Below are 541,273 nucleotides of genomic sequence, written 5' to 3'. Positions count from 1 at the left end.
AACGCACAGAAAATACTTTGAATAACAATAATTGCATGCCTCATTTTTTTTCTACATTACTCAAATATCAAAAAGTGAGAAATTATGATAAAAGATTTTGACTTACTGATTGCTACTCATATCCTACAAGGCCATGAAGTGCAATATGCCATTACACGTTTGTTACTTTGTGTTGTATTTCTCTCCAAGCTGTTATTCAACATTTGTTTTCTTTTCACTTAAGAAAGGTTATTATATGGATATGGTTGTGCCGTGACCTAATTAAGACAATTCCATGCAGAGGAAGAAAAAAAAAAAAAAAGACTCAAAATTTCACAGGGTTTACATCCAGGAACATTCTCTTCCTTCTTCTCAATCCTTTAAAAGGAGGAATCATAAGTTTTATCATAGTCCGTGAGAGATGAGGAAATCAAGTATTAGATCCCTTTTGGAACAAAGGAAACCCATATAGGCCAGTGAGTCCTGTCTTTTTTTTTTTTTTTTTTTTCTTAGGAAAATGGCTGCCGAGCGCTCAGCCCCCTGTCTCTGCTCTCTGTTGAAGGACTCCTGAGCCGTTCCTCTAATAGCAGACTGCTCCTCTGCTCCTGCGTTCTGATTGGCCCTCCGAGCTGCCGCTGTTAACCAGCCAATTGCCCGAGCACAGCGATCCACTGGCAACGTCTAACAAAACCCGACTTGTTACACAGAAAACACTATGTTAAGTAATGGGAAATCTTAAAAAAAAACAAAACAAAAAAACAAGGAAATTAATGTTAAATCATTGGTAAAACCTGTGGTTACGGGTAATGCTGTCTTCTTCCTCTTTAGGAGTTATGAGCAGTTTATTCAGATTGTTTTAAAGGGGTCATATTTCTGCAAATTTATTTTTTGCAATTCGTTATGGTTTCATGTTAAACATACTCAAAGACCCACAATTTTATATCCGTGCATGTAAAAACTGTCCTGCTATAAGCAAAAATCAGGCCTGAAACGGCTTGATGTAGACTTCTGTGACATACATCATGGACGCCCATATTTGAACTCCTGCTTGAGACAAGCTGAGAGTCTCTATCTGCCAGCCCCTTTTTCTGAAGCTGCTCTTACACACAGTCCAGTTTGGTGGTGTCTCGCACCAAGCTACGACTGGGCGCATCTCAGCCAGGCTGCATTCCACCCCAAGTAGGCACACATCTCTGAAAAATTGAGATATCCACTCCCCCCCCTTTTAGCTTGGCATACTCTCAACCACCCCAGCTCTAATCTCTTAGCTCAGGATACCCCTAGGCAGGCCTTGTACAGCTTAATGTATCACCGGGCAAATTTGGTATACACACTGTTTGTAACTTTTTATATCTTGGGGTATTCTTTCAGTGTTCCATGTTCTCTGTGTTGATGCAAATATCAGAATACATTTTCCTCCATCATTTTGAGTAGGTTGGCACAGCATAGTCTTGTGGCAGGGACAACACAGATTCTTCAACCATTAAGCAACTGTCAGACCTGGCTGAGGTTTCCTGAATACACTGCACAACTCCTATATTACTAACTACTCGGCAAAGATTGTGCTGCCACTTGACATATGACAAGATCAGTTTGGACTCCAGAACTCTGTACTCTGCACTGTTCAGGACATCTCAGTTTGGACTTGTAAATTTGATGCAGAGTTGCTCCAAGCTCCAGAAAACTTTGAACATCTAAAACCAATATGAAGTTTAACCAACCTGTCCCAATTTTCCTTACTAGGTATTGCCTAGTAGCATTTGGAGTTCCCCTGAGCTGTACGAGAATTATGCAGAGTTGCTTTGAAAATTCAGCTCAAACTCAGCCACTGTGACCTGCTTTGCATTGCTCCTGGTTCATTTGTTAGAGGGGGCATGGCAAGCGGCAGCTCTTTGCCATTTAAAGCAACAGGCACAAAAATATCACTTACTAAAAACACCAAAGTGCAATACCTCAGCAGCTACAGCGCATTTTAGCTTTAACCTTCATGCCTGTGGCTTTTCTTAAAGGCAGCTAATCTTGATACAGTATCTTATATGAAGTGTGAATTACTATTTGTACAGCACCCATTATGCAATATTATGATTCATGTGCAGTCCTAAGCTTTGAGTTTGAAATTCATCATTTGCCTCTTGCACAGCTTTTACGCCAAGATGTACCTCTTTATCCTGCGATAATCACAACTATTCCTTACTGGAAGATATGAAAAAAGGCACATGGTACTGTATAAGTGGCCATTCCCTTTTAAAAATAAAATATTTACTTACTGAATATATGTATAATATGACCCCTTTAACTGCACACTTGCATAAAACATTTCTCCACCGAATGGATACTGAAAGTCAACTTAATGTGTCCATTCTTACACAACATATTCAGTCTTTCTACATGAATCTAACAAACTGAATTTATTAGTAGTTTATTATTCGTTAATAAATATAACGACTATATAAATTCGTTAGACGTTTGAGGCAGCCGGGAAGCTACTTCTCACTCTCTCTCGAGCTTGTTTGCCATTTGAGTAAATGCAGTCGGCAGATTCCACATTAAAAAATATTTACAGCTACAGCAACGACAAAAAAATTGGCTGTTTTCATATTAAACACATTTATACAACCAAATAAAAACAGTTTAGTTTTTTATAATGCGGCGGGCGTCACTAAAGCTAGATAAGTTGTGTGGAAAGTGCGGCTAGCACAGGAGGTGGCTAAGCCTAGCAGTGTATTGTGGGAGAGACAGAAGCTTCAGAGCAGCAGAGGCGCCCACAATATTGTTTTGCGCTCGCCGAAAAGGAGGCAGTATTCTTCAAGCTAAACCATGTAATGTAAACGGCGAAAGGAAAGCGGGTTTTTCTTTTTTTTTCGCCGTCAATTACAAGGGAAGATCTCTCGATCGGACGAACCATGTCCAAGCCAAGCGGAGAGAAACAGATTGAACGAAGACCATGGCAGAAAGCAGAGTTCAAGTAAGCTTGTTCTTTTTTTTTTTTCCTCCTCCAGCTCTCCTAATAACCGTTTTCTGTACGTTAGGTGTAGTTTTTCCTCTCCGATAGGTTGCTGGGTTTGTGCATGTGTTGGGTGCCGTTTTTTTCCTCTCTCTTTGTATTTGTGCGATCGGCGGTGCCTCACGGTTGTCGCTGCCTCTGTCGGTCTCAGGTTTGGCGAACGGCACGGACAGTCATCCCGTCTGCGGCTCGGCGGGAGAAGCGGAGTCACCACTGGAGAAGTTACAAGTTAATCATCGACCCTGCGCTGAAGAAAGGGCTCGCATAAACTCTATCGCTAACGACGGACAAGTCTTCAGCGTGCCCGTAAGTGGACCCCGCCGCACGCTACAATAGTAACCGAGTAGTGCACCTCCATGACGGTGTCACACTGCGGCTCCGACACCAGCATCTGTGGAGCAAAACTACTTGGCAACAAGTTATCTTCCCCTGCTCACGCTTTGCCTGCAAATTGTGATGGGAACAATAACAACGCTGTCTCCCTCTCTTCTCCCACAGAACCCGGGATACCACCGGTGGACATTGTTCGAGACCCGAGGATTGGCCGTCTGTGGACTAAATACAAAGAGACAGACCTGCCTGTGCCCAAATTTAAGGTATTTACTCCAGAAAGTGTGGAGCTACTTCTCCTTGTGGAAGAAAGGAGGCAGCTGTCAGATGCTGTCAGACACACCACCCTTCTGTGAGATTGTCCAATCATCCTCCCTCCAGTGCATGCTTAACTTTATTTTGATTGAGAAGTAGATTTGCACATTAGCTGCAGTGCAAGAGCACCCTCCTTAACCCCGTTATTATTTTTTTAAAATCTTCCCCCTCTCCAGATTGATGAGTGTTACGTTGGCCCTGTGCCTCCTAAGGAGGTGACATTTGCTAGGCTGAACGACAACATCAGGGAAGGCTTTCTTACTGACATGTGCAAAAAGTTCGGAGACATCGAGGAGGTTGAGATCCCTGTACAATCCGAGGAACAAGAAGCACCTGGGGATTGCCAAAGTTGTTTTTGAGACTGTGAAATCCGCCAAGCTGGCTGTACAGTCGCTTCACAACACGTCCGTCATGGGCAACATCATCCACGTGGAGCTGGATCCAAAAGGTAAACAGTATTTCAGTCACTGTGTTACACGAAGAAAGGTATCAACGGCGTCATGTCTGCTTGTGTGATTCATTGGAAGGACAGCAGTCACATGTTTGAACATACTTGCGTTGCCTAGCAACATTGGATAATTGAATCTCATTGAAAAGTAAATCTGCTCCCACAAGCCCAGAGGTGAGGGTGCAGTGGGTTCTCCCACAGTGCCTAATTTCACACATGTGAGCAAAACAAAAAGTAGTCTCTGAACTCTTTTCTTTTGATGCAGTTTTATTAATAAGCATGCCATGAAAGTTTTTTGAAATAGTAACTTCAAATCACCTTTTTATAAAGTTGTATTTCATTTTTTGTAGCTAGAAATGTATTTTTACTTGTTTTTAATTAAAGTATTCAGCTTTATTATTGTTAGATGCTATTCAGTTTTCATTATTTCGCATGTTAAATAGGGCTTTATTGAAATTGTTTTTATGTACTTATTATAAGAAATATATTTTTGGGAGGGGTATGTTAATCATTTTCAAAGTTCCATATGTTTAGAGCTGAGTATGCAAAGTATCCTGCTTTAATCTAAGTCTTGTCTGAACCACTTGGTTTGGACTTGTGTATCATATGTTACATGAGTTCCAACTGAACTCCTGTTTGTTCTGTGAGGTCCTACTGAAGCTGGTCCACACTCTGTGCAATATGCCCACATGGTTTGTGGGAAAGAGTGATACCAGCTTTTTGACAGTAAAGGGGCTGTGGCAAACAACCAGTCCTTAACATGACAATTAAATGACAATTCGCAGAAGTGGGTTACTTCTTAAAAACATGAAAAAAATATTGTAATGTTGTAAGGATGACATCTAAGTTCTTGCATTATTTATAGTTGCAAACTTTGATATGTTTGTAAAACACCTGGTAACATGGACCTTTTAAACCAATTTTGTGAAACTCATATAAAATTGGAATTTATGACAGAATAATTCACAATTAAAGCCTTAATTTGTACAGTGACTACATTTAGTAAATTAAAGGAGTTGTGCATTTACACTTGGAAAAGACCTGTGTCAAAATACCGTGAAGAGTATTTTTATTAAGAATAAACTGCCGTCTGTATGTGCTGTGTTTCTATGAGGATTTTGTTTAAGGTTCATCTACAACATATATTCAGTAATTCTGTAATAATTTTTGAAGTAATGCCAGAATAGTTTCAATAAGTGTTGTTGGCTCATGCAGGTGAAAATCGCCTGAGGTACTTCCAGCTCCTGATGAATGGCAGTTACACTCCGAGGACCCTGCCGGTCGGAGGAGAGGACGTCAGAGAGGTTTCCCCTCGTAGCCTGGCCGAAGTCTTTCTGGTATGAGCTTTATTACCAATATTCCAAGATCAGTTTAAAAGTTGTTCTAAATCATTGTTGTGGTTTGTTCACGCCACTCAGGCATTCGGAGCAAGATAATGTTTTAAGTCTAACACTTTGCAAGGCCACCCTGGATAAAATGCTAAATATTATTATTGATGCACTTCGTGAATTATGTTACTTGTGGTTATACAGTAGGCAGAGTTGGTCAATCTAAGCTGACATCCTTAACTTTAATCCAGTTTATCGGTGGAGCAGGTGGTAAAGTGGAGCAGAGGAAAGAATGCTATCCAGACCTCTAGCCTGTAGAGTGAAATCACAAAGTCATTGAAACATGCAATTTGAGATTTGAAATATGGCAATCCCCGGAGGCACTGTCCCACCATGTTCTGGTCCATTTTTTTTTTAAGCAACAATATGTAAGAGGTTAGCCTCAAAACAGTAGCTGGAAACCTTTGTTACAGCTGTATAACCTTTTTTTTGTTTTGTCACAGCAGATGTACCCATTCACATATGCTACACTACTGAAAAATAGGATTTGACGGTGATTAAACAAATCAAATCCTGTGTCTCCGTAGTTAGTGCTTTTGAGTCTACACTCTAAAGGTGCATGGCTGCTTTAAATAAACCCCCAAGTTATTTTATTATTTCTGCAATAGTCAGCTTTCTTTTTTTTTTTTTCTTTCTTTATCAGAAAATTACAGGTTGGTTGTGATGTAAGAGGTGATCAGCCTGAAGTCCACACCTGAATCTTATGGTCACTTTTGTCTTTTCAGGCCTGCGAGCCCATCCGAAGGTTGTCCGAGAGCAGCATGTCTGCCATAACGGGAGCATTACCACCCAGCAGCTCCACTACCCCACTGTCCCTGGAGACAGGTTACTCCAGCCTACGGCAGGACACGCCCCAGTCCCAAGGAACCCCTCATACCCCGCGGCAGATAGGAACACCGTTCTCTCAAGACTCAACTTACTCCAGTCGGCAGTCCACGCCTGCATACCAGTCCACCCGGCCAGAGAGCTCTGGAGGTTACAAGTCCCGCAGACACGAGAGCAAGTTCCAGGATGCTTACAACCGCAGACCGGAGAGGCCTCAGTACCGCAGCAACATGTATCAGAGTACAGCTTCTGAACCCACTCCTTTCAAACAGCAGCAACTTACCCCGCCTGAACCTCCACCTTCTACCCCCAGCTTCACCTACACAGCACCTCCCCCTGCTACACCCAACTTCAAATCAGCCTTCTCGCCTTACCAGGCACCTTTGCCCCCTGCTTTCCCACCTACAGAGCCAGCTTTCCATCACCCTGGTCAAAGGGAGGGCGAGTACCTTCGACCACCACAGCCACCTCTGTCAGCTGCCACTGACTTTATACCAATTAAAGAGGGACCAGAAACTCCACCAATCCCTGAGCCCCCTCCAGAGCCTTTGCCCCAACCAGCGACCCCTCCTCCTCAAACGCCAGAGCACTGCCCCTCACCTGGCTCCCCTACGTTGGACTTGGAGCGTAATAGCCTGGATTCTCGTATCGAGATGCTCCTCAAGGAGAAAAGGACAAAGCTACTGCCTTTTCTGGCTGAGCGAGACTCAGACACTGAGGTACGAATGGAGGGAAGTCCGATTTCCTCCTCATCATCTCAGCTATCCCCAGTCCCCCCTTATACAGGTGGGTCACAAGGTGGCCAGCAAAATTTTCGTCCCACCAGCACAGGCTTGGAAGATATCAGTCCAACCCCGCTTCCAGACTCCGACGATGAAGAGACAATTCCTGGAACTGCATACCTGCTTAAGAGAGTAAGCTCTCCTGTGCATGAGAATAAGAGCAATAGTGACTTCAGAGATGGTCTTGGTCACAGTCACAGTCCCACAGAGAAAATGGACACGGTAAGACAGTCTGCCACCCCAATACTTTTAGAAAATTGGAATTCTATCTGTAATAGGAAGCTTACATTAAGATTTGGAGAATTATTCATCTAATTACCTCTCCTGAGGAGGTTATGTTTTGTCATAGAACAGGTAGCTCAGTGGAATAACGAGTTGGGCTTTCAGTATGTAGCCCTGGGTTCAATTCTCAGTCATGTTACTTGTGTTCTTGGACAAGACTCTACAGCTGCATCGTCTCAGCCCACCCTGGTGTAAATGGGTGCTGGACTTGGTTGGAGAAGTTACCTGTGTCTTGTCCAAGGGGAGTCGTAGACTCTAATCTGCTTCACGCTAACAGAGCTGGAGCTAGTGCATACTTCTTCTGTAATCATAAAGTTAGAGACTTTCATAAAATTTGATGGTGGGGTTGGAAATGGTCCAGAAGAGACTCAAATTGTGCAGTGGATATATATATATACACACACTGAACAAAAATATAAACACACTTTTTTGTTTTTGCTCCCATTTTTCGTAAGCTGAACTCAAAGATCAAAACATTTTCTATAAATACTAAATACCTGTTGCGCTCAAATATTGTTCACAATTTGTTTAAATCTGTGTTAAGCCCCTTTAGTGAGCACCTCTCCTTTGCTGTGATAATCCATCCTACCTCACAGGTGTGGCATATCAAGATGCTGATTAGACAGCATGATCATTGCACAGGTGTGCCTTAGGCTGGCCTCAATAAAAGGCCACTGTAAAATGCTCAGTTTTGCTTTATTTGGGGGGGTCTGTGGGGGTCAGAAAGCCAGTCAGTATCTGGTGTGACCACCATTTTCGTCATGCAGTGCAACACATCTCCTTCATAGAGTTGATCAGCACCATACACCATTGATGTTAAGCATTTGCCCAATCAAGCTGGTTACAGCGACAAACTGCAGTCAGTTGAGACCCCGATGAGGATGACAAGCATGCAGATGAGCTTCCTTGAGATGGTTTCTAACACTTGTGCAGACATTTATTGGTTCTGGAAAACTGATTGTTGCAGCAGCTGCTGGTGGCTGGTCTGTGACAATCTTGGAAGTGAACATGGTAGATGTGGAGGTCTTGGGCTGGTGCGGTTACATGTGGTCTGCGGTTGTGAGGCCCGTTGGATGTACTACACCAAATTCTCTGAAACGCCATTGGAGATGGCTTATGGTAGAGAATTGAACATTCAGTTCACAGACAAGAGCTGTGGTGGACATTGCTGCAGTCAGCATGCCAATTGCACGCTCCCTCAAAACTTGCAACATCTGTGGCGTTGTGCTGTGTGATAAAACATTTTAGAGTGGCCTTTTATTGTGGCCAGCCTAAGGGGCACACGCTGTGCAATAATCATGCTGCCTAATCAGCATCTTGATATGCACACCTGTGAAGTGGGATGGATTATCTCAGCAAAGGAGAAGTGCTCACTAACACAGATTAAGACAGATTTGTGACAATATTTGAGAGAAATAGGCTTTTGTGTATATAGACTGTTTTAGATTTTCAGTTCAGCTCATAAAATGGGGGGCAAAAACAAAAGTGTTGCGTTTATATTTGTTCAGTGTATGTTCTTCCTTGTGTTGCACAATGAAGTACGGAAAGCTAACATTTTTGCACATTTTCCACCTATTTCACATGGGGAAGAACTATGCCTGTTACGTCTGAATCAGACCTTCAAGCACATATACTGAAGCTAAGTGGTTTGTGGTCAGAGTATATTCTGATTTGTAAAAGAAACTGCAGCTTCAAAGTGTCAAAAGAAAGCTAGACCTGCTCAAACTGAATCCCCAGTTAGTCTGTAGTGCCGTGTGCTGATGTTTACTTACAGTTAGATAAGTGGATACAGAAGTGAGGTTTTGTTTCAGTGCAAGGGTGCTTGTAGTAAACTTTCTCCTGTCTCATTCCTTTTATGGCTACCTTGTAAAGACAAGTTCTGGTTTCACGTCAAACAAAACAGTTGTAGGGATCAACATAGTGGGGGGGAAGCTAGCGTTTTCAGTTCGTGAGCTCATTTGTTATGAAGATAAATCTATTTTTAAATTTTATATAACTTTCAGAACAAAACATACTCTGGATATAATATTAAATGTGTAAAACTCATGAATATGAATTTTTGCATGTGTAAAGTGGCAGTTTGACAAATACCTTCACATTCCTATGCAGCAGACCTCCGAGTTTTAAATCACAGTTGCTCGACTTGACCTGTGAAGTGTTGTGTTTCTGTAGCCTGCGCTGTGCATCTAAAGGTGAAATTAGAGCTGTTCTGCTGTTGGGAGAACTGAACAACTCTTGTTTCCTCTTTCTAGTACTCTCCGCGCACACATTGCGGGGAGGAAAACACAGTTTGGCTGTTGGCCCTGTTTGACTACACTTCCTAGTTTTGCTGAGCTTGACAGTCAGGATGGGCTGCAGCGTCTCACGTTTCAAGTTATCACAAAGCAAACATTGCAAACTGGTCATGTTGGCTAACGACGCCCGCTCCCATGCCAAGTTTGTTTTGCTTAGTATCATTTCAGCAGTTATAACGGAGAGCTTTTTAGAACAAAAAACAACATCAGCTGTAATTCATAGATATTTAACTGCACTAGCATTTTATTCACAGTATTATTTATTTTTTAAATGATTTTCATGCCTGAGTAAACATTTGTTTGAACACAAGCTGGTAAAAGACTTGGCTTAGTTCTGTTTGACTATTCTAGTGTGCATACTAAACTTTGAACTTGGATCAGTACTTAAGTGTTGTTGCCTTTATGTTTAGATGATTAACAAAGCGAAGGTTTTCTCCAAAATGGTGGCTTCCCTTTTATTTCTGTTCAATTAAAGGACAGAAACAAAAGAAGAAATGGATTACATTTTATTATCCATAAGAATCACATACGTGTTGTCACTTTTTCATGTAGGCTCATAATTCTCTGGAGAAGACATGGAAAATCTCTGATGATGAGATGCCTGGGACCCCAATTGCAAGTGGAGAATGTGGAAAAGGGCATTGTTGTGTAACTCTGCAGTGTCCTCCCATGCCACAACCATTCCCATTCCTCTACCAGCTTCCACCCTCTCCCACATCAGCCCAGTTTCCCAATCCCACATCCTCACCTGCACCACACCTCACGTAGTCATCCCGGGTACCTCACCACAGGCTGCCACACATGGTCCCTACCCTGCTCGCGTTGTGCACTGATGCACATGGACCTGATGAACGCTTTCAACAGTGGGTCAGCATTCACATGTCCTTCCAGATGCAAACACAGATGCTGAGTTCGCATGGCGCAAACTGGAGGGCCCTATACTTACCTAATTTCATGTATAGTGGTGCTTCTGGGCCATTTGGGGGACCCTATGCTCCTCTTTCTATGGGTACTATGCCATCTGCTTGCTGCAGGGGCACCTGGTCAACAATGGCCGCATCCCATCGTGCCAGAGTTCAACCCTGCTGTTCCTCCTCCTGGATAGGATGGCAAAAAGGAGGATCCCCACAAGGCCACTGTTGATGTGTTCTGCTGGTGATTGGTCAAGGAGCTGAAATCCATCATGAAGAAGGACCTCAAACCGGAAAATGGTGAGGTGGTGGCTTTTAGGGCCTTTGATGAGTGGTGGGATAAGAAGGAACGCTCTGCGAAGGTAAATAATTTACATCACATTTCAAGACCCTAATAAAAGGAGGCTTATTGTCCATATAGCCTATACAGAATGCATCAGGGACAATGTTTTACTTTTGCCTAATAACTGGCAAAATAGTCAAATATGGTCCATAAGACACTGTCATATCATCTCTGTGCATCTTTAACTCAAATGGATGGATCTCTGTGGTCCAGGCTGCCACCATAAGCTTCAGGCATCATCAGGGCGAAGAATACTTGTCTGAATCAGCTTATTTGGGAACCATTTGAATAAAAAAAGTGATGTAAATACCTTCCAGATCCTGGTGCTGTGACGTGAACAAACATATTGCAACTGATGAAGCACTTAGGAAAATTATTAACAACTTCAATAGTTAAACAAGCAGCACACATGTACAGACCACTGACTGTAGCCTTGAATGATTAAAATAATTGTTTTGAAACGGTTGGTGGCAGAATGAGGCCCCATTTAGCACATGGGATGACATGTTCCTTTTGATACAGACTCTAACATTGGTGTCGCAAATGTTTTGAAACATTCTGAACAGTGTTTAATGTTTGCCATCACTAATTTGCAGGGCTGATTAAAATTTTTTTTTATATGTCATCCCCAGCCAAACATTCTATCCTTTCTTTAATTCCTGTTTTACTTTCGTGTTCTGATGTATATTTATTTCCTGTTTGCCCACTTATTGGTCATCATGTGGTTGCTAGCTTGCTAGCTGATGCTCATATGGAGGCGCCACATCAGTAAACTGAGCACACTAAGGCACACACAACCTGCCCAGTGATCAGCAGTGGCAGACATATTTATGGAATATTCCATAGGCAAAAACAAAGTTTCATTTTGATTGCTTTGGTGCATCAAAGTTTAGGACTGATATCACTTCATCCTATGTTCTCTTTTAATTTCTTGAATTACATGATGATAGCAGTTATTGCTTACACAAAGCTAAGGTATGTTTTTGCTGTGCAAGTCCTGTGCTCATATGTTCTATTTTTTCAGGCATCTCTGACTCCAGTGAAAGGTGTTGATGGGAAAGAAGAAGAGAGACCCAAACCCAAAGAGATGATGGGCTCAAGTCTGCTGGAGAATTGGAACAAGGGTGAGGGGCTGGGCTATGAGGGCATGGGCTTGGGAATTGGTCTGCGAGGAGCCATCCGTTTGCCCTCATTCAAGGTAAGCACCAGTAAGAGTTTTATTCTTTATAAAGTTTACATGAACAACAACGAAGTCTTATACTTTCCATGTTGTTGCACCACATCTATAATGTTTGTATACTGCACTCAGGTTAAAAGAAAGGACCCGCCTGACCCCACAGCAGCCGGAGACATCAAACGAATTCGGCCGTCCACTCCAGTTGATGATGAGTTGGAAGATGACGGTATCCTTCCATATGTCCGAGCAGAAACCCTGACACCTCCTGTTCTCTCATTGGTTCAAAAATGTACAATGACTAATTTGCCTTGTATTTATTTTCTGTCAGACCGGGATCGAGACCAAGCTGAACTCCCTTCGGAAGATTCCAAAACGGACGGTGATGGTGTGTCAGCAAAGCGGAGACACTCACGACCACTGGAACTGGACAGCGAGGGAGAGGAAGAGGAGGAGGAGGAAGAGGTGGAGACTTCTGAAAAGGAGTCACTATCTGACAGGGAGGAGGAACCTGATAAAGGAGAGGCTGCAGAGAGGTTATCATTAGGCAAAGTAAGCCGTCTGAGAAACAAGTGAATTTTATATAGAAGTGAAATTGACATTCTGCCTGTATGCTGATATGAGAGCATTATGAACATCTTGTTTGTGTGATCATCTCATAGCAGAGCACACAGGAAGAGGGTGATGATAAGATGAGGGCGGTTCATCAAGCGAAAGTGCTTCATCTGATTCGTCTGATGACGGTACTTGAACTATCTCAAATCACAGTTGCATCGTTGTTTTTTATAAACTTTGTTGCAATTAATTCATTTCGTTGCACTGTTTTCTGGGCAGAAGCTGCGAGCTCGTCTTCCTCCCAGGCCAGTTCAGACTCCTCAACAGAAAGTGAAGCCTCCTCTGAATATGAATTAAGTTCAGAAGAGGAGGAAGAAGAAGTGGAGACTGAGGGTGTAGAAGATGCGAGCAAAGCAGTTGAGACTTCGTCTTCATCGTCATCGTCTTCTTCATCTTCTGATGAAGATGAGACAGAGACAGAGACCAAGTCACCAAGTCCTCCTGCAGTGTGTGTTTCAGAAGAGAAAGGGGAGTGGAGGACCAAGGAGGAACTCGGGAGCAAACCCAGACCTCCGAGCCCCAAGGAGGGCGGTTTAGACACCGGGCACAGCAGCCTGGAGGACCTTAATCCACCATCACCAAAAGGCATCCCAGGTTTGTGTTGTTCAGGTGAAACATATGTTCTACAGATAAACAGACGGAGTATGATGTGTGAGGTTCATGAAATATCTTTTCTTTTCTTTAGTCAAAGAGCCAGGACGCCAGTGTAGATGCCAAAATTCCTGCAGTAAAGACCGAGCTTCAGGAGCATGTAGCACACGTTAGGCCACCCACTCCAACGGGGGCCCTTCACCAGTCTAAACATGTCACACACGGCAAAGGTAAAGCAGAGCCTGAGCAAGTACTGCCCTCCACTGGCCGATTAGTCCCATCCCACTTAGATTCAAGCACACTTTTCCCTAAATCCAGCTCTGCACCTTTCATGCACCTTCCTCTTCCTCCTCACCCAGCTGTAGAGGCTCATTCTCTCCTACATCCACCCACTGGTCCTCTTGCTGACCTCCCCCAGCGACCCAGATTCCCCACAGATGAAGATATCCCCCGTACACCAGGCAGGGACCTGATGGAACGGGCCCGTAGCCTAGGAAAGTCCCAGAGCACAGACACAATCCCCATTACACCTGGAAGTGATGCCCCGCTCACAGGCAGCAGCCTTTTACTTTGTTTCTCCTCATATCCCAGGAAGCCCCTTTTTCCTACCCTGCCCAATCTCCTGTCTGAGTGCCGGTATCCCCGCACACCTGGCAGAGATCTGATGTTTACTCCTGTGTTCCCTGACCCCACAGCACTGACTCTGAATAGGAAAATATCCTCAGAGAGCATGGACGACCGGCCAGTTTTTAAGGAGCCTCCCGTTGGTTCTCTACCTTGTCAGGCCCAATCAGCTGGCACAGGGAGCTCCACTGGTGTCTCTGAAATGCTGCCCAGTGCGCTCACTGGAGATGCCACTGTAACATCTGACACTGCCCCAGCAAAGAAGAAACCTGGACGGCCCAAAACTAAAAAGGCCTCAGCTGACTTCACACACGAGGAATCTTTGGAGCCCACATGTATGCCCACCGCTCTGCCTCATGATGCCCATGTCACAGAGCTATCGTGACGACCTTACATCTGTCAAGTCCCCTGACCGCTCGAGCCTGGACTTCCGGGAAAGAGAGGTGGAGCCGCAGACAATTCTGCCCACGAGGATGGCTACTTATCCTACAAGGAAGAGTCACCGGTGCCCATTAAGCCTACTCGGAGGACGAGGCGAGGTTGGGAGGAGCTGCTGTTGGGCAGCTTGTCCCCGGTCACTACTCCTCCTCAGCCATACTTCAGACGCCGCTCTGACTTTCAGGAAATGACTATCCTGTATGACATCTGGAATGAAGGCATAGATGAGGAAGACATACGTCTTCTGCAGATAACCTATGATAAGATGCTCCAACAGGACAACGGTAACGACTGGCTCAACGACACGCTATGGGTCAACCATCCTCATATCCTTTACTGCTGAGCCTCTGTTACTTTACACTAATGTAGATGTCAAGTGCTGCGCAAGCAAAGGTTAAAAAGAGCACTTTGTTCATATTAAGTAGTAAAAAAAAAAGAAAAGAAAAATGAGCCCAATTCCAGCATTGTCTATTATTTCATTACTATTTGTATATTACCTAGAGGCTCCCTCTGGTGGTGATAATGGGTACTGTGTAAACACTGCATGTGTTATTGCTAGAATTAATTTACCTAATATTTACTGAGCTTCAGACTTTTGAGGTCCACGCTTTGATCTGGTTGTGAACTTGCCTTGACTTCTCTGCACCTACCAATATTCCCGGAGTGAAGCGAAAGCGGAGAGATGACGGAATGAGGGATCACACCACTGGCTGCGCACGAAGTGAAGGATACTACAAGATCGACAAAAAGGACAAGATCAAATATCTTCAGAGCAGCGGCTGCAGTCAGAGGAGCCGCCGGTCGACACACAGTGAGCCGGAGACAACAAAATGTGATGAAGATGTACACACACACGTGTGTATGAGAGAATTAAAGAAAAAAAAAAGGGTCACAGTGAAAGTACAAAGAGGATGAACTGTTTTCACGGTTGTCATATGAACACATAGTCTGCCTCTTTTCTGCAGGGTATGAGTATTCCCCGCACAAGTACAAGCCTCTACCAGAGCGGGCTCGGAGCGGCGGTCCGAACAGCGCCGTTTGTTGTCCTCTTTCGCGTGTGACAGCGACCTACTGAAGTTTAACCAGCTGAAGGTGAACACAGTCGAACAGACATAGTCACATCATCCAGGCCCTATGTTATCATCATCACCAGCATATCAGCTTATCACTTTTGTTTTTTTGCTTTTAGTTCCGTAAAAAGAAGATCAGATTCTGCAAGTCGCATATCCATGATTGGGGTCTGTTTGCTTTGGAGCCCATCGCTGCTGATGAAATGGTGATTGAGTATGTGGGGGCAGAACATCCGACAGGTGAGAGACGAGTTTCATAGTGGTTTTCTGTTTCAACTAAGTTTTTTTTTTTTTTTTTTTTTTTAACAATTTCCCAGAGCTCTACTGAGTGTTATGTGTTTTTCCTGAACAGCAGCGGTGACCTTGGTGGTTACTAGTGATAGGTTTTGGAAATTAAAGAAACAAAACAAACAAGCTCAAATCCAATGACATGTAATCCAACTACACCTGCTCCTAATATCCATTATGCATGCTGTCTTTCCTGCAACAAGCCCACACATGTCCAGCAGGTGGCAGAGCTACTGTACTAGATAGTATGTTAAGCTCCCTTCACACTGGCGTATTCGTAGAGCTGCACATTGCGGCGTTGTTTCATTTTAAGACGCCCAAAATGCGCGCATACACAGACTTTTTCTGTGTTCGTAGATCTGCTTGCAGCTGTGTGTGTTCCTTTTTTAATGTGTGCACACAGTCGCTTGTAGCCCTTGCTGCTATTTAAAACCATTTTCCTCCTGTCGGCTGTGCAGAACACATCACTGCACTTGGAAAACAGTGAACTGTATCATGAGGGATTTACAGTTTCATTACTGCCACGTATGTAGCCAAAGTTGCTGTTTTCTGCCTCTGTGGAAGTGCGCTCTGTTCTCTCCTGCACAGTGTTGTGCGGCTCAGAAACAGTCATTGAACATTATTATTATTTTTTATTTTTTGTCTTGGTGGATCATTTTCATTTTGTACAGATGCTGCTGAGTCTGGCTGTGGTAAAGGCTTCTTCTCCAGCTGATTCCTCTGGATGCACGCACTCAGTTTTTGGTTGCGTACAGGAGCCCCGTGTTGCACAGACCTTATATGCAGTAAAGCTGTGCTGCGCAGACTGTTTAAACTATCCAGCGCTCTACACGGAAGAAAATTAAATGTTTAATTTTTTTCCGTCCTACACACGTAGCCCTCAACATACTGCTGCGTAGGGAGCAAAAACTCGACGTAGAGCTGCTAAAAGTGGGCGGAGAGCTGCTAAACTCAGCGTAGACATTACGCCACAATAAGCAGCTCTACAAATACTCCAGTGTGAAAGGGACTTAAGTCGCAAAACAGATTTGCTTTTTGCGGTGATCTGGTGGATTAAAGTTAGCCACATTGAATTAGTTTTTCGACGCCATGCTTCCTTTTCATTTGGTAATTTACAAAATGATGGTGGAAGGACTCATTTATCTATCTATTCGTTCACTCACTGGTTTTAAAGAGTACATGTCTTGCCAGAGTACAACAGCACCCTTTTAAATCTGATCGCCTTCTGAGACTCACCCAATCCTGTACTAACAATTATTTAAAATAACTATACTTTAAATGACTCAAATCAATAACCCGTCATTATACTGACGGGAAACAAATATTTTGAAGGGGAGGGGGTCATATGCTGAGCTTGATCACAGATCTTGAGTTATAACAGTTTGATATTATGCTGATTACCAGCATACCAAGTTGACAAGTTAACAGTTTGAGGCTGTGTGTAATTCTAATTTCTATGTATCCATCAGCACACTATAGAGCGCCACACACATATAAAATGTTCTAACACTTAACCACACTTCCTCGGCCAGGTGATTGCGGACATGCGGGAGAACGCTACGAGGAGGAGGGCATCGGCAGCAGCTACATGTTCCGCGTCGACCACGACACCATCATTGATGCCACCAAGTGCGGCAACTTTGCCCGCTTCATCAACCATAGCTGCAATGTAAGATGACAGCTCCACATAAGCTACGCCTTCTTTGATGATGCTGTTGGTTTTGATTGTTTGACTGCAGTTCTGTTTGTAAACTTTGCTTTTTTTCTTTCAGCCAACTGTTACGCAAAAGTCATCACAGTGGAATCCCAAAAGAAGATCGTGATCTACTCGCGGCAACCCATCAATGTTAACGACGAGATCACATACGTTACAAGTTCCCCATCGAGGACGAGAAGATCCCCTGTTTGTGCGGAGCAGAGAACTGCCGGGGAACGCTCAATTGAAGGCCAACTGGAGGCTGAAAAACATGGCAAATAAAGAGTGGGAGGGAACGGCGTCCCAACAGAAATCAGTACAGCTCTCTTCCGACAGTTTATGATTTATGGTGCTCTTTGAAATGTCCTTTTTTTTGGGCACATGGTGTGGGGGGACACACACAGAAAACTACAAACAGTGGCGCAGCTCTTCCTTCTCTCAAGTCGCAGTGTTTCAGCGGTTTGTTTCATAAGCTTTTACCACACGTGGTACTCAACACAGAATCACATGTCTGGTGGGAACACGCCTCTCCGTGGCAGCAAACCGGTTTTAATGCCGGAGCGGACGGATAACGGTACGTCAAGAACTCGGACTGAAAGCTCTACCTCGTGTGTGCCAGTTTCCTTCTGAAAAATAAGCAGTAAAAACTGTAAAAATCCTGGAATATTCGGACACCATGCCCGTTTTCATGGCTCGTGCTACTTCCTCTTGAGTTTATGCAGATTTCTTCATCACTATTGCAGAAATTGTATTAACGGTATTCCAGCAATCCGACTTTGATATAGCTCTCTTGTATTTTTTTTTTCTTTCAAGCATAGTTTCTTTCCACACTTAGCTTTCACACAAGCTTCCGATTACTACTACACTGCCCCCCTATAGGCTACAGCACAGAAGGCCGATCAGTCCTGCAGAGCGAGATAGTGAAGCCAGACAGTGTCTGAAAACGTGTTATATTGACAGTTTTGAGCTTGAAAAAAAGAATGATTTCCCCTTTGAACGTGCCATATTAATGTTGTTTAATTCAGCAGATAGGTGTTTGTTTTAAGAGCTGTTAGCATGCATGCACAGGGAATTGCTGCCTATTTCCATTCATCCATAGTATGTATGGGTGACGGTCTGATATTTGTGTTCTCAGTGCTCATATGTGCTCCTCTGCAACGCCCCTCAGTGTTTGCGAGATGCCCCAGCAGATGTCCTCATCTCACTTCACAAAGACAAAGGCTGGTCTTGACAAAAAAAATAAAAATAAAATAATAATAATAATAATAATTGAATGCACTATTAGACTTGCACTTCTGTTTTGTGCCCTCGTTAGCCAATTGGTTTCTTCACAAGACCAAGTCAGTCACTGCTTTTCATTCAGATGGATTTTGGACTCCCCCCCCCCCCCCCCCCCCCCCCGTAAGTGATGTTTATACTGTATATTACATGTACATAAGAGCTAAAGATTTTTTTCCCTCCATAGGGGTTTTAAAATGCATCTTTTTTAAAGAAAAAAAAAAAAAAAAATCTATTAAAAATATTTTCAGGGATCTGTAAAATGATCAGAGAGATTAAAGGTTGTTTATTTAAAGAAGAAAGGTCCACTGTGTACAGCAGAAGTCTCAGCCTCCCTTTGCAAGATTGTTTTCTTGTAGAAACGTCTTCATTTTCTGCCCATTTGCTTTATAATCCTAAAATGTGTAAATATTCAAACTGTGAATACTATATAATATATATATTTTGTTCCTGGGATTTGCTACATAAGTACAGCTCAGGTGTGTGTGTGTGTGTGTGTGTGTGGTGTGTGTGTGTGTGTGTGTGTGTGGTGTGTGTGTGGTGTGTGTGTGTGTGTGTGTGTGTTGTGTGTGTGTGTGTGTGTGTGTGTGTGTGTGTGTGTGTGTGTGAGAGACAGATAACTTGAGGTGAGCGTTGAGCTGGTAGCATGAGATTCAGCTTGTGTCAAGCTTTTGTTGTTTTTTATTTTCTGTTGTAAATTCTATGAAACGTTTTGCAGTGTGGAGAAATACAAAAACAAAAAAGGTGCAGAATTGGCATGGGAGAAGGACTGAAGCGTCAGCCTGTTTTCTCGTGTCTATTTATTACACAGCAAATGTAAGAAAAAAGACAATAAAGCAGTTTTGCATACAGTACATCCATAATGGGGAGTTTTGAGGGTTTTTTCTACAAAGCACACAAAAATAAGCTTCAAGAGTCAGCAGATTGTATACCAGTCTTTTTTGGTTCAGTTACAAGATTAGTTTGAATGTTACATTAATTACGTTCGCCAAGGACGTAATAAAGTCATTGGTGTTTATTTGTCTGTCTGTATCTTTGTTAGCAGGATTACGTCAAAATTACTGGACTAATTTTGGTGAACTTTTCACCACAGATGCATATTAGGGCATGGAAGACTCCATTAAATTTTGGAGGTGCTCTGGATCCAGATTACGATTCTGGAACAAAAAATTTCGCTTTATATAACCTTTGAAGGATTACATAAAAAAATAACAAACAAATAAAAAAACCAAAACAAAAAAAAAACCTAATGTATCCTCAACAAATTTGCACCAGAGATAGTATTAGGCCATGTAAGACTCCACTGAATTTTTGAGATGATATGGATCTGGATTCTGGATCAGGATTTTACTTTGTACACTTTGAAGGATTACGTCAAAACTATTCACGAATATGACATCACAGTGTAAAACTAAGATCAGGAAGAGACTATTTTGTTGCAGTTTGTGAATTAAATATCACATTGCAACATCTTGATCAGTAGGAGCATTCTGGATCAGTATGCAATTATTGCATTGTTGTGGAATCCGGATCCAAGTAAAGTCCGGGTCAAAATGTGAATCATACAGCTTTTATTTCGAGTCCTTCTCAATGCTTGGCGGATGTCAGAAATCTCTGATTGCGCTTGTTTTTAATTATTTCTAAGGAATGTGGATTCTGAATCAGGCCTCTGAACACCACAGTGAGGTTGAAATTAAACTTTCTTGTAGTATAGACTTTCACTTTTAAATCCCAGGTTCAACAAATATATTGCACTATCATTTAAGAATTATCCATTTTTATGCAGACCTTCCATTTTCAGATGCCGTTATTGATTGGGTCGACTAAATTTAGTGTATGAATAAAAATAACTTAAAGGTGTAGTTCCTTTTAATTTTACATAAAAATGACAAAAGTGTTGAAATCTAATTGCTATAAAGTACTCCTGTACATCACAAAAGTACAAGTAATTTTATTGCTGATAAAGTAAATTTTGCAGGCACTCCATGACATATACAGTGAGGGTCACTCTGAGATCTTGCAAGCATTCAAGCAGCAACGTGCACAAGTTTTAAGCTCACGATGCATTCAGTGAACTTTCATATTTATCTGTAGTTCTTTAGAATGAGCTATCTAGTGACTTTTGTTTATTAACTGGGTCTGTCACAGTCTTTGTTTCCAATTAATGTTTTTTTTAACACTTTCACTCCATGAGGCTAACAGCAGCCAGTCTGCTCTGTGTAAGCCTGATCCCATCAGATCTCAGAAGCTAAGCAGAGCAGGACCTGGTTAGTACTTGGATGGGAGACCTCTTGGAACACCAGCGGCTAGGTGTGTTTCTCCAGGTAAAACTGGAGTTGCGTCAGGAAGGGCATCCGGCGTGAAACTTGTGCCAATTACCAATGCGGATCTGGCTGTATCCACTGTGGCGACCCCAAACAAAACAGGGAGCAGCCGAATGAACAACTCCATGAGGCTAACATTAGCATATGTAACATGGCAGTGGTTTGCCCATTCAGTGGCATGCTGGGAAATTGAGTTTGTGACTTTGGCACTTTGGCATTGTTTCAAATCCCGCAAAATCTTGTAAAACTTCAAAGAGGTCGCCGCTCTGAGAGATGTTAGTAACATTGAGAACTGCAATGAGATATTAATCGCTGCACATGGACAACAGCATTAACACGCAACATAAAACTCGTATATCGTGCCTAAAGCTATCTGTGATTACACTATGAAACACAATTTTTGTTCCTGGCTTCTAAGTGTTATATTTCAACTGCTTATGTCTAAAGTCTATGGAAAAATGACTACATTCTAGTTCAGTTCAGTTCTAGGCAAAAGGTAAAGGCACTTCAAGTATAGTTTGTACCATCTGACATACTGTACTTAGTTATCATGTTATGGGGTAACATATGTCATATGTCATCAATCCAATGGACATTGACCTTGTTGACCTTTACTTTGGACACCAAGAATTCAACACAGAACTATTCCATGTATTAATCCTATTAGCTCAACCAATAATTTGCATCACTTTTTACCAAAATTGAAAGACCTTTAACTTTTGACCCTGTACAAACTGAAACTGATATTTGTCACCATTTTGCTGTTTTTAACCCATAACTCCAGAACATAGTACAAACTATACCTTTTTGGAATCCTTATGATCAGAGAAATAATGTGGTGTAGTTTTCAACAAGACTGGAGCTTTTTTAAATTGTCACCCCTGAAGCTCATTAGAGGTCAGCTCCAGGATGGCTCCAATATGTAAAAATAAGCATTACTTAATTTAGAATATGTATGCCAAATTTGATGTTTTTAATCACAGAATGCACAATTGTTTTGCTATGCTCCCCCACTATGGGGGAAAGTGAAGTTTGCTCTATAACACCCTGCTTATTGTCCGTTACAACACTGTTTGTTTCACAGTAATATATATAAGATATCTGAAATTCGGTTTGTGATGCGCAGGTTAAACGTAGCAGTCACAGAATATTTGGAATATTTGTTTTGCAAGTTTTCAGGGTCTCATGCGTGCAGTCTCTTATTAACATGATGAAAAGCATAAAAAATACATTTTGGTAAGTATAATGTTAATTTGCAAATGTCGTCATGTGGTTGCAGTAACTCTGGCACGCAAGGGATTATGTCATATCTCAATGGGGCAAATTGGTCAGAATCCTAAATTTTGCTTATATTGGTGATATAAAAGAAAGAAAAATGTCTGCACACTTAAATCCTTTATATATTTATTTAAAGGCCAAGCTTTTGGTCGACAGACCTTCCTCAGGGCCCAGTCACAAATGGAACATACAACACACATATCAATTAAGACTCATCAGGTGTTCAGTAACACCTGCACCGATGAGTTGTAGTCCAAGTGTAGTGGGAGTTGTAGTTCTTCCCGTACTTCCTGTTTTCATAATTACTCTACTCAAGGAAGCTAGGCATTAAATCTACACCAATAACAGAATTACCCTCCACAAAAAATATATTTTACATGTCACACACATACATTCAAACAGATAAGTTCAAGATAACTGCATAAACATCAGCAAAAACTTCATAAACTGCAGGTTTCAAGACTAAAACATAATGTATACCTCCAATCATAACCTGACACTCATGTTAAAGTCCACATTTAAGCCTTAGGGTGTAGGGCATCCAAAGTATGGATCCAAAACAATTCCCTTGGCATAGCACTTTATCAATGTTCCCACCTTTGACAATTTAACTTGCTCAATCCCTGAAACCGTAGGGAAGACAGGTGGGCACACTCCCAGGGCTCTAAAAAACGGACTGCTCAAGAGCCAGTTCTATAGACTTAGACGGATCTGTCACTCTACTGAAGAATCTGAGGAGAATGCATTAGAAATATACAAAGATCCTTGGCCAGGGGTTATCCCATGAAGGACTGTGGAGGAGGCAATAACATTGCCCTGTCCACACCACAGCCACACCTTTTGGAAAAAAGTGTCAAAAAAGATAAAAAGTTTTCAGTTTCTTGCATTACTACTTTTACTCCAAAATCCCACATAATTAAAAACACAATCATGAAATATTGGCATCTTTTATGTGATGATCCTTCACTCCAGGATAAATTCAAGGACCACCGTTGTTTGTCTCCAGACGGGGTCCCAACCTCAAGAATAAGCTTGTCAAAGCATGTATAAGATCTGTTCCTTCTTAGCTCCTCTGAAGGACGGTAACTACCCATGTGGTAACTGGGCCCAGTGTAACAGTACACATAAGACCCGTAATTTTAAACATCCTAGGTCTGGTAAAAGTTACAGTGTGAGGGTTTTATTACATGTAACACCAAGAATGTTGTTTATTTGTTAAGATGTCTCTGTGATAAGGTCTATGTGGGAAAAAACTACACGCAGTTTAAAACAAAGGATCAGTGAACATAAAAGTTTGATAGACGTGCTGATCTGAATTACCCTGTGGCCTGTCACTTTGTAGAGTGTGCCCACCCTGTTTCTTCCCTACGGTTTCAGGGAATTGAGTAAGTTAAATTGTTAAGAGTGGGAACATTGATAAAGTGCTATGCCAAAGGGAATTGTTTTGGATCCATACTTTGGATGCCCTACACCCTAAAGGCTTAAATGTGGACTTTAACATGAGTGTCATGTTATGATTGGAGGTATACATTTTGTTTTTAGTCTTGAAACTGCAGTTTATGAAGTTTTGCTTATGTTTATGCAGTTATCTTGAACTTATACTGTTTGAATGTATGTGTGTTGACATGTAAATATATATATTTTTGGGGGGGGGGGGGGGGGTTATTCTGTATTGGTGTAGATTTAATGCCTAGCTTCCTTGAGTAGAGGAATTAGGAAAACAGGAAGTATGGGAAGAACTACAACTCCCACTACACTTGGACTACAACTCATCGGTGCAGGTGTTACTGAACACCTGATGAGTCTTGATATGTGTGTTGTGTGTTCCATTTGGGACTGGGCCCTGAGGAAGGTCTGTCGACCGAAAGCTTGGCCTTTAAATAAATATATAAAGGATTTAAGTGTGCAGACATTTTCTTTCTTTTATAGTTTTCGTTTATGTTTGGCACCTTTTAATCGTGAGTGCGGTGTAATTCGTTTATATGTTATATTGGTGATATAAAATTGGGAATTCTTTGACTGCTATGGAACACAATTATAATGGTGTTGAAGAAATACTTCTGAAATGGTTAAAAAAAAAAACAAAAGGGAGTAAGTGTTGGGGAAGTGTAATGACACGGACCCACAACAGGGGGCGCAAATGAACGGTCAATGGGTAGTCAAATAAATACAATTTATTGTGGCAAATGTGCACAACAGGTCGAATACTATTTTTAGACAGTCAATTACAAAAGTCAGCAGGTGACGTGTGGGCAGGTCCGAGGGTAGGAGACGCCTATCCAGAGAAGAGCCGGGGCCCACAAGGTTCCGCCGCCAACGAAGACCTGCAGCAAACCGAAGCCGCCAAGTCCCGAGTCCCCAGGTGGCCTCTACTTCAGCTGTCAGATCCGGTACTGCTGGCAGGAACAGAAGACAGGTAATGGTGGGTGTGTGCACACCCAGCAGAACAATCAGCAATTCAGTTCAGTTCCTTTTGTGGGAGAATCTCCACCTCCGACACAAAAACACAGTAGTGCAGAGCCTGAGAGCTACTTATCCGTTTTGGCGTGAGGGGTGAAGAACGTCACTCCTACACGAACCACAAAACTCAGCACCAGCTGAAAGCAGTCATCAGGATCTCCTGCAAACACTCAGAAAAAGATCACGTGCGTACGGCACAGTCAAACGGCTGAGAGTTTACCTGAGTGGTAACTGGTATCTCGACAGAGATTGGTGTCGTCTCCAGTCTTATATGGGATGGGATGATGATGAGAGATTTCTGACAGCTGGTAGTCCTGGCTCCTGGGTGGTGACTGCGCCCTCTGGTGCCTGAAACCCGACTACAGGCAGGGCGCCCTCTGGCGTTGGCCAGCAGTACCTCCTCTTCGGGCGGCCCACGTAACAGTAAGCCTTTAATCATAAACACAATGTGGGGAAAGGAGGTGTGTGTGTGGTGTGTGTGTGTGTGTGTGTGTGTGGTGTGTGTGTGTGTGTGTGTGTGTGTGTGTGTGTGTGTGTGTGTGTGTGTGTGCGTGCGCGCGCGCGAATGAGCCACTATATGACATGTCAGACAATGCAGCAGCTGATGTCCCTCCTCTGGTTCAGTCTGCGTGAACCAGCCTCAGAATGACGTCACCCTCAGAGAGCTGGAGGCTCACAGTGTGAGGTCGTGACCTTCAGCATGAGCCCGTGTCAGGAGCAGAACGGTGTGACCACCAGCAGCGACCGTGAAGGCCAAAAAATCACTCTCCACCTGCTTCACAGCATCAAACACACAGCCCGGCTGTCTGACTGGTCAGTTGTCATCACTACATATACATTTCACTTGAACCACATAGAGATTTATTGAGATCCGAGATTGACCGCTGCGCGTTTGTGTAGACTCCAATTAGCCAAAGATAAGACCCTTCACAGAAAAATAGTCACTTTTCATCATCGATTCTTTAAGCAGCAGCAGGTGTGGTGGCCAAGTGGTTAACTTGGTATCACTGCAGAAGGCTCCTGGTTCAAACCCCACCCCTGCCACATTCCTCCATGTAGTGTGGCCTTGCGTCAGGAAAGGCATCCGGTGTAAAACTTGTGCCAATTCAACATGCAGATCCACCTCGGATTTTGCTGTGGCGACCCTGAGTGCAAACAAGGGAGCAGCCGGAGAGACTTACTAATTCTTTATGCAGCAATTCAATGTTTATGAATTGGTCAGCTTTAATTTTTATTATATTTCATCTTTCACCCCCCCCCCCAAAAAAAAAGTGATTTACTGAAGTGTAACAGGGGTTAAAACGTAATAAGAAGTCCCAGAAACGAGCTTCAGCTTTTGCAAAGGTCATAAATGCTAAATGCTCAGAAAAAATCCTCTGTGTCAATTTTCAAGTCTCAGTGCTTTTATTTTAGGTTTTTTTTTTTGGGGGGGGGGGGGGGGATTCTATTTGACTAAATGTCATAAAGTTCTAAAACAGTGTTCCTTGTCTTTCAACTAATGTTGGAATGACCCCTAATCAGACACACGAATAGATTTGACAAAGTTTACTGGTACCTCTATTGTGTGTATTTTACAATGCTGGATGAAACACAATATATTTTGCCACTAAACCATGTAATATTATTGTGTTCTTCTGTGTAATTGTTGCATCTTTTGTATTTAATATTATGTAATTCTAATATTTGTGACTTATCAACATTCAGATAAATAGAGCATAATAGGGGATTGTACATTTTAAAGAATAAACTGTGAATATACAATTCTAAATCCAGAAACAGCTGACTGCACAGTTTACATTTCAATGCTACCACTACATTCACATAAGCTATTGTAATGACACATTGTTAGTCACATTAAACCTTTACAAATAGCAGAGCACACATGCTATTTAGTAAGAATTTAATAATTACAGCAATCTTCTTCACAGTTTTTTACTTACTCGTTCCAAGACTGCAGAGTTTGTTAATGCAGTGCTAAAGTTCCGAGATGAGGCTTCCCAGTAAAATTATTTGAAGCAGATACAGTGACAAAGTTGACCTGATGCAATGATTAACTGCCATTGTGAGTAGTTTGGCATCTTTGGATGCAGAAACGATGCGACTGAAGGTGGCGTGGATGTGTCGGGAGTTGTTCTGCAAAGGTGTCACCTGCTCTGCATCCTCCTCCGTTGAGAATATCTGTGAGGTAAACTGTGCTAGCTGTGTAGGAAGTTTAAAAATGTTAATGAACAACACTCACCAAATAATAAGCCACAATGATTCATACTTTAAGACAAGATTATTGCTATGAACCTACTTGGGACCACGAGATGTAGATTGGGACTTCATACACAGTCCACACAACCACCTGAGAACACGGCGGAGTCGTCAGACTGCCGTAATATCGGTAATACTGGCTCATATTGTGCTTCGGGAGAAGGTTGAGCAGTGGAAATGGTTCAACTTTAGTTGTCTGGCCTTAGGAAAGAAGAAAGCCATGCAGAGAGCAATGACAAAAGCTAATTAGTAAATGTAACAAGAGGGAGCTGAACTCTCCATCATCCATTGAGGAATCAGCCTCTGCTGGTTTGAGTTATACCTCAGTGGTCTGGAAGGGATGGAGGCATCCAAGGTGGGTTGTATGCAGAGGTGTCAAATCCAGCTTCAGAAAGTAAAAACCCTCCCATGTGTTGCTTCTACCTGTGCACCTAAAACAGGTGATCTCAATAATTAACTCATCCACCTGCCTGAAGAGCTGAACTAATTACAATCAGCTGGTTCATTGGGAAGATGGAACAAATATATGGCTGGACTTGTACTTTCTGAAGATGGATTTGACAACTCTGGTTGTATGATTACTGGCGTACCAGAAGGCTCTTTACTCTGTCCCTTCCTCTTCCTTTCCTTTATTACATCACCACACTTGTTGCACTCATCCACTTGTGTGCTTTTTTATGCTATTGCTATGGGGCTATCCATGTCCATGCAGTCTTGGTGTAGAACTTCAGCAAAAAAGGATGACAAAACTTTCAGTTCATCCTTACCATGTCACAGCTTCTTGTCATTCTGGCAATACAATCTGTACCCATATTGACCCCTCACTGGTTCCTCCAACCATATTCGTGGAAACCCCATGTCAACCATTTCCACTGATCCTTCAGATCATGTCAGTTTACTCTGGGCAATGTCGGGAATATCCGACTGTGCTAGTCCAAATATGTGACACAACTACGAGTACATGCAAGGGTGATTCTTTAACTACGGGCACTATTGGCCTTGTAAATGTAATTTCCACCACACCATTGCCTTACAATATAAAGTGCCTTGGGGCAACTGTTTGTTGTGATTTGGCACTATATACATGTGCTCTGATGTCACTGTTTATCTCCATAGAAACTACCCAAACAATCTTTCATACAAACTGTTTAAAGGGACATTACAGTGTTGTGGTGGAAATTACGGCAATAGTGTGGGACAACTACATTTTGTTTAAAAAAATCACAACAGTTGTATGACATTGAATACCCCAATTATGTTTTGATTATTTTACTGATATTTTATTCAGAGATATTTTAAAACATTAGAAAAAACGTTTCTTTACCATTCATTTTTATCATTGAAGATCAAAAGTCTGGGTGTGGGACAAGCACAAAACGGCAATATTTGCATATAATGATGCTGAAAAAAGGTGAAAAAGTCATCATAGACTACTAGAACAAATTTATTAACACACTTTCATTGTAAAGATAACTATAAAAGTGTGAAATTTCCCCTTTTTTCTGTTTTTCATACAATATGATCAAAGGACATAATAAGTGCCTGTAGTCTAAGAATCACCTGCAAATGATACCTGAAGCCTCAATTAATAGGTTTATTATAATTATACTTCAAGACTCCTCAGAAATTCCAGAATTCTGCAGTCTTAAACACCCAAAAATGGCAGCAGCCATTACAGCCAAATTACTGCCTTACAAACCTACAACCTGCCACTTGAACCCTTGCACCCTTGACTTGTGCCACCAGTGAAACCTAAATGTACTGCACTTTCTATTTTTTGTCTTATTCAGTATTTTGTCGCACGGGGCGTAAAAACAATGTTTCCACTCCTAACCCTTGACAGTACTTTGCTCAACTGGATGTCATTTTGCATACAAGTTAAATGCGAGATGTAATTGCTAACATTGAACAGCAGGAGGAAGCAGTGGTCATGTTTCATCATTTCTTCCTACCTTTGTAAGCAACAGAGGAAAGTTTTTGTGATATGTGCCCAAAGTGTAAATTATCTGCATAAACAACCTGCAGGAAGGATGAAAAGGATGAAATCAAATGTTTGCGTGAAAAATATTTAAAACGCTCAAAAATACAAAGGATTTACACTGATGGATTTCAACTGACATCAATCAAGAATCCAAGAACAGTGAGGCCTGTTGGGTCGTCCAGTGCAGCTGACAAATTTGGATGGATGGACTTCATATTAACGATGTGCATCTGGAAATTTAAACACAAAGAAGCTACTGTAACATTGAGGGAAGGCTGCACCACAAAGGTATGCTGAGACTTTTTTTGGCTGCCTACTGACCAAACTATACCTCCATTGGGTATCTTCTTCTGTCCACTGTGTGCTCAGATCCATTCGAGGATGGGCCTCCCCAGTGGAAGTGGAGCTGGATGGTGTGGTAGACACCTGGAAGACCACCACCGCTGACTGACATGCCACTGCCAACCCGGAGTACAACTGCAAGTACAAATATAAAGTTACACAAACACATACATAGTACCATCTGCTGAAGAGCTGCAGTATATTCACCTGAATGTCCATCATTCTCAAGCATCCAGTGCCCCGACTGGATCGTGTCAAACCCCTCCAGGTGCAAAGACCCCAGCGAGTCATTCCGGGTCATGTGGTGGTCCAGGTTGACTGGAGAGTGATGTTCTTCAAGCAAAGGATGGCACGATGGGAATGCGTCTCCCCAAGAATAAGGATCTGAGGGCACCAGGGAATGGCAAAACTGATGTCATGGCAGCAAAGCACAGTGGCTGTAACAGGAAGTAATTACGGTGCATCCAGAAAGTATCCACAGCGTTTCACTTTTTTCACATTTTGTTATGTTACAGCCTTATTCCACAATGGAGTAAATTAATTTTTTCCTCAAAATTCTACTCACAAACACCCCATAATGACAACATGAAAAAAGATTTTTTATTTTTTATTCTTGCAAATTTATAAAAAAGTAAGTACAAACCAAACATGAAATCAAAGAAATTGTATGTAGACCTCCAAGACAGGATTGTCTGGAGGCACAAATCTGGGGAAGGACACAGAAATAGTTCTGCTGTTTTGAAGGTCCCAGTGAGCACAGTGGCCTCCATTATCCGTAATGGAAGACGTTCAGCTCCACCAGGACTCTTCCTAGAGCTGGCCACCCATCTAAACTGAGCGATTGGAGGAGGAAGGGCCTTAGTCAAGGAGGTGATCAAGAACCCAATGGTCACTCTGTCATAGTTCCAGCATTCCTCTGTAGAGAGAGGAGAACCTCCAGAAGGACAACCATCTCTGCAGCAATCCACCAATCAGGCCTGTATGGTAGAGTGGCCAGATGGAAGCCACTCCTTAATAAAAGGCACATGGCAGCCCACCTGGAGTTTGCCAAAAGGCACCTGAAGGATTGTCAGACCATGAGAAACAAAATTCTCTGGTCTGATGAGGCAAAGGTTGAACTCTTGTGTGTGAATTCCAGGCTGTCATGTTTGGAGGAAACCAGGCACCATCCCTACAGTGAAGCATGGTGGTGGCAGCTTTATGCTGTGGGGATGTTTTTCAGTGGCAGGAACTGGGAGACTAGTCAGGATTGAGGGAAAGATGAATGCAGCAATGTACAGAGACATCCTGGATAAAAACCTGCTCCAGAGCGCTCTTGACCTCAGGCTGGGGTGATGGTTCATCTTTCAGCAGGACAATGACCCTAAGCACACAGCCAAGATATCAAAGGAGTGGCTTCACAACAACTCTGTGAATGTCCTAGAGTGACCCAGCCAGAGCCCAGACCTGAATCCGATTGAATATTTCTGGAGAAATCTGAAAATGGCTGTGCACCAACGCTCCCCATCCAACCTGATGGAGCTTGAGAGGTGCTGCAAAGAGGAATGAGCAAAACTGCCCAAAGATAGGTGCAGCAAGCTTGTGGCATCATATTCAAGAAGACTTGAGGCTGTAATTGCTGCCAAAAGTGCATCAACAAAATATTGAGCAAAGGCGGTGAATATGTACTTATGTGATTTCATAATTTTTTATTTTAATACAATTTTACAAAAAAAAAAAAAAACTTTTTTCATGTTGTCATTATGGGGTTTTGTGAGTAAAATGTTGAGGGGAAAAAATAAATTTACTCCATTTTGGAATAAGACTGTAACATAACAAAATGTTGAAAAAAGTGAAGCGCTGTGAATACTTTCGGGATGCACAGTAAGTCAAACAATGGTTTACTGTTGTTGTTGTTTTTTTTTCTTCAGATGAATAATAACTGCACCTGAGATCTATAAAAGTCTACATCAATGTTTAAATATTTTAAGTCATGTTCCACCTCAACACCAAACCACATGCATGGTTAAAAATAAAAATAATAAATTACAGATGGAAGTGCACAAAAAAAGCTATTTAAATGTTAATGTTTTTTATTCATTATAATGAGTTGTCATGGATTTACACAGTGTTTGATAGAAACTACAACACCTCTATATGAAGACAAGACTAGTAAACGAAGAAAAAAACTTACATTAAGTCAACAACAGGTAGTTGCATCAAAATAAATTTGAATTTAACAAATGCCTGCAAACTCAGAAAACACAAACAAATACAGCCTGCAGCACAGGCAACAATTTAATTTGGTAACATGTCTATTGTAATTTCACATAATGCACATGCGTAGTATGTTTTTGATACATAAGAGCTTCAGAATGTTTGGTAATACTGTGCTGTAAAACAAAAAGATATAAGCACTGAGAAATTCAATCCGATTATTTAGCAAATATGCAAAGGTATTTGATATTTCACAATAACAAAAAACTGAGAAAAATATTTTTGTTTGACATTAAAAAAAATTTCATTGCTTTTATTGAAGTCTGAGCTCCTGTAATTCCTTTAAAAACTACATTATCCGCACATCCGATTCTCACGTTTATTGGCTATAGGAATATAGTAATCTCAATGTGTATGTTGTGCTCTCATACTCACCACAGTGTGGCTCATTGTAACAGTAGTCAACTGAAATATAAAATAGTAATAATAAAAGTTAAAAGACAAATTCAGTTTTACTCTTAATAAATTAGAGTGAATTCAGAAAAAAGTGAATTAAATAATAATTATCCAACACCCACCTGAATCAGCATAAGAAAAGAAAATAATCAGTATAGCAACAGGTAAGATCATGGTAGGATCCTGTAGCTTGGTAAATCCGGACAGGTGTCAGTATCTGAGGTAGCATGAACGTCAGGGACGTCTGGCTTAAATAGGACCTGAGATGAAAGATGAGTGTTATTTTCTTCTGGTCTGGTCAGTGAACTGTGTCAATGCCAGTCCAGTGGTCTTTTCTGATCAACAGGCTCATTGATGCAAAGACAGCTTCAACCTCCCCTCCCCCTGGATGCCCAGTGACTAGGAACCATTCAGCTCCTGGGAAAGTCAGAGGATGTGCAGCATACTCAATAAGGTTAGAACACATTATGCAGGGGATCACTTCATATAACCGCTGCATACTTAAAAATAAGATTGAAATATGAAATGCAAACTCTCACTCACTCATCTTCAACCGCTTACCACAATTAAGAGTCACGGGGGGGCTGGAGCCTATTCCAGCAGTCATAGGGCGTTAGGCGGAGTTCACCCTGGATGGGACGTCAGTCTGTCGCAGACCCACATGTAAACAAACACACTCAGACCTGCACACACACACACCTACGGACAAATTCAAGTTTCTCATCCACCTAGCCTGCATGTGTTTGGATGTGGGAAGAAGCCGGAGCACATGGAGAGAACCCACATAAACATGAAGGGAGAACATGCAAACTCCATACACAAAGGCCCCAGGTGGGAATCAAACCCACGACTTTTCTGCTGTGGGGCAACAGTGCTAAACACTGAGCACTGGGCTGCCAAAATGCAAACTGTAGGATTTTGTTTTTTAAGATGACAAAGAAAATCTAAATTTTTTTGTTCATTAAGTCAGGTTTTATAATATGTACCCACTTTTGCACAGGGGCACATTCCAAAAAGCAGCTGCAGATATTCTATTTTATACAGCAACGTGTGAGTTAAGTCACTTGGAATGTTTCTTTTAAAAATAATTGTCATATTTCAGTTTTTATTCACTGTCAGATTTTCAGTGGGAGGTAATGTAGTTAAGTGGTGAGCTTGAGGCCAAGAGGATCCTGAGTTCAAACCCCCATCAGGCCATAAAATCACTAAAGACCCTTGGGCAAGTTCCTTAATCACCAAGCTGCTGCCGGTGTTTCGTGAGTGCCTTGATCCTGAGTGAAAACAAGGGACATGCTGAAGGGACTTACATTCATACAACAAAAAATTGTCCTCTGCGTTTAACCCATCCTAATTAGTTAGACACAATCCAACCACTAGGAGCAGTGAGCAGCCACAGTCTGGCACCCAGGAACCAATTCCAGTTCTAGAGACACTGCCTTGGTCAGGGACAGAGAACAAAGCAGATCCTAAATAAACACATTTTTCATTGTGGGAGGAAACCCACCCAGACACGGGGAGAACATGCAAACACCACAAAGTACCAGGCGGGAAACAATCCCAGGACCTTTTTGCTGTGAGGCAACAGTGCTGACCACTGAGCCACCCAATGCCTGGAGAATTAAGCCAAGACTTCATGTACACAATTTTGGATCACCACAAGTCCAGTACAAACCTATTCAAAATGAGTCATTTTACCATAAATAACTGTACAGTCTACTACATGAAAATATAAGAGGCTTAGCACCATGCCAGGGAGATGCAAATTAACACCCAGGAGTGAACAAACTTTATAGAGTTCCAAAAAGAATCTCAGGATGATAACTAATGGAATTGATGAAGACGTTTGAGGCATCAGATAAAAATGTGATAACCTCCACCTTTCTGAGACAACGGCCCAAACCCTAAATGTTACAAAACTCAATTTTTTTTATACCAAATGGCAAGCGTCAGCTCTGCCTGGTTTCTGCATGATCGAAGCCATACGCACGCACACACGCACAGGCTACTTGCCTATTATAATATAGATACACACAGTATATAGGATGCTGAGGTTCTGGTAGTCATATAGTACACAATTTAATTCCTGGGTATTAATTTAGGCCTCCTTCCTTACTGATGTAAAGTCTCGACTCCACACATATTTGTATTATTGTATAACAGATTGTAGTTGCTTGTGGTACCATGAACCTTTTGGAGATGGGTCCTAACAAGGAACCATGTGAAGATCCATTAGACTTGGATTTATTCTTCCCCCGCTCTCAAAACAATGCTGCACTGGTTTTACAGGTAGGCCCTTAAATAAACCCAATAGTTAGTCAGTTACACTATAATTGTGGCAACTATTCATTCAGAACTGTTTTTGCAAAGAGTAATCTCTTAAGTTTTTCCTTTTTTTGCTCAAGGGTCACCACAATTTTGCATGTTGATTTGACACAAGTAAATGTTGGATGCCATCCTGACGCAACACCACATTACATGGAGGATGGGCATGGTTGGTCTTGAAAAACAGAACCTTGCTGTGGAAGCAAGTGTGCCATTAGGGCACCACGCTACCAAGAACTATGTTTGCAAGTCATTTCATCAATGTCTGCAATCTTTTATGGTGTTTAAAAAGGTTTTAATCTTGGTTTATGAAAAACATAGTGAATTAAAGTATCCCGCAAGTATTTTTAATTAGCCTTATAACTGTTTGGGGTGGGGGGGGTGTAGCAATATCAGTGCTTTGTGAACTATGATCAGTCTTCACTTGTCACTGAACAGCTCAGTGTTTTGTGCCATTTCTCTCCAAGCCAGGAATGAATTACATGATTCTGTCTCTGCTCGAGCCGCGCAAACAAAGCCTCTTTCTTCACAGCCAATCGTTTCCAGCGGGGTATCACCATCTCCGCTCCAGTCCCTGCCTCATGAATCACCGTAAGGTGCAGTATATCCACTTTCCTTAAATGATTTGAATCTGTTGATTGCTGCGGTTTGCATTTATCCAGCAACCTCCAGGGATTTCCCCCACAATACCACCTTAATCCTTTTGACATTTAGTTCCTGCAAACAGGGATTTCCTGAACAAGTCAAAGGACTCAAAGCTGCTGAATGTTGTGACAGATAGGGCTCATAAGGGTGTATGTTTATACAGTGTTGTCTAAAGTTCACCGTCCACCGATGCATCAGTCCATGGTGTGATTTATTTGGCATTTGATTAGATTTACATTTACCTCATAGAAACAATTCCCTACCTGCAAATGCAGCATTTTTGGAAGTCAAACGCTATGAAATCAAACATGACAAAATGCAATATTTCTTGTAAAATACATATTTCAAAAAAAAAAAAAAAAGAAATAAAGAAATTGCTCATATCACCAAGGGCCATCACAAAAACTACAGCGCATATGCAGCTGTTTTGGTTTGTGGGAAACTATATGCATGACAATTTATTCAACCTATTGTACAGAACAGACTGTTTTTGCTCAAAAATGAATTTTTCACTAACAAGAAAATAGCATGGCAAAAGATATAAACATGCAACCCAGATCCAAAAAGCAAGTTGAAATGTTTAAATAAACAAAAAAAAAAAAAAAAAAAAAAAAGGGGGGCAGATCACACACAGTAACAGGTTGAGAAAAACAATTTTCTTGAATAATCCACTGAGGATTGTCAAAGCCAAAAAAGACAAACTTGAAACATCAGCAGGAAAGCACAAAAACATGTTTTATACATACATGCAAACTATACATACAACATGTACAGTTTTTCAGACAGCTGCTTTTCCTCGCGGCAGGACAGGGATCAGTTCCGATGCTGGTGCTCTGACAGCGTATGTTTGGCTGCGTCAGCTCATAGCCAGGCAGCGACGTGTTGGTTGACTCATCGAGTGTTTAAACAAGTGCGGCAGCAAACCTGAGCAAGCTCGTGAAATTCGTCCTCCGGTGAATCAAACGATTGTCGGACTAACAGGGGGTGGGATCTAAGTCGGCAAAAAAAAAATGCAGTTTTCAGTTCACTTTTATTACGATTTCTACGTCAATCACATGGATGAACATGAAACATAACAGAGCCAACAACTGCAAACAAAAAAGCTCCACAGCTGCAACGGCTTCAGGAGAACAACTTCAACTGAAAGATGAACCGCGTGAAGAAAACCGTGATAAGATCACAATGGCCGGCGTCTCAAGATGATAACTGACAATTCTCTTTAGAAAAGTTAGAATTAATCATGGGTAAGCATAAAAAAAAAAATCACTTAGGCTTAAAACATGTTTCAGTTATCAAATACACAACTACCCTGCAAATAGTTGACAAAGCAAAAACAGCAAGATGAGCATATGAAGTTATTTTAAATATATCCTCTAAGCCAATGAAAAGTATGTAATCCTTAATCTCAGACCAGACAAAACTTTCAGATCAGTTCAGACCATTTGTCTCCACAATAAAATTCATTGTGATCATAAAGTAGCCATCAAAATAACAGTGAACTCAGAGAAGTTGTACCAGGACATTCACTTGGCCCAGCATCAATTAATAAAAATCCTGCAGGAGGAAAGGAACCGTACCTGCTCGAAACAGACGAGCCTCTTCATCAAAAAAAAAAAAAAAAGTCCAAACTGTAAATCTGGAAGATGGGTTCATGTATCACACCAATTAGAAAGCGGGGGTAAAACAGAACTCATAAATCAAGATCTGATCCTTTCTGTGGTGGGCGGGGCTAAGGAGTACATTATTCTAACCTAGAAATGGATTTTATTTTATTATATACATATTCATTTAAATGTCCATATGAAGCAAACACAATGTAAAATAAACAAAGCTTGGCTTAACTGTTATTTGTGTTTTTGTTGCACTGTTAAACAAAAGTTTAATAAATCTTTTCAAGGTGAAAGGTTATTTACATCATGGACTCAACCATTTCCCAGATTTCAAAAGCTTCGCCCAGTCAACATTTGAAGTCAAAATGCAGCTTTCTCGTAGTATTTTTTTGTAGATGAAAAAAAAAAAAGAAAAAAAAAACTTCAGTCTGTTCCCACTTCTACATTCACCAAAAGGCCAACTGCAGTAGCAAGAGTGTCTTCAGACAAACACAAAATAAAAACCAAAAGACATCATCCTCAGGTTGATCCACGTCCTGATGATTCTGTACAAAGTGTCAAAACAGTCATCTCAACAATATTTCTGATTCGATTTGAACAGTGTCAGTTTTCTCTTTGCGCTTTTGGATCAGATTTCACTCATTATCACCTTTTACGAGTAGGGGCAGTCTGGGTACAGTCACCCGCGGCTTGTCTGTCATCCTACAGCACATTGTTGAGGGTGGAGACGCCACCACACTCTGAGGGCACGGGCACCTGGCCATCTGTCGGCATGTCGGGACCCACCAGCAGGATACTGCTGTCCATGGAGTCCTCCTTTTCCTGAGAAGGTGGAGCCGACTCCGGTACAGGAGCAGACGTGTTGGTAATATTGGCCTGAAGCCCATCTCCCATGGTGTTGATCTGGCTCGGCACCATGGGAATCCTGCTGTTCCCTGTAAGATATAGTAAGATGAAGAGCAGGTAAGAGCTGCACATGAAAAGTTAACAGGAGTTTAAATAACGGCTCTATGTCAGACAGCGCCTGCACATACCAAGGTCCACGTAGAGGAGCGTGTCTGGACCAATGGAGTCTTCGTACGGAGGAGGAGGGTTGTCGGGGTGAGGGATGTCGGGGTATTTGTAGGCTACGTAGGGTGGCGGAGGCTCCTGGAAGTGAAAAGCACCTCCCTCTCCATCATCAGACAAGTGCAGAGGTGTGAGTCCGGTGCCAAAGGCATGCGGGCCGTAATCAAAGCCTGGGACTCGTCTTCCAAGGTTAAAGTGGTGCACTGAGCGATTAAAAAGACAGAAAGTCATGTGCCAAAATGAAAATCACCATACTGGAATCATGATCAGATCAAAACTTTCATGACAACTTTCAAGGCCAGATTCCAATCTTTTGAGAGCAGTTGGACAGATTTGTTTGGCAATGCTGATACCTTTGCAGGAGAACAAAGTTACAAGTCTTCATGGTCCTACTGTCTCTTGTCTTACTGTATGGTTGTGAGACCTGGATGCTCATCAGTGATCTAAGGTGATGGTAAATATCTGTAGGTCTCTGGAATCATTGGAATGACTGTGTGTCAAACAAATGGTTATTTAGGGACTCTCAGAGGAGGTGTACTCCTTGCACTGTGAGGGAGCGCTACAAAATAATGGCTACCTGACGCCATTGTTCTCTGAGGAGATGCATCAGTGCAGATTTCTCCAGCAACTGGAAAAAGCAAAGAAGTGTTCCACATGTCAAATGGCTGAGGCACATAGATGGCTACCTTCTGGAGATGGGGATGAGCTAGTTGTCTGCCAAAGTGGTAGCCAAGTAAAACCCAGGGCGGGTCAACACTCTCCCTCACTTCACGCAAGATGTCATCCCACGGGGTCAAAATGATCATGAGAACGGTGAACAAAAATCCCAGAACTACATGGGGAAGACCTGATGAATGACCTGCAGAGAGCTGGAACCAAAGCAACAAAGGCTACACACTACGCAGAGAGGGACCCAAATCCTGCAGTGCCAGGCGTGTCCCCCTGCTTAAGCCAGTACATGTCCAGGCCCATCTGAAGTTTGCCAGAGAACATATGTATGATCCAGAAGAGGATTGGGAGAATATCATGTGGTTAGATGAAACCAAAATAGAACATTTTGGTAAAAACTCGTCGTGTTTGGAGGAAGAAGAATGCTGAGTTGCATTCCAAGAACACCATATCTACTGTGAAGCATGGGGGTGGAAACATCATGCTTTGGGGCTGTTTTTCTGTAAAGGGGACAGGACGAGTGATCTGTGTTAAGGGAAGAATGAACAGGGCAATGTATCGTGAGATTTTAAGCCAAAACCTCCTTCCATCAGTGCGAGCATTGAAGACGCAACATAGCTGGGTCTTCCAGCATGACAATGATCCCAAACACACCGCTCGGGCAATGAAGGAGTGGCTCCATAAAAAGCATTTCAAGGTCCTGGAGTGGCCAAGCCAGTCTCCAGACCTCAACCCCATAGAAAATTTGTTGAGGGAGTTGAAAGTCCATGTTGCCCAGCGACAGCCCCAAAACATCACTGCTCCAGAGGAGATCTGCGTGGAGGAATGGGCCAAAATACCAGCTACAATGTGTGCAAACCTGGAGAAGACTTACAGGAAACATTTGACCTCTGTCATTGCCAACAAAGGTTATGTTACAAAGTATTGAGTTGAACTTTTGTGACTGACCAAATACTTATTTTCCACCATAATTTGCAAATAAATTATTTAAAAAATCCTACAATGTGATTTCCTGGATTTTTTTTCTCATTTTGTCTCTCACAGTTAAAGTGTACCTATGATGAAAATTACAGACCTCTCTCATCTTTCCAAGTAGGACAATTTGCACAATCAGGGACTGACTAAATACTTTTTGGCCCCACTGTACCTTGGCAGAACTTCTAAATAAGTGCTTTATTTCATCTCTGAATAAAGAAAATCTTGCTACAACTGATAAACAGGTGTTTGTATAAAACCTTTTTGAATGAAAACTGAGTGAAATGGAAAGTTTGCAACAAATATTTGAGTAGAAACATGTTATGAATGACTGACTGATCTGTTCAGTCTTTTGTGCTTTGCTTGTTTTGCCTAGACTACTGAATAAGCCTACACTTACACACGGTTTACCACAGCCATAATGAATGTTGGTCACAGCACATCAGTGGTTAACAACCCCCAACCAATCCTATAATTTCATAGAAAAAATAACACTATGTTTGGGGGGGTACAAATAGGAAATGCTCACGGTTTCCTCCAATCAGTGTTTCAATTCGTTCACGTCGTCGCTGACGGAGCCTGTGCACCATGAAGAGCAGGAGAGACAGGATAAGGAAGGATGAGATACAGCTGACGATCAGTCTCATCCCGCTGGCCATCGAGTCAAACAGATTGTTTCCATCTGAGACAATGATGAATAAATATTAATATTACAGCAGTACTTGTGTACCACTTGACATTTTCAACCCAAAACTTTAGCAGCAATTTATCAACAGCTGCACTAAATCAAATGCTGCCGTGGCTGCGTATTCTGTGAGTCTTAGCATCATGAGCTGGCAGTACCTGGGTCCAGGCAGGTGAACTTGCAGCATTCTTTAGGATCCTTGCGTAAGTGCTGGCAGCCCTGTGGCCGCTCACACAGATGGGCCGCACACATCTCGGGCTCACCGTCGAGACATGTGCAGGCCAGACACGGGTCGTCACCCTTAGGGGTGAAGTAGTAGCCCTCGTCTACAAAATTGTCTTTTATGTCCACACATGTTTGCCCTGATGAGAAATGTAAAATTAAGTTAGCACAATAAAGAGTGAGATCAAATGTACACATGCTGAGAGGTTTCAGACACAGGACAGGAGGTTTGGGACACATACTCCTCTTGCAAAGAAATGGAAACTTTTTGTAGCAGTTCTCAGCTTTCCAGCTGTGTAGGCCACGGTCATTCACAGTTTTGATCTGGAAGCGCTGCAGCTGTGCGCAGAAGACGTTGTCTTGGGTGGGAGAGACCTCGCAAACGCTGGTCAGTCTCTCAGGTGGCAGGAACACCTCTGTCGGCCCTGCAGAGGAAAATAACACAAACACTGGTGAGCACTACAAAGACACGGCGGTTTCATGTCACAATTAACAGGTAGCTTCCTGTTTGGAACAGATTATAGAGAATACCTTTATATGCCACCTCCCAGTGACCCTGCAGAGTGTGGTTCTGATTGGTGATGACATACTGGTAGCCAACCCAAAACCTAAACATATAAACGGAATGAAACACGCAATATTAAATAACAAAAACAAACTTTTTTCATATAAAATATAGTATCAAAGGCTTATTTCTGCATATTTTGAGTCCTCCTAACAATCTGCTCACATTTTAGTGGCCACTAGATGGCATCCAATCAATATCACAATCTTCCACATTTAAAATATCCAGAGTTGATTACAAGCGTGATAAATAGAAAAAAAATAAGAAAAAAAAAAAAAAACAGGCACAGCAGACGGTCTTTGAGTTACAAGGGCAAACTAGTGAATGTCAGAGGGCAGAACAAAACAAATTTCTGCTTAAACAACATTCAGTGACCTACAATTCTGACCTCAACTATTTTTAAAGGTTTCATGCACTTTAAACTCACCTGCACTGTTCTCTGCGCTCACAGACGTTCTCGTCAAGTCCACCTCAATCTTAAGTACAAACTGCAGCTCCTCACTGGTAACAAAGGTGGCCAATGAACCATTAACTTTCTGACACGTGTCCACAGCTTGCCAGTAGTTTTCATTCCTTAGGTAGATTTTGTAGCAGCTGGTCGTCTTCTCATAGTGGTGCCACCCACTGGGGCACTTTTCTGAGGAGACAAAGGACAAACATAACCTCCATGTCAGTTTCGACCACAGAGCCTTATAGGAGTACTAGGGTCCGCAGTCACACCGAGATGTGTTCCGGCAAGGAGGCGTGGTCACCATTTGAAGCCAGGCAACTCAGTGGCTAGCGCACACAGATGCTCATAAAATTTTGTCAAGAAACAGCTGGAAAATGCCAGAAAGCATTGCGTGCTGGCAATGTCACAACTGGAGGAAGAAGGGAGAAAACATTTCCTTCCATAAATAAGCAGTTTTGGTTATTCTTGTTACTTTTTTCGTAACTTTTGGGCGATAAATTGGTGTATCACGCAGAGCGTCATGCCTGTACAATGCATGAATATGTAGTTGTATACCATGTATATACAATATTGCCTGGCAGTGCCTGGAATAAAATGTGACTCATGAATAATCATCCACAAAAGAATTGATTATTGGATGTTTACTGAAACTTCTGAAGGGCCTGTACCAAATCTGAGGATTCAGAAACCACCTGAAATGGAATTTTACTCAAAGCTGAGTTAATTCACTATGAAACAAAAATGGATTTACCATGTAGAATTAACTAATGCGGCCTGTGTGCCCAGTCTGGATTGCGTGTATCGCGATATTGTGCCTTGTTATGTCTGCAGAATTTGGAAGCTGGAACAAATCTGAATCTGAATCTAAACTTTCAACACTAAAGCGACCTTGACACTTGCATAAACTTGATCCCTGCACTGGCGCGCCAATGCAATGTTTATAGATGTAACATCTTGTCATAATCGCAGTACAATGCACCTGAACGATTATGACAAGATGTCACATCTATAATAAACATATCATCTAACTCATAAAAAGGAATAAAAATGCAACAGTTTTACCAATCCATTACAATATATTATAAATAACTACCTTTGAGACAATTCCAAATGCGTTCTCCGACACACAACGAGCAGGAGACAGGGTAGCTATATAATTTCTCTACGGTTCTGGAAGCAATGAGAGATGGTTTCATCAGCCAAGTTCCAAGCGCAAATGCTTCACTGGTTACGAAATTATTTTATTTTAATATAGCGTGGCGCCAAATGGAACAAAAGCAGGTGTCATTGGCACGACGAATTGCGCTGCGGTACGGGGATCAAATTCGTGCAAGAGTCAAGGTGGCTTAGCTTATTTGTATTACGACATGTTCAAGTTCAACTTCTGTACCTCAATATTGTCTGGCAGTGCCTGGAATAAAATGTGACTCATGAATGATCAGCCGCAAAGGAAATTTTTTTTTGTCAATATTTATTTCATTCATTTAAAAGAAAAACAGAAAAAAAACAGAAATGAATATATCACAAGACACTGAATGAAAAGGAGCAGAGGGAAGAACAAGTCTTATATTTTCTGCCCCTTTTTACAATACAATCTTCCAATTTTAAGCATCAGTTGATTGAAGCTGGAACATATCAGATCCATGTAAACTTTCAACACTAATATTTCAGAATGTGTGGGTGTTAGGGTAAGTTTAACACTTTCCTTACATAATTTAATGTAAATTAATTTTACTGCCTCAATATTCAGGTAAGAACGGTATTTTAACATATTTTGCAAGCTTTTTTCCCTGTGTGTTCACTCACGTATTTACGTCTGTGTTGAAAATACACATGAAAATATTTCACATCCAGGCACTTCGTCAATATTTTGCCCGGTGTGAAAATGGCGGCTCGCTGTCCATGAAGGAACATTCGTGTAAAGTAGGCTCTCAAGTACGGCTCTGTGATTTCCACCAACCAAGCCCCGCCTTGCTAGCCCGGCTCTTAATTCAACTTAAACAAAACGTATATGGTGAGATGCTTACGGTGGAAGCGGCCAGGCTGAGCCACACCGGTGACGTCTTTGACCTGGTCGTAGCCATTTCCAAAATGGAACCGTTCTTTTATAGCTGCAAAAACAAAATTGCCAAGGTCAACAAGTGTACATGCTTCATGCCAGCTTGATAGGCAAACAGATAAAACTATCAATGCTGTTTGCTTCTGCACCAACTTTGGCTAATAATTCCACATTTTATTTTTAATTCAGAAAAATAAACTGCAGCTTTACGGATATCAATAAATTTGGAAACTTGCAACTACCAGCATTCCTCTGGTTACATACCTCTCTCACTTATGCTCTGATTATGGATCAACATTTATTCCACTTTAGGGTGCAGCAATTATGAAATGGCTTTGCTTATGACAGGGACATTGGTATAAAAAAGCAGAATCAAAGTGCTTCTTCATCAACACAAGACGCACAAACCGATCCTCACATCAGTACGCTGGACTCAAGAGTGGACATCAATTAAAACATAAATAGGAGAAAAAGCACTTGTGTTATCTACACAAAACACAAGCTGGCTCTTTCCTCATGACACAGATTTGACTTAAGAATGAATTTCCTGTTAATACTCCAAATGTCTTGCCACTTAATGTGCACAATAAAACATGTGAAGGGGGAATAACAGTACAATTCAAAAATGACAACACAAATGTTAACAAATTTCATAATTTCATCTATAACGAAGAAACGCAGAAGCTCCTGACATCTATAAGTAAATGGGTGAATGTGAGACTGTGAAACAACTTTGAAGACTTTGCAGATGGAAAAGCTCCACAGAAATATAAAATCACTTCAAAAACCTACCAACCCTATCAAAATGGGTCAGTGAATACAGATATATTCACTTATGAACCTTCAGTAAGTGTTTTTAGTTATTCTGTACTACTGGAATGAAAAAAGAAACACTAATTTATTTTTTAAGATGCAGCAAAACAAGCTGCAAATACTGAATAAAACATAGAGCATGTAAATTTTAATCTTAAAGAGCATTAAGGAGACAATTATTACAGCACACCAAATCATAGCTGCTAGTTTTATGGTATTTTCTAGTTATGAAGGAGTGTACGGTCACTGGTTCAAAACATGAAATCCACAGGTCAAACACTTATCCGAACTGAAAATGTAAACTGGCAACATGAATTACACAATAGTTTGCATCGAAGTAGCCCCCCCCAAAACAACAACAAAAAAAACATCAATCACAAGACACACCAACATACACAGAACATTTGCTTCCAAAAAGCTAAAGTGACGGACCTCAATGCATCAGAGAAAACTGCATCTTCTCCAGGACACAACAAATTAAATACGGCCTAGTTCAAAAATAATGAAGCCTAACTGCTCATTTGCACTGCATCTGTCATGAACAAGCCATTATTTTATTTAGCACCATCCAGATTTATCCGTGAGTTGCCTGTAGTCTCTTTGACAGGTACTGAAAATTGCATGGAAAAATTCCACACAGTTCCAGAGATATGCATGAAATTTACCCCAAAAATAACACTTTTTTCCATCAATTTTGTGTGACATTGATATTTAGCATTATCATTTAATGTTGAATGTTAAAGAAATAACCTTGTATTTTGTCAGTTTGTTGGTTTGTGCTTCATACTAGCACACAGTAATACATTTTTGTAAAGGTAGAAATGTAATTTCCTAGAAAAAACATCAAAGAAAGGTAAAACTGTTGTAAACGTAACGGTGAGAATAAGTCCTTGATTTATTTGTGTCAAAACCTTAGCTATATCTCCTACTCAGCTTCAATAGAATAATTATATTACTTGTTCAATAATACCAGGAACTAATGGACAGAATGTCTTTGTTTCAGGCTTCTGCAGACTAAAGAAGATACCTCCAACTGTTGTCGCAAGTGTTACGCTCTAGCACATTATGGCATATTTGCACTGATAATCTAGCAATGACTGAACCGAGACCAATAGAAATATTGAAACTCTGATATATAACCATAACTAAAATGATAACAGTTCACAAAAAAGACCACTTTTAGATTTTGATGGTTATGTCACACTTTGGCCACATTATTTTTGAACTAGGCCTTATGGGCTCCATACAGTTTCAGAACTGGAGCTTATTATTGTTGGAACAGTTCATTTTATTGTGAGAATAAGCAAAAGAAAACAAAATGCACATTCTGCTTCATGTTTTAAACTGCGTTAATAAAGAGGATTAACAGAGGAACACAATCAATGTGAAACCTCAATTTGTACCCCTACACTGCTACCTCAAAACACGTGCAGCTCCTGTTGTATGGAGATCACACGCTGTTCCCAATCCTTTCAATAATTCCCATTATGTGGTCAGAGACCTGCCTCCTGCAGCCATATGATGCTGCCAGAAGCAAAGCCGCTGTAAAGTACATGTGGCAGATTTGCTGTGCTTAAGGAGTGTGCGTGTGCGTGGGGGAGGTATCCAGGCGTTGTTTTATGTTTTACGTTAGGTGTTGGGTAAAGAAGAATGTATATAACGGGGATTAAGTGATCTTCACTTACGGGGACAGCCCATCTCATCGCTCTCGTCCTCACATTCTGCCCAGCCGTTACAACGCCACTTCATTGGGATACACTGCATCTTCCCACTGCCGCAGTCAAACTGCCCGGCACTGCAGTGCTGCTCTGAAACACAACAGTGAGACTGTGTACTAAATCCTGCATGTTAATGCGGCCTTTTCCAACAACAGAAAAAAAAAAACAAAAAAAAAAAACAATTAAAATCAGAGTTAAAATCTAAGAAATGGCATGTTGTGTTGAATTTCTTGAACAGTGACTGGGTACAAATAAGACGCCACAGTCCAGAGGTCTGGTCACGGAAACTGTAATATATACCACACATTCAACAAAACAATTCAATATATTGAGGCTGTAATTGGAAAAAAAGATAATCACTAAACCTTACAAAAATAACTTGCACATCAACAGTTTTATGTGGTTATACATATTAATGCTGAAGATATGTACAGGCATCAGATGTTTTTTTTTGGGGGGAGGGGGTGTTTTTTTTTTATTTAATATATCGCAGGAGGAAAATGTCATACATACATTTGGTTTATAAGTGTGAAATCATACTGTGCTGCAGCATGATCAACATATATAATTTGTACTCATTTAATATTATGCTGAAACAGAATAATTCTTTTCATTAGTTTGACATTGGGCAAGGTTTATGGGATCTGCACAGCCTGACTTGAAAAGTAATGAGATGAATTTCTAAAAACATTTGTGAAAAAATGACTGAAGGATGAGAAAACCTATACTCACTTTTGTGACAGATGTAGATCTGACTCAAATTTGTTCTTTTTAAATCACTTTATTTCATGCCATTCATTCGCTGCACTACTACGGGGCATAAAGCAGGTTGTCTTTATCTATAATGTCTGCCTTCATATGCAATCTGTGACAGTCAACAAGTCAACACTCTGTTGTGTCTGTTTATGTAGTTGTGGTAGAACAACAAACAGGGCTACACTTTAGACTTTATATTCCTGTGTGAATCTGAGAAGTGATTTTGGATACAAGTATCTTCTAAATGGATAAATGTGGCTGATCCTAGTGTAAAACACCAGGATAGATTGTCCTCATCTAATCCTAGTTTAGATTTATTTCAACTGTAGCTGTTAAAGGACATATCACATGTATTTTTAATGTCCCAGTTAGCAACACAACATCAAAGTACTCATGATTGCACAACCCCAATTCCAGTGAAGTTGGGACGTTGTGTAAAATGTAAATAAAAACAGAATACAATGATTTGCAAATCCTCTTCAACCTATATTCAATTGAACACACCACAAAGACAAGATATTTAATGTTCAAACTGATAAACTTTATTGTTTTTGTGCAAATATTTGCTCATTTTGAAATGGATGCCTGCAACACATTTCAAAAAAGCTGGGACAGTGGTATGTTTACCACTGTGTTACATCACCTTTCCTTCTAACAACACTCAATAAGCGTTTGGGAACTGATGTTGCTAACTGTTGAAGCTTTGTAGGTGGAATTCTTTCCCATTCTTGATGGGAAAGAATTGATGTATGATAGGATGTGAATCGTACAACTCATGATTCAATTCGATTCCGATTCTTGGAGTGACAATTCGATTCAGAATCGATTTTCGATTCAAAGAGCTCTGAGAAATAGTTATATTACTTAATGTTTATGTTTAAGAAAATGCAGCTTCACAAGGTTAATCAAGTGATTCTAGATGTAAATTTACTTATCTGCTTTGCTCGTTCAGAGTTAGCTGGCAGTTTAGCGAAGCGCTGGTCAGTAGTAGGCAGAGACTGCTGCTCCGCTTCTTTTAGCTCCGGGTGATGGAGTAGCATGTGGGCTTGCGGATTTGAAGTGTTTCCGAAGTATTTGAGTTTCATTTTGCAGATTTTGCACACTGCATAAGTCATGTCAAGCTCCTTCTTATGCAGCAAATAATAAAATCTAAAATGCACCCAAACATTTGCCTTCAGCAAAGACGGTGCTGGCTGAATTAGCTCTTCGTCCGCCATGCTAAGCTGCAGCTCACGAATGTTTGAAGCACGCAGGACCCTCCCCTCGCAGGGACGCTGCAGTACGGAAGCCGTTGCCTGACAAACAGTACGCGCAGCGAGTAAGCAAGAATATGTTTTAAAAAAATGCTTTTTAAAAATCGATTCTTGGACATTTTGGATCGATTCAGAATCGTAATAAATAAGAATCGCGATTCGGACGTGAATCCATTTTTTCCAACACCCCTAATGTACGACTTCAGTTATTCAACAGTCCAGGGTCTCCATTGTTGTATTTTGTGCTTCATAATGTGCCACACATTTTCAATGGGCGACAGGTCTGGACTGCAGGCAGGCCAGTCTAGTACCTGCACACTTTTACTATGAAGCCACGCTGTTGTAACGCGTGCAGAATGTGGCTTGGCATTGTCTTGCTGAAATAAGCAGGGACGTCCCTGAAAAAGACGTTGCTTGGATGGCAGCACGTGTTGCTCCAAAACCCGAATGTACCTTTCAGCATTGATGGTGCAATCACAGATGTGTAAGTTGTCCATGCCATGGACACTAACACTCCCATACCATCACAGATGCTGGCTTTTGAACTTTGAGCTGGTAACAATCTGGATGGTCTTTTTCCCTCTTTTGTCTGGCGGACACAACGTCCATGATTTCCAAAAACAATTTGAAATGTGGACTCATCAGACCACAGCACACTTTCACTTTGCATCTGTCCATTTCAAATGAGCTCGGGCCCAGAGAAGGTGGCGGCCTTTCTGGATGTTGTTGATGTATGGCTTTCGCTTTGCATGGTAGAGTTTTAACTTGCACTTGTAGATGTAGCGACGAAATGTGTTAACTGACAATGGTTTTCTGAAGTGTTCCTGAGCCCATGCAGTAAGATCCTTTACATAATGATGTCAGTTTTAATGCAGCACTGCCTGAGGGATCGAAGGTCACAGGCATTCAATGTTGGTTTTCAACAAGTAGCTTACGTGTAGAAAGTTCTCCAAACTCTCTGAATCTTCTGATTATATTATGGACTGTAGATGATGGAGTCCCTACATTCCTTGCAATTGAACATTGAGAAACATCATCATCATTGTGTACATCATGGTTTAAAGCAATACATTTTCATCTGACTGAAATTTTTTCCTGGTAAAAATCAATGCCAGCAATTCCCTAAAATGTGGCGTAGTGAGGGCATACACTCTTTTTCCTCAATAAATACAACAAACACATTATATAATATATAAATCTATTCTAAATAGCCTCCAAGGAGAGAGAGAAAAAGCAAAAAAAGAATGCCAAACCTGAACATAAAGGTACATAAAAGGGTGGTGGGGGTGTAGTCTTGATTCTGGGGAGTCTGGGGGTGCTCCCCCAGAAATTTTTTTAAAAGAGCATGTAAAATTTTGTATATTCTAGTGAATTTCAATGGGTATGAAGGCCTCTGAAACAAAGAAAACTCACCTCAAACTGTCAAGTAAAAACACATTATTCTAAATAAGTACCAACACAATTAACAGAGAAAGAACGTCAAATGAACAAAAACTGAAGTAATAAGTGAAAGGAAGGAAAGGAAAGAGGAAAGGAAAGTGAAAAGGAAGGGTAATTCTTTGTCTTCTGTAGTATTTTGATCGGTTCTAATCCGGTAAATGCGCCAAAAGGGTGCTCCCCCAGAACATTTTTTAAAACAGCAAGTTAAATTTTGTGTATTGTGGTTAACTTTAATGGGTATGAAGCCCTCTGAAACAAAGAAAACTCACTTCAAACTGTGAAATAAAAAACATTATTCTAAATAAGTATGAACACAATTAACAGAAAGAATGTCAAAGGAACAAAAACTGAGGTAATAAGTGAAAGAAAGGAAAGGAAAGAGGAAAGGAAAGTGAAAAGGAAGGGTAATGCTGATGAGTTGACGGCTGTGGTAAACGCTGCCCTGAATGAATTGAGTGCTGTGACTCTAAACTTTTAAAGCGCCGGATGCTTTCTGATCAGGTCCGCTGATCAGACCTGATCAGGTCATCACCAAGGTTGGGTAGGATTACTCTGAAATGTAATCCAAAAGTAATCAGATTACAAGTAATCCAAATGTATGTACATACATACATGTAATCCACATGTATTCTCTCAAAGTAATCCTACCCAACCTTGGTCATCACGCACTTGAATAATGAAATGCTGTGATGATTTAAACTTTTAAAGCGCCAGTTGACCGCGATCAGGTGTGATCAGACCTGAATTAAGTGCTGTGTGATCTGTCGGTGTGATCACTTCATTCAGCTCTTATCACAACTGATCCATCAGGTCGTCTGATGATCACACAGACAGCGATGGGGCTTTAAAGGTTTAAAGAGTTACAGGGCTTTACTTGATCACACCTGATGGCGGTCGACTAGCGCTTTAAAAGTATAAATCAGTGGTCTCCAAACTATTCCAGAAAGGGCTGAGAGGGTGCAGGTTTTCTTTGCAGCCACTGACTCCAGCAGGTGATTTCACTGATGAACTCATCCCACCTGTTCAAAGGGATGTTAATCGGTGAAATCACCTGCTGAAGTCAGTGGCTGCAAAGAAAACCTGGACCCTCTCGGCCCTTTCTGGAATAGTTTGGAGACCACTGGTATAAATCATCACAACCCTTCTGTGTGATCAGAGCACAACACCGGCATCCTCTGAGAAACACACCTGGAGCAGAAAACCCACCAAGGGACTTGCTTTAAAATGCTATCTTAGCCATGACAAGGAATTAAACTATTTTCAAACATTGTTTTCGAAAATCAGGATGCTTTATGTGGATATGTGTCCGTCAGACTGTGATGAACAATCGGACTGAAGCAAACAGGTAATATTTACTCCGTGTGTAAACAAGTCTGTCTGCATGAGGACTGCAGGTATCAGCCAATCACTGGCCAGCATTAATGGCTGTATTTAGAGTTATGAGTAAATTACAAGAAATGTGTGCTAACAATCGCGTAACTTATCTACAACATGCCCCGCATGTGCTGGACATATGAATTACATGCTGGCATGTGTTGAAAATTTTCAGCATGCCCAAAATTTATCAAGGAGCTCAGCGTGCTTCAAGGTGCTAATTTATTAAAAAAACGTACCCATAACTTATGCCAGCGTTTTTAATATGGTTGGCATATGCTGGCTAAATCGTCAAGGTGTGACAGGACCATTAAACTTTTCATGACATATAATCTTCTCATTTGCTGCCCATCCACGTTCTTTGTGTGTTTTAAATATTTTGACTAGTTTCAGCAACTCAGGGACCAATGTTAGCAGCTACTGTTAGCACAGACATAATTCTGCATACATTGAGAAAATATGGCTTTGACAATACAACACACAGAGAGAACACAAGAGAGCGAGTGAGAGAAAGAGAGAGAAAATACATCACCAACTTTGTTTTCACATACACATCATCTTAGCCAATTCCTCAATTTACCGTTCCAACAATCTGACAGTGCAACCGCAAGTTTTACTAATTTCGGAAGTGAAGATTTAATGTACTACAATGTTTTGCAGATGGCATTCTGTAAGTCTAAGAACATCATAAACATTAATTTCATAGTCGTTTCACTACAGTGTACACAAGTTTCTGAGATCAAAAACACAAAAACATTGTTTGTGTAGCAATTACTAACTGGTGCACTCATTAATTGGTACTCTGAAATTAATAATTTGTATGCAATTATTTCCACTTCTCTTGGAGGAAACAACAAATGCCTTTGATGGATTTAGTCTGAACCTTTTCTTCCTGTCTGAAGGTTTAATGAGCCGACCGTCAGCCACAAATCAATGTTATGGTAAAAATATTCTTTTGAGCATGTACTCCTCAATCTGATCTGATTTTTGCCGGAGTAACAGAACATGTTTAATAGCTGAAACCCAAAGTGCTTACACGTAACCCAATCTATCATACTAATTACAACTACCAATTCTATAATGAGCATCAACAGGGCAAAAACGAAACATTGCACTGTTACAGGAAAAACCAAGCCAGGATACACTCTGGAAAAAACTGATAGGATATTTTTACAGCATGATCGGCAAACTCGTGAAACTAAACCAACCAACAAACAAAAACCTCTCAAAACAGATATCCTAAGAGTACCATTCCTACTAACAAGAGGACGACTGCCATCAATCACTTAATCTGAGGGAAGGTGCTGGTGCTGTCCACTTGCAAAAAGTAAAGACACTATATTACAAGACATACTGCTTACCTGACAATAATCTTGCCAGAGCTATTCGTGGACCTGGAACAAATAGAAACAATAGCGTCAACTATCCTGTGTGTCAGCAGGTTCCCTTTTAGGACTTAATACTGTGCTTCAGCCTGAAGTGATGAAAAACCATGCTATATATACGTACATAGACATATAAAGAATATATTCCTCCTCCGCTTAATGCTAAAAGGCAATCGATAGCCCAAACACAACCCTCAGGGCTTAGTGGTATGGCCTAAAACTCATATCGCCATATAACTTGAAGCATAGCTGCTAATGGTATATATTATGGTATTGAAATTTATATACACAAGAATATAAATTTCAATACAACTAAAACCAAAGTCAATCCATTTTACATGTGAGTCACTTTAACAGCTCTGCCACACCATTAAGAAAAAACACCTTTAATCTGAGATACTTCTGAATGTTTGCATTCATTTATTTTATTTTTAACTAATTAAGTAAACAGATTTTTGTCTCATTATTAATTCCACAAAACTAAGAAACTCAGAGTCATAATGACCGATGGCCATTTCAGTTGTTAAAAATGCATTCATTCTCATTATTATTAAGATCATCATAACAGTCTCAGACCACACACCCTTTACACTGTCCTTGTGGGAGGTGAGCCCACATGGAGGCGACGCCATAGTTTTATTCCCCCCACTTTCTTTGAGACTGAGGCTGACCAAACCTGTGGTTGTAGACCCAGCCACCATGTGCTCACTTGCAAAATCATCCACCACAATAATTCTTTCAGATCATCAACAGTGCGCCTGCCTCGCTGTTTGATAGTACAGACTTGCAGAGTTGATAATAGCGAGCAAAAGGGTCTCTCTCTTCTTGTCCATTCTGCAGCTGCGTACAGACTGCAGACATCGGATGCAGGGACAGACCCACGGGGTGAGAGGTGAGAACATCCCGCCCCCCAAAACCGCTTAAAAGGTCCACTTTTGTAGCCATTTTAAAAGACAGTTGTTGCACATAATATTAACCAGATTCTATTACATTTGAAAAAAATAAGATATTTAAGAATATATGATCATTATCATCATCATCATCGACTTACTATTTGTAATGTTTAAGAACAAAGTAATTTTGCCTAAAACACAGGCGCTTCACACACACTGCATACCATTATAATGAATTGTTTATTAAGTAAAGTAACTCATAGAACAGTTAGTCTAAGTGTATTATTCAGAAAAGAATTCAGAACATTTCATCAAAACTAGCTCTGAAGTAATGTTAAATGTGCAACATGGAAAGGATGTCCATCAATTACAGGTAGGTGTAAGAAAATGGTAAGTTGTGAGTTCTGCTGGTCATGTTCAACAAACAAGGATGCTATCTAAAAAATATTGATACAAAATTTATCATGGACAGTCACAAAAAATGGTCTGAATATCATGTCAGTTTGCACCATTTCACTTCATTTTTTTTCTTTTTTTCTTTTTTTTACAAAACCAGCCTTTTACAAAATGTTAGGTAGCTCTAACTACCTGGTTGGAAAAACCCTAATCAGATGTTTAATGACCGTAATGAACTTGTGGAACTTTGAATTGCCGAAGCATACCAAGTCCTGTGAAGTCAGAAGCAGCATCGGACAGCAGAATAATATTCTCCATAGCTGCTGGGTGCCGCTTAAGGAAAAGTAAAATCAGGAGGGCGCTGTTACGTTGCAAGGTATGGATTTATCCTTTGTTCCTTCATTTGTCCAGTCAATTTTATACTTGTTTTTTTATTATGTCACTTTTTTATGTATTCATTCTCCCATACAATTTTGTGATTGTATTTTAAGTACAGTGGCCCTGTAGTTTACATTTCTGTTTGTGGTGAAACATGGCATATTTGATACCTTACCAAATATAGTCTGGTTCAAGATAACTTCATATACTGTGAATATATTAATGAAGGCATGCTTTTCCACTGGTATAATTCTTTTTATGGTAGATCTTGTCATACATAATCTATATATATATATATATATATGCATGTATGTGAAATGATTATTTTTCATTTTTATTGCCTCATAAATCAGAAAATTTGATTTCCTTCAGAAAAATACTTACTTGCCAAAACAGTACTATAACATGAGAAATACAAACCAAATCTGAAAGATCGGCTGTGCTTCAATGTGGAACTACAGTAGCGCTGCACGGTATAGCTGGTTTAATTGGTACACGGTATAATTTTGGCCAACAGTAAAGATTTAGACTCCACCGACGAATCGCGATAACACCCGCGGAGTTTTTCGATCCAGGAAAACTCCTCTGTGAAGCGGCTGTGTGTGTGTGTGAACCAGTTTGCTGCCGCGGAGAGGGGTGTTCTGAGCTGACTCTCACTACTGTACATGATAGTTTGTGAGACACCTGTTCTGTCGCTGATATTTGCAAAGCCATTATTTATTTATTTCAGCGGACACACTGGGGGAAGGCGGGCACTCCGTCACGTCCCGAATCAAACATTTGAGAAAGCGCCACATTTAATAACGCAAGGATTTTTTAACCAGAGCAAAAAGACTAAATCAGCCAGGATGAGATGATTTACCCAGACCGACTTCAAATATGAGTAAATTAAGTATGTTTATTAATCAAAACATCAAATCTAGGCTTGCATCTTAGATGTTATTTATTTAGATCAGTTTACCTTTGCAAAGGGACCCATTCAGAAACACATGATTTTTACACTTAAGTTTATATCACAATATATACTGTTAGCATGAAGGGATTCAATTTATATCGTGATATGAATTTTAGGCCATATCGTACAACCCTAAACTATAGACCCAAAACTGCTCCAAAGCACAAAGTAGTTTTGTTTTCTTTCAAGTTTTCAGCAAGCTATAAAATGACAAATATGTAACTGCGGATCTTCTTTTATCATAGTTAAAGACATGAGGAAGACTGAAATTTCTTGCATTTAGCATGAATTGTTCAAACGTAATGACTAATTAAATTTAGCAGCTTTTTCAGTGCTATTTGGTTTCACAGTAAAATCGCTGTCACACATTTTTAAAGCCCCAACATCTCAAAAACTAATGTAAAGATGTAAGGCTGAATTTTTATATGGAGTTTACTGGGAATAATGGCATTAGTTTGGGAAAGTATCAAGCAAATCAGAAAAGATCAGTGGGGAGGCCTCTGGTCATTTCACATGGACAGACCCTAAATAGAGTAGTGGCCATCACCTCTGTCGACATGTTACTTCCAAAACAGACCACAGGTTGGATTGGGGTGAGACTCATGTTTATTCAAGCCTATTCCATCTAGTCATGCAGTCACTGGACAACAGATGGGTTATAAAGCCAATTCAGATTCAATCAAAAATAATACTGATCCAAGACCGATCTTGGTGATACCCCTAATTTTTACAAACTCATCATGAGTTCCCATGGGATAAAAAGCTTTTAACCTACCATCCCTCAAGACCAGGCACCTAAGTGGCTCTACTCCTATTTTACTCTTCCTTTTTAGATATACCTTTGTATACTGGAATATTTCCACCTTAGAATTGGAATATAATATACAAGATATACCTTACTGAATTTTCATGTAGCTACTTAACTTCCAGTTCTGTGCTTGGTGGTTTCATTACCCCGGCAGACTGGTTTAGGTTAAGTTCTGATATGACACCTTTATTCATGCCTGATAATCTTCATATATGTTCCATATACTGTTTGTATATTATATACTTACTCCTAGCTATTTACTTTCTATTTTTCCTAGCTACTAATAGTTTTCTGATATTGCACCTTCTTATGTCTTATTACCTATTACATTATATATACCTTTTCTTGAGCTGCTTGGGTGGGTAGGGAGAGTTCCCATGGGATAAAAAAACTTTTTAACCTACCATCCCTGGTTCTCAAGAGCAGGCACCTAAGTGGCTCTACTCAACTCTTTTCTACTCTCCTATTTTACTCTTCCTTTTTAGATATACCTTTGTATACTGGCATAGTTCCACCTTAGAATTGGAATATAACATAAGATATACCTTACTGAATGTTCATGGTACCAGGTAGGTATCACAATTCTTTGTTTTCAAACACGAGCAGCCTGTCTAAAATCTCTACCTGGTGGTACTGTCAGTCTTCTCCTCAACCCTTCAAGTATTCCCAGTTGCAAAACAAGACAAAACCACAGCAACCAACATGCTGCAGCATATTCAGACTGTGAAAACTAAAAATGGTTCAACAAGAGCTAGAAATATGACAACGTTTAAGGAACAAATGTTGCTACAGCAATGTTGCAACTTCAGCTTGCTCACAGAGATTTTAAAATGCAACAAAACCACTACTAACAGTAGTTTGATCACCAGCATAATAGCTGCATTCAAAGATACTAGGGGGCACTGCAGTAGGTCACTTGTGCGCATGCACAACCAACATAGCAACAAGCTTGGCCAGACACAACAAACCGCAATGCTATTTGGAATCTCTGTTTTCGTAGTCGAAGTAACGGCATGGCCAAGAAATGAACAATTAAAAACATCAGAGTATTTAAAAAAAATGGAATGTTTCACCCACGGGTTACAGAAGGCAGGAGCTGTTAGATATGGCAGAGAGAGAGGATGAGATTGGCCTGCCGGTAGGGCAGCCACAAACAATTACTTTTATAATCGACTACTCACTGATTATTTTTGCGATTAGTCGACTAATCAGATCATACGTAAACTGTGGCTTATTGCACCAGCATGAAGCTGTTATCTGTCTTTGTGTTATTGTTGGAAATATTGTGTTAATACATTCATGCCAATAAAGCAAACTTAAGTTGAGAGAGAGTGTGAGAGAGAGACTGACCTTCTCAAAGGATGTATCATATTTCTTTTCCATAACTGTGGTGAAGTGAGATCGATCTCATTTCAGTCACCAACACGTTCAAGACTGCTTCAGTCAGGATATTTGCTTGCCAAGGTGTGCATGTTGTTAGCTTAGTAACAGTTGTCCATTAAAGAGGTACTTTTTTTTTTGCACTGTAACATAGCGTTATAAAACATTAGCGTTATCACATTTCCTACACAAACATGACATCCCTGTTATAATGTTACAGAAAACACATAACATATGTGTGCTAAGGCTAAGGAAACTGTCATCATTAATGTTAACGGCTTAGCCTCCTTTGGTAACTCAGGTCATCAGAGTGTACAACTCCTCACTCTGGGGTGGGGGTGGGGTGTAACAGGAAGATGGGGCGGGAAGGAGAGGAACAGTAGTAGCCAGCAAACCAGCAGCAATCAGTATGTCTTGTATTTCTATTTATATTTGCAAATCGTTTTTTTTTTTTACTTTCACTTTTGATGCTCTGTGTGCTTCTTATCCTGTGTGCTGCTATACAATGCTGCAGGAACCTCAATTTCCCAGAGGAAGTCTTCCCAAGGGATCAATAAAGTTCTATCTAATCTAATATGCACATGTGTGACATCTGTAAACATCTGGGTCAAAGGACAGATAAAATGGCAGTGGCATAATATGCCATAATTGTGCATGTATTATATGTGCTACGGTAAAGGTTGGGGAGTATGTATTAACCAATGTTAGGACATATGAAGCATTTGGACACAGGTTAATTCTAAAGTAATAGCACTTAATACAGGCAACATTTTCAAGGAGCACTGCAGTGCAAATCTGTACATTTGTTGTCCAGTCTATGTTGCAATGTTGTATATCTTGGCTACATACGAGTATGTGTCAAAGCACAAAACAGAAGTATCTAAGAAACAGACAGTGTTTGCAAACACTCACAATAATCAACTAAAGTGTATTTTTAAATGTTACCAGTACCAGGTACTAAAGTGTATTTTAGCAGTTGCATTTTGTGAGGGAAAAAAAAAAAAAAAAAAGTGCAGTGACTATAAACAAATAGATGCATATGATTTTTCTTGTTTGTACACACAACCTTTCTGCATGAAGCAGAATGAAGCCTTTTCATATCTACCACTCCCTGATTACAACTGTTCAGCAACTTCTCCACACACCACCAGTAATTTCAACATGTGTGCTACAAGCACAGACAGACTGAGATGATGCGTATACATTCACAAAATGGGGGTGGGGGGGGGGATTAGCCCAATTTCAGTGCGATGTTATAAACCTTCTACAAATGGAATTTGCACATGTGGATCTAAAAATAATATTGGCATCTCCAGTTACAGTGAAGAAGTAAATTTTAGTTCCAGTGTCAAGTTACCTCACATGGAAAAGAATGACAACATGTCAGATCTGTATCAGATAGCTAGAGTTTGGCTGTCACATTTGAAGCGAAAAAGGATCGGCTTCCTCTTGGGCAGTTATTAATATCTTCATGATATATGCATGCGATAAATAACCAGGGCACTGCACTGTCAGATTATTTTTCTCTGCAAGACAGAGTATCATGACAACCTGTGTAACAAGAAACATTTGCTCAAACATTTGTCATACTAAACTGCCTTCTAGCAAACTGGATTCTTCTTTAGCTGAACATCCAATTTCCTGCACACATAAGTTTGCAATTCTTGCGCAACAAGCTTTTCAAATGCAACACACCTGGGAAAAATATTGGTCGAGGGTGTCAACCGTTTGGGCCCTTGCATGAAGGCCACAGTACCACCCAAACAACCGTCTCGTGATACCAAACAAATGGCCACACTGAGGATAATGTCAAAGCAAGAAATATTTTATCTTTTACGTCAGCCATCTGATCAAGATGGCGGCAGCGGCTACTCCAGTTCCAGATAGTGATCTGCATTTTATGTTAACTGTGTTGTCTGTACCATCACAGTCTTGTACGAGAACAGTCTACAATAGAAGCTCATTACTGGGACTACAAAACTACCTTTTCAAAAATTCTTTCTGGAATTATACTGACTTCGGAACTCAAAAACAGAGCAATGGGCAGAAATCTCAATCGCACTTTACAGACACACAAGACCCCAGACGCCTGTGGCAAGGCATCCAGTCAGTCAATGACTACAAGCCAACACCGCCACCATGCGAGGACAACGCAGTCTCACTTATGGTGCCTTGACATCTGCACACATTTTGGCTCCGCACTCCTGCGCAACTCTTCGTGACAATGCCAGCCGCTGTGTTCCCAGCTGGATGCCACAGTCTGTGCCGCTGGACACTACTTATATAAAATAATTATTTCATAGAGGATGAATAATTTTCTCTCAGAATTTGGCTGTTGAAAACACCTCTAATCACTTCCACAATCAATCTAGCTATCTATCCCTCCATGAGGTGGAGAACGCATTTGGAATATTCTAAAAGGTCATTATTTGTAATGTTTATATTGTAATGGCTTGGTACAATAGTTGCATGTTCATTCCTTCATATGAGTAGCTGTAAAGGTATGTTTATGATAGATTAAACATCTCATAATTGTTCAGATGAGCTGTGCTGTGATGCACTGACGCAATCACTCGTTTTTTTAATTGGCTGCCCAATGTTCACGTGAAGTGAATTAATGCGCGACAAATTTTGAAAATTTCAAAATTTTATTTGTGCACTTGCATGAAGCTGCGCAGAGTTTACTCTCCGGCACAGCAGATTGCGTACCAGTGTGCGGATCAAACTTGTGCAAGTGTCAAGACACCTTTAACACCTTCTTCAGCCAGTTTGAGGAAAACACCACCAAACCAACAAAACCTCTCCCTACACAAACAACAAAACACTTCATCTGTACCCAGCTGACATGCAGACAACCCCACTCAGGGTGAACCCCAGGAAAGCTGCAGGTCCTGGCAACATAGCAACAAGTGGCTACAGGTACATATCCCAAAATACGAATTCTACACCCAAGGGGCAGAAATTATAGTTCCTTGGTGTTAACGGACAGCACAGGGGTTGTCACGTGATGACAACTGGCCAATCGGCAGTATTCCAACTTCCTTACGTGACTTTAATCAGGAAAATAGAGATTAGTGCGCAGATCCATTTTAAGGGTGACTCAAAAAGAGCAAAACCTTGATAAAATAGAATTCAAATCATGTTGATAAAAATATCAAAAGTGCAAAACAAATTAAGTATTTAAGTTTATGACAGCAGCTGTAGCTGTATTCTTGAGGTTGGTACTATGTCAATTCCGGCGAAGTGGCCAATCCGAAGGCCAGACTGTACTTCCGCCACTGGCCGCTCGGTGAAAACACACAAGGGCTGTAAGCAGTTCTACTGAAATCAGATGGTGGTTTGGTTTAGTCTCAACTTGCTTGTAAAAGCCAGCTGATAGTTATTACCTGGAACAGTGACATTTATACACCAAGTTGACCTGAAATTAATCACTGTACATTAAACTGACTTTATTGACGAGTCTAACCCCTTTGAAAAGTGATCAAATTAGATGTATTTGTATCGAGTTCGGCAATGTTTTCACCGACAAAAAAACGGCCCCTAGAGGGCGCTCAAGTAATGCCGACCTCGAGAATTATAGCGTCTGGTTAATATAGGTCACGTGATTATGAAGCTACGTAGTTGTACAAATAGATTCTAATCACAACACCGAACCCTAACAGGACTGTGCTGTAATTATTAATACGGCTACGTACAATTAGCCACGTCCTAAGTTTATTTGTTAAGACAAACCATCAGTGTTCTATGAATCTCTAGTAGACCTTTAGTGCTGACTTTTTAAAAACGATTACCGATAAATTACCGACACTATGTCGGCGGTGCACAGCGCCCATTGTGAACCGAGCAGCGGCTTAAGAGCACCGGAGCCAGCGGGCCTCTCTACTTAAAGCACGCAAACATAAGAAAATACGACTTGAAATGACTTACCTGTCCGTGGTGGGTCCGTTAAGGTGAGGACGAAGAGAAGAGAGAAAAGGACAAAACTGCTGCTGTCAGCCTTTGGCAACATTTATCCTCCATTCATAGTAACTCTTCTATCAGGAAATTTTAAACATGGACCGAGGATTTATAGCGCAAAAGAGAGAACGTGATTTGTTCTCATTTTCATGCCATCAAAGCGACTTCAAGTAAACAGCAAGAAGGCGTGTGAAGCATAGTAGAGTTTAAGGTTTAATTTTTTTCCCCCCTATCAGCTAACGTTAGCCGACAAGCTCCAGTGGCGTCGTCCGTTCTCTCCTCGGTGCAGAACCAAGATGGCCGCGGCTGCTTCCCAATCACAATAATCCCAAACACGCAGAGCTCGGGATGCTCAGCGGGACGAGCCGCCGGGGCGGGCGGGGTTTAACTTCAACGAGGGACGCGTGCGGAGTAAACTCAAACACAATAACAGCAAAAAATCTGCTATGTCACCAGTTTAACAGGGCATATAACGGCGAAGAAGCGATTACAATCTGGCGGATGCTAATGTTCAGTATCAATTTAAAAAGCAACTGTTGTGCCGACGTAAGATCCCGTAGACGTCGCTGCCACCTGCTGGATGCGGAGTGTGTCCAGTAGCTTTGCATTTCCATAAATGCATTGCGATTTTCCCACAATGCAAGATGATTTTTAGCTCAAAAATCGGCACGCAACAATTTCAGAAGGTGACACCAATGGTGACCGCAGAATGTGCTTTTTTATTTCAGTAATTCACCCAAGTTAACTAGTCTGAAAAGATGGAAAGTGGTTCATGCGGGGTCGTTTTTGTGATGCTCCATTGTGCAGCAATTAATCTGGGAAGGATGAGGTGTTTGGGATCTATACTACTGTTCCCAGAGAAAGAAAACTCGTGAATCTTGTTGGGAAAGTGTCGGTACACGGACCCACAACAGGGGCGCAAAGGAACGGACAATGGAGTAGGTCAAATAACAACACTTTACTGTTGTGAATGTGCACAACAAATACAACAGATTACAACAATAGATCAGAATCAATTCACAAAGGTGTCGTGTGGGCAGGCTCGAAGATAGGAGACACCTGTCCAAAGCAGAACCGGAACCACACGATTTCCTCCGCCACCAGACCCCGGGAATACTGGAGCCGCCAAGTCCCGAACTCCCAGGTGGCCACTGCCTCCGCGTGTCGGACCTGGTACTGCTGGCGAGGAACAAAAACACAATTAAAGGTGGGCGCGTTTGCACCCAGCAATCTGCACGGCAGGAAAACTACCTCCACCTCTCGTTGGAAAAAAGGTCTGTTATCACTCACAAAAATCACAAAAAGTTACTGTCAAGCAGTCAGCTGAGAACATTACCTTCCAGGTAGAACGATATCTCGGCAAAGAGGTGGAGACGTCGTCCTGCTGATGTACCCCTGCTGATTGGTAACAGCTGTTGCAGGTGATGCGTGACAGCTGTCACCCTGGCTGCTCCTGTGAGGCGGCTGCGCCCTCTGGTGCCTGGAGCCCGCACTCCAGGCAGGGCGCCCTCTGGTGGTGGGCCAGCAGTACCTCCTCTTCTGGCGGCCCACACAACAAATCTTGGATGAATTCATGCACTAAGAGTTCACAATATTTCCAAATGTGAAGCCTTTTTCCTGAATTCAAAGGCATTCCAGGAAGCTGATTAGAGATTTGCTTGTCACTTTTTTGATGTGCAATTTTTATTTTAAATGCTAGAAATCTAATTCTGTATGCAGCAGTATTCATCCACCAGACATATTTTGAGTATAGTGACAATAAAGGCAATTTATCTTATTGTTTATGCAAGGCCTTTCTTCTTTATGATCCAAGGGGTAATCTTAGGGTAAGCCCCAAATTCAAGTACCTTGGAGCCTTGTTCACGAGAGAACAATGGAGCGTGAGATTGGCCGGAGAATAGGCGTAGCAGGGGCGGTATTGCATTCGCTCTACCGTACTGTTGCAACGAAAAGGGAGCTGAGCCAAAACGTGAAGCTCTCGATCTATACTGGTCAATCTTCTTTCCTACTCTCACCTATGGTCATGAGGGTTGGGTGATGACCGAAAGAACTAGATTGCGTGTACAAGCAATCGAAATGGGCTTTCTTAGAGGGCGTCTCCCTTAGAGATAGGGTAGGGTGAGAAGCTCGGTCATTAGTGGGGAGCTTGGAGTAGAGCTGCTGCTCCTTCATGTTGAAAGGAGCCAACTGAGGTGGTTCGGGCATCTGGTAAGGATGCCCCTGGGCACCTCCCTAGGGAGGTGTTCCAGATACGTCCATCTGGGAGAAGACCCTGTGGAAGACCCAAGACTAGGTGGAAAGGTTATATCTCCATCCTCGCATGGGAATGCCTCGGTATCCTCCAGTCAGAGGTGGTTAATGTGTCCCGGGAAAGTCTGGGGTCTCTACTGGAGTTGTTGAAATAAGCGGTTGAAGATGAGTGAGTGAGTGAAGATAAGCTTAGATCAGATGAAGCCCTCCCTGAAAAAAAAGCAGCTGCTGTTCCTTGACTGGTCACCTCCATCATGTCAAAACTGTAATACAGTCAGTAGTTTCAGCTTCTCCCTTTGTTACTCAGGGTCACCACGGCAGCTTTATTATGGATCTGCATGTTGATTTGGTACAAGTTTTACAGCAGATTGCCCCTAATATGGAGAACTTGTGGTCATGAACTCAGAACCTTCTGCTCCATGAGCAAGTACACTTACCACTTTACTCCCGCGCTGTCCTCAAGCATCCAAAAACAGAAAAAGAATTGTTCAGATTATTAAAACTTCCAGAGGTCATGGTAGTTCACAGTTTGTCACAAGTGGTGGTCATGTTCCATCTGCAAATTCAGTCTAAAACAGCACGTTGAGACAGGGGACCACAAGATGGTTTCTCCAATCCTCCGCAACCATCAGTGAAGAGTCTAGAAACCAGGCTTCAAATAGAGAACGAGAGAGCAGAATCAGAGTTAACAGACCTTCTACTCCTGGAAAGTGAACACAGTATATCTCAACAAGAATCATATGAAATTTGACACAATTTTTGGGGCAAATTGGTTCAGAGAACTTTCATTTGTGGTGGCTCCTGCAGAACATGTGTTTCCATCTCCCCTCTGCCCTTATGGATCTCTGGTTTTTACAGTCCCCATATTGATTTGACACAAGATTTGATATACATGAGATACCCTTCCTGATGCTAATCCAGATCAACAAATAGAAATAACTTTAAACTCTCACATTCTACATGGACCAGCTCTGCTTCACTTCTGAGATCTGAAAGGAGTGTGCTCATAACGACAAGATTATGTGCATATGTGATGTACTGAAATATGTTTTGACAATTTCAGCAATATTTTACATTGTGATAAGACATATAGATAGATAGATAGATAGATAGATAGATAGATAGATAGATAGATAGATAGATAGATAGATAGATAGATAGATAGATAGATAGATAGATAGATAGATAGATAGATAGATAGATAGATAGATAGATAGATAGATAGATAGATAGATAGATAGATAGATAGATAGATAGATAGAATGATTGATTTGTTGTTGACTTGTATTGATCTCCCTCAGGGAAACTGAGGTTCCAGCAGCATTGTATAGCAGCACACAGGGTAAGAAGCACACAGAGCATCAAAGTGAAAGTTAAAAAAAAAAAAACAGTGTGAATATAATATACAGTACTGTGCAAAAGTTTGAGGCATCCTGGAATTAAATAAAAGTAACATTTGATTACCAGCTTTTTATTGGCATGTCAATGCAAAATCAGTTTTAACAAAAGCAAATATGTGAGTTATATCTTTATTCCATAATAGTAAATGCATTGCATCTCAAGAAGCAGACAGAGTATCCAGAAAGTATTCACAGTGCTGCACTTTTCCAACATTTTTTATGTTACCGTGCATTTCCATGTGACTCGCAGTATAGTCTTGGGTTACTTTTCAAGTTATTTTTTTGTGTACCTCCCACACATATTCATTTTAAGACACCATTTCTTGCATGCATGTCCCAGTTGACAGAAAGTGTGAAATGACATAAACAAAAAGTAAGATAAATCTTTAATTAGTCTTTTAATTACTTCTAATTACAGCATGACTCACATTACACCAAAAGTCCCTTGTTTCCTAAAAAAATGTTAATTTATATCTAGAAAACTGAAAATACAAGGGAGACACTAAAAAAATAAAATAAAAAATCTTGCCCATTTTCCCATTCACCATGGAACTGCCCAACATCCTTATTCCAAACTGGATGAAATTCATTATTTTCCTCAAAATTTTACACACAATACCCCATAATGACAACTTGAATTTTTATTTTTATTTTTGAAGTTCAAAATTGAGCTCAGTTGCATCCTGTTTCCACTGATCATTCTTAAAATGTTTCTGCAGCTTAATTGGAGTCCACCTGGGGTAAATTCAGTTGATTGGACATTATTCGGAAAGGCACACACCTGTCTACAAAGAAGGTCCTACAGTTGACAGTGCATGTCAGAGCACAAACCAAGCATGAAGTCAAAGGAATTGTCTATAGACCTCAGAGACAGGATTGTCCTGAGGCACAAATCTGGGGAAGGGTACAGAAACATTTCTGCTGCTTTGATGGTCCCAATGAGCAGAGTGACCTCCATCATTCATAAATTGAAGAAGTTCGTATCCACCAGGACTCTTCCTCGAGCTGGCCGCCCGTCTAAAGTGAACGATCAGGGGAGAAGGGCCTTAGTCAGGGAGGTGACCAAGAACCCGATGGTCACTCTGTCAGAGCTCCAGTTTTCTTCTGTGGAGAGAGGAGGACCTTCCAGAAGGACTAAAACCAGATGAACAAATAGAACTTTAAATTCTGACGTTCATCAAAGTGAAACAGGCACATGTTCCCAACCAGTCTGGACCAAATCTGCTTCTAAGATCTGAAAGGAGTGTGCTCAGAACGACAATATTACATGCATATGTAACACACTAAAGGGTATTTTAACAACTTCACAACTATTTTACACTGTAATATAATACTTATTATATTTAATGTGAATAACACATAATAGCTTACATACAATAGGTTTTTCTGTGAGAAGTTTGTATGTTCTTCCTGTGTTTGTGTGGGTTCTCTCCGGGTGCTCCCACAAAAGTCATGTAGGTTAGATGGATTGGAAACTTTAAATTGTCCGTGTGGGTGTGTGACTGTGTTTGTACCCTGCCTGATGCCCCCTGACTGAAGATGAGTGAGAGATGCTGATTCATTACAACCATAAGTCAGAATGCTCTTGTAAATTGGGACGGTCACTGAAAGCACTCTTAAAGCACTTATCTTCAAATTGTAGAAATCTTTCGCCTTTTACTGTTTTTTGATGTCCTGCAAGATGTGGGGCTTCAATTATTTGTTGCAAAAATAACTAACTAGCCGTTTTAATCTTGATATAATAGTTTTAATTTAGTTCATGACAACACCGACATTTAATTCATGTTCAGATTGCTTTTTGTAGAAGCTTGGACAACCTGATTAACTTTGGTGAAAATAAATAAATAAATAAATAAATAATAGTAAGCCGTTTTAATAATTAAATAAAGTTAATAAAGTTCTGTATAATCTAATCTAATGTTTATGAAGAAACCTCAAGCAGACCACTCAGAGGTGTGACCTTGTTGAGGGCATTCTAACGGTTACAAACAGTTACAAAAAAGTCACGTGTCAATGTCAGGTTACAAATTAACAGAGTGCAAAACAAAACAAAACAAACAAAAAACAATCAATTGTTAATGGAATGAAGTCCATCTCAGAGCTGAGCCCACAGAGTCTCAAGATCTTAATTCCTGTATTTATTTGTAAAAACACAACAGCAAAAACCTGCGTGTTTAACTCAAGTTTATGTCCTACAAACTCGAGCGTCCGACTCTTTGCCAACGTTGAACCGGAACGATGAACATTTGATCTTTTTTGTCTATTAAATCTTCAAGCGTGTCAATAGAATAAAAGTAGCGTTGTGGGAGGTTAAAAAAAAACAATCAAACGTTAACTTCACGTAAAACGTGTCATATGCATAGTTCATATTGATACATTTTCGCGAGAAGAAAAAGCCGAAGCTGAAACCGAGGAGTTTTTGTATGGGGGAAGAGGTGTGGTCACGTTTCCCATAATGCATTTGGGGCCTTTCAAAGTTAACTCAAAAACATTCACATTTACCGCGTAAACTATCGCAATTATAAGTATTGGGCGTCTTGATTAAATATATAAGTCACTTTGATTAATACTGAATTTTTGAGTATTTTAGCAATGTTGATTTGTCAAAACCATAATTGAGAATGCCCACGTGATGAATGGGTTGGTCAGCTAACGTTCGCGTTTTTAGTACTCTTGTTTCTCTTCAAATCGTATAAATCTTTCGCCTTTTACTAAAGATTTCCGTGGAGAGGAACAACAAGAGTTTCATTAAATTTTTTGATGCCCTGCGATTGTGGGGCTACCCAACGTTGTTAAATAAAAATAAGCAAATTTAAAAGTTACACATTTTAATACCTTGTTATGAAATTGTGCTGCTCAGTATTTACGGTTAAATGGTAAACAAATACACACATATTTATAGGTAGATAGATATTACATGAGAAACCTAAAAATGATTCATTATTTAAAAGGGAGGGTTGCAGAGACACAATTATAGCGTAAATGAATCACAGCATAGACCTTCTGCAGAATCATCTGAATCAAAATCACAAGGCCTGCTGTACTGTATAATATAAAAATCTTAATATTCTTCTCACATAAATCAAACTGTACCCTTGCTGCTGGGAAAGGCTCCAGCCACCCCGTGACCACGTGACCCTGAGTAAACAGTTGAAGTTGATTGATTATACAGTTTTGCATGAAGAGTACTTGCATAAATTTGGTTACCATTTTCAACCCGATATGTTATTGTTGATAAATATCAGTATGATATATTAGAATATTACATTTCCATGACATTTATGTATGAAATTCTTTTGGCTCAGAAGATCCACAAGGTGTTTTTGTATGGGGGGAGAGGTGTGGTCACGTTTCCCATAATGCATTTGGGGCCTTTCAAAGTTAACTCAAAAACATTCACATTTACCGCGTAAACTATGACAATTATAAGTATTGGGCGTCTTGATGAACTATATAAGACACTTTGATTAATACTGAATTTTTGAGTATTTTACCAATGTTGATTTGTCAAAACCATAATTGAGAATGCCCACGTGATGAATGGGTTGGTCAGCTAACGTTCGCGTTTTTAGTACTCTTGTTTCTCTTCAAATCGTATAAATCTTTCGCCTTTTACTAAAGATTTCCGTGGAGAGGAACAACAAGAGTTTCATTAAATTTTTTTATGCCCTGCGATTGTGGGGCTGCCCAACGTTGTTAAATAAAAATAAGCAAATTTAAAAATGTTACACACTTTGATATCTTGTTATGAAATTGTGCTGCTCAGTATTTACAGTTAAATGGTAAACAAATACACACATATTTATAGGTAGATAGATATTTCATGAGAAACCTAAAAATGATTCATTATTTAAAAGGGAGGGTTGCAGAGACACAATTATAGCGTAAATGAATCACAGCATAGACCTTCTGCAGAATCAATCATCAGAATCAAAATCACAAGGCCTGCTGTATTGTATAATATAAAAATCTTAATATTCTTCTCACATAAATCAAACTGTACCCTTGCTGCTGGGAAAGGCTCCAGCCACCCCGTGACCCCGTGACCCTGAGTAAACAGTTGAAGTTGATTGATTATACAGTTTTGCATGAAGAGTACTTGTGTAAATTTGGTTACCATTTTCAACCCGATGTGTTATTGTTGATAAATATCAATATGATATATTGGAATATTACATTTCCATGACATTTATGTATGAAATTCTTTTGGCTCAGAAGATCCACAAGGTGTTTTTGTATGGGGGGAGAGGTGTGGTCACGTTTCCCATAATGCATTTGGGGCTTTTCAAAGTTAGCTTAAAAACATTCACATTTACCGTGTCAAACTATGACAATTATAAGTATTGGGCATCTTGATGAAATATATAAGTCACTTTGATTAATACTGAATTTTTGAGTATTTTACCAATGTTGATTTGTTAAAACCATAATTGAGAATGCCCACGTGATGAATGGGTTGGGGTTGGTCAGCTAACCTACAAATCTTTAATACTCCTTGTTTCTCTTCAAATCGTATAAATCTTTCGCCTTTTACTAAAGATTTCCGTGGAGAGGAACAACAAGAGTTTCATTAAATTTTTTTATGCTCTGCGATTGTGGGGCTACCCAACGTTGTTAAAGAAAAAAAGGAACACACGCTAATAGCTTGCTATGAAATTGTGCTAGTCAGCATTTACAGTTAAACATAAACACAACACACACACATATTTATAAGTAGATAGATATTAAATGAGGAAACCTAAAAATGAATTCCTACTTAAAAGAGAGGGTTGCAGAATACACAATTATAACATAAATGAATCACAGCATAGACCTTCTGCAGAATCAATCATAAGAATCAAAATCACAATGCCTGCTGTATTGTATAATATAAAATCATAATATTCTTCTCACATAAATCAAACGGTACCATGACTGCCGGGAAAGGCTCCAGCCACCCCGTGACCCTGAGTAAACAGTTGAATTTGATTGATTATACAGTTTTGCATGAAGAGTACTGCATAAATTTGGTTACCATTTTCAACCCGATGTGTTATTGTTGATAAATATTCAGTATGATATATTGGAATGTTACATTTCCATGACATTTATGTATGAAATTCTTTGGCTCAGAAGATCCACAGGTGTTTTGTATGGGGGAAGAGGTGTGGTCACGTTTCCATAATGCATTTGGGGCCTTTCAAAGTTAACTCAAAAACATTCACATTTACCGCGTAAACTATGACAGTTATAAGTATTGGGCGTCTTGATGAAATATATAAGTCCCTTTGATTAATACTGAATTTTTGAGTATTTTACCAATGTTGATTTGTCAAAACCATAATTGAGAATGCCCACGTGATGAATGGGTTGGTCAGCTAACGTTCTCGTTTTAGTACTCTTGTTTCTCTTCAAATCGTATAAATCTTTCGCCTTTTACTAAAGATTCCGTGGAGAGGAACAACAAGAGTTTCATTAAATTTTTTGATGCCCTGCGATTGTGGGGCTGCCCAACGTTGTTAAAGAAAAATAAACAAATTTAAGAATATTACACACTTCGATACTTTATTATGAAATTGTGCTGCTCAGTATTTATAGTTAAATATAAACACAACACATATTTATAGGTAGATATTAAATGAGAAATCTAAAAATGATTCATATTTAAAAGAGAGGGTTGCAGAGACACAATTATAGCATAAATGAATCATAGACCTTCTGCAGAATCAATCATCAGAATCAAAATCACAATGCCTGCAGTATTGTATAATATAAAAATCATAATATTCTTCTCACATAAATCAAACTGTACCCTTGCTGGATGCCCGTCTGATGTAATTATGCATTTTCTATGATGAAAATGTTCTCTCTCTCTCACACACACACACACACACATACACACACACTGCTGAATTTCCCTACCCAACATGTCGCACGAAAATCTTGTGGAAACGAACTCGATGTCTTTCCTTTTTTTTTTTCTTTTTTTTTTTTTGAGACCTCCGACTTCCGGCCAATGAATTAAGAAGTTGTTCCGTCAAGGTATTTTTGTGTTTCTTTCATAAAGTAGAAGGGAAGCGGTGAACGTTGTTGTCGAGCATTTTATCTATATCTATATCTATATCTATATCTATATCTATACAAACGTGTTAACAAAAGAAAAGCAACGCTGTCGAAAGCTGGGTTAAAATAATCTTAAATCTATCATATATTGTGTTGATACTTTTCAGACTGCTGTTTGTTTCAAGTTTTCTTTCGCCACATGTAAGAGCCGTGGTCACGGTTAGTATATTCCCATCATGCATTTGGCGCATTTCATAGATAACTCACAAACTCTCACATTTGTCGCGTTCCTTATACATGCAAGCTACAAGTATTTTGCCTAATAATGATTTCTATTTTAAAGACATTGAATAACTATTTCATTGCTGTTGACTTGGCAAAACCATAAGTTAGAATGCTCAGGTCATGAATTGGACCAGTCGGCTCTGACGCTTTATTATTTAGTACACTCTTGTTTCTTTTCAAATCGTATAAATCTTTCGCCTTTTACTAAAGATTTCCGTGGAGAGAAACAGTAAGAGTTTTACCGAATTTTTTGTTGTCCCGCTAATACGGCGGGGCTCTCTTTATGTATAAAAAGTTAAATTTGTGTTACGAAGTTAAATGTAGTTTACAATTTTGTGTTACGGAGTACTGGACTTACTCAACTTTTATTTGCTGTTTATTTGGCCATCCGCCACTGGACTGCTTTTGCAGAAATCGCTTTTGACAGCAGAAAGTAGTTGTGACATTTGATCGTTTTTTTCTTGCGTGCGTGTTTACGGATTAATATGTGTAAAAGGAAACGCTCCTCTCAAATATTCACATCAAATTCTTTTAATTCCTTGTTGTAGAAGCTCAAAGGTAATTTTTTTTTTAATTTGGGAGAAGTGTTCGATAATACGACGGCGTTTAAGGGCCACATTGATTTTTCTTTTTTTTTTTTGTCGTAATTTTACGAGAATAAAGTTGTAATTTTAAGACTTCGAGAATAAAGTCGTAATTTTACGAGAATAAAGTTGTAATTTTAAGACTTCGAGAATAAAGTCGTAATATTACGAGAATAAAGCCGTAATTTTACGAGAAAAAAACTCGTAATATTACGAGAATAAAATCCTAATATTGCGAGAATAAATGAAGTCGTATTTTTATGAGAAAAAAAAAAAGTTTTCCGGTCGACACACAACAGCACAGCTAACGTAGGCTAACAATATCATGTGGAAGCAGCCATAGATTATTTATTTATTTATTTATTTTTTTGGAAACAGCCTAGAAGTAGTTAACGAAACTAAACAGTGCCTCAAACTTGGGTTTATGAACAAGCAAAACCGTTTCATATAAGTTTGACAGGAGTCATGGCGACTGTTTTGTGTGCTGTCAATGTTTCATTTCCGGAATCAAGCTTTTTTCTCTTTCGCGATTACGAGTTTTCTCGTAAAATTACGACTTTATTCTCGAAGTCTAAAAAAAAAAAAAAAAAATTCAATGTGGCCCTAAAACGCCGTCGTTGGTACGAAATTGTAAGAGCAAATATTCACTTGTACAGAAAGAGTAATTTCAGTTACAATGAAGCAGTGAATGTTAACTACACCATGTCAAAGCAGGTTTATTTTTTTATGCTTTTCTCCCATCAAAATGTGAATGATTTGGGCTTATTCTCTATCTATTTCATAAACTGTTTTTTATCATCTGCACAAGCATATTGTTTTATATTAAGGAGAACATTGCACACACCCCAGTTGAAATGAGAAATTGGTTGCCAGCACTGCACCTGCTTTGGCCCAGAAATCATATAAATACCAACATTACCTATTATTAAGCTGTCAAATGATAGAATATGGCAATTTTCAGTCAAAGTACATTATTTTTCAGCAGAAATGTGTTTTTTGTAACTAGAGTGACATACTGTAACGTCAGTCACATAATTATGCATTCAGTTTGATTTGGCAAGGAACGGCAGAATGACAGTTGCTTGCAACCTTAAAATATCCTATAATAAAAACAGTTGTTAACCCTGTATAGGTTGAAGACAAAGTTGCAATAAAATTTATGAATTTTCTTAATGGCTGTTCTTTTGTAAGTCAGTCAAGCCCATAGTATTGAGTACCACCAACTTGTACTAAGCACCAACAAAGTTTTCTTCCCCTACCAAGTAGAGCTTGTCCCTATTATGTCTTCCACAAGATAGGAACACTCGGGAGCTGTATATTTTAAGTCCTGGTCACTTCAGAAGGCCTGCTTCCTCCTTGAATGTAATATCAGTCACCATGGAATTGCCCTTTTGTTTCACGTATATGCTTTTCTTTATGGCTTGAGTAGTGGTTGGTTGGATAGCTGAGTTTTGATAAGGTGGGGTTGCACAGATCCCATAACGCATTTAGCATGACTGTTGCTAAATCTTTATTTTTAGTTATGTACAAATACATGAAAATGCATTTTTATTTTTTTTACAAACATTCAGCACAGTATTTTTTTGTGTATAAATATTGATATAAATCAATGGCAAGATGAACCGATACTGACATAAAACCAGAAGTAAGAATGCTGATGAAGCAAGTGGAAATTGCTTCAGATAGTTTTTACACATAAATATCTCAAACTACCTGTAGTGTAGATTACACTCATGTCTTTAAACACGTGAACATGTTCCTTGATTGTACATGTTGAAAGATGCCACAAATGAAACGCAAACTAGTACCTTCACTGGTCCTCACCCATCTCAACCAGAAGCCCAAACTTTAGTCAAAGACGCAGTTTTTTAACAAGAAATTTGCAGAGCTGCTGCTTTCACTTGAAATTTTTAAAATTATTTTTAACCCCTGCCTTTTGAGGGGCTGATTTGTTGAAAACCAGTTAAGAGAATGTTAAGCAGAGAGAATACTTTGCAACTATTATGACTCTGTAGCGTAGTGAATCTCATTTTATATACTTGTATGCATGTTTTTCAAAAATACAAACATTGCTTGGCCTTGAATGTACACAGCATCTCCTGCACTCAACAGTACCATGCATGCCATGCATTTACGGCAACAATTTGAAAGGTGTAAATGACATAATACAGAGATAAAGGTCGCACTTCAACAGTTTCATTGGATTCTACTTTACCCTATACTGCAAAAACAAATTCTTACAAAGGTCTTCAGCTTTACAATTGTCAATTGTCTGTACAGACATTCACACAAAAAGAGGAGAAAGAACTGGATTTTAAGATATGATTGTCACATTTTTGCCCCGTACAAGTCTATTGTGTTCAAAATTTCTCTGAGAACAATGTTTCGTCTCAGAAAAAGTCTGATGCTTTCCGCTTCTTGGGAAGCTGTAATAGGTTGTCTGTGATTGAAGTAGGTCCTGAGGAACTGGTGGTCTTTGCTTATCTGGGCATTAGAGTTGCTGCTGGAGTGGACGGACCAGCGAAGGGAGACTTGCAGGTCGTTACTCTGTGTGAGGGCGACGGGGTGTAGCTTGCCCTTAGTGCTTGTCTGTGTATTTGCTGGAAGTCCGATTGACAAGTCTTTGCAGGGCAGGCGTGAGAGCTGGACTCATACCTTAGGTTGTAAGACTGTAAGACAAGTTTCAAAGACTATCAGTACGGTGCCAAAGAAAAAAAAATGCAGAAGACTGACAGCCTATAATATCAAATTTAAGAGAAATTTTAAATGCAGTGAGGAGTCAGAGGTAATGTGGTGTGGAAAGATCAGTTACCTCGCCAGGTTCTCTGTGACTTTCCTAAGTGCCTCTTGTTCTTTGCACGGTTTTTGGCAGCAGCTTCGTGGCCATCTTCAAACCCAGTCGCTCCCGTCTCCCTGGTTCTGGAATCTTTTAGAAGACAAAATATAAGCAATGTGATCTTTCTGCTAACAAAACAGGAAAAATAATTTAATTGGTGACAATTCAGTACCTAAAGGATGGGCCGTGATTCCTCTCCACATATGGGGTGTCTGACCCATCCAGACGAAACGGGGTGCTCTCGATCTCACCCCAGGTCATTAGAGGAGAGTCTGCCACACCTGAAAGGAGAACAATCAAGTTGTGGAACCAGCTGGTCACTGTGACACCTGGTTTAATAGAAAATTAGGAAAAAGTTGACATCACCCAACTACCAGGGGCGGGGGAAGGAGTCCCTTTCAAAACAATCCATTGACTGTTGGAGCTCCATGTGGGATGAAGCTCTTTCCCATCAGGACCAACTTTACCCTGTTTAAATGGACCGCACACATGGCAGATTTTATATATATATACGAGACACACACACATATCCATGTAGTAGTTACGAGCTTTATTTAATTACTTATTTTTAAAATAAATGTTCAAAGAAAGCTACATATGACGGCATCTATAAATAGATATAGGACGATATAGGATAAAAAGGGAAAATGGGGTGTGAATGAAGCACAAATGAAGTGTGAAAGCGGTTTAGTTTAAAACATACTCTCCTGACTTTATTAATAATGATTTCTATAGTCACCATTGCATTGAGGGCAGCAGCCTGCTGAATCTGGCTTTGTTAAGAGCTTTGCTGAATGGGTCTCGATTAACGCGGGTGTTCCTATGGACAACCTCCCTTGGCTTCTTAAACACAGCATCATCATCTTTGACTCCTGGTCAAACATAAATATACATTTTTTAAAAACCCCATAAATTTCACATGATTTGTTTCAACAAACTGTCAGTTTTCACGATACCGTGTATTTGGAAAGTATTCACAGTGCTTCACTCTTTCCATCATTTTGGAATAAAGTTACAGCTTTATTCCAAAATGGGTGAAATTCCTTTTATCCCCTCAAAATTGTACACACAATACCCCATAATGACAATATGAAAAGGTTTTTGTTTTTTGAGATTTCTGCAAATTTATAAAAACAAACAAAACAAACAAAAAAAAACTAAGAAATCACATGTAGATAATCACATGTCATGAAGCTCAAAACTGAGCTTGGTGCATCCTGTCTCCACTGATCATCCTTGAGATGTTTCTACAGTTTAACTGGAGTCTACCTGGTGTAAACTCAGTTGCTTAGACATGATTTGTCTACATATACGTAAATGGACTGCATTTATATAGTGCTTTTCCATCTGCATCAGATGCTTAAAGCACTTTACACACTAATGCCTCACATTCACCACAATGTGAGGGTGCTGCCATACAAGGTACTCACTACACACCGGGAGAAACTAGGGGATTTAGGACCTTGCCCATGGGCCCTTAGTGATTTTCCAGTCAGGCTGTCTCAAGCCCAACGCTTTACCACTAGACCATCATCTCCCCATATCTATATATATCTATATATATATATCTGGGGAAGGGTACAGAACCATTTCTGCTGCTTTGAAGGTCCCAATGAGCACAGTGAAACAGGAAACAAGGCACACCCCTACCAGGGGTGGGCAATCCTGCCATGAAGGGCCGAGACACTGCAGGTTTTCCTTGCAACCAATCACCTCAGCAGGTGGGTTGCTGATGAGCTTCTCCCCTGAACATAAACACCTGGTCATCAATGAAATCACCTGCTGAGGCGACTGGTAGCAAGGAAAACCTGCAGTGTCTCGGCCCTTCATGGCACATGATTGCCCACCCATGCTACAGTGAAGCATGGTGGCGGCAGCATCATGCTGTGGGGATGGTTTTCCAGCAGCAGGAACTGGGAAACTAGTCAGGATTGAGGGAAAGATGAATGTAGAAATGTACAGAAACATCCTGGATGAAAACCTGCTCCAGAGCACTCTTGACCTCAGACTGGGACGACTGTTCCTCAGCAGGACAATGACCCCTAAGCACACAGCCAAGACATCAAAGGAGTGGCTTCAGGACAACTCTGAGTGTCCTTCAGTGGCCCAGCCAGAGCCCAGACCTGAATCTGAATGAACATCTCTGGAGAGATCTGAAAATGGCTGTGCACCGACCCTCCCCATCCAACCTGATGGAGCCTGAGAGGTGCTGCAAAGAGAAATGGGCAAAACTGCCCAAAGACAGGTGCACCAAGCTTGTGGCATCATATTCAATAAGACTTGAGGTTGTAATTACTGCAAAAGGTGCATCAACAAAGTACTGAGCAAAAGGTGTGAATACTCATTTATATATAAAAAAAACAAAAAAAAAACTTTTTTTCATGTTGTCCTTATGGGGTGTTGTGAGCCGAATTTTGAGGTGAAAACATAATTTACTCCATTTTGGAATAAGGCTTTAACATAAAATGTGGAAAAAGTGAACCACTGCAAATACTTTCGAGATGCACTGTATGCACCATTTCAAAGTAACAACAATGTCACAGGGGATGACATTAAGATTCTGAGATGATGTTTTGTACATAGATGTGTCTTTCTGGTGAGGATTAAAGAGTAAGGAGAATTTTTTTTTTCTTACCCTCTGGATAATACATCAGGGCATTCTTTGCCTGGTATTTCCACGTCTCCAGTCCAGCTTTAACAGAGTCAAGTACTGCTTTCTCTGCTGATGGCAAGGCCAGGCACTCTTCATGGCGCTACAAAACACCAAAAGTTATTTTAATTCTATTTTAACACCTGCAAGCTTTAGACAATACCCACAGTCTCCACAGTGAAACTGTATTCTGGAGAGGCCCCATACTTCATTCATCTTGTCTGAATGTTAATGATGAAAATGACTGTCCAACATTCAGACAAGATGAATGAAGTATGGGGCCTCTCCAGAACACAATTTCCTCAATTTCCCTGAGGTAGTCTTCCCAAGGGATTAATAAAGTTCTATCTAATCTAATCATCTAATCTAACAAGGCAGTCATCACACTGACACAGTATGAACTTGTTAGTCAGAGACAAATATTGTCCTCAAAGTTCAAATGCTGTGCATCAACACAGGATGCATGTGGAATTAATTCAGATATTTTATGATAGAGTAATAAAAAAACAACAACAACAACAAAACACTTTGATCACAGTGTTTCATGGAACAGATAAAGTGCTAAACAAAATGCCATAATTACCATACATAAAATGTAACAATTCTTATTTTTATTCACTTCAAATTCATACGTACCTGTTTAAATTCCTCTTCTGCTTCATATAACCAGGCATGCTTCAGCTTTTCCTTGTCTTTTGCCAGATCCCATTATCTGCTCAAATAATGCATTATCCCTCACTGGTATTTTTAGCAAGAAAATGGTCCAGAGAAGGCAGCTGTTTCTCAGTCTTCTCATCATTCTTGTTTTCTAAAAACACATCAACACAAACCGGGTGAGTTTTACAATTTGTTTAACTCAATTACCTTTGGAACTAGTACTGTAAAATGTTTATTCACATGACTAATCTTGAAAATGATCCAGAGAAGCACAATACACAGACTGACTCAAACTGATCTATTCAGAAGCAGTTCAGACCAAAAATAGCAGAAAACCCACAACTCAATAAAACAAAGTGTTTCAAAATTAATCTGTAAATAAAACTGTTACAATTAATATTGACAGACAAATCTGCCAATCTCTTGCAAGTGGCCACTTTTCAAATTATGGTAAGCTTTTCTAACTGTTAGCATTTTTAAGACTGTGCTTTTCCATTTGCCACCTTCTAGCACGGCACATTATATTTCTTGGCTGCTTGAGAGTTTGTTTGAGGACTGTCACATGTATCAACAAGAACTAAAATTTGAATAACTTCTTCATAGCTGTGCAGATCTTATGTCCATATATCTTTTTAAAAATTCTGGAATAAAACCAATGGTATGGCAGTGTGAAGCATTTCATTCCAGTTTTCATGAGTGAGTGAGTGTGAGAGAGTGACAGAGAAATATGCTGCATGTGGGTTTTGTCTCTTGGACAACAATAACAACAAGCATACACTGTGCACGGCAAAGTGAAACAACACTCAATCGGAACATCTGGAGTCCATCCATGCTCCCACATAAAGTTAGAGGGGTGGGTTGTGTCAGTTTGTGGCTCACGTTTTACAGATATTTAGTATCACCTACGGTTGCTGATTTATTAAATTGACTGCATTTTTAGACACACAAAAGTCTACACACTCAATATAAAAATTGCCACATTTTTCCAGATGTATTTCTAAGAAAAATTACACTTATTTACAGAACAATACAGTAATTATTTTAAAACATGATTTAGATTTTTTTTGGTTTATAATCACTCAGGATTTAATCAAGTCAAAACCAGTGAAGAACAACTTCTATATCTGACAAATCAAATTTAATTAACCAACATATTGTTGAAACTGACAATATTACAACATGCAATCTTTATTTTTAAAGATGGGAAACTTACCACCATCGATACCTTTAATAATGGGGATCTGTTTTCTGGGAGTGGCAGAGGGAGACCCTGACTGGCCCACTGGTGTCTCAAAGCTTGCCGGTGTCACATCTAAATACAGAGGATGGACAAGAAGAGGGGTATGAAGGGTATTCAAGGAAACTGAACAAAATACTCTGAAGACACCTTGCAGCAATACATATAAAACGAGATGCAACACCGTTAAACCCTCCTGTTACTTACAGGGGGCAGAAGACTGTGGTGTGGATTTTGTCAAAGCTGATCCATAGCGTATGGATATGTCTCTCATTCGCTGAAGGTCACCACTTTCCTCTGCTTCCAGATAGTCCTTTTGTGCTTGCAATTTTGTCAAATCAGGGAAGAAATCCCTCTGAATGATCTTTCCTAAGCTCTACCAGAAGGTGAAAAAAGGGAGGTTTTTAATCTTGTACAAATAAAAATGTCACTAAAAAAATTAAACAAATAAAATGACAGTTGAATTATATTAAGGTAAACTTTACAAGGTGACTACATGTATGGGAGGTGTACCCTAAAACATGAATGCTCCAGGTGCAGTACAAGAATTACAGAGCTACAACAAACATTTGTATATACAGGGGAAATAATTTCAAGTGCCATGGATCAGGGTTAGCTTTAGGAGTAAGAAATTGGTCATGTCCGTAGACATTCAAGGAAAGGTTATGAGTGCTGTCACACACCAATGATCAGCCAATAGGAGGTATTCTGTCTGTTGCAGATGCCTAAATCTGACCATGCCCTGAAGTAAACTAAATAATGAAAAGGGGGGGGGGGACACCATAATATTAACAGTATTATTGTGGCAGTAGTATTTCAGAATTTTTTTCAAATTTTACAGAATTTTGCCTTTGATACCAATATTCAGCAGTAAGCTGATTTTTATATGGGTTGTAAAACTACATATTCAAATACAGTCACTTGCCCAGTTCCGGATCACTGCTGTAGTATTTGCGCCACCGTTTCTTGTAATCAGCGCAAATAAGCTAATACTTGGTACCAATGGAAAGACTAATGTTTTGCCTACAAATGACCACAAGCTCGACCTGATCCAGCCATCCTTATGATCAGCAGAGGAATCAAAACATCTGGTGTCTGTGGTGTGCGCGCTTTTTCTCACTCACTCATTCCTGCAAGTTTGAAAAGTAACGATCTCTAAGACATAGCAAAGGTGAGTTAGCCATTCGGTGTTTTTGGTTCTACAGTGGGAAAATACTTACTTACTTGGGTAGAAAATGCCAGTGTGTTATGTCTTGCTGTTTAATTGCTGCACGCATTTATCTCCGACACGAAAATTTTGCCGGTTGTGGAAGCAGCAGCCTCGTGTCAGTACTTGTGAGCCATGTATACTTTGGGGGTCATCTCAACATCACGAATGGGCATGAATGTGGGGGCTTTTACTTTTTAATTTGGGACAAATCTCACCTTCACACTTCATTTTTTGCTCGTAAAAACATAACAGTGCCTTTCGAAACTAAGTAAATTCTCATTTAATAAATATAATTTATATTATTTTGTGTTCAAAACACATTCTCGGGCACAGTGTGTATCATTCTGCATTAGAAGGGCTCCAGCCAGATGCCAGGAATGCCCCCAAAGTGACACAGAGTGCCGTGATCCAGAACCGGCAAAGTGATCTATTTCCGGCACATTTTTTGCACCACACATAATGTGGCTTCACACTTTAAGAAGGGCTACCCCATCCAGACTTTTTCAGCTAGATAACATCCAAATACCCAATACAACAATACTATACTCTGTATAGCGGGACTTTTAAAAAAAGGTGATCCGGAAACTGGGCAACTGTCTACATAAAATTTACCACGGAGGACAACACAAGAAAGGTTCCAAAATAGAGTTCTTATTTACATTGCAGGCCTTAAAAAATTGATGGTTACAGATATACATTAAGCGATCATTCATTATTAACATCATTTTCAAGGAAGTACAAAAACATTCCACTTTTCAAGCCAGTTTAACAAATGACTGCTGTCTCTCTCACACACACGCGCGGCTAAGTGGTATGCTAGCTAGCATAGCTCGAGCTAACAACAGCCAGCAAAGCTGCCATGTTCGATCTCATCATTTACCTCAACATACTCTTCCTCATCCAGGAGTTTTCTTTTCGGCTTCTCTTTCTGTCCTTCCTCCGGTTCTTGTCGCAGAGCCACTGTTGCTGTGACCGCTGAAGGGACCAGAGTCCCGGACAGCGCCCTCCTGACGCTGGCGCTGCCCTCCATGATGGGACCTGTTTGCCTGCGACGCTAACGACGCTTCTTTCTGCTCCTGCTATTACAGATGAGTTTCGAAACTGTCGAAATTACGTTACCGATAATTCGCTTTTCTTCTTCTTTTTTTTTTTTTTGTTAAATCAGCAAACCTCCTTTAAGGTGGACACTCTGACTCTCAGCCCAGACTCACTGTGTCGACTTGAGCTGTCAACAAACGTTTTCAGAACGACTCGTTGCTGCCGAATCTCATAAAGCAAACAAGAAATCCCTGAGGTTACTACAATGTCTTAAGTCGAAACTGGCAAAACTTTCGAAATGTTAAAACTGTCTGAAATCTAATAAATAGCTACCACAAAAACAAGGCCCAAAAACATCGTCGAGCTCCGTCTTCTTCTTTGGTGCGTTTGTTGTCGGTTAGCAAGTCCATTGATGCATTATCGCCACTAACTGGGTAAAGTGGAACAAACAGCTTAAAAAACGGGGGAAAAAGTTCTTAAAAGATGCTGTAATGGCCACGCCTTTTTGTTTGTTCAGCTGTCCTGTGACATATGCAAAATAGCACTTTCAATCAAACTTGCCATTGCCAATTGCATCATATAAGTCACGTTCAGGGGTGGATCCAGAAAGTTTTGGTGGTGGTGGGGTGTGTGTGTGTGTGTGTGTGTGTGTCTGATTCTCATTCATGAAATTACAGCATAATATTGTCACTGACATTTGAAAAGATAACTTTTGTACAAGCAGTAATCAACACCGTGAATACTATCATTAAGGTTAAGTTTGCAAAGTACATTTTTATTGTAAAACATATTTTTCATTACTCTGTTAAAGACAATAATATGCAGTGTGACATTGCTAGTTTTTGCAACTGTTAATGAGTTGTCTCACAGACACAAGGCACATTTTTATCAAACATGAACAATTTCAAAAATTATCTTAATCTGGGTATTTTTTTCAATAGCTAAAATGAAACTTAAATACAGCAGTAGGTCTAACTCAAAAATCCAACTCTGCAAGGATGAGATGTATCCAATCATCTAAATGAAACCTTAGTCAATGACTGAAGTCCAATCTCCTATTTTTTTTTTCTTTTTTGATGGGGGTGGGATGCAAATGTACTGGATGGAGATCTTCATTTTTATTATAATTTTCCCACATTTTGCTTTTTCTTCTTATGAGCGGGGGTGGTGGCCAAGTGGCTAATGTGCTCAGTTTAAGTGCCAAAAGTTCCCCTGTTCAAACCCCACCCCTGCCACATTTCTCCATGTAATGTACAGCTGCTTCAGGTAGGGCATCCAGTGTAAAACCTCTGCCAATTCAACATGCAGATTCACCTTGGGCCTCCTGCGGTGATGCTGAGTGTAAACAAGGGAGCAGCCGAAGGGACTTTCTTTTCTTCATATATTTTTTCTTTGCATTTCTTTTCTTTTTTGGTTGGGGGGCCCCCCCACATCCATCCCTGGTCATGTTAAGGTAATAGCTCTGTGCTCAAGCTGAAATCAGAGGAAACTGTCTAAAATATGTTAATGATCATATCTCTGGAACTTGATGAGAATGCAGGTTTCTACATAGATTTCTTTTCTCAGGTTCAAATTAAATCTGGGAGCCTGGGCTGGTCTTGTGCTTTGCAGCATCCACAACACCACATAAATGCTCTTGGTCCTGGTCCTGGATGACAACCAGGAATTTTGCACCCACTTTTTCAGCTTCATGATGAAGTGGTATAGAGAAGGATTAAAGAAAAAAAAATCTTGAAAGTTCAGCTACAGTTTACCAGAAAACATATTGAAGATGCAAGAAAGAGATGTTTTGTTGAAAGAAAATTCTTTTCTGCTCCACTACACTATGAGGCCATGAGTGATGATGCAAAATGCAAAACAACCACTATGCACAATTTCTCCAGTCACAAGCACACAAGTCTGTAACTTTTTCTGGGTTGTCTGGGTGTCTTGGTGGCTTTTCTTTCTAATCTCCTTGCACAGTCACTCAGTTTTTGAGAACTGTCTACTTCCACACAGATTTACTATAGAGTACCATACTCGTTGTATTTCTTCAGAATTGATGTAAATAAAATCCAAGTGCAAGTTAAAACTCTACCATGCAAAGCGAAAGCCATACATCAACAACATCCAGAAACGCCACCACCTTCTCTGGGTCCGAGCTCATTTGAAATGGACAGATGCAAAGTGAAAAAGTGTGCTGTGGTCTGATGAGTCCACATTTCAAATTGTTTTTGGAAATCATGGACGTTGTGTCCTCCAGACAAAAGAGGAAAAAGACTGTCCAGATTGTTACCAGTGCAAAGTTCAAAAGCCAGCATCTGTGATGGTATGGGGGTGTGTTCGCGCCCATGGCATGGCATGGGCAACTTACACATCTGTGATGGCACCATCAATGCTGAAAGGTACATCCACGTTTTGGAGCAACACATGCTGCCATCCAAGCAATGTCTTTTTCAGGGACGTCCCTGCTTATTTCAGCAAGACAATGCCAAGCCACATTCTGCACGTGTTACAACAGCGTGGCTTCATAGTAAAAGAGTGCAGATACTAGACTGGCCTGTCTGCAGTCCAGACCTGTCACCCATTGAAAATGTGTGGCACATTATGAAGCGCAAAATATGACAACAGAGACCCCAGACTGTTGAACAACTGAAGTTGTACATCAAGCAAGAATAGGAAAGAATTCCACCTACAAAGCTTCAACAATTAGTGTCCTCAGTTCCCAAACGCTTATTGAGTGTTGTTAGAAGGAAAGGTGATGTAACACAGTGGTAAACATACCACTGTCCCAGCTTTTTTGAAACGTGTTGCAGGCATCCATTTCAAAATGAGAAAATATTTGCACAAAAACAATAAAGTTTATCAATTTGAACATTAAATATCTTGTCTTTGTGGTGTATTCAATTGGATATAGGTTGAAGAGGATTTGCAAATCATTGTATTCTGTTTTTATTTACATTTTACACAACATCCCAACTTCATTGGAATTGGGGTTGTATTTATTTTTATAAAACCAATCAATTTTCATGTTTGTGTCCAATAGGCATGACGGGTTATTATTTGGAATAGAATAGTATTTACACATTTTAGATGTTATTCATATATGTTGGGGGTGTAGTTGCAAATGTGGATGTTAAGCCAGTTGTATTGCTGTCACTTGGAGTGAATGGAATAAAACTCTCACTCACTGATTTTCAACCACTTACTCCAATTAAGGGTCACGGGGGGCTGCATCCTATTCCAGCAGTCATAGGGCATGAGGCAGGGTCCACCCTGGACAGGACACCAGTCTGTTGCAGTGCTGGAATAAAATTGCTAAATTAAAACTTAACATTCTAATTGGCACCTATTAATTATTGTAGATACTAAAGTTAGGTGTACCGAATACTGTTACTCACATTTGCTATATTGTATTGGTATCCTTGTCAAACAATTATCATCATTAAAAATACTTTTTTAATGTCCAAAGCCATTAAATAAAATAATTAAGATGACTTAAAATATTCTGTCATTTACTCATCATTAATTTTCACAAACAGGCCACAAAATTTTCTACAATCACAACTTCATCAGGATTACAGGCCTTTGCATTTGTTTATTACGTGATTTTTGCCTTATACAACTCTCTCACACACATCTGACATTTTTTTTAATGCTGTGATCCATATATTAATTTTTATGTTCCATGATTCCCACACCAAATGTTAGTCTTTTTTGACGTCTCCACTTTGCTCTTCGGTTTTTAAACCAAACCTGCAAGCAGAAAAATATTAAGTTCAGTACTGTCATTTTTTTTCACTGACAGATACAAAATTTTTTTACATTATTACACATAATTGCTGTTCATGTTTTTTCAAGGGGTCACATGATACATCTTTTCAGCTGGTATTGGCTACCGCATCTTAAAAAAACAGAAATTAAATTTTGTGCACAAAAATATTCCACAGACACCAAAACGCATCACAAAGAAACAACCTTTTGCTGTGCCTGTTGTTTTAAATGGGAAGGAGCTGATGCTTGCCAAGTACCAAATTTGGCAAAAGTACACCTTACATATTACTCTTTTCTAAAAACCGACGGGCCACTTGAATTTTCAATAGGCGGCCACGTAGGGGTCAATTGAAGAATTACATAGGGGTCAAAATATAAAAATGCTCCAGTCATATTGAAAATTATGCCACATTATTTGTGTGATTGTAAAGATTCCAAAAAGGTATAGTTTGGACTATCTATGACCAAATTCTATAGAGTTATGGGATTAAAAACAACATAGAGTTGCTCCAATTTTGTTCAGAGGCGATGCAAATTATTGGTTGAGTTAATCGGGTTTCAAAAAGGAATAGTTTGCACCATGTATCATGCTTAGTTCACGTTACATCACTTTACGGTGTAACATATGTCACATAACATAGAATCCAATGGACATCGGCATTATTTAACCTTTACTTTAGAGACCAAGCATTCAACACAGTCAAAACTATTCCATTTATTAATCCAAGTAGCTCAATCAACAATTTGCACTTTTTTTATTTGACTAAAATTGGAGCAACTTTAACTTTTGACCCCTGTACAAACTGAAATTGACCTTTATCACCATTCTTAAGGTTTTTACCTCATAACAGATAGTCCAAACTATACCTTTTTGGAAAGTTTATGATCAGAGAAATAATGTCGTGTAGTTTTCAATATGATTGGAGCATTTTTATATTTTAGCCCCTGTGTAACTCTTCAATTGACCCCTACGTGGCCGCCTATTGAAAATTCAAGTGGCCCGATGGTTTTTTCAAAAGAGCAATGGCTAAGGAGAATTTGTGCTGGATTTGGTGCTTGTATCACCATGTGAAGTATTGTTTCAGTTATTTGCTGCACTATGTGTATATATCCAGGATGGAGGCATTTCTGGGATCAGGAACAAATCTCAGGACACCTGTTCAGTGGATGTGTCAAAGATCAAGTGGAAAATCAGATATGGACTTCCATGACATATGTCGAAGAAATGTAAAATGTAATCTCTTCCGTGTTATAATAGTATTGTAAAAAACAGAGATTATTGACAGTTTATTAGATTCAACCAAATACCTCAGTACTAACAGAATGTAGCCATAACCCTGCACAAATAAATTTAGAGAAGGTTGCTTGGGATTTCAGTACAGCCACTCAAGTGGTTAGTAGCTTGCTTCCAAAACAGAAGGTTTCTGGTTCTGGTATTGTTTTCACTGGTGTGTGTGTGTGTCTGTCTGTCCACAAGATAACTCAAAAACGGTTGGATGGATTTCTTTCAAATTTAGTGAAATTATTACTTGGATTGACATCAAGAGGTATTTAGACATTTGAGTAGTTTGGGAAAAGATCAAGGAAAATAAACATTTTGTTGTATATCTCAACAATGAAGGAATTGAAATGAGTGATCTAAAGGCATACATTGATCTGCAAAATATTTGTGCTGATTGATGGGTATGAATGACTTCATAATTAAGTTATACAGAGTCAAAAACACCATGACAGACAGATGAGTATTTGTACATTTATACTGTATCATGGTGTGTAGACCATGCAGGGTATGCATTGACTCTCTGATGACTTGTTGCCCTGCCTGCATCCAGTGTAAAATGTGCCAACTCACTGGTGACCCGAGCAAAAAAGGAGATGCCAAAAGATGATTTAAAAGTGACTGCTTCTTTCTTTATTTTATTATGTTTTAATTTATTGTATTTTAAGCCATGATGGTTTGTTGCGAATTTACATGCTGCAGCATTCTGTTTAAAATGTGTATTTTGAGTTTGTTACAAAAATTACAAAAGCTTCAAAATGAATATTTAAATAGTTATTGATCAAATATATTCATAGGGATTAACTCTTTACATTTCTTAATTGACTTGATTTACTACGGTGCATCTGGAAAGTATTCACAGCACTTCATTTTTCCACATTTTTTTAATGTTATACCTTTATTCCAAAATGGAGTAAACCCCAGTCTGAGGTCAAGAGCGCTCTGGAGCAGGTTTTCATCCAGGATGTCTCTGTTGATTGCTGCATTCATCTTTCCCTCAATCATGACTAGTCTCCCAGTTCATGCGACTCAAAAACATCCCCACAGCATGATGCTGCCACCACCATACTTCACTGTAGGGATGGTGCCTGGTTTCCTCCAAACATGACGCCTGGCATTCACACCAAAGAGTTCAATCTTTGTCTCAGATCAGAGAATTTTATTTCTCACGGTCTGAGAGTCCTTCAGGTGCCTTTTTGGTAAACTCCAGGTGGGTTACCATGTGCCTTTTACTAAGGAGTGACTTCTGTCTGGCCACTCTATCATACAGGCCTGATTGGTGGATTGCTGCAGAAATGGTTGTCCTTCTGGAAGGTTCTCCTCTCTCCACAGAAGAATGCTGGAGCTCTGACACAGTGACCATCAGGTTCTTGATCACCTCCCTGACTAATCCCCCCTGATCGCTTAGTTTAGATGGTGGCCAGCTCTAGGAAGAGTACTGGTGGAGCTGAATGTCTTCCATTTACAGATGATGGAGGCCACTGTGCTCATTGGGACCTTTAAAGCAGCAGAAACCCTGTACCCTTCCCCAGATTTGTGTCTTGAAACAATCCTGTCTCGGAGGTCTACAGACAAAGCCTTTGACTTCATGCTTGGTTTGTACTCTGACATGCACTGTCAACTGTGGGACCTTATATGTAGACAGGTGTGTGCTTTGACAAATCATATCCAATCAACTGAATTTACCCCAGATGGACTCCAATTAAGCTGTAGAAACATCTCAAGGATGATCCGTGGAAGCAGGATGCACCTGAGCTCAAATTTGAGCTTCATGGCAATAGCTGTGAATACTTATGTCCATGTGATTTTTTTATTGTTTTTAATAAATTTGCAAAAATCTAAAAAAAAAATAATTTTTTTTTCACATTGTCATTATAGGGTATTGTGTGTAGAATTTTGAGGAAAAAGTGAATTTTACTTATTTTGGAATAAGGCTGTAACATAAAAATGTGGAAAAAGTGAAGCACTGTGAATACTTTCTGGATGGATTGTAAATATAACATTTTATTATTAATAATTAATGCTATTTTTCCAAACACAAAGTGTACTGTAAAATTATTACCTCTACTCTTTCTTCCCTCAGATGAGTGCGTTGTGCTAGATTCTCTCTTGTGTTCACATCTGGGTACTGGTTTTGCAGGAACAACTCCTCCAGTGCTTCCAGCTGCTCCTCTGTGAAAATCGTGCGGTGGCGTCTGGTTCTCCTCTGCACCTGACCGGGTAACTGCTCCTTTCTGTGAGCCTCTCCCAGTCTGTCGGACACTAGGGGCCAGCCGTACTGACAGCCTGCAGGCTGGAGCTCTGGTTTCAGGTCAGGTGTCAGTTACTGAAGAGAAATTTCAGTTGCAATCATAAGTGAGGGTGAATGTTGAGTCTTACCTTCGTGGATGAATTCGGTGTGGAAGACGTCTCTGCAGTGAGAGCAACAGCTGCAGCACAAGCAGGTGTGATGAACAGCCTGGGTTTGACCTCCATCAGGACTCACTGCTTTCTCCTTTTGTCCAGCATCACTTGTCAGACACGGTTGATTGTCCCCATTGCTGTGGGGATATTTGCTTAGAATGTTTTCAATCGTGAATGAGAACTTTTGACTTTCCATCCTGATCAATCCGCTCATATCCACAGAAATTCCAACCACAGTCTCCTGGATATCAACACTTTGTGATCGGCCGCTCTTGTCCTCTCTTCAACAGTGTGACCAGCTCTTATAGTGAAATTGAGAATGGGAGAAAGAAAAAAAAAAAAAAAAAGCAAAACTATAATCCCTCTATGGACCAGACATAAAATGGTTGAAACTTAATTCCTAGTTAATCTGGCCAGTTTTGTGAAGAGGTTAGAGGAGGACGGCACATTCAGTTAATCTTGCTTCATTCCTTTCTCCAACAGAAATCAGATTTCAGTGCATAAAATGAGAAGTGTAGAGCTCCTAAGATCCTTATTGTTAAGGTTTTAGAGAAAAGGGGATTGCTTGGTATTAGAAACCTGGATTTAAAGATGAACGTTGGTGTGGCCAAAGATTTGTGCATGCTGAACTTGGGGATTAACTCTTAAATTTGTCACTTTTCTATTTAGGATTATCAAAAATATTATTGTGCACATTAGGAAATATGCTCAATAAATTACAAGCATTGATGACTAAAGGGTAATGCTGATGAATGCATGAATGTGCACCCTGCATGACGCGCAGGGTTAAAGTGCTGACAACAGATAAATAAATGTCATGTTAAGAGAATGGTGTCTTATCTGTGCAGTGCAGTCTTTCATTCTGACAGTGTGCACAGCTGAGGTAAAGCTATTACAGTTTAAATTCATCCTCTAACAAATCCTGTGATTTCATACAAGGCAACACACCTTTTTTCCCCCTGAGAGAATTAATGGATTTCCACAATCTGTCTTAAGCTCCTCATTTTGAAAACAGATAACAATAAACACCATCTCATCCTTTTCACTTGGGTTTAATAGCGCACAGACTGTTGATGTATAGTTTGCTGAATGTTTGAGATGACTATCTGCAGTTATTGTTGTCCTCAATAAAAGGAATTGGACCACAACCATGTTGGTTCAAGCAGTTCAAAATTCATTACCGAGGATGAGTGCGATAAAGGTTAATTTTGTTGTTGTCAGAGCAACATTTTTCTATAAAAAAAGAAATAAAACTATGTCTTTGTGTGTGTATATCTATATTATAATAGCCAAGTGGCCTCTGTGCCTGTGCGCACGCATGTGTATGGCTTCAATCACAATAAAACCGAGGAGATTTTCTGTTTGGTATGTTTATGTATTTTGGGTCAAGGATGAACGCTGCAACAACAGAAAGTTCATAGGTCAAATGTTTTTGGAGAAATTAGCGATTTTAGCTAACCATTAAACACTGGACATTGTGCTGCCATGCATCATGGGAGTTAGGGGTTTTGAGGTTTTAAATGTTATTGTAGTTCCCGTTAGTTTAACAGTGTTGTTAGTGTTATTGATTTACTGTGTTTTGTAGTTCAATTGATTTAGTCAAGTGTTATGTTGCTGTTACAATGAGTGACTTAAGTGTCATGTTGGTACCATGAGTGAAATATCTTTCACCACCATCTCTGTCAAATTAAAAGCACTTCCTTACAGCAGATTGCAGAAAAGACAAAAAGTTATACATGTGTGCAATTTTGATTACACACCAACTGGGGAGAGCTGACATTTTCCATTTGGTATGTTTATTTGTTTTGGGTCAAAGATTAACACTGCCAAAACTGAACGTTGATAGGACTAATATTTTTAGAGAGACTACAAATATTAGCTAACACCGCTGAACAATGGACATTCATATTTACATTCTGGACTCACGCTATTCCAGTGGAGGCTGGTAAATTGTCTATATATTAAAACCATGAGTGTGTAATTTTATTTAGTAAGTTCAATGTAAGTACATAATATAATTGTAAATATGTTAAAAACACATGGATGACACAAAGTGAAAACACTTATTTCCATTGTGGCCCATTTAAAAAAAAAAAAAATCAAATGACAAAATAGAAGGAAAAATAAAATAATAATAGTACTACTGATGATAATAATAATAATAATAGTGTGTATGTGATAACAAGAAACTAAATTTATAAATGCATTAAGACAGTAAATTAACATTAAAAATTACATAACCAACAGGAAATAAAAAGGTTGAGTTCTTCAAAAAACTGCTGAGGTCTAAGGTTCCAAAAACACTCTGGACTCACACACCATCCCAACTCATTATACAACCCCTGGCAAAAATTATGGAATCACCGGCCTCGGAGGATGTTCATTCAGTTGTTTAATTTTGTAGAAAAAAAGCAGATCACAGACATGACACAAAACTAAAGTCATTTCAAATGGCAACTTTCTGGCTTTAAGAAACACTGTAAGAAATCAAGAAAAAAAGATTGTGGCAGTCAGTAACGGTTACTTTTTTAGACCAAGCAGAGGAAAAAAATATGGAATCACTCAATTCTGAGGAAAAAATTATGGAATCACCCTGTAAATTTTCATCCCCAAAACTAACACCTGCATCATATCAGATCTGCTCGTTAGTCTGCATCTAAAAAGGAGTGATCACACCTTGGAGAGCTGTTGCACCAAGTGGACTGACATGTATCATGGCTCCAACACGAGAGATGTCAATTGAAACAAAGGAGAGGATTATCAAACTCTTAAAAGAGAGTAAATCATCACGCAATGTTGCAAAAGATGTTGGTTGTTCACAGTCAGCTGTGTCTAAACTCTGGACCAAATACAAACAACATGGGAAGGTTGTTAAAGGCAAACATACTGGTAGACCAAGGAAGACATCAAAGCGTCAAGACAGAAAACTTAAAGCAATATGTCTCAAAAAAAAAATGTACAACAAAACAAATGAGGAACGAATGGGAGGAAACTGGAGTCAACGTCTGTGACCGAACTGTAAGAAACCGCCTAAAGGAAATGGGATTTACATACAGAAAAGCTAAACGAAAGGCATCATTAACACCTAAACAGAAAAAAACAAGGTTACAATGGGCTAAGGAAAAGCAATTGTGGACTGTGGATGACTGGATGAAAGTCATATTCAGTGATGAATCTCAAATCTGTATTGGGCAAGGTGATGATGCTGGAACTTTTGTTTGGTGCCGTTCCAATGAGATTTATAAAGATGACTGCCTGAAGAGAACATGTAAATTTCCACAGTCGATGATATGGGGCTGCATGTCAGGTAAAGGCACTGGGGAGATGGCTGTCATTACATCATCAATAAATGCACAAGTTTATGTTGATATTTTGGACAATTGAAAGGATGTTTGGGGATGATGAAATCATTTTCAAGATGATAATGCATCTTGCCATAGAGCAAAAACTGCAAAAACATTCCTTGCAAAAAGACACATAGGGTCAATGTCAATGAGCAGATCTGATTTGATGCAGGTGTTAATTCGGGGGATGAAAATTTACAGGGTGATTCCATAATTTTTTCCTCTGCTTGGTCTAAAAAAGTAACCATTACTGACTGCCACAATCTTTTTTTCTTGATTTCTTATAGTGTTTCTTAAAGCCAGAAACTTGCCATTTGAAATGACTTTAGTTTTGTGTTATGTCTGTGATCTGCTTTTTTTCTACAAAATTAAACAACTGAATGAACATCCTCTGAGGCCGGTGATTCCATAATTTTTGCCAGGGGTTGTAGAAACTTTGCACAATTTATTACCACTGTTGAAAAATGTCAGCTGCTTATTTTATAAATACTACCTAATAAATCGATTATAATCACACACACACACACACACACACACACACACACACACACACACACACACACACACACACACACACACACACACACACACACACACACACACACACACACACACACACACACACAAAACCCCTACCATCCCTGGTTCTCAAGACCAGGCACCTAAGTGGCTCCACTCTACTCTTCCTTTTTTGAGATATACCTTAGTATACACTAGTATAGTTCTACCTTAGAACTGGAATATATTATAGAAGACATACCTTACTGAATTTTCATAATCATAATCACAGTTAAAAATAAGTCAGAATCTGATAGTTATATTAAAGTCTTAAAAATTTCTATAGTTTGCTGTAATGAAATACCACAAAAAGCCAATAACAATTACATAGTACAAGTTACAGCAGTGGTGTCCAAACTATTCCAGAAAGGGCCGAGAGGGTGCAGGTTTTCTTTGCAGTCACTGTCTCCAGCAGGTGATTTCACTGATGAACTCATCCCACCTGCTCAAAGGGATGTTAATCAGTGAAATCACCTGCTGGAGTCAGCGGCTGCAAAGAAAACCTGCACCCTCTCGGCCCTTTCTGGAATAGTTTGGACACCATTGAACAGATACTTAAAATAAGAAAGCAAATTATTTTATTGATATATTTTAGATCCCTGATATATATATATATATATATATATATATATATATATATATATATATATAATTCATTTGAAGGTAATGTAATTGTTACTCATGGTGTGGCGCTTGCCGTCTCGTGCGCCCCCGTCTGACAAAACGCCGCTACAGCGGCAGCTGAACGGACGCGTCACCGGAGCGGCAGCTCGCGCTAACTGGTGTTGACGCAGCAGCTGAGCGGAAAAGGCGGGAGACGACGTTTTGCCGCTTCCGCGCAGACATCACACACCGAGGCAAAATGGACGATAAGTTAATATTGGCTGTGTTTAATTACCCAGAGCTCTACAACGTCACTTTGCCGAATTACCGCTCCTCTCACAGCAGAGTCAATGCCTGGAGAAGTATCGGCATTGCACTCGGTCTTCCAGGTCAGTAAACTTAATTGTTTTGTTGGCTTATCAGAAGTTTACAGCAATTTAAATATTCGCTTTTCTGGAGGTTGGCGAAAACGACTAAAACAGTAGTTATGGCTCCTCATAACTACCATAGGCTTTTAAAAATTATATTATTCCTCATTTTTATCCGCGCAGAGCGCGCCTGACGGAGAAGCGGCGCGCACCGTGTTAGCGGTAGCAGCTCGTAGGCCGCGCCGCGCCGAGCGGCTGCCGCTGCGCCGCTAGCCGCGTTTCCGCACACGGCGCGACGGAAGAGGCAGCACGGCGAGCTGCGTGCTTTTCGTCTCGCTTGTACCGCGGACCGAACGCTTCACGCGGTGTCGTCGAAGCGGCAGAAGGACGACAGTGCATCAGGTAATAAACTACGTAGGAGCGACAGGACTGCGGTGTGGACGCAGTCATGTGGAGGACCGTTTTTTACATTTGCGTATTTTATGTGTAATTTTCTTGCCAAAATAAAAGTCAAATTATGAGGCATATATTGTTCACATGCGGAATAGAAATTTATGAAGTAAAAAAAATAGCTGTAACGCAATATTTATTTAAATATTCAGAATTTTACTAAAGTTTTAAGCATTCCAGTGTTTGATTCATGAATAGTAGATTTGAATTTCCCAAATGTCAGCACCCCCTGAAATATATATATACACACACACACACACACACACACACACACACACACACACACACACATACAACCCCTGGCAAAAATTATGGAATCACCGGCCTTGGAGGATGTTCATTCAGTTGTTTAATTTTGTAGAAAAAAAGCAGATCACAGACATGACACAAAACTAAAGTCATTTCAAATGGCAACTTTCTGGCTTTAAGAAACACTATAAGAAATCAGGAAAAAAAAATAGTGGCAGTCAGTAACGGTTACTTTTTTAGACCAAGCAGAGGGAAAAAATATAAACTCACTCAATTCTGAGGAATAAATTATGGAATCATGAAAAACAAAAGAACGCTCCAACACATCACTAGTATTTTGTTGCACCACCTCTGGCTTTTATAACAGCTTGAGGCATGGACTTAATGAGTGACAAATAGTACTCTTCATCAGTCTGGCTCCAACTTTCTCTGATTGCTATTGCCAGATCAGCTTTGCAGGTTGGAGCCTTGTCATGGACCATTTTCTTCAACTTCCACCAAAGATTTTCAATTGGATTAAGATCCGGACTATTTGCAGGCCATGACATTGACCCTATGTGTCTTTTTGCAAGGAATGTTTTCACAGTTTTTGCTCTATGGCAAGATGCATTATCATCTTGAAAAATGATTTCATCATCCCCAAACATCCTTTCAATTGATGGGATAAGAAAAGTGTCCAAAATATCAACGTAAACTTGTGCATTTATTGATGATGGAATGACAGCCATCTCCCCAGTGCCTTTACCTGACATGCAGCCCCATATCATCAATGTCTATGGAAATTTACGTTCTCTTCAGGCAGTCATCTTTATAAATCTCATTGGAACGGCACCAAACAAAAGTTCCAGCATCATCACCTTGCCCAATGCAGATTCGAGATTCATCACTGAATATGACTTTCATCCAGTCATCCACAGTCCACGATTGCTTTTCCTTAGCCCATTGTAACCTTGTTTTTTTTCTGTTTAGGTGTTAATGATGGCTTTCGTTGAGCTTTTCTGTATGTAAATCCCATTTCCTTTAGGCGGTTTCTTACAGTTCGGTCACAGACGTTGACTCGTTTCCTTCCATTCGTTCCTCATTTGTTTTGTTGTGCATTTTCGAATTTTGACACATAATTGCTTTAAGTTTTCTGTCTTGACGCTTTCATGTCTTCCTTGGTCTACCAGTATGTTTGCCTTTAACAACCTTCCCATGTTTGTATTTGGTCCAGAGTTTAGACACAGCTGACTGTGAACAACCAACATCTTTTGCAACATTGCGTGATGATTTACCCTCTTAAGAGTTTGATAATCCTCTCCTTTGTTTCAATTGACATCTCTTGTGTTGGAGCCATGATTCATGTCAGTCCACTTGGTGCAACAGCTCTCCAAGGTGTGATCACTCCTTTTTAGATGCAGACTAATGAGCAGATCTGATTTGATGCAGGTGTTAGTTTTGGGGATGAAAATTTACAGAGTGATTCCATAATTTATTCCTCAGAATTGAGTGAGTCCATATTTTTTTCTCTCTGCTTGGTCTAAAAAAGTAACCGTTACTGACTGCCACAATTATTTTTCCTGATTTTTTTATAGTGTTTCTTAAAGCCAGAAAGTTACCATTTGAAATGACTTTAGTTTTGTGTCATGTCTTGTGTCATGAGAAAAAAAACAAAACAAAACATGAAATTAAGAATTTGACATTTTGTCAAACCTTTTGCATCAGAGACAAATCCCAGCAAAATGATAATATACAATGCCAAATCAGAAAGTTGGAATGGTATGGAAAAAGAGAGAAAAAACCTTTTACTTCTGTCATTGCACACAGTATGAACTGAACAAAATACAGCACATCCATTTCTACATTTAAGACCTGCAATATTCAGTAAATTTTGATACCAAAGCAGTTATCACTTTGTAATCTTGTCATTCCTTCTCACAATTTAAAAGATGATTTGTGTTATTTTATCCCATTATTCTGGCAAAAAGTGTGCAACAGTAAGGGCTTGTTGTAGTATATTTTGTTTAAAATTTTTCCCACATTCTCTGTTGTGGATGGGTCAGGACTGCAGGTAGGTCAGGCCTGGTGAAGGACTTTGTGAGGTGGTGCCAGCAGAACAAGCTCCTGCTGAATGCCACCAAAACAAAGGAGGTGGTGTTTGATTTCTGATGTCGCCAACCTCTCATCGCCAATCATTATTGATGGATCAGAGGCAGAAATGGTCTCAGTCTGTTAAGTACCTGGGAGAGCAGCTGGACAACAGATGGCAATAGCTCATTTGGTAAAGCGAGCTGTCTTGTGAGTGAAGGCTCGGCAGTTTGAATCCCAACCAATCAAATATCTGGGCAAGACACTTAACCCACCTTGCCTGTGTATGAATGAGGGGGTGGTCGGAGGGGCCACAGAATGCCAGCCACTCAGTTTGCCCTGGGGCAACTGTGGCTACACTAGTAGCTTACCACCACCAATGTGTGAATGTGCGAGTGAATGAATAAAAGCGCTCTATAAATCCAAGTCATTATTATTAAACAATACATGGTAAGAATTTTACTGAAGAAAGTTGGGGTTTTCCATATCTGCTTAAAAACTTACTGTGCAAACCTCATTATTTACACTAAGTTGCCCCATCCCAACTTTTTTGCTGGTGCAAAATATTAAAATGTAAGTAATTAGGCTTGAATACCTGTTTGTCAAGTAGTATCGACATGGTTTTGTACACTGGGATTTTTTATTAAAATATTTTTCCCCTGTCCTTTTTGTACAGCAGCAACTTTTTAAATTTAAATTTTATGTTATACTGGAAGTGACATGCTGTTATTTTTAAGTAAATTTGTGTGTTTAACAGAAAAGAGAACTTGTGTAATTTCTTACACTTCTTTTAAACTCTTCTAGCTGAGGATTGCAAAAGAAAATGGAAGAACCTGAGAGACAGGTATCTGAAGGAAGTTCGAACGGAGATCAAAAGCAAACATCAAGGAGTAACTTTCCAAAGCCGATGGAAATACAGACACCTGATGAATTTTATTGCACCTTTTACCGGTTCCAGATGTGGACTGTCAGAGATCTACACCAACGAGGAAGACCACGACAATCCCGACAATGAATCTGGCAGCGTGGAAGGAGAAACCACACCTTCTGAGATAATCAAGTCCCCCACTTCCATCATGAAGACCCCTCTGAATCAGCCTGACCCCAAGCCCCACATAGGCTTTGTGACGCAGCACCCTCACATGCCCCAAGACACGCAGATTGCTCCTCTGCCTATCCTTGGAAAAATACCGTCAAGCTCACAGGTAAAACCCATCAGCAAGATTGGACAAAAACGGCACCTGATCAAAGAGTCTTTTTTGGTGCCTCCTTCCCAAAGCACAGGAAGCCCCAGCAAGTGGCTGGTCAAAGACAACACCTCCTCGTACCCCAACAGGGCACGGGACGAGGACGAACTGTTTCTGCTGAGCTTTGTCCCTGCTCTGAAGCGGCTTCCTCCACAGAAAAGATGCGAGACAAAAATGAAGATCCAACAGATTATGTATGAAGCAGAGTTCAACGATGCACAGCCAGAATACCAAGAAAAACAGACGGAGTCAGAAACACGGGACTAAGCCAGACAGACTTTTTCTATTTTATTATGTTTTCTAAAACCTCATCCACAACATGTTGATCTTTTTTTTTTTTTTTTTTGACAAAAACATTGTTGAATCTGAGGTAATTTCTCTGTGTGAAATAATCAGCACTACTGTTCAAACAGGTTAGCTGTCATTTTTTTCCCCACATCCAGTATTTTGTCTTCATTTTGCATATTATTGACTGCTCAGGAAAAATTAACCTTATTTTGAAAGGAGGCACAACATTAGTAAGATCCATATTTACACAGCATTACTGTCAATATTATTTTTCTTTACATGTTTATAAAAGAACTAGTTCCATGTTACTTCAACCAACTATCAGCATTTTAATTTTGTCATTGTAGTGTACAGTATTTTACATTTCCATACAATAAACAAGAAAAATAAAACATTTTAAAACTTGAATAAGAACACTGTTTCAAGAACTATTCATTCAATGATTTCTATGCAATACCACATCTTTTAAGACAATCAAAAAAATAAAATCCTTAAAGCTACAGTGTGTAGGATTTAGGGATATTTAATTACCTGCAACAACATATTGGTTTTCATAAGCTTAGAATGAGCCCTTCATGGAGGCTGCCATGTTTACACATCAGCCCAATAAGGACACATTTCCTCCGCCTTTCATACTTTGCAGCCTGGCCAGAAGACTGAAAAGAAATCAGTGGTTGCTCCATCATACACTGCCAACTAGTTGCTAGTGCAGGCTAGCAAGTTAAAAAACCCTCATTTTTGTAAAATAGAGGATCATATTATATATTGCTTACCACAAGAGAAGGGAGCATGAATCTGTGGCCAAAAAAAAAGAAAATATGAAGAGAATTAAAACTGTTATAAGTGGCTCCATAAGGCACACTGAAAACTCACCACTAGATGGCACTAAGTCATATATACTGTAGCTTTAAGACAGTGATTTAACTGGGAATATAAATGTATAATTTTGGTACATTTATGTGTAATTTTTTAAGAGAGAGGCACATGCTAGATTTCAGTTTGTTTTTTTGTTGTTGCAATAAACAAAAGGCTGCATACAGAACTATGTGCAGCTGTGATGCCAGCATTGTGGGAAAATAACATTTGTCATCAAGTTCACCAAAGTGGAGGATCAATGACAGTGTAAGTGTAACTGTACCATCTCACATACAGTATAAACTGGAACAGTTGTAAAAGATAAAAAAAAAGGGAAAAAAAATCACATTTGGAAACTGTCAAATTATTAACCAATATAAACCAGAAAAGAAATGACAACTTATAACCAGTGTCATACAGATGACCCAAGAGGACACGTCATGAGGGCAGTGTCTGGTGCTTTCTGTGTGGAACCCGTGATCACGATGCGACGAACCTGTGAGGTCTGTGCCTGGGAAATGGCACAGACCTTGCACACAACATGGAAATCACCATGTAGATGCTGGCATAGTCGTCTTTTGCTTTGTACAGTATCCACAGCAGCTTTTAGCATACACCGTTTGAGTAAAGCACAGGTCAGGTCTAGGAGCGAATCCTGGTACCACTCGTCACCACATCCAACTGCTTTGTGACTTGGATGGCAAACACCCAGGCAGAGTAACCGATGACAACAAGGATTGGGGTGGAGTGGTTTGACTGGATTTCTAGACATTCAGAATATGGGCGTTAGCAGTGGTGGGCACAGTTCCACTAATCTGCTAACTGCTAATTACCAAAGATAACATTTTCGTTAGCGGATTAGCTTTTCGGATAACTTTGAAAACCATCAAGCAGACCAATAAGCTTCTGATGAATTTAGTTCTGATAGCTTTTAGACCGCTAACATATTTTTGCAGGCACAGTGAATAAACCTTAACAGTTAAAAGCATTTGTAAAGTCTGAAATCATAGATTTTAGTGCCTGTCTGTTACATGTTTTGTAGCAGACAGACAGCGATGAGTGCAACACTCAATCCTCTGCCAGCAGACGAGAGCTGGCTACCAGAGAGAAAGGAAGAGGGAGGAAAAAAAAAATGTTTTTTTCCCACACCATACAGAGCTGCAGGCGTATCACACAAGTCATGCGCAGGCAGACAGTTCTGACTTATGGTTAAAATTTTAAACAAATTCCATACGTTATTGAAATTACCATCACCTCTGTTTAAGTATTTAAAGACACACATGCCGCAATGCATTACGGGAAAAATAGTTTCCTGACATCAGTAGTTGGTCGGTATAACACACAAGTAACTGAAATGTGTGGTGGGTTTTACAAATCTGTATTTTTAAATGTAATTTTTTCATTAAAAAAAAAATTGAAAATTCTGTTTAAGTGATTGAGCACTTTCAGTGAATGTGTGGCAATTGCTCTTCACAGTTATGAACAATTCTCCCATAATGCACTGCGGCATGTGTGTCTGTACTCTGTAAATGCTAAAACCTTAAAAATTAGTGCATTACTTTAAAACTAACATGAAGCTGATATGTTCACTTTGTAAAACGACAGAGGTGACACTAATTTCAATAACATGTCCGGAATTAGTTTGCTTAAATTTTAACCATAAGTCAAAATTGTCTGTCTGTACATGACTCGTGTGATACGCCTACAGGTCTGTATGTTGTGAAAAATAAATGATTTTTTTTTTCTCCCCTCCCCTTCCTTTTCTCTGTGGTCACCAGGTTTCTTTTGCTAAGAGAAGGCTAATTTGAGACAGAAGCGCTGACTTGCGCTGAGGTGGGTGATACCGGGAATTTTGGTATTGATCCAATACCAAGTAAATACAGGCCCAGTATCGCCGATAACGATGCTTTTTCATATTTAAGCTTCATAGATCCAAAGGGTCCAAAAGGATAGGATAGAATTTCACCAAACATTGTATGTGACAACAAAATACTTTATCACAATCAACATTTTTGTTTAAAAAAAATATCATTCAACACAACTTAAAACAAATTCTCCTGAGGTAGAGGGCTGACAAACCACAGCGTAGTGCTGCGCTTACAGACAGAGAGTAGACTTTGATGAATCTGCGTGCGCAGCAGTCAGTGCGTGCGGGAGAGAAAAAAGCTTGAGTATTGATCTTTTTACACAAGGATCGTTCAATATCAATACCAGCGTTGGTATCGATATTAGGATCGATCCGCCCACCTCTAGTGCCCACCACTGGACATTAGGAATGATGGCTGATCAAGGTGGAAAAGCACATTCCAAACCACAACAACTTCATAACCATTTATTGTGCTGCACCAGCATGATACGATTACTGCTGTGTTTTGAAGTTTCCCAAAACTCCACAACATAACCCGAACACCTTGATACTGGGTTGTATTCAGGTCACAGAGAGTTGTATTGTACAACACAAAGCAGTTCCCCCGACCCAGTTTCCTACTGAAATAGAATACAATTTTATGTCGGGCCATCCTGTGTGACACTGGTTTAAAATCTAAGCACTTTAAGATTTACTGGTTTTCCATCACCTGTGTCTTTCAATACACATACAAAAGAATACAAGAAAATTTAACTAAAAATATCATGCAGGCACAATCAAACTGATGCAAACTGTGGTAATGATTATGTAAAATAACTTTAATGTCTAACACACCATTCTCCAGGGCAACTACTGGTTACTTATGCAATCAGTAACCAGAACATAATGACCAGAGCAACAAACAAGAAGAGTCGAGACAGAAATTGTTCATCTGTGTGCTGTGGTGTCCCAGGGGCTGCTGTTTGGGAAATCAGGATTTGGTTTTAGTGCATCATCCTGACAACCAAAGACACAGTATTTGTGTGAGGGCTTATGATACACAAGTACCTGGTGGAGGTCTCCCATCATTGATGTTAAAAGCTGTTGCAAAAATTCCAAATGGAAAAGCACCAATTCCAAATGACATCTGGAACCCGCCATCTCCAAAGCCAAATCCTTGAAATCCCTGTTAAAATAATAAAGTTAAGATTTCTCTTAATGTTTAGCAGTATTATTACAATAGTCTAGGGACATTTTAACACAGTGAGATGTGACGCAACAACCAATGCAATTCATGTTCATCCTCAAGAGAGGCTTATGCATGTTGGTGCTTAACGTCTAATAGATCCCAGAGGGAAAGCTGCTTCCATTAATGAATAAAAGCACAGGTTTGCATTACAGCAACAACTGTGTAACAGTTTCATCATGAATGACTTCATGCAACTTAACAAATGACACTGCACTGAGAAAACTGAATCGGGAGCTGATTTTTATAAATGAAGTAGCACACAGATTGTTATTAAGCAGGAGGGTGCACTGGTTTACTCGTACTTACACCGCGATTTTCTGGTTCAGGTCTTTGCCCTTGTGGTCGAGGTGGTGTTTTTTCTCTACGTAACAAAAGTTTTATTCATCATTGCAATACAAGAAGCTAAAGTACAATTATGCATTACATGAAAAAAGTGCAAATGACCTGTGGTTTAAACAAATACACCCACCTTGGGTCTTGTTGACCTGTGCTTCCCCGCCCATATAGAGGAATGACCTTCTCTCGGCTGATACCAGCTTTACAAACTGGACATACTTGTCTACTGGGTCTAGTTTCCAGCCACTACACAGAAACAGAAGAGTATATAGGTGACAATCTGCATTGGTTATAAAGTATTAATGACAATGCGCTGTCTGCTATTTTCTTAGGCTTTAGAACAGCTGAGGCACATACTGTGCAAAATGCAGTAAGTGCATGAACAGATATTCCATCGCCTCTCCGGGTGAACACAATAATGCAAAAACAATACATGCTACCATTTGTATGTCTCCAAATTAAAAGGGACATACAATGAAGGTGAAGTCAAAATCATGTGAACTTTGACACACCAGATCAATCCAAAAAGCTAAGTATTTTGATTATGTAAGAAAGATCCCATAGACTGACATTAGGAGCAGTGTTGTTGAATGTATGCATAACTTGTCTGCCACCTGTTGGGTATGTCTGGACTTGTTGCTGGGAATAATCTTCTCATGTGTATAAGGCCCCATAAAAAAACAGTTTATCATCCCCGCCCGCATACTGAAATCGGCCCACATCAATTTTTTATTTTGGCAAATTTTATTGATGATGGTACAGCTGGTGCAAGAACCGGCACGTCCACTAGGTGGCAAGTGTGCTTTGGCCAAAGACAGATGACGTTTACTGAGCCGAACCTGGAACTTACTGCTTGTCGTCGTTGACAACCACACACAAGGACGGTGCCGTTTATCATGAGACAGAATGCTGACAAAGCCAAGAAGCTGAAGCCATGGTACGGGGTGAGTGACATTTACAGCCAGTATGGATATGGTATCTTGGACAATGGAGGTAGCTTGGAGGCTAAAGGAGAAGTTTCATTGCCCAGCCTCAAAATTTTACTATATTGTTTGTCCTCTGTTTCTAAGAAGAAGAATAAAAAAAAAAAAATCGCCCTCCCTCATCACATTTTTTCTGATGTCAAGAATGATAAACTTTTGTTTGTTTGTTTGTTTTTTTAATGGGGCATAATCAGAATTATGAGCAGGTGTGACTGAAGATACAAGTCACTTTAAACGAGCTGCTTTGTCAGTTTCTTTCATGTCCAAAGCAGCTGATAAGCAATAACAGAAAGGACAAAATAAAAAATTATCTTACCTGATGTAAGCAAGGCCAGCTGGTCAAAAGAAGAAAAAAAAAAAGTCAATCAGTGAGGCTTTACAACTTTTGCCAGTGTAACTGACAAATACAATGTATTAAAACAAGTATTGGTGGATTTTGCATTTCTTAAATGTGAATAGTTTCTGGTTTATTCAACTACTTTCTTCACCCATCTCTGGCAAGATACTGAATATCTTTGGGCTGTGGACAAATCAAGACATTTTAAGTCATCGTCTTTGGGCTCTGGAAAACATGACTGCCATTTTGTCACCATTTTCTGAGATTATATGGACTGAACAAGTAAGTGATTAATCGGGAAAATAATCAATTAATTGATAATGACAACAATAGTTAGTTACAGGCCTACTCATTAGTGAGACATTTATTTCAGTAATATATCCAACACAGTCGCCTACCAAATTCTTGATGAAGCTAATATCAAAACAGCGTTACCATGAATTCAGCAAAGAGTTGTGCGTGGTGCAATTTTTTTCCCTCCTCTCACAGTCTACAAAAACACACTGTGCATAGTATTAGAATGTTTTTCTCCTCTAAGCTGCAGGTGCGTCTTTATGCATTTTGCCAACGTAAATATTCACATTACTTTGGCCATGACAAATAGGCTGCAGCTACACAAAGCTCACTGACTGAACCATGTAGAATAACGTTAGGTTTATTTAGCTCACATTACCGAACATGAGATCCTTGCAGTTTAGGAACTGTGGCATTTTAAAGCCATGGTATACTGGGAAACCAGTAACTGCCCTATGCCTACATAAGATACCTGCTTCAATTATGTTGCAAAACAAAATAATTGGAAATGCAAAGCAGAAGTGAAGAGACCTTATTTAAAGAAATGTTGCTAAACGCCAACCCTAAAAATGTAATTAATTTGTTATTAAAGTAGATTATATGCCCATCCCAAAATAATTTCATCACCAGAACATGTGCTAAAAAGCAAAAAATAAAGCATTTTTGTAACGTTTTTCTCATGGCCTCCGTGTTTTACGTGTGATGACATCATCAGTGGGACCATCACCTCACCTCGCTTGAAACCAGAGGATCCTTGGTTCAAACCCCCGTCTGGCCGGTACATCACTAAGGGCCCTCGGGCAAGGTCCTTAATCCCCAGGTTGCTCCCAAAGTGTAGTGAGCGACTTGCATGGCAGCACCATGAGATAGGTGTGTGAATGGGTAAATGCAAGGCATTACTGTAAAGTGCTTCGAGCTTCTGATATAGATGAAAAAGCGCAATATAAATGCAGCCCATTTACCATCAGTGTGACCGGCAGTTCCCAAGTTCCATAAATGTACCAGGTGCCTCACAATATCTGGGGATTTAATTTTTTTTTTAAATTCTTTATTTACCATGCATGAAAGGTTATTATAAATTTTAAATCAGTTGTAGTTGCAAGACAATGATGTCAATGAGGTTTTTTTTTTCAGTTCAAGAGTTGAGCACAAGGTGGAAGGGCTCTGGCACTAAACAGGTGAGTTACTTAAAATCAGACATTTTATTGAAATAAAGGGAGGGATGGCGTTCTGAAGAATATAATATTGGCCACATGCTCCTGCATCCACCCACCCCTTCTTGAGGCAGAATTTCACACAGAATGCCCTGGGCATTTTGACATGCCGATACGGTACTTTAAATAACATTAAAAAGCGGTGGTTACAACATAAAACATTTTACAAAGTGACTATTTATATGGTCCTGTATTCAGCAACTTCACATGGCACCCAATGAAAAATCACCATGATTATCATGAGATAAAAGATGGACATTATAGTGCCAAAGCAGAATTCCTAGCTCAAAAACTTGTTAGGGTTGTGCATGAAGCATGACATTGTGTAGTTTAAATAACGGCTGCAATATTAATAGCAATTTGTGTATTATATCATACTGAGATGTAGTACCGCTTCACATTTCTGGAGTCGATTGACACGCCTTCGCGTCAAAAGTCACATGACCTAATTAAGTGGACATAGGGTACAATATGCTCCACTCTGTCTGTTTGAATGTTGAATTCAACCTGCACACCACTTTTTAAATTTCGTTAATAGGCCAAGTATAATTAATAATTTATGCAAGATTTTTGGTGGGATCATCTTCTCATATTTGGCAGACACCCTCAGCAAAAATGACTCATTTCCTTATTCAGCTGCAGGTGCGAAAGGCGTGGGGAAAAAAAAAAAAAAAAAGAAGACCCCTCATCTTCAGCAGGAGAAAGGGTTGTTACCATTGGTGGAAAACTCAGGAGCTTACCAATCACAATCTCCAACTCCACTTGGGTTTGATGACAACCCACAGACCCCACGTGGATGTGCTAGGGTGTGTGTGCACGCATTTTGCAAACTGGACTTTAATTCTATCTAATTTGGTTGCTGAGAGAAGAAAATTGTAGTTTCATGCGGAGCGAAAAGCAGACGGCAATCACTTTTGAAAGTTGTGTGATATTTACTGTGTTTGGAATGTGTTTTAGTGTGTGTGGTGGAGTGTTTTAGCGTGTGTTGTTAGTGTGTGGTGTAGTTATTTTATTTATTTAGTGCACCAAAATAATCAGGTGTGTTAGAACAGCGCTTCAAGTCTATCTTTTGTTTTTTTTAAACTGCAAGAAGACGAACCAGAGCGTGATCAATCTAATGATGTGGACTTTATTGTTCTGGTCTGACAAATGAGAGCAGATGGATTCACCGATCTGTGTGCACAGATTTCCACAGTGGATCGGACTGCGCGCTTCTCTTTCCATATTCTCCAAGGCTCTGAGCTGCAGAACTCCGCCCCAGCGCAGAGTCCTGGAACACAGAGCAGGCTTTTTCTATTTTTTTTGGCCACGAACACAGCCAGGACAGTCTGCACCAACACCAATCAAAATGCTAAAAAAACAAAGAATTAGGGAAAAACACATATGGTATCGAGGTGGAATTATCTACAAATCTGGGGGGCTTCTGATGTGCACTGGACAGGAATTGTTTTTCTGAGTGGCACAAATATAATTTGTGTTATCTTGTTTCTTGTGTCATCTTATTGCATAAAAAATAGCCACAAAAAACACCTGAAGCATTTCTTGCATTTTAATGTGAATTGTTATATATAACTTTATTTTTGAAATTTTAAATTTATATTTGTATTCTAAATTTTTAAAAAATGGCTCATTAAACATTTTTCTAGTTTTCACAGAAAAAAAAAACTTTTTTCTGATTCAAATTTTAGGTTTTGGGGTGAATTTAGGGTCACTGTTTTAATGCAGTATGTCAATGAAATAAACTGGGACGTCATACAGGTTGTGCTGAAAAGAATGACACCAAACATAACTAGGTAAACAGTTTTTAAAGGTCAATTATGAAGGAAGGTAAAACCAAAATGAGTCAAAATCACCCCAAAATAGCCACGCCTCCAGAGGGTTAAAGGTGAAGGCTACACCCAGCCCTCGGGCCTCCAGTTGCAAATGCTTAGTGTGGATTATAAAGATTTGGAGCAGATCAAAGTTTTTGGGTGTATTTTTCCACAATCACATGGGCCAAAGGCTTTACGACATTCCAAAGAAAAACAGTTAATTTAATGGGAGGGAAAATAAAGATACGTGATGTCCTGATGTACGCTGCTTGCGTAAAACTATGTGTATAAAACCCTTCAGACAACAGCAAAAATAAATGGAGCAGAATGGACAGAAAGACAATATTTACCAAAAAAGGTGTCCACACAGGCTGATTACTGCGTCTTTGGCGGTGTCCAGACATATATTACACTCGAAAGTGCTGTCCTGAGAGCCGCCGTCAGCGGCCGCGTTTGAGCCACTCGATCCCGGCTTCGGGTTGTCAGCTGAGCCGGAGGCTGGAGGGGGAGCCGCGGTGGCCATTTAATCCGCAAAAACAACAGGGTACACACGGCCTGACTACAACGTCAGCCAGCGCTCCGACATACACACACTTAGGAAACACGGCTCCTAACTTGGAAGAGAAAACGAGACCGAACCGTCATAAAATTAAATCGGACACCTGCTAGTCCACAAAAAAGTGGCGATGCTAGCTAGCGTTAGCAAGTTTATCGTTTCACCGGCAACAGACTCAAAAGCAACCAACACACAAGCTACCGTTCAAAACAGCGTTAACCAGAAAATTCTTTCAACTGACTAGTTGTGAGAAGTTGCGGAAATATCTTTGCGTCTGGTTGCATCACAGTACTGACGTTTTGCCGAAGCTTTGAGGCATGTACCAAAAAAAGCTTTCGAAGCTTGATTTGTTTACGCTTATCTCGCGACTAACAAATATTTATACAGAGTGACAGCAATGTAATTAATTATTGTTTGAGAAGAATAAATGTGTTATTAAAAGTTCAATCAAACATTAAATTAATAATAAATGAAGTGATTTTGACAGATTTTTTTTTAAATATGTTGAAAAATTTCACCACTTTTGGAATGATGATGTGTATTCCCTGTCATCAGCAGGGAATACACAGGCTGATGAGTCAGTCAAAATTTCCATCAATAACACTATATACTAAAAAAACTGTATACTAAAATAAATAAATAAAATTAAAAAATAATAAAAAAAAATAAATAAAAAATAAAAAAAAATTGCTAAAAGAAAAACAAATAAAACTACTCACCTCTGAAATTGTGGATTTTGACTGATACGGATGAGGAGCAGTGAGCCATGTTGGCATCTTTTAACACAGTCATTTCTGTTATTCTTTTCCATCTTAGTATAAATTGTTGGCACAGTGGGACATGTCTGGGCTTGGCCTTTTATTTATTTGCATGTAATTTATGAAGCTTTATTAATAATCACACTATTGCTTGTATGTTAATGTATACTCAACAGAAACACCCCAACACTCATGATGACAATATGACAAAAAGTTATTTTTGAAATTGTTGCAAATTTATATATATATATATATATATAAAAAAATAATAAAAACAAACAAAAAATGACGAAATCATATGCACATAAGTTTGCAAACTCTTTGCTCAATACTTTTGGTGTTTTGGAAAATGACCATTCAGTAGACAGTCTTGTGGACAGCTTAAACTCAGCGCTCACAATCACACTCAACATGATCGCTCCACTTATATTAACCCCCCTCCCCCCAAAAAAACCCCACAGTTGCCTTTGTTGGTTCAATGATTACTTACGTGGCCTCAAGCAAAAGTGTAGAGGTCTAGAACAAAAATGGCGTAGTTCAAAACTAGAAGTATTCCACCTCAGTGGTGCAATGCTATTCTAGACTATAAGCATGCACTACCGGCTACAACGCAGGCCTATTACTCTGATTTGATCAACAAAAACAACCATAATTTAATATTCCTGTTCAACACGGTGACAACACTAATTCATGGACAGCCACCTGTAAGTTGCTCTCCTTTTACAGGCCAAGATTTTTTAGTTTACTTTAAGAAGAAAATTTGGTTAAATATATATGCAACCCATCATCTTGACTTTAATGTTTTTAATTAATTTATCTCAGGTTGTTGAGATTTACTTTCAGTTTAACTCTAAGGAAGATAATTTTAGAAATTTTTATATTGAGAAGCCTGGTTTACTTTTTGTATTTGAAATGTCATAAAAATAATTAAAATGTGTGAAATACTGTACAAGACAATTTGGCTAGGTTTCAGATTATTTGGCTTATTTTGAGAGGGTCAGTTTTTGCAGTGTGGGGTATTGTGTGTAGAATTTTGAGGGAAACAAATGAATTTCATCCATTTTGGAATAAGACTGCAACATAACAAAATGTGGAAAAACTGAAGCACTTTCTGGATCCACTGCATCTTCAACTGGTCAGATCTCACAGGTTTTGAGTGTGTGTGCAACTTGCCTACATGTTCATTTCACTGCCATAAGTTGCGTCCAATGTCATTTCCAACCAATCTCACAACTTCAGAGTATTTCTAATCGTGCCGACCCAAGACCACCCAAGACTACCACCACATGAGGCTTCTTTGCCTAATAAAGATATTTTTTTTTCAAGATCAAATGCACAGCTCAGTCACAAAGACAGCTTTTTGTTTTTTGTTTTTTCATAAATTCAGTATATCCCATGAATTCAGTTTATACAATGCATTTAATTGTTGCTTACAGCAGTATATTAACATATCATGACCTCAAAAAGAACGTTTTCCAATCAGTGGAATGAAGCAGTTTTCATCACGCAGGTAGCTGGTCTGCTCTGTGTCAGCCTGATCCCGTCACATCTCAGAAGCTAAGCAGAGTACGATCTGGTTAGTACTTGGATGGGAGACCTTTTGGGAACGTAAAACTGGACTTGCGTCAGGAAGGGCATCCGGTGTGAAACTTGTGCCAATTATCAATGCGGATCTGACTGTATCCGCTGTGGCGACCCCGAACAAAAAACCGGGAGCAGCTGAATGAACAAGTAACTGTTGTGCGTCTTCGTTTTGTCCAGTAGATGTCACTATCGAGTACTGTTTCATTTTTAGATTCAGGCTCTCTGCTTCGGAAAGCATCGTTCGGCTCTTGCCACGTCACGGGGGGAAGGACCCAGTTTGGCCAATCAAACAGCATTTAGCTCAAGTTTTCTGCACCACTCAATCACTTCCACCAACTAATATATTTGATTAATTATAAATTTGCGTTTATTGACTGTAATATCACTGATATACTAATATCGAACAGTGATGCTTGACAGTAACTTACAATAAACATCCCCCCAACAACTTTGTATAACTTTCAATTTAATAAGACCGCAAATGGTTCAAATTAAGGTATTTATTATGCACCATTTTTTTGTGATTTTATTTCTAATTGATGCGATAAATAGTCATAGAAAAATGTATGATTCTAAGACTGCAGTCACATGTTGATGGTAGGAAAATCACCACATTTTACATTCTGTTCAAGCATTTAGAAGCCAAAAGATCCCTTACCAAAAAGTAGTACATGCAAGTATGTTTCAAGTATACTTCCAGTTTACTTTTTATATACTTATCAGTACTATTTTTTGGTAAGGGATGTCAAAGGGTGCAGATATGCCAACTGAAGCAGTTTCATTTCCTACAGAGTTGCACAAAGATGTACGCACACAAACGCACACACACACAACTTATTGACCCTTATATCTGAGCATCTGTTTGATTTGTAAGTAAGAATAATAGAATATGACCAGTTAATCGCATATATGAAAACACAGTAACAGCAAGAAATACCATCTGAATGACATACTGTAAAAATACTTAATAATAATTCTTTGTTTCCATGCATTGTAAACACATGCTATGGAGTCAATTTGTCATGTATTTTTTTGTCTCTATTTTTCATTATAAAAATACATTATTATCATCATCATCATCATCATCATCGTCACATTTAACACACCCAAACATTTAAAAAAAATCTGCCAATAGCTAATATTTATAACAATAAAAATAAGTAAAATATATGACCAGTTTTTGTATTTTAAAAACACAATTTCTTTCAGGTGATCAAACTTCCTCATTTGTTTTAGGGGGTTTTCCAGCAATTTAGAAGGAAATAAGGCTTAATTTAATCATGTTTTTATAATCATTTTATTATTGAGTGATCGCCGACAGCTGTTTTTGTGTTGTCATGTGCAAGAGTATACAGCTACAGTGAAATAAAAGTTACTTCAAAACAATTCAAATGATTTATGAACTTAAAATCGGACAAATTTCTTTAATCAAACTGACAGAAGCAACAGCGCATTTTAATTTTGGTGGAATGGGAGTGTTCAGACATTAAGTGAAATTTTCTGTCAACCAACTGATGAAGAGTAAACAAAAATTGTAAAAACTCATTAAAAAATTAAAATCTTAACATGTTAATCAATAGACAACATATATCTACTATATCAAGGAAGTCAGATAGGATTTTGGGAATATTATTTGCAATGAAAGGCCTCTCAAGTGTATGAAGGTTTGTCCTTTATTAGACTACTTCCATTGCTTTAGACCTTGAGTAACTGGGGCCACCTGTACGTAAATCATCTGCCATTGCATCCTCTATCCTGGACATCAAAGATTTCTTTAGGGTTCGCTTAAAGTCATTGCCCAAGAACACGTAGAGAAATGGATTTATGAAGCTGTTTGCTGCGGCCAGAGTGGCCCCCACCTTCAACCCCGTATGCAACACATCCAGACTATGGTTCTTCAGATCTATCTCCAAAAGCACAAAGGTGTGGTAGGGGACCCAGCAGACGAAAAACGATGTGATGAGCACCGCCATGACTTTGTAGGGCTTTGTTGACTTCGTGGTCATACTTCTCAGCTTCACGCATAGCACCGAGCAGCAGAACACAATCATTAGAAAAGGAATGACGAAGCCACAGATCAGGCGAGTCAGTGCTACAGCCTTGTGTCCTGAATGTGACGTGTAATTAGTGTAGCACTGAGTGACAGAACCATGGATTTGAGTTTGTCTGTAGATGAGCGAGGGCAGAGTCAGCAAAGCAGAAAGGAGCCACATGAGGAGAACGATTCCAGACGCTTTCCATACTGTACGATGGTTATGCGCCCATACCGGGAAGGAAACTAGCACACAGCGATCAGTGCTGATCAAAACCAAGAGGAAAACGCTGCTGTACATATTGAGAAAGAGGGCGGAGGAGCTGAGCTTGCACAAGGCAAGACCGAAAGGCCAGTGTGATGTAATCATGTAGACTATCTCTAGAGGAAGAAAGGCACAGAACAAGAAGTCAGAAATGGCCAAACTGATATACCAGGTGGTGATCACCGTTCGTTTCATTTTGCATCCACAGATCCAGATGACGAGTGAGTTTCCTCCGAGGCCAATGACAGAAATGATCACATTAACCGCCACCAGAGCATCATTCAGGAAGGACTTGGACTCAGTCAAATTCAGTACTCCGCTCATAGAGGAGTTGAAGTCGCTGTCGTTCCCTGGAACGTAATCTTCATAGTCAATATAATCCACAGACATGCTGATCACGACTCCTGAAAAACAAAACGTACATTAATACACAGTTTCACATTTTAAAAAAAGAAATAACTTTTTTATTTAAAGTTGATTTTACACATGAACTCACCGTATTGTGTGTTGTGATGTGAGTTGACCCTTCTGTTGGTGGAATGAAACTTCTCACTTCTGTTTTCAGAGCAGCATGACTACTTATGCAAGCTGTCATTGTTAAAAAGTCATGGAGCAACCCGAACATGTCCCCACCCCTCGCTGACCAACAATATTTTTTGTTTGTGGGAGTGTTACCACCTCCAACAATCTGAGAAGGCCCATTGGATAAAATAATGCTGTGCTGTGTTTTATCGTGGGCATTTTAACTCTTACGCAAGTCGATATTCATCATGAAGATCTTCCTACACAAATGCAACCAGACCAAGCATGGCTACCTCCCACTTCATAAGAAAAGGTGTGTCCATAGATCATTTTAGCAGAACTGTGCTTGTAATTGTGGCTCTAAATTGACTGAATGTTGCTGTGTTTTCATCTTTGAAGTAGTTTTAGGGTAGTTGTCTGTCTTCAAAATGTAAAAGAGACAGGCTGTCAGGATTTGGACTTTCTGGGGAATGTGTTCTGTTTTATTTTTGTTTGCTTTTGTGAACTGTCTTTTCTTTTGCTCTGCTTTTCTGCTTGGGTTTTCTCTGTCCTGCTCTTTCTTGTCTCGCTTTTGGTTCTTGGGGGTGGGTGTTTCCCTCTCTCTGGCCACGCCCTCATTCTGGTGCATTCCATGCACACCTGCTCCCAATCTGCACCTCATCACCTGGGTGTATTTAAGCTCCTCCTTTTGCCCTGCTCCCTTGTCTGATTGATGCGCCCTGTGCCTTCTCTTGAGTTCTGATTTTGTGTATTTTTGACCTGCTTGCCTCTCATGTGTTTTGACCACCTGCCTGTATTATCGACCTTCTTGTACTTTGTTTTTGTTGGACTGCCTTTTTGTGTACCGGACCCTGTTTACTACTTCAGTAAACTGTTTCTACATACAGAGCTCTGTTGTTGAGTCCTGCTTTTTTGTCCAACCATTCCGTTTAACTGGACCTGATACACTGAATACACTAAGAGAGACAGACAAGAGAGACAGGGACAGATAAGCCCAAGCAGGAAAAATTCCCAGCAAGACAGTAAGTTTATAGAGAAACAAGAGAAACATGGCAAAAGCACACATCCTAACACAATGTTTGTAGTTATACATATCAACAACAATGCACAATGACTTATTTATACCCCACGTAATACTCACATTTCAAGGTAGGGGAACTGCGGCCAGGCACAACAAGCTGCAACGTCATTTTGAATTTATGTTTAGGTAGTCAAAGTAATGCCATAGCTGAGATATGGACGATTAAAAGCATCCGAGAGTATTTAAAAGATTGGAATGTTTCGATCACAGGTTACAGAAAGCAAGAGCTGTTAGATTTGGCAGAGACAGTGGATGAAAATGGCCTGCCGATGAGAGGAGGTGACTATCAGAAATGCGACCAATGATGTAGCATTGCTGTCCACAATGGCGAGTTGTTTGTACTACCTGCTATTCCAGATGCCTAACACTTATACCCAGGCATGGCTACAATCTAATTATTTCAAAAGATTTATCAAATTTAAGTGTGATCTGTAATTTCTGCAACAGAAATGTCCCATAGCAACGATCCGGACGTCCAAGCTCTGGATAGCCAAAAACTGCCGGGGTCTCCATTTTACATCCGGGTATTGCAAAAGCTGCGCATGCGCACAAGTGACCTAGCTCAGTGCCCCTAGTACCTTCAAATGAGAGCAGGGTCGATCAGGAGGCAGTGATCATGTGTCACATGTCACAAGTATGGCAAAAACAAAAAAAGGCAGATGTTTCTCATGTTAAAACCTGTACCCCCTAACGGAATTCAGGTCACAGCTTTGGCACACTTTGGGTGCCAAACTTCATCATTTTCATGATAACATCAGTGGGCTGATGCATACCCTGCACACTCTACACACAAATGTACAAGTAAATATACATATGTCTGTAATGGTGTTTTTGACTGTTTATGAGTTTGTTATGAGGTCATTCATACCAATCAGTCACAAATATCCTGCTGATCAATATAAGTTTTTAGATCTGGGTTGCTGAGATATTAAAAAAGGTGAGATATATTTTTTTCTGGACTATGTGTTCCTTGACCTAGACCTTTCAGTTTCGAGCCTTTTTTACGTTATCTTGTTAACAGACACAGACACACAAACACACACACACCCACCCCACTGAAAACAACACATTGCTATCGCCAATTTTGTTTTTACCCGAGGCCATCAAATATGGTCATCGGGTATTACGAAGACTTTGTGTCTGTCTATCTGTGCTCAGTGTAAGTCCAGTCCTATTACTGCCAGAGTCTTCAAATTCATAGGGAACATTCTTGGGACACAGACCTTGGACAAGTTCAAAGATGGCTAACCTTGACCTATTTTAAGAGGTATTTTAAGAGGTTAAAAAGTCACATTGTGTTGCATTCCGTTCCTTTTTTTTTTTTTTTTTTTTAAGGGACAGGGGTGACAACCAGAGTAGAGCGGCACCATGACGTCAGTGGCTGGTCTAGCTAGCTACAAACTCCATTTCGTTTGTGTGAAAATATAACATCTTTGTCATATTATATCATATTATGTAAAAGCTAGCAAGAGATAAATACTTCTAAAACTGAAAATGCTGTTTTTGGGACCAGTGATTTACAGGACATTTCACCGTTGTTAGCGTGGTGACGTCACAGGGTAGTCTAGCGATCTGCAAACTCTGTTTCCTTTGTGTGTAAATATAACCTCTTTGTCATATATATTATGTAAAAGCTAGCAAGAAATAAACACTTCTAAAACTGAAAATGCTGCTTTTGTAACCTAATAACACCTCTGGAGTGATTTACAGGATATTTCGCGGAGGTCCGTGTGTACGCTAACTTCCGCTTACTCAAAACTAACTTCCACTTCTGTCAAAAGCTCATATATGTGCACATGCACACCCTCCTACAGGCATGAATGAATGAATGAATGAATAAGTTTGAATGAATGAGTTTATTCTGCACGCACATGAACAAAATACCAACATAAAAAACTCTTACTAACATAACAAATCAAAAAACAAAAGAAAATACTACTAATACTCAAACTACTATAACTCAAACGATTTCCCAAATTGGGTGCGGCTGAAAGGGCATGGGCTGAAGCAAAAGCTTATAAACGCCCACCCCGCAGACCAGTTACTATACACAGTTAAATACACTCAAAACGAAACAATCAGAAAATAACGCAGCTGAACAGAACAATCAAGTATATGATGTGCAAGTAAACAAAAAAGAAAAAAGAACCTCAAAAACAATTAGCTTAACATAACATACTATAGTAAGAAATTGCACCGTTCTATATAGCCCTTTAACACCCACCAATGAACCACATGATTTAACAATATCAGCACAATTATTCCATATTCTAACACATACGTACTTACATACAAGCAAACATTACATACTTGAGACAGTCACTTCACGACGAATCCCACTACAATATCTTGAAACAATTGCTTTTTTGCAGAGTCGCTTAAAACATGCCAGAGTACCACACGTTTTGATCTCAATAGGAGACTCATTCCACATCTTCACCCCTATCATCATTAAAATGTAAATATTGTTTGTGATTGATTGATTGATAGAGGGGCTTTATTGAACATGTATAAATTGTATGTAAGAATAGGATCATAATAATTAATGTAAATAACAAAAAATCTATGTATACACTTTGCACTGGGATACCAATTAAACAACTGGAAAATATAAAGAAGACAATGCTCCTATGGCTGAGGGTATTTTAGCATTGCATTATATTTATTAACCGTTATGCCCCTGCTTCTGCTTGGTACATGAAAACAAACTCCTCTAGTAAGATTTTTTACTTATTTAATTGTACTTCTATGACTGATTATGGCTTTCATGAGTTTTCTCCTTTTATTCAATATTAACATCATTTTTGAAATTGTGCTGAATTGTATTTTATATTTATATATTATATATTTTTATATATTTATTAATATATTTTTATATTTGATTTTTTTACTCTTTTTTTCTTGTTCATGTTAGTTTGTCATGTTTATTTCATTTTGTACCCATTTTCATCATTATTGCCACTCTCAAAGACCACAATGAAAATAAGTGCTTGCACTTTATTTTGTTATCCTTTTATTATCATTGCTATTGTATCTATTTCATACAGTGTCATATAATAAGGAATCAAATTAAATCAAATGGCGATTGCCAAGATAATGAATATTTATTTCTAAATACAATGATCTATTTTCAAAGCCATCAATTGTACTGAACCTGCTTTGTCTTTTTTAAATAAATTTCACAAAAACTGATGGATGCTATGACTTTGAAAATCTGTGAAACGAAACACAAAAACAGAAACCTTTTCTCTTTTTTTGGCGATTGCGTTTTTGCTTGGTCATTGCCGGTCACCTCAACCTTTCTTACAGCTTTAAACACGTCATCATCCTTCACTGCCCGCCTTCAGAGGATTTAACATCCCCTACCTACAGTAACCATTGGGATGAAAACACAGTTAAACAAGTCACATATTAATACGTCTACAGAACAATATCATATATGCCACTGACAGTTTAGGATTTTGAAATAAACCTTTCAACTTGAATGAAACTCATCTCTTGTAGTGTTTCTCAAACTTATTTATCCCAAGAACCACTTAACCAACCAAATAAATAAATAAATAAATTGTGGACCAGAAATATACAAAAAACAATCATTTACATACAAGGTAATAATGAAAATAAATATATGCTGCCATCTGCTATACTTTGGAGTCATTTTTGAAGTTTGAGAAACACTTTTCAGTTAGAACACAATATTATTTTTAAGTGATTATTTTGAAATTATATTTTACCAGTATACTCCTGGACCACTGGGGTTGCTCACGGACCATCAGTGGTCCTCGGACCACTGTTTTGCCCAGGGTTGCTACAGCAGATCCTGCAAGGATATTTGGTACGTGTTCATGCTGGATGACCTTCATGACACAAATATATATATATATATATATATATATATATATATATATATATATATATATATATATATATATATATATATATATTTTGCAGTTGGCAATAAATAAATAAATAAATAAAGACAAAATTTTCTTCCACTATATAAGTAATTTACTATATGTTACATTTTGAGTCATCCTTTCCGTATTAACAAACACTTCTAATTACAAGAATGCTTTACTGTGATGTAATTTTTGCCCCATGTGCATTGTGTAACTTTTTAGCTTCTAATTCAATACTGCACCTATTGTCAATGTTTTTGCTTGAAATACGGAGTTAAACTCAAAAACATCTAAAAACGGAGGCTAGGTTGAAAAATTCCAGTTCTCCTGTAACTGGCGTTTTTCTGTTACCATTCCATTCCAGTTGGTGGCGGTAATGTATGTAAGATGGTTTGCCAACCGCCAATAAAATCCAAGGAATAATAATAATAATAATAATAATAATAATAATAATAATAATAATAAACTGGTTAATATTTTGTACTTTTTGACAACATGAAGAAAGTGTATTATATATATATATATATATATATATATATATATATATATATATATATATATATATATATATATATGAAAAAAATAAAACAAAAATAGCCACCCAGTTCCATGGGAGTGGATCTGACATGCGCAGATAACTGCAGTTTGGCCCCGCCCTCATCTGCTGCTTCTGCTCTCCTCTGTGAAAGTGCGTCATTGGTGTCGGTGAACATGGCGGCTGCTGTGGTCAACAAGTGTCTGAGTCCTGTTGGTTTCGTCACCAGGAGGTTTTGTGCGCCGCAGTTTATAACTCAGTGCTTCTACCATAAGAAGGTAAAACATCCACTTATTTTATCAGCTGAAGTCTGAGTGCTTATATCCTAATGTCAGCGCGTGCTAGCTTTTTAGCTTTTTCCGTTTTAGTGAGCATGAAATCTCCCGTATGTAACTCAGAAACTTCAAAACAAACAGTTCTTCAGTTTTTTAAAGATATTTTTTAAATGATTTACCGTAATAGCTGTTGTTAAAAGTTTAAGTGTGATGTAACACTACCCTGATGCAAAATAATGACAGACGGGATGATGAAGAGAATCAAAGATGCTTTCTTCTTAAATTATTTATATGCAGTTATTGATTGTATTGTTTTGATGTTTGAATGATCATAAATAGTTGATATAGTTATTGAAATTAGGATTGGTAATAGAGTGTAAAATTAATTTCAATAACAAGCTTTAGTTTGCTCTGTCATCTCAAATATTAAAGTAGCTGGTTTTGTCAGTGCTGTATCATTTTAAATTAAGTGTTTTTGGGTTTTGTTTGATCAATTGATCAATGGTCAGGGGAAAAAGCAGATAGCTTTTTTATTGTTATTATTATTTGTGTATTGCATTTTCATAGAATTTACAGTGTTGCCTAATCACAAAGCTAATCAGAGTCTTAATCCATGATTAATTATTAGTAGCAGCCATAATTACAGGTGAAGTAAATGTTGTTGACAGTTTACCTTATCTTTTTAAATATACGTTTACTGGTTTAATTATGTCTAAAAAGTATCACAAAATATATTTTACATGTTGCGTATATTGCTGGAATTATTAGATGTGTAATTGATTAGTCTCTTGCACTGGATCTGTTTTAACTTTTTTATTGCAGCAGAATTAATGTTTTGGACTGCTGGTTGGACAAGTAATTTATGTACATTGCTTTGGTTTCGGGGAAATCTTCATGGCTGACATTTTATGTGACATTTTATTTATTTATACGAGTATTTGCTGACATTTATAGACTAGTTATAAAGTGAGACTAAATAGTTAAAAGCATAATTGTTATTTGAAGCCCTTAATGTGTGTGTATGAGTGTATAATATGTAAATACTACTTTGTATAAATTCTGTGCATTTCATTTCTTTTTATATTTTTATTTTAGAATGTGTTAATACAAGCTACAATAATCCATAGTGTCAGGGTGACTCAGCAGAACTCAAGGAAGCAGGCAGGATGTCAGAGGGTTAACTAGGGGACAGACTGTTTATTCAAGTGTCCCATGTGTCCTTGCAAAAATGTGTAGTTGTGTAAGGTTGATGCGTAACACATTTAGCCATTGTTTTGATGATTTAAAGCGTCCTGCCATGCTGTCATCATTTGGCTTACATCAGATTTATGTCATTATTGTGGAAAAACTCTGAAATGGGACTGAAATGGTTAAAATGTTGACGCTCACTTCTGAGGGTGTTTCTGTTCTCTACTCCTGCAGGTGGTGGATCACTATGAGAATCCAAGAAATGTGGGAACCCTGGATAAAAATTCTAAAAATGTTGGGACTGGTCTGGTGGGTGCTCCAGCCTGTGGAGATGTAATGAAACTTCAGGTACACTTACACTTATTTTTGCTCATTTTGAAATGGATGCCTGCAACATGTTTCAGAAAAGCTGGGACAGGGGCAGCAATGCTGTTTGGAACATTCACAGGTGAACAGGTTAATTGGAAACAAGTGATTGGGTATAAAAGGAGCATCCCCAAAAGGCTCAGCCATTCACAAGCAAAGATGGGGTGAGGATCACCACTTTGTGAACAACTGCGTGGAAAAAATAGTCCAACAGTTTAAGAACAATGTTTCTCAACATTCAATTGCAAGGAATTTAGGGATTCCATCATCTACAGTCCATAATATAATCAGAAGATTCAGAGAATCTGGAGAACTTTCTACACATAAGCGGCAAGGCCGAAAACCAACATTGAATGCCCGTGACCTTCGATTCCTCAGGTGGCACTGCATTAAAAACCGACATCATTGTGTAAAGGATCTTACCTTGTGGGTTCAGGAACACTTCAGAAAACCATTGTCACTTAACTCAGTTCATCACTACATCTACAAGTGCAAGTTAAAACTCTACCAAGCAAAGCGAAAGCCATACATCAACAACATTCAGAAACGCCGCCGCCTTCTCTGGGCCTGAGCTCATTTGAAATGGACAGACGCAAAGAGGAAATATGTGCTGTGGTTTGATGAGTCCACATTTCAAATTGTTTTTGGAAATCATGGACGTTGTGTCCTCTGGACAAAAGAGGAAAAAGACCATCCAGATTGTTACCAGCGCAAAGTTCAAAAGCCAGCATCTGTGATGGTCTGGGGGTGTGTTAGTGCCCATGGCATGGGCAACTTACACATCTGGCACCATCAATGCTGAAAGGTACATCTAGGTTTTGGAGCAACATATGCTGCCATCCAAGCAACGTCTTTTTCAGGGACGTCCCTGCTTATTTCAGCAAGACAATGCCAAGCCACATTCTGCATGTGTTACAACAGCATGGCTTCGTAGTAAAAGAGTGTGGGTACTAGACTGGCCTGCCTGCAGTCCTGATCTGTCGCCTATTGAAAATGTGTGGCGCATTATAAAGCGCAAAGTACGACAACAGAGACCGCGGACTGTTGAACAATTGAAGTTGTACATCAAGCAAGAATAGGAAAGAATTCCACCTACAACAATTAGTGTCCTCAGTTCCAAAACGCTTATTGCAGGGCTGGGCAACTTGTTCCAGAAAGGGCCAAGAGGGTGCAGGTTTTCTTTGCAGCCACTGACTCCTCCTGGTGATTTCACTCATTAATATCACTTTGAGCAGATGGAATCAGTTAATGAGTGAAATCACCTGGTGGAGTCAGTGACTGCAAAGAAAACCTGCACCCTTTTGGCCCTTTCTGGAACAAGTTGCCCACCCTTGGCTTATTGAATATTGTTAGAAGGAAAGGTGATGTAACACAGTGGTAAACATACCACTGTCCCAGCTTTTTTGAAACGTGTTGCAGGCATCCATTTCAAAATGAGCAAATATTTGCACAAAAACAATCAAGTTTATCAGTTTGAACATTAAATATCTTGTCTTTGTGGTATATTCAATTGAATATAGGTTGAAGAGGATTTGCAAATCATTGTATTCTGTTTTTATTTACATTTTACACAACGTTCCAACAGCTACAATTCCCAACTGGGGTTGTAGCTTTGTAGTCCAGTGCATTGTTCAAAACAGTTTCTCAGGTCACAGACCTGAGAAACATTTTACGTTAGGATTTCTCCACAGTGCTGCCAAACTCCAGTTGACATGTTTAAAAATACAGCGTTAGTAATGCATGAATGCCCCCTGTTTATGAACGGTGAACAAAGAAAACAACTAATTATTAGTTGGAATTTTGTTTGAGGGCTGAATTGATTTAAAGTGAGCGCCTTATTGGCCCATGGGCCATAAATTTCCTGTACCTGGAGTAGGCAGTATTTCCCCTCTTTCAGGGAAATTGGAACTACTTGTAGTAGTTTGGAATGACGTCTCCCCATACTGTTTTGAGCAAAACTCTGAATCTGGCAGATCGAGGTGGATGAGCAAGGGAAAATTGTGGATGCCAGGTTCAAGACTTTTGGCTGCGGCTCTGCCATCGCCTCCAGCTCTCTGGCCACAGAGTGGATTAAGGGAAAAACTGTGAGTAAAGACAATATGCATCCTTATGCTTTCTGCTTTTCTTGATTTTTTTTTTTTTATTTTTTTAAATTTTTTTTGTGATCATCTTTGCGTTATTTCTCTTTTCTGTTCAGGTGGATGAAGCCTCGATGATAAAGAACACAGACATTGCCAAAGAGCTGAGTCTTCCTCCAGTTAAGCTTCACTGTTCCAGTAAGTTATTAAATGAACCTTTTCGAGCGATGTTTCACTTTCTTCCACACATGCATTATACTTCTTACTGGACCTCCACAGTGCTCGCTGAGGATGCCATCAAAGCTGCCCTGGCTGACTACAGTCTTAAGCAACAGGATAACCACCAGGAGGCAGTGTGTGCCAGTAATTAGGAAGACCAGCACTCTCAGCGGATGATGTTCTTTTCTGCTCTCAAGGAAAGAGATGGCGGTAATCCAGCTTCATCACCTCTTTGTCTACAGTATTGATATAAAGTGTACCAAATACATTTTTAACACCTACAACATCATCCTGTTTAGCAGTGTTCCCCCAGGCTTCTGCAGTCCTCTGTGGTCTTCTGCACTGTATCTTTAGCCTGTCATGTAAGCGCACAATGTAAACACGACGGTGGTTGGTACAAAAGTGAACTTTGTTTTCAGATTGTTTTATTGTAAGATTATGTGTTTTTTAAATGTTTTGATGTGCACAGTAAAGCTTTATTGCACCCTAACCAGTCACTTTTTGCTATTCAATGATATAACCTGTGGCATTAAAATGGTTTTGAATTTAATGTATGTATTTGAAACCTTTCCACAAAAGTCTACAATAAAAGTCTAAAGCCTTTTTTTTTTTTTTTGTAGCATTGCTATGTGTTAGTAGGCTGACTCAATTTTCAGGAAATTTCCACAAGTCTTGTTGTAATGATGAATCTCCAAAACACAAAGAATATTTTAAAATCTCCACATGGGTTCTCAATGTTTGCAAAAAAAAACTTGAGTCACTTGAATCAATATTGCGACATATAGTAATGATATATTGTCTAATTCTGCAGAAATCTGAAGTGGTTTATTGGGAAACTTGATAATTGTGGATTTAATGTGGCAAAAACAGATTCAGGTCTCAGTGTTGAATAGTCAGAAGGCAGTTTTCTCTCCTGCGATCAGCTGGAGTTTAGCAGAGTCACCGTGAAGGTGCAGTGAGGAGGGCCTGAGACTGCGGCCGCACGAAGGTTCGTCCTGTGGATCCTCTGGCTGTGGTTGAGCCTGTTCTGGATGAATCGGCTCAGAGCTGCTGTCTGTTGGAGCTGCTCCATGGTCAGTGAGCTGACACAGCTTCTCTTCCTCAGGGACATTTGATATTTCCTCCTCCCGGATGCTGCCATCTGCTTTAAAGCTGCCCTCAGAACTCTGATCTACTTTTTGACTGGGATCGTTTCCCTCTGCAACATCAACAGATTTATTTGCTGCCCTGAGGCTTTTGGCAGCTCTCATGATGTCTTCCTGCAGCTGCTTGTGGGAGTCCAGTGGCTCGCTTTCCTGCTCAGGAGCAGGTTTTTCTGGCACTTCATTAAAAAGCCGAACACCTCCGGTTTTGTCCTTGTGGTCCACATACATTTTTGATGGGAATGACGATGGATAATAGGCATTAACCTTGTGCCTGCGGCTCATCAAGATTGCCCCACAAATAACAAGCAAGATAGCAAGGGCGATGGTGGTTACTACAAGGATGAGGAACAAGTTCTCCTGCAGAAAGTTCACAGCCTCACCAAGAAAGTTAGTGTCCCCACGTGCGGGGCCACCAGGAGTAGTTTGGAAATCTGAAAGGTTGGTGGTGGCCAGTGTGGAGGTGATGGGGATGGAGTTACTGAGTTCATCCTCATCTGTGCTTCCCTCCAGTAAAGGCTGTAAAGGAAGGGGGGTGGAGAAGGTCCTGCTGATGCACAGCACCACAGACAGTCCAATCAGGTGAAGTGCCATTGGGAGCATCGTTTCCCCACGGGACCTACAAATACAGCAGATATTACTGATAGATCAAGTCCGATTATGCCCGTTCCCACCCAGCACATTGAACAATCTTGGAAAACCAGTATCGGTTAAAAATCAATATGAACCCTGCTTGTGCATCACTGTCTGCGTAGTTGTGTGTGTGTCTGTGTGTGAGTGAGCCGGCCCCATCTTAACTTTTTTCTTCGTTTTGCTCCATCTGTGCAAACTGAGGCACTTCAAACGCTCTCATCTGGAAAAGAGGTTTGTGGGAGTTTTCCTAGAATCACCCACTCACCTCAGGCAAAATACATGTCAATGGAATCAGGCACAAAGCCTGGACACACACAGCTGTCTGAATGTGCAGGGGAGTAATTTGAAAGCTACAGTGTGTAGGATTTAGTGGTCAGTACTGGAACAGTGTTCATTACTGTTAATTTGTGTATCAAGTGCAATTATGAATCAATTTTGTTTGTGTAGGAGAGGGCCCCCTTGTGGATGCTGCCATATTGGACCACCACGTTGACACAGTAGCCCGGTACTAGCAGCACTGTGGCTTAGTGGTTAACACTGTTGCCTCACAGCAAGAAGTCCATGGGATCGATTCCCACCTGTGCCCTTTCTGTGTGGAGTTTTCATGTTCTCCCCATGTTTGTGTGGGTTTGCTCCGGGTGCTCCGGTTTCTACCCACATCCAAAGAAATGCAGGTTAGGATTGGAAACTTTATAATTGTCCAGGTCACCCTGGCAAAAGAGATCTCAATCTCAATGGGACTAACGTGGTTAAATTAAAATGAAATAGGCCAAAATGGACATACTTGCTGCTTGTACTCCCTAGGTTGTAATTTCCTAGTACTCTCCCCCAAGGTGGCTGCTCTGAGGGTCAATACTAGAGAAAGTTAGTTTTAACTGGTTTTTGTTTTAGGACTTCTGTCTTTTTTGTGTATGATTTAATAAATCATACACAGAATTGGATGCTGTCCTAATTCTGTCTGGACATGTTGCTATAGTATTTTTTTTTTTTATGTGTAAAATACTTGCCTTACCCGGTAGATGTTACTAATGACTGGCTACAAACCCAGCAGCAAATTAAAATACTGATGTAACTTCTGCACCATTTGTCCTCTTCCATGAGGTCGCTTTGATGAACTGCATATTTTTATAACGCTCCATACTTCAAAGTCTTGGAGGTGTCCAGCTTGTTTTCCAGCTTGGGTGTTGTGTGTATGACATCATATTGAGTTGAGAGTTAATTTTGCAACATGGCCAGAAGACTGAAGCAAAAAGATGATGACTAAAGTGATTACTTTCCAATACACTTGACTGGTTACTAGTCCAGGCTAAGAAGTTTCAGAACCCTCATTTTTGTGAAAAGGCGATCATACTTGTTGCTTGTCACAAGAGAGCATGAATCTGCATCACACAAGAAGCAAAACCCTGGAGGGAAGCAAACTTGTGATCGACGACAGCATAATGTAATCTGTGATGTCACCACTAGATGACAGCAAATCCTACACATTGTAGCTTTACTACAACATTTATTGTCATGTCTGTAGCCATGCAGTTTTGTGTTTACCCGATCCTGTCAGATCTCAGAAGTGAGGCAGAGTAGGTCCTGATTAATACTTGGCCCCTCGACCCCTCTCCATGAAAAATTGGAGATGGGGCATCTGGTGTAAAACTTGTTCCAAATCCCAATGCTGGTCTGTACTGGATCCGCTGTAGTGAGCGGGGGCAGCTGGAAGGCTAAGAACATTCCTATGTAGATGGATCACCTATTTCAGCATTTGAACATCAACTTTTAACCTTGTTGCTTTCACATCCTAACAGATAATGCTAAACTGAAGCCATCATGATGCGGTCACCCTGACTGCGTCTTTATTTTCAAGCGACCTACCGTGATGCCTAGAAATGCAAAAGAGTGCAAAATGCAACACTTCAAAAAGTCAGAAGCTTTCGCTTACCATGCACTGTAGTTGAAGAGGCGTCTGGGTTGGAGTTTTGGCTGGTTGGGGGGTTGTCGTGTGTCTGAGCACGGCTCATAAAGTGAACCGAGAGAGAAACGAGTGGCGAGCGCTCACTTAACCACGCCACTTTTACCGTTTCAGATTTCAGACTGTTGGTTTGTCTGCATAATGCAAAAAAAAAAAAAGAAAAAAAGAAAAGATGTTAACCATGAGGACAAATCCCTCCTTCTGCCTTTCCAGTGTTCTCCTCCCCCCTCTGACTTTTGGAGCTCGGTGGCCTTCACAGATTGTTCTTGTTAGGTAGGAGTTTATAGTGTGCTGTGGGGGCTGGGGACCTCGCCTCCACACTCCTGTTGAAGTTCTGGATGTCCAAGGCCAGACACACTAATCACAGCAGGATATAAGAATGTTTAATAAATACAAATAATAATCGACTAGATTTTGATTTTGTCTCTCACGTTGGCTCCAGATGACTGTGGGAGTGCGTCTGTGTTGCTTCTGCTCTTTATCCTCACATTTGTTAGTCAATGCAAGAAAAGGCCAAAGTTTCCTGTGTGAAGTAGAAAGCCATAACAGTCGGAGGGAGAATGAGGCTGCAGGCTGAATAACTTTTTTGTCTCCTTCCAGAAGCAAGCTGTTAAACTCACATGGTGTCTGTGACCACTTTACGGAGAGAAGTGTGACTGTGTGTGTTTGCGATCAATCATGCAAGTCTTTCTTTATATGGTCAGCAAGAGCATGAGATGAGGTCCTGCATCCTCCAGGTTTATGTTTAGTCTGGGCTCTGTTGTTTGTCATGGGTTTCTGGCTCATATGCATAAAAAAAAGGGAAGAAGAAGAAAAAAAAAACCCAGAGTGCTATTAAGTATTCGGAACAGTGTTTTCCATTTTAACAGGAGGAAGTGAGTATGAAATCCAGTCCAGGTTAGAAGAAAAGCAGTTTATAAATGAGGGGACTGTCTACATTGTTCACTTTTATTATGATAAAGCACTGTTTAAAGACACATGAGGGGATAAAACCCTGAGGTTTTATAGTTGACGAACAGAATTGCATGGGGATTTTGTGCAATTTCACCATTTTCATTTGCTCTACAGTATCTAACAGAAGCTGACCTGCTGAAAGGTTGTTTAAAATGAACTTATTATTGCAGAGAAGGCTAACAATAAAAATGCTTAAATAAAACTTTACTTGAAGATAAATAACTATAATACAGTCATTACATGTTTACCCTATCACAGGGGCGTAGCCAGAAGCTTTGAGAGGGTGGTGCCTTCATCACTTGACTGACTAAATTTCATGCACATGTGTAAATGATTATTTAAGTGTTATAGTATGTAATCATAGATAATACAAATAGACAACACTGTCTTTCTTGTTTTATTTGTAAGACACATTTCTGGAGCTAATTTTATCTGTACCATGGTGGATCTGAGTCAGATTTAGCACAGTGCTCCTCTATAGGCTGGGGCTGTACCTACTTCAATTTGGTCACAATCTTACCAAAGCCACAGTAGTTATTGGGGTTCAGACTTTTTTCCCCCTCAGCGCAAATATACCATCTCCCAGTACTGTTGTAATGTTACTGTAATTTTGTTACAAATCCTATATTAAAAACAACGGAACTATATTACATGTGCATGTGCTATTATTTTCTTACACAACATATTTACAAATATATTTGTTTGTAGAGGCTGCAGCATCTAGTTGGGAGGAGCTAAATGTTGCTCATATAGGTTAAAGTGTGTGACCACTTCATCCGACCAACTGTTTAAATGTCAAAAATAGATTGAGGCCTTTATTTTGAAATTAACTAATACAAAGGTTGGTGTGCCCAGTAAATATTTTTACTTTCCAACAGTAGTCTTGTGTAATGATCCCACTAGGTTGCCAGCACTGTCATATCCCACTGGGTCAGCAAAAAAATGGCAAAACCTTGTTATGAATTCCTTAAAATGGACAAGTGAAAAATGGATCACAACAGCAAACCAGATGAACGTCTTTACAGTGCCAGTGTATAATATTACCCTTTTTTGTGGTGACAGACAACCATCACTGAATACAAGTGGTTAATACAAGCAGGGGTGCAGAAAAGGGGAGAATAAGAGAAGGATTCTAGGGGCCCGTGATACAATTATAATACTGAAAAAATAATATTGGTGGTGGCCCAGTAAGTTTTCTTTTCATGGGGCCCAAAATCCCTGGCAGTGCCCTTGAAAACAATGATGACTTTTCCCGGAACTTAGAATACTTTACAATGTTATCTCAGATATGTATCAATGTAAGAGATATTTTGTTGAGATCCACACAGGATTACTTTGAAAACATTTTCTATTTACATTTTAGCCCTAAATATACAGGAATTCAACAGCATTTGAATCATTAGCAGTGTAAATGTGGCACCCCCGTGGCTACACCCCTAAAGGCAGTCAAACTTTAACCTCAGTCACATTACTGCAATCACACATTACGCTTCACAGCAACAAGAACAGACCTAAAAGTGAACAGTTATCCCCTGAGAAAACAAGCCTTCCTGTCCCAGACTGCTGAGTGAAATACCACAAGCCCTCAGCTCAAGATATTAATAAAAAAAACTTTCCTGGATCACTCATCTTCCTGGCTGAAAGCCTCTGAGTGCTGTACTCCAAAACTTGTTACTTAAATACACATTTGATGACCTGAGCAAGATGTCACATTGGTCATGGGTTTTGTCTGTTTGTGGTTTCTGGGCCTCTTGCTTGGTGTTCAGCAAGGCCAAGGCATCAACCCCAAAAGGGAAACATTTGCATATTCAGGCACCAAGTTTTCTCATCACAGAAAGCAATCAGATGGGTCCATTCTTATGTAAATACAACAACAACTAAAGACGGTCGTTTTCTGGAAGGAAGCTGCTGAGAGTGAGGTTGTCACCTCCATCCTCGTCACTGTCGCCCCCACTGGGAATCACTAGGATTCCGTTTCTAACGGGATTGCATTGCTTTGAGTAGGAGTAATGACGTTCAGTCAGCAGAGAGGAAATACACATCATCTCAGTCCCTTGCTCTTGTTTCTTGGAGCGGTACTTCCTGGATGACAGCTTTGTGCAGAGAACAATGGTGGAAACCATGAAGATGGTAGCCAGCACAGCCAGCGAGGCGATGGCAATGAGGCACTGCTTTGCTGTGCTATGGGTTGAGCAGGAACGGTTCTCCGCCGCTTCTGACGGACTCTTTGATAAGTCATGAGGCACTGTTTTAGTTGCTGGGGCTAATTTAGTTGTTGTAGGCTTTCTGGGATTGACAGGGATCAAGACTCCTGGGGTTAGACTGGTGGAAGCAGTGGTTTCTGAGTTGGTAGAAATAGGTAGCATAGGAGTAGCGGATGTGGCGCTAGCTGCTGATCCAGTTGTACCATGAAATTTTGATGGGGAAATCGGTGCCATTGTGGAAGAAATGGACTTAGATGTAGATGGTGGATCTACTCTGGTGGTGGATGTGTCAGTTATTTTGACAGGTAAAGAACTGCTGGTGTGAATCATCTGTGATGTCTCAGAGTTGGTGGTTGAGGGTGTGTGGTGTTTCTCATTGTTTTGGGATGTAGGGCTGGCAGACCATAACTTTGGTGTAACTTGAGGCTTGGTGGTGGACCTGCCCTGCCACAGTGACACAACCGTTGTTTCAGAAGGTGGTGTAGCAGAAGTGACGTCTGGCTGCTGTGGTAAAAGATGTTTCTCTGAGATGTTTGCATTATGGGATGCAGCAGTGCTGAATACTGGACTGTGATTGGAGACAAGATTCTGTTGTGACTCTGAGCTGGTTGTAGTTGGTGCTACAGGGTTTGTAACAACCGTAGCAGCCGTGTCGCTTCTTGATTCTTGACTTGTTGAGTATTTTCTGTTGGATATTTCTTCACTTTTAATAGTGGGTGACACAACACTCTTCATTTGTGCAGTAGTACTTATTTCTGCAGGTTTCCGAGATGAATTAGAGGTCTTAGTGGCACTATGTTTGGAGATAAAGGCGGTCTCTGTTTCACGATGATGTTCGTGTGCAGGCTGCGTGGTTGTCTCATGGTGGAGATCTGTCAAGTTGCTGGTATGTGTGACCGGCACACAGTTAGACTCCATAGAAAGAAAAATAGATATTGCCAATATAAGGTACTTCTTCATAGTAAGTTCCATCATGGTTGAAGGAAAGATCTGAAATGAAAGATTCAGAGTTAAGTTAAATGGTTAAAAAAATAAAACACCTGCAGATATTACTGTGAAACACACTCATGTCATCATGTCTTTCACCACATCCGCTGCTGTACTTTCACAAGAATGCAGAAATATTTGCTGTGTACGTTAATTATTTTTTGTACAATTTGTATCTGGTTTGTTTATATGGCTGTATCTGGTGTATTTATTCATTATTTGGGATTTATTAGAAAATTATGTTTGTAATTTTAGTGGATTTTTTTAATTGAAATTGAAAACAAATCTCACATTTAATTATTGTTGCAACAGGAATGTTTTTGTGTTTGACGGGTCTGCAGCTAAAGATTATTTCATTATCGATTAATCTGTGTATTATTTTCACAATTAATAAATTCGTTGGTCCACAAAGAATCAGAAAATGGTGCAAAATATTGATCTTTGCCAAAGCTCTAGATGAAGATCTAGACAGAATTCATGAAAAGTGGCTTCATAAAAGGTTAACCAGCATCTTTGAGTAGAAGTATATCAGTATTGTTTTTAACTTGTTCAAATGGTCCAGTTCATGGAAAAATGAGATACCAAGCTAACATTTTTATTTTTAGCTTCTAAATGGACAAGAAATGTACACGGTAGATATATGACAAATTTTAAGTAAATAAGCATTCAACATTCCCACGTATTTCCAATGAACATCTTAATTCGTCACTTCTACATGTTCTATGCCATTTCATTAAGAACTTATAACTGATGTTTGTAATTTATTGTTTAACAGTAGTCGTGGAATACCGCTTATGAGGAACAAACTAACAAACGGCACATGTATTCTGATGTCCAGGTTATGTTTTTTAAATCATGACCAACACATGAATGAACATTAGACCAAAAGACAAATTAGACCAAAATAAGAGGATGATTCTTTAACTACGGGCACTATTGGCCTTGTAAATGTAATTTCCACCACACCATTGCCTTACAATATAAAGCGCCTTGGGGCAACTGTTTGTTGTGATTTGGTGCTATATACATGTGCTCTGATGTCACTGTTTATCTCCATAGAAACTACCCAAACAATCTTTCACACAAACTGTTTAAAGGGACATTACAGTGTTGTGGTGGAAATTACGGCCGTAGTGTGGGACAACTACATTTTGTTTAAAAAAATCACAACAGTTGTATGACATTGAATACCCCTGTTATGTTTTGATTATTTTACTGATATTTTATTCACAGATATTTCAAAACATTAGAAAAACGTTTCTTTACCATTCATTTTTATCATTGAAGATCAAACGTCTGGGTGTGGGACAAGCACAAAACGGCAATATTTGCATATAATGATGCTGAAAAAAGTTGAAAAAGTCATCATAGACTACTAGAACAAATTTCTTAACACACTTTCATTGTAAAGATAACTATAAAAGTGTGAAATTTCCCCTTTTTTTTAATCTTTCATACAATATGATCAAAGGACATAATAAGTGCCCGTAGTCTAAGAATCACCCAAGAATTCAAGACAAATATTCAACATCCACATAATAACAAGATGCAAAATGTATTTTATCTACTGTCATTTAAACATCGATTATGTCCTGCTGCTTTTGCACAAATGCAAATTTGATAAACTTGATATGTTATTAAGCAATATTCAAAACTGAGACAGCAATATAAGATCACATTGTACATGAGGGACAACATCATTAGCAAAGGGGTGAAACACTGAAATACTATGATTTTTTTTTTTGCCTATTTAGAGCTACATTTCTAAATATATTTATCCAGTGAGAATTTTTTTAAATTTTGAGCTTGGTATCCATTTCTCCAAGATTCAGGAGAGTTTATTAAATCCAAAAAGAGTGGATACCAACTTCTACTCAAAAATGTCGCTTCCTGAAAAAAATGATGGTAAGTGGCCTAGCCTAACCTTAAATGTCATGTTTTGTCCACGACCCAATGACATTCATTTTGCTTTTAAAGATGAAGAAACCAGAAAACTTCCTTAAAATGATTGATCAATTCTGAAAATAGTTTAATAGCTGATTGATAATTGAGTAATCGTCGCAGCTCTCATGTTTGTAATTACATTTTTGGTTGACACATCAAATTGTGGTGTCGAGAACTTTGTTACTGTACACAAAATCTACTGGTTGCAACACTGAACAACAGCAAAGCTTCATGATCAGATGTGCTGAAACTTTAACTGATGTTAAACATTGAATTAAAATCCATTTTTTCCTTTAAGCAAACTTTAGAATCAGTTCATCTTACCTCACTGGATGGATTTTGGGATATAACAAACAAAAAACCCACAGATAAGGTCGATTTCAGTTCATCTTATCCTCTTTGTCAGAACATCCTACGAGCACTGACATGCAGACTCCAGCACTGCTTGATCGATGAGACAGGAAATAGTCGTACTTTTGAGAAGAAAAAAAAAAATCAAGCAAACCACACTTATAGCAATTTCAGATCAGTCAGATATGGACAGACGCTTCTTTCAGAATTACACAGCTTTAGTGTGCTTCAACAAGGAAGTAAAACTGAGTAAGGCACAATTTCATGCTGCAACAGTGGAAGAATGTTTCTGTGTTGGACTTCTGCTGAAGCCACACTGTCATATTTAACTTTTAGATTAGAAGCGATTTAATGTCCTTGTACACTCTTACCTGCACTGGAAGCTGATGGTCTGTTGTTGTTGTTGGGTGAGGTGATGGTCTAGTGGCTAAGGTGTTGTGCTTGAGTCCAGAAGATCATGGGTTCAACTCCCCACCTGACTGGAAAATCAATAAGGGCCCTTGAGCAAGGCCTTTAATCTCCTATTGCTCCCGGTGTGTAGTGAGCGCCTCGTATGGCAGCACCCTGACATCAGGGTGAATGTGAGGCATAATTGTAAAGCGCTTCGAGCGTCTGATTCAGATGGAAAAGCGCTATATAAATGCAGTCCATTTGTTGTACAAAATATGTTTGTACCTGCTGATGTTCTGGTTGTGATGAGCACAGTTCTGTGAAATTCCCTGATGTCTCTGACACATCACCTTGTGAACAAAAGTGTAAGATCTAAAGTTAGGATCTAATGACGTGACCCATACGATTACTGCTTTACATCCAGTTTAATATGGATGTGGATGGGATAATACAACCCCTGGCAAAAATTATGGAATCACCGGCCTCAGAGGATGTTCATTCAGTTGTTTAATTTTGTAGAAAAAAGCAGATCACAGACATGACACAAAACTAAAGTCATTTCAAATGGCAACTTTCTGGCTTTAAGAAACACTATAAGAAATCAAGAAAAAAAGATTGTGGCAGTCAGTAACGGTTACTTTTTTAGACCAAGCAGAGGAAAAAAATATGGAATCACTCAATTCTGAGGAAAAAATTATGGAATCACCCTGTAAATTTTCATCCCCAAAACTAACACCTGCATCATATCAGATCTGCTCGTTAGTCTGCATCTAAAAAGGAGTGAACACACCTTGGAGAGCTGTTGCACCAAGTGGACTGACATGAATCATGGCTCCAACATGAGAGATGTCAATTGAAACAAAGGAGAGGATTATCAAACTCTTAAAAGAGAGTAAATCATCACGCAATGTTGCAAAAGATGTTGGTTGTTCACAGTCAGCTGTGTCTAAACTCTGGACCAAATACAAACAACATGGGAAGGTTGTTAAAGACAAACATACTGGTAGACCAAGGAAGACATCAAAGCGTCAAGACAGAAAACTTAAAGCAATATGTCTCAAAAATCGAAAAATATACAACAAAACAAATGAGGATCGAATGGGAGGAAACTGGAGTCAACGTCTGTGACCGAACTGTAAGAAACCGCCTAAAGGAAATGGGATTTACATACAGAAAAGCTAAACGAAAGGCATCATTAACACCTAAACAGAAAAAAACAAGGTTACAATGGGCTAAGGAAAAGCAATTGTGGACTGTGGATGACTGGATGAAAGTCATATCATTTTTCAAGATGATAATGCATCTTGCCATAGAGCAAAAACTGCAAAAACATTCCTTGCAAAAAGACACATAGGGTCAATGTCATGGCATAGGGTCAGTGTCAATGAGCAGATCTGATTTGATGCAGGTGTTAGTTTGGGGGATGAAAATTTACAGGGTGATTCCATAATTTTTTCCTCAGAATTGAGTGATTCCATTTTTTTTCCTCTGCTTGGTCTAAAAAAGTAACCGTTACTGACTGCCACAATCTTTTTTTCTTGATTTCTTATAGTGTTTCTTAAAGCCAGAAAGTTGCCATTTGAAATGACTTTAGTTTTGTGTCATGTCTGTGATCTGCTTTTTTTCTACAAAATTAAACAACTGAATGAACATCCTCTGAGGCCGGTGATTCCATAATTTTTTGTCAGGGGTTGTATAATCAATATGATATCTTCAGAATTGTAATAGCATGTATCATTATTGTTTTTTTTATGGCTTTGGCCATAAAAAGTAGACTGGAAATGTTCAGTGCTATACTCATGTTTCTGCTGTGTGAGGAAGTTCAAATGTTCTATGTGGAAACCATAACTGTCACTTCCTTCCTGTCCTGGTGAGTCACAGTATGCTGTAGTTTATGCATGCAAAACTGTTTAAAGGTTAAAAAATATTCAGCATAAACTTTTTACATTTTTTGTATGCTTCCATTAAAGAACATTTGATAAAAAAAAAAAATTCACATATTCACACACAAACACTTGCAGAGCACGCAGCACAGTGGGACAGAAATTGGACTACCAATATGTAGACCTTGATTAAGACACTTAATTTGCATTGTCTCAGTCCACCCAGCTGTAAATGGTATCTCCCTGAGGAAATGACACTCTCATTCTTTTCAGGCTACAGAATGGGGGATAAGCACCAGAACTAATGGCCCCATGTAGAACTGACTGTCAAAGTTATAGCCAATGAAATGCCAAAATTTGAATTGCTGAATACATTTACAATGTACTAGCGCATTGCCCGTGGGGATCCATGAGCAACGGAGAAAAATGGAATGTTCCATGCAACTGGGCTCTGCCTCATTGAATTGAACATTCCATCTTTCACCTCATGAAATATTCTTTCCATTGCATGAATGAAAAAAACACTCATTATTTGTTTTATGTAACACCTAATGCCGCGTTCACACCGGACGACACGTGAGTGACGGCGGCGACAGGTTGCCATGTAATCCCTATGGAAGGACGCGTTGTGGCACCAAAAATGTCCAAGCCACGCAATGCGACTCAATGGATGCGAATGAAACGACGTGAATGAAACGATTTTGAGCAAATGGCGCATTTGTGGCGCGATATCGCATTGTGTTGCCCTCCTCCCCAAGTTGAAAAATCTGAACTTTTTTGTCTTGTCGTGATGACCAATCAGGGACTGAATATGTAGTGACATGGAGATGGCTGGAGTTTATACTTGATGTGGACATGTCCTGTCTCTGGTAGCCAGCCTGTGAGCAGGACTTATGTCCCCTTTGTCCTTTATTTCACAGCACCAGCAGTAGCCAGTGTTTTTTTCACGCGCGCCCGTAAACAAATTTTCAGTGAAGATTATTTTATTTATTAACTACACCAATGTATAATAAAACAAATGGTGACTGGTTTATAACACAGTTATGACAGAGTTTGAGGGGAGAGCGAGCAGTAGCACCGCAGCAGCAGGAGCAGGAGCAGCCAGTTTTTTTTTTTGTTTTTAAATTGTTCACATGTGTGCGCGCGAACGGGACAGGAGGTCCTCAAACTGGGTCCTGGAGAGGTGGAAGTACCAGTGAAAGCGGCCGTCATCCAGACGCAGCTCCTGCAGCAAATAATGAAACTCCCCAAATTGGGAACGTCTCATGAGGATGTTGTGAACCCAGGGACGGCGCCGCTGGTGACGTTTGTCAGCTTTCTGCAACAAATAGAGCACAGCAACTCGCTCCATGTGATCAAGGTCCGGCATGTTGACTTGACGGCGAGTGGAATTGAAGCTCCTCCTATTTGATGACGCATTGGGGCCAATTTTCGCAGCGAAAGCAGAGTGATACAGCGGGCGATGGTGGCGCGTCCATCACCAGGTGAGGGATACGAATTTGTGGTGTCGCGTGTCGTCCGGTGTGAACATGGCATAACAGTCCGGATGAGTCCATACTTGATGCTGTGAATTGAACTGTGAAATGCCTCCAGAGGTCTTATGGCGTACTTGATTTGTTTTTTTGTGTTACAAGAATGAGCACCGTTAATAAAACGAACCCCGCCATGTTTGTTTTTAAGCTAAATGCCGTAGTCACTAGTGTGAGCACGCTGTGCAACGGTAGAAAACATATGGAACCAAAATTGCACAGTCAGTGGAACACAATGGCACATGGGAAGAATGATCCATATCGTGACATACAAACCACCAATCAGATGACAAGGATCTATTCAGGCTTTATGTAATCCTCATTATACCATGGTCAGTGAGAATTCCATGTCTAATTGGTGTGCATTATTTTCATGTACTATACGCACACGTAGTTAGGCGAGTTAAGTCACTGTTATAATCACTCTGCTCTGGTCGTCACCATAGCAACGTGCAAATCAGTTGGCGCAGATCAGCTGTGTTTTGACAGGTGAATGACAGAAATGTGAAAAAACATGGATTTCCAAGTGAATTTTAATATTTTTGGCCAAAATAAAATGTTTGAGGAATGGGAAGAGTAGGAGAGCAAATGAGAAGAACAGCAAACGCAACGGCATAAAGATTTAACTTTGGACAAACTGGACAAGATTGAAGACGGGAAAGAAGAGGAGAACGGTTGTCAAGGATGAAAATATCTTGAGACTGGTATAAAATAGTCCCAAATACTTACGCATTTTTATCAAGTTCTGTTAACTGAAATAAATATTTGTATGTTAGCTCACTGTGTGGGACCATAGTATAAGCGGATTAAACAACAAGAAGCCGTGCATTATACGGTTTGAATGCACTTCGCGGAGTAACACCACTCCTCTTCGCGTCGTGTTTTAGGCTCCGTGTTGTGCATTCAAACCGTATAATGCATGGCTTTGAGTTGTTTAATCCTTATGTACTCAATAACATGGAGACATTATGTACAAGACACCATTTAAATTTTTCTTGTTTTTACAGTACCTTAAGAAATTCCCCTTTTAAGGTACGTTCTTTTAGTATAGCGTCCACGTACGTTGTGTAAAGATATGATCGATTAATAGATACATGATGAAAAGTTGACCAGGACACGGGTGAGCATCATTAGAGCTCTGAGGGTTAAACTGGAGCGGATGGACTCAATCTAACTCTGCACTTACACCGTCAAGTTAAATCCAGGATTAATTTCCTGTATGTAGTTGATATTATAGGATCATCTTTTTCTGGCCCCCTCCATAGCACCATCATCAGACGTCTGGATAAGCAAACCAAGCTTTTTCTATTGATCTGGTCTAGCAAAATCAGTTTATCCTCATTTCTATTTGGAGATGTATAAGATAAAAAAAAAAATAAATTGAGTTAATGTGTTAATCTTGAGAGGATAAGATTCATGGATTCAAGAGTTGTCAGTAGTCTTTACTGGTGTCTGTTCATTATATAAATAAATCTCGTATTATTAATCGTGGTGAGATGCAGATTTAGTCAGTAGATGTAATGAGCAGAAATGTTTGCAGTATGTTGGCTGAGCTGGACTCATTCAGTACTGTTTGATTTTAAAACTAGTGTGTTGGATTTAGGGACATTTATTGGCAGAATTGGGATATAACATCTGTTCATTCTACCTGCAACAAACTCAGTTTTCATAAGCCTAGAACAAGTTCTTCATATTTACATGGGACTTTGTGCAGTGATGTGCTTTTTATTTCATTTTATTTTTTGTTGTGACATTGATGAATGTAGATATCGCATTGACTACGATAAATACATTTACAAACATTTCCAGTTACCTACACGCCCCGGATGCTGCGTCTGTTACTTTACGTAGTGTATAACGAATGCTCTTTGGTGAATATATTTTGCTTGCTGTGTCTGAACACATGGTTTGATCGGTTAAGCTTGATAGAAGAGTCTGGGGTTTTGTGAATGTAGTTTAAGGTTTTGAGAAAATGGATGGTTTCAAGAAATGTGGTTTAGCAATTGGGAAAAAACTATAATACAGTAGCCAAAAAGACCCATACTTAGCACCTTCTGTACTTTTGCAGTGAAGGGGGCGGGTGGTGGAGGCGAAGAGTTGTTCCACTATACGCTGGATGCTAGTGTAGGTTAAAAAGTTTGAAAACCCTAATTTTTGTGAAATTTAAGATCATGCAGATCACTTATCACAAGTGAAGGGGCCACAAATCCCCACCACTTAAAGAAGAAAAACCAAAACATTAAAACATTAGCTTTAATGAACGTCTCCACTAGATGGCACCAAATCCTACATTCTGCAACTTTAAATATCTATTAGACGATCTATTCATCCATAGCGTGACATCCATCTTACTTGCACAATCAGCTGAGAATTCATGGCCGTATTTGGTAGATAGGTTGGGAGAAGCATGAACAAACGGTGAAGAAAAGGAAATAATTGTTTTCACGTGTAAAATCTTTATTATGTGCACAAAACTGTTTGTCAGGGTTTCAGCGAAACACAAGTTGGGCAAGTGTTCCCTTCCCAACATCAAATATGCACTGCAGAGGGCCATTTAATTCGGACCCTTAACAGTGATAAAAGGAACCACTATGTTTGCACATTTACACCAGATAGACACGCCTCCAAATAAACCCATGTTCAATTTCAGGCCCAGGACTGGAACAAAACATTTTTAAAGGAATTCTTCCACAGTCATAAAAATCTGATGCTTATCAATGAACAAACTTGTTGGAGCCAAAACAGGGGGGGGGGGGCCCAACAGCTCTTAGTTGTAAGAAAAAAAAAATCCAGCTTGAGAATACCATTTTATCAAGTTATGACTGGAATGTAAAACGGATGAGAAAATAAAAGCAAAAAGCAGTGCAAGAAATGGCATAAAGTTCAATTTGGCAACACACTCACAAAATAAAATAAAATAAAAACACTGATGCTACATACAGTTTGAGTAAAAGCACAAACTTCACATAAAAAGGTTTTCCCACAATAATAATAATAAAAAAAATTAAGACTTCCTTCAACAAAAAAAAAGTCTTCTTCAAAAGCCTATTTGACCTGTGAGTTTTTCCTCCCGTTATCTCTGTGTATCAGGGCAAAATGTGAAACAAGATGCTCGATGAGGGGAAAATAAAGTTCATCCTGGAATGTCAGCTGGATCTCGTCACCAAGCTGATTGAAGCTGAAATCTTGACAGCCGTGGCAAACATCGACCGTTCGATTCTTTCCGCAGAAACGGGCAGCCCCTTGTCCTACATGGAAACCTTGGCAACTTGCTCTTCCAGTCTGGCGATTCGACGGTCTTGAAGGATGACACGGTCCCTGAGTGACTTGAACTCTCTGAGTACTTCTTCCAGTTTGTCTTCCATTTTCTGGTCAAATGCAGAAAGAACATTAAAGGGACAAAATTGTTCATCACATCTCATGTGATCACAAAGAGGCCCCAGGAGACATACAGTAGTGTTCAAAATAATAGTAGTGCTATGTGACTAAAACGATTAATCCAGCTTTTGAGTATATTTCTTATTGTTACATGGGAAACAAGGTACCAGTAGATTCAGTAGATTCTCACAAATCCAACAAGACCAAGCATTCACGATATGCACATTTTTAAGGCTATGAAATTGGGTTATTAGTAAAAAAAAAAGTAGAAAAGGGGGTGTTCACAATAATAGTAGTGTGGCATTCAGTCACTGAGTTCGTCAATTTTGTGGAACAAAAAGGTGTGAATCAGGTGTCCCCTATGTAAGGATGAAGCCAGCACCTGTTGAACATGCTTTTCTCTTTGAAAGCCTGAAGAAAATGGGACGTTCAAGACATTGTTCAGAAGAACACTGTAGTTTGATTAAAAAGTTGATTGGAGAGGGGAAAACTTATACGCAGGTGCAAAAAAGTATAGGCTGTTCATCTACAATGATCTCCAATGCTTTAAAATGGCCAAAAAACCAGAGACATGTGGAAGAAAATGGAAAACAACCTTCAAAATGGATAGAAGAATAACCAGAATGGCAAAAGCTCAATCATTGATCAGCTCCAGGATGATCAAAGACAGTCTGGAGTTACCTGTAAGTGCTGTGACAGTTGGAAGACGCCTGTGTGAAGCTAATTTATTTGCAAGAATCCCCCGCAAAGTCCCTCTGTTAAATAAAAGACATGTGCAGAAGAAGTTACAATTTGCCAAAGAACACATCAACTGGCCTAAAGAGAAATGGAGGAATATTTTGTGGACTGATGAGAGTAAAATTGTTCTTTTTGGGTCCAAGGGCCGCAGACAGTTTGTGAGACGACCCCCAAACTCTGAATTCAAGCCACAGTTCACAGTGAAGACAGTGAAGCATGGTGGTGCAAGCATCATGATATGGGCATGTTTCTCCTACTATGGTGTTGGGCCTATATATCACATACCAGGTATCATGGATCAGTTTGGATATGTCAAAATACTTGAAGAGGTCATGTTGCCTTATGCTGAAGAGGACATGCCCTTGAAATGGGTGTTTCAACAAGACAATGACCCCAAGCACACTAGTAAATGAGCAAAATCTTGGTTCCAAACCAACAAAATTAATGCCTCGCAGATGTGAAGAAATCATGAAAAACTGTGGTTATACAACTAAATACTAGTTTAGTGATTCACAGGATTGCTAAAAAAGCAGTTTGAACATAATAGTTCTGAGTTTGTAGCATCAACAGCAGATGCTACTATTATTGGGAACACCCCCTTTTCTACTTTTTTTTTTTTACTAATAGCCCACTTTCATAGCCTTAAGAGTGTGCATATCATGTTGGATTTGTAAGAATCTACTGAATCTATTGGTACCTTGTTTCCCATGTAACAATAAGAAATATACTCTCACATAGCACTACTATTATTCTGAACACTACTGTATTTAACATTATGTAGACCATAATTATAAGTTTAAAAAGTGTTGTTAAGCTTGGCCAAACGGACAGTAATTTTACAAACAGAATCCCTCAACACCACCAAAAACACAGACATGTGACCCACAAACTAAAATATGTGCTGATCCTCAACTTATGTGAAATGTTCCAACCAGAAGATTCAGTGTGACCAGGGGAATTTCAGTGTCAGCAACACACACACACACACACACACACACGAAATATGACAGAACTGAGGCAGGCAGGACATTTGGTCATATTTTTTTTTAGGATGAAAGCAATTATAACTAATATTACTGTATTTTCCAGGAAGGGAAGTTTGGGGTCCCCTGCTGGAGCTGTTGCCCCCGTGACCTGATCCTGGATAAGCAGTTGTGTATATGTATTTTCCAGAGTACAAGTCCTTTTTTTTAAACTGGTTTGGGAGGTCCTGTGACTTGTACTTTGGTGCAACTTATACTTCGAAAAATTGTCCGTTCTTTACTCCTAATAATAGTTTATCTTGGGCTTTCCCTGGTATCAAACCACTAAACAAAATAAACCAAGTCCTAATAAACCTAGTCCTTTTTAGAATACCAATAATAAAAACACACTACAAGAATTCACAAAAATCCTAAATTAAAGAGACCATACAGAAAAAATATGCAACTTGTGCCCCCCAAAAATACTGTAAACTATTGAGATTACCAACCAAAGTTAGAGCAAGTAAGGAGTTTGAGGCTGTTGTTTGGGTGGGTGGGGTGGGGATCCAAAAATGAAAATATTCAACTGAAGGCAGAAGACACTTCGGTTCCTTGTGTAATATACTTCCAAAATTTGCTCTCTAGCTTCAGGAATGACTGCAATATAACAAGGTGTGATTTTAATCAGGGTCAAATGTGTAAATAAATAAAAACATTTTCAATAGACAGTAGAGGTACTTAAGTCCAAAATCTGTACTCTATTCTCAGTAGTTACAGAGATATTGCAAAGGGTGATTAAAAAAACAACTTCCCTTTGATATGGTTTCCTAGACATCAACTTCATCAATGTTTAATGGACAGGCCAACATATACAACAAATAATGCTGGAAACAGCTAACTTCACTTGGGGGTGGGGGTGTTTGGGAAGGAAAGGCCCAGCATAGCTTGCCTATAGCATTAGCGTCTGACTATGGTAACATTCTTATTTTTTGTTGAAGTGTTCCATTAGAGCCTGTACAAACTTGTATCTTATAAACACTGCAACTCGAAAATGGCAGTGGCATACCATCCAATAAAATATTTACAAACATTTGGAATACAGTGCACATTTTTTTTCCTCAATTTTGATTTTTTTCATTTCATTAAGTAAGTAAGTGAACTGAACATTTATGTAAGAACTGTAATATCAGCTATGTAGAAGTATCGTCAGACAGGACTAGAACTACCTCGTGGACAACTACTTGACTAATTTTCTTTTAGTCAAGCTGTCTGGGAACACAGATAACATGATTTTCCTATAATTTCAAATAACCATTTAGGTCATATATTTTTATGACTTACAAGACACCGTGATGACCAGTGACCAGGAAATGTAAGTACTTTTATTTCAGTTTACAGGGAAGAGGTTGAGAATCTGTAGCGTAGGTATAAGGAACCAAAAGTCACTTTACAGAAATAAGCCTGAGACAGAAGAATAAGGAATCGATCACAGAGACACATCTGTGTAGTCCACTGTGTTGATGCCATGTTTTCAACTTGTCCTCTAAATCAAAGTCAGTTAAATTAAAGGTCAATTTAGAGTTTCCATGCTTAGATTTGACACTGTTTTTTTATTGTAAAGATTAGTCAACAACTACTGGTACACAACTAGCCGACCAATGCTTTTTACTTGTCGTACCAACCCTACATAGTATTGCGAAAAGTTTTTGACACATTTTCATACTCACTATCGATTGTTGCGGAGAAGCTTGCTTGTGGAGAGTAGTCGAGATGTTCTCTACTTTTGTGCTTGGCTTACTCTCTAGAACGTTTGCCTTGACCACTTTCAGGTCACGGTTCTTTATAGACACGTAGCCGTCTTTGAGCGAGATGAGGACGGGGCCCCCGTTCTTTCCAGCAAACCACTCTTCAGCCTCCAGGGCAGGATCCGGACCTGCTGTGTCTGGATACAGGTCGTCCTGGAACAGATCTGACTGTGCAGGCAGACAGCACACAGCAAATGTCTTAAGTAAAGAAGGACACAGCTGAAAACGTCAAAGCAAACGAGAGAACTCCAGACGTACTTTACGTGGGACTGTCATGATGATCGGTTCACATTTTCTCTCATGTAGTTTGTAGAACCTACAATGAACATGAACACAGTCAAAAGAAACCTGGATATAAACAATTGCTAAAACTCCATCTGCTTATCACTTGAAAGTAGTAATTTCAACTTCAAATTCATCTATAGTTCAGTGTCAACTGGGGCTGTTGCTTTAATCTTTATAATAAAATGTAGTATTTTTGAAATAACAGTGCACATTTTATTTAAACACCCCACCCCGCCAAATAATCACTGCACTTCCACAGAAGTAACTCAAAGTTGGTACATTTAATGGGACTACTGTCTAGTAAGTCCCTTTGGCTGCTCCCTTGTTTGCACTTGTGGTCACCACAGCAGATCCAAAGTGGATCTGCATGTTGAATTGGCACAAGTTTTACACCGGATGCCGTTCCTGATGCAACTCCATATGACATGGAGAAATGTGGCAGTGATGGGGTTTGAACCGGGAACCTTCCGCACTGAGTGTTAAAAGTTGCTCCAATTTCAGTAAAAAATTATGTAATTTATTGTTTAAAATAAAAGGATTAATAAATGGAATAGTTTTGACTGTGTAGAATGTTCGGTCTCCAAAGTAAAGGTCAAACAATGTCAAAGTTCATTGGATTCTATGACATTTGACGTGTGTTACCCCGTAACATGATAACTATGGTGCAAACTAGTCCTTTTTAGACCCTATTAACCAAAACAATAATTTGCATTATTTTTACTGAAATTACAGCAACTTTAACTTTTGACCCCTGTACAAACTGAAACTGACCTTTGTCGCCATTTTTGCTGTTTGGCCCCATAACTCCAGAACATTCAGTCACAGATAGTGCAAACTATACCTTTTCAGAATTGTTATGATCAGACAAATAATGTAGTAGTTTCAACATGACTGGAAGATTTTTACATTTTGACCTCTGTGTAATTCTTCACTGACCCCTACCTCGCTACAGTTGTGTGCCACTCTGGGATGGCTGTACTCCATTTTTGTGTAGGCCATGATACACTGACACTGGATTCTAAGTTTTGTTTTGTCACCTTAAGTGGTACCTAAAACCTGCTTAGCCTATGGACTACCTAGGCTCATAGATTATGTACGTACGCTGGGAAAGACTTTAAGACCCACAAGGCACAGGCTTGGGTAGCAGGCAATAAGATGGATCAAATCAGGTTCTAAAATCTCCAAAACAAGCTTAAAATTGATCTATTCAGGACGGTCATAGAACCGATTTTGATGTACGGCTCAGAAACTGGATACTTAATGCACGACTACACAAACATATAGATGGCTGCTACCCAAATCTTCTCAGAAAGATACAGAACCTTTCATGGTAATTTTACGGAAGCCATCAAGGAACAGGAAATTTTCCTTCTCTGACCTAGTCAGTTGTGACTCAGGAATCAATGTGGAGGATCTGGGTGCAGCAACTGCTGGCGTTCAGTTGTACACTGTGTCTCGGCCGTGGACGACTGATGACAATGGGACTACTGTCTACTTCCTCTTAACTTAGTGATTGTTGATACCTTGCAATTTCACATTTGTTGACGTCCAGCCCTCTTTTGGGCATGTACCCCATACCCCTCTGAGGCTCCTTAGTGGAGAATGTGTTGAGGAAGTGAACATATGGCACCTCCTCAGTGATCTCAAAGTACCGAATGCTGCTGTCGCCCTGACAACACAAAGTGACAGTGTAAAGTTAGGCTGTGGGTCTTACTCTTGGAATCAGGATCTTTATGATAATCTTGCTCACCTTTCCACACAGGTACACTATGTTGGTGTCAGGGTCATAGAACGGCAGCAGGACTCCGTTGCTGGTGTCCATCTCTTGAACACATATTGGCTCATCCATATTTTCCTGGAACCACAAATTCAATATCGGTAGTGATGCTAACTGTTGGTGGGATGTTATTTTTGTATTTTCTGTATCAGGAGATGCTGTGCTCCCCACATGGCAAAATAGCTCCCAAACAGAAACATAAATTAATAAAAATGACTGTGGTGCTTTTTTATTTGGCAACTCAAAACAATGATAGTAGTGTTGGCCTTGGCATTTAGCACCCCCTACTGGAATAAGAGACACACTGCAGAGAAAGCTATTTTAAGGGGGAAAAAATTGTCTAATTTCCTGTCAGGCAGCACCCGAAGCAGCAGCTACTGATAATATTTTTAGACAGACAGTGAACAGTGCAAGACCCCATTTTTAAAACCATTTTAAAAGCCGTGTCAGCAAACTGAAGGCAGAACAAGAGTTGCTACGGTAACATACAGTTTTCCACAGGGCCAGTTGGCGCTCGCTCATGCGGCTGAATCCAGTGGTGAAAATTTTTCCATCTGCTAAAAAGATGGCTCTCATCGGCCGAGCTCCCTCGTGGGCTTTGTCTTTCTCCTGAAAAACAAACAAACGTGTGTCTGATTGGCCAGCATCACGTCAACGCCTCGGCATGCCATTTTGGCCGAGATCATGTAGCTGCACGTCGGACGTCGGCGTCGCAGAGCGTTTTCACTTACAGTCACAATCTTTTTTTTGCGGGGGTCGATAACACGCACTTTCTTGTCCTTGCAGGCGGTGCAGATTAAGCTGCCATTGCGGCTCCAGCTGACACTAAAGATAACGTCAGGGTGCATGTCCTCCAGGTTGATCATGGCCTCTCCCGTGCCCACATTCCAAATAACGATCTGGTTGTCACACCCTAAAATAGACACAAACAGCACTGTGCCTGACTGCACTCACATCTGCACCCAAGTTTATTTTAAGAGCTTTGTAACACACAAAGCATCGCAGCAGAAGCTGGTCTGTGAGATAATCGGTCAGGTTTGGATTTCAACTGTGCGCTTTGGACAAATGGAAGACGCACTGCCTAAATACAGTGTTACTTCACAGGGAGAACCAGACGGGCTTCAGTCGCAGAGTACCTGCGCTGAGGAGAACGTTGCGTGCGGTGGGATGCCAAGACACAATGCCGACCCTCTTGGAGTGGCCCTCTAATACCACCACAGGCTGGGAAAGGGACATCTCCAGTCCATTCTCAGGGATCTGCCAAACCTGCAATAAGCAAAAGAAAATAATAATGAAAGACAACATTATGTTAAGAATTTTACTTTTTCACTGTAATCTTAAAATTCCATTTAATACAAATTTCTACAAGGTCATTAATAAGAAGCAGCATTTGGAAATTAAAACAACAAGCTTCAGTCAAGCGACGCGTAACTTCAAAATGACATGTCGGGACAGACAGAGAGAGGATGAAGACGTGTCTGCTTCGGCTACATGTATAGTGCTCTCCAAAAGTATTGTACTCCAAAATATAAAAGACAAGATGATGGGTTGCATAAGTAAAAGGCAAACAAATAAAATATGTGAAATACCAAGGGGCCAAATACTTTGGGAGGACACTGTATAACTAATTCTTTCTGCAGGATTGTGTGGAACTGTGACTGTGTTAGAGTACTAGAACATAACTGCTGTTAAAAAAACAAACAAACAAAAAAACAGACACACAAACAGATAATCTGCTTATTTTTGTCCATAAATGGTGTTTCTCTCTCTCGCTATCTGACCCCATTCACACCATACGTTGTCTGACCACATCTCCCACTCTTTTCTTTACACTGGGCCAACAGTTTAACCTTGCCCAGTGACCTGTAAAAGGGAACATCTTTGGATAAAAGTCAACCCATGTGCAAAATCTGGTTGAAATACATCTATTGGTTCATAAGATATTTTGCTAACAGTCCGACACACGCAGGTTGGCACATGGCTTCTGTTGGCATGCTTAATAATACTTTTTGCAACAAATAAAGATATTAACTACAATCACAAATAGAATATCACCAAAAAAGGACAAATACAGTCAACGGGAACACGGTACTTAATACACACATACTCGTATTACTCGTACATACATATGTATGTATGCATGCATGTATGTTTTGGACAAAAAACAAGAGTATTTATTTGCTTATTTATTTTAGAATATTTCATTTAAGATCTATATTCTTAGGTGATTATTCAATTGATTAGTTAATTAACTATTTATGAAACATATCCAATGGTAAAAATACACAACTGTCACCTCAAGAAAGAACCAATAAAACTCTTGAAACAATATAAGTAAATAAATAAATACATTTGGCAAAAATACTGAGCTCTTATTTTGGCAGTTGCACGAACATTTTTGGGTTTACTTGTCTTGTATATAATTATTTAGAATTTAACAATATTATGAATATTCATTTGGAGTAAATAATATAATGACTAGATAACTGGATCATGCTATGACAGATAATTTTAGCAAGGTGTTAAATGCAGAGATTAAGGTTAAGCACGGCATTAAATTTGTCTCATGACGATAAACTGTCCGAAGTTTGCTTTATGTTTATAAATGAAACTATGAGTGAAAATGGTTGGATGGACCTCTGTTAAGCTAAACACAAATGCGTCATGATTGCTCTGTCGTTTATGTGACAGTAACTGCAACTCTTTCATTTTTACATAGTAAAAATATCCCACATATCTTTTTAAGTAACATGCCAATCCTGAAGGTTTGCACGTTAACCAACACACGCACCAAAAGGCATTATGGGAAACGATATTGCTCTTTGTTTCTGAGTCTCCGTCTGATCAGCTGCCCCTCGACCCCGTGTCATTCTGAACAGCTGCTGAAAATCCCTGACCCCTCTGTTGCCACTTTCAACAAGCGAATGCATCAAAATGCTGTCTGTTGGATGGCAGTGTGAATCCCGATCTGCATATTTGTGAAAATCTGAGCAGTCAAAATGCCTCAAAATTCTGCAACTGAGCAAAGCGATGAATACGTGTGATCGCTGATCCACAAATGCTGAATCACACTTCACAATTAGTATTTTTAGTTTTGCAACTGCTTTTTTACAAGTGAAAAAAATAATATATTTACAAATACACATTTATCTGTAAAAACCAACACACAAGTTACAAATCGGAAATTTGTGTTTGTGGATCACAAAACACGTGTGCAAATCAAGGAATATTTATAGACCACCCTCTGTGCATTTGCAGGCATTAATGAGACAAATTTAACTCCATAGTTAAGAATGATTTTTTAAAAAACAAAAACTGAAGATCCTGTGTAATCTGACAAAGTGTATCCTTACCATGACCGTGCAATCTTCTGAGCCGCTAGCAATGATGAGATCATTATGAGGGCACCAGTCAATATCCAACACAGGGCCAGTGTGACCACAAACTGTTGGGAAGACCTTGTCTATACGGCCGGTCTTCAAGACAGAAGACAACTTTGTTACAAATACGGTTTACAGGGCTAACTAACAAAACTCTACAGGCTAAAATATGACGTACTCACGTTTACTTCAGTGATGGACTAGAACATGCACTCACACACCTTGTGTAGCGGGAGGACAAGAAATGCTCCACCCCCGCTGGCCTCTATGATGATGGCAACAAACTTGGGGTTGACGGCGCAGAAGGAGCTGTCCCACGTGACCCTGGACACGCGGATGTCATCGTAGCACTGGTCATTCCTCACAGCCTGACCAAAAACGTGGCGGAATTTGCTCTGTCGCACAACTCGCCGCAGCATATCTGCAGAGAATCAATACCAGCCGAGGACATGGCGTCAGGTCACCTGAATGTGCACAGTTTGGGCTTAAATAACTGAATTAAGCAGTGAAAATTTACAGGAACTTTCCCCACAGAAACAGATGAGCATCTGTCTGCCATAAAGCATACCCAATCTTATGTTTATTTAATATTTGGACAATTTGAAATAGTGGTTAACAAAAGCGTCTCACCTGTCACACACTATGAGATACAGGTGACAGTTTGGTTATAAGTTACACTTACAGTCACCTGAGCATCACGATTCTCTGCACCGGTAACAGCACAGGTCTTTACGGCAAAAAACCCCCAAAACAGATTAGTGGGTGCGGGACTCTGCAGACAGTGCACGCAGTAATGCAAAAACAATAAATGCCATCATCTTGTAACTCACCAGATTCAAAGAGCAGACAACGATGATTAAATGATGGTTAACTTTGACGCACCAGACAAATCTTAAAAAAAAAAAAAAAAAAAAAAAAAAAAAAAAAAAAAAAAAAAAAAATTTGTTTCACATATGCAATACCCCACAGATGTGACTACCGCCTGCTGGATAGTTAAGAGGATGCTGGATATAAAATGGAAAATTATTAACAATTGTGATTGGGGGGCACAATGCACAATACCACTTTTTCACATCTACTACAATACAGGTACGGAACCTTCAGTATCCACCGATACTAATCAGGATTAATTTGATAACCTAGGCTACCCATCTATCAAAATATCAACTCAGCTGTGAAACAAATATTCTACTACCCTAAAAGAAAACATACATAGCCCACAACATGACTCAAATGTGAAATACAAAACTCGCATCAGATCCCCCCCCCCCCCCATCCAGTTATTTTGGCCGATGTTAATGCGATTAATACCAATGTTCTATCATAAACAAACCTAGTTAAAATTCTAGTTTGTCTGCCACCTGTTCAACACTGTGCACATTTTGTGTTCGTTGGTGTACGCCGCCCATGAGCACCCGCCTTCACCCCAATGTCCGCTAAAATGCTAACTGAGCATCCTGGGGGAGAAATATGATTATGGGACCAAACAGAAAACAGAAGAGGAAAGTAAAACTGGCATGAAAGAATGGATAGATGTGCGGCTGGGGATGACAGCAATACTCTCAATACTGCAAATTTGTGAAGGCCAACTCAACATGTGGCTTTGAAGTTGCATACAGGTTGAATTGAGCTTCTTTACTTTCCAAACACTTGAGAATAGCAGATGTGCAATGCCAGAATGAGGCATTTTACAGAATTTGAAGAACCTATACTTGTTTTGTAGCAGGCACCAAGGCACCAGCAGAGGTAACACTGTTCTTTAGAGTTTATTAATAGAGATTCAAATTACAAAAAAGCCCTCAGTGATGCATTTTGAAAGTACTGTGTCATCTCCTGCACAGATGGCCTGTTACTGCACCACCACTCTGGAGACCATCTCAAATGATAATCCTCAGTTAACGATCACGCTGTGGTTTGGGACACTGGGTTTCTTCTGTGTTTTCACCTTCCAGTCTCAAGAGAAGCCATTTAGAGCACTGAGGGAGGCAAATATTTGCATACCTTGGAGATTTGGAAATGACCAGACATAATAAATGACCAAAACACAACAGGAGTTCTTTAAAGAACTACCAGACTACCAATAACCAGCAAAAATCTATTTAAGCATAAAAATTCAAAAAAAAAAAATAATATAGCACCTTCAACTGCACCACAGACTAAAACAGTTAAATGTGGTCTGTTAAACATTAGGTCTCTCTCTTCTAAGTCCCTGTTAGTAAATGATATAATAATTGATCAACATATTGATTTATTCTGCCTTACAGAAACCTGGTTACAGCAGGATGAATATGTTAGTTTAAATGAGTCAACACCCCCGAGTCACACTAACTGTCAGAATGCTCGTAGCACGGGCCGGGGCGGAGGTTTAGCAGCAATCTTCCATTCCAGCTTATTAATTAATCAAAAACCCAGACAGAGCTTTAATTCATTTGAAAGCTTGTCTCTTAGTCTTGTCCATCCAAATTGGAAGTCCCAAAAACCAGTTTTATTTGTTATTATCTATCGTCCACCTGGTCGTTACTGTGAGTTTCTCTGTGAATTTTCAGACCTTTTGTCTGACTTAGTGCTTAGCTCAGATAAGATAATTATAGTGGGCGATTTTAACATCCACACAGATGCTGAGAATGACAGCCTCAACACTGCATTTAATCTATTATTAGACTCTATTGGCTTTGCTCAAAAAGTAAATGAGTCCACCCACCACTGTAATCATATCTTAGATCTTGTTCTGACTTATGGTATGGAAATAGAAGACTTAACAGTATTCCCTGAAAACTCCCTTCTGTCTGATCATTTCTTAATAACATTTACATTTACTCTGATGGACTACCCAGCAGTGGGGAATAAGTTTCATTACACTAAAAGTCTTTCAGAAAGCGCTGTAACTAGGTTTAAGGATATGATTCCTTCTTTATGTTCTCTAATGTCATATACCAACACAGTGCAGAGTAGCTACCTAAACTCTGTAAGGGAGATAGAGTATCTCGTCAATAGTTTTACATCCTCATTGAAGACAACTTTGGATGCTGTAGCTCCTCTGAAAAAGAGAGCTTTAAATCAGAAGTGTCTGACTCCGTGGTATAACTCACAAACTCGTAGCTTAAAGCAGATAACCCGTAAGTTGGAGAGGAAATGGCGTCTCACTAATTTAGAAGATCTTCACTTAGCCAGGAAAAAGAGTCTGTTGCTCTATAAAAAAGCCCTCCATAAAGCTAGGACATCTTTCTACTCATCACTAATTGAAGAAAATAAGAACAACCCCAGGTTTCTTTTCAGCACTGTAGCCAGGCTGACAAAGAGTCAGAGCTCTATTGAGCTGAGTATTCCATTAACTTTAACTAGTAATGACTTCATGACTTTCTTTGCTAACAAAATTTTAACTATTAGAGAAAAAATTACTCATAACCATCCCAAAGACGTATCGTTATCTTTGGCTGCTTTCAGTGATGCCGGTATTTGGTTAGACTCTTTCTCTCCGATTGTTCTGTCTGAGTTATTTTCATTAGTTACTTCATCCAAACCATCAACATGTTTATTAGACCCCATTCCTACCAGGCTGCTCAAGGAAGCCCTACCATTATTTAATGCTTCGATCTTAAATATGATCAATCTATTTTTGTTAGTTGGCTATGTACCACAGGCTTTTAAGGTGGCAGTAATTAAACCATTACTTAAAAAGCCATCACTTGACCCAGCTATCTTAGCTAATTATAGGCCAATCTCCAACCTTCCTTTTCTCTCAAAAATTCTTGAAAGGGTAGTTGTAAAACAGCTAACTGATCATCTGCAGAGGAATGGTCTATTTGAAGAGTTTCAGTCAGGTTTTAGAATTCATCATAGTACAGAAACAGCATTAGTGAAGGTTACAAATGATCTTCTTATGGCCTCGGACAGTGGACTCATCTCTGTGCTTGTTCTGTTAGACCTCAGTGCTGCTTTTGATACTGTTGACCATAAAATTTTATTACAGAGATTAGTAAAGGCACTGCGCTGCGGTGGTTTGAATCATATTTGTCTAATAGATTACAATTTGTTCATGTAAATGGGGAATCTTCTTCACAGACTAAAGTTAATTATGGAGTTCCACAAGGTTCTGTGCTAGGACCAATTTTATTCACTTTATATATGCTTCCCTTAGGCAGTATTATTAGACGGTATTGCTTAAATTTTCATTGTTACGCAGATGATACCCAGCTTTATCTATCCATGAAGCCAGAGGACACACACCAATTAGCTAAACTGCAGGATTGTCTTACAGACATAAAGACATGGATGACCTCTAATTTCCTGCTTTTAAACTCAGATAAAACTGAAGCTATTGTACTTGGCCCCACAAATCTTAGAAACATGGTGTCTAACCAGATCCTTACTCTGGATGGCATTACCTTGACCTCTAGTAATACTGTGAGAAATCTTGGAGTCATTTTTGATCAGGATATGTCATTCAAAGCGCATATTAAACAAATATGTAGGACTGCTTTTTTGCATTTACGCAATATCTCTAAAATCAGAAAGGTCTTGTCTCAGAGTGATGCTGAAAAACTAATTCATGCATTTATTTCCTCTAGGCTGGACTATTGTAATTCATTATTATCAGGTTGTCCTAAAAGTTCCCTAAAAAGCCTTCAGTTAATTCAAAATGCTGCAGCTAGAGTACTGACGGGGACTAGAAGGAGAGAGCATATCTCACCCATATTGGCCTCTCTTCATTGGCTTCCTGTTAATTCTAGAATAGAATTTAAAATTCTTCTTCTTACTTATAAGGTTTTGAATAATCAGGTCCCATCTTATCTTAGGGACCTCGTAGTACCATATCACCCCAATAGAGCGCTTCACTCTCAGACTGCAGGCTTACTTGTAGTTCCTAGGGTTTGTAAGAGTAGAATGGGAGGCAGAGCCTTCAGCTTTCAGGCTCCTCTCCTGTGGAACCAGCTCCCAATTCAGATCAGGGAGACAGACACCCTCTCTACTTTTAAGATTAGGCTTAAAACTTTCCTTTTTGCTAAAGCTTATAGTTAGGGCTGGATCAGGTGACCCTGAACCATCCCTTAGTTATGCTGCTATAGACGTAGACTGCTGGGGGGTTCCCATGATGCACTGTTTCTTTCTCTTTTTGCTCTGTATGCACCACTCTGCATTTAATCATTAGTGATCGATCTCTGCTCCCCTCCACAGCATGTCTTTTTCCTGGTTCTCTCCCTCAGCCCCAACCAGTCCCAGCAGAAGACTGCCCCTCCCTGAGCCTGGTTCTGCTGGAGGTTTCTTCCTGTTAAAAGGGAGTTTTTCCTTCCCACTGTAGCCAAGTGCTTGCTCACAGGGGGTCGTTTTGACCGTTGGGGTTTTACATAATTATTGTATGGCCTTGCCTTACAATATAAAGCGCCTTGGGGCAACTGTTTGTTGTGATTTGGCGCTATATAAAAAAATTGATTGATTAAAGCATAAATTCGCCTTCACTACTTGTATTTACATCCCACATCCTGAAGCAGCTTTCCCATCATTTCAGTGGAAATGCTTGCTTTGCTGTCCTGATATGAGAAACGCAGGCGTCTCAAGGCAGTAATTAAGATTCCAGCTTCCTGGGGAAATATTACACCAGCTACATGGTTTTTGTCCAGTGATTGGCAGATCTGACATCACACCAAAACCCGTTGCCTTGTCACATTCACAAATGCTGCATTCTGCATCCTTAATGGAGAAATTCACTCTTACTGCTTTTCTTACTTTTTCAACTCAATATTAATTATATCTTCAGATACTGATCACCACCCAACCTCAAATAAGACTATGGTGCCCAACTGGGCAGCCTCATTTGAGGGTGGGCGCTAAAGGGTTAAAATACGACACATATGATGCAATAATCTTACCTTCAGGGACAGCCGTCATATGTCCCCATCAGAAACATGGCACTTTCTCTGAGTTTTTGGACAAATTACATGGCAAACAAAGTAAAAATGCAAACAAAAAGTAACGATATGGTGGAAAGTGGACACGTGTTGCGGTTTGTTTATGACCCGGAGCTCAAACATGTCCAGGTGGTTGTACAGTTAAGAGACCGCAGCTACTCTGTCAAAATGTGTGAGCTAAAACTTACCGACATGACCTCTCCCATTTGCCTCGTCTTCCCTTCTCCACTGGGAACCAAAAAAAGAAACCTGCACTTTTCACGAATGCTTTGGTGACTGCAGCCGAAAACAAAACAGTACACCATTTTTCCACGTGAAGTTATGCTGTGGATGTGTTGCGCAACAGTAGGCTGTCCCTGGAAGTGGTCAAATCACGTGATATCACACAGGGGTTCAAACTAGAGTGCGCTGCCCTATTAGGCTTATGTATTTCCTTGATTAAAAACCGAACTTTGAATCGCAACCTGCCCCATTTAATGGCCGGGTCAAAACTTCATCTGAAGTAAATAAACCTGCCATAAATAAGCGGCAAGCATTACGTCCATTCAAAAGATTACATTTGGTTGAGTCACACTTTTTTAAGCCAGCTGCAGAGTGGTACCTTAAAATCCTAAAGCCTGACTTATTCCATGCAATGACATGTGCGTGACCATTTTAAAGTTCTCCGTCACATTTTTATACAATTTACAGCAGGAACAGTGGATTTTTCTGGATTAATTTGTCCCTTAACAAGCTCCATGTCTTTATACAATCAACTTCCAAACCAAATGTACGGTACGTACAATTTCCTCCATGAATTGCGCGTCATTTGAGCGTCTTTTTCCGACTCTGTGTTGTAAAGTTGGTCATTATTTGTGGACTTTTCTGCAAACGTATTTGAATTACACCCTGCCTCGTTTAGGCTCTCTGGTTTGTTTTTATGCATGTTGGTTGTAACTGATATGATAGAAGTTGAGAGCAAATAATTTTGTCAACATGACTCATGTACTGAAGTAATGCTTCAACAATCCAATCCCCCCCCCCCCTTCTTTTTGGGAACTAACTGCATTCACTCTTTTCAGAGTACGCAATAAAGCACTTTTTAACAATAAGTGGAGACTTTCATTCACCAAATAATGATTTAAAGCAAAGGTTTGCAGAGATCATTGTTAGGGTTCTGAAAATTAGGTACAATAAAAAAGAATTTTGTGGAGGATAATAATTAAGATTAAGCATTTTAAATTTGATTTAATCAGTACATATTATACAAATGATCTAATATTTTAGATTGTGCTTACAAACTCAACAGCAACCTACAATCATGAGAATAAAGGCTCAAATTAATTAGAAATATACAATACACAGAAGATCAAAGCTGCATTTTATTTTCCATCTCAGCTCATAAATGTGCATTTTTTTTTTTAAGTTAAGAAGATTTAAAGCTATATTTGAATGTAGATTTTAATTTTTTCAACCTTCACAAGTCTGTTGTAGTTCATGACAAGCACTGGTGGTCATTCCACTGCACATAAGATCAAATCACCTTTTTTTGGGGGGGGGGGGGGGGGGGGGGGGGGGTATGCCACACACAAACAAAAACTTGTCACCACGGCAACACCAGTGAAAGCGATATCTACAGAAAAGAAAAAAAAAAAAAGCCATTTTCATCTGTAACCTAGATCTGAGCAGCCTGAAGGTTGTTAACCTTTTACAAATATATGCTCGCCATTAATCGTTTACCACAATGCTTCCCAAGATCACATTACTGCAGGTAACCTGGGCAGCACAGGACTAGTTTGACTAGCACGCGTGCCCTCCGGTATTATCAGCAATCCCTTCAATAAAAGGTCCCCTGAATGCCTAATATTCACCCGACAACATTAACCAGTTTGGCCCTGCAGGATTTACCTCATACTAGCTTGATAACGTGCTGCTGTCAAGTACGACATCAGCGGAGGCCATCCTGGAGATGGTAAGCAAAAAAACGATTACAAGCAGCAAATGTGCGCTGACTGGGATTAAATGTAAAACTAAAAAACAGTGGGATCCTAGTTAATTCGCTTATGTTTTATTATGTTTCAACATCAGATGGTGTGAGCCAACTGGAACATTTCGAAACAGCCTGTTGACACTTTGAGTCCATAATTATGACACCTGATCCATTCCTTTTGATACGGACTTGGAACAATGTTGTGAAATATTGATGATGCAAAGGTTATGAAGGGCCCCAGAGCAGTGTTTTGAATTAGCCATCACTATTATGCAGTACTGGCACCACCCCCAGCCGCGCGCTATCCATTTCTTCCACTGGTCGCAATCTGAGCAGTGCCCAGTGTTCAGGAGGCAAACAAACTACATGCAAGTTCATAATTTCTAGTAATATATTCCGCATACTAACCATCCAGCAGGTGGCAGGCACACCTACGGGATATAAGATGGGGAACACAAAGTTGAATTTTGATGGATCGAGTGCATTAAAGTTCACCAGAGGCAACAGGGTTTATCTTCATTAAATGCTACCGAACATTGGTCATATAATTTGGTGAGTTACAAGATGACAGAATTTATTGTTTTGGTGTTACTGTGTAATGAGACAACCTGCAACTCTTGGTCTTGATCATGGCTGAAATACACCACCTACTGGTGTACCAACAACATACATGTGCACTGCATCCAAATGCTGTAAAGAGAAGTGGGGGACTCGCAGAAAAAAAAAAGGCAGTGTATGTCCACAGTGGGCAATATACATGCACCCTATACAATGTTGCCAATACCATAAACATACACACAAAAAAGCCAACCAGTCCCTTGCCTTAGGTCAGCCTCCAGGTCTGCACAGTCAGTAACAGAAGACCAGTACCCCCCCCCCCCCCCCCCCCCCAAAAAAAGGTATGAACATCACCAAACACTTATGTCCAGAGACCTCCTGACTCCATAAACTCTTCCCAGGCATCTTTGCATTCAGATGCCCTGAATATGAATCACTGCAGAGATAAGTGCAAGTCTCTACTTTCATTGCATACAGATAGATTTCTCATGGCCGAATCCATGAATTCATCAAAATGCTGGATGTTAATCTTAATCCAGGACAATCACTTCTCAAATGCTACACCTTGATTTTGTCCAGATGTTGATTCCATAAAGATCACAGCATTCATTCTCCGTATCAGACTTTCCTTGTCAAGGAACATATAGTTAGCGCATGTCCATCTGAATCAGAAGCTCAATGTGCTTTTTGGCAGCACACTGACATTGGTCTGTGAATGTGCTGCCATGCATGGCACTCAACCGTACATCAGTAGTCCAGTCATTTTATGGTTTGACCCAGAACAAATTGCAACAGAAATGATTTTGGTGGCATTTGAACTGTGAAACTGTTTTATAAAACATACTAAAAGTCTATAAAGATTAAAAAAAATGAGGAACACTCCCAAAATCCAAGATGGTCACCCGAAAACATGCAAAAATTTGTTTTTTTCCCAAATAACTCAAAAAATATCAATATTTAAGCACATAAATGTATTGATGTTAAATATAAACTCAGGTATTGTGGACATTTTGACACCAAAATTTAGTCTATCTGTAACGGTTCTTGAGATACAGTCTATTTGTAGTTTTACATACACTCAAGGACGGCAATTTGGTTTGTGTCCTATTACGTTAAAAATATTGCAGTTAAGGCCCAGAAATGTATTGAAGTTGAATATAAACCTGTGTATTGTGGACATTTTAGCACCAAAAGACTGGCTGCAGCTCTTCAGTTTTTGAGATACAGCACATAAGCCATCTACACTTGGCTAAAAATGGTGAAATTATGTTGAAACCAAGTAACTGTTCTGAAATGTTCATTTAAAGAATATAATAATAATATTCTTAGTGCTTGTCAGCTGCACTAACTTTTTTAATGACACAGATGTAATCACACTAATTTTACAGTAAAACCAGTGAAGCAAGATAATAAAAGTTCAGGTGAAATCAGTATTGTGTACATCATGACACTTGAAATTTTACTTGTTCAAATTTCAGTCTCATCATCCTGGTTATCATTGAGTTGGCCTGCATTTATACACCCTGTACCTCTGCAGTTGCCACACGCTGCTGAGCAATCTAAGTTAAGTTTGCGACATGTACATCGCAATGTACTACAGTCAGTACTGCAGTTACATCTCACAGCATGCAGAAGAGAATCTGGTGCTGCTTGCAAGTCAGTCATGATTGGGACAACCTGACTATCAGAAACTTTCCTTTTCCATCCCCATTCTTGCAATGGCATGTTGTCACCTTCATCTTCACCTTTCCATTCCTGAACTTGCAAGTAAACTCTCAGACTATGAAACTTGGCAGCTGCCGAAGTGGGTGGCAAACACTGTAGCTGCACGAGTTGTCTTTGTTGCAACCTTATCACAAAAGCGCCTGTATCTGAGAGAATTGAGGCTTTCTCCAGGTAGTCCACACAGCAGTGGTGTCACCAGTGTGCCCTGGTTGTGCATTGACATCCACTCTATTATACATAATATATGAGTAACTTCTCTATTCATATTCCAGTGAAATAGTGACTCAAAAAGATTATTATTACCTTCTTTAGATGAACATTTCAGAAATGGTACTTAGTTTTCAACATAACAATGCTCAATTGCATCAATTTTTGTCAAGTGTAGATGTATTTTTATACCATATCTCAAAAACTGTAATAGCTACAGCTATTTTTTTTTTGGTGCCAAAATGTCCACAATGCAGTTTATATTCAACTTCAATATATTTATGGGCCTTAACTGCAATATTTTTAACATAATAGGACACAAAACAAATTGCCATCCTTGAGTGTATGTAAACTACATATAGGCTGTATCTCAAGAACCGTTACAGATAGAGACCTAATTTTGGTGTCAAAATGTCCACAATTCCCAAGTTTATATTTAACAACAATACATTTATGTGCTTAAATATTTATATTTTTTGAGTTATTTTGGAAAAACTAAATGTTTGCATGTTTTCGGACGGCCATCTTGGATTTTGGGAGTGTTCCCGATTTTTTAATCTTTTATAAAACAGTTTCAGGGTTCAAATGCCACCAAAATCATTTCTGTTGCAATTTGTTCCGGGTTGACCCCCCCTTTTTTTTCATAAAATGACTGGACTACAGGAGCAACTTTGAGATTAAGGACCTTACCTAAGGACCCTTTGTAATTTTCTGGTCTGGTGGAGATTTGAACAGACCATCACCTCCTCAAAGGAACCCAAGCAACTGGTTTCCACAACTCTTCCCAACACCCAGTCCATATAAGCACAGAACAGTGTTGGGGCCACAGTGGCTTAGTGGCTAGCACTGTTGCCTCACAGCAAGAAGGTCATGGGATTGATTCCCACTTGTGGCCTTTCTCTGTGTAGTCTGCATGTTTGCTCCATGTTTGCATGGGTTCCAACCGGGTACTCCGGCTTCCTCCCACATCCATAGAAATGCAGGCTAGGTGGACTGGAATCTTTAAATTGTCTGTAGGTGTGCGTGCAGGTGTGAATGTGTTTGTCTATGGGTTGTCGCGGCGCTACATCACATTCGGTTAGGAACATGACGGCAACGAAGGGGATTTATCCTGAGTGGCTCTGCCATTGCTAGCCAATGAGCCGGACACTTTCAGGCTGCTTGCGCAGTAAATGCGTGGCTATCCGCGGTAGTCCATATGTGTCCCTGCGACAAACTGGTGTCCTGTTCGTGTACCTAGCTTCCTCACGCCCCGTGACTGCTGGGACAGGTTCCAGTTCTCCCCCATAATTGGAGTAAGCAGTTAAATGTGAGTGAGTGGAGATTTCTTTTTGAAAGCCAAGCTTAGTTTCAAATCTGGTACCAGTTTGGACCCGAGTGCTCTTCTAGTTGAGATGCTCGTAGCAACAGCTGCACCGCGTTAATGTTGAACAATGGTTGTTGGCTAGCATTAGCTGATGTTACCGCAAAGCACCGCCTCCATTCGCTATCAAAATATATCATTCAGATTAACATTATAATGAGACTACTGTGCAATTCTCAAGCCGTTTCGCTTTTTAAACGAAATTAAACCACTGACGTTGTGTGAAACATGTTAGCCACGCTAACGTTAGGTAACTAACGTTACTGAAACAAGGGGTGGACGCAGGTTTATCCGTTCCAGATGTGTCACTCAAACGCACCCCATAAAAAAGTAATAGTTTTTAACGCTTATTTACTCGTACCCCTACACACTGAATTGTAATATTAAAATGTTCTGATTTAAACCGGTGTTCCGTCGCAGCTGTTCGACCCCCAAGACCGCCAACAAGGAGCGAAGCCGGGTAAGACTTCCAATTTATTTCTACAAATTCACAACACAGGCAGCCGCGGGTGTTTCTAATCTGTGTCCAAATAAATATCCGCGCAGATTCAAATGCATATGAACCACACGGGTGGTGTCACTGTGTTCTGCATCACTGACGGGTTAGCTTGGTCCGGCTAACGTAGCCTAGCTGCTAACCGTTAGCTGCTGTGGACCACAGCCAGCTGACGCAAGTGCAGATATTTCCAGCCAAGGTTTCCATCCCCAAAATCGCATCAGCACGCCGCACGATGCTGCTTATTTCAACGCCGATGGAACTCATGCAAGAAAAAAAAGCACAATTCATAGACACATCCAGGTGTCCTTACCTCCTAAATCTATGTGAGATTTTCCTACACACGGGGGTAAATCAATCACAACACATGAATGTAGTAGTTTAGGCGCGCCCTGATCCTGCAGGAGTATCCCTAAAAAAAAAAAAAAAAAAAAAAAAAACCCCACAGTGGCTTCGCTTCACAATCTGGAAGCTGTGCGAAATAATAAGATGTATTTCAAGATGCCAGGCTGGAACACAAAGAGCATCTCCTATCTGTTCCTCACCTGCTGGAGACTAGCAATCCTCTGTTCTCATCGTTATTAAATTCAAAGGATATGCTGACGACCAGTTTCGGCACATGCGCAAACGATTTCCCCCCCTTTTTTTCGTGTGCCAAAACTGTGAATGGAATTCATGGATACTTTGCCCTCACATCTTTTAGATCATTTCATTTAATCCAGCTATGCAAAAATGTGGCTTTTCTTTTTGAAGTCCCACACTCAACTAAATATGAGTGCAAGTGTTTATGCAGATGGTAGATATTGTTTGTTTTTAAATTTCTCCTGGAGAATCCATGGTTTGCTGTCTTGCTTGTCTTTTCATGCCTGCCTGCTTCATTTGCAACTGACTAAATTTTATTCTAATCCAATTACATTTTTTGGTTAATCGTGTGAGATTTCAGACCATATAATATCGGGGTAACGCTGGCAAAATATTCGACCGTTTCACATTTGGATGTGTTACTCCGCACCCTGACCGCTGTTCTGACGAGATGTCATTCCCGTTGAATATCATTCGTGCACAGTTGCGTGGAGGACACAACTGCACACATGCGCAGTGTTGTACGCAGAACTATCCATTTATGTGACGAGACGCACAATTTGACAGAACACCGGCTGCATGTACTGCTAGGTGTTAGCTGTTAGCGCTGTTAGCTGAGAGCAAGAGAAAGTCACGTACCAACGCCGCCACAGAAATGGGTAAATTTAAGCTACCATACAAAAGTATCGATGTGGATTCTGATACAGAATTACCATTTTACATTTGATGGATTTTCACATTTGATGGATTACTCTGCGTCTTGACTGCTGTTGGAGCGACGCTGCCTCATGGTAAGCCTCGCTGACCAAATTACCTACAGAAAAATAAACCGTGCAAACGATGGAATTGGATTAGAATGAGAATAACCCCACTTGTGTCTGATGATTTGCGGACGTTCATGCTGTTATACAGTCGCAAATGTCTGTTTTAAACGCTCAATTTGTGACCGTATAACCAGCATGAACGTCCGTAAATCAGACACAACAGGGTTATTCCCTAAATGATATTTCAAGTGCACAAAAATCACACTTGTTCATTTGCCTCTCTGTTATCATTTGCCCTTGAATCAATTTGGATATTTTTGAAAACTACAGTTTTCTGCATTTGGTTTGAAAAAATACTTTCATCTACATGACAAATGCAAAACACATTGTGAAGTGCTGCCAAGCGTATGCCAAAGTAAAACATGACATCAGAGCCAATGCTATGCAAAACGCCTAAACTCCCATGTATTTTTCAAACATGAATGTTATTGTCCGTGCTGTGAACAATGACAAATAACCGCGTCTCCCGTCATCGACTACAATCTACTGCTGCAGACGACACTAATTCTGCCATGATGACTGGCGTGACATTTTTTTCTACGGTCAACATGTGAATGCAGCATTACTGTGATGGCATATTGGCCAGTCAGAAGCCTTGAAACAAGATAAAAACACTGTTTTCCTTGCTAACACAAAACATCAAATCAAGCATTTTACAAAATCTTCAGAGTTCAGCAAAAGCTGTTTTCAGTTACCTAAAATGGAGTTTTCATCTGGATGAAAGGCCAGAAAAGCTGTTAGAAAAGCCTGTTTTCCAAAATATCCATGTAGGTGTAAACTAGGTATAAGATGATGTTCCTACTGTAGCATCCTTGCAACTTACTTTGTCTGAAATGGTTTAGCTTTTCATATATGAAGTTGGAGCGAACCTTTTTTTCAAATAAGAGTATGATGAACTGAATCTTATCATGCACCTGTTCTGTGGAACAGTCTGCCTGCTCAGATAAAACACTTTGATTCTCTGGAGTCATTCAAATTTAGATTAAAAAACTCCTCTGTTTTCCTTTTTGTATGGCTACAGTTTTTCCTCTACCTTGAAACACGGGAGCTGATCTCAGCCTCATTATATCTAAATTCTGGATCTGTTAATGAAGCAAAGGACAAGCTGCTGGTGTGAGGGCTCAGCACTCCCCACTTCTGATCGGTCCCCCACTTTCAATGTGCATGCGTCATTTTAGAGCGTCAACAGTGATTCGCTGATTATCGCCTCGTTTCTGTTTAAAACTGCACTCCAGTCATCATCTATTTCAGCGACATATCTCTGAAGCTTTTGTACATCATTTCCACATAAATTCAGCAATAATTCATAATAAAAGACGGGGGACCAATCAGAGCGCGACACATGCGTGTCTGAGTCTGATTCTCTGAGTCTGACTCTCCACCAATCAAAGGGAATAATGTAATTATTGACCATCAGATGACAAAGTAAACCCTGTGAAATCATTCGGAAGTCAGTTTTAAGCAGAAATGAGGCGATAATCTATTAATTGCTGCTAACGGCTCCAAAGTGACGCATGCGCACTGAAGGCAGGGGGACAGATCAGACTGCAACACCAGGATGGTGCATGACCAGACTAGTGTAGAGGATCGCTCAGACTAGGGGAGTGCTGAGCACCTGACATGGACAGCCACATTAGTACCCTCTCTGCTTCTCTGTTGGTTTACTATTGGGAGCTACTGCTTTAGGGGCTGTTAGCTCTGGCTGACTGATTCTGCTCTTTTCCTGTCTGTCTGAGATGCTTCTGCTGAAGTTGGACCTGGGTCCATGAACTCTGTCAACGTTTATGGGACCACTGGATGCCTAATTACCTTCCGGAGGTAATGGATGGACGCCACTATGGAACAGCACTTCAAATTGACTTAGAAACTTTGCGACTTTTTTTTTGGAACTGGATCTGTTTTGGACTCTTTTTTTGTGTGTTTGTTTATTTTATGTTCTTTTTCAGCATTTGTATTTAGTTTTGATGCAACAATTTCTCTGTTATTGTTAGAATGGGCTAAGCAGTGGCCCACCCCTTTGAGTCTGGTCTGCTTGAGGTTTCTTCATCAAAAAATGCCAGATGGAGTTTTTCCTTACCACTGACACCTATGTTCTTGCTCAAGGGGTTGGTAAGGTTAGAGCTTACCCATGTGAAGCACCTTGTGGCAACTTTGTAGTGATCTGGTGCTTTATAAATAAACTGAATTGAATCAACACCAGGATGCTAAAGATGAACTACATATCCTGTTGAGAAGTTCAGGAAGTCACAATGAACAGAACAGAAAGAACTTAAAGTGAATGATTGCTTCAGGAAGACATAAATGGCTGACTTGCAAGCCTGCAGTACATAATTAATCTGGGTATGTGAACAAACAAAGAGCCAAATGAACTAGTCTTTTAAGTGAACAGGTCTTTAACAGTTGGATCCATGGGCTGTGGACAAAACAAGACATTTGAAGGTGTCATCTTGGACTCTGAATAACACTGATGGACATTTTTCACTTTTTTTTTAACATTTATGTACCTAACAATTGACTAATGGGTAAATAAACCTTCTAATTAATGGATTATGAAAATAATTGTTAGTTGCAACCCTACACAAAAACACTTTGGGGAAAAAAGGCCAAACAAATTAATTTTTGACTGAGAAGACTTGCATCTTTTAGTTCGCTTAAAAGATTTGTCAGTCGTAAATGATGCATCTGTGACGTTTTGTACTTAAATTAAATTAAGCAGTATTTTAAGAAATTGGACTGTGATACTGATAATTAATCTGATAATCTCCATTTGGGACGCTGTTTGTTGTTGGTACCTCAAAGTCAAGAGTATGAAGATGGTTTATGATTGAATGTCATCAAGAATTTGATGGTCGAAGTCAATCAGTTTTGAACTTTGCAGACACCTCTGCCAATTAGCTGAATTAATATTTAGTGTCTAGCTACTAAAAACCAAAAATCACATCAGAATTACATTGAAATTAACTGAAATTATGTTTGACATTTCTATGCCTACGATATAAGCATGATCACCCCCGAGTTATGTTTGATAGACTTCAAATAACCAAAGACTCAGCATCAAAGATGACTGATGTCATCACCACTGTATCCTATAGAAGCTCAAGGCTTCTATGGGAATTACTTTCTTTCAGTGTCTTTTTTTCCATTTGTTGTTGTTGACTTATGAACACAGAGTTATTACTAATTTAACAGATTACAAACAAAATATGGATATGGAAGCAAAAATACATACATTTACAGTGCCAACATTAATGCTCATAAAACTACACATTCTTAAATCCTGTAGGACAATAAATCATAATTGAATCATAGACTTTCTGCATTGTTGTTGTTATTATTATTATTATTATTATTATCATTAGATAAAAATGTTCTAGCTCAGAGTAAAGCAGGTGAAATTAAAGCACAATAAATACTAATATTAGAGTGAAGTGCTTTCACATGACATCATGTGACATCGTCCTCACATTTCAGACATGCATGAATGTTTTGATGTTTCCACAGCTCAAAGTCCTTACCTTTCTTTGGTGGTGCTTTAACTTCTGTTGGTCTCTCTGTGGATTTTTTGGGGACATCAAAAGCATTTTTCATTTGGGATACACTTATACTTGGGTTCTTCTCGAAGACCCGATCTTGAGCTCTGGCCCCTTCAACTTTTATTCGCCCATGATGTCTCTGTATCTGGTTTGTTTCCCTGATGATTGCAGCCACAGGCTTGTAGCAAACCAGCGGACTGCTGTTTTCTGTGTCGCTATCACTATCATGACCAGTTATGTTTTTGTGGTTACCATATTTGTTGTGGTCACTGTGGATCACCTTTGCCTCTGCTTTGTCAAACATTTGCTGAGGTTCGGGTTCGCTTGTCCCTGAAAAACCAAGTTTTGGTCTTTGGATTTCATTTTCTGATGTAACCTCGGGATCTAGAATCCTCTCTGTGGAGGCAAATGATTTATGGGGTTTTTTTGGAACAGGTGGAGGTGAGCCTTTATATCTGCGTCTTTTTTCCAGGAACAGTCTTTTCTGCAACATGTCTAGGTTTTTTGTCTCATCATCTGGAGACAGTTCTGCCAAACGTCCACAAAAGTCAAAGTCAATCATATCTTTGTGTTGGTCATCTGCCTGTCCAAGTGGTAGATGTTGCCAAAGTTCAGGATCAGCTGACATCTGTCGTATGTTGGATTTTTTGGCGTAAGCACCCCTGTTATCCAACAGCAAGAACATGTCCATATTTGATGGAGTGTTGTATGGTGTGTCTTTGTTGAAATGAAAAGTATGGCTCCTTTGGACCTTCTCTTCAGAATGCAGTTGATCTTTGCCTCTTCTGTGAGCATCAGTAGACAATTTTGCCATTTTAAGCTTTATAAATGTTTTTTTTGGTTTTTTGGGGACTGGTGGAGGTGGGCCTTTAACTTTAACCTTGTCTTTAGGGACAGAGTCTTTGAGAGGAACACATGACTCAGGGTTGACCTCTGTCACTGGTTGAGATGTGACAGTACTGAGTTGTGTTTCTGTTGATGTGTCTTCTTTTGGAAACGCACGAGTTAAAGATGGTTTGGTGTTGACTGCAGAGAAGCAAACAAGCTTGCTGTCCTTCTTTAAACTCGCAGTCTGTATCTTTTCATCACAGCCTTCATGCCCTGGCAGAGAAAGACAAGGGATCAAATGGCATTGTTCAAATGAAGAGGAGGAGTTGTCTTGCAGTTGTGGTATTTCAGCGCAAGGACATTCAGCCATTGGGGGATGAGGAAACTTGTGGTCATCGTCTTTACTAGTACACAAACTCAGCATACCTGAGACGACTCCTTTCGTCCTGTCAGAGACGCTGCCAGCTAACCTGTTGTCATGCTGTGTTCTATGTTCATTAAACTGTGAATTCTGGTTTTCTTTATCTTGATTCCCAGGCTCACTCAAAGAAGGGTCCATCTTCTCCAAGTGGAATTCCCCATTTGCCTTCATTTTGCGTGTGAGCTCTTCCTCGTCATCAGGCACTTCCTGCATAATTAACTGAACTTCTTCATCAAAGACATTTTCCAAACCATCAGCACATCTCATTCTTTTAATTGAGCCGGTATTGTGTTTGGACCAGTGCTCCTGGGGTATGTTAGGAGAAACTCGCCCCATACCACAGCCATTCAGGCTCTGCTGCCGTGCTGTTTTTCCTCTCCCAGTTGTCGCAGTGCAGGCAGCTCCGACACAACTGACTCCTTTTAGATGACACCTGCTGCCTGTCACTTCAGGAAAACGTTGAGCCATTTCTATCCCAAAGCAGGCAGTGTGTGCTGCCACGCTGTCGGTCATATCAGTTTTACTGCAGATTTGCCTCTCGTTAACCTTTTCTTCAGGGGGGTTACTATACGGGTGGTGGGGTTTCTCATCGTCAATGGCCACAGAAGAGTTTTCCTTTAGTCCTTTAGCAACAGATGTCTGGAGGTTCTCCGATTTCACCATGTTGCCAAAAGGCAGCTTGCCTCTCCCATTGGATGTCAACCAAGTGTCATCCTTCTCAAGCACCACAAAGTCTTCCTCATTAGCGGGATCACATGAGGCTGTTAGACCTAAATTGCTAACAGAAATTTGATACTTCTTCCCGTGTCTTTGCTCCATGTCAGTAGCCTCAGTCTCAGAGGCTCGATGTACACCCAAACAGAACTCTGACGGTTGTCTTGTCTCTTTAGGAGTCTGCACAGTTTTTGGCTCCTCTGCACTGCGACTAACACCACAGCTCTGACTGCCTCCACCCACCCGCTTCCTGCGGTTGTATAGAGGGGGGTCACATTGAGCTAAATTTCTGATTGGCTGTTCAGTTTGGGGGTCAGTAGCGAGCTTCCCTTCATGCCCAGCAGGCAAGCATCTGATGCTGCGCTGGCTAATCGCACCCGTTCTCTGAATGGTCGCAAAGCCGCCGAGGTTGTCACCACACTGGTGTGTGCTCTCATTTTGTGCATTCGTCTCAGTCCGTTGTGTGTTTCCAGCTTGCTCAGTCCAATCAGAGCCATCACGTGATTCTTCCTGTTCCTTTTCTGATGTCTTCTCCAGCTTCTGTCCCATGGCTGTTGTACTGTTTTATCATTAGGAAAAAGAGAAAGACAAATGTCAGAACACAGCAGCAGACTTATATGCAATTCAGGGTGGTGTAGTGAAGGTGGCTTGCCTCAGATTGCTAAATCAGAAATGAACTCACGCGAGCTGTCACTTTCTATCTTTAACTGTTTTGAAACTTTCTCTATTTTTGTATATTCTCTTATGCCACTTACAGTGGCACTCTCAAGGCCTCTCTGTCTATCTCTGCCTATTCTGTCAGATAGGAATGTTGCAGTGGCTATAATTAAAGCAGGTCTGCCTGCAGCCAATGACTCAGAAGTTCAAAAAGAAAACACGACTAGTGTGATAAGAGGTCAACTGTCAGGTGTCAAGGTCAAATAAAATGGAGAATTTAACCTCAGTAAAGCTGCAAAAACTATAGGGTATTGAAATCCTTATTAGATACTTTCTGGAAGCTTGAAACTGTCTCAAATTACATCAAAGCCCCCCTCCCTTTTTTTAAATAGGTTGTGCATCATGCACGGTCAGTTACTGGTTTAGAAATGAGGAACATTTGTCTTCAAACAATGCAAATGTTTACAGCTGCTTTGGTTACCGGGTCTGCAGAAGGACCACCTGTCAATATTGGATTTCAGTTACAAAGGCTTTGACCTTTGAACTGAATTATATGCTTAGAACCTGATGAGGACAGTCTAACCACCAAACTGGCGGCTGGCGGAAGAGAGATTATAGCAGAGGACAAAAGCTCAAGGGCATTAAAGTGGCATGTGAACACAGAGTATTTTTAGACCGTAAACAATCAATGACAAGTATTGTTATATCATGTAGAAAAAGCTACTTACTCATTCAGTAATTTGGACACGGTTTATGTATTTACCGGTTTTACTAGATAAAACAGAGCACCTGATACAGATTTAAGCTGCTTTATTGTCATTTTGCTCCAGAAACGTTTGGTTTTTACTGAAAAATGGAGGGCGTGTACACTGTTACATGCCTCGGGTTACTATTGACTAAGATCTACATTTGATGTTCATATTAATAATGCTGTTAACAAAATCAGCACATCTCCAGGAATTTTGATAAGATGTAGTCAGTTTGTCCCGCTGTCAACTCTCATTATCATGTACAACACTCTAGTTTTACCCCATTTTAACTATTGTTGTACCTTTATATGGTGTATGTTCAGATTGTAACATAAATGAGCTATAGAAGTTACAAGTTACAAGACAGGTTACAAGTAACAGAAGTTACAAGTCTTCTCAAGGGATTAATAAAGTTTTAATAAAGTTCTATGGAATCAAATCTAAAAATGGAGGCATACTCATTGTACTAGGATCTCATAGTACGACTCATATTTCTGAAATGCTAAACACTCAAAAATGGTTAAATGTTAGGCAGAGATTCCATCTTCTGAAGTGCATGTTGTTGTACAAAATTGTGGATGGTCTTACACCAGAGTATCGCAATAATATTAATGTTACTACACAGTACGACTATTCTACTAGGTCTAGATCAGCAAATAATATCTACCAGTCATTGTCACCCTAAATCTCTCAAATTTTGTGGAACTGAATTGTGGAATAATCTATCAAATAAAAACAAGATCTCAACCAACTGTTGCTAAATTCAAAACTCTGTGTCCAATACATAATTGGTGGCTATAAAGAAGACAATACATTCTCTCTCAAATTTTTCACTCTTGATAATGTTCTAATATGTTATGTTATGTTTAACTCAACTTTCTGAGGCCTAACAACTAACGCCCCCTGCAGAATTTTGATCAATTGTATACGATTATTGTTTTAATGATGTGTGCCAGGTCGTACACACACACACACACACACACACACACACACACACACACACACACACACACACACACACACACACACACACACACACACACACACACACACACACACACACACACACACACATATATATTGAATGTCACCATTACCAAAACAACATTTTACTGATGTATTAGGTAAATAAATTCTTGATGTCAAGCATAAGAATTATTGAGTGACACGTTCCCTTTTGATTTAATCTACGTGTTTGGTCAAATCAAGCAAAGGTAATTTAAAGTCTTGGCTAACCATAAATTCTTGTTGTCACCATTTAGTTATTCGTGATACATTGTGCACCCCTCCCTTGCTTGCTTGGTTCAAGCTTTCATCATATTTAGACTCTCAGTAATGCAGCTGTAATGCTGTACTGTTTTATCGAAGCTCAAACTTGAATTGTCAGTGCGACAAACAAGTGATGCATGACCCACTTTCAGTGTTAACTAATGAGTTAAATTTGGATAGAAGCTATAGAAAATAAATGTAACAGTTATTTTTATGTAAACACTCAAAGGAATGCACTGTTTCATGTTTTGTCTGAGGGAGGCATCAGTTGCAGCTGTTAGTGATATCTTGTGTCTCTCAAGCTTCCAAAAGTTACAACAGTTAATCTGATACTTGTGACTATTGACACTCAAAATAGCTTTTTCCCCCTTGCAAAACACTTCATTAGGCTTTTAAAGCTAGTGGTATAAAGTAGTGCTTATACAACCCCTGGCAAAAATTATGGAATCACTGGCCTCGGATGATGTTCATTCAGTTGTTTAATTTTGTAGAAAAAAAGCAGATCACAGACATGACACAAAACTAAAGTCATTTCAAATGGCAACTTTCTGGCTTTAAGAAACACTATAAGAAATCAAGAAAAAAAGATTGTGGCAGTCAGTAACGGTTACTTTTTTAGACCAAGCAGAGGAAAAAAATATGGAATCACTCAATTCTGAGGAAAAAATTATGGAATCACCCTGTAAATTTTCATCCCCAAAACTAACACCTGCATCAAATCAGATCTGCTCGTTGACATTGACCCTATGCCATGACATTGACCCTATGTGTCTTTTTGCAAGGAATGTTTTCACAGTTTTTGCTCTATGGCAAGATGCATTATCATCTTGAAAAATGATTTAATCATCCCCAAACATCCTTTCAATTGTCCAAAATATCAACGTAAACTTGTGCATTTATTGATGATGTAATGACAGCCATCTCCCCAGTGCCTTTACCTGACATGCAGCCCCATATCATCAATGACTGTGGAAATTTACATGTTCTCTTCAGGCAGTCATCTTTATAAATCTCATTAGAATGGCACCAAACAAAAGTTCCAGCATCATCACCTTGCCCAATGCAGATTCAAGATTCATCACTGAATATGACTTTCATCCAGTCATCCACAGTCCACGATTGCTTTTCCTTAGCCCATTGTAACCTTGTTTTTTTTCTGTTTAGGTGTTAATGATGGCTTTTGTTTAGCTTTTCTGTATGTAAATCCCATTTCCTTTAGGCGGTTTCTTACAGTTCGGTCACAGACGTTGACTCCAGTTTCCTCCCATTCGTTCCTCATTTGTTTTGTTGTGCATTTTTCGATTTTTGAGACATATTGCTTTAAGTTTTCTGTCTTGACGCTTTGATGTCTTCCTTGGTCTACCAGTATGTTTGCCTTTAACAACCTTCCCATGTTGTTTGTATTTGGTCCAGAGTTTAGACACAGCTGACTGTGAACAACCAACATCTTTTGCAACATTGCGTGATGATTTACCCTCTTTTAAGAGTTTGATAATCCTCTCCTTTGTTTCAATTGACATCTCTCGTGTTGGAGCCATGATTCATGTCAGTCCACTTGGTGCAACAGCTCTCCAAGGTGTGATCACTCCTTTTTAGATGCAGACTAACGAGCAGATCTGATATGATGCAGGTGTTAGTTTTGGGGATGAAAATTTACAGCGTGATTCCATAATTTTTTCCTCAGAATTGAGTGATTCCATATTTTTTTCCTCTGCTTGGTCTAAAAAAGTAACCGTTACTGACTGCCACAATCTTTTTTTCTTGATTTCTTATAGTGTTTAAAGCCAGAAAGTTGCCATTTGAAATGACTTTAGTTTTGTGTCATGTCTGTGATCTGCTTTTTTTCTACAAAATTAAACAACTGAATGAACATCCTCCGAGGCCGGTGATTCCATAATTTTTGCCAGGGGTTGTAGGTAGCTGACTTTTATCAAGGGCGGTAATAAATTACACAAAGGTTGTATAATGAGTTGTAATGACGTGTGAGTCCAGAATGTTTTTACAACCTTAGACCTCAACAATTTTTAGAAGAACTCAACTCTTTCATTTCCTGTTAATCATGTAATTTTTTAATGTTAATTTACTGTGTTAATGTCTTTATAAATTGTTTAGGTTCTTATCATATACACACTATTATTGCTAAATAAAAGCCCTCACGCACACCTTTAATATAAAGATGATTTACTGCCACCCTGCTGGAATGGTGTGCAAGTCCAGAATGTAGTAGCATCATTAGCTAATATCTGTAGCTTTTCCGAAAATATTAGTCCATTCAACGTTAAGTTTTGGTGGCATTCATCCTTGACCCAAAATACATATGCATATCAAACGGCAAAGTCAGTTCTCCCCAGTTCTTCTGTGATCAAAGTTAAATGCACACACAGAGAGGTTTTTGTCTTTTCTGCTGCAAGCACATGGTTCTAATTTTAGACAGGCAGAAACAGAGATGTGGTGGAAGACATCAAATGTAATACACTTTTCAGTCAAGGTACCAGAAACATGGTAACAACAACTTAACTTAACTAAACTGACTAAACCAATCGAACGACAAAAACACAATAAATCAGTAACACTAAACACTGTTAACATGAACCACAATAACATTTAAAACTCCGAAACCCCAAACTCCCATTGTGCATTGCAGTACAACACCCATTGTTTACGGGTTAGCTATATTTGTCCTATCAACTTTCTGTTTTCACAGCGTTTATCCTTGACCCAAAATACATGCAAATGTCAGCTGTCCCCAGTTTCTCTGTGATCAAAGCCTTACACGTGCGCAACACAGAGGCCACATGGCTATTATAATATAGATAAAATAATCCTTCAAATTTTCTTTTTGCACAGTATTATATATGCCAAAAGCATCAGCAAACTACAGTGAAATAGTTTGATCTGAAGACTCAAGAAATTACTTAGTAAATAGATAAATTCCAGAACAATTTCATAAACCCTTTTTAACATTTTTGAAGAGTTTTATTAACGTAAGACTTTTTTTGTCTCTACACAGCACGTTTTCAGCCTTTGATGACTATGCTACTGTTTTATATTATCATAAAAAGTAGAAATGAAGAACCGTCTGTGTATTGGCATTTGCCTCGTTGCAGTAGACTTCAAATTGTGTCTTCCTGACCTGTCGTTACTACAGTGATAATCAAAATGATTACAGATTCTTATTTTCAAATATTTGTTGGTAGTTTTGGAAGTTAGCTATTAATTGGTGCACACATCTCAGAATTTGAAATGAGTAATGTAGAATATTTAAAGTACTTACGGAGGCTGGTGTTTAACAGTCACACTTGGTCCTCCTGCAGCGTTTTGGTTTTTCCAGGCATAGTGTCTGAATCAGACCATCGAAAGATCTTCAGCCGACTAATTCAATAATGTTGATTTTGGCTCATGTGCGTTCAACTAAAAGAGCAAGTTGAGGTCAGAGGATTGATGTAGTAGTAGCATTTGTAAGTAAATGTGCAGCACATTTGTATCAATGGTCATCTTGGAAGTTTCTACGAATATTTGAAGTAGAAAAAGTCTCGTGGAGAGATACAAGTTGCCAACATCTGTCCAAATTAACAGTCTGTCTTGTCGATGTATTGTTTAAGAGCTGTAGTGATACAATGGCAAGTCTTAGTCAGCTAGATTTAAACAAATCAACACAAAAATCAGGTCACACAGGGGAAATGTTTATTTCCATGATTTTAGAATCAACATTTTAACAAAATGTAAAAAAAAAAAAAAAAAAAAAAAAATGCATTACACATGAACACTGGCAATGTATACAGTACACAAAAATGAGGAAAAAAAGATGACAGAAATCATGGGATTTGTATCACCTGCCATTTTCAGTTCATTCAGACTAAACATTTGAAGCTCACATGTTCTGTAAATAAACATCCACACCTTTCAAAGTACAGTCTGCAAGAGTAGGATTGTCAGATTGATGCAATTTTCCTGTGAATCACATTAATAATAAAACAAACATTATTTTAAATTGAGCTAAAATAAAAGATAACCTTGAGATAGTTTTTTTTTGTTGTTTTGCTGAAGTACACACAATATAATGTAATTATGAATGCTTAATCTTACACAGCAGCATTACCAGTGCTCTTTATATTGACCATATCTGCAAGATAATTTACTCAAACTGTAGAGAAAATATGTAATGTTGGGTACATTTCAAAGACACAAATCTGTCTGAGCTAAAACTTTACATGCAAATGATTCTCATTTCAATATTCTGAACCAATACAGTACCACAAGTTTAAACAATAGCAAATAAATACAATAGTGATAGAGGCTATTAATAAGTGGAAGTCTGTCAGGTACATATGTATTAGTTTGTGGGAACTGCAGAGTATGAGCTTATGTGTGACTGCATACATTGTATTACAGTGCATCCAGGAAGTGTTCACAGCGCTTCATTTTTTCTGCATTTTATGTTACAGCCTTATTCCAAAATAGGCGAAATTATTATTTTTTGCCTCAAATTTCATCACACAATACCCCATAATGACAATGTGAAAAAGTTTTGAGATTTTTGCACATTTATTAAAAAACAACCCCCCCCACCCCCCCCACACACACACGCACACACACACACAAAAATCATACGTACGTAAGTATTCACAGCCTTTGCCATGAAGCTCATAATTTAACTCAGGTGCATCCTGTTTCCACTGATCATCCTTGAGATGTTCCTACAGCTTGACTGGAGTCCACCTGGGGTAAATTCAGTTAATTTGATTTGGAAAGGCACACACCTGCCTACATATAAAGTCCCACAGCTGACAGTGCATGTCAGAGCACAAATCAAGCATTAAGTCAAAGGAATTGTTTGTAGACCTCCGAGACAGGGTCGTCTTGAGGCACAAATCTGGGGAAGGGTACTGCTTTGAAGGTCCCAATGAACACAGTGGCCTCCATCATCCGTAAATGGAAGAAGCTTGGATCCACCAGGATCTGAACTTTTTAACTGCTGCCAAATGTGCATCAACAAAGTATTGAACAAAGGGTGTGGATACTCATGTACATGTGAATTCTTAGTTTTTTATTCTTAATAAAATTGCAAATAAATAAATAAATAAATAATAAATAAATCAATCAAAAATAACTTTTTTTATGTTGTCATTATGGGGTGTTGTGAGTAGAATTTTGAGGAAAAAATGAATTCACTCCATTTTGGAATAAGGCTGTAACATAACAAAATGTGGATAAAGTGAAGCGCTGTAAATACTTTCCTGATGCACTGTATGTGCCAAGTTTTATACTGCAAAGAACAATGGCCATTATTGAGTGTGAGGGTACAAACAGCCAAACCATCAACACACGCAGAGAAAAAATATGAAAAGCACGTGATGCTTTATAACACAGCTAAAGCCAACATTAAGGCACTTAAATGCAAAAATTCAAAGCATGACTCCAACTTAGCGCTGCTGTATGGGAATATAGATGACAACAATTGAGTCATGAGATCATCACATGCGCTTCCAGTATGGTTGTCAGTTGTACATGTCAAGAAAAACAACTGCTTAAATTTGAGTTGTTACAGTCCTCTCAGAAGCACCAGAACAACAATGCCAATTACGTAAGTTATTTTTGCTATACACCAAAGACATATGGGTCTGAGATCAAAAGCTGAACATCAGAAGACAGTTTAGAATATCAGTTCAGATGCCTGGCATTTATATGTAGACATGTTAAATGACAAAACATAGCAGATCACTTTTTTGGGGAGGGGGGAAGCAAGTAAATACATTGGAACATAAGACTGACAGGTCTTTTGAGTGAACCAGGGTTGTCCTGTTGGATCGATTGTTTGAACATTAAATTACTAAAGATCTGCTCTTGGTCTTAGCCTTAGTTTTTACCAGTAAAGACCACAGTTGTTGAACACCAAAGAGCTGTTTATGGGAGTAAAACATGGCAGATAGAAGATGAGAAAATATGGAAAAAATCAATGAGGCATTGCACAAACACTGGGCACAGTTAATGCAACAATTTCCAAAACTCTAGAAAAGGAAAGCCACTGGTATACTAACATCATCAAATGGGTTGATCAAGGAAAACAACATTTGATGACAAAAATATTGTAACAACCCCCCACACGAGTCAGTGATATCAGCAATGACCTCTATGGGGCGTCAATGAAGGAATCCCAATCTACTGTTTGAGGAAGACTTCAACAGCAGAAGAATATAGGGGCCGTACCCAGGGGTGCCGAAACGGGGAGAATAGGGGGAAGGATTCTAGGGGCCCATGATTGACAGGAGCCCAGAGTGGCCCCTTATACAATTATTATACTGACAAAATAATATGGGGGGTGGCCCAGTAAGATTTATTTTCATGGGGCCCAAAATCCCTGTTGGCACCCGTATCACAAGATGCAATCCACTTATCAGTAGTAAGAATCAGAATGCCAGATTGGCATTTGCAAAAAAAAAAAAAAAAAAGTACTGAGATGACTCAGTGATTCTTCAGCAAAGTTAAATCAAAGGTTTATCTGTACCAAAGTGATAGAAAGACCAATGTGTAGCGGAAGGAAGGATCTGCTCATGATTCAAAACACAAAAAAACCATCTATGAAACATGGTGGGACATTTCACCTGAAGAACAACAACTGAAAGTGGCTGCTGTAAAAGTAGAAAAAAATTAACAGTTTGGTTATGTCGAAAATTCAGACTTGACACAGTGATTGCAAGCAAGGACATGTGAGCCAAATGTTATTTACTTGAATTACAACCCCTGGCAAAAATTATGGAATCACCGGCCTCAGAGGATGTTCATTCAGTTGTTTAATTTTGTAGAAAAAAAGCAGACCACAGACATGACACAAAACTAAAGTCATTTCAAATGGCAACTTTCTGGCTTTAAGAAACACTATAAGAAATCAAGAAAAAAAGATTGTGGCAGTCAGTAACGGTTACTTTTTTAGACCAAGCAGAGGAAAAAAAATATGGAATCACTCAATTCTGAGGAAAAAATTATGGAATCACCCTGTAAATTTTCATCCCCCAAATTAACACCTGCATCAAATCAGATCTGCTCATTGACATTGACCCTATGGCATGACATTGACCCTATGTGTCTTTTTGCAAGGAATGTTTTTGCAGTTTTTGCTCTATTGCAAGATGCATTATTATCTTGAATAATGATTTCATCATCCCCAAACATCCTTTCAATTGTCCAAAATATCAACATAAACTTGTGCATTTATTGATGATTTAATGACAGCCATCTCCCCAGTGCCTTTACCTGACATGCAGCCCCATATCATCAATGACTGTGGAAATTTACATGTTCTCTTCAGGCAGTCATCTTTATAAATCTCATTGGAAAGGCACCAAACAAAAGTTCCAGCATCATCACCTTGCCCAATGCAGATTCGAGATTCATCACTGAATATGACTTTCATCCAGTCATCCACAGTCCACAATTGCTTTTCCTTAGCCCATTGTAACCTTGTTTTTTTCTGTTTAGGTGTTAATGATGCCTTTCGTTTAGCTTTTCTGTATGTAAATCCCATTTCCTTTAGGCGGTTTCTTACAGTTCGGTCACAGACGTTGACTCCAGTTTCCTCCCATTCGTTCCTCATTTGGTTTTTTTTGTACATTTTTCGATTTTTGAGACATATTGCTTTAAGTTTTCTGTCTTGACGCTTTGATGTCTTCCTTGGTCTACCAGTATGTTTGCCTTTAACAACCTTCCCATGTTGCTTGTATTTGGTCCAGAGTTTAGACACAGCTGATTGTGAACAACCAACATCTTTTGCAACATTGCGTGATGATTTACTCTCTTTTAAGAGTTTGATAATCCTCTCCTTTGTTTCAATTGACATCTCTCGTGTTGGAGCCATGATTCATGTCAGTCCACTTGGTGCAACAGCTCTCCAAGGTGTGTTCACTCCTTTTTAGATGCAGACTAACGAGCAGATCTGATATGATGCAGGTGTTAGTTTTGGGGATGAAAATTTACAGGGTGATTCCATAATTTTTTCCTCAGAATTGAGTGATTCCATATTTTTTTCCTCTGCTTGGTCTAAAAAAGTAACCGTTACTGACTGCCACAATCTTTTTTTTCTTGATTTCTTATAGTGTTTCTTAAAGCCAGAAAGTTGCCATTTGAAATGACTTTAGTTTTGTGTCATGTCTGTGATCTGCTTTTTTCTACAAAATTAAACAACTGAATGAACATCCTCCGAGGCCGGTGATTCCATAATTTTTGCCAGGGGTTGTACAACTGATCTGTTTCATTATTTTTACTCACAAAAAAATGAGTGGTTTGAAACAAAAGGTGCCATGTTCTCATGTTGTTTAACACATTGAGATGTAAATACCAAGAAATAAAAACAAACATTCTAAACTGTATTCCAGATTAATCTATTGATGTCAAACCCAAATGCCATCATTTTATAGAAAAAAATAAATTACTTTGTGTCATTGTTGCAATACCTTTAGAGGGGACTGCATAGTAATCATCTATTTCAAGGCAGACCAGTGTTGTGAATTTTTGTAACATAGCATTTTTTTAAATTACCTTACTGCTGTCAACAACTTGTTCAGTGTGCTTTAAGTTGCATTATGTTCATACAGTAACATGATCGAAATAACAGGAAAAAAGCAAAACCTCATGATTTAAATCTAACCAGTGGAGCAAACCTGCAGCTCCCAGGATGCAGATAACAGAAGAAAAGAACAGAGGATTTGTGGTCTTATCACATATTATTAAAATATATATATAAAAAAAAAAAATCTGCAAAACTCCAACATAATTAAATAATTCTGCAGTCATTCATGCTCCGACTTGTACCTCAGATCTCACATGGGAATACCTTGCATGTGCTTTTCCTGCATACAAAAACGATCAGTCATTTTGGCTCCAGCACACCCAGTGTGCTGTAAACCACACAAAACAAACAACCAGTAAATACCCTGTAGCACAGCAAATTCAGACAGGTGGAAAAATTTTAAGTAAACCACATAAAAATATATTTCAAGTTTACTCTGGACTCATGTCAGAGGAAAATCTAGATCAAAAATGAAGTAATTAACTATCATGTCATTGTGATGTAACGTGATGAGAATTATGATAATTGGGCTGGATTGATCATTGTGTTTATCAGCAAGAAAAAAAAAAAGAACGAATATGCAATTTCACACTAACTGAACTCTCTGATGACAAGATGAAAAACTGCATTTAGAGAAGCATAACAACAGCAGGAAAAATCTGGAGTATTATTGTTAGACGAGCACATTAAGTCATTTCTTTTTAAAATTATAATTTTTTTGCTAATGATAATAATGTCATTTTTTTTCATGTCAGAAGTACACCCACTCTCACTGAAAAGTATTCTGAAACTTTTGATGAGTATCGTGTAAGAATCACAGCAAATTTAAGTCAAAGAAAATAATGAAGTAATTCTTACCTTCATTAAAACTTTTTTTTTTTTTTTGCTTGTATCTAACATGACTTTGTGTTGACTGAAGTGTACCAAAGGATTTGCAATATACTTCTGGAAAATAAATAAAACAGATTAAACTCTCCATCTACTCAGTGCTGTGCAAATGTTTACACACACACACACACACACATATACATATATATATATATATATACATATATATATATATATCCTCTGATATAGTGATTATATTGATACTCCGTATATGATTTATATATAAATATATATTGTAATTTTCTCTGACATATAACTTATATATATATATATATGTGTGTATGTGTGTGTGTGTGTGTGTTTTAGAATCCAATGATGACTAAAAACCACCTCTAAACTGTTTTCAAGTGCACTGAAGATATGTTATGTAATACTGAAAAGTCATGCATCAATAAATTAAGTGCTTTAAGGATGTGATTACATTAATAGAGCAGAACAGAGTGAACCAGTCAAGGTGACAAAACACTCTTTGACCAAAACAGTTCAACATACTTTTGGTCTGAGGTCTCATACTTTACATAAGGCTCACATTTGCTCGTGTTCCTTTCTGGACACATTATCCCGTCATGTCAAATGCTCTTCAGTGATACACAAGCAGCTGCAGCAGGGGAAAATATATCCTGTAAGTGAAGGGATGTGATGAAGCAGCAGTGATGTGCGGAGATATTACTTTCATTAAAATAAATAGATAAATAAATAAAGATGAAAATAAATAATCATTTATAAATATGGTTTATCAACGCCAAAGTGCTAGCTGTAGCTCTTTTAGGAATCTGAACAGAATTACAGAGTTGGATTATCATAACAAGCCATCGCCACAAAACACCGCTGCCTTCAGTGTTGACCAAATCTGTCATGAGAGGACAAAATGGCAGCAGAAAGCTGGGGTACAGACTCATGAAGGACACTATGCCAGAATGTGACATTTTCCCACAGAATGTCACAACCGCTGAAGGCAGCCAGATGTAGTTCGGTACCTGGATGCACATATGTCTCGAAAAGATCAGACCAGATCTTTGCAGTTGCTCAGTTTGAATGTTTTGCAGTATGATGGTTACTGTACCAAACTGTAATTAACGTGGATCCTGTCTTCCATCTGGTGCAAAACACAGCACACCACTAACCTGTGCACCCACGGGTGTGTTGGTTGTGAAGTGATATGTGTGGTCAGGTGCATCACTGGGGCATTGTTACTGTTAGGAAGCAGCCACCAGTTGGGCTGTAGACCAACACACCCCTGGTTTAAAGTTGTGCAGAGTTTTGTACTATGTGGAAGGCATAATATTCAGATATGCCTTACATAGGCGGACTCATGATGTGCATACACTTTTACTTTTACACGCAAAGACGTGAAATGGCACATCAAACTTTATGGTAGTTTTTCATCCCAAGACAGTACTCCCAGAGAATAATGAAGGTGCCTGGTGGGATATGTAGGAAACTGGGTGCTTGGAAGAAGGGATGGAGGATATGCCCTAATACTTCATCTCAGAGATCTGTGGTGGATGACTTCTCCCAGTTCCTCCCTTTCACACTTTGCTCTCCAGAAAAGCTTACTGCTGGGTTTGCTATCTAAAAAGCAGCAACAGGTGACATTCTGAGTAGGTTATTTCATGTTATGCCCAAAACACTTGTCCCAGCAGTGATGTACATGTTTCCGAGTCCGCGGATTTTAAGGTGGAGAGATGCTTGGAAAGAGCTTTTGGAGTCATCCGTTTCCTAGACAGAGGCATCCGTTGATGCCGATATGTATGCAGGAGAATGAAAGTCTAACTTGAGTGTCCTGGTGCTTCCTGTCTTACTAACCAACGATGTAAACCAATGACTTACATTGTTGATGACTTAAGCCAATGATGTCTTTGGTACTAAGACTGTTTAGTGAATCCTTCGGTACCATTGGAATGGCTTTGTGTCAAACAAATGCTACTTGAAACTTGCCAAGAAGAGGCCGACATTTCACCTGTTTCCGCAGATAGATGACTGCTTTCAAAAAGTGGGGATATACCTGTTGCCTAGGAGGTTACTATCCAGGATGCAGGGCGGTTCTGTAGTGTGGTTGATGTGGTGATGCACCGCATTAATGAATGCTCCCTGAACTGACCAAAACACACCATAACTAATTACATATGAGACTCCAAATAACACTTGACACCTCACTATTACACTGAAATATTTTAAATTGTAGTTATATTACAACTTGCATCTTGAAAAACATCTTGGATCCTGTTTTACAAATCTATACAGCCGATGCCTATGTTTTTTTTGTTTGTTTTTAATATAACATTTTCTGTGAAACTGCTGTAGATTAAATATGTGATCGAGCGGTGTGTCCTTTGACTTTTACCTTCATTATATAGGGTTAAAAGCCTAACAAAGTGTTTTGCAAGGGGGAAAAAAGCTATTTTGAGTGTCAATAGTCACAAGTATTGGATTCACTGTTGTAACTGTTGGAAGCTTGAGAGACACAAGATATCACTAACAGCTTCAACTGATGCCTCCCTCAGACAAAGCATGAAACAGTGCATTCCACTGAGTGTTTACATGAAAATGAATGGTTGTATTTGTTTTCCATAGCTTTTATCCAAATTGAACACATTAGTTGGATTAAAGCTGAAAGTGGCTGCCCATCACGCATCACTTGTTGCATTGAGAATTCAAGTTTGAGCTTGGATAAAGCAGCACAACAATATAGCTGCATTACTGAGAGTCCAAATGTGATGAAAGTATCACAATTAAGAACATGACCAAGTAAATGATCACATACAACCAGTTTTCACGCTACGCTCACATTAAGTGTCTTGTAAATAGCAAAGTTATGCGCTTTAGAACATGTGAGTTTGATTCTTTATGGAACCATAATTTATTGTTTATTTTAAAAACAGACAGTAACCAGGTTAGATTAAGGTTATGATTAGAGTTAGGTTGTATTAACGCTGTGGGTTTGGTTCAGGTCTGTGTAGTCTGTCCCATTAGTCATGGGATTGTGTCTGTGAGTATTGGGTAAGATCCTTTATTCACATGCTAGGCCAGGGTGATATTCGTCAGTCATGTGACATTCTGTGGAAATGACAGTGTTCTGCTAGGATGTCCTTCATGAGAGCTAAGAGGAATTCTAGTGATTCAAAAAAAACATACAGATGGGCCTCATCACAGAGTGTGGATGGCAGCATAAACTCCATAGTTTGCTAAACCTTTTGAATATGGGCAAAACAACCAACCTCATCTGAATCTCAATCTTGTGGACGTCCCATCAGGCACAGCGCACACACTGTAAAAGAAGAGACCTGACAGCTTGAGATAAAAAGCTGTTCTGTGAGAGTCCGATCACAGCTTCATTTCTTTGACAACAGCACAGCAGCGGGCATCTAAAAAGTCAGAAATAATCTAGTGATCCTGGCGGCGCCAGTGGAAAGCCTTGTTTTCACTCCAAGCCATGCTCAGGTCACTGCGTTAAGGCAGGGGTCCCACAGGGAGCTGGCCTTCCATGGTCAAGTTTGGCAAATTATCAAGCTGCTCCCCCCTCTGTTGCATCATCTCCAAACTAAATCCTATTCCAAGTGATGGCATTTGCAGCTGAGCGAGTGCCTGCTGCTGGAGCTCCAGTGTACCAACAGATGACTCCATGTGTGGACCGGGTTGTAGCATTAAGACATTAACATTTGCCAAAGTATTGATCTCATTGGCCTGTGGCTCATCTACATCCTCTGTTTCCAGGAAACTAGAATCATGAGAGGTTTCCTCACAGCACATGGGCGAGGACAGTTTGGGATGGATGATTGGGACAGGTGGAATTGGGGCACACGTGGCACAGCAGCAGAGGTGGCCGCAGGGATGGATCAAGTAAGGTGGGACAACCGTCGGGGCTGGCACAGATGGCAGAACTGGATTGGAAGTAAAATTGGTCCCAGGTGGATCTATGCATATAGTGGGGACTGCACAGTGACGAGAGGGGTTAAGGCGGTGGGTGCGTCCTCCTGCTGGACGATCACAGCGCCGCCCTTGTGGTAGACGCAGGCAGTCTTTACAGGATTGATATGAAGGCTTCACTTTCAAAGGGTTTCCTGTGCTACCACTGTCCTAAATGGGTAAAGTTTGAAGAGAATATGTGGTTAAACACAGTGGTGGGTCAACAGTGGCTAGTATAATTATGCTAAGCTTCTGACAGCAACCCAATTTTAAAATAGGCAGTTGAAAGCAAACAGAATGCCTATATAACTATAAATATGATAACACGTGATTAGATAGAGATTGTCTTAACTCACATCAAAGGCTGCAGGGCAGCTGCGCTTGGCAGCTAGGCGGTTGCTGTTGTTGGTGTTGTTGTTGGCCAGTCCTAACCGACTTTCTTCCCCCCTGTTAACCTCCTCACCTGTCTTCTTCCCACCTGAATGTCCAGGTGTTTGAGCCAAAGCTGCCATCTCAGCTTCCTCTTTCTTGGCCTCCTCTTCGTCTTCCTCTTCTAAAGTACTGAACTCGAGCCTCAGCCTCATGTCCTCCAAGGGGTCAAGGCGCCCACAAGTCTGAGCAGCTGTGCCCTCACCTGGCAGAGCTAAGTGAGCCATGGGAAAGCCCTCATCCTCCAGCAAGGCATCTCGTTCCACATCTTCAATCTCAATGAAAACTCTCTCCATCCCCAACAGTGGGGGACCCCGCACCGGGGTGGAGGGCTCGCTGTCCAGGGCGGAGTCAGACAGACGTCTAAAATAGTAGTTGTAGTTTAGACAGTCAAGGGGTTCCATTTCAAGACCAATGCCTCTACAGGGAGATGCCCCACATCCTCCCCAGGCTTCATCCTCCTCCTGGGAGGAGGCTGTAAGACCTGGTGTCTCCTCTCCACTGTGACCAGAAGCTTGTAATTCATCAGACACCTCGTCATCTGTTTCTGGCCTCCACAACTTGTTGTGGCGCTGTTTACTGTTGAGACAAAGATGCTAAATCATCTTCCAGAGAAATATTCTTTTGTACTTTGAGGCAAGTTTTATTTGTTTTAGTAATCTTTTAAGCAAGCAACATTTATTTAACAGGTAACATGGAAAGTAAACCCATATGATTTGCATCTCTAGGGTGCACTACAGTGAAAATAAAAACAGCTGGGTGACAGGTGGGAGCCGAGTGCCTAAGTACCTGAGTGAAGCCGTGAACTTGCTTACCTGGCATCCAGGATGCCTTCATACTCTGCCAGCTGTTTCATGAAACCAGCATTTGGCTGAGCTATGCTCCGTTTCTGCTTGACGGCATTGTAGGCTTTGTCCAGAGACCAGCCGTACTCCTTCATCGCATAGGCAATAACCGTAGAAGCAGACCGGCTCACCCCCATCTTACAGTGCACCAGGCACTTGGAATGATTTTTCCTATCAAAGAAAGAAGAAAAAAAAACCTTGGTCTCTCAGTGACAGGTATTCTCCAATGGTGCAGAAACCACTAGATGAGATGCTGCCAACTCGTGACACATAAGCTTGCCCCAGCTTTCTAACACACACTGTTGTTTGCAGTGAAACAGTGGCAGCAGACTTTCAAACTGTGCAGACGGGCAACGTTTCAACTTCCTGAGGAGGGCATAAAATGATGTAAAATCAAAGACAACAGAGCCCTGAAACCCTTTTTCCCCGCTAACTTTATGCCAACCAAAAGATCAATGAGTGGTAGAGCTGTAACCATTTGCCCCTTCCAACAATTTATGCAGCACTACCATAACCCTAACCAAAACAAAAGATTATTTGCTATTCAGAATCCTATGCTTTTTCCTTTAGTTTCCCTGACTGATCGGATTCTACAGTACTAGAGTCCCTTTTTCAGAGAGTAGAGCCATGAAGAGCTGAAAAAAAAGAAAGGTCACATGACTCATGGTGCCATCTTCGTGGCAAAATACCGTTCGCTGTTAAGCATGGTTTACACATAGACTGTTTTGTCGGCTGGTAGTACGTAGACCGAAGTTCGCGGTAGTTCCGGCTGTTGTGGTGGTGGAAAGGGGCGGAGCATTTCGCCGGCGTTTTGACCACCGTACTAGCTGCAAATACGTGGATAAAACGCCGCTAAATCAGCCGAATAAAGCGGCGTTGTGACGCCGTAGCATCCGGCACACGTCAGGCAACGGGGGTTAATACCCAGTTCTATCCTTTACAATCGCAGGTTAAGACGCGCGTGAGAATGGCGGTGTTCTGCTGCCGCCGATAATGCCCTGTGTGGATTTATCCAGGCAAATCCTGCGTTTCTCCAGGAACTTTTGCATATAGGCACCGCCCCCAGAGTATAATAGGCTGAAGCAGCAGGAATACATGCCTCTGTCACTGCAGGGGGAGGGAGATCATACTCAGCCTTTTCTTCTCCTTTTCCCCTCCTCAACGTGTTGCTCCGTCTCCACCACAGGCCTCCCTCTGCTTCTGAACCAGATCTCTTGGTAAGTCCTTGCCACTGCCAATTTTCTTTTAGGAGGCATACTGGAGCTTCTCTGCAAAAATATCTGGAGCTGGCTGCGAGTGAGAGGCCTGCATGCAGCGCGCTAGCGTTTTTATATTGACCGCCGCCTATCGGCCGTTTGGAACGCCGTTACCGGGAGGTGGCGTTTAGAATGGCGTACTGTCCGGTAGCGCCGCCGTTTTGTCTGCCTCTGTCGCCGGTTAAAACGCCCTTGAGGACGCCGATATGGACTCTATCGCCGTTTTACACGCCACTGATTAGGGATACAATGCCGTCGCCAATTACGGCGGTGTAAACTGCGGCACTACAGGAAGGGGCGGGATAAAACAGCGATTAAAAAGTATCAAACGCCGTTGTTCGCGTTGTCTCTGTCGTCACGCGAATTCTCCGGGAGCGCTGCCGGAATTATTCGACATGTTGAATAATTTTTTCGACGATTCCCAGTAAAGCCGGAACTAAGCCACGCCCCCTAGTGCCAGCGTTAACAACGGCGTGTGATCCTTAAGACGGCTAAAAACTCTTCCGGGATGCTTCCGGGAGCTCTTACCGTCTATGTGTAAACAGGGCTTTAATCTGTCTGCATGTAAATCCAGCTACTTTTTTTTATTTATTTGTTGAAAGGGCTTCATGTGGGATGGAAGCGACTTCATCGTCAAAGCTTTAAGAGGTAAATTTATTGTTCAGTCCCATGTACAGTAAATCTCACCTAAACCGTCATCGTATAAACCAGACATTCGCAGTCATTGGACAAAAAAGTTCCAATGTTTTTGTATTGTTTTCCAGGTAATTAACACCGCATATAATGGATTTTTCGGTCACATCGGATGAAATGTCCTGTCTGATCTCAATGTATTTCCGTTTAAAAACCCCTTGCATGTGGGACCAGAGTCATTTCAGTGATTAAAAGCCCAATCGTTTATTTTTCCTCACACTGTGCTCAGACTCGAACCCGCAGCCTGATGTGCATCTGTTAAACCGGACAGCTCAAAAGGCTGTGATTTCACGCTTTTCTGCTTTCACTCATTCCTCTCATATTTTTACAGTTTTTGCAGTGCACACGCCGATTACATTTCAGGATCACATACGTTTGACAGAACAGTCCGAAAATTTACAACACAGAGTCGGAAAAAGAGGAAATCATACAGCTTACTTTTGAATTGGAGGTGATGACTGTAGAAAAAAAAGCTTGTTGAGGGTCAAATTAATCCATAAAAAAGCATAATCCAGAGAGGGAGAACTTTAAAACTGTCATACACGTCATTGCATGACACGGAGTTACAGAGTTGCAAAAGCATAAATCAGGCTTTAAATTAATTAAATAAATCACCATAAATTATAAATTCATGTAAATTTGATAGCTTAACTATTTTTATATTTATTTTGATAGCACCTGTACCTGGATGTGTTGCTGTATGTGGTTAAATGATAAAAAAAACATTGAAAACATAAAAGGTTCAAAGGTCAGCACAACTGGCCCCAAAATGACACCATGTTCTCAGTTGACGCTACTCTCTGAATGAAAGGACCCCCCCCCCCCCCCCCAGTTTTCATAACTGAGACTCCAGAGACCACCTGAGCAAGGTCATGTTCTTAGATTAGTTCATTCTGGAAAGCTAGTATGACTAAAACATGTCAATTTCAACAGTTCAGTCAGTGTCATATAACACCACTCAAAAAACAGAACCTGGTGTAAATAAGAAACAGTGAAGAGTAACAGCCCCACTTGAAGGAGAGTAGCCTCTATCCTGACCCGTTCTGCATTTTCCAAATTTGTTTGTGTGTCCTGTCAGAAGAGGGGTGGTGGCCAAGTGGTCAATGCACTTGGTTTCAGTTCACAAGGTTCCGGGTTCAAATCCCACCCCTGCCACATTTCTCCATGTAATGTGGAGTTGCGTCAGGAAAGGCATCCGGTGTAAAACCTGTGCCAATTCAACATGCAGATCCACCTTGGATTTGCTGTGGCGATCCCGAGTGCAAACAAGGGAGCAGCCGAAGGAATTTTACTGTCCTGTCAGAAGAGGAATTGTTTTTTTCTGTTGTATGTGTGATTTAACATGTTATATTGTAGATTTACAATTCATATTTACTGTAATTTCCAGAAAATAATCATCACCCCCATAGCCCTAAAATCCTCTGGAGCCGTCACTGTTTGAGAGCACAATGTTGCTGCTCGCTTCTCTTTTTTTTTCTGCACCTCCAGGCATTATACAGCTTTAATATTAAGTCTCCAAACAGTAATTTCACCTTTTAGTCAAACAGCACTTTCCTGATTCTCTAGTGCATGCCAAAAAAAAAAAAAAGATAAATCTAGTTTCATTTCTTGACTCCAGGAAGCTCTTGTCGGACTCACTTGGCTTTGACTATGAAGTTGTAGGTGTCGTTCCAGTGTGCCAGCAGATCGGTCGCATCCTCATCATACACACGCACATTGTGATACTCAAACATTCCTGGAAAGAAGTTATCAATCTCTCTGGTCACATTCAAGATGTAACCGACTCTGCAACCAAAACAGTAACACAGCAGATGATCATTTCCACTCATCTTTTTAAGTTTTTTACCGATCACGTGTAGAAATGATCCACTTCCAGGTCAGAGAGCAGCAGCTAGTTTTACTACTTTTCAAAATGCTGTTTTCAGGCAGTAGTTTTGGTTAAGAATGAAACTAAACTGTAACATTAGAACATTAGACAACCAAATTAATAAAAGAGTAAATGACTGCTTCTGTTCAACCCAGGATTCATTAAATGACAGTTTTAATCAGATCACCGTAACAAGCACAAAATCTAGCTCAGATTGGAGAAAAGAAGCTCGCTATGGACAGACGCAAGTCACATTAATTATAATTTGTCTGCTTTAAACTCACCCACAGTCACGTAGCTCCTCCAGATTGGAGGCGTTCCACTCAGATCCCTAGAGGTAAATATATTAAATTAAAGCACAGTTATACTGTTTAAAGACAGATGTGTTAGAAAACACACACACACACACACACACACACACACACACACACACACACACACACACACACACACACACACACACACACACACACACACACACACACACACACACACACACACACACACACACACACACACACACACTTCTCAATTAGAAACTTAAGAAATTGAATAAATGTTAACATTGTCGCCATCGTAGTAGTATAATAATGCATTTTTGAAGTTCTCACCAAGTATAGATGATCAAAGATAAGTGTTGCCTTGTCCATCTGCCCCAGGATTAAGAGCATCTCGTTGTCAATGAACTCTTTGTACTCTGTCAGACTGCAGCTCATATTCTGCTCAAGCTCATTACGTATCTGAGGACAAACATTAAAAATACATTTTGTCATAAAGCAAAAATCTGAAGTCCTTTGTGCAGGTTAGAAAAAAACTACTCCTAAAACTCAAAAAATTAATACATGAGGGGGTAATACTGACAAATTTGACCAAAAATTGCAACTTTTTTTTTCTGACTTTACTGATCTGCAGGTCTTCCCTGACTAAGGATTTGGGTCATGTAGATTTGATTTTGAGCATTTTTACTTACTTACATACGTTCAATGAGCCGGGATCGACCTGGGGTGTTGTATTTTTGTTGTTAATTCTTGTTTTCTTTATTGAAAAAAAAAAAAGAAAAAAAAATAATATATATATATATATATATATATATATATATATATATATATATATATATATATATATATATATATATATATATATACATACACCATTCACAATGTTTTGCAATAAAAAAAAGAAATTTGGCAAAAAGAAAGAAAAGCAAAGAAACTGCTGATAAGGTCTTTAATAACACGCAATAACTACAGGAATGAAAGCTGCTGTCACTGCCAAAATGATTTATAAGCATTTGGATACAACTCCTCTTCAACTGCTTACTCCAATTAAGGGTCACGAGGGGGTGGAGCCTATCCCAGCAGTCATGAGGTGGGGCGCTCCCTAGACATTTGGCACCCCAGGCAAAATTTTTAATAGCAAAATAATTCATCATGTTATTGTGACGAGCTGGAAACACAAATCGCAAAATCTAAACAAGTATGTTTGTTTGTTTGTCTATGTTTGTCCCGATCCATTGGTGGATCCGGCAAGGAAGTGGGTTTAATGACTTCCGTCATTGTCTCTGTGTTGTTGTGTGTAAAAAATAGCAGCATGCAGAAAAGACAAAAGCTCTAGCTCGGTCTTTGCTGTTCCACACAGCTTGCCACACTATTTTCATCATTATTATTTAATAGGCTTTGTTATATAATTAAACCAATATAGGCAAAATGTATTTTATATTAAAAGGTAAATAGTATTAAGTAGTTTTAGTGTAAGAACAGTGAAAGATGACTTTATTTTTTTTCCTTAATTGTGGCACCCCTTGGATGGACAGCACCCTTAGCAATTGCCTATACTGCCTATAGGCTGGGCCGGCCCATGACCTTCTTGCTGTGAGGCAACAGTGCTAACCACTGTTGCCTCACAGCAAGCAAACTCACATCACTGGTAAAGATCCAGTGTTGTGACTTTTTCTCCACAAAATGAAAAGAACATACATAGGGACGTCTGGGTGGATTTTTCAAGTTCAACGCCCTTAGCTAGCACCGGAGATCCTCGTCTTCAATGGAGGAGGTAAGCCACCGTGCTTAGCTTTTCAATCAGGCACATACTTGAAGTACTGATTTTGCACATACCTCCTTAGAGGTGATGTTCTCCAGATCTTGGAACATCATGATGTTGCGTAGCTTGGCTTTAATAAGACACTCTGTTCTTTCTCGTTCAGTTGGCCTGCACATAACGAGTTGGTACATTAGCGTCGTGTTACTTTACACAACTCCCTATTACAGTATTTTGACAGCACGGGGCTCTCACCGGTCCACAAACATGGCAGGTGAATCAGGCCGTGTGGTCTCCAGGTCGGTCATAGCATTCCACTCATTGATGCAGCTTTGCTCTGAGGAGACGCAGCTCTCGTAGAAAGCCATCCACGTGAGAGCAAGGCCCCCTGGGAAATAGTTGAAGCGGCGCGACACCTCGCAGGCCTTGTGGAGGACCTGCAGGGCGGACCTGCAGAATCACAGATTAAAGATAAAAAACATCACCCACTGGTATCAGGGAAATGTAGAAGTGCAGTGAGAGGAACCTGGGGGGGAAACAAAAACAAAACATGCACTGGTAATTGTGATAACTGACCAGCAGGTGGCATAAGGACAGAACAAGAAGTCAGTGGCGCAATAAGACATTATGGACCAGGGAATTTGAATCAAAACTCAGATTACAAAGTTGCATCAAAAAACAAATCAATTAATATAGGTAGTTTTTTTAATTTTTGGTAGACTGCTACATGTTCTGTTGAAATTTCAGTTTTTTAAAAAAATAATTTATCCATAGAGAGTCAAGCTTCCTCGAGTTATTTTTTTCCCCCTATGCTGAAAGTGAGAATGGTCTTGTTTAGTTTGGGTGTCTATCAGATGAATAACATCTACACTTTTGGGAATTTGCCTATAATTTTATATCTTTGCAGATATGGTTATATGAGCCCACAGCTGAGTGCGACTGTGAGAATGATTTTTTTTTTAATTTATACTTAAAAAGGAAAAAAGCCAGGTTTATTCCAATTTAAGTACAAAAACATACAGACTTCCAATAACTAAGCTGAATTTGCTCAATTTAAAAATAAAAATTCCACGAAAACTGACTATTGTTTTAAATTGTGAGTGATATTCCTTCCAACTCTGACTGGAGATGAAATTAAACACAATAAGCTGAAAACTTATCACAAAGTTCCCACGTTCAAGACACTTGCCTCAAAAATTATTATTATAGTTTTTATAATGAAAGAATTGTACAGATAGCAACATCACCTTAGACAGTGGGAGTGAGGCCGGGAATTCATTTTGGTGGTGGAATTGGTGGTGATGGTAGGGTATGATGCGAAGCATAAGTCATCACATCGCAGTCCTTCAAAGATTTCTGATGTAAATTCACTGAATACGGAGAGTTTCCAAATAGTGAGCCATTTCTTGAATCAACTGATTTAATGTTTCCAAGAATTTTTTTCCACATCAAATTTTCACACGTGAATCGCGTTCTGAAGTAATTACTCATTTGTCATTTCCAGAGTTCTGAAAAGTGAATAATTTTGCCAAGCGCTTGATTAATTTCCTTCAAGCGCTTTAAAATGATGAATCACTTTCTGAAACAATTAACTGACATGTATGTTGATATCATAAATTGGTTCCTGAAGTGCACATTTCATTTAGTGTTTAAAGCTTGTTGGGAAAGTGAATAGTGTTGAATGAACTGTTTTAGTTACCTTTTTGAAAATGGAATCATTTTGCGATGCAACCGGTTAGTGTAATTAAAGATTTATAAATTATGATTCATTGTCTAAAGCTATTGTTTAATATTTTGAGCATTTTGAGAGGATTAATTATTTTGTGAAGCAACTAGTTTGTTTGGTTCATAGTTTCATTCAGTCTTGTTTCTGATATCACTATGCATGAAATATTTTGAGAGGGATGTGAGCCTGATATTACGGTGGCTGACAAGGGCCAAATCCACTGCAATGGCCAAATGCGCTGCAACAAACAAAAACAAATGCATCATCATAAAATGCACTGCAAATAGAGAAATGATGCAAAGCGCAAAACGATGCAAACCAAGAAAACACATGCATCAAATTTGCTGCAGCGCATTTGGCTGTTGCAGTGCGTTTGGCCCTTGTTGGCCACCGTATGATATCCACCCTCTCTCTACAGCTGTGTTGGACACAGCAGACTTTTTTCTATATCTTTATAGAAACACAAACACCACAATCGATTACAAAGCTCAGAAAAAACAACTACTCACCACATGGCCTGCACAGATACAGGCTTGAAGACATGCGAACGCCCTGCTGTGTTCACACTGAAACCACTAGTGAGAAAGAGGAGATCAGAGATTAGGGTCGCCTGGATGGAGAGGTGAAGGTCAAGTGATGTAAACACAGGCTGGATTGGGCTCATTCAAAACACTATTCAGACTGCTAACAGGTGGAACATTCCTCCATCATACAGAAAGGGAAACAATGCCCACAGGTCTGCACGAGTACTTTAATGCTGTACCACTGGTGATCACAAATAGCTGAAATACATATATATGGTTGGTTTCTACCAATGTGGGGCATCTGATCTTGTTTAATTCAAGGAGGATTTGAAAGAAGGAATTTTCTGCACCATCTGGTATACTCAGTTATCACAATGCAGGGTAATATATGTCACAGAATCCAAAGGATGTTGGATTCCTTTGACATCACCTTATTAGACTCATTGATAATTTTAATCAAAACAAAACAGACACTCACCCATCACCGTCTAAATGTATATTCGTATCACTCCACAGCGGTAGCACCATCCCAATAGAGCAACTTTTACTGGTTGATCAGAAAGGTTAAAGAATTAACATTTTCAGAAACATAACATGATTTTGCTGCAGATTAAAGATAAAGTACCTGTCCTTGTCCGTAAAGTCCATTCCCACGACAATGTTTTCTTCTGTGTCTTGGTTTCCATTGGTATAGATGACAACCATGTATCGCACACGTTCTGACCACCCGCTCTCCAACCGTACAGCCTGCAAAACAAAATCAGTGTTTGCATACAAGCTGCAGTTGGGACGTCCAAAAAACAAAGGGGTCAGGGTAAATTTTTAGTGTCAAATTTTTAACACATTGGAAACTGTGCAGAAAAAAAAAATCACGTAAAGTACTACACAAACATTTGTTTTTCTTTGTAAAAATCTACACATACAGTTGTATGTGGTTTGGCACCCTTTATGATTTCCATGATTTTCCTTTGTAAATCATTGGTTGTTTGGATCAGCAATTTCAGTTGAATATATTATGTAGCAGACAAACACAGTGATATTTGAGAAGTGAAATGAAGTTTGTAGGATTTGAAGAAAGTGTGCAATAATTCTTTAAACAAAATTAGGCAGGTGCATAAATTTGGGCACCCCAACAGAAAAAATACATCAATATTTAGTAGATCCTCCTTTTGCAGAAATAACAGCCTCTAAATGCTTCCTATAGCTTCCATTGAGAGTCTGGATTCTGGTTGAAGGTATTTTGGACCATTCTTCTTTACAAAACATCTCAGGTTTGTTGGTTTCCGAGCATGGACAGTCAGCTTAAAATTTTCAATAATATTCAGGTCTGGGGACTGAGATGGCGATTCCAGAATGTTGTACTTGTTCCTCTGCATGAATGCCTTAGTAGACTTTGAGGAGTGTTTAGGGTCATTGTCTTGTTGAAAGATCCAGCCCCAGCACAACTTCAACTTTGTCACTGATTCTTGAACATTGTTCTCAAGAATCTGCTGATATTAACTGGAATCCATGTGACCCTCAACTATAACAAGATTCCCAGTACCTGCACTGGCCACACAGCCACACAACATGATGGAACCACCTCCAAATTTTACAGTAGGTAGCAAGCATTTTTCTTGGAATGCTGTGTTCTTTTTTGTTGTGCATACCGCCTATTGTTATGTCCAAATAACTCAATTTTAGTTTCATCAGTCCACAGCACCTTATTCCAAAATGAAGCTGGCTTGTCCAAATGTGCTTTAGCATACCTCAAGCGACTCTGTTTGTGGCGTGTACGCAGAAAAGGCTTCCTCTGCATTAGAGCATCTCTTTGTGCAAAGTGCGCTGTATAGTTGAACGATGCACAGATGCACAGAGACACTATCTGCAGCAAGATCATGCTGTAGGTCTTTGGAGCAGGTCTGTGGGTTGACTATGACTTTTCTCACCATGCTTCGCTTAGGCTTATCTGAGATTTTTCTTGGCCTGCCACTTCAGGCCTCAACTATTACTGTGCCTGCGGTCTTCCATTTCCTCACTATGCTCCTCACAGTGAAAACTGACATCTGAAATCTCTGAGATAGCATCCTTCCCCTAAACCATGATGTTTTCAGGTCATTTGAGAGTTATTTAGAGACTCCCATGTTGCCACTCATTAGAAGAGAGGCAAAGAGGGGAAATATTTGCAAATGGCCACCTTAAATACCCTTTCTCATGATTGAATACACCTGTGTAAGGAGGTCAACAGTCAATGAGCTTACCAAACAAATTTTGTGTTCCAATAATTAGTGCTAAATGTATTCAAATCAGTAAAATGACGAGGCTGCCAAAATTTATGCACCGGCCTATCACACAACTGTATGTTTGTGTGATGATGACTCACCAGCTTTATACGATCTTCCGACCTCAGGATCTTGAACATAACCTGCAGGTGTTGAGGTAGGTCACCTGGAAAATCAATGATTGACAGCTTAGCAATCATTTTACTGTATTTACATAAAAATTGGAGCCTATTTCTGAGCTGTCGTGTTTTTAATGCATATTAAATTGTGACAAGGAAGTTATACTTTCAGTTCCATTTGTCTGTTAAATTGCTATCAGGATTATTCTGATTATTTTGTTTACTAAGCAGAGTGCGAATTATACTGCAAGAATTGGGGGACAAAGCTATTGGTGGGTCCTAGCTTTATGTCATGTACTTTAGTTAAATTGTAACTAACTAGCTAAAATTACCATTCATCTGTAGACACTTGACACAATCTAGTTCAGAACCTCTGACGGTAAGAAAGTCCAGTGTACTAAACAAACCAGATAATGACTTACATTAACCAACTATAGTATCCTTTGGCTTGTGGCACACACGATACATAGATGAGTAACTGCAGACGAGATGTTCAATTAACATTAAATGTATGATCCTCTTTAAGATCTTTGAAGAAGGATTTACAGGAGCAAAACTGGGAAAAGGTATACAGTGAAAGTGATGTTGATAGTGCATATGAAACTTTTTTACAAATATTTACATCATTATATGATAAAAATTGTCCAATTAAACAAGACTACAGAAAACAAAAAATCCAAGCTCGACCATGGATGACGAAAGGGTTACGAAATGCATGTAATAAGAAAAATACACTGTATAGAGAATTCATAAAACTAAAGACTAAAGAGGCAGAAAATAGATATAAGAAATACAAAAATAGATTAACTAATATTATACGGGTATGTAGGAAGGAATATTATAGTAACATATTATATAATAACAAAAACAATATTAAAGGAATATGGGATATATTAAATAGCATTATCAAAAAGGTAATAAAAAACAGAGTTACCCTCAGTATTTCATTGATAATAATGTCAAGAAGGAAAATAAGGATGAGGTAGTCAACGGTTTTAATAATTTTTTTGTAAATATTGGACCAAGCTTGGCAGAAAAAATTCCCAATTCCCAACCTGAGGATTGGGATAATAATCTCATAGAAAGAAATCCCTGTTCAATGTTCCTCACAGCAGTGGATGGAAAAGAAATTATAGACTGTGAATAATTGTAAATATAAAACATCTACCGATTTAAATGAAATTGATATGGTGGTGGTAAAACAGGTCATTGAATGGATTGTAGAACCATTAACATACATCTGTAACTTATCATTTCAAACCGGTAAATTTCCCAATCAAATGAAAATAGCTAAGGTTGTGCCGCTGTATAAGACTGGGGATAGACACCACTTCACAAATTATAAACCTGTTTCTTTGCTTCCACAATTTTCCAAATTATTAGAAAAGTTATTCAATAATAGATTAGACACATTCATAAATAAACATAAATTACTTACTGATAGTCAATATGGATTCAGAGCACATAGTTCAACATCACTTGCATTAATAGAATCAGTTGAGGAGATTACAAACGCCATAGACCACAAATTACATTCAGTTGGAATATTTATAGACCTTAAAAAGGCTTTTGATACAATCAATCATGACATATTAATCAGTAAACTTGAACAGTATGGGATTAGGGGGTTGGTGTTGCACTGGGTGAGAAGCTACTTAAGTAACAGAAAACAGTTTGTGAAGTTGGGGGAATATACATCATCATGCTTGGACAATGCTTGTGGCGTCCCACAGGGGTCAGTATTGGGTCCAAAACTGTTTCTAATTTATATAAATGATATTGTCAATGTTTCCAAAATATTAAAATTAGTATTATTTGCAGATGACACAAGCATTTTTTGTTCAGGGGGGGATTTGCAGGAGTTACTGAGGAGGATCAGTATAGAAATGGGAAAATTGAAAATATGGTTTGACAGAAACAAATTATCATTAAACTTAAGTAAAACAAAATACATGTTATTTGGCTATTGTAATACAGACATACAGGTTCAGTTACAAGTCGAGGGGGTAGATATTGAAAGGGTACATGAAAATAAGTTTCTGGGGGTGATAATAGATGATAAGATAAACTGGAAGACTCATATAAAACATATACAAAGTAAACTATCAAGAAGCATTTCAGTTCTAAACAAAGCGAAACATATTCTGGACCACAACTCACTCCGCATTCTTTACTGCTCACTGGTTTTACCATATTTACAGTACTGTGCAGAGGTATGGGGTAATACTTATAAAGGTACAACACAATCACTATCAGTAATGCAGAAAAGAGCTATAAGAATTATTCATAATACTGGCTATAGAGATCATACAAATCCACTATTTTTACAATCCAAATTCTTAAAATTCACAGACTTGGTTCATTTTCAAACAGTACAAATTGTGTATAAAGCAATAAACAATTTACTTCCAGCAAATATTAAAAATATGTTTTTTAACAGATCAGGGGATTGCAGTCTGAGGGGGAAATTTCATTTAAAGCATCAGTGGGCACGAACAACATTAAAAGGTTTCTGTATTTCTGTCTGTGGGGTGAGGATGTGGAACAGATTGGGAGTGGGGCTCAAGCAATGTCCAAGCATGAACCAGTTCAAACAGTGGTACAAAAATATGTTTTTTTCTAGGTATAGGGAGGAGGAAGGGTAATGAGGGTTAGGGTGTTTTTGTTTTTTGCTTCGGCTTGTAAATATATAGTATTTTGTATGTAAGTAGGTATGTGTAGGTGTATATTTATGTTTGTGTATACGAGGTCTGTCCGTAAAGTATAGGTCCTTTTTATTTTTTTCAAAAACTATATGGATTTCATTCATATGTTTTTACGTCAGACATGCTTGAACCCTCGTGCGCATGCGTGAGTTTTTCCACGCCTGTCGGTGACGTCATTCGCCTGTGAGCACTCCTTGTGGGAGGAGTCATCCAGCCCCTCGTCGGAATTCCTTTGTCTGAGAAGTTGCTGAGAGACTGGCGCTTTGTTTGATCAAAATTTTTTCTAAACCTGTGAGACACATCGAAGTGGACATGGTTCGAAAAATTAAGCTGGTCTTCAGTGAAACTTTTAACAGCTGATGAGAGATTTTGAGGTGATTCTGTCGCTTTAAGGACTTTTCACGGTGCGAGACGTCGCTCAGCGCTCTCAGGCAGCGTCATCAGCCTGTTTCAAGCTTAAAACCTCCACATTTCAGGCTCTGTTGATCCAGGACGTCGTGAGAGAACAGAGAAGTTTCAGAAGAAGTCGGTTTCAGCATTTTATCCGGATATTCCACTGTTAAAGGAGATTTTTTTAATGAAAGACGTGCGGGCGGATTGCAGCGTCGGCTCGCAGCCGCCGCGACGCTCCGCCACAGGAAAAACACCTCTGTTGGAAGCCTTGAGGACAAGTTGGAACATCTCCAGCTGATAAACAATTTCTCATATACTCACTCCACTGAAAGCCATCAAAAGCCAACTGGATTTTAACAAATGGTTATCAACACGGAGGTGTTTTTCCTGTACCGCTGCGGATAAAATGCTGAAACCAACTTCTTCTGAAACGTCTCTGTTCTCTCACGACGTCCTGGATCAATAGAGCCTGAAATGTGGAGGTTTTAATCTTGAAACAGGCTGATGACGCTGCCTGAGAGCGCTGAGCGACGTCTCGCACCGTGAAAAGTCCTTAAAGCGACAGAATCACCTCAAAATCTCTCATCAGCTGTTAAAATTTTCACTGAAAACCAGCTTAATTTTTCGAACCATGTCCACTTCGATGTGTCTCACAGGTTTAGAAAAAATTTTGATCAAACAAAGCGCCAGTCTCTCAGCAACTTCTCAGACAAAGGAATTCCGACGAGGGGCTGGACGACCCCTCCCACAAGGAGTGCTCACAGGCGAATGACGTCACCGACAGGCATGGAAAAACTCACGCATGCGCACGAGGGTTCAAGCATGTCTGACGTAAAAACATATGAATGAAATCCATATAGTTTTTGAAAAAAATAAAAAGGACCTATACTTTACGGACAGCCCTCGTATATGTATATATATGTGTGTGTGTGTATGTTGATATATATATATATATATATATATATATATATATATATATATATATATATATATATATATATCGGTTTAGGTGTGTAGGAATCTATGTGTATATGTGGCAAAGGGTATTACTGGTTGTGGGGAAGAAGGGGTAGGGATAAATAAGCTGATGCTTCACCCTACCCCTTTTCGGACATGTTGGGTACACAGTAGGAACTTTTTTGTTGTTGTCTTTACTGATCTATCTTGTAATTGTTGTTGTATCAAATGTTCGAAATAAAGTTTTCATTCATTCATTTTCATTCAAGTAATATTGCAAGATTTTTCCAGAATGAATATGGGAGATACATGGGATATCTAAACATTTTGAACCCCTGGCACTGGTGTTTTTACCTCTTTGGGTGGGGCAAGTCCCAGTTGGAGGCAACAGACACCCCCCCAGTACCCCCTGTAATTTAAACCATGCACATGCATAGGACCAAAAACAATAATACCGCAATGTGCTTCCATGCACAGGTGTAAATCAGTCTACAAGTATTTGGAGATCGGTTTGTTGACTTAATAACTAACAGGAAAATATGCTGTACCCAGTGGTGGGCACAGTTCCGCTAATCATCGAAGCTAATGTTTCCATTATCGGATTAGCTTTTCAAATAACTTTAAAAACCATCAGCGGACTAATTTTCCGATAAATTTTGGTCCGATACATTTTAGACCACTAACATATTTTTGCAGGTGTGGTGAGCAAAGCTTAACAGTTACAAACATTTATAAAGTCTGAAATCAAAGATTTAAGTACCTACCTGTTAAATGGTTTATAGTAGATGTACAGTTCTATACTCTGCAAACAGAGGAGAGCTGGTTCCAGGAGAAGCCGCTCTATCCTCTGCAAGCAAAGGAGAACTGGTCACAGAGAAAAAAAAAAAAAAAAAAATCATTTCTTTTGACCCCATACTGATGCCCTGGCAAATCACCCAAGTCACCCAGAGGCATACAGTTTTAACTTATGGATAAAATTTTAAACAAACTAATTTCGGACAAGTTATTTAAATTAACAACACGCCTGAAGTTTTATAAAGTGAAAATATCAGATATATGTTTTAGTTTTAAAGTAATACGCTCATTTTGAAGGTTTTAGTGTGGACATGCTGTGTCGAGGTGCATTATGGGTAACCTCAGTACATTTATGACAGAAGAAATGCATTTGAGACGCTCTGATCAGGCTCCACATGGACAACAGCATTAAACCCTTTGTATATTGTGCCTAAAACTCTCGTGAATATATTCTCTGGGTTTATAGATGTTGTTATTGTTTTTGTTTTATGTAAAAAGAGGCTCAGGTTGCTTCTCCACTATTTTCAATTGAAATCATTGCGAGCTGCAATTTGCTTCCCGTTTGCTTTTTAATGTCCTCCTGTTTATGTCAAACACTGTCTGTCGTCTTTGTTCCAGAGTAATATATATAAGATGTCTGAAATTCAGTTTGTGTTTATTAAATTCCACGCATAGCAGACTAGCATAGCAGACTAGCAGACACACATTCCAGATTATCTGGAATTTTGTTTTGGCAAGTTTTCACGGTCTCTATTGTCATCTACTGGCCAGTAGTGTTCATGGCAGTATGAACGTCTGGACGCCAGGAGATGGAAGTGTTCTATTTATTTTGACCCTGGTTATATCAGACGACTGTCTATCATCTACATTTTGGCTATTAATTTAGCTATTAATGGAGTTAGTCTATCGGTATTAACTTTATTTATAAATCAAAACCATAAATCAGCACCGCTTTATTTTCCAAGACCTCCGGCTCACGGCGACACTGCTATTGAGTAGAGAGTTGAGCTTCGCTGCTCCTCTCAACTACTTCACTGCTGCAAGCTATGTAGTAAACAGGAGCTTCTAGCAGTCAGCAGGGTGCACAAAGACAGAAGTGCTGACTCACTGTTTGGGTCTGTGGTCGACTTTGAAGCTACCAGAAGCGATCATGGTGTTAAAACTCAAAATCAGCTTGTTAGTAGTTGCAAGTGTACTGGAGACAATACTAGAAGTTATCAGTTATCGGTTAGCTGGAGCTTCCGCTAAATTTTTAGGTGGTTTATCGGTTTAGTTTTATAAAAGATAACTTTTCAGTTAGCTGATTATCTGTTATCGAAGCTAACTTTTTGGTTAGCTGTGGCCACCAGTGGCTGTACCTCCCAATATTTATCAATATTTATCTTACTACTTGTAATTATATTTTCATAATTTTTCTTAGTGTGCTTGATGTTGTTTGGTGCATGATATTGGCTGTGAAACTGACAGATGTTCTGTTGTTACCAGCTGCTGTGAATGAATGAATGAACGAACTGTTCGATCCAAGTACAGCAGAGTGGTTTCTCTTTATTATCACAGTGCAATGAGGAGTACAGGATTGCTGCATTAGCTCCTCTGATATCCAGCTGTCAGTTACCCTTTCAGTTTAGACTAAACACAAACTCACAAATGGGGGGGGGGGGGGACAAAAATTACCTCAACAGATACAATTTACTGTATTTTGTATAGAGCTAATTTTTGTGTGGAACATGGGCAAAACAACATGAAGCAAAGCTTTTTGTGTGTATGTGTGTGTTCATACCTGCATGTTTGTGCTGGGTCGGGGTCTTTGGTTCCTGTGTAGTGCCGCCCTGCTGGAGGAAGAGGGCGGCTCCTTTGACCATAAAGAAGCTCTCACTGAGGCTAAAACAAACATAAGCAAAAAATAAATTACACCTTTTTGTGCTTCAACCACAAATGAACGCACGTGTCCATTTTGAAAACCAGCTGCCATGGAATGAACAGTGGTGAAAATATTCAGTAAAGAACAATAAAACCTCATGTTTATTAATGTTAACGGAATAAATAAATACATTATATATATATATATATATATATATATATATATATATATATATATATATATATATATATATATATATATATACATATACATATACATACACACACACACACACACACAGTGAGCATAAAAACACTGATTCAAGTAGCCATAATATCACAACTTTTTGGAATTTTCTTACACATTGGTGGCTACACTTGCGGGATCTCACAAAGTTTAATGTAGTATTGGTTGGTATCACAGACACTCAGTTGTGATCGAGTGTTCACAAACAAAGAGACAAACAAACAAACAGGGGCAAAAACATAACCTGGACAGTGTTTATGTACCTCCACTACCTGCAACTCTGGATGATCTGCAGGAACGGATCACTGAAGCAGTACCGTCCATCACGTCAGATACACTGCCGAGAGTCTGGACCAAGCTAGATTATAGCATTGATGATTGATGAATATTACTACTACTATTACTATAGTTACCTCCGTCAAAGAAGGCTATGTTGTCACCTCTGTTTGTTTGTTTGTTTGTTTGTGAACAGCCCACAATTTTTCATAAATTTTTACTGAAGATTCATATCCTGATAGGCAAGAACTGATTCAACTGTCAAGGTCATAGGTAAAAGTCAGGAAAAATGTTGGAAAAATCTCCATCTTTAACACTGAAGGAATTTTCAAAACTTTGTAACTCTGTCAAATAAGTTCAAATTTCTGTAATATATGACAGCATTATGTAGGATTGGTATCCCTTACTGACTGACAAAGTTTGATCCAGATCTGGTCCAGATTCCAGATTTTGTAGCCCTTTAAATTTAACACTGAAAACCCGATTCAATGTATATTTTACATTATATCTTAATCATACATGCCCCAGTCACTCTCATGTTTGAAAGTGAGGTGCAGACTGACACTCACTATCCGCTGACAAAGTTTGATCTGGATCTGATCCGGATGGTGGATTTTGTGGATATTTGAATTTAATATTGAAAAGCCCATTTGCTGTAAATTTTGCATTATATCTCAATGAAAAGTGCCACAATCACTCTCATTTTTCTGCTAGGGTTTTACCTACACCACCAAAATTGGATTGGAGTTGCCAATTTTATGCTTGTTTGTCTTCCAGTTATCAGTCAGAAACCAAAGTGCCAAAAAACAATGACAAACTGTGCATAGCAGAAATAACAAATGTTCTGTGAAAATCATCTGAAAAAGAATTCAGAAACTGAAAAATCTGATAAAAACCTGACAACACACAACAAAACTCTGATTCAAGTGCATGAACTAAATACATCCTCCTGACATTTGATCACATCTAATTTAGCTTATAAAAAGTCACTTCTAACAGGACTCTGACCTTGAAAATTTTTTTCCAAGGTAAAATTTTGTGAAATTGGAAACTAGTGTTGGTGAAGGTTTGCGCTTTACAAGTGCAGTGCTCTTGTATTATTCTGTAATAGTAAATTAGTAATAGTGAATCAGTATTAGTAATTTATTACTGAATTTATGAGAGAACATTTTTAAGAGCATTAAATACCGTTTATACAATCTACAACTGCGCCTTCGTCCCTGGTTTCTTCATACGTTGTCATGTTTTGCTGCTGACGTGATTTTCCAATTAAGTTGACATTCCGCTGCCCTCGTGCACAGCTACCTGCTGTGACTCCTGGCTCATACACAAACCGTCAGCTGAGGCTTGTCACACAGAACAAAGTGTAGCTTTGTTCAGCCTCTCTACATCGCACACAAAGCCCGGTATGAGTGAGTGGGACCATCACAAGGCCTTTTGTTTCAGAGCCTCTGCGTCATTGTTTCTCCTCAAAGTTCTGCCGACGGCACGCGACTTCGACACGACGGGATGACTTCACCACAGCAGCACTAAATGTCACCAAAAGTGACTCACAGTCCCGACGCTAGGCTTCTTGAGGTGAAACAGCAGTTACAAACATCAAAATCTTATCCGCAAACCCATCTGGGTGACTAAAATTGAAACAAATATGTATTTTTAAGCCTCAGTTCCATTTCTAATAAAGGATAATTGCTGCACACCACCTGCAGGTACACACTTCCACTCCTAGAGTCTTACTGTAACTTACATGCGATAGATCTCCTTCCGAGTCAGTGCAGCTTTCTCTACAAAGTGAGGAGGCAGCACGGGGAACTTGATCTTATGCGACCGTTTCACCACCATCGTGCCGGCTGCTAAATCGTCTACACTCGTCAAAAAGAACTTTGTCCAGTTTAGACTTTCGGGTCTTTTCTTTTCTGTTAGCATCCACTCAACTCGCTTTGTAATCCAGCATCTTTGTGTCCACGCAAATTTGCAGGCAGCCCAAGCAGCACATTTTGGTCGTCCCCAGATCCTCCCACAGCCGCGCCCGTTCTCTATCTTCTGCCTATCTGCTCCTCGCCGCATCTCCCTGCAACAATGCCATCATTCATGCACAGTTTTGGAGGCAGGCGAAATGTTACTTGGCATCGATCTCGCAGCATGTTTGCTGAATGTTAAATTGAGACAACACTGATGAATCATCAACATGCGGCTCAGCGAGACAGTGCAGACAATGCGTGACAATACGGTTTCAACTGTGAGCGACCCACGCACCCACTCCACACAAAGACAGTGAAGAGCTGCTGACACAAATGGAGACGTTTGTAACGTCAGGCTGAAAGTTTCAAAGTGACTAAGCAGGAACTTTATGCAATCAGTGATTTTTGACACAAAAGAAAAAATGAAAGAAAGCTGTTATGTGGTTTAAAATAATTGCTTCCTGTGATTAACAGGGAAAAGAATAGGATTAATGGAGTCAGTCAGTGACTCGGAGTCAATCAGTAAGTGGGTCAGCAAAATTTAAATTTACTTCATAATCCATATCTGAATTGCAAACATTTCGCTACATTTTGTCAGGCTGAAGGAAACTCCGTTGTACAAATGTGGACTTGTGTGACATATGTCACAGAAATGTAAAGCTACTTCAAGGTTAATGTTGCAAATTGCAGGGGATTCTTTACATGCACAGGACACATTCTGGAATCATTACACTTTGAGGATGTTTAACATTAACAACTAAAATCATATTCAACTGTAAAGGTTTGAGTTTAAAAATACTATTTTTGCCCAATCTGACCCTTAAATGTAAGTATTTTAATATCAGCTTTTCATATATATATATATATATATATATACATACGAGGGCTGTCAATAAAGTAACGGTCCTTTTTATTTTTTTCAAAAACTATATGGATTTCATTCATATGTTTTTACGTCAGACATGCTTGAACCCTCGTGCGCATGCGTGAGTTTTTCCACGCCTGTCGGTGACGTCATTCGCCTGTGAGCACTCCTTGTGGGAGGAGTCGTCCAGCCCCTCGTCGGAATTCCTTTGTCTGAGAAGTTGCTGAGAGACTGGCGCGTTGTTTGATCAAAATTTTTTCTAAACCTGTGAGACACATCGAAGTGGACACGGTTCGAAAAATTAAGCTGGTTTTCAGTGAAAATTTTAACGGCTGATGAGAGATTTTGAGGTGATACTGTCGCTTTAAGGACTTCCCACGGTGCGAGATGTCGCGCAGCGCTCTCAGCCGCCGTCGTCAGCCTGTTCAAGCTGAAAACCTCCACATTTCAGGCTCTATTGATCCAGGACTTTGTGAGAGAACAGAGAAGTTTCAGAAGAAGTCGGTTTCAGCATTTTATTCGGATATTCCACTGTTAAAGGAGATTTTTTTAATGAAAGACGTGCGGACGGATCCGCGCGTCGGGACGCAGCCGACGCGGTGCGGCGGCACAGGAAAAACACCTCCGTGTTGATAACCATTTGTAAAATCCAGGCAGCTTTTGATGGCTTTCAGTGGAGTGAGTATATGAGAAATTGTTTAACAGGCAGGACATGTTCCAACTTGTCCTTAAGGCTTTCAACAGAGGTGTTTTTCCTGTGGCGGAGCGTCGCGGCGGCTGCGTCCCGACGCGCGGACCCGTCCGCACGTCTTTCATTAAAAAAATCTCCTTTAACAGTGGAATATCCGGATAAAATGCTGAAACCGACTTCTTCTGAAACTTCTCTGTTCTCTCACGACGTCCTGGATCAATAGAGCCTGAAATGTGGAGGTTTTCAGCTTGAACAGGCTGACGACGGCGGCTGAGAGCGCTGAGCGACGTCTCGCACCATGGGAAGTCCTTAAAGCAACAGAATCACCTCAAAATCTCTCATCAGCCGTTAAAATTTTCACTGAAAACCAGCTTAATTTTTCGAACCGTGTCCACTTCGATGTGTCTCACAGGTTTAGAAAAAATTTTGATCAAACAACGCGCCAGTCTCTCAGCAACTTCTCAGACAAAGGAATTCCGACGAGGGGCTGGACGACTCCTCCGACAAGGAGTGCTCACAGCCGAATGACGTCACCGACGGGCGTAGAAAAACTCACGCATGCGCACGAGGGTTCAAGCATGTCTGACGTAAAAACATATGAATGAAATCCATATAGTTTTTGAAAAAAATAAAAAGGACCGTTACTTTATTGACAGCCCTCGTGTATATATATATATATATATATATATATACACACACACACACACACACACACACACACACACACACACACACACACACACACACAGTAGTGTTCAGAATAATAGTAATGCTATGTGACTAAAAAGATTAATCCAGGTTTTGAGTATATTTCTTATTGTTACATGGTTAACAAGGTACCAATAGATTCAGTAGATTCTCACAAATCCAACAAGACCAAGCATTCATGATATGCACACTCTTAAGGCTATGAAATTGAGCTATTAGTCAAAAAAGTAGAAAAGGGGGTGTTCACAATAATAGTAGCATCTGCTGTTGATGCTACAAACTCAAAATATTATATATATATATATATATATATATATATATATATATATATTATGTTCAAACTGCTTTTTTAGCAATCCTGTGAATCACTAAACTAGTATTTACTTGTATAACCACAGTTTTTCATGATTTCTTCACATCTGCGAGGCATTAATTTTGTTGGTTTGGAACCAAGATTTTGCTCGTTTACTAGTGTGCTTGGGGTCATTGTCTTGTTGAAACACCCAAGGCTTGTCCTCTTCAGAATAAGGCAACATGACCTCTTCAAGCATTTTGACATATCCAAACTGATCCATGATACCTGGTATGCGATATATAGGCCCAACACCATAGTAGGAGAAACATGCCCATATCATGATGCTTGCACCACCATGCTTCACTGTCTTCACTGTGAACTGTGGCTTAAATTCAGAGTTTGGGGGTCGTCTCACAAACTGTCTGCGGCCCTTAGACCCAAAAAGAACAATTTTACTCTCATCAGTCCACAAAATATTCCTCTATTTCTCTTTAGGCCAGTTGATGTGTTCTTTGGTAAATTGTAACCTCTTCTGCACATGACTTTTATTTAACAGAGGGACTTTGCGGAGGATTCTTGCAAATAAATTAGCTTCACACAGGCGTCTTCTAACTGTTACAGCACTTACAGGTAACTCCAGACTGTCTTTGATCATCCTGGAGCTGATCAATGGGTGAGCCTTTGCCATTCTGGTTATTCTTCTATCCATTTTGATGGTTGTTTTCCGTTTTCTTCCATGCATCTCTGGTTTTTTTTTGTCCATTTTTTTAGCATTGGAGATCATTGTAGATGAACAGCCTATAATTTTTTGCACCTGTGTATAAGTTTTCCCCTCTCCAATCAACTTTTTAATCAAACTACACTGTTCTTCTAAATGATGTCTTGAACATCCCATTTTCCTCAGGCTTTCAAAGAGAAAAGCATGTTCAACGGGTGCTGGCTTCATCCTTAAATAGGGGACACCTGATTCACACCTGTTTGTTCCACGAAACTGACGAACTCACTGACTGAATGCCACACTACTATTATTGTGAACACCCCACTTTCTCCTTTTTTTTTTTTACTAATAGCCCAATTTCATAGGCTTAAGAGTGTGCATATCATGAATGCTTGGTCTTGTTGGATTTGTGAGAATCTACTGGTACCTTGTTTCCCATGTAACAATAACAAATATACTCAAAACCTGGATTAATCTTTTTAGTCACATAGCACTACTATTAGTTTGAACACTACTGTGTGTGTGTGTGTGTGTGTATATATATATATATATATATATATGTGTGTGTAAAGGTATACTCTTAAAAAATGTTATTGTTATCATAATTATTTTTGATGAAGTTATGCCAATTGGCCCCACAAACGTGGTGGTTTAAAACGGAGAAACATAATATGTAAGTACCTAATTGCTTGCTTTTCCCATTTAAAACAATCATGCTTTGCAGAACTGCTTAATACAATTTGATTAAGTATATGTAGTAGAGCGTTGTCTCTATGCTGCTTTTTTCCCCATGTCTTATGTTTATTTATAACACTTTTTTTTTTTAAACAAAGTTGTTCCAAAATTGCAAAATAATTGGCAATGTAACACTGCAAAACCAAAAAGATGAAACTTCTGCTGTAAATGCAATGTTTTAAAATTATATCCTCATCTTGAATGACACCGCCTGACATCCAACCCAAGAGCTAAGATAACACCCGCCCCGCCAAACCCCGGATTATTATTATTTATTTTTTTGTAAACTAAATCTTTTTTTCCTGGTTATACATATTAACAGCAAACACTAGGATCAGGACATATAAACTTCTTCCTCAGACATACTGTACTTTCCCAAAGTGATAGTATTTTTCACTCGATGCACCAGTCTTCCACACAGAAACTACTGCAATTCCCAACACTTTAAAATACATCTCAAACTATTAAGTTATGTTTTCCTTATAGAAAGTGCTTACCTTTGATTATTTTTCCGGTCATCATCACTTCCAAAATCCTGAAAGACACAAATAAGGCAAAATAATATTACAATAATGACTAAGTACTTATGTTACTTTGGTGCTAATTGCAAAGTAAGTTATCTTCTTGTTGATGTGTGCAGCGACTGGAAATTTGAGTCATCAGATTATTATTGGTTTTTAAACTTTGCGCCAATGAAGCAGTGAAGCAGGGGATTGTAATCACTCCTGTGTGTGTTTGACTAACTAAAAAAAATGGATGGGCAGATTTTCACCAAACTTAGTGGGAATGTTACCTGGACAGATATGACCAGATGATTAAGTTTTAGAGAGGCTTGGACAAAGGTCAAGGTCAACAAAACCATGACGTAAAAAACATTTTCGGCTATAGTTCTGCAACCAGTAGAGCTAGAGAGATTATCTAAAGTTTATATTCATGATGAAATATATTTGTGATTAATTGGAAGGGGTACTGTCATGATGAACTCACAAGAAAGTCTAAAGAAAGTTGTGTTGGTAAAAAAAAAAAGAAAAAAATACATTGATCGTGATATCTCATCCTGGTGCTCATATGAGCATTTTTGCAATCAAAACACTGTGCACACTTAAAAGCTTGCATGTCTTACTCACATAAAAATTCAGTAAGGTATATCTTATATATTATATTCTGATTCTAAGGTGGAACTATGCCAGTATACAAAGGTATATCTAAAAAGGAAGAGTAAAATAGGAGAGTAGAAAAGAGTAGAGTAGAGCCACTTAGGTGCCTGGTCTTGAGAACCAGGGATGGTAGGTTAAAAAGCTTTTTTATCCCATGGGAACTCTCCCTACCCACCCAAGCAGCTCAAGAAAAGGTATATATAATATAATAAATAATAAGACATAAGAAGGATAAGACATCACAGGAGAAGATTGTTATCAAACACAAAGGAACCAATTATTTTGTAAGCTATGATGAACGTTGCTAAGGCCGGCTAGATAAGCTAACATTAGCTGTTAAGTATAACTAATTGTACCCCACTCCTCCCATATTTACTTAAATATAATAATATTAAAAAGGGGGGGGGCACACAGGGTTTGCATCCCCCCTCTGATACCTTGGATTGATAATCTCATTGATGAAAATTTTAGAGGAATTACCAGATTTTAGATGTAAATCCCACTGCAATTTATACCTGATGGCGAGTATTACCCAGTGTTTATCATTACCCATAATGGAATGTGGCATTCCCTTCTGCAGAAACCTGCAAAATCGATGGAAATATCTGATTTGGTGTCATTCTCCATCCATTTTCTATCCCTGCTTACCCCAATTAAGGATCACAGAGGGGGGGCTGGAACGTATTCCAGCAGTCATAGGGCATGAGGCATAGTCATAGGGCATATGGTACACCCTGGACAGGATGCCAGTCTGTTTCAGGGTCACATATAGACAGACAAACAGTCACACTCACATACACACACACACACACACACACACACACACACACACACACACACACACACACCTACAGACAATTTTTTAAAGTTTACAATTCACCTAACCCGCATGTCTTTGGATGCGGGAGGAAGCCAAAGCACCCAAGGGAACCCACGCAAACGTGGGGAGAACATGCAAACTCCACACAGAAAGGCCACAGGTGGGAATCAATCCCATGACCTTCTTGCTGTGAAGCAACAGATCTACAGGAATACACAGATTCTGTCATCAGCTACATCAACAAGTGTACTGAAGATGTAACAGAGGTCAGAACCATCAAGAGAGGCGAGCTAATCAGAAGCCATGGCTGACAGGAGAAGTGCACTCATTGCTCAGCTGGAGACTCTGCAGCATATGCACTCGCAAGAAACAATCTGGCCCGGGGAATTAAAGGGGCAAAAAGGCAGTATGCACAAGTACTGAACAGCCATTTCATTGAAGCCAAGGATTCACGTCGCTTGTGGCAGGGATTTCGTTCCATCACTGACTATAAACCCCGCCCCCTGCAGATATGTCACTCGGACCCCTTGTTTCCAGATGAGCTGAACAACTTCTATGCACGTTTTAATGCCAAAAACACCACTCAGACACAGACACTGTTGCTAGCACTGTATGACCAGACACTACAGCTCACCACGGCTGGAGTACAGAAGGCCCTGACTAACGTCTAGTGTCAACCCACGCAAGGCTGCTGGGCCAGACAAAATTCCTGGATGTGTTCTGAAACACTGTGCTGAACTGTTGAAGGATGTTTTCACAGACATCTTTAACATCTCATACAGGGAAGAAGTGAAATAGCTGAGTTCATGGTGCAGTTCCCATTACCTCTTCCTCAATGTGGACAAGACCAGAGAGGTTGTTATCGATTTCAGGAGGGCTGGCAAACATGATCATGCACCACTAATCATAGACGGGACTGCTGCGAAGAAGGTCAGCAGTATGAAGTTTTTGGGGGTTCACATTGATGATGACCTCACTCTAATTGTGGGCACAGCTAACCAAAAAGTTAGCTTTGATAACAGCTAATCAGCTAACTGGAAAGTTATCTTTTATAAAGCTAAACCGATAAACCACCCCAAAATGTATCGGAAGCTACAGCTAACCGATAACCGAAAACTTTCAAAATTGAGTTTTAACACCACGATCACAAACCCAAACAATGAATCACCACGTCTGTCTTTGTGCGCTGTGCCCACTGCTGAAAGCTCCTGTTTACCATGTATTTTACTCTACCGCAGCAAAAGGAGCCTGGCCACCAGGTTGTCTCACTCAAAAAACACACAACGACAAAACAGTCATTATTCCTTAACCGCATACAGCAGTTCCACCATGAGGCAGAGGTCTTGGAAAATAAAGCAGTTCTGACTAATGGTTTTGATTTATAAATCAAATTATTCTGGATAGAATAACTACATTAATGACAATTCTGTAATTTGTACAAAGTTAAAATATAACACATATCTTTTAATTTTAAATAATGCACTAATTCTGAAGTTTTGTAACAAACACACAGATGCCAAAGGGATTATGGGTAAAATGAGCCTCCGCTAACATTGATAGGTTGACTCATTCATTCTGTGTAAAAACAAACACGTTAATGTGACATGTGTTTTGGTTTACATAGAAATGTGCTTTTTAAAATATGCCATTTTTTTCATATGTGAAAAAAGAAAAGCCATTTGCAAAATCCAAAAGTCAACTTGTGATTAGACAACCGTCTGATATAACCGGCGTCAAAGTAAGTAGAACACTGCCATTTACTGGCACCCAGACGCTCAGACCCTAACCCATGAACCTTTGCATGCCAGAGAGTTGCTGCAGTTTAAACAGCACAGAGAGAAAACACATAATGACAATTGTAAATTAACATTATACAACCAAAATGTACATTTTTATTTATTTTCATCAGCTGCAGCAACTCTCTGGTGCACAAAGGATTATGGAATATCTCAATACTTAAGGCGAATACTGCCATGAATACTACTGACCAGCAGATGGCAGTAGAGACCGTGAAAACTTGCCAAAACAAATATTCCAAATAAGTAATCCTTGTCTGCTATGTTTAATATTTACTAAACACAAACCGAATTTCAGACATCTTATATGTTACTCTGGAACAAAGACGACAAACAGTGTTGTAAAGGACAATAACCAGGACATTACAGAGCAAACAGGAAGCGATTGCAGCTCACAGTGATTCCAATTGAAAATAATGGAGAAGCAACCTGGGCCTCTTCTGGAATTTTTACATAAAACAAACACAATAACAATGTCTATAAACCCAGAGAATATATTCATGAGAGTTTTAGGCACAATATACAAAGGGTTTGATGCTGTTGTCTGTTAAGTTAATTTAAATAATTTGAAATTAGTTTGGTTAAAATTTTAACCATAAGTTAAAACCGTATGCTTCTGGGTGACTTGGGTGATGACTAGTTAGAGGGTGTCAAGAGAAATGTTTTTTTGGTTTCTCATTTTGGTTCTCTTCTGTGACCAGCTGTCCTCTGACTGCAGAGGATACAGTGGTTTCTCTTGAAACCAGCTCTCCTCAGTCTATAGAGGATAGAACTGTACGTCTACTACAAAACTACACATAGGCTCTAAAATCTTTGATATTAGACTTTAAAAATGTTTATTAACTGTTAAAAGCTTTATTCACTAAGCTTGCAATAATGTGTTAGCAGTCTAAAAATTACTGGACCAAAAGTTATCGGAAGATAATTGATCTGATGATGGTTTTCAAAGTTATCTGAAAAGCTAATCCGATAATGAAAACATTAGCTCTGATAATTAACGGTTAGTGGATTAGCGGAACTATGCCCACCACTGCCACACTCTAACCACTAACACCTCGGCAGTCCTCAAAAAAGCTCAGAAGCGGCTTCACTCCCTGTGCAGACTCAGGAAAACAGGCCTTCCCACCACACACCTCACCACCTTCTACAGGGGCACCGTTGAAAGCATCCTAACCTATGGCTTGGGTGCTGCAGCACTATCTCCTCCCTTTTGCCATCAGGGGGGACATACAGCAGCATCAGCTGCAAAACTAGCAGGATGCTGAATATCTTCTTTCCCCAGGCTGTAAGACTTATTAATGGATTGTCCCCCATCCCCAACACCCACACTCACCCCTGACAGCTAGTCACCTGTCAAGCCAAGAGGCTTAGTACCTTGAGAGACTGGACTGTATTTTATCTGTTTTTATTATTATATTAGTTTATTTATTATGATGTGTTTTTTTATATAAACTACATTATTAAGGTTTCTATTGCACTGTTGTCACTGATCGAGAAACAAAATTTCATTCTCTTGTGTATATAAATGCACAGTGAAAATGACAATAAAACTCTTTGAACCTTGAACCTTTGAACAGCGCTAACCACTAAGCACTGTGCTGCTGGCGTCATTCTCATTACTCCAAATTGTTTAACCCCCTGATTGTTCAAGCAAACAGGCAGTGAATAAAAAATTAAAAAAATTGTTGACAGCTACAGTTTGCCTGGCTGACAAGCACCTAAGCTTTAATAGTGATGGCCCTAAAATATCATGCAATTTTAGAGTTGAAAATGTGAATCCACGTACATCTGTACAAAGAAACAAGCAGAATCTCTTCTATTGACTTTACATGCATGCACTGTAGTGCAGAGCCATACTGCATTATGGGTAATGATCAGTGGTGGGCACAGCTAACCAAAAGGTTAGCTTTGATAACCGCTAATCCGCTAACTGAAAAGTTAACATTTATAACGCTAAACCAATAAACAGCTAAAAAATTTAGCAGACGCGATAGGTAACCGCTAACCTCTAACTTTTAGGTCCTTAACCCCCTAGTTGTTCCCGGTGTGTAGTGAGTACCTGGTATGGCAGCACCCTCACATTGAGGTGAATGTGAAGCATTATTTGTAAAGTGCTTTGAGCATCTGATGCAGATGGAAAAGCACTACATAAATGCAGTCCATTTACCATTTTAGTATTGAGTCCGGTACACTGTCAGTTACTGACCATCCAGTTTTGAGTTTAAGCACTGCCGACACTTCTGAGTAGAATCAAAGGTGATCACAAACCAAAAACAAACCAGTCAGAGCTCCTGTCTTTGTGCGTCCTGCGCGCTGCTGTAAGGAAATGTCATTTACTTTCAACATGGAACAGCATAGACGTGTGGCAGAAGACATCAAAAGCAAAGCAGTTTTGACTCATGGTTTTATTTATAAACCAAACTAATTCTGGACAGATTATCGACATTAGCGTCAACTGTCAATTTTACAAAGTGAAAATATCACACATATCTTTTAGTTTTAAAGTAATGAGCTAATTCTGAAGGTATGAGCATTAACACACGCAGATCCCAAAGGCATTATGGGGAAATGAGCCTCCGCTGCTCACTGGTTGGTTAGTGTTCTATACATTTTGACTTAGTGTACTAGGCATTCTGACCCAAAATGCAGAGAACACTAACAACCAGTAGATGGCAGTGTTCTCAGCATTTTGGGTTTAAATGATTGCGACTGTGTGACTTTTGATCAGGGTCATTTGGGTAGTTTCTGTTGTCATTATGATTTAAAAGCTGTAAACACAGTTGCTTCACAATAAATGCCTTCACCCAACCACTAACCATGAGTGAAAAAAGGTTTTTGTGTTATAATTGTGAATAGCGACCAACTATCACATGGTCTCTATTTGTTGCGCTAAATCACACTTAACACACAGAATTTTCAGTTTTGAAAATGCCCTTTTTTTTTACAAATAAAAAAATTACATATTAGTAAACCAACTGTTATGTGGGCCGCTGAAGAGGAGGTACTGCTGGCCCACCACCACCAGAGGGCGCCCTGCTTGGAGTGCGGGCTCCAAGCATGAGAGGGCGCCAGACCCAGAAGAAGTGACAGCTGTCACTCATCGCACCAACTGTCACTCATCTATACCACTTTATAAGCCGGACTGCAACTCCACCTCCTCGCCGAGAAATCAACTACCGAAGAGGTAATTTCTCTGCTGACTCATATCATTGAGTGATAACCTGAACTTCTTTTGCAGCCGTTATCCTGTGGTGTTCTTCCTTATCTGTGGGATTGGCGTTTGGTGTGACAGCGATGGCTTCGCCTCACACCCCAAACCAGATAAGTGGATTAAACAGGAGCTGCGCGAGTGTGTGATTGGAGGTGGAGGTGCTCCCTCCTAACTGTGTGCAGACTGGATTACTGAGTGTGCGGACTCACACTCATTCATCTTGTCTTTGCTTTCTGCCAGCAGTACCAGGGTCGACAGCCGAAGACAGAGGCCACCTGGGGATTCGGGACTTGGCAGCTCCGGTGTTCTTCAGGCCGTTGGTGGTGGAAGCCGTGTGGGACACGGCTTCTCTCTCGTCGGGGGTATTCTATCTTCGAGCCTGCCCACACGTCACCTGGTGTTAATTGACTTTACAAATTTTGTGTATTTCGTTGTGTGTTGTCACAACATTAAATTGTTACTTTTTGGCTTATTCATTGTCCGTTCATTTGCGCCCCCTGTTGTGGGTCCGTGCTACGACACCTTCCCAACAGGATTTCTCGGCCATTCGTCATGGATTCCGAGGGGCGTCAACCCGAGTTTGAATGGCCAATGGAAGAGCCAGGAGCGCAGGCGTCAGCGGGAGGCGTGTTGAGTGAGCTGCAGCAGATCTTAACCGCCTTCACGGCTCGGCTAGATTTAGTGACCGAGCAGAATGTTCTCCTTAACCGGAGGGTGGAGACTCTCACCGCCAGGGTGGAAGCGCGCGATCAGGGTGCTGCTGCAGTCACTCCTCTTGCTGGTCCTGGGCCCGTAACAGACGTTCCACTGGTCGTTCAACGACCCCCCCCCCACCGTCCCCTGAAGCATACATAAGCCCTCCGGAACCGTACGGGGGCTGTGTTGAGACGTGCGCAGACTTCCTCATACAGTGTTCGCTCGTCTTTTCACAGCGCCCTGTCATGTACGCGTCAGACGCCAGCCGGGTGGCTTATGTTACTAATCTGCTTCGAGGAGAGGCACGCGCCTGGGCTACGGTGCTTTGGGAGCAGAATTCACGGCTCCTAACGTCTTATGCTGGGTTTGTATGGGAGTTCAAACAAGTGTTTGACCATCCCAACAGAGGCGAGACCGGTTCGAGCGTGCTGCTGTCAATGAGACGAGCGCCGCAGCGCAGCCGAGTACGCAGTCGACTTCCGCATCGCGGCAGCGAGGTCCGGCTGGAATAACATTGCGCTCCGCGCCGCCTTCGTAAATGGACTGTCTCCGGTCCTGAAGGAGCACCTGCTGGCTAAGGAGGAACCGCGGGATTTTGACGGGCTTGTCGATTTGGTTATACGCTTAGACAACCGTTTAAATGAGCATTGTCAGGAGCAGGCCGGGGGGCGTGACTGGGCACGAGCCGTCCCTCCCCCTTCCGGTTCCGAAAAGGTGACGTCGTCCCCACGCTTCACTGCCAGAGAGCTCCGTGTGGCTACAGCTCCCCCTGCTGAGGAGGCTATGGACACGAGCAGGGCCAAAGTTAAAACAAACATCAGACAAAGGAGGCTGGCCCGCGGGGAGTGTTTTGTCTGCGGCTCTTGTGAGCACATGCAGAAGGACTGCCCCAAAACGGTCAAACTACAACGCCCGTCCTTAGAAACTGGGCTAAGGGTGGGCCATAACACGCACGCGGGGAAACCCCGCAAATCTGCACGAATCCCAGTAACGATCCTTTGTGGGGATTTAACCCTTCACGCCCCAGCACTGGTAGACACGGGGTCGGAAGGGAATCTGCTGGATAGCAGATGGGCAAAGGAAGTAGGGCTCCCCCTGGTGGCTCTGCCGGCACCATTGCAGGTGCGAGCACTAGATGGCACCCTGCTTCCATTAATCACACATCAGACACAGCCTGTGACCTTGGTTGTGTCTGGAAATCACAGGGAGGAGATCGTGTTCCATGTAACACCTTCTACCTCCCGAGTGATTTTGGGATTTCCATGGATGGTGAAGCACAATCCCCGGATTGATTGGCCGTCCGGGGTTGTGATGCAGTGGAGCGAAACCTGCCACCGGGAGTGTTTAGGATCCTCGGTTCCTCCCGGCATGATGGCTAATGAGGAGGTTAAAGTCCCCCCCAATCTATCGGCGGTGCCAAAGGAGTACCACGATCTTGCTGACGTTTTCAGCAAAGATCTGGCGCTCACTCTTCCCCCGCACCGACCGTACGATTGTGCCATCGATTTGGTCCCGGGCGCTGAGTACCCGTCCAGTAGGTTGTACAACCTCTCACGTCCGGAACGCGAATCAATGGAGACCTACATCCGGGACTCTTTAGCTGCCGGGCTGATCCGGAACTCCACCTCCCCGATGGGTGCTGGTTTCTTTTTTGTGGGCAAAAAGGATGGCGGACTCCGTCCATGCATTGATTACAGAGGGCTGAACGAGATCACGGTTCGCAACCGATACCCGTTACCTCTGTTAGATTCAGTGTTCACGCCCCTGCATGGAGCCCAAATTTTCACTAAATTGGATCTTAGAAACGCGTACCACCTGGTTCGGATCCGGAAGGGAGACGAATGGAAGACGGCATTTAACACCCCGTTAGGTCACTTTGAGTACCTGGTCACGCCGTTCGGCCTCACTAATGCCCCCGCGACGTTCCAAGCTTTGGTAAATGACATCTTGCGGGACTTCCTGCATCGGTTCGTCTTCGTATATCTGGATGATATACTCATCTTTTCCCCGGACCCTGAGACCCATGTCCAGCATGTACGTCAGGTCCTACAGCGGTTGTTGGAGAACCGGCTGTTTGTGAAGGGCGAGAAGTGCGAGTTCCACCGCACTTCTTTGTCCTTCTTGGGGTTCATCATCTCCTCCAACTCCATCGCCCCTGATCCGGCCAAGGTTGCGGCGGTGAGAGATTGGCCCCAACCAACAAGCCGCAGGAAATTGCAGCAGTTCCTCGGCTTTGCAAATTTCTACAGTAGGTTCATTAAAGGCTACAGTCAGGTAGTTAGCCCCCTGACTGCCCTGACCTCCACCAAGGTCCCCTTCACATGGTCGGATCGGTGCGAAGCCGCGTTCCAGGAGTTGAAACGCCGGTTCTCGACTGCACCAGTTCTGGTGCAGCCTGATCCTGATTGCCAGTACATAGTGGAAGTGGACACCTCTGACTCAGGGATAGGAACCGTGCTGTCCCAGAGCGTGGAGGCTGATAAGGTTCTCCATCCTTGTGCCTATTTTTCCCGCAGGTTGACCCCAGCTGAATGGAACTATGACGTCGGCAATCGGGAGCTCCTCGCGGTGAAGGAGGCTCTTGAAGAGTGGAGACACTTGCTGGAGGGGGCGTCGTTGCCTTTCACGGTTTTCACGGACCATCGGAACCTGGAGTACATCCGGACCGCCAAGCAGCTGAACCCCAGGCAAGCCCGCTGGTCTCTGTTCTTCGGGCGCTTTGACTTCCGGATCACGTACCGCCCCGGGACCAAGAACCAAAAATCGGATGCATTGTCCCGGGTGCACGAAGAAGAAGTCAAGGCGGGGCTGTCAAACCCCACCGAGACCATCATCCCCGAGTCCACTGTCGTGGCCTCCCTCACCTGGGACGTGGAGAAGACCGTCCGGGAGGCCCTGGCAAGGAGCCCGGACCCGGGGACCGGCCCCAAGAACAGAATGTACATCCCACCAGAGGCAAGAGCTGCCGTATTGGACTTCTGTCACGGGTCCAAGCTCTCCTGTCATCCCGGAGTGCGTAGGACCGTGGCAGTGGTCCAGCAGCGCTTCTGGTGGGCGTCCCTGGAAACCAACGTTCGGGACTACGTCCAGGCCTGTACCATCTGCGCCAGGGGCAAGCAGACCATCGGAGGACGTCGGGACTCCTCCAACCCCTGCCGGTGCCTCACCGCCCCTGGTCTCACATCGGCCTGGACTTCATCACGGCCTCCCGCCGTCCCAGGGTAACACCATTATTCTCACGATAGTGGACCGGTTCTCCAAGGCGGCCCACTTTGTGGCCCTCCCGAAGCTCCCGACGGCCCAGGAGACGGCAGACCTCCTGGTCCACCACGTCATGCGGCTGCATGGGATACCATCAGACGTTGTATCAGATCGTGGTCCCCAGTTCTCTTCGCAGGTTTGGAAGAGTTTCTGTAAGGAGCTGAGGGCCACCGTGAGTCTCTCGTCCGGGTACCACCCCCAGACAAATGGCCAGGCAGAGCGGGCTAACCAGGAGTTGGAACAGGCCCTTCGCTGCGTCACCTCCGCGCACCCGGCGGCCTGGAGTCACCATCTGGCCTGGATCGAGTATGCCCATAACAGCCAAGTCTCGTCTGCTACCGGCCTCTCCCCTTTTGAGGCATGTTTGGGGTACCAGCCCCCATTGTTCCCGCTGGTGGAGGGAGAGGTCGGTGTGCCCTCGGTCCAGGCCCACCCCAGGAGGTGCCGCCGGGTGTGGCGGACCGCCTGCTCTGCCCTGTTGAAGGCCCGGATGAGGGCCAAGACCCATGCGGACCGCCGGCGTTCCCCGGCCCCCACATACCAGCCCGGGCAGGAGGTGTGGCTTTCAACAAAGGACATCCCTCTCTGTGCGGACTCCCCTAAGTTGAAAGACAGATACATTGGACCATTTAAGATCCTCAAAATCATCAACCCGGCCGCAGTGAAGCTCCAACTCCCAGCTTCACTGCGGATCCACCCTGTATTCCATGTGTCCCGCATCAAGCCACACCACACCTCGCCCCTCTGTGCACCTGGACCTACGCCGCCTCCTGCCCGACTCATCGATGGGGAGCCTGCTTGGACAGTCCGCAGGCTCCTGGACGTCCGTCGTAAGGGCCGGGGGTTCCAATATCTGGTGGACTGGGAGGGGTATGGACCTGAAGAACGCTCCTGGGTGAAGAGGAGCTTCATCCTGGACCCGGCCCTCCTGGCCGATTTCTACAAAAGACACCCGGACAAGCCAGGTCGGGCGCCAGGAGGCGCCCCTTGAGGGGGGGGTCCTGTTATGTGGGCCGCTGAAGAGGAGGTACTGCTGGCCCACCACCACCAGAGGGCGCCCTGCTTGGAGTGCGGGCTCCAAGCACGAGAGGGTGCCAGACCCAGAAGAAGTGACAGCTGTCACTCATCGCACCAGCTGTCACTCATCTACACCACTTTATAAGCCGGACTGCAACTCCACCTCCTCGCCGAGAAATCAACTACCGAAGAGGTAATTTCTCTGCTGACTCATATTGTTGAGTGATAACCTGAACTTCTTTTGCAGCCGTTATCCTGTGGTGTTCTTCCTTATCTGTGGGATTGGCGTTTGGTGTGACAGCGACGGCTTCGCCTCACACCCCAAACCAGATAAGTGGATTAAACAGGAGCTGCACGAGTGTGTGATTGGAGGTGGAGGTGCTCCCTCCTAACTGTGTGCAGACTGTAGATTACTGAGTGTGCGGACTCACACTCATTCATCTTGTCTTTGCTTTCTGCCAGCAGTACCAGGGTCGACAGCCGAAGACAGAGGCCACCTGGGGATTCGGGACTTGGCGGCTCCGGTGTTCTTCAGGCCGTTGGTGGTGGAAGCCGTGTGGGACGCGGCTTCTCTCTCGTCGGGGGTCTTCTATCTTCGAGCCTGCCCACACGTCACCTGGTGTTAATTGACTTTACAAATTTTGTGTATTTCGTTGTGTGTTGTCACAACATTAAATTGTTACTTTTTGGCTTATTCATTGTCCGTTCATTTGCGCCCCCTGTTGTGGGTCTGTGCTACGACACCTTCCCAACACCAACCAACCAGTGGGCAAAAACATAGAATGCAAGGACCACTTGTAAGAACAGATTAGTGCATAAGTGGTTTGTAATTTGGCTGCACAGAATGTGTGACTGAGTGTATGCATGCTACTCAACATCAGAATTTTCTTTAATATCAACACTCAGTAGTCAAATGCACTATGTCACCACAGTATAATGTGTTCAAGACTATGGCAAACTCAGAAAAAAACAATATTGGAAACTTTCATCACTGCAAGATGAAATTCTTGGACTGCACATGAAACTATTGTTTGTGTGATTTAGAGGCCAGCATTCTGAACAGTAATGTATCACCATAGCAACAGGATTTGTGAGGTACTGAGGTCCAGAGCCCCACAGACTGAGAGCATGTTGCATGTTAATGCTGATGCATTTTAGTGTTACAGTGTGGCTGCTGAGGACTCTCTATATGCACTAGCACCATCTGCTGTCAGTCTTTTTTCAGTGTTGCACAGATGACGTCTGAATCATCAGGATGCTTTCAAGTTCATCAAAAAACACCCACACCCACTGTGAGGTGATGTACATAGCGAGAGGAAAACACAATTGCACCACATTTTTTTTTTTTTGTGGCTGCAAATAATCCACTTTTTAAATTATAAACAGAAACATGAACTGATTGGGTTGTCTATAATGCAAAATCTATCTTAGTGGCATACATTAATTTTGGCTTCCTTCACTTTTTGGCCTTGCACTTAAAGCTACAGTGTGTAGGATTTAGGGGGTTTATCAGAGAAATGGAATATAACATTCATAACCACCTGATCATTTGTGTGTAATTACCTGCAATAACAAATCAGTGTGTTTTCATAACATGGCTCCTCCACATTGCGATGATCTACGATCCAAAAAAAGGACAAAATGGCTTAATCCGGCTTTGCCTCCTTATGCCGCGTTCACACCGGGCGCGACGTGAGCGACAGCAGCAACAGGTTGCCATGTAATCCCTATGGAACGAGGCGTTTTGGCGCCAAGTCACGCAGCGCGACGCGAGTGAAGCGACGCAAGTGAAGCGATTTTGAGCGATTGGCGCATTTGTGGCGCGATATTGCGTCACATCACGTCGTGTTGCCCTCCTCCCCAAGTTGAAAAATCTGAACTTTTTCGTCTCGTCGCGCCGCGATGACCAATCAGGGACTGAATATGTGGTGACGTGGAGATGTCTGGAGTTTGACTGAAGATGTGAACATGTCCTGTATCTGGTAGCAGCCTGTGAGCAGGACTTATGTCTTTTTTGTCCTTTATTTCACAGTTATGACAGAGGTTTTGGAGCGAGCAGCAGCCCCACAGCAGTGGGGAGCGGAGTTTCTTTCTCTTTTTATTTTACGTGCGCGCGTGAGTGAACCGTCCGTGGAGATTATTTTACTTATTAACTACACAGATAATAATAAAACAAATGGTGACTGGTTTCTAAACACAATTATGACAGAGTTTTTTGAGGAGGAGCAGCCCCGCAGCAAGCAGCGGAGTTTCTTTCTTTTGTTGTACGTGCGCGCGCGAGCGAATCGTCTGTGGAGAATATTTTATTAATTAACTACACAGATGTCACTCGGGAGGAGCTCGGAGTCGAGCCGCTGCTCCTCCATGTCGAAAGGAGTCAGTTGAGGTGGCTCGGGCATCTTTTCCGGATGCCCCCTGGACGCCTCGCTGGAGAGGTGTTCCGGGCATGTCCCACTGGGAGGAGGCCCCGGGGAAGACCCAGGACACGCTGGAGGGACTACATCTCTCGGCTGGCTTGGGAACGCCTTGGGGTTCCCCCGGAGGAGCTGGAGGAGGTGTGTGTGGATCAGGAGGTCTGGGCGGCTTTGCTTGAGCTGCTGCCCCCGCGACCCGACTCCGGATAAAGCTGAAGAAAATGGATGGATGGATGGATGGATACACAGATGTATAATAAAACAAATGGTGACTGGTTTCTAAACACAATTATGACAGAGTTTTTTGAGGGGAAGAGCGAGCTGCAGCAAGCAGCGGAGTTTCTTTTTTTTTTTTTTATTGTTTACATGTGCGCGCGTGAACGGGACAGGAGGTCCTCAAACTGGGTCCCGCAGAGGCAGAAGGACCGCTGAAAGTGGCCGTCATCCAGACGCAGCTCCTGCAGCAAATAGTGATACTCCCTGAATTGGGAGCTTTCCACAACAACTTGCTCCGTGTGATCAAGGTCCGTCATGTTAACTTGACTGACAACCGGAGCCGGCGAGCGGAATGGAAGCTCCTCCTATTTGATGACGCACCGGGGCGAATTTTCACAGCAAAAGCAGAGCGACACACCGGGCGAAGGAGGCGCGTCCGTCGTCATGCGACCCCCGCGAATTTGTAGCGTCTGATCGCGCCCGGTGTGAACGCAGCATTACAAGCTGCCTTATAAGGTGCAGACCTGGCAACTGGCTGGCTCGTAAAGTGAAGACCTGGCAACCCGTCCGAAAATGAAAGACAGGAGATGCGCCCTCGGGCAAACATGATTGAGCTGTTCAACTTTGAACAAAAACCATAACAAACACTGCTTCAGCTTAAAATTTTTACCCCGATGGAAAGCGATCACAGAAGCTTCAAGCCATACTCACTACGAATACCCCGTTTAAAGGTGTTCCAACATGACTGAAGCTGTTAACAATATGAACACCTGGAAGCTACCATGCACTGGCAACGATTTGGCAAATCAGGATGAAATTTTTGAACAGCATGAAAATTTAACCCCGATTTCAAAACTGGTGCCGATGATGACCTTATCTCCTACATATACAAAGTTTGTCCAAGATTGAAAAAGATGGATCAAGCAGTTACTATGACGCTTCAAAACGTGCCCCAATTTGCTAAGGAATGGTGCTCCTGTGGAATACCCTCGTAAGCTTAGAATCAACCCTTCATACCTACATGGGCATGGGCCCCCTCATCGTGTAGGACACAGTGATACAGTAGCCTACAAGGGACATACTTTCAGGAATCAATGGTCGCTCTTCTATACAGCATCTACTGGTGGTTGGCGCAGGCTAACAAGTTTGAGAACCCTCATTTTGTAAAACAGGATTATGCATATTGCTCATCACAAGAGAAGACAAGAGAACAGGAATCCCTGCCGCCAAAGAAGCAAAAATCCAAAGGGAAACAATATTGCGACCGACAATGGCATAATGCAATCTGTAAACTCACCACTAGATGACACTAAATCCTACACACTGTAGCTTTAAATCAAGTTTAAATAGAGGTTATTTGCTTGATGTGCTAGTGGTGTTATACTGTAATGTAAATATCAAAGTCAGTCTGACTTTTCATCCTCGCCGTTTCCTAAAAGGAAATGCTGGGACACAGGATCTGGCTTCCTATACATATGAGAAGTGCGTGATACTGATGGGGGTTCAATTCTGATAAGAAAGTAACACGATTCATTGAATAAGTGACGAGTTTGCTTTTTTCCTCTTGATCTTATCCTATTTCTGTGTTAGGTCGATGGCTCTGATCATCTTCCTCCCCGCTCAGCCCATTTCTGCCCAACTCTTCCATTTACCTCCACTTCAACCTTGCCCTCTTTCATTTACATTCTCTTATCTTTGACACATCAGCCACCTCCACCCATTTTCCTCCACCTGTGTTCCTCGTTATCTTTTTTCCCCCTGCAGTTGTGAGTTTGTTAGCTGGACAGAGCGCATCATGTTCCTCACTGCAGTGTCTAGCTTGTTAGCTGGACACAGTGCATCATGTTCCTCACTGCAGTTACTAGCTTGTTAGCTGGCTGCAGTGCATCATGTTTCTCTCTGCCATTGTTAGCTTGTTAAGTGGGTAGAGAGCATCACTTTTCTCCATGTGGGCACTGACTCATTAACTCAGCGGTGTACATCATGCTTCTCCCCATGGATGCTATGCTGTGCTCATAACCTTTGAAAGTTCAGTGATTCAGAACTTGGGGAAAATGCCTTAAATGCTACGTTGGGGCTGAATTTTCACTCGATAACTTGTGAGGAAGTTGAGCAACCTGGGGTATCCAAATTAGCGTCACAACATGGCAACCCCCCTGTGCAACTGCTGGGACAATGTCACTAAAGCTGAAAATGCATCGTTAAAATAGATTTTTGACAAGACATTACTGTTATATGTAATATATTCACAATCTATGTACAATTAGTTAAGTTACCAGCACCACCCATAAGCAAAAACATATCTGACAATTTCATTTTGCCCAAAAGACAGTGTTAGCCTAGCTCTACTGTAATCTCATGAACACACTGTTTCTGGAAAATGCAGCATTAGCCTGTTAGCTTGGCAGAGCGCAGGAAATGAGCACACAATCTACGAGGTCTGTCAATAAAGTATAGGTCTTTATTTTTTTCAAAAACTATATGGAGTTCATTCATATGTTTTTACGTCAGACATGCTTGAACCCTCGTGCGCATGCGTGAGTTTTTCCACGCCTGTCGGTGACATCATTCGCCTATGAGCACTCCTTGTGGGAGGAGTCGTCCAGCCCCTCGTCGGAATTCCTTTGTCTGAGAAGTTGCTGAGAGACTGGCGCTTTGTTTGATCAAAATTTTTTCTAAACCTGTGAGGCACATCGAAGTGGACACGGTTCGAAAAATTAAGCTGGTTTTCCGTGAAAATTTTAACGGCTGATGAGAGATTTTGAGGTGATACTGTCGCTTTAAGGACTTCCCACAGAGTGAGACATTGTGCAGCGGTCCCAGGCGCCGTCGTCAGCCTGTTTCAAGCTGAAAACCTCCACATTTCAGGCTCTATTGATCCAGGACGTCATGAGAGAACAGAGAAGTTTCAGAAGAAGTCGGTTTCAGCATTTTATCCGGATATTCCACTGTTAAAGGAGATTTTTTTAATGAAAGACGTGCGGGCGGATTGCAGCGTCGTCTCGCAGCCGCCGCGTCGCTCCGCCACAGGAAAAACACCTCTGTTGGAAGCCTTAAGGACAAGTTGGAACATGTCCAGCTGTTAAACAATTTCTCATATACTCACTCCACTGAAAGCCATCAAAAGCCGCCTGGATTTTACAAATGGTTATCAACACGAAGGTGTTTTTCCTGTGCCGCCGCACCGCACTGGCTGCGTCCCGACGAGGTTCCGACGAGGGGCTGGACGACTCCTCCCACAAGGAGTGCTCACAGGCGAATGACGTCACCGACAGGCTTGGAAAAACTCACGCATGCGCACGAGGGTTCAAGCATGTCTGACGTTAAAACATATGAATGAAATCCATATAGTTTTTGAAAAAAATAAAATGGACCTATACTTTATTGACAGCCCTCGTACCTACCATCCCTGGTTCTCAAGACCAGGCACCTAAGTGGCTCTACTCTACTCTCCTATTTTACTCTTCCTTTTTAGATATTTAGATATACCTTTGTATACTGGCTAGTTCAATTGAATATAATATATAAGATATACCTTACTGAATTTTCATGCAACTTCAACCACCACTGCTCATATTTTTTTTGATAATTTACCATTAACCACCAGCAGGTGGCAGACATGTCTATGGGATGTTACATAGGAAAAACCGTTTCAAGTGATGTTGTTCACCAAAGTTCAATAGATGAAACAGGGTTTGTCTTCATTATATGTTTTAATTTGGTGAGTTACAAGATGATAGCAGTTATTACTTTTTACTTATCATCTATCCACCCTGGCTGGGATGGACTTGCTCGCTCACCCACACATTTACCTTTTTTGCTGTCCAAGCCCCACGCTGTTACCAACACGGGGTGGGGGGAAAAATCAGACAACCTGAGTGCAAATTGTGCAGCAGTAGGCGCAAAATGAGCACTCTGTCCTGACAGCTCCAAACCATCGCCCTCCCCCCCACCCCGTGTTTACGTTACAAACACACGTTCTCCTGCAGCCACTTCCCAATGTAACAGCACAACAAAGGATTGTAAGTATGGCGAAGGTTTTTACGCACACCGCACGCTCCCGCAGGCGTTTGGTCATAGCATGCACAAAAAAAAAAAAGTAAAAACTAGAAACAGACCCCGGCGACCCTCCTCTCCCCCTACTCACTTGCCCCGCGCTGCTGTTGGTGGTGCTGGCCGAGGATGCTGCACTGGGGGTGGGAGAGCGCTGCAGAGTCACCAGGGCCATGATCGGCTCTCTGCAGCCAGGAGAGGGGGAGAGGGGAGGAGGACGCCTGTCTGTGAAGATGCGCCGACACGGTCTGTGTCACCAACAGCCTCATCCAGCAGCACGCGAGTCCCAAACTCCGCTTTTCCGGAGTCCTCATCAGCGGGGGGTCACGGCGTGGGTCTCCTCCGCGTGCACACCACGAGATTTCATCGCGATCCACAGACACAAAAACAAAAACACAGCGCAGGATGCGATCGGGGCGGAAAATGACATACAGCTTTGCAAGACGCCTCTGATTGGCTGGCCTAGTTTGCGTGCGCGCTGTCATTGGGCTAATGTTGTCAAGGTGACTGGCCAGACTAGTACACCAAAAAAAAAAAACAAAAAAAAAAAAACATAAAAAACCCACAACAATGTGGAGAGAGACATCTGGAACAATCACTCAAAAATAATAATAATAAAAAAATCACTTTATTCTTGTAATATTATGACTTTATTCTCGTTATGTTACTAGTTTTTCCTCATAAAATTACGTTATTCTCGTAATATGACTTTATTCTCGAAGTCTTAAAAACTAAAATCACGACTTTATTAGTTATATTCTATATTTAAAAATAAACTGCAAAAAAAAAAAAAAAAAAGTTAAGTTTCTCAGTCTTTCGTAGCCCGCAGCAACATTAAGGAGGAGCTCCAAATATTTTAAAACTTTCGTCCTCCAATATTTCTTCAATTCAGAGCCAAATACCAAGTTTGGTGATAAGTTGAACAACACTGCATTCAAAATAACAAAATAACCATCTATTCTGGGCACAACCTTTGGATTGGATTTTAATTCTGGAGTTACGCTGCTAAAACCCAAGAAACAGCTGTGTGCAGAACATGTAACCTCCTTGGTGCCAGTATGTTGAGTAACAGTATGAAACATAAATACAATCAATATGATCAGATTTGTTTTTAATTAATGCCACAGATTTATTCTTTATGTATTAAAAATGCAATGATCAGCCTGGTAGTTTGAAAAATAAATAAATACAATAATAATTTTTTTAAACTCATAATTTTAATAAACTTTATCACACAATTGTACAAATCAACATCAACATACGTGTCTGGGCAACACAGTATTTTATATATATATATATTTGTTTAAACAATGTCCATTTTTTTTGTCCATTTTTGGTTCCTGTAGTCTCAATCTGTGTTTCCATTAAGAATATGTCCTCTATCGTCGTGATCCATTGGTCCTTTGATGGCATGTCCGTCAATGGTGTCATCTTGGAAATTATTCAAATAAAGAAATTCAGGTTTCAATTGAATTACATATCCTAAAACTTGATACTGATAAAATTTACTGACATCTTTCGAAAAATCTAAAAGTTTTGGGCATTTCCAGAAAATGTGAGAATGGTCTGCACCTATCTTCTCACATTCTCTCCAGCATTTCTGATGCATCTGTAGTTGTTTACTTTTTAACTTGGGTGTGATAAAGAATCATATCAAATTTTTCCAGGTAAACTCCCTCCATGTCCGAGAGCTAGTAGTTGCACAATTAAATTTCCATATGTCAAGCCAGTCCATATAATCAGTTTCTGTATTAAATTCTTTATCCCAAGACAATAATGAATTAATTAAACATCCCAGTAGACAAAAATTAAATTTCGACATGACATAAAATAAGAAATGGCAACCAATAATGAGACAACGAACTCACACTGACAGGCCAAAATTTGAATTGATTCTCTATCACCAATCCAATTTTTGCCAGTCAAATTTGAGCAATTTTTTAATGCATTTTGAACGCACTGCTTAGATTTTTAAATGTAAATTTTTGGATTTGCATTCAGAATGTCGTCCATGTGTAACCCTTCAACCAACTGAAGTGTTCCTGCAATTGGTTCTTCACTGAACAAAAATTTGTCAGTTTAAGGAACAAAACAAATATGAAATTGATCTTATGGTGCTTTTTATGATGCGATCACGTGCAATTAATTAAATTTTTTTTTAGTGGCCAGTGTCCACCACACAAGTGAAATTTCAAAGTAAGTCAATATGTATCTTTATGGATGAGAAAAAGAAGTACTATATTGGCCTATACAGTAGTGTTCAGAATAATAGTAGTGCTATGTGACTAAAAAGATTAATCCAGGTTTTGAGTATATTTCTTATTGTTACATGGGAAACAAGGTACCATTCAATTCAGTAAATTCTCACAAATCCAACAAGACCAAGCATTCATGATATGCACACTCTTAAGACTATGAAATTGGCTATTATTAAAAAAAAAAAAAGTAGGGGGGGGGGGTGTTCACAATAATAGTAGTGTGGCATTCAGTCAGTGAGTTCATCAATTTTGTGGAACAAACAGGTGTGAATCAGGTGTCCCCTATGTAAGGATGAAGCCAGCACCTGTTGAACATGCTTTTCTCTTTGAAAGCCTGAGTAAAATGGGACGTTCAAGACATTGTTCAGAAGAACAGCGTAGTTTTATTAAAAAGTCGATTGGAGAGGGGAAAACTTACATGCAGGTGCAAAAAATTATAGGCTGTTCATGTACAATGATCTCCAATGCTTTAAAATGGACAAAAAAAAACAGAGACGCATGGAAGAAAATGGAAAACAAGCATCAAAATGGATAGAGGAATAAACAGAATGGCAAAGGCTCACCCATTGATCAGCTCCAGCCTCCAGGATGATCAAAGACAGTCTGGAGTTACCTGTAAGTGCTGTGACAGTTAGAAGACACCTGTGTGAAGCTAATTTATTTGCAAGAATCCCCAGCAAAGTCCTTCTGTTAAATAAAAGACGTGCAGAAGCGGTTACAATTTGCCAAAGAACACATCAACTGGTCAAAAGAGAAATGGAGGAATATTTTGTGGACTGATGAGAGTAAAATTGTTCTTTTTGGGTCCAAGGGCCGCAGACAGTTTGTGAGATGAACCCCAAACTCTGAATTCAAGCCACAGTTCACAGTGAAGACAGTGAAGCATGGTGGTGCAAGCATCATGATATGGGCATGTTTCTCCTACTATGGTGTTGGGCCTATATATCGCATACTAGGTATCATGGATCAGTTTGGATATGTCAAAATACTTGAAGATGTTATGTGTCGGATGCGGTCGGAGCACCGACCCAGCGTTTGACAGGACCCAGCACGAAATAAGCAGAGCACGGTTCAAAAGATAACAGAATTTAATAATCATAATGAGTGCAGTGATAAACAACCAAAAATGTCCGCGGTCTGGTGAGGTGAAAACATGGCGCGCTCTTAGCAGCGCAAACGGTCCGGAGCCACAGCAGTTCGGACCCAGGGACCCCACTGACACCCCCCAGGTGGCCGCGACAAACCGAGTCTGTGAAGAAAGAAAACATGAGGTGAGTCCAACACTCTCCACCCAGAGAGACACAGCTCAAAAGGTGCACACAATCAGCAAACACTTCCTGGCTTAAATATATATCAGCTTCTCACCCTGCAGGCACAGAACTACTCAGTTCAAATCTCCACTGCAGCAGAAGCTGATTAGACAATTAACATAACGTGACAGCTCAATACAACAAGGTGTGAGGGACACCAAATCCACTGTCATTACTTCATAAAGTCACCAAAACCAAATTACCTCAGGAAGTGTGCTGAAGAGCGTGAGACCTCACCCAATCCTCCTTCACAGACTGGCGTCAAACCTGGAGCGGTCTCTGCGTCCGTAATGGTGAGATTGTTCTCCTGACGTCGATCTCACACGTCTGCTCACAAGGTCGAGTCTCTGGCAATTACACACTGTGCATTCAAGGTTTAAATGCAGCAATCTCTGATCAAGACAGAATACACCACAGCTGTGAGTCCTGATGACCTGCACATGAAAACAAGCCTCAGGTGTTCAGGGTGAGGTCATAATGCTCAGCCACTCAGTCCTGAATGCATACCACCTGGTGGGAGAAACAGAAAACAAAAACAAAGCCAGCCAAACACCCCAGCCCACAACAGAAGAGGTCATGTTGCCTTATGCTGAAGAGGACATGCCCTTGAAATGGGTGTTTCAACAAGACAGTGACCCCAAGCACACTAGTAAATGAGCAAAATCTTGGTTCCAAACCCACAAAATTAATGCCTCGCAGATGTGAAGAAATCATGAAAAACTGTGTTTATACAGCTGAATACTAGTTTAGTGATTCACAAGATTGCTAAAAAAGGAGTTTGAACATAATAGTTTTGAGTTTGTAGCGTCAACAGCAGATGCTACTATTATTGTGAACACCCCCTTTTCTACTTTTTTTTTACTAATAGCCCAATGTCATAGCCTTAAGAGTGTGCATATCATGAATGCTTAGTTTTGTTGGATTTGTGAGAATCTACTGAATCTACTGGTACCTTTTTTCCCATGTAACAATAAGAAATATACTCAAAACCTGGATTAATCTTTTTAGTCACATAGCACTACTATTATTCTGAACACTACTGTATATAATAGAATATATACGTATATATACACTAATAAGAGCACATTGAAGCATCATGCCAGTCAGTCGATCAGTTCAGAGCATACAGGGCAGTATCCTCAGCTAGCACCACCAACAGTATTCACATGCAGTACTTTTAAGATGGCTAATACCCCCGTCACACATAGCCGGAATCATGTAGAATGGTGTCAAAATTACGAATCGGTGCACATCTGAAAAGTGTTGGATTTCAGTTCCAAAACATTCTGACAATGTTCTGCGGAAGTCCACACAGTTGGTCGAAATTGTCTGGCGGCCTCGAGTGTGATGCACATGTTCAAAACCCTCCAGGTGCCGTCGAGATGGGACACCTATCTGGCGGCGGTTCATGTGCAATCTGAGGACCATCTGACCGCAATTTACATATTCCCATGGCAGCAAAACGGGATCCAAAATGATATGAGTGCATGTGAGGGAACCTTGAGATGGATCTGGCACAGTATGCCTGCCGGTATGACCTGCACATGCCGCATATAATAATGCTCCCCTGAGGGCAAAGGAACTGTTGAAATGTATGTGGCACGCTTCATCATGACAATAATTCTGACTTATTATCATGTACAGTGAATGTGAACAGCGGCTATCAAGCCGAAACACCATCCGCAACTGTGTGCATGCAGCTGCAAATCTGAATAGGCTGTGATATCCACAATCAACCTTACAGTACAGATATTTGTCCATTCCTTCTCATGGGCAACTTAAATAATGTGAATACTGTCTCCATCATAACTGTATATAACACGGGCAGCTGCCCCTCTGCGTTGTGCATAGTAATGCATCATCCATGCACCAGGCTCAGAGCTGAAGGGATCTCACGCTGTAATAAGTGATCAACTTCTAACTCTGTAGAAGATATGACATGGAATTGTTGTGCCAGGACATGGTAGCATTAATAAACATGAATCTCACCTCCAACAGTGGTCCAGGAGTATTTCACAGCCCGGACGTGGATGTGGAGCCGAAACCAGCAGCCTGTGGTTAAAATTCTCTCACCCAAAATAAAAATTAAATCCCATGCTATCGCAGCACCACTGTACTGAGTGGCATCATCTCACAATGTTTTAGTGCAAGACTTGGTGAAAATCTGACTCCGCAAACCCATTTTTGTGGGGAAATTTCACATTAATAATCTTTATTTTATCCTGTTTACATCCAGATGACACAAACCATGACAAAATGTAAGCATTACACAAAGCCTGATGATTAGAGGACAATCTCTGCATTTTTTGTTTTGTGCTTGGTGGTGACCACAGCCTGTGTTGCTAAGGAGGAGCAGCCAGAAAAACGTCCTAATGTGCAGGGTGCTGCAATTGCCAGCCTATCTGGGGAAGGGGGCACACCAGCGCCAAGCATGACAGAGGTCGAGGCTGGTACACAACCGAGTTGATCGACCAAATCGGAGACGAGCAACAATGCTGTGGCCACTGTGACAAGGTACAGGGAGAGTTTTATGAAGAAAATGGCAGAATGGAAACCGAAATTCTTGAGGTACCGAGACAAATTTTCATTCTTTGAAATTTTGTTATGAGACAGCGGCATGCATTATTTTCATTCTTCTATGTTTTAAAGGATGTGTCACACCAAAATCATAACATTTCTGAGTTTTTTGACAGCGTTTATGTAGCTTTGAGGAAAACATCCCAGCATGCGCTTGAATGAAATGTAGCTGCTAACATTAAGAATGGAGCCACAGATTAATTGCAAAATTTGCATAAGTGTGATGTTGTGTTATGACTTGTTTTAAGTGATAACTACTCATTTTGCCGCTCTCCACTGTGAGAATGCAGCCTGCTAAAAACCGTCTGTACTAGAGGTTCAGCTTTGTGCCCATTGATAAGTGTTGTCATTGATATAACTGTGAAAAATCTAAGAAATACATCTGTGTGATTAGACAGCCTGAAAAACAGCGGAGCTTTCCATGTGTGCCTACACAGTGGGAGCTATAATGGGGTGAAAACAGAGTGCTGCTCTGTTATAGAGAACAGACTCTGCACACATCAAGGCAGACTCTCTCAAAGTAACACAAAAATAAAAGTCTACCAGTTCCACTGAGGAGAACAAAATACAAAAGGAACAGGGCACTCACCCACTTGCTGAATGATTCCCATGATTAAATTTGTAAAGTCAACACCATCAAAGAGGTCACACACAGACCACATGTAATCGCCAGCTGGAGAACAATGCCTGACGGCAGCTTTGTCATCAGCTCGTCACAAAGTTCTCTCATGATTCTGTCATGTTAGATAGAAAGGCCATTATCTGCTGAAAATAACATTCTGACTTTTTCCAGTGTAAGAAATACATCTGTGTGTTCAGGCAGCCTGTAAAAACAATGTCGTGGAGACATTCCACGTGCGCATTCACAGTGGTAGTAAAATAGCATTCTACGACACAAACAGCAGCATCAGCATATGTTAGGATCCAAAATCTGACAGAAATTTCGGGTTGAAGTGTATCGCCTCCTGTCTGTACATCCTCTGTAAGTCACTACTTTCGATTGAAAGCTCAGACATTTGGTTATTGGACGTAGCAGCATTTTTTCACTGTCAGCCATTGGGATGCTTCTGCTTTTCCTAAAATGTACATCACACACTGAGAAATGTGGAGTAAGACATTTCCTCTCATTCTGCTGACTCGCAGAGTGAGAGGAATAATTTGCAATAAAATACATCAGCGACCATTAATTATTACTGCATGTACGTGGATAGACTTACAATCATGAATACTTTGATGATGTGTTGATAACTGGGATGGTAAATAACATGTGACATGTTCTTGTTGCGCACCTTTTTTTTTTAATCGAAAGGATGATGTTTGGGGTTATTTTTCCATTCTTTTCCATTTTTTTTGAGGGGAGCAGGAGAAGCTGGACAAGAACAAGGTGAGAATTTAACACTTTGAAGTGAATGCCCCCAGCCTGGTGATATTGTGACTTGGGAATTCAAACTTTTCAAATTGAAAATTATGCACCAAATGTGTAAAAAAGTCTGGAATCTCTCACATTTTCAATAGTCTTTCTGTACATTCTTTTTTCTTTCAAATACGTTTATTGCACATCTCGTAACCTGTATACAGTGTGTCAATGAAACATAAACATTTTATATAAATTTCACAAATCAACAATTCAGCACAGAGTCAGACCAGAAACAGCGCTACAAGACTGCATTTATGTCTTAGGACTTCAGGACACAAGGTTGGATGGGACCTTGAGTGGAAGCATTGCACGTGCTCTTTGGGTGATAGTTGCCAACAGCACCGCTATACTAAAATGTCTGAGGAAAACCCTGAATCCTAAATACTAAAATATGGTTATCCCACCCCAGCTATTACTGGGTGCTGCTAATGTAAGTCTGCACAGCTGCTGCACACTATTCTGAGGGTGATAAAGTTGAATGCATAATTGGTGTGATTATGCTGCTCTGTTTATGAAGATAAAATCTCTCCTGATGCAGTTTGAGCAGTGAAAATAATAAATAAAATGTCTGCAGGACACAAAGCCTATCATGCGCCTGTTTTGTGGAACGATCTCCCTGCAGAGATAAAACAGTCAGATTCCGTAGAGACATTCAAGTCCAGACTGAAGACACATCTATTGTCCCACCTGTGTGGCTACTGGCATAGTATGGAACTATGCTTCCTATCCCTTTAACTCATCTTATTAGCAGCAGAACAGATCTCACCCTCCCTTCATCTAAATTTTGGGTCTGTTAGTGAAGCTCATGGCTAGCTGCCAGTTACCTCAGTATTCTCTCTGTTTCCCTGTCGATTTACTGCTGGTGAACTCATACCTTAGGTGTAGTATTTCCGACTAACTGATTCTGCTCTTTTTCTCTCTGCGCAAAGCACTGATGACATCATGCAAGACTGATGGCTGTGCACCACAGGGCTCTTGACTGACCACAAGATGCCCTGGCTGAAGCTGCTGCAGCACAATGCAGTGTGCTTTGGAATGTACTCCTACATGATGAAGTGATGGATCAAGGCTGGCCTCAGCATCCCAGGCACTGGACGACCTCATGCCAATGACTGTGTGATCATCTCAGTAATGCACTTTGTTTTGATGCTATTTTGGTTTTTCTGTTTTACTGTTCTTTAGCTTGGTAGAAACCTTGTAACTGGTAGAATGGCCTAAGCAGTGGGTCACCTCTCTGAGTCTGGCCTGCTTGAGGTGTCTTCCTCAACATCATCAGAGGGAGTTTTTCCTTACCACTGTCACCTGTGTGCTTGCTCTAGGGGCTGGTAATGTTAGACCTTACTTGTGTGAAGCGCCTTGAGGCAGCTTTGTTGTAATTTGGTGCTGTGTAAATGAAATAAATTTAAATTGACCCTTGATTGAGTAAGCGGGTATAGAGCATGAATGGACTGGGATGATGTAGATAAATTGATTTATTGAAGGATACAAACGGGTTGCGTTAAAGTGCACACCTTGAATCAAACCCTGGCCTATAAGTTGGTAGTCCAACTCCTATGCCACAGAGCCACTTGTGTGACAGCCTAAGCACAGTGTACAGTCCACACAAAAGAGCCTTCACCCCACTTGTCACAAGATTCATTTTGTCATTGAGATAGGTGAGGTATTATTGGTTTGCCTCTCATCTGGCTTACTTTGCTGAAAGGGTGGTTGTGACATCACCTGCTCTCTGGTTTCTTGGAGTGTACTGGACTCCTGCAGACCTCTGCCCAATGTTTCAGTGGATAGGATAAAACATACAGCACCAGCCAGGATGCAAGAGCCACAGTACACCGACAAGGGAAATACAGGAGGTCCTGAGCAGCACCTGGAACCAAAATACAACAGGCTGAAGAAACAAACAACCTTTTCAGAAGATCTAGTCAGATTTTGATCAAACGTAGGCAGGTATGTTGGGCCTATGGACAGGAAGGAGTGATTGATTTTGAATAGGACTGGTGAAGAGGTCAAGGTGAAATGTCCAATCGCAAGCTCATACATAGGAAAATGGAAAATTATTTACAAATGCATGTGAATAATTTAAAGTTTGTGAATTTGTTCAAAGCTGATGCACTTTATCTGCACATGCCTGATACTTTAATACAACCCCAATTCAATGACGTTGGGACATTGTGTAAAATGTAGATAAAAACAGAATACAATGATTTGCAAATCCTCTTCAAAACCGATATTCAATTGAATATAGCACAAAGACAAGATATTTATGTTCAAACTGAAACTTTATTGTTTTTGTGTAATATTTGCTCATTTTGAAATGGATGCCTGGAACCATTTCAAAAAAAGCTGGGACAGTGGTACGTTTACCACTGTGTTACATCACCTTTCCTTCTAACAACACTCAATAAGCATTTGGGAACCTGAGGACACTAATTGTGAGTTTCATGATTGGTATAAAAGGAGCATCCCCAAAGGCTCAGCTGTTCACAAGCAAAGATGGGACGAGGATCGCCACTTGTGTGAACAGCTGCAATTAAAAAAATAGTCCAACAGTTTAAGAAACAATGTTTCTCAATGTTCAATTGGCAAGGAATTTAGGGATTCCATCATCTTACAGTCCATATAATAATCAGAAAGATTCAGAGAATCTGGAGAACTTCTACACGTAAGCGGCAAGGCTGGAAAACCAACATGATGCCCGCTAAGGTGGCACGGCATTAAAAAACCGACATCATTGTGTAAAGGATCTTACCGCATGGGCTCAGAAACACTTCAGAAAACCATTGTCAGTTAACACAGTTCGTCGCTACATCTACAAGTGCAAGTTAAAACTCTACCATACAAAGTGAAAGCCATACATTAACAACATCCAGAAATGCCGCAGCCTTCTCTGGGCCCAACCTCATTTGAAATGAACAGACGCAAAGTGGAAAAGTGTGCTGTGGTTTGATGAGTCCACATTTCATATTGTTTTTGGAATTCATGGACATCGTGTCTTATGGACAAAAGAGGAAAAAGACCATTAAAACAGTGCATGTACTAGACTGGCCTGCCTGCAGACCAGACGTGTCGCCCATTGAAAATGTGTGGCATATTATGAAGCACAAAATACGATAACAGAGACCCAGGACTGTTGAACAACTGAAGTAAATCAAGCAAGAATGGGAAAGAATTCCACCTACAAAGCTTGAACAATTAGTGTCCCCAGTTCCCAAATGCTTATTGAGTGTTGTTAGAAGGAAAGGTGATGTAACACAGTGGTAAACATACCACTGTCCCAGCTTTGTTGAAATGTGTTGCAGGCATCCATTTCAAAATGAGAAAATATTTGCACTAAAACAATAAAGTTTATCAGTTTGAACATTAAATATCTTGTCTTTGTGGTGTATTCAATTGAATATAGGTTGAAGAGGATTTGCAAATCATTGTATTCTGTTTTTATTTACATTTTACACAACGTCCCAACTTCATTGGAATTGGGGTTGTATGTTAGTGTGATGTCACTGTGCTCTGTGTGCTTTTCATCTAGTTGAAAATCACTTTACAGGATTCCACACCCCCCAAAAATAAGCACTATATGGCAAATATAAACAAGTATTATATCCTGCATACCTGTGCAACAAATGGTGTAATCAGGGCACCAATTCGAGACATTGCAGTACAAATCCCCATTCCCACACCTCTAACATCTGTAGGGAATACCTGAAGCAGCAGATTGGAGCACAATTTGACAAATTAACTAATCCAAGATGTAATATAAAAGTGCAAAAAATGTTCCGTAGCACTACCTCTGATGTGTAAACAAATGCAGCTTGAAATCCTCCAGAGATGAAGGCTCTGGCAATAAAGATGATGATTGTAACACCCACCCTACCAAAGCAGGAGGCAGTCTTAATTCTTTTCACATTGTTGTTCCAGTATGATTAAAATTACACAGAAACATACCTGCCCATACAAGCATACAATGGCAACATGAACAAGGCAAACATGAAGAAGGACAGTGCCATGGCTTTTTTCCGGCCAATGTAATTGACTGCAATAATGCTTATAAGAATTCCTGCAACAATACAGGAAACACCCCTGAAAATGCTTTTGAGGCATTCTTGGCAACTGCAGCATATTCTAAACATCTTTACTATTCCAAAATGAATTACACAACTGTGAGAGAATGTAAAAAGAGGACATTTCACCTGGAAATTCAGCAAAAGTTACCCATAGAAGGTCTCTGTAATCAGCTGGGGTTAAATATTTGCATTGTAGACTGCAGTTTGGTTCAATTTTGGCTCCTGTGATCACTAGAATGATGGAAAACACTTTGATTTAGTCATTTTATTGACGAGTAATATTGTGAACATATATACACTGTTAATTTTTTTTTATGGAAAACAAACAAATAAAAACAAAACATAAACTGGCAGCTGTGGTTGCTAGAGCCACTCTGTCAAAAATAAAGTAAAAATATGTAAACATCTTTACAGAAAATACTATAAATTTTACAGCACAAAACAGTTGTAATTTGGGGGGATAAGAAAAAGGAGCCGAGTGTGAAGCGTCCAGGATGAAGATCAGCACCTCCAAATCCGAGGCCATGATTCTCGACCGGAAAAAGGTGCTTTGCCCTCTTCAGGTCGGTGGAGTTTCCTTGCCTCAAGTGGAGGAGTTTAAGTATCTCGGGGTCTTGTTCACGAGTGAGGGATGGATGGAGCATGAGATTGATAGACGGATCGGTGCAGCATCTGCAGTGATGCGGTCACTGTATCGGACCGTCGTGGTGAAGAGAGAGCTGAGTAGGGGGGCAAAGCTCTCGATTTACCGATCGATCTACGTTCCGACCCTCACCTATGGTCATGAGATTTGGCACATGACCGAAAGAACGAGATCGCGAGTACAAACGGCCAAGATGAGTTTCCACCGCAGGGTGGCTGGGCGCTTCCTTAGAAATAGGGTGAGGAGCTCGGTCACTCGGGAGGAGCTCAGAGTCGAGCTGCTGCTCCTCCACATCGAAAGGAGTCAGTTGAGGTGGCTCGGGTATCTTTTCCGGATGCCCCCTGGACGCCTTGCTGGAGAGGTGTTCCGGGCACGTCCCATTGGGAGGAGGCCCCGGGGAAGACCCAGGACACGCTGGATGGACTACATCTCTCGGCTGGCTTGGGAATGCCTTGGGGTTCCCCTGGAGGAGCTGGGGGAGGTGTGTGTGGATCGGGAGGTCTGGGCGGCTTTGCTTGAGCTGCTGCCCTAGCGACCCGACTCCGGATAAAGCGGAAGAAAATGGATGGATGGATGGAAGAAAAAGGAGAATGTAGTCCAGGCAAGCTTGAACTGGGGATATTTTGTTTGAGAAACAAGCACACTAGCTGCTTGTGTGAATTAGTCTGAAAATGTAATGAAGTGTAGAAGGCATTCTATTTCATTACTCTTGACCATCAGAGGGCGGTGCTTAGTACCTGAATTATTCCATGCGTGTATGCGCAGACGTCAAGTCTTATACTAACAAATTCACATAGTGGGAGTGATCGGTGTGACATCAGTGACAATATATGAGCGCACGTCACCCAGTATTCAGTCCAGTATCCAAGACCACGAGTTCTTTACTCTGTTACGCTTCGCTGTCAGTGAGTAACCCCGCTTACTGCGGGTGATCGATTGGTGGCTTCTGCTCTCGGTCAGTAATTCAGTTTTACTACGAATGAGCGATGGTTGCTTAAATTGTTACCGCTAATATGTGCTTGACATGACATGTCGCGCTGTGGGACATGCCGTACTGTCTTGACCGCTGTGATATGAATGTTTAATTTGTTTAATTTTTGGACACTGTCCTGTGAGTGTCTGCACTCCCTGTTGCACTGTTGCTCTAAATGTCTCCCTTACTTTTACACCCACACACACACACACACACACACACACACAGTAGCTGTCTGGTGCCTCTGAGCCCAGAGTATGGCCATACTTTATGCCTATCCTGTCTCGGACATGGACACTTGAAACAAGCACTCACGAATGATGCTTGCTTCATTTGTATTTCTATGCTATTGAATGGCAGATTGGCTAGACTGGCCAGACATGAAGCAGAGATGTCCTATGCAACACTGGCATCACACTAACGTAAGTGACCCCATGCTGAACCCCTTACTGCTACAGTAAAGAAGGGTACCCATGACCTGATCTTGTCAGATAAAGTTGGCAACCTAGCCTCTGAATTTGCTCAGATAAAGTCATTGCTTTTTTCTCTGCAGCTTCTACTGCTCCTGTCATGAAGCAGTTGGCACCTTCCTGTGATTATAGTGAGGAGGAACTGCCCCCCCATCTCACACTGACAGCCATCATGATGACGATGTGATGTCGATTGGGGCATTTGAGTCATTATTTAGTGGGGCAAGCCAGGTCGCATTGGGGCCAAAGAACAGAGGGAATGTTCCCCCCATCCTTCCACCACGGACTCCCACACTTTAGACAGTGACTTTCTACAGGTGGCTGAGTCTGGCCTGTCCATTGTTACACAGGCCATTCAGTTGGCCTTATCACGGCTTGGTGTAGATGCTCCTCCAACGGAGACTGCCTCTTCTTGTGCCTTTTTTAGGGATATTTGGAAACCAGCTTTCAGTGTCCCACCGTCCTTGCTATATATTGAAGAGCTGCAGAAGTGCCAGCCTGATCGTAAATCTTTCACCCATATGCAACAGGATTGCAGGGCACTCTGTGTGCTCCACAGTATGGCTTAGACCACATGCCTTCAGTGGATAGTGCTGTTAGTAGCCTGGTTGTAGCACCGGCTGATGCTGCTCGGCCAGAGCCATGACCTCAATGTAGGGTCACTGATGACCTCCTTACCAAGAGCTATGACACAGTGGCTTGAATTGGTCATCTGGGGAACTCCCTGTCTCACCTTTCCCTTGCACTTTCACGATTTCTCCAGGACAATGGTGCTGACACTGGCACACAGAGCCTGAGTTATGCTTCACTCCTGGCTTTTGCGTACATATCACGAGAGCTTGGCAGGCTGATGTCCACCCTGACCATAGCCCAGTGCCAGGTGTGGTTGGCTCAATCGCTCTTGTCTGAGCCTTGGAGGGGATCACTACGCACCCTGTCTGTTGTCCCAGGCCAGATTTTTGGTCCGGTGGCCCAACAGACCCTGGAGCATGCTGTTCAGGTTAACAGGTCTTGGGAGCAATTTGCCAAATTACAGTGCACTCCCAGGCACCAACCAAAGCACAGAGGTGGCTTCCAACCTGCTAATGGATGTGCTCCCTGGGATTGTGGTCTACGGCGTCAGACCTCTGAGCAGACCACCTTTCAACCACCCATGGGTGGACCACCCAGAAATGGCCAGCGGGATGGACAGGCCCGTTATGGTCGCTTCTCAATATCATCACGGGTCCACAGCAGTTGGGTTTAGCACCCAGTACAGAGTCACTGGTCATTTTTCCCAGACACAACTCGACCGGTAGCAGGAGTTGATCTGAGATCAGTGGTTGATTTCCACATTGGTCAGGTGCTACAATATTCAGTTCAGTTGCCGTCCCCTCAAGTTCAATGGTGTAAAAGTCACAGTTGGTACAGACCCAGAGAGGTCTCTTTTTCTCAGGCAGGAAATTCTGTAGCTCCTGAAGAAAGGAACCATAGAGTAGGTCCACAGTTCAGATCACCTACGGGGGTTCTATTCAACTTATTTTGTAGTTCCAAAAAAGGATGGTGGCTTTCGTCCTATCCTCGGCCTCAGAAAGTTAAATCAGTATGTGAAAGTGCAGCATTTTCGCATGCTCCGCACAATGGAAGTTCTCTAGGCAATTTGATTGGGAGACTGGTTTACCAGTGTGGACCTGAAGGACACCTATTTCCACATCCTGGTGTTAGTTCACAACAGGCAGTTCCTCAAGTTTGCCTTCGAGGGACGGGCCTGGGTACGGCAGCAGCACTCTCTGCCTTGCAGACTTGTGGGATAGGGATTCGTCTCTATTTAGACAACTGGCTTGTGTGCGCTCCGAGCAAGCAGCAAGCACTCGATGACACTCAGACCCTACTGCACCACGTGTCACAGCTAGGGCTCACTGTGAATTTTTCAAAGAGCTCCTTGACTCCATGCCAAGAGGGGTTTTTTATTGGAATTGTGATTGACTCACTGGCAGTAACAACACCCTTTCCTGCGAAGGGTGGATGACATTCTCACTCTGTTCTGCCATGTTTGCAGGAATGCCGGACTGACTTACGGTCTACTATTCTAGCTGATGTGGAAACTGACTGCAGTGTCAGCAGTCGTACCTCTGGGACTCTTGTCCTTACAAATTTGGCTCAACAGCCTGGGCCTCAACCCCACGCTACATCAACACAGGACTGGACATCTTTCAGCTCAGTCCTTCCGACATCTTCGCCCCTGGGCAGAAAGGGAGCTCATAACACGTGTTGTTCCTCTGGCCTCTCTATCCTTCCACCAGGATGTCATTCTAAAAGATGCCTCACTTTCTGGCTGGGGTGCAGTGTGGAACCACAGAATAATCAGGGGTGTCTGGAGCCCTCGGAAGAGGCTCGAGCACATCAATGTGCTTGAGCTGTGGGCTATCCACCTAGCTCTGAGCCATTTCTCCCCTGCCCTAGAGGGGAAACATGTGCTTGTTCGGTCAGACAACACATCAACAGTCTACCATATAAACCATCAAGGAGGCACCAGGTCTTTTCATTCCCTAAGAGCCCAGAAGCTTCTCCAGTGGGATCTGCCTCGCATGCAGAGTCTCAGGGCTGTGCGTCTCCTGGGCGTACAGATCTACACTGCAGATTTCTTTTTATGAGAGAAACCACCGCCGGGCGAGTGGCGACTCAACCCAGATGTGGTTCTAATGATCTGGGACAGGTTTGGCAAGGCGGAAGTCAATCTGTTTGCCTCGAGCGCCACAACACACTGTCGCCGGTGGTTCTCTCTCTCAGAACCACAGAACCCACTGGGCCAAGATGTGCTGGCTCACCCTTGGCCAGCACATCTACTGTATGCGTTTCCTCCTCTTCCGGTGATCATACTGACACTACCCAGAATTTGCATGACCAATCACACAGTGTTACTGGTACCCCTGTACTGGCCGGGCAGGACATGGTTCCCCATGATTCTGATGCTCCTCAGTGGAGAGCTGTGGCCTGTCCCTCAGAGAAGGGACCTTATGTCACAGTTGGACAGGAACATTTCGCATCCACATCCAGAGCGTCTTCCTTCAGCTGTATATGTGGTCCCTGAAGGGCCAAACTCCATGTTGAACTCTTGTGATCTAGCTGTCATGCAGACTATACTGAATGCTCCTGCGTCCTCCACTAGGGCATTATATGACAATAGATGGAAGCTTTTTAACCCGTAGGTGCAGTACGCAGGGTGTGGACCCTGAGTGTTGTCCTGTGCCAGTGTTGCTTAGCTATCTTCAAACACTGCTTGACACTGGTATTTCTGTTTCTACAATTAAAGTTTATGTTACTGCTGTCTCTGCTCACCACACTATGGTGGATGGATGCTCAATAAGGTTGCACCCCCTGATATGTCATTTTTTTAAGAGGTGCTCTTCGGCTTCGGCCACTGAGCATTGCATGTGTGCCATCCTGGGCTCTTCCATTGGTCCTTGAGGGCTTATGTTCTTCGCCGTTTGAGCCACTGGATGCCAGTAACCTCAGATGATTGTCTATTAAGACTGCATTCCTGCTTGTTATTACCGCAAAGCACATTGGCAAGCTCCATGCCTTGTCAATTGCTGAGAACTGTGTGCGCTAGAATTCTGATGGGTCAGAGGTTACTCTATGGCTGAACCTTAACCTTTTATCAAAGACGGGTTTTTCCTTCAATGCTAACCAGCCGGTTACCTCATCTGTCTTTGTGCCACAATCTAGTACAGAGACTAATTCTAGTCTGTTCTGCCCTGTTCGTGCACTTAGATGTTACGCTGAATTGACAGCTGCATTTTGCAAAAAATGATGCTATGTTTGTCTACTGTGGGGGGCCCAGGAAGGGCTGTGCCTTGTCCAAGCAAAGACTGTCGCAGTGTATTGTTGACACTATATTGCAAGCTTACAGGAACGATGACCGTCAGCCTCCTCCAGTGACATGTCATTCAACCCGGGGCATATCCACCTCTGTGCTGCCCTGAGAGGTGTTCTGTTGATTGACATCTGTACTGCAGGCAATGTTAGCGTCCTCCTGACTTTCACCCGCTTCTACAGAGTTAATGTGGCTGCTCCTCTCACTGTGGTGACGCCATATTATTGGCCTCTTCATACTGCAACTGAGGTTTGGTAGTCCACACTTGAGGTTTGTAAGTCCACACTCCTCACGACCATTGTTGATATGAAGTCATCCAGGTGCTAAGCACCACCCTCTGGTGGTCAGGAGGAATCAAACAGTTTGACAGTTAAGTGTGTAATTACGGTTCTATGAATTCCGGATGACTGCCAGAGTTGGTTGTCACTTGGAGTCTACGTGATAGATTCCAAAGGACTGAAAGCTGGGTGACGTGCTCTCATACACTGTCGCTGACATCACCCAGGTCACGCCCACTTTTTTGGTATAAGATGCGACCCTCTCCACATGTGCTTGAAACAATTCAGGGGCTAAGTACTGCCCTTTGGCGGTCATCCAGAATTCATAGAACATACGTAACTCTCATTTTATTTTACTGATATCTAGCCAACTGTTCTAAACAGAAATTATTTTTTTCAGAACTCCTTATATTGGCTTACTTTGTAAAGTAAGTAAGTCCCTTCGGCTGCTCCCTTGTTTGTACTTGGGGTCGCCACAGCAAATCCAAGGTGGATCTGCATGTTGAATTGGCACAAGTTTTACGCCGGATGCCCTTCCTGGCGCAACTCCACATTACATGGAGAAATGTGGCAGGGGTGGGATTTGAACCCGGAACCTTCTAAACTGAAACCAAGCGCATTAACCACTTGGCCACCACCCCTGCTATTGGCTTACTTTGTACAAATACAATAAAAATATTATAATATGTCAATATGATATAATGCTCACTTGTCACCTGAGAAAAAGCTCAGGTTCAAGACTGCCTGAAGCCTGTTTTTCTTACACAGTTGGAGCTGTGTTAGAACAATCAGATCAACATGTGGGTCCCATGCCAAAACTCCTGTGGTGGCCCTGAGCAAAATGGGAGCACGACCACAAGATGTTACTGAATTGGTGGTGGTGGTGGAGGAAAATATTTTTAGAAAATAAAAGTTGCTGTTGGATTTAGTGGATTAAAATGTAACGTACAACAGTTTTGTACCAGTAAAATTTACAGGTTGTTCTGTCAAGGTAATTTAGTCCATGAGCCAGTCATCAGTTTTGACCTAATCGATACCACTTAAGGTGATGACATGACACTTAGAATTCAGCCTCAGTGTACCATGGCCTACACAAAAATGTATGACAGCCATCCCAGGGTGGCAGCTGTAGCCAGGTAGAGGTCAATGAAGAATTACACAGAGGTCCAAATTTAAAAATCCTCCAGTCATATTGAAAACTATACCACATTATTTATCTGATCATAATGATTCCAAAAAGGTGTAGTTTTGACTATCTGTGACTGAATTTTCTGGAGTTATGGGGTAAAAACAGCAAAAATGATGATAAAGGCCAGTTTCAGTTTGTACAGGGGTTAAAAGTTAAAGCTGCTCCAATTTCAGTAAAAATTATGCCATAATTTGCAGCTGCCACCCTGGAATGGCTGTCATACATTTCTGTGTAGGCCATGCAGTGGCGGCTGCTGGTCTGTCAAAGAGGGGAAGCTCATTGTCGGCTTACATCATAAAATGTGTCAATTTATTTATATGTAAATCAAATATGTAAAATTGTCATAACAGTCCCTAGTTGCACAAGCATTTCACAATTTATATCTCGATTACATACAGTATTTTATGATGGCACAATTACCAAGTGGTTACTGCGCTTGGTTTCAGTGCAGAAGGTGCCCGGTTCAAACCCCACTCCTGCCACATTTCTCCATGTAATGTGGAGTTGTGTCAGGAAGCGCATCCAGCATAAAACTTGTGCCATAATCAACATGCAGGTCCACCTTGGATCTGCTGTGGCGACCCAGAGTGAAAACAAGGGAGCAGCCGAAGGGACTTACACAAATATTAGTAATGTTTTTAAAGAAAAATAGAAAAAATGTCAAGAAGCACACAGAACCTTTATTATTAAACATACATAACAGAGTCTGTTTCCTGACATTTTTCCATGCAAATGTTATTTTAAAGATTGGCCTGCAGATGTCGCCATATGTAATTGTATCAAAGCTTCAAAACACGTAACCATTGCTTCAGATTAATTCAGTGTTTCAATACGCTTCGGTTTCTAGGTCACTAATTTTCATGAATAAAATACATCCACAACCACTCACTATTACTACATATGCCCGGATAGACTTATAATTATGAATACTTTGATGTTGTGTTGTGAACCAGGAATGTTAATTAACGTGCAATGACTTTTAAACACTTACTGTTGAACAAAGCAGAGAGTAACTCACCGAGATCATGTCACATAACGTCTAATCCAGTGTGCTTCTCTGTGCGCCTTTAAAACAGACTGATTTATAGCGTGCACGCGCAAAACACACTTTAGCATAAATTTAAAAATGTATAAATATGAAAAAATGTGCAACCCAATTCTCGTTCCTATAGCTGTCAATGAAATGGGATTCAGCCTTTCGACTGATCATCCAATCATTGTGCAGAACTCTAGTGTCCCGGCCTGCCCACAGCTCCATTCACCCCGGAGATGCTCAGTATCCAGGGGCGGAACAAAATCGTGGTTTTATCCAATGACCATCGCGTTTTGTGGCAATGAAAACTTTTCCAGGCAGTCCCATTAAAGTGAACGGATACTCAGCTTCTACAGGAAAATGCATTGATCACAGACCGTATAAGAAATATTTATGAGAAGTTAAAAAAAATAGTCAATCGATTTGTGATAAGTAGCTGATTCTTAACGAACTCATCTTCAAAATGACCGTGTTCTAACGCATTTGCAGTGAATGAAATGATAAACTGTACATATCTGAACTATTAATTTTTTGACATTTTATAGGAAGGTAAGCTTCCCTTGCATTCTTTGAGAAACCACCTCTGAGGCCATGGTACACTGAGACTGGGTTCTGAATGTCGTTTCGTCATCTTAAGTGGTACCAAAAACCTGCTTGGCCTATGGACTAATGTACTTTACTTTAAATGTTTCTATTTATTTATTTCTTTTTTACCTGTAGCACACATGCTTCCAGTTTGGAAGACCTCAGTTGTCAGAAGGATTATCCCATAATAGGAGAAGGCATTTACAAACCTGGTGATAAAACAAGAGCAACTGGATTTAAGACCATCAACAAGAGATCAGTTTGTCACACTTAAATCATGATAATTTTAGAAGCATTTGTCTGTTTATCTGGTCCCCTACCAGGACCTTTGAGGAATTCACACCAAATGTGGTATGTGCATGAAAGCCAACCCGGGAATTGGCCTTAAGGAGTTTGCTTTGGCAAAGGGCAAGGTCTTTTGGATCAATAGTCTAAATTTTAGTTTGTCTGTCTGTTTGTTCTCCTACTCCTCCAAGGTCTTTGGGTCGATTTCCATCAAACTTGACGTGTAGATGACATTAACCCTAGAATTATCCTTAAAGAGTTTACTTTGGCAGAATAATGGTTAGCACTGTTGCCTCACAGAAAGAAGGTCATGGAATCTCTTCCTGTCTGAGCCTTTCTGTGTGCAGTTTCTGTGTTCACGTAGGTTTCCTCCGGGTACTCTGGATTCCTCCCACTTCCAAAGACATGCAGGTTAGATGAACGGGAAGCTTTAAATTGACTGTAGGTGAGACCCAGAGTACATAGTGATAAGGATGCTGAGGATGGAGCCACAAGGCAGGAGGAGATGAGGGAGGTTAAAGAGGAAGTTTATAGATGTGCTGAAGGAGGATGTGCAGCTGGCTGGTGTGACAGAGGAAGATGCAGAGGACAGGGTGAGATGGAAACGATTGATCTGCTGTAGCATCCCCTAACGGGAGCAGCCGAAAGAATAATAATAAGAAGGCTGTCTTCTGTCATCACCTTGTTGAATGTAACATTCCAGCTACCTCATACAAATATTCTTATTCCTGCACTCAAAAGCATTCATTATTTGAATCTTATTAAATTTAAAAGGATTACCGTCAGTGACTACCATCAGTCCTCCAAAATATCTACTGTATAGTTAAAAATCAGGCATTCAAGAAATTATACTTTCCACACTTACCATATGTATAACAAGAGAAGAGTCGTCTTGCGATACTGAACATTAAAGAGACTGGCAATTCTTCCACGAGTGTCCTGTGCAAATAAAAAAATACTAATCTGAGAACATTTTAAGCTTGGAGTATTACAATAAACACAAGAAGTCACATACACAATTGCAACCTCACCTGTTTTTGTGTGATTAGCCTCAGCTGAGGCAACGTCTTGCCATTCTCTTTGGCAATGCGTCTCAAAGTTTCCAGGGCTTTATCAGTTTTCCCCCTCAGCAGGTTAAAACGAGGGCTTTCAGGCAGCCACTGGTTAGTAGAAAACACGACATTCAAATGTCAAGTAAACTTATCTGGTCACAATCTGCTGCAAGATAAAATGCCCTCCATTCTGAGGATGCCTGTGAATCACCAGTGCCAAAACAACAACAAAAAACAAACAAACCCAAAAGTACAGAGCCTCTCATGTAGAACAGGTAGTTTACTGGATAATCTGGGATTGAATCCTGCTCATGCTACAGTACTTGTCTCAGTCCCCCCGGCTGTAAATGGATACCGGCCTCGGCTGGGGAAGTAACCTGTGTCAGACTGGCGTCCCTTTGTGGGTGGGTGGGAGTTGTAGACTCTCATCCTCTTCACACCACGGAATTTGGAGTTAAGCACAGGCACCAATGGGCCTCAGGGCCTATATAGGACTTACTTCAAGAAGGACTTGACATCATATAAAGAGTAAAATCTCTAGACATATTTTTAAGTCCTGTACTTACAAAGGAGAAGCAAATAAGATCGCAGTTGGTAAAGTGGAGATTCCAAGTAGCCACCTCCAGTTAAGGGTCTGCATTATCCACAGAGCCAGGATTACCTCCAACACAGCTCCTACGGACCAGAATACCTAACAAACATGTACAACCATACAGGAAAGACTTCATGACCACACTACAGCATCAACTCAATGATTCTTCAGTGAAATACAATAAAGAACAGTACCTGTAACAACATGAGGGACAGGCCCCGTGCCTTCACTGGAAGGAATTCTGAGTACAGAGTCATCCTAGAACCATAATGAATGTTTGCACATGAGTCAATGAAACAGGTTAGCCAGAGTCTAAAAGCAGCTCTGCCTCATGTAAAGACAAACAGATGAGAACACTGTCATGTCAATTCATGCTCTTCATACAATAAGTCTAATTACACCATCACAGGATCATTGGGCCTCATTCACCAATATCTTCTTAAGAATCTTCTTTGATTCCTTCTTAATCTGTCCCTAAGAAGGTTCTTAACAAAACTCTGTCAGATTCATTAATGTGTTCTTTAACCGCAGAATTTTTCGCAACTGTGTTCTTAAGTTGATGAATTCCATCTCCTTGCAAACTGAAAGCACGTGCCTGGTGAGCCTCACATATGATTAGATTGACACACACTTGATGTTCATGAGCAGCTCATCAGCAGCGGGTTACTTAAACCCAGGTCATTCACAGCCATATTATCTCTAAGCTGAGCTTTCCGCAGCTCACTTCAAGGTAACTTGGCCAACTCTAATTTCCATATTAGAGCTCGTTGATGTTTTGGTGATTCTAGACACCCTCCTGCGCAGCTCCCATATCACATATGGTCCTGGCTCCCACGCCACCACCAAGCATTACGTCACTTTTGAACTCTCCGGCTCTCAGCTACAGAGCACATAGCTCTGCCACACTTCAGTTAAGTTCCTACTTGTCTATGAGATCCCGTTCTCACGCTGCTCCTGTTTGTGACTGTGCATGATTAAGAACTGTCTCCAAGAACTGTTTCCAAGAACTGTATGAACTCTGATAGTGAACCACTGAGAATTTTCCAAGCCGTTTCTAAAGTCAAGTCTTGCTTAATTGGAACTGCGTCACAAGACACGCAGCACCTGACCTCTGAAGATATTCATCAACTGTAAACGATTCCTGAACAGCAAACCTTATTTCCTAGACTGTGAACCTTATTTCCAGAATTGTGAACACTCCTGTTTTAAGCCTTCTGTGAACTGTCTGTCGTTAAAGGCTTCACTATTACGAGTACAATCATTCACCTTGGAGCATGCATCTTGGAGCAGATGCGTGCCTTGCAGTTGAAGTTAAAGATTTCAGAGGCCGGTGAATATTCTTAATTCATAATTGGGAATATTCTTAATTCATAATTGGGATTTGGTTGTGCAAGTGGAACTGTTAAAACATGTTTTTCACTGCTCAGACCATTACATTACAGACTTATCAAGCCTGAAGGTCAAATTGCCCGACTGCTTTCCTCCAGAGGAATTTTTTCGGCCTGGGGAACATTGGCTGTTTCTTATCTCAACTCACAAAGACAATAAACTGCTTTTCACAGGACTGACGCATGCTCCATTCCCTCCCCCCACCCACCACCTATCCCCCATCAACACTCCCCTCTCCGGCGCCTGCTAACGTCACTCCTTTCCCCTTCAGCGGGGGCAGTGCAGTTTTAGCTGCAGCCCCCGTTCTTCCCTCCAAGCTGACGGCGGCGCATCTCAGAGTTGATGCATGACCTTCACCCACTTGCCTCAATTTGGATAACGAACTTCTTCAAACTTAGTGCACATAAACAATGTCAAATGTGTATGTGCTGTCTTTAATTATGATGTGTGCCATTATTACGGTAAACAAGTAATAACTGTGGACTAATTGCTGTTTGAGGTAACTGGAGTGTAAACACAATTTCTCCACTGTGAGATCAATAAAGTATATCTCATCTCATCTCATCACCTCCTCTCCTCCCTTCTCCTAGTTCCTGTTCTCGGCTCTGTGCGTCCCACCTGGCCCCGGCTCCAGTTCCATATACTCCAGGAATCCAGTTCTCTTTTAAGACTGGCTCAGGAACCTGCAGCTCCCTAATTTCCATGGCTATGAGCGGGCTGACTTTCCACTCTGCAGGCACCCCCAACGCAGCATTATTATTTTCTTATTTATTGTAAATAAATATTTTTTCATTCACACCCAGTTCTGTTCCTTGTTCCCAGCAGTTGAGTTCATCATGTACCGGTCTGGTACTGTCTGGACCTCTCACCATAACAGCAAACTATTCCACAACATAATAGCTCTATTGCTGAAAATTATTCTTTATATTAATATTTTCCTTTCAACTTCAAGACTCAGCCCATGGCCTCTAAGACCAGCATAGCTTCTCATTTCGTAGGAAATTTCAGTTAATATTTTCATGTCCATGTAAGATTTTGTACATTTCAGTTAAGTCACCTCTAGTGCATCTATCTTCTAAAGTAGTTAAACTGAGGCCGGCAAGTCTATCCATATAGGACATATGTTGCAACTCAGGTACCAACTTAGTGCAGGAAATCAACAAAAAAGTAATGATTCGATTAAAAAACAAAACAACAACAAAAAACCATATCTCAAAATCACGACAGGAGACGCAACAGATTGGAGGGGGAACAACAGACACCCAAAAGCTGTCCGAATTGGACCAGCGCATCGGGCACTCTGAGGTAGGCTATAGGGAAAAATCTAAATCATTTTAATTTAATTTTCCCCCACCCTACCTTTTAGGAATACCATCGATTGAGTGTCTGTGTACAGACCTGGGCACCAAGGCAACAGTTCCGTCCCTGTGTTAAACTATTGGTACACTATAAAAACTGAAGTTCATCAGCCGCCTTGTGAATGTGACTTACTTCAACTGAATATGAGTTAAGTCACCTTAAAAATAAACTTCGTTTCAACTCACAGTTATTGAAGACAATGGAAAGTTCAGATTTTGAAAACATATAAACTTGAGTCCATTATCCTAAACTTGCCATTACAAACGTGGTAAATGAGAAGACATAAGTTCACTTAATGGGGCTATTATTCTTTACAGTGTACATTTTATTTAGTTTAATATAAAAAATACTCTGTAAATTACTCAAACGTAATATAATAATGATCAGCGATATCACGGACCTATCACTGCAAAATTGTATTTTAATGACCTTCACACAAGCAGAGAATGCAACCAATGTGACAACATGTCGGCACTGAAATGTAAGAGTACTCCTGAGTGTTCATAGGATTTGTTCTTACCTAAGCACAAGTCCTGAATAGGAAACATTCTTGAATGCCACATTCTTTGTAAAAACTTCATAAGCAGGACTTAAAAACAAATTTGTTCTTAAGAACGGTTTGTGAATGAGGCCCAATGTGCATAAATGCAAACAGGTGAAGGTTTTATACAAAATTCTGTTTTGTACCTCTGTTTACACTGACATGACCTGGTTGACTTGGTGTTTCCTGTCTTTATCAGGGCTGTGAAATGAAAACTGAAATCCGAGGAAAATTTGCAGGGGGTCGAGCCGGGGTCTAGGGCCCATGGGGCCCCAGAAACCAAATTAATTTTATATCTAATGATACATTTTCAGCATCTCCTGGAAGAAAAAAAAATCTCAAAAGAAGTGCATATTTAAATGATCCTAGACTCAATCTTTCATTTGAACTGTCAATGATAATGTTGAAATAAGAGAATATGACATGGAAGTAGGGCTTGGAATGATGTTCCTTTTAATTGTAAACCAAATTATACATTAACTCAGAACAGTTAAACTACATGAAATTCATGAAGACTGAAAAGACTGTTACAGCATTTCAAAAACCACAGCTCAAGCTTGTAGAATATTTTGAAAATCAGGGTAAAATATCACTAACATATCTTATAGTAAAAAAGTCACGTGTGTAAATTCCTGTAAATCCAGTGTCTTTTGCCCATGAAAAAGTCTACATTAATAAAAACTCATTTACATTCTTGTGTAAATTCATGTAAATCCATTCAAAGCCACAATGTCTTTTTCCAATGAAAGAAAGTCTAGATTAATAATAAAAAAAGTCACATAATCTTATCTAAAATCCTGTTTGAACAGCACAATGTTTATTTTCCAGGGGAGAGAAATTCTTACAGTGTTTCTCCTGTTTATCTTTCAGGTGTGTTCATGAAGCCAGCGATAATTCCACAGATTCTTGTCCTTGTCAAACTTTTTGAAACGGTCTTTCTCGCCATCTTCACTCTGTCTGATGTCGCTCCGTGACACAGACATGCTGCAAAATTCTTCTTTTAAAAACTTTAGAGCTCTAAAAGTTTGCAATGTCCACGTGCTACATTTAGCTTAAGTGTCTTGCAGGAGACACACAGCGTCGCTGCAGCAACCACAGTCCCGCTTTACGACAACTGTCGCAACAGCTACGCTGACACAGAGGACACAGATTTGTATCTGTAACACACAGATCAGTGTCCGCGGACTCAAAACTTGCACGGTGTCATTAAAAAAAGGAAAAGCTTTGCGATAGGAATTTTAAAAACTCAAGAGTTTACATGGCCCTTGACGTATGCGTTCGCATGTCCCTGTACTTCCGAGGTTAATTGCTCCATGTCCTTTCTAGCCATGGTTTCAATGTCTCCTGGTCCGCAGATTGTATTAGTTTCCACCCTGCTCTCTAGTGTTCCAGCTCTCAGTGTCTTTGTTGTGCTCTGCACTGAGGTTCTTGCTTGGATCCTTCAGATTCAACACTAAGAATAATGCATATTGTTGTCATTTTCAGAATGAATAATTTTTTTTTCCAGGAATTATTAAGAATTTATCATGTGTGATGTACAAGCAAACAGCGAACATACGACTGAGGAGTTCCACCGATTCCAAAGCCAACTAAACCTCGCAGGAACAATAGCCAGCCATACACTGGAGAGAAGGAAGTCAGCAGTCCGTAGTACAGAATCCAGCACATACTAAGTCTCAGACCCTGTTTAGCACAACAGAATATGTCACATATACAGACTACTGGGAAAAATAAAAAAGGGGATAAAGAAAAAGTATAGGTGTGAGACTCACATATTTTCTGCCATATTTATCTAATACTTGCCCCCATAAGGGTGCACTGATCCCCATTCCTAAAAACACCACCTGATGGAAAAGGAAAGATGTATCAATATCAGCATACACCACAAAAATCAGCGTGCAGTAAAATAACACTTTACTTTGAAGATAAACTGAGTCTTTACCGATGTTATGAGGGCCACCTGATAGGCAGGCAACTTCCACTCACAGTGTAGCTGTGGTCCAATGATGCTGAGGATCATCATCTCCATGGAATCTGCAATCTGCACAGACGAGCAATGAAATGGCAAAACACGCTTGAAACATGAAGATCAACATCACATTTTAGGACTCTTACCCAAGACAGCCCAGTAAGAAAAGACAGTTTCCAGTGGAACTTTCCAAAGCCAATGGCATCCAAGGCATCATCCACTGTGATGGCATCTGATGATGGACAAAGTATAATGTTAACTGACACAACTCCAATAGCACTTTATTGTAGGTGCTTTTCCACTACAGTAAGTAGTACAGTTGTATGCAAAAGTTTGGGCACCCCTGATAATTTCCATGATTTTTCTTTTTAGATCATTGGTTGTCTGGATCAGAAATTTCAGTTAAATATATCATATAGCAGACAAGCACAGTGATATTTAAGTGAAATGAAGTTTATAGGATTTACAGAAAGTGTGCAATAATTCTTTAACCAAAATTAGGCAGGTGCATAAATCTGGGCACCCCAACAGAAAAAAATACATCAATATTTAGTAGATCCTTTTGCAGAAATAACAGCCTCTAAACACTTCCTATAGCTATGCTAGCTCAATGAGAGTCTGGATTCTGGTTGAAGGTATTGTGGACAATTCTTCTTCACAAAACATCTCAGGTTTGTTGGTTACCGAGCATGGACAGCCCACTTAAAATCACACCACAGATTTTCAATAATATTCAGGTCTGGGGGCTGAGATGGCCATTCCAGAATTTTGTTCCTCTGCATGAATGCCTTAGTAGATTTTGAGCAGTGTTTAGGGTCATTGTCTTGTTGAAAGATCCAGCCCCTGCACAACTTCAACTTTGTCAGTGATTCGTGAACATTGTTCTCAAGAATCTGCTGATATTGACTGGAATCCATGTAACCCTCAACTTTAACAAGATTCCCCGTACCTGCACTGGCCACACAGCATGATGGAACCACCTCTAAATTTTACTGTAGCAAGTGTTTTTCTTTGGAATGCTCTGTTCTTTTTCAGCCATGCATACCGCCCCTTGTTATGTCCAAATAACTCCATTTTAGTTTCATCAGTCCACAGCACCTTATTCCAAAATGAAGCTGGCTTGTTCAAATGTGCTTTGGCATACCTGAAGTGACTCTGTTTGTGGCATGTACGCAAAAAAGGCTTCCTCTGCATTACAGCATCATACAGCATCTGTTTGTGCAAAGTGTGCTGTATAGTTGAACGATGCACAGAGACACTATCTGCAGCAAGATCATGCTGTAGGTATTTGGAGCAGGTCTGTGGGTTGACTATGACTGTTCTCACTATCCTTCGCTTCAGCTTATCTGAGATATTTCTTGGCCTGACACTTCGGGCCTTAACAAGTAGTGTGGCTGTGGTCTTCCATTTCCTGACTATGTTCCTCACAGTGGAAACTGACAGCTGAAATCTCTGAGATAGCTTGTTGTATCCTTTCCCTAAACCATGATGTTGAACAATCTTTGTTTTCAAGTAATTTGAGAGTTGTTTAGAGGCTCCCATGTTGCTACTCATTACAAGAAATGCTAAGAGGGGAAACATTTGCAAATAGCCACCTAAAATACCCTTTCTCATGATTGGATTAAGCCGGGTAAGGAGGTCAAGGGTCAGTGAGCTTACCAAACCAATTTTGTTTTCCAATAATTAGTGCTACATGTATTCAAATCAATAAAATGACAAGGGTGCCCAAATTTATGCACCTGCTCAATTTTGTTAAAATAATTATTGCACACTTTCTGTAAATACTAGAAACTTCATTTCACTTCTCAAATATCAGTGTGTTCATCTGATATATGATATATTTAACTGAAAAGGAAAATCATGAAAATTATCAGGGGTGCCCAAGCGTTTGTATACAACTGTATCTGATCTTAAAACTTGTCCCATGCATTTCCACCGTCGTGGTTATACTTTTTGTGGGCCCAGGTCTGAGGGATTGGCAAATGCATGGAACTATACAGTGGTTGGTCAGACTCTACCTTTTAAAAAGGGTGTCCTTGTTAATTGGTATGGCAATTAAAGTTTATCCAACAGAACTCAGAGCTCTTCTTTTTTAGAGGTAGAACCCCACAGACCAAACGTACAAGATGCAGTGGAACAAAAAACCTCAACAACGCTGCATCTCTTTTGTTACCTTGGACCAGGGGTGACAAAGCCTGCTCCTGCATGTTTTACAACTGTCCCTACTCATTTAATCATACAATTGCAGGTGCATAGCACACCAGATGCAAATATTTTTGTTGAAAGGCAAATTTGCTATTTAATTTAAAGAAACCCAAAATAAATTAAAACCTGAGTACCGAATTCTTGTTGTTTCTTACTTGTTGTACAGTTCAAAGAAATCGTAGCAAGTCCATTGTTGCCATAACATTAATGTCAACAGTGAGTGTATCTAAACTTCTAATTTTCATGGTAAAGCCACCTTGATTGTGTTTTCTTTGTGTATCAAATTGTGGAGACTGTATGCGCGTTGCTCAAACCTTGAGTTTTTGTTATTTCTGGACTTCTTTGATCAATTCTGGTCCCGAAATTTACCCCTACAGTGTAGATCTCATTGTCTGTGCACTGGTCCTCATCTTTCTGACCTGCAAAACCCTCCACACTAGGAAACAGAAGAGGTTTTAGAATTACAGTAAAAATAATGCAACATGTTCCATTTAATCTCCACCAAAAGTCTGAAAAAGTATTAGAAAAATTTTTATTGTTTCACCTCCTTTCAGGATTTTTCCATCTCTTGTACGAGACCGTAGTTGGTATAGGCTGTTCATGTACAATGATCTCCAATGCTTTAAAATGGACAAAAAAAACAGAGACCATGGAAAAAATGGAAAACAAGCATCAAATGGATAGAGGAATAAACAGAATGGCAAAGGCTCACCCATTGATCAGCTCCAGCCTCCAGGATGATCAAGACAGTCTGGAGTTACCTGTAATGCTGTGACAGTTAGAAGACACCTGTGTGAAGCTAATTTATTTGCAAGAATCCCCAGCAAAGTCCTTCTGTTAAATAAAAGACGTGCAGAAGCGGTTACAATTTGCCAAAGACACATCAACTGGTCAAAAGAGAAATGGAGGAATATTTTGTGACTGATGAGAGTAAAATTGTTCTTTTTGGTCCAAGGCCGCAGACAGTTTGTGAATGAACCCCAAACTCTGAATTCAAGCCACAGTTCACAGTGAAGACAGTGAAGCATGGTTGCAAGCATCATGATATGGCATGTTTCTCCTACTATGGTGTTGGGCCTATATATCGCATACTAGGTATCATGGATCAGTTTGGATATGTCAAAATACTTGAAGATGTTATGTGTCGGATGCGGTCGGAGCACCGACCCAGCGTTTGACAGGACCCAGCACGAAATAAGCAGAGCACGGTTCAAAAGATAACAGAATTTAATAATCATAATGAGTGCAGTGATAAACAACCAAAAATGTCCGCGGTCTGGTGAGGTGAAAACATGGCGCGCTCTTAGCAGCGCAAACGGTCCGGAGCCACAGCAGTTCGGACCCAGGGACCCCACTGACACCCCCCAGGTGGCCGCGACAAACCGAGTCTGTGAAGAAAGAAACATGAGGTGAGTCCAACACTCTCCACCCAGAGACACAGCTCAAAAGGTGCACACAATCAGCAAACACTTCCTGGCTTAAATATATATCAGCTTCTCACCCTGCAGGCACAGAACTACTCAGTTCAAATCTCCACTGCAGCAGAAGCTGATTAGACAATTAACATAACGTGACAGCTCAATACAACAAGGTGTGAGGGACACCAAATCCACTGTCATTACTTCATAAAAGTCACCAAAACCAAATTACCTCAGGAAGTGTGCTGAAGAGCGTGAGACCTCACCCAATCCTCCTTCACAGACTGGCGTCAAACCTGGAGCGGTCTCTGCGTCCGTAATGGTGAGATTGTTCTCCTGACGTCGATCTCACACGTCTGCTCACAAGGTCGAGTCTCTGGCAATTACACACTGTGCATTCAAGGTTTAAATGCAGCAATCTCTGATCAAGACAGAATACACCACAGCTGTGAGTCCTGATGACCTGCACATGAAAACAAGCCTCAGGTGTTCAGGGTGAGGTCATAATGCTCAGCCACTCAGTCCTGAATGCATACCACCTGGTGGGAGAAACAGAAAACAAAACAAAGCCAGCCAAACACCCCAGCCCACAACAGAAGAGGTCATGTTGCCTTATGCTGAAGAGGACATGCCCTTGAAATGGGTGTTTCAACAAGACAGTGACCCCAAGCACACTAGTAAATGAGCAAAATCTTGGTTCCAAACCCACAAAATTAATGCCTCGCAGATGTGAAGAAATCATGAAAAACTGTGTTTATACAGCTGAATACTAGTTTAGTGATTCACAAGATTGCTAAAAAAGGAGTTTGAACATAATAGTTTTGAGTTTGTAGCGTCAACAGCAGATGCTACTATTATTGTGAACACCCCCTTTTCTACTTTTTTTTTACTAATAGCCCAATGTCATAGCCTTAAGAGTGTGCATATCATGAATGCTTAGTTTTGTTGGATTTGTGAGAATCTACTGAATCTACTGGTACCTTTTTTCCCATGTAACAATAAGAAATATACTCAAAACCTGGATTAATCTTTTAGTCACATAGCACTACTATTATCTGAACACTACTGTATATAATAGAATATATACGTATTATACACTAATAAGAGCACATTGAAGCATCATGCCAGTCAGTCGATCAGTTCAGAGCATACAGGGCAGTATCCTCAGCTAGCACCACCAACAGTATTCACATGCAGTACTTTTAAGATGGCTAATACCCCCGTCACACATAGCCGGAATCATGTAGAATGGTGTCAAAATTACGAATCGGTGCACATCTGAAAAGTGTTGGATTTCAGTTCCAAAACATTCTGACAATGTTCTGCGGAAGTCCACACAGTTGGTCGAAATTGTCTGGCGGCCTCGAGTGTGATGCACATGTTCAAACCCTCCAGGTGCCGTCGAGATGGGACACCTATCTGGCGGCGGTTCATGTGCAATCTGAGGACCATCTGACCGCAATTTACATATTCCCATGGCAGCAAAACGGGATCCAAAATGATATGAGTGCATGTGAGGGAACCTTGAGATGGATCTGGCACAGTATGCCTGCCGGTATGACCTGCACATGCCGCATATAATAATGCTCCCCTGAGGGCAAAGGAACTGTTGAAATGTATGTGGCACGCTTCATCATGACAATAATTCTGACTTATTATCATGTACAGTGAATGTGAACAGCGGCTATCAAGCCGAAACACCATCCGCAACTGTGTGCATGCAGCTGCAAATCTGAATAGGCTGTGATATCCACAATCAACCTTACAGTACAGATATTTGTCCATTCCTTCTCATGGGCAACTTAAATAATGTGAATACTGTCTCCATCATAACTGTATATAACACGGGCAGCTGCCCCTCTGCGTTGTGCATAGTAATGCATCATCCATGCACCAGGCTCAGAGCTGAAGGGATCTCACGCTGTAATAAGTGATCAACTTCTAACTCTGTAGAAGATATGACATGGAATTGTTGTGCCAGGACATGGTAGCATTAATAAACATGAATCTCACCTCCAACAGTGGTCCAGGAGTATTTCACAGCCCGGACGTGGATGTGGAGCCGAAACCAGCAGCCTGTGGTTAAAATTCTCTCACCCAAAATAAAAATTAAATCCATGCTATCGCAGCACCACTGTACTGAGTGGCATCATCTCACAATGTTTTAGTGCAAGACTTGGTGAAATCTGACTCCGCAAACCCATTTTGTGGGGAAATTTCACATTAATAATCTTTATTTTATCCTGTTTACATCCAGATGACACAAACCATGACAAAATGTAAGCATTACACAAAGCCTGATGATTAGAGGACAATCTCTGCATTTTTTGTTTTGTGCTTGGTGGTGACCACAGCCTGTGTTGCTAAGGAGGAGCAGCCAGAAAAACGTCCTAATGTGCAGGGTGCTGCAATTGCCAGCCTATCTGGGGAAGGGGGCACACCAGCGCCAAGCATGACAGAGGTCGAGGCTGGTACACAACCGAGTTGATCGACCAAATCGGAGACGAGCAACAATGCTGTGGCCACTGTGACAAGGTACAGGGAGAGTTTTATGAAAAATGGCAGAATGGAAACCGAAATTCTTGAGGTACCGAGACAAATTTTCATTCTTTGAAATTTTGTTATGAGACAGCGGCATGCATTATTTCATTCTTCTATGTTTTAAAGGATGTGTCACACCAAAATCATAACATTTCTGAGTTTTTTGACAGCGTTTATGTAGCTTTGAGGAAAACATCCCAGCATGCGCTTGAATGAAATGTAGCTGCTAACATTAAGAATGGAGCCACAGATTAATTGCAAAATTTGCATAAGTGTGATGTTGTGTTATGACTTGTTTTAAGTGATAACTACTCATTTTGCCGCTCTCCACTGTGAGAATGCAGCCTGCTAAAAACCGTCTGTACTAGAGGTTCAGCTTTGTGCCCATTGATAAGTGTTGTCATTGATATAACTGTGAAAAATCTAAGAAATACATCTGTGTGATTAGACAGCCTGAAAAACAGCGGAGCTTTCCATGTGTGCCTACACAGTGGGAGCTATAATGGGGTGAAAACAGAGTGCTGCTCTGTTATAGAGAACAGACTCTGCACACATCAAGGCAGACTCTCTCAAAGTAACACAAAAATAAAAGTCTACCAGTTCCACTGAGGAGAACAAAACAAAAGGAACAGGGCACTCACCCACTTGCTGAATGATTCCCATGATTAAATTTGTAAAGTCAACACATCAAAGAGGTCACACACAGACCACATGTAATCGCCAGCTGGAGAACAAGCCTGACGGCAGCTTTGTCATCAGCTCGTCACAAAGTTCTCTCATGATTCTGTCATGTTAGATAGAAAGGCCATTCTGCTGAAAATAACATTCTGACTTTTTCCAGTGTAAGAAATACATCTGTGTGTTCAGGCAGCCTGTAAAAACAATGTCGTGGAGACATTCCACGTGCGCATTCACAGTGGTAGTAAAATAGCATTCTACGACACAAACAGCAGCATCATATGTTAGGATCCAAATCTGACAGAAATTTCGGGTTGAAGTGTATCGCCTCCTGTCTGTACATCCTCTGTAAGTCACTACTTTCGATTGAAAGCTCAGACATTTGGTTATTGGACGTAGCAGCATTTTTTCACTGTCAGCCATTGGGATGCTTCTGCTTTTCCTAAAATGTACATCACACACTGAGAAATGTGGAGTAAGACATTTCCTCTCATTCTGCTGCTCGCAGAGTGAGAGGAATAATTGCAATAAAATACATCAGCGACCATTAATTATTACTGCATGTACGTGGATAGACTTACAATCATGAATACTTTGATGATGTGTGATAACTGGGATGGTAAATAACATGTGACATGTTCTTGTTGCGCACCTTTTTTTTTTAATCGAAAGGATGATGTTTGGGGTTATTTTTCCATTCTTTTCCATTTTTTTTGAGGGGAGCAGGAGAAGCTGGACAAGAACAAGGTGAGAATTTAACACTTTGAAGTGAATGCCCCCAGCCTGGTGATATTGTGACTTGGGAATTCAAACTTTTCAAATTGAAAATTATGCACCAAATGTGTAAAAAAGTCTGGAATCTCTCACATTTTCAATAGTCTTTCTGTACATTCTTTTTTTTCAAATACGTTTATGCACATCTCGTAACCTGTATACAGTGTGTCAATGAAACATAAACATTTTATAAATTTCACAAATCAACAATTCAGCACAGAGTCAGACCAGAAACAGCGCTACAAGACTGCATTTATGTCTTAGGACTTCAGGACACAAGGTTGGATGGGACCTTGAGTGGAAGCATTGCACGTGCTCTTTGGGTGATAGTTGCCAACAGCACCGCTATACTAAAAATGTCTGAGGAAAACCCTGAATCCTAAATACTAAAATATGGTTATCCCACCCCAGCTATTACTGGGTGCTGCTAATGTAAGTCTGCACAGCTGCTGCACACTATTCTGAGGGTGATAAAGTTGAATGCATAATTGGTGTGATTATGCTGCTCTGTTTATGAAGATAAAATCTCTCCTGATGCAGTTTGAGCAGTGAAAATAATAAATAAAATGTCTGCAGGACACAAAGCCTATCATGCGCCTGTTTTGTGGAACGATCTCCCTGCAGAGATAAAACAGTCAGATTCCGTAGAGACATTCAAGTCCAGACTGAAGACACATCTATTGTCCCACCTGTGTGGCTACTGGCATAGTATGGAACTATGCTTCCTATCCCTTTAACTCATCTTATTAGCAGCAGAACAGATCTCACCCTCCCTTCATCTAAATTTTGGGTCTGTTAGTGAAGCTCATGGCTAGCTGCCAGTTACCTCAGTATTCTCTCTGTTTCCCTGTTGATTTACTGCTGGTGAACTCATACCTTAGGTGTAGTATTTCCGACTAACTGATTCTGCTCTTTTTCTCTCTGCGCAAAGCACTGATGACATCATGCAAGACTGATGGCTGTGCACCACAGGGCTCTTGACTGACCACAAGATGCCCTGGCTGAAGCTGCTGCAGCACAATGCAGTGTGCTTTTGGAATGTACTCCTACATGATGAAGTGATGGATCAAGGCTGGCCTCGCATCCCAGGGCACTGGACGACCTCATGCCAATGACTGTGTGATCATCTCAGTAATGCACTTTGTTTTTGATGCTATTTTGGTTTTTCTGTTTTACTGTTCTTTAGCTTGGTAGAAACCTTGTAACTGGTAGAATGGCCTAAGCAGTGGGTCACCTCTCTGAGTCTGGCCTGCTTGAGGTGTCTTCCTCAACATCATCAGAGGGAGTTTTTCCTTACCACTGTCACCTGTGTGCTTGCTCTAGGGGCTGGTAATGTTAGACCTTACTTGTGTGAAGCGCCTTGAGGCAGCTTTGTTGTAATTTGGTGCTGTGTAAATGAAATAAATTTAAATTGACCCTTGATTGAGTAAGCGGGTATAGAGCATGAATGGACTGGGATGATGTAGATAAATTGATTTATTGAAGGATACAAACGGGTTGCGTTAAAGTGCACACCTTGAATCAAACCCTGGCCTATAAGTTGGTAGTCCAACTCCTATGCCACAGAGCCACTTGTGTGACAGCCTAAGCACAGTGTACAGTCCACACAAAAGAGCCTTCACCCCACTTGTCACAAGATTCATTTTGTCATTGAGATAGGTGAGGTATTATTGGTTTGCCTCTCATCTGGCTTACTTTGCTGAAAGGGTGGTTGTGACATCACCTGCTCTCTGGTTTCTTGGAGTGTACTGGACTCCTGCAGACCTCTGCCCAATGTTTCAGTGGATAGGATAAAACATACAGCACCAGCCAGGATGCAAGAGCCACAGTACACCGACAAGGTGAAATACAAGGAGGTCCTGAGCAGCACCTGGAACCAAAATACAACAGCTGAAGAACAAACAACCTTTTCAGAAGATCTAGTCAGATTTTGATCAAACGTAGCAGGTATGTTGGGCCTATGGACAGGAAGGAGTGATTGATTTTGAATAGGACTGGTGAAGAGGTCAAGGTGAAATGTCCAATCGCAAGCTCATACATAGGAAAATGGAAAATTATTTACAAATGCATGTGAATAATTTAAAGTTTGTGAATTTGTTTCAAAGCTGATGCACTTTATCTGCACATGCCTGATACTTTAATACAACCCCAATTCCAATGACGTTGGGACATTGTGTAAAATGTAGATAAAAACAGAATACAATGATTTGCAAATCCTCTTCAACCGATATTCAATTGAATATAGCACAAAGACAAGATATTTTATGTTCAAACTGAAAACTTTATTGTTTTTGTGTAAATATTTGCTCATTTTGAAATGGATGCCTGGAACACATTTCAAAAAAGCTGGGACAGTGGTACGTTTACCACTGTGTTACATCACCTTTCCTTCTAACAACACTCAATAAGCATTTGGGAACTGAGGACACTAATTGTGAGTTTCATGATTGGTATAAAAGGAGCATCCCCAAAAGGCTCAGCTGTTCACAAGCAAAGATGGGACGAGGATCGCCACTTTGTGAACAGCTGCATTAAAAAAATAGTCCAACAGTTTAAGAACAATGTTTCTCAATGTTCAATTGCAAGGAATTTAGGGATTCCATCATCTACAGTCCATAATATAATCAGAAGATTCAGAGAATCTGGAGAACTTTCTACACGTAAGCGGCAAGGCTGAAAACCAACATTGAATGCCCGCTAAGGTGGCACGGCATTAAAAACCGACATCATTGTGTAAAGGATCTTACCGCATGGGCTCAGAAACACTTCAGAAAACCATTGTCAGTTAACACAGTTCGTCGCTACATCTACAAGTGCAAGTTAAAACTCTACCATACAAAGTGAAAGCCATACATTAACACATCCAGAAATGCCGCAGCCTTCTCTGGGCCCAACCTCATTTGAAATGAACAGACGCAAAGTGGAAAAGTGTGCTGTGGTTTGATGAGTCCACATTTCATATTGTTTTTGGAATTCATGGACATCGTGTCTTATGGACAAAAGAGGAAAAAGACCATTAAAACAGTGCATGTACTAGACTGGCCTGCCTGCAGACCAGACGTGTCGCCCATTGAAAATGTGTGGCATATTATGAAGCACAAAATACGATAACAGAGACCCAGGACTGTTGAACAACTGAAGTAAATCAAGCAAGAATGGGAAAGAATTCCACCTACAAAGCTTGAACAATTAGTGTCCCCAGTTCCCAAATGCTTATTGATGTGTTAGAAGGAAAGGTGATGTAACACAGTGGTAACATACCACTGTCCCAGCTTTGTTGAAATGTGTTGCAGGCATCCATTTCAAAATGAGAAAATATTTGCACTAAAACAATAAAGTTTATCAGTTTGAACATTAAATATCTTGTCTTTGTGGTGTATTCAATTGAATATAGGTTGAAGAGGATTTGCAAATCATTGTATTCTGTTTTTATTTACATTTTACACAACGTCCCAACTTCATTGGAATTGGGGTTGTATGTTAGTGTGATGTCACTGTGCTCTGTGTGCTTTTCATCTAGTTGAAAATCACTTTACAGGATTCCACACCCCCCAAAAATAAGCACTATATGGCAAATATAAACAAGTATTATATCCTGCATACCTGTGCAACAAATGGTGTAATCAGGGCACCAATTCGAGACATTGCAGTACAAATCCCCATTCCCACACCTCTAACTCTGTAGGGAATACCTGAAGCAGCAGATTGGAGCACAATTTGACAAATTAACTAATCCAAGATGTAATATAAAAGTGCAAAAAATGTTCCGTAGCACTACCTCTGATGTGTAAACAAATGCAGCTTGAAATCCTCCAGAGATGAAGGCTCTGGCAATAAAGATGATGATTGTAACACCCACCCTACCAAAGCAGGAGGCAGTCTTAATTCTTTTCACATTGTTGTTCCAGTATGATTAAAATTACACAGAAACATACCTGCCCATACAAGCATACAATGGCAACATGAACAAGGCAAACATGAAGAAGGACAGTGCCATGGCTTTTTTCCGGCCAATGTAATTGACTGCAATAATGCTTATAAGAATTCCTGCAACAATACAGGAAACACCCCTGAAAATGCTTTTGAGGCATTCTTGGCAACTGCAGCATATTCTAAACATCTTTACTATTCCAAAATGAATTACACAACTGTGAGAGAATGTAAAAAGAGGACATTTCACCTGGAAATTCAGCAAAAGTTACCCATAGAAGGTCTCTGTAATCAGCTGGGGTTAAATATTTGCATTGTAGACTGCAGCTTTGGTTCAATTTTGGCTCCTGTGATCACTAGAATGATGGAAAACACTTTGATTTAGTCATGTTATTGACGAGTAATATTGTGAACATATATACACTGTTAATTTTTTTTAGTGGAAAACAAACAAATAAAAAACAAAACATAAACTGGCAGCTGTGGTTGCTAGAGCCACTCTGTCAAAAATAAAGTAAAAATATGTAAACATCTTTACAGAAAATACTATAAATTTTACAGCACAAAACAGTTGTAATTTGGGGGGGATAAGAAAAAGGAGCCGAGTGTGAAGCGTCCAGGATGAAGATCAGCACCTCCAAATCCGAGGCCATGATTCTCGACCGGAAAAGGGTGCTTTGCCCTCTTCAGGTCGGTGGAGTTTCCTTGCCTCAAGTGGAGGAGTTTAAGTATCTCGGGGTCTTGTTCACGAGTGAGGGATGGATGGAGCATGAGATTGATAGACGGATCGGTGCAGGCATCTGCAGTGATGCGGTCACTGTATCGGACCGTACGTGGTGAGAGAGAGCTGAGTAGGGGGGCAAGCTCTCGATTTACCGATCGATCTACGTTCCGACCCTCACCTATGGTCATGAGATTTGGCACATGACCGAAAGAACGAGATCGCGAGTACAAACGGCCAAGATGAGTTTCCACCGCAGGGTGGCTGGGCGCTTCCTTAGAAATAGGGTGAGGAGCTCGGGTCACTCGGGAGGAGCTCAGAGTCGAGCTGCTGCTCCTCCACATCGAAAGGAGTCAGTTGAGGTGGCTCGGGTATCTTTCCGGATGCCCCCTGGACGCCTTGCTGGAGAGGTGTTCCGGGCACGTCCCATTGGGAGGAGGCCCCGGGGAAGACCCAGGACACGCTGGATGGGACTACATCTCTCGGCTGGCTTGGGAATGCCTTGGGGTTCCCCTGGAGGAGCTGGGGAGGTGTGTGTGGATCGGGAGGTCTGGGCGGCTTTGCTTGAGCTGCTGCCCTAGCGACCCGACTCCGGATAAAGCGGAAGAAAATGGATGGATGGATGGAAGAAAAAGGAGAATGTAGTCCAGGCAAGCTTGAACTGGGGATATTTGTTTTGAGAAACAAGCACACTAGCTGCTTGTGTGAATTAGTCTGAAAATGTAATGAAGTGTAGAAGGCATTCTATTTCATTACTCTTGACCATCAGAGGGCGGTGCTTAGTACCTGAATTATTCCATGCGTGTATGCGCAGACGTCAAGTCTTATACTAACAAATTCACATAGTGGGAGTGATCGGTGTGACATCAGTGACAATATATGAGCGCACGTCACCCAGTATTCAGTCCAGTATCCAAGACCACGAGTTCTTTACTCTGTTACGCTTCGCTGTCAGTGAGTAACCCCGCTTACTGCGGGTGATCGATTGGTGGCTTCTGCTCTCGGTCAGTAATTCAGTTTACTACGAATGAGCGATGGTTGCTTAAATTGTTACCGCTAATATGTGCTTGACATGACATGTCGCGCTGTGGGACATGCCGTACTGTCTTGACCGCTGTGATATGAATGTTTAATTTGTTTAATTTTTGGACACTGTCCTGTGAGTGTCTGCACTCCCTGTTGCACTGTTGCTCTAAATGTCTCCCTTACTTTTACACCCACACACACACACACACACACACACACACACAGTAGCTGTCTGGTGCCTCTGAGCCCAGAGTATGGCCATACTTTATGCCTATCCTGTCTCGGACATGGACACTTGAAACAAGCACTCACGAATGATGCTTGCTTCATTTGTATTTCTATGCTATTGAATGGCAGATTGGCTAGACTGGCCAGACATGAAGCAGAGATGTCCTATGCAACACTGGCATCACACTAACGTAAGTGACCCCATGCTGAACCCCTTACTGCTACAGTAAAGAAGGGTACCCATGACCTGATCTTGTCAGATAAAGTTGGCAACCTAGCCTCTGAATTTGCTCAGATAAAGTCATTGCTTTTTTCTCTGCAGCTTCTACTGCTCCTGTCATGAAGCAGTTGGCACCTTCCTGTGATTATAGTGAGGAGGAACTGCCCCCCCATCTCACACTGACAGCCATCATGATGACGATGTGATGTCGATTGGGGCATTTGAGTCATTATTTAGTGGGCAAGCCAGGTCGCATTGGGGCCAAAGAACAGAGGGAATGTTCCCCCCATCCTTCCACCACGGACTCCCACACTTTAGACAGTGACTTTCTACAGGTGGCTGAGTCTGGCCTGTCCATTGTTACACAGGCCTTCAGTTGGCCTTATCACGGCTTGGTGTAGATGCTCCTCCAACGGAGACTGCCTCTTCTTGTGCCTTTTTTAGGGATATTTGGAAACCAGCTTTCAGTGTCCCACCGTCCTTGCTATATATTGAAGAGCTGCAGAAGTGCCAGCCTGATCGTAAATCTTTCACCCATATGCAACAGGATTGCAGGGCACTCTGTGTGCTCCACAGTATGGCTTAGACCACATGCCTTCAGTGGATAGTGCTGTTAGTAGCCTGGTTGTAGCACCGGCTGATGCTGCTCGGCCAGAGCCATGACCTCAATGTAGGGTCACTGATGACCTCCTTACCAAGAGCTATGACACAGTGGCTTGAATTGGTCATCTGGGGGAACTCCCTGTCTCACCTTTCCCTTGCACTTTCACGATTTCTCCAGGACAATGGTGCTGACACTGGCACACAGAGCCTGAGTTATGCTTCACTCCTGGCTTTTGCGTACATATCACGAGAGCTTGGCAGGCTGATGTCCACCCTGACCATAGCCCAGTGCCAGGTGTGGTTGGCTCAATCGCTCTTGTCTGAGCCTTGGAGGGGATCACTACGCACCCTGTCTGTTGTCCCAGGCCAGATTTTTGGTCCGGTGGCCCAACAGACCCTGGAGCATGCTGTTCAGGTTAACAGGTCTTGGGAGCAATTTGCCAAATTACAGTGCACTCCCAGGCACCAACCAAAGCACAGAGGTGGCTTCCAACCTGCTAATGGATGTGCTCCCTGGGATTGTGGTCTACGGCGTCAGACCTCTGAGCAGACCACCTTTCAACCACCCATGGGTGGACCACCCAGAAATGGCCAGCGGGATGGACAGGCCCGTTATGGTCGCTTCTCAATATCATCACGGGTCCACAGCAGTTGGGTTTAGCACCCAGTACAGAGTCACTGGTCATTTTTCCCAGACACAACTCGACCGGTAGCAGGAGTTGATCTGAGATCAGTGGTTGATTTCCACATTGGTCAGGTGCTACAATATTCAGTTCAGTTGCCGTCCCCTCAAGTTCAATGGTGTAAAAGTCACAGTTGGTACAGACCCAGAGAGGTCTCTTTTTCTCAGGCAGGAAATTCTGTAGCTCCTGAAGAAAGGAAGCCATAGAGTAGGTCCACAGTTCAGATCACCTACGGGGGTTCTATTCAACTTATTTTGTAGTTCCAAAAAAGGATGGTGGCTTTCGTCCTATCCTCGGCCTCAGAAAGTTAAATCAGTATGTGAAAGTGCAGCATTTTCGCATGCTCCGCACAATGGAAGTTCTCTAGGCAATTTGATTGGGAGACTGGTTTACCAGTGTGGACCTGAAGGACACCTATTTCCACATCCTGGTGTTAGTTCACAACAGGCAGTTCCTCAAGTTTGCCTTCGAGGGACGGGCCTGGGTACGGCAGCAGCACTCTCTGCCTTGCAGACTTGTGGGATAGGGATTCGTCTCTATTTAGACAACTGGCTTGTGTGCGCTCCGAGCAAGCAGCAAGCACTCGATGACACTCAGACCCTACTGCACCACGTGTCACAGCTAGGGCTCACTGTGAATTTTTCAAAGAGCTCCTTGACTCCATGCCAAGAGGGGTTTTTTATTGGAATTGTGATTGACTCACTGGCAGTAACAACACCCTTTCCTGCGAAGGGTGGATGACATTCTCACTCTGTTCTGCCATGTTTGCAGGAATGCCGGACTGACTTACGGTCTACTATTCTAGCTGATGTGGAAACTGACTGCAGTGTCAGCAGTCGTACCTCTGGGACTCTTGTCCTTACAAATTTGGCTCAACAGCCTGGGCCTCAACCCCACGCTACATCAACACAGGACTGGACATCTTTCAGCTCAGTCCTTCCGACATCTTCGCCCCTGGGCAGAAAGGGAGCTCATAACACGTGTTGTTCCTCTGGCCTCTCTATCCTTCCACCAGGATGTCATTCTAAAAGATGCCTCACTTTCTGGCTGGGGTGCAGTGTGGAACCACAGAATAATCAGGGGTGTCTGGAGCCCTCGGAAGAGGCTCGAGCACATCAATGTGCTTGAGCTGTGGGCTATCCACCTAGCTCTGAGCCATTTCTCCCCTGCCCTAGAGGGGAAACATGTGCTTGTTCGGTCAGACAACACATCAACAGTCTACCATATAAACCATCAAGGAGGCACCAGGTCTTTTCATTCCCTAAGAGCCCAGAAGCTTCTCCAGTGGGATCTGCCTCGCATGCAGAGTCTCAGGGCTGTGCGTCTCCTGGGCGTACAGATCTACACTGCAGATTTCTTTTTATGAGAGAAACCACCGCCGGGCGAGTGGCGACTCAACCCAGATGTGGTTCTAATGATCTGGGACAGGTTTGGCAAGGCGGAAGTCAATCTGTTTGCCTCGAGCGCCACAACACACTGTCGCCGGTGGTTCTCTCTCTCAGAACCACAGAACCCACTGGGCCAAGATGTGCTGGCTCACCCTTGGCCAGCACATCTACTGTATGCGTTTCCTCCTCTTCCGGTGATCATACTGACACTACCCAGAATTTGCATGACCAATCACACAGTGTTACTGGTACCCCTGTACTGGCCGGGCAGGACATGGTTCCCCATGATTCTGATGCTCCTCAGTGGAGAGCTGTGGCCTGTCCCTCAGAGAAGGGACCTTATGTCACAGTTGGACAGGAACATTTCGCATCCACATCCAGAGCGTCTTCCTTCAGCTGTATATGTGGTCCCTGAAGGGCCAAACTCCATGTTGAACTCTTGTGATCTAGCTGTCATGCAGACTATACTGAATGCTCCTGCGTCCTCCACTAGGGCATTATATGACAATAGATGGAAGCTTTTTAACCCGTAGGTGCAGTACGCAGGGTGTGGACCCTGAGTGTTGTCCTGTGCCAGTGTTGCTTAGCTATCTTCAAACACTGCTTGACACTGGTATTTCTGTTTCTACAATTAAAGTTTATGTTACTGCTGTCTCTGCTCACCACACTATGGTGGATGGATGCTCAATAAGGTTGCACCCCCTGATATGTCATTTTTTTAAGAGGTGCTCTTCGGCTTCGGCCACTGAGCATTGCATGTGTGCCATCCTGGGCTCTTCCATTGGTCCTTGAGGGCTTATGTTCTTCGCCGTTTGAGCCACTGGATGCCAGTAACCTCAGATGATTGTCTATTAAGACTGCATTCCTGCTTGTTATTACCGCAAAGCACATTGGCAAGCTCCATGCCTTGTCAATTGCTGAGAACTGTGTGCGCTAGAATTCTGATGGGTCAGAGGTTACTCTATGGCTGAACCTTAACCTTTTATCAAAGACGGGTTTTTCCTTCAATGCTAACCAGCCGGTTACCTCATCTGTCTTTGTGCCACAATCTAGTACAGAGACTAATTCTAGTCTGTTCCGCCCTGTTCGTGCACTTAGATGTTACGCTGAATTGACAGCTGCATTTTGCAAAAAATGATGCTATGTTTGTCTACTGTGGGGGGCCCAGGAAGGGCTGTGCCTTGTCCAAGCAAAGACTGTCGCAGTGTATTGTTGACACTATATTGCAAGCTTACAGGAACGATGACCGTCAGCCTCCTCCAGTGACATGTCATTCAACCCGGGGCATATCCACCTCTGTGCTGCCCTGAGAGGTGTTCTGTTGATTGACATCTGTACTGCAGCAATGTTAGCGTCCTCCTGTACTTTCACCCGCTTCTACAGAGTTAATGTGGCTGCTCCTCTCACTGTGGTGACGCCATATTATTGGCCTCTTCATACTGCAACTGAGGTTTGGTAAGTCCACACTTGAGGTTTGGTAAGTCCACACTCCTCACGACCTTGTTGATATGAAGTCATCCAGGTGCTAAGCACCACCCTCTGGTGGTCAGGAGGAATCAAACAGTTTGACAGTTAAGTGTGTAATTACGGTTCTATGAATTCCGGATGACTGCCAGAGTTGGTTGTCACTTGGAGTCTACGTGATAGATTCCAAAAGGACTGAAAGCTGGGTGACGTGCTCTCATACACTGTCGCTGACATCACCCAGGTCACGCCCACTTTTTTGGTATAAGATGCGACCTCTCCACATGTGCTTGAAACAATTCAGGGGCTAAGTACTGCCCTTTGGCGGTCATCCAGAATTCATAGAACATACGTAACTCTCATTTTATTTTACTGATATCTAGCCAACTGTTCTAAACAGAAATTATTTTTTTCAGAACTCCTTATATTGGCTTACTTTGTAAAGTAAGTAAGTCCCTTCGGCTGCTCCCTTGTTTGTACTTGGGGTCGCCACAGCAAATCCAAGGTGGATCTGCATGTTGAATTGGCACAAGTTTTACGCCGGATGCCCTTCCTGGCGCAACTCCACATTACATGGAGAAATGTGGCAGGGGTGGGATTTGAACCCGGAACCTTCTAAACTGAAACCAAGCGCATTAACCACTTGGCCACCACCCCTGCTATTGGCTTACTTTGTACAAATACAATAAAAATATTATAATATGTCAATATGATATAATGCTCACTTGTCACCTGAGAAAAAGCTCAGGTTCAAGACTGCCTGAAGCCTGTTTTTCTTACACAGTTGGAGCTGTGTTAGAACAATCAGATCAACATGTGGGTCCCATGCCAAAACTCCTGTGGTGGCCCTGAGCAAAATGGGAGCACGACCACAAGATGTTACTGAATTGGTGGTGGTGGTGGAGGAAAATATTTTTAGAAAATAAAAGTTGCTGTTGGATTTAGTGGATTAAAATGTAACGTACAACAGTTTTGTACCAGTAAAATTTACAGGTTGTTCTGTCAAGGTAATTTAGTCCATGAGCCAGTCATCAGTTTGACCTAATCGATACCACTTAAGGTGATGACATGACACTTAGAATTCAGCCTCAGTGTACCATGGCCTACACAAAAATGTATGACAGCCATCCCAGGGTGGCAGCTGTAGCCAGGTAGAGGTCAATGAAGAATTACACAGAGGTCCAAATTTAAAAATCCTCCAGTCATATTGAAAACTATACCACATTATTTATCTGATCATAATGATTCCAAAAAGGTGTAGTTTTGACTATCTGTGACTGAATTTTCTGGAGTTATGGGGTAAAAACAGCAAAAATGATGATAAAGGCCAGTTTCAGTTTGTACAGGGGTTAAAAGTTAAAGCTGCTCCAATTTCAGTAAAAATTATGCCATAATTTGCAGCTGCCACCCTGGAATGGCTGTCATACATTTCTGTGTAGGCCATGCAGTGGCGGCTGCTGGTCTGTCAAAGAGGGGAAGCTCATTGTCGGCTTACATCATAAAATGTGTCAATTTATTTATATGTAAATCAAATATGTAAATTGTCATAACAGTCCCTAGTTGCACAAGCATTTCACAATTTATATCTCGATTACATACAGTATTTTATGATGGCACAATTACCAAGTGGTTACTGCGCTTGGTTTCAGTGCAGAAGGTGCCCGGTTCAAACCCCACTCCTGCCACATTTCTCCATGTAATGTGGAGTTGTGTCAGGAAGCGCATCCAGCATAAAACTTGTGCCATAATCAACATGCAGGTCCACCTTGGATCTGCTGTGGCGACCCAGAGTGAAAACAAGGGAGCAGCCGAAGGGACTTACACAAATATTAGTAATGTTTTTAAAGAAAAATAGAAAAAATGTCAAGAAGCACACAGAACCTTTATTATTAAACATACATAACAGAGTCTGTTTCCTGACATTTTTCCATGCAAATGTTATTTTAAAGATTGGCCTGCAGATGTCGCCATATGTAATTGTATCAAAGCTTCAAAACACGTAACCATTGCTTCAGATTAATTCAGTGTTTCAATACGCTTCGGTTTCTAGGTCACTAATTTTCATGAATAAAATACATCCACAACCACTCACTATTACTACATATGCCCGGATAGACTTATAATTATGAATACTTTGATGTTGTGTTGTGAACCAGGAATGTTAATTAACGTGCAATGACTTTTAAACACTTACTGTTGAACAAAGCAGAGAGTAACTCACCGAGATCATGTCACATAACGTCTAATCCAGTGTGCTTCTCTGTGCGCCTTTAAAACAGACTGATTTATAGCGTGCACGCGCAAAACACACTTTAGCATAAATTTAAAAATGTATAAATATGAAAAAATGTGCAACCCAATTCTCGTTCCTATAGCTGTCAATGAAAATGGGATTCAGCCTTTCGACTGATCATCCAATCATTGTGCAGAACTCTAGTGTCCCGGCCTGCCCACAGCTCCATTCACCCCGGAGATGCTCAGTATCCAGGGGCGGAACAAAATCGTGGTTTTATCCAATGACCATCGCGTTTTGTGGCAATGAAAACTTTTCCAGGCAGTCCCATTAAAGTGAACGGATACTCAGCTTCTACAGGAAAATGCATTGATCACAGACCGTATAAGAAATAGATTTATGAGAAGTTAAAAAAAATAGTCAATCGATTTGTGATAAGTAGCTGATTCTTAACGAACTCATCTTCAAAATGACCGTGTTCTAACGCATTTGCAGTGAATGAAATGATAAACTGTACATATCTGAACTATTAATTTTTTGACATTTTATAGGAAGGTAAGCTTCCCTTGCATTCTTTGAGAAACCACCTCTGAGGCCATGGTACACTGAGACTGGGTTCTGAATGTCGTTTCGTCATCTTAAGTGGTACCAAAAACCTGCTTGGCCTATGGACTAATGTACTTTACTTTAAATGTTTCTATTTATTTATTTCTTTTTTACCTGTAGCACACATGCTTCCAGTTTGGAAGACCTCAGTTGTCAGAAGGATTATCCCATAATAGGAGAAGGCATTTACAAACCTGGTGATAAAACAAGAGCAACTGGATTTAAGACCATCAACAAGAGATCAGTTTGTCACACTTAAATCATGATAATTTTAGAAGCATTTGTCTGTTTATCTGGTCCCCTACCAGGACCTTTGAGGAATTCACACCAAATGTGGTATGTGCATGAAAGCCAACCCGGGAATTGGCCTTAAGGAGTTTGCTTTGGCAAAGGGCAAGGTCTTTTGGATCAATAGTCTAAATTTTAGTTTGTCTGTCTGTTTGTTCTCCTACTCCTCCAAGGTCTTTGGGTCGATTTCCATCAAACTTGACGTGTAGATGACATTAACCCTAGAATTATCCTTAAAGAGTTTACTTTGGCAGAATAATGGTTAGCACTGTTGCCTCACAGAAAGAAGGTCATGGAATCTCTTCCTGTCTGAGCCTTTCTGTGTGCAGTTTCTGTGTTCACGTAGGTTTCCTCCGGGTACTCTGGATTCCTCCCACTTCCAAAGACATGCAGGTTAGATGAACGGGAAGCTTTAAATTGACTGTAGGTGAGACCCAGAGTACATAGTGATAAGGATGCTGAGGATGGAGCCACAAGGCAGGAGGAGATGAGGGAGGTTAAAGAGGAAGTTTATAGATGTGCTGAAGGAGGATGTGCAGCTGGCTGGTGTGACAGAGGAAGATGCAGAGGACAGGGTGAGATGGAAACGATTGATCTGCTGTAGCATCCCCTAACGGGAGCAGCCGAAAGAATAATAATAAGAAGGCTGTCTTCTGTCATCACCTTGTTGAATGTAACATTCCAGCTACCTCATACAAATATTCTTATTCCTGCACTCAAAAGCATTCATTATTTGAATCTTATTAAATTTAAAAGGGTTACCATCAGTGACTACCATCAGTCCTCCAAAATATCTACTGTATAGTTAAAAATCAGGCATTCAAGAAATTATACTTTCCACACTTACCATATGTATAACAAGAGAAGAGTCGTCTTGCGATACTGAACATTAAAGAGACTGGCAATTCTTCCACGAGTGTCCTGTGCAAATAAAAAAATACTAATCTGAGAACATTTTAAGCTTGGAGTATTACAATAAACACAAGAAGTCACATACACAATTGCAACCTCACCTGTTTTTGTGTGATTAGCCTCAGCTGAGGCAACGTCTTGCCATTCTCTTTGGCAATGCGTCTCAAAGTTTCCAGGGCTTTATCAGTTTTCCCCCTCAGCAGGTCAAAACGAGGGCTTTCAGGCAGCCACTGGTTAGTAGAAAACACGACATTCAAATGTCAAGTAAACTTATCTGGTCACAATCTGCTGCAAGATAAAATGCCCTCCATTCTGAGGATGCCTGTGAATCACCAGTGCCAAAACAACAAAAAACAAACAAACCCAAAAGTACAGAGCCTCTCATGTAGAACAGGTAGTTTACTGGATAATCTGGGATTGAATCCTGCTCATGCTACAGTACTTGTCTCAGTCCCCCCGGCTGTAAATGGATACCGGCCTCGGCTGGGGAAGTAACCTGTGTCAGACTGGCGTCCCTTTGTGGGTGGGTGGGAGTTGTAGACTCTCATCCTCTTCACACCACGGAATTTGGAGTTAAGCACAGGCACCAATGGGCCTCAGGGCCTATATAGGACTTACTTCAAGAAGGACTTGACATCATATAAAGAGTAAAATCTCTAGACATATTTTTATAAGTCCTGTACTTACAAAGGAGAAGCAAATAAAGATCGCAGTTGGTAAAGTGGAGATTCCAAGTAGCCACCTCCAGTTAAGGGTCTGCATTATCCACAGAGCCAGGATTACCTCCAACACAGCTCCTACGGACCAGAATACCTAACAAACATGTACAACCATACAGGAAAGACTTCATGACCACACTACAGCATCAACTCAATGATTCTTCAGTGAAATACAATAAAAGAACAGTACCTGTAACAACATGAGGGACAGGCCCCGTGCCTTCACTGGAAGGAATTCTGAGTACAGAGTCATCCTAGAACCATAATGAATGTTTGCACATGAGTCAATGAAACAGGTTAGCCAGAGTCTAAAAGCAGCTCTGCCTCATGTAAAGACAAACAGATGAGAACACTGTCATGTCAATTCATGCTCTTCATACAATAAGTCTAATTACACCATCACAGGATCATTGGGCCTCATTCACCAATATCTTCTTAAGAATCTTCTTTGATTCCTTCTTAATCTGTCCCTAAGAAGGTTCTTAACAAAACTCTGTCAGATTCATTAATGTGTTCTTTAACCGCAGAATTTTTCGCAACTGTGTTCTTAAGTTGATGAATTCCATCTCCTTGCAAACTGAAAGCACGTGCCTGGTGAGCCTCACATATGATTAGATTGACACACACTTGATGTTCATGAGCAGCTCATCAGCAGCGGGTTACTTAAACCCAGGTCATTCACAGCCATATTAATTCTCTAAGCTGAGCTTTCCGCAGCTCACTTCAAGGTAACTTGGCCAACTCTAATTTCCATATTAGAGCTCGTTGATGTTTTGGTGATTCTAGACACCCTCCTGCGCAGCTCCCATATCACATATGGTCCTGGCTCCCACGCCACCACCAAGCATTACGTCACTTTTGAACTCTCCGGCTCTCAGCTACAGAGCACATAGCTCTGCCACACTTCAGTTAAGTTCCTACTTGTCTATGAGATCCCGTTCTCACGCTGCTCCTGTTTGTGACTGTGCATGATTAAGAACTGTCTCCAAGAACTGTTTCCAAGAACTGTATGAACTCTGATAGTGAACCACTGAGAATTTTCCAAGCCGTTTCTAAAGTCAAGTCTTGCTTAATTGGAACTGCGTCACAAGACACGCAGCACCTGACCTCTGAAGATATTCATCAACTGTAAACGATTCCTGAACAGCAAACCTTATTTCCTAGACTGTGAACCTTATTTCCAGAATTGTGAACACTCCTGTTTTAAGCCTTCTGTGAACTGTCTGTCGTTAAAGGCTTCACTATTACGAGTACAATCATTCACCTTGGAGCATGCATCTTGGAGCAGATGCGTGCCTTGCAGTTGAAGTTAAAGATTTCAGAGGCCGGTGAATATTCTTAATTCATAATTGGGAATATTCTTAATTCATAATTGGGATTTGGTTGTGCAAGTGGAACTGTTAAAACATGTTTTTCACTGCTCAGACCATTACATTACAGACTTATCAAGCCTGAAGGTCAAATTGCCCGACTGCTTTCCTCCAGAGGAATTTTTTCGGCCTGGGGAACATTGGCTGTTTCTTATCTCAACTCACAAAGACAATAAACTGCTTTTCACAGGACTGACGCATGCTCCATTCCCTCCCCCCACCCACCACCTATCCCCCATCAACACTCCCCTCTCCGGCGCCTGCTAACGTCACTCCTTTCCCCTTCAGCGGGGGCAGTGCAGTTTTAGCTGCAGCCCCCGTTCTTCCCTCCAAGCTGACGGCGGCGCATCTCAGAGTTGATGCATGACCTTCACCCACTTGCCTCAATTTGGATAACGAACTTCTTCAAACTTAGTGCACATAAACAATGTCAAATGTGTATGTGCTGTCTTTAATTATGATGTGTGCCATTATTACGGTAAACAAGTAATAACTGTGGACTAATTGCTGTTTGAGGTAACTGGAGTGTAAACACAATTTCTCCACTGTGAGATCAATAAAGTATATCTCATCTCATCTCATCACCTCCTCTCTCCTCCCTTCTCCTAGTTCCTGTTCTCGGCTCTGTGCGTCCCACCTGGCCCCGGCTCCAGTTCCATATACTCCAGGAATCCAGTTCTCTTTTAAGACTGGCTCAGGAACCTGCAGCTCCCTAATTTCCATGGCTATGAGCGGGCTGACTTTCCACTCTGCAGGCACCCCCAACGCAGCATTATTATTTTCTTATTTATTGTAAATAAATATTTTTTCATTCACACCCAGTTCTGTTCCTTGTTCCCAGCAGTTGAGTTCATCATATGTACCGGTCTGGTACTGTCTGGACCTCTCACCATAACAGCAAACTATTCCACAACATAATAGCTCTATTGCTGAAAATTATTCTTTATATTAATATATTTTCCTTTCAACTTCAAGACTCAGCCCATGGCCTCTAAGACCAGCATAGCTTCTCATTTCGTAGGAAATTTCAGTTAATATTTTCATGTCCATGTAAGATTTTGTACATTTCAGTTAAGTCACCTCTAGTGCATCTATCTTCTAAAGTAGTTAAACTGAGGCCGGCAAGTCTATCCATATAGGACATATGTTGCAACTCAGGTACCAACTTAGTGCAGGAAATCAACAAAAAAGTAATGATTCGATTAAAAAACAAAACAACAACAAAAAAACCATATCTCAAAATCACGACAGGAGACGCAACAGATTGGAGGGGGAACAACAGACACCCAAAAGCTGTCCGAATTGGACCAGCGCATCGGGCACTCTGAGGTAGGCTATAGGGAAAAATCTAAATCATTTTATATTTAATTTTCCCCCACCCTACCTTTTAGGAATACCATCGATTGAGTGTCTGTGTACAGACCTGGGCACCAAGGCAACAGTTCCGTCCCTGTGTTAAACTATTGGTACACTATAAAAACTGAAGTTCATCAGCCGCCTTGTGAATGTGACTTACTTCAACTGAATATGAGTTAAGTCACCTTAAAAATAAACTTCGTTTCAACTCACAGTTATTGAAGACAATGGAAAGTTCAGATTTTGAAAACATATAAACTTGAGTCCATTATCCTAAACTTGCCATTACAAACGTGGTAAATGAGAAGACATAAGTTCACTTAATGGGGCTATTATTCTTTACAGTGTACATTTTATTTAGTTTAATATAAAAAATACTCTGTAAATTACTCAAACGTAACATATAATAATGATCAGCGATATCACGGACCTATCACTGCAAAATTGTATTTTAATGACCTTCACACAAGCAGAGAATGCAACCAATGTGACAACATGTCGGCACTGAAATGTAAGAGTACTCCTGAGTGTTCATAGGATTTGTTCTTACCTAAGCACAAGTCCTGAATAGGAAACATTCTTGAATGCCACATTCTTTGTAAAAACTTCATAAGCAGGACTTAAAAACAAATTTGTTCTTAAGAACGGTTTGTGAATGAGGCCCAATGTGCATAAATGCAAACAGGTGAAGGTTTTATACAAAATTCTGTTTTGTACCTCTGTTTACACTGACATGACCTGGTTGACTTGGTGTTTCCTGTCTTTATCAGGGCTGTGAAATGAAAACTGAAATCCGAGGAAAATTTGCAGGGGGTCGAGCCGGGGTCTAGGGCCCATGGGGCCCCAGAAACCAAATTAATTTTATATCTAATGATACATTTTCAGCATCTCCTGGAAGAAAAAAAAATCTCAAAAGAAGTGCATATTTAAATGATCCTAGACTCAATCTTTCATTTGAACTGTCAATGATAATGTTGAAATAAGAGAATATGACATGGAAGTAGGGCTTGGAATGATGTTCCTTTTAATTGTAAACCAAATTATACATTAACTCAGAACAGTTAAACTACATGAAATTCATGAAGACTGAAAAGACTGTTACAGCATTTCAAAAACCACAGCTCAAGCTTGTAGAATATTTTGAAAATCAGGGTAAAATATCACTAACATATCTTATAGTAAAAAAGTCACGTGTGTAAATTCCTGTAAATCCAGTGTCTTTTGCCCATGAAAAAGTCTACATTAATAAAAACTCATTTACATTCTTGTGTAAATTCATGTAAATCCATTCAAAGCCACAATGTCTTTTTCCAATGAAAGAAAGTCTAGATTAATAATAAAAAAAGTCACATAATCTTATCTAAAATCCTGTTTGAACAGCACAATGTTTATTTTCCAGGGAGAGAGAAATTCTTACAGTGTTTCTCCTGTTTATCTTTCAGGTGTGTTCATGAAGCCAGCGATAATTCCACAGATTCTTGTCCTTGTCAAACTTTTTGAAACGGTCTTTCTCGCCATCTTCACTCTGTCTGATGTCGCTCCGTGACACAGACATGCTGCAAAATTCTTCTTTTAAAAACTTTAGAGCTCTAAAAGTTTGCAATGTCCACGTGCTACATTTAGCTTAAGTGTCTTGCAGGAGACACACAGCGTCGCTGCAGCAACCACAGTCCCGCTTTACGACAACTGTCGCAACAGCTACGCTGACACAGAGGACACAGATTTGTATCTGTAACACACAGATCAGTGTCCGCGGACTCAAAACTTGCACGGTGTCATTAAAAAAAGGAAAAGCTTTGCGATAGGAATTTTAAAAACTCAAGAGTTTACATGGCCCTTGACGTATGCGTTCGCATGTCCCTGTACTTCCGAGGTTAATTGCTCCATGTCCTTTCTAGCCATGGTTTCAATGTCTCCTGGTCCGCAGATTGTATTAGTTTCCACCCTGCTCTCTAGTGTTCCAGCTCTCAGTGTCTTTGTTGTGCTCTGCACTGAGGTTCTTGCTTGGATCCTTCAGATTCAACACTAAGAATAATGCATATTGTTGTCATTTTCAGAATGAATAATTTTTTTTTCCAGGAATTATTAAGAATTTATCATGTGTGATGTACAAGCAAACAGCGAACATACGACTGAGGAGTTCCACCGATTCCAAAGCCAACTAAACCTCGCAGGAACAATAGCCAGCCATACACTGGAGAGAAGGAAGTCAGCAGTCCGTAGTACAGAATCCAGCACATACTAAGTCTCAGACCCTGTTTAGCACAACAGAAAATATGTCACATATACAGACTACTGGGAAAAATAAAAAAGGGGATAAAGAAAAAGTATAGGTGTGAGACTCACATATTTTCTGCCATATTTATCTAATACTTGCCCCCATAAGGGTGCACTGATCCCCATTCCTAAAAACACCACCTGATGGAAAAGGAAAGATGTATCAATATCAGCATACACCACAAAAATCAGCGTGCAGTAAAATAACACTTTACTTTGAAGATAAACTGAGTCTTTACCGATGTTATGAGGGCCACCTGATAGGCAGGCAACTTCCACTCACAGTGTAGCTGTGGTCCAATGATGCTGAGGATCATCATCTCCATGGAATCTGCAATCTGCACAGACGAGCAATGAAATGGCAAAACACGCTTGAAACATGAAGATCAACATCATCACATTTTAGGACTCTTACCCAAGACAGCCCAGTAAGAAAAGACAGTTTCCAGTGGAACTTTCCAAAGCCAATGGCATCCAAGGCATCATCCACTGTGATGGCATCTGATGATGGACAAAGTATAATGTTAACTGACACAACTCCAATAGCACTTTATTGTAGGTGCTTTTCCACTACAGTAAGTAGTACAGTTGTATGCAAAAGTTTGGGCACCCCTGATAATTTCCATGATTTTTCTTTTTAGATCATTGGTTGTCTGGATCAGAAATTTCAGTTAAATATATCATATAGCAGACAAGCACAGTGATATTTAAGTGAAATGAAGTTTATAGGATTTACAGAAAGTGTGCAATAATTCTTTAACCAAAATTAGGCAGGTGCATAAATCTGGGCACCCCAACAGAAAAAAATACATCAATATTTAGTAGATCCTCCTTTTGCAGAAATAACAGCCTCTAAACACTTCCTATAGCTATGCTAGCTCAATGAGAGTCTGGATTCTGGTTGAAGGTATTGTGGACAATTCTTCTTCACAAAACATCTCAGGTTTGTTGGTTACCGAGCATGGACAGCCCACTTAAAATCACACCACAGATTTTCAATAATATTCAGGTCTGGGGGCTGAGATGGCCATTCCAGAATTTTGTTCCTCTGCATGAATGCCTTAGTAGATTTTGAGCAGTGTTTAGGGTCATTGTCTTGTTGAAAGATCCAGCCCCTGCACAACTTCAACTTTGTCAGTGATTCGTGAACATTGTTCTCAAGAATCTGCTGATATTGACTGGAATCCATGTAACCCTCAACTTTAACAAGATTCCCCGTACCTGCACTGGCCACACAGCATGATGGAACCACCTCTAAATTTTACTGTAGCAAGTGTTTTTCTTTGGAATGCTCTGTTCTTTTTCAGCCATGCATACCGCCCCTTGTTATGTCCAAATAACTCCATTTTAGTTTCATCAGTCCACAGCACCTTATTCCAAAATGAAGCTGGCTTGTTCAAATGTGCTTTGGCATACCTGAAGTGACTCTGTTTGTGGCATGTACGCAAAAAAGGCTTCCTCTGCATTACAGCATCATACAGCATCTGTTTGTGCAAAGTGTGCTGTATAGTTGAACGATGCACAGAGACACTATCTGCAGCAAGATCATGCTGTAGGTATTTGGAGCAGGTCTGTGGGTTGACTATGACTGTTCTCACTATCCTTCGCTTCAGCTTATCTGAGATATTTCTTGGCCTGACACTTCGGGCCTTAACAAGTAGTGTGGCTGTGGTCTTCCATTTCCTGACTATGTTCCTCACAGTGGAAACTGACAGCTGAAATCTCTGAGATAGCTTGTTGTATCCTTTCCCTAAACCATGATGTTGAACAATCTTTGTTTTCAAGTAATTTGAGAGTTGTTTAGAGGCTCCCATGTTGCTACTCATTACAAGAAATGCTAAGAGGGGAAACATTTGCAAATAGCCACCTAAAATACCCTTTCTCATGATTGGATTAAGCCGGGTAAGGAGGTCAAGGGTCAGTGAGCTTACCAAACCAATTTTGTTTTCCAATAATTAGTGCTACATGTATTCAAATCAATAAAATGACAAGGGTGCCCAAATTTATGCACCTGCTCAATTTTGTTAAAATAATTATTGCACACTTTCTGTAAATACTAGAAACTTCATTTCACTTCTCAAATATCAGTGTGTTCATCTGATATATGATATATTTAACTGAAAAGGAAAATCATGAAAATTATCAGGGGTGCCCAAGCGTTTGTATACAACTGTATCTGATCTTAAAACTTGTCCCATGCATTTCCACCGTCGTGGTTAATACTTTTTGTGGGCCCAGGTCTGAGGGATTGGCAAATGCATGGAACTATACAGTGGTTGGTCAGACTCTACCTTTTAAAAAGGGTGTCCTTGTTAATTGGTATGGCAATTAAAGTTTATCCAACAGAACTCAGAGCTCTTCTTTTTTAGAGGTAGAACCCCACAGACCAAACGTACAAGATGCAGTGGAACAAAAAACCTCAACAACGCTGCATCTCTTTTGTTACCTTGGACCAGGGGTGACAAAGCCTGCTCCTGCATGTTTTACAACTGTCCCTACTCATTTAATCATACAATTGCAGGTGCATAGCACACCAGATGCAAATATTTTTGTTGAAAGGCAAATTTGCTATTTAATTTAAAGAAACCCAAAATAAATTAAAACCTGAGTACCGAATTCTTGTTGTTTCTTACTTGTTGTACAGTTCAAAGAAATCGTAGCAAGTCCATTGTTGCCATAACATTAATGTCAACAGTGAGTGTATCTAAACTTCTAATTTTCATGGTAAAGCCACCTTGATTGTGTTTTCTTTGTGTATCAAATTGTGGAGACTGTATGCGCGTTGCTCAAACCTTGAGTTTTTGTTATTTCTGGACTTCTTTGATCAATTCTGGTCCCGAAATTTACCCCTACAGTGTAGATCTCATTGTCTGTGCACTGGTCCTCATCTTTCTGACCTGCAAAACCCTCCACACTAGGAAACAGAAGAGGTTTTAGAATTACAGTAAAAATAATGCAACATGTTCCATTTAATCTCCACCAAAAGTCTGAAAAAGTATTAGAAAAATAATTTTATTGTTTCACCTCCTTTCAGGATTTTTCCATCTCTTGTACGAGACCGTAGTTGGTTTTCTCCAGGTATCCATGTCACTGTGAGGAGGAAATTCCAGCAGAGCTCTGCTACGGTCGACCTGGAAAACCTGCTCGGTCAGTTATATCGGGTTTCACACAACCAATTAGAAAACACCTCCAGCTAAAGAAAGGTGGAGTCATGCAAATGTAATACTTCCAGTGTGGCTGCACAGATGTTTTGTCAACTTTGAGGGTGAAGCGTCTCCCTGTCGTGAGGATGACAATTTAGGTTATGTTATGGAGTTCATTTTGAACAAAAGGAAAACTTGTGCACGTTTTATTATTTTGAGAGCACGTTATAGTCATTCATGGGCTCAATTAAAGGTAAACATGCGCACAAATGATCATGGCCAGAAAAAAAACTATCACTTTAAGTAACGTCTCCCAGGTTCCGTAGACAGTCAAGTTTAGCCATCTTTGAACTTGTACAAAGTCTGTGTCCCAAGAATGTTCCCTATAAATTTGAAGACTCTGTCAGTAATGGGACTGGACTTATGCTGGGCACAGACAGACAGATGGACGGATGGACGGACACAAAGCCTTCTCATTACCCAGCGGCCATATTTGATGGCCTCGGGTAAAAATGATGCCAATCCACATTTATGATAAAATTGATAATATGACCACATTTTATTGAGCTTTTGCATAAAGCTCAATAAAAGCTCAACAAACATAAGAGTTACTGAGGAATAAAGTAACATGATCTCATTCAAAAAATTCCTGTAATTATTGAGTGTTTCATAAAATAACTACAGCAGAATGACTTCAATCTTCATTGCAAAAATGTAAAGGAGGAATAAAATCAAGTGTCATAGTCTAAAGCTGTCAGCAGGTTGTGCTCCGATTCTACTTAAAAAAAAAAAAAAAAAAAAAAAAAATAGGTGAAAACACCACCAGGTTGTTAGAGAAAGTAATTCAGGCAAGATGCTGAAGTCTGTGAAAGCAGAGATAAATGCTGCGTTCACAGAATTTAACCATGTCAACATGCTCAATTAAAAAAAACAAAAAAACAAAAAACAACAATACTGCATGAGCCAAAGCAACTTCCTTTGTGTAAACCAAACAAACAAACAGACTGCATTTATGGTCAAAGAGCTTTGCAAGGATGACTCAAATTCACCCCACATCAATGTGAGGGTACTGCCATGTAAGGCACTCAGTACACACCAGGTCCAATTTAGGAATTAAGGACCTTGCCCAAAGTCCCCTGCATGATAATTAATACATTTTTAATGTCCTATGTCCAAACATTTGACTGGTACTGTATGGCCATCAAATATTTAATTTTGACATGTGAGTGACTCATTTTGCTGCTAAATGTACATCTGTTAAATGCCTGCCTGCACAGGCATGAGCACTGTGGATGGAAACAGAGAAGGTTGATGACCACAGGCAACATGAAAAGGGGAAAGACCAGAGGATGCAGAAGGTAGGCTGTTATGAGCAAGTTGTATCCAAGGCACTTGAGATGACCATGAGGCAGGATGCTGGGAGGCGAGAATCCGGAATGCTTTTTCAAGTTCCTGGTTTAGGCGTTCTGTCTGACCACTGGCTTGTGGATGGTAGCCCAAGGTTAAGCTGGCAATGACCCAGAGGAGGCGGCAGAACTCCCTCCAGAACAAATTGAGGACCACGATCAGAGACGATATCTTGGGGTATAATCTTCATTCGGTGAGATTATACCGGACAGCGGCATGCATTATTTTCATTCTTCGATGTTTTAAAGGATGTGTCGCACCAAAATCATAACATTTCGGGATTTCCCCTGGATCCTGGTTTTAACTTTGTATTTACCAGTGTCATGTGTTAGTTTCTCCACCAGATGGCGACCTCAGTTTTGTTTCACACCTGGATCAGATGAGTGACTGATTTCTGATAGACTATGTAAACCTGGACTTTGTGTTCTTTAATTGCCAGATTCTTCCAAGAGCCAAGACAGATACTTGCATGTTGCATGTCCTTTGCTGTCTGTTGCCTTGCTTTCCTCGTTTTGCCTCGGCAGCTTCCGAAGCCTCGTCTATGATCCAGACAGATACCAGGAGGACCATACCTGATTGCCGCCTTGTGACCTTGACTGTGTCTTTCAGCTGTGCGCTCAAGACGCCGAAGCTTAAGCTCAGGTAACGCTGGCCTCCCGCGCTAATTCCCGCATTAGAGCGAACTGTCTTTTCCTGGTGTTCCAGACGATTCCAGTATAGGGCTCACCACCAGACCTAAACCCTGGCACTAACTACCTGCACCGCAATGTCACTTTGGGAACTCCTCGGCTCCCAGTGTGGAGCGCGTCTCGACTAAACGCCAGTTAAGTTCTCCTTCGTCTCAGTGGGATCCCGTTCTCACTTGTTCCTGTTTGTGACTGTGTTAGGATAAAGAACTATTCCAAGAACTTTGTTTAAGAACTGCAAGAACTCTGATAACAAGCAAATGAAGAACCCAACCCAGCTGTATAAAGTCCTGCTTAATTGGCGCTGCGCTTCAACATGCAGCACTTGACCTCTGACCTTTAGATACAACTTATGGACTGTGAACAATTGCTGAACAGTGAACTGTTTTTCTTAAGATAACTTTATTTCATGAACTCTGAAACCCTTTTATGAACGGTGACTGTTTTGAGGCTCCAGTGTTATGATTCACTCATTCACTCACCCTGTGTGTCTTTATTCCCCATAGTTCTTGGTTTCGGAGGCGAGTGTTCCACCTGGTCCTGGTCCTTGAACCCTTAGTTGACATTCTCCTTCAAGACTGGCTTGGAATCCTGCAGCACCCGGATTTTCACCGCTACGAACGGGCTGACTCTTACCTCAGCAGGCCACCTTTATGTCATTGTTTAGTGTTAATAAATCTCCTTTCGTTCATATTCTGTCCTGTTTCTTGCTCCCTTGCTTTTAAGTCCATCGCCAAGTACCAGTCCAGTCCCGTCTGGACCCCTAACCATAACAGGGAGTCCAGTTACAAAATCCAAGGTGATGTGACCAGGGGCGAGTAGGATCAGGCAATGGCATTAACGAGCCGTGCAGGCAGGCTGTTAGATGTCTTGTGAATAGCACACATTTGCCAAGCATTTACATATTGAAGAAAATGTGGAGTGATATTTACGTTAAAAAATGTTGGGAAAGTGTTTTCATTCAGAAATTCCAAGTAAATTTTTATAAGGGGAATTCATAAGTAAATTTTACTTGCATATATTTGTTTTTCTAAAAGAATAACTCAAGTAACATTTAGCAATCATCAATATAATTAAATGAATTTTACTCTCTCTTTATTTTCTACTCACAAGACTGTACTACATTACATTATAAATCTTACCTAAAAATTAATGGCCTAACAAAACAAAACAACAACAACAACAAAAAAAAACACCGGTGTGCTGTGGTGGCTACTATTTCGCTGTAACACGTTACTAAGCTGATTTACAACACAAAACTGTCAGAATAACTGGGAGAATAAATATAAGAGTAAAGATGATTGTATAATCAGAGCAGTAAGTTGATCAGTCCGCGTGAATGCCGCACATTGACACCTCATGTGCAGTTCTTTCCATCAGGTGCTGCCGTTGATCCATGACCTGAATTCTGCCTTCCAGAACAGGTGTCCTGCGCACTCTGATGGCAATGTTTTGGCCTCGTGTCTATGCTTATGATCGTGGATCAGCAGCAGCACCTGGTGGAAATAACTGCATGAGGAGTCAATGTGCGGCGTTCACATGGCCTGATAAATTTACTACTCTGATTATATACACAATCTTATATATATACAATCATCTTTACACTTAGATTTATTCCCCCTCTTGACAGTTTTGTGTTATAAATCAGTATATATGGCTTAGTAATGTAATACAGCGAAATAGCAGCCACCACGCAACACAAGCGTTTTTTTCAGGCATCCTGCGCACTCCTGCGTTATTTTTGACTCCTGTGTGTCCTGCGCCTTTCAGTCCAGCCGAGTGAAAGCAAACTCAGCTTCCAGCATGATTCAAACCAAAGCCAGCAATGGTGGTCTCAACAAGTCCATTAAAAGCAATGACTGAAGAGAGACACATTTGTTTGAGGCAACACGGCTTTAGCAGATGTGTTTACATGGTGACTAAAAACGGTGGGTTGGCTGAGAGCTGCTCTGCCCAGTGACATGTTCAGTCACACTGACTACACACATGGACAAAAGCAAACTGGTCTCACACATTTCACAGTTGTAGCTACTGTACAGACAGTATTAAGTACAAAACTAAATGAAAAGCTGAATATGGAGGCAAGAGGTGGGTTTGGGCATGCATGAAGTACAGTCAGTTGTCCAGTTCTGGATCACTTTTTTGAAAGTCCCGCTATACGGAGCCATAATGCAACTGAATATCCTTTATTGGGTATTGTTGTATTGGGTATTTGGATGTTATCTAGCTGAAGAAGTCAGGATGGGGTAGCCCTTGTACTTAAAGTGTGAAGCCACATTATGTGTGGTGCAAATATTTGTCGGAAATGGATCACTTTGCCCGGTTCTGGATCACGCCACTCTGTGCCACTTTGGGGGCATTCCTGACATCTGGCTGGAATGATTCTAATGCAGAATGATACACACTGTGCCCAAGTAAGAAGAGGTCACGCATGGACCATGTGCAATCGCCAGCTGGAGAACAATGCCTGACGGCAGCTCTGCTCACAAAGTTCTCTCATGATTCTGTCATGTTAGATAGAAAGGCCATTATCTCCTGAAAATATTGTATTCCGACATTTTTCCATTGCAAGAAATAGATTTGTGTGTTCAGGCAGCCTGTAAAAACAATGTTGTGGAGACATTCCACGTGCGCGGCCATTCACGTTGGTGGTAACATAGCGTTCTGTGACACAAACAGCAGCATCAGCACATATTAGGATCCAAAATCTGACAGACTCTGAAAAAGTTAGGAGTTTCGGGGTGAAGTGGATCACCTCCTGTCTGTACATCCTCTGTAAATACGAGCCACTTCTTCGACTGAAAGCTCAGACGCTTTGTTATTGGACATAGTAGCATTTTTTCACTCTGTCAGCCATCAGGATGTTTCTGCTTTTTCTAAAATGTACATTACATGCCGAGAAAGGCAGAGTAAGACATTTTACGGAAATGCACCTGCTGACTCGCCGAGTGAGAGGAATAATTTGCAATAAAATACATCAGCGACCACTAATTATTAGTGCATGTGCACGGATAGACTTACAATCATGAATACTTTGATGGTGTGTTGATAACTGGGATGTTAAATATTATGTGACATGTCCTTGTTTTATACTTTTTTAAATCGAAAGGATAATCTTTGGGGTTATTTTTCAATACCATTTCTCCATTCTTCTTGCAAGATGGAAAGCATAAGTGCTTTTTAGTCTGTGTAAACTGTCATTCTACAAATAATGAATGTTTATGTTTATTTATAAACAACATAAAAGGGACTTACTGTACATTTTGGTGTTCCACTGCTGCTGAAGTACAAACTGTAACGTGTAGTCCAGTGATGCTGTGCACTGACTTTGAACTTCCATAAAAAAAAGACTTTTTGTAGTTCCTCAGTCCAGCCAGAAATCACATCAGTGTTTCATGTGAACAGGTCTTCATGCATCCAGACAGCTTAGAGCGGAGTAGATTTTGTGTGTGTGTGTGTATGTTACAAGAATTAGCAGCGTCAGTTAGGTCAATCAAATCATCGTGTCATTGTCCCCGCGCGCACGCGCGCACACACAACCGCGTTGGTCGACTGTGTACGTCCTAAGTGCAGTGAAAAAAAAAAAATCACATCAGAAATTAGTCCAGCTTTTCTTTTCAATTTCCTGCCAACAGCCTCTAGACAGCACACTGGATTTTTGTGTGTGTGTGTGTGTGCACACACGCATTTGTGGACGTGCTTGTGTGCACAAGCACGTGTGGACGCACGTGGTACCAAACATATGGAACCAAATTTGCACTCTAAATGGAACCAAGCTGCACTCTAAATGCAAAACACAAATGGGATGAATTAATTGATATCATGTGGCATACAAAGCACCAATCAAATGACAAGGATCCACTCAGCCGTTATATAAAAGCACTTATTTTATTTTTTTTCGGGGGAGGGGGACTGTAACTATTGTTCTTTATTTAGACAAGATAGAGGAGTGTCAAAATCTGAATCACGAGGACAAGGTGAGAATTTAACACATTGAAGTGAATGCCCCCAGCCTGGTGATATTGTGACTGTTGAGAAAGTGAATGCACTGACCCACATTAGGGGGCGTAAATGAGCGGTCAATAGGATACGAATAAATCACAATTTATCATGCAAAGGTGCAAACAAGGTTTCAAATATGCAAAGTCCAGTTTAGTAATAAATGGTGACACGTGGGCAGGCCCGAGGGTAGGAGACGCCTATCCAGAGAAGAGCCGGGACCCATGTAGTCCCACCGCCAGCCGGAGGTCCGCAATCCACCAGAACCGCCAAGACCTGAAAACCCAGGTGGCCACCGTTCAAGGCTGTCGGACCAGTACTCCTGGCAGGAGCAAAAACAGATTAACGTGGGTGTGTGTACACCCAGCAAACAGTCAGCAAACAGAGTAATCCTCCTGCAGGAAAAATCCAATAACTCCTAGAGTGCAGAGGAAAACTTGAAAACGTGCAGTGTCAGTTGTTATACTTAGTAAATAAGAAGTGAGGAGTGGAGACGCCAGCTCCTCCAAACTTCCAACAAACCCAGCTACAAGCTGCAAGTATACAAATCACAACTGCAAAGACTTCAGTAACAATGAATGTGCGTATGGCACAAAAGGCTGAGTTGTTTACCTGTGAGGTAAGCTGATAACTCGGCAGAGTTATGGTGTCTCTCCCAGACTTTTATGGTGTGGATGATGATGATGAAAAACAGCGGACAGCCTAACGGTGCGCACCTGGTGGTGCCAAAAGAGGCCAACAGGCCAGTGCACCCTCTTCAGGGCAAAAAGGTGCCCGCATGGCAGGGCACCATCTGGTGGTGGGCCAGCAGTACCTCCTCTTCAGCGGCCCACACAACAGGACCCCCCCCTCAACGGGCGCCTCCTGGCGCCCGCCCCGGCTTGTCTGGGTGGTCCCGGTAGAAATCTGCCAGGAGGGCAGGATCTAGAATGAAACTCCTCTTCACCCAGGAGCGCTCTTCTGGGCCATACCCCTCCCAGTCTACCAGATATTGATACCTCCAGCCCCTCCGACGAACATCCAGGAGTTTCTTGACCGTCCAGGCCGGTTCTCCATCGATGATCCGGGCAGGAGGTGGCGCCGGTCCAGGGGAACAGAGGTCCGATGTGTGATAGGGCTTGATTCGAGACACATGAAAGACTGGGTGAATCCGCAGAGAGGCTGGGAGTCGAAGCTTCACCGCGGCTGGGCTGATCACTTTGATGATCTTGAACGGTCCGATGAAACAGTCGGTCAGTTTCGGTGAGTCCGTCTGAAGAGGAATGTTTTTTGTGGACAGCCAAACCTCCTGCCCGGGCTGGTATGTTGGGGCCGGGGCTCGTCGGTGGTCCGCATGGTCCTTAGCCCGCGTCTGGGCCTTTAGGAGAGCAGAGTGGGCTTTCTTCCACACCCGACGGCATCTCCTGAGGTGGGCCTGGACTGAGGGCACCTCGACCTCTCCCTCGACAGCTGGAGAAGAGTGGTGGTTGATATCCCAAGCAGACTTCGAACGGGGAGAGGCCAGTTAAGGATGACACCTGACTATTGTGTGCATACTCAATCCAGGCCAGATGTTGACTCCAGGCCGTTGGGTGTGTAGATGTTACGCATCTTAAAGTAGACCTGCATTGAAATAAATGCAGTCAGATCTTTGGACCAAAAAATGACTTATATTTACACATAAGATCCTTCTGAATGTAGTAAAGTAAATCTGCAAGCCCAGATCTGTCATTCAACTGAGAAATCTTAATTTAAAAATGACAAATTTACAGCTAAAATTTAGCCTTCCACAAAACTGTCATCACATCTGGGACACTGCCGAGACGTCAGAGAGAAGACCCTATCCCAGCATGCATTGCGCAAGCCAACTGTAATTTGTGGATTTACGTCAGTTTGCATCTGCACCTTTTTATTGTCTTATACGGAAGGATCTACTTTTTTTAAAACTTCATATTGTCCTGCGGCATGTTTGGTGAGTACACATTTCTTTTATTTGTGTTTGAAAATTATTTTGGGGGACTTTTCCATACGCCCGTTTGATTGAGTGGTGTCGCATTGAAAATCTATTGTCTTTCGCCTCCGGTGTTACCGTCGCAGGGTACGGAGGCGGGATCCGCAAAGAATTCAAGTCATTAAAAAGATATAAACCTCTCTCAGTGGCCACGGAGCTTTGCAGCTCTGATTACCGAGACGTGCGGCACTGTGGAAAGTCTGTCCTTGCAGCAACAGGTGTTACCGGCCGCTTACATCAAAACAGCGAGCGTAGTCTCTGGACTTTTGCCAAGTTGGCTGCACCTCCATTCAGTAGACAGAGAGGTGATGCGGCTGCACAGCAGACACAGGTGATGTGAGTGGCCCGCTTTGGTGGTTACCGAGCCCGCAGACTTAGTAAGCGCAGCAGAGGCAGAGAGAAGAACGGCGCCCGCTGTCGATGTCGCTGATCTGAGTATGCAGAGCTGTATCTCACATTCATTGCTGCTTACTTTTGGATGCTGAAACCAAGATGTGTATAACAGTAACATTATTAACAGATAAAATCAATTTCAATGCGGGATCGGACTGAAGGCGCGAGCGCTCCGTCTTCTGTCGAACGTCACTGCAATGTCCCGAATGTACAAACAGTTTTCACTGAGGGCCAAATTTTAGCTGCAAATTTGTCATTTTTAAACGAAGATTTCTCCGCTGAATTACAAATTTGGGCTTGCAGATTTACTTTACTGCATTCATAAGGGTCTTATAAATACATATCAGCTATTTCTTTCTGAGATCTGACCATATTTATTTCAATGCAGGTCTACTTTAAGGCTTGTTCAAGGTCTCGATTGGCCCGCTCTGCTTGACCGTTGGTTTGATGGTGATACCCGGATGACAGGCTCACCGTGGCCCCCAGCTCCCTACAGAAACTCCTCCAGACCTGCGAGGAGAACTGAGGACCACGGTCTGACACTATGTCCGTCGGGATACCATGCAGACGCACGACGTGGTAGACCAGGAGGTCTGCAGTCTCCTGGGCCGTTGGGAGCTTCGGGAGGGCCACGAAGTGGGCCGCCTTCGAGAACCGGTCCACTATCGTCAGGATGACAGTCTTCCCCTGGGACGAAGGGAGGCCCGTGACGAAGTCCAGTCCAATATGCGACCAGGGGCAACGAGGCACAGGCAGTGGCTGGAGAAGCCCTTTCTCCGGCTGATGGGATGCCTTGCCCCTGGCGCAGGTGGTGCAAGCCTTGATGTAGTCCTTTGTGTTGGCTTTGACTGACGGCCACCAAACCGCTGCGAACCACTGCCACGGTCCTTCGCACCCCTGGATGGCAGGAGAGCTTGGAACCATGACAGAAGTCCAACACGGCAGTCCGAGCGTCTGGTGGCACGTACAGTCTGTTGGGTGGTCCACCTCCCGGATCCGGGTGTCGGGTCAGGGCCTCCCTGACGACTCCCTCCACGTCCCACGTGAGGGTTGCGACGATAGTGGATTCCGGCAAGATGGTGTCAGGTGGGTCCAACAGCCTAGCTTTAATTTCCTCTTCGTGCACCCGGGACAGAGCGTCTGACCTGACATTCTTGGTCCCGGGGCGGTAGGTGATCTTGAAATTAAAGCGACCAAAAAACAATTACCACCGGGCTTGCCTGGGGTTCAGCCGCTTAGCGGTCTGAATGTATTTCAGGTTCCGGTGGACAGTAAGAACCACAAATGACACCACAGCTCCCTCTAACAGATGTCTCCATTCCTCAAGGGCCTCTTTTCACAGCCAGGAGTTCCTGATTGCCAACGTCATAGTTCCGTTTGGCGGGGGTTAACCTGCGGGAGAAGTAAGCACAAGGGTGGAGAGCACTATTGGACTCCCTGCTCTGGGACAACACGGCTCCTATCCCTGAGTCAGAGGCATCCACTTCAACTATGAACTGGCGGCTAGGATCGGGCTGCACCAGAACTGGCGCAGTTGAGAACCGGTGTTTTAATTCCCTAAACGCGGCTTCGCACCGATCCGACCAGGTGAAGGGGACTTTGGTGGAGGTCAGGGCTGTGAGGGGGCTAACTACCTGACTGTAGCCCTTAATAAATCTCCTGTAAAAATTGGTGAACCCTAGGAACTGTTGAAGCTTCCTACGGTTTACCGGTTGGGGCCAATCTCTCACCGCAGCTACCTACGATGGAACTCGCACTTCTCGGCCTTCACAAGCAGCCGGTTCTCCAATAACCGCTGAAGGACCTGATGGACATGCCTAACATGAGTCTCAGAGTCCTGGAAGAAGATGAGAATATCGTCTAGGTATACGAAGACGAATCGGTGCAGGAAATCCCGCAGAACATCGTTAACCAAAGCCTGGAACATCGCAGGGGCATTGGTGAGGCCGAACAGCATGACCAGGTACTCAAAGTGCCCTAAGGGGGTGTTAAATGCTGTCTTCCATTCGTCTCCCTTCCTTATCTGAACTAGATGGTAGGCATTCCTAAGATCCAGTTTAGTGAAAATTTTGGCTCCATGCAGGGGCTTGAACACTGAATCCAAAAGAGGTAATGGGTATTGGTTGTGAACCGTAATCTCATTCAGCCCTCTATAGTCAATGCATGGACGGAGACCGCCGTCCTTCTTGCCCACAAAAAAGAAACCTGCACCTAACGGGAATGAAGAATTCTGGATTAGCCTGGCAGCTAAAGAGTCCCGGATGTAGGTTTCCATTGATTCGCGCTCAGGACGTGAGAGGTTGTACAGCTGCTGGACGGATACTCAGCGCCTGGAACCAAATCAATGGCACAATCATACGATCGATGTGGGGCAGGGTGAGAGCCAGATCCTTGCTGAAGACGTCAGCAAGGTCATGATACTCAGCCGGCACCTCCGTAAGATTGGAGGGGACTCTGACCTCCTCTTTCACTTCATCGCCAGGTGGCACCAAGGATGCCAGGTGGCACATAATCTCCTCCCTGGGATTACCAGAGATGACCAAGGTTAAAGGCCATGGCTGATGTGTGATTTCTGGCAGTAGGGTGCCATCTAGTGCCCGCACCCTCAATGGCGAAGGAACGGTCACCAGAGGGAGCCCTATGGCCTTAGCCCACCTACTATTCAGTAGGTTCCCTTCCGATCCTGTGTCAATCAGTGCTGGAGTGGTAAGGGTTAAATCCCCACTGAGGATTGTGACTGGGAGTCGTGCGCATTTGCGTGGAACGCCCGTGTGGTTTGTATGGCTCACCCTTAGCCCAGTCTCTAAGGGTGAGCTTTGGAGTTTTAACCGCTTGGGGCAGTTCTTCTGCACATGCTCACTCGAGCCGCAGTAAAAGCACTCTCCACAAGCCAGCCTCCTTTGTCTTTCCTTCACTTTAACTTTAGCCCTGCTCGTGTCCATAGCTTCGTCAACAGGGGGAGCTGGTGCAGCGCGGAGAGCCCTGGCTTTGGAGCGGGGAGAGGACAGCACTAATTCAGATCTGGATGGGAGAGGGACAGCACACACCCGGCCACACCCTTTGTCTCGCTCCCCAAGGCGGCGCGGAGTGAGACTGAATTCCAACCGGCCCTCGCTGCCGCAATGCGGAAGTCGATTGCGTAATCAGCTGCACTCTGTCGTCCCTGTCTCATTGACAGCAGCATATTTGAAGCAGACTCGCCTCTATTGGGATTATCGAACACCTGTCGAAACTCCCTATGAACCCAGTGTAAATCGAGAGGATCCGTGAATCTTGTTCCCAGAGCGCTGTAGCCCAGGCGCGTGCCTCGCCCCAAAGCAAATTAATCACATAAGCCACCCGGCTGTGCTCCGACGCGTACATAACGGGCCGTTGTGAAAAAACGAGTGCGCACTGCATCAAAAAGTCCGCGCACGTTTCAACACAACCACCGTACGGTTCCGGGGGACTAATGTAAGGTTTGGGCGATGAGGGGGGAGACCTCTGAACAACTGCTGGATTAATTCTGTTAGGCGACAGATCAACTGGAGGGGGAGTGGCTGCAGCCATGCCTGATGCGCTCGTGTCTACCTGCGCGGTGAGAGCCTCCATCCTACGGCTGAGGTGAGCATTCTGCTCAGTTAATAAATCCAAACGAGCAGTGAGGTTAGACAAAATATGCTGCAGCTCACCCAGCGGTCCTCCCGGTAGATCCTGCGCACCTTGCACTTCCATTGATTGTTCTTCAGGTGGTAAATGCCCCCCGGAGTCCATGATGTGGCCGAGTTATCATGTTGAGAAAGTGAATGCACGGACCCACGTTAGGGGGCGTAAATGAGCAGTCAATAGGATACGAATAAATCACAATTTATTATGCAAAGGTGTAAACAAGGTTTCAAATATGCAAAGTCCAATTTAGTAATAAATGGTGACACGTGGGCAGGCCCGAGGGTAGGAGACGCCCATCCAGATCAGAGCCAGGACCCACGTAGTCCCACCACCAGCCGGAGGTCCGCAATCCAACAGAACCGCCAAGACCTGAAACCCCAGGTGGCCACCGTTCAAGGCTGTCAGACCAGTACTGCTGGCAGGAGCAAAAACAGATTAACATGGGTGTGTGTACACCCAGCAAATGGTCAGCAAACACAGTAATCCTCCTGCGGGAAAAATCCAATAACTCCCAGAGTGCAGAGGAAAACTTGAAAACGTGCAGTGTCAATTGTTATACTTAGTAAATAAGAAGTGAGGAGTGGAGACGCCAGCTCCTCCAAACTTCCAACAAACCCAGCTACAAGCTGCAAGTATACAAATCACAACTGCAAAGACTTCAGTAACAATGAATGTGCGTATGACACAAAAGGCTTAGTTGGTTTACCTGTGAGGTAAGCTGATAACTCGGCAGAGTTATGGTGTCTCTCCTAGGCTTTTATGGTCAATCAATCAATTCAATCAATCAATTTTTTTATATAGCGCCAAATCACAACAAACAGTTGCCCCAAGGGGCTTTATATTGTAAGGCAAGGCCATACAATAATTATGTAAAACCCCAACGGTCAAAACGACCCCCTGTGAGCAAGCACTTGGCTACAGTGGGAAGGAAAAACTCCCTTTTAACAGGAAGAAACCTCCAGCAGAACCAGGCTCAGGGAGGGGCAGTCTTCTGCTGGGACTGGTTGGGGCTGAGGGAGAGAACCAGGAAAAAGACATGCTGTGGAGGGGAGCAGAGATCGATCACTAATGATTAAATGCAGAGTGGTGCATACAGAGCAAAAAGAGAAAGAAACAGTGCAAGAGAAAGAAACAGTGCAATGTGTGGATGATGATGATGAAAAACAGCTGACAGCCTACCGGTGCGCACCTGGTGGTGCCAAAAGAGGCCAACAGGCCAGTGCGCCCTCTTCAGGGCAAAAGGTGCCCGCATGGCAGGGCACCATCTGGTGGTGGGCCAGCAGTACCTCCTCTTCAGCGGCCCAAACAACGACTTGGGTATCCAAACTTTTCAAATTAAAAATTATGCACCAAATGTGTAAAAAAGTCTGGAACCTCTCACATTTTCGATTGTCTTTCTGTACATTTTTTTTCTTTCAAATAAGTTTATTGCACATCTCCTAACCTGAATACAGTGTGTCAATGAAACATAAACATTTTAGATTAATTTCACAAATCAACAATTCAGCACAGAGTCAGGCCAGAAACAGCAGTACAAGATTGCATTTTTGTCTTAGGGCTTCAGGACACAAGTTTGGATGGGACCCTGAGTGGAAGCATTGCGCACCGCTTTGCATGATAGTTGCCAACAGCACTGCTATACTAAAAATTTCTGAGGAGAACCCTGAATCCTACTAAAATATGGTCATCCTACCCCAGCTATTACTGGGTGCTTGGAGTTGTCAAGTAGAGTGTATTAAGTCTGCACAGCTGCTGCACACTGTTCTTAGGGTGATAAAGTTGAATGCACAATTGGTGTGATTATGCTACTCTGCTTATTAAGATAAAATCTCTCCTGATGCACTTTGAGCAGTGAAAATAATGTGGGTCCATTAAAAAAAACCTCACTGGGGGACAGGACGCCAGTCTGTCACATGGCAGAGAAGTGACTATGATGTTAAAATAAAGACACAACGTTCAGCACCTTGAGTATAAATTGAATGACGTTCACCTGTTGTTTGGCTGGTATAGGTGGCTGTAAAGCAGAAGTCATTGAAGGTTTATTGCCAGTCCAGATGTAGAGATGCTGCTTTGGTCAGGGGCAGAGAAAAGGAGCAGAACCTAAACAAGCATTTTTTTTGATTGTGGGAGGAAACCGGAGTGCCCAGAGGAAACTCACGCACACACGGGGAGAACATGCAAACTCCACACAGAAAGGGCAGGAAACGATCCCACGACCTTCTTTCTGTGAGACACCATGCCGCCTGTTACAATACTAACCTATAAAGCCTATCGTGCGCCTGTTTTGTGGAATGATCTCCCTGCAGAGATAAAACAGTCAGATTCGGTAGAGACATTCAAGTCCAGACTGAAGACACACATCTATTGTCCCACCCGTATGGCTACTGGCATAGTATGGAACCATGCTTCCTATCCCTTTAACTCATCTTATTAGCAACGGAACAGGGCGTGGCCTCACTTGATCTAAATTTTGGGTCTGTTCGCGTCGCACCCCGCTGTTACGGCTGTAGCCCCGTCTCCTCCCGTGCAGCTGGCTCCGATGCCTGTTGTAGCAGCCCCGGTGGTATTTAGTTTGCACTTTTGTTATAACCTGCTGTCGTTTACAGCAGTGTGAATGGGTTTTTACTCTGTTACCACGGGGATTTTCTTATTTGGCACTTTGGCTCCCTCTGTTGGTGACAGAGTCACATTACCGTCCAGGTTCAAAGGATGGAAAACACAATGTTTTTCCATTCTTTGCACTTGACGATGTAGGCCAATGTTAGTTTCTTTTATTGGTCTATTATCTGTTTCTTGTTTTAGTATGTGGTGTTTTTATCAGGGGTTAATTTGTTGTTTTTGTGGGTTTAAAGCACTGTCTGTGGTCTGGTGGAGTTGAAAATGCAGGCTGTCTGGAGCATAGTTTGACCCAGGTGACTTTATGTTTGTCTGTTGGTCTTTCTTTTTTTATTTCTTTTGGTTTCACCTCCCAGGGTTTGATGGGACGGTCTGGGGGGTGATGGGGGGGGGGGGGGGTAATTGGGTTGTTTTTTTTTTTGTTTTTGTTGTTCCCTCTCTTCTCCTCTGGCTCCAGCCGTGTGAGCCGTACGTTGTCGGCGTTGCTGGAGTGGTGCAGTTTGGTTATGCTGGGCGTTTCCCAGATGACCTCTGCACCCGGGGGGGGGGGGGGGGGGGGGTGTTAGGGTATTTTTTATTAATTTCCTGTCTTCTCCTCCAGCACCAGCCGTTTGAGCTGTACGTTGTCAGCATTGCTGGGGTGGTGCAGTTCGGTTATGCTGGGCATTTCCCAGGTAACCTCTGCACCCGGGTGGGGGGGGGTTTAGGGGTGTTTTTTGTTACTTCCCTGTTCCACCTCTGGCTTCAGCGCGCCTTTGAGCCGTACGCCATCGGCGTAGCTGAGGTTTGGGGCAGTGGAATATACCCGCAGCTGGTGGCTGGTTTAAAAGTTGGAGGGGTGGCGCCGTCTTGTGCCGTACGCCATTACCGCTGTTCCACTCCTTCCAGCCATGGTCCCTGGAGGGGGGTGTTTTTCCTGGCCCAGGTTTGTGTGGTTGCTGGGAGGCTTCCCGTGAGGGTGGGGTACTGTTGTGGGCTGGGGTGTTTGGCTGGCTTTGTTTTTGTTTTCTGTTTCTCCCACCAGGTGGTATGCATTCAGGACTGAGTGGCTGAGCATTAGGACCTCACCCTGAACACCTGAGGCTTGTTTTCACGTGCAGGTCATCAGGACTCACAGCTGTGGTGTATCTGTCTTGATCAGAGATTGCTGCATTTAAACCTTGAATGCACAGTGTGTGATTGCCAGAGACTCGACCTTGTGAGCAGACGTGTGAGATCAACGTCAGGAGAACAATCTCACCATTACGGACGCAGAGACCACTCCAGGTTTGACGCCACAGTCTGTGAAGGAGGATTGGGTGAGGTCTTGCACACTTCCTGAGGTAATTTAGTTTTGGTGACTTTTATGAAGTAATGACAGTGGATTTGGTGTCCCTCACACCTTGTGTTAGTGAGCTGTCACGTTATGCTAAGTGTCTAATCAGCTTCTGCTGCAGTGGAGATTTGAACTGAGTTGTTCCGTGCCTGCAGGGTGAGAAGCTGATATATATTTAAGCCAGGAAGTGTTTGCTGATTGTGTGCACCTTTGAGCTGTGTCTCTCTGTGTGGAGAGTGTTGGACTGCCCTCATATTTTCTTGCTTCACAGACTCGGTTTGTCGCGGCCACCTGGGGGGTGTCGGCGGGGTCCCTGGGTCCGAACTGCTGTGGCTCCGGACCGTTTGCGCTGCTGAGAGCGCGCCGTGTTTCCAGCTCACCAGACCGCGGGCTTTTTAGTTGTTTATCACTTCACTCACCTTCATTAAAATGTGTTATCCTTTGAACCGTGCTCTGCTTATTTTATGCTGGGTCCTGTCAAACGCTGGGTCAGTGCTCCGACCGCGTCCGACACATAACAGTAACACCTAGGTGTCAGTTTGTGGGGCTGTGGGTGTTAAGATGCCCTGACACTTGTACGATTTTGATTCGCGCACTTGCATCGTCATGATCTCCACCTGCTGTGTTCCTAGCTGGATGCTGCACTTTGTTCCACTGGCTGTCACGTGTTGTGTGCTAGATGCTGTGTATATAAAATAATTATTTCACAACGGATTAATCATTCAACTTCAAGTTGGTTGTTGAAAACGGCTCTAATCGCTTCCGGAATCACAGAGGACCACTCCAGCAGCAGCTTTTCTCTCGTACGTGCGCTGAGCGAGGTGGAGAAAGCATTTGGAGCTGTCTAAAAAGGTAATTGTCATGTTTATATTGTAATGTGTCATGTCAAAAATTTTCATTTTTGCCTGCCTAAAACTTTTGCTTTTGCATCCAAACTCTATTCATTGTCTTTATGTAATGTTGCAGTTTTGCAGCTGCACTGATAAAACTCAGTCTCTCCTCCAAGGCTGAAAACTGTGATAACATTCATTGTTCAGTGAGAGTTTTCATGGGAAACTAAGTTTCATTTACTGGCAAATGTGTCTGTGATTGTTTGCAGCAACCCTGCCTTTCTCTGAATGTACAACAGATCTCCTTCAGAAATGCTGTGCGCACACACACACACACTCATTCAAAATCCTGCTGTTCTGATTTTTGACTTTACATGTGTCTTTGAGGCTCGAATTAAAGCCTGTTATTTTAATCTGCCAATTCCTTGACTTCATTTCCACACACACTTTGACTTAAAATCATTTTTGCCTCCACAATTTGGTGTCAAGAAGTGGGATGCTCCCTGGCCCGTCAGACCAAATCAGGTGGATGGCCAAACAGACCTGGTAGGTAGGGGTCTGCTTCGTTTTTTCTCTCACCACCACCCTACCTGCTGAGGTCAAAGGTCAAAGTCCGCGAGGTGAAGACTGGTGTTCTGTTTATCGTGGACCCCAGCCACTCCAACAGCCACAGCCTCACTACAGGAAAACTGGCTGCTTTCTGTCAAGCCTGGAGGCCGACAGGTGAAGAACTGACCAGCCTCTTTAAGACACTCGTTCCAGTCCAACAATATCTGAAATCCAGGCTGTGATTGAACGACAAGCAGCACAAAGACTGAGAGTGGAGACAGTGACGTGGGATAACACCAGTCAGTATGAAATGCACATCAAAGCCAAATGTCCAGCCACAGTGGACATGGCAGCGATCCTGCAAACAGAAGCCTGGTGAGACTGTAACAGACCTTTTCGTCCGGCGGGAAAAAGAGTGCACTGCACACAGTGGACATGTGAGACCTAACAGAGCTTACGATGCAGATGGAGAGACACCATCTGAACCTGTCCTAAAGTCCTGTCTGGTCCCTAACCTGAGGTCAGAAGTCCGTCAGGGAGTCAAACAAACCCTGACTGGAGCACTGGCTGTCAACCAAGTGAAAGAAATCCTGGAACATGCACATCATGCTGAAACAAGAGAGGTGAGGAAAGCCACCAAGAGGAGAGGCAATGATCACCGGACAATGGTGAATGCCCTTGAAATGTCTGCTGCTGCACTCACCATGATGTCTGTCAAAAGTTGTCAACGTGGCCGACAGAACTTTGATCGGAGGCCAACCAACAGCCTCCAACCCAGAGACACTGAAGATCCAGATGGCTGTTTTATCTGTGGGACGTTTGACCGCTGGTCCACTGAAGTGCCCCTAATGCCGTCCAGTGCACAACGCGAACGTGGAGGCTTCTCTCGTGGACGGTGGCAAAATATTTGACTGTTTCACATTTGATGTGTTACTCCGCATTGCTGTGCAGATGTCAACGATGACGCTGTCACCTGAGACCGACAGGAACTAGTGCAGCGACCATGATCCCGAATTGCATGGATTTAATGGATTTAAATGATTGATTGATGGATTTACCGTGGCTTTAACTCAGTGCAGCTGATGAGATGGAGAAATCTGTGGGTCTGCTCACAGAATTTCCAGTTTGGCATGACAATGCTGCAGCTACGGTAAGCTTTGAGGAGCCAACCACACCCTTTCACAACGATTCGCCGACCAAATTACTTCCAGAAAAATAAAACCGTGCAAACGATGGAATCGGATTAGAATGGGTATAGCCCTGTTGTGTCTGATTTGCGGACGTTCATGCTGGACTACGGTCGCAAATAGCTGTTTTACCGGCTCCGTGAACACGTCGCCGGTAAAACTTATTTTTAAAACTCAATTTGCGACTGTAAAATCCAGCATGAACATCTGCAAATCATCAGACACAACAGGGTTATTCCCTGATTGCAAGCTTACAAGCATGGCGACCATCAACCTCTCCAGTGAAATGTCATTCAACCTGGTCGGGGCATATCCACCTCCTGGGCTGCCCGGAAAGGTGTGCCACTGACATCTGTACTGCAGCAACCTGGGTTTCCTCCTGTACGTTCGCCCACTTCTATACAGTTACTGTGGCTGCTCCTCACACTGTGGTGACAGCTGTATTATCGGCTTCTTTGACCTCCAACTGAGGTTTGGTAAGTGCACACTCCTCGTGACCTTGTTAGTATGAGGTCATCACCTTGTTGGTATGTTGTCATGCTAAGCACCGCCCTCTGGCAGTCAGGAAGAATCAAATAGAACAACAGTTATGTATGTAATTACGGTTCTATGAATTCCCGATGACCGCCAGAGTTGGTTGTCAGTCGGGTTCTACGCGATAGATTCCAAAAAGGAATGAATTCCAGGTGACGTGCGCTCATATACTGTCGCGGATGTCACCCAGGTCACAGCCACTAATGTGACTTTGTTGGTATAAGACTCGACCTCTGTGCATGGAATAATCAAGGTGCTAAGCAACGCCCTCTTGCGGTCATCCGGAATTCATAGAACCATAGTTACATACGTAACTCATTTTATTTTACTGATATATAGCTGACTCTGTTCTAACCAGAAATGATTTTTTTCAGAACTCCTTATATTAGCATACTTGGACAAATACAATAAAAATAAAATATTAGAATATGTCAATATGATATAATGCACACTTGTCTCGTGAGAAAAAGCTCCCAGGTTCAAGACTGTGTGAAGCCTGTTTTTCTTACACAGTTGGAGCTGTTAGAAAAAACAGATCAACCTGTGGGTCCCATGCCAAAACTCCTGTGGTGGCCCTGAGCAAAATGGGGGCACGACCACAAGATGTTGCTGAATGGGGGAGATAGTTAAAAAAATGTTGCACCATAAAATTTACAAGTTGTTCGGTGAAAGTATTTACTCCATGAGCCAGTCATCAATTTTGACCTAATCAGTAACACTTAAGGTGACGAAACAACACTAATCCAGCCTCAGTGTACCATGGCCTACCCAAAAATATATGGTAGCCATCCCAGGGTGGCAGCCGTAGCCAGGTAGAGGTCAATGACGAATTACACAGAGGTCAAAATTAAAAAATGCTGCAATCATAAAGGTATAGTTTGGACTATCTATGATTGAATGTTTTGGAGTTATGTAAAAAAAATGATGCAATAATTTGCATCACTTCTTACCAAAATTGGAGCAACTTTAACTTTTGACCCTTGTATGAACTGAAACTGACCTATGTCACCATTTGTACTGTTTTTACCCCATAACTCCAGAACAGTCAGTCACAAATAGTCCAAACTATACCTTTTTGGAATTGTTATGATCAGATAAATAATGTGGTATAGTTTTCAATATGTTTGGATGAAAAAGTGAAATTCTTTATTGACCGCTACCTGGCTACAGCTGCCACCCCGGGATGGCTGTCATACATTTCTGTGTAGGCCATGGTAAAGTGAGGCCGGGTTATAAGTGTCATTTCATCACCTTAAGGGAACTGAAAACCTGCTTGGCCCATAGACAAGTTTACTTTTTTTTTTAATGTTTCTATTTCTTATTTATTTATTTATTTTTACCTGTATCACACATGTTTCCAGTTTGGAAGGCCTCAGTTGTCAGGATTATCCCGTAATAGGAGAAGGCATTTACAAACCTGATGATAAAACAAGAGCAACTGGATTTGAGACCATCAACAAGAGACCAGTTTGTCACATTGAAATCATGATCATTTTAGAAGCATTTGTCTGTCTATCTGCTCCCCTACCAGGACCTTTGAGGAATTCACACCAAATGTGGTATGTGCATGAAAGCCAACCCTGGAATTGGCCTTAAGGAGTTTTCTTTGGCAAAGGGCAAGGTCTTTGGGGTCAATGGTCTAAATTTTAGTTTGTCTGTCTGTTTATTCTCCTACTCCTCCAAGGTCTTTGGGTCGATTTCCATCAAACTTGACATGGGGATGACATTAACCCTAGAATTATCCTTAAAAAGTCTGTTTTGGCAGAATAGTGGTTAGCACCGTTGCCTCACAGAAAGGTCGTGGTATTGCTTCCTGCCTGAGCCTTTCTGTGTGCAGTTTGTGTGTTCACGTAGGTTTCCTCCGGGTAGTCCGGCATTCTGCCACTTCCAAAGACATGCAGGTTAGATGAACTGGAAGCTTTAAATTGACTGTAGGTGAGGGTGCAGCTATGTTTTCTGTTGGTTTGGACATGTGCAGAGGAGGGACCCAGGGTACATAGTGATAAGGTTGCTGAGGATGGAGCCACAAGGCAGGAGGAGATGAGGGAGGTCAAAGAGGAGGTTTATAGATGTGCTGAAGGAGAATGTGCAGATGGTTGATTTGACAGAGGAAGATGCAGAGGACAGGGTGAGATGGAAACGATTGATCTCCTGTAGTGGCCCCCCTAATGAGAGCAGCCGAAAAGAAGAAGACTGTCTTCTGTCATCACCTTGTTGAATGTAACATTCCAGCTATCTCATGTAAATATTCTTATTCCTGCACTCAAAAGCATTCATTATTTGAATCTTATTAAATTTAAAAGGATTACCGTCAGTGACTACCATCAGTCCTCCAAAATATCTACTGTATAGTTAAAAATCAGGCATTCAAGAAATTATACTTTCCACACTTACCATATGTATAACAAGAGAAGAGTCGTCTTGCGATACTGAACATTAAAGAGACTGGCAATTCTTCCACGAGTGTCCTGTGCAAATAAAAAAATACTAATCTGAGAACATTTTAAGCTTGGAGTATTACAATAAACACAAGAAGTCACATACACAATAGCAACCTCACCTGTTTTTGTGTGATTAGCCTCAGCTGAGGCAACGTCTTGCCATTCTCTTTGGCAATGCGTCTCAAAGTTTCCAGGGCTTTATCAGTTTTCCCCCTCAGCAGGTCAAAACGAGTGCTTTCAGGCAGCCACTGGTTAGTAGAAAACACGACATTCAAATGTCAAGTAAACTTATCTGGTCACAATCTGCTGCAAGATAAAATGCCCTCCATTCTGAGGATGCCTGTGAATCACCAGTGCAAATAACAAAACAAAAGTACAGAGCTTCTGATTTGACATCATGTAGAACAGGTAGTTTACCGGATAATCTGGGTTTGAATCCTGCTCATGCTACAGTACTTGTCTCAGTCCCCCGGCTGTAAATGGATACTGGCCTCGGCTGGGGAAGTAACCTGTGTCAGACTGGCGTCTCTTTGTGGGTGGGTGGGAGTTGTAGACTCTCATCCTCTTCAAACCACGGAATTTGGAGTTAAGCACCGGCACCAACAGGCCCCAGGGCCTATATGTTATGCTTGGCCCCGGCTCAGGGTTTAGGTCCGGATTTTTGACCTTATGGTTTTAGTTTTCATATGTTTATACTTTATCATGTAAATCTCAGATTGGTTCTGTTTATTGCTGTTCTTTGTTCTGCACTTTTGTCACCGGTTCATTCTTTGGTTATCTATTTTGTAGCTGGTTATTGTATTCCTTCACTCTGGGTCCTTTAAGTTACTTTAGTCTTAGTTTAGTTCTGTTTATCACATTTATTGTATAATGCTTGGTCACAGATTTTTGTTATTATTCATCTGCAGTGTTGCTTATCTGATTATGCTCCATTTATTCATTGCATTTTCTGTTTATCTGTTTTATTTATTGCATTATTCAGTAGTCACCGGTTTTGTTTTCTGTTCATCATTTATTCTCTGTTTAACCAATAGTTTGTTTTGCCATTATTATTGTATTCACTTTTCTGTACCAGTCAACAGTTCCATCCAAGTTTTACTTTTAATCGGTTTTCTTGTTTTCCCCTTTTTGACTTGTCACGTGAGCTCTTAGGTTTGCCCCTTTTGTTTTGCTCACATTAATTATTTGAGCATGTCATGTTTCTCAGTTTTTCTGTCACTCACTTCTCTTGTTTTGCACTGCTTTGTTTTGCCCTCCTGCATTCTCTTGCCATTCTTCCCTCTTCTTTGTTCACTAAACCACACCTCTTTCCAGAACCTTCCACACACCTGCTTCACATCAACCTGATTAGTTTGCTCCTTATTAAAACCCTCACAGTTCCACAGCTCACTGTCCGATTGTTGACTTTGTTCACTTTCTCGCCTCTCTTGACTCTGCCTTTGTTTTGCCTGCTTTATACCTTGACGCTGTGTGAACGAACCCTGCCTGGTTCATGTCTGATACCTCTGCTCCCATGTCTGACTACATGTGTACTGAACCCAATGTCTGGTTTCAACATAAAGCCTTTTATTCATCAAAATCAACCATGCCTGTGAGTCTGCATTTGTCTCCATCTGTTTCCGGTTTCAGTCCACCACGAGTCCTGACACTATATAGGACTTACTTCAAGAAGGACTTGACATCATATAAAGAGTAAAATCTCTAGACATATTTTTATAAGTCCTGTACTTACAAAGGAGAAGCAAATAAAGATCGCAGTTGGAAAAGTGGAGACCCCAAGCAGCCACCTCCAGTTAAGTGTCGGCATTATCCACAGAGCCAGGATTAGCTCCAACACAGCTCCTACGGACCAGAATGCCTAACAAACATGTACAATCATACAGGGAAGACTTCATGACCACACTACAGCATCAACTCAATGATTCTTCAGTGAAATACATTAAAAGAACAGTACCTGTAACAACATGAGGGACAGGCCCCGTGCCTTCACTGGAAGGAATTCTGAGAACAGAGTCACCCTAGAACCACAATGAATGTTTGCATGAGTCAACAAAACAGGTTAGCCAGAGTCTAAAACAGCTCCGCCTCATGTAAAGGGAAATTCACTCAACAAAAATATAAACGCAACGGTTTTGGTTTTGCTCCCATTTTGTATGAGATGAACTCAAAGATCTAAAACTTTTTCCACATACGCAATATCACCATTTCCCTCAAATATTGTTTACAAACCAGTCTAAATCTGTGATAGTGAGCACTTCTCCTTTGCTGAGATAATCCATCCCACCTCACAGGTGTGCCATACCAAGATGCTGATTAGACACCATGATTAGTGCACAGGTGTGCCTTAGACTGTCCACAATAAAAGGCCACTCTGAAAGGTGAAGTTTTGTTTTATTGGGGGGGGATACCAGTCAGTATCTGGTGTGACCACCATTTGCCTCATGCAGTGCAACACATCTCCTTCGCATAGAGTTGATCAGGTTGTCAATTGTGGCCTGTGGAATGTTGGTCCACTCCTCTTCAATGGCTGTGTGAAGTTGCTGGATATTGGCAGGAACTGGTACACGCTGTCGTATACGCCGGTCCAGAGCATCCCAAACATGCTCAATGGGTGACATGTCCGGTGAGTATGCCGGCCTTGCAAGAACTGGGACATTTTCAGCTTCCAAGAATTGTGTACAGATCCTTGCAACATGGGGCCGTGCATTATCCTGCTGCAACATGAGGTGATGTTCTTGGATGTATGGCACAACAATGGGCCTCAGGATCTCGTCACGGTATCTCTGTGCATTCAAAATGCCATCAATAAAATGCACCTGTGTTCTTCGTCCATAACAGACGCCTGCCCATACCATAACCCCACTGCCACCATGAGCCACTCGATCCACAACATTGACATCAGAAAACCGCTCACCCACACGACGCCACACACGCTGTCTGCCATCTGCCCTGAACAGTGTGAACCGGGATTCATCCATGAAGAGAACACCTCTCCAACGTGCCAAACGCCAGCGAATGTGAGCATTTGCCCACTCAAGTCGGTTACGACGACGAACTGGAGTCAGGTCGAGACTCCGATGAGGACGACGAGCATGCAGATGAGCTTCCCTGAGATGGTTTCTGACAGTTTGTGCAGAAATTCTTTGGTTATGCAAACCGATTGTTTCAGCAGCTGTCCGAGTGGCTGGTCTCAAACGATCTTGGAGGTGAACATGCTGGATGTGGAGGTCCTGGGCTGGTGTGGTTACACGTGGTCTGCGGTTGTGAGGCTGGTTGAATGTACTGCCAAATTCTGTGAAACGCCTTTGGAGACGGCTTATGGTAGAGAAATGAACATTCAATACACGAGCAACAACTCTGGTTGACATTCCTGCTGTCAGCATGCCAATTGCACGCTCCCTCAAATCTTGCGACATCTGTGGCATTGTGCTGTGTGATAAAACTGCACCTTTCAGAGTGGCCTTTTATTGTGGGCAGTCTAAGGCACACCTGTGCACTAATCATGGTGTCTAATCAGCATCTTGGTATGGCACACCTGTGAGGTGGGATGGATTATCTCAGCAAAGGAGAAGTGCTCACTATCACAGATTTAGACTGGTTTGTGAACAATATTTGAGGGAAATGGTGATATTGTGTATGTGGAAAACGTTTTAGATCTTTGAGTTCATCTCATACAAAATGGGAGCAAAACCAAAAGTGTTGCGTTTATATTTTTGTTGAGTATATATCTGTGTGTGTTCATACATTTACATACCCTGGCAGAATTCTTGATTTTTTTTTTTTTTTTTTGGCCATTTTTCAGAGAATATGAATGATAATACAAAAACTTTTTTCACTCATGGTTAGTGGTTGTGTGAAGCCATTCATTGTCAAACAACTCATCATAGTGACAACAGAAACTAACCAAATGAACCTGATCAAAAGATATCATACCCTGACGATTTTGGCCTGATAACATGTACACAAGTTGACACAAACCGGTTTGAAATGGCTACTAAAGGCAACCATCCTCACCTGTGATCTGTTTGCTTGTAATCAGTGTGTTTGCGTGTATGAAAGTTCAGTGAGTTTCTGGGCTCCTGACAGACCCTTGCATCTTTCATCCAGTGCTGCACTGATGTTTCTGGTTTCTGAGTCATGGGGAAACAAACGTATTGTCAAGGGATCTGTGCATCTATATGTGGCCCGGCAACAGACTGGTGTCCTGTCCGGGGTGAACCCTGCCTCATGGCCTATGACTGCTGGTATAGGCTCCAGTCCCCTGCGACCTAATCTTGCATAAGCGATTGAAGATAAGTGTGTGTGTGTGTGTGTGTGTGTGAGCTCATTTAATCATACAATTGCAGGTGCATAGTACACTTAATGCAATTAATTTTGTTGAAAGGTAAATTTGCTATTTAATTTCAAGAAACCCAAAATAAATTAAAACCTGTGTACCAAATTTTTGTTGTTTCTTCTAAATATACTTGTTGTCCAGGTCAAAGAAATCATAGCAAGTCAATTGTTGCCATAACATTCACGTTGACAGTGACTGTACCTAAACTAATTTTCATGGTAAAGCCACCTTGATTGTGTTTTCTTTGTGTATCAAATTGTGGAGACTGTATGAGTGTTGCACAAACCTTGAGTTTTTGTCATTTCTGGACTTCTTTGATCATTTCTGGTCCTGAAATTTACCCCTACAGTGTAGATCTCATTGTCTGTGCACTGGTCCTCATCTTTCTGACCCGCAAAACCCTCCACACTAGGAAACAGATAAGAAGAGGTTTAAGAATTACAGTAAAAATAATGCAACATGTTCACTTTAATATTCACCAAAAGTCTGAAAAAGCATTTGAAAAATAATTTTATTGTTTCACCTCCTTTCAGGATTTTTCCATTTCTTGTATGAGACCGTAGTTGTTTTTCTCCAGGTATCCATGTCACTGTGAGGAGGAAATTCCAGCAGAGCTCTGCTACGGTCGACCTGGAAAACTTGCTCAGTCAGTTATATCGGGTTTTACACAACCAATTACAAAACACTTATAGCTAAAGAAAGGTGGAGTCAAGCTTCCAAATCCAAATATGTGATACTTCACATGTAGATGCACAGACATTTTTGTTGTATGGCTGGGGGGCCTGGCTGCCTTTTTGTTTCTGTCTTTTGTTTTTCCTTCCAGGTGGCTTGCATTTGGGACTGAGTGGCTGTGTTGCTGAAGTTATCAGGACCTCACCCTGATCACCTGCGGCTCGTCAGGACTCACAGCTGAGGTGCATCTATATGGATTGGAACATGGTGGCATTTAAGACTGGAGTGTACAGTGTGTATTTGCCAGAGACTCGACCTTGTGACCAGACGGGTGAGATCGTCGTCTCGGGAGCCATCTCATCATCAGTGGATGCAGAGAACGTCCAGGGTTTGATGCACGGTCTGTGAAAGAGGAGGGGGTGAGGTCTCACGCTCGTCAGCACACTTCCTGAGGTACGTTAGATTCTGTGACTAACATTTATACAGTCAGTAAATGTGGTGTCCCTCACACCTTTTTATATTGAGCTGTATGTTAGTCATGTATCGGCTTCCACTGCAGTGGAGTTCTGTGAACCGGATGTTCCATGCCTGCAGGCTGGGAAGCTGATTAGTAATCAAGCCAGGAAGTGTTTGCTGTTTGTACACCTTTAAGTGTTCTCTCTGTGTGTAGAGTGTGGACTCACATAATGGTTCCTTCTTTCACAGACTCGGTTTGTTGCGGCCACCTGGGGGGTGTCGGCGGGGTCCTTGGGTCCGAACAGCTTCTGGCTCCGGACCGTTAGCGCTGCTGGGAGCGCACCACGCCAGACCGCACTTTCTTTTGTTATTTTTTGTATCACTGTTATGTATTAAATTCAGTTAGCCTTTGTACCGTGCTCTGCTTATTTCATACTGGGTCCTTCAAACGCTGGTCGGTTCTCCGAGCTGCGTCTGACACATAACAATTTTGTCTACTTCTCTAAAGTGTTGCAGCTCTGGAAAAGACTGAATGAGTGTGTATACGAGGTCTGTTAGAAAAGTAATGGACCTTTTATTTTTTTCAAAAACTATATGGATTTGATTCATATGTTTCTACGTCAGCCAAACTTGAACCTTCGTGCGCATGCATGAGTTTTTCCACGCCTGTCGGTTGCGTCATTCGCCTGTGGGCAGGATTTGAGTGAGCACTGCTCCACCCCTCTCGTCGTTGTTCATTGCGAGGAAATGGCGGAATGATTTGGGCTTTTTTTCCATCAGAATTTTTTCAGAAACTGTTAGAGACAAGCAGCTGGAAACCATTCGAAAAATGTATCTGGCTTTCGGTGAAAATTTTACGGGCTTCACAGAGAATAAGGAGTGTTACTACAGCTTTAAGGACGGCCCACAGTGGCGCACGGCGCGCCGCGCTCCGAGCCGCCATCGAGAGGCAGAAACTACCACATCAGAGGACAAGTTGGGACATGCCCAGCTCTCCACAATTTCTCTTATACTCACTCGACTGGTAAGCACTGACAGCCGAGATAGGCATGTCCCAACTTGTCCTCTGGTACTCCGAAACGGAGGTGTTCCTTTGTCTCGCTTCATCAGTGAATCGTGACGCACGAAGCCTCCGCGAGGCTTTCCATGACAAAATCTCTTGTTAAAAGTGAAATCTGCCAGAAAATGGCTGATGTCCAGCTCTTGTGATAACCAGAGAAATTGCACACAGCGGTCCCGGCGCCACACAGCAATCCATTTAGAAATGATGTGGTGGTTTCTGCCTCTCGACGGCGGCTCAAAGCACGGCGCGCTGTGCGCCATTGTGGGCAGTCCTTAAAGCTGTAGTAATATTCTCTGTGAAGCCCGTAAAATTTTCACCGAAAGCCAGATAAATTTTTTGAATGGTTTCCAGCTGCCTCTCTCTAACAGTTTCTGAAAAAATTCTGATGGAAAAAAAGCCCAAATCATTCCGCCATTTCCTTGCAATGAAGCGACGACGAGAGAGGTGGAGCAGTGCTCACTCAAAGCCTGCCCACAGGCGAATGACGCAACCGACAGGCGTGGAAAAACTCATGCATGCGCACGAAGGTTTAAGCTTGGCTGACGTAGAAACATATGAATCAAATCCATATAGTTTTTGAAAAAAATTAAAAGGTCCGTTACTTTTCTAACAGACCTCGTATATACACACTCATTCAGTCTTTTCCAGAGCTGCAACACTTTAGAGAAGTAGACAAAACGTCTGTGCATCTACATGTGAAGTATCACATATTTGGATTTGGAAGCTTGACTCCACCTTTCTTTAGCTATAAGTGTTTTGTAACCTCCGTGTTGGTCTCACAGGACGGCTTTCAGATGGATTTCAGACGGCTGTCGGTGGCTTTTCAGTCGTGTGACTATCCAAAAAATTGTGCATGAGCTGGACATGCCCCAACATGTCCTGTGAGGCTTCATTACGCCGTTGCTTTGCGCCATGTGGCTCCGCCGCGATGCGCAGAATTCCTCCGCACGTCTGTCTCAATGTGCCGAAAAAGTGCTGATGTTCACGTCTTCCGCAATTTCTGTGCTAGTCAGACGATGTCCCGGATCAACACAGCGTCCAGTTTAGAAATGAACGGCACATTCCACTGTTACAGGAGTTTTTGTCATGGAAAGAGGAGCGGAGGAATTCCGCGCGTCGCGGCAGAGCCGCATGGCGCAAAGCAATACCGTGATGAAGCCTCACAGGACATGTTGGGGCATGTCCAGCTCATGCACAATTTCTTGGATAGTCACACGACTGAAAAGCAACCGACAGCCGTCTGAAATCCATCTGAAAGCCGTCCTGTGAGACCAACACGGAGGTGGTTTTGTCCACGCCATGAGCGGCACGGTGGCGCATCCCTCCGCTTCTTTTTCCATGAAAAAAACTCCTGTAACAGTGGAATGTGCCGAAAAAGTGCTGATGTCCACGTCTCCTGCCATTTTTGTGGAAGTCAGACGATGTCCCGGATCAACAAAGCCTTCACGTTGGAAATGATCTGGTTGATTCAGCGGGGTTTGAGCCTGTCGATCGGCGCTTGGAGCGGGGCGCGCTCTCAGACGCTGTGGGCGGTCTTTAAACCAGCTGGAGCACTCCTTAATCTGTGTAATCACCATAAAATGGTCCCTGAAAGCCATCTGAATTTTCCGAATGGTGTCCACCTGGAGGTCTCTCACAGTTTCTGGAAAAATTTGATGCAGCAAAGCTCCAAATCGTTCAGACATTTTATTCGCAATAAAAATCCGACGAGAGGGGTGGACCACTGCTCACACAAAGCCTGCTCACAGGCGAATGATGCAACCGACAGGCGTGAAAAAACTCATGCATGCGCGCGAAGGTTCAAGCTTGGCTGATGCAATCACACGTGATTCAAATCCATATGGTTTTTGCAAAAAATAAAAAGGTCCGATACTTTTCTAACAGACCTCTTATATACATATATACGAGGTCTGTCCATAAAGTATCGTACCTTTTAATTTTTTTCAAAAACTATATGGATTTCATTCATATGTTTTTACGTCAGACATGCTTGAACCCTCGTGCGCATGCGTGAGTTTTTCCACGCCTGTCGGTGACGTCATTCACCTGTGAGCACGCCTTGTGGAAGGAGTGGTCCTGCCCCCTCGTTGGATTTTCATTGTCTGGAAATGGCGGAATGAAAAGGACTTTTTTTCCATCAGAATTTTTTCAGAAGCTGTTAGAGACTGGCACCTGGAAACCATTCGAAAAATTTATCTGGCTTTCAGTGAAAATTTTATGGGCTTCACAGAGAATAAGGACTTTAACTACAGGTTTAAGGAGCCCTTTAAGGATGGTCGGTGCGCCGCGCTCCGAGCTGCGACGATGCGGCACAAACCACTGGATCATTTCTAAGCTGATGGCTCTGTGGATACGAGACCGTCATGTGCTCTTTCTCTGGTTATGACAAGAGCTGGACATCAGCCATTTTCTGGCAGATTTCACTTTTAACAAGAGATTTTGTCATGGAAAGCCACGCGGAGGCTTCGCGCATCACAACCGATTCGCTGATGAAGCGAGACAAAGGAACACCTCCGTTTCGGAGTGTTAGAAGACAAGTTGGGACATGTCCAGCTCTCCACAAGTTATTTTATACTCACTCGACTGGTAAGCACTGAAAGCCGAGATAGGCATGTCCCAACTTGTCCTCTAACACTCCGAAACGGAGGTGTTCCTTTGTCTCGCTTCATCAGCGAATCGGTCGTGACGCGCGAAGCCTCCGCGCGGCTTTCCATGACAAAATCTCTTGTTAAAAGTGAAATCTGCCGGAAAATGGCTGATGTCCAGGTCTTGTGATAACCAGAGAAAGAGCACACGACGGTCTCGTATCCACAGAGCCATCAGCTTAGAAATGATCCAGTGGTTTGTGCCGCATCGTCGCAGCTCGCAGCGCGGCGCACCGACCATCCTTAAAGGTGTCCTTAAACCTGTAGTTAAAGTCCTTATTCTCTGTGAAGCCCGTAAAATTTTCACCGAAAGCCAGATAAATTTTTTGAATGGTTTCTAGGTGCCAGTCTCTAACAGCTTCTGAAAAAAGTCTGATGGAAAAAAAGTCCTTTTCATTCCGCCATTTCCAGACAATGAAAATCCGACGAGGAGGCGGGACCACTCCTTCCACAAGGCGTGCTCACAGGCGAAAGACGTCACTGACAGGCGTGGAAAAACTCACGCATGCGCACGAGGGTTCAAGCATGTCTGACGTAAAAACATATAAATGAAATCCATATAGTTTTTGAAAAAAATTAAAAGGTACGATACTTTATGGACAGACCTCGTATATATATATATATATATATATATATATATATATATATATATATATATATATATATATATATATATATATATATATATATATATATATATATATTCAAATTTGAGAAAACTCATTGTCCATCGGCAGCACGGTGGGTTAGTGGTTAGCACTGTTGCCTCACAGCGAAAGGCCATGGGTTCAATTCCCGTGGTCTTTCTGTGTGGAGTTTGCATGTTCTCCCCATGTGTGCGTGGGTTTCCTCCGGGTGCTCCGGTTTCCTCCCACATCCAAAAGACATGCGGGTTAGGTTGACTGGGGTCTTTAAATTGTTCTTAGGTGTGTGTGTGTGGGTGTGTCTGTGCTTGTTTGTCTGTTTGTGGCCCTGCGACAGACTAGCATCCTGTCCTGGGTGTACCCCACCTCGCGCTCTATGAATGCTGGGATAGGCTCCAGCCCCCTGCGACCCTTAAATGGAGTAGGCGGTAGAAGATGAATGAATGATTGTCCATCACAACATCCAGTGAAACTGTAAATGCTATCAACACAAAGCCAAAAGCAAATCTTTTGGAGAAATTGATTGAAATAACAAGAAATACTCTAATCTGTTACATTAGAAAATAGAAAAATGATGCCAATCCTCATTTATGATAAAATTGATAATTTGACCCCATTTTATTGAGCTTTTGTGCAGGGGTGATGGCCAAGTGGCTAATGCGCTTGGTTTCAGTTCAGAAGGCTCCGGGTTCAAATCCCACCCCTGCCACATTTCTCCATGTAATGTGGAGTTGCGTCAGGAAGGGCATCCGGTGTAAAACCTGTGCCAATTCAACATGCAGATCCACTTTGGATTTGCTGTGGTGACCCCGAGTGCAAACAAGGGAGCAGCCGAAGGGACTTACTTTTTTATTGAGCTTTTGCATAATCGCATAAAAAGACAAATGCCAGCAAACAGATGATATAGTTGTAAGAGGTACTGAGGAATAAAGTAAAATGATCTCAGTCAAAAAATTCCTGCAATTATCAAGTGTTTCATAAAATAACTGCAGCAGAATGACTTCAGATGTTATCACTGCAAAAAATGTAAAGGAGGGAAAAAAAAAATCAAGTGTCATAGTCTGAAGCTATCAGCAGGTTGTGCTCTGATTCTACTTAAAACAAAACATAGGTGAAAACACCAGAGTGTAAAAGCTGCGTTCACAGACTTTAACAATGTCATCATGCTCAATTAAAAAAAAACAATACTGCATGACCCAAAACAACTTCCCTTGCGTAAACCAAAGAAACTGAAAGTTATATATATATATAAACAGACTGCATTTATGATCAAAGAGCTTTACAGGGATGCCTCAAATTCACCCCACATCAATGTCAGGGTACTGCCATGTAAGGCACTCAGTACACACCAGGTGCAACTTAGAAATTAAGGACCTTGCCCAAAGGCCCCTGCGTGATAACCACCGAATTTGAACCAAGGATCCTCTGAGCACAAGTGTTGACCATCACCTCCTTGGAGCCCCAGAGGACAGTCACAGAATGCAAATACAACAGTGCTCTTTTTTTATCTGCCAACGCAAGTAGTTGCCAAACACCATCCAAACATGATCCAGTGATTAATTAATGCATTTTTAATGTCCTTGTGAGGGAAAGTGTATTCAAACATTTGGCTGGTCCCCAAACCAGCCAAACATTTTATAAAATGTTCAAACATTTTATTTGCAATGTATATGCATACAAAGTAACTGCAAAAAAACTCATCATACATTTAATTTTGACATGTGAGTGACTCATTCTGCTGCTAAATGTCCCTCTGTTAAATGTCTGCCTGCACACTCATGAGCTTGTTGGAAAAACCTGAGAAATTGTTCTGGTTTCAATTGCATTTATTGGTGGTTCTTTTGGGCTGAAGGTGCCACCTCTGAAACAAGAAGCCTGGCTGCTGCTTTGAGTCTTCAGGTTCCTAACCTGTGACAACAATCTGTTTGTTTGCATAAATAAAGGACTGGTTGAATGTTTAGTTGTTTGGGAGTAATTGGGTCTGTTAATATTTATTTGGATATCTGATGATCCACCTTGTGCCAGTGCATGTGCACACAATCCAGTCTGTCCTTTTTTTGGTCAGGGTCACATTTGTGCCATTATTCATTTTGTGATTGAAAATACTATTTTATTAAATTCATAATAATGTTTCAGGGGAAAAAACAGGTAATGTTGTGTGGCTGGGGTGCCTGGCTGGCTTTTGTTTCTGTCTTTTGTTTTTCCTTCCAGGTGGCATGCGTTCAGGACTGAGTGGCTGATGTGTGGCTGAGCTATTAGGACCTCACCCTGATCACCTGAGGCTGGTCATGTGCAGCTTGTCAGGACTCACAGCTGTGGTGCATCTGTATGGATTGGGGCATGGTTGCATTTAAGTCTGGAGTACACAGTGTGTATTTGCCAGAGACTCGACCTTGTGACCAGACGGGTGAGATCGACGTTTGGAGAACCATCTCATCTTTATGGACGCAGAGACCGTACCAGGTTTGATGCCATGGTCTGTGAAAGAGGAGGGGGTGAGGTCTCATGCTCGTCAGCACACTTCCTGAGGTACTTTAGGTTTTGTGACTAACATGAGTACAGTCAGTAGATGTGGTGTCCCTCACACCTTATTATATTGAGCTGTTATGTTAGTCGTTTAATCAGCTTCCACTGCAGTGGAGAATTGAACTGGGTGTTCCATGCCTGCAGGGTGGGAAGCTGATTGGTGATTAAGCCAGGAAGTGTTTGCTGATTATGTACACCTTTGAGTGGTCTCTCTGTGTGTGGAGTGGTGGACTCACATTATGGTTTCTTCTTTCACAGACTCAGTTGGTCGCGGCCACCTGGGGGGTGTCGGCGGGGTCCTTGGGTCCGAACTGTTCTGGCTCCGGACCGTTTGTGCTGCTGGGAGCGCACCGTTTTTCCACCTCGCCAGACCGCGCACTTATTTGTTATTAATGGAGCACTCACTGTTATGTTATTAAATTCTGTTATCCTTTGAACCGTGCTCTGTTTCCTTTATGCTGGGTCCTACTGTCAAACGCTGGTCGGTGCTCCGACTGCGTCCCACACATAACAGGTAATCTGAAATATCAGTGTATAATTTGGGCGGGTTAATGGTTTGAACTGTTGCCTTATAGTAAGAAGGTTCTGGAATAGCCTCCCACCTGTTCTTTTCTGTGTGAAGTTTGCATGTTCTTGCTGTGTTTGTGCGGGTTCCTTCCAGCTGCTCCGGCTTTCTTCAAAGACATGCAGGTTAGGTTAGGCCAGTATCTCACTGGGCTGTGACAGCTTGTGCAAGATTTCACGAAATTTCGCACACGTTTCGTGGCAGTTTGCGTTCTCCTTGCATGAGCTGCAGGACATCGCTCTTGCGTCAAGTCGAATTTTGAAAAAACTAAAAATTTCACTGTGACAGATTTTCTCTCTAAATAGTCACAGAGTCCTCACGGGCCTCTCGAACCCTTCTCGATGTAGTTTCTGTGAATCACAAAGTGCGCACCATGTGAGGCAACTTGTGAGGAGTTGACAATACATTATTCCTTTCATATGATTGGACTGGAACAGCACTTCTGGAAGTGGCAAGGTTGAGCGATTCCAGCAGCTAGGCAGCAGCAAGGGACAGCAGGATGGATGATTTTTATTTATTTATTTATTTATTTCACTTGAAAGGATAAACCTCTTGAGATTTATAATCTCATTTTCAAGGGGGTCCTCAATAATAACAACAAAAACGTCCAATGGGCAAGACAGATGCAGCAGTACATACAAGGGTAGGCTGAAAAGTTCTAAGGCTCCCCATGAAGGAGTAATGCATTAACTGCATTATAGTGAGCCTTAGAACTTTTCAGCCTACCCTCGTACATAACAAATGCACATACACCGACATTGCAATAGATTTAATTTTAAAATTAAAAGTAAAAATTTATTTCACGAAAGAAAAAAAAATACATTTGCTTGCTTATGAAAATGTTAAACATTAAAATTTTTCTGTCGGTGTGCAAATTAAAAACAAATTAAAGACTGAGTTTTAATTAAAATTCTAAGATGCTAAGATGCTTTCATTACAGTAAAACAAAGCTGGGTTGTGTGAGAGTTGGTCAAATAAAGTCTGTGTACGTTCTGCTTGTCAGGTCTGTGGATCAAAGTGAGGCTGATGAGTGATCTTATTATCAGAGATGGAATAATGATGACAAAAAGATTTAATGACAAAATCCAATCCTTTTCTTTAATGGCTTTTCCATGGTGCTGTAAATCAGTAAGATCAGGTTTGCATGTTCTACCTTTGGCCAAGCAAAGCTGTTTCCTGGAAACTTGAACTGTCAGTCCAACACTATTTGCATAATACATTACATTATGCTAATGATATTTTTTCTTCCACTTTGCTCTCTTATGTCATCCTGTCTTCAGGCAGTAATGTAAGACACCTTTGTTGATACTTACAGGAAGTGTAGTTTTAAAATTTAAACAGACCGAATGGGCGACTTTTTCTCTGCCTGCAGAGCCTGCTGCAAAGAAACCTGCTGCACCACGTGCAAAACACGTGATGAGAGCATCAGGAAGGAAGTAAAAGTTTATAATCTAGCAGGCATCAAGTATCTTAAATTAACTGCATTTATGCAGCATCTTCCTGTAATACAACACAGTCACACCAGTGAAAGCTGGTGTTGCTCAAGGACACATCAGCAGGCAGACAGAGTGCAGCTGAAACACCAACCCTGCAGTTAGCCGACAAACCAGTCTTCAGGTGTGATGTAAAGAGTACGGCAGAGGAACAGGTCATTCACAAAAAGTGGCTGTGCATGAAGGAGACTAGTTATGGGTGTCAAAGAGACTTGTGTGGGTTTTAAGACATGGTGCATCCAACAACTTTGGACGATTGGTTCTGCAGTCATGGGGAAATCGACAGACATATGAAAGCCAGGCTTGTCTCAATGCTGAGCAAAAACGTTTGTGATGTTAACAAAATGTGCCACACTAAAGTTTTAATGGTCCATTTGAGAATCATTTGCAAGCTTCTGCATTTTTCCCATGTGTTAGACACTATATATATATATATATAACTCTTTAATTATACATAGAAATAGAGATCAAATTAATGATCAAAAAAGTAAGAAAGTATCCTTCACATCATTACCATATTTTCTGAAATATCCAGGCTGGTGGCCAAGTGGTTAATGCACTTGGCTTCAATGTGGAAGGTTCCTGGTTCAAACCCCATGTCTGCAACAGTTGTCCATATAATGCGGAGTTGTGACAGGAAGGGCATCCAGTGGAAAATGTGTGCCAAATCAACATGCAGATCCATCTTGGATCCGCTGTGGTGGCCCTGAGTGAAAACAAGGAAGCAGCTGACAGTCCTTAATTTACAGTGCATCCAGAAAGTATTCACAGTGCTTCACTTTTTCCACATTTTTTAAATGTAGGTCTTATTCCAAAATGGATGAAATTCATTTTTCCTCAAAATTGTACACACAATACCCCATAATGACAATGTGAAAAACGTTTTTTTTATTTTATTTAGCATATATATATATATATATATATATATATATATATATATATATATATATATATAGCTCAGGTGCATCCTCTTTCCACTGATCATCCTTGAGATGTTTCTACAACTTAAGTGGAGTCCACCTGGAATAAATTCAGTTGACATGATTTTGAATGTCACACACCTCTCTACATATAAGGTCCCACAGTTGACAGTGCATGTCAGAGCACAAACCAAGCATGAAGTCAAAGGAATTGTCTGTAGACCTCCGCGGCAGAATTGTCTTGAAGCACAAATCTCTGGAAGAGTACAGAAACATTTCTGCTGCTTTGAAGGTCCAAATGAGCACAGTGGCCTCCATCAGCCATAAATGGAAGAAGTTCGGATCTACCAGGACTCTTCCTAGAACTGGCTGCATGTCTAAACTGAGCAATTGGGGGAGAAGGGCCTTAGTCAGGGAGGTGACCAAGAACCAGATGGTCACTGTCAGAGCTCCAGCATTCCTCTGTGGAGAGAGGAGAACCTTCCACAAGGCCAACCTTCTCTGCAGCAATCCACCAGTCAGGCCTGTATAGTGGAGTGGCCAGACGGAAGCCACTCCTTAGTAAAAAGCACATGACAGCCCACCTGGAGTTTGCCAAAAGGCACCCGAAGGACTCTCAGACCATGAGAAACAAAATTCTCTGGTCTGATGAGACAAAGATTGAATGCTGTGGTGTGAATGCCAGGCATCATGTCAGGGGGAAACCAGGCACCATCCCTACAGTGAAGCATGGTGGCAGGAGCATCATGCTGTGGGGACGTTTTTCAGCGGCAGGAACTGGGTGACTACTCAGGTTTGAAGGAAACACGGATGTAGCAATGTACAGAGACATCCTGGATGAAATCCTGCTCCAGAGTGCTCTTGACCTCAGACTGGGGTGACGGTTCATCTTTCAGCAGGACAATGACCTGAAGCACACAGTAAAGATATCAAAGGAGTGGCTTCAGGACAACTCTGTGACTGTCCTTGAGTTGTCCCAGCCAGAGTCTAGACCTGAATCTGATTGAACATCTCTGGAGAGATCTGAAAATGGCTGAGCACCAACGCTCCCCATCCAACCTGATGGAGCTTGAGAGATGGTGCAAAGGTGAATGAGCAAAACTGCCCAAAGATAGGAGTGCCAAGCTTGTGGCATCATCTTGAAAAATACTTGAGGCTGTAATTGCTGCCAAAGGTGCATCAACAAGGTATTGAGCAAAGGGTGTTAATACTTATGTACATGTGATTTCTTAGTTTTATTTATTTTTAATAAATTTGCAAAAAAAAAAATCATGTTGTCATTATGGGGTGTTGTGTGTAGAATTCTGAGGGAATTTTGGAAGAAGGCTGTAACATAACAAAATGCGGAAAATGTGAAGTGCAGTGAATACTCAACAAAAATATAAATGCAACACTTTTGGTTTTGCTCCCATTTTGTATGAGATGAACTCAAAGATCTAAAACTTTTTCCACATACACAATATCACCATTTCCCTCAAATATTGTTCACAAACCAGTCTAAATCTGTGATAGTGAGCACTTCTCCTTTGCTGAGATAATCCATCCCACCTCACAGGTGTGCCATATCAAGATGCTGATTAGACACTATGATTAGTGCACAGGTGTGCCTTAGACTGCCCACAATAAAAGGCCACTCTGAAAGGTGCAGTTTTATCACACAGCACAATGCCACAGATGTCGCAAGATTTGAGGGAGCGTGCAATTGGCATGCTGACAGCAGGAATGTCAACCAGAGCTGTTGCTCGTGTATTGAATGTTCATTTCTCTACCATAAGCCGTCTCCAAAGGCGTTTCAGAGAATTTGGCAGTACATCCAACCAGCCTCACAACCGCAGACCACGTGTAACCACACCAGCCCAGGACCTCCACATCCAGCATGTTCACCTCCAAGATCGTCTGAGACCAGCCACTCGGACAGCTGCTGAAACAATCGGTTTGCATAACCAAAGAATTTCTGTACAAACTGTCAGAAACCGTCTCAGGGAAGCTCATCTGCATGCTCGTCGTCCTCATCAGGGTCTCAACCTGACTCCAGTTCGTAACCAACTTGAGTGGGCAAATGCTCACATTCGCTGGCGTTTGGCACGTTGGAGAGGTGTTCTCTTCACGGATGAATCCCGGTTCACACTGTCCAGGGCAGATGGCAGACAGCGTGTGTGGCGTCGTGTGGGTGAGCGGTTTTCTGATGTCAATGTTGTGGATCGAGTGGCCCATGGTGGCGGTGGGGTTATGGTATGGGCAGGCATCTGTTATGGACAAAGAACACAGGTGCATTTTATTGATGGCATTTTGAATGCACAGAGATACCGTGACGAGATCCTGAGGCCCATTGTTGTGCCATACATCCAAGAACATCAGCTCATGTTGCAGCAGGATAATGCACGGCCCCATGTTGCAAGGATCTGTACACAGTTCTTGGAAGCTGAAAATGTCCCAGTTCTTGCAAGGCCGGCATACTCACCGGACATGTCACCCATTGAGCATGTTTGGGATGCTCTGGACCGGCGTATATGACAGCGTGTACCAGTTCCTGCCAATATCCAGCAACTTCGCACAGCCATTGAAGAGGAGTGGACCAACATTCCACAGACCACAATTGACAACCTGATCAACTCTATGCGAAGGAGATGTGTTGCACTGCATGAGGCAAATGGTGGTCACACCAGATACTGACTGGTATCCCCCCCCCCCAATAAAACAAAACTGCACCTTTCAGAGTGGCCTTTTATTGTGGGCAGTCTAAGGCACACCTGTGCACTAATCATGGTGTCTAATCAGCATCTTGATATGGCACACCTGTGAGGTGGGATGGATTATCTCAGCAAAGGAGAAGTGCTCACTATCACAGATTTAGACTGGTTTGTGAACAATATTTGAGGGAAATAGTGATATTGTGTATGTGGAAAAAGTTTTAGATCTTTGACTTCATCTCATACAAAATGGGAGCAAAACCAAAAGTGTTGCGTTTATATTTTTGTTGAGTATATATCCTTCTCACCCCCCAGGGAGGGGGTGTTCCTAGGACCGCACTCTTCTGGACGGAGACCTCTGATTTTCTGCCTGGAATCTACTGGAGCCACTCTGTCAGTTTGGGGGTAACAGCTCCTAATGCTCCTCTTTACCTTTTGGACCACTTTGGACTTTACCTTCCACATCTGCTTCAGTTGTTACTTCAGCCTTTGGTACATCTTGCTTTTCTTGTGCTCCTTCTTTCTGATGTTTCTGTTTGCCACATCTATCAACAACCATTTTTTTTCTGCTTGGCTTCTAAGTCCCTTCAGCTGCTCCCTTGTTTTCTCTCAGGGGTGCCACAGCAGATCCGAGGTGGATCTGCATGTTGATTTGGCATGTTTTACGTCAGATGCCCTTCCTGACACAACTCCATATTACATAGAGAATTTGACCTGGGAACCTTCCACATTAAACACAAGTGCACTTAACTACTATACATACATATGTATATATATAAAATTTTAATTTGACTTCTGACTCTGGAGGAACTGAATCTGCGACTGTGTAATCCCAAACTGGTTCGGTCATTCAGGCTCTGATGAGCAGTTTGTAATTAGTTTGAAGTGCATCAGCCTAATCAAAGATCAGTAATAGAACCCCTGTGCTGTAATTTTGTGGAGAGGAGGGTTCGGATCAATTTACCTTTGGATTACATATCGGCACACGCACTCTTCCTTAAACATGTAGTGTTGCTGTTGGACACTCAGGTGGAGCGCTGAATGAATGCTTGCTGCCTGAGCTCCATGAATGTTTAACCAGCACCGGGCCTGCTGAGCCTCATTACCTACAATGCAGGTGCACCAGACCAGCTGGAAGCATCAGTACCTCCTTCTCTTCTTCTTCTTCTTCTTCTGCTTCCCTGCCTTTGGTGTCGCTTTGCTCTGAGACCAATGCATGACAGTCAGATTTTTGCTGAAAGATCTGTGCTGATGTGAAGAGGCTCTGCAATCATGGGAGAAGATCTCAGCTGCTAAAACAGCTGACAAAGGCGGGCGTTTCTGAATTGAACACCTGAAGAGTGCTTGATACTGTTTGGATTTATCATAAAAGACTGATTCAACAATGACACACAAGGCTTTGGAAGTAAAGGAGGTAAACTGCAGCTGCATTTGGTGGCACTGATTGTCTTCAGTTTGTTATTGACACCAAGTTACGCTTTGAGTCTCATCTGTCTTCTTGTTTAGTTGTTTGTTATGAGAATTACACAAAATCTAACTATCTGATTTTGATTAAACCTTTTGGAAGTATGACATACAAGCCAAGGAGGAACCTACTGAACCTACTTGGTCTAGGGTACCCTAATTTTCCTTGCTACTGTTGCAAGAAAGACCATTTTTAGACACTTTGATTAATTTATCCTAATGCATCGATCTTCCTGAGGAAAATAATACATATGTATTCCATGGTTATATGTCTGTACGTGTGCTTTGGTCCAGATAATCAGTCAGATCTGGTGGACAAAATATAGGATTATACTTTTAAAATGATGTATTGTTCATAACTATTGCTTAGTAGCAAGGATTAAAATGAGATTCCTCCCCACCAGAACCTGTACCTTTGCTTGTGTAGCATAACAATACGTAACCTTTGGATTTTATAAAAATATACTGTAAATACTGTATTTTACTATATAGACTACTGCCAATGCCACAGTTAAAGTTATACACAGTTAAGTTGAGACTTAATGGAGCAAACTATTTCCTTTATTTCTCTTTACATGTTAGCCTGTCCATCAAACATTGATGAAGTTGAAGAATCTTCATCCAAATTTAATTAACACTCTCTCAAGGTAACACTGCAAAAACCGCCAATCTCAAAATAAGCCAAATAATCCAAAATCTAGGCAAACTGTCTTGTATTAAGCAAAAAAAAACAAAAAAAAAACATTTTTGCCATTGGGGTAAGAAAAATTTACTTGGTTAGAATTCTCAAAACTAGCAAAATGTCGAGGCACTGAATAATAATAATAATAAAAAATTATTTTAAAATTAGCCTCTGCCTTAAAATAAGGAAAGCAATCTTGTTACTTTGCTTGAATGATTTGAAATCCATTGCCTTTCCTTGTTACTGGTTAAATACAGCTTGATATTAGCTGGAAAAAGCTTATTTAAAAAGTGAGATATTTTTTCCCAAAATAAGACATTTTTTCTTATGTAATAAATGCTTGACCAGACTATTTTCTATTTAGACAAAAATTAAGTCAAATTTTCTTTAAACAAGTCTTTTTTTTAACATTCTTAGATATCAGTTTTTGCAGTGAAGACAGTAAAGTGTATCTGGCTACAGTATACTTTGGCTCGCACCACTTCCTGGACCACTGACTGAAATGAGTCATTGCGATTACTGGGATAAAATGGTCGACCGTAGATGTGGAATTTTATTTCTAAATTTTTCCAGACATGAATATGGTAAATACACTGATCAGCCAGAACATTGTGAGCACTGAAAAGTGTAGTGAATAACATTGATTATCTCATTACAATGGCACATGTCAGTAGGTGGAATATATTAGGCAGCAAGTTAAAACTATATGCTGGATATTGATGTGTTGAAAGTGGGAAAATAGGGGACACATAAAGATTTGACAGAAGTTGCCAAGGTCCAAATTGTGACGGCTAGATGACTGTAGTCAGTGAATCTCCAGTATGGCAGCTGTTGTGGGTTGTTCTTAGTGTGTAGTGGTGAGTACCCACTAAAAGTAATTCATGGAAAGGAAGCCGGGTCAGTGGGGTAACACGCTACTGAGTGCTCTCTTCTAATTATCAGTTTTCTTGAGTTATGCTCAATTTGTAACTAAAAGAACGCCACCAAATCTTGAACAATTCAATTCAGTTTAATCAGCTTATAAATTGCCAAATCATAACAAAAGCCATCTCAAGGTGCCTCACACAGAACAGTTCAACATAAAAAAAAAAAAAAAAAATTAAATACATAATTAAAAACAGAAATAAAAGAATAAAACATTAAAAAATATTCATAAGAAAGAGAGAAAAAAAAAGGTTTTAAGTCTTGACTTAAAAATGTCCACGGACTCCGACCGCCTCATGGTTGCAGGAAGACCGTTCCACAGAACGGGTGCATGATAACAAAAAGCTCTTTGACCCGCTAACTTCTTCTTCACCCTGGGGACACAGAGAAGTCCCACATCCTGCGACCGCAAAGCCCGGGCTGGCACGTAGGGTTCCACCAGATTGGCCAGATTAGACAGCGCCAATTCATGAACAACTTTATAAGTCAACAACAAAACCTTAAATCTGACAGAACAAGACAGAACAATGTTGTTATGTCTTGTTATCATTGTTACACATTCCAGAGGTACTGTACTTCATTGTATGGAGTGATGTCAGACAATGACGGTCAGGTTTCTTGAAATATTTCGACTCCTCTAAATGTGTGTTGCCGTGAGTGATGGTTGGTGTCAGTCAGTGACCCACAAGGAGTGCCGTCTCTTTCAGGAGTCTAACCGTCACTTTGTGGCTGCGTAACAGGATCCTGAGCTGTGGTGCATACATAGGGACAATGGAGTGGCCTCTCAGGTGATGACTTGTGGGTCAGATAGACTTTCCTATTCTGCTGTTGCCTCACATCAGAGTTTGGTGCGTAATGAAGTTTTGCCATTAATCAGTATCTTTGCCTTTCAGATTTCTTGAAGCATTTCTTGAAATGTTTATCACCAGAAAATATCCATTTTTTTTTGTGTTTTTTTTTTTTTTTCAGTCAGTGGAAAGGAAAGCCATAGTCCTGCTCACACAAATGTCCACAGAGCACCTGGGACAAATTTTCAGTGTTTGTTGCAACAAATGCAGGTTGTCAACAACAAAAAATCAATGTGCCTGATAACAGTTTGTGTGCCACCAAGGTGCTTTGATGCTGAAGGTGCTGAAGAATTCAACATTTTAAGTTTGAGGTAAAAGATTTTACCAGTGAATTGTAGGTCATGGAAGCCCCTGTAGCAGAGGTGGGACGAAGTCACCATCAAGTCACTCTCAAGTCATCCATCAATCAGCAAGTCCCAAGTCAAGTCGGAAGTCATAATGACCACCAATTGTTAGCAAGCTGACTTGACACTTGACTTGAGACTTGCTGATTCATGACTTGAGAGTGACTTGATGGTGACTTTGTCCCACCTCTGCCCTGTAGGTTTTGAAGGTACTGCAGATGGACCAATATATATATATATATATATATATATATATAAAATTTAGAGTCAATAAACTAGGCTGTTCTTTATTCCACACACTCAGATGGTTGCTGGGAGAAAAAGTAGATATTCCTTCTCCAAAGGGAGAGATGGTGATGATCATATTCGTGATGATGATCATCATCAGCAACAGCAGTAGCAGTGGCTCCTTTCCATTTAATGCAACAGGCACACAAATAAATGGTTTCTACACACTGAAAATCAGGTGCTTTAATAATAATGACTTGGATTTATAGAGCGCTTTACAAGTTGCATTATTCATTCACACACATTGGTGGTGGTAAGCTACTAGTGTAGCCACAGCTGCCCTGGGGCAAACTTGATGGATACGTGGCTGCCATTCTGCACCTATGGCCCCTCCGACCACCACCTCATTCATACACAGGCAAGGTGGGTTAAGTGTCTTGCCCAAGGTTTGGACTGGCTGGGAGCCAGATTTGAAATGCCGCCCCCTTCGGTCATAAGACCCCTCGATCTACCAACTGAGCTATTGCTCCTCAAGATATATTTAAGATGCATTAGCGCGGCATCTATGGTGTATTTTGGGCCACAAAGATAAATTTTGCTTTGTAGGACTCCTGCTGACCCGTGTCAGCATGCTCATAATGTGGACTTGCTTGATCTTTATTTTCACAGTATGCTGTATAAGTCCATCTCTTACTCCCCCCCCCCCCCCCCATGCAAACTGCAACGCACATTTAACGTGACATTTGTTTCCTTTGTTACAGTTATTGATGGTTTCCTTCAAACTGTAATCTCTCTGTATTTCCTGTTATACTGGCATTTTCCTTCAATAAAATCAGACCTTTGTTTCAGAAAGAGTAGAGGCTCACACTTCAGGGACCTTCACGGTAGGCTTTTTTACCCCTATAAAATATTATCAAGCACCTAATATGTGCTTCTTACACCATATTATTTATTATATGACACTTTGCTTGGACTTTCTACTGGATAAGAAGGGCAATACTTCGTGTCATTCAGACTGACCACTGAATTTCTCTTTGATTCAAGAAAGACAGATTATTGAAGTAAATTTTTAACAACTTTGCAGTTAAAGTGCATTTTGTTTGCTGATTAGTCAGGCTGATGAATGTTAGGCAAGAAATGCAAGGCATGTGAATCAGCCAGTCTGTGTAGCCAGTCACAGATTTATTTATGCACAGTACTGTGCAAAGGTTTTAGGCACCCCCCCAATTTTTTTCTTTCTTTTTTCTCAGTGTCAACAGAAAATCAAATTTGAAGATGTTCATACTACAACAAATGTCAAAGGTCATATGTATGTGTGTATGTGTATGTGGATATATATATATATATATATATATATATATATATATATATATATATATATATATATATATATATATATATATATATATATATATATATATATATATATATATATATATATATATATATATAGTATTTCATTCATTATAATGCAACATATTGTTCTATGTTTATGTATCTTAGGTATAATTTCTTTAAATCACTACACATTTACATTTATTCATAATTGCTGCCCATTAAGCAACTTTTCATTATTTGCCAAAGTCTTCAGGACGTTAAATGGCACATTGCTGTGTGTGCGTCATTATCATCTATTTAGTAGCATTTAAGGTCACAGGTCAGCTTAATGATATTAAGCTGGAGGTCCATCCACCATGTCATACAGGTTGGACTGTTGCTTGCTTCTTGTGTTGCAAGGTCAAGGCTGCAAAGGTATGAGGTTATGTTCAGAGGTTATGTACTACATATGCATCGTCCAAGAAATGACTGCCAAAATAAGAAAAATGCAATCATGTTCACTGAAGGATCAAGTCTACAGGTTGTCATTCCAACCATTTTGCCGATTTCACTGAGAAGCACCACATTAGCTGCTGAGGAGAGCAGTTGAAATGTGACATATGTCACAGATGTCTAAAACAAGTTGTTTTAGGACGAACTGTTACTTATACCAGGATACTTTCTACATACAGAGTCATAGAATTGTGAAACCATGAGGATGTGTAACAAGAAAGTCTCTCCACTCTTAAGTGTAAAAGGTGGATAAAATCTGATTTTGCACATATGACCCCTTTAACCCGAAGTGCAGGGAACATCTTTGTACATGTTACGACAAATGCAGTGCTTTCAAGTTTTGACTTGACAGCTTCTCCTGAATGGTGTCACATGTTCAAAAGAGTATGTTTATGGAATTTCCACATTATGGGGAGGATTTTGGGTTTTGTCACTGAAGAAGACTGATTGCTTCTTAGAAACAACACCAGCAGATTAGATAGTGGTGGTTGAATTTAGATTTGTCACAACCACAGAGGATGTTAGTCAAGGACAGAGAAAGATCTGACTGGAAGTGACAGATAAATAAACAGGAAGGAAATTGGAGAGGAAATATCTATTCTGTCTTGTTCATGATTTGAGAATAATGGCGTGGTTGTGTAGATAATTGTGAGGGAAAACAGGACATATTTATGCCTCAACACAACTAGTCACATCTTCAATGAAGAATGTTAAAATATATTTATAAGTGGTATTTTATTCATCAGGTTTGTAATGCTGCTTAGTTTTACACTAATACCTTATTTCTTGGTTCTAACTTGGACACAGAGCCTGGAGGAGCGGTGTAACCGGATCCTGCGGAACATGGAGGCCTCCCTCACCGCCCGGGACCGCGTGGGGATCCAGGATTTTGTCCTGCTGGACGCCTACACGAGTGAGAACGCCTTCCTGAAAAACCTGAGGAAGCGCTTCCATGAGAATCTCATTTACGTGAGTCAGTCAGATAGTTACGCCGCTTTTCCTAAGCGTGACATCATCGACCTTCAGCCAGAGAAGGTCGTGAGATTGCTCTGTCTTCTGCTGAATCTGCCACATCTTGTTGCTGAAACAGCTCGTGTTCTTTTCATCTGCAGAGTGAGCATTATAAAGGTCGCTCCTTTCCACAAAGTCACAGGTCTTTAACAATACTGATAGTTTTTGATAAGTGGAGATCCGTGATTATGATCAGTGCAAGCTTTCTTTAAAACTGGTTTCCTTTTTGTTGTGTTTTCTTTGCAGACCTACATCGGGACGCTCCTTGTTTCAGTCAATCCATACAAAGCGTTAGACATTTACAGTGAGAAGCAAATGGACACTTACATGGGCGTAAACTTCTTTGAGCTTCCACCTCACATGTAAGATTTAGTTTTTTCTTTGTCTGGAGTCTATCTTGGGTATAAATAAGCAATGTGATATTATCATCACAAAATAATAACAAATGTGCACTCTTTCACAAAGGCCTTGTAAACTATCCACACTCCACCCATCTGTTGTAGCTCCGCCCTAAATGACAATGGTTTCGATGCAAGTACTGCAAAATTGCCTGTAGTAGAATTTCACTTTTAAACAGTTTATCTTTTAAATTTCCTGGCTCCACCCCTTTGTCTACATCTACATAAACAATGTTTATTATATTATTATTTTTTACAAAATCCTCTGTTTATTGATTTGATTTATTTTACAGATTCTACCTGTTGTAATAATTTTACCTATGATTATTATTATTAATAATAATACTAATAATAATTTCATTTCAATCAATCAATCAAGTTTTATTTCTATAGCACTTTACAACAGTTTTCACTGAACCAAAGTGCTTTCCAATAGCACCAGCTAGAGATAAAATAAAAAGAAAAGTACGAAAAACACAATAAAACACAATAAGACCATCCAAAATAGAATAAAAATAGACACAAAAGTGTCAAAGCAATTATGTGCAAAAAGCTGCCCTGAACAAGTATGTTTTTAACTTAGCTTTAAACAGAGGCAAGCTATTAATGGACCTCAGTTCAGGAGATAATGCATTCCACAACTTAGGACCTGCTACTGCAAAAGAACGGTCACCCCATTGTTTGGACCTGGACCTGGGAACCTCAAGAAAGTTTTGGTCAGCAGACCGAAGTGCTCTGACAGGGTTGTGTGTTTTTAACAGGTCACATAAATAAGAAGGTGCAATGCCATTTACAGCTTTAAAAACAAACATTAACAGTTTAAAATCAACTCTAAAACGGACTGGAAGCCAGTGCAGGGAGTAAAGTACAGGAGTGATGTGGCTGTGCTTCCTGGTATTGGTCAACAGGCGAGCAGCAGCATTCTGGACCAGTTGGAGTCGTTTTAGAGAGCCTTGATTGATACCAACATAAAGTGCATTGCAATAGTCAATCCGGGAGCTGATAAAAGCATGCATAGCCTTTTCAAGGTCCTTTTGGCTTAGAAAGGGTTTGACTTTTGCCAGGAGTCTCAGGTGGAAAAAACTGGCTCTTACCACACTGTCAATTTGTTTCTCAAATTTTAAACAGTCGTCAAACCGCACAGCAAGGTTCCTTACCACAGCCCTACGATAAGGAGCCAGGGAGCCAAGATCTGGATCAGAGTTAGTTTTAGCTCCAAACAGAATACACTCTGTTTTGGCTTCATTAAGGTGCAGAAAATTCTGAGCCAGCCAGTCCTTAATATCCTTAAAAAAGCTATGTATGGAGTCCAAAGCACTTGTATTATTAGGCACAACTGGCATATAAATCTGGAGGTCATCGGCATAAAAATGAAACTGAAGATTGTGTTTGGTGATGACTGAACTCAGTGGAAGCATGTACAAAGAGAACAAGAGTGGTCCGAGGATACTGCCAGTGGTCAGAGGAACTGTGGAGGAGGAGAAGTCATTAACCATCACCCTGAAGGTCCTGTTGGTCAAATAAGACTGAAACCAGTCCAAGACAGTCCCCCGGAGGCCAACCTCCATTTTGGTCTCACAGGACGGCTTTGAGATGGCGTTCAGACAGCTGTCGGTGGTTTTTCCATCGAGTGATTATCCGAGAAATTGTGGATGTGCCTGGACATGCCAGAACATGTCCTGGGAGGCTTCATCACGGCATTGCTTTACGCCATGCGGCACCGCAGCGACGCGCGGAATTCCTCCGCACGTCTGTCTCAATGTGCCGAAAAAGTGCTGATGTCCACGTCTTTTCACAATTCCTGTGCTAGCCAGATGACGTCCTGGATAAAACACAGCGTCCAGTTTGGAAATGAACGACACATTCCACTGTTACAGGAGTTGTTGTCATGGAAAGAGGAGCGGAGGCTTCGCGCGTTGCGGCGGTGCCGCATGGCATACAGCAACGCCGTGATGAAGCCTCACGGGACATGTTCTGGCATGTCCAGGCACATCCACAATTTCTCGGATAATCACTCGATGGAAAAACCACCGACAGCTGTCTGACCGCCATTTCAAAGCCGTCCTGTGAGACCAAAATGGAGGTGGTTTTGTCTCGCTCCAGTAGCGAATCCATCGTGACGCACGAAGCCTCCGCTCAACTTTCCATGACAAAATCTCTTGTTAAAAGTGAAATCTGCTGGAAAATGGTTGATGTCCAGCTCTTGTGATAACCAGAGAAATTGCACACGCTGGTCCCGGATCCATACAGCCATCCGTTTAGAAATGAAATGGTCGCTCAGCCTGTCGATGGCGGCTTCGGAGCGCGGCGCGCTCCACAGCCGCTGGGGGCCATCCTTAAAGTGACAGTAACACTCTGTAATCTCTTTGAAGCCCATAAAATTTTCACCAAAAACCATCTGAATTTCTCGAATGGTGTCCACTTTGATGTCCCTCACAGTTTCTGAAAACATTTTGATCAAGCAAAGCGGCAGTCTCTGAGCCATTCCTAAACAATGAAAAAAATGACGAGAGGGGTGGACCACTCCTCACTCAAAGCCTGCTCACAGGCGAATGACACAACCGACAGGTGTGAAAAAACTCACGCATGCACACGAAGGTTCAAGCTTGGCTGACGCAATCACACATGATTCAAATCCATATGGTTTTTGAAAAAAATAATAAGGTCAGATACTTTTCTAATAGACCTCGTACAACAATTAAAAAGAACAAAAGAGACCAAATGTAATCATCAAATGAAAAATCAACACCAAATACAAGCATATCATTCAAACCAACAATGTGCATAAAATTATGGAAAACTATAAGCCAGAGTTTATCGTAAACGAGGCAAAATATTAATGTTTCAGGAATTACAGCCATTTGTATGCATCGTCATTTAATTTTCAAAGGTCAGGGCTGTAGCATGGAAGCATCAACCACACCATGGATACACCCCAAGTCCTGGATGCCAACCACCCAGGCAGACAACTGGCCCATCTACACCTCTTGAAATTAACCATCTATCTACTGCAGCAGCAGCTGCCTCACACAGGTGCTTTTGATTTGATTTGATTTGATCATTTATTTAGTCCCCATGTGGGCAATTCAGGTGCAGTCAGCAGTAAAAATTGCATTCATAAAAACACATCATACAAGTTCATAAAAACACAGCAGAATAAATATACAAAACAAAAACCAAGAAGTAAGGTGCAAGTCAGTGTAGACTTAAGTGCAACAGTGAGTCCTTAGGTGTTATTTAGGAGAGCAATGGCTGTGGGAATAAAAGAGTTTTTTAGTCTGTTGGTTCTGCATCTGGGCATTACCAGGCGTCTGCCCGAGGGCAGAAACTTAAATTGTGAGTGCAGAGGGTGTGCCAAATCCGCCATAATTTTCCTGGCTTTTGACACAACCCTTGTTTTAAAAAGGTCCATGATGTCTGTGCACTGAGTTCCCATAATTTTTTCCACATTCCTTGACAATATTACAAAGACGGTTGCGATTCTTAAGGTTCAATAAGTTGAGCCAACACAGGAAAGAAAAGGTTAACACAGACTCCACAAAGCAACTGTAGAACATTGTCATGAAGACACCATCTACGTTGTAATTCCTAAGAATTCCTAAAAGAATATCATTTTAATTTCTGAAGATAAAACTGAAAGCAGAAAAATGGACAAACCTGACAAAGCATCTCAAGGAGGAAACAGCTTTTGGTGATGCTCATAGGTTCCAGACTTCCGACAGTCACTGAGTGCACAGGATTCCCATCCAAGTGTTAATAAAACTTTCTATATTTTAAATTATATTAATTTGTCCAAATAGTTATGGCCTCTGAAAATAGAGGGATAGCATATAAATGGTTGTATTTCCTAAATGGTTCATGCAAAAGTCGTTGTTTAACATATTAAATTAAAGTTGAAAGTCTACACTTCTGTCACATCCTGATTGTACAATAGTGTTCAGAATAATAGTAGTGCTATGTGACTAAAAGATTAATCCAGGTTTTGAGTATATTTGTTATTGTTACATGGGAAACAAGGTACCAGTAGATTCAGTAGATTCTCACAAATCCAACAAGACCAAGCATTCATGATATGCACACTCTTAACGCTATGAAATTAGGCTATTAGTTTAAAAAAAGTAGAAAAGGGGGTGTTCACAATAATAGTAGTGTGGCATTCAGTCAGTGAGTTCGTCAATTTTGTGGAACAAACAGGTGTGAATCAGGTGTCCCCTATGTAAGGATGAAGCCAGCACCTGTTGAACATGCTTTTCTCTTTGAAAGCCTGAGTAAAATGGGACGTTCAAGACATTGTTCAGAAGAACAGCGTAGTTTGATTAAAAAGTTGATTGTAGAGGGGAAAACCTATACGCAGGTACAAAAAATTATAGGCTGTTCATCTACAATGATCTCCAATGCTTTAAAATGGACAAAAAAAAAACAGAGACACGTGGAATAAAATGGAAAACAACCATCAAAATGGATAGAAGAATAACCAGAATGGCAAAGGCTCACCCACTGATCAGCTCCAGGATGATCAAAGACAGCCTGGAGTTACCTGTAAATGCTGTGACAGTTTGAAGACGCCTGTGTGAAGCTAATTTATTTGCAAGAATCCCCCGCAAAGCCCCTCTGTTAAATAAAAGACATGTGCAGAAGAAGTTACAATTTGCCAAAGAACACATCAACTGGCCTAAAGAGAAATGGAGGAATATTTTGTGGACTGATGAGAGTAAAATTGTTCTTTTTGGGTCCAAGGGCCGCAGACAGTTTGTGAGACGACCCCAAACTCTGAATTCAAGCCACAGTTCACAGTGAAGACAGTGAAGCATGGTGGTGCAAGCATCATGATATGGGCATGTTTCTCCTACTATGGTGTTGGGCCTATATATCGCATACCAGGTATCATGGATCAGTTTGGATATGTCAAAATACTTGAAGAGGTCATGTTGCCTTATGCTGAAGAGGACATGCCCTTGAAATGGGTGTTTCAACAAGACAATGACCCAAAGCACACTAGTAAACATGCAAAATCTTGGTTCCAAACCAACAAAATTAATGCCTCGAAGATGTGAAGAAATCATGAAAAACTGTGGTTATACAACTAAATACTAGTTTAGTGATTCACAGGATTGCTAAAAAAGCAGTTTGAACATAATAGTTTTGAGTTTGTAGCATCAACAGCAGATGCTACTATTATTGTGAACACCCCCCCCCCTTTTTTTTTTTTTTTTTTTTTTTTTACTAATAGCCCAATTTCATAGCCTTAAGAGTGTGCATATCATGAATGCTTGGTCTTGTTGGATTTGTGAGAATCTACTGAATCTACTGGTACCTTGTTTCCCATGTAACAATAAGAAATATACTCAAAACCTGGATTAATCTTTTTAGTCACATAGCACTACTATTATTCTGAACAGTACTGTATTTTTTTTAGCTCCTCTGTGGTGGTATAAGAAAAGCAAAATTGCAAAAATAGTGTCACTGTCAAAATACTTGTGGACCCAAGTGTATGGAGAAAACAGGAGTGGATTTACAACAGTGTGGATCCAAAAAGTGTTCAAGTCAGATGGCTGACTGGAAAATGAATGTATTAAAATGAACCCATGATTGTACTGTGCTTTCAGTTACGCACTTGCAGACAACGTCTTCCGCACGATGCTGTCTGAAATGAACAACCACTTCATCCTGATCTCAGGAGAGAGCGGGGCCGGGAAGACCGAGGCATCCAAGAAAATTCTCCAGTTCTATGCCGTGAGCTGTCCCAGTACCAAACTACTGAACAACATCCGAGACCGACTTCTTCACTCCAACCCGGTGCTTGAGGTCAGTGTCATTAAAGTGGATCCAGTGAGCCATCTCACATGCACTTGCAACCAGCTGAGTTACGTCACTGTTCAATCTGACAGGCTTTCGGAAATGCCAAAACTCTGAAGAATGACAACTCAAGCCGCTTTGGGAAATACATGGACATCCAGTTTGACCACCAGGTGGAGCGTCAAATTACCAAAGCTTGTCATCAAGGGTCACACAGCAACCCAGTCTCACACCAAATGTTCTCATTCAGGGTGGGGCGGTTGGTGGGAACATCCTTAGTTACCTGCTGGAGAAATCTCGTGTTGTGCACCAGAACCACGGAGAAAGGAACTTCCACATCTTTTACCAGCTGGTGGAGGGAGGAGAAGAAGATCTGCTCCGCTGGCTCGGCCTGGAGAGAAACTGCCAGTGCTACAGCTACCTGGTGCAGGTCAGCAAAAATCAAAGAACACATGTATGTGGTACATCATAAAGCAGTAATGACAGATTTGCTTTATCTCTCCTCCAGGGGGGTTGTGTCAAAGTCAGCTCGATCAGTGATGAAAGTAACTGGAAGACTGTCCGGAAAGCCCTCACTGTCATTGAATTCAGTGAGTGTGACACAGAGGTACCTTTTTTCTTTTTTCTTTCTTTTTTTTTTGCACATTGCAAAAGTATTTCTTGAGCAGTTACACCAAACAGCCATTACACTGAACTTAACCATTAGTGTTTTTTAACTATATATTTTGAAAAATAATAAAATAAAGGAATTGTTGAAAGCACTGTGCATATTTGGATAGGATATCAGACTTGCACCAGACTTCAGGATGTAAACAAAGCTTCCCTCCTCAGCCACTCCTCTTCAACCCCCACCCCGACCCCTACACACATCCACAGCATCAAGCACAAGGAACAGCAGAACTATTTCAACAGCTCTGTATGTGAGAAAAAACCTTGCCCAGAGGCATTTTTTAGCCTTTGTGATTTTTTTTTTTTTTGTTTTGTTTTTTTTGGCATATTTCTGGAAAGTCGCTGTCATGTTGGAAAAAAATTGAACAGCTACATAGGTACTAGTAAGTACTGCTGCCTCTTTATGAACATGCACACACTGAAATCTCATGCACTAAGTGTGCATGCATGACCAGACTAAGAATGTAAAGATGGGACAGAAAAGCTCAGAGCACAGAGGGAGTATTGCTTCATTCTCTCCATAGGATGCCATTAAGCCACCAATTATTTACATAGAAAATAGTTGTCAGCTGCTACATTAATGTGTAACATGCCATTCACAGCACCTTCAAGGACTGCAATGTCAACCACCAGTGCAGTATATGTAGTGCTGACAGGGTGGAGCCAGGTCTCATCAGCATTTTTGCTTATGTTTAGGTTCTTTGCAAATCAGGAGAGTGATCAGTTTTGCTGATGACAGTGAGGTTTTTCTCTCTGTTTTCATGCAGAACCTTTTTGGGATTATTGCTAGTGTGCTCCACTTGGGAAATATCAAGTTTGAGGCAGACGCTCGAGGATATGCCACTCTCAGCAACACTCAAGAGATGTACTGGCTGTCAAAGGTGAGACCCCATCACACCTGTTGGACTTTAGAATGGAGAACAAGAAAAGATCTGGTGTCACATGTCTGGTTTTTCTGCTGTGTAGTTGCTGGGCATTCCGTCTCAGGTCCTACAACAAGGCTTAACTCACAAGAAGATTGAAACCAAAGAAGATGAGGTAACCTTTGTGTAACTCTTACATCTTTTACCTATTTGCAGTGATAAATTTTTTATCAGTAGCCTCACTCTGATGTTAAAGGTGTTCAGTCCCTTCTCAGTGGACCATGCTGTGTATGCCAGGGATGCACTTGCCAAGGCCATCTATGGCAGGACTTTCAACTGGCTGGTTAATAAGATAAATGAATCAATAGCTAACAAGGTGAGTAAACTGTAAAGTTTTATAAAATAATAACTCCTTTTTAGCCAGACTTGTCTCCTCAAGCTTCACAAAATCTTGTGAAATAGTTTATAAACTGGCGGCCCAAGGGCTGCATAAGGTCTGTTAGTCAGTCATGTACGGCCATGGCATATCTTAGCATGCTAAGTTTCCTGTTTATGCGAAATGAGAAAAGGCGTGCATTTATCCAAGACAATAACTTTTTTCTTATTCCATTTTATTTGCACATTTTTACTGTGAATGATTCAGTGTTTAGTGTATATTTATACATGTCATATAGAGAGAGTGCAACTCAAACCGAAGTCAAATTCCTTGTATTATTCCGGATAGTTGGCGAATAAAAGCTATTCTGATTCTGAATGAATGGTTCCAAAGATTTTGTTCTTTGGTGTTCCCCAGTTTGTATAATAATGCTGAGCTGACCCAAGCTCTGTAAAATTTACTCTGCTGGGATAACATTTGGTCCTAGTCCAAATAGAGATAAATATACTCTATCATAGTGCTAAATCAACTTTTACTGGAGTACAAACACTTGATTTGAGAAGATGGTAGAGATGATTTTACTCTATAATACAGTGTATTTTACTCTATTTAGACTGGGACCAAATGTCATCCTGGCAGAGTATATTTTACTCAGCAAAATTTACTGTGTACGCATGCACATACATACCTGATAAAATAATAAAAATAAATTCACTTGTACATTTTAAATATTTCAATAAATTAATGTATTAATGAAATTATTAATTTATTTGTTAATTTTATTTATTTATTTTAACAAAAATGTATTTTAATGATAGATTTCCCATTTTTTGTTTTGATTCACCCAATGAAAATTTTTAAAAATCATTTTATCTAATATCAAATTATGTTCATTGTCTAGTAAGTGTTATTTTGAGTTTATTTACTGTTTAATTTCACTGTTAAATCTGCATGCACACTTTTTTTTCCAGTTTCTGTTACGGTAAAGCACTATGTTGCACCGATAGAGCTGCCTATTATGTTGCTATTACATGAAGTGCCACCGTGATTTATAAGCTGAATTGTTTTGGATTTTCTGGCGGGGGTGGGGAGTCGAGGGAAGGTAAGGGCAGGGGCTGACTCAGACAGCATATCGAGTTTTGTTTAAGTTAAGTAATTATAAAATTCATGAATTTCTAAAATAAGATAAAATGAGACCAAACTTGTAGCGGGTGCCTTTAATGAAGATCTGTGCTTGATGAAATGGGTTTGGCTGCAGAATAATGCTAAGTTTTTCCATCAACAGCTAAGAATCAGGAAAAAAAAATTCTCTAAAATGTGTGCAGGATTCATCCAGGAAGACAGTGATCGGCCTGTTGGACATCTACGGGTTTGAGGTTTTCAGCGTGAACAGGTGAGATCTCTTCCTGGCAAGACCATTCCTCAACATCAAAAGCGTAACGTGAAGTATGAGACACTGAAGGCGCCTGCAATTAATTTCAGTTTTGAGCAGTTTTGCATCAACTATTGCAATGAGAAGCTGCAGCAGCTCTTCATCCAGCTTACCCTCAAGTCAGAGCAGGAGGAGTACCAGCTGGAAGGGATTGAAGTAATACTTATATCAGTACAATCCAAAAGTTTTATCATGTAAATCCAATCAATCAATAAATTAATGCACATCTGTGTTGCTTTTGTGGTCAGTGGGAACCAGTGCCATATTTCAACAACAAGATCATCTGTGACCTTGTGGAGGAGAAACACAGAGGAATCATTGCTTTACTGGTAAAATCCTCATTAATCATTAAAACATGAATAAATAAAAACGCTCACTAAGGCTAATTAAAACAAAAAAGAACGTTCCATGCCTCTCCCATAGGATGAGGAATGTTTACGACCTGGAGAAGCTACAGATGTCACATTCCTGGAAAAGATGGAAGAAAAAATCGGTGGTCACCCTCATTTTGTCACGTCAGTTCTAAAATCTGCTTTTAAAGAGAATGCGTTGTTTGTATGAGCTTGAGGATGATAACGGAACATTACACCACACTAACTCTCTGCAGACACAAGCTTGCAGATCAGAAGACAAGAAAAACCCTACAAAGAGGAGATTTCCGCCTCTTGCACTATGCCGGGGAGGTGACGTACTGTGTGGTCGGTGAGATGTTAATTCAATATTGATGCTTCATTTTTACTAGAGGTTGAGCTTTTTTTGTTTAATTTTTTTAGAACAACAAAAAGCAAAACAAAAATTCAGGCTTTGAATATTAAAATTTTAAAAATTCTGCCCTTTAAACTCACTGTGAAAAGTACTTTCTACATCATGAATTAAAAGAAATAAAAATCTAAAAGCCAAAACGATGGTGTGAATAAGTAAGTGCCCCCTTTAGTATAACACATACGAACCATCACTTTTACATCCAATCTTATTCTGACAGGTCAAGGGATGGATACATGAACAATTCCAAGACACGGAATATGTTTTGGAGTTTATTTACGTAGAAATACAAACAGTATGACACTCTATGGTAAATCTATGTGGAGTAGACAATTCTCAAAAACTAAGGGACTTTACAAGAAGGAGATGAGTGAGGAAAGACACCAAGACAACCCTGAGCAAGTCATAGACTTCTGTGGCTGCAACTGGAGAAATTCCGCATTGTGCAAGTTTTGAATTTTGTATCACCAGTTTATACAGCTTCATGATGAAGTGGTACAGAGAAGGATTAAAAAAAAAAGAAAAAAGCAAGAAAGAAAACTTGAAAGTTCAGCTACAATTTGCAGCACATTAGAGATGTAAGCCTAGATTTGATCTGTTTTGTTGGATGAAAATCCTTCTCTGCTCCATGTCACTATGAAGCTCTGAGTATTGATGCAAAATTCAAAACAATGAATGTTATGGGGCTGAAAAAGAGAGTTTTTGGTGAATTTTTTTTATTTATGTATTTATTATTTTATTAAATACATAAATACATTAATAATAAATAAGTCTGACAATAATACTGTCCTGTTTTTTCTTTTTTGTAAGGGTTTTTGGATAAAAACAATGATCTCTTGTATCGGAATGGGAAAGAGGTATTTTTATTTTTGCTAAGCATAACATTTATAAAATGTATAAAATGGTTTTAATTCGCTGCATTAGATCACTCCTGCATTCTCCTCTTCTCTGTAAGGTCATGCGACAGTCCAAAAATGTAATCATCAAACATTGTTTCCCTCCAATGGAACCAGACAGCAAGAAGAGACCTGAAACTGTAAGAGTTCATCTTCTGTAAAGTTCATCTTCAGTGCTGACATCAGTCACAGGTTTGCTGCTGTGCTGTGACTCCTCAGGTGGTGACTCAATTTAAGAGCAGCCTGGTCGGTCTGACCGAGATCTTAATGTCCAAAGAACCCTGGTACGTCCGCTGCATCAAACCTAATGAAGCCAAGCAGCCAGGTGAGGTCATGTCAGGGCTCGAACTCAGCTCAAACACTGAGGTCAGTGGACTTTGGAAAACGTGTGGTGTCTCCTGCAGGATGTTTTCAAGACGTGCTGGTGAGACATCAGGTGAAGTATCTGGGGCTGATGGAGCACCTGAGGGTCAGACGAGCCGGTTTTGCTTACCGCCGCAAATATGAGATCTTCCTTCAGAGGTGTTTAAGGGTGACGATTCTGTCACTGGTATTGGTTTCTGTGCGTTGTTTGAGACTAGTGCAGTGCCCATAGGACGTACACTTATAGAAAAGTGGAGCTTTGTTGACGATTTTTGTCGAAGCTGGCGTGTGAGAACATTCCGCCTTGTGATAATAAAGCAAGAAGCATCTGTGTGTCTGTGGCTCGTATATCTCTGAGTGTTTGTGTATTATTTATTTCTTTAATTAATTTCTTCCGTCTCTCCCCTGTGAACGTGTTAGCGATAGGCATCTGCTTAAGGCAGAGAGTGACTCATCTTTGTCGACGATCTTTGTTGAACTGGTGCATGAGAACGTTCAACTCATACTCTCACGAGCGCCACTAGCTTAGTTTATACTAAGCTTAAAAGTGGATGCTCTCGTTTTGGCCGAATGTCTAGCCAGTGTCTGGATATTCTGTGTTAGTACGCGACCACGACCAACGTGCTTGACGAATTCCTGAGCAAAAAGTAGTTCCCAGATAATTGGGATATTTGGCACAAGAACTTGTGATTCTCATGTGTTTTTATGCCTAAATGATCATAAGTCAATACTCACACTCATCCAGCAGCATCTTCTCATGTCCGCAAATTCAGCGCCATTTTGCAAACAACCAGAAACTGGGTCAGGTGAAAGTAGACAGGTGAGCTCAATCTGTAGGCGCGAGCTATCCCACAATGCCAAAATAGCAGTGATGTCGCTCCAACGAGAGCGGCACACTGAGCAGGGTGCGCTCCACCTTGTGCCAATAACGATGATGACTTCAAAATAAAGGTTCTGAAAATGAATCCTAAAAATTTTCATAATAAAGTATGCACACCACAGAATGGCACCACATCATGCCATACGCAAGCCATATCTGAAAGCTGAGGCTGATCTGACAAATGGTCAGAAAGATGTGCGAGCTACATAAACACACACAGACATATCTTGCTTTATAGGTAGATACAGGTGAAAATGTGCTGTCTGTCAACACTGAGGGAGGTAAACTTGGATTCTACGTTGGTCCACACACCACTCTTCCACCAAATTTTAAGAAAAACGGTCTGTCAGTCTTGAAGCCAACTGGTATCTCAGTGAGATAGGAGTTAAGGGCCTTTCACACTGAACGCATCAGACGCGTCAGAAGCGTCAAAAAGCGGTCTAAAAAGCATTATTTTCATCAGAAGCGTCGCGTCAAAAGCCGAGCTAAACTGACGCTTCTGACGGGAGCGCGCATTGCTGCTTGTCAGCAGGCTGACGCGGTCAAAGTTCAATCCACCCCAACTTTCGACACTCTGAGCTGTGACGTACCTTCGCGTTGTCCAATAGGAACGATGCGTCGGGCCAAAACACGGAAGACAAGTGGCAGAAACCACTGATCTCTATAAAATTAATTGGTGAGGACTGCTCATTTATAGAGCAGTTTTCTGAAGAAAAATCATTGGAAATGTTTTTTGTTGTTGTTTGTTACCTCAAAATTTCTGATTACTGTTAAAAAAAAGTTTAGAACACTAATTAAAATAGCTAAATAAATCAATCAATGGTTCTTTAGAAACCTTTCATCTGTAAATTAAAACCACCTGTTATTTCAGATTAGATAATTTCTTAACATAAGGAACCTTGGACATTTATTTTTAGACAAATAAAATAACATGGAAACTTGTACATTTTTAAGAGTCTGGTAGATTATTTATATCTCATTTCAATCAGAAAAACAAACACTAAATACATACAAATGTTTATTATAAATGCAACAGGAAATAATTTAACAATGACTGCAGTGTGATTGTAAAGTAGGATTTCTGTGACATAAACCTAATGATGAATTTATATATATATATATATATATATATATATATATATATATATATATATATATATATATATATATATAGTAATTTAAACTTGTAATTTCATCAAAATATGTAATTGCCTTTAATGTTGTTATCAGGACAGAGTAATTACTAAAATATGAATTTGAGCACAATAAGTGGAGAGCTTCTGCCTGTGTCTTATGACTTTGAGTTCGTGGACATTTTTAATGATCCGTTCATTTATTGTTAAAATATAAAATGAAACAGCTTTTTAAAAAATAATAAAATAGTTGCTGTTCAAAGAGCCTTTTATTTAGAAGCAGATGATGTTATGCTGGATTCTCGGGACTAGATGAAGGTCTCTTCTGCAGCTTTGAGCTCTGGTGGTGTTGCTGAAGCCACTTTTGTCCTATTTTGAAGAGCAGAGATGTTTTCTTTCGACTGGACTTCGTGGTGTTCAGCTCATCAATTGAAGTTTGTTTGTCTGCACAGCAAATGTTCCTGATTGGGACAAATAAATTTTTTTTAAATATAAAGAAACACTAAACAGTTTATATATATAAAAAAAAAAGGGGGGGGGGGGGGGGGGGGGAACGGCAAAAACAATGGAAAAATGCCCGAAAAAATAAGTTATTTAAAGTTGAGCCTTTGTGGTGTCTGAAAAAAGCTGTAGCTTTATTTGGTAAAAATAAAAAAAGACTAAACCATTTAGAAATTAAAGCGTTCAATCAGATCAACTGTACTAAAAAGCTAAGCTAACGTTAGCCAATCATTAAACCTTCACAGCAGTGCAGAAACGTCACGTTTTACTTTTATTTTATCCTCACCTCGATAAAGCTGCAGAACTAACCTCCGTTGGGCAAACTGGGACTTTGCATATATCCCAAAAGTGTGAGATTTCAGACTGAGTGGATTTGCTCCATCCCCCCGGCTGCCTGCCTCGGTCTGCCCAGGAATGATGCCTGAAGGCCGGCTTCTCCATGCGGGTCGGCCCGCTGTCACGGTTCGATCGATATCCCACCAAGTTGTCAGTCCTCCTTCAGTTGACGTCACTCCAAAAAGTAGCTGAAAAAAGCTTCTCCCAGCAGGGTAATGGGAGAATCGTTCTACCGCTGTTTTTTAAAGCTTTTTTGTGGTTCAGGTGACGCAAATTCAAGATGGCAATCGCTGAACTTTTTTCAGGGTGTGAAACAGCCAGAGTGTGATGTGGCCACAATCTCTGCCCCCTTGCTGCTTCCGAAGCGACGCGTCTGACGTCACGACGCATTGGAACGCATAGGCCTGACGCGCTAGGGGGCGTTAAAGCATCGCGTTGAAGCTTGCAGTGTGAAAGGCCCTTTAGACTACCAATATGTACATGTGGTTTGATTCCTTCATCTGCATTGTCCCAGCTGTAAATGGGTACTGGCCTTTGTTAAGGACGTAACCTTTAAAAGATGGGCAGACTGACCACTTCACACCACAGCACCAGTTTGCCTATATCGGACCTAATTCTTTCTCCTTCTATGGCCACATCCTTTACTGCTCAATCAAGACTCTTCTTCAACAAGTCAGATTCAACAACTTGCAATTTTCATTTTAACTGCCTTCTGTTCTCAGGTATAAAGCTCTATGTCCAGAAACCTGGCCCAGCTGGAAGGGCACACCGGCAGAAGGTGTCCAGCTCCTGATCAAACATCTGGGCTATAAATCTGATGCGTACAAAATGGGCAGGTATGCAGATATTAGCGCTAAACGCTGTTTATCACACCTGTTGATTCACTTGGAAACAAACACAGGAAGTTCCCTTTTCTCTTCCTCAAGGACAAAAATTTTCATCCGACACCCTCAAACTCTCTTCTCAATAGAAGATGCCTTTCAAATCTGCAAACACAAGCTAGGTGAGATATATAGTTTGACCTGCGGGTTTAGCTTTTGCACCGTCTTTAACCGACCATGAGGTTGGACTCATTTGTGGTCGTTGTTGCAGCAACGAGGATTCAGGCCAAATATAAAGGCTATAGGGTGAAAGAAGACTACTTGAAGCAGAGAGAAGCTGGTAAGGACAAATGAGTGGTTCACTCTTAAGTGAACTACTGGTCCATACTTTATTTATTATTCAAAATTAAGATGTTGCTTTTTTATATAAACAGCAACTAAGATTGAGAACTGCTGGCGAGGTTTGATGGCGAGAAAGGAGCGCCAAAGGAGAGCATGGGCTGTTCAAGTCATCAAGAGGTGAGATGACAAAAGAGTCAGATGGTTCCTTTGGATGTGTAGCACGACAGTAATGATCTCTTAGTTTATCTGCTTGCTGTTGACCTTCTTTAGGTTCATTAAAGGTTTCATGACCAGAAATCAGCCAACCAATGTTCACAACAGTGAGTACCTGGCATATGTGAGGCTTAATTATCTCACCCGGCTAAAAGAAAACCTCCCCAAATCCGTTCTGGAGAAAGACTTGTGGCTGTCTCCTCCACCTATAATGCAGGAGGTAGGTGTTGCATTATTTACTCAGGAATATCAGGTTTTCTGAGAAAGCATTCTGGAATTTACTGGATTTACTGGGTGAGGGTGAACAGCTATAGTGTTACATCAGTGTTGCATGTTTGGCTAATCAGACTGGCTAATGGTAAACTAGTCTTGATCATCTTGATGGTCTAGCCACTCCACACTCTAAAAAGAAGATCGCGATCCAATCATAATTAATGACTGCAAGTGGCGACACAAAAATTGAATGTTGAATCTAAACATCATGTGCTGTTTGGCTGAACACTTTAACGGCACACACAAGCAAGGCAATGTTGGAGGAGAAAATTATTTTGTGCATCTATATTAGGGCCCCTTCACACATAACACGAAAGATGCAGAAACCGGAAGAAAATCCGCGAACCAAAAGTGAAATGGGGAACCACAAAAGATTCCACCTGCTGTCGGGAGGGACACATGGTCAGACAGGCGTGCATGATACACTGGCGATGGTTTTGTGCAGTACGAGCAGCTGGAACGTGTAGCACCACATCGTGCCTCTGCTCTGGAGAAAAAAACAAAAACACATACAGTATAAAAAAACACCAAAATTTATTGAATCCCTATTATCACGCAGACAATACAAATAAGAAGTGTCTGTTCCTCTGTAGATGACCCATGGTCATAGACGTACAGTCATGACATGAATGAAGCAGTGCACTTTTATTATGTCCACATCTGCTGGCCCGGCATGTCCAGCCAGCCCAGCGGGTGTGTCCTGTGAGCGGCACGCTGCAGGACAGACACCGCGTCATGTGGAACAGACTGCTGGAACTGCTGCGTGTTCACATGATCTGACAGTCCATTTCACCTGGGACAGCCTGTCAATGGGCACGCTGTGCACTCGCTTGCTGCAGCCTGTCGCAAAAGCGATATATGTTTTTATGTATTTCCATGTGAGGACAGCAAGCAGACACACGTGTGTCATAGTGGACAGTTGTAAGGTCATGTGCTTCAAAACACGGTACGTGTTCTCCAGCTGTAACGTCCAGGCCCAGAGATCTCAACAGCCTCTGCTGTAGGCGGCCACGCCCCCTGTCCGTTCAGTGCACAGACCAATGTGTCAACAAGCTAATATGGGTCACTAACAGCCCTAAAAACACTTAGAAGCTTTGTCTTTCTTACAAGTAATATGGAAGTATCGTGCTCAAAGGATGTGCCTAATGACCTCATGAAGCATACAAAGTCCCGATATGGACTTCCGGGACATACAGGCAATTCAATGGTAATCAAATCATCATGACAACAAAATCTGGCCATATTTTAACTTAACATTAAAAATTTGCTCTTACAGTAATATATATATATTTTTTTACCATAGAATTACCCATATTTTTCAGAAGCTGTTTCTAGCCAAAATGTTTCGAAAAATGAGGGAGTTTTTTTTTTTTTTAACCATGAAATCCGGTAGACTGTTAGGTTTACAATATAATATGGGTATATATTACAATATAACAGCATCCGATCCAACTGCTGACATAAAAAGGAACTTTGTTTTAGGTGTCCCAGCTGTTGAAGAAGCTCTATGTTCGCCTCATGGTACGAAAGTATGTTCACAGTATTACTCCGCACAGGAAAACTCAGGTAAAGTACAATGTATTTCACAACAAATACTGTAACATTAGAAACACAACTTTAATAACAGCAAAATATGTGAAACATTATCTACATTTCAAATAGTTTTTCCTCTGTCTGCATCTGCCCATGGCCATTTTTAAAATTATTAATTTGTACAGAGTTTGTCTGAAGGAATAAATATCTATCTTTCTGTTTACTTCTTTTGTTTCAGCTTATGATGAAAGCACTGACCAGCTTCTATGTTCAAAGGCAAAAAAGAAAACTATGCATGCAGTGTCGCAGACCCTTCCTGGACACCAGAATAGGCAAGACAGCAGAATTATTTTCTGCTACATGTATATTTATAGACACCTGTGTGCTTGTATATGTATATGATGCATTAAATATATAGATTTAATGCATCATACAAGCATTAAGATTATGAAACCTGATAAATATTCATAAATAAATGAAATGCTGATGAATTTTAACTGTAATGATAATATAAAACTGGGTTATTGTATGTCATTTTTCAGTACATAAGTCACCATCAGAGTATAAGTTTGCAGGACTTATACAGAAAATGTGACTTAAAGTACAAGTAATTGTGTTTTACAATAATTTTAAATTGCCTGATCATTTGCAACTGTGTTGTGTGGTATGCTACGGCCAGTACAGTTACAAAGAAATGATTATATTATGGAATAAAAATATAGCTTACATATTCACTTTTGTTGTGAACTGATTTGTGTTGACTTGTCAATAAACTATAATACCAAGGGCCCTGTGGGTTAATGGCTCAATTAAACCCAAGGCAAAATGGCCATTTTCGGCATAAAATTGGCCACGACTTCCAAAGGGAACTAATCTATGCAAATAATTCTGGAACAGGAATAATGTCAATGACCAATACTCTGCCCTTGTTACATTAAAAGAAAAGTTATCAGATAATTTTTGAGAAAATTGAGTCCAAATGCCCAAATTGGCTGGTTTTAGCATAAAAATGCCCACCATTTCCAAACAAATGAATCTATGACTATAATTTTTGGATGTGAAATATGCCAATGAACCATATTGCACCCTTGACAAATTAGAAAAACAGTTAGACAGTTTTTTTGTGAAAATTACCTTTAAGTGCTCAAAATGGCTATTTTCTGCATAAAAATGCCCGCCATTTCCAAATGAATGACTTTACGAATATGATTTTTAGACTGGAACAATGTCAGTGACCCATATTACACCCTTGCTAAATTAGACAAAAGGGTTTTTTTGCAATAAATGGATGACAACGGACCCTGCTCCATGATATAGTAATCTGGGATGCTTAAAACCTTTGCACACACACATATACGATATAAAGTGGTTGAGAAGACTGCCGATTGACATTGATGGTGGTACTTTGCCTTATAGTAAATAAAGTTGTTCAAATATGTTTCTGTACTTTAAAATCCAGGTATAAGTACTGAGACATTACTGTTGCACTGCATTGAAGACTTTCTGTCATTTCATAAAGGTGAGGAAGACATAAATGTCAAAGTGCTTCAGATGATTCGACAGAGACACATCAAGGTACAGACTGTCTTTTGTTCTCAGTTGTATCTTCATCTTTCTGTCCACACTGACCCCACGAATCGCTTTCACAGTACAGTGTCCCGGTGGTGAAGTACGACCGAAATGGTTTTCAGACCACGTCTTAGGCAACTGGTCTTCACCCAGGAAGCAGCTTATCTGATCGAAGAGGCCAAGATCAAGCAGCGTATCGAATACAGCTTCTTAAAAGGTAACAAGAAAGCAGAAACGGAAACATTTACACATTTAACTATTATTTGGGAATTAGTGTTTTACTTTGTTTATTCATTTGCAGGTGTATCAGTGAGTCACCTGAGTGACAACGTCTTGATCCTTCATGTTGTGTGTAATGACATCAAGCAAAGGTAAACTTATCAATGGTGTCCGTTTGCAGTCAGAGCTATTCCCGATTTGTACATATACTAACTGACTAGTTTGACTAACTAGTCCCTTTTGATATTTAACCATTTATGTCATAAAAACAGTTTTCTTCAGCTCCATTCTAATTCTGTTCTTTAATTCACATGAACAATTTATAATCTTAAATCAAGAATATGGCCATTAGGTTTTTCTGCAAACAATTTAGTATGTGGATTAAATACAACAACAAGACCCCATGGTACCTTAGGAAACTGAGTTTTCAGCATTCTGTTCAAGAGTTAAACCACACTGCAAAGCTACATATGCTCATGTTGGCATCATAGAAACACAGTAGACCTCCAATTTTAAGTAACAGTACAAAAAAGAAGACATAAAATAGAAATTGGAAAGACAGCGATGGAAGCAACTAATAACATAAATCACCGTGTTGGGAACAATGCCGGATAAATTTAGAACAAATTTCACATGCAGGTTTTGCTGGATATCTGCTGGACAGGTAAAATGACACTCGTGCAGATCTGCTGTATCAGTTGTCAGTACTCACGTTAATTACGGTACAACATTTTACTCGTTTGCCAAAATGAGTCAGTGGGTAGACTCACATTTGATCATAGCTTTATTTGATAGATTTTTCCCTACTTGTAAATCCGAAATTCAGATTTCTCACTTCCAGCAAACTTAAGGTGAACTTTGCATGTGTTCATTCCTCCTTCATTTGTTCTGCGAAGTTTCATGGGAGCAAGCTTCCTACATTGGCCGATGGATTCCCCCCACCCAACACACACACCACACCACACCACGTAAAACAAATACTTTGCCAGCAGTAAAATTAGCTGTCATTTTGTGGTATGCCACAGAAATAAAGCTGCTGTACTAAAACACCTTCAACACAAAGAACATTTTTTGCTGTTTTAATTTTTTTAATTTATTTATTTATTTATTTATTTATTTTTAGGGGTGGTGGACAAGTGGTTAATGCGCTTGGTTTCAGTGCAGAAGGTTCCAGGTTCAAATCCCACCCCTGCCACATTTCTCCATGTAATGTGGAGTTGCGTCAGGAAGGGCATCCGGCGTAAAACCTGTGCCAATTCAACATGCAGATTTGCTGTGGTGACCCTGAGTGAAAACAAGGGAGCAGCCGAAGGGACTTACTTTACTTTTTTTTTTTTAATTTTTAAATTATTGAAAAAAATCAAAAGGGATTACACCTTTCGATAATTTACATTGTACAACACTACTGTCAGGTCCCACCTTCTTTGTCTGCCCTGTTGTTGTTGTTTTCAGCCAATATCTTGTATCAATAATAACAAGTGAGTATTGATGACATTTTATCATTATCGATGACATTATGGATCCTGATTATCAATCACATTCTTCATTGATTCCTGTATCGATCTCTGACCAATTTTCTAAGTGAAAAAATGTTGATCTACACAGATTTTCAATGTCAATGCTGCCGTTGTTGCCAGATACAGTTTGGCATCATTACGTCTTGTCCGATTTAATGTTTTTGTAAAAACATGGCAGCATAACATCCAATGCAAACAATTCCAGTGGATTGCAATATTTGGAACCAGTTCTCGGCTGGAATGGGTTTTCGATTCCCATTGTTGTCCCTCATGTGCCACGCGGCCTTCTCCCAGATTTAAGACAGCACGGTGTGGGTGGGCCTAGTCCATCTTGCACACCAACTTACAAGGCAAACAGACTCTCATCATGTGCAACAGCGTGAGTAGTGTTGACTGTGACGTGTGCTCAGAGTGCTTTGAATACAGCAACTTGTACAAAATGTTCATAACTCTCCTGGAGCCACACCTACTAATCCAGTGTCATGTCGTTTGACTCTTCAGATCTTGGCTTTTTGTTTCAGGGTGATCTGGTCCTGCAGTGCGACTACTTGTTTGAGGCCTTGACCAAATTGAGTGTGATCGCCAGCAAGCAGAGCTGCATTCAAGTGGTGCAGGGCAGGTACCAAGCACAGACTGCATGCAGTACTCATTTAATCTGATTACTAGTGACAATCTCAGCTCCATTTGAAGTTGCTGTTGTCATTGTTTCCAGTGTGCGTTTTGACATCCAGCCTGGCAGAGAGGGGTTCGTTGACTTCAAGAATGGTCAGGAGTCCATGGTCTACAGGGCAAAGAATGGACATTTGATGGTGGTGAGTTTGGACTTCAGGAATCATAAGACAATCCAAAAACATAATTTATGGGAAGTAGAATTCATCAATCTCTTTGCTTTTTAAAGGAATCTACAAGAACCAAATTGAGATGATGCCAACAGTGTTGGATGAAGCTGCTCTTCAGTCTCGGAGCTGTTTGCAAACCTTTGTAACAGCCATGTTTGTTTTGGAATGCAACCCCATGGCTGTTGCCAATTCCACCAACTGAGTTTTATATTTTAAGCATCTTAACAATGTGAAGTATTGCATTATACTGCCAGTGACATATGGATAACATCATGGCAGACCCAAGCCACAATGTAAAGGGTAAAAATGGTAAATGGACTGCATTTATATAGCGCTTTTCCATCTATATCAGCAGGTCAAAGCGCTTTACAGTAATGCCTCACGTTCACCCATTCACACACACACAGATGTCAGGGTGCTGCCATGCAAAGCGCTCACTACACACCGGGAGAAACTTGAGGATTAAGGACCCCAAGGGCCTTTAGTGATTTTCCAGCCAGGCAGGGGTTTGAACTGAGAATCCTCTGGACTCAAGCCACCCCCCCCCCCCCCCCCCCCCCCCAAGTTACTGAGTTTCATCTTGACTCCGGCTCAAGCTGCACCAACCTTCCTAAAGTGGTCTGGATAGAAGCAGGTCAAACATATTATATCAAATTATGCATATCTGATAAATTTGTCGCTGTCACCAACACAGAGAAATACTAAGGTGTGTGCAGCCATAAATGTCACATTTACAGTGCTTCACCTTTACATTAAAATATTAAACCACAACTGCACCAGTCAACAATTTAATTTTTTTTTTAAGTGTTTGTTGCAGTTCTTGACATTCCATCCAATACAATGTAGAAGGGAGAAGGTTGTCCAAGGAGTCAGTCCTCCGAGTGGCTTATTTGCTGTTATGCTTTATTTTTTCTTTTTAAATTTCTTCTTCTTTTTTCAGCACCTGACAGGTGTTCACGAAACGCTCTCTCTCTCTCTCTCTCTGTCTCCTAATAGCAGCCCTTGTTTCCACCTCACATTCTTAGCAGACACATGGAACACAGATGATGTAATGGATGCAATACTAAAAATGTATAAAGCTTTTTATCATGTGACCTTGACTATGGATTTTATTTTGTTTGCAGGGTGGGTGAGTATAAATAGCCAGCCTATACAGAAAACTGCAGACTGGATGCAGGGCCCCATTGAGGTGCAAGGCCCAGCGCCGTCGTACACTTTGCACAGCCCATGTGACGGCTCTGTTTGTACCACATGCAAACACAACACATTTGCACAAGAGTCTGTCTATTCACAACAAATTAGTGATGACCTCACTGATTCCTTGCACACTGCAAAAATCTTAGCATGTGCCCCTCTAGTGGACACTTAAGCATTTGCAATTGCTCAAAGTGTAATTTGGCCTTGAGGGACTCCATGTGCTCCCGTCTTGTTGTAACTGCGCCCAGTTTAGATAATGAGCAAAATTCTGAGTCAAGAATAACTCATCAGCAAACAGTGCAGACGCTTATCGTAATGGCTTCATGTTAATTATTAAACACGTTTGTAACAAAAGGTCAAGGGGCAGTCCTACAGCAGCAGAGCATTACAGAAAACCTGTGCTGACTTTTTACACCCTGAAGATGAATGTGCACGTGTCAACAGCAGCCGTGCTTCTGCTTTCATTTATATGCATGGCATTTGGTAAGTACCTGAAAAAATATGTATAATTTTACATGTCGTGTACTCTATTTTAAAGTGTTTCATTGCTCTGATATGTTGGGAGATTCAGTTGTCATTTTTTTTAGTTGAAGGCAATATTTGACTGAAGTCCAAATGGAAGTGGAAAAATATACACCGCTACCTCTAATTACAATATAATAGTTAAATAAAATAAATAATGCTTCAATATATGTTACAGCATGTGGATTAAGAAAAAATTATTACTGTATTGGCTTGAATATAGGATGACCCTTTATTACACCCAAGTTAAAAAGTGAACAACTACAGATGCATCAGAAATGCTGGAGGGAATGTGGGAAGATAGATGTGGACCATTCTCACATTTTCTGTTAATGTCCAAAACTTTTAGATTTTTGGAAAGCTGTCAGTAATGTCCTGTATCAAGTTTTGGGATATGTAATTCCATTGAAACCTGATTTTTTTTTTTATTTTAATTTAATTAAATTTAATCATCTTATAATGCACCAAATCACAACAAAAGCCATCTCAAGGTGCCTCACACAGAACAATTCAATATAAAATTTAAATAAATAATTAAAAATGAATAAAAAAATTCAAATACATATTAAAAACAGAAGTAAAAGAATAAAAGAAAACTATGCATTCAGTGTCTGCAGAAAAGCAAGGGGCCTAAAATGGATCCATGTGGAAACCCAAATCTCATGTCACTAAGGTTAGAGGTAGTGTTATTATACAAAACACATTGAGAACAATTGGACAGGTACGACGTCAACCACGCAAGGGCACTTCCAGTAATCCCAAAAAGATTCTCCAACCTATCGAGCAAAATATGATGATCCATGGTATCAAACACAGCACTGAGATCTAACAACACCAAAACCGTAGTGGTGTCTGAGTCCATTGCTCGCAGAAGATCATTCACTACTTTAGTGAGTGCTGACTCTGTCTTTTATTTGAATAATTTTCGAGATGGCAGCATTGACAAAAATGATGAATATTTGGAAAAGGTAATGTTAATAGCAGCAAAGAAATGTATAACGAGGAAGTGGGAGAAGGTGGATGTGCCATCAAAGGACCAATGGATCACTACGATAGAGGACATATTCTTAATGGAAAAATTAAGGCACAGATTGAGACTACGGGAACCACAAATGGACAAAAAAATATAAAAGATGGACATTGTTTAAACAAAAAATGAATAATACTGTGATACCCAGACATATGTATGCTGATGTTGATTTGTATAATTGTGTTATAAAGTTGATTAAAATTATAAGTAAAAAAAAAAGGGGCCGTGATTTTAAGATGACCACACCCCTCACTCTTTTTTCTTTTCAAAAACATTTTTGGAGAAAATACTACCTTGATGGGTGCGGGAGAAACCCCAGGCTAGATTGCATAAAGCAGAAGTACAATGAAGGCCACCCCGGCTTCTCAGTTCATGGAAGTGGAAGTCAGTCAATTCTCCATCGGCACTGAGGACTTGTATCCAACGAGCTGTTGTTAGTAATGATAAAATAATGATAAAATAGACGTTACCAGCACGCGGCGTTGTGTGATTCTGCTGCTCTCTTTATTAAGACAAAAATGTCTCCTGATACATAGCTTCAGATGTATTTCCATGAGGGAACAAAGTGATCTTATATTCAGACCAATACAGTAACATCCAGTTACAACATAGGATGATAGTGTGTTGCAGTATTCAGCAGGTGGTACCGTGCATTGAGTTAGCTTCCCTGCCCAATGCCAAAAGATATTCTCATAACAGATGCTAGAGAATTTCAATTTCAATTTTTTCAATTTATTTTCATTTATATAGCACCAAATCACAACAGAGTTGCCTCAAGGTGCTTCACACAGGTAAGGTCTAACCTTACCAACCCCCAGAGCAAGAATGGTAAGGAAAAACTCCCTCTGAGGAAGAAACCTCAAGCAGACCAGACTCAAAGGGGTGACCCTCTGCTTGGGCCATGCTACAAACATAAATTACAGAACAATTCACAGAACAATTTATGGACGAATATACAAGAAATGCTATTGGTGCACAGGACAGGAGGGTCGCCGGCACAAATACAACTCCCATCTCTGGATGGAGCTGCACCTTAAACAGAGAGAAAAAGGTGATTGCCGGCCACTAGTCCTAAGCTTCACTAAAAGACCCAGAATTTAGGTAAAGTTGAGGCCGCGGTATGCTCCGTTTACTAATAAAATGACAAGGGCATGATAAGAGAAAGCTCTGTGACTCGCAGACTTCTTATTCACCCTAGGGACACAAAGTAGTCCTGCACCCTGAGAATGTAAAGCCCTGGCCGGTATGTAAGGTTTAATTAGGTCAGCTGAGAGCAGTGATGTGGCTGAAGGTTTGGTAACATCTGACAGGCGTAGTAAGAGGCGTAGTAAGAGCTGGGAAAAATGAGTTGAAAACAGCTCACCCAATTTGTAAGAAATGTGTAATAGATCACGTAGAGTGTGTGTGTTTAAGTAGTTACAAATGCTTGACATATTTGAATCCTCTAATTGTATAGTCCTGTTCTCCATAAATGCCTATATATCAAAATCTGAATTCATTACTCAAAATAACAATGAAAGATTATAATGATTATTATTATTGTACAAACCATGTAAAATTAACCACTGAACTTGTCTGTGATTTGTCTGATGGTGTTCTCAAAATGAAAGTTTTAAAAACTACAGTATATAATTGTTATTGTGCAGGGCAAACATGCATGAATAACTGTGGGAAGAAGGTAACAACATGTTCGTGCCACACGACGTGCATATCTCTGAAGGACTGCTGTGCAGACTATGAAGAATACTGTGTGGACATTTTGCCGTATTCTGGTTCGATTATGGGCGGCACAGATTTCATTGTCCTTGAAGCAAATTTCAGTAACACTTCCCAGATTGTATGCAGGTAAATTTCCTTTAATCACACAATTTTGCATCCTCCTGTTAATTACTGTTAAAGAAATACAGTATGTTTGTATAATAATACTTTTACTGACATGAAATAAGTGTGGAAATGTACTGATTCTTGCAGGTTTAATAATGAGATCAAAACGTACGGGTATGTCGATGAAAACAGTAGAGGTCACTGTATCTCTCCCCTGCTGTATGAGACTGGATGGGTTCCTTTCCGTGTGTCCTCAGATAACGGTACCACCTTCAACAGAGATGGAGCATGGCTATCAGGTAGAATCATATGAATATGCTTAGCTATGAAAAGCTTTAAAAGGATTATATTATTATTATTATTATTATTATTGTTATATATTATTGACATTTCAAGTTCCTCCTCAAAGTCCCATATTTCTATGACTGTATGTGTGGAAACACAGCTACTTTAACATAAATTTGCAAAGTAATATAATAATAACGGTCACTGTATAAACCGGATATTAGCACTCACCGGACAAAAGCAAAGGTCTCAGTGCTTTTTGTATGGTTTTCCATGGAATAAACACCGTATATGACGAATTTTGTATAACAGGTTTTAGCTCACATCGGACAAAGTGTCCTGTCTGACCGTAATGCATTTTGATTAAAACCCCCTCGCATGCATCGGGCAGAGCAGTCTGGATGTGCCCAGTAACAGAGGTATGAAATTAAGTTCAGCACTGACACTCGCCCATTTGAGGAATGTGGGTACCGTGTTTCCGTGATTAAAAGCCCAGCCGTTAATTTTTTTTCAAACTATGCCCAGACTAGGGACCTGCAGCCCGATGTTCACCTCCTAAATCAGAGACCGCAAAGACTGTGATTTGTCACTTTTCACTACTTCCTCTCCCATCATATTTTAAAGGTTTTTGCAGGGCGCACGCCGATTACACGGATCAAATATGTTTGGCAGAAAAGTCCACAAATATGACAAACTTCACAACATGAAGTCAGAAAATGACACTCAAATGACCTGCAATTCATAGTGGAAATTGTACACCTTACCTTTGATTTGGAGGTACAGTAGATGATTGTAGAAAGAAGAGCCCATTGAGGGACAAATTAATCCAGAAAAATTGCATAAAGATGCGACGGAGAACTTTAAAACTGTCACGCACATTGATGTTATTGCATGGCCATAGAGTTACAGAGCTGCAGAGGATTTTAAGGTACCACTCTGCAGCAGACTTAGAAAAAAGAGTGACTTGACCAAATGTCATCTTTTTTATGGACATAATGCCTGCCACTTATTTAAGGCAGGCCTTTATTTTTTTTAAGCGGAATTTTTGGCCCAGTCATTAAATTAGGCAGGTCCTGATTCAGGATTACCCGTAGATTGTTCGCCACCTCCTGACTGTAACTAATCTGTTACATAAATATAATAGATTTTGTCTGTTTTATACATCTAATGGATTTCTATGATAACAAAATTTACTGGTCCACCTGAATCCATCATATGCAAGTTTTACTGCACACCTGCATCCACTATTGCAAACAGGTGCAATAAAACAACACACACCTCAAACCTAGCACTAGGGGGCACTGCTTTGCACTTAAACATTTATGACAGAGTGCCACTTTAACTATAAGTTGCTAATTGTCCTGTTTAAATGGAATGTGTAATAAAGTATTGATTTGGTTGACTTGTGTTGTACTAGTACACACTGGAAAGTTACATTCTCAGTTCAAAGCGAGCCTGGAGAATTCAACACAGTGGCAGTACTACGGCACGCCGAATGTTGGAGGAATTCTTACAATGGGATGGAATAAGTCTCTGGTTAGAGCAGAGAAGGTCAATATAGAGCTCTGGGGATACCGCGAGACAGGTGAGCACCCCCTCAAACGCAATGTCGTCTTTTAGGATTGTATTTATTGGGAAAATTGATTCATTCTGTGAAAATCATTTTTGTAGGAGAGCCCTACACAGAGACCTGGCAGGCGCACTGGGAGTACTTGTACACATTAGCAAAGGATCAGCCAAACAATGGTTCCTTTAGCTTTTTGCCCAAATCAGCACAAAATGAATTTTCAAGTTGGGAGCTTGGTGCCGTGCGTGTCAGCTCCAGCACTTACCCCGATGGGGTGTGGTAAGTCCAAATACTTACAAACACAAATACAGCTGTTCAATGATTTGATCACTTTGATGCCACCATAGAGAATTAGGAAGCAGGAAAGTTTAGAAAGCAGTGAAGACAGATTTTTGCCACCGGTTTTATAGTTTTGGTGCCAAATTATGCAAAAATGTATGCAGAAATGTCTGTTTTGATCATTTGAATGATTTCTTTGTGGGTGGTATGGTGGCTTAGTGGTTAGCACTGCTTCATCACAGCCAGAAGGTCATGGGTTCAATTCCCACCTGTGGCCTTTCTGTGAGGAGTTTGCATGTTCTCCCCGTGTTTGAGTGGGTTCTCTCCAGGTGCCCCAGCTTCCTCCCACATCTAAAGACGTGCAGGTTAGTTGGATGGGAAACTTTAAATTTACCATTTGTCTGTCTATATGTGGGTATAGAAAATGGATAGATGGATATTTGATTGGAGCACACCGAAACCGGGGCTCTCTGGGTAATTTAAGATCAAAATCTGTTCTGTGGCCTCAGTGGTTACTGAGATCAAGTAGTGGGTGAATCTTCTTGTTTTTCGCTGTTGCTGGTATAACATTTTAATTTCTAATGAACTGCGTCTATAGAGAATATAGAAACTCATGTTTTGCAATCAATTATAATTCTAAAATTAATTTGACCATAAAAATAAGACTGTACATTCCTGAGGAATGGTATAATTGAAGTGTGCATAGACAGAAAGACCATAGTGTAGCACACACAATTTTTTCTTTTGTCATTTTTTTTGTTACTTATCCTTCAATGAGCTAATTAATTGGCACTGAAATGAGTTGGTAAGGTGGTCATATGATTACTACTGACAAACTGCTGATGTAATACTGTAATGAAGAGTAAAGCCCTAGTTGCTGTTTGCAGGAATGTACAAGCAATGTGGACTGAGGCTCATGCTCTAGCCTGGCATCTGGACGAGAAGTTCCGGCAGGACTCAGCAGCCTGGGCTTTGGATAAATGTGTAGCATGGGACCAACTAGAAAACAAGCTACCGAACTTCCTCAGTGAGATCACTGACTGTCCGTGTACTTTGGCTCAAGCCAGAGCAGACACCGGCAGGTTCCACGTAAGTGTTTACACAATCAATAATCAATGTAATGGAGATAAAAATTAGTGGAACATCAGCATCAGATGCTTTAGGATGTCTGAAGTAAATGTCTAAATACAAAAGTGTTATAATTAAACTGTTGAAAGAATGAAACAAGACCTATATATATATATATATATATATATATATACAATATGTGTGTATATAATGTAGAGTTATGACTCTCTGTCTCATAATTATCCGACAGTCATGACATTATTATAATTGTAATTAACTAATAAATATGCTTTAGTATCCCATAATTCTAACTTATCACTTTCTCATATGAAATCATTTTACAATTTTGTCTTGAACCTTTGTGTCACCTTATGACATTATCATAGTTATCACATTCTGCCTCTTTGTCATAATTCGGATGATCTCATCTTATCACTTGATACCAAATTTCCTGTATATTCGTTTGTCAATTGTTTCGGTAGCATGGCCAAGCAGAGGGCCCACCCCTTTGAGTCTAGTCTGCTTGAGGTTTCTACCTCAAATCATCAGAGGGACTTTTTTTTCCTGTCACCTGTGTGCTTACTCTGGGGGTTGGTTATGTTAGACCTCACTTGTGTGAAGTGCCTTGAGGCAACTTTGTTGTGATTTGGCACTATATAAATGAAATAAATTGAAATTGAATTGAATATCACATTGTTCTGGTTTGAACGCTCACAGCAATTTACAATGATATAGGGTGTAATTAAGACTTAGTATATTATAATTATGACAAAGTACTAATTAATGATGTCAAGAAAAAGGTCATTTTAAAAGTAAATTTTTAAAAGTAAATTTTTTTAATTTTAAAATTATTATTTCAACTGATTGAAAAAAGTGAACAACACCTCCAGTGCTTGGATTTATTTGTGATCATTTCAACAAATGTGCTGACATTTAATTCCAAAACAATAAGACTGATGTAGAGCAGTGAAAAAAATACAATAAATTATTTACTCTGAGTGAACTTGACAAGTTATTATTATTATTAGTTATTATTATGAATGAATAAATGAATGAATGAATGAATGAATGAATGTGTTTATTCGGCACACAATTCAACAAAAAAACACATAACAAAACAACTTTACAAAGATCCCATATGGCCGAAAGGGTGAGAGCAGAAGCAAAGCTTATAAATACCCACCCCTTATACTAAAAATAAGAAATATATACACGCACACACACATAAATACAATTTCATAAATCATAAATACATATCTACACACACACACACACACACACACACACACACACACACACACACACACACACACACACACACACACACACACACCACACACCACACCACACACACACACACATATATATAGATAGATAGATAGATAGAGTGAGGAAAATAAGTATTTGAACACTCTGCGATTTTGCAAGTTCTCCCACTTAGAAATCATGGAGGGGTCTGAAATTTTCATCTTAGGTGCATGTCCACTGTGAGAGACATAATCTAAAAAAAAAAAAAATCCGGAAATCACAAAGTATGATTTTTTAATAATTTATTTGTATGTTACTGCTGCAATAAGTATTTGAACACCTGTGGAAATCAATGTTAATATTTGGTACAGTAGCCTTTGTTTGCAATTACAGAGGTCAAATGTTTCCTGTAGTTTATCACCAGGTTTGCACACACTGCAGCAGGGATTTTGGTCCACTTCTCCATACAGATCTTCTCTAGATCTTTCAGGTTTGGAGTTTCAGCTCCCTCCAAAGATTTTCTATTGAGTTCAGGTCTGGAGACTGGCCAGACCACTCCAGGACCTTGAAATGCTTCTTACGGAGCCCCTCCTTAGTTGCCCTGGCTGTGTGTTTGGGGTCATTGTCATGCTGGAAGACCCAGCCATTACCCATCTTCAATGCTCTTACTGAGGGAAGGAGGTTGTTTGCCAAAATCTCGCAATACATGACCCCATCCATCCTCCCTTCAATACGGTGCAGTCATCCTGTCCCCTTTCCAGAAGAGCACCCCCAGAGTATGATGTTTCCACCCCCATGCTTCATGGTTGGGATGGTTTTCTTGGGGTTGTTCTCATCCTCTAAACATGGTAAGTGGAGTTGATCCCAAAAAGCTCTATTCTGGTCTCATCTGACCACATGACCTTCTCCCATGCCTCCTCTGGATCATCCAGATGGTCACTGGTGAACTTCAAACGGGCCTGGACATGTGCTGGCTTGAGCAGGGGGACCTTGCTGCCCTGCAGGATTTTAAACCATGACAGCATCATGTGTTACTAATGTAATCTTTGTGACTGTGGTCCCAGCTCTCTTCAGGTCATTGACCAGGTCCTCCTGTGTAGTTCTGAGCTTTCTCAGAATCAACCTTACCCCACAAAGTGAGATCTTGCATGGAATCCCAGACCGAGGGAGATTGACAGTCATCTTGTGTTTTCTTCCACTTTCTAATAAATAATCATAACAGTTGTTGTCTTCTACCAAGCTGCTTGTCTGTTGTCCTGTAGTCCATCCCAGCCTTGTGCAGGTCTACAGTTTTGTCCCTGGTGTCCTTAGACAGCTCTTTGGTCTTAGCTATGGTGGACAGGTTGGAGTGTGATTGACTGAGTGTGTGAACAGGTGTCTTTTATACAGGTAACAAGTTCAAACAGGTGCAATTAATACAGGTAAAGAGTGCAGAATAAGAGGGCTTCTTAAAGAAAAATTAACAGGTCTGTGAGAGCCAGAATTCTTACTGGTTGGTAGGGGATCAAATACTTATTTGCAGCAGTAACATACAAATAAATTATTAAAAAAATCATACATTGTGATTTCCAAATTTTTGTTTTAAATTATGTCTCTCACAGTGGACATGAACCTAAGATGAAAATTTCAGACCCCTCCATGATTTCTAAGTGGGAGAACTTGCAAAATCGCAGTGTTCAAATACTTATTTTCCTCACTGTGTCACTGTGTGTGTGTGTGTGTGTGTGTGTGTGTATATATATATATATATATATATATATATATATACATACCTACATGTACATACATACACACACACACGATGACAATATCAAAAAAAGGGGGAAAGTTAGTCAATGATCTCTAATTTACAAAATACAACCAGACAAAAAGACCACACACAAACCCGAAGGTAATAACAAATCAGTAGACCTAAGTCTTCAACTATAGCAAGCAATTTTGTTATTCTTGTAATGTCTTTTAAAGCCTACTAACGTACCAAGTACTTTAATATTGCCAGTACAGTTGTTCCAGATGTTAACACCTCTAACAGAAACACAAGGACTTTTTTGAAGTAGTTCGGATCCTTGATTTCTCAACAAATAAAATTCCTCTCAAATTATAACGGGAGTCTCTTGGTTTAAATAGATCTTAGACACCTTGTGGCAGCAGGTTATTTTTAACTTTCTACATAATTTGTATTGTAATGTAATCAACCAAGTCCCAGAATTTTAGAATATGTAAACAAACAAACAATGGATTTGTTGGCTCGCAATGTGATTTGTTAGATAATTCTTACAGCTTTCTTTTGCAACAAAAATATTGGATTAGTATTAGTTTTATATGTATTTCCCCATACCTCAATGCAGTAGGTCATATGTGTAATGAGCAATGAATGATACAAGAGAGCATAATTACATAATTATATAATTACATAATTACATAATTGGGAGAGCATAATTACTTTATGGATGTGATTAGCAAAGCTCATTGCCAAAACTTAATGCTTATCAGGTCAAAGTCAAAGGTTGCAGTTATTATACAGAGACATATCTTTCAATGTTTAATTATTGATGTTATTGTGTGTGTTTTGTTTTAAGCTAAACATACATGCAGTGTAATTTTTGTGCAGTTACAGGCTGCAGGTGAATGAAAATGAAGACAGTTAGGTTTTCCTTTTGGTCATGGATGATTTAACACTGTTTCTTCAGACTGATTATGGCTGTGACATTGAGAAAGGGAGCGTGTGCACGTACCACCCTGGAAGTGTTCACTGTGTGAGAGCCATACAAGCAAGGTGAGGCTATGACAACAACAATAATAAAATAATAAAAAAAAAAAAAAAAAAGCACAGATAATGCAGATATACTGGAGTCATCAGCACAGACTTTATTATGTAACATGCTGGATCGTATAACTGTAGAATAATAAGTCTGTTTCGTCAATTTAAAAAACAAATTTCTGTAGATACATTTGATTTACCAGTTTGTTTTCCAAATGTTGAAATCTCACATTAGCAGCAGTGGCAGCTCCAGAGTATTTACCTTGCAGAATGATTACTTCATGGTGGCGTTATAGAATTTGTCATACATATTATTGTAATACCGTTATTGTAGGGTAAAGCGACGCTATTGAACTTTATATGCCAGTTACTGTTTTTGTTTAGCTTTGTTGGCTAGCATACGGTTGGCTTATTAATGGCTAAATTAACAGTAGCTCATTTAGCTTGTGATTTACACTTTTATTTTACATGGTGTAGATTTTTAATGGTTCTTCAGTTTATGGGTTCTTTAATAGATATCAACAGATAGTATCTAAGTTTGGGGTTTCCATTAGAAAGCATGTAGAGTATAGATTTTGTCTTCCTATAGTAAGCTAGCGGGGTGAACTTTAGATAGATACCTAAAACATATTACATCATAGTTTCTGTTTCTATAATAACATAACCATATTTATAGCTTAGCCTACTAGCTATAATTTAGTTTTACAACAAGTCTTCAGACTAGTTAGATGTATACTACAATCTTCTCCTGTATGAATATTTAGGTTTTAGTAGCTTACTCCTACAGTATTATTATCTAGTAACTATATTTCTTGTATTTACTACCCTGATTGTGTAAGTATCACTTGTATATATGCTGTCCATATTCTTGAGCCACTTAGGTGAGTAGGGAGAGTTCCCATGGGATAAAAAAAAAGCCTTTAAACCTACCATCCCTAGTTCTCAAGACCAGGCACCTAAGTGGCTCTACTCTTATTTTTTTTTTTTTTTTTAGATATTTAGATATACTTTAGTATACACTAGTAGAGTTCTACCTTAGTATTGGTATGTATAATAGAATATATATACTTTACTGAATTTTCACATAAATTTAGGCATTTTATTGTAACTAGGTATAACAGTACCCATCAGAATGTTTGACCTCTCGCTAACCTTGCCACGACAATTTTGGAATTTAAGGGTGTGCCAAATTTGGTCCAAATCATGTTGAAAGTCAAATTCTCCAGCCTAGATCTTACCAAAATAAACTATTTAAGGGTGTGGAATCATGTAATGAGCACATATAAAGTAATCCGTTTTTATTAGTTACTTTCTATATACTATTTTTTTCTTTTTAATAAAATAGAAAGTAATATGTGACATTTGATTTTGAAAAACTGTTTTATTAATTTTTTAATTTTTAGATAAACATGAGGGTATTCATATTTCTTTTTTGCTGACACATAAAAGATATTACTGTCATGCTTAAGACTTAAAAAAAATGACTGTATCCCAACAGTAAATTAAAAATGCTTACATAAAGGATTACAATAATTATCATGCAATTGCTTATTTTCCGTGCCGAACAAATGTATTAAGCATAAATTGCTTGCTAATATTTCTAAATAAATATAAATGAGTAAAATGCACAGCAAATTTTCCCCTCCAAAAATGGACAATTTGTTGTAGAAATAAGACTACTTCTTTCTGGACAGTCTCCTGCAAATTGTGACATTGAGGTTATATTTAATCAGGCTTTTATAATCATTTCATGCTGAGACATATTGTGAAGTACTCCTATAGAAATAAAGAGAAAAATGAATAACCAAATAAAAATGAGAGAAGTGCAACTTGACATAAGGAGTTTCTTATCGAAACACACATTTATTTATTTATGAATAAGGTGTGCTATATTCTATAGTTGTTAACACAGGCTGGTGGTGGCATCCTAGCATTTATATCTAGGATGCCTAAAACTTTTGCACAGCACAATCTGCTATGCAGGTGTAATCTCGTGCCCCAAATCACCTCACAGCTTTGCCTGTTTGCAGGAAAGCTAACCTGCACAGCGACAGCACAGATTTTTTGTTTTGAAAAATAGAACAGACCTTTCGAGCTGACAATATGTGGGATTTGATTGACAGTCCTCAGTATGCAGCAGGTCACCAGTGCTGTTACGACAGCACTGGTGCTCAGGTCCTGACTGCGGACTCTATCGGGGGAAGCACGCCAGACCGAGCTCACGACTGGGGCTCCCCGCCCTTCAGGAAGCCCCCTCGGGTTCCGGGCCAGTCCCACTGGGTCTATGATGTTCTCAGCTTCTACTACTGCTGCCTATGGTCGGATAACTGCCACTACTATTTCAAACATCGACCCTCCAGTGACTGCAGGCATTACGAGTCACCTGGCTCAGGTGAACCACTGTGAACCGCAGTCTGTGCTTTATGAATCACGGCTTCAGGTGAAGCTATTTATATATTTTATGATGTGTATCCAGCCGTGGTGTTCGGAGATCCCCACTTCATCACATTTGATGGTGTCAGCTACTCCTTCAACGGCAAAGGGGAATATACTTTGGTGACCTCAGACGCCAAGCAGCTGACGATCCAGGGCAGAACCGAACCCGTGATCACTGAGAATGGTGAGCTTCTGTAGACAACAACCTTCTAACATGAGTTATTTTCATATAACTAGAAAATAGAACCCATGGGCATGAAGACAGTAAGGGCTTTGGCAATCTGATATTTGACCCCATTGACCTTGGCCAGCATGATGGCTTAGTGGTTAACACTGTTGCCTCACAGCAAGAAGGTCATGGGTTCAATTCCCACCTGGGGTCTTTCTGTGTGGAGTTGACATGTTCTCCCCGTGTTTGCATGGGTTGTCTCCGGCTTCTCCCACATCCAAAGACACACAGGTTAGGTGGATTGGAAACTTTAAAAATTGTCCGTAGGTGTCCGTGTGAATGTATTTGTTTGTCTGTATGTGGCCCTGCGACAGACTGGCATCCTGTCCAGGGTGTATCCTGCCTCACGCTCTATGACCTCTGGCATAGGCTCCAGCCCCTTGTGACCCTTAATTGGAGCAAGCGGTTGAAGTTGAGTGACCTTAACCATCACCCAAATGATGAACCTCTAGCTGACCTTGCCTGACCAATTCTGAAATTCACATTTGACCAAAATCAAGTTGACAATCAAATTCCTTGAACCAAACTGGATTCTTTAAGGGCAATTTCAGGGTCAACCTTTATTCACATATCAGATTTGGTACACTGTAAAAATTTTGACCAATGGTTACTTAAAAAAATTGTGGCAACAAAGTGACACATAATACAATTTAATAGATTTTACGTTCTACAATTTTTTTTTAAATAGTATTGAATACATTAACTAAACTTAAACAAAAAAATTAAGTACATGTTAATAAAAGCAACAGTTGAAATGTGTTGGATTTAGTAAATTCTAGTCAATTTCACAAGGAAAGCATTTGGCGTAGGATTTACGTCAAAAGCCACAATATTTTTAAGTAACCATTGGTAAAAAAATTTTACAGTGTAGAAACAGCCAAATGATCCAGGAGGAGTCAGCCAACAGACAGGCAGACATAACCTTAACCCAAATGACTGACCTTTGACAAATTTGACCTTACTGGGCAATTCCAGAACCCACCTCCATATATGTGTCAGGTTTGGTGTGAATCTCAGTGATAAACTTAAATTTTGATCTTTGACCCCAAGGACTTTGACCCCAGTGATTGACCTTTGGTTTATTTAACCTTACCTGGGTAATTCCAGAATCCAGCTCCATATCTGTGCCAAAACTGGTGACCACAATGATTTTAACCTTCAACAAAACAAACCCTTGAAGGGTAAATCTGGGGTTTACCATCATCTACATACCACAGGACTGGGAAAGAGTAGAGGGACAAACAGGTGGATGGATATTTCTTGATTGATTCATGTAGCCTGAGACACTCTGGTTTGCTCACTAGGAACCACAGTAAATGCAACCAAACTGTCGGCTGTTGCCATGAGAGAAGGGACGTCTGATATCATTGAGGTGCGGCTCGGCAGCGCTCAGAACGTCCTTGAAGTCCTCCAAAATGAGAAAAAGCTTTCCTTTGTGGAACAGACCTGGATGGACCTGAAGGGTGAATGTCTCTTTAAATTTATTTGTAGTAAAATGCATCTGGAGCTGTTGTTTTGTTTTTAATTAAAGCAGAAAGCGTAAATGCAAATTACACAAGGCCTTAACTTTGTAACATCTCAAGTGATGAAGATAACCAGCACTGAGCAGCCTCAGAAATTGACACATTTTTGTTACCCGTCCCTGCTAGTCCACTGTTTGTTGGCGAGGCAGATCTCTGTGACAACATATTCATGGGTGTGTTGAGTTATGAAGTGTTGTACCCTAAAGTGAGGTATAGTCAACGTTTCTGTCCATATCTTCTCTTAGGTGTGTTTGTGTTTTCACCAACCTCTACCAATGTGACTGTGATGTTCCCCTCTGGAGCCGGGGTGGAGGTGAGGCTGAGAGAGGGAACCCTGATGACCACCGTGCTCCTGCCAGAGGCCTTCACAGACGCCACTCGTGGATTGTTAGGAAACCTGAATGGCAATTCCAGTGATGACATTGTTTCCAGTGATGGTCAACTGGTGCTGAACCAAACCAATCCGGAGGAGTTGTTCAACTTTGGAGGAAGCTGTAAGAAAGCACCACACTCATTATGCTACAATGTCACCCAAAAAGCAAGTTGTTTGGACATCTGTAGTGACATTAGACATTAAAAGCAGCTCGTTTGGGTGCAGGTTGATTGATGCACATGTCCTTCAAAACAGAATACTTAATAATAGGAGTTAGTTGATTCAGTTTAGCAAACACAATGTCTCAACATCATGTGATTAAACCAAGGATTTTGGGCTGCCATGAGTTTGGTAACCATGGCTACATTGATTTGTGATTTCATAGATGGGGTGGCCAACAGTGTAGACCAAAGCATGCTTGCAGAACAAAAAAATTAAATGAAATAAAACTTATTTCTGCAACTTGGAAAAATTTGAAATCATCAGTTACATTAAATGTTTTTAAACTTACATTGTTATGCATATGTAGCAGCTGTACTCTCTCTGCTTCTGCACTGTGTGTTGACTCCTCCCATTTGCTCCCATTGGGATGCAAATGCATGATCTCCGGCATGGGAGGCAGACGCTCTAACCAGATTGCCAAAAATCTGGGTACCGGCCCTGTGGCCAGAGAGTCCTATTGGCTGTAGGGGAATGAGATTTACTGACTACTATTGCACAGTGACTCCTACTGCTACATCAGTAGACAGACAACTGCAATATTTTTAGTACACTTAAATTTATAATGGTGGCCATTTTGCAAGATGGTTGCTATTAGTGCCATTTTTTTTCTTTTATTTTGCTGTATCTTTGGACTTGCATTCTGATTGTGTCACTTTGGTGTGCATACCATTTAATGGATGTTTTACTTACACCACTGGGTGGTTGGCTAAAACATGTAGCGCCAGATTTTCATTGATGGGCATTTATAAAATGTACCAGACTTAGTACATTTGACCCCTGATCATTTAAGCAGGGGTGTTGGCCAACTGGTTAGTGCACTTGGTTTCAGTACGGAAGGTTCCCGGTTCTAAACTCACCCCTGCCACATTTCTCCATGTAAGGTGGAGTTGAAATCATGCCATCAGAAATGGCATGTGACATAAAATTTGAGCCAAATCAACATGCAGATCTGCCTTGGATTTGCTGTGGAGATCCCCAGACGTACTTTGTCACATGCAGAGACTAGCCAAATGCTAATATCACCTATTTTAATCAAAGTCAGGGTTGTATGGAGTGGCCAGTCAAATTCCACGGATGGCACTGACTACTTTATACCTTAAGCCATGCTGTCTTTAACTTTCTCAGCAGGTGATGCACCTCCTTCAGTTTCAGCATTGACTCACCTCTGGTGTGCTGTTTGATTTCTTGCAGGGGCCGTATCCAATGACTCTTCCCTGTTTACATATGACACAAAATATCTCTTGGACACATATTACTTTGCCCCAAAACATGACACAAGCTTCATCCCAGTGTTTGCTGTGCCGGACAGTCCGGATGACCCGTTGGCCAATCAGGCGTCTGAGATCTGCTCTGGAGAAGGTTCGACTTTCTGTAGGTAGGACAAAATGCAGATTACTATGTTTGTTGATACTAATAATTTTTAAACTAAATATTACAATATGACATGATTCCGCCCCCCCAGTTCAGTTTAACAGGCCAGGAAAAAGTTGCCCCAAGTTTGTTTGTTTATTTATTTATTTATTGGCTGGTGCAAATGTCATCATTTTGGGGGGTGATGATTTATTCTGAACACTCAAAATCTATTCCCTTCTGCTCTCCATCACCACAAATTGAATAATACTTCAGTATGCAACTGTAATTCTTCAGATTGTGTTATATTCATATCACAATTCATGCAAATGAATTGCTAAAATGTTACTGAAATACAGAGAGGGGTGATGTCATTGGGGTCAAAGGTGAAAAGCAAGACCTTCCAGTCATTTGCAGGTTAAATATTAAATTTGCTCCAACAGAACCTCTGCATCTCTGAGGAATTTAAACCTTAAAAAAAATCTACTATCTAGGTGCAGTATTCGCTGAGACACAACAAGGGGCATTTTCATCAGGAGTTAATTGGGGTTAAAGGTCAGTTCATTTGCAGTTTCAAAGCTAAATTGGCTCAACTAGAACTTTGCAGTCTCTGAGGAATTTATACCTAAAAAAACAACCCAACAACTACAAACAAACAAACAAACAAAATCACTGCTATCTAGGCTCGGTGGTTACCGAGATACAACAAGGGGCAACTTCATTGGGGTTAATTTGGGTCAAAGGTCAAAACATGTATTTATGGCTATTTTCAGGGTGAAAAAACATTTCATTAGAGCAAGTACAAATTTCGAATCTCACGGTAATTTAAACTCAAAGTCTGACCTTGAGCCTCAGTGGTTACTAAGATACATGGAGAGGCCATTTTTTAAAAATCAGGGTCAAAGGTCAAAACATAAATGCAATTTTGAGTGATTCTCAAGAAATATGGTTAGTTGGAGCAAATAGTAGCCTGGGGTCTCTTAACAACTTAAGATCTGAGTTTACTGAGATGATTAGGTAAATTTTATTATTTATGGGCGAAGAGATGGTCTAGTGGTTAAGCGGTGAGCTTGTGACTGCAGGATCCTCAGTTCAAACCCCCATTAGGCTGGGACAATCACTAAGGGCCTTTGGGTAAGAGTCTTAATCCCCATGTTACTCCAGGTGTGAAGTGAGCGCTTTACATGGCAGCACCCTCACATCAGTGGAATGTGAGTCATTTTAAAGTCATTGGAGCTTCTGATTGAAATGGAGACGTGCCATACAAATCAAATCAAATCAATTTTATTTATATAGCGCCAAATCACAACAAACAGTTGCCCCAAGGCGCTTTATATTGTAAGGCAAAGCCATACAATAATTACGGAAAAACCCCAACGGTCAAAACGACCCCCTGTGAGCAAGCACTTGGCGACAGTGGGAAGGAAAAACTCCCTTTTAACAGGAAGAAACCTCCAGCAGAACCAGGCTCAGGGAGGGGCAGTCTTCTGCTGGGACTGGTTGGGGCTGTGGAGAGAACCAGGAAAAAGACATGCTGTGGAGGGGAGCAGAGATCAGTCACTAATGATTAAATGCAGAGTGGTGCATACAGAGCAAAAAGAGAAAGAAACACTCAGTGCATCATGGGAACCCCCAGCAGTCTAAGTCTATAGCAGCATAACTAAGGGATGGTTCAGGGTCACCTGATCCAGCCCTAACTATAAGCTTTAGCAAAAAGGAAAGTTTTAAGCCTAATCTTAAAAGTAGAGAGGTGTCTGTCTCCCTGATCTGAATTGGGAGCTGGTTCCAGAGGAGGAGCCTGAAAGCTGAAGGCTCTGCCTCCCATTCTACTCTTACAAACCCTAGGAACTACAAGTAAGCCTGCAGTCTGAGAAGCGCTCTATTGGGGATATGGTACAGAAAAAAAAAAAAAAAAAAAAAAAAAAAAAAAAAAAAAAAAAAAAAAAAAAAAAAAAAAAAAAAAAAAAAAAAAAAAAAAAAAAAAAAAAAAAAAAAAAAAAAAAAAAAAAAAAAAAAAAAAAGAATAAATGGGACCTGATTATTCAAAACCTTATAGTAAGAAGAAGAATTTTAATTCTATTCTAGAATTAACAGGAAGCCAATGAAGAGAGGCCATATGGGTGAGATATGCTCTCTCCTTCTAGTCCCTCAGTACTCTAGCTGCAGCATTTTGAATTAACTGAAGGCTTTTCAGGGAACTTTTAGGACAACCTGATAATAATGAATTACAATAGTCCAGCCTAGAGGAAATAAATGCATGAATTAGTTTTTCAGCATCACTCTGAGACAAGACCTTTCTAATTTTAGATATTGCGCAAATGCAAAAAAGCAGTCCTATATATTTGTTTAATATGCGCATTGAATGACATATCAAAAATGATCAAAAATGACTCCAAGATTTCTCACAGTATTACTAGAGGTCAGGGTAATGCCATCCAGAGTAAGGATCTGGTTAGACACCATGTTTCTAAGATTTGGGGGCCAAGTACAATAACTTCAGCCTAAGGGAAGCATGTATAAAGTGAATAAAATTGGTCCTAGCACAGAACCTTGTGGAACTCCATAATTAACCTTTGTGTGTGAAGAAGATTCCCCATTTACATGAACAAATTGTAATCTATTAGATAAATATGATTCAAACCACCGCAGCGCAGTGCCTTTAATACCTATGGCATGCTCTAATCTCTGTAATAAAATTTTATGGTCAACAGTATCAAAAGCAGCACTGAGGTCTAACAGAACAAGCACAGAGATGAGTCCACTGTCTCTTGCAGTCCATTACCCACTTGTGGTGTTACCATGGTAACATTTCAGTTTCTGACAATGTGTCCCAGCAGACCCTACAGAAAACCAAAATTCTGAGATATGACATGCTGTAACCCCCCAGACGAGCATGGAAAGGTCATTATGTTAAAAATAATAATAATAATAATAATAATGATGAATTCATCTTAAAATTTGTCCTTAGTTTTTATGGTTGAATTTGTTGTGTAATTCTTTGTTGGAATATGAAACAACTCACTCAGAATGGCTTTTGTAGAATGAACCTGAGTAGTTTTAATAACCAAAACAGCTCCTTTTATTTTTTAATCTGTCTTTGGGTGTAGGTACGACATCCTGGTAGGCCGAAGTCCAAGTCTGGGAAATGCTACCAGGGCATTTTTCCAGAGTCACATTTCTCTTGTGGAGGACCTGAAACCAGGTGAGTCCACAATCAGGTATGGTGTGATTTAAAGTATTGTGTAACGTGTAATTTACACTTATTATTGTACCATCCAGTGATAACCTGTGGCTGGTTATCACCACCAACCAACGGGAAGAAGGAGGGGACCACATATTTACAAGGGGCAAAGGTGCAGTTTTCCTGCAACCACGGTTACAGTCTGAAAGGATCTACAGAGCGAATATGTCAGGAGAACGGCCAGTGGTCTGGAGACGTGACCAACTGCGTGGTTACCAGTACGAAATCATGAAAATCACTCTTGTCCAGTGATTATCTTCAGTGTAAATAACCTTGTTGTCTGCACCTAAGCATTGTCTATTTCTTTGCGTGTGCTTTTTGATCCTTTGAATCAGCTGATGGTTTAAAAATAAAAAATGGCCAGCATGCATGTTTCAAATGTTTATGATCAAAAATAGGATGCTTTCTGTGTTGTTAGGCTTGCAACTCCAACAATGTTTGTTTGCTTTTTCTGTCTCTGATTTAACAATTACATAAATTGGTCTGTGATCAGAGGTGTTGGTTGCGGGATGGATTTTGGTTTTAAACCCCTCTTGAAACAGCCCACACAAAAAATGGCAGAAAAGAGGCTTTTGAAATGTCCACCCAAGTGAACCATGAAGCTTTATAAAATGATACAGTTCCAAAATATTCAAAATAGTAGTGTGTGTGTGTGGGGGGGGGGAATCCTTGCTTCAGTAAATGATTCATCATTTTGAAATACCCAGAAGAGTAAATGAAACTATTGTCAGATAATGGCTGTTTCAAAATGCTCAAAACATTATAATTGTGATATCTAGTGGACAGTGAGGATCATTTGCTTCAGAACTTAAATAAGTTCTTTCATTAGATCTGATACGGGTCTGCTTGTTGATTTGGCACAGATTTCACACTGGATGCCCTCCCTGATGTACAGTAACTCCACATTACATGGAGGATGGAACATGTGGTCCTAAATTGGGAACCCCCTGGTTTTGAAACAAGTGTGTTGACCATTTGAATGATTAATAATTCTGAACTGATCAAAACAGCAAATAAAACAATTTTATCAAAAAATGACTTATTGTTTCAAAATCTTCAAAACACTACAACTAAGACATCTAGGGAACAATGGAGGTTACTTGCTTCAGAAAAGGATGAACAGTTTTGAAATGCTCAAAAATACTAAATAAAATAATACTTCAGAAAGTAATTCTTGGTTTCAACAATTCTAAAAACCAAATGAACAACTTGCATGAGAAAATGTTTCACAGCTACGTATTTACATCAAAACAGCTAAAATAGCACCGTTTGTTTTCTGAAACAAATCTGTTTGTTTCAGAATTCTGTTTTGAAATACTCGAAAGCTAAATGAAACATTGATTCAGAAATTAATAGATTGAAACACTGATAAACAACTTGTTTCAAAAGACATTCAGGGCTTTAAAATAATGGAAAAAGAGAAGCTGGATGGCACTTTTCTATGTATTCCATTCATAATTTAATTAACCAAATAACTTACAAATAATTAGATTTTATAAAATATAATGAAAACATCATAGCCAGACTGGAGGAGACATTAAGGAGCTTTTGCACGATTTATTTACTTCAGCAGGACATCATAATACTTTGGCAGAAACCTGCACTCCAATGAGTGATGATGTAAATGATAAAACATTATTTATGGCCATAAATGTTTGAAACAAGCTGTTGCATCTGTATGATGACACTGGATCTCCTGCAACAAGCTGACACAGTGATGGAGCAATTAAATTTGGATTTTTGTGCCTTAATCCATGTGTAAAGCATGAATAATAATAATAATAATAAAAAAAAATCAAGGTGAAATAAATTTCTGTATTATTCTATAATCATTTTTATATGTATATGAATGCTGTTGGTGTACTTAAGTGGGAATCAAATGAATCATTATTACTGCTTTAAGATGAGAGAATTTCGTTGATGGACATGGTATTTGTCATGTTTTAGGTAACGTCACAGGAATTGTGGTGGCCGTCGTCCTTGGATGTGCCACACTGGCCACAATTATAGCAACAGTCATTCTGAGCTACAGAAAGCAGAAAAGGTACATTATCTTTCTCTACATTTCTCTTCAGTTCATCTATTATTATTAGTCTGTGGAATGACTTACATTTTCCTGCTACTTTTCAATTACAGGAAAACTGCAATCTTAAGGCGAGAGACCCCAAATGAGGAGCTGTAAACATCCGGCATTGTTAATTTAAATTTAAAAGAAAAAGAAAAAGGAGAAGTCTATTAATAAAAGTTGCATTGCTGTCATAACTCTGTTCAATATTGTGTGAGGTCAACGTGCCCCAATATTTTGTACACCTCATTTTTAAATAAAGTCACATTAAATTACCTCTTTACCCTGAATGCATCATACATTGCATGCCTGTTAATTCATTTCTTGAGCTTTATTTCCTAACAGTTAATAAACACATTAAAATGTATTATAACCCCCCCCAAACTGAACCTTGTCGTGGTTGTTATGTTAACAGATATTTAAATGATTTTCTGTATGATCAGGGAATACAGTCCCATGACCTTCCCAAGCCATTTTTTCTAAACTCGTGGTTCCCAATGTGTGAGCAGTGCACCCCTAGTGGGTCATGAATGTACTGCAGGTTGGCCATGAGTGGTCACTAAAAATAGATTTAATAAAAAAGAAAACTCTCTTTGATGTTCAATTTTGAAAACAAGTTTAAAATTACCCCCCCAAATTATTATTTTAAACATGTACTGTATTTAGAAGTAATAAAACAAAGCCAAGCCATGGGATTTAAACTATAGCGTATCCTTAATTTATCTGACCTAGTTTCACATAGTACATATATGAAATACTTCACAGAAGCTTCTTCAGCTAAAATTCTTGCTCTGGTAGTCTGACTTCTGTCTTGACTCTTGTAGAGAAGAACAGAAGTCACAAAAGCTGGAGTATTAAACCTAACCAGATCCCTCCTACTGAGAGGCAGACTGCTATTGGCTAGTGAGTAAATGTGGAGATGTGGACATGTGGACATGTCCTGTCTTTGGCAATCAGTCTGTGAGCAGGACTTATGGATTTTATTTAAACACTTTTGTGAGAGTTTGCTCCTGCTCCTTATTGAAAAGAAGCAGGAGCAAGGAGGAGCAGCTGCTGCAATTAGCATTTTTTTCTGTGCTTTTTGAGCCTGTAGTTTTACTGCATTGTGTACACGGTATAAAAACAATCCTGCGTGATTTATACTGTGGGAACAATAGAACACAGCAGGAATCATAAATTGGCGTCAGGTGACGTCTTGTGAGTGTGTGGCTTCCACTGAGTATGTCCTGTTGCTCTGACTTGTGCTGAAACCACTTAATTCTGCGTCGAGTAGAGGACGCAAACAAAAATTAAACGTTTAATTTTGGCGTCCGATTTGCTTCGTCCTTTGCGCCCCTCGCACTCTTGTGGTGCCGAGCTGCTTCATCTCGGCACTGGGTTGCTTCCATGTGGCATCGTCATGACGACACACGATGCAACTGGGAGCAGCCCAGGTGTGAAAGGGGCTTTAGACCTGAGTAATAATAATAATAATATAAAATATTGAAGGCTTTCCCAGGAAACAAAGCACAAAAACACAAACAAAAACAAAACAAAACAAAGCCCTCCAGTAATAAAATAATAAATGCCAGTAATTAAAGTACTCTACAACACTGCACAAAAAACCCAAATTAAACAGCTGGGGGAAGAAAAAATCAGATAGCTCACATTTTTATTAGTGTTTCTAATGCTGCCCGGCCAGGAATCCATCTGACAATATCTTTATTACAACATGTATCAACTAAGATCAAATATGTGGTCCTGTACACCTTTATTTTCCAATCTTGCTTATTTTTCAAATTTAAAAGCCCTTATGTTAAGTAACAGCACAGGTTGTGGTGTGCACATGTGCTACACCGAGTGCCTGTCCATTGCCAAACTCGGCCCCATAGAAATGCTGTGTTACAAAGTGAATTCCACAAATAGAAAAAAGGTGCAATTTATACTCCTGTGTGACTTGTATACATTTCTTCCCTCTTCACAATCCATTTTGTTTGACAGATGCAATTTATACTCCAAAAAATATGGTAGGTATTAAAATATTAGACCGTTTGTTTACTTTGGCTGCGAGTATGTTGATGACTCTGCTCTGCTTGCCTCATGTGCTATGTGATAGCTGAATGTTAAATAACTTGCCCCTTTGGATGACTGTAGAAGGAAATGCTTCAGCAGTTGGGTCATTGCATACAGACCCCGTTTTGGTAAATGTCTCATTGATTTACTCCAGTAAAGCCTGCTTCTTTATTAGTGTAGCATTCCACCCATGAAGATCAATCAATCAATCAATCAATTTTTTTATATAGCGCCAAATCACAACAAACAGTTGCCCCAAGGCGCTTTATATTGTAAGGCAAGGCCATACAATAATTATGTAAAACCCCAACGACCCCCTGTGAGCAAGCACTTGGCTACAGTGGGAAGGAAAACTCCCTTTAACAGGAAGAACCTCCAGCAGAACCAGGCTCAGGGAGGGGCAGTCTTCTGCTGGACTGGTTGGGGCTGAGGGAGAGAACCAGGAAAAAGACATGCTGTGGAGGGGAGCAGAGATCAATCACTAATGATTAAATGCAGAGTGGTGCATACAGAGCAAAAAGAGAAAGAAACAGTGCATCATGGGAACCCCCCAGCAGTCTACGTCTATAGCAGCATAACTAAGGGATGGTTCAGGGTCACCTGATCCAGCCCTAACTATAAGCTTTAGCAAAAAGGAAAGTTTTAAGCCTAATCTTAAAAGTAGAGAGTATAAAACCAGATCTAAGTGTTGATGCAAAATTCCGCACTCTGTCCGCTGTGTCGGGTTTCCAGTGTAAGATTTAACACCTTGTGTAATGCATTTGGCCTGCAGAGCGTCTCACTGGATCCCCGTGACATGTGAAAGCATGCACACACTCGGTTGTTTTATTTGGAGCTGAATGTGACTGTGTTGTTTACCCTGCCTGTGTGCCGGGATGTACACGCTGTTCCTTCACATATCACAAGGCTGTGATTTCTCTGCACAAAGACCTCTGGTATGTGACAAGACTGTAAAGGTTGTTGTTGAATGAAACTGTCTGCTGGCTGCTTTTTGAGTCATTCTGGACACTCCCAGGACATAAATAAAAATAATTAGCATTTTCTCCTGCATGTCCCAGTGCAACCAAGGCGGAATGCCCCAGGCTGGTTCAGCGCCAAAATTCACGCTTATTGGGCAAGTGTTCATATCTGGTGGTTGAGTATATAGTGTGTCAGAAAAGCCTCACAAAAACAGAGTCAGAGCTTCCTTCAAACCAAAGCTGTGAAAGTAAAACCATCGCTGCCTCACGTCTCAGTCATCAATCTGAGTTTGTTGCTCAGGGAGGAGCTACAGGATCTGCAGTTTCCTGATCCCTTCTTTTGTCTTGGAGGCTATTTTCTACCAGCATGGGTGAACGCAATAAAGTGTTAGCTCGTCCAATTTTTCGCAGAGATGTGAGCTGGGATCCTTTCCCAAACTGGACACAACCGAGCCGCATCTTCACGCAGGATGTTGGCCTCCCTCCATTCCTGGATTCTACTGATCTGGACTGGCTAGACTGGGCAAAGAGGAGACTGGTATCTTTCTCCTGGCCCAGGTGCACGGAGACTCCCATCCTGCCTTTATTTAGCCAAAAGGATCAAAGGCAAGTATCCAGAGCAGTGTCAGAGGTCATGACGGGCCAGAACAGCTGGAAGATCAGCCTGGACGTCAGTCACTTCTCTCCAGAGGAAATCACAGTCACGACGCAGGAGGGCTACCTGCAGATATCAGGTATCATCAGAGATGAAATCTTCAAATAAAATCAATGCTGAATCAAGATCATCGTCGTGTGCCATGTAATTCACAATTATTTGTAGACAAAGTCTTATTTTGCTCTTGTTTTTGCTTCAAGGAACTCATGAAGAAAGGCAGGACGCGCACGGACTGGTTTCCAGATGTTTCACTCGGAAATATAAGTATGTTTTCTCGGAGAAAAGCAAGGAAATATTTCAAGTTCATTCACTATGGACTCATTAATAATACATATTACATACGATATCAATAAAACAGCTAACAAAAGGTTAGCTTATTATTATTATTATTATTGCTATATTTTAACAGTCCTTTTGGGCAGAGTTTTGTGTGTAAATTTGCACGCTAATGAGGGGAGCATATTTAGGAGCCACCATACTGTATCACTGTAGCATTGAATGGTGGAAAGTGCATAGCTACGGCACAGCTCCCTCATGATTAGTACATGTTGCAATATGAGTGTGACAATAATATTTGCCAAATGTGCATACAATAACAGAATTTTAATTTTGAAGTTTTTCCACAGATGTCAAACCTTAGCAAGAATGGAACAATTATATTTGCACTATGGGCACTTCATGTGGAGTACATGTTGCAGTATGAGTGTGACAATAATATTTACAAAAATATGCATAATAATAAGGTATTATTGTTTTTATTATTATATTATAGTTCTGACTGTTGTTCATGCTTAATAGCAGAAAAGGTTCATATTTATAATATAGATACCTCATGTGGAATACATGTTGCAATATGAGTGTGACAATAACATTTGCAAAAATATGGATAAGGTATTATTGTTTTTATTATTATATTATAGTTCTGACTGTTGCCCATGCTTAATAGCAGAAAAGGTTCATATTTATAATATAGATACCTCATGTGGAATACATGTTGCAATATGAGTATGACAATAATATTTGCAAAAATATGCATAATAATAAGGTATTATTGTTATTATTATATTATAGTTCTGACTGTTGCCCATGCTTAATAGCAGAAAAGGTTCATATTTATAATATAGATACCTCATGTGGAATACATGTTGCAATATGAGTATGACAATAATATTTTCAAAAATATGCATAATAATAAGGTATTATTGTTTTTATTATTATATTATAGTTCTGACTGTTGCCCATGCTTATAGCAGAAAAGGTTCATATTTATAATATAGATACCTCATGTGGAATACATGTTGCAATATGAGTATGACAATAATATTTGCAAAAATATGCATAATAATAGGTATTATTGTTATTATTATATTATAGTTCTGACTGTTGCCCATGCTTAATAGCAGAAAAGGTTTCATATTTATAATATAGATACCTCATGTGGAATACATGTTGCAATATGGTATGACAATAATATTTTCAAAATATGCATAATAATAAGGTATTATTGTATTCTTATATTATAGTTCTGACTGTTGTTCATGCTTAATAGCAGAAAAAGATTCATATTTATATATAGATACCTCATGTGGAATACATGTTGCAATATGTGTGTGACAATATAATTGCAAAAATATACATAATAATAAGGTATTATTGTATACTCAACAAAAATATAAATGCAACACTTTTGGTTTTTGCTCCCATTTGTATGAGATGAACTCAAAGATTCTAAAACTTTTTCCACATACACAATATCACCATTTCCCTCAAATATTGTTCACAAACAAGTCGAAATTTGTGATAGTGAGCACTTCTCCTTTGCTGAGATAATCCATCCCACCTCACAGGTGTGCCATATCAAGATGCTGATTAGACACCATGATTAGTGCACAGGTGTGCCTTAGACTGTCCACAATAAAAGGCCACTCTGAAAGGTGCAGTTTTGTTTTATTGGGGGGGGATACCAGTCAGTATCTGGTGTGACCACCATTTGCCTCATGCAGTGCAACACATCTCCTTCGCATCATCCGTGAAGAGAACACCTCTCCAACGTGCCAAACACCAGCGAATGTGAGCATTTGCCCACTCAAGTCGGTTACAACGACGAACTGGAGTCAGGTCGAAACCCCAATGAGGACGACGAGCATGCAGATGAGCTTCCCTGAGATGGTTTCTGACAGTTTGTGCAGAAATTCTTTGGTTATGCAACCGATTGTTCAGCAGCTGTCCGAGTGGCTGGTCTCAGACGATCTTGGAGGTGAACATGCTGGATGTGGAGGTCCTGGGCTGGTGTGGTTACACGTGGTCTGCGGTTGTGAGGCTGGTTGGATGTACTGCCAAATTCTCTGAAACGCCTTTGGAGACGGCTTATGGTAGAGAAATGAACATTCAATACACGGGCAACAGCTCTGGTTGACATTCCTGCTGTCAGCATGCCAACTGCACGCTCCCTCGGAGTAACATGTTACCACATAAATGCTGCTATAATATCTGAACAAATGTCCCTATAAGAGGATCTAAATTTTTCTTACCATCATTTAAGCAGGGGTAGTGGTCAAGTGGTTAGTGCACCGGGTTTCAGTGTGAAAGGCTCCTGGTTCAAGCTCCACCTCTGCCACATTCTCCATGTAACGTGGAGTTGCATCAGGAAGGGCATCCGGCGTAAATCTTGTGCCAAATCAACATGCGGCTCCACCTTGGACCTGCTGAGTAAAAAGGAAAGGAAAGGAGTTGCTTTTTACCAGTTGAACATTTACATTCATGCCATGGGACGTCATGTTGTGTAAATGTTGCAACAGTATTGTCACAATAATATTTACAACCTAATAAGGGCTCTTATTTTTGCTGTTCTGGTTATAGTTCAAATATGCTCACCTGTGGAAGATTCATTTCACATCCTGGGTACTTTATGTGGAGTAGAAAGTGCTTTATATTTTGTACCTGCAGTGACATTCTGGGTGTGTTGAGGTTTACTTTTGAACAGTTCCACTACTGTCTTTTTCGCTGTAATTCCATGGAGGAACAATGTGCTCAGGACCCAGTCTACGTCATAATTTCTCTGATTTGATTCAATGTCAATTTATTTTCATTTATACGTATAGCGCCAAATCACAACAGAGTTGCCTCAGTGCGCTTCACACAAGTAAGGTCTAATCTTACTAACCCCCAGAGCAACAGTGGTAAGGAAAAACTCCTTCTGAGGAAGAAACCTCAAGCAGATCAGACTTAAAGGGGTGACCCTTAGGCCATGCTACAGACATAAATTACAGAAAAATTCACAGAAACAATTCACAAAATGAATATACAGGAAATGCTGTTGGTGCACAGGACAGGAGGGTCGCCAGCACAAATACAACTCCCATCTCTGGATGGAGCTGCAGCTTAAACAGAGAGAAAAAAACAGAATCAGGCATCAGAAAGACAAGAAATACAGTATAATTTGCCAGCATTAAACAACAAGAAAAACAGCAAATACTAAGGTGATTGCAGGTCACTGGCCCTAAGCTTCACTAAAAGACCCAGAGTTTAGCTAAAGTTGAGGTCGGGGCACGCTCTGTTTACTAATAAAATGAAATGAAAGAGTAAAAAGCGTAAAACAAAACGATACCAGTATGCTAGCCATACGAAAGGGAAAATAAGTGCGTCTTAAATCTGGACTTGAAAGTCTCCACAGAATCTGACTGTTTTATTGACACAAGGAGATCATTCCACAGAACAGGGGCACGATAAGTGAACACTCTATGACCTGCAGACTTCTTATTCATCCTAGAGACACTAAGTAGTCCTGCACCCTGAGAACGCAAAGCCCGGGCCGGTACATAAGGTTTAATTAGGTCAGCTACATAGGGAGGTGCCAGTCCATGAACAATTTTATAGGCTAGGAGCAGAACCTTAAAATCTGATCTCACTGGGATAGCAAGCCAGTGAAGGGATGCCAAAATGGGTGTAATGTGGTCGAACGTTCTGCTTTGTGTCAAAAGTCTGGCCTGCAGCATTTTGAACCAAATGGAGAGCCCTAATGCTGGACTGTGGTAAACCAGAAAATAGAACATTGCAGTAGTCCAATCTAGAAGAGATAAATGCATGATTATTGTACACTGCACAATTAGTCCTAAAAACAAAGATAATAATGTACTGTACAGTACAGCAAAAATACCCTTACCAAAAAATAGTACTGATAAGTATATAAAAAGTAAACTAGAAGTATACTTGAAACATACTTGCATATACTACTTTTTGGTAAGGGTAGACTTTGGCAGAAATAAATAAATAGGTTCACTTATTTGCATGAAATGCCCGAGATACTATTTATTGATATATTTTCTTTTCATTTCTTTCAGGCTGCCACACGGGGTGGACTTGCAGCACATCGGTTCATCGCTGTCAGGTGATGGTGTTTTGTCCGTAGAGGCCCCCGTCCCTGGCACAACCACTGGTGACTCAACTGGTGAAATGGTCATACCCATTCAGATCAGACAAAAGAAGGAAGATGGAAAGTGAGACCAGAGAGCAGGACATGTGGTGAATCACACACTAGGTGTTGCTGTGGTCTGGAACTTTTGCAATAAAACACTAGTTTTTAACAGCTTGCTTACACAGATTCACTGTGACAATCAGCTTGATGCTCTGCGAAAAGATATTATTTTGGAGTAGTAAATGAATGCACACTCCTGAGTGAAATATCAGAACTGACTCTTCTTTTAGTTTTTACTTAGAAAATGACTACATGTGACAAACAACACGTTAATTATTTCATGTAGTTATACTTTCTGTATTACAGTATATAAAATACATTGTCCTGTAAGTGCCGAATATACCCAAATTAACAGCCCTGTCTTTGAGTATTTTAACAAAAAGGCTCTGTGAATAGCAATAGTAGAAGGTGATGTGAGTTGATAACCTTACATGCATGTTTGTGTGGTTTTTGGGTGTCCTACATACCCCTACTAACACAATGTTAAGTGGGTATCAGTTTAATCGTGATATGACAACAAGGTACAAACCAATGACTTGACGTTTCAAATAATAATGGGATGCTATCATGACAAGGTCCTAAAAGGTGCGAGGGATTTAGTGGACTCACCAGTGTTTCTCAGAGGAGGTATTTCATCTCTGAGGGCACTCTGAATATGACCCACTGGATGGGTGGTTTGATGGAAACTGTGGACTAAATGAGGAGCTGAGAAGGTGGACTCTGATGGCACTGAGGGTTGATAGGGAGGTATTTAGTTAGACCAATGTGTCAGCAGGTGATTTGCCATCTGTGGTCTAGTGACATTTGGCCTGCTTACAGACAAGCTGAAGCAATGCACTCCTCCAAACTTACCTCATCCCACCTCATTTGCCATTTTGACTCTGCTTCACTCTCCTGGTGAAGCACCTTTCAGTGGTTTCTAAAAGCTAATCCTCCTCCCAGGATACTAAATCTCGCCAGTACCAGGGTTCTAACAACTGATCCACCAGTAAACTGCAAGCCACCAAATCTGAGACTGCAAAAGTTGAGAAATAGCTGAGGAAAGGTAAAGGTGCAGGGATCTGTGGTATTGGGACTGGATTCCTTAATACAGTTCAAATGCTGTTCTCCTGGTGTGAGCAATCTTTGCTTCCATTTGGAAGACTGTTATCATCCCAGCAGACTGGAAGAAAGGATTTGCTGTTCCTCTCTGTAAAGGAAAGGGTAGTCACGAGGATTTCATAAAGTTCAAGGGTATTAAGCTGCTCTCTGTGTTGCGTAAGGGTCATTTTCAACATGGTTCAGTGTTAGGTACTTACTGCTCAGCAACTGATCCAGTTTGGCCTCATGCCCAAGACATTAACCACTGATTGTATCCTAGTTTTGTGAATGCTTACTGGACACAATGGAAATGTCATCTTATTTGTAGCCTGGGTTGATTTTTGCAAAGCACTAGACCATCGTGGGTACCCACATACTGTTGTTGTACGGAAAGCCCTCACAGTATGTGGGTACCCACGATGGTCCCTGGACAAAGTGCAGAAGTCCCAGAAAACAAAGAGACCAGATAGACAGGAGACGGAGACAAGAAGAAGAGGAGTGTCTCCCCCTTATTTAGCAGGAGTAGGGGAAAAACTACAGAGGATCTTCAGACAGCACAAAATCCCAGTTTACTTTAAACTGGTTAACACCTTGAGACAGAAATTAGTTCACCCTAAGGACAGGATCCCTAGTTACAAACAGAGCAATGTAGTGTATTATATCAGATGTCTGGAAAACTGTAATGAACACTACATAGGTGAGACTAAGCAACCTTTAACCCCTTAATGCCCATCGTCGCATATATGCTACAATCTCTGACTCAAATATGCAACTTACCAAATTGACCTGTATGCCCGTTGTTGCAAATTTGCAACATACCGTAATTATTATTATAACATTATAACATAAAGTCATTAACAGAATACCCAATATTACTATCTAGTTTTTGTGCAAAAGTGAAATTAATAATATCAACATTATTTACCATCTACTTAAAGGCAAAAACACACACAAAACATTTTTTTATATACAGCTATATAAATTCGGGCGTTAAGGGCTTAAACAAGAGGCTATATCAGCACCGCAGAGAGGTCGCCAGTGGACCTCAGTCTGCAGTTCATCTCCACCTGAAAGACACTAACCACACGTTTGAGGACAGGGAAGTTAAAATCTTAGCTAGAGAGAAGAAATGGTTTGAGAGAGGTGTCAAGGAAGCATTCTTTGTAAAACAGTTGAAACCCAGCCTTAACCGGGGGCGGGTCTCAGACACGCTTTGTCCCCTGTTCACAACGGGGTACTCAGGTCAAAGCAGTTTCAGTCTTTTGTTCATGGTAATGAGTCATTCACGTCATCAGGAGAGTCGTCAAGGGAGCCATGAGGGGAGGCTTCCATCCCATCATTAGGAGGGTGCTAACTAGAGCACAATAGGTGCTAATTAGAGCTATTGTTTAGTCACTAGCCTATAGCAGTCGGCCTCTCGGTAGGAGGGGTCTGGTTAGGTTAAAAACTCCAGCTTTTGTTGGCTTCTGGTTTATTCTTCTCTACAAGAGTCAAGACAGAAGTCAGACTACCAGAGCAAGAATTTTAGCTGAGGAAGCTTCCGTGATTTGAAGCGAAACGTCGTCACGTCAAGCAACCCAGTCCAGTCGAAGATTCAAGCTTCTCTACTATGGAAACCACCTGGACAACTGAGAGCCTACACAGAAACGCTGCTGAAGCTGATTTTGCCAGTAATGCCGTGATCTATGTAGAATCAACAGATACCCTGACTGGAGCACTTGAGAAGAAGAAGTCTGAGTGCTTGGGTGTGTGATGGTCTTTGTCTTGCATCAAGAATAAGATCCAGGCTTTCAATGACTTCCTGCACTTAGCCATTAGAAGTGTGTCGGTGAAAGTGTGGAATTGTTGAGAGATTCTTCAGAGATCTCTGCAGTGACATTAATGTTTCTAGGAACTGAAACTTTGAGATTGAGAGGCATCAGGGAAGAATTTATAGAGTCATGAGGTCATTGGACAGAGGTGTTTGGAGATGCTGATGCCTTTGCAGGAGAAAAAAGGTCAAAATCTTTAGCATCAAGGTGCTTCCAGTATTATTGTGTATTACAGAGAGTTGAGGCATGCTATCTATATTGTAAAGGAAAGATAGCTATGGCATTTTGACAGTGTGTTGTGATTCTCTGGGCATGTTCTAGCATGCAGGTGCCTCAGTGTTGAGAACCCAAGCAGATGTTGCTTGGGTGCATCAGATGGATGGCTATTTTCAGAGGGTAGAGATGGGCTGATCATCTGCCTTGGTGGTTGTCATCCAGGTCTCAAGATGGTTCCATAGTGTGGTACATTTTGCAATACAAGCACCTCCTCCCAGACCTGACCTGAGAACTGGATAACTGGGTTGAGATTTGAATCAGATTTGGTGCAAAAAAACAAATTAAAAATGTGTTTCCTATTCCAGGGTAACTGCACTGGTTATTTCATTTTCATGTTTTGTCTTTTGAAGTTGAACCCTTTAAGAAAAAAAGAAAAAAGTGTAATCTTCCACAAATGCTACATAGCATCTAAAATATACATTAAAAAAACTTTTAAACATTGTGTCATTTTGTGTCTGTTTTATTGCTCTTTCATTTGAAACAGATTATTTTAAGGAAGATGTTTATCCTTTAATAAGTATATCATTAATATCACTGGCTTAAATACTGATTAGAAACTACAGTATTTTCCAGTCTGTTTATGTATCTATTAAAAACTGACAGCTTTTACTATTGTACAAACCCATCATATTGAAAAAAAAAAAATCATTTTGTAGATAGTAAATTTAAAGGATGTCAGTAACATCATTATCAGGAACATAAATATGTGAAGGATAAATATAATCTGAACTCATCACACTTAATAAATAGCTTAAATTAAAGAAAAAATGCTCAACTGTCATATATAACAATAGTACAGTTGAAGTCATTATGTTTTGGAAGGTTCTTATTTTTTTCCTGTACAATTTGTGCATAAATTTATAGCTGTGAGCTGAATGACTTTTTTAGAATTTGTATCTTTTTGCAAGATATCCATCTTAACCAAACCTTCAAAATTTATAAATAATTTTTTTAACTTAATTTTTAACATAAAACACCAAAAATTTCTTAATTTTAATTTTTTTGAAATTTTATTTTATAAAAATTTTATTCCCCTTCCCAACAGCCAGGGGCTGTGAGCATGGACCGGGCCGCCAGGCCACCTGCCCTCGACTGCCACCCAGTCCTCTCTGCACCCGACCCCCATGGCCCCCTCTGCAGGTGGTGAACCCACAGGAGGGCGGGCCCACGTCACTCTTTCGGGCTGAGCCCGGCTGGGCCCCATGGGCTAAGGCCCGACCACCAGGCGCTCGCGTGTGAGCACCAACCCCAGGCCTGGCTCCAGGGTGGGACCCCGGCTCCGCCATACCGGGCGACGTCTCGGTCTCATTGTCACTCGGGAGGAGCTCGGAGTCGAGCCGCTGCTCCTCCACGTCGAAAGGAGTCAGTTGAGGTGGCTCGGGCATCTTTTCCGGATGCCCCCTGGACGCCACGCTGGAGAGGTGTTCCGGGCACGTCCCACTGGGAGGAGGCCCTGGGGAAGACCCAGGACACGCTGGAGGGACTACATCTCTCGGCTGGCTTGGGAACGCCTTGAGGTTCCCCCGGAGGAGCTGGGGAGGTGTGTGTGGATCGGGAGGTCTGGGCGGCTTTGCTTGTGCTGCTGCCCCCGCGACCCGACTCTGGATAAAGCGGAAGAAAATGGATGGACGGATGGAAAATTTTATTTAATAAAAACATTTCAAAATAAATATCAACATCCAACGCTGAAATGTTTAACAACAAGAAAAACAGGTGTTTGTGATGTTAAACATTTCTACAATGTTGGGAAAGTGTAGGAACACGGACCCACAACAGGGGGCGCAAATGAACGGACAATGGAGTAAGTCAAAATAACAAGCTTTACTGTTGTGAATGTGAGCAACGAATACAACCAATCACAGCAATGGACAACAGTCACTTCACAAAAGTGTCGTGTGGGCAGGCTCGAAGATAGGAGACGCCTCTCCAAGGTAAGACCGGAACCACACGGCTTCCTCCGCCACAGGAACCCGGGAATACTGGAGCCGCCAAGTCCCGAACTCCCAGGTGGCCACTGCCTCCGCGTGTCGGACCTGGTACTGCTGGCGAGGAACAAAGGACAGTTAGATGGGGGCGCGTTTGCACCCAGGACTCCGAACAGCAGGGAAGTTACCTCCACCTCTCGTTGGAACAGTAATCCACAAACTAAGCACAAATCCAAAAAGATACACTCCGTAGCTTTGATACGTTACCTCTCTGGTAGAAACGATATCTCGGCGATGAGGTGGAGATGCCGTCCTGCTGATATACCCCAGTGATAATTGCCGTCAGCTGTCTCAGGTGATGGGTGACAGCTGTTACCGAGGCTGCTCCTGTGGGGCGGCGGCGCCCTCTGGTGCCTGGAGCCCGCACTCCAGGCAGGGCGCCCTCTGGTGGTGGTGGGCCAGCAGTACCTCCTCTTCAGCGGCCCACACAACACTACAATAGATGTTGATATTTATAAATGTTTTTTTTATTTACTTTTCTCAGTTGTACTGACATAAAATAAAATCTACATCATCTTAAACACACAGCAGCTAAAATATGCAATAATGACATTTTAAATTGAAGTACTAATGACACCTACATGAAAGACACGTCAGTAAAGTTGTGATCAGACCAAATCAGTCAAAAATAAATAAGTGAACTCCGCCACCTGGTGTTTCATCGGAGTATTACATAATGATAAATTTGAGAGGTGTTGACTTTTTACTTAAAATAACTTACGAGGAGAAGCTGAAATATGCTGAACTCATCTTGGACACTGTTATTGATATTATTTTATTATTTTTTAAATAAAAGTTATTTTATTTGTGTGATTAACACCTTTATTGAATGCATTCACTGTCAGTGGTGGAGGCAAACTCTTTACTGAACAACTGGTCTGGTGGGCAGAAATGAAAAAGAACTGATCCCAGAGCAAGAATTCATGATGAACTGAATGATTAAAAAAAACTGACAGTGAGCTAAACTGCAGAATGTAGCTGTGAACAAGCTGCAACATGCAAGCCGACAATCCAGAAAACGAATCAAGAAGCAAATGAACTCGTCTTTTATGTCGCTCAAGTCAAGAGATCCAGTTCTGCAAAATGACACAACCTATCATCACTACAATGTTGTGCCGGAGTCAGTGGCACTCCAACAAAATGATACAATTGTCAGGGCATAATCATCACAGAATGTTCCAGGAATATTTGCTGAAGGTCCATGTGCATCCAACCATGATAACTGGGATGGATTTTGGATCCTGACACTGTGCTCAACATTCTACCTTCATCAGCTCATTATGTTTGAATGTGGCCCCTAAGCAAGTGTTTTATCATTCATTTTAATGATGAAGAAATATTCCATTTTGGTTTTAAGTTTCAAAATTCAAATGCCCTTGACCCCAAACCAAATTACCTTACACCCTAATAGGTTTCGCTCTCTCTCTCTCTCTCTCTTTCTCTCTCTCTAATACCTGCAGTAAAACTGAAACCTACTGAGAGAATCCACAAACTGGTGGAGTGTGAAGAGGGAATGAGCAATGGCACTGGAGGACTTTTTCTGCTAAGATGAGTTTAGTGGCGTAGTGTACGGAACAGTCGGTGGTCATAAATGTACACTCAACAAAAATATAAACGCAACACTTTTGGTTTTGCTCCCATTTTGTATGAGATGAACTCAAAGATCTAAAACTTTTTCCACATACACAATATCACCATTTCCCTCAAATATTGTTCACAAACCAGTCTAAATCTGTGATATTGAGCACTTCTCCTTTGCTGAGATAATCCATCCCACCTCACAGGTGTGCCATATCAAGATGCTGATTAGACACCATGATTAGTGCACAGGTGTGCCTTAGACTGTCCACAATAAAAGGCCACTCTGAAAGGTGCAGTTTTGTTTTATTGGGGGGGATACCAGTCAGTATCTGGTGTGACCACCATTTGCCTCATGCAGTGCAACACATCTCCTTCGCATAGAGTTGATCAGGTTGTCAATTGTGGCCTGTGGAATGTTGGTCCACTCCTCTTCAATGGCTGTGCGAAGTTGCTGGATATTGGCAGGAACTGGTACACGCTGTCGTATACGCCGGTCCAGAGCATCCCAAACATGCTCAATGGGTGACATGTCCGGTGAGTATGCCGGCCATGCAAGAACTGGGACATTTTCAGCTTCCAAGAATTGTGTACAGATCCTTGCAACATGGGGCCGTGCATTATCCTGCTGCAACATGAGGTGATGTTCTTGGATGTATGGCACAACAGTGGGCCTCAGGATCTCGTCACGGTATCTCTGTGCATTCAAAATGCCATCAATAAAATGCACCTGTGTTCTTCGTCCATAACAGACGCCTGCCCATACCATAACCCCACCGCCACCATGGGCCACTTGATCCACAACAATGACATCAGAAAACCGCTCACCCACACGACGCCACACACGCTGTCTGCCATCTGCCCTGAACAGTGTGAACCGGGATTCATCCGTGAAGAGAACACCTCTCCAATGTGCCAAACGCCAGCGAATGTGAGCATTTGCCCACTCAAGTCGGTTACGACGACGAACTGGAGTCAGGTCGAGACCCTGATGAGGACGACGAGCATGCAGATGAGCTTCCCTGAGACGTTTCTGACAGTTTGTGCAGAAATTCTTTGGTTATGCAAACCGATTGTTTCAGCAGCTGTCTGAGTGGCTGGTCTCAGACGATCTTGGAGGTGAACATGCTGGATGTGGAGGTCCTGGGCTGGTGTGGTTACATGTGGTCTGCGGTTGTGAGGCTGGTTGGATGTACTGCCAAATTCTCTGAAACGCCTTTGGAGACGGCTTATGGTAGAGAAATGAACATTCAATACACGAGCAACAGCTCTGGTTGACATTCCTGCTGTCAGCATGCCAATTGCACGCTCCCTCAAATCTTGCGACATCTGTGGCATTGTGCTGTGTGATAAAACTGCACCTTTCAGAGTGGCCTTTTATTGTGGGCAGTCTAAGGCACACCTGTGCACTAATCATGGTGTCTAATCAGCATCTTGATATGGCACACCTGTGAGGAGGGATGGATTATCTCAGCAAAGGAGAAGTGCTCACTATCACAGATTTAGACTGGTTTGTGAACAATATTTGAGGGAAATGGTGATATTGTGTATGTGGAAAAAGTTTTAGATCTTTGAGTTCATCTCATACAAAATGGGAGCAAAACCAAAAGTGTTGCGTTTATATTTTTGATGAGTGTAATTTCACATAGTAACAGGTTTTCAGTCAGGTGATTCAGAACCATGGAGAGAGACAAAGACTGACTTGTCTTTCAGGGTTTCAGCACCAAGGACAGAGGAGCCATTGTTTGAAGTCTGTCGCCCTCCAGCTGCAAAATGTAAAGTATTAGAAGGAATAATAATAATAATCCATACATTTTCTATACCCACTTACTCCAATTATAGGTCACTGGGTGGGGGTTGGAGCCGATCCCAGCGGAACTATATATATATATACACATACACACAGGGGTGCACATAACTGGTACTCATCTTGCTTGTATGTGCAAAAAAAAAAAAAAAAAAAAATCATTGATGCACAACAGAGGGAAACACTTTTCCTATAATCTGCCATTGTTTTCCTCTTATGACACAGTTCGCTTGTGTTTTCTGCTGTGCATCATATAGTATTAGCATGGACAAGCACCATGAGTACCAGTTATGTGCATGCCTGTATATATATATATACACACACAGGGGTGCACATAACTGGTACTCATCTTGCTTGTATGTGCAAAAAAAAAAAAATCATTGATGCACAACAGAGGGAAACACTTTTCCTATAATCTGCCATTGTTTTCCTCTTATGACACAGTTCGCTTGTGTTTTCTGCTGTGCATCATATAGTATTAGCATGGACAAGCACCATGAGTACCAGTTATGTGCATGCCTGTATATATATATATATATATATATATATACACACACAGGGGTGCACATAACTGGTACTCATCTTGCTTGTATGTGCAAAAAAAAAAAAAAAAAAAATCATTGATGCACAACAGAGGGAAACACTTTTCCTATAATCTGCCATTGTTTTCCTCTTATGACACAGTTCGCTTGTGTTTTCTGCTGTGCATCATATAGTATTAGCATGGACAAGCACCATGAGTACCAGTTATGTGCATGCCTGTATATATATATATATATATATATATACACACACAGGGGTGCACATAACTGGTACTCATCTTGCTTGTATGTGCAAAAAAAAAAAAAAAAAAAAATCATTGATGCACAACAGAGGGAAACACTTTTCCTATAATCTGCCATTGTTTTCCTCTTATGACACAGTTCGCTTGTGTTTTCTGCTGTGCATCATATAGTATTAGCATGGACAAGCACCATGAGTACCAGTTATGTGCATGCCTGTATATATATATATATATATATATATATATATATATATATATATATATATATATATATATATACACGTATATATATATAAAATTATGAAACAGTTTCACATCATATATTTGAAAGTGCAATGCAATACAAGACTAAATAAAACACAAATAATTTAACAACTAAACAACTTCCAAAAAAAAAAAAAAAAAAAGGAACAGGTCACAGGCAAGAATAGAAGCAGATATGATCACAGTTAGTATCATGAGCTCAGCCTGTCATAACTGGCAGAAAAAAAGTCAGTTTGAAGTCTTGACTTAAGGGTGATTCTTAGACTACGGGCACTTATTATGTCCTTTGATCATATTGTATGAAAAAGAAAAAAGGGGAAATTTCACACTTTTATAGTTATCTTTACAATGAAAGTGTTTTAAGAAATTTGTTCTAGTAGTCTATGATGACTTTTTCACCTTTTTTCAGCATCATTATATGCAAATATTGCCGTTTTGTGCTTGTCCCACATCCAGACTTTTGATCTTCAATGATAAAAATGAAAGGTAAAAAAACGTTTTTTCTAATGTTTTAAAATATCTCTGAATAAAATATCAGTGAATAATCAAAACATAATTGGGGTATTCAATGTCATACAACTGTTGTGATTTTTTTAAACAAAATGTAGTTGTCCCACACTATTGCCGTAATTTCCACCACAACACTGTAATGTCCCGTTAAACAGTTTGTATGAAAGATTGTTTGGGTAGTTTCTATGGAGATAAACAGTGACATCAGAGCACATGTATATAGCGCCAAATCACAACAAACAGCTGCCCCAAGGCGCTTTATATTGTAAGGCAATGGTGTGGTGGAAATTACATTTACAAGGACAATAGTGCCCGTAGTTAAAGAATCACCCTGAAACGTCTCAACTGAATGTGACTAATTAAACCTGGTGGGCTATTACTAAATACTAGAGCATGATAGGTAAGCTTTCTACCACCTGCTAACTTTTTCCTTTAGCCAAGGAACACGTAAAAAGCTGGAACTGTTATGTGTCGACGCGGGTTGAGGAGCGGACCTGCGTCTGACAGAACCCAGCGATAAAAATAACCAGAAAGCGGTTCCAAAACAAAACAATTTATTTTTTACCCTCTTTGGTGCGTAGCAATGTGTACAAACTAAACAGCGTCTTTCTGCTGGTGGAGTGACTGTTGGCACGCTCTCCAGCGTCCGTAAGGATCTAAGCCCGGCGCTCCTGGACCCACTACCACCGCCAAACACTCCCCAGGTGGACACGACGAACTGACTCTCTGTGAAGCAAAGAAGAGGTGAGGTAAGTTAGCAGTTACAACAATATCTTTCAAAAGACACACGCCATCAGCAACACATTCTGGTCTATATCTTTTTAACTTTATGCAAATGAGCAGCTTCTCACAACAGGTGGAGGATCACTTATCCGCATGCCACAGCAGTGAGAAGCAAGCTGCACAATTCTCATCTCAATTCAAGTATACTGTGTAACAAAACACCAAGTTACTATCAACAATTAGTCAAACACTTAATCACCTTTAATGTGTGCTGACAGCATGTGTCCTCACCCTTCCTTGCTTCACGGGCTCAATGTGTCAAACCCAGGCGCGGTCCTCAGCGTCTCACAAACGAACATCACAAGGTCGAGTTCCCGGCAGTTCTGCTTGAATCACACATGACTTAAATGCAGAACGCCATCCAATTATCTGCTTCAGCTGACAGTCTTTAAGGCTGCATGTGAGCACCATTCACAGGTGCTACACATGATGTTGATGAGGGTGAGGACTCTTCAGCCAGCACCTTCTCCACAGACAAATCAGTTTCCATGCCACCTGAAGAGCAAAGAAAAGAAAAGAACACCAAAATATCCAGCCACACACCCCAACACACAACAGGAACGCTGAGAATCAAACAAATTTAGGACAGTTCACAATTCTTTAGGAATTTATATTCTAGCAACAAAACCCTGAAATATGCCCTCACATGAATATGGAGACAGTAACGGGATGCCAACCTGTATAGGCCCATTGGTGCCAGTGCTTATGCCGGATTCAGTAGTATGAAGTAGATAGAAGTCTACAACTCCTCCTTGATGTTACACCAGTCTGACTTACTATTTATTTATTAATTTATTTTATTTATTTAGCTACTATTTCATAATATTATCACATAATAATTTCGTGATACCATCACATAAATGTAATACAGTCCATGACGGTATTATGAACTAATAGATTAAATCACTTTTTGTGATGCCATCACTAACTGGTGTGAGATCAGGTTGCCCTGGTGCAGGTTGCCTTCCCCATCAAGGCTGGTACTCATTTACAGGTGGGTTTACTGGAACAATGCAGATAAAGTGTCTTGTTCACAGACGCGAACAGGTTGTCTGACCAGTAATCAAAGTCACGTCTACGTATTGGCTACTCTACTATGTTAGAGTTATACTATGACTGAAATTCCTAGACCTGGTCAGAACTCTAGTAGCCCCATTCTGAATCTTTTGCAATCTTTTGTTTAACCACTATTACTGTTAGCACTATTTTTACCACTACTACTACTAGTAGTAGTACAGGTGAATATGGAGCTGGTCTACCAGTATAAAGACCTGGGATTGAATCTTGCTTATCCTGCCTGTCTGTGTCCTTGGAAAAGACACTTAATCTGCATTGTCCCAGTCAATCCAGCTGTAAATGAGAACTACCCTTGGCTAGGGAAGTAACCCGCATTTGACTGGCATCCAGTGTTGCCAAAGTAACTTTGAAAAGTTGTTTTATTAGTTACTTTATATGGTTACATTTTAGAGTTACTTTATACAGTTACTTCATTAGCAGCTGTGGACTTGGAAGCTGCTAAATGTAACTAATAAAGTGACGAGTAATCTAACTTATTTTTAGTTACTTAGCTGATTAGTTACTTTGCTGATTACTCAATCTTAAGAGTAACCAATTTAGATTACTAATTACCTCATTAGTTACATTACTTGCTTGCAAGTTGTCGGCAGCTGCTAATCAAGTAAATGCATAAAGCTACGCACCGGCCCGGGCTCTCAGGGTGCAGTACTACTTAGTGTTCCTAGGGTGAATAAAAAGTCTGCGGGTCACAGAGCTTTCTCTTATCGTGCCCCTGTTCTGTGGAATGATCTCCCTGCATCAATAAAACAGCCAGATTCTGTAGAAACTTTCATGTCCAGACTTAAGATGCACTTATTTTCCCTTTCGTATGGTTAGCATACTGGCAACGTATGTTACTATGCTTTTTACCCTTTCAAAATCATTTCATTAGGAAATGGAGCGGGCCATGGCCTCAACTTTATCTAAAGTCTGGGTCCTTTAGTGAAGCTTAGGGCTAGTGGCCGGCAATCACCTTAGTATTTCTTCTGGTTTTGTTGTTGCTTAATGCTGAGAAATTCTACTGTATTTTTTGTGTTTCTGCCGCCTGATTTGTTTTTTTTTCCTCTCTGTTTGAGGTGTGCCTCCATCTAGAAATGGGTGTGGTGGCTACTTCTGCAACCCTTCTGTCCTGTGCACCAGCACGGACTCCAAAAATTTCCTGTATTGTCAATTGTGTCGGTAGCATGTTCCAAGCAGTTGGTCACCCCTTTGAGTCTGGTCTGCTTGAGAGGGAGTTTTCCTTACCACTGTCACCTGTGTGCTTGCTCTGGGGGTTGGTAAGGTTAGACCTTACTTGTGTGAAGCGCCTTGAGGCACCTTTGTTGTGATTTGGTCAGTGTTGCCACAGTTACTTTGAAAAAGTAATCCAATTACTGATTACTGATTACTCCTTGAAAAAGTAACTTAGTTACTTTACTGATTACTCAATTGTAAAAGTAACTAAGTTAGATTACTAGTTATTTTTTAGTTACTGCCGACAACAACCCACGTCAACATGACAATGATACCTGTTTTGCCAAAACTCACTTTATAATCACCCTTTCTTGACTTCAATGAAAATAAATACTTGTTTTATAAAAAGTAAAATAAAGACCTCTTTCTTGACCTCATATTTAACTGTTGACAGCACTGTAACAGTAAAACTTGCAATTTCAAACCTACATTGTTTATAAATGTAGCTATTAAATTCTAACATTTTTCTAACATTTAAATTCTCTCTAAACATTTTACTTGTCGAAATTATTATTATTTTAAGCAATATTAGTAGTTGTAGTAAAAAACAGCTTCAAAACTGGACCTTTAATCTAGGGGTGTTGTGGGGGAGGGGGGGCACATCCCTCCCCCACGCCCCCATTCCATCTAGATTCGCCCCTGCTTTGGCGTTTGAGCACAAAGAATGGATAACATTTATTTATGCAGAAAACAGGACCAGATTTACAGGTAAAAAAGTTTTATTGCATTTTCTCATCATATGGTCCTCAGAAAGAGAGTTTAGGTGCATTTGAGTGGAAAATAGTGTTAGTTGTTGACGCATCGCGGAGGATCAGCTGTTTTTAACGAGCAGATACAGAGCAGCTCAGCTCAGAATTCTAAATAAAGGAGGGAAAAAAGTATAAAAATGTCTTTGTAAAGCTCAGTGCAGGTGTGCTGATCACCGCGCTTTAAGAGGTGAGGACGAGCTGCTACAGAAAACCGCGGATGAAAAGCTCACAGCTCTGCTTAAAGTGGGCAGTTCAGTCAAACCCCGACCTCCTGCCCACGGACCAAGTTTAATGCTGCTGTCGACCCACAATGAAAAATAATAATAACGCACAGTGACATGGAGAAGTAACTTTAATCTGATTACTGATTTGGAAAGATTAACACGTTAGATTACTCGTTACTAAAAAAGTGGTCAGATTAGAGTAACGCGTTACCGGCATCACTGGATTTGGTGCTATGTAAATTAAATGAATTGAACTGAAGCTGCTAATGAAGTAACTGTATAAAGTAACTGCATAAAGAAACTACAAAAGTAAATAACAAAGTAACTTTTCAAAGTAACTGCAACACCACTGACATCCCATCCAGGGGGGAGTTATTGAGTCTCCCCTGCTTCATGCTATGGAATCTGGAGATAAGCACTGGCACCAACAGGCCTAGGGGCCTATAGTATAAGCATTACTTCTTCTTCTTACTTCTTTATACTACTATGAGGTAAATTAGAGAAATGTACAGTTCAGTAAACAATTCTGGAAGAAACAAAGATGAATTAGAGTCTCTGCATCAGCCATAGGCAAAACTGTTCGAATCACTGCAATGTTATGGGAATGAAAAATGTCATTTTCAGTTCTGTTCTAATCTAATCTAATCTAATCTAATAGACGTTTGACCAAGACTGGTCGAAAATCATGCTATTCCACTATATTGTACAACTGGCCTACAGATAGCAGCCAGTGTTTTTAAAGATGTCTGTCTAACAGAGCAGGTATCTCAGTCTTCTTTGAGTTCACATGTAAAATTTTTTTAAGACATCTAATTTCCTTTTTTGTTTTACCCAGACAAGCCACCAGTTAAACCATTTGAGCCACATTTCTGTCAATAACAGCCATTTACATCTGCATGTCATCACCGTAACAATGACCATTAATCCATGACTACCTGAACAGGAGATTGTATAGAAAGGTAGGATAACTGTGGACCCACAACTGAGCCCTGAGGTACACCATAGTTCTCTGTGCAATATGCAAACATAATGTTGTTGTTGTTGTTTAAAAAAATAAATGCATTGTGATTGACCAAATCAAAAGAAGGATCAATTTTTTGTCTGAGGCAGTCTTCTGTACTCTCTGAATGCTATTATAGTTTCCTGTCCTTTTCAGGTAACACATCTTTAAAATGGAAATGAACTCATAATCTACCTCAGCGGTTCAACACAGGCAAAACCTCATACTCCAAGTTATATTTCCTTAAAAATCGGTGTATAGGATAAAGAAATACGTAAATAAACCCAGAGCATATTTTGCAGTCAGTTAAAAGTTTAATCGGTATATGAGATAGATGACAACTTTGATATCTGAGTGTGATGTCAGCGATCTTGAGGCTGAGATGTTTTTATAGTAATGCAGTGTCTCTTTAAAGGAAGGGGGAGTGTAGAAGAGGGACAGAGGAAAGAGATGAATAGAAGGCACCAGAACCACCTACCATGACCAAATGCGCCGTAAATGTGGGACAGAAATTCGAGTGGAATACAACAGGATCACCAAACGAAGGAGAACCATGTTTGGATGTGCCTTATCTGAAACCATTATTTTTAAAAATGGTACCACACTCGAGCATGGGAGCACGGGAAAAGTATTTTTCCTCCCAAACATTTCTTGCAATCTGAAAAGGAAAAGAAGAGTGGTAGTAAAATACACCCCTGTGCTATTTTTCTGCGATTATCGATGGTAGGCATTGCATAACTCAGCCTTATCCAGAGGATCCATTTGGTTCCTCCTATTTGGGAAGAGGGGACGCCAGGAAGAAAGAAAGAAAGAAAAAGAACAACCACATCCAGCCTTGTCTGTGGCACCTGCGATTGTTTGGCAATGTCCTTTTTAGAAAGGACCTGCAGCCGGAGCGAGCGGGGAGAAGGATGCGCTTAAAGCTGGATGTGCGCAGCTTTCTGGGAGATTCAGCACCGATCACGGCTCGAGCACAAACAGCGAGTGCGGCGGGCCTGGGAAGCACCCAGCCCCACGATCTCCTCCTTTTCCTCCCCCCCTGCAGGACCATGCTTGCGTGAGGGATGAGGCTGTGCACAGGGACACCAGGCCAGAGCTGCGGCCTACTTTTCACCAGATCCGGCCACTCGACTGCAAGATCTGTGAACGCACTAACGCCATCAAATCAGCATCTTTGGTACGCATCCCCCATTTGTCATATATTGTTTAAAATGCATGTGCGCGCGTGCCTTTGTGTGCGTTTGTGCAGGTGGCGGGGGGGATGAGGAGGTGAGGGGAGGGAAAGGGTGTCTGTGTTCTCAGCTGTACATCTGTAGTCATGGCAACCAGATCCTGTTAATGGATGTCATTTTTTCCCCATCCTCAGATTCCCTTTCTGCCTCTGCTCTTATGCGCGTGCACTGCGTTATGTATGCCATGTAAATCTCTGCTTGGCCTGTGTTTGTGTGTGTGTGTGTTTAAAGCAGAACACGATTTTCTTTTTGTGCATTTCCAGTTTGGTTTGTGAAGCCTGTGATGACGTCACATGGTTTTTTTCCTCCTTGGTTTTCTTTAAGGATATAAGAGGCTATTTGAATGATATTGCTGAGTCTGATGAAGCATAAGAATGGAAATAAGCAGTCAAGTCTCCAAATATAGAGTCAATCTGTGTCAGTAAGATCGAGATGTCCAACCATGTCAGGTTTTGTTCAAACTTTGCATATTTCTAGACTTTTTCAAAGCTTAACCATGTAGTAGATAGATAAAGAGAAAGATAAATATGTTAGTCTATTCCCTCCAGAATGTGTACACAACTTAAAAAAACAAAACAATAAATGCTGTCATCACTGAACTCACCAGGACATATAGTGAAGATAAACTCTGGTGAACCTTACTGGCAGCACGGTGGTTTAGTGGTTAGCACTGTTGCCTCACAGCAATAAGGTCATGTGATCGATTCCCACCTGTGGCCTTTCTGTGTGGAGTTTGCATGTTCTCCCTGTGTTTGCGTGGGTTTCCTATGGGTACTCTCCCACATCTAAAGACATGCAGGTTAGGTGAATTGGAAACTTAAAAATTGTCCAGGTCTCCCTTATAAAAGAGATCTTGATTGAATAAAATAAATAAAAATGCACCAGATCAAGCCAAAAAAACAAAACAAAACAAAAAACAAAAACAAAAAAACTTTGTTTTGTCCATGTAATACCCTATGTCTACTGCTTGATAGTTTCTGGATACTGGAGGGGTGATGGATTAGGAGCAGGTGGGACTGTCAGTGAGTGACTGTTTCTGTACATAAATGTACTAAATCAGAGAAGTAAGACATCACTTTCTGTTTGTTTTGCATTTTACATTGTAAAACTCAACTAACAATGTTGTTCATCCACACAACCCAGTGGAAAGGATTTTCCAAGAATTTAGCTGCAAAAGAAACAGAGTGTAGGGGATGGCAAAGCGGTATGGGTTGAATGAGAGAAAGGGAAAGTTTCTGCTGAGAAATGTACTAAATCAGAGCAATAAACTTATTTTCTTGGCTCTCAACATGCAGTTTTGAAGTTGCATGCATCATAAAATGAGCTTATTTGTAAGTTTTATTCATTTCCAAAGCCTTTGGTTTTGAGGCCACCAAGCTCACTGCTGCTTGTATATTTTCAGACCAAATTTTAGTCAAATATTTTGTTTGAATTTTGACAATTGAGTGTTTTTCATTTTTGTAGTGCTTTATTTTATTTTTGTATTTTCACTGCGATCACATGTTTAGATGTAAATATCTCCAGAAATACAACTCCCACTGCCGTAAAAGTTGACGAGAATATAGTTGAAGTTTCCAAGAGATAAAAATGATTGCAATTCTCCAGCATTGCTAGTTCTTGAAAATGGGTGCATAATAAAAAAGAAAAGAAAATCAAAAGAAAATCCCCCTAAGTACATATTTGTGTAACTGTCCATATGTTCTGCTATAAGTGCTATGTTTAATTGATCTCCATCAACACAGAATCACTCTACTGCCACATTGTTGCTGAAAGGCACCATCACGTTTATGTTCTACGAGTAGGATCCTGCAAGATTACCTGAAGAAATGTTGCTCAACCCCACACGTTAAGAGGAGATCTTTGCATTTTTGCTTTCTGCATTCCTCTGTCTAGGTCATCAAGTAGATCTAGGAGCATGAACAGAACTTTGAGCTGCGGGAGCAGATGTCTGGGTATAAGCGCATGCGGCGGCAGCACCAGAAGCAGCTGATCGCCCTGGAGAACAGGCTAAAGGCCGAGATGGATGAGCACAGGCTCCGGCTGCAGAAGGAACTAGAGACACATGCAAATAACACTTACATTGAGCTGGAACGGCTGGCCAAACGCCACGTTGCTCGGACAGATAAAGAGGTACGACCACATGGGCAGGACATCGAGGCAGTGATGTGATGAGGCCAAAAAGCTTACAGTGAAGTATTTTGAAAAAGGGTGATAATTGGAGTATTTGAATGTTTTCTCCCAGATGAAGTCAGTGGGAGCAGAAGAGAGGAGGATCCAGCAGCAGATTATTGCTCAGCAGAAGAAAGAGCTGACATCTTTCTTAGACAGTCAGAAGAAGGAGTACAGGCTTTGTAAGGAGAAGATCAAAGAAGTGAGTAAATACACCATCTACTTATGTCTGTCATTCTTAGTTACTACCAGTAACGTTGTCTTTGGAGCATTCGACTGGTTTTCCTTTTGTCTGTTGGGTTGTAATTTGTGTTTGTCCTCTGCTACAGGAGATGGATGAAGACCTTTGCACACCTAAAGAGGAGAAGCAGGAGCATCTATCCAGGCACAAAGAGACAATCCAGCGCTCTCAAGCAGAGGAGGAAGCCCATCTTCTGGCCCAGCAGCGCCTCATCTATGAACGCAGCTGTCGGGCCCTCAAACGCCGGTCTCTGCTGAAGAGGCACGACATCGAACAGGAACAACTGAGAGAGGTAATGTCATTTCCTGGACTGTAATTACATTTTAAGTAATCAGACTTTAATCACATTAATAATAACAAAATCAGATGTAAACACGTGATTATTGCCAGGACAATCATTTTGAGATGAGTGAACATATTTGTACAGTTTAACATTTAACGTCTTACCACAGCCAAGGAGGTTTTGTTTTCACCAGTGTTTGTCTGTCTGTTAGTTGGCTAGATAATGTTCTGGGGAAATAAATGATTCAGTTTTGGATGTGATTTGGATTTTCAGCAATATATGGTCTTGGCGGAAGTACAGTAGTGTTCAGAATAATAGTAGTGCTATGTGACTAAAAAGATTAATCCAGGTTTTGAGTATATTTCTTATTGTTACATGGGAAACAAGGTACCAGTAGATTCAGTAGATTCTCACAAATCCAACAAGACCAAGCATTCATGATATGCACACTCTTAAGACTATGAAATTGGGCTATTAGTAAAAAAAAGTAGAAAAGGGGGTGTTCACAATAATAGTAGTGTGGCATTCAGTCAGTGAGTTCGGGAATTTTGTGGAACAAACAGGTGTGAATCAGGTGTCCCCTATGTAAGGATGAAGCCAGCACCTGTTGAACATGCTTTTCTCTTTGAAAGGCTGAGGAAAATGGGACGTTCAATACATTGTTCAGAAGAACAGTGTAGTTTGATAAAAAGTTGATTGGAGAGGGGAAAACTTATACACATGTGCAAAAAATTATAAGCTGTTCATCTACAATGATCTCCAATGCTTTAAAATGGACAAAAAAAAACAAACAAACAAAAAAAAACAAAAAACAAATCAAAAACAGTCGCGTGGAAGAAAACGGAAAACAACCATGAAAATGGATAGAAGAATAACCAGAATGGCAAAGGCTCACCCACTGATCAGCTCCAGGATGATCAAAGACAGTCTGGAGTTACCTGTAAGTGCTGTGACAGTTAGAAGACGCCTGTGTGAAGCTAATTTATTTGCAAGAATCCCCCGCAAAGTCCCTCTGTTAAATAAAAGACATGTGCAAAAGAGTTTCTGTGTAGGCTCTCAGTTGTCCAGGTGGTTTCCATAGTAGAGAAGCTTGAATCTTCGACTGGACTGGGTTGCTTGACTTGAGGACGTTTCGCTTCAAATCACAGAAGCTTCCTCAGCTCACCCAGAGCAAGAATTTTAGCTGAGGAAGCTTCTGTGATTTGAAGCAAAACGTCCTCAAGTCAAGCAACCCAGTCCAGTCGAAGATTCAAGCTTCTCTACTATGTGCAGAAGAGGTTACAATTTGCCAAAGAACACATCAACTGGCCTAAAGAGAAATTAAGGAATATTTTGTGGACTGATGAGAGTAAAATTGTTCTTTTTGGGTCCAAGGGCTGCAGACAGTTTGTGAGACGACCCCCAAACTCTGAATTCAAGCCACAGTTCACAGTGAAGACAGTGAAGCATGGTGGTGCAAGCATCATGATATGGGCATGTTTCTCCTACTATGGTGTTGGGCCTATATATCGCATACCAGGTATCATGGATTAGTTTGGATATGTCAAAATACTTGAAGAGGTCATGTTGCCTTATGCTGAAGAGGACATGCACTTGAAATGGGTGTCTCAACAAGACAATGACCCCAAGCACACTAGTAAACAAGCAAAATCTTGGTTCCAAACCAACAAAATTAATGCCTCGCAGATGTGAAGAAATCATGAAAAAAATCACTAGTTTAGTGATTCACAGGATTGCTAAAAAAGCAGTTTGAACATAATAGTTTTGAGGTTGTAGCGTCAACAGCAGATGCTACTATTATTGTGAACACCCCCTTTTCTACTTTTTTTTACTAATAGCCCAATTTCATAGCATTAAGAGTGTGCATATCATGAATGCTTGGTCTTGTTGGATTTGTGAGAATCTACTGAATCTACTGGTACCTTGTTTCCCATGTAACAATAAGAAATATACTCAAAACCTGGATTAATTTTTTTAGTCACATAGTACTACTATTATTCTGAATACTACTGTATGCGCTCTCTGATCAGATTGTGGTGATGTAGACCAAATCAAAATCTGATCCATCAAACTGGTTATCATTTGAAATTCCATTTAAGGAATTTTATGGAGCAGAGGTCTACAAAGTCTAATTAAATGTCCATCCTCCCAGATAGTAGGTGTAGCAGGTGGATCAATAAGATAGCCAGACTACCATCATGTAGATCTGGGTTTAATTGTTGGTCACGCTACCTGTCTGTGTGCTTGGATGAGAAACGTCATTGGCTTTGACTGGGGTAGTAAAATCTATGATGGACTGGTGTCCCATCCAGTTGGGGTCATTGACTCTCATTTACTTCATACTACAGAATCCAGGAATAAGCAACAGCCTATAAAGGACATTTTCAATTTCTCCTAAATAAGGCCAGTTGAACAACTGGATTTTTAAAAATCAGCTGATTTTCCTCCAGAAAAGTACAAAACTGGCGGTCTTTTAGTGAAAAATCCCATTTTGGTGGCCATCTTGGAGGCCATCTTGGCTATGTGGCTTGAGGCCAGTTTTTATTTTTGGGAACATCCTGATTGTGTTTTTGGGTCATCTAAGGAACCTAAAAAAGTTGGCTTAGTTTAGTCCTGGCGGGAGTGCAAAGGTAGTGGTCATAGCTCCCCTAGTAATGGAGGATGGAGGAGATGCCAAACAAGCAATGTTTTGGGCCTGAGATGTTGTTGCATCTATTTAAACTACAGAATTTTTGCAATCTATTTCTGCATTTTAAAATTTGTCTTTAAAAATCAGGAGTGCCAGTAATGTTGATCAGGGCCATATGAGGCAAGATTCCATCAGGGAGGCAGAAGTCAGCACAGTCAGAAACTATGCTCCCCAAGCAGATAAAGATAAGCTTTCAGTGTGTAAACCTCATAAAGCATAAATATCATCATAAAGGAAACAACAATGCTAGCATATTATTTAACTAGAAGGGCCTCGAGTCAAACTTCAAATCCTCAGTCCACTCTAGTGGACCACCTATGTCCACATTTTTCTACTAGATCATTATCGGGATCTGGAATACCTATGGATAGACAAACATCAGATCCTGAACATCCACATTTGTTATCTCCAACAAACCTAATCTCACACCAATTCATGATGGTATCACGAAAGGTGATTTAATCTAGTAGTTCCATCATGGAAATGCATCACATTTTTGTGGCAACACCATGAAATAAATTCATGATGGAATCAGGAAATTTGGGGTAATGGGGGGGCAGTTAAAATAGTGAACTAAACTCAAAACAAAAAATGCATGAGACTGGGTTGCTCCACCTGAACCTCATCGTTGATCCATAGCACTCATCTATGATCCTGGTTTCTGATTAATTTGATCCTGTCGTGAAGATAGAAGAAGTCAGGATTTAGACCTGATTCTGTACATTGGATTTAGATGTGATTTGCTTTGATCTTGTAAACAAGATGAAAAAAAAAAAAATCAGGATCCAAATTAAAGATAGGTCCAGGAACAAAGGAATTAGGATCAAAGACCAAAAGCAGTATTCTTCCTTCATCTACCTTATAGTGATGGTGTTATGAAGTGTTGTTGTATTGCTGAGGCTTTCCTGCCAAATGCTTCACCAAAAGTTTTAAAACTTGAAGCCTCATTTTAAAAGCTCACTGATGAATACTGACATCTACTGGTGAAACAAACAAACAAATGAAATAAAAAACAGAATACACATGCTACTTTGTAAAACATCACAACTCAGTTTATTTGTGCCCACTTATTCTCTTTGGCTGAAACAGCTCTACAAGTGTTGGATTTTCAACTCAACTGCACAAGTTTTCTAAAGTTAAAGCAATTAAATATGTTGACTGAGACTTGTACTTGTTGATTGTACTTGGGTTTCTAAGTTGCCAGTTCGAAAAAGAAAAGTGGGACTGGGGAATGGCAATTCCAGAAAAAATAGTTGCACTGACCTAAAAGGTATCAAACTGTTATTGAATCATAGACATAATGAAATAGTTATACACAGTTCATAGGTCATATACACTCATCGGCCACTTTATTAGGTACACTTTGCTAGTACTGGTTTAAACCCCCTTTTGCCTTCAGAACTGCCTCAGTTCTTCGTGGCATAGATTCAACAAGGTGTTAGAAACATTCCTCAGACATGATGGCATCACACAGTCACCCATTTAACAAGTCTGCCCATTCTCCTCTGACATCAACTAGGCATTTTCATCCACACAACTGGCACTCACTGGATATCTTCTCTTTTTTCGACCATTCTCTGTAAACTCTAGAGATGGTTGTGCCTGAAAATCCCAGTAGATCAGCAGTTTCTGAAATATTCAGACCAGCCCGTCTGGCACCAACAATGTTCAAAGTCACTCAAATCCCTTTTCTTCCCCATTTTGATCCTCGGTTTGAACTCCAGCAAACTGTCTTCACCACGTCTAGATGCCTAAATGCATTGAGTTGCTGCCATGTGATTGGCTGATTAGCTATTTGTATTAACAAGCAACTGAAGTGGTGTACCTAATAAAGTGGCCAGTGAGTGTACATCTGAAATCCAACTAAAATACAGACACTATGTGGTAAATAGAAAGGACAATTTCAACTTGAATTTCTCAGCCGAAACAAATGTATTCATCTAGTTGAGTTAAATTGTGTTTTCAAGGTAGCAGGTGATGTTTGATTTCCAAGTTAAACTATCTTGAAATGTTTTATAGTGTATGATGATACAAACAGGAGGCTACACAGTACAGTTTCTGTGGACATGTAACAGCAAGCGATATTAATGTAACTGTTGACAAAATAGATAGCGACTGTATGTAGATATTTAGTTTGCATGATTGAATGTGTTTAAGTGAGATTTGTACAGTAAAAAGGGAAGTGGAAACTGAGAAGTTACAATACATGTGTTGCTGGAGAGTGGGAGTTGATTGTGTTGTTGATTTTCATTCAGAAATAAGATTTTTAATAGTTCCAGGGCGAAGGCTATATCTTTTTTGAGATAACTTCCCCTATTAAAAAAAAAAGGTCTCATAATAAGCAGAAGATACCAGCATCCACAGAAATGTTGGTACTGGACTGCACCAAAATGTAATGGGTTGTCCTGTGAGCAAAAACCTTCTTTGCCACAAAATTTGACTGAAATCTACAAATGGATTTTTATAGATATCCTGATGACATTCAAACAGGCAGACAGATGGACAAATGGTAAAGAAAACATAGCCTCCTTGGTGGAGGTAAAAATATCACTAAAAATATTTTTTTTTTGTCCCAGGAGCTGAATAAAAAAAGAACCCAGAAGGAAATGGAACATGCTCTGATGATCCGGCAAGATGAGTCCACCCAAGACCTGGAGCGCAGGCAACTGCAGATGTTGCAGAAGTTGCGTGTTGAACTTATGCGACTACAGCACCAGACAGAACTTCAAAACCAGGAGGAGTACAACAGCCGACGGCAGCAGGAGCTGCACAAGAAACACACGCTGGAGCAGCGGCAGCAGCCCAGAAACATCAAGGTGACTTATCACATACACACACCATCCAATATGTGTTAGGACTGTATTTGTCTAAGGTCTAGTTTTTTGATACAACATGAATTTCATGGAAATTATTTGGCAGTATTTGATGAGATATTAATTTCTACTCCACACAACCATTGTCTGGATTGGTTAGTCCAGATGACAGGATGCCATGAATGGAATATTGATTTCATCTGATCTCCTAAACGTTATCAAAATGCTAGGGCCTTCCCTCCAACCACCACCCCCCATCCAACTCACCGCCAATTATTTAAAATGATTTGCAATTATACATAAATTATCAGTTTGGCGATGGAATTCCAATGTAGTTCACGAAGGGTTTTACACTGGTTTACGGCACAGTTACATCATTGGAAAGAATTAGCAAAATACTAGTGGTGCTCCCCCCATTTGGGGTTGATGGTAGATTTACGGCCAGTTTACACTAATTTAACAACAAAATTACGTCTCTATGTTGCTACACAAGAGCTCACTTGAATAAGTGTGTGAACTTTTTTCATCCTTGGATTAAACAAATAAGGTGAATTTTCTATATATATATATATATATATATATATATATATATATATATATATATATATATATATATATATATATATATACATATACATATATATATATATATATATATATATAAAAGTTTTCAATTTTCAGCTTTCGGAGAAATTTAGGACAGTTACGAAGCTTCTTTTGGGGCTCTATCACTCAGTATATTCCCCTTCAACAAATGGGGAGGTGATGGTCTACTGGTTAAGCGTTGGCCTTGAGACCAGAGGATCCTCGGTTCAAACCCCATCCTCACTGGAAAATCACTAAGGGCCCTTGGGCAATCCCTGAGTTGCTCCTGGTGTGTAGTGAGCGCCTTGCATGGCAGCACCTTGACATCGGTGTGTGAGTGTGCCTGTGTGAATGTGAGGCATCATTGCAAAGTGCTTTGAGCATCTGATGCAGATGGAAAAGCGCTATATAAATGTAGTCCATTTACCAATTTCATGCACACCCCAGTGCTACCAAAATGTCCCAAGGACCTTGACTTTCAACATGTCAAATGACATTGAAAAAACAAAAATTCAAATTTCATTGCAAAATGGAGGGAACACATATGGAATGAGACAGAGATAGTTCGATAGATATGTGTGCTATAAAAAGTTTGATCAAATTGATTTTGCAAAAAAAATAGCCCCTTTTAAACTGAAACATTGTGTATTTGTAACAGTGCCCATGACTTTTGATCATTAGACAATATAATGCTTGTCAATTTGCATAACTGCTTTTTGTGTTTTAACACTCAAGATGACGGAGATGCAGATTAAGAAGCAGTTCCAGGATACCTGCAAGGTGCAGAACAAGCAGTACAAAGCTCTTAGAAACCATCAGCTGGAGGTCTCTCCCAAAGGTGACCACAAAACCATCCTGAAGAGCCTAAAAGAGGAGCAGACACGCAAGCTGGCGGTGTTGGCTGAACAGTATGAGCAGAGCATCAAGGAGATGATGGCTTCACAAGCGGTGCGAACATCCTGAAGCCCCACATCACCAACACCAACAGTGTGCCTCATTTAACATTCGTGAAATGTGTATTTATGCTCATCATATTAGGTAGCAGCAACGACACGCAAATCTTTGTCGAGTAAGTTTCAAATGTATTTAACTGCACAACAAATTTATTTCATTCCGGTGAGTGTGCAGCCACACCCGTAAGAGTTTGGGCAACAACCCAAGATTTGAAATTTCAGCTGCCCCAGTTAGTGCAGCAGGTAACAGAATTTGCAGAGGAATCCTTCAAATCTGGTTACAAGCACCAAAATTTGACTGTGTATATATTTTGGTACATACAGTATTTTGGAAAAATAACGTTATTTGTCATTTGAATTTTCAAGAGGGGCCAAGTAGGGGTCAATTGAAGAATTGCACAGGGGTCAAAATTAAAAAAAATATTCCAATCATATTGAAAGCTATACCACATTATGTGTCTGATCACAAAGATTCCAAACAAGTATAGTGTAGACTATCTGTGACTGAATGTTATGGAGTTATGGGGTAAAAACAGCAAGAATGGTGACAAAGGTCAGCTTCAGTTTGTACAGGGGTCAGAAGATAAAGTTGCTCCAAATCTTGTAAAACATGATGCAAATTATTGTTTGAGTTAATATGGTTTAAAAAGGAATAGTTTGCACCATGTGTCATACTCAGTTGTCATGTTACGGGGTAACATATGTCACATGTCATAGAATCCAATGGACGTCGACATTGTTTGACCTTTACCTTGCAGACCAAACAGACAGCACAGTCAAAACTATTCCATTTGTTAATCCTATTAGTTTAACCAATAATTTCTGTACAAACTGAAATTGACATTTGGCTCTATTCTCGCTGTTTTTATCCCATAACTCCATAACATTCAGTCATAGATAATTCAAACTATACCTTTTTGAAATCTTTGTGTTCAGACACATAATGTGGTATAGCTTTCAATATGACTGGAACGTTTTTTAATTTTGGCCCTTGTGCAATTCTTCAATTGACCCCTACTTGGCTGCCTATTGAAAATTCAAATGGCTAATGTTATTTTTCTAAAATATGTACCAAAAGGTATACACAGTCAAACTGTGGTGCTTGTAACCAGATCTGAACAATTCTTACAGTTATCTGCTGTACAACGGGGTTGCTACAGGACACCTGGAAGAGATCTGCATTGGGATATGGCACATTTTTATTGATTTATTTATTGATGAGTGTGTTTCCTGTATAATAATAATAATAATAATAATAATAATAATAATAATAATAATAATAATAATAATAATAATAATAATAATAGAGGCAACACAGTTAAACTAACATGAACCACAATAACAACATTTAACCCCCCCAAACTCCAAATTCCCATGGTGCATTACAGCACAACATCCATTGTTCACTGTTGTTAGCTAATATCACTAATTTCTCCAAAAGGTTTTGTCCCATCAACTTTTTCTTTTTGCAGCATTCGTCCTTGACTCAAAATACATAAGCATACCAAACAGCAAATGTCAGCTCTCCACAGTTTCTCCATGATTGAAGGCATACACACACGCACACATGCATGCACGCACACAGAGGCTACTTGGGTATTCTAATATAGAATGATGATTTATTTTTTACAGAAGATGCCCTTCCTCACACTGGTGTTCCAAAGGGTTCTCCCAGCCAAGTGCTAATCAGGACCTAGTCTGATTAATTTTTAAAATATGCTAGGATCATGTGTGCACAGAGTGTTAAGACTGCATGTTGAAATTCTACACGATAAAGGCAAAGTTGCAAAATAATAGGCAAAACAAAGAAGGAGATACAATACTATATATATATATATAGTATGGTATCACTGTCCAGTTACTTATGGGCCAGGCTGCAGTTGTCCTCCTTGTGCAAATAAATTAAGTGAATGTCACATTACTGATAGAATGTTTTTTTTTTGTTGAGAACAACACTGACAAATTTCTGTAATATATATTTGTAATTCTGTTAACTTCCTCTGTCTTAGGCAACACTTCCACAACTCAAAGAGGATCAAAACCCAATACGTAGATATGTAGATTAAAAAGTACTACATGCATGCCTCTTCTAGATGAACCATTTCCATTTTCATCTTGAGCTTTTATTGCATCCTCCTCAGGTCACAAACATTAAAAAAAAAAATAATAAAGATGAATAAAAGAGCAGCATGATTTTTTTCTCTCAATAACAGAAATAACTGTTTATCATATTATTGATCCACAAGTTTACTAGTTAGCTACTACTCTGCAACAGGTGCAACTAATCATGTAACATGTAAATAGTAATTAAGAACTACATTACAATGTACAAGGTTTCTCCCAAATTCAAAGCACATTTGAATCTCTGAAACACTGGTTATTGCAACGTAATGTGTGAATCCTTCTCTATGCTGATGACGTGTTGTTTTCTTGTTGAGTCCCTACTCAGGCTTCTTGGTTGTGTATTTGTAGATGCGCTTAGAAGCACAGCAGGAAACAGAGTGTGAAGCTCTAAAGCAGCAGCTGAAGCAAGAGATGGAACTCTTGGATGCGTACCAGAGAAAGACCAAGTCACAGATGGAGGCCCAACATGAGCGAGAGCAGCAGAAACTTGAGCAGAAGGTCTCCATACGAAGAGCTCACCTTGAACAGAAGGTATGTTCAGTACCAAAGATTTAAATACTTAAAAGCTACAAATACTTATATATATGTATATTATCTATATGTTACTCTAGCGAGATCATATTTAACAAACCTCAAATACTGTGGGTAAAGCGTATTGGGGTCAAAGGTCAACTTTTATGTTTGATTTGCACAAAAGTCAGCATACATATAGAGGTGGGTTATGAAATTGCCCATCAAGGTCAAATTTGCCAAAGGTAAATCATTTTTGACCAAGGTCAATTCTGCCTTGCTGTTTGTTAGTCTATTCCTCCGAGGACCTTTGCTGGTTTCTACCAAATTTGGTGTGTCAGTGAAGTCTGACCTTGGAATTTCTTTAAGGGCCCCTTTACACATAGTACGAATAAGTACAAATCAGGGTGAATCACGTCGGAACAGCTCATATGAGCGAACCACAAAAACATTGAGCTGACGGGCAGGTGTGAACAATCCACCTGCGACAATATCATGCACATGATGGTGCTGTGCAAGCAGGAACACAGTGTGAGCAGCTGGGACATGGTGCACCACATTGCGCCACTGATGTGAAGAAAAATAAAATAAAAAACAGCTGTATAATTAGTGAATATCACTGGGTTTTTATGTATAAACCCAGTTTATGTTTGTACTTGTATGTATAAATAATACATAAGAGGGGATGCAATACAGAACCCCGTGGTTAAATAACCCTGGTTAAATAAAAAATAAATGCCACTCACAGGATTCAAACCTCTAAGCTCTGATTACCAGATAGAAACTTTACCACTGTGCTACAATCACTGTCTTATAACATGAGCGTGAAATGGCTAAAATCAACAAGCAGGTAAATGTATTTTTTAAAAAAGAGAAAATAAATGCCATAATAACTGACCAAACAGCATTTGTTACACGTATTTCTGTTGATACGTGACTGAAAGTGGCGTATTTGTTGTACTGTTGGCTTGTCATATGGTCCTGCAATGCGTGTCCTGTCAGACAGACGTGACATTCAGATCACCTGTTGCGTGTCCACATGATCTGATGGTCCATTCCAGCTGGAACCGCCTGTCAATGTGTGCGATCTCCAGCCGTCGCAAAAGCGATATTTGTTTTTATGTATTTCCACATGAGGACAGCAGGCAGAGACACGCACCTCACGGAAGAATGATGTACGTTCATGTCCTTCAAAACACGGTAGGTGTTCCTCAGCTGAGACGTAGACCTTGCTGTCTGGCCCCCATGTGATCAGATCTGTACATACATGTCAGCATTTTATGCAAGTGTGCTCCGCCCCCACCACCTGGCACACCACTTGTTGGGAGAGCAGGCGGGGGGGGCGACACACAATTGGTGAATCATATTATCGTCATACCTATGGGTACTGTTGCCTAGTGGTGATTTTCATTGATAACTGCCATTATCCTTATTAACAGATTGAAGAGGAACTGGCCTCACTTCAAAAGGAACGCACTGAAAGAATAAAGCACGTGCTGGAACGCCAGGACAGAGAACTGAATAGTTTTGACATAGAAAGTAGAAGCCTTGGCTTTGGAAGCTTGGGATCTCTGGACTTCCCCAAAGAAGACAACAGATGAAAGTGGATTTATCTTTAGTGGACAACCTATCCAATGCCCTCTCACATCCACTTGACCGTTGTCACACCCACGGTGACTCAGCTGGATAACTATTGCTTTCTTCACTCAGATCTCACAACTTTCAATCAAGGTGTTACTTGCAATGAGAACTCCTTTTGTGAAAGCTGAAATGGGGAAATAAAACAAATATACTACAATATATCAATAAAATCAAGTCAGTGTAACTCCAAACGTGTGCTAAATAGACTCCTCCATGCCATGGCCTCTCCATTTTGGTATGAAATGAATAAATCAGGAAATTTTAGTAAAATGGGCACTTTGATATGTTTAAATAGAAACCCATCATGTTCGTATGACACTAAATGTGTGAGGTACATGGAGGGATATTGTGGAAAGTGAGCTGCGGATTCCCCCCGTGGTGTTAAGCTGCTTTGTCTTTTTTTTTATTTTGTTTTATGCTCAGAATGTGAATATTATTGTACGGGGTCACCAAAAAAAAAAAAAAAGAAAAGAAAAAAAAAGTCAGATTATTATTATTTTTTTTCTTTCATACATCCATATTGTGCTTATGCATACAGTATATACTGTGGTCCCTCACTTACTAGGAATCAGTTACATTTATTTCATATGTTGGATCAATTGGCATCAATCCACTTCTCACAACTCCAGCTCCCACTTGGTAAAACTGCTTATTATTGCATGCACTTTAAGGACAAATTCAGGTTGTGAAGTGAAGCATGAATCTGTCTTTTTTTTTTTTTAGCTGTTTGTAAATAAAAGTGGTCATAGCTTTTTTTTTCTGTTAGCCTATTGATTCTGGACCATAGAGACAGACAGAACAACAAAAGGGCAAACTCCCAATACTGCATAGGTATGACAAGTGTGGTCCATTCGGTGATGGAAGACGGCTCCCCTTTTATGCATGAACAATATAAATCAATGCAAGCCCATCACTGGAAAATGAAGCAGTATAGAAATTTTACTTAGAGGCATCATGGAAATAAATAAATTAATTGTACTTACAAGTGCATTTAATAAAAAAAATATTTTCTTACCTTGAATTGACAATTTCGGGACAGAATGTCCTTTAAGAGCTTTGAGCTCTATATGCAGACAAGCTTAACAGCATTCACTGAGTCACAACAATGTAATACTTAAATATCTGCCCATGCATGTAAAACATGGTCTTAAAAATGAATAAAGAAATGGATATTGAATATCTCAGCAAAATGTAAAAGATTCACAACAATACAAATTCTATTTGCAGAGACCATAGAGCAGGATAAATGAAGTAGCACAATAACAGACAAATAAACAAACCAGTTGAATCAACTTCAACACTGCAGAATGTTGCGCTCGTTGCGCTGACTCGCTGCAAGGCGACACACTCAGTGACGGTGGCACTGCTTCCTTGGTGACACACGATCACATGAAGAGTCAGCCCTCTAGAATCATCTATCTGCCTCTATGTTCTGAACATAAGCGCCATATTTGATAAGTTCACAAATGCCTTTATTTAAGTTGTGCCTGAATTAGATTTTAGTTATGTGTTTGATATATGTATTTTATTTAGTGACGCTGGCACCACTTTTTTTCCCATCTAAACTTGTGAATCATTTAATGTTCACTAATCAAAGTTCTTGTAAAGGAAAATGGTGAGAATTGTGCTGTATAACTTTTGATATGAATATTTGTACATGAGACTATAGCTAGAATACACAGAGACAATGATAACAGAGCTTAATATTTGCTTTGGGTTATTTATTTATTTTTAATATAGACGTGGTCATAAAATAACTTGTTATATTGTTAAATCAATTTATTAGACTATCAGATTGTATCAGTGCTGATAATTGGAACCACAGATTTCCTGCGGTATCAGTGCGATGATATTTTACAGATCATCGGTTTGACAACAGTGAGTGTAACAACGTGTGGGTCCAGATTGAATAATTAGTGTGTAATGATCAGATTTACATTTTATTTACCATGTTCATTATGGTCATTGAACAGGTTGCACAATGTTTCCATTTGTACTGAATGGAAAGACAATTGTTTGGTGCTTAATTTCTAATACCACCTTTAGCCTTGTAGTTTTTTGTCTTGAAGAGAATAACAATTTTTAAATAATGTAAACCTGAAGCATCTCCACACCCCTCAAAACGCTATAATTTTTTCAAATATTTATGACATATTTGGAGTACCCCATGCATTCTTTAAAAGAGAGAGAGAGAGAGTGAGAGAAAGAGGTATATGTTATCACAGGTGATTTTGAAACTTTTAATGTGGTGGTCTTGAATGGAACCCTGTACTATTTTTAAAATTCAGAGCCACAACAAGTAACGTTCAATCATATTACACACAGTGCTGAAAGGAAGATGTCCCCTCATTTATAAAATGATTCCAAACAGAGTAGATGTTGATTATAACGTTTTCTAATGGCAATAGGACTGATTTTACATTTGTGGAAATCTACGTTATGAATTTGTCTTTGACCAGAGTGTTTTGAAGCTGAATGACTCCTTTAGATTTTTCAGCTGTTTACATTTTCACAAAATTTCTGGAATTTACTGAAAGAAAAAAAAAAAAAACAGTTTCTTGTATGCAGTAAAGACCTTTTGTGTGGTCACAAATAACTGAAGTCTTTTTGGACAAATGGCACGGGAGACGCGCTGCACGTGGCGGGGGGGTTTCAGCGTGCCGTGAATGAGGTTGGTCTGAGAGCTTCAGAACAGCTATGAGCTTAATTTGTGTGAGTTTAAGTGACTAGAGCGATGTATTTAGTTAGAATAAAGGGGACTTTCCTAAACGAGCGTATTCACCATTTCCTGTGCAGTTCAAAGACAAAATAAAAATCATTCTGTTGAAACTATGAGTCCACATCCTGCATCTAATGACAGTGCATTTCTTGTTGTTTGTGGTTGAGTTTTCTTGTTATGTGGCATGTCTCACTCGATGTCTTTTGTTTGGCCTACATTCATTTACTGTTTGTTGCACAGATAAATACAGGTCAAAGCAGTGAAGGTAACACTTTACACTAAGGGTGCTTTCATAGACATTATTGAATGCAGCAATAAGCATTAATAACCAGGTAATTAAGCATTAATTAAGGTGTTTAGTAATCATTTATTACTGGTAATTTTGTTAAGTAATACATTAACCCTCAAGCGACCGAGTGGGGTTATTTATGACCCCCCGCATACATTTTTGTGCACCATTTTTCTAATTTTAATTGTAAAAAAGTTTCCTACCATGAATTTGTCAATCCATTTGTCCTGCATTTGTTCATAAAATTTTGCAAGGATCGGCCAAGCCATGTGGCAAATATAATCCTTAACTTGCGCGGGGTCACTTTTCGACATTATAGCTTCAGATGGTATTTAATTTGCCAACTCGAATCATTATATTCTACTGTTTTGCAAGGAATCAACAGACCTAAAATAGCAAGATTTACAGCTGCACAAGCATTGAGACTGATTCTTGGTGCCCAGAGTGAAGATGAAAAGGATGATGGACAAATATATTAGAGACTGAAATAAATATGAAGAACCCTAAATCAATCATTTACATAGAAGCGTTCCATTATAAAGTCAGCGGGGTCATAAATAACCCCACTCGGTCATGTTAGTTGCAAGCTTGGTCGCTTGAGGGTTGAACAGTGAATGAAGAGTTAATTGTGTTTAGATATGTGTTATTAATGGTGCACATGTAAGTTAATGCATAATAATCATTTGGTTTGGTTAAGAGTGGTCATGTTAGCAATGCACGGCAGCACACTGGTTTAGTGGTTAGTTATCAGTGGTGCAGCACACTGCAAAGGTTCCAGTTTTGCTTCCATCCTGGTCTTTTCTGTGTGGATTTTGCATGTTCTCCCTGTATTTGCGTGAGTTTCCACTGAGTGTTCCGGCTTCCTCAAAGGCCTTGTTTACATTCCCACCCAAAGTTAGATTTTTAACATATCCAGATTGTATCTAACTTGATTTATTTATTTATTTTTTTTTGGCAAGTCTGGACAGTGAAAAAGCACAAGCGATTTAATTTTTCCAAAGTGGATTCAAACCACATACAGATGTGGCATTTTTGCTAATCCATTTCAATATGAATGTGGTAGTCGCTCAGATAGGATTTCAAAGTACCTCTATATCACTGACAGCACCACACGAACAACAATAACATATGTTTTCCAGAGAGACAGAAGTTGATTCAAGGTGCCTTATCTGTGGAGTTGGAATAAGTGGAAAAAAGTTGAAGAAAATGGTCAAAAACAACAGAGCATGAAGGAAAATAATAAACCGTGGACGGACGAGGAAACAAAGTGGCTGTTAGCAATCTTGGCTCCACATTACCATTTTGGACAAAAACAGGCACAGTTTGCTGTCATCCATGTTTTTCCTGCACGTAGCCTGTTACTGTAGCAATCAGTATGGATAAGTGTGGACACACAGATCGGACCTGGTCACTTGCTATGTAAAATGTGTACAGTCAGTCGGTGAGCTCTGATTTTAATCAGATTTGCAATAAATAAACAAGATTATTTTATATAGCGCTTTTCAATCTGAGTCAGAAGCTCAAAGCGCTTTACAATGATGCTTCACATTCACCCACACTGATGTCAGGCTGCTGCCATGCAAGGCATTCACTATGCACTGGGAGCACCATGGAGACTAATAATAATAAATCCAATTTGAACTGGCAGTGTAAACAAGGCCACCTTCCAAAGACATGCAGTTTGGGTGAACTGGTGACTTTGAACTGACCATAGGTTTGAGTGAGAGGATGAATGTGTTTGCGATACACTGGCATCCTGTCTAGGGTGTACCTCGTCTCTTGCCAAAAGACTGCTGGAACAGGCTCCAGCTCCCCTGTGACCCTTAAATGGAATAAGTAGGTGTAGAAAATGAATGAATTAATGTATAAATATCTTGGTTAACATGAACACTATTAATACACAATTATTAAACACAATTAATTAACTAATGTTAATTAATGTGCCCTTGTTGTAAAGTGTGACACCTCAGGGTAGCCAGACTCTATGTGTCTGCTGATTGGGGCTTTTTTCCTGCCTTGTATATGTTGGCAGGAATCAGACTTCAGTTTCCTTGAAATGTTGACATCTGCAGTGCCACCTGCTCACCACAACTCCTCTTTTATCCCCTGGGCCACCTGGAAAGCCCCGAGGATGGCGGAGGGGTGGTTAGGTTTTACCTGAAGTAATGCTGACAGGGTTGTGGTACAGTGAGTTTCCCCTGACTTTTCTCAAGCAGTCAGTGGTTTTATAGCAATACGGCATCTAGTGAAAGTGATCAAAACAAAAATGTGATTGCCAAGTGAGAACTTTCAGCTCCACAGTGCAAATACTGAGAGTAAAACAGTCTTATGTGACCTGAGCTCTCACTTGTTCCCAGTCTGAGGGAGCCCCCCTAAAGTGGTGCACAGAAACTGCATGGGGGCACAATTATAGAAAAAAATGTATCATGAAAGTAGATTGAATTAATGCATTTTGTAGAGACTAGTTGGTGGCACCCAGGTGGTTAGTGTGCTTGGCTACAGTGCAGAAGGTTCCTGGTTCAAATCCCACCTGTGTCACATGTCTCCATGTAATGTGGAGTTGCATCAGGAAGGGCATCTAGCGTAAAACGTGTGCCAAATCAACATACAGATCCACCTTAGATCTGCTGTAGTGATCCCAAATGAAAACAAGGGAGCAGCCGAAGGGACTTACTTTGTAGTTGGTGGCACCCAGAGAGTGCATACTTCCATCCAAGATGAATAGTCCCTAACTTTTTCATTGGGATCTACTATAGTGCAAAGTCAATGTATGAAATGAAACTAGGTCAAAAGTGCTTAAAGAGCACAGTGATGCCACACCCTCATTTCAAAATATTGGGTATTCAGAGAAAATGTTATATGAGCTTTTAAGAAGTCAAGTTCACTAACAGGATATCAAGGTGTAGTCGAGGGGAGGAAGGTCTTCAGTTTGGTGGGCTCAGGATCTCATTACTGCCTTTTGCAGATGATGTGGTCCTATTAGCATAATCAGCCTGTGACCTCCAACACTCATGCAGCCGAGTGTGAAGTGGCTGGGATCAGGATTACCACCTCTAAATCTGAGGCCATGGTTCTCAGCAGGAAACCAATAGACTGCCTACTCCGGGTAGGGAAGGAGGTCTTGCTCCAAGTGAAGGAGTTCAAGTACCTCGGGGTCTGGTTCATGAGTGAGGGGACAATGGAGCATGAGATTGGCCAGAGAATCGGCACAGCAGGGATGGTATAGGGAACCATAGTCTAATTTGAGGGTGGCTGCTAAAGGCGTAAAATAAAAGAGCATAATGCAAGTTCTGGGGACAGCCCTCATCTGCCCCCATCAGAAACATGGCACTTTCTCTGAGTTTTTGGGCAAATTACACAGCAAATAAAGTGAAAATGCAAAGAAAATGAGATGATGCAGTGGAAAGTGTACATGTGTTGTGGTTTGTTTGTGCCCCAGAGCTCAAACATGTTGAGGTGGTCGTGCAGGCGAGAGACCGCAGCTACTCTGTCAAGGGGTGTAGGCTAAAACTTACCGACACAACCTCTCCCATTTTGTGTGGTCTTCCCTTCTCCACTGGGAACTGAAAAAACCTGCACTTTTCGCGACTGCCTCGGTGATTGCAGCTGAAAACAAAACAGAACACCATCTTTCCGTTAGAAGTGATGCTATGTTTGTGCAGTCTGTTCGCGGAAGTGGTCAAATCCTGCGATATCTCGTAGGGGTTCAAACAAGACTGCAGTTCCCTGTTGCATTTGCTTTACTGGAATGTTCTGATGAAAAGGGAGCTGAGCCAAAAGGAGAAGCTCTCGATCTACTGGTCAATCTTCGTTCCTACTCTTGCCTATGGTCATGAGGGTTGGGTCATGACTGAAAGAACTAGATTGCGGGTACAAGAACCGGGAATGGGTTTCCTCAGGAGGGTGACTGAAGTCTCCCTTAGAGCTAGGGTGAGAAGTTCGATCATCCGTGGGGAGCTCGGAGTAGAGCCACTGTTCCTTCGCATTGAGAGGAGCCAGCTGGGTTGGTTCAGGCATCTGGTAAGGATGCCCCCTGGGTGCCTCCCTAGGGAGGTGTTCCAGGCTCGTCCAGTTGGGAGAAGACCCCGGGGAAGACAAGTTTGGGGTCTCTACTAGAGCTGTTGCCCCACGACCCGATCCCGGATAAGTGCTTGAATATGAGTGACGTGAGTGAAGTTCACTAACAACAAAATGTCTGAACTCATTTCCCTAAAATTATCATGGGACCAGAAATTTGACCTTGATCTCTAAACCTTCACTATTGACTAATTTATAAATTACATCACTTCTTCTCAAATAAAGGCCCAATGTACCTGCCAAGTTGGATACAAATCTGTTGTGTGATCAGTTTCTGAGTGAACCCAATAAATGCAAACAGTAACCACACAGGATATAAAGGGAAAACAAAGGTGACTTACTAGAGGAAACATCCAGTCCAACAAACAGGAGTCCAATAAGCACAAGAAGAGTTAGTGTAACACTCAAATAAACTCAGGCAGTGGAAGGTAACAAATAACCAGGGTTAGAAAACAAACACATACCAAAATTAAGTGAATGTTATCCCATATACCAGGAACCTTCAGTCATACGCTATATATAACTTTGTATGTAATTTCCTAGAAACTGATGTGTTATCATATTATCAACCACAAACAACTAAAGTCACTTACTGCCTAGATCTGACTAACCGCTGAGGCGACAGGGCTGATCGCAGGCTGTTACTCATGAATCTCATGTTTCCATTTGATTCTACTGAAAAGTTTTCAAAAAGAGACCGGAAATAACCACTCTTAACGTCGACCCCAATGAATCGCCCCTTTGCTGTATTTGAATGAAAAGTCAACAATTCAACCCATCTTCACATGAAATTAAAATTGATCAATCAATCAATCAATTTGAATAAATTTAAAGAATCACAGTTTTAACTTGCAGTGATGAATTGCAGAAGGGAATAGGTTTCCTGGGAACTATTTAAAGACAAAATCAAGAGTGCACAACTAATCCAAAAATCACTTTGTAATGATATGGGTCTTGCAGTGTAATAACAATCTGCCCGGTTATTGCATGCTTGTTGTCATTTTTTTATAAAGCATAGCAATTGTCAAAATCACTCCTGACCAACTCCTAATTTCAATCAGCACCTGTTTTAGGGCAAATAGGCCAACAGAACACGCCATCACCACTGCTCTCCGCAATGCCCTGTGCCACCTGGAAAAACCTGACCTGAACTTCTCACCCCTAATTTCTGACTGGATTAAAAAGTTTCTGATGGGCTGTCTACAAACAGTGAGAGTTTGACCCCACAGATCCTCCACCCTGATGCTCAGCACTGGCTCTCCTCAGGGCTGTGTCCTGAGCCCCTTCCTATATGCTATGTACACATATGACTATGTCCCCGCCCACCCTGCTAACATCATCGTCAAGCTCACGGAAGACACAACAGTGGTGGCACTTATATCCAAAAAACATATTTTCCCATATTGGCAAGATGACAGAACTATATAATACACAGTCTGTCACATGGATCAGAATACAGTGTTATTACTATTTCATAAAACCACATAGTCACATTGGACTGTTACTGTTCTCCCTCTACATTTATCAAAACATTTGACTTCAACAATTTCTGCTTTTTTAACAACTGACAGTGTCTTAAAATAATCAAAAATAAAATTTGATACAAGTAAAGCCACACCTGCTGTTCATTAACTCATCAGTATCACTTTTAGTCCTCAGGAACACTGATTTGGTTTTAATTCAGATTGTTATTCACTTGTTTAAATGGGACATGCAATAACAAATTTTTCCATTCAGTGCTGACGTCAGCATTTCTGGGGCACTCATAACTTACGTGTCATGCAAGACGACACATAAATGTTTTTCACATCGATATTTGACTTCTATAAGCATATTAAATATTTATCATATTTTCCTCCACATGAATATTTCACACCCATGTAACAGAAGAAACCATAAAATGCAGATTTAGCAGCCTAACATACGAGGGCTGTCAATAAAGTATAGGTCCTTTTTATTTTTTTTCAAAAACTATACGGATTTCATTCATATGTTTTTACGTCAGACATGCTTGAACCCTCGTGCGCATGCGTGAGTTTTTCCATGCCTGTCGGTGACGACATCTGCCTGTGAGCACTCCTTGTGGGAGGAGTCGTCCAGCCCCTCGTCGGAATTCCTTTGTATGAGAAGTTGCTGAGAGACTGGCGCTTTGTTTGATCAAAATTTTTTCTAAACCTGTGAGACACATCGAAGTGGACACTGTTCGAAAAATTAAGCTGGTTTTCGGTGAAAATTTTAACGGCTGATGAGAGATTTTGAGGTGATACTGTCGCTTTAAGGACTTCCCACGGTGCAAGACGTCGTGCAGCGGTCCCAGGCGCCGTCGTCAGCCTGTTTCAAGCTGAAAACCTCCACATTTCAGGCTCTATTGATCCAGGACATCGTGAGAGAACAGAGAAGTTTCAGAAGAAGTCGGTTTCAGCATTTTATCCGGATATTCCACTGTTAAAGGAGATTTTTTTAATGAAAGACGTGTGGATGGATTGCAGCGTCGGCTCGCATCCGCTGCGACGCTCCGCCACAGGAAAAACACCTCTGTTGAAAGCCTTAATGACAAGTTGGAACATGTCTGTTATGTGTCGGACGCAGCTCGGAGAACCGACCAGCGTTTGAAGGACCCAGTATGAAATAAGCAGAGCACGGTACAAAGGCTAACTGAATTTAATACATAACATAATACATAAGTGAAAATGTAATAACAAAGGTGCGGCCTGGCGTGGTGCGCTCCCAGCAGCGCTAACGGTCCGGAGCCAGAAGCTGTTTCGGACCCAAGGACCCCGCCGACACCCCCCAGGTGGCCGCAACAACCGAGTCTGTGAAAGAAGGAACCATTATGTGAGTCCACACTCTACACACAGAACACTTAAAGGTGTACAAACAGCAAACACTTCCTGGCTTGATTACTGATCAGCTTCCCAACCTGCAGGCATGGAACATCCCGTTCACAAAACTCCACCGCAGTGGAAGCTGATACATGACTAACATACAGCTCAATACAATAAGGTGTGAGGGACACCACATTTACTGACTGTATAACTGTTAGTCACAAAATCCAACGTACCTCAGGAAGTGTGCTGACGAGCGTGAGACCTCACCCCCTCCTCTTTCACAGACCGTGCATCAAACCTGGACATTCTCAGCGTCCGCTGCTGATGAGATGGCTCCCAAGACGACGATCTCACCCGTCTGGCCACAAGGTCGAGTCTCTGGCAAATACACACTGTGCACTCCAGTCTTAAATGCCAACATGCTCCAATCCATCCAGATGCACCTCAGCTGTGAGTCCTGACGAGTCGCAGGTGATCAGGGTGAGGTCCTGACAGCCTCAGCAACACAGCCACTCAGTCCCAAATGCACGCCACCTGGGAGGAAAACAAACAGACAAACAAACCGGCAGCCAGGCCCCCCCCAGCCATATAACAGTACCCCACCCTCACGGGAAGCCTCCCGGCGACCACACACACCTGGCCCAGGAGAAACACCCCCCTCCAGGGACCATGGCTGGAAACCGCGTCTGCGTTCGTCCTCCAACAGACTGGTTGAACTGGCTGCATCTTTGCCTTTGTTTGACAGTCTCAGCACAGGTGTGGCCAGGAGTTCCTACACCTGTGCGGTCAGCCTTTAACCAAACATGTGTGATTAGTCATAACACAAAACAACCAAAACACCCCCCCCCCGCCCCAGGGGACCGTCCCATCAAACCCCAGGGAAGGGGAGAAAAGAAAAACAACCCACATGTAAACTCACAAACAAAAATGCCAAAATACCCCCCCTCCTCCCCCCCAAACGACACGCAGGGACCAACACCCCCCAGAGGGCCACCCGCCAGCTCCAGGAGTAATAACCACGGCCGAGGTCCCTCTGGGATCCACCGTCACCCACGGGGACTACCAGCGCCCCCCAGAGGACCACTCGTCAACCCCAGGAGACGCCTCCCCTCACGACCAATGGACCCAGCCCCGGCCGTCCACGGCTAGATGGACCCAACGCCTTTTCCCCCCAGAGGACACCACAGTCAAACCCTGAGGGGGCGGGAAACTGGGGGAGGGAAAACAAAAAAAAACCCCAAAACCCCCCCCCCCCCCCTCCCGGGTGCAGAGGCCACCTGGGAAACGCCCAGCACAACCTAACCGCACCCCTCCAGCAATGCCGACACTACGGCACACCCGGCTGGAGTCAGAGGAGAAGAGAGGGCACAACAAAAAACAAAGAGAAAAAAACAACCCAAATACCACCCCATCACCCCCCAGGGGACCGCTCCATCTAACCCTGGGGATGTGAACAAAAGAAACAAAAGAAAAAAAAAAACAGACCAACACACAGTTGTTTGGGTCCCCGTTTTTTTTTTTTGTTTTTGTTTTTGTTCTTGGTTAGCAAAGGCTACAGGGTCACACCCCCAGACAAATAGTGGACAACAAAAAAGAAAAGCCCACACAAAAACCACTCAAAAAAACACCCACACAAAATGAACTAACACAAAACAAATCAGTGAGTTATACCGTCAAGCTCAACCAATGGAACACACCTGTTCCTACTCCAGAGCTTGACGGTACCGTGATTCAGTCACCACAAGGGGGAACCAGAGTGCTAAAAATGAAAAAAACCCCTTGGGCGACAGAAAAAAACAAACGAGCTGCTTTTGTGTGCGCAGCTGAGTGCAACACACAACCAAAATGTGCTCAACTAAATAACGCCGGAGCTGATACAACAGACGCAGTAGTTACCTTTCTCCGGGAAACGGGGCTATGACTGTAACACAGGAAGCCCAGCGACCCGTGCTAACAGAGCTCCGCCGTGCGCGTGAACCCATTACAAACGCACTCTTGCAGCTCCCGTTGACACCTCCCATCCGGTCGGAGTGTGGCGCGAAGCCGTCGCCAGTCACACTCCACCACGATCCACGGATGAGGCACAACACAGGAACACGGCTGCAAGAGAGCACAAATTAGTATCCAGTAATGGGTCTCAAACACGCACCTTCCGGGCGGAGAGCCCCGCAACTGATCCGGATAACCACTGAACGTCTGCTGCCGCCTTCCCGGCGCGTTACCGTCTCTGCTAACGCTGGGTCCGTGATGTTTGGCCAGAGATATGAGTTATGTGTCGGACGCAGCTCGGAGAACCGACCAGCGTTGAAGGACCCAGTATGAAATAAGCAGAGCACGGTACAAAGGCTAACTGAATTTAATACATAACAGTGAAAATGTAATAACAAAGGTGCGGCCTGGCGTGGTGCGCTCCCAGCAGCGCTAACGGTCCGGAGCCAGAAGCTGTTTCGGACCCAAGGACCCCGCCGACACCCCCCAGGTGGCCGCAACAACCGAGTCTGTGAAAGAAGGAACCATTATGTGAGTCCACACTCTACACACAGAACACTTAAAGGTGTACAAACAGCAAACACTTCCTGGCTTGATTACTGATCAGCTTCCCAACCTGCAGGCATGGAACATCCCGTTCACAAAAATCCACCGCAGTGGAAGCTGATACATGACTAACATACAGCTCAATACAATAAGGTGTGAGGGACACCACATTTACTGACTGTATAACTGTTAGTCACAAAATCCAACGTACCTCAGGAAGTGTGCTGACGAGCGTGAGACCTCACCCCCTCCTCTTTCACAGACCGTGCATCAAACCTGGACATTCTCAGCGTCCGCTGCTGATGAGATGGCTCCCAAGACGACGATCTCACCCGTCTGGTCACAAGGTCGAGTCTCTGGCAAATACACACTGTGCACTCCAGTCTTAAATGCCAACATGCTCCAATCCATCCAGATGCACCTCAGCTGTGAGTCCTGACGAGTCGCAGGTGATCAGGGTGAGGTCCTGACAGCCTCAGCAACACAGCCACTCAGTCCCAAATGCACGCCACCTGGGAGGAAAACAAACAGACAAACAAACCGGCAGCCAGGCCCCCCCCAGCCATATAACAATGTCCAGCTGTTAAACAATTTCTCATATACTCACTCCACTGAAAGCCATCAAAAGCCGCCTGGATTTTACAAATGGTTATCAACATGGAGGTGTTTTTCCTGTGCCGCCGCACCGCGCCGGCTGCGTCCCGATGCGCGGACCCGTCCGCACATCTTTCAGTGAACAAAACCAGGTGCTTATTAAAAAGCTTCAGTGTTCTAACGCAATTCAGAAGCTCCCATGAACAGTATGAAATCAAGGACTGAGACATCGCCTGGTACGGTGGAGCCGGGGCCCCACCCTGCAGCCAGGCTTGTGGTTGGGGCTCGCGCGCGAGCGCCTGGTAGTCGGGCCTTAGCCTACGGGGCTTGACCGGGCCCAGCCCAAAAGAGCGATGTGGGCCCACCCTCCTGTGGGTTCACCACCTGCAGAGGGGGCCATGGGGGTCGGGTGCAGAGAGGACTGTGTGGCGGTCAAGGGTGGGTGGCCCAGCGGCCCGGTCCGCGCTCACAGCCTCTGGCTGTTGGGACGTGGAATGTCACCTCGCTGTGGGGGAAGGAGCTTGAACTTGTGAGGGAGGTTGAGAGGTACCAACTAGATAGATAGACGGGCTCAACTCCATGCACAGCTTGGGCTCTGATACCCAACTCCTGGAGAGGAGCTGGGCGATCCACTTTTCTGGCGTTGCCCACGGAGAGAGGGGGCAGGCTGGGGTAGCATTGCTTATTGCTCCCCAGCTCAGTCGCCATGTGTTGGAGTTCACCCCGGTGAATGAGAGGGTCGCATCCCTACACCTTTGGGTTGGGGACACTGTTGTCTCGGTCTACGGGCCGAGCGGCAGTGCAGAGTCCCCGACCTTCTTGGAGTCCCCGGGAGGAGTACTAGATAGTGCTCCAACTGGGGACTCCAATATTCTCCTGGGGGACTTCAACGCCCACGTGGGTGGCAACAGTGAGACCTGGGGCGGGGGGGGGGGGGGGGTGATCGGGAAGCACGGCCTCCCCGATCTGAATCCGAGTGTTCAGTTGTTGGACTTCTGTGCTACCCACAGTTTGTCCATCATGATCACTTGTACTTGCACAAGGGTGTCCATAAGTGCACGTGGCACCAGGACACTCTGAGCCGGAGGTCGATGATCGACTTGTAGTTGTATCATCTGACCTTCGGTTACGTGTCTCGGACACTCAGGTGAAGAGAGGGGCTGAGCTGTCAACCGATCACCACCTGGTGGTGAGTTGGATCTGCTGGGAAGGGATGAAGCCGGTCAGACCTGGCAGGCCCAAACATATAGTGTGTGTCTGCTGGGAAAGACTGGCGAAACCCTCTGTCAGCAAGGTCTTCACCTCCGGGAGAGCTTCTCCCAAATCCCGGGGGGAGGTTGGAGACAGGGAGTTCGAGTGGATCATGTTCTCCACCTCCATTGTCGATGCGGCCGCTTGTAGCTGTGGTCGCAGGGTCTGTGGTGCCTGTCGTGGCGGCAATCCCCGAACCCGGTGGTGGACACTGGAAGTAAGGAATACCGTCAAGCTGAAGAAGGAGTCCTACTTGTCCTTGTTGGCAGGTGGGACTCTGGAGGCAGCTGACAGGTACCAGCAGGACAGGGCAAGCGTGCTGCAGCCTGTGCGGTCGCAGAGGCAAAAACTCGGGTCTGGGAGGAGTTCAGGGAGGCCATGGAGGAGGACCATTGGTCAGCCTCGAAGAAATTCTGGCAAACCGTCCGACACCTCCGGAGGCGGAAGCAGCTCCCCACCAATACTGTCTATGGTGCGGGTGGGGAACTGTTGACCCTGACTGGGGATGTTGTTGGACGGTGGAAGGAATACTTCAAGGATCTCCTCAATCCCATCGTCATGTCTTCAGAAGAGGAAGCAGAGACGGGGGTCTCGGAGGCGGACTCATCCATTACCCAGGCCGAAGTCACCGAGGTGGTCAGAAAGCTCCTCGATGGCAAGGCTCCTGAGGTGGATAAAATCCGTTCAGAGTAACTTAAGTCTCTGGATGTTGTGGGACTGCCTTGGTTGACATGTCTCTGCAACATTGCGTGGTGGGCGGTCAGGGACAGTGGCTCTGGATTGGCAGACCGGGGTGGTGATGCCTCTGTTTAAGAAGGGGGACCAGAGGGTGTGTTCCAACTACAGGGGGACCACACTCCTCAGCCTTCCCGGTAAGGTCTATTCCAGAGTACTGGAGAGGACAATTCGACCGATAGTCGAACCTCGGCTTCAGGAGGAGCAGTGTGGTTTTCATCCTGGTCGCGGCACACTGGACCAGCTCTACACTCTCCATTGGGTTCTCGAGGGTTCATGGGAGTTCTCCCAAACAGTCCACATGTGTTTTGTGGATCTGGAGAAGGCATTCGACCGTATCCCTCGGGGCACCCTGTGGGGGATGCTCCGGTAGTACGGGGTCCTTTGCTAAGGGCTATCCGGTCCCTGTACAACCGCAGCAGGAGCTTGGTCCACATTGCAGTAGTAAGTCAAGCCTGTTTCCAGTGCACGTTGGCCTCCGCCAGGGCTGCCCTTTGTCACCGGTTCTGTTCATTACCTTTATTGACAGAATTTCTAGGCGCAATCAGGGTGTAGAGAGGGTCCAGTTTGGGAACCACAGAATCTCATCCCTGCTGTTTGCAAATGATGTGGTTCTGTTGGCTTCATCAAATCAGGACCTTCAGCGTGCACTGGAGCGGTTTGCAGCCGAGTGTGAAGCATCTGGGACAGAGATCAGCACCTCCAAATCCAGGGCCATGGTTCTCGACCGGAAAAAGGTGCCTTACCTTCTTCAGGTCGGTGGAGTGTCCTTGCCTCAAGTGGAGGAGTTTAAGTATCTCGGGTCAAGTTCACAAGAGATGGACGGATGGAGCGTGAGATTGACAGACAGATCAGTGCAGTGTCTGGCAGTGATGCGGTCGCTGTATTGGACTGTCGTGGTGAAGAGAGAGCTGAGCAGGGGGGCAAAGCTCTCGATTTACCAATTGATCTACGTTCCAATCCTCACCTATGGTCATGAGATTTGGCTCATGACCGAAAGAACAAGATTGCGAGTACAAGCGACCGAGATGAGTTTCCTCCGCAGGGTGGCTGGGCGCTCCCTTAGAGATAGGGTGAGGAGCTCGGTCACTCGGGAGGAGCTTGGAGTCGACCCGCTGCTCCTCCATGTCGAAAGGAGCCAGCTGAGGTGGGTCAGCATCTTTTTCGGATGCCCCCTGGACGTCTCGCTGGAGAGGTGTTCCGGGTATGTCCCATTGAGAGATGGCCCCGGAGAAGACACAGGACACACTGGAGGGGACTGACGTCTCACAGATGGCTTGGAACGCCTCGGGATTCCCCTGGAGGAGCTGGGGAGGTGTTGGTGGATCGGGAGGTCTGGGCGGCTTTGCTTGTGCTGCTGTCCCCGCGACCCGACCTCGGATGAAGCGGAAGAAAATTGATGGATGGATGTTCTAACGCAGTATTAGTGATATCTATTTTACACACACATAAAATTTCTTGACAACGCCTCTGGATAAATATCACCGTTTTCTTTTCCATCTTATAGTGAAATGTTTTCTGTGGAAATAAACTTTATGAGTCCTACCTTAACATCAAGGCAATATTGTTTATTGTTCTGATATGAATCGTATTATTTTAACTTTTACTGCAAATTACATTCTTTCCCATGTAATAATACGTGTTGCCGGCCCGTAAGTGGACCCCTGACCCTCAGTTTGAGACCAACTCCCATAGCGTGTCTCCAGCAAAAGCGATGACGTTTAACAGTAATAACTGGTGGTGTGACAGCTATTTCCTTTGTCAATACTTGGAAAGTCTCTCTAGTTCCTCACGTTGAGAGCTGGTTCCTCCTTGAACACCATCTAAATCCCTAGAGATGCATCACTGCATTTCACGATGAAGTGTTCTCATGTTATCACAATCTTCAACTACTGCCCACTTTGACGACACAGATCTGCTCTATATGCGTTAAAAAGAAATTTTCTGATTGAGAAATATCCTGTGATGTCTGTTTCCGGTGCATCAACACCACAAGAAAAAGAGAAATCTAACAGACTCAAGTGAATTGTTTTTTGTTTTTTTTAAATACACTTTTTTCTTATCTAGTTGTATGATGTATGCAAACCACATAAAAAGAATGAAGCACACAGCATACAACACCTGCTGTGTGCACTCTACTTTTACTTTGTTGACCTCTTGACCTCTGGGGGAAAAAAAGAAGTGTCTTCATGCACTGTGTCAAAAAGGAAGGAGAATATCAGTTATGGTTAAAGATATCTGACATCTGATAAAATGAGTGGGTTGATATTACTGGACAAATTTAGCAACATGAAACAAGTTGTTCTTTTTTATTATTTCTAAAAAGAAAAAAAAAATAAAAGAAGCTGTAAGTAGTGTTTAAATATACTTTGTGCTGCACAGGTGTATTGATCAGACATGCCCAAACGTGCCTGCACTGGGAGCTGGCATGTGGGGACAATGCACACTGAAAGATGGAGAGTCAGAGAGAGAGAGAGAAAAGTGCATATGAAGAAACAGGAAGAAATTCTGGGAAATTTGGTTGCCTCACAAACTGCACGTCATTTCCTCCTGTGACAAATGTGTGGTTTGTGTCTTTAAAAAGTTTTAAAGGAGTGTGATTATGACAAGAAGCGTGCAATCTGCCTGTGACACTGAGAGGAGAATGAATGGTCATGTGAAGAACATGCATTTTCAACTGTTCAGGGAAACGGCAACAAGTAAGTAAAACCTTATTAAAATTCACAGCTGCATGCCAATATTATTTTATTTTATAAAATATGCAGGAGTAGCTTTTTTCCTTTTCAATGCTGTGAAATTAAACATTAAAAAAAAACTTTGTTCTAGCATCATTCAAACAAATTTCATTTACAGCTATTAATATTAATACAAACCTGACAGTGAATTATTGTCCCAACTGGTTTTATATCTTTTGTTTTTTCAAGATCTCTTTGTAGATGTGCTGTAGTAACTTGAAGTGACCGCTTCCTTTCTCCACAGCATTATTCTCCCTGCTTCTGCTTATGGCCGTCACTTCAACGAAAGCTACGACAGAGGGAGACGACCAGCAGTGCGGCAATTCTCTGCAGCTCTCCTTGAAACTCACCAGAATCATACATAAGGAATCTGGCGACCTCATCAAAATATACGTGAGTCTACAGAAGTGTACTTGTTTATTTGTCTGTGTCAAAAGGGTCATAAACCTTGTCAGCAAAGCTAATAATAGTTTCTACATGCCTCTGAAAGATATCGCATCGTTTGTAGCTGTAAATTGAAGTTATAGAACTTTTTTTTAAAAAACAAACAAACTTTTCCTGGAAGTGACCTGTTTCTATAGCTGTTGCTTTAAATTGAAAGGAGGTGCTGCTGGCCACGCCCCCTGTCCATTGTAACAGAGTGTGTGGGTGTGTGTCAGAGGAAACAGTTTTCCACGTGTCACTAAAGTCTAAAACAAGCCATTTCAGGCCTGAGTTGATTTCAGAAGGATAGTATTTAAATGCACAGACAGAATTTTGCGTTTTTAAAGATTTTTAACGTGAAATCTCAACCAGATTTTTGCTGTTAAAGTTAGATTGCGTATACTTTTGCACAGTACAACCCCTTTAAAGTGTCATACCTGCACACTGTGCAAAATATCACTACGATTGTGCGTTTTATGGTAAAAGCAAATTTTGCAGACATTGTTTGAGACATAATTTAAAAAATTAGGAGATATCATGCCAAGCTTTTTTTTATCAATGTAATTGTAGTTGGAATAAAGTGTGCATGTAAGAAAACATAGAAAATAACACTCCCTATGTTAAACAGATACAAGTGTTGTTCTCTGTGTTTTCTTACACGCTCACTTCATTTCAACCACAATCATAATTACCATAATTTCTCGAGTGTAAGTAGTGTTGTTTTTGTTGTTTTGTTTTGTTTTTTACTACTTTGGGAGGTTCTGCGACTTATATGCTGGTACATGATGGGTGTGGTATTTGTGCTGGAGACCCTCCTGTCCTCTGCACCAACAGCATTCCCTGTATAATCGTTTTGTGAATTGTTCTGTAATTTATGTCTGTAGCATGGCCCAAGCAGAGGATCACCCCTTTGAGTCTGGTCTGCTTGAGGTTTTCTTCCTCAAAGGGAGTTTTTCCTTACCACTGCTGCTCTGGGGGTTAGTAAGGTTAGACCTTACTTCTGTGAAGCACCTTGAGGCAACTCTGTTGTGATTTGGCGCTATATAAATGAAAATAAATTGAAAAATTGTACAAATTATATAACAAAAATTGACACATTCCTTATTAATATAGTCGTAATGAGTATTTACATAGAACTTTCAAAAGAATGAAATCACTCAACAAAATAAGTGATAGAAATAAGAGGATAAATGCCAACTGTAAAAAGTACACTACAACAATGCACAAAAAAATCCCAAATTAAAGGGCTGATAATACAGGAAAAAAAGTGCGACTCATATAGATTTTTCCTCTTCAAGAGACATTTTAGCTGGTTTCGAATTATACTGTGGAAAATATGATACATATATAACAATGTCTGTGTAAAATTGGGTGCTTTACCATAAACCATGCAATCGCTTCATGTTTCAGCCCTGCTATACTGGAAGGACTGTGTGGTCCAACAAGTAACTAATTATCTTTTAATCCCCTTTTCCAGAAAGAATCTCAAGGAGAGATGTCAGAACTCTTCTGCAAGGTGCCAGTCAGCGGTGTCCCAGACCCCAACATCTCAGGTTTGGAGTCATCAGAGAGAATAATGAGCATCTACACGCAACTCCAAGGTTACTTCCCACATTTAAAGCGAGTGCACGAGCAGCAGACGGACTTACAGCCTTCCTCCAGCCCGCTGCTGGACATGATGACGACGGTCAGCGACCGCAGCAGGACTCTAGCTGCTCTCATAAGCAATCTTTACCAGAGCCTTTTCCCAAACCTGCCTGTCCCAGAATCAGCAGGGGGCTTGACGCCGCTACCCGCCATCTCAGAATATTTTCCAGCAGAAGGTCTACGGTTGCGTGCTACTCAAGAGCTTTAAGGAGTTCTTGTCAAATGTGTCTCGAGAGCTAAGGACTGTGAGAAGCCAAGTGTGCCGAAGGAGTCCAGAAATGAACTTCACCTTGTGAGGACGCCCTGAGGCGGGTCTTAGACAGCAAATCACCAACTGCATTTACTGAGATAGCAGATAAAGACTTAAAGAGATCAAAGCGGCCGGTGCATCACTTATGCAAAGAAGCATTTATTTATGATATTTAATATTTATTTTCTTGTTTGTAATATAGAAATGTTGCATGAATGTACATTTATTTCTTTGTATATTAATATGCCTAATATATTATGGAAATTCAACATATTGCAGATGTAAATTAATTTGCTGTATATACAGTTATTAAAATATAATTTGCAGCTGTACAGATATTCTCATTTTTATCTCACTAATGTTCAGCTAATGCTGACTCATAACATACCCTTGATTTTGACTATCAAATTATTCCTAACATACAAATGATTCCTTTTGCATTGCATTATACAATTTGAAAGATGGCTACTTAGTTACATTACTTCATCACTTAAGTGTAAACCGTTTTGCTGAATTCTTAGTGAAATATACTGAGAGCACTCACAGGAATTTTCAGAAAAATCTTTTCACTGGACCAATATAAACCAAGGGTCTCTGCTTAATTAAACCCAAAATCTGCTCCCGAGCCTCACTGAAATACAGCAAAGGTTGTTTTCATTAGGGTTAAAGGTCAAAACATGCATTTTTTGGTCAATTCAGCCCTATATCTGCCTTGAGGCACAATGGTGCCGGTTCTTGATTCCATCATATGGCACTTATGAGTCTACGACTGCCCTGGAACTGAATCCAGGTCTATGTACTGGTAGTACAAACTCCTTTAAAAGAACAAAAGTTTAGGGGAGGTGATGGTTTACTAGTTAAGGCATTGGGCTTGAGACCAGAAGATCCTTGGTTCAAATCCCAGCCTCATTGGAAAATCACTAAGGGCTCTTGCGCAAGGTCTTTAATCCCTAGTTGCTCCCGCTGTGTAGTGAGCACCTTGTATGGCAGCACCCTCACATCGGGGTGAATGTGAGGCATTACTGTAAAGCGCTTTGAGCATCTGATGCAGATGGAAAAGCACTTTAGAAATGCAGTGCATTTACCATTTATTGTAGCAAACAGAAATGAGGGGTCTCCAAGTCATTCAAGACCAAGGTCTCATCTTCAGCCTCAGTGGTTACTGAGACCAGGGTAATGGCTTAACTTTGTTGTCTCAGTTTATGACTAAGTGCTCCATTGGCACTTGTAGACATTGTGCAAAACAGACACAACATTTTATTGCAGCATATTTGTATCCGGAGCACTATTGCCCAGGATCCATCACGTTGTTTTTAAAGCAAATCAGGAAGCTGCTGAGACGCTGACCGTGTGATATCAGCTACCAATGACGCATGTCTTCAACATAAGGCCGCACAGATAGGAAAGATTTGATGAAACAGGCGGCCCGTCTGGCCAGTCACAAGGTGTGGGCCAGAGAACTGTAAGTGTTTACAGTGTGTGGTGTCATAGGGATATATGTGTGCAGGTAGTGGAAAGTCAAGAAACTTAAAGTTAAAACTTCAGAAGACAGTTATGTGCCATATACAAAAGGCAGACTATTGGCCTGTAATCTTCGAGTTTTTAATCACCAAACTTTACTCCAATCACAAGCTCTTAGGAAACTGGAAGTTACCGGAGGATTCACTCTGGGTCATGAATCAAGTTCCCAGTTATAACTCTGTGTTATTTAAGCAGGACCACAAAGGGCACCTCAGGGCGAAGGATATTCGCAAGACTGCATTGTTGATCATTTTCACTGCTCGCTTTATAGTTTTAGGACTCTAAAAGCAGCTGCAAGTCATCACTTTCAAATACTCCAAATCCTATCACGTGCACAAAATTAATGCCGGTTTGTGGAAGACCGAACCCAGGTCCTGAAGCAAGGACTTTGCTAGTACAAGTGCTGCTCAATCATGACTTTAAGGGCCCTTAAATCCAGTCATATCAGTGGATGAAGGTGAAAGGTCAGGTCAGGGAGCATTCTCTGGGAACACATGGAGCTGCCTCCACCCATGCAGAAAACTGGTCCATTCCCACCTCTGAATGTACACATGTATGGGGGATCTTAGACTACGGGCATTTATGTCCTTTGATCATACTGTATGAAAAACAGAAAAAAGGGGAAATTTCACACTTTTATAGTTATCTTTACAATGAAAGTGTGTTAAGAAATTTGTTCTATTAGTCTATGATGACTTTTTCACCTTTTTTACAGCATCATTATATGCAAATATTGCCGTTTTGTGCTTGTCCCACACCCAGACTTTTGATCTTCAATGATAAAAATGAATAGTAAAGAAACATTTTTTCTAATGTTTTAAAATATCTCTGAATAAAATATCAGTAAAATAATCAAAACATAATTGGGGTATTCAATGTCATACAACTGTTGTGATTTTTTTTAACAAAATGTAGTTGTCCCACACTATTGCCGTAATTTCCTCCACAACACTGTAATGTCCCTTAACAGTTTGTATGAAAGATTGTTTGGGTAGTTTCTATGGAGATAAACAGTGACATCAGAACATGTATATAGCGCCAAATCACAACAAACAGTTGCCCCAAGGCGCTTTATATTGTAAGGCAATGGTGTGGTGGAAATTACATTTACAAGGCCAATAGTGCCCGTAGTTAAAGAATCACCCGTATCTGCTGCAGCCAGGTGAAATGGAGGACTCCACCAGAGGGCACACAGTGTACTCAGACTTACAGAACTGCGTTCTAAAATTTTACTAATCTCTTGCAGGCTGTTCTGACAAGCATATTTGTCGCTGTGTAATGGCAACGACACATCATATAGATGGGGGTAATTGCGGACCTGATTACACAACTTCTCTTCAAAACTGGCCATTTTTTTGTTGCAGCTGATCATCCAGACACTGGCCCCTATTGTTCATGGGTATATTGCATCTTGCGGATGTACGGTGCACCTAGAAAGTATTCACGGCGCTGTACTATTTCCACATTTTGTTATGTTACAGCCTTATTCCAAAATGGATGAATTTTTTTATTTCTCAAAAGTCTACACACTACCTCATAATGACAAAAAAGTTTTTTCCACAGATTTTTGCATATATATCGCTTGTACATAAGTAGTCACAGCTTTTGCCATGAAGCTCAAAATTGAGCTCAGGTGCATCCTGTTTCCACTGATTATCCTTGCAATATTTCTACAGCATAACTGGAGTCCACCTGGGGTAAATTCAGTTGATTGGAGATGATTTGCAAAGACGCACACCTGTACATATACGTAAGGTCCCACAGCTGAAAGTGCATGTCAGAGCACAAACCAAGCATTAAGCCAAAGGAATTGTCTGTAGACCTCTGAGACAGGAGGCACAGAAGGGTAAAGAAAAATTTCTGCTGTGTTGAAGGTGTTAGTGGCCTCCATCATCCGTAAATGGAAAAAAATTCTGATTCACCAGGGCTCTTCCTGGCTGCATATCTGAACTGAGCAATCGGGCTTTATAATCATGGAAGTGACCAAGAAGCCGATGGTCATTCTGTCAGAGCTCCAGCTTTCTTCTGTGGAGAGAGGAGAACCTTCCAGAAGGACAACCATCTCTGCTGCAATCCACAAATCAGGCCTGTATGGTAGAGTGGCCAGACGGAAGCCACTCATTAGTAAAAGGCACATGGCAGCCCACCTGGAGTTTGCCAAAAGGCACCTGAAGACTCTCAGACCATGAGAAACAAAATTCTCTGGTCTGGGACAAAGACTGGAGGAAACCAGGCACCAACCCTACAGTGAAGCATGGTGGTGGCAGCATCATGCTGTGGGGATGTTTTTCAGCAGCAGGAACTAGGAGACTAGTCAGGAGTGAACGAAAGATGAATGCAGGAATTTAGAGAGACATCCTGGATGAAAACCTGTTCCGGAGCTCTGAACCATCACCTCAGACTGGGGTGATGGTCGTTTCAACAGGACAATGGTCCTAACCACACAGCCAAGATATCAAAGGAGTGGCTTCAGGACAACTCTGTGAATGTCCTTGAGTGACCCAGCCAGAACCCAGACCTGAATCCGATTGAACATCTCTGGAGAGATCTGAAAATGACCGTGTACTGACACTCCCCATCTAACATGATGGAGCTTGAGAGGTGCTGCAAAGAGGAATGGGCAAAACTACCCAAAGATAGATGCACCAAACTTGTGGCATCACGTTAAGAAGATCTGAGGCTGAAATTGCTGCCAGCGGTGCATCAACAAAGTATTGAGCAAAGGGTGTAAATACTTATGTACATGTGATTTTAGTGTTTTTTTTTAAATAAATTTGCACAAAAAAAAACAAAACTTTTCATGTTGTCATTATGGGGTGTTGAGAGCAGAATTTTGAGGGGGAAAAAGAATTTACTTATTTTGCAATAAGGCTGTAACATAACAAAATCTCGAAAAAGTGAAGTGCTATGAATACTTTCCAGATGCACTGTATAGCGTTAAGTTCAGAGGATGTGCGCAACTGATGCAGCAAACGGCCTCACATACATGAGACAGCCATCATGTGTATGTGAATGTGCAGTTAAAAGCAAGTATGTAAACACTAAACACACCTCAACTGAGTCTTACTCAGTAACCGTTCCTTTGACGGTCGTTCCAGTGATACCCAAGAATCCTCTGATGAGACATTGGTTGGGGGTGGGAGAGATTGACATTTCAGTTGCCATAAAACATGATGACACAGAGAAAATAAAAGAAATACTTCAGTTTCCTCACTCTGTGGAACTGTAGCTGCCTTTCTTTGGAGGACAGTGCACATTATGAAGGGAACAGGAGATGGCTGTTTGGAGCATCATCTATGGAAAAGACAGAACCACAGGAGACCCTGCCCCCCACCCCCAGTGTTCACTTGGCGGTGCTGAGAAATCATCATTGCATGGTGGCACCAAAACCTCTGCTAGGTTAACAGAACAAAATTAAAATGTGCAAACAGCACTGCCTCCCACTTTCAGTATTTTTTTTTTATTGTGTTAAAATATGAGCTTTTAATGGAACACTTTTCAGTGAGAACAATTTACAGTAATTTCTCTTCTGAATTTTTGTTTTCTAAACATAAAAAAGAAAGTGGCCCAAAGTGCCATAGTCCCCATCATGCACTGGGACTGTAGTGCATTAGCAACTATTGATATGCTTTGCAAGTTGCCAGTGATGGTAATTATTATTTTGTGCTACTTCTGGATGATATTTTTAGTATGCTTGTTCTCTACAATATTGAGTGTATGGGCCAGGCCCACTAAATTTGGCTCAAAACTACCACTGAGGCCAAATACTTACTATATACACAATAGCGTCTTGATTATACAGTCTTTCAGCGACCCTCTATCAACTAATATTTTATGTTCATGAAATAACATTTTTGCCTTTAAACAAAAATACTTAACACTAATCACATAAATATCAAATATGATGTTCAATTTTACACGCATACAAAATACAAAATATGGCTGTGGATATAGAAGATGGTGGCTAAAAATATAACAAATGCATCCTTCTGATGTTTTTCCAAGAAGATGCATTTTATGGTCTTAAATACCATGGATGCTAAATGCTTTTAATTTTTGCTTTGTTCCATCTACGAAATATAGCGAAGATCCGTCCTATCCTGTCTATGGCTGACGCTGAGACCCTGATACATGCATTTGTTTCTTCTAGATTGTATTATTGCAGTGTTTTATTTTCTGGGTTGCAGCAGTCCAGAATCAGGAGTCTTCAATTGGTTCAAAACGCTGCTGCCAGACGATTGACACGAAGCCGAAGGTTTGACCACATTACTCTCATTTTGGCGTCTCTTCACTGGCTTCCTATCTTTGCAAGATCAGATTGTAAGGTCCTGCTACTGGCCTATAAAATTGTTCATGGACTGGCACCACCCTACTTGGCAGATCTACTTAAGCCTTACATACCAGCCCGGGCTGTGTGCTCACAGGATGCAGGATTGCTCTGTGTCCCAAGGGTGAATAAAAAGTCTGTCGGAAATAGAGTATTTCCTATCATGCCCAGTCCTGTGGAATGGTTTCCCTGTGCTAGTGAGGCAGTCAGACTCTGTGGAGACTTGTCGCATCTGAAGTTGCATTTGTTTTCTATTTTATATGATTAATATTGTTTACCATGCTTTTATTTTTTAACATGCTTTTAACCTTTTGATCATGCTCTTTGATTTTTTATTTTTTATTTTATTTAATTTGTTTTGGTTTTTATTGTTGAGTTGTTTTATGTGCCTTGAGATGACGCTGTCATGATTTGGCGCTCTATAAGTTTAATAAATTAAATTGAAATTCATTCATTCTCTATACTCGTATAATACCCGCTTATTATGGTATAGTTATCATTTAACTAGACATCTCTGCATACGTTTGATATTTAAGTGTGATTGCAGTACTATTTTATATTAGATTTTGTAGTTATGCATAAAAAAAAGGATTGAGAAATTTTCAATTTTGGTTAGTTGGGGTCAGTTTGAAAGGCTATACAAATAAAATCAAGAAACTGCACAATATTGATTGCCATCATGCAAAATTAACTCAAGAGATAATGTAGCCTTCAGAAAATATAGCTTGCATTTGTCCCTCCCAAGTGGTATTCATGACACCTACTGGTCCATCTCTTTTTTTTTATGTTGTGTTGTTTGATTTCCTGTCTTCTGTTTCTTCATCTTTGCAAAAATCTTGTAACTGTTAGAATTGCCTAAGCAGTGGGTCACTCCTCCGAGTCTGGTCTGCTTGAGGTTTCTTCCTTAATATCAGAGAGTTTTTCCTGACCACTGATGCCTGTATGCATGCTCTACGGGTTACATCTTACTTTCGCAAAGTGCCTCGAGGCACCTTTGTTGCAATATAAATAATAAATTGAAATTATCCTATGTGTGTCACGTTGAGACACTTGCTTTCTACCATATTTTTCTGTGGACCATGTTTTTATAGGTAGTCTTTATGAAGACAGTATAAAAAACTAATTAAATCAGAAACTGTCTTACAAAGCTGTATGTGTTTAGGTGATAATCTCACAATAAAATTCCAGCAGTAAACTTCCAAAAAAGCTGTTTTAATCCATTTCTCCACTTCTCAGTCTAATTGTTGTCTTCCAACTGCAGACAAATGAAGGATGTTCACAAAGTGGTACAATTTTCTTTAAAAAAAAAAAAAAAAAAACAAACAAAAAAAAAAAACGCAAGAACTTTAGCAATGATGTCATCATGCTTATTCACATGCTGTTCAAGTAGTGACCTGAAGAGGGCAGTGTCACACAAAGCTCAAACAGTAAAGCAGGAAGTCAAAGACATTGAATGAATCAGCTGCAGAAATGCCACAGCGTAGCTTTAAACATCATCATTTGGCATTAACAGGGAATAATGTAATATTATAATTAATATTATAAAACCTTTAAACATCCAGCAGACAAACGGTCAGCACTTTCCGTGCTGCACGATAGCACCAAAAACCCAGTCACACAGAATTCAAAACAAGTGAATATTACTAAAGAAAATAACAGATATAATCCACTTTAATAGAATATGAGCAGCAACAGCATCAAATCCATTTCCACAGTAATGCATTATCATTTTGGCCACTTTTCCCCTCACAAGCTGTAAACCATTATCTCATGATCATTTGGGTTTGTTTTTAATCCGAGGTACACATGAAATGAAGTCAAATTTTTGATTCACAGGATTTTTATTGTGCAATTTGTGCAAAGTATACACCATGTTAGTGTGATAGTGGATGATTAAGAGTCATTCAAACGATGCATGCGTAATGCATTTACAAGTGCATTTAACAAACCCACACATCCCTGATTATTGATTTTTAAATTGATTGACGTCATTTTTAGACAGCCCTTAAATATTCATATTTCCATGCACTCATGTCAATTACTCTTGATTTGGACATGTAATTATTGCTTTGCCAACAACTGACAAACTCGTTAGATCAGGTTATTGCTTGCAGTAAAAAACAACAATAAATATCAATCATAATACATTCATATTATGCAGAATTTCTTTGAATCTGCATAGTTAAACATAGATAAGGCAATGCAAGTATTAAAGGGTAACAGGAAAAAAAGATTTCAAGTGTATATAAAAAACATTACAGCCACAATAAGCTTCCCCGCATCATCCCAAACTCACTGCATAGTTTAGTGTATCTCACTTGCATAGAGTTGTGTGCCACATTCAAAAAGCGAATGCTCATTCTTGACTCAATTTCAAAGCCACAGAGTAACTGCAAAGAAGGCATTTCGATTACATAATACATATCAGTGACGTGTTGCTCTTATTAGATTTGCACAAACTAAATCTCTGGTGCATTACATCCAGCAATTAAAAAGTGAACTACAATCAAGCATTTAAATTACACTGCAGGTTCTGTGTACTTACCTTGAAAAAATGATCAAATGTGATTCCCTCGTAGAACTCGTCAGGTTCCTGGGTGTAAAAAAAGTTACACGTCATCCAGATGAATAAATAACCACTGCTGAGGAAGACTTTGAGACAATGGCTGACATACCATGTGACCCACTGAAATACTGGCAACCTCCAACATGGCAGCATCAGCAATGCACTTGGCCGTTTCCTTTCCCACTGCCCCACTACGAGATAACAGCTCCTCCACCACCTACATACATACACACACAGGCATGTGGGCCAAGGGTGAAACCAAAATAATCCTACTCATAGTTATGCAAGTAAGACACTTCGGCTGCTCCCTTGTTTGCACTCGGGGTCGCCTGAGGTGGATCTGCATGTTGAATTGGCACAAGTTTTACGCCGGATGCTCTTCCTGTTGCAATGCTACGTTACATGGAGAAATGTGGCAGGGGTGGTGTTTTAACTGAGAACCTTCCAAAACCAGTTGTCCTACCCACTTGGCCACCACCCCTGCCATAGTTATGACAGTAAGAAAATAAATAAAGCAATCAGATGCTAATTTCAGTCTGGAAAATACCTCTTTTCTACCTTTCTTAACTCATCTATGAAATATAGGAGTTGTATTAATCGTCTGACTAACTAACGTATTTATTTAAAGAAGCATAACCCACAGAGTGCAAAAAAAAGAAGAAGGATGGGGCAATTTGTTATGTTTATAATTAACTTGTCCCTATGGTCTAGTATTACAAAAAGGAAACAAAAATCACAATATAATGTAATACCAATTTGCAATACTTGTGGAATCAGATTTCATATGAATCGTGAGACGTATGGAATCGATGCCCAAGTGTCGTTATATGTATTGTGTTGGGAGATAAATGTGTCTTTATGACCTTTTCATGAATCAGAATCTTTCTGAAATAGTCAGTTAATTAATCTTCATTTTAGCTCTTTGTTTTACTCGGGTGCACACGTACATCACATTTTGTTGGGCACAGTTCTGCTAATCCGCGAAGCAAACTTTTTTGTTAACCCGAATAGTCTTCAACCAATTGCAAAAACCTTCAGCAGACCAATTTGCTTCCGATAGATTAAGTTCCGATAAGTTTTAGACCACTAGCATTTTTTACATAGTAACGGTGAAAAACACTTTTAAACCCTGTTGGCTCCTATCTGCTATGTATTTTGCAGCAGTGAGGCAGCTGAGCTCAACTCTACCCCCAAAATACAAAAGTCATTATTTTTAACAGTGTACAGCAGTCCAGCCGTGAGGCAGATGTTTTGAAAAGGAAAGCAGGTTTGATGTGTGGTTTTGATTATAAATCAAATTCATCCAGATAGTCAAGTTTGTCATTTGTAAAAGTAAGTCACTTCAGCTGCTCCCTTGTTTGCACTCGGGGTCACCACAGCAAATTCGAGGTGGATCTGCATGTTGAATTGGCATAGGTTTTTACGCCGGATGCCCTTCCTATCGTTTAATTTTAAAATAATGCACTAATTGTGAAGTTTTGAACATAACACACATATGCCCAAAGGGATTATGGGTAAACTGAGCCTGCACTCACATTGGGTGATTCATTCATTTTATGTAACAACCAACACAAGTTAATGTAATGTGTGTGTTGGTGTTTACAATAAATATGCTTTTGTAAATCATTTTTTGTAAAGAAAAAAAGAAAAGAAAAGAAGGCATTTGCAAAACCGAAAAGTCTGTTAAGTTGTGATTCAGGTTGACAACTGTGTGCCATACCGGCGCCCGGTTATATCACACGGTTGTCAAATCACAACTTAACAGACTTATCGGTTTAGCAAATGCCTTTTCTTTACAAATGAAAAAAATGACATACCACTAATCAGCTAACTTTTCAGCTAGCTGATTAGCGGTTATCAAAGCTAACTTTTTGATTAGCTGTGCCCAGCACTGCACACACTTTGTACATGAGGCCCCAGGAGTCCAGATATAGACTTTGTGACATATATCACTGAAATATAAAACAAGCAATTTCAGATATAAAGTCTGTTTGTAACAGGACAGTTAAAGTGCAGTTTAACATGAAATTTAATTATTTTTAACTACAAAATGTAGATTAACAGCTGCTTCTGCATACAATGACTTCTTTACATGTGCACCAGGAAGCAGTACACCGAAAATGATCGACAGCAACACTCTGCTCATAGTCACGTTAAATTGAAAACCAAACAGGAAAACCACTAAATAATCACATGGTGCATGTGTGCAACACTCAGCAGTAATTTCTGTAGACTGTACTTCATTTAGAAAAGAAGAGAAAAAAAACAAAACAAAAAACTGCTGTATATGTTTGTGTAGATGCCCACAGAGACTTACATGACGGTACTCCTCCAACGTTATTGTTCCATCGTTGTCGGTGTCATGCATGTTGAATAAAACTGAGGAAAACACAGGTGAACACGGGTGTGAATACTGCGGTCTTGCTGATTTCTAAAGAATATCACGGCCATGGATTGTGTTTGGTTGTTGGGAGACGCACATCTCAGTTTCTCCCTCCTGATGGCCTGCCGCTGTTCCTGTGTCAGGTGCCGCGATGGAGGCTTGAAATGAGACATAACCACCAAGAACTCCTCCAGGCTGATCTCTTCAACGGTTCCTTCACCATTCTGTCGAAAATTTCTAAAATATATGACCAAAAAAAAAAAAAAAAAAAAAGATTAAATAGCCTCCAATTTTTCTTAAAGTTATTGCCAATTCTACAACTCTTAAATCTGATGGCAACAAATAAATTATATTCCTCAAAAATGGAAAATTTCCTGCTCACTCATTTTTTATGAGTTTAAGTAAAATATCTAAGATTTCTTACACACACACACACACCTCATTTCTCTCAAACTGTGTCAACATATTTGTTAAAAGTCCATGTTAGTGAACACTTCATCTTTGCCACTGTAATCCATCCACCTGGCTGGTGCGCTGTGTCCAAATGCAGATTAAACAGCATGATTACTGCATACTTATGCCTTGGAATGTTCACAATAAAAGGCCACCCATAATTGTGCAACTGAGCTTAAAGAAAAAAAAAAAATCTTGATTAGGGGGAAGTCAGATGCGGTGGCTGTGGGTTGGTGTGGTTACACATGGCCTGAAGTTGTGAGACTGGTTTCCTGCAGTCAGCATGCCAACTCCACAGCCACTCAAAACTTGTGAAAGCTGTGGTTATTGTGCTGTGAGATAAAACTGCACATTTTGGAGTGACCTTTGATTTTGACCGTACAACTAGACTACACTAGACAAACCCTCTGTGAGGTCACTCAGAGTGGGTTTGAAGCTCAAATGGATTGACTCCAGATGACGCCATCGTGGCAGTGCCTGAACCCTAATTATCAGCAAAAAAAAAAAAAAAAAAAAAATACATAAGCATACCAAACAGCAAATGTCAGCTCTCCACAGTTTCTCCATGATTGAAGGCATACACACACGCACACATGCATGCACGCACACAGAGGCTACTTGGGTATTCTAATATAGAATGATGATTTATTTTTTACAGAAGATGCCCTTCCTCACACTGGTGTTCCAAAGGGTTCTCCCAGCCAAGTGCTAATCAGGACCTAGTCTGATTAATTTTTAAAATATGCTAGGATCATGTGTGCACAGAGTGTTAAGACTGCATGTTGAAATTCTACACGATAAAGGCAAAGTTGCAAAATAATAGGCAAAACAAAGAAGGAGATACAATACTATTATAATATATAGTATGGTATCACTGTCCAGTTACTTATGGGCCAGGCTGCAGTTGTCCTCCTTGTGCAAATAAATTAAGTGAATGTCACATTACTGATAGAATGTTTTTTTTTGTTGAGAACAACACTGACAAATTTCTGTAATATTATTTGTAATTCTGTTAACTTCCTCTGTCTTAGGCAACACTTCCACAACTCAAAGAGGATCAAAACCCAATACGTAGATATGTAGATTAAAAAGTACTACATGCATGCCTCTTCTAGATGAACCATTTCCATTTTCATCTTGAGCTTTTATTGCATCCTCCTCAGGTCACAAACATTAAAAAAAAAATAATAAAGATGAATAAAAGAGCAGCATGATTTTTTTCTCTCAATAACAGAAATAACTGTTTATCATATTATTGATCCACAAGTTTACTAGTTAGCTACTACTCTGCAACAGGTGCAACTAATCATGTAACATGTAAATAGTAATTAAGAACTACATTACAATGTACAAGGTTTCTCCCAAATTCAAAGCACATTTGAATCTCTGAAACACTGGTTATTGCAACGTAATGTGTGAATCCTTCTCTATGCTGATGACGTGTTGTTTTCTTGTTGAGTCCCTACTCAGGCTTCTTGGTTGTGTATTTGTAGATGCGCTTAGAAGCACAGCAGGAAACAGAGTGTGAAGCTCTAAAGCAGCAGCTGAAGCAAGAGATGGAACTCTTGGATGCGTACCAGAGAAAGACCAAGTCACAGATGGAGGCCCAACATGAGCGAGAGCAGCAGAAACTTGAGCAGAAGGTCTCCATACGAAGAGCTCACCTTGAACAGAAGGTATGTTCAGTACCAAAGATTTAAATACTTAAAAGCTACAAATACTTATATATGTATATTATCTATATGTTACTCTAGCGAGATCATATTTAACAAACCTCAAATACTGTGGGTAAAGCGTATTGGGGTCAAAGGTCAACTTTTATGTTTGATTTGCACAAAAGTCAGCATACATATAGAGGTGGGTTATGAAATTGCCCATCAAGGTCAAATTTGCCAAAGGTAAATCATTTTGACCAAGGTCAATTCTGCCTTGCTGTTTGTTAGTCTATTCCTCCGAGGACCTTTGCTGGTTTCTACCAAATTTGGTGTGTCAGTGAAGTCTGACCTTGGAATTTCTTTAAGGGCCCCTTTACACATAGTACGAATAAGTACAAATCAGGGTGAATCACGTCGGAACAGCTCATATGAGCGAACCACAAAAACATTGAGCTGACGGGCAGGTGTGAACAATCCACCTGCGACAATATCATGCACATGATGGTGCTGTGCAAGCAGGAACACAGTGTGAGCAGCTGGGACATGGTGCACCACATTGCGCCACTGATGTGAAGAAAAATAAAATAAAAAACAGCTGTATAATTAGTGAATATCACTGGGTTTTTATGTATAAACCCAGTTTATGTTTGTACTTGTATGTATAAATAATACATAAGAGGGGATGCAATACAGAACCCCGTGGTTAAAAACCCTGGTTAAATAAAAATAAATGCCACTCACAGGATTCAAACCTCTAAGCTCTGATTACCAGATAGAAACTTTACCACTGTGCTACAATCACTGTCTTATAACATGAGCGTGAAATGGCTAAAATCAACAAGCAGGTAAATGTATTTTTAAAAAAGAGAAATAAATGCCATAATAACTGACCAAACAGCATTTGTTACACGTATTTCTGTTGATACGTGACTGAAAGTGGCGTATTTGTTGTACTGTTGGCTTGTCATATGGTCCTGCAATGCGTGTCCTGTCAGACAGACGTGACATTCAGATCACCTGTTGCGTGTCCACATGATCTGATGGTCCATTCCAGCTGGAACCGCCTGTCAATGTGTGCGATCTCCAGCCGTCGCAAAAGCGATATTGTTTTTATGTATTTCCACATGAGGACAGCAGGCAGAGACACGCACCTCACGGAAGAATGATGTACGTTCATGTCCTTCAAACACGGTAGGTGTTCCTCAGCTGAGACGTAGACCTTGCTGTCTGGCCCCATGTGATCAGATCTGTACATACATGTCAGCATTTATGCAAGTGTGCTCCGCCCCCACCACCTGGCACACCACTTGTTGGGAGAGCAGGCGGGGGGGCGACACACATTGGTGAATCATATTATCGTCATACCTATGGGTACTGTTGCCTAGTGGTGATTTTCATTGATAACTGCCATTATCCTTATTAACAGATTGAAGAGGAACTGGCCTCACTTCAAAAGGAACGCACTGAAGAATAAAGCACGTGCTGGAACGCCAGGACAGAGAACTGAATAGTTTTTGACATAGAAAGTAGAAGCCTTGGCTTTGGAAGCTTGGGATCTCTGGACTTCCCCAAAGAAGACAACAGATGAAAGTGGATTTATCTTTAGTGGACAACCTATCCAATGCCCTCTCACATCCACTTGACCGTTGTCACACCCCGGTGACTCAGCTGGATAACTATTGCTTTCTTCACTCAGATCTCACAACTTTCAATCAAGGTGTTACTTGCAATGAGACTCCTTTGTGAAAGCTGAAATGGGGAAATAAAACAAATATACTACAATATATCAATAAAATCAAGTCAGTGTAACTCCAAACGTGTGCTAAATAGACTCCTCCATGCCATGGCCTCTCCATTTTGGTATGAAATGAATAAATCAGGAAATTTAGTAAAATGGGCACTTTGATATGTTAAATAGAAACCCATCATGTTCGTATGACACTAAATGTGTGAGGTACATGGAGGGATATTGTGGAAAGTGAGCTGCGGATTCCCCCCGTGGTGTTAAGCTGCTTTGTCTTTTTTTTATTTTGTTTTATGCTCAGAATGTGAATATTATTGTACGGGGTCACCAAAAAAAAAAAAAAGAAAAGAAAAAAAAAGTCAGATTATTATTATTTTTTTCGTTCATACATCCATATTGTGCTTATGCATACAGTATATACTGTGGTCCCTCACTACTAGGAATCAGTTACATTTATTTCATATGTTGGATCAATTGGCATCAATCCACTTCTCACAACTCCAGCTCCCACTTGGTAAAACTGCTTATTATTGCATGCACTTTAAGGACAAATTCAGGTTGTGAAGTGAAGCATGAATCTGTCTTTTTTTTTTTTTAGCTGTTTGTAAATAAAAGTGGTCATAGCTTTTTTTTTCTGTTAGCCTATTGATTCTGGACCATAGAGACAGACAGAACAACAAAAGGGCAAACTCCCAATACTGCATAGGTATGACAAGTGTGGTCCATTCGGTGATGGAAGACGGCTCCCCTTTTATGCATGAACAATATAAATCAATGCAAGCCCATCACTGGAAAATGAAGCAGTATAGAAATTTTACTTAGAGGCATCATGGAAATAAATAAATTAATTGTACTTACAAGTGCATTTAATAAAAAATATATTTTCTTACCTTGAATTGACAATTTCGGGACAGAATGTCCTTTAAGAGCTTTGAGCTCTATATGCAGACAAGCTTAACAGCATTCACTGAGTCACAACAATGTAATACTTAAATATCTGCCCATGCATGTAAAACATGGTCTTAAAAATGAATAAAGAAATGGATATTGAATATCTCAGCAAAATGTAAAAGATTCACAACAATACAAATTCTATTTGCAGAGACCATAGAGCAGGATAAATGAAGTAGCACAATAACAGACAAATAAACAAACCAGTTGAATCAACTTCAACACTGCAGAATGTTGCGCTCGTTGCGCTGACTCGCTGCAAGGCGACACACTCAGTGACGGTGGCACTGCTTCCTTGGTGACACACGATCACATGAAGAGTCAGCCCTCTAGAATCATCTATCTGCCTCTATGTTCTGAACATAAGCGCCATATTTGATAAGTTCACAAATGCCTTTATTTAAGTTGTGCCTGAATTAGATTTTAGTTATGTGTTTGATATATGTATTTTATTTAGTGACGCTGGCACCACTTTTTTTCCCATCTAAACTTGTGAATCATTTAATGTTCACTAATCAAAGTTCTTGTAAAGGAAAATGGTGAGAATTGTGCTGTATAACTTTTGATATGAATATTTGTACATGAGACTATAGCTAGAATACACAGAGACAATGATAACAGAGCTTAATATTTGCTTTGGGTTATTTATTTATTTTTAATATAGACGTGGTCATAAAATAACTTGTTATATTGTTAAATCATTTATTAGACTATCAGATTGTATCAGTGCTGATAATTGGAACCACAGATTTCCTGCGGTATCAGTGCGATGATATTTTACAGATCATCGGTTTGACAACAGTGAGTGTAACAACGTGTGGGTCCAGATTGAATAATTAGTGTGTAATGATCAGATTTACATTTTATTTACCATGTTCATTATGGTCATTGAACAGGTTGCACAATGTTTCCATTTGTACTGAATGGAAAGACAATTGTTTGGTGCTTAATTTCTAATACCACCTTTAGCCTTGTAGTTTTTTGTCTTGAAGAGAATAACAATTTTTAAATAATGTAAACCTGAAGCATCTCCACACCCCTCAAAACGCTATAATTTTTTCAAATATTTATGACATATTTGGAGTACCCCATGCATTCTTTAAAAGAGAGAGAGAGAGAGTGAGAGAAAGAGGTATATGTTATCACAGGTGATTTTGAAACTTTTAATGTGGTGGTCTTGAATGGAACCCTGTACTATTTTTAAAATTCAGAGCCACAACAAGTAACGTTCAATCATATTACACACAGTGCTGAAAGGAAGATGTCCCCTCATTTATAAAATGATTCCAAACAGAGTAGATGTTGATTATAACGTTTTCTAATGGCAATAGGACTGATTTTACATTTGTGGAAATCTACGTTATGAATTTGTCTTTGACCAGAGTGTTTTGAAGCTGAATGACTCCTTTAGATTTTTCAGCTGTTTACATTTTCACAAAATTTCTGGAATTTACTGAAAAAAAAAAAAAAAAAACAGTTTCTTGTATGCAGTAAAGACCTTTTGTGTGGTCACAAATAACTGAAGTCTTTTGGACAAATGGCACGGGAGACGCGCTGCACGTGGCGGGGGGGTTTCAGCGTGCCGTGAATGAGGTTGGTCTGAGAGCTTCAGAACAGCTATGAGCTTAATTTGTGTGAGTTTAAGTGACTAGAGCGATGTATTTAGTTAGAATAAAGGGGACTTTCCTAAACGAGCGTATTCACCATTTCCTGTGCAGTTCAAAGACAAAATAAAAATCATTCTGTTGAAACTATGAGTCCACATCCTGCATCTAATGACAGTGCATTTCTTGTTGTTTGTGGTTGAGTTTTCTTGTTATGTGGCATGTCTCACTCGATGTCTTTTGTTTGGCCTACATTCATTTACTGTTTGTTGCACAGATAAATACAGGTCAAAGCAGTGAAGGTAACACTTTACACTAAGGGTGCTTTCATAGACATTATTGAATGCAGCAATAAGCATTAATAACCAGGTAATTAAGCATTAATTAAGGTGTTTAGTAATCATTTATTACTGGTAATTTTGTTAAGTAATACATTAACCCTCAAGCGACCGAGTGGGGTTATTTATGACCCCCCGCATACATTTTTGTGCACCATTTTTCTAATTTTAATTGTAAAAAAGTTTCCTACCATGAATTTGTCAATCCATTTGTCCTGCATTTGTTCATAAAATTTTGCAAGGATCGGCCAAGCCATGTGGCAAATATAATCCTTAACTTGCGCGGGGTCACTTTTCGACATTATAGCTTCAGATGGTATTTAATTTGCCAACTCGAATCATTATATTCTACTGTTTTGCAAGGAATCAACAGACCTAAAATAGCAAGATTTACAGCTGCACAAGCATTGAGACTGATTCTTGGTGCCCAGAGTGAAGATGAAAAGGATGATGGACAAATATATTAGAGACTGAAATAAATATGAAGAACCCTAAATCAATCATTTACATAGAAGCGTTCCATTATAAGTCAGCGGGGTCATAAATAACCCCGCTCGGTCATGTTAGTTGCAAGCTTGGTCGCTTGAGGGTTGAACAGTGAATGAAGAGTTAATTGTGTTTAGATATGTGTTATTAATGGTGCACATGTAAGTTAATGCATAATAATCATTTGGTTTGGTTAAGAGTGGTCATGTTAGCAATGCACGGCAGCACACTGGTTTAGTGGTTAGTTATCAGTGGTGCAGCACACTGCAAAGGTTCCAGTTTTGCTTCCATCCTGGTCTTTTCTGTGTGGATTTTGCATGTTCTCCCTGTATTTGCGTGAGTTTCCACTGAGTGTTCCGGCTTCCTCAAAGGCCTTGTTTACATTCCCACCCAAAGTTAGATTTTTAACATATCCAGATTGTATCTAACTTGATTTATTTATTTATTTTTTTTGGCAAGTCTGGACAGTGAAAAAGCACAAGCGATTTAATTTTTCCAAGTGGATTCAAACCACATACAGATGTGGCATTTTTGCTAATCCATTTCAATATGAATGTGGTAGTCGCTCAGATAGGATTTCAAAGTACCTCTATATCACTGACACCACCACACGAACAACAATAACATATGTTTTCCAGAGAGACAGAAGTTGATTCAAGGTGCCTTATCTGTGGAGTTGGAATAAGTGGAAAAAAGTTGAAGAAAATGGTCAAAAACAACAGAGCATGAAGGAAAATAATAAACCGTGGACGGACGAGGAAACAAAGTGGCTGTTAGCAATCTTGGCTCCACATTACCATTTTGGACAAAAACAGGCACAGTTTGCTGTCATCCATGTTTTTCCTGCACGTAGCCTGTTACTGTAGCAATCAGTATGGATAAGTGTGGACACACAGATCGGACCTGGTCACTTGCTATGTAAAATGTGTACAGTCAGTCGGTGAGCTCTGATTTTAATCAGATTTGCAATAAATAAACAAGATTATTTTATATAGCGCTTTTCAATCTGAGTCAGAAGCTCAAAGCGCTTTACAATGATGCTTCACATTCACCCACACTGATGTCAGGCTGCTGCCATGCAAGGCATTCACTATGCACTGGGAGCACCATGGAGACTAATAATAATAAATCCAATTTGAACTGGCAGTGTAAACAAGGCCACCTTCCAAAGACATGCAGTTTGGGTGAACTGGTGACTTTGAACTGACCATAGGTTTGAGTGAGAGGATGAATGTGTTTGCGATACACTGGCATCCTGTCTAGGGTGTACCTCGTCTCTTGCCAAAAGACTGCTGGAACAGGCTCCAGCTCCCCTGTGACCCTTAAATGGAATAAGTAGGTGTAGAAAATGAATGAATTAATGTATAAATATCTTGGTTAACATGAACACTATTAATACACAATTATTAAACACAATTAATTAACTAATGTTAATTAATGTGCCCTTGTTGTAAAGTGTGACACCTCAGGGTAGCCAGACTCTATGTGTCTGCTGATTGGGGCTTTTTTCCTGCCTTGTATATGTTGGCAGGAATCAGACTTCAGTTTCCTTGAAATGTTGACATCTGCAGTGCCACCTGCTCACCACAACTCCTCTTTTATCCCCTGGGCCACCTGGAAAGCCCCGAGGATGGCGGAGGGGTGGTTAGGTTTTACCTGAAGTAATGCTGACAGGGTTGTGGTACAGTGAGTTTCCCCTGACTTTTCTCAAGCAGTCAGTGGTTTTATAGCAATACGGCATCTAGTGAAAGTGATCAAAACAAAAATGTGATTGCCAAGTGAGAACTTTCAGCTCCACAGTGCAAATACTGAGAGTAAAACAGTCTTATGTGACCTGAGCTCTCACTTGTTCCCAGTCTGAGGGAGCCCCCCTAAAGTGGTGCACAGAAACTGCATGGGGGCACAATTATAGAAAAAAATGTATCATGAAAGTAGATTGAATTAATGCATTTTGTAGAGACTAGTTGGTGGCACCCAGGTGGTTAGTGTGCTTGGCTACAGTGCAGAAGGTTCCTGGTTCAAATCCACCTGTGTCACATGTCTCCATGTAATGTGGAGTTGCATCAGGAAGGGCATCTAGCGTAAAACGTGTGCCAAATCAACATACAGATCCACCTTAGATCTGCTGTAGTGATCCCAAATGAAAACAAGGGAGCAGCCGAAGGGACTTACTTTGTAGTTGGTGGCACCCAGAGAGTGCATACTTCCATCCAAGATGAATAGTCCCTAACTTTTTCATTGGGATCTACTATAGTGCAAAGTCAATGTATGAAATGAAACTAGGTCAAAAGTGCTTAAAGAGCACAGTGATGCCACACCCTCATTTCAAAATATTGGGTATTCAGAGAAAATGTTATATGAGCTTTTAAGAAGTCAAGTTCACTAACAGGATATCAAGGTGTAGTCGAGGGGAGGAAGGTCTTCAGTTTGGTGGGCTCAGGATCTCATTACTGCCTTTTGCAGACGATGTGGTCCTATTAGCATAATCAGCCTGTGACCTCCAACACTCATGCAGCCGAGTGTGAAGTGGCTGGGATCAGGATTACCACCTCTAATCTGAGGCCATGGTTCTCAGCAGGAAACCAATAGACTGCCTACTCCGGGTAGGGAAGGAGGTCTTGCTCCAAGTGAAGGAGTTCAAGTACCTCGGGGTCTGGTTCATGAGTGAGGGGACAATGGAGCATGAGATTGGCCAGAGAATCGGCACAGCAGGGATGGTATAGGGAACCATAGTCTAATTTGAGGGTGGCTGCTAAAGGCGTAAAATAAAAGAGCATAATGCAAGTTCTGGGGACAGCCCTCATCTGCCCCCATCAGAAACATGGCACTTTCTCTGAGTTTTTGGGCAAATTACACAGCAAATAAGTGAAAATGCAAAGAAAATGAGATGATGCAGTGGAAAGTGTACATGTGTTGTGGTTTGTTTGTGCCCCAGAGCTCAAACATGTTGAGGTGGTCGTGCAGGCGAGAGACCGCAGCTACTCTGTCAAGGGGTGTAGGCTAAAACTTACCGACACAACCTCTCCCATTTTGTGTGGTCTTCCCTTCTCCACTGGGAACTGAAAAAACCTGCACTTTTCGCGACTGCCTCGGTGATTGCAGCTGAAAACAAAACAGAACACCATCTTTCCGTTAGAAGTGATGCTATGTTTGTGCAGTCTGTTCGCGGAAGTGGTCAAATCCTGCGATATCTCGTAGGGGTTCAAACAAGACTGCAGTTCCCTGTTGCATTTGCTTTACTGGAATGTTCTGATGAAAGGGAGCTGAGCCAAAAGGAGAAGCTCTCGATCTACTGGTCAATCTTCGTTCCTACTCTTGCCTATGGTCATGAGGGTTGGGTCATGACTGAAAGAACTAGATTGCGGGTACAAGAACCGGGAATGGGTTTCCTCAGGAGGGTGACTGAAGTCTCCCTTAGAGCTAGGGTGAGAAGTTCGATCATCCGTGGGGAGCTCGGAGTAGAGCCACTGTTCCTTCGCATTGAGAGGAGCCAGCTGGGTTGGTTCAGGCATCTGGTAAGGATGCCCCCTGGGTGCCTCCCTAGGGAGGTGTTCCAGGCTCGTCCAGTTGGGAGAAGACCCCGGGGAAGACAAGTTTGGGGTCTCTACTAGAGCTGTTGCCCCACGACCCGATCCCGGATAAGTGCTTGAATATGAGTGACGTGAGTGAAGTTCACTAACAACAAAATGTCTGAACTCATTTCCCTAAAATTATCATGGGACCAGAAATTTGACCTTGATCTCTAAACCTTCACTATTGACTAATTTATAAATTACATCACTTCTTCTCAAATAAAGGCCCAATGTACCTGCCAAGTTGGATACAAATCTGTTGTGTGATCAGTTTCTGAGTGAACCCAATAATGCAAACAGTAACCACACAGGATATAAAGGGAAAACAAAGGTGACTTACTAGAGGAAACATCCAGTCCAACAAACAGGAGTCCAATAAGCACAAGAAGAGTTAGTGTAACACTCAAATAAACTCAGGCAGTGGAAGGTAACAAATAACCAGGGTTAGAAAACAAACACATACCAAAATTAAGTGAATGTTATCCCATATACCAGGAACCTTCAGTCATACGCTATATATAACTTTGTATGTAATTTCCTAGAAACTGATGTGTTATCATATTATCAACCACAAACAACTAAAGTCACCTACTGCCTAGATCTGACTAACCGCTGAGGCGACAGGGCTGATCGCAGGCTGTTACTCATGAATCTCATGTTTCCATTTGATTCTACTGAAAAGTTTTCAAAAAGAGACCGGAAATAACCACTCTTAACGTCGACCCCAATGAATCGCCCCTTTGCTGTATTTGAATGAAAGTCAACAATTCAACCCATCTTCACATGAAATTAAAATTGATCAATCAATCAATCAATTTGAATAAATTTAAAGAATCACAGTTTTAACTTGCAGTGATGAATTGCAGAAGGGAATAGGTTTCCTGGGAACTATTTAAAGACAAAATCAAGAGTGCACAACTAATCCAAAATCACTTTGTAATGATATGGGTCTTGCAGTGTAATAACAATCTGCCCGGTTATTGCATGCTTGTTGTCATTTTTTTATAAAGCATAGCAATTGTCAAAATCACTCCTGACCAAACTCCTAATTCAATCAGCACCTGTTTTAGGGCAAATAGGCCAACAGAACACGCCATCACCACTGCTCTCCGCAATGCCCTGTGCCACCTGGAAAAACCTGACCTGACCTTCTCACCCCTAATTTCTGACTGGATTAAAAAGTTTCTGATGGGCTGTCTACAAACAGTGAGAGTTTGACCCCACAGATCCTCCACCCTGATGCTCAGCACTGGCTCTCCTCAGGGCTGTGTCCTGAGCCCCTTCCTATATGCTATGTACACATATGACTATGTCCCCGCCCACCCTGCTAACATCATCGTCAAGCTCACGGAAGACACAACAGTGGTGGCACTTATATCCAAAAAACATATTTTCCCATATTGGCAAGATGACAGAACTATATAATACACAGTCTGTCACATGGATCAGAATACAGTGTTATTACTATTTCATAAAACCACATAGTCACATTGGACTGTTACTGTTCTCCCTCTACATTTATCAAAACATTTGACTTCAACAATTTCTGCTTTTTTAACAACTGACAGTGTCTTAAAATAATCAAAAATAAAATTTGATACAAGTAAAGCCACACCTGCTGTTCATTAACTCATCAGTATCACTTTTAGTCCTCAGGAACACTGATTTGGTTTTAATTCAGATTGTTATTCACTTGTTTAAATGGGACATGCAATAACAAATTTTTCCATTCAGTGCTGACGTCAGCATTTCTGGGGCACTCATAACTTACGTGTCATGCAAGACGACACATAAATGTTTTTCACATTGATATTTGACTTCTATAAGCATATTAAATATTTATCAATTTTCCTCCACATGAATATTTCACACCCATGTAACAGAAAGAAACCATAAAATGCAGATTTAGCAGCCTAACATACGAGGGCTGTCAATAAAGTATAGGTCCTTTTTATTTTTTTTCAAAAACTATACGGATTTCATTCATATGTTTTTACGTCAGACATGCTGAACCCTCGTGCGCATGCGTGAGTTTTTCCATGCCTGTCGGTGACGACATCTGCCTGTGAGCACTCCTTGTGGGAGGAGTCGTCCAGCCCCTCGTCGGAATTCCTTGTATGAGAAGTTGCTGAGAGACTGGCGCTTTGTTTGATCAAAATTTTTTCTAAACCTGTGAGACACATCGAAGTGGACACTGTTCGAAAAATTAAGCTGGTTTTCGGTGAAAATTTTAACGGCTGATGAGAGATTTTGAGGTGATACTGTCGCTTTAAGGACTTCCCACGGTGCAAGACGTCGTGCAGCGGTCCCAGGCGCCGTCGTCAGCCTGTTTCAAGCTGAAAACCTCCACATTTCAGGCTCTATTGATCCAGGACATCGTGAGAGAACAGAGAAGTTTCAGAAGAAGTCGGTTTCAGCATTTTATCCGGATATTCCACTGTTAAAGGAGATTTTTTAATGAAAGACGTGTGGATGGATTGCAGCGTCGGCTCGCATCCGCTGCGACGCTCCGCACAGGAAAAACACCTCTGTTGAAAGCCTTAATGACAAGTTGGAACATGTCTGTTATGTGTCGGACGCAGCTCGGAGAACCGACCAGCGTTTGAAGGACCCAGTATGAAATAAGCAGAGCACGGTACAAAGGCTAACTGAATTTAATACATAACATAAGTGAAAATGTAATAACAAAGGTGCGGCCTGCGTGGTGCGCTCCCAGCAGCGCTAACGGTCCGGAGCCAGAAGCTGTTTCGGACCCAAGGACCCCCGCCGACACCCCCCAGGTGGCCGCAGCACCGAGTCTGTGAAAGAAGGAACCATTATGTGAGTCCACACTCTACACACAGAACACTTAAAGGTGTACAAACAGCAAACACTTCCTGGCTTGATTACTGATCAGCTTCCCAACCTGCAGGCATGGAACATCCCGTTCACAAAACTCCACCGCAGTGGAAGCTGATACATGACTAACATACAGCTCAATACAATAAGGTGTGAGGGACCCACATTTACTGACTGTATAACTGTTAGTCACAAAATCCAACGTACCTCAGGAAGTGTGCTGACGAGCGTGAGACCTCACCCCCTCCTCTTTCACAGACCGTGCATCAAACCTGGACATTCTCAGCGTCCGCTGCTGATGAGATGGCTCCCAAGACGACGATCTCACCCGTCTGGTCACAAGGTCGAGTCTCTGGCAAATACACACTGTGCACTCCAGTCTTAAATGCCAACATGCTCCAATCCATCCAGATGCACCTCAGCTGTGAGTCCTGACGAGTCGCAGGTGATCAGGGTGGGGTCCTGACAGCCTCAGCAACACAGCCACTCAGTCCCAAATGCACGCCACCTGGGAGGAAAACAAACAGACAAACAAACCGGCAGCCAGGCCCCCCCCAGCCATATAACAGTACCCCACCCTCACGGGAAGCCTCCCGGCGACCACACACACCTGGCCCAGGAGAAACACCCCCCTCCAGGGACCATGGCTGGAAACCGCGTCTGCGTTCGTCCTCCAACAGACTGGTTGAACTGGCTGCATCTTTGCCTTTGTTTGACAGTCTCAGCACAGGTGTGGCCAGGAGTTCCTACACCTGTGCGGTCAGCCTTTAACCAAACATGTGTGATTAGTCATAACACAAAACAACCAAAACACCCCCCCCCGCCCCAGGGGACCGTCCCATCAAACCCCAGGGAAGGGGAGAAAAGAAAAACAACCCACATGTAAACTCACAAACAAAAATGCCAAAATACCCCTCCTCCTCCCCCCCAAACGACACGCAGGGACCAACACCCCCCAGAGGGCCACCCGCCAGCTCCAGGAGTAATAACCACGGCCGAGGTCCCTCTGGGATCCACCGTCACCCACGGGGACTACCAGCGCCCCCCAGAGGACCACTCGTCAACCCCAGGAGACGCCTCCCCTCACGACCAATGGACCCAGCCCCGGCCGTCCACGGCTAGATGGACCCAACGCCTTTTCCCCCCCAGAGGACACCACAGTCAAACCCTGAGGGCGGAAACTGGGGGAGGGAAAACAAAAAAAACCCCCAAACCCCCCCCCCCCCCCCTCCCGGGTGCAGAGGCCACCTGGGAAACGCCCAGCACAACCTAACCGCACCCCTCCAGCAATGCCGACACTACGGCACACCCGGCTGGAGTCAGAGGAGAAGAGAGGGCACAACAAAAAACAAAGAGAAAAAACAACCCAAATACCACCCCATCACCCCCCCAGGGGACCGCTCCATCTAACCCTGGGGATGTGAAACAAAAAGAAACAAAAGAAAAAAAAAAACAGACCAACACACAGTTGTTTGGGTCCCCGTTTTTTTTTTTTGTTTTTGTTTTTGTTCTTGGTTAGCAAAGGCTACAGGGTCACACCCCCAGACAAATAGTGGACAACAAAAAAGAAAAGCCCACACAAAAACCAACTCAAAAAAACACCCACACAAAATGAACTAACACAAAACAAATCAGTGAGTTATACCGTCAAGCTCAACCAAATGGAACACACCTGTTCCTACTCCAGAGCTTGACGGTACCGTGATTCAGTCACCACAAGGGGGAACCAGAGTGCTAAAAATGAAAAAACCCCTTGGGCGACAGAAAAAAACAAACGAGCTGCTTTTGTGTGCGCAGCTGAGTGCAACACACAACCAAAATGTGCTCAACTAAATAACGCCGGAGCTGATACAACAGACGCAGTAGTTACCTTTCTCCGGGGAAACGGGGCTATGACTGTAACACAGGAAGCCCAGCGACCCGTGCTAACAGAGCTCCGCCGTGCGCGTGAACCCATTACAAACGCACTCTTGCAGCTCCCGTTGACACCTCCCATCCGGTCGGAGTGTGGCGCGAAGCCGTCGCCAGTCACACTCCACCACGATCCACGGATGAGGCACAACACAGGAACACGGCTGCAAGAGAGCACAAATTAGTATCCAGTAATGGGTCTCAAACACGCACCTTCCGGGCGGAGAGCCCCGCAACTGATCCGGATAACCACTGAACGTCTGCTGCCGCCTTCCCGGCGCGTTACCGTCTCTGCTAACGCTGGGTCCGTGATGTTTGGCCAGAGATATGAGTTATGTGTCGGACGCAGCTCGGAGAACCGACCAGCGTTTGAAGGACCCAGTATGAAATAAGCAGAGCACGGTACAAAGGCTAACTGAATTTAATACATAACAGTGAAAATGTAATAACAAAGGTGCGGCCTGGCGTGGTGCGCTCCCAGCAGCGCTAACGGTCCGGAGCCAGAAGCTGTTTCGGACCCAAGGACCCCGCCGACACCCCCCAGGTGGCCGCAACAACCGAGTCTGTGAAAGAAGGAACCATTATGTGAGTCCACACTCTACACACAGAAACACTTAAAGGTGTACAACAGCAAACCACTTCCTGGCTTGATACTGATCAGCTTCCCAACCTGCAGGCATGGAACATCCCGTTCACAAAACTTCCACGCAGTGGAAGCTGATACATGACTAACATACAGCTCAATACAATAAGGTGTGAGGGACACCACATTTACTGACTGTATAACTGTTAGTCACAAATCCAACGTACCTCAGGAAGTGTGCTGACGAGCGTGAGACCTCACCCCCTCCTCTTTCACAGACCGTGCATCATCAAACCTGGACATTCTCAGCGTCCGCTGCTGATGAGATGGCTCCCAAGACGACGATCTCACCCGTCTGGTCACAAGGTCGAGTCTCTGGCAAATACACACTGTGCACTCCAGTCTTAAATGCCAACATGCTCCAATCCATCAGATGCACCTCAGCTGTGAGTCCTGACGAGTCGCAGGTGATCAGGGTGAGGTCCTGACAGCCTCAGCAACACAGCCACTCAGTCCCAAATGCACGCCACCTGGGAGGAAACAAACAGACAAACCAAACCGGCAGCCAGGCCCCCCCAGCCATATAACATGTCCAGCTGTTAAACAATTTCTCATATACTCACTCCACTGAAAGCCATCAAAAGCCGCCTGGATTTTACAAATGGTTATCAACATGGAGGTGTTTTTCCTGTGCCGCCGCACCGCGCCGGCTGCGTCCTCCCGATGCGCGGACCCGTCCGCACATCTTTCAGTGAACAAACCAGGTGCTTATTAAAAAGCTTCAGTGTTCTAACGCAATTCAGAAGCTCCCATGAACAGTATGAAATCAAGGACTGAGACATCGCCTGGTACGGTGGAGCCGGGGGCCCCACCCTGCAGCCAGGCTTGTGGTTGGGGCTCGCGCGCGAGCGCCTGGTAGTCGGCCTTAGCCTACGGGGCTTGACCGGGCCCAGCCCAAAAGAGCGATGTGGGCCAACCTCCTGTGGGTTCACCACCTGCAGAGGGGGCCATGGGTGTCGGGTGCAGAGAGGACTGTTGGCGGTCAAGGGTGGTGGCCCAGCGGCCCGTCGGGTCCGCGCTCCCAGCCTCTGGCTGTTGGGACGTGGAATGTCACCTCGCTGTGGGGGAAGGAGCTTGAACTTGTGAGGGAGGTTGAGAGGTACCAACTAGATAGATAGAAGGTCTCAACTCCATGCACAGCTTGGGCTCTGATACCCAACTCCTGTAGAGGAGCTGGGCGATCCACTTTTCTGGCGGTTTGCCCACGGAGAGAGGGGGGCAGGCTGGGGTAGCATTTGCTTATTGCTCCCCAGCTCAGTCGCCATGTGTTGAGTTCACCCGTGAATGAGAGGGTCGCATCCCTACACCTTTGGTTGGGGACAATGTTGTCTCGTCTACGGGCCGAGCGGCAGTGCAGAGTCCCGACCTTCTTGGAGTCCCCGGGGAGGAGTACTAGATAGTGCTCCACTGGGGATCCAATATTCTCCTGGGGGACTTCAACGCCCACGTGGTGGCAACAGTGAGACCTGGGGCGGGGGGGGGGGGGGTGATCGGGAAGCACCGGACTCCCCGATCTGAATCCGAGTGTTCAGTTGTTGGACTTCTGTGCTACCCACAGTTTGTCCATCATGATCACTTGTACTTGCACAAGGGTGTCCATAAGTGCACGTGGCACCAGGACACTCTGAGCCGGAGGTCGATGATCGACTTGTAGTTGTATCATCTGACCTTCGGTTACGTGTCTCGGACACTCAGGTGAAGAGAGGGGCTGAGCTGTCAACCGATCACCACCTGGTGGTGAGTTGGATCTGCTGGGAAGGGATGAAGCCGGTCAGACCCTGGCAGGCCCAAACATATAGTGTGTGTCTGCTGGGAAAGACTGGCGAAACCCTCTGTCAGCAAGGTCTTCACCTCCGGGGAGCTTCTCCCAAATCCGGGGGGAGGTTGGAGACAGGGAGTTCGAGTGGATCATGTTCTCCACCTCCATTGTCGATGCGGCCGCTTGTAGCTGTGGTCGCAGGGTCTGTGGTGCCTGTCGTGGCGGCAATCCCCGAACCCGGTGGTGGACACTGGAAGTAAGGAATACCGTCAAGCTGAAGAAGGAGTCCTACTTGTCCTTGTTGGCAGGTGGGACTCTGGAGGCAGCTGACAGGTACCAGCAGGACAGGGCAAGCGTGCTGCAGCCTGTGCGGTCGCAGAGGCAAAAACTCGGGTCTGGGAGGAGTTCAGGGAGGCCATGGAGGAGGACCATGGTTCAGCCTCGAAGAAATTCTGGCAAACCGTCCGACACCTCCGGAGGCGGGAAGCAGCTCCCCACCAATACTGTCTATGGTGCGGGTGGGGAACTGTTGACCCTGACTGGGGATGTTGTTGGACGGTGGAAGGAATACTTCAAGGATCTCCTCAATCCCATCGTCATGTCTTCAGAAGAGGAAGCAGAGACGGGGGTCTCGGAGGCGGACTCATCCATTACCCAGGCCGAAGTCACCGAGGTGGTCAGAAAGCTCCTCGATGGCAAGGCTCCTGAGGTGGATAAAATCCGTTCAGAGTAACTTAAGTCTCTGGATGTTGTGGGACTGCCTTGGTTGACATGTCTCTGCAACATTGCGTGGTGGGCGGTCAGGGACAGTGGCTCTGGATTGGCAGACCGGGGTGGTGATGCCTCTGTTTAAGAAGGGGGGACCAGAGGGTGTGTTCCAACTACAGGGGGACCACACTCCTCAGCCTTCCCGGTAAGGTCTATTCCAGAGTACTGGAGAGGACAATTCGACCGATAGTCGAACCTCGGCTTCAGGAGGAGCAGTGTGGTTTTCATCCTGGTCGCGGCACACTGGACCAGCTCTACACTCTCCATTGGGTTCTCGAGGGTTCATGGGAGTTCTCCCAAACAGTCCACATGTGTTTTGTGGATCTGGAGAAGGCATTCGACCGTATCCCTCGGGGCACCCTGTGGGGGATGCTCCGGTAGTACGGGGTCCTTTGCTAAGGGCTATCCGGTCCCTGTACAACCGCAGCAGGAGCTTGGTCCACATTGCAGTAGTAAGTCAAGCCTGTTTCCAGTGCACGTTGGCCTCCGCCAGGGCTGCCCTTTGTCACCGGTTCTGTTCATTACCTTTATTGACAGAATTTCTAGGCGCAATCAGGGTGTAGAGAGGGTCCAGTTTGGGAACCACAGAATCTCATCCCTGCTGTTTGCAAATGATGTGGTTCTGTTGGCTTCATCAAATCAGGACCTTCAGCGTGCACTGGAGCGGTTTGCAGCCGAGTGTGAAGCATCTGGGACAGAGATCAGCACCTCCAAATCCAGGGCCATGGTTCTCGACCGGAAAAAGGTGCCTTACCTTCTTCAGGTCGGTGGAGTGTCCTTGCCTCAAGTGGAGGAGTTTAAGTATCTCGGGGTCAAGTTCACAAGAGATGGACGGATGGAGCGTGAGATTGACAGACAGATCAGTGCAGTGTCTGCAGTGATGCGGTCGCTGTATTGGACTGTCGTGGTGAAGAGAGAGCTGAGCAGGGGGGCAAAGCTCTCGATTTACCAATTGATCTACGTTCCAATCCTCACCTATGGTCATGAGATTTGGCTCATGACCGAAAGAACAAGATTGCGAGTACAAGCGACCGAGATGAGTTTCCTCCGCAGGGTGGCTGGGCGCTCCCTTAGAGATAGGGTGAGGAGCTCGGTCACTCGGGAGGAGCTTGGAGTCGACCCGCTGCTCCTCCATGTCGAAAGGAGCCAGCTGAGGTGGGTCAGGCATCTTTTTCGGATGCCCCCTGGACGTCTCGCTGGAGAGGTGTTCCGGGTATGTCCCATTGAGAGATGGCCCCGGAGAAGACCCAGGACACACTGGAGGGACTACGTCTCACAGATGGCTTGGGAACGCCTCGGGATTCCCCTGGAGGAGCTGGGGGAGGTGTGTGTGGATCGGGAGGTCTGGGCGGCTTTGCTTGTGCTGCTGTCCCCGCGACCCGACCTCGGATGAAGCGGAAGAAAATTGATGGATGGATGTTCTAACGCAGTATTAGTGATATCTATTTTACACACACATAAAATTTCTTGACAACGCCTCTGGATAAATATCACCGTTTTCTTTTCCATCTTATAGTGAAATGTTTTCTGTGGAAATAAACTTTTATGAGTCCTACCTTAACATCAAGGCAATATTGTTTATTGTTCTGATATGAATCGTATTATTTTAACTTTTACTGCAAATTACATTCTTTCCCATGTAATAATACGTGTTGCCGGCCCGTAAGTGGACCCCTGACCCTCAGTTTGAGACCAACTCCCATAGCGTGTCTCCAGCAAAAGCGATGACGTTTAACAGTAATAACTGGTGGTGTGACAGCTATTTCCTTTGTCAATACTTGGAAAGTCTCTCTAGTTCCTCACGTTGAGAGCTGGTTCCTCCTTGAACACCATCTAAATCCCTAGAGATGCATCACTGCATTTCACGATGAAGTGTTCTCATGTTATCACAATCTTCAACTACTGCCCACTTTGACGACACAGATCTGCTCTATATGCGTTAAAAAGAAATTTTCTGATTGAGAAATATCCTGTGATGTCTGTTTCCGGTGCATCAACACCACAAGAAAAAGAGAAATCTAACAGACTCAAGTGAATTGTTTTTTGTTTTTTTTAAATACACTTTTTTCTTATCTAGTTGTATGATGTATGCAAACCACATAAAAAGAATGAAGCACACAGCATACAACACCTGCTGTGTGCACTCTACTTTTACTTTGTTGACCTCTTGACCTCTGGGGGAAAAAAAGAAGTGTCTTCATGCACTGTGTCAAAAAGGAAGGAGAATATCAGTTATGGTTAAAGATATCTGACATCTGATAAAATGAGTGGGTTGATATTACTGGACAAATTTAGCAACATGAAACAAGTTGTTCTTTTTTATTATTTCTAAAAAGAAAAAAAAATAAAAGAAGCTGTAAGTAGTGTTTAAATATACTTTGTGCTGCACAGGTGTATTGATCAGACATGCCCAAACGTGCCTGCACTGGGAGCTGGCATGTGGGGACAATGCACACTGAAAGATGGAGAGTCAGAGAGAGAGAGAGAAAAGTGCATATGAAGAAACAGGAAGAAATTCTGGGAAATTTGGTTGCCTCACAAACTGCACGTCATTTCCTCCTGTGACAAATGTGTGGTTTGTGTCTTTAAAAAGTTTTAAAGGAGTGTGATTATGACAAGAAGCGTGCAATCTGCCTGTGACACTGAGAGGAGAATGAATGGTCATGTGAAGAACATGCATTTTCAACTGTTCAGGGAAACGGCAACAAGTAAGTAAAACCTTATTAAAATTCACAGCTGCATGCCAATATTATTTTATTTTATAAAATATGCAGGAGTAGCTTTTTTCCTTTTCAATGCTGTGAAATTAAACATTAAAAAAAAACTTTGTTCTAGCATCATTCAAACAAATTTTCATTTACAGCTATTAATATTAATACAAACCTGACAGTGAATTATTGTCCCAACTGGTTTTATATCTTTTGTTTTTTCAAGATCTCTTTGTAGATGTGCTGTAGTAACTTGAAGTGACCGCTTCCTTTCTCCACAGCATTATTCTCCCTGCTTCTGCTTATGGCCGTCACTTCAACGAAAGCTACGACAGAGGGAGACGACCAGCAGTGCGGCAATTCTCTGCAGCTCTCCTTGAAACTCACCAGAATCATACATAAGGAATCTGGCGACCTCATCAAAATATACGTGAGTCTACAGAAGTGTACTTGTTTATTTGTCTGTGTCAAAAGGGTCATAAACCTTGTCAGCAAAGCTAATAATAGTTTCTACATGCCTCTGAAAGATATCGCATCGTTTGTAGCTGTAAATTGAAGTTATAGAACTTTTTTTTAAAAAAACAAACAAACTTTTCCTGGAAGTGACCTGTTTCTATAGCTGTTGCTTTAAATTGAAAGGAGGTGCTGCTGGCCACGCCCCCTGTCCATTGTAACAGAGTGTGTGGGTGTGTGTCAGAGGAAACAGTTTTCCACGTGTCACTAAAGTCTAAAACAAGCCATTTCAGGCCTGAGTTGATTTCAGAAGGATAGTATTTAAATGCACAGACAGAATTTTGCGTTTTTAAAGATTTTTAACGTGAAATCTCAACCAGATTTTGCTGTTAAAGTTAGATTGCGTATACTTTTGCACAGTACAACCCCTTTAAAGTGTCATACCTGCACACTGTGCAAAATATCACTACGATTGTGCGTTTTATGGTAAAAGCAAATTTTGCAGACATTGTTTGAGACATAATTTAAAAAATTAGGAGATATCATGCCAAGCTTTTTTTTTATCAATGTAATTGTAGTTGGAATAAAGTGTGCATGTAAGAAAACATAGAAAATAACACTCCCTATGTTAAACAGATACAAGTGTTGTTCTCTGTGTTTTCTTACACGCTCACTTCATTTCAACCACAATCATAATTACCATAATTTCTCGAGTGTAAGTAGTGTTGTTTTTGTTGTTTTGTTTTGTTTTTTACTACTTTGGGAGGTTCTGCGACTTATATGCTGGTACATGATGGGTGTGGTATTTGTGCTGGAGACCCTCCTGTCCTCTGCACCAACAGCATTCCCTGTATAATCGTTTTGTGAATTGTTCTGTAATTTATGTCTGTAGCATGGCCCAAGCAGAGGATCACCCCTTTGAGTCTGGTCTGCTTGAGGTTTCTTCCTCAAAGGGAGTTTTTCCTTACCACTGCTGCTCTGGGGGTTAGTAAGGTTAGACCTTACTTCTGTGAAGCACCTTGAGGCAACTCTGTTGTGATTTGGCGCTATATAAATGAAAATAAATTGAAAAATTGTACAAATTATATAACAAAAATTGACACATTCCTTATTAATAATAGTCGTAATGAGTATTTACATAGAACTTTCAAAAGAATGAAATCACTCAACAAAATAAGTGATAGAAATAAGAGGATAAATGCCAACTGTAAAAAGTACACTACAACAATGCACAAAAAAATCCCAAATTAAAGGGCTGATAATACAGGAAAAAAAGTGCGACTCATATAGATTTTTCCTCTTCAAGAGACATTTTTAGCTGGTTTCGAATTATACTGTGGAAAATATGATACATATATAACAATGTCTGTGTAAAATTTGGTGCTTTTACCATAAACCATGCAATCGCTTCATGTTTCAGCCCTGCTATACTGGAAGGACTGTGTGGTCCAACAAGTAACTAATTATCTTTTAATCCCCTTTTTCCAGAAAGAATCTCAAGGAGAGATGTCAGAACTCTTCTGCAAGGTGCCAGTCAGCGGTGTCCCAGACCCCAACATCTCAGGTTTGGAGTCATCAGAGAGAATAATGAGCATCTACACGCAACTCCAAGGTTACTTCCCACATTTAAAGCGAGTGCACGAGCAGCAGACGGACTTACAGCCTTCCTCCAGCCCGCTGCTGGACATGATGACGACGGTCAGCGACCGCAGCAGGACTCTAGCTGCTCTCATAAGCAATCTTTACCAGAGCCTTTTCCCAAACCTGCCTGTCCCAGAATCAGCAGGGGGCTTGACGCCGCTACCGCCATCTCAGAATATTTTCCAGCAGAAGGTCTACGGTTGCGTGCTACTCAAGAGCTTTAAGGAGTTCTTGTCAAATGTGTCTCGAGAGCTAAGGACTGTGAGAAGCCAAGTGTGCCGAAGGAGTCCAGAAATGAACTTCACCTTGTGAGGACGCCCTGAGGCGGGTCTTAGACAGCAAATCACCAACTGCATTTACTGAGATAGCAGATAAAGACTTAAAGAGATCAAAGCGGCCGGTGCATCACTTATGCAAAGAAGCATTTATTTATGATATTTAATATTTATTTTCTTGTTTGTAATATAGAAATGTTGCATGAATGTACATTTATTTCTTTGTATATTAATATGCCTAATATATTATGGAAATTTCAACATATTGCAGATGTAAATTAATTTGCTGTATATACAGTTATTAAAATATAATTTGCAGCTGTACAGATATTCTCATTTTTATCTCACTAATGTTCAAGCTAATGCTGACTCATAACATACCCTTGATTTTGATATCAAATTATTCCTAACATACAAAATGATTTCCTTTTTGCATTGCATTATACAATTTGAAAGATGGCTACTTAGTTACATTACTTCATCACTTAAGTGTAACCGTTTTGCTGAATTCTTAGTGAAATATACTGAGAGCACTCACAGGAATTTTCAGAAAAATCTTTTCACTGGACCAAATATAAACCAAGGGTCTCTGCTTAATTAAACCCAAAATCTGCTCCCGAGCCTCACTGAAATACAGCAAAGGTTGTTTTCATTAGGGTTAAAGGTCAAAACATGCATTTTTGGTCAATTCAGCCCTATATCTGCCTTGAGGCACAATGGTGCCGGTTTCTTGATTCCATCATATGGCACGTATGAGTCTACGACTGCCCTGGAACTGAATCCAGGTCTATGTACTGGTAGTACAACTCCTTTAAAAAGAACAAAAGTTTAGGGGAGGTGATGGTTTACTAGTTAAGGCATTGGGCTTGAGACCAGAAGATCCTTGGTTCAAATCCCAGCCTCATTGGAAAATCACTAAGGGCTCTTGCGCAAGGTCTTTAATCCCCTAGTTGCTCCCGCTGTGTAGTGAGCACCTTGTATGGCAGCACCCTCACATCGGGGTGAATGTGAGGCATTACTGTAAAGCGCTTTGAGCATCTGATGCAGATGGAAAAGCACTTTAGAAATGCAGTGCATTTACCATTTTATTGTAGCAAACAGAAATGAGGGGTCTCCAAGTCATTCAAGACCAAGGTCTCATCTTCAGCCTCAGTGGTTACTGAGACCAGGGTAATGGCTTAACTTTGTTGTCTCAGTTTATGACTAAGTGCTCCATTGGCACTTGTAGACATTGTGCAAAACAGACAACATTTTATTGCAGCATATTTGTATCCGGAGCACTATTGCCCAGGATCCATCACGTTGTTTTTAAAGCAAATCAGGAAGCTGCTGAGACGCTGACCGTGTGATATCAGCTACCAATGACGCATGTCTTCAACATAAGGCCGCATCAGATAGGAAAGATTTGATGAAACAGGCGGCCCGTCTGGCCAGTCACAAGGTGTGGGCCAGAGAACTGTAAGTGTTTACAGTGTGTGGTGTCATAGGGATATATGTGTGCAGGTAGTGGAAAGTCAAGAAACTTAAAGTTAAAACTTCAGAAGACAGTTTATGTGCCATATACAAAAGGCAGACTATTGGCCTGTAATCTTCGAGTTTTTAATTCACCAAACTTTACTCCAATCACAAGCTCTTAGGAAACTGGAAGTTACCGGAGGATTCACTCTGGGTCATGAATCAAGTTCCCAGTTATAACTCTGTGTTATTTTAAGCAGGACCACAAAGGGCACCTCAGGGCGAAGGATATTCGCAAGACTGCATTGTTTGATCATTTTCACTGCTCGCTTTATAGTTTTTAGGACTCTAAAAGCAGCTGCAAGTCATCACTTTCAAATACTCCAAATCCTATCACGTGCACAAAATTAATGCCGGTTTGTGGAAGACAGAACCCAGGTCCTGAAGCAAGGACTTTGCTAGTACAAGTGCTGCTCAATCATGACTTTAAGGGCCCTTAAAATCCAGTCATATCAGTGGATGAAGGTGAAAGGTCAGGTCAGGGAGCATTCTCTGGGAACACATGGAGCTGCCTCCACCCATGCAGAAAACTGGTCCATTCCCACCTCTGAATGTAACAATGTATGGGGGATTCTTAGACTACGGGCATTTATGTCCTTTGATCATACTGTATGAAAAACAGAAAAAAGGGGAAATTTCACACTTTTATAGTTATCTTTACAATGAAAGTGTGTTAAGAAATTTGTTCTATTAGTCTATGATGACTTTTTCACCTTTTTTACAGCATCATTATATGCAAATATTGCCGTTTTGTGCTTGTCCCACACCCAGACTTTTGATCTTCAATGATAAAAATGAATAGTAAAGAAACATTTTTTCTAATGTTTTAAAATATCTCTGAATAAAATATCAGTAAAATAATCAAAACATAATTGGGGTATTCAATGTCATACAACTGTTGTGATTTTTTTTTAAACAAAATGTAGTTGTCCCACACTATTGCCGTAATTTCCTCCACAACACTGTAATGTCCCTTAACAGTTTGTATGAAAGATTGTTTGGGTAGTTTCTATGGAGATAAACAGTGACATCAGAGCACATGTATATAGCGCCAAATCACAACAAACAGTTGCCCCAAGGCGCTTTATATTGTAAGGCAATGGTGTGGTGGAAATTACATTTACAAGGCCAATAGTGCCCGTAGTTAAAGAATCACCCGTATCTGCTGCAGCCAGGTGAAATGGAGGACTCCACCAGAGGGCACACAGTGTACTCAGACTTACAGAACTGCGTTCTAAAATTTTACTAATCTCTTGCAGGCTGTTCTGACAAGCATATTTGTCGCTGTGTAATGGCAACGACACATCATATAGATGGGGGTAATTGCGGACCTGATTACACAACTTCTCTTCAAAACTGGCCATTTTTTGTTGCAGCTGATCATCCAGACACTGGCCCCTATTGTTCATGGGTATATTGCATCTTGCGGATGTACGGTGCACCTAGAAAGTATTCACGGCGCTGTACTATTTCCACATTTTGTTATGTTACAGCCTTATTCCAAAATGGATGAATTTTTTTTATTTCTCAAAAGTCTACACACTACCTCATAATGACAAAAAAGTTTTTTCCACAGATTTTTGCATATATATCGCTTGTACATAAGTAGTCACAGCTTTTGCCATGAAGCTCAAAATTGAGCTCAGGTGCATCCTGTTTCCACTGATTATCCTTGCAATATTTCTACAGCATAACTGGAGTCCACCTGGGGTAAATTCAGTTGATTGGAGATGATTTGCAAAGACGCACACCTGTCTACATATACGTAAGGTCCCACAGCTGAAAGTGCATGTCAGAGCACAAACCAAGCATTAAGCCAAAGGAATTGTCTGTAGACCTCTGAGACAGGAGGCACAGAAGGGTAAAGAAAAATTTCTGCTGTGTTGAAGGTGTTAGTGGCCTCCATCATCCGTAAATGGAAAAAAATTCTGATTCACCAGGGCTCTTCCTGGCTGCATATCTGAACTGAGCAATCGGGCTTTATAATCATGGAAGTGACCAAGAAGCCGATGGTCATTCTGTCAGAGCTCCAGCTTTCTTCTGTGGAGAGAGGAGAACCTTCCAGAAGGACAACCATCTCTGCTGCAATCCACAAATCAGGCCTGTATGGTAGAGTGGCCAGACGGAAGCCACTCATTAGTAAAAGGCACATGGCAGCCCACCTGGAGTTTGCCAAAAGGCACCTGAAGACTCTCAGACCATGAGAAACAAAATTCTCTGGTCTGGGACAAAGACTGGAGGAAACCAGGCACCAACCCTACAGTGAAGCATGGTGGTGGCAGCATCATGCTGTGGGGATGTTTTTCAGCAGCAGGAACTAGGAGACTAGTCAGGAGTGAACGAAAGATGAATGCAGGAATTTAGAGAGACATCCTGGATGAAAACCTGTTCCGGAGCTCTGAACCATCACCTCAGACTGGGGTGATGGTTCGTTTCAACAGGACAATGGTCCTAACCACACAGCCAAGATATCAAAGGAGTGGCTTCAGGACAACTCTGTGAATGTCCTTGAGTGACCCAGCCAGAACCCAGACCTGAATCCGATTGAACATCTCTGGAGAGATCTGAAAATGACCGTGTACTGACACTCCCCATCTAACATGATGGAGCTTGAGAGGTGCTGCAAAGAGGAATGGGCAAAACTACCCAAAGATAGATGCACCAAACTTGTGGCATCACGTTAAGAAGATCTGAGGCTGAAATTGCTGCCAGCGGTGCATCAACAAAGTATTGAGCAAAGGGTGTAAATACTTATGTACATGTGATTTTAGTGTTTTTTTTTAAATAAATTTGCACAAAAAAAAAACAAAACTTTTCATGTTGTCATTATGGGGTGTTGAGAGCAGAATTTTGAGGGGGAAAAAGAATTTACTTATTTTGCAATAAGGCTGTAACATAACAAAATCTCGAAAAAGTGAAGTGCTATGAATACTTTCCAGATGCACTGTATAGCGTTAAGTTCAGAGGATGTGCGCAACTGATGCAGCAAACGGCCTCACAATACATGAGACAGCCATCATGTGTATGTGAATGTGCAGTTAAAAGCAAGTATGTAAACACTAAACACACCTCAACTGAGTCTTACTCAGTAACCGTTCCTTTGACGGTCGTTCCAGTGATACCCAAGAATCCTCTGATGAGACATTGGTTGGGGGTGGGAGAGATTGACATTTCAGTTGCCATAAAACATGATGACACAGAGAAAATAAAAGAAATACTTCAGTTTCCTCACTCTGTGGAACTGTAGCTGCCTTTCTTTGGAGGACAGTGCACATTATGAAGGGAACAGGAGATGGCTGTTTGGAGCATCATCTATGGAAAAGACAGAACCACAGGAGACCCTGCCCCCCCACCCCCAGTGTTCACTTGGCGGTGCTGAGAAATCATCATTGCATGGTGGCACCAAAACCTCTGCTAGGTTAACAGAACAAAATTAAAATGTGCAAACAGCACTGCCTCCCACTTTCAGTATTTTTTTTTTTATTGTGTTAAAATATGAGCTTTTAATGGAACACTTTTTCAGTGAGAACAATTTACAGTAATTTCTCTTCTGAATTTTTGTTTTCTAAACATAAACAAAGAAAGTGGCCCAAAGTGCCATAGTCCCCATCATGCACTGGGACTGTAGTGCATTAGCAACTATTGATATGCTTTGCAAGTTGCCAGTGATGGTAATTATTATTTTGTGCTACATTCTGGATGATCTTATTTTTAGTATGCTTGTTCTCTACAATATTGAGTGTATGGGCCAGGCCCACTAAATTTGGCTCAAAACTACCACTGAGGCCAAATACTTACTATATACACAATAGCGTCTTGATTATACAGTCTTTCAGCGACCCTCTATCAACTAATATTTTATGTTCATGAAATAACATTTTTGCCTTTAAACAAAAATACTTAACACTAATCACATAAATATCAAATATGATGTTCAATTTTACACGCATACAAAAATACAAAATATGGCTGTGGATATAGAAGATGGTGGCTAAAAATATAACAAATGCATCCTTCTGATGTTTTTCCAAGAAGATGCATTTTATGGTCTTAAATACCATGGATGCTAAATGCTTTTAATTTTTGCTTTGTTCCATCTACGAAATATAGCGAAGATCCGTCCTATCCTGTCTATGGCTGACGCTGAGACCCTGATACATGCATTTGTTTCTTCTAGATTGTATTATTGCAGTGTTTTATTTTCTGGGTTGCAGCAGTCCAGAATCAGGAGTCTTCAATTGGTTCAAAACGCTGCTGCCAGACGATTGACACGAAGCCGAAGGTTTGACCACATTACTCTCATTTTGGCGTCTCTTCACTGGCTTCCTATCTTTGCAAGATCAGATTGTAAGGTCCTGCTACTGGCCTATAAAATTGTTCATGGACTGGCACCACCCTACTTGGCAGATCTACTTAAGCCTTACATACCAGCCCGGGCTGTGTGCTCACAGGATGCAGGATTGCTCTGTGTCCCAAGGGTGAATAAAAAGTCTGTCGGAAATAGAGTATTTTCCTATCATGCCCAGTCCTGTGGAATGGTTTCCCTGTGCTAGTGAGGCAGTCAGACTCTGTGGAGACTTGTCGCATCTGAAGTTGCATTTGTTTTCTATTTTATATGATTAATATATTGTTTACCATGCTTTTATTTTTTTAACATGCTTTTAACCTTTTGATCATGCTCTTTGATTTTTTTATTTTTTATTTTATTTAATTTGTTTTGGTTTTTATTGTTGAGTTGTTTTATGTGCCTTGAGATGACGCTGTCATGATTTGGCGCTCTATAAGTTTAATAAATTAAATTGAAATTCATTCATTCTCTATACTCGTATAATACCCGCTTATTATAGGTATAGTTATCATTTAACTAGACATCTCTGCATACGTTTGATATTTAAGTGTGATTGCAGTACTATTTTATATTAGATTTTGTAGTTATGCATAAAAAAAAGGATTGAGAAATTTTCAATTTTGGTTAGTTGGGGTCAGTTTGAAAGGCTATACAAAATAAAATCAAGAAACTGCACAATATTGATTGCCATCATGCAAAAATTAACTCAAGAGATAATGTAGCCTTCAGAAAAATATAGCTTGCATTTGTCCCTCCCAAGTGGTATTCATGACACCTACTGGTCCATCTTCTTTTTTTTATGTTGTGTTGTTTGATTTCCTGTCTTCTGTTTCTTCATCTTTGCAAAAATCTTGTAACTGTTAGAATTGCCTAAGCAGTGGGTCACTCCTCCGAGTCTGGTCTGCTTGAGGTTTCTTCCTTAATATCAGAGAGTTTTTCCTGACCACTGATGCCTGTATGCATGCTCTACGGGTTAGATCTTACTTTCGCAAAGTGCCTCGAGGCACCTTTGTTGCAATATAAATGAAATAAATTGAAATTATCCTATGTGTGTCACGTTGAGACACTTGCTTTCTACCATATTTTTCTGTGGACCATGTTTTTATAGGTAGTCTTTATGAAGACAGTATAAAAAACTAATTAAATCAGAAACTGTCTTACAAAGCTGTATGTGTTTAGGTGATAATCTCACAATAAAATTCCAGCAGTAAACTTCCAAAAAAGCTGTTTTAATCCATTTCTCCACTTCTCAGTCTAATTGTTGTCTTCCAACTGCAGACAAATGAAGGATGTTCACAAAGTGGTACAATTTTCTTTAAAAAAAAAAAAAAAAAAAACAAACAAAAAAAAAAAACGCAAGAACTTTAGCAATGATGTCATCATGCTTATTCACATGCTGTTCAAGTAGTGACCTGAAGAGGGCAGTGTCACACAAAGCTCAAACAGTAAAGCAGGAAGTCAAAGACATTGAATGAATCAGCTGCAGAAATGCCACAGCGTAGCTTTAAACATCATCATTTGGCATTAACAGGGAATAATGTAATATTATAATTAATATTATAAAACCTTTAAACATCCAGCAGACAAACGGTCAGCACTTTCCGTGCTGCACGATAGCACCAAAAACCCAGTCACACAGAATTCAAAACAAGTGAATATTACTAAAGAAAATAACAGATATTAATCCACTTTAATAGAATATGAGCAGCAACAGCATCAAATCCATTTCCACAGTAATGCATTATCATTTTGGCCACTTTTCCCCTCACATAAGCTGTAAACCATTATCTCATGATCATTTGGGTTTGTTTTTAATCCGAGGTACACATGAAATGAAGTCAAATTTTTGATTCACAGGATTTTTATTGTGCAATTTGTGCAAAGTATACACCATGTTAGTGTGATAGTGGATGATTAAGAGTCATTCAAACGATGCATGCGTAATGCATTTACAAGTGCATTTAACAAACCCACACATCCCTGATTATTGATTTTTAAATTGATTGACGTCATTTTTAGACAGCCCTTAAATATTCATATTTCCATGCACTCATGTCAATTACTCTTGATTTGGACATGTAATTATTGCTTTGCCAACAACTGACAAACTCGTTAGATCAGGTTATTGCTTGCAGTAAAAAACAACAATAAATATATATCAATCATAATACATTCATATTATGCAGAATTTCTTTGAATCTGCATAGTTAAACATAGATAAGGCAATGCAAGTATTAAAGGGTAACAGGAAAAAAAGATTTCAAGTGTATATATAAAAAACATTACAGCCACAATAAGCTTCCCCAGCATCATCCCAAACTCACTGCATAGTTTAGTGTATCTCACTTGCATAGAGTTGTTGTGTCCACATTCAAAAAGCGAATGCTCATTCTTGACTCAATTTCAAAGCCACAGAGTAACTGCAAAGAAGGCATTTCGATTACATAAAATACATATCAGTGACGTGTTGCTCTTATTAGATTTGCACAAACTAAATCTCTGGTGCATTACATCCAGCAATTAAAAAGTGAACTACAATCAAGCATTTAAATTACACTGCAGGTTCTGTGTACTTACCTTGAAAAAATGATCAAATGTGATTCCCTCGTAGAACTCGTCAGGTTCCTGGGTGTAAAAAAAGTTACACGTCATCCAGATGAATAAATAACCACTGCTGAGGAAGACTTTGAGACAATGTGGCTGACATACCATGTGACCCACTGAAATACTGGCAACCTCCAACATGGCAGCATCAGCAATGCACTTGGCCGTTTCCTTTCCCACTGCCCCACTACGAGATAACAGCTCCTCCACCACCTACATACATACACACACAGGCATGTGGGCCAAGGGTGAAACCAAAATAATCCTACTCATAGTTATGCAAGTAAGACACTTCGGCTGCTCCCTTGTTTGCACTCGGGGTCGCCTGAGGTGGATCTGCATGTTGAATTGGCACAAGTTTTACGCCGGATGCTCTTCCTGTTGCAATGCTACGTTACATGGAGAAATGTGGCAGGGGTGGTGTTTTAACTGAGAACCTTCCAAAACCAGTTGTCCTACCCACTTGGCCACCACCCCTGCCATAGTTATGACAGTAAGAAAATAAATAAAGCAATCAGATGCTAATTTCAGTCTGGAAAATACCTCTTTTCTACCTTTCTTAACTCATCTATGAAATATAGGAGTTGTATTAATCGTCTGACTAACTAACGTATTTATTTAAAGAAGCATAACCCACAGAGTGCAAAAAAAAGAAGAAGGATGGGGCAATTTGTTATGTTTATAATTAACTTGTCCCTATGGTCTAGTATTACAAAAAGGAAACAAAAATCACAATATAATGTAATACCAATTTGCAATACTTGTGGAATCAGATTTCATATGAATCGTGATACGTATGGAATCGATGCCCAAGTGTCGTTATATGTATTGTGTTGGGAGATAAATGTGTCTTTATGACCTTTTCATGAATCAGAATCTTTCTGAAATAGTCAGTTAATTAATCTTCATTTTAGCTCTTTGTTTTACTCGGGTGCACACGTACATCACATTTTTGTTGGGCACAGTTCTGCTAATCCGCGAAGCAAACTTTTTTGTTAACCCGAATAGTCTTCAACCAATTGCAAAAACCTTCAGCAGACCAATTTGCTTCCGATAGATTAAGTTCCGATAAGTTTTAGACCACTAGCATTTTTTACATAGTAACGGTGAAAAACACTTTTAAACCCTGTTGGCTCCTATCTGCTATGTATTTTGCAGCAGTGAGGCAGCTGAGCTCAACTCTACCCCCAAAATACAAAAGTCATTATTTTTAACAGTGTACAGCAGTCCAGCCGTGAGGCAGATGTTTTGAAAAGGAAAGCAGGTTTGATGTGTGGTTTTGATTTATAAATCAAATTCATCCAGATAGTCAAGTTTGTCATTTGTAAAAGTAAGTCACTTCAGCTGCTCCCTTGTTTGCACTCGGGGTCACCACAGCAAATTCGAGGTGGATCTGCATGTTGAATTGGCATAGGTTTTTACGCCGGATGCCCTTCCTATCGTTTAATTTTAAAATAATGCACTAATTGTGAAGTTTTGAACATAACACACATATGCCCAAAGGGATTATGGGTAAACTGAGCCTGCACTCACATTGGGTGATTCATTCATTTTATGTAACAACCAACACAAGTTAATGTAATGTGTGTGTTGGTGTTTACAATAAATATGCTTTTGTAAATCATTTTTTGTAAAGAAAAAAAGAAAAAGAAAAGAAGGCATTTGCAAAACCGAAAAGTCTGTTAAGTTGTGATTCAGGTTGACAACTGTGTGCCATACCCGGCGCCCGGTTATATCACACGGTTGTCAAATCACAACTTAACAGACTTATCGGTTTAGCAAATGCCTTTTCTTTACAAATGAAAAAAATGACATACCACTAATCAGCTAACTTTTCAGCTAGCTGATTAGCGGTTATCAAAGCTAACTTTTTGATTAGCTGTGCCCAGCACTGCACACACTTTGTACATGAGGCCCCAGGAGTCCAGATATAGACTTTGTGACATATATCACTGAAATATAAAACAAGCAATTTCAGATATAAAGTCTGTTTGTAACAGGACAGTTAAAGTGCAGTTTAACATGAAATTTAATTATTTTTAACTACAAAATGTAGATTAACAGCTGCTTCTGCATACAATGACTTCTTTACATGTGCACCAGGAAGCAGTACACCGAAAATGATCGACAGCAACACTCTGCTCATAGTCACGTTAAATTGAAAACCAAACAGGAAAACCACTAAAATAATCACATGGTGCATGTGTGCAACACTCAGCAGTAATTTCTGTAGACTGTACTTCATTTAGAAAAGAAGAGAAAAAAAACAAAACAAAAAACTGCTGTATATGTTTGTGTAGATGCCCACAGAGACTTACATGACGGTACTCCTCCAACGTTATTGTTCCATCGTTGTCGGTGTCATGCATGTTGAATAAAACTGAGGAAAACACAGGTGAACACGGGTGTGAATACTGCGGTCTTGCTGATTTCTAAAGAATATCACGGCCATGGATTGTGTTTGGTTGTTGGGAGACGCACATCTCAGTTTCTCCCTCCTGATGGCCTGCCGCTGTTCCTGTGTCAGGTGCCGCGATGGAGGCTTGAAATGAGACATAACCACCAAGAACTCCTCCAGGCTGATCTCTTCAACGGTTCCTTCACCATTCTGTCGAAAATTTCTAAAAATATATGACCAAAAAAAAAAAAAAAAAAAAAAGATTAAATAGCCTCCAATTTTTCTTAAAGTTATTGCCAATTCTACAACTCTTAAATCTGATGGCAACAAATAAATTATATTCCTCAAAAATGGAAAATTTCCTGCTCACTCATTTTTTATGAGTTTAAGTAAAATATCTAAGATTTCTTACACACACACACACCTCATTTCTCTCAAACTGTGTCAACATATTTGTTAAAAGTCCATGTTAGTGAACACTTCATCTTTGCCACTGTAATCCATCCACCTGGCTGGTGCGCTGTGTCCAAATGCAGATTAAACAGCATGATTACTGCATACTTATGCCTTGGAATGTTCACAATAAAAGGCCACCCATAATTGTGCAACTGAGCTTAAAGAAAAAAAAAAAAATCTTGATTAGGGGGAAGTCAGATGCGGTGGCTGTGGGTTGGTGTGGTTACACATGGCCTGAAGTTGTGAGACTGGTTTCCTGCAGTCAGCATGCCAACTCCACAGCCACTCAAAACTTGTGAAAGCTGTGGTTATTGTGCTGTGAGATAAAACTGCACATTTTGGAGTGACCTTTGATTTTGACCATACAACTAGACTACACTAGACAAACCCTCTGTGAGGTCACTCAGAGTGGGTTTGAAGCTCAAATGGATTGACTCCAGATGACGCCATCGTGGCAGTGCCTGAACCCTAATTATCAGCAAAAAAAAAAAAAAAAAAAAAAAAGGAATGTGAGCAAGTCCGGAGCAACATCGGTGAGACAAATAAAATCTGAACACTCTGGCCTATCGTGAAGTTACCTAGGTAACTAAGGCTAACAAGGCTATTCCACAGTGCGCCATTCTACTACGATCGCCGCCAACAACCCCCCCCCCCAAAAAGGATGAAATGGCTTAATCCAACTTGCCACCTAACAGGCTGACCTATAAGGTGCAGACCAGGCAACCTGCCCTAAATGAGAGAAAGGAGCTGCGCCCTCGGCTAGACATGACCAAGCTGTTCAACTCTGAACAAAAACTGCAACAAATGTTGCTTCTGCTTCAAATTTTTACCCCGATGGACCACAATCAAACAAGTTTCAAGCTGTAGTCACTACAAATACCCCGTTTAAAGGCGTTTGAACATGATTGAAGCTGTTAACACTAAACATACCCAGAAGTCACCACCTACTACCACCAACAATTTCAAGAACTGGGATGAAATTTTTAAACCGTTCAAAAATTGGATCCCAATTTCAAATCTGGTGCCAATGATGGTCATAACTACTAGGTGTACCAAGTTTGTTCAAGAATAACAAACATGTATCAAGAAGTGACTACGATGCTTCAAAACACACCCCTATTTGCTTTTCAGGATGAAACAGGAAGGAACAACGCTCTGTGGAATACCCCCATAACAGGGTAGGTCACCTAAATTCAGATGATTGATTAACGGTTATTTTGTGCACATTGGCTGGTTTCTTATAAGGGTGGCTTGGGTACAGGTTTAAAAACTAAGAGCAACATAATCATTGTTCTATCGGTGAAGCTATCATCATCAAGCTATTGCTAATGGGTGCTACCATACAAATTAAATAATGTTAAAATTTCACTCAACAATACCACTGGAGTCCAGACTTCTTAGATAGTCCATTAGTACTATTAACTCCACAATACAACGTATCATTTCAGATATTTGTAATAAAATCCACAGAAAGGACAAACCTGGTCGAGTTCACAGTAGCCAACACTCAAGCTGTCAGTAAAAGAAACCACACCCCTAATAATGAATAACTTTATGTCTTAAAATAGCTTAAATGGGAAACATAAAAATTCATCACATTCAGCTGGCCTAAATGAGGTAACTAGCTATAGAGACCAAAACTGTACTTTTACTTTTGTACCAGGCTGTAAATGTGTTTATTTCTGCTGATAAAATGGAGAATTTAACATTGGCTGCTATGAGGACTGACTCAATTTTGCAGACAGCTTCAGCTGGCCAGTCAAGGAAGTGCAGGTTTGGGCACTTCTGCATTGGCTTCATTTTTGAGCACCATGAGTTGCAACTTGACTTATGTCTAGTCCAGAGCACACATGGTGTGTGGATCATCTTGGCAAAGATGAAATGCTCATTAACATGGATTTCAACAAATTTGTGAACAAAATTCAAGAGTGATAACTTACGCCTTTTGTGTGTATAGAAAATAAATATTAGTTTTGTTTTTTAATTCAATGCATGAAAAATGTGAACAAAAACAGAAGTGTTGTATTTATTCTTAACAAAAATACATCAGTTTAATTCAAGCAACTTTCCAAACAAAGGTCATCGCCATACCTTTTGTCAAAAAAAGCCTGTATGATCTGGGAACGAATGGGATTGCATGCCAGATCTGGGATTTCTTTGAAGTGTTCGCTCCTAGAACAACAAAAAGAACTCTAACAAACCACACAGAGTCACTACCCGTAACATACAAAGCATGCTCACAGATTACAGACTGCACGTGTGCACTCAAACCCTGCTGGACAGGTTTACATTTCTAACAAACGCTGAATAAGTGAGCATCTAAACGCCACTGCTACACCGCATTACTTGTTTTGTCTTGTACGGTGCATACTTACCGCAGAGTGTCTTCATTGTGACTTAGCTGCTTGAATCTTTTATGCAGGACTGAAATCTGCTCAACTGAAACTAAAAAGTGAGAGGATTATGGTAAGTTTGCATCCAGATAATGTGAACTCACAAGTTAACTGAAAAACACACAAACAGAGCAAGACCAAAAAAAAAAAAAAAAATCTAAGGGTGCAGCCAGGGTCACCGAGATCAAGCTTATGTTATTACATTTTTTTGGTATGTATGCATTTGAATTCTTAGTATACAGGCTGTCTGTGTGCATGAGCATGGAATTAGGAAATAACTGTTAAACTGTAGGAGCACTCAGCAAAACGCATAGTTCCCTCAAAGCACAAGAGGCCCTTTAGCCATATTAACTTCAACACATATTTCAACCCCTTTGACCACTAAACCAACAAACTAAAAACTACAGAGCCATAAATACAGTTGTGCTCAAACGTTTACATACCCTGGCAGAATTTTTTTTTATTTGTTGGCCATTTTTCAAACATCATATGAATTATATATTTTTTCTTTTAAAATCATAACGGCAACAAAACTACCCAAATGACCCTGATCAAAGGTTTACATCCCCCTGTTCTTAATACCATGTATTGCCCCCTTTAACGTCAATGACACCTTTCTCCAATCACAGCCACATAAGCCTATAACTTCTTCTGGGTTGTCTGGGTCTCTTGGTGGCTTTCCTCACTCTTCTCCTTCTTGCATAGTCACTCAGTTTTTGAGAACTGTCACCTCCACACAGATTTACCATAGAGTGCCATACTGTTTGTATTTCTTCATAATTGATGTAAATAAAGTCAAAGACATATTCAGTGGCAGCTTCACCATCAGAGAGCCTCGTCCACAACTACCACAAAAGACTCCAAGCTGTCACTGATGTTAAAGGGGGCAATACACGGTATTAAGAACAGGGTGATATAAACTTTTGATCAGGGTCATTTGGGTAGTTTCTGTAGTTATCATGATTTAAAAATAGTAAACACAGTTGTTTGATAATAAATGGCTTTACCCAACCACTAACCATGAGTGAAAAAAAGTTTTTGCGTTATCATTCATATTCTCTGAAAAATGGCCAAAAATCAAAAATCCCGCCAGTGTATGTAAACTTATGCTCACAACTATTTAAATAATTTTGTCTTTGTATATAGACACAATGGAGTCGAAGTGAAACATGTATTTTCCAAAGTATAGGTGGAGGATTTTTGTTTAATTTTTTTTTTTTTTTTACTAGTTTGGGAGGTCCCACGACTTACACTCTAGTGCAGTGTGACTTGTATACTGAAAAACATAGAACATAATGATAAAGTACCCTCGGCCATACAAGCATGTAATCAGTGAAAGAATGTGACCTTTTGACCCCCTAGAATAGGTCAAGATTAGCCATCTTTGAACTTGTCCAAGGTCTGTGCCCCAAGAATGCACCCTGTGAATTTGAAGACCCTGGCATTAATAGGCCTGGATTTATGCTGAATGTGTAGAACGAATGTGACCTTTTGACCCCTTAGAATAGGTCAAGGTTAGCAATCTTTGACCTTGTCCAAGGGTTATGTCCCAAGAATTCTCCCTGTGAATTTGAAGACCCTGGCAGTAATAGAAATGGAGCTATGCTGAGCACAGACAAGACAGGGACAGATGGACGGACGCAAAGTCTTCGCAATACCCAATGGCCATATTTTGGCCTCAGTTAAAAAATAATAATAATAATCATGCATTTGTTACTAATAACAACACCAATTATTTATAGAGGACTTTCCCAGGAATCAATAAACAAAATAAATTCCAATAATGAAAGAATGAATGCCAATAATAATAAAAAGTACACAACAATTAAAAAAAAAATCCCAAATTAAAGACGATAATACAGATAAAAGGTGCAATCCTTCAGGAAATACTTAGTCAAGATGTGCCTGCAGTGTAGACTTGCAGCATTAATTTAAGAAGTTTAACAAAAATATTGGGTTAACAATTTAGGAATATCAGCCATTTCTAAACACAGCCCCTCTATTCTTACGGGCCACAGTAACTGGGGTAAATGACAGTGATAAACAACTCAAGATAAGGATTATTGTTATTAAAAATCATCACTTTTACAGCAGGGAACTCAGTGGATAAGGAGCTATTCTAACAATATATAGACCTGGGTTGAAAGCCTGTTCTTGCTACCCATCTGTGTCCTTGAACACTTAATCTGCACAGTCTCTGTAAATGAGTACCAGTCTTGGATATGGATGTAACCCGAGTCGGAGTGATGTCCTGCCCAGGGGGAGTTAGCAACTTTGTTCTGCTTCATGCTGTGGAATCCAGAGATAAGCACATGCACCAATGGGTGTCAGGACCTATATAGGACTTTTACAGCCAGCTTTCTTTAGAAAGGTCACAGGGACTCCTGAGACCAGTCAGGGAAGCCACTATAACACCCAGGACAATTCTGATGGAGTTAAATAGTAACAGCTCATTTTTTTATGACAGGTGGACAAGAAAAATAATTTCCACATGGGGCAAAACAGCATTTGAATATTCATATTGTATGTAAAACACACTGGTTTGTTCTTGTTCAACCAACACCAGTTTCAAAAGCCTCAGTGAATGTATCAGTAAGTATACAAGATAAAATCCTAAAGGGCAAATTTAAACAAGGTTAGGCGATTAAAAATCTGGGCTAAAGTGCACATCAGTTCATATTTTAACTGCTCCCATTTGCTGAGCGTCACCAAAGCGGATCCAGTACAGATCCAATTTGGGTTTTCGCACAAGTTTTACACCAGATACGGGCCTGGACTTCAGTGTCCCAGCCAGGAACTAACCAGGACCTACTCTGCTGAACTTCTGAGATCTGATTGATCAGGTTTGAACTTCTGAGACCTGACTGATCAGGTTTGTACAGAGTGGAAACAGTCTATGATCAGTACATGTTTAAAAACAGAAAGAAAGAAAAAAAACCTTCTTTTCTTCTAAACATTGTGCTGAAATATTTAGGTCCCCCTTTAAGAAAAGGTGGAATTTTTATTGACAGACTGAGAGAGCTGTCAGCTGGAACACTGCATTAAGATAAATAAAAAGGACAGACGTGGATGTCAGTGATACTCACAGCCGGTCTTCTCCGCCAGATCGGTGTATTCTGGATGAGTCGGTGCGGACTGAAACGCGCCCATACCGCCCCAAAAAACTCCCCTCTGCCCGGTCCACTTCAAATAGACACAACCGACAGGATCACTGACCCGTCTGCGGCGGTGGATTTTAACAGATCTGATCTGTCATATCTGGTGCCCGAGCGCGCGAGTCGCCTGGCAAACACTTCCGCAACTACCGTCCCGATGACGTCACACATTTAGGAAGGAACAACAGACTGCGTTATTTATTATGCGCAATATCTAATTAATTCATTAACAACCGACACTCTGCACCCAACCGGGGGGAATCAAATATCAGCCTGCAGAACAAGATGGCAAATGACAGTTTGTTTTTAATTATTTAATTATTTTACTGACTCTTGCAAAGCGTCACAACAAAATTTCATCCTGGATTTTTAATAATTGATTTAGGAGGTCAAATATAGATCAAAATTATCATTCCAATTTTAAAATATGACTTGAAATTGGGTAAAAAATTGTTTTCTGAAAGCAATATAAGTAAGTAAAAAAGGAAGTAAAAGTAAAAAAGGTTAATATCAGGGAAAATGGGACTTACTGCAAATTTGGTGTATTTTCAGTTCAATCCGTTTCTTTCAAAACACAAGGTTTATTGCGGTAATACAATAAAATAAGAATAAAGATAAAAGCAAAGTAAAATATTGTCCAAACCTATTATCTTAAATCCACAGTGTGCTAGATTTAGTGTCATCTAATGGTCAGTTTGCAGATTGCATATGCTGTTGCAGGTAATGCCCCCTCCCCCCTTCATGTTTTCGCTTCACCGTAGGTGTACAGGCAGGTGTGAATGCGTTTTGCTTCTTTGGCATATTGAATTCATGCTCCTTTGCCTTTTTTGTGATAACTAATATGTATGATCCTCCACTTTACAAACATGAGGGCTCTCAAAGTTGTTAGCCCACACTAGCAACCAGCATGACCTTAATGTATAGGGGAGTAATTTCTGATTATTCTTATTTTCTCCAGTCTTCTGGTTGTGCTGAGTAATTATGTCCCTTTTGGGCTACAGTATCAACATGGCGGTGCAACATGGCAGCCTCCATGAGGGGGGCCCACTCCCATGTAAACATAAAGGGCTCATTCGAACCTTATGAAAACACATTCATTGATTGTTGCGGGTAATTATACACCAATAAGCAGTTGGTTATAATATAATATAGCTTTTATTGTCCCTGTACATATACATACATATAGCAAAATTCAACCCATCCTAGTTATAGTTAGACACAATCCCTGAAAACTCCCTTTTGTCTGATCATTTTTTAATAACATTTACATTTACCCTGATGGACTACCCTGCAGTGGGGAATAAGTTTCATTACACTAGAAGTCTTTCAGAAAGCGCTGTAACTAGGTTTAAGGATATGATTCCTTCTTTATGTTCTCTAATGTCATATACCAACACAGAGCAGAGTAGCTACCTAAACTCTGTAAGGGAGTTAGAGTATCTTGTCAATAGTTTTACATCCTCATTGAAGACAACTTTGGATGCTGTAGCTCCTCTGAAAAAGAGAGCTTTAAATCAGAAGTGTCTGACTCCGTGGTATAACTCACAAACTCGTAGCTTAAAGCAGATAACCCGTAAGTTGGAGAGGAAATGGCGTCTCACTAATTTAGAAGATCTTCACTTAGCCTGGAAAAAGAGTTTGTTGCTCTATAAGAAAGCCCTTCGTGAAGCTAGGACATCTTTCTACTCATCACTAATTGAAGAAAATAAGAACAACCCCAGGTTTCTTTTCAGCACTGTAGCCAGGCTGACAAAGAGTCAGAGCTCTATTGAGCTGAGTATTCCATTAACTTTAACTAGTAATGACTTCATGACTTTCTTTGCTAACAAAATTTTGACTATTAGAGAAAAAATTACTCATAACCATCCCAAAGATGTATCGTTATCTTTGGCTGCTTTCAGTGATGCCGGTATTTGGTTAGACTCTTTCTCTCCGATTGTTCTGTCTGAGTTATTTTCATTAGTTACTTCATCCAAACCATCAACATGCTTATTAGACCCCATTCCTGCCAGGCTGCTCAAGGAAGTCCTACCATTATTTAATGCTTCAATCTTAAATATGATCAATCTATCTTTGTTAGTTGGTTATGTACCACAGGCCTTTAAGGTGGCAGTAATTAAACCATTACTTAAAAAGCCATCACTTGACCCAGCTATCTTAGCTAATTATAGGCCAATCTCCAACCTTCCTTTTCTCTCAAAGATTCTTGAGAGGGTAGTTGTAAAACAGCTAACTGATCACCTGCAGAGGAATGGTCTATTTGAAGAGTTTCAGTCAGGTTTTAGAATTCATCATAGTACAGAAACAGCATTAGTGAAGGTTACAAATGATCTTCTTATGGCTTCGGACAGTGGACTTATCTCTGTGCTTGTTCTGTTGGACCTCAGTGCTGCTTTTGATACTGTTGACCATAAAATTTTATTACAGAGATTAGAGCATGTCATAGGTATTAAAGGCATTGCGCTGCGGTGGTTTGAATCATATTTGTCTAATAGATTACAGTTTGTTCATGTAAATGGGGAATCTTCTTCACAGACTAAAGTTAATTATGGAGTTCCACAAGGTTCTGTGCTAGGACCAATTTTATTCACTTTATACATGCTTCCCTTGGACAGTATTATTAGACGGTATTGCTTAAATTTTCATTGTTACGCAGATGATACCCAGCTTTATCTATCCATGAAGCCAGAGGATACACACCAATTAGCTAAACTGCAGGATTGTCTTACAGACATAAAGACATGGATGACCTCTAATTTCCTGCTTTTAAACTCAGATAAAACTGAAGTTATTGTACTTGGCCCCACAAATCTTAGAAGCATGATGTCTAACCAGATCGTTACTCTGGATGGCATTTCCCTGATCTCTAGTAATACTGTGAGAAATCTTGGAGTTATTTTTGATCAGGATATGTCATTCAAAGCGCATATTAAACAAATATGTAGGACTGCCTTTTTGCATTTACGCAATATCTCTAAAATCAGAAAGGTCTTGTCTCAGAGTGATGCTGAAAAACTAATTCATGCATTTATTTCCTCTAGGCTGGACTATTGTAATTCATTATTATCAGGTTGTCCTAAAAGTTCCCTAAAAAGCCTTCAGTTGGTTCAGAATGCTGCAGCTAGAGTACTGACGGGGACTAGCAGGAGAGAGCATATCTCACCCGTGTTGGCCTCCCTTCATTGGCTTCCTGTTAATGCTAGAATAGAATTTAAAATTCTTCTTCTTACTTATAAGGTTTTGAATAATCAGGTCCCATCTTATCTTAGGGACCTCGTAGTACCATATTACCCCATTAGAGCGCTTCGCTCTCAGACTGCGGGCTTACTTGTAGTTCCTAGGGTTTGTAAGAGTAGAATGGGAGGCAGAGCCTTCAGCTTTCAGGCTCCTCTCCTGTGGAACCAGCTCCCAATTCAGATCAGGGAGACAGATACCCTCTCTACTTTTAAGATTAGGCTTAAAACTTTCCTTTTCGCTAAGGCTTATAGTTAGGGCTGGATCGGGTGACCCTGGACCATCCCTTGGTTATGTTGCTTTAGACGTAGACTGTGGGGGGGTTCCCATGATGCACTGTTTCTTTCTCTTTTTGCTCCGTATGCATCACTCTGCATTTAATCATTAGTGATCGATCTCTTTTTCTTGGTTCTTTCCCTCAGCCCCAACCAGTCTCAGCAGAAGACTGCCCCTCCCTGAGCCTGGTTCTGCTGGAGGTTTCTTCCTGTTAAAAGGGAGTTTTTCCTTCCCACTGTGGCCAAGTGCTTGCTCATAGGGGGTCGTTTTGACCGTTGGGGTTTTTCATAATTATTGTATGGCCTTGCCTTGCAATGTGGAGCGCCTTGGGGCAACTGTTTGTTGTGATTTGGCGCTATATAAGAAAAAAGTTGATTGATTGATTGAATCCTGTTGGGAAGGTGTCGTAGCACGGACCCACAACAGGGGGCGCAAATGAACGGACAATGAGTAAGCCAAAAGGTAACAATTTAATGTTGTGACAATACACAACTAAATATACAGAAATTGCAAAGTCAATTAACACCAGGTGACGTGTGGGCAGGCTCGAAGATAGAAGACCCCGACGAGAGAGAGGCCGCGTCCCACACGGCCTCCACCACCAACGGTCTGAAGAACACCGGAGCCGCCAAGTCCCGAGTCCCCAGGTGACCTCTGTCTTCGGCTGTCGAACCTGGTACTGCTGGCAAAAAGCAGAGACAAGATGAATGAGTGTAAGCCCTTACACTCAGTGGTCTACAGTCTGTACACAGTCAGGAGGAGGACCTCCACCTCCGAATCACACACTCGTGCAGCTCTTTGTTTAACCACTTATCTGTGGCGCAGTCGTCGTCGTCACGCCACACGCCAATTCCCCAGATAAGGGCGAACACCACAGGATACCGGCTGCAACAGAAGTTCAGAAATTACTCAACGATATGAGTCAGCAGAGAAATTACCTCTCGGTAGTCGATTTCTCGGCGGGGAGGTGGAGTTGCAGTCCGGCTTAAGTACTGGTGTAGATGAGTGACAGCTGGTGTGATGAGTGACAGCTGTCACTTCCTCTGGGTCTGGCGCCCTCTCGTGCCTGGAGCCCGCACTCCAAGCAGGGTGCCCTCTGGTGGTGGTGGGCCAGCAGTACCTCCTCTTCAGCGGCCCACACAACAGGACCCCCCCCTCAACGGGCGCCTCCTGGCGCCCGACCGGGCTTGTCCGGGTGACGTCTGTAGAAATCGGCCAGGAGGGCCGGGTCCAGGATGAAGCTCCTCTTCACCCAGGAGCGTTCTTCAGGTCCATACCCCTCCCAGTCCACCAGATATTGGAACCCCCGGCCCTTACGACGGACGTCCAGGAGACTGCGGACCGTCCAAGCAGGTTCCCCGTCGATGAGCCGGGCAGGAGGCGGCGTGGGTCCAGGTGTACAGAGGGGCGAGGTGTGGTGCGGTTTGAGACGGGACACGTGGAAGACAGGGTGGATCCGCAGCGAAGCCGGGAGACGGAGCTTCACTGCGGCCGGGTTGATGATCTTGAGGATAGGGAATGGTCCGATGTATCTGTCCTTCAACTTGGTTGAGTCCACACAGAGGGGGATATCCTTTGTTGACAGCCACACCTCCTGCCCGGGCTGGTACGTGGGGGCCGGGGACCGTCGGCGGTCCGCATGGGACTTGGCCCTCGTCCGGGCCTTCAACAGGGCAGAGCGGGCGGTCCGCCACATCCGGCGACATCTCCTGAGGTGGGCCTGGACCGAGGGCACACCGACCTCTCCCTCCACCAGCAGGAACAATGGGGGCTGGTACCCCAAACACACCTCAAAAGGGGAGAGGCCGGTAGCAGACGAAACTTGGCTGTTGTGGGCATACTCGATCCAGGCCAGATGGTGACTCCAGGCCGCCGGATGTGCAGAGGTGACACACCAAAGGGCCTGCCCCATCTCCTGGTTGGCCCGCTCTGCCTGGCCGTTGGTCTGGGGGTGGTACCCGGATGAGAGACTCACGGTGGCCCCCAGCTCCTTGCAGAAACTCTTCCACACCTGTGAAGAGAACTGGGGACCACGATCCGAGACGATGTCCGAAGGTATCCCATGCAGCCGCAAGACGTGATGAACCAGGAGGTCTGCTGTCTCCTGGGCCGTCGGGAGCTTCGGGAGGGCCACAAAGTGGGCCGCCTTGGAGAACCGGTCCACTATCGTGAGGATTACGGTGTTGCCCTGGGACGGCGGGAGGCCCGTGATGAAATCCAGGCCGATGTGAGACCAGGGGCGATGAGGCACTGGCAGGGGTTGGAGGAGGCCCGTCGTCCTCCGATGGTCTGCCTTGCCCCTGGCGCAGATGGTACAGGCCTGGATGTAGTCCCGGACGTCGGTTTCCAGGGACGCCCACCAGAAGCGCTGCTGGACTACTGCCACGGTCCTACGCACTCCGGGATGACAGGAGAGCTTGGACCCATGACAGAAGTCCAATACGGCAGCTCTTGCCTCTGGTGGGACGTACAGTCTGTCCTTGGGGCCAGTCCCCGGGTCCGGGCTCCTGGTCAGGGCCTCCCGGACGGTCTTCTCCACGTCCCAGGTAAGGGTGGCCACGACAGTGGACTCGGGGATGATGGTCTCGGTGGGGTTCGACAGCCCCGCTTTGGCTTCTTCTTCGTGCACCCGGGACAATGCATCTGATTTTTGGTTCTTGGTCCCGGGGCGATATGTAATCCGGAAATCAAAGCGCCCGAAGAACAGAGACCAGCGGGCTTGCCTGGGGTTCAGCCGCTTGGCGGTCCGGATGTACTCCAGGTTCCGATGGTCAGTGAAAACCGTGAAGGGCAACGACGCCCCCTCCAGCAGGTGTCTCCACTCTTCAAGAGCCTCCTTCACCGCAAGAAGTTCCCGGTTGCCAACGTCATAGTTCCGTTCAGCTGGGGTCAACCTGCGGGAATAAAAGGCACAAGGATGGAGAACTTTATCAGCCTCTACGCTCTGGGACAGCACGGCTCCTATCCCTGAGTCAGAGGCGTCCACTTCTACTATGTACTGGCGATCAGGATCAGGCTGCACCAGAACTGGTGCAGTCGAGAACCGGCGTTTCAACTCCTGGAACGCGGCTTTGCACCGATCCGACCAGGTGAAGGGGACCTTGGTGGAGGTCAGGGCAGTCAGGGGGCTAACTACCTGACTGTAACCTTTGATGAACCTCCTGTAAAAATTTGCAAAGCCGAGGAACTGCTGTAGTTTCCTGCGGCTTGTTGGTTGGGGCCAATCTCTCACCGCCGCAACCTTAGCCAGATCAGGGGCGACGGAGTTGGAGGAGATGATGAACCCCAGGAAGGACAAAGAAGTGCGGTGGAACTCGCACTTCTCGCCCTTCACAAACAGCCGGTTCTCCAACAACCGCTGTAGGACCTGACGTACATGCTGGACATGGGTCTCAGGGTCCGGGGAAAAGATGAGTATATCGTCCAGATATACGAAGACGAACCGATGCAGGAAGTCCCGCAAGACGTCATTTACCAAAGCTTGGAACGTCGCGGGGGCGTTAGTGAGGCCGAACGGCATGACCAGGTACTCGAAATGACCTAACGGGGTGTTGAATGCCGTCTTCCATTCGTCTCCCTTCCGGATCCGAACCAGGTGGTACGCGTTTCTAAGATCCAATTTTGTAAAGATTTGGGCTCCATGCAGGGGCGTGAACACTGAATCCAACAGAGGTAACGGGTATCGGTTGCGAATCGTGATCTCGTTCAGCCCTCTGTAATCAATGCATGGACGGAGTCCGCCGTCCTTCTTGCCCACAAAAAAGAAACCAGCACCCATCGGGGAGGTGGAGTTCCGGATCAGCCCGGCAGCTAAGGAGTCCCGGATGTAGGTCTCCAATGATTCGCGTTCCGGACGTGAGAGGTTGTACAACCTACTGGACGGGTACTCAACGCCCGGGACTAAATCGATGGCACAATCATACGGTCGGTGCGGAGGAAGAGTGAGCGCCAGATCTTTGCTGAAAACGTCAGCAAGACCATGGTACTCCTTAGGCACCGCCGATAGATTGAGGGGGACTCTGACCTCCTCATTAGCTGTAGTGCCGGGGGGAACCGAGGATCCTAAACACTCCCGGTGGCAGGTTTCGCTCCACTGCGTCACAACCCCAGACGGCCAATCGACCCGGGGATTGTGCTTCACCATCCATGGAAAACCCAAGATCACTCGGGAGGTAGATGGTGTTACATGGAACACTATCTCCTCCCTGTGATTCCCAGACACAACCAAGGTCACTGGTTGTGTCTGATGTGTGATTAATGGAAGCAGGGTGCCATCTAGTGCTCGCACCTGCACTGGTGCCGGCAGAGCCACCAGAGGGAGCCCTACTTCCTTTGCCCATCTGCTGTCCAGCAGATTCCCTTCTGACCCCGTGTCTATCAGTGCTGGGGCGTGAAGGGTTAACTCCTCACAAAGGATTGTTACTGGGATTCGTGCCGATCTGCGGGGTCTTTCCGCGTGTGTGTTATGGCCCACCCTTAGCCCAGTTTCTAAGGACGGGCGTTGTAGTTTGACCGTTCAGGGCAGTCCCTCTGCATGTGCTCACAAGAGCCGCAGACAAAACACTCCCCGCGGGCCAGTCTCCTTTGTCTGACATTTGATCTTACTTTGGCCCTGCTCGTGTCCATAGCCTCCTCAGCAGGGGGAGCTGTAGCCACACGGGGCTCTCTGGCAGTGAAGCGTGAGGACGACGTCACCTTGTCGGAACCGGAAGGGGGAGGGACGGCTCGTGCCCGGTCACGCCCCCCGGCCTGCTCCCGACGATGCTCATTCAAACGGTTGTCTAAGCGTATAACCAAATCGACAAGCCCGTCAAAATCCCGCGGTTCCTCCTTAGCCAGTAGGTGCTCCTTAAGGACCGGGGACAGCCCACTTATAAAGGCGGCGCGGAGCGCAACGTTATTCCAGCCGGACCTCGCTGCCGCGATGCGGAAGTCAACTGCATACTCGGCTGCGCTACGGCGCCCCTGTCTCATCGACAGCAGCACGTTTGAAGCGGTCTCGCCTCTGTTGGGATGATCAAACACTTGTTTGAACTCCCGTACAAACCCAGTATAAGACGTTAGGAGCCGTGAGTTCTGCTCCCAAAGCGCCGTAGCCCATGCGCGTGCCTCTCCTCGAAGCAGATTAATAACATAAGCTACCCGGCTAGCGTCTGATGCGTACATAACAGGGCGCTGTGAAAAGACGAGCGAACACTGCATGAGGAAGTCCGCGCACGTCTCGACACAGCCCCCGTACGGTTCCGGAGGGCTTATGTATGCTTCAGGGGACGGTGGGGGGGTTCGTTGAACGACCAGTGGTACGTCTGATTCAGGCCCAGGACCAGCCAGAGGAGGAGCTGCAGCAGCGCCCTGATCGTGCGCTTCCACCCTGGCGGCGAGAGCCTCCACTCTCCGATTAAGGAGGACATTCTGCTCGGTCACTAAATCCAACCGAGCCGTGAAGGCGGTTAAGATCTGCTGCAGCTCACTCAACACGCCTCCCGCTGACGCCTGCGCCCCCGGCTCTTCCATTGGCCGTTCACGCTCGAGCTGACGCCCCTCGGAATCCATGACGATTGGCCGAGAAATCCTGTTGGGAAGGTGTCGTAGCACGGACCCACAACAGGGGGCGCAAATGAACGGACAATGAGTAAGCCAAAAGGTAACAATTTAATGTTGTGACAATACACAACTAAATATACAGAAATTGCAAAGTCAATTAACACCAGGTGACGTGTGGGCAGGCTTGAAGATAGAAGACCCCGACGAGAGAGAGGCCGCGTCCCACACGGCCTCCACCACCAACGGTCTGAAGAACACCGGAGCCGCCAAGTCCCGAGTCCCCAGGTGACCTCTGTCTTCGGCTGTCGAACCTGGTACTGCTGGCAAAAAGCAGAGACAAGATGAATGAGTGTAAGCCCTTACACTCAGTGGTCTACAGTCTGTACACAGTCAGGAGGAGGACCTCCACCTCCGAATCACACACTCGTGCAGCTCTTTGTTTAACCACTTATCTGTGGCGCAGTCGTCGTCGTCACGCCACACGCCAATTCCCCAGATAAGGGCGAACACCACAGGATACCGGCTGCAACAGAAGTTCAGAAATTACTCAACAATATGAGTCAGCAGAGAAATTACCTCTCGGTAGTCGATTTCTCGGCGGGGAGGTGGAGTTGCAGTCCGGCTTAAGTACTGGTGTAGATGAGTGACAGCTGGTGTGATGAGTGACAGCTGTCACTTCCTCTGGGTCTGGCGCCCTCTCGTGCTTGGAGCCCGCACTCCAAGCAGGGCGCCCTCTGGTGGTGGTGGGTCAGCAGTACCTCCTCTTCAGCGGCCCACACAACAAATCCAAGCACTTGGAGGAGTGAGCAGCCACAGTCCGGCTCCTGGGGACCAACTCCAGATGTAGAGACAGGAGCACACAGTAAATAAACATGTTTTAATTGTGGGAAGAAACCGGAGTGCCTGGAGAGAAATGAAGCGTAGCGTTTATTCTGGCAGAAGACTCATAAATCAGCTCCTTAGTGATTCAGCTAAGTGAATCCAGCCACATACTATAATCTGAAACAACTGCTTCAAGTTAATGTCACAGGGAAACAATATGGTGCCGGCTTCACCATTAAAAGCTCTTTATTTGACTCACTTCCTTCTGTTTTGCAGTTGCTGCCCGACGTTCCCTCTGCCACCCCACCACCACCAGTTGGTCCCTGTCTGCTGCGGGGGATGGGCTCTGCCCTGGCCTCCTTCATCGGTGGGTTTCGAGTGACACTCTGCACATCCCACTGCCGCGACGGGGACCAAGGCCCAAACGAACATTGTACATTGTAACAAGTTGTATAATAAATTCCTTTTCTCTAGTGTAGTGTGACTTGTATACTGAAAAACATAGAACATAATGATAAAGTACCCTCGGCCATACAAGCATGTAATCAGTGAAAGAATGTGACCTTTTGACCCCCTAGAATAGGTCAAGATTAGCCATCTTTGAACTTGTCCAAGGTCTGTGTCCCAAGAATGCACCCTGTGAATTTGAAAACCCTGGCAGTAATAGGAATGGAGTTATGCTGAGTATGTAGAAAGAATGTGACCTTTTGACCCCTTAGGTGAGCCATCTTTGAACTTGTCCAAGGTCTGTGTCCCAAGAATGCAAATAGGACTGAACTTATAGAGTGTGGAGAAAGAATTTGACCTTTTGACCTCTTAGAATAGGTCAAGGTTAGCAATCTTTGACCTTGTCCAAGGGTTATGTCCCAAGAATTCTCCCTGTGAATTTGAAGACCCTGGCAGTAATAGAAATGGAGCTATGCTGAGCACAGACAAGACAGGGACAGATGAACGGACGCAAAGTCTTCGCAATACCTGACAGCCATATTTTGCCCTCAGTTAAAAAAAAATAATAATCATGCATTTGTTACTAATAACAACACCAATTATTTATAGAGGACTTTCCCAGGAATCAATAAACAAAATAAATTCCAATAATGAAAGAATGAATGCCAATAATAATAAAAAGTACACAACAATTTACCAAAATCCCAAATTAACCACGATAATACAGATAAAAGGTGCAATCCTTCAGGAAATATTTAGTCGAGATGTGCCTGCAGTGTAGACTTGCAGCATTAATTCAAGAAGTTTAACAAAAATATTGGGTTAACAATTTAGGAATATCAGCCATTTCTAAACACAGCCCCTCTATTCTTACGGGCCACAGTAACTGGGGTAAATGACAGTGATAAACAACTCAAGATAAGGATTATTGTTATTAAAAATCATCACTTTTACAGCAGGGAACTCAGTGGATAAGGAGCTATTCTAACAATATATAGACCTGGGTTGAAAGCCTGTTCTTGCTACCCATCTGTGTCCTTGAACACTTAATCTGCACAGTCTCTGTAAATGAGTACCAGTCTTGGATATGGATGTAACCCGAGTCGGAGTGATGTCCTGCCCAGGGGGAGTTGACAACTTTGTTCTGCTTCATGCTGTGGAATCCAGAGATAAGCACATGCACCAATGGGTGTCAGGACCTATATAGGACTTTTACAGCCAGCTTTCTTTAGAAAAGTCACAGGGACTCCTGAGACCAGTCAGGGAAGCCACTATAACACCCAGGACAATTCTGATGGAGTTAAAGGCTTCTGTTTTTGTAATGGGAGAAAATGGGAATAGATCAGCGTTGGCTGATACTGGCTGATATGAGCCTTTAGCGAACATATTGGTATTGAAAAGTTTTATTTTTCAGAATAAACAATGTAGAAAAAAAACCACTTCGGCTGATGGAAATGGCAACCTTATACGAGGTCTGTGAGAAAAGTATCTGACCTTTTTGATTCATATGTTTTTACGTCAGCCAAGCTTGAACCTTCGTGCACATGCATGAGTTTTTCCACGCCTGTCGGTTGTGTCATTCGCCTGTGAGCAGGCTTTGAGTGTTGTATAATAAATTGTAAGTTGTATAATAAATTCGTTTTCTTCAAGTAGCTGAGTCTTCTGGTAGAACATGCAAACTCCATACAGAAAGGCCACAGGTGGGGATCAATCCCATGACCTTCTTGCTGTGCAGCATCAGTGCTAACCACTAATGCCAATGACCTTCTATCAGCTGCAGCCAGATGAAGTGTGGGCGTCGTCTTAGCCTTGGCGGTTTGCTGTGCTGTGAAGCACATATTGATCATTTATTGTGGGAAAGATCGGAATTACAAAGCAACAACTGGTCTGAAGAGAAAACATCATTATTAGGTAGAGGTCTAGTGGTTAAGTGTTGGGCTTGAGACCAGAAGATCCTTGGTTCAAATCTCAGCCTGACCAGAAAATCACTAAAGGCCCTTGGGCAAGGTCCTTAATCTCCTAGTTGCTCCCGTGTGAGGTGAGCGCCTTGTATGGCAGCATCCTGACATCAGGGTGAATGTGAGGCATTATTGCAAAGCGCTTTGAACATCTGATGCAGATGGAAAGTGCTATATAAATGCAGCCCATTTACCATTCGCAAACAATTGGTGGTCATTTTGATTTGAGACTTGACTTAGAAAACTGTCAGTCAATTGTCAGTCAGAGTTCACAACAACAAATAACCATCTTTTCTAGACGGAGCTTATGAATGAAATATGTGAGTTGTTCCAAGTGTTGCTTCTTGTTTGATTTTTGCATTCTAGTTAAAGCAGAACTTCAATGTGAAAATGAAACTATTTCCAAGGAAGACGTGTCCAAAAACAACATGTCCAAAAGTGTCACGAGTTAGTGCTGTGTGCGTCTCTTATTTCACAACTTTAACAGAAACATTTGTCAAACAAAGGTGGAAAAAGTCATTTCCTAATGTTAATTACATCGATGCATTGTTAAACTGCACCACATGGTGGCAGCAGTTTCTCAAATATGTCATTTGAAAACCAGCTGCTGTCACTCTGTTTTTTGCTTTTTACTTTATTTTTTAAGGGAATAGGAGAAAAGTAACATTAAATTTGTGTGACATTTCCAATAGCCTAACATTTAGGATGCATTTTGTAATTAATGAAATATTCACATCAACACTGTCAAATACCATTAATTATTTGTCTTCACTTGCAAATCTTAAAGTATGATTAAAAAAAAAAATCCCATCTTCGCATTGCTAAAGCTGCAAATATATCCCACTTACTTCAGCTCTACATACATTAGTCAGGAGTCAATTTTTTTCAGTAATACAGTGGAATCTTAAAGTCAAATTTTCTGTGTTGTTTGACATTTCTAAAACTGACTAAGCCTGTGCTAAGAAAATATTCATTATTAAACTTTTCATGCTATAGGAAAAATCCATATTCATGCCATTATGTTTTCCTCATCTGAAAACTAATTTTCTTTGCATCTATAGCTATTATGCAATTTTATACTGATAGTTTTGAGCCATAAATTCATCAAAGTTTTTGCAATATGTGAAAGATTTCTGCAAAAGCTTGATAAAAGCATTAGCCTTAGGTCTAGGTAATCATTTTATGTTGTATTGTCTGGTGACAATCCTCATTGTTGAAGATATCTTTTAAAACCTAAAATTGTGTAAATTATTTCAAGGGTATAACAAGGACACCTGAGCACTTCTTGAACAGTTTTATAAGTCAGCTTGAAACAATAAGTGAATGAATTGATTAACTGATTTTGACTTGTTATAAAAAGTACTACACACAAGCACACAGTTTTAAAATGATTTAAAACTCCAACTCTTACATTTCGACAAAATAAAGAGTAATCAATAATTAAAGTAGATTGGTTTTGCAGCTATTTTTGTTTCATGAGAAAGCAAAAAGAGGGAATAAAAGAAGCAGAAAGGATAAAATCCTAAAATGACAAAATGTGGAATCAACAAAACATAAAGTTGAGTTAAAATTAACAAATGGAAGTGAGTTTTACTTGTACAACCCCTGGCAAAAATTATGGAATCACCAGCCTTGGAGGATGTTCATTCAGTTGTTTAATTTTGTAGAAAAAAGCAGACCACAGACATGACACAAAACTAAAGTCATTTCAAATGGCAACTTTCTGGCTTTAAGAAACACTGTAAGAAATCAGGAAAAAAAATTGTGGCAGTCAGTAACGGTTACTTTTTTAGACCAAGCAGAGGGAAAAAAAAAATATGGAATCACTCAATTCTGAGGAAAAAATTATGAAATCATGAAAAACAAAAGAATGCTCCAACACATCACTAGTATTTTGTTGCACCACCTCTGGCTTTTATAACAGCTTGCAGTCTCTGAGGCATGGACTTAATGAGTGACAAACAGTACTCTTCATCAATCTGGCTCCAACTTTCTCTGATTGCTGTTGCCAGATCAGCTTTGCAGGTTGGAGCCTTGTCATGGACCATTTTCTTCAACTTCCACCAAAGATTTTCAATTGGATTAAGATCTGGACTATTTGCAGGCCATGACATTGACCCTATGTGTCTTTTTGCAAGGAATGTTTTCACAGTTTTTGCTCTATGGCAAGATGCATTATCATCTTGAAAAATGATTTCATCATCCCCAAACATCCTTTCAATTGATGGGATAAGAAAAGTGTCCAAAATATCAACATAAACTTGTGCATTTATTGATGATGTAATGACAGCCATCTCCCCAGTGCCTTTACCTGACATGCAGCCCCATATCATCAATGTCTGTGGAAATTTACATGTTCTCTTCAGGCAGTCATCTTTATAAATCTCATTGGAATGGCACCAAACAAAAGTTCCAGCATCATCACCTTGCCCAATGCAGATTTGACATTCATCACTGAATATGACTTTCATCCAGTCATCCACAGTCCACGATTGCTTTTCCTTAGCCCATTGTAACCTTGTTTTTTTCTGTTTAGGTGTTAATGATGGCTTTCGTTTAGCTTTTCTGTATGTAAATCCCATTTCCTTTAGGCGGTTTCTTACAGTTCGGTCACAGACGTTGACTCCAGTTTCCTCCCATTTGTTCCTCATTTGTTTTGTTGTGCATTTTCGATTCATGAGACATATTGCTTTAAGTTTTCTGTCTTGACGCTTCGATGTCTTCCTTGGTCTACCAGTATGTTTGCCTTTAACAACCTTCCCATGTTGTTTGTATTTGGTCCAGAGTTTAGACACAGCTGACTGTGAACAACCAACATCTTTTGCAACATTGCGTGATGATTTACCCTCTTTTAAGAGTTTGATAATCCTCTCCTTTGTTTCAATTGACATCTCTCGTGTTGGAGCCATGATTCATGTCAGTCCACTTGGTGCAACAGCTCTCCAAGGTGTGATCACTCCTTTTTAGATGCAGACTAACGAGCAGATCTGATTTGATGCAGGTGTTAGTTTTGGGGATGAAAATTTACAGGGTGATTCCATAATTTTTTCCTCAGAATTGAGTGATTCCATATTTTTTTCCATCTGCTTGGTCTAAAAAAGTAATCGTTACTGACTGCCAGAATTATTTTTCCTGATTTCTTATAGTGTTTCTTAAAGCCAGAAAGTTGCCATTTGAAATGACTTTAGTTTTGTGTCATGTCTGTGATCTGCTTTTTTCTACAAAATTAAACAACTGAATGAACATCCTCCGAGGCCGGTGATTCCATAATTATTGCCAGGGGTTGTATATATGTGCTGTAATTTGGCTTCAGTGGGACTTTGTATGGAGGTGTTTCAAAAGCACCTTGAGTTTTCAGCTGTGACAATGGAAGGCTCCCTGCTCTAAGAATCAAATCTATCTCTAACACAATTCAAATATCTGATTAAATCATATCCTTCTACTGTCCCTTGCCTCCTTCATTTATCAGTCTTATTTCATATGTTAACTGACAGGAATGCTAATTAGAAACCATTTCCTGATGTTCTCTCTCTTGTGTTTTCCTGATGATCACATTAACAGGACAAAGGATGTAAAAGCTACATTTTTCTTCTGGTGGATGACGTATGATCACACAAGTCATGTCCCCTGTTTAATTAAATGCACAACTAACTACATGAATGCACACACACACACACACACACACACACACACACACACACACACACACACACACACACACACACACACACACACACACACACACACACACACACACACACACACACACACACACACACACACACACACACACACACACACACACACACTTATCTTCAACCACTTATCCAGGATTGGGTCACAGGGGGCTGGAGCTTATGCCAGTAGATATAAGTGGGGTACATCCTGGACAGGACGCCAGTCTGTGGCAGGGGCCACATATAGACAAACAAACATATTCACACCTGCGGACAATTTAAAGTTTCCAATTCACCTAACCTGGATGTCTTTGGATGTGGGAGGAAGCCGGAGTGTCCAGATGGAACCCACAAAATACGGAGAGAACATGCAAACTCCACACAGAAAGGTCACAGGTGGGAATCAAACCCACGACCTTCTCATTGTGAGGCAACAGTGCTAACCATTAAACCACTGTGCTGCCAATACATAAATAAAAAAATTCATGCAAAAATTCTTAGTGCTCCCATTTGGACAATTCCTTGTTAAACAACTCAATCTGTGACCCATAATCTGATTCCTTATGAATGAGCTCAACATTAAACACACATAAACAATGTCTGCTTTGGAAACCCTCCTGTCCTGTGCACCGGCAACATTTCCTCTATATTGTTTTGTGAATTGTTTTGTAATTTGTGTCGGTAACATGGCCCAAGCAGAGGGTCACCCCTTTGAGTCCAGTCTGCTTGAGGTTTCTTCCTCAGAGGGAGTTTTTCCTTACCACTATCGCCTGTGTGCTTTCTCTGGGGGTTGGTAAGGTTAGACCTTACTTGTGTAAAGTGCCTTGAGGCAACGTTTTTGTGATTTGGTGCTATATAAATCAAAATAAATTGAAATTGAAATTGAAAAACATAAAGACAAGCATCATGAAATATCAGTAATAAATTTCACTCTTGACATTTTCCTTTTCTGAAAACAACATTTCCTCCCACTAGATGACATCTCATTTGCAATGCATATAAATGTCTGAGGCAGATAATGCTCTATCAATCAATAATTTAACATCACATTGTATATAAAGTGTCAGCCACTGTTTTTTTTTTTTTTTAAAGTTTTTTTATTGGACAACATGGCATTTGTAAAACGTAGGCCTAATTTACTAAAAGATTGTATGTGGAAAAATGTGCAAACTTTGTAGCACCTGCAAAGTAATTTGCATGCTGATCTACTGGTGAGCACTGAGGATTGTGTCTTTTCAAATGCACAGAATAATCTGTCTACCCAAGTAAACAAACTATCAGACAACTGGATATATTTATATTGTTTCATTGGGGAAAAAGCCTCCATGCATAACAGGTGGATCACAATTCTGCGCTTTTCTGCCCTGAGCACAAAGTAAGTTTTATTATGCCCTGGTCATAAGTGTCATTGTTGTACTTTAAAGACACTTTCATGAGACAGATGCAACAAATTTCATGAAAACTGTGATAAAAATGTGTTTTTCAAATGTGAAAAAAATGTATTCATGCATCCAGTGCATGTGGGAAGTATTCACAGCACCACACTTTTTCCACATTTTGTTATGTGACAGCCTTATTCCAAAATGGAGGAAATTCATTTTTTTCCTCAAAATTCTACTCACAATACCCCATAATGACAATGTGAAAACATTTTTTTAGATTCTTGTAAATTTATAAAAATCTAAGAAATCACACGTACATAAGTATTCACAGCATTTTCTATGAAGCTCAAAATTGAGCTCAGGTGGATCCTGTTTCTACTGATCATCCATCAGATGTTTGTATAGCATAATTGGAGTCCATCTGGGATAAATTCAGTTGACTGGGCATGATTTGGAAAGACACATACTTGTCTACATATAAGGTCCCACAGTTGACAGTGCATGTCAGAGCACAAACCAAGCATGAAGTCAAAGGAATTGTCTGTAGACCTCCGAGACAGGATTGTCTCAAAGCACAAATCCCAGTGAGCACAGTGACCTCCATCATCCATAAATGGAAGAAGTTCAGATTCACCAGGACTCCTCCTAGAGCTGGCCACCGTCTAAACTGAGTGATTGGGGGAGAAGGGCCTTAGTCACGGAGGTGACCAAGAACCTGATGGTCACCCTGTCAGAGCTCCAGCATTCCTCTGTGGAGAGAGGAGAACCTTCCAGAAGGATAATCATCTCTGCAGCAATCTACCAATCAGGCCTGTATGGTAGAGTGGCCAGACGGAAGCCACTCCTTAGTGAAAGGCAGATATCAGCCCACCTGGCGTTTGACAAAAGGCACCTGAAGGACACTCAGACCATAAGAAACAAAATTCTCTGGTCTGATGAGACAAACATTGAACTCTTTGGCGTGAATGTCAGGTGTCATGTTTGGAGGAAACCAGGCACCATCCCTACATTGAAGCATGGTGGTGGCAGCATCATACTGTGGGGATGTTTTTCAGCAGCAGGAACTGGGCGACTAGTCAGGATTGAGGGAAAGATTAATGCTGCAATGTACAGAGACATCCTGGATGAAAACCTGCTCCAGAGCGCTCTTGACTTCAGACTGGGGTGACGGTTCATCTTTCAGCAGGATAATGACCCTAAGCACACAGACAAGATATCAAAGGAGTGGCTTCAGGACAACTCTGTGAATGTCCTCGAGTGGCCCAGCCAGAGACCAGACATGAATCTGATTAAACATCTCTGGAGAGATCTGAATATGGCTGTGCACCGACACTCCCCATCCAACCTGATGGCGCGTGAGAGGTGGTGCAAAGAGGAATGGACAAAACTGCCCAAAGATGGGTGCACCAAGTTTGTGGCATCATATTCAAGAAGACCTGAGACTGTAATTGCTGCCAAAGGTGCATCAACAAAGTACTGAGCAAAGGGTGTGAATACTGAAATAAGGCTGTAACATAAGAAAATGTGGAAAAAGTGAAGCGCTGTGAATACTTTCTGAATGCACTGTAACAGGTGGACCATACATCTGTGCTTTTCTGCCCTAAGCACAACTAATGAATTTTCTACTGACCCCATGTCAGACTTTGTCTGCAATGCAAACATACACACACACACACACTCACATGCACACATCTGGGAGTCTGTGTGGGGTGATCATGGCTGATGTGCTTCATTGTCTGTGCTTAAACCATACAGAGAACAGTTCTGTGTGCACCGGCAGAAGACAGCTGTCATGCTCGGCCCTGGCTCGGAGTTTAGGTCTTAGTACTTTGCATTATTTCCTGTATGGTTTTCTGGTTTTAGTTTTCACATGTTTATACTTTCTCATGTAAATCTCAGTTTGGTTCTGTTTATTGCTTTTCTTTGTGTTGCACTTTTGTCACTGGTTCACTCTGTGGTTATCATTTATTCTGTAGTTGGTTGTATTCTGTCACTCATGGTCCTTTAAAAATTACTTTAGTCTTAGTTTAGTTCTGTTAATCACATTTATTGTATTATGCTTTAGTCACAGGTTTTTGTTATTATTGATCTTCAGTTTTGCTTATCTGATTATGCTCCATTTGTTATTTATTGCATTTTCTGTTTATCAGTTATCTTGTTTTATTTATTGCATTATTCTGTAGTTACCGGGTTTGTTTATTCTCTGTTTTACCATTAGGTTGTTTTGTCATCATCATTTATTGTATTCACTTTTATGTCTCAGTCAGTATCAGTTCCGTCCTAGTTTGGTTTACTATTAGGTTTCTTGTTTTTCCCCTTTTTAGACTATAGTCTCAGTATTTCTTAGTTTTGCCCCTTTTGTTTTGCTCACGCATTATTGTTTGTCTGGAACACATCACGTTATTCACAGTTAGTTTTTTCTGTCAGTTACTTCTCTTTCTTTGCACCGCTTTGTTTTGCCCTCCCACACTCTCTTGCCTTTCTTCCCCCTTCTTTGATTCACAAACCCACGCCTCTTTCCAGAACCTTCCATGCACCTGCTTCACATCACCTTGATTAGTTTGCTCCTTATTTAAACCCTCACCGTTCCCCAGCTCACTGCCTGATTGTTGACTTCCTTCACTTTCTCACCTCTAGTTCACGTCCTGTTTGCGCTTCAGTGTTTTTTGACCTTGCTTTTGTACTCCACCTTGCCATTACCCTGAACTCAGCCTGTTTCTTGACTCTGCCTTTGTTTTGCCTGCTTTATTCCTCGATGCAGTGTGAACGAACTCTGCCTGGTTTATGGACCACGTCCCAGCCTGCACCATGTCTGATACCCCTGCCTGTATGTCTGACGTCCTGTGTACTGAACCCAATGCCTGTTTAACAGATAAAACCTCATATTCACCTAAACCTACCATGCCTGTGAGTCTGCATTGGTCTCCTATTGTTCCCTGTGTCAAGCCACAACCCGTCCTGACAACAGCATAATCATTCATCAGTTTGCTTAAATAATGTTGATAGGACAATAATTAAATATCTGCAATAGGAGATTGTTTTATTTTTTGTTTACTTGTTTTTTTTTTTTTAATTGCCAGCATGTGAACACATTGATTTTTGTGACTGAGTTCATGCATAATTCCAAGTGGCTGATTGAATGTCATTCTACATTTGCAGTCATTAACACACACATAATTCTCACATAAATTCTGCTGTCTGTGCCCACTGTCACGAATGTAATTATTATCTGCAAATCACCCACAAAACATTCTCCAACCTAATGTGCAAAAGTTTAGAAAGTCCCCGCAATTTAGCACTCATTATATAAGATATTTGTACATCAGGTCCATAATCATCTCCATGCATCTTACAGTCAAAACACTGCCCTCTCTGGTCAACAAATTCTTACTGCAACCAGTCACATAGTACATGTGTTCTCATTAATGCATATTTGTATTTCTGTCATGAAATTTCAATTAAAATATTAAATCCATTTAATACAGTGAACTGCCCTGTAAAATGTTAAGTAAATTTTATAAATATTGATGAATTTTAATGCTTTTTTCTGTTGCTGAAAAGCACAATATCTGCATTTGCTCTGACACAGGTTATGCTGGCCTAAAGTATAATATTGGCACTGTTTCACTATTGCACTGGATGATTTTTTTTTTTTTTTTTTGTCTACACAACAATAACTCCATAGGGGCAAAAAAAAGAAAAAAGGAAAATAATGCAATTCTAGAAAACCTGTTGCTTTTGTTCTGTTCAAATGAATGATTTCTAACAGCTGAGTGGTCCATAAAGATTTAGCAAAGATTTGTTTCCCTGTGCAGGAGAACTGATTCATTTGGGAGTCCACCATCATCCTGAAATACAACAATACGTTTTTGTCTCTCCATTGTCTCCAGCCCTTGAAATGTTCTTCGCTATAAAATGTCTTGCAGCTTGTATTTGTGTGTTGTAACCGTTATTGAGCATGCTATCCCTGATCTGATGAAATGAGACTTGAATGAAGATGGTGCTTCAACAGGAGAGAAAACAAGGAGATGTGTGCTGTGTACGGAGAAAAAAAGAGGTGTATGAAAACATGGACAAGGAGAGAGGGCAGCCGCTGCCTGCTTTGCATGCACAGGAGCTTCTGTGGGAGAAAGAGTTGACAGGCCGCCACAATGCCGCCTCCAGCTCTCAGACAACAGCTGCTCAGAAAGAGGAGACATCCTAAGGGTGCTGTGACATGTCTTGCTCTTTCTTTATCACTTTTCTCACCTGTATGCCTCTTTCCTTCACCAGAAACAAGTGCAATTTATGGGAAATTGGCAGGTTGCCTGCACTCAAACAAAAGACTCAAAATTAAATCGATTTTTGATGCTATCTGTTGCTTATTTTGTTATACGTGGTCATCAAGAATGATATAATGAGTTTAAATTAATAAATAAATAAGTGTTCCACTGTAAGTGAGTGCAGAAATTCAGAAAAATCTCAAAAATATATACATTTTTTTTGTTTGTCTTTTGTCTGCAATTTACCTGTTAAGCTGTGTGAGATCTTTTGATCCATTTTCCAAAAGAAACCCAATTTATGATTAGTTATTTATCTTTACCGCAGCCTGGGAACTACACACTATGAGACTTTTCTTTAAAACAGTCAGTTCCATGAGTAATTGATCAATAACACAATTTTTGTAATTTTGCTGCTGTTACACCACCATAATGGATATGAAATGGAAGAATCAAGTTGTGCTTCTTGTGTAGAATTTCAGAATTAATTCAAAGAGATTAATAATAATAAAAAAATAAAAATGACATGAAGCTTTTGTGATTACAACCATTTGCATATGTGGCTCCTAAATATAATACTTATTTTAAATAAAAATCAGCACTTTTACAGCCAGTTTTCTTTTGACACATTAGGGGATGGATACATGCACATTTCCAATCACTGAATATGTGTGTATGGTAAATCTGTCTGCCCTTGCAAGAAGGAGTATAGTGAGAGAATCCATCAAGACAACTCTGAAGGAGTTAAAGGCTTCTGTGGTTGTGGCTGGAGAAACTGGGCATAGTTTAACATTTGTCTTTTGCATCACTGTTCACAGCCTCATGGTGGAGTGGATCAGAGATGAACTGTTATAAAAAAAAATACTCACTTTTTTGAAAACAGCCTGCTCCAGATTGATTCCCCAAACTGCTTTTACTTATGAATGATTGGTGTAAATAAAGTCCATATTCACTGACTCGAAAATGTTCATGTATCCATCCCTTGACTTGTCTAAGGAAATCTGTCTATAAAGGTGATGAAAATGGAAGGGCTGTGTATAAAAATTACTTGAACTAAAGCTGAAAGTTGACACTACAAGGGTGATTCTTAGACTACGGGCACTTATTATGTCCTTTGTTCATATTGTATGAAAAACATAAAAAAGGGGAAATTTCACACTTTTATAGTTATCTTTACAATGAAAGTGTGTTAAGAAATTTTTTTCTAGTAGTCTATGATGACTTTTTCACCTTTTTTCAGCAACATTATATGCAAATATTGCCGTTTTGTGCTTGGCCCACACCCAGACTTTTGATCTTCAATGATAAAAATGAATGGTAAAAAAACATTTTTTCTAATGTTTTAAAATATCTCTGAATAAAATATCAGTAAAATAATCAAAACATAATTGGGGTATTCAATGTCATACAACTGTTGTGATTTTTTTAAACAAAATGTAGTTGTCCCACAGTATTGCCGTAATTTCCACCACAACACTGTAATGTCCCTTTAAACAATTTGTATGAAAGATTGTTTGGGTAGTTTCTATGGAGATAAACAGTGACATCAGAGCACATGTATATAGCGCCAAAATCACAACAAACAGTTGCCCCAAGGCGCTTTATATTGTAAGGCAATGGTGTGGTGGAAATTACATTTACAAGGCCAACAGTGCCCGTAGTTAAAGAATCACCCACAAGCACAGCTTGATTGTTTAATTTAAACTCCATTGTGGTGGTGTATAGTGGCAAAAATCACAAAAAAAGTCAATGTCCAAATACTTATGGACTTGACTGTATGGCAGTAATGTCTAATGCATATCACAGACAAAAAAAAACCCTCATTAAACAAAGAATCCTCTTTTGAGCTGCCTATTCAGAGATATTTCTAAACTGCTTTGCCTCATTTTTAAAAAGGTCTTAGTTCCAAATTAATGAGTGGCATATTTATGAATAGCTATGCCAGATTTGGAAGGCAAATAGATGTCCCTGCTGAAATAACATTCAAAAGCTTGTATTTGTTTGTGTGCTTTTAATTGCTTTCATTACTTTAGGGGATGATGACCCAGTTTTAAAAATCAAAACACCCAGAAAGTGGGTGAGAAATAATTGATGTGCCTCATAAAATAAATATTAGATGTGTTTTCTGTGTGTGTGGCTAAAGAAAGGACCAAACTATATTTATATAAGTCACAAAGCAGAATTCTGTCCAGTGGTGAAGAGGATGAAGTGACAAAGCATCATTGTGAGATTTTATTTATTTATTTATTTATTTATTTATTTTGAAAAATACTTTTTTAAAATCTTTGGCTGATGGCTATAGCAATGGAAGAGCAATTGGACAGACACGAGAGATGTATTCTGATCTCAGGCCTGAAAGAAATTGATTTCAGAGAACAATCAGTGTGCAGACAAGCGAGACATTGGAGCTAAATTACAGTATAACCCTGTGGAACATAAGCTTGCAGTAGTAATATAAAGTAGTTATACTGTGATCCAAAAAAATCAATTATTGTTAAAGATCCATCTGTTACTTGTTCTAGTAAGGGTTGTAGTGACATACGAGTAAAAGGAGGGCAGAATGAACATTTTTTTGTTCCCCCATAGCAGCAGCTTTTTGGGATCCTAAAGCCAAGTCCTGGCTTTGTCCCAGCAGGTTGTGGTCCCACTTTGTGATAGACCTGGAAGTGTAGCCAGGCACCAGGTGCAGAGCAGCATTTCTACTTCGTGAAATACAAGGTAACAAGCACAAAGAAGAAAAACCTAGTGGCTGTACCACAATCATCCAAGTTTGATTGAAAGTGCTGTTTGGGTTTTGAAGATATTGCAGTAGACAGACAAACTGACATGACAATTACAATACCCTCTTTCTTCTTCAAAGAAAGGCTAAAAATTCACAATCGTGATCCACATTAGGCTCATATATATTGCATTATGTGTCATCAGGTTTTTCATGACTTCCCAGGGGTGGGCATAGAATTTCAAAAAACTAGATAATATTACCCATAGTCATAAAGACAGTCACGGACACAGCAATCTGTCATTTGACCCCAGTGACTTTGGCCTTCACCCAAACAACTGACCTCTGGCTGACCTTGCCAGGACAATTCTGGAATTCACCTAAGTGTGTGTGCCACCAAATCACAATGAAAATCAAATTCTGTGACCTTTGTCAGTATTAATTAAGGGGAACTTTGGGGTCAAATGTCATTGACACAAGTTTGGTAGGAAATCAGTAGAGGGACCTAGGAGGGGTCGGCCAACAAAAAGACAGACATGACTTTGGCCCCAGTGTATGACCTTAGGCAAATTTGACTTTGTTGGGCAATACAAAAACTCACCTCCATATGTGTGCCAAGTTTAGCAGAACTCAGAGAGAAAAACTGAAGTTTTGATCTTTAACACAATGACCTCAACTCCATGATTCACCTGTGGAAAATTTGACCTTGTCTGTGCAATTCTACAAAACACCTCCACATGTGTTCCAATTTTGGTGCAAATGTGAATAAAATACATAAATAAATAAATAAATAGAATTTTGAGCTTTGGCCCCAACTGCCTTGACTACAATGACTGACCTTTGGTAAATTTCATCCGGCCCTCAGCAATTACAGAACATACTTATGTGCCAATGTTGATATATATTGGGCTGAAAAAAAAATCTAAATTTTGATCTTTGGCCCCCACAGACTTTAACGTTTGTGAAAATACACCATTTAAAAACACCATTGGCTTTCATCCACATCCACGTTTAGTGGAAATCAGCCAAAGGACCTGGGTGAAGTAGGGGAACATTTCTGAAATGACAGTGTGATATTGGAAAAATATGCGAATTCTTTGAGTTGTAGCCTGAGGCATGGATTTAGATGAATGTTGGAGTCTAGACTTTTCAATATGTCTAAATGCCTTTTTTCCGCTCCCAGTAGTGTGACACTTGCTCAACATTGCAGTCCACCTGTCAGCTGAGCCACTAGCAGATAATCAATGTCACAATGTCACAATCCTTTGCACCCTCATTGCTAAATAAGGCCCAGAGACCACCTGAGCCCCTCTCTTTTTACCTGAATTCCTCAATCCATTACTTTCTGCCTCACATTTAGCTTCAAACCATCAGAGGTCACAGTGCCATGAAGCAAAAAAGTACATCATCACTGGCGAAAACCAGAACTGCCACTCTCAGTGATACCAAGTCAATTCAATCTGCCTTTAATGTCTTTCTATTACTGTTTTCAATATCAGCAAGGCAGCAAGGGATTAAACACATTTTTCATTCATTGAACAGCCTTTTTAACTGTCTGTTTCTTTCAATTTATCCATAAAACTTTAATATTTTATCTGAAACAAACACACATTGCAATTATTCACACAGAAAAAGATCTCATGTAAAATATACTTGGATTTACTCAGCCTCCAAGGATGGAGTCATCCTGGGAAAACCTTTCAAGAAAAAGAAAGAATAAGAGCACAAGGCTATTGTGCAGCATTCCTTTAAGGCGGATTGTCCACTTGGCCCCCATCTCTGGGATGAATTGTTTGGTAATGAAGGGCACTCTGGTCTCAGAGACTCAAAGGCATTGAGTGCTCCAGTCCACAGTAATGTGCTATTTGTGGCTGTAATTACTTACATAGGTGCAGAAAATGTATGTATTATGTGGAATGTTGGAACCTGAAATGAGACTTTCGATAGATTTCTGGAAAAGGACAATACAAAGGAAAGGTCACACATATGTCCACGCTTATAATGAAATCTATTGAAATGAACCTTGCAGATAAGAAGCACTGTGACACATCTCTCCTGACCTTAATGTCTATAATGCAGCATATCGGACTGCTAGAGTCTAAATGGCAATTTTGACACGGTTCAGCAAATCAATTCAGAGCTATTTAGCAAAGCTAACTTTTCTTGTTAGCGTATTCGCTTTCCAGCCAACTTGTAAAATCATTAGTGGACCAATTATCTTCCACAAAATGTATTTCTGCTCACTTTAAGTGTGCTATGTTTTTAAAATGAAGTTGAACATTCAAAAATGTTTGTAAATCTTATACACTAATGATATTTTGCATTTAATTTATATCAAGTTGTAAAAAGTTTAAGATAGAAAAGCCTCAGTTTTATTTATTGATTTTTTTCAAAATGGCATAAAGAAATTAAAATGTGTAAAAGCCCAAGGATGTGAATACTATTTGGAGGGACTGTAGATAGATAGATGGATGGATGGATAGATGGATGGATTGTTGTATGGCTGGGGGGCCTGGCTGCCTTTTTGTTTCTGTCCTTTGTTTCTCCTTCCAGGTGGCTTGCATTTGGGACTGAGTGGCTGTGTTGCTGAGGTTATCAGGACCTCACCCTGATCACCTGCGGCTCATCAGGACTCACAGCTGTGGTGCATCTGCATGGATTGGAACATGGTGGCATTTAAGACTGGAGTGCACAGTGTGTATTTGCCAGAGACTCAACCTTGTGACCAGACGGGTGAGATCGTCGTCTCGGGAGCCATCTCATCATCAGTGGATGCAGAGAACGTCCAGGTTTGATGCACGGTCTGTGAAAGAGGAGGGGGTGAGGTCTCACGCTCGTCAGCACACTTCCTGAGGTACGTTAGATTTTATGACTAACATTTATACAGTCAGTAAATGTGGTGTCCCTCACACCTTTTTATATTGAGCTGTACGTTAGTCATGTATCGGCTTCCACTGCAGTGGAGTTTTGTGAACTGGATGTTCCATGCCTGCAGGTTGGGAAGCTGATTAGTAATCAAGCCAGGAAGTGTTTGCTGTTTGTACACCTTTAAGTGTTCTCTCTGTGTGTAGAGTGTGGACTCACATAATGGTTCCTTCTTTCACAGACTCGGTTTGTTGCGGCCACCTGGGGGGTGTTGGCGGGGTCCTTGGGTCCGAACAGCTTCTGGCTCCGGACCGTTAGCGCTGCTGGGAGCGCACCACGCCAGACCGCACTTTGTTTTTTATGTATCACTGTTATGTATTAAATTCAGTTAGCCTTTGTACCGTGCTCTGCTTATTTCATACTGGGTCCTTCCAAACGCTGGTCGGTTCTCCGAGCTGCGTCCGACTCATAACATGGATGTGTGGTTATACACACACACATAGGCACAAACCACAGACTGCTTTATGAGTCATAAAGCAGCTTCCTGTCAGTTCAAGCATCAAAGGATTGTCTTTCAGATTAGTTTATACTAAATGACAAATAGTGAGTTATGATGTTGAAGTGGCATCTGAGGTCATGACCTGAACCAGGTTTTGTGTTGCAGCAAACTCGGGTCTGCTTTCAAGCAGTGAGGATGGACTAGTGGTCTGCCAGTCATAACCCTGTGTGGGTCTTCACTCTCATAATCACTGATGGTGTTTTTTCTTGTTTGATTTGTTCATCAGGAAGAGGAGACCCTCCTTGTGAAGCTGAGTTGTGAATCAGCAGGTCAAAATGTTGGAAAAGAACTATGAGGAGCTCAGAAGGTTCAAGGTTGTAAAGGAGACCCAGTCCAAAGCCAACAATGAAGCTCTAATCCAGCAAACCAAGCTGGTCAAAAAACTACGAACGCTCCAACAAGAGATGTTAGCAATTAAATGCGATTAGGTCCATGGATCCTGTCTATTTCATGACCATTGCAGAAGAAGACACCCACTCTCACTTCTGGATGGAGCTGCACCTCGGACACTGAGAAGAAAAAAAAAAAAAAAAACAGAATCAGGTGGCATAAAGACTACAAATAAGGTATAAGAAAAACTGAAGAAATACTGAGGTGATCACCAGTGTTGTGAAAGTGTAGGAACACGGACCCACAACAGGGGGCGCAAATGAACGGACAATGGAGTAAGTCAAATAACAAAGCTTTACTGTTGTGAAACTTGCACAACAAACACAACAGATTACAATTTCGGGAACAAGCCGAATTCCAATGGTGTCGTGTGGGCAGGCTCGAAGGTAGGAGACGTCTGTCCAAGTCAAACCGGAACCACTCGATTTCCACCGCCACCGAACCCCGGGAATACTGGAGCCGCCAAGTCCCGAACTCCCAGGTGACCACTGCCTCCGCTTGTCGGATCTGGTACTGCTGGCGAGGAACAAAAACAGTCAGAGGTGGGTGCGCTGCACCCAGCAACACGGACGGTGGTAACACCACCTCCCCCTCTCGTCAAGTAAACACTGAAGTGCAGGAGTGTGAGTACTTATCCAACACTGTCTCCTGCTGCTCTTCTCTCTCTCTGTATAAAGGCAAAAAGTATTCAAGGTTGATATAGTCGGCTGGATACGTTACCTCCTCGATGAGGCCTCAATGAGGTGGAGATGCCGTCCTGCTGATATACCCCTCTGATGATTGCTGTCAGCTGTCTCAGGTGATGGGTGACAGCTGTCACCCTGGCTGCTCCTGTGAGGCGGCAGCGCCCTCTGGTGCCTGGAGCCCGCACTCCAGGCAGGGCGCCCTCTGGTGGTGGTGGGCCAGCAGTACCTCCTCTTCAGCGGCCCACACAACACAGAGATTCCGGTGAAGTGTACTACTTCTGTTGTGAGGAACGTCTGCTGTGACACTCATTGTGTGGTGTGCTTCCCTAAAAATGTTGGAATAAATTCAGTTAAATGATTTGGCCATTTAATAGCACCAAAACTTTAATAAAGTTGGTTTAGCTTAATTAACCTTGTACAGGATGAAGTAAATCAAGTCTACTAAACCACTTAATGTAATGCGTGACCAAACCTGAGTTAGTCTTATGATAAAAGTCTCATAACATCTACTCAGTAATGCCTGAGTTATAATAACTTAAAAAGATTCATGCAAATTATCTTATTTGTTTTTAAGTTGAGTCAATGCATTCTTATTTTTAGTGTAGATGCTCTGATTGTGCAAAATTGATTCATATACATTTATTTCTTGGTGCCAGTCATTCTGAACAGGACTGCAGAGGGTAACCTCTTGATTTATTTTCTCCGTACAATTAAAGTACCTCCATGTGAATCTGGGCACTTTTCCAGAAAAGAGAGGCACGTAGAGAAAATTGTTTACTGTATTTCCTGGTGACCGTCCAAGAAACTGGAATGAAGCAGGTACACAAACCAGGATGTTCACCCTGTGAACACACAGCATGCACGCTGCTTTGCATTATCACCTTGAAGAAGTTCTTGTTCACTTAAAGAAAGGAAACTCAAATATGCTCATCCATGTGTCGGTCAAGTAAGAAACTTCCAGCCTTCTGGTTCTTTGTGGATCAGTGCACTTCTGCGCATCTCCTCTGCTTTCATTCTTTGAACTCAGCATTGAAGGGTCTGATGTGAAGCACAGCTTGCTTCAACTTCTACAATATGTTGTCTGAGGTGTATAGCACTCAGGACCAGCCTGCCGTGTTGAGATAAGAGCTTATGTCATGCTGTGATGTGATCAGCTGTAATGTTTACCTGCTGCACAGCACTCAAGGTCAGTGGGATGAGGTGGCTGAGCTTAAGTCGTGGCCATCAGGTGAGTCCTGTGTGAGATGAGGAGCTGTTGCATGGCTGACTCTTATTTTGCCAAAAATGTTTTTGGAGGGTGCAGAGTGAAATTCAGCTTTTTGACAAAGAGGATCATCAAACAAGACAAGAGATTTTGACCTTTCTTCTCTATAAGGAAGCACTGCCAGGGATATCTGGTGGGAGCGGATCTTGTGCTCATCCTTGATTTGTTGAGCTAAGCTTGTACATGCAAAGATGAGTGTGCTGGAAATATATAAAAGAGCAGGTAGCTCAATGAGATAAATGTCAACGTGGTTTTCATTCCCAGTCAAGCTATCCATCTGTGTCCTGGGACAAGACACGTCATCTTCACTGTCCCAGTCCAGTTCCTTCCCAGCTGGGGAAGGAATGTCGTGAAGGCATGTCGTGATTCAGCAGCACGAAATATACATTAATCTACTGGTCCGTGATATTGTCACGAAAAGCGCCACATTTTTGTCACAGCAGCACAAATTCATTCTAATTCATTCTATGATGGCTGCACGAAATTAAATGTGAAGCGGGGGATCGGGGGGGGGGGGGGGGTTATGGTTAGGGTTGAGGAAAGGAGTAGGGTTAGGTTATGGTTAAAATTAGTGTTGGGGGTAGGAGTAAGGTTAGTAATACTGAGTTTAAAAAAACCCCGTCACGAAAATTTGAATCATTTTGTGACGGGAGCACGAAAAAAAAATTGTGAGACTGGGCTGGTTATCCATGGATAAACACCTGCAACAGCGGAACTCAAGGCCAATATAGGACTTACATCTCATCTGCCATCCCTTCAGGACCTCTACACCTCCAGGACCCTGAGGCGAGCAAGGAAGATAGTGGCCGATCCCTCTCACCCAGGACACAAACCTTTTGTTACCCTCCCCTCTGGCAGACAGCTGAGGTCCATCAGGACTAAAACCTAAAGACACAAAAACAGCTTCTTTCCATCCTCAGCTAGACTTATAAATAATGCCAGACTCCCCCATTTACCCTGCCCCCCACCACTCCCACAAAGTACAGGCTGATCATCCCTGTACTGTTTCTCTGCATGCCTGCACATCCCCATTCCACCATTCCACGATATCTATTTGACAGTAAACTTAGTTTTTCCCATTTGTCTATTTGACTCCTTTACTTCTTACAGAAGCATTTGTTTTCCCTTTCTTTTTATTGTTTTTTATGCACCTATTACTTCTTACAGAGGTATTTTCTTTTATTGTTGTTTATGCACCAATAACACCAGATCAAATTCCTTGTATGTGGGAACTTACTTGGCAATAAATGTGATTCTGATTCTGATCTTCTAATACAGTGATCCCAACCTTTTTTCTTTGGACCTCTCCTATTTATATATAAGAAAGGCTGAGTCCATGCAGCTCATACAAATGCTCACATGCTTGCAAACACACATATATGCAAGCAAGCAACTATACATGCAAAAATGTCTGTACACAAGCCCTCATGCACACATTCATGCATGCAAACAAACACACATGGACGCAAGCAGAAGCAAACAACCACATACTCGGCGACATGTGCATGCAAGGATCATATTCACACATGTAAGCAAACACACATGGACACAAACAGGCATGCATGCATGCAAACAGGCATGCATGCATGCAAGCAAGCATGCAAGAACGCATGCACGCAAGGAAACACATGGACGCAAGCATGCATGCATGCGAGTAATGCAAGCACAAATTCATGAAAGCATGCCATCACACACACTGCAAAAGTACAAAGTGATTCACTCATTTTTTGTTTGTTTGTTGGTGTTTGTATTGTTTTTAGCAAAAATGAATTTTAACACATATGTACCTTTAATTGTAGTTTCCGTGTATCTTTTAATCATCCAAAATAATCCTGTTTTTAATTAGGTTACATTTTCCATTAAGTGACTAGTTATGTCTTTAGGTATCACATAAACGTCTGATTTTGGCAACCTCAGAGGGTTAGATACCAGTTTGGGAGCCAGGGTTCGAACATATAAATGTACAAAGGCACAAAGTGTCTATATGGGGTTTAGATTTAAGATACAAGTTTAACCTTTGTTGTCGCTGCAGTCTGATGTTTATTATGTTCACACCACAAATAAAAATTTTAATTGTTTATTAGGTTCATTATTATTCAGTCACAGTCTGTGACACTGGCAGTAAATGTATAATAAGGTAGCAGCAGGGCAATCAATCACAGTGTGTCAAGCAGTAACACTGGCATGTGATATTTAAAATTCAGATGTGACAGCTAGAGTGCATCCAGAAAGTATTCAGTGCTTCACCTTATCTGCATTTTGTTATGTTACAGCCTTATTCCAAGATGGAGTAAATTCATTTCTTCCCTCAAACGTCTACTCACAACACCCCATAATGACAACATGATTTTTTTTTTTTTTGCAAATTTATTAAAAATTTAAAAACCTAAGAAATCTCATGTACGTAAGTATTCACACCCTTTGCTCCATACTTTGTTGATGCATCTTTGGCAGGAATTACAGCCTCAAGTCTTCTTAAATATGATCCCACAAGCTTGGTGCACCTATCTTTGGGCAGTTTTGCACATTCCTCTTTGTAGCACCTCTCAAGTTCCATCAGGTTGGATGGGGAGTGTCAGTGCACAGCCATTTTCAGATCTCTCCAGAGATGTTCAATCGGATTCAGGTTTGGGCTCAAGGACATTCACAGAGTTGTCCTGAAGCCACTCCTTTGATATCTTGGCTGTGTGTTTAGGGTCATTGTCCTGCTGAAAGATGAACTGTCACCCCAGTCTGAAGTCAAGAGCGCTCTGGAGCAGGTTTTCATCCATGATGTCTCTCTACATTCCTGCATTCATCTTTCCCTCAATCCTGACTAGTCTCCCAGTTCCTGCCACTGAAAAACATTCCCACAGCATGATGCTGCCACCACCATGCTTCACTGTAGGAATGGTGCCTGGTTTCATGCAAACATAACTCCTGGCATTCACACCAAAGAGTTCAATCTTTGTCAATCCCTGTCTCATGATCTGAGAGTCCTTCAGGTCCCTTCAGGTGCAACGGTTGTGAATACTATGTACATGTGTTTCTTTTTTTTTTTTTTTAAATAAATTTGCAAAAATCTTAAAAAAAACCCAAAAAACCCATGGTCATTATGGGGTGTTTGTGTATAGAATTTTGAGGGAAAAAAAAAAAGAAATTTCATCCATTTTGGAATAAGGCTGTAACAAAATGTGGAAAAAGTGAAGTGTTGTACTTTCCAGATGCACTGTAACTCTGAAACTTGGTGGTTGCTAAAATGAATGCCAAGGAGAAATAATCAGGAAGCATTATTTAAAAACATGGTGAATTAAACATAAATCCTAGATCGTATTTGTCATACAGTCAGGTACATGAGTGTTTGATCAGTTTGTACTTTTGCCTCTGTAAATCACCACAATGGTCTTGAAATAAAGCTATCAACGATGTTAAAAAATATCACATTAACCATTTAGGAATTATACAGACATTTACATACATATTTCCTCCATTCTCAGCGGGCATAACTAATCGAAGAAGATAAACAAACAGATTATTGTCTATACAAATCATTTTGTTTACATCCAGTTTTCTGCAGACAAGTGTTAGGATGGATACATCAATATTTCCAAGTCATTCAATGTTTTTTTTTTTCTTTTTACTTCATTTAGCTAAAGAATTGAGAAATACAAACAGTATGGTGCTGCAAGGTAAATCTGTCTGGAGTATGCAAAAATCAGGCGACATGCAAAAAGGAGACAAGTGAGGGAAGCCACCAAGATATCCCGACACATCTGAAGCCATTATAGGCTTCTGTGGAACGTCCTCATGCCTAGGTTTTATTATTTCATTATTTAGTCACAAATTCTATCACATTTTGCTGCAAAATGGCAAATATGAACAACCGAACTTGTTTCGTCTGACTGATTCTCCTTCCTGTCCACCGGGTTCCTTTGCAGACAAACGGTGTCTGCTGTGTTTGCCTCTCAATCAAAATGACAGAGAAGAATTTATTCGGACTGTGTTATATTGCATCTGTCTTTGAGAGACTCTTCCTTCGAGTGTGTGCTGGGAGAATCCCCTAAGTGTGGGTACCAGTCACGCCTGTGAAAATGAGGCATATTTAATGTGAGTTATGAATAATTTGCAATATTTTTGAAGGTGAATCCTTCAAGTAAAGATGGGCTCATGGAAGAATGAATAAGGTTGGAAAACAATAATCCTGCCGTTAGAGTGGGACATGCTTTGGTGGACAGGTTATTTTGAGTTTAGACAGGATGGGATTTTCCCACAAGAATAACAAACTTAATGAGCGGGATCAGATTCCCCCATAACCACATACACCAGGTCAGGTAAGGCCATGCAACTGTTGATCTAAACCAGGTATATTAAAGCAATATAACATCTGTATTGGTATATGCAGCAGTCTCAGTGAGTAAAGCAAATTAACGCAGCCTTGTTGATGCTTTGGGATTTTGGAAGCCGGTGAGTAATGATGAAAGTGTCACTGTAAGGCAGAGATATTTTCTCCCTGTTAGCCTCCTTCCTGATGGTTAATTACCTAAATAATGAACAGCTCCTGGCTGCAACAAGGTTAAATAATGCGTGCAAAGGATTTGGGCTTGTATCAGAGCACATCAGTGTCTTTGTCACAGATGTTTGTGGGCTTGGTTTTATGTTCGATCATTAGTTATAATAATTAGCTGCAGGTGAAAAATGTGTAATTCCAGGTGCTAATTGAATTTACATAAGACGGACCAGTTTGGTAAGATTACTTGGAAATATAATCGGTTACTGAATACAAATTACAATACAATCAGAATACTTTTGGATTACTTACAATGCAATCTGAATACTGTTGAATTCCTTCAGAATTAATTACTCAAAATGATGCCCTCAGGTGGACACACGATCGCACAGCTTTGAATTGAGAATTTGAATAAGGATTTAACAACGCATTGTTAGGGACAGGGGCAGCACGGTGGATTAGTGGTTAGCACTGTTGCTTCAGTGCAAAAACGTCATGGGATTGATTCCCACCTGTGGCCTTTCTGTGTGGAGTTTGCATGTTCTCCCTGTGTTTGCGTGGGTTCTCATGCACCTTAGATGGATTGGAAACTTTAAATTGTCTATTGGGGTGCGTGCGGTTGTGAATATGTTTGTTTGTCTATATGTGGCCCTGCTACAGACTGGTGTCCCGTCCAGGGTGAACCCCACCCTTAATTGGAGCAAGTGGTAGAAGATGAGTGAGTGAGCAGATGGCGATAGATTTCAGACTTCACTTGGACTTGTGAGGAAAGACTTGAGACTTGACTTGAGCTTGTCATTCAGAGACTTGAGAGTTGACTTGCACTTCAGCTGAAAGTGTTGAGACTTGACTTGGACTTGCAAAATATGACTTGTGAAGATTTCTATCAGGAATCCACGGCCAGATGACTGTCAATGAAAGCTAGACGCGCTGAGAAATGCACTCACTGGGTGACATCGAGAGAAAGGAACTACACAAGGTAAACAAATGATGCAAAAAGAAACAGCACATGCACGGACCAGCTGTGCACATCTCAACTGTAACTAAATCCTTATCCCACTGAGTCTACTTTCTCTATACAAGGTCTATTAGAAAAGTATCCGACCTTTTTATTTTTTTCAAAAACTATATGGATTTGAATCACGTGTGATTACATCAGCCAACCTTGAACCTTCGTGCGCATGCGTGAGTTTTTTCACGCCTGTCGGTTGCATCATTCGCCTGTGGGAAGGCTTTGAGTGAGGAGTGGTCCACCCCTCTCGTTGGATTTCTTTTGTGTGGGAACTTCCTGAGAGACTGGCGCTTTGCTTGATCAAAATTTTTTCAGAACCTGTGAGGCACATCGAAGTGGACACCATTCGAGAAATTCAGCTGGTTTTCGGTGAAAATTTTAACGGCTGATGAGAGTTTATGGAGTGTTACTGTCGCTTTAAGGACTTCCCACAGAGCGGGACATCGCACAGTGCTCCCAGGCGCCGTCGTCAGCCTGTTTCGAGCTGAAAACCTCCAAATTTAAGCCTCTGTTGACCCAGGTCGTCGTGAGAGAACAGAGAACTTTCAGAAGAGGTCGGGATCAGCAGTTTATCCAGACATTCCACTGTTAAAGGATATTTTGTAATGAAAGACATGCGGACATGCGGACATGCGGACGTGCGGACGTGCCGCCACAGGAAAAACACCTCCATTGGAAGCCTTAAGGACAAATTGGAACATGTCCAGCTGTTAAACAATTTCTCAGATACTCACTCAACTGAAAGCCATCAAAAGCCGCCTGGTTTTTACAAATGGTTATCAACACGGAGGTGTTTTTCCTGTCGCGGCGTGCGGGCTGCCTGCCGACGCGTCAATCCATCCGCATGTCTTTCATTACAAAATCTCCTTTAAACACTGAAATGTCCGGATAAAGTGCTGATCCTGACCTCTTCTGAAAGTTCTCTGTTCTCTCACGACGTCCTGGGTCAACAGAGGGTTAAATTTAGAGGTTTTCAGCTCGAAACAGGCTGACGACGGCGCCTGGGAGCGCTGCGCGACGTCCCGCTCCGTGGGAAGTCCTTAAAGCGACAGTAACACGCCATAATCTCTCATCAGCCGTTAAAATTTTCACTGAAAACCAGCTGAATATCTCGACAATCAAAAAAAGTACTAGCAAAAGTATTTGGGAAACAGATAACTCCGCCACTGCTGACTGTGAGAGCAGCAGCTGCACACTGTGATGCTACATGCTGCTGAGAGTTAAAAATGTTCAACTTTTTCTGCTTACCTCAGCAACAAGGACAAACCAATTATGGACTAGTGCCTATATTTTCGCTGTGTGGTTGCAAAGCTGATTATGGAACATTGGTTGAAAATACACAGTTACGCACGGAATTAGTTTCATTCTGTTCCAGCATGCAGTGAAGGAGTAATATCACTTCGCTAATCCTACTTAACACAACAAATGAGGATCGCAGAAGAGCATAATTCCAAGAAAGATATTTGATGTAGTCACAGCAGGAAAGAACTTTTGAAAAGTTTGTGTGTTTGTGACTCATCTATGCAAAAAATACATAGATACATTTTTTTTTTTAGAAATTATAGGTAGTTTTGATCTTTTTTTTTTTTTTTTTTGCCTTCAAGCAGCCAGAACCAAACTTAGATATTTTTAATTCAAGTTTAATATTTTTTACTAGTTTAAGCTGTAAACTAGATCACTGTGTTCAAAGAGCGCAAACCTCCCCCAACACTAGGCTCCAAATTTTAAATTGGAAAAAAATTTCAAGGTCAAAGTCCTGTTAGAAGTGACTTTTCATAAATTAAATTAGATGTGATCAAATGTCAGTAAGATGTATTTAGTTCATGCACTTGAATCAAAGTTTTTTGTGGGGTTTTTTTTTCCCCAACTTTTTCAGTTTCTGAATTTGTTTTCAGATCATTTTCACAGAACGCTGGTTTTCTCTGCTGTGCACAATTTGTCATTGCTTTTTGGCACTTGGTTTCTGACTAACTGGAAGACAAAAAGGCATAAAATTGGAACCTCCATTCAATTTTAGTGGTGTAAGTAAATCCATAACAGAAAAATGAGAGTAATTGAGATATATTTGCTATATACTGAACACCACATGGGTTTTTCATTATTAAATTCAAATGCCCACAAAACCCACAATCCGGATCAGATCTGGATCAAGCTTTGTCAGGTGATAGTGAGTGCCAGTCTGCAACTCACTTTCAAATATAAGAATGATTGGGGCAATGTAAAATCAGCCCAGTCTCACATTTTTATCGTCCTTTCATTTTTAACTCACTTTTACTAACCCTACTCCTACCCCTAACCTTATAACTACTCCGACACCCCCCCCCCCCGCTGCACTTTTATTTACATGCACCTGTCACAGAATGAATTAGAATAAATTTGTGCTCCCATGATGAAAATTTTTCATCAATTTTCAAAATTTTTTGTGACAGTATGATGAACCAACAGATTAATGTATATTTCGTGCTGCTGAATCACGACGTGCCGTAAGACTGGTTTGTGTAAAATATACATTAATGAGGTTTTTAATGTTACATTTAAATGGCCACAAAATCTGTAATTTGGATCAGATCCAGTTCAAACTTTGTCAATTGGTAAAGGATCCTATCTTACACACCTCTGTCAAATATGAAAGAAATTTGATCTTTTCTGTCAGTTATGAATTTTTGAAAAGTCATTCAATGGTACAATAGGAATTTTCCCAACTTTCCAAGATTTTTCCGGGCTTTGACCTTTGTCCTATGACCTTAAAAATGGAATCACTTCTTGCCTATCGGGATATGAATCTTCAGTAAAAATTTCATAGCGATATATGAAAAATTGTGGGATGCAGACTGTTCACAAACAGACAAACAAACAAACAGGAGCGAAAACATAACCTCCTCCAACTTTGCTGGTGGAGCTAATAACATTTGCATCTGTTTCCTTATAGGTAATGAATGTAAAGCCCTTGGCTTCATCTGAGAGCTGTGCATTACAATGCATACGACTAATGTGGTTTTCATACACAGGAGCTTTAAAAAAGACAAAAAAGTGATTAAAAAACTGGTGCTATAATCGTCCAATGACTTTGAGAGGCGAGGTTTCTGTTACAGTGATCACTTGCCCTGATTCTCACATCAACACGGCTCAGGAATGGAGCCTGTTGGCAATCTTCATGACTGCGACACCCAAAATGTTCAAAATTACAATAGCAGTTTCACCTTGGAATCTAATCAGTCTTTGTGATGGGTCCACACACGGAGGAGATGAATATGACAACAGCACTGAAAGACCAGACTGCACAAGAGAAGTGTTTTAATAGCCCTGATATATCTAACTCAGACAGCTGCTGTCTGCACATAAATCTTCCTACATCAGGCAAGCAACCGCACATCTTAATTAGGGTGGCACGGACAGAATGTAATCACCCGCAGGTCGCGCCGCAAAAAGCACCATTTGTTGCATTCCTGAGAGCTGAAGCGGAGATGTGAGCGATTAAAATAATTTGGGGGGTCACATGCTTAGTTTAAGGACGTGACAGTACAAATGTGACATGTACATAACAGCCTGGGGGCAGATGGAAAACGGCTGCGAAAAAATAAAGCACAAAAACACAAATGGGGAGAAAAATTACAGACAGAGAGACAGATGTAGCGTCTTATCCAGTATTGACTTTCGCCATTGTTATTCATAGAATTTCATGCTTGGATTAGGAGAGGTGTCTCACCCTGAAATTGCCACTTAATTCAATGATGTGTCCAATGTGGTTTGAGCGTGATTAGAGAAAGGAGAAAATACACTGGTGCAGCTCGGTGAGGATGGTGTGCAGACATCTTTCTGCACGAACACAACTACACACCCAAACGCATTTGTTTGGAGTCAAAATGTGGCTTTTTAATCACACTCTCACCTCATTTACAACTTTATTGTTTTTTTGTGTGTTTCTAATGTAAGTGCATTTCAGCAGTTTAGCAGAGCTGAATGCGGCACGGCGTGTGTGTGTGTGTGTGTGTGTGTGTGTGTGTGTGTGTGTGTGTGTGTGTGTGTACGAGATAACTCAAAAATGGCTGGATGGATTTCCTTCAAACTTGGTGAAAATATTATTTAGATAGATATTGAGTGTTGATTAGATTTTGGAGTAGTTTCATCAAAGGTCAAAGGATGAAGACAACATGTTAGAAAAAAAACCCACTTTTTTTTTTCCTTTTTTTGTATATTTCAGCAACCAAGACTCCTAGCTGGCTACAACTTGGTGGGAATATTACTTGGCTAGATATCTAGAACTGATTAGATTTTGGAGTAGTTTCATCAAAAGACGAAGACAACATGGTTAAAAAAACCCCTCTTTTTTCTTCTTTTTTTGTCTATCTCAGCAACCAAGAATCCTGGATGGCTACACCATGGTGGGAATATTACTTGGCTAGCTATCTAGAGCGTATTAGATTCTGGAGTAGTTTCATCAACGGTCAAAGGACGAAGACAGCATGGTTAAAATAAACCCTCTTTTTTCTTCTTTTTTTGTATATCTCAGCAATCAAGAATCCTAGAAGGCTACAACTTGGTGGGAATATTACTTGGATAGCTATCTAGAGCTGATTAGATTTTGCAGTAGTTTCATCAAAGGCCAAAGGACGAAGACAACAAAACTCTCCTTTGATGATTTATTTTATTTTATTTTTTTTTGTATATCTCAGCAACCAAGAATCCTAGATGGCTAAATCTTTGTGGGAATATTACTTGGATAGATATCTAGAGCTGATCAGATTTAAAGCATATATTTATTAGTTAAAAAATTTGTGATTGATTGGCATGAATGACTTCAGACCGAAGTCACACAGAAATCAAATGATGAAGCCATATACGAGGGCTGTCAATAAAGTAACGGTCCTTTTTATTTTTTTTCAAAAACTATATGGATTTCATTCATATGTTTTTACGTCAGACACGCTTGAACCCTCGTGCGCATGCGTGAGTTTTTCCACGCCTGTCGGTGACGTCATTCGCCTGTGAGCACTCCTTGTGGGAGGAGTCATCCAGCCCCTCGTCGGAATTCCTTTGTCTGAGAAGTTGCTGAGAGACTGGGTTGTTTGATCAAAATTTTTTCTAAACCTGTGAGACACATCGAAGTGGACATGGTTCGAAAAATTAAGCTGGTTTTCAGTGAAAATTTTAACGGCTGATGAGAGATTTTGAGGTGATTCTGTCGCTTTAAGGACTTCCCACGGTGCGAGACGTCGCTCAGCGCTCTCAGCCGCCGTCGTCAGCCTGTTCAGGCTGAAAACCTCCACATTTCAGGTTCTATTGATCCAGGATGTCGTGAGAGAACAGAGAAGTTTCAGAAGAAGTCGGTTTCAGCATTTTATCCGGATATTCCACTGTTAAAGGAGATTTTTTTAATGAAAGACGTGCGGACGGGTCCGCGCGTCGGGACGCAGCCGCCGCAACGCTCCGCCACAGGAAAAACACCTCTGTTGAAAGCCTTAAGGACAAGTTGGAACATGTCCTGCCTGTTAAACAATTTCTCATATACTCACTCCACTGAAAGCCATCAAAAGCCGCCTGGATTTTACAAATGGTTATCAACACGGAGGTGTTTTACCTGTGCCGCCGCACCACGTCGGCTGCGTCCCGATGCGCGGATCCATCCGCACGTCTTTCATTAAAAAAATCTCCTTTAACAGTGGAATATCCGGATAAAATGCTGAAACCGACTTCTTCTGAAACTTCTCTGTTCTCTCACGACGTCCTGGATCAATAGAGCCTGAAATGTGGAGGTTTTCAGCTTGAACAGGCTGACGACGGCGGCTGAGAGCGCTGAGCGACGTCTCGCACCGTGGGAAGTCCTTAAAGTGACAGAATCACCTCAAAATCTCTCATCAGCCATTAAAATTTTCACTGAAAACCAGCTTAATTTTTCGAACCGTGTCCACTTCGATGTGTCTCACAGGTTTAGAAAAAATTTTGATCAAACAACGCGCCAGTCTCTCAGCAACTTCTCTGACAAAGGAATTCCGACGAGGGGCTGGACGACTCCTCCCACAAGGAGTGCTCACAGGCGAATGACGTCACCGACAGGCGTGGAAAAACTCACGCATGCGCACAAGGGTTCAAGCATGTCTGACGTAAAAACATATGAATGAAATCCATATAGTTTTTGAAAAAAATAAAAAGGACCCTTACTTTATTGACAGCCCTCGTATAGTCAAAAACACTATTACAGACATATGCATATTGTGCTGAACATTTATATTGTGGTGTGTAGAGCGTGCAGGGCATGCATCAGCCCCCTGATGCCTTTCACATGCTTTTTTAGCTTATTCATTTACTGCTGCTTATCTGGGCTCTAGTCACAGTAGCAATAGACCAAGTACCTCATCCCACACTTCTCTATGCTCGGTCAAGTCCTCTACCTCTTTCTGGGGGGATTCTGAGACATACCCAACCCAAGTGGAAAATATTACCCCTCAAGCATTCCATGGGTCTTCCTCCCAGTGGGGCATGCCTGGATGACCACCATAGGGGGCATCTTCACCAAATGCCCAAACCACCTCAGTTCGCTCCTTCTGATGAAAAAAAGCAGCAGCTCAACTCTCAGATGTTCGATTTTCTATCTCTGTAAGCCCAGATACCCAACAGAATCTGGACTTATAATAAATTAACTTATCATTTATTATAAGATAATTGGCTTAGCTTATAATCGTAAATCAGTTTGTTTGTAGCTTTACTGTGTGTATGGTACTTTTGGTCAGCATCACTCCTCTGTAGAAATTATTGATTTTTTTTTCTTTACACTGAACATTTGTGACAAATGTGCAAACAGACAGGATGTAACAAAGCTGATGGGCCACATCCAAACCCCTGTCACGCCTTCACAGTTTGTTCTGTCGCCAAGCAAACTACCAGGACATTATAATCTCATTTGTCACAGAATCTTCCTTCAAATAAAAACACTGTCATTATCATCTGCTCCATACGGCATTCCACCGGAGCATTTTGATATTAAACTCTGCCTAATACACCTTTAATGATGATACAATCCTGCTAAGTACTGATATGTGATTAATGTATATAGAACGTGAGGATAAAATGAATGTGTACGTGATCTGTTGCGGTGAGCTGAAATAAAGCTACGAAAACAGAATTTGATATTTAAAAAAACAACTAATAGGTTACCTCAGTGGAGTTTACACTTGCATAGACCAAACACAGTTTTAATTCATTCAGGTTACTTATTGAATCTGTGAAGCTCAAACTGAACCAGATAATGTTTGCTGAATGCGAGTTCTGGCAAAGCATCTGATCCCCAACCCCACGAGATGTCCATCATCCTATCAGGGAGAGTCCAGATGCATGTTGCAGAGATAACAGCTCCAGAGGACAGACAGAGACAACAAGCAGATGAAAAGTCTGGGAGGTGCTGCATAAATAACTAGAAGCACTCAGAGAGTGCAAACCTCCGCCAAGGCCATGGGGTCATTGACGTCATAACATCTACACGCCGTGGAATCATTGAACCTAAAAATGTCTATCAATGATGTTTGCTCAGTAGTAAAAAAAAGTTTCACCTGCTGTGACTGAATAGCATGTATCCTTAGCGCTTGGCATCACAGTTTATTGCAACTTGCACCTTTCCCAGAAGCTACTGTCATCTGAGCACTGATATTGATATTGCATGTGCTTATAGACAAAAACAAATGAGACAAAATTCAATTTATTATTCAACTAAACTGCAAATATATGAATTTTTAACACTTATGAAACACTGCAATACAGTAGATTCCAAACAACATTGGAATCTACTGTATTGTACTGTATCTAAAAGTGCTGATTTAATCCTTAATTATAAGGATTACGAGGTCTATTAGAAAAGTATCCGACCTTATTATTTTTTTCAAAAACCATATGGATTTGAATCACGTGTGATTGCGTCAGACAAGCTTGAACCCTCGTGCGCATGCGTGAGTTTTTCCACGCCTGTCGGTTGCATCATTCGCCTGTGAGCAGGCTTTGAGTGAGGAGTGGTCCAGCCCCCTCAGCGGATTTTCATTGTCAGGAAATGGCGGAATGATTTGGGCTTTTTTTCCATCAGAATTTTTTCAGAAACTGTTAGAGACTGGCAGCTGGAAACTATTAGAAAAATTTATCTGGCTTTCGGTGAAAATGTTACGGGCTTGGTAGAGAATAAGGAGTGTTACTGGCGCTTTAAGGACGGCCCCCAGCGACTGTGGGGTGCGCCGCGCTCTGAAGCCGCCATCGACAGGCTGAACGACCATTTCATTTCTAAACGGATGGCTGTCTGGATCCGTGACCATCGTGTGCCATTTCTGTGGTTATCACAAGAGCTGGACATCAACCATTTTCCGGCAGATTTCACTTTTAACAAGAGATTTTGTCATGGAAAGCCGAGCGGAGGCTTCGCGCGTCACGATGGATTCGCTACTGGAGCGAGACAAATCCACCTCTGTTTTGGTCTCACAGGACGGCTTTGAGATGGCGTTCAGACAGCTGTCGGTGGTTTTTCCATCGAGTGATTATCCGAGAAATTGTGGATGTGCCTGGACATGCCAGAACATGTCCTGTGAGGCTTCATCACGGCGTTGCTGTGCGCCATGCGGCACCGCCGCGACGCGTGAAGCCTCCGCTCCTCTTTCCATGACAAAAACTCCTGTAACAGTGGAATGTGCCGTTCATTTCCAAACTGGACGCTGTGTTTTATCTGGGACGTCATCTGACTAGCACAGGAATTGTGAAAAGACGTGGACATCAGCACTTTTTCGGCACACTGAGACAGACGGAGGAATACCGCGCGTATATGATTTTTGAAAAAAATAATAAGGTCGGATACTTTTCTAATAGACCTCGTAAATCAGCACTTTTCAGGCTTGTTTTCTTGAGACAAGTCAGGGGATGAATACATGAACATTTCCAAATCACCATATGTCTTGGGCTTCATTTACATCAATCATTAAGAAGTACAAACAGTATCGTGCTGTATGGTAACACTGACCATGATTGAGTGACCATGTTGGAAGGAGACTAGTGAGGGAAGCCACATTCACAAAACTGTAGGACATTTGGGGTATTTAACATTAGGCCAACCAGATTTAGATAAACACAGAATCTGCACAATATGATCACTTTAATGAGAAATAGTCAACAAGAAATATGCAGCAAAGGAGCTGCTAAAAGTAGAGTCTCCTGAGGAAAAGCACATAATACGCGTATATAGGAGTATAATTTCAAATCCTCAGCCATCCTGACTGATACAAAAGTTTAATTTTCTCCTCAGAATACTTTCATGTAAAAACAACAAGTAAACCCTCGACTTTGAAATAAATTATCCATGCATACATAAATAAGGGAGTGCAGCCCTGCAGATATACTGTAGTAGAACTGTTCAAACTCATTCACTTCTGAAGCGTTATGCTTCAGCTCTCCGCTGGTCCGGCCTGAAGCCCAGCTGGGAATTCCCATCATGATTCACTGTGGTAATTGCAACTGTGCAGGTGAGACACTCTGTGCACAGGGACTTCATTAGTAAAGTCAGAGATTATACCTGTCCCATTTTTTGGATACTGTGAGCACTACAGGGAGCCTTTTGACACTCCAATAGCTGTTCTGACATAAAGAGGGAAGTGATTAATGTTTTTTTTTTGCAGGTTTATCCATAGAGAGAGAAAGTAACAGAGGTCAGTAGCTGGTGTTTACTCTTTATACTTTATACTTCTACTTTTGATTATTTCCAAAGTGTGGAAAGCATTCAAAACATTCACATGGCAAACCTGTTTGTTTGCTCTGCAATCAATCCATTGACAAAACCAGAATGTTGCAGCTAAACTATAGCAGACGTCACACAAAGCGATGGAATTAATGCAGGCACACATGGAAATGTCAAGTTTGAACATGACTTTGCTGTGAGATGATGTCGCTCACTTGAAAGAAGGAGGGAGACATGAGGGGAATATCAAGTGTCACACTGACAGATGAAGTTAAGACCAGGTTATTTATTAGAAAAGCTCGTGAATCAAATCTCCCAGCGGTAAACAAGATGAGCTGGTGTTTGGCTGCACCAAGGAAAAAAGCAGGCGACAATGACCTTGTATTTTTACAGTTATTTTGTGTGTGTGTGTGTGTGTGTTTTGTCTTGTTTTTATTGTTTGTGTGTCTTTGCATAAGAGATGTGGTGCATACAACTGGGAGATTAGCACATGTATAAATAACAATATTTAGTTTGAGCACCAACCTGCACTTGATAAGGATTCCGTCTGCGTGCATAAATTTTTCAGCATAATTAAGCTGGCTGTGACATGCAGCTGGTATTGTGTTGCTGCAGTAATTAAGGACAATTATTATTACCTGCAAACTTGAAAGTTACAGGTTTGGTGTGTAAGAGGTAAACAAATTCTAGAAAAGGTTCACAATTAGAACCTTTTAACACAATTAGTTTTAGACCCTGAAACCCCACAAAAATGGCTAAACCTTGTGCAATATTGCAAGAAATCTAGAGGAGACAAATAACACAATATTCTTTATTGTGTCATCACAAATTTAAAAAAAAAATGTTAGGCTTTGATTTTCTTCACCTTTATGACATCTTGAAGCAAGAATGTTAGACTTTATTATATTGTGTTTATGGGATCATAAGACAATAATTTTAGGCTTTCCTTTATAATAAGATGCATATGTCATGGTTTTGTATGTATGTATATTTGTATGTATGTATGGGTGTTTCTTTAACTACGGGCACTAATGGCCTTGTAAATGTAATTTCCACCACACCATTGCCTTACAATATAAAGCGCCTTGGGGCAACTGTTTGTTGTGATTTGGCGCTATATACATGTGCTCTGATGTCACTGTTTATCTCCATAGAAACTACCCAAACAATCTTTCATACAAACTGTTTAAAGGGACATTACAGTGGAAATTACAGCAATAGTGTGGGACAACTACATTTTGTTTAAACAAATCACAACAGTTGTATGACGTTGAATACCCCAATCATGTTTTGATTATTTTACTGATATTTTATTCAGAGATATTTTAAAGCATTAGAAAAAACGTTTTTTTTACCATTCATTTTTATCATTGAAGATCAAAAGTCTGGGTGTGGGACAAGCACAAAACGGCAATATTTGCATATAATGATGCTGAAAAAAGGTGAAAAAGTCATCACAGACTACTAGAACAAATTTCTTAACACACTTTCATTGTAAAGATAACTAGAAAAGTGTGAAATTTCCCCTTTTTTCTGTTTTTCATACAATATGATCAAAGGACATAATAAGTGCCCGTAGTCTAAGAATCACCCATATATGTCATTTTGAGTAAATGCTTCAGGGGAGCATTAGCATGGCTAAAACCTTTCAGCTTCTGGGGGGCTTTGGTCCCCCAGAACCACTGCTTTTTTAAGCATTTTTATTTTTTTGCCTTTCAGTTTGTGGGGGGAGGTTCTGCCCCCCCCCCCCCCCCAGACCCCACCTTTTTAAGCATTTTTCTTTTTTTGCCTTTCAGTTTTTGGGGGAAGGCTCTGCCCCTCAGACCCCTCACCTTTTTAAGCATTTTTCTTTTTTCCTTTCAGCTGACCCCCCTAATTTCAGTCCTCTTAACTCCCCACCACTTTAAGCTTTTAAAAAAATATAGATGTAAATTAATATTCAAAGTTTTCAGCTAGTTGACAGTAGGGCTGTACAATATGGCCAAATTATGGTATCTCAGTATTGTCATATCAGTACAATATGACTATGATTTTACACAAAGTGAAGCAACAGTGAAAATTAAACATTCTTAAACAAAATGGTAATAATTCCACACTCATTTTGCACTCATCATAAGGTTAGGATACTGTGCCCTTCAGAAGTATTGGAACACTTGGAATTTCACACATTTTAATTTGTTTATGCCATTTCAAATACAAGAAATACAAAAAAAATATAAAGAATAAAAAATTCTAAAATTATCTTTCTTAAACTCAAACTGAAAGCAAATCTCTAAAACTTGATAAAACCCGTAAACAATAATCAGTTTTACTGCCAGTTTTCTTCAGACAAGTCAGGGGATGGAAACTTGAACATTTCCAAGTCACTGAGTATGTCTTGGACTTTATTTACATCAATTATAAAGAAATACAAAAGTTTCTTTCACCAAAACATCAAATCTAGGCTTGCATCTCAAATGTACTTTCTGTCAAATTGTAGCTGAACTATTGGGTCTCGTTTTTAAGAAAATCCTCCTCTACACCACTTCATCAGGAAGCTGTATTTTATATATTTAATTAATTTACCATATTATTTGCCTGATCACAAAGATTCCAAAAAGGTATAGTTTGGACTATCTATGATTGCATGTTATGGGGTTATGAGGTAAAAGGAGCAAGTATGCTGACAAAGGTCAGTTTCAGTTTGTACAGGGGTCAAAAGTTAAAGTTGCTCCAGTTTTGGTAAAAAATTCTACAAATTATTGGTTGACTTAATCAGGTTTTAAAAAGTAACAGTTTGCATCATGTGTCATGTTTAGTTTATAGGGTAACATATGTCACATGTCATTAGAATCCAATGGACATTGACCTTGTTTGACCTTTACTTTGGAGACCAAGCATTCAAATTTGGCACTTCCTGTTTCAGTGTGAACTTTCCACTGAGTTCCCGCAAGATTCCATGGGATCTTTTCTGTCAATCCAGGAAGAGTTTGACATTTGACATTTCCTGTTTCACTGTGGATAAAAAATTTGTCACTTCCTGTTTGGGCCAGAGTGTACTATGAGTGAGCTTCACTCGGATAATGATACAAAAATGTTTGTTTTTATTCATGTGTTTTAGTATATTATAAGGTAAAAAGGGTGGGATTTGACAAAAGCTTAAAAACAAAAATGCTCTCAGGATCTGGATCTGCTAGAAATTTTTGAATAATTATACCATATTATTTATTACAATATCATAAATCAAAGCATTGCATTTGTTTTGTGACCTTCATGACATCATGACAGAAGAATGTTAGGCTACAACGTGCAATATTTATAGCATCGTAAGACAATAATATAGGGACTCCTTTATGATGTAATGACCAGAGGTGGGATGTATATACTCACTGTCAAGTCATTAATCTACAAGTCCCAAGTCAAATTTCAAGTCAGCTTACAAACAGTTGGTGGTCATTATGACTTGAGATTGACTTGGGACTTGCTGATTCATGACTTGAGAGTGACTTTATGGTGACTTCATCCCACTTCTGGTAATGACACAAGAATGATAGGAAATCATTTATGCCTTTTAGTAGACTATAAGGAAAAAATGTCAGGATTTAACAAAATTTTTTAAAAGGACAAGGGTTCCTGAATTTGTCTCTGGACCCACTTGAAAATTAATTAATATTCTTTATTATGACATCATAAATCAAAAGTGTTCAGGTTTTTTTGGTGACCTTCATGACAGCTTAAGACAAGAAATTTTAGGCTTTACTGTAATGTGTTTATGACATCATAAAGCAATAATGCTTGCCCTTCTTTTATGTCATAATAAGTTCAGATTGTTAGGTTTTCATTTTTGTATTTTAATAAAGCAAGAATGTTAGGATTTGGAAAAAAGTAAAATAAATAAATAAAAGATCCTGGATCGATTTGAACATTTTTATGAAATTTTTCTTTGTTTATTCACAGCCCCTCCACCACACACTGTTAAACAATTCCCTTGTTTTTACAGAAACATTCTGGGAGCTGTGGTTACCAGGGGAAATCTGTAAAAATTATAGTGACTATGTAAATCATTTTTACATAAAATATGTAAATCTTACAGTGTGAACCTGTTGTAATTTTATTGTCTATTTAGAAGATAAAATCCTCTGTAAAATGGTCACTTTATGTTTAAATATCCTCAAAATGTAGTTTAAACAGACACATCACCTCTTTTTTCAAACCCTTAATTATCAGTATTTTACTGCATTTGTGAAAATTCTCATCTGTAAAGTCTAACTGTATTGTACAGTTTTTGGTATTACAGTTCTTCTGTGTTTAAACTACAATAATTTGTAAACTTCACAACGGTATATGAATATTTTAACATATTTGTAGTGTTAAATTCACAATTCAGTTTCCTTCCACATTTTACACAATAATGTTGTAAATTAAACACTATTCCATTGTTCTTCTTTTACAGTTTCTTTATGTTGTGATTTCATGGGATGTCCCGTTAATTTCACAGTTTTTTTATAGTGCAGTTTCATGGAGATTGATCCATATATTTTGAAGATATGAGCAAGTACAGAAATAATAACAACGACAAAAACATGAAACTTCGATTTTAAATGTGTTATTCATGGGTTGCTATTATGGGAAAACATGACACGGAAAAAAAAAAATGTTACGGCGGTTAGGTGGATTTTGTTGAGAGTTGATCATATAGCAGCAACGTTCAGACCTGGAAAGTCACCAGCACTATGATTAGTAACAGATGATGTGTCTTTCCTTTGTCTCAACATCTTATTATGTGAAAAGTTGACATTTTATCTCCACTCATTACAGACACGATGTTTGAAAATGATCCCTTTACAGACACTAACTGTCAACTTTGAAAAGGCATAACTTTGATACTATTGATGTGTTTTGGTGAGCATTGATTATGATTCTGTTTTCTTTTTGCTCTGATAAACAATCCTGGAGTGGCGTCTGATCTGTTAATGAGTCTGGAGTTGACAAATGGCACAGACGTAATGGGTCATGAAAAGCTTACAACATTACAACTAGGGAGGCTGATTTTGATTCATCGTAAATCTGCATGGACAATTTACATTTCAAAAGGCAGCAATCCTTTTAATTTCCATGAAATTGAGTGTCTATTAGAGGGTCACTTAGATACACGAAATACCAGAAACTGTACAATAGGATTCTGACTTGGAGGACATCACACTACACGCAGATTATTGACGTGTTAATATCTGCTTTTTATCTTTTGCTGTCATTAAACGTCACTTTTCCCATCTGCATTCACAAACACATGTTAAATAAATGAATATTTAAACAAAGTGATCCTTAAAATGACTCAGAGTTACTCAGAATTTGCAACATGATGAAGATGATATTGTATGCGGAAGTACCTTTGCAGCTTATATAAACAAAATTTTTCTTTTACAGAAAAAATTTGTTCGAATAGCTACTTTGTCTAAACCAAGTGCTCCAAGTGCACCTTTGTTTTTTTAAATTGCAGTTCTTAAATATCTATCATATAAATATTTTCCTGACCTGTATATTTGTCTTCAGAGCTCTTCATGATATTAGTTGGCCTTTTTATTAAATATTATTTTGTGCATAACCATCAAAGTCATAATTATCCGACAAGGCAGACCCCATATTTGCATTTATTTTTGCATAGAACGACTCCTTATCAGCATCACATTAGATATCATGGTGTTAAATCTTGGAATAATACTGTACATCTTCTAAATCCACCCATCACCTTATACAGATATAAAAGTGCATTAAAAGCAGAGCTCCTGTATGAGTATTTATAATGTTAATATATTACCTGGTTTTAACTGATTCGACTGTTTTATACTTTATGAATTGATACAATTCTTTTGTTTATTGTTGTGATATTTTTGTTTGGGAGTGGGTCTTTGATAAGCGTCTTTGGCTTCTACCTCTCCCCTGCACAGTATGTTCATATTGTATTTCTCTTTTTTTATTATTATTTCATGTTTATACATGTACGAGGTCTATTAGAAAAGAAACCGACAGTTTTATAAAAAAAAAAAACTATATGGATTTGAATCACGTGCGATTACACCAGACATGCTTGAACCCTCGTGCACAAGCGTGAGTTTTTTTCAAGCGTGTCGGTGACGTCATCTGCCTGTGGGCAGGCTTTGAGTGAGCACTGGTCCAGCCCTCTCGGCTGAAATCCTTTGTCTGAGACGTTGCTAGAGACGGCGCGCGTTGCTTTATCAAAATTTTTTCAGGGCCTGTGAAGGATATCTGTGTGGACATTATTCGAGAAATTCTGCTGGTTTTCGGTGAAAAGTTTAACGGCTGATGAGAGGTTGTGGAGTTTCTTTCGCTTTAAGGACAGCTCATAAAGCGGATCGGAGCGGCGCGGTTGGAGGTGGCGTCCGTCTGGCTGTTTCGAGCTGAAAACTTCCTAATTTAGGGCTCTGTTCACCCAGGTCGTCGTCAGAGAACAAAGAAGTTTCAGAAGAAGTCGGCATGAGGAGTTTATGCAGACATTCCACTGTTAAAGGAGATTTTGTAATGAAAGAACGTGCGGGCAAATTCGGTGAGTCGGTTCTGTGACGACGCCGCAAATCCGTCTGCGCCGCGACAGGAAAAACACCTCCGTGTTGAAAACCATTTGTAAAATTCAGGCGGCTTTTGATGGCTTTCAACAAGTGAGTATCTGAGAAATTGTTTAACAGCTGGGCATGTTCCAACTTGTCCGTTAAGGTTTCCAACGGAGGTGTTTTTCCTGTCGCGACCCTCCGCGGTCGGGTCCGGCCCGACATGCGAATCTGCCCGCATGTTCTTTCATTACAAAATCTCCTTTAACAGTGGAATGTCTGGATAAACTCCTCATGCCGACTTCTTCTGAAACTTCTCTGTTCTCTGACGACGACCTGGGTGAACAGAGCCTGAAATGTGGAAGTTTTCAGCTTGAAACAGCGAGACGACGCCGCCTCGAAGCGCAGATCGCCATCAGGCTCCGTGGGCCGTCCTTAAAGTGACAGACTAAAATCTCTCATCAGCCATTAAAATTTTTACTGAAAATCAGCTGAATATAGTGAATGGTGTCCACTCAGTTGTGCCTTACAGTTTTTGAAAAAATTTTTATCAAACAAAGCAGCAGTCTCTGAGCCATTCCTAAACAATGAAAAAATCGACGAGAGGGTGGGCCACTCCTCACTCAAAGACTGCCCACAGGCGAATGACATAATCAACAGGCGTGAAAAAACTCGGTCGGATACTTTTCTAACAGACCTCGTATGTGTGTATATATATATATATATATATATATATATATATATATGTATATATATATGTGCATTTTTTATTCTCTCTCTAATTGTGATTTTCATTGTGCTAAATAAATGAAAAAAGAAATGTCTGTTGTAGAGCTAAAAAAAAAGAGAGACTTTAATTAGGTCAAGATTTTGGAAATCAGGCATCTTTTTCCATCACTTATTTTCTAATTTGCATCTATGCATTATAGTTTGCTGCACTATTATGTTGCATTATCACCTTTGGCTTTATTGCCGTGGATCATCATCACCACAATAATCTCTTATTCCACTGTGATGGATGACACTCTGATGTTTTTAGGAGATCACAAACTCCAAACTCCAAACATGCTCACACAACAAATGAAGGTCAACACGTCACTGCGTGGATCAGTCCTGCAGAATGCTTCAGATGCTTAAAAAGATTAAGTTCCAGAGGGAGGGCAGTTACGTGCTGTGTTTTGGTCAGATTGAAAATTCAGCTTTGACATTGTCTTTGCTCTGGCTACAGATATAACAGCTGCTTTTCATTTTCTTCTGAATATCATTAGCAAAGTTGTTCATGCTCCATTGAACACAGTTATTAAACTGAACACTGCAATACATTCAAGATATACAAAAAAATCTAATCAACAATAAGGCAATAAAAACCATATTGAAAGGTAAATCATACAATGATTTGAGAAGCATTTGCCTGTTTGTTCCCCTTCTCCTCCCAGGTCCTTTGTCATCGTTCCACCGAACTTAGTATGTGGATGAAGGCCAACCTAGAAATGCTTTTATATTGTCTGTTTTGTTGAAAGTTAAAGTCAGTTGGGTTAAAGAATTTTGATCTTCAACCTGCTGATCTTTAACGAAGATCAACATTTAAACTTTTTACTCCAATTTGCACCAATCAATATATGAAGGTGTACTCTGGATTTGCCCGTCAAGGTTAAATTTGCCAAAGTTCAATCATTGGTGATGAGGTCTTGTCTGCCTGTCTGATTATTGGCCTCCTCCTCAAAGGCCCTCTAGTTGATTTATTCCAAATTTGGAATGTCAGTAAAAGTTTTCCATGGAAATTCCCTGAAAGCATTCATTTTGAAAAAGGTCAAGGTCAAGGAAATACATTTTCAACAAGATTTGGATTAAATGTATCAAACACTTCAGTGGATTCCAGAATTGTACTACCAAGGACAGCCAGTGATCTGAGGTGGATCTGCATGTTATAGTAGATGACCTTCCTGACACAACTCCACATTACATGTAGAACAGGCATATAGGATTTGA

General features: G+C 41.1%; 24 protein-coding genes, 3 long non-coding RNA genes, 5 other non-coding genes and 1 pseudogene across 41 annotated transcripts; 15 read left to right on the top strand and 18 right to left on the bottom strand.

Moving 5' to 3' along the window:
- Positions 1-2,802: 2,802 nt before the first annotated feature.
- On the top strand, positions 2,803-19,538 carry setd1ba (SET domain containing 1B, histone lysine methyltransferase a; the record flags this gene model as incomplete). Its single annotated transcript, XM_034192099.1, is given in 36 exon segments — positions 2,803-2,944; positions 3,135-3,178; positions 3,180-3,236; positions 3,238-3,289; positions 3,482-3,579; positions 3,805-3,933; positions 3,935-4,076; positions 5,292-5,413; positions 6,190-7,293; positions 10,200-10,286; positions 10,289-10,343; positions 10,346-10,423; positions 10,426-10,673; positions 10,675-10,920; positions 11,926-12,099; positions 12,211-12,304; positions 12,407-12,627; positions 12,738-12,762; positions 12,765-12,818; positions 12,910-13,284; positions 13,376-13,386; positions 13,388-13,855; positions 13,857-13,917; positions 13,920-14,287; positions 14,289-14,373; positions 14,376-14,669; positions 14,990-15,115; positions 15,118-15,154; positions 15,309-15,435; positions 15,533-15,634; positions 15,636-15,653; positions 17,234-17,252; positions 17,255-17,370; positions 17,473-17,566; positions 17,569-17,647; positions 17,700-19,538. Coding segments are annotated over 35 exon segments (5,550 nt in total), but the record flags the coding sequence as incomplete, so codon positions are not given.
- A 7,139-nt stretch (positions 19,539-26,677) lies between these two features.
- Positions 26,678-32,352, bottom strand: car15 (carbonic anhydrase 15). Its single transcript, XM_034192089.1, has 8 exons — positions 32,091-32,352; positions 31,948-31,977; positions 29,524-29,700; positions 29,306-29,451; positions 29,112-29,204; positions 28,946-29,012; positions 27,034-27,194; positions 26,678-26,936 (listed from the first exon to the last, which is right to left on the bottom strand). The coding sequence occupies exons 1-8, from the start codon at positions 32,140-32,142 to the stop codon at positions 26,712-26,714; spliced, it is 951 nt and encodes a 316-aa protein (XP_034047980.1). The 5' UTR covers positions 32,143-32,352; the 3' UTR covers positions 26,678-26,711.
- Positions 32,353-36,645: 4,293 nt separating this feature from the next.
- Positions 36,646-61,074, bottom strand: dgcr2 (DiGeorge syndrome critical region gene 2). Its single transcript, XM_034192078.1, is given in 12 exon segments — positions 36,646-37,480; positions 37,580-37,816; positions 39,787-39,939; positions 40,101-40,304; positions 40,407-40,589; positions 40,696-40,772; positions 41,157-41,193; positions 41,196-41,366; positions 43,208-43,291; positions 45,738-45,860; positions 51,955-51,987; positions 60,716-61,074. Coding segments are annotated over 12 exon segments (1,617 nt in total). The 5' UTR covers positions 60,798-61,074; the 3' UTR covers positions 36,646-37,247.
- A 5,988-nt stretch (positions 61,075-67,062) lies between these two features.
- On the top strand, positions 67,063-67,176 carry LOC117530168. The gene has a single exon (XR_004566205.1). It is a non-coding gene; the product is annotated as a U5 spliceosomal RNA (small nuclear RNA).
- Positions 67,177-67,966: 790 nt separating this feature from the next.
- LOC117530169 lies at positions 67,967-68,080 on the top strand. The gene has a single exon (XR_004566206.1). It is a non-coding gene; the product is annotated as a U5 spliceosomal RNA (small nuclear RNA).
- Positions 68,081-68,884: 804 nt separating this feature from the next.
- On the top strand, positions 68,885-68,998 carry LOC117530171. Its single transcript, XR_004566208.1, has one exon. It is a non-coding gene; the product is annotated as a U5 spliceosomal RNA (small nuclear RNA).
- Positions 68,999-69,769: 771 nt separating this feature from the next.
- Positions 69,770-69,882, top strand: LOC117530172. The gene has a single exon (XR_004566209.1). It is a non-coding gene; the product is annotated as a U5 spliceosomal RNA (small nuclear RNA).
- Positions 69,883-70,882: 1,000 nt separating this feature from the next.
- Positions 70,883-70,998, top strand: LOC117530170. Its single transcript, XR_004566207.1, has one exon. It is a non-coding gene; the product is annotated as a U5 spliceosomal RNA (small nuclear RNA).
- A 1,844-nt stretch (positions 70,999-72,842) lies between these two features.
- Positions 72,843-81,321, bottom strand: ess2 (ess-2 splicing factor homolog). The gene is given in 16 exon segments (XM_034192079.1): positions 72,843-73,890; positions 73,893-73,975; positions 74,119-74,158; positions 74,161-74,187; positions 74,190-74,235; positions 74,317-74,423; positions 74,517-74,619; positions 74,882-74,916; positions 74,919-75,014; positions 76,778-76,895; positions 77,429-77,497; positions 77,499-77,525; positions 77,527-77,600; positions 78,663-78,761; positions 78,894-79,062; positions 80,777-81,321. Coding segments are annotated over 16 exon segments (1,437 nt in total). The 5' UTR covers positions 80,927-81,321; the 3' UTR covers positions 72,843-73,696.
- A 3,169-nt stretch (positions 81,322-84,490) lies between these two features.
- Positions 84,491-88,716, bottom strand: LOC117529339 (homeobox protein goosecoid-2). 2 transcript variants are annotated; one of them, XM_034192094.1, is made up of 3 exons: positions 88,346-88,716; positions 88,029-88,267; positions 84,491-84,669 (listed from the first exon to the last, which is right to left on the bottom strand). In XM_034192094.1, the coding sequence occupies exons 1-3, from the start codon at positions 88,581-88,583 to the stop codon at positions 84,586-84,588; spliced, it is 561 nt and encodes a 186-aa protein (XP_034047985.1). In that variant the 5' UTR covers positions 88,584-88,716; the 3' UTR covers positions 84,491-84,585. The 2 variants fall into 2 exon arrangements, with proteins under 2 accessions (XP_034047985.1, XP_034047986.1); XM_034192095.1 differs by having other exon boundaries at positions 88,029-88,252.
- Positions 88,717-93,032: 4,316 nt separating this feature from the next.
- Positions 93,033-98,338, top strand: LOC117529341. Its single transcript, XM_034192098.1, has 2 exons — positions 93,033-93,263; positions 96,813-98,338. Exons 1-2 carry the CDS (start codon positions 93,134-93,136, stop codon positions 97,520-97,522), a joined length of 840 nt encoding a protein of 279 aa, XP_034047989.1. The 5' UTR covers positions 93,033-93,133; the 3' UTR covers positions 97,523-98,338.
- Positions 98,339-100,576: 2,238 nt separating this feature from the next.
- Positions 100,577-107,333, bottom strand: rnf185 (ring finger protein 185). 2 transcript variants are annotated; one of them, XM_034192092.1, is made up of 6 exons: positions 106,819-107,333; positions 103,129-103,147; positions 101,963-102,075; positions 101,800-101,854; positions 101,313-101,430; positions 100,577-101,223 (listed from the first exon to the last, which is right to left on the bottom strand). In XM_034192092.1, exons 1-6 carry the CDS (start codon positions 106,989-106,991, stop codon positions 101,126-101,128), a joined length of 576 nt encoding a protein of 191 aa, XP_034047983.1. In that variant the 5' UTR covers positions 106,992-107,333; the 3' UTR covers positions 100,577-101,125. The 2 variants fall into 2 exon arrangements, with proteins under 2 accessions (XP_034047983.1, XP_034047984.1); XM_034192093.1 differs by having other exon boundaries at positions 100,577-101,220.
- A 3,473-nt stretch (positions 107,334-110,806) lies between these two features.
- On the bottom strand, positions 110,807-112,251 carry LOC117529333 (chemokine-like receptor 1). The gene is made up of 2 exons (XM_034192088.1): positions 112,160-112,251; positions 110,807-112,067 (listed from the first exon to the last, which is right to left on the bottom strand). Exon 2 carries the CDS (start codon positions 112,051-112,053, stop codon positions 111,043-111,045), a length of 1,011 nt encoding a protein of 336 aa, XP_034047979.1. The 5' UTR covers positions 112,054-112,067; positions 112,160-112,251; the 3' UTR covers positions 110,807-111,042.
- A 5,571-nt stretch (positions 112,252-117,822) lies between these two features.
- Positions 117,823-122,233, top strand: LOC117529340 (iron-sulfur cluster assembly scaffold protein IscU-like). The gene is made up of 5 exons (XM_034192096.1): positions 117,823-117,978; positions 119,398-119,511; positions 121,503-121,613; positions 121,727-121,805; positions 121,887-122,233. Exons 1-5 carry the CDS (start codon positions 117,877-117,879, stop codon positions 121,976-121,978), a joined length of 498 nt encoding a protein of 165 aa, XP_034047987.1. The 5' UTR covers positions 117,823-117,876; the 3' UTR covers positions 121,979-122,233.
- On the bottom strand, positions 122,167-126,945 carry tmem119b (transmembrane protein 119b). Its single transcript, XM_034192090.1, has 2 exons — positions 125,532-126,945; positions 122,167-123,587 (listed from the first exon to the last, which is right to left on the bottom strand). The coding sequence occupies exon 2, from the start codon at positions 123,569-123,571 to the stop codon at positions 122,720-122,722; it is 852 nt and encodes a 283-aa protein (XP_034047981.1). The 5' UTR covers positions 123,572-123,587; positions 125,532-126,945; the 3' UTR covers positions 122,167-122,719.
- A 136-nt stretch (positions 126,946-127,081) lies between these two features.
- selplg (selectin P ligand) lies at positions 127,082-132,208 on the bottom strand. Its single transcript, XM_034192083.1, has 2 exons — positions 131,975-132,208; positions 127,082-129,709 (listed from the first exon to the last, which is right to left on the bottom strand). The coding sequence occupies exon 2, from the start codon at positions 129,692-129,694 to the stop codon at positions 128,393-128,395; it is 1,302 nt and encodes a 433-aa protein (XP_034047974.1). The 5' UTR covers positions 129,695-129,709; positions 131,975-132,208; the 3' UTR covers positions 127,082-128,392.
- A 6,034-nt stretch (positions 132,209-138,242) lies between these two features.
- On the bottom strand, positions 138,243-160,997 carry LOC117529329 (coronin-1C-A-like). 3 transcript variants are annotated; one of them, XM_034192082.1, is made up of 11 exons: positions 160,898-160,997; positions 148,350-148,549; positions 148,102-148,224; positions 145,885-146,014; positions 145,480-145,661; positions 145,238-145,357; positions 144,722-144,826; positions 144,495-144,640; positions 142,945-143,002; positions 142,609-142,854; positions 139,052-139,171 (listed from the first exon to the last, which is right to left on the bottom strand). In XM_034192082.1, the coding sequence occupies exons 2-11, from the start codon at positions 148,545-148,547 to the stop codon at positions 139,052-139,054; spliced, it is 1,428 nt and encodes a 475-aa protein (XP_034047973.1). In that variant the 5' UTR covers positions 148,548-148,549; positions 160,898-160,997. The 3 variants fall into 3 exon arrangements, with proteins under 3 accessions (XP_034047971.1, XP_034047973.1, XP_034047972.1); XM_034192081.1 differs by lacking the exon at positions 160,898-160,997 and adding an exon at positions 160,666-160,811; XM_034192080.1 differs by lacking the exon at positions 160,898-160,997 and having other exon boundaries at positions 138,243-139,171; positions 148,350-148,547.
- Positions 160,998-165,202: 4,205 nt separating this feature from the next.
- Positions 165,203-168,271, bottom strand: LOC117530085. The gene is made up of 2 exons (XM_034193019.1): positions 166,546-168,271; positions 165,203-166,392 (listed from the first exon to the last, which is right to left on the bottom strand). Exons 1-2 carry the CDS (start codon positions 167,801-167,803, stop codon positions 165,203-165,205), a joined length of 2,448 nt encoding a protein of 815 aa, XP_034048910.1. The 5' UTR covers positions 167,804-168,271.
- A 6,411-nt stretch (positions 168,272-174,682) lies between these two features.
- Positions 174,683-179,489, bottom strand: LOC117529891. The gene is made up of 3 exons (XR_004566134.1): positions 179,311-179,489; positions 177,983-177,985; positions 174,683-174,693 (listed from the first exon to the last, which is right to left on the bottom strand). It is a non-coding gene; the product is annotated as an uncharacterized LOC117529891 (long non-coding RNA).
- Positions 179,490-181,652: 2,163 nt separating this feature from the next.
- Positions 181,653-227,448, bottom strand: ssh1b (slingshot protein phosphatase 1b). 2 transcript variants are annotated; one of them, XM_034192784.1, is made up of 15 exons: positions 226,985-227,448; positions 208,747-208,784; positions 201,674-201,774; positions 195,026-195,090; positions 193,289-193,410; positions 193,142-193,210; positions 192,649-192,714; positions 190,669-190,863; positions 190,491-190,584; positions 188,988-189,116; positions 188,661-188,707; positions 188,148-188,294; positions 184,531-184,731; positions 183,643-184,294; positions 181,653-183,457 (listed from the first exon to the last, which is right to left on the bottom strand). In XM_034192784.1, exons 1-15 carry the CDS (start codon positions 227,063-227,065, stop codon positions 182,831-182,833), a joined length of 2,634 nt encoding a protein of 877 aa, XP_034048675.1. In that variant the 5' UTR covers positions 227,066-227,448; the 3' UTR covers positions 181,653-182,830. The 2 variants fall into 2 exon arrangements, with proteins under 2 accessions (XP_034048675.1, XP_034048674.1); XM_034192783.1 differs by lacking the exons at positions 208,747-208,784; positions 226,985-227,448 and adding an exon at positions 204,024-204,407.
- A 734-nt stretch (positions 227,449-228,182) lies between these two features.
- Positions 228,183-261,551, bottom strand: LOC117530083 (synaptic vesicle 2-related protein-like). Its single transcript, XM_034193018.1, is given in 20 exon segments — positions 228,183-228,321; positions 236,144-236,295; positions 236,297-236,316; positions 238,059-238,148; positions 238,235-238,316; positions 238,392-238,503; positions 238,637-238,741; positions 247,667-247,746; positions 248,688-248,761; positions 248,854-248,982; positions 249,193-249,304; positions 249,441-249,565; positions 249,661-249,724; positions 254,314-254,438; positions 254,528-254,599; positions 254,698-254,796; positions 254,871-254,956; positions 257,244-257,365; positions 257,474-257,523; positions 261,534-261,551. Coding segments are annotated over 20 exon segments (1,800 nt in total). The 3' UTR covers positions 228,183-228,238.
- Positions 261,552-263,203: 1,652 nt separating this feature from the next.
- LOC117529890 (synaptic vesicle 2-related protein-like) lies at positions 263,204-312,073 on the bottom strand. The gene is given in 24 exon segments (XM_034192785.1): positions 263,204-264,210; positions 265,944-266,020; positions 266,023-266,032; positions 266,119-266,200; positions 266,276-266,387; positions 266,521-266,614; positions 270,468-270,475; positions 275,557-275,636; positions 276,578-276,651; positions 276,744-276,872; positions 277,330-277,455; positions 277,552-277,615; positions 282,218-282,342; positions 282,434-282,505; positions 282,604-282,702; positions 282,780-282,865; positions 285,157-285,278; positions 285,389-285,495; positions 307,056-307,129; positions 307,222-307,350; positions 308,835-308,960; positions 309,057-309,120; positions 311,725-311,846; positions 311,962-312,073. Coding segments are annotated over 19 exon segments (1,701 nt in total). The 5' UTR covers positions 307,059-307,129; positions 307,222-307,350; positions 308,835-308,960; positions 309,057-309,120; positions 311,725-311,846; positions 311,962-312,073; the 3' UTR covers positions 263,204-263,979.
- Positions 312,074-326,345: 14,272 nt separating this feature from the next.
- myo1hb (myosin IHb) lies at positions 326,346-354,583 on the top strand. The gene is given in 33 exon segments (XM_034192526.1): positions 326,346-326,526; positions 332,240-332,401; positions 332,690-332,805; positions 338,448-338,646; positions 338,730-338,810; positions 338,888-339,067; positions 339,146-339,244; positions 340,074-340,187; positions 340,273-340,344; positions 340,426-340,545; positions 341,871-341,938; positions 342,028-342,133; positions 342,226-342,306; positions 342,401-342,492; positions 342,585-342,679; positions 343,550-343,596; positions 343,695-343,775; positions 343,855-343,960; positions 344,040-344,157; positions 347,571-347,684; positions 347,775-347,851; positions 347,941-348,009; positions 348,104-348,188; positions 348,282-348,444; positions 349,980-350,063; positions 350,269-350,362; positions 351,550-351,605; positions 351,680-351,715; positions 351,717-351,816; positions 351,901-351,969; positions 353,855-353,954; positions 354,048-354,147; positions 354,234-354,583. Coding segments are annotated over 33 exon segments (3,141 nt in total). The 5' UTR covers positions 326,346-326,496; the 3' UTR covers positions 354,261-354,583.
- An 86-nt stretch (positions 354,584-354,669) lies between these two features.
- Positions 354,670-377,586, top strand: susd2 (sushi domain containing 2). Of its 5 annotated transcripts, XM_034192926.1 has the most exons (16): positions 354,670-355,854; positions 358,570-358,768; positions 358,895-359,046; positions 360,450-360,617; positions 360,704-360,878; positions 361,766-361,967; positions 365,885-365,970; positions 368,079-368,347; positions 368,432-368,575; positions 369,925-370,083; positions 370,389-370,637; positions 371,930-372,113; positions 375,196-375,290; positions 375,368-375,547; positions 377,277-377,373; positions 377,466-377,586. In XM_034192926.1, exons 1-16 carry the CDS (start codon positions 355,695-355,697, stop codon positions 377,509-377,511), a joined length of 2,565 nt encoding a protein of 854 aa, XP_034048817.1. In that variant the 5' UTR covers positions 354,670-355,694; the 3' UTR covers positions 377,512-377,586. The 5 variants fall into 5 exon arrangements, 4 of the variants coding, with proteins under 4 accessions (XP_034048817.1, XP_034048819.1, XP_034048818.1 ...); XM_034192925.1 differs by lacking the exon at positions 354,670-355,854 and having other exon boundaries at positions 358,122-358,768; XM_034192927.1 differs by lacking the exons at positions 354,670-355,854; positions 375,368-375,547 and having other exon boundaries at positions 358,115-358,768.
- A 2,943-nt stretch (positions 377,587-380,529) lies between these two features.
- Positions 380,530-385,690, top strand: LOC117530002 (heat shock protein beta-1-like). The gene is made up of 3 exons (XM_034192931.1): positions 380,530-381,139; positions 381,261-381,324; positions 385,401-385,690. The coding sequence occupies exons 1-3, from the start codon at positions 380,773-380,775 to the stop codon at positions 385,558-385,560; spliced, it is 591 nt and encodes a 196-aa protein (XP_034048822.1). The 5' UTR covers positions 380,530-380,772; the 3' UTR covers positions 385,561-385,690.
- LOC117530000 (serine/threonine-protein kinase TAO3-like) lies at positions 383,775-416,666 on the top strand. Its single transcript, XM_034192930.1, has 9 exons — positions 383,775-383,789; positions 401,487-401,851; positions 403,800-404,036; positions 404,149-404,277; positions 404,405-404,608; positions 409,865-410,104; positions 411,422-411,634; positions 414,112-414,294; positions 415,713-416,666. The coding sequence occupies exons 3-9, from the start codon at positions 403,851-403,853 to the stop codon at positions 415,872-415,874; spliced, it is 1,317 nt and encodes a 438-aa protein (XP_034048821.1). The 5' UTR covers positions 383,775-383,789; positions 401,487-401,851; positions 403,800-403,850; the 3' UTR covers positions 415,875-416,666.
- On the bottom strand, positions 416,637-434,557 carry LOC117530003. The gene is made up of 3 exons (XR_004566166.1): positions 434,546-434,557; positions 432,428-432,433; positions 416,637-416,787 (listed from the first exon to the last, which is right to left on the bottom strand). It is a non-coding gene; the product is annotated as an uncharacterized LOC117530003 (long non-coding RNA).
- On the top strand, positions 433,405-436,250 carry LOC117530001 (annotated as a pseudogene).
- Positions 436,251-444,084: 7,834 nt separating this feature from the next.
- Positions 444,085-447,051, bottom strand: LOC117529429 (calcineurin B homologous protein 3-like). The gene is made up of 5 exons (XM_034192212.1): positions 446,892-447,051; positions 446,729-446,790; positions 444,521-444,628; positions 444,391-444,438; positions 444,085-444,235 (listed from the first exon to the last, which is right to left on the bottom strand). Exons 1-5 carry the CDS (start codon positions 446,965-446,967, stop codon positions 444,101-444,103), a joined length of 429 nt encoding a protein of 142 aa, XP_034048103.1. The 5' UTR covers positions 446,968-447,051; the 3' UTR covers positions 444,085-444,100.
- Positions 447,052-448,720: 1,669 nt separating this feature from the next.
- On the top strand, positions 448,721-450,568 carry LOC117529640 (serine/threonine-protein kinase TAO3-like). The gene is made up of 2 exons (XM_034192481.1): positions 448,721-448,923; positions 450,329-450,568. Exons 1-2 carry the CDS (start codon positions 448,741-448,743, stop codon positions 450,374-450,376), a joined length of 231 nt encoding a protein of 76 aa, XP_034048372.1. The 5' UTR covers positions 448,721-448,740; the 3' UTR covers positions 450,377-450,568.
- A 675-nt stretch (positions 450,569-451,243) lies between these two features.
- LOC117529781 lies at positions 451,244-469,141 on the bottom strand. Its single transcript, XR_004566101.1, has 3 exons — positions 469,130-469,141; positions 467,011-467,016; positions 451,244-451,394 (listed from the first exon to the last, which is right to left on the bottom strand). It is a non-coding gene; the product is annotated as an uncharacterized LOC117529781 (long non-coding RNA).
- Positions 467,996-470,917, top strand: LOC117529780. The gene is made up of 3 exons (XM_034192640.1): positions 467,996-468,224; positions 468,506-468,654; positions 470,166-470,917. The coding sequence occupies exons 1-3, from the start codon at positions 468,128-468,130 to the stop codon at positions 470,628-470,630; spliced, it is 711 nt and encodes a 236-aa protein (XP_034048531.1). The 5' UTR covers positions 467,996-468,127; the 3' UTR covers positions 470,631-470,917.
- A 7,602-nt stretch (positions 470,918-478,519) lies between these two features.
- Positions 478,520-487,607, bottom strand: tescb (tescalcin b). The gene is made up of 8 exons (XM_034192671.1): positions 487,394-487,607; positions 484,290-484,359; positions 484,006-484,086; positions 481,542-481,681; positions 481,379-481,440; positions 479,166-479,273; positions 479,034-479,081; positions 478,520-478,876 (listed from the first exon to the last, which is right to left on the bottom strand). The coding sequence occupies exons 1-8, from the start codon at positions 487,455-487,457 to the stop codon at positions 478,799-478,801; spliced, it is 651 nt and encodes a 216-aa protein (XP_034048562.1). The 5' UTR covers positions 487,458-487,607; the 3' UTR covers positions 478,520-478,798.
- Positions 487,608-541,273: the final 53,666 nt, after the last annotated feature.

This window comes from Thalassophryne amazonica, chromosome 17, assembly GCF_902500255.1.
Source record: "Thalassophryne amazonica chromosome 17, fThaAma1.1, whole genome shotgun sequence".
In the NCBI taxonomy this organism is placed as follows: Eukaryota; Metazoa; Chordata; class Actinopteri; order Batrachoidiformes; family Batrachoididae; genus Thalassophryne; species Thalassophryne amazonica.
The sequence above is the reverse complement of the archived record's forward strand: the minus strand, read 5'-3'. Positions and strand labels throughout refer to the sequence as shown.

Bases quoted from the DNA above. Each gene is read 5' to 3' on its own strand.
- car15 (XM_034192089.1), bottom strand. From the start codon at position 32,142: ATGATCTTACCTGTTGCTATACTGATTATTTTCTTTTCTTATGCTGAT. The intron at 29,013-29,111 runs GTCAGTTGAAAT...TCCTTCCTGCAG, and splicing joins TTCTTGGATTCTTGATTGAT to GTTGTTTATGCAGATAATTT. The intron at 27,195-28,945 runs GTAGGAAGAAAT...TTCTTTCCTAAG, and splicing joins TTCCTCTGTTGCTTACAAAG to GCCAGACAACTAAAGTTGAA.
- LOC117529339 (XM_034192094.1), bottom strand. From the start codon at position 88,583: ATGAGCGGATTGATCAGGATGGAAAGTCAAAAGTTCTCATTCACGATT. The intron at 88,268-88,345 runs GTAAGACTCAAC...ACCTGAAACCAG, and splicing joins CACCGAATTCATCCACGAAG to AGCTCCAGCCTGCAGGCTGT. The intron at 84,670-88,028 runs GTAATAATTTTA...TTCTGCTTGCAG, and splicing joins TGAGGGAAGAAAGAGTAGAG to GTTTGGTTTAAAAACCGAAG.
- LOC117529341 (XM_034192098.1), top strand. From the start codon at position 93,134: ATGGACGATAAGTTAATATTGGCTGTGTTTAATTACCCAGAGCTCTAC. The intron at 93,264-96,812 runs GTCAGTAAACTT...AAACTCTTCTAG, and splicing joins CATTGCACTCGGTCTTCCAG to CTGAGGATTGCAAAAGAAAA.
- rnf185 (XM_034192092.1), bottom strand. From the start codon at position 106,991: ATGGCCACCGCGGCTCCCCCTCCAGCCTCCGGCTCAGCTGACAACCCG. The intron at 101,855-101,962 runs GTGGGTGTATTT...TTTGTTACGTAG, and splicing joins ACAGGTCAACAAGACCCAAG to AGAAAAAACACCACCTCGAC. The intron at 101,431-101,799 runs GTAAGTACGAGT...TTATTTTAACAG, and splicing joins CTGAACCAGAAAATCGCGGT to GGATTTCAAGGATTTGGCTT.
- LOC117529333 (XM_034192088.1), bottom strand. From the start codon at position 112,053: ATGTCTGTGGATTATATTGACTATGAAGATTACGTTCCAGGGAACGAC.
- LOC117529340 (XM_034192096.1), top strand. From the start codon at position 117,877: ATGGCGGCTGCTGTGGTCAACAAGTGTCTGAGTCCTGTTGGTTTCGTC. The intron at 117,979-119,397 runs GTAAAACATCCA...CTACTCCTGCAG, and splicing joins AGTGCTTCTACCATAAGAAG to GTGGTGGATCACTATGAGAA. The intron at 121,806-121,886 runs GTAAGTTATTAA...GGACCTCCACAG, and splicing joins AGTTAAGCTTCACTGTTCCA to TGCTCGCTGAGGATGCCATC.
- tmem119b (XM_034192090.1), bottom strand. From the start codon at position 123,571: ATGCTCCCAATGGCACTTCACCTGATTGGACTGTCTGTGGTGCTGTGC.
- selplg (XM_034192083.1), bottom strand. From the start codon at position 129,694: ATGATGGAACTTACTATGAAGAAGTACCTTATATTGGCAATATCTATT.
- LOC117529329 (XM_034192082.1), bottom strand. From the start codon at position 148,547: ATGCTGCGGCGAGTTGTGCGACAGAGCAAATTCCGCCACGTTTTTGGT. The intron at 144,641-144,721 runs GTGAGCAAGATT...TTGTGTTGTCAG, and splicing joins TAGTGTACCTGTGTGGAAAG to GGCGACAGCAGCATTCGGTA. The intron at 143,003-144,494 runs GTATCAACAATC...TGTTCATTGTAG, and splicing joins AACAAATGTGAAATTGCAAG to GTTCTACAAACTACATGAGA.
- LOC117530085 (XM_034193019.1), bottom strand. From the start codon at position 167,803: ATGGGACAGAAGCTGGAGAAGACATCAGAAAAGGAACAGGAAGAATCA. The intron at 166,393-166,545 runs GTATGCTGAGTT...TTTCTCTGCCAG, and splicing joins GACGAAAGGAGTCGTCTCAG to GGCATGAAGGCTGTGATGAA.
- ssh1b (XM_034192783.1), bottom strand. From the start codon at position 204,343: ATGCGGCGAGGAGCAGATAGGCAGAAGATAGAGAACGGGCGCGGCTGT. The intron at 193,411-195,025 runs GTGAGTCATCAT...TTTGTTTTGCAG, and splicing joins CGGAAGATCGTATAAAGCTG to GCTGTACGGTTGGAGAGCGG. The intron at 183,458-183,642 runs GTGAGTTAAGAC...TTACCCATTTAG, and splicing joins GCTGCCCTGCAGCCTTTGAT to GACAGTGGTAGCACAGGAAA.
- susd2 (XM_034192925.1), top strand. From the start codon at position 358,395: ATGCCTATATATCAAAATCTGAATTCATTACTCAAAATAACAATGAAA. The intron at 360,618-360,703 runs GTGAGCACCCCC...TCATTTTTGTAG, and splicing joins CTGGGGATACCGCGAGACAG to GAGAGCCCTACACAGAGACC. The intron at 368,348-368,431 runs GTGAACCACTGT...ATGTGTATCCAG, and splicing joins TTACGAGTCACCTGGCTCAG to CCGTGGTGTTCGGAGATCCC.
- LOC117530002 (XM_034192931.1), top strand. From the start codon at position 380,773: ATGGGTGAACGCAATAAAGTGTTAGCTCGTCCAATTTTTCGCAGAGAT. The intron at 381,140-381,260 runs GTATCATCAGAG...TTTTGCTTCAAG, and splicing joins GGGCTACCTGCAGATATCAG to GAACTCATGAAGAAAGGCAG. The intron at 381,325-385,400 runs GTATGTTTTCTC...CATTTCTTTCAG, and splicing joins TGTTTCACTCGGAAATATAA to GCTGCCACACGGGGTGGACT.
- LOC117530000 (XM_034192930.1), top strand. From the start codon at position 403,851: ATGTCTGGGTATAAGCGCATGCGGCGGCAGCACCAGAAGCAGCTGATC. The intron at 404,609-409,864 runs GTAATGTCATTT...TTTTTGTCCCAG, and splicing joins AACAGGAACAACTGAGAGAG to GAGCTGAATAAAAAAAGAAC. The intron at 410,105-411,421 runs GTGACTTATCAC...TTAACACTCAAG, and splicing joins AGCAGCCCAGAAACATCAAG to ATGACGGAGATGCAGATTAA.
- LOC117529429 (XM_034192212.1), bottom strand. From the start codon at position 446,967: ATGTCTCATTTCAAGCCTCCATCGCGGCACCTGACACAGGAACAGCGG. The intron at 444,629-446,728 runs GTAAGTCTCTGT...GTATGTATGTAG, and splicing joins CGTTGGAGGAGTACCGTCAT to GTGGTGGAGGAGCTGTTATC. The intron at 444,439-444,520 runs GTATGTCAGCCA...TTTTACACCCAG, and splicing joins GTATTTCAGTGGGTCACATG to GAACCTGACGAGTTCTACGA.
- LOC117529640 (XM_034192481.1), top strand. From the start codon at position 448,741: ATGCGCTTAGAAGCACAGCAGGAAACAGAGTGTGAAGCTCTAAAGCAG. The intron at 448,924-450,328 runs GTATGTTCAGTA...CCTTATTAACAG, and splicing joins GAGCTCACCTTGAACAGAAG to ATTGAAGAGGAACTGGCCTC.
- LOC117529780 (XM_034192640.1), top strand. From the start codon at position 468,128: ATGACAAGAAGCGTGCAATCTGCCTGTGACACTGAGAGGAGAATGAAT. The intron at 468,225-468,505 runs GTAAGTAAAACC...CTTTCTCCACAG, and splicing joins GTTCAGGGAAACGGCAACAA to CATTATTCTCCCTGCTTCTG. The intron at 468,655-470,165 runs GTGAGTCTACAG...CCCTTTTTCCAG, and splicing joins GCGACCTCATCAAAATATAC to AAAGAATCTCAAGGAGAGAT.
- tescb (XM_034192671.1), bottom strand. From the start codon at position 487,457: ATGGGCGCGTTTCAGTCCGCACCGACTCATCCAGAATACACCGATCTG. The intron at 481,682-484,005 runs GTATGGCGATGA...ATATATTTTTAG, and splicing joins CAGGCTTTTTTTGACAAAAG to AAATTTTCGACAGAATGGTG. The intron at 479,274-481,378 runs GTAAGTCTCTGT...GTATGTATGTAG, and splicing joins CGTTGGAGGAGTACCGTCAT to GTGGTGGAGGAGCTGTTATC.